The sequence below is a fragment of the Zootoca vivipara genome, chromosome 12 (assembly GCF_963506605.1).
Source record: "Zootoca vivipara chromosome 12, rZooViv1.1, whole genome shotgun sequence".
Classification (NCBI taxonomy): domain Eukaryota; kingdom Metazoa; phylum Chordata; class Lepidosauria; order Squamata; family Lacertidae; genus Zootoca; species Zootoca vivipara.
In genome coordinates, this window is record NC_083287.1 from 4659924 (window position 1) to 5147904 (window position 487981).

Here is a 487981-nt window from a genome sequence, read left to right on the forward strand (position 1 = left end):
TGGATATCAGCACCACGAATCCTCACCCCCCTGGGCTTAGTGTAAATGCATAGGCTTCCCCCCTCCCACTTACGTGCATTCTACTCATGTGTGACTGCGCATGTGTGCAATGCTAAAAAATAAATAGAATCATACCAGAAAACGATGGAAGAGAGCTGGAGAGACTCTCACTGGAACCTGAAGAGGACATCAGTGAGGGCGGAGGAAGTGCCAAAACGACCCGAGGCTCAGTGGGGCTTTCTGGAGGCTGCTCAGCCTCCCCACCTAACATCCGACACACAGGGCTGTGCAGCAGCAGCCGCTGCCGCTTTCCTGCTCATCCTCCAGCCAGCCCTAGAGCTTCAACTCTAGCTGAAGAGAGACTTGTGTGGAGAGGGGGACATTTAGAGGCTTTTTAAAAGGCGCTCCCCACTTTACACAATTTCACTAATGTCCATAGGGGTACAGAACGTAACCCCTGCCTAAGTTTGTTGGGGGGGGGGCTCCTATAGTTGGCTACCTCTGCAAGAAGCAGCCAAATGAGACACAGTCTGGAAAGGATTCATTTTATTTTATATTTTATTTTATTTACACTATATTTTGCTTGGCTATAAACTAGGTCTTTGAATTCCATTGTAATTAGCCTCGTATATAAATAGAGTGGATAGAATTTGTGGCTTCCCAGATGGCCTTTTATACAAGGTGCTCATGTCTTCAAAGAAAGCATTTGGTCAGCAACTGAGGATAAAAAAAGCTAAGAGTAGATGGCAGCTTTTAGTAAACTCATGTATAGCAGTGTTTGCATTCTGATTCCTCAAACTACAGTAGTGTTTTCTAAGTCACATATCAACTTTGCTGCTTTTAAGCACTGGATATGACCCTTAAGTAATGTAGTCAGCCCTTCATAAGTCCTTCATATACCAGTGGTGTCTGATGCAGTTTACCAGGAACATAAGCAATTATTATCTAGCCACTATTCTTCCTTCCTTCCTTCCTTCCTTCCTTCCTTCCTTCCTTCCTTCCTTCCTTCCTTCCTTCCTTCCTCCTTCTCCAGCACTTGCATGCTGTCCCATAACATACATTTCTCTGCGTCGTTTACAAAAAACCAAAACCTATCTAAAGGGAAATTATAGGATTAGGTTGGTCTTGACAACTTCTCAGCAGGGGAGGAGTCCAGTGGGGAGATAGGTAGAACTTACTGGGTTTTTAGAAGGAGTCCAAGTCTCCACACTAGGCCCTACTCATCACTAGGGTGGTGAGACAACATTATGCTAACCATCACTGGCATGCAATAGCTACCCTTATGTGGGGGTCACAAGAATATTTCCAGACTAGAATTGGCAACATTTGCCCATCTTTACTTAGCATTCACTCATTTGTCTAGACATATTTACCAAGCTGATGTAACATTAAATTGAACTGGAGCCTTTGCAATAAACTCAGTCTGAAGACCGAGTTCCAATCTAAGCCTTCAGTTAATTGCAATCTTCTGTTTCATATCTGGAATTGCAACACCACCTAACTGTGCGACGAAGAGATTGGTTGAAGCAGGAGGAGGTCTCTGATTGGTTAGGGCCAGAACACGATCTCCTCACAGTGAAAAGCAAAGAACTCTCCATGAACTGCTGGTGAAGAAAAGGAGAGGCTGCTCGTGAAGTAAGTTAGTGACAAACAAGCATGACTAAGGATTTCACAATCTGGCCATTAATGTTTTCAGCATGTTATGTAAAAGGCAAAACAATAAAGTTTACCAAACACACACAATGTACTTCAGTTGCTTTTGGACAATTAATAACTCGTAAAATATGGCAGATGCTGCCAAAATTGCAGAAAACATGATAAGCAGCTGTCATCAAGAGTTTGAAGGAAATGCCACTCAAACACACACAAACTGAGACCATTAAGGTCCAGGTGCTTCACAAACAACTCATTACCATTAGGCCTATCTTCTAGACCAGTGATTCCCAACTGGTGGTCCGTGGACCCCAGGGGGTCCACATAACCCACCCAGGGGGTCCATGGCACCATTCACATAGCAAAAGCTACCATAGAGATGTCAACATTTTCACAATTCGGGGGTCCATGGCTTGGCTTTTGAAAAACAGGGGTCTGCACTTCTTAGCTAACTGGCTAACAGTTCTAGATCATTCACAAAGCTTGTGCTTCTGGCCTTAATTTTTCTCCCATTATTACCTCTCCTGCTTTCAAAATTTAGATAGGACGCTCTTCAGGAAACAGCAGGAAGTTTGGTGCTTTACTTAATATTTTATTTTTAATTAAGTAATGACATTTATTTCTCACCTTACATCCAAGGAGCTCAAGGTGACACACCTGATTCACCCCATATTACCCTCACAGCAACTCTATGAAGCAGGTTAGGCTGAAAGATGGTGACCGATCCAGGATCATCCAGTGAGCTTCATAGCAGAGTGGGGATTTTAACTCTGGTCTCCCAAACCCTAGTCCAACATTCTAACCACTATCACACACTAACTCTTATGCTATCCTGTAAAACACCATATATATTAACAGCTCGGATGTTTTCTTCTACAACGGTATATAAATTTTATGAAATAAATGAATAAAATAAGTAAATATTGAAAATGCCATTTTCATGTGAATCAATGATAAACAATAATCACAAAACTAATAACAATCACAATTTTAGGTCCCCAGATGTTGTTGGACAGCGACTCCCATTATCCCTGGGAATGTGTTTCTGAGATAGCCTCCACTTATACTGAGGACTCAGCTATACACCTGCAAATAAAACGTTTTAAATGTGTTGTAAAGTGCAATATACAAATGTGAAACTAGATGACAACAGTGTTTTTTAAAAAAGCATTTTCACAGCGTTTTTTATATGTGTGTAGATTCCACCTGTGTCTGTTTTCCTTTTTCTCTAGACAGTTTTCATACAGAAAGAAGATTGGTGTAATCTCTTGAGACCTGTAAGTGAAGTTGACCGTACAGATAAATGGCAGATCAGCACCTTGTCCTGATGGAAGTCACAATTATCTTTGTTAACACATTAGGACTCACTTTTCTGCACTCTGACATTGATGGCATGAAGAACAGTCTCACGCAAGAATTGCGTTAAGGAACCTTGGGTCATGGATTTAGAATGAAATCCACCACCTTTCAGAAGCCAGTCAGCCAAATAAAAGTGTAGTCTTTCTTCGAATATGGTGCAGCAGGATAAAGATCAAGTCTTGTCCATTCAAGTGGACATTGCAAGGGGAGGTATGGTAGTGGCAAGTTTAGATTCTCTCCCTTGGTCACTGAATAGGGTTTTGAACTAAATGGCCATGTGGCTACCAGTCCTAAGTCATCAGCACTTTAACCAGTACTTCCAAGACCACAAGACTCAGTTGTGACAACTGAGACTTCTGGAAGGTGCTGGATCCTCTCCCAAACCACTGGTTTGGAGAAAGGAATCCCTCTAACTGCTGGCCCCTGGGTCTACTCAGAGTACTGGCAGAGAGAAGAAAATGCTGTGGTTGGGGGTGAGGTGGGAAGGGGAGAGCAGAAAGCGGCTAGGCCCCAGTGAAGAAAATGGAAAAGAACCTGGTCAGGACCTATTCTGGGATGGAGCCGGAGTCATTCCTCCACTTCCTTTCAAAAGAAAATTCCAGCCTGCTTGAATCAGGACCATCTTCATCCTAAACTGTTCTCCACTAACAGCTACTTTGCTTTTTAGAATGAGTGGCATATGACCAGCTGTCTAGAAGGGGATGCATAAAGAAGAAACTTCCTGCGGAAAATAGTTCCCTACACAACCCAGATCACTGCTCAGTACTAATTATATAAGAAAACTAAGGCTCTTTCTTCTATCTGTTTCAGCTAGCCGTACTAAATATACTGGGAAAATGTCTGGTGCTTGAATAAATTCCACCTTAATCTCTGAGGAAAAATGAGCATGATAAAGATGACTGGAGAGCTCTGTAGTTTCACTTTGCCCTACAGATGCGCCAAGCAGAGAATGATTGCCTCGGAGGCATCCAAATCCATAGCTTAGAGAAACAAGCTTCCCTCCAGCCTTGTGAAAATAGAGGGCTAAAAGTCTCAAATTTAAAATGATATCATATTGCTGCCAATCTTACCCAAGTTAATAAGTTATGAATTCCTAATTCCGGCCCTAATGCCCTGGGTACAACTGGAAAGGCCAAGCATGTAATGTTGCATATCAGACAACATTTATATCCTATAAATTGTAATTGACAACTGACAAATTTATATCCTGCAAATTATAATTGACAACTGGGGGAAAATCTTTGTGAAATTATGAACTTGGAGTGCAGCAGTGGTTCTTAATCTATGACCCAGGGAACACGAGTGGCTGCTAATGCTCTTTGAAATGGTGACATCACAGCTTTTGAAGAGGCAATCTCTTTAAAAAATAAATAAATTGAAAAGCAACTTGCCTCTTCAGCAGTGTGAATGCCAAAGAAGCTCCTGATTGCATGGGTTCTCCCACAGGCATGCATATCGACCCAATGGTTTTCAGGTGCAGGAACAGAAAATGTACATCAGTTGAGTTTTGATTTTATTTTAAGCATGTCCTCCATTGGGCGGCCATGAAGTAAGAACATAACTGCAAAAAAAAATGGTCTAGCAGTCTGCAGTGTGACTAAGTTTAATAATCACTGCACAGCTTACCTGCCAACATGAGCACACAACTCAGAAATAGGTAGTCCTAATTTAGACTGAATTATGGTGCTGGAGGAGACTCTTGAGAGTCCCATGGACTGCAAGAAGATCAAACCTATCCATTCTTAAGGAAATCAGCCCCGAGTGCTCACTGGAAGGACAGATCGTGAAGCTGAGGCTCCAATACTTTGGCCACCTCATGAGAAGAGAAAAATCCTTGGAAAAGACCCTGGTGTTGGGAAAGATTGAGGGCACTAGGAGAAGGGGACGACAGAGGATGAGATGGTTGGACAGTGTTATCGAAGCTACGAACATGAGTTTGGCCAAACTGCGGGAGGCAGTGCAAGACAGGAGTGCCTGGCGTGCTCTGGTCCATGGGGTCACGAAGAGTCGGACACGACTAAACGACTAAACACAATTTAGACTCACTGAAATCAACAGAAGCAAAGGTGGTACCATAACTAACTTTTGCTGGACTGTGTCTTATATACCCAAAGGCGGCACTAGATATTCTTTTAATAAGCCTCACCTGTTGTCGTTTGTGGCCATAATCATGACACATAATCATGCTCAAGCGAAGGAGAGTGAGGAGGACCCAGCCCAGTCCCTCCAACCAGCTGATTGGCACAAATGCAGTTTATTTGGCAAGGTTCTATGCATGCAGCTCAGAGGGGCAGCAAGGAACTTACCTGATCAGGATGGAGAATCATTTGTGCCCATGGCTTCCCAGCCAAGGTATCTGTGCCTTTTAAGATGCAAGCACTGTGTGGTATTTTCTTATCTCCCCTGCCCGCCCATCTCACGCAAGCCACTCATAAAAGTCACTGGCATCTCCGGTGCCAAGCTTTCTACCGCAGGCAGGACCATTTGCTTTTTCCGACCCAATTTTGACATGCTGTGACAATGCACTAACAAAATAATTAGCTAATTTTAAAATATTTTGTGTGAAAAATGATATTTCTACATTGTGATTAAAGGGCAAGGGCTCTCTACAGGTGTGTGTTAAAGAAACAGGTGGAGTGAGTGCACTAACTCTGTCACTGTCTGAAGTGGAGAGCCTGCTATCTTCATAGATCCATTTCGATCTGGATTTAGACTGGGTTTTAATACGGAAAATTTGTAAATTGTTTTGGGTTGCTCTGGGCAAGATTTATTTATTTATTCATTAAATAAGTTAAAAATTGTTTCCTTACAAACTCTCCATAGGTCAGATTCATGTGCTTTTCCATACAGTTTATAAATTATTGGTATATGAACACAACAGAGGCTTGTGGGAGTCATGCTGCTGAGCTGGAGCAACTAGCTCAAACCTCTTCACACGCTGGGTTTCTCAGGTAGACCGGGAAGATCAAAAGCTTGATTACCTAGTTCCTCCCAAGGTGAGTGGAAGTGGATACAGCTAAAGCTTGGCAGGAGAGCTTACACTGTGGTCTTAATCCCTTCATTAATTAATTAGACTTAAACATGTTGGTTATATGAGGCTAGTTATCCCACACCTAGATACAGTGGTACCTCTGGTTAAGACCTTAATTCATTCCAGAGGTCCGTTCTTAACCTGAAACTGTTCTTAACCTGAAGCACCACTTTAGCTAATGGGGCCTGCTGCTGCCGCCGCATGATTTTTGTTCTCATCCTGAAGCAAAGTTCTTAACCCGAGGTACTATTTCTGGGTTAGCGGAGTCTGCAACCTGAAGCATCTGTAACCCGAGGTACCACTGTATATTGTTCAAAGGAGATGCGGATGGCACTGTGGTCTAAATCACTGAGCCTCTTGGGCTTGCTGATCAGAAGGTTGGCGGTTCAAATCCACCCAATGGGGTGAGCTCCTGTTGCTCTGTCGCAGCTCCTGCTGGGTCCCAGCAGTTCAAAAGCATACCAGTGCAAGTAGATAAATAGATACCACTGTGGTGGGAAGGTAAACAGTGTTTCTGTGCACTCTTGTTTCCATCACGGTGTCCTGTTGCGCCAGAAGTGGTTTAGTCATGCTGGCCACATGACCCAGAAAGCTGTCTGTGGGCAAACGCCAGCTCCGTCGGTCTGAAAGTGAGATGAGCGCCACAACGCCAGAGTTGCCTTTGACTGGACTTAACTGTCCAGGGGTCCTTTACCTTTACCTATTGTTCAAAAGGATTTATTATTAAGGTTTTAGTTTAGCATTTATTTCCCTTGCTTTTGCCCCTGTCACATCATGGCAGTTGTGATGGAGGTAAATGCAAAAGTACATCAGAGAAGCAATTATAACAATATGATCCCAAAAAAACCCTCTATGAGCTAGTATTTGAATGATGTGGGCAATATGAAGGATGTGGCACTTCCTTTGGCCTTCCACTGCTAATAGTGTCAAAAAGATTTTGTTAGGAGAATAATTATGTTGGGGAAAGGAGCAAGTCATATATACTTGTAATGCAATTAATAATAATGCCTTTTGCATTACTCCAAGGTAATATTTCATATTTCATATATAAGACTCTTTATTTAATGAAACGAAAGAAGCTGACAGAAATCACCCAGGTTAATTAGGAATACAGTCCTCCACAGTTTTACAGAGTATCATGTTGCAGCTCTATGACACTTAAATACATGATTATGAGATTCTAGCAGGCTTCCTTTCATGTAGCACTGACCTCATCTGGTTTTTAATCCGCAGGGTATTTGCCATACAGCATGTCACAGTGGCTCAGAAAGAAAAACATTCCCAAAGCAATGTTTTTTTTCCCTTTTCTTTTTGAGAACAATACGAGTTTGTAAAATTAATGTTGGCCTTGGGATTACAGGAAATTCAACCGTATTCTCACATCTCTGGGGCAGTGGGGAATTCTGCAGCACTGTTAAGCATTTGCCGGAAACCAATGCATGGAGCACTGAATGGGAAAATGTCTTCATTAGGTGGCTGTTGCCTTTGTGGTCATTCTTTCGGAATGGTTCCGGATTACTATCTTATTTTTATTGGCTCTAATTTAAAGACACCACCTTCCTTTGGCTACAAATAAGTCTGCTTCTTTAGTTCTAAGCAGAACAACTTACGGCTGGAATGCTCTAAAGGGAAGGGGGGGGGGAGACCAACCCAGGCTTTTGTGTAATGATGTCATATGCCAACTGTGCCAGGCAAATGTGTAGTAATAGCTGAGGTATTCTATAATTAAAACAAGTCTTCTTGTTAAGAGAGACTGAAAGTGATCAAAGCTCTTTTGTCTGCTCTGCCACTTGGTAGATGAGAAAGCGCTTTGGTTAACAGGGAAGATGGCGTTGTGGTTTCTCTGTGTCTCTGTCTTAAGTCGCTCTGGTCTTGTTACCCTGAGCTACAAAGGGAACAATAAAAAGCAATGCTGGAAAAAATGTTTTTAATTGGAAGAAGGTGATGTGCAAATATTTGGCATTGTTTGATTGGTTCCAGGCACGTTTGCAGTGCGACATATCTATATGAAGTAGAGTCATACCTCGGGTTACAGACGCTTCAGGTTGCGCGTTTTTTGGGTTGCGCACCACACCAAACTCGGAAGTACCGGAATGGGTTATTTCCGGGTTTTGGCGCTCGCTGCGGGTTGTGAACGCTGCAAGGAGAGAACAGGGGGAAACCGACTCAAAGATACTGGCTTGCTCTGGCCAGGTTTAGCTCTCAGTAATAGGTGGTCACATTCCAGGTGACCTTTTAATTTAATGGTAACCCTTTGCCCCTAAGGGGAAATTAAAGTCAACCTCTTTTGGATTGCATCTAGTATCAGATAAATAGTTTCAATAATGGTCCACAAGATCCACAAACAAGTAAGATTGGCAGTCTGAATGTCATCCAGAAGTAAGGCCCACTGATTTAAATGCATCTTTCTTCTTACAAGATATTCCAAGGAAAATAGCTTGAATTTTATTAAACAACATTTCTTTTTTAAAAGAAGAATCAAATAAATTTTTACATATGATAAACAAAGTGTTACAAAAAGCTTATAATGACAGGTTAAACATTTAGCTCAATATTTTGCATTTACTCAGAAGTAGGGGACCCAAGGTGGCGCTGTGGTTAAACCACTGAGCCTAGGGCTTGCTGATCAGAAGGTCGGCGGTTCGAATCCCTGTGACGGGGTGAGCTCCCGTTGCTTGGTCCCAGCTCCTGCCAACCTAGCAGTTCGAAAGCACGTCAAAATGCAAGTAGATAAATAGGAACCGCTACAGCGGGAAGGTAAACGGCGTTTCCATGTGCTGCTCTGGTTTGCCAGAAGCGGCTTTGTCATGCTGGCCACATGACCTGGAAGCTATACGCCGGCTCCCTCAGCCAATAATGCAAGATGAGCGCGCAACCCCAGAGTCGGTCATGACTGGACCTAATGGTCAGGGGTCCCTTTACCTTTACCTTTTTAAATCCTGTTGTATTGAACACAGCTTATTAGAATGTTGAAGTTCAATATGCTCAATGTAGAGTTATATAGGTCTGTTAAATATTATCATACCTTTTTTGCCAGACCGATACATTATTTGTGTAATTATAGGGCAAATGTACTTATTAGCAACCATTTGCGTGCTAAACTATGATCTAATAATATGTACACTATAAACAGCAGATCTGCATTTTGCATTACTCTGCAAGTTCCATAGCTTTGTAGTATACAGGATTAATGATTGGTTAGCTTTGGCAATTTAATAAAATAGCTATATATGTGCTTAGCTTTGCATATGCTACTGTATAGCTTGTAAGCATCACCTGTATTTGAATAAAGAATACTCATTTTAAGGCTTATTGCATATAAATGTTAGCGTAGAGAACATGGTAAGGGCTAATGTTGAACTGGAAGAATCTGTTCCAGCCAGCTTATTCACTGTACTGTATACACAGAAGCAGTCTCCTTAAAATGTGTCATAATTCTGCTGGCTGAAGGGCGTTCCCTCAGTATGAGGAACCGAACCAAGAAGACTGTGCTATTTCAGTTTTCTGCCATAATTCCCCAGTCACACTACGAGGAAGCAGTGGTTGCCCAGGCGGGCACATTATATGAGCCACGAGAGCAGCAGATAACCAGACTGTACAACAGGGGTCAGCAAACATTTTCAGCAGGGGGCCGGTCCACTGTCCCTCAGACCTTGTGGGGGGCCGGACTATATTTTGGGGGGGAAATAAATGAACGGATTCCTATGCCCCGCAAATAACCCAAAGATGCATTTTAAATAAAAGCACACATTCTACTCATGTAAAAACATGCCGATTCCTGGACTGTCCGTGGGCCAGATTGAGAAGGCGATTAGTTTGCCTACCCATGCTGTACAACAATGATGGGATAAAATCAGGGCAAATATTTATTGGCAGCAGGGTAAGTGTTGGCGTGGCCTGGCATGGGGGCCAGGATTAGTTCATCATTCCACAACCCCACGTCGATGGAATTGCCCCAAACCCATTCCATGGGAGTTGGCCAGTGTTCAACATTGCTGTGGTGCAGATCCCAACCAGCCAGAGACCCCAGCCTGAGCTTGGGGTTGCTGTGGTCATCCCCCCCCCTCAGCTCCCTTATGCCCTCCGCTTTTCTATGCTGATCCTGCCCAATGCCATTTCCGCCCTCATTCAAACAATATTCTTTCGCCAAACAAAGGAACGCTATAATTTCACTGAGGGAAAGGCACACACATACACACACAAAAAGCGAAGTACCAATGCAGTTGGGGGGGGGGGAATATCCTTTCCGGCCCCATCAACAGCGACTCAAAAATGCTCAGTGAAGGCTCTAACCTGTAGGCAGGTTAGCTCTCAAGGCAAAATGGCCCTGAACCCCAGGAGAAGCAGCCTTATATAGGCTCTCCCCCTCCCCCATGCAACAACTCACAGGGCAGCTCTTTTCCATCACACGGACAAGATACTGGGGAAAACCTTATGTCACATATCAAAAAAAAGAAGAAGTCAAGCATGATTGCCTGCAAAGCCCAGCCCTGCCATGAGGCAGAGAGAAGAGGCTGCTTCAGGCAGTTGATCTTGCATGTCACAAAAGGCAGAAAGTTAATACTTATTTAATTTATTATAACTGTATTTTTAGAGCAAAAAAAAAACTTGGCTGGCTTTGACAGGTGATAGTGGGGTGCCATGGGGGGTTTTTCATTTGCACCTCCATCTCTGGCACCAGAAAGTCCTGGGTTGCCCCTATGCCTTCTGCCAACTGGCCCTTCATTGTGGAGGACAGCAAGAGCCAGAAAATTCTCTGGTTGCTGGTGCTGGAATAGATAGGTGGATTCCATATTTTTTTCCCCAATCACTTTATTTTATTTTATTTTAGTTGAGACTTTAAAAAAAACACCTAGGACAATACACTGAAGGTTATTATGCACGCACAACTTCACGACTTCGAACAACAAAGGCAAAAATGAAGATTTTGGAACTCAAAATACAGAATACACAACGTGGCATTACTCAGAGCCTGGCAACCCACAGAAACCAGATACAGTTGGCTTTAAAAAAAATATCATTGCAAGTGACACAACACAGGTCCAAATTTTGAAAATGCACATGAATCAATCTGGAACATTTTTATTCGTGATCTATAACTAGAGCACTTGATAACATTCCAGGCACCGTGATATGCAGTGAACGTTGGTGTAGGTTGGCGACACGGTGTCCTCAGGAATACACAAATAAGACAAGCACTCCATGAATATATGGGGAAGAATTGGGGGGGGGGAACCTTGTTTATATTACAGCTAGTCACTGTTGAATCTGATGGTAACTGTTGTGTTATGAAGATACAGTGGTACCTCGGGTTGCAGACGCTTCAGGTTACAGACTCCGCTAACCCAGAAATAGTACCTCAGGTTAAGAACTTTGCTTCAGGATGAGAACAGAAATTGCACGGCAGCGGTACGGCGGCAGCGGGAGGCCCCATTAGCTAATGTGGTACCTCAGGTTAAGAACAGTTTCGGGTTAAGCAGGACCTCCAGAACAAATTAAGTTCTTAACCCGAGGTACCACTGTAGTAATAATAGTTCTTTTTGGCATTACAGGAGAGCTGGTGCAGTGTGGAGAATAGGAGAGCTGGCCTTTGACCAAGGAGAACTGGGTTAAAAATCTCTGATCAGCCATGGAAATCACTGTACCCTTTGGCCAATCGCTATCTCTCAGTCTACCTTGCTAGGCCGTTGTGTGGATAATATGGTCTAAGCTTGATGTATGTTGTCCTGAGGACCATGAGCGGAGGCCTTCTCGTGTTGCAGCAGTAAAGCTGCTACCACATTTGCAAAGCTAAGCAGGGTCTGGTACATTTCAAATTGGATGGGGTACTGTGTGTTGAGATGACTGCATTGCAGGGGGTTGGACTCAATGACCCTTGTGGAGCCCTCCAACTCAATGATTCTACAAATGTTCACCTCTTTGTTGAAAAATAGAAGGGACACCACTGTCCCAGCAGAAAGACGACATGTCACTTCAGTAAGTTTTTTCACGCTTTGTTAAGCCATTCTCAGTCATAATTATCTGAGTGAGCCCCTGCTTCCCTACCGGTATGATTGTTTTTATTATTTAAGTAACAGGGGGCTGAGAAAATGCATTGTGACCCTGCAGGGTTGTTTGGTGGCATCCTGAGTTGTGGGGATCCCAAACCTCTGCTTCAAAGTGCATGGCTAACAGTGTCCCTGTATGTGGGGAGTGCCCTCAAGAGTACATTGCTTCAAGTTCAAAATTCTACCAGCTTCAATACGCTGCCTTTACTATGATGATCCATCAGAAGGCAAGATAAATATGTGAGCCTTTCCAAATGCAATGATTAAGGTAAAAATCAAAACCACAGAATTGAACTGAAAGCAGAAAAGGGCAGGAGAAGCACATTTTAATTCTACAAAAGAGGGGTGAATTGCCTGGATTGCCTTGTATTGACTCATCGACTAATCATCAGTTATTGCAAGTGGTGGGCTAATCTGTTTATCCAATGTTTAAGAAGAGGCTGTTGCTTATAGACATGCCTTCAATGCAAAAGTCAAAGGTCCATGATCAATCGTAGCAAACGTTAAACCATGGAAAACCCAATTGATGTTTGCTCTGATTCAGCGGTAAAGAGTGGGTTTTCCTGAGTGGAAATGGCAGGAGAAGTGGAAGTGTGGATGAGTCCTCAGTGAAGACAAGACTGAGCTAGTGGTCTTCACAGGCTGACTTGGTCTGAGGCAGTTTCCTATCTTTATAGATGTACAAAGGGACAATCTTATTCAGATGGAAAGTGGGACAAAGTGGAGATTATGCAAGCAAAAATGTCTTCCAAGGTTGCAAAGAGCCCTTCAGCAGAGCAAGAAAACTACACATTTCCAAATTCCCTGGTCCAGACTTGTGATCGAGTCCTTATATTTGGGCCTTTCCATGTATTATATGACATCAATCCTGGGAGCCACAGCCAATCCCAGCTCTGTGACTGTTTTCAAACACTTGTCACATTTATAAGCAAATGGTAGCAAGTTAGAGTAGTTTAAAGCTGCAATCCGATACACACATGGGAACAAGTCCCACTGGACCCTGTAGGACTTACTTCAGAGAAGACATGCATAGGATTGAAACACTATATGAATATATTTGCTCTGTTATATTTGGAACTGGAAGTTCTATATATGGATCACACTCTTTCCCTCACTAATACTATGCAAAAAAGCAAAATAAAAATAAAAATAAATCAAACAAATTCAATTGACTTGCCTAAGATCCAGGACAAAGTGCCACCTTTTGGAAATTCCCCCTGGTAATGTCTGGGAAAATCCAGACTTATGGCAGCCCTACTTTCTTCAAAAACATTGATCTTATTGAAACTCACTTTAGACCCCAGCAATATGGCGCTTAAAAATAGTTTCCACCAGGGAAATCTGTGGAGCTACATTTTCTAAAACATGACCAGATTATAAAATAAACTATGTTGCACATATGCTGGAAAACACTGCCCTTTCCATCCATTTGAACTGCACAGTAGATCTCCAACATCTTTTGGGGCATGGGCCAGGGAGGCACAAAGTGGTGTTAAATGTATTCCCCAACCACCTTTAAATAATTGTGTTAAAAATAAGGCAACAGCTGGTTTTGATTCAATGTGGAAGTGGCTCTAAATGAGAGTCTTTCCCAGTACTTTTCTCCAATGAGGACCCAGAACAATTTTCAGCAATAAAACAGTTTCTTACCAGTTTGTGGGAATTGGTCAAGGATACAGAGGTGTGAAGAGAAGAGTGAAATATGTTTCTTCGTTCTTTCTTATTCATCTAGCTTCATCAGATAAACACTTGTAATTATAAGGTGATCAGGGCTTTGAAGCTCAGCGCCATTTGACATCAGGCCAACATCAGAGGATGGACAGCTGGGGAGCCCCACCCACTGTCAAATTTGGGGCGGGAAGATAAGGATCTGCCCTGCTGATCAGAAAAGGTTCCCCGGCCCTGGAGTGGAGGCTCAATGGCAGGGAAACTAGGAGATAAATTGCGCCCTGACCCACACACAATGAGATCATTGTGCATGTGACAGAACAGGGTTCAGATGTGAACTTGGGAGTAACCAAACTGTTTTCTGAGTGAAACAGTTCCACTATGTTGGGTCCAGTTGTGAGCTTTCCAAAGGGAGACTTCCCCATCTCTGCTTAGAGATGAGTTCCAATAAAATTAGCTGAACTTCCTTCCAGGTGAAGGCATTCAGGACTAGAATGCCAGAAAATTGTGGTCTGTGCAAACAGAAGCAGAAACAGTGGCCAGGCATATGAAAACTACATAGACATGTAACATCAGCTTCTGGCTCACCTTGAGGAAAATAGCAGTTGATGCTGAGAGCCAGCTTTCTAGAGCCTGGAGAAGGAGAAAAATCCTGGGTTTAGAGAGTGGTCTAGTTTTAAAAAGACTCCCACTTGGGATTTGGGTTTCCATGGCACAGAGAGAGGGAAAAACCCCTTACAGTCTGCCAAGAGGGAATGGCAAATCAAGCATTAAAATTGATTTCTAGATAGTTTGGCTCGTTTTCTTCCATTCAAATTCTAAGACTGGAGCCAAACCACACTGAAATCACCAGGGCCATCATAAAAAAAATAAATTGTATTTACTCTTTAAGTTTTTTTCCATGAAATGTAGCTCAGAACTTTCTAAATCAAGCCTATTGTAGCCAGGGTGGACTTTCTTCTTTCCAGCTGAAAGGGCATATTCTTTGCAACTGGAAAAAAAGAAGCAGGATGCTATTCAGCACGTAGGACTCATTTCATCTTAAACTGCCAGTTGCTCTTATAGAGAAATCAGAAAATGAACATAAATCATTTGTATCATTAAGCATATAATATGTGGTTAAACCCAGAATGTACGTAACAAATTACTCCGTAAAATTAGTTAACTGATGAAGAATGGTGACCCTTAAGAGATTCACATCATTCAGAAACTTATTGACCTCAAATGTCAAATGTGGTACATTGACCTCTAGACAGCCACTAGGGCTATAAATTCTAATCTCATCTTTCACAATCCATATTCTCAAAACAGGCTCCAGGGACAAACTGGGGAGGACCATTACTTTCAGTCTTTGCATTTGGTTATGGGACTTCTAACTGGCCAGTATGTTGGAGGAGATGGGCGCTTGGGCTGGAGGACATCCCTGGTTTGAATCTTGCCTCTGCTATAAACTCGTCAGGTCATTTTGGGCAAGTCACAATGTCTGAACTACACACACACACACACACACACACACACACACACACACACACTGCAATAGGGAGATGATAATATTAACCTACCTACAAAGTTGTTGTAAACATTTCCACAATTTAATGCATATGCAAACACTCTAAATATGCTATATAAATGCTAAGAATTATATTACAAGCTGATTATGAAATAAAGCACCTCTGCATAATTACTGTCTTTGGAGTCAATAGACATGGGGCAATTTATTAAATAAGGGAAAGAGATATTGCTAAATACCGGTATATTACTTTAATGCTTTCCCTCAGTGTTTCCAAAAAGAAAAGAAAAGGGGGATTCCATATTAGATGACAGAAACAGACATCGATTTCTCCAGGGAGGAAGGACCTGACAGAAATAAATTATGATCACCACAGAACAGGTGATCAAGAAATTACAACGTCTCAAATTAGAGCTGACAGGACTCGAGGGTCCTAAGCAGATCGCTTTCTGAATTCAGAAGGCAGACAGCAAGAGAGATTGGAGAACCTTTAGTCAGGATGTTCACTTAAGGCTTCCTTTCAAACACGGGTAATATTGATAATCTTGGAAAAGGTGAACAGAGCTTCCAGAATAATTACTTAGGATGTTAGTAAGATGTAAAAATTCATAGATCACGATGCAGGCAATCATTCTCCCACTATACTCAAGAGTGCTATAGGGGAGTATGGTATTTCTTGTAGACAAGCTAATTACTGGAAAATATTAAAAATGAAAGGATGATCAGATTTAGGAAACAGCTGTTCTTGATTTTCATTGGGCACATCAAGTCTGTGTATGGAATTCATACTAAAATACTATAGGGAAGTACAGCAAACTACTAACAAAACAAAACGAAAAAAGATTTTTTAAAAAACCCCCAAAATGAGGAAGGATTAAGAAGGTAACTTATGAAAAACTGGGCTGCTGAGAAAATCCATGGGCCTCAGAGCAAACAGGAGACAGGACACATCATTCCAACCTAACATGTTTTGAAAAATATAGGCCACATGAACAACTTTTTCTCCCGCCCCTCCAATGCATTAAAAAGAGATCATAACACTTCGGTGGGAAGAGAAATTTGAAGGCAAAAACGGCTTCTAGAAGCAGGACATGATCTTTGTGAAAGAATTACTAGGAGGTTTTCTTTGAGTTTCATTGTGCATTTGAAGTGGGGAAGGTAGGGTTTGTCATGGAAGGCCCCACCAGCTAGGAAGCTAGACAATATCTGTACGGTAAAGGTAAAGGGACCCCTGACCATTAGGTCCAGTTGTGACCAACTCTGGGGTTGTGCGCTCATCTCGCATTATTGGCCGAGGGAGCCGGCGTATAGCTTCCAGGTCATGTGGCCAGCATGACAAAGCCGCTTCTGGCAACCAGAGCAGCACATGGAAACGCCGTTTACCTTCCCGCTGTAGCGGTTCCTATTTATCTACTTGCATTTTGACGTGCTTTTGAACTGCTAGGTTGGCAGGAGCTGGGACCAAGCAACGGGAGCTCACCCCATCACAGGGATTCGAACCGCCGACCTTCTGATCAGCAAGCCCTAGGCTCAGTGGTTTAACCACAGCGCCACCTGGGTTCCTTACCTGTCTTAAACAACAACAGAATAGCACCAGCAAAAAGAGACAAGTAAGACCATTGCCACCTAATGACTAAACTATATTATGGCACTATCCACACAGTAAAATGTTTCTTTTAGCCTCCTCTCTCAGCAACCCTGATGAAAAAATGAAGCAAGTTTACCCAGACAACTCTAGAGGGTAAAACTTAAAACCATGTGCAGAATTTTGAGTCTTTGGAATACGGCAGGATTACAGCTTAAATAAACAGATAAATTGATTGCTTTGCTTATTCAGCCTGTACCCTACCCTCAACTTTTGTATCTGTTTCTTTCAGCTCACTTCAGCTCGTCCTTAAAAAATAAGAGAATTTGCAATGCTACTTAGCCCCAAGGTCAGTATTCAAAATGCTGTGTTTTGAAACAGCGACAGATTGAGCTATGGATTTGAGCCCCTTCAAGAGATATTCCTAAATCAGGTGTCCAACCTTTGACATTATAATATTGCATCTTTAGTGTCCATGTTAATGTCTAGCACATTTTGAAACTCACTGAGCTCTTGGCTTTAGTCACTACAATGATTCACATATGCTAACTGTACTGGGTGAAAGCGTTGCCTTTCTACCAGTAAAATGCCCTGAGAAGTTCTAATTCTTTTCATCGATGTGGATTACTTTTGCATTTGCAAACAAATAATTACACTTTCATCGTGTTGCCCACACACATACATCTAACGTGCTTATTTCATTCTGAAAACCAATCTTCTCCAGCTTGGAGTAAATTATTGTCACTCGGCTTCTCACACCCTGAGCCAGTTCTTATGTCATCTCTTGCTTAGCCTTTCCCCAAGGAGACTAAAATCCTCACTGATGCCCCAGAATCAGACACAGTGAAGATCAATGGGAAGACGGGGGGTGCAAATGAGAAATTCACATCCAGCAGCATTTGCAGTGCTAGTGACAAAATCCAAAGATTTATCTATGGTGCAAAAATGGAAAAACAGATCAGAAACACAGCCCGGCTGAGAATCCTAAAAGAATGCTTTCCAACTAGCAATCGTCTCAAAACTAGTGCAATTCAAAAGGTTGTTTGCTCTGTAATCTTCATTGCAGCAACCAATGAGGAAGCCCTTTATCTTTCACACACAGTTTTCTTCCTTGTACCGGAAACATTAAAGCTTCCTTTAAGCATTGCCAGCCAAAAGGTTTGTATTCATTGTCCATTAATTATACTCAGGGAGGCCCAGATAATCATTTCCTTGATTCGGGAGTTCTGCACACACCCAAATCACAAAATTACAGCCAAAGATTTATTCATGCAAAAAGCTACAATGACCTGAACCTACATACTTTAGAGGATTTTCATGTGTGGAGATATGTGTTGCAAGTGAAACACGCCACAAAAGTTTGCAATGTGAAGTGCTCCCATTCAGGTTTCCATCCACTGATTTTTTCTGTATTTTCCCAAATGTGTTACATTCCGTAGACCCTGAGCAAGCTCAGTGGTCAGTGGGCTGTCTAGGGGTTTCTCTCTCCCTTAGAGTCCCCCCACAAAGCTCATTTTGCACTTCTGAATCTCTGAGCTCCCCAAACCTGCTGAATTACCTCCTCCACTTGGGCTACAGAAGCAAGGACTCCAGCCTGAACATTGGAAATAGAAGGAATGACAAGATGGACCTACCAAAAATATTATGGTGTGAGGGCCTTCTACTCAAGGTTCAGCAGAACCCTTTCCCAGGATACTCCATTACATTTCCTTCGCCTTGTTCCCTTCCTTAAATGAAAGACACCATTTCATGGCCAATGAGCATTGTCAGCCTTCACTGGGCTGTTTTAAGAGCTCATCCCCCTTTAAGGGTTTTCCCCTATGATTTTTATTTTTATTTTTGCAAAGCTTGGGAATCCCAAAACTTGCAGATACATCCCTCTTATGTGTATGTAGAGTACAAAGGGATTGGAATTCAGACTACTGCAATGTGCTCTATGTGGGGCTACCTTTGAAGGTGACCCGGAAACTACAACTAATCCGGCAGCTAGGCTGGTGACTGGGAGCAGCCGCCGAGACCACATAACACCGGTCCTGAAAGACCTACATTGGCTCCCAGTACGTTTCCGAGCACAATTCAAAGTGTTGGTGCTGAGCTTTAAAGCCCTAAACGGCCTTGGTCCAGTATACCTGAAGGAGCGTCTCCACCTCCATCGTTCTGCCCGGACACTGAGGTCCAGCGCCGAGGGCCTTCTGGCGGTTCCCTCATTACGAGAAGCCAAGTTACAGGGAACCAGGCAGAGGGCCTTCTTGGTAGTGGCACTTGCCCTGTGGAATACCCTCGCACCAGAGGTCAAAGAGAACAACAATTACCAGACCTTTAGAAGGCATCTTAAGGCAGCCCTGTTTAGGGAAGCTTTTAATGTTTGATGGATTTCTGTATTATAATATTTTGTTGGAAGCCGCCCAGAGTGGCTGGGGTAACGTGGCCAGATGGATGGGGTATAAATAATAAATTATTATTATTATTATTATTATTATTATTATTATTATTACATGTTTACTATTTGTATTTATTATTTTTTTTAAAATCATTTTTATTAAGGATTTTCTTGGTTTACAGAGATGAGAGCAATGTCTCTCTTAAGATTGTTACAATTTCAGTTTTGTTTGTTGAGACATTGGTGAGGGGAGGGGAAGGATAGTGGGTGGGGGGAGGGTGGGTGGGGTGGGTTTTTTCTTGTCAGCGACATTTGCATAGGTTCTCTGTTGTTCGCTTGTTTTCCTTTGTTGGTGAGAGATGCTGGGGTTGGCCTAGGATATGGTTGTTCCTTTGTGGTTAGCTGTGGTGGTCTTTGTTTTGTTTGTGAGCAAGGGGGTGAGTGTTGTGGGTCAGGTTAACCATATGGATTTGTATGCTGTTGGTGGGTTTTTGTCGTTATCTTGTTGGGCTGTGTATGTGATAAAGGGGAACCATACCGGGGTGAAGCCATCCTCTTCTATTTGTCCCCGTGTCAGTTTCAACTTATTGGTTAATTTTTCTAGTAGGGCTGTTTCCCATACTATTTGGTACCAATGGTCCATGTTTATTCCTGACAGGTCTTTCCAGTGTCTGGTTATGGTGCTTCTGGTTGCTGAGAGTAAGTGGGTTATGAGTTCTTTGTGATGTAGGTGCGCGTTATTGTCCTGGAAGATGTTTAGCAAGGCCAGTTCTGGGGTGAATTCTAAAGTTTGTTGGGTTATTTTACCTATTTCTCTTATGGTTGTTTTCCAGAATAGTTGGATTTTGGGGCACTCCCACCACATGTGGAAGTATGTGCCTGTTGAGGTGCATCCTCTCCAGCATTTTGGTGATGTTCCTGGGCGTATTATCGCTAGTTTCCGTGGTGTTAGGTACCACCTGTAGATGATTTTCAGAGTGAGTTCTTTTCTTTTTGCTGATATGGATTTAAAGGGGGGTTTAGACCACATTTTGGTCCATTGGGCGGGATTAATTTCATAGCCTATGTCGTCTTCCCATTGTCTTTTGATTGTGTCTAGGGGGCTCGTGGGGTTTTGGAGCAGTATTTTATATATTGCAGATACCATCCCTTTGCCCTGTCCCTTCGTCGTCAGGATGAGGTTTTCAAAGGTAGTTAGGGGTCTGGTCGCTGCTGATTTTACAACTGGATTGTTTAAGAGGGCATGTAGTTGGTGTTGTGCTAACCAGGATATTTGGATGTCTTCTAGTTTGTCCTGTATTTCTTGTGTTGTCATAGGTTGGTTGTTTTTATAAAAGTCTATTAGGCGATATAAGCCTTTGGTCTGCCAGGTTTTTATCTGGAGGTTTTGTGCTGCATGGTGGAATAGCGGATGGTAAGCCAGGGGGATTAGTGGGGATGAGGTTGGGGATAATTTGTCTGTCTCTGTTTTCCATGCTTTGAACATGGTTTGTGTGTACCTGTTTAGTGTTGCGGGAATCTTCCTTAGTTTGTTTGGGAGGAGTGGGTATGCTGAGGTGCAAATACTATCAATCGTGTCCCTTTCTAAGTGTATCCATTGTTTTGTTTCATCTTCCAGTATATATGGGATTATATGTCGTATTTGGTTGGCTCTATAATATGTTTCTATGTTGGGGATTCCCCATCCTCCTTGTGAGGTGGGAAGGTGCAGGTATTTGGTGCTTATTCTTGGTTTTTTATGCGAGAAGATAAAAGAGTATAGTTTTTTCTGCCATCTGCGAAGTTGGGTTGGGGGGATCCAGATTGGGAGGGTTTGGAATAAGTAGGTTAATTTTGGGAGAGTGATCATTTTGATCATGGCCATTTTATCTGAGAGGGTGAAGTTCATATTGCTCCATCTCTTTAGGTCTTTGTTTATTTGCTGCCACAGGGGTTTATAGTTGTGCAGGTATAATTTGTTGAGGTTTTTGGTTATTTGTACCCCTAGGTATCTGAACTTGGTATGACAGAGTTTTATCTTAGTGATATTAGTGAGTTCTTTCTGGGTGTGAGGAGGGGTGTGGAAGCACATGGCTTCTGATTTTGCAAAGTTTACTTGTAGGCCAGACACCACTGCAAATGTGTTGAGTTCTCTGATTAGGGAGATCGCTGTGTTTAAGGGGTCTGATGTTGTGATCATTAGGTCGTCTGCGAAGAGCCCTAGTTTGTATGTTCTGCCTTTTATTTCCACTCCCTTGATGTCTGTGGACGCTCGCATTCGGATTGCTAGGGGCTCTAGAGCCAGAATGAATAGGAAGGGAGATAATGGGCATCCTTGCTTTGTGCCTCTTTGGATTGCTATGGTGTTCGAGTCCATGTTATTAATTCTGCATTTAGCCGAGGCTTGGGAGTATATTTGTTTGAGGGTTTGTAGGAAGTTGGGGCCAAATTTCATGTTAGTTAGTACTGCTAATAGGTATTTCCATTCTAGGCAATCAAAGGCTTTGAGGATGTCTAAGGACATAATTGTCAATGGGAGTTTAGTTGCCTTGCTGTGTTCAATTAGGTTCAGTAGTTTCCTGATGGGGTCCGTGATATTGCGACCGGGGACAAAGCCGGTCTGGTCTGGGGCTATTAACTTACCTAAGAAAGTTTTTAGGCGATTGGCCAGGATTGTTGTGAATATTTTGTAGTCTTGGTTTATTAGTGAAATCGGGCGGTATGATTCTACTTTGAGATTGTCCTTCAAAGGTTTTGGGATGGATACTATTTTGGAATGGTTCCATGTTTTGGGGATGGGCCCCCCTTTCATGATGTCGTTAAACAGGCGTGTCATGTAGGGCAGCAGGGGTTCTTTGAATTTTTTATAGAATTCTGCAGTGAAGCCGTCTGGGCCCGGGGCTTTGTGTGGTTTCAAGTTTTTCAGGACCGTGTCTATTTCCACTGGGGTGATAGGACTGTCCATGAATTCCCGTTCCTCATCTGTTAGGTTAGGCATGGTCAGTCCTGCTAGGAATTTTTGGATTTCCTTCTCGGGTGGATTACAGGAAGTGTATAGGTTGGAGTAGAATTCTGCAAATTCTGAGGTTATTTCTCTGGGGGAGAATGTTATGTTGCCGTCCTTTTTGGTGATGCAGTGTATTTTTGTTTTGAGTGTTCGTTTCCTACATCTATTTGCTAATAGTCTGGAGTTCTTCCCTCCGTGTTCATAGAAGCGTTGTTTAGAATATAGAATACTGATCATTGTTTTGTTAATTTCTAGGGAGTCTATTTCTCTTCTTTTTTGTTCTATAAGTTTAAGGAGTTTTTTGGCTCCTGTTTGTTTGTAGCGTGATGTGAGGGCGGTAATGTCTTGTTCCATTTTACTAATCTGTGTGGAGGTTTGTTTTTTGAGGAATGTTTTCTCTTTTATGCATGCTCCTCTGGTGACCGCTTTCATTGCGTCCCATAGGAGGGGGGTCGCTGTGTTGTCTACATCATTTTCTTTGAAATAGTTTTGGAGGGTCTTTGTAAGATTTTCTCTGATTTGTTTGTTTGTGGTTAGGATGGGGCTGAAGGACCATGATGGAGTACTGTGTGTTCTCTCTCCTATTTTAATGGTGACTTCTACTGGGGCGTGGTCTGTTATTTTAATGTTGCCTATGTTAGATGATTCCACCAGGGGAATCAGGCTCTGTGAGAGTAGAATGCTGTCCAATCTGGACGTTGTGCCGTGACGTCCAGATTGGAATGTGTGGGTGGTGTCTCCTGGGTGCAGCTCACTCCAAATGTCATAGAGGCCTCTGTTTTTTAATAGTTTTAGTAACTTGTAAGGGTCCCTCGTTGTTGGGGGTTTCCCATGAAGGAAGGTTGCCCCTGGGGTTGTGGGTTGAGTGTTTTTCAGGGATATGCCTTTTATATTTAGGTTGAGGTCACCTCCTAGGATTGCTTCCCCTTCCGAGAAGGAGAGGAACTTGTTCAGTGTCTTCTGGAAGAATTCTAGTTGTTTCGAGTTTGGGGCATATATAGAGCCAATTGTCAGTTTAGTTTTGCCATCTATTGTTCCTTTGATGAAGATGAATCTGCCTCTTTTGTCCTTTAGGACTGTTGTGGCTTTGAAGTTTAGGTCTCTATGAAGTATTACGGCTACTCCGCGGGCCTTACCTGAGCCCTGTGCCACCCACTGTTGGCTGAAGCGGGGGTCGCTCAGTAGTCTGTTCCTTTTGGGGGGGTTGTGTATTTCTTGTAGGAAGGCGATGTGTGGTTTCATGGTATTTATGTATGAGGTGATGCGCTTTCTTTTGATGGGATTTCCCAGCCCCCTTACATTTAGTGTAATTGCTTTTAAGCTATCCGTCATGTTTGTCTATTATATGGAGCGATTCCTTGCCAACCCATTCGGGTTGTCCTGTGTCTCTCACTTCATGCTGTTTACTGAACTGTTGAGGTTGCACTGACCTAGGGGGTGGTGGGTGGGGGGGCTAATGGGGTTGGAGTTAGATTTGGGTTAAAGAGTAGGGGGGAGGTTGTAGAGAATTCCCTATATGTATTTATATAGGTGTTCGTTCGGGGTATTTTGGGCCATCCGGCCTTTGGCCAGTTGGCCCTGGGTCTCGGCTGACGTGGGGGGCCATGTTCAGAGACAGGCCTTCCCCCTTGTCGTTTACGATGGGGGGTGATCAGCGAGACTGTGTAAAGCATCCTTGTGGCATGCATGTTGGGTGTAAGAGTTAGGAACAATGTTGCTAATGTTAATAGCAACATTGTTGTTATGTTGGGGTGTGGGTGCGGGTGTTGGTACGCTCTGGTGCCACCATTGTGCTGGTTATGTGTCATCTTTTAGCCTGAATGTAAGTTGTGTTATGAATGTTACGGTTGTTATTTTTCCTTAGTGTGGATTGGGGAGGATGGTAGGGGTGTGGGTTGTGGTTGAGGGTGTTAGGACTGGTGTTGGAGTGGCAGTTTCCGTGAGGGTGTGGGGCTGGGGGGGTGGAGTAGCTGGTGTTAGCTATGTTTATGGCCTTATGGGGGTGGGGGGAGGGGGTGGGGGAAGGGGGGGAATCACCAGTCCTTCAGTTTGGGATGTTTTCCGGTTGCTTCACTTAGTTGTGGTTGTTGTGGTAGTATGGTCGTTCCTCTGTGTCGTGTTGGTTTCGTTGACCCTGCTTCTTGTGTCATATGCTCGGCCGAATAGTTCTGTGCGTGACGGTGTTTGGTTGAACTGGCGTGCGTTGTTTTGGCGTGCGTTGTGTTGCCTTTGTATCTTCTTTTTCTTCCTGTTGTTCTGTACTTTCGTCCAGTTATTTGCTGTCGTTTCGTTGTCTTGGTCTTGGCTGTCGCTTGGTGGGTCATCTTGAAGCCATTCCGGTGGGGTGTTGAGTCCGAGGTTCTTCAGTAGTTGCTGGGCTTCAGTTTTGTTAGTAGCTGTGTACTGTGTTGTCTTGTTTGTTACAATGAGGCGGAAGGGGAAGCCCCATCGGTATCTGATCTCTGCTTCTTGGAGACTTCGGGTGCATGGGCGTAGCATTTTTCTCCGATTCAGGGTGTCCTGGGACAGGTCTTGTAAGGCCAATATGTGGTTGTTTTTGTATTGGAGGTTAGTTGAGGTTTTGAGGTAATTCCATATCTCCTCTTTCTTTTTGTAACGTGCGAAGCGCACGATGATGTCCCTTGGGGGGGCGTCGGGATTCGGCATGGGTTTTAGGGCTCTGTGGGCCCTCTCCAGGTCGTTTGCCTCAAGTTGTAGATTTGGGATAGTGTCCTTCAACCAGTTAACAATTAGTTCTGTTGGACCTCTTTCCTCTGCTCTTTCGGGGAAGTTGCGGAAGCGGATATTGCAGCGTCTACTGCGATCTTCAAGGTCCGCTTGTTTGATTCTCAATTCTTCGTTTTCTGTCTCCAGTTCGACCAGTTTCTTTTTCAAGTGTGCGTTTTCCTCCTGTTGTTGCTCAATTATTTTTTCCTGTATTTGGTTTTTATTCTCTAAGGCTACCATCTTGGAGGTTAGTTCGTCGATAAGTGCCCGTAGGGGGGCTACTGTTTCCTCCAGTTGTTTTGCTAATTGTTTTGTTAGTCTTTTTGTTATTCTCTCTGTTAGTTTTGCTTCCATTTCCCTCGGCTCTGGATTTGTTGTTGGGTGGTCGTCACCTTGAGGGGGTGTTATGGTCTCAGTGCTGTTCGCCATTTCCCTGGCTGGTGTCGTCTCGTTCTCCCTTGTGGCTTTGATTCAAGGTCTGCTTGGTGACCTCTTGAGGTATGGTGTGTTGTGGTTAGAGGTAGTGGTGTTGGTGGTTCCTGATTGCTGTTTGTTGCTGGATTGTTCAGGCGTTATTGGTTGGTGGCGGTTCAGAGCGTCTGGATTAGGCGGTCATTTGTGTCTTGTCTGGGTTGTGCTTAAAAGAATTAAGGCTGGCAGAGTACTGTTTTAGGGCAAATCAGGCGCGGTAGTATAGTGGTCAGGGGTGGGAGGGATGAGGGAGGAAGGGGTTTAGGAGCAAGAAAGAAAAACAGGGGTTGGGGGGTTGGAGAGTAGCTAGGGGTGGAGGGGAGGGGGGGATAGGGGGTGAGAAGGAGGGAGAGGGAGGGAAAGAGGGAGTGAAAAGAAGGAAGGGGGGAGAGAGAGGGAGGAGGTGGAGTAGTCGCACTGATAATATCTTTTGTTGGTGATTTTTGGTTTGGTACGAGGTAGGGTTTGCAGGGGGGTTGTTATTGAAGGGGGTGGGGAGGTATGGGTGTGTAGATTTAGGGGTTAAGGGGAGGGAGTGGGAAACAAACAAACTTAAAATGGGGTACAAGTTGAGGAGTTGGGGCTGGGGCGGAGAACAGTGTATTTAAAGGTATGTGGAGGGGGTAGGGGTGATAGCCGTAGATCAAGTGAGGGGAGGTTTCAGCGGCAGTGGTCCCCTTTTAAAAAGTAAGGTGGTAGGGGTAGGTATGGGGTGGCTTTAAACAATTAAGTAAAATAAAATGGTCAAATCTGCATGGGGGTGAGAAGTGGGGTGGGTGGGTGTGCTAAGGAAGAGCTGAGTAAAGGGGGAGGGTTGGGTACTTGTAACGAAGTGGGGGGTGATGTGATATTAGTGGTGTAAAGGTGTTGCTTTGGGGAGGGGGGAAGAACCAAGGGGAATTAGAGAAGTGAAAACAGAAGGGTAAGGGTGAAAATGGGGGTAGAAGTAGCAGTAGTTGTGATAATAGAGCAGGTAGCAAAAAATTAGCGAAAAAATAGTGGGAAAAAAATATATTTTAAAAAGAGGAAGAATATATTTTTGTTAGTGTATGTATGTGTGTGTGTGTGTATATATGTGTGTGTGTGTGTGTGTGTGTGTGTGTGTGTGTGTGTGTGAATATGTTTGAGAAAAAAAATTGTATGTGCTAAGAGGGAGGGAAAAAAAATTATGAAAAATATTTTAAAAATACTGAAAGAGGTCTTTTTCAGAGGGCCTCCCTCTGGGCTCCGGCCTGCTTCTGGCTCGCTGGACTGTGGTGAGGTGGGCTCAGGCTGGGCCAGGGCTCAATCGCGTGCTCGCTCAAAGGGGGATTAGAGAGATGAAAGTAGAAGGGTAAGGGTGAAGATGGAGGTAGAGGTAACAGTAGTAATGATAACAGAATAGATAACAAAAAAAAAATAGGCAAACAGGCAAGAGCAGGCTAGCAAGAGTGAATTAAAATAAGATAAAGTAGGGAAGGGTGCAAGGTTTATTGTTCTCCCTTTATAAAGGAGAAATGGAGGTGGAACTGGAAATGAGACAAGGGAAGGGGAAAGAGGAAAAGAAGAAAAGGAAAAAAAAGGGGGGGGAGAGAGAGAAGAGGAGGTTTAAAGAGCGAGGTTGTGGGCAGTGAATGGCTGTATCCTTCCTTAAAAAAGGGGGGGAAGAGGGATATATATGAATGATGGTGAAAAAAAAATTATTTTAAAAAGAGAAAAAATATGTTTGAAAAAAGAAAAAAAAGGAAAAAATATGAGAGAATATGTTGGGGGGGGGAAAGGAGTTGGAATTATATATGTTAAAATTGAAGAGGGAAGAAAAAAAAATTGAAAAAGGAAGTTGTAAAAAATACTTTAAAAATATTTAAAAATGTTTAAAAACATTAATAATAAAAGAGGTCTTTTCCAGTGGGCCTCCCTCCGGGCCTGCTTCTGGCACACTAGGCTAAGGTGGAGTGGGCTCAGGCTGGGCCTAGGCTCGGCCGCGTGTTCGCTCGCGGCCTCGGTCGCGACCCTACCCTTGCCCCTCCGCACCCAGCTTTCGCACCTGAGTCTCCCGACCCCCCGAGTCCTTGGGGGTGGCTGCAGCGGCGGCGGCGGCGGAGCAGGAGCGGTGGGATCGGGCCCGTCCTTCTTTTCGGGGGGTTTCCTTCCCCCTCTTCTCCCTTGCTGGGATGGCGGCGGCAGCTGTTGTTTCAAGGCCGGCCTTCTCCGGATCGCCACGAGGTGAGCGGTCTCAGCTGGGCCTCGTAGCTCCGGCAGGTCGTCGGTCCGGTGGCGTCGGCTTCGGTCCGGCGGGCCCGCGGGGGGCCTCAGCGGCTCCCCGCCTGGTCCGCCGGGAGCCTCTGACACCCGCGCGGCTACCGCGACGCGGAGGGTGATCCCGGACTTCGAGGCCTTGGACTTTTGCCGGCCGCTGGCCGGGCGCCCACGTCCCTAGCCCGGTGAGGTCGTCGGGGGGCTTCCAGCGGCTCCCCGGTTGGTCCACCGGGCTCTCTCGGCGCCCGCGACACGGCGGCAGCAGTTTCGGCGGCTCCGGTGGTCCGGGGGCTGGTCGGATGGCGCGGACACGTTGCTCGCTCTCAGGAGCTTTGCGAATCCGTGCCGCACGCCATCTTGCCTCCCGGAAGTCTCCTACTATTTGTATTTATGATTAATACCATAAAAAGCACCTTTTACGACAGTCAAATCCATTAACTGATCTAGCTGGGTACTGTTTGCTCTGACTGGCAGTGGATCCACCCCCTCTCCACCTGATGATAATAATAATAATAATAATAATAATAATAATAATAATATTCTAATAATTTATTATTTATACCCCACCCATCTGGCTGGGTTTCTAGCAGGAAGGAGCAGAGCCTTTAATGACATTGCTCCAAGGCTCTGAAATGAGTTTCTGGAGGAGGCATGGCATTCTACCTCCTTGCTGAAATTTTGGAAGCTATGCAAAGCCCATTTGGTTAAAGAGGCGTTTGGTGAATAAAAATTGGGCTGACACCTTTTTTGAGGACTTTCTTTGTCATCTGCTGGTTTTTTAGATTGAGTAAAGACGAACTAAGTTGTTGCACGGCTGCTGTTAAAAGGAAACTAAAATCACAACCAATTTGAAATGGTTTTTAATGGTTTACTTATTAATTTTAAATATGTTGTAAGTGGCTTCCAACTGTGGGAGAAATGTTTTAAATAACTGCTTTACATTTTGTGGCAGTATAAAATGAAGAGAATGAAAAGAGTAAATGTCATGTGCTAAACTCGGGGGGATTAAATGTGATTCCTCTATATTGAAGCAAAATTTTTAAATCAATCAGGATATTTAATATCTCAGTTATACTGAAGTAGATACGACCCATATGGGGTTTCAACAGGAAGAAAAAAGAACAGTGATTCCTGTTCCTCTGCTACTACAATAAATGACTGAGACATTAGAATACCCTAACAATTTCCAAATCATGAAATTTAGTGCTACAGGTTAGGCATCTATTGTTTTCCTGGAAACTGGTATGGTTTTGATCGTTTCTTTTAGAACTTGGTACCAACCCCATAAAGAAGTTGCAGCCTTAAAAGAAATCCAATTAAAAAACATGTGAGACAGAGCGGGGCGGGGGAGCAACCAACTCGTAACCAAATACAAAGAATGAACGATACTGTTGAGGCATCCCTTTCAGAGAAGTAATTCCAAGCCTGAATGGGAAACACTAAATTCCCTCTCCTCACTTCAGTGTGTGACCAGTGAGTAATAAAGATGGCACGATGTTGGATAAATTGATAGCATTTTAAACAGGTATTTTTTGGCCCCAAACTGGCAGGTAACAGAAATGTTCATAGAAAAGGATGCCCAGAAAGTTTATGCCGCCTGCCTGCCCCAGCACCCTTCTCAAAGATCTCTTAATTATTGTGAAGCTACAGGAAACAAAGAAGGCAACGATAATTATTTGAATAATGAAGAGTTCTTATTCTTCTCATAAAGGAAGCTAGACTATCTTAATGAAGTCACAAGAGTAGAGGAATACTTTGTAAAACTAATGCATGTCTCTAAGTAGTCATCTGGAACAACCTTCAGATCAGACTAAACCTCTGACTGAGGCAGATATAATATCTGCTCTTCAAGGTCTGTTTTTACTGTGCTTAATTGTCCCTTCTCCCACGGAATGGAATTGAAATATTTCCAGAAGTCTGAAAGCAACAGAAGTGGTTACTTGATAATTGCACTGTTCTTTCTGAACTTTACAGCCAATTTGTTATGATGCTCAATATTTTTATTTGCTTTAAAGTTTGCTTTTGTTGCATCTGTTTTGCTAACAGTTTCCAACTCCTCTTTGCTTTCAAGAGGAACACCAACCAAAATTAAAGGAAGACATTATGCCAAACCGCTTTTGTTGTTATATAGAGCGCAATAACTCAAATGGGCCCAAATTGTCGGAGACAAATGAAAGCCGATCCCTGCCCAAGGCCCGTAAACCTATGATGAATTCAACACACTCATCCATTTTGCCCTATTTCAAATCAGGACAAAGAACTTTCAAAGAATACATTTTTGTTTCCTTTTAATAAGATTTTTTTTTTCAGTTAACCAGTTAATTAAGTCCATGGCTGTTTTGACTTTTATTTTCATCTGCTAGTTTGTAGGATCTGCATACCCTTGAACAAATGTCAAAGGAAGAAAAATTGGTTTAGTCAAACCACTTACATTAGATTCTCTAAAATAACCCCATGAAAACCTTTTATTAAGTAAGATTAAACTTGCTTATTATCCTAAAATAACTTCAGCACAAGTGACATTACAGTAATCATTCAGGCATTTCTGGAATTCAGAAGGCAAAGATTCTTATTTGTACAAATGAAAAAAAACAAAAGTTGTATTATTTGTATCAATGAACACACCAAAAAATTAATCCTGGGGCACTCTTCACACCCCTGCCTACTGCGCAACATATCGTGGGGGTGTTTGGAGTTTGATGCATCAAGAAGACTGTTGCTTATCAAGACAAATGTTTTAAGTATATAAAGGGAAAAAACCCTGCGTAGTATTCCTTCTTCCCATAATCATAAATAGGAAGCCCGTTCAGGCATCATGCCCAATATTATTGCTGTTGTTATTTTTATCTAATTTATCACCCACCACGCACCCTAAGGTCCCAGGGTGGGTTACAACATTAAAACACAACATTACAGCACACTATTAAAAACAGTTTAAAACAACTTAAAATTACAGAAATAAGGTGGGTCCTAAAATATACACCCCGAGTGTCAAAAGCCGGGTAAAAAGAGGTGCATCTTCAACATTCATTGGAAACTGTATAATGATGGTGCATGACAAACCTCTGTGCGGAGGAAGGGGCTGCTACGGAGAATGCCTTCTCCTGGGATGTCACCCCACCCCCACCCCACCCCAAGCCTCTGAGGGTAGAGGAACTACCAAGAGAGCCACCTGAGTCATTTAGGGCTCTGAACACACTGAATTCGGCCCAGAAACAAACAGGCATCCAGTGCAGCTCTTTTAACACAGGAGCCATAGGAAATTTAAATGGAACCCTTACCGGAAAGCTGGCTGCTGTATTTTGGACCAGTTGACTTTTCCGAGTTGTCTTCAAGGGCAGCCCCACGTAGAGCAGACTGCAATAATCCAATCTGGAAGTTACTAGAGTATGGAATACAGTGGCCAAGTCATCTCTATCCAACAGGGGTCATAGCTGGTGAACCAGCCACAACTGAATAAGGCACTTCCAGCCACAGAGGCCACGTGAGCCTCCAGTGATAGGGCTGAAAACCAGAGTACCCCTAAACCGCTAAGATGCTCCTTCCAGGGGAGGGCAACCCCACCCAGGGCAGGCTGCCACTCCACCTCCTGGACGTGAGAACTTGGGGCATGTAATACCTCTGTCTTTTCAGGATTCAGCTTCAGTTGATCAGTTCACATCCAGCCCATCACTGCCTCCAAGCCCTGGTCTTGCTCCACAACTGCATCTCAAGCTGCAATAATCTAAACTGATCCAGTGCAGATGGAACAGACAGTGCTCTCGACAACTCCATGGGACTTCCTCTAAGTGTGGCATCCAAGTCTGTCTGAGTGATTTTGTCTCTAAAGCGCTTTGCAAAGTTCTTACAGCAGCCATCCGAGGGTGTCAAAGCAGTACTCTCTTGGACATATGACAAAAGCTGACTTGGAAAAGCTACTTGTGGATGCAACAGTGGCAGAGAAGTTGCCTTTCTTTGTTAACACCACCAAGCGAGTTATGCCACCTCTGTGCTCTAGCCACCATCCCTCCTGTTTCATTGCAAGCAGACTACTGGGATACCAAGGAGATCTCCATGCTCCATAGTGGCTGCTAAGGCACTTGGGAGGGATAATGTCAGTGGCTCTACACATCTCACCATTTCGCAGTGAGACAAGAATTTCGACAGGGGCACCACTCCTGTCGGCCGGAAATTCCCCTGTACCATTCAAGAATCCATCAGATTCCATCAGTCTCCAAAGGCAGACCAACTCAATGGGTCTCCCACCCTTGCAAAGCAGAATAGCTGCATGCAGCCCCAAACATTCTTTGGTACAGCTTTCAGGACCCAGCATACAGTAAACTTAAAAGGCTTTTAATGATAAGAACCTTTTCATGATAAGAGAAACCCAGTTAGAATTTGCACAGGTTTGAAAAATAATAATCTCACAGCGTAATTGCATGCATTTATACTTGGAAGCAGGGCTTTTTTTCCAGCCGGAACTCACTGGAACTCAGTTCTGGCACCTCTGCAGGGATGTATTTATGCGCAGGGTGTAGGAAGGGGTAGCAGGGGGTGCAGTCCACCCCGGGTGTCATCCTTGAGGGGTGACAAAATGGCACACTGCGGGGGGCGGCACTTACCACAGGGCCTGGCATGCAGTGTCCCTGAGCCACGCATCTCTCCTGGGAGTGACGCGGTGGCTCAGGGCCCCGTGGTGCCCAAAACGGCAGCATGGGGCTTGCGTCCACCAGGCAGACTCCATGAGCAGCTCGCCACGCCGCCCCCGTGCGCAGATCACCCTGCCCCTGCCGCTTCAGGTGCCAGAGCAGCTAGCTAGGCCCCTGTTTAAGCAGAGGAAAATTCAAAGCCAAAATCCAGCATCTGCGTCCCTCTCCTACGTGTGCAAACTAGGCCATGAAGAGAGGGTTGGGGCGCTGAAGGAGGGCTCCACAACTTTCTCTTTCACCATGTGGCCATGTGCATGCAACAGTCCTCTGGACAGTGAAGAGTTAAAATGTGTAGGCAGAGCCGCCTGTCTTTCAGAGGCAGCATGGGAAGAAGAACCTCTGATTGTTGTTTGTCATATTGGTAAGTTGGCCGACTGTTGTGGGAAGCTCTAGGTCTCAATTGTTTTGTATTAAAATAAAGTTAAGTGCCTTTCGGAAGTAGTAGTGTCTGGTCTTATTGGAAGCCTGAGCAACACACATAGGCTGCGCATTATAATCCAAAGCCCATTGAGTTTGGCAGTGACCCACATATATTGTATGCCAATTTATCTTCGCATACATAGACCAGGATAGCAATAAGGGCCCTTGTCTGCCATCATTCATGTGCGATTTTCTTTCTGGACTAGCATATTCTTAGGAGCATTTTTAACCACGTCTCGATGCATGCATCTGTAACAGTTTTAGGTCCAATTAAGTTAGCTCTCTGATGATCGTTCAAAAGTTAATTGCTGAAAAAAAATGGGAATTTCATTGGGCCAGACTCAGAAAGTGGATAATAATGTAGGGGTAAATGTTTTCAGTTTTCAGTTTTCAAAAGAATAATTAATTACGGTAACTAGTCATAGAAAACAGTCACTCATTACAGCACTGTAGGACTCTCAATGTTTCCTAAGTGAAAATAGCACAACTTAAGACAGCTAAAAGTTCAAACCCTCTTTGAATACACTAAATACAAACACTGAAAATGTTCCGCACTTTCAGGACTTTAGTCTGCTGGCTGTTTGTGATGTTTATTGGAAATCTTCCCTGCCTAAAAGCCTCATGTCTGTACTTGGTGACTGCATAAAAGGGCCTCAAAACGGCAGTGCATGTATCTCAACTGAACACTTAAGACCAGAAGCCAGAATTGGTCTTCCCTAGTCCAAGAAACCTTTAAACAGCAAACTTCTTCATTTTCATATCCCTTATACATCTCTGTGCCTGGCTCACATCTGCACCTAAAGCCCACCTATGTGATACTTCTTTGGGTCAACGGATCTGATGGTTGAATCGCATGTAGGTCAGCTTAAGACTTCACATAAACTCTTCTGTCCTGTAAAGGAGTTACCATCCTAATGGCACCACACAATTCAAAGGGTGGAGCACAAAAACCAGAGTTTCTCAAACCTTTTACTCCTACTTGAGACAGCCGAAACAACTGAAGCCCACCAGTCACAAAACAGGAGGAGATGCATAATTAGCTGGCAAATACTGGCATTATTTTCTGCATGAATAATCCATTTTTGGACACTGCTACCGTACTTTGCCAGTGCGGCATGGAGCCCCACAGCTCAGTTTTCCTCAGGCTAAGCAAATACATTTATTCTTGAGAGGCATCCCCTTTTAGAGACTGGATCAAAATCAACCTAAATGGAGAAAGTTTTTTCTTTTATATTTTCCACTTCCCCATGCCTCTTGAAGTATTTCCCCCCCCCCTCTCTCAGATGAATTCTTTCCTCTCCAGGTCCATTTGCCTTAAACGGTCAGGCAGCATTGTGGCCTGGCCATGGGTCTGGTCAGTGATGCCTATGGCAGGCAGGCCTGAGGCTGGGGATTCCCCAGAGGGCTCACCCAACTGGTCAATGGGCCTCACTTGGGTCTTCCCCCTGGGAAATAAATTGAGGCGAGTCCAGCCCTCAGTTTTTCTTTCATGAAGATTGCTCACGCATTCCCAGACCTCAGTTTACCAAGGTGCTGCGCAAGGCGTATGGCCTGCAGGCAGCTCCTTTAGAATAGGTGCAGCTACCATCGCAACTCCTTGGGGTGTGCCCATGGACAGGATAAAAGCTATTGGACATTGGAGATCTAATGCTTACAAAAAGTATGTTTGCCACAGTCCACAGGAACTTACCCCGTCTTGTTAATTCCTTGGTTTCAGGTATGCTGGTGAGAAAGATCTGGATCTGAAGGTACAGTATTGTCCAGTGCCCCCCCCCCCCAGAGACATGCTCTAGCCAGCAGAAGAGGCAGCAATACTGACTTCCTGGTAGATGTCCAGATTGGTTATAGCAGAAGGGCATGAAATGGCAAGAATTATTGCCATTGTTTGTTTATACCCCGCCCATCTGGCTGGGTTTCCCCAGCCACTCTGGGTGGCTTCCAACAAAATATTAAAAATACAAAACATCAGACATTAAAAACAAGACTGCCTTCAGGTGCTTGGCCATGAATGGGTCGGAACTGTGTGAAAGGGGCTGCACGCGCACCAGTCCAGACCCAGTAGGCAGTAACTGGGCCAGAAAGAAAGGCAACTGTGTTGTGGGGCACAGGTTGAGTGTGCATGGGGGAAGTGAAGCCGGAGTCTGATTTGGGAGGGAGTGTCAGTGATTTGTGGGGAACTGTACCAGCCAGGAGGCAAGAGTCGGAGGCAAGGGAAGCTTCAGAGCTGGAGGGTGGAGCACAGGATGGGTCGGAAGAAGAGAAGGAAGAGGTAGGTCAGGCAAGTGAAGGTCCAGGTGCTTCCCTATCCTCTCCTGCACCAATCCCAGAACCAGAAAGGGATTGAAAAGGGATGGGCAGAGGAAGTGGCCACACAGGCACAGTCTCTGGCTACATGTGCACAGCCCGTCAGGAGAAGGTACATAAATGGTTGGAGGGAGAGTGGCCTCTGGTTGTTGCAACTGTTCCATACAGTGCAGACCTAGCAATAGCTGCCTAGCTGCTACCGGTAGGTGCGTAGGTGCCATGTGTTGAGTGATTTACAGTTTGAGGTTCATTACTGTATATCTCTTTAAAAGAAAGGAGGAAATGTAGTGACCTAGTTTTGCAGCTGTGGGGGCAGTACAGCAGCTGATGTTAAGCTTGTATTGATTTAAGGCGTGTCAGCAATTGCATACAGTATATGAGGAGGTCTGCGTACCTCGCTCAGTACCCTGGGTGGTGGGTCATGTTTCTGTAATGTTCTTATGATTAGTGTAACTTCTGTTATTTTTCTTTAATTAAATCCACTCTTGATTATACTTTGCAGTCTCCTCAAAATGCTTTTTGTTGCGCAATAGTTACTCTGCCAACATCATGAACTGGCAGGACAATGGGGAGGAGGAAGAGGATCCCAATGAGGGCTGTAGCTGAGACCGGGACATGCTGAGGCAGGCTCGGTGTGGGGTAGGAGAGATTGGTATAGGAAGTACTCACGAGGTGGTGGAAGATGATGAGGGGATGGGGGTCAGTGCATGGGAACCAGAGCAGCAGGACCCATCCACAGAGCCAGAGGTACCCCTGTCTCCAGGAACATGGTGGACTCTGAGGCATAGGGAGCAGTGGGCAGGGCGCTCCAGGAGACGGAGGCAGGCAAGGGCCCACAGCCCAGCTCCCTAGCTGGCCAGGTGGGGCTCACTAGCTCTGTGTGATTCCTCAGTTGGAGTAGGATTGGAGCAGATGAGGGTCACATCCTTCATCAGGCCCAAATGCTGCAATCTGCATGCAAAGTATAAAAGGTCAGCAGAGCTGAAGGGCTGCGTCTACTTGGATGTCCATGTCAAGGGACCATGACTTGGATGCTCCTGGACCACCCCAGGAGTGCTTTGAGGTTGACTCTGGGCTGTATTCTGACCACTGGACTTCAGGCTTAACCCTGATCCTCGTTTCCTGACCTTTGGACTTTGCTTGTGTGGACTGACCCTCAGACTTAGTACTTGGACTTGGCACACTGCCAGGGGTTCTGGACAGTAGGGATCCAGAGCTGTAGAAGTGACTCTTATTTTTGACAACAGTTAACGATCTGCTGTGTGCATTCCTTTGGCTGGGAAGTGCCCTTGACACTAACGGTGTCTCCGGTAGAAGAGACAGGGGTGTATTTTCCTTGAGAGGAGCCTTGATAGCTATGGATGCTATTCAAGCTTATTCAAGAGACGACAAACTTTCAAAACTTGGGTAGGAAAGCAATTTAGGCTTCAGCTTGCAATTGTACACTGTGATCACATGTTAATAATTCTGAGTTTTAAAAAGTCCCAGTGTAGTTTAAGCATACAAACCTTGGTGGGGAATCCCCCCCCCATCCCACTTGGGATGCCACCACCATGTCAGTCACTTGATGTCAGCTGACTTAACTTCAAAGGGAGGAATTGGGAGTGCTCTCCTAATTAATTTCTTCCTTTGCAGGTGATTTGGATTTAGGCTATGTCTGCAAAGCAATATTTTTCCTTTGCAGGTGTAGCTTGAATTAAGCTGTGTCTGAAAAGGAAGCAGGGTTTGTGGCAGGGATCAATTCCACTTAAGAACTCCAACCCAAATGGAGCTATTCCCAGTGGCCTTGTGGGAATGGTCCTAGCAGGCTTGCTTGTTGTTGTTTAGTCGTTTAGTCGTGTCTGACTCTTCGTGACCCCATGGACCAGAGCACGCCAGGCACTCCTGTCTTCCACTGCCTCCCGCAGTTTGGTCAAACTCATGTTTGTAGCTTCGATAAAACTGTCCAACCATCTCATCCTCTGTCGTCCCCTTCTCCTAGTACCCTCAATCTTTCCCAACATCAGGGTCTTTTCCAGGGAGTCTTCTCTTCTCATGAGGTGGCCAAAGTATTGGAGCCTCAGCTTCACAATCTGTCCTTCCAGTGAGCACTCAGGGCTGATTTCCTTCAGAATGGATAGATCTTCTTGCAGTCCATGGGACTCTCAAGAGTCTCCTCCAGCACCATAATTCAAAAGCATCAATTCTTCGGCGATCAGCCTTTCTTATGGTCCAGCTCTTACTTCCATACATCACTACTGGGGAAACCATAGCTTTAACTATACGGACCTATAGGTCCATATAGCAGGCTTGTATTTGGCGCCAAATGGAAAAGGTGGCCTATTTGCATAGGAACAATCAGGAGTACCTTCTAACACTCAATTGTTCCTCTGCGGCTGAGGCTTTGCCAGCCCCACACCTGATGGGTGGCAGAGCTAAGGACGGAGATGACCAAATTTGCCTTGCTGACAGGTAGGAACTGGGTGTAAAAAGAGTTTCCTAGATTGCTTCCTCTGTACTTAAGTCACTGCAAGTCTCATGCATAAATCCATTAGACACTGGCATATTTGTACATGGCAGTAAGGTTCCTGTGCATTTTGTGAGCTTTCAGAGCAGAGACCACCACTGTGTGGCTGAATTGATCCTCAGACTGTTTACTATCACATTATAAAAGCAAGGTAAGGAAACATGCCAGTAAGGGATTGTACAGTTTCATGGGAGTAAATTCCTTAGAATACAGTATGAAATCCTTTTCAGAAGCAGCCTTTCCCTCAACGGCTGGCTACCATTGGCTTGCCTTGCCTAAGCTACAAAAAGGAGGAATGGTAAGATCAGAGGCTGCTGGGCCAGCCCTACCGTTAGACAGAGTGAAGTTTCTACTGTTAGACAGAGTGAAGCCTCAGCAGCAGATGTATGAAGGCAGCCACAGCCCTCCCAACCATTCCTCTTGAGCTCACCACCCTTCCTCCAGCCTCTTGTCAACATCTCTTGGCAGCAAGGCTTGTTCATTGTTAGCCCCAATGACTGCCTTGTGCCCTCTAGGTTCGGCTGCTCCTTTCAGGTACAGGGGAGGACAATGTTGAGTTAAGATTCACCTGCCAGTCTGGTCAGATTCTATGCAGTATGTGGAATGGGGGAGACCTGGGTGAGTGTTAGACACACACACGTCGCAAAATAAATTAAAAATTAAAATCCCTGAGGACCATATTAGGTGCCCCAGGCCATCAGTTGGCTTATCCCTATTATATAAGTCCCTGGTTGCTATGCTGCCCCACCAATGAGTTAGGCTAAAGCAGCTGACAGGCAACAAAATTCCATGGAGCACCTGCTCCACCTGTCCCAGCCACCACTGGGGCCATGTGGCGATAGCATCTGGCAACATCTCACAGTGATCTCACAAGATCTCGCAGGAAGCTGGCACCACAGCCACACAACCCTGGTAAGCAAGCCTTGTGGGGGGGGGGAATACTTTGCCATTTAACCTCAGGTAGTACAACCCGTACAGCATGTTGGCGACAAATATTCACGCAGTTGTTCACAAATAATTGTACACCATTTATCAAATTTGTGAGAAAGAGACAATTACTTGCAAAGTGTCACGAAAACTTACAAACAAACTACCTAAAATAAAGTGAACTTGCAATATCAAATTTTATTAAAGGGTAAAGGTAAAGGGACCCCTGAACATTAGGTCCAGTCGTGACCGACTCTGGGGTTGGCCGAGGGAGCCGGCGTACAGTTTCCAGGTCATGTGGCCAGCATGACAAAGCCGCTTCTGGCAAACCAGAGCAGCACATGGAAACACCGTTTTACCTTCCCGCTGTAGCGGTTCCTATTTATCTACTTGCATTTTGACGTGCTTTCGAACTGCTAGGTTGGCAGGAGCTGGGACCAAGCAATGGGAGCTCACCCCGTCACAGGGATTCGAACCGCCGACCTTCTGATCAGCAAGCCCTAGGCTCAGTGGTTTAACCACAGCGCCACCTGGGTCAGATTTTATTAGGTTCTTACAAATTCTTGACTATCTCTATCAACAGCACAGGTTGCATTTTTCCAGTTTAACCTCGGGTGGCAAAGCAGGACGAGCCACCCCTTCTGGTTGCTGTTTGGCCTGTAGGAGAAAAGTGTGAATGAGGTATAGGTATCATTTTTAAGCAGAGCCGGTTAACTAATATGTGAAGCCCATAGTTGCTAACAAGAATGTGACATCTTGCTGCTTAAGATAGGAATGCAAAGCAAAAAACCCACAAAGCATCAGCTAAACCCAGTTCTTCCTTTAGCAGCTATCCGTAATGCAAAGTCAATGCATTTCCAGCTGTCTGTTCCTCCCATAGATGATGATGATAATAATTTATTATTTGTACCCTGCCCATTCAGATGGGTTTCCCCAGCCACTCTGGGCAGCTTCCAACAAAGATTAAAATAAATTAAAATGTCACACATTAAAAACTTCCCTAAACAGGGCTGCCTTCAGATGTTTTCTAAATGTCAGGTAGTTGTTTATCTCTTTGACATCTGGTGGGAGGGCGCTCCACAGGGTGAGTGCCACTACCGAGAAGGCCCTCTACCTGGTTCCCTGTAACTTGGCTTCTCGCAGCGAGGGAACCGCCAGAAGGCCCTCGGTGCTGGACCTCAATGTCCAGGTAGAATGATGAGGGTGGAGGTATACTGATGGCCTGGGCTTCAGGTATACAGATGTCTGATCATCTCCTTTCCCCACATATTAGTCATAAAGTAGGAGGTCTGTCGCCCCCAATGTGGGAGGAATGCTATTGGAAGAAAGAGCGGCTCTCCAGTTACTACAGCCACTTTGGTTGATCCCCAACCAAATTTTGCTGTTTCAGATTATGATGCTTACATGTCAGGCTCTATAACCACTATTCTTTTGTTCTCTGACAGATGCAGTGGGTTTGCAGTGGTTTAAAGAATGGGGATGAGAGCTGAAATTTGACTAAACATGGTAAATTTCCTTATAAATCCAGTTGGGCATTTTATCCTATACTGTGATTTCCCTTACTCTGAAGTGCTGGAGTCAAGGGAATTTCCTTACTTAGAACAAGGAAATGACATGGATACAATGGGCTTGATTTTGGCTCGATGGTGAGCATTAATTTTACATTTGCAAGGACTGTCTTCAAAACCCAGCATAACAATAATTTATCTCCCTGAATCCCTTCACAGAAGGCTGCTCAAACGGCACATGTTCTTACTAACTAGTATTGCTAGGAGTAGGAATAAGCGGGGTTTCAAAACAACATGGTTTTTTTTTAATTTAAAAAATACAATGAGAGAAGATTTTAGTTCATTTTATTCACACTATTGGACTGTAAATCCTAGTAGTTGATTTTCTTCTCTTAATATTTGATTACAGATGTACCATTTCACAAATGTCACATGACAATGAAGGTATATTGCTTAACCATTGAATTACATTATTATTTAATAAAGCGTAGGGAGCTGGTTGTTGCTGGCAGAAATATGTTGAGCATTCAGAAGTAGGTGAATTTTTGCATGGGACAACCCCAGTGTTTACTGCTAAGACAGTCCCATGAGCCAAAGTTATTTTATAACACTGTGTGCTAAGAATAGAAAAGTCTATTTCGTATCCCTGTCAGTTTCATATGTGTTCATTCTTAAGTCAGTTCTCTCCAGTTTCTGTATTAAACTTATTTTTATTTTATTTAAAATCTGCATAAAATACATCTTGGCATCTCACAAAATGGGCTGGGGTATTTCATTCAATGCTTTTTGATCTTTTGCTTCAGTCCCTGTTGCAGTGACTCTGCTCTTATTCTGTGGTGAAGTGAGAGTACACAAACATAGGCGGACAACGATCTGGAATGAAGAATGGCCACAACTTTATTGATTAAAGGTGTAGGTGGAACTTTGGCTCAGATGTTGGGTATATATCCATTCTAGCCTCCTGTTGGAGGGCTGGAACCGCATCAAGGTCATGCCAAGGGTTGTGGTCTCCCCAGTGCATCAATCTACTGAGGTGGCTGTCCTATGGCTGCTGCTGGAAGCCCCATGGGGAACAAGGCTGGAATGGGAGGGGCTGCAAATGTCACCCTCCCCCCAGGAGGCGATGAGCAGTCATTATTGTTTATGACTATTTTTGTCATGTTTGTAGTTATTATATATATGTTGTAAGTCACCTTGAGTATGGCGTCAGCTTTGGAAAGCACACATGCAAATAAAACGATTGAGTTTGTATTGTAATTCACAAAAGAATGAATTCCTCCAACATCCCTATCGCATACACAGAGTTATGGGGAAGCAGGGGCCTACCTAGTTTGGTTCAGTGATGGGAAAGGTCATGTAAGAATAATGGAACCAAACAGGGGCAGAGGAAGCCGCTGCGGCACCCGGGGTGGCACCCAGGGGTGTGCACCCGGGGGCAGGGCATTGCCACGCAGCCCACATGTGTGACGTCACCACGTATGCATGCACACTACACACATGTGCGGCACCGGTCGTGGCGGCAGCTGTGAGCAAAGGACCTCAGCACCATTCCTGCATGGCGCTAGAGCGGCTTGCTGCCGGCAAACCGCTCCAGCGCCGGCATGCGCACGTGGTGCTCCCCCCCCCCCGGCAGATACGCCGAAGCTTCCTGCTGGGTGGAGCTGGGGGTGGAGCGCCGTCTGTGTATGCGGGAGCTGGCCGTGAGTTGTTGGAGGGCCCCGAAGCGTTCCGGAGCGAGGATGGGCACTGCGTCCATTGCTTAGCGGCTGGCTGCTTGCTCACGGGGGGCACCGAGTGTCACCCTCCCCAGAGTGGAACCTGGGGCGCCCCACCCCCCTCGCCTCCCCTTGCTATGCGCCCCTGGAACCAATCTCAGCACTGTCTTTCAGTCAGTAAAGCAAGCAGAATGCTGCTCTCCCAATTCTCACTCTCCTTAGAAGATATCGATAGGAAATTTGACATATGAACTAAAATTGAACTTGTGCTTTCATGAGCATTTGTAAATAATAATACATTTAAAAATAGGAGTCCGTTCCTGCCCTGAAGTTAGATAGTTCTCCTTTGTGTGAGCTGCTAAACTCTTGCTTTAACAAGGTACACATGTATACCAACAATTTTAGAGTTAGAGATATGGTGTGGTTGATCAATTGGTACAATTCATCAGCTCAAGCTAAAACTTGTCCTTGGTTAACAACAGGACCTCTAACAAGCACAAATTATGGGTCCCTTGAAGGGCATGCTTGATTCTTTCCAGGAAGGAAATTTTGGTTGCAGAATGCCTGCTGAATCATAGCAATTTAGAAAAACAAAACAAAATGGTCAATTTGTGTGCAACTCACAAAAACATGCCTAATATTCCATGTTGCAAGATTATTTGTAATACACACAAAAAGAGGAAACTTTAAAATTCTGCTCATGGTTTTCGGCTAATTGATGCAAACTTAATTCATAGTCAGTTAATTGCTTCAACCCGATTACTAGCTGAAAAAAATTTCTTTATTTGGCTAGCAGTCCTAATATCTAGTAGTATATATAGGCACATACACACAAAACGTGTTTCTGTGAGTTGACAAAGAGCTAGGCAGATCTTTTGATGTCTGTTCATGGTCGTAAGTCCTTGAGCTCCCTAATAGATGTAGGATCAGGTCCTTTAATACTGAAGGCTTTTGTAAAACATTACTATGAATGAATCCATCTGACTGTACTGTATGAACTATATTAGGTTTTCCATCTCTTAACAGAGTTCAGCTCCAGGCTATGCCTTAACCTCTCATCATTTATACGGGATATCATTCGAACTCAAAGCCAACACAAACGTTTCTATAATTTAAAACACATTTGCACTATCATCTATTTTCTTATGTCTGTCTGTATCAGATATGCAAGATATTAATAAAGGAAGCTATTGTATAGCAACAGTAATTTGTTTTTAGCTCACCCACATATTATTTGAGCACAAAACATCCAACATTGTAAAACTCAGTTATAAAACAGGGGTAGTCAACATTATCCGTAAACTGGTCATTATGCCAGCTTGCCACAACTGACCTATATATTTCCAACAGTAAGGGCATAGCTGCCAAGTTTTCCCTTTTCTCACGAGGAAGCCTATTCAGCATAAGGGAATTTCCCTTTAAAAAAGGGATAACTTGGCAGCTATGAGTCAGGGACAAGCAACTAATTCAGTAGCAATCCTGCCTTATATCCATAGTCTGTTCTGCAAGTACTGACAGACTCACAGCTCTGTATCATTCATCAAAGTTACCAGCAGAAATGCCAGAAAATATGGCCTGTTCAGTAGATATAAAAGAAAAGCTAAGCTAAGGATGGTCTCCTGTCCACCTTCAGTGATGGTCCATCCTTTGATTATAAGAACATAAGACTAGTCTGCTGGATCAGGCCAGTGGCCCATCTAGTCAGGGTCGTCTTGAGCAGATCGCGCGCCCTGGTGCTGAGGGGCGGACATCGCTCCGCGCCCGCCCCGCCCTCGCAGGGCGCAATTGGTTTTCGCGCGGCAAAGCTGCGCGACGCCCTCCTTGCCAGGCCGGCGCCCAGCTTACCAGCCCCACGCCATGGTGCACTGCGCCACCAGGGGTCTATGAAGAGCCGGCCCTGCATCTAGTCCAGCATCCTGTTCCCACAGTGGCCAAGCAGATCCCTGTGGGAAACCAGGGAGCAGAATATGAGCACATGCTTTCCTCCTGTGTTTTCCAGCAACTGGTATTTGGCAGCATTGCTTCCTCCAGCTGTGGAGGTGGAGCAGAGCCATCATTATGACTTAGAGTTGCATGTTGCATGTATTGTATACACCCCAACTGTCCCAGTTTATCAGGGAGAACCTTAATTTTCTGGTTTCTGCACCTATTTTGCCTTTTGAGGAAGACAAGCAGGACCCAAAACAAAATTATAGTTGATTCAAGAAAACAAAATAGGTATAAAAGGGGAATTTCTCAATACTGAGATCCAAGTTTGGGGCAAGTACTCTTTGGAGAGAGAGAACACCAGCAGAAATTTAAAATTACAAAACATGCAACAAAGTAAAACGAGAAAATAAAGACCTTTAAAATATGCCCTTCCAAGTTTCTTCCCAAGTTTCCCTCTTGTCCTAGCATAGAAAAAGACCACACATTTGGAAAGTTAAAAATGGTTTCCTTACTAACTCTCTCTAAAGGTCAGATTCATATGCTTTTCCATACAGCATTCAGAAAAAGTTGTGCAGGTAGCAAAACCTAGCTAACAAAGTGGTGAAAGTTCTCAAACTATTGGTATACAAACTCAAGAGAGGATTGCTAGAGCCACATGGCTGGAGGTAGCTGGTCAGAGCTTCTCACATAGTTCATATATAGACTGGGGAGGGAACAAAGGTTAGATTACCTTGTTTCTCCCTATGACCTAGGCCAGGGGTGTCAAACTCAAATTCATCGGGGGCCGCATCAGCAGTTTGGTCACCCTCAAAGGGCTGGTTGTATCTGTAGGACTATGTGTCCACTCTTTATTATCATAAATTATTGTCACTGCATTCAATTATTACTGTTTTTTGTAATAATGTAAGTAATAACTAGCTCTGAAAGCAGAAACATAGACAGAATAATGGCAAGTAGATATTCAAATGTACAATTATTGTACAATTTATTGAAAAATGATTTTTGGTAACTGCACTGGGTGGTGGAGGCTCGCTAGGGTTTCATGCAGGACCTTTGCAGAGCTACTAGTACCTGGAGATGCTGGGGTCCTTCTGCATGCAGGACAGCTGTTCTGCCAGTGAGCCACCACCCTTCACCAAAGGGACTGGCTGAGGTTGACTCACTGGAGCTGCTCTCCTGGTTCCAGGGTTAAAGGGCCAGAAGTATAAAGCAGCATCCTATGTTTCTGAGGAGAGGGAGAGGGAGGGGAGGGGAGGGGAGGGGAGGGGAGGGAGGGAGGGAGGGAGGGAGGGAGGGAGGGAGGGAGGGAGGGAGGAAGGAAGGAAGGAAGGAAGGAAGGAAGGAAGGAAGAAAAGAGGGAGTGGGAGGGAGGGAGGGAGGGAGGGAGGGAGGGAGGGAGGAAAGAGGGGAGAGAAAGAAGAGTAGGAAATAAGGAAGGGAATAAAGAAGGAAAGAAAAAGAAAGAGGGAGAGAAGAGGGAAAGGGAGAAAGAAGGAAGGAAGTAGAGGGAAAGAAAGAATAAGAATGAGGGAGAGGAAGAAAGATGGGAAGGACGGAAGGAAGAAAGGAAGGAAGGAAGAAAGAAAAGAGGGAGCAGGAGGGAGAGAGGAAGGAAAAAGGTGAGAGAAAGAAGAGTAGGAAAGAAGGAATAAAGAAGGAAAGAAAAAGAAAGAGGGAGAGAAGACAGAGATAAAGAAGGAAGGAAGGAGAGGGAAAGAAAGAATAAGAATGAGAGAGAGGAAGAAAGAAAGGGAAGGGGGGGGTTGCCGCCTTGATTCAGGGCCAGAAAAGAGCGCGAAGGGACCCGACCTCCCCCCCCCCCGGCCCCAGCTGTTTGTCGGCGCTTTGTCGGCGCGGCGCTTCAGCAGCAAGGTCCCGCTGCTGGGTCCCGCTGGCTGGGGCGCTCGGCGGGCCACATGACGAGGTCTGGCGGGCCGGATTTGGCCCCCGGGCCTTGTGTTTGACACCCATGCCCTAGGCTAAGCCTGGCAGGACAGCTTACTCTGTGGTATTAACCCCTTCATGCATTAATTAGACTTTATTCACTCCTAAAAATACTGTTCCTTTTCTAGGGTCTAGCCAGCTCACCATCTCCTCCCTAAAAAATACTGGGCCAGGGCAGGACCCAATCAGCTAACTATGCTTCCCCCATTTTACCCCATTTTTCCATGTTCTTTTCCAGCTGACACTTAACAGTTTGTGGCTCCTAGCAACTTTTAGGAACACTTGGGTTGGGTTTTTGTGAGGGTGGGGGGAAGTGTAGAAATGGCTCCCATATTCAGGAAAGACCCTTTAATGAAAGGAGACCAGTCCTGGGCTGGGTCTACATTGACCTGTTTAACATTATTAGAACAATATTAGATATGTCATCAAATAAAATTTGGGAATATTGCTTGCATCACAATCAATCTATGTATACTTACATAGAAGTATGCTAATTTATAAGGGTATTTACTGATTACCTAGTTATTTCCACTTACCTGGGAGTCAGCCATGTTGAGTGGACATGATTAGGATTGTGCTGCAGACTTTGAGGTTTCTGTTTTGTAAATGCTTGTGAAGTACATTGCCAAGTCTCTCAGCCTTAGCTAGGTAAAGGTAAAGGGTAAAGGGACCCCTGACCACTAGGTCCAGTTGTGTAGGTCTCAAATGGTGTTTTATTCCCATCTACATAGCCCCCATGCAGAAGATAATGCTTTAAAGTGTGGTAAAGGTAAAGGGACCCCTGACCATTAGGTCCAGTTGTGACCGACTCTGGGGTTGTGGCGCTCATCTCGTGTTATTGGCTGAGGGAGCCGGCGCACAGGTTCCAGGTCATGTGGCCAGCATGACAAAGCCGCTTCTGGAGAACCAGAGCAGCACACGGAAACGCCGTTTACTTTCCCGCTATTTATCTACTTGCACTTTGACGTGCTTTCGAACTGCTAAGTTGGCAGGAGCAGCCTTAGTTAACCCTAACTCGCTAACCCTAACCCTAAACATGAAAGTTTAAAATAATTTATGCCATTTGGAAAATATTTCATTTTTGTTATAATTTCTAATTATTGCAATGAAAACAGCAGCACAGCAATGATTCTCAGTTTTAAAGCAAAGTAAACAGAAATGAAAATGCAGAGAATGAAAAGGTGAGACTATGTGCCAAAGGCAAACAGATCTGTTTTAAAGTTAAGTTGCAACAGGAAGGAAGCCTTGGTTTCAAACAGTGCTTTAAAGTTAAAGATCTATTCCAAATGCTCTTACCAAGCAGGTCCTATTGTGATGGTAATGACATGTTGCGTGGGAAGTCGTGGTTTCTCTTGGACACAGGGAGAACAAACTTTGCCATGATTGAAGTACCATATGAAGGTCAAACCACAAAATCACTAATTCACTCCTTGTCCAACTCAACAGAATTGGCTTACCTATTCTTAAATTTCACATTTTTTTGTCTGTGTGCTTCTAGAAGCTGTCGTGGTATGAATGTCACAAATCAAAGAAATATTTCATCAGGAGCCACTGCTAGCATTTGATTTTTCTTTTAAGAGTGTCACATACCCTCGACTAGAAGCCAACATTCAACATAAGCAGCAGCATGAGAATTCTGATATCCAAGAGTGACAACCACCAAGGAAATATTTGAGGGCCCCAGGAGTTTCTCATTATAATTTTTTATATTGATGTTTTATAAAACGGTCATTTTAAGAATGTTGTAAATGCACTTGCTAGAAAGATTAAGCCTCATTGAACACAGTGGAATTTACTTCCAAGTAAAGATACACAGGATTGCTTTTTAGATGGTTCCAAAGATGTATGTCACAAATCAAAGAAATATCATTTCAAATTCAGAAATCACAGTTTCGGACACCTAAAACAGAGGTTCTAAACTCAAATGTGTTCATGCTCAAATGTCACAACAAAAAGATGCCTAAGATTTCTGCATGGGAAAACCACCTGTCTTGATAGGGGAGAAACACAGTTGTTGGTTTTTTAAAAACTGCACACCATCTAATTCCAGTATGCTACATTTCATATCTTACATACCAAAATATCTTTTTGGCTACATTATGCATTGCCCCAATTTGGTTCTGAGCATGTGCAGATCACTACATTAAACATGAGCATTTTTCCATCAATGCTGAATGAAACAAAACCACTTGGACCGAGTAATTTATTTAGCTGTTGACCAGTCTTTAATGTGATCAATTGTCTCTATGTATAACAGTAGCTGTCCTGTTCACTTTCCCCATGTCACTATCTGTTTCAAAGAAGATGCGCTGTGGCAATCAGTTGTGGTCATATTATTGTTAGCAAGTCATTCCATTCACACTTGGTAGTGAAGTATTCTCCTTTACATCTGTGGATATTCTTTCCAGAAAAGGTAAAGGGACCCCTGACCATTAGGTCCAGTCGCGGATGACTCTGGGGTTGCGGTGCTCATCTCGCTTTATTGGCTGAGGGAGCTGGCGTACAGCTTCCGAGTCATGTGGCAAAACCAGAGCAGCGCACGCAAACTCCATTTACCTTCCCACCGGAGTGGTACCTATTTATCTACTTGCACTTTGACATGCTTTCGAACTGCTAGGTTGGCAGGAGCTGGGACCGAGCAACTGGAGCTCACCCCGTCGTGGGGATTTGAACTGGCGACCTTCTGATCGGCAAGCCCTAGGCTCTGTGGTTTAATGTATTACATATACATTATCAAATTCTGGAAATGCCTTTTGCCCCAAGATGTTCAACAGCGGGATTTGTTTGTTTTTTGTCAGCATACAGATTTTAAATCAAGATTTGGAGGAGTCCCATACGGTCAGAGAATGTGCCATTGTGCCTTGGGTGAGGTAGAATCCACAGAACACATTCTACTGAGTTGTCCCTTTTATAATGATTTAAGGCAATATCTTATAGACCCGTATTTATCTCAGTTTAGTTCCCGACCAAAAGAACGGCAGGCAGCATATTTGCTAAACAAGCCCACTGGGAAAATAACCTTCTCAGTGGCTAAATTCCTTTTCCTGGCGCTCAAGTGTCGGAAACGTATAATCGAATGTCTTGATGTGGGTTACCTGTAGGAGGTTTAGTAGTGCGGTCATACCCCATTTATGTATCCCGCTGATGCCCTCAGTTTTATATTTTTATATTTTTATGTATCCCGCTGATGTCTTCAGTTTTATATTTTTATATTTTATGTATCCCCCTGATGCCTTCAGTTTTATATGTTTATCTTTGTATTGTGAAATGTTTTTGTTCTGACTATCGGTCGAATAAAGTATATTGATTGATTGATTGATTTTAAATCTGATCTGTTTAAACCATTGTGAATTCTTGTATAGCTCTCATCTATGAGCAAAAGTTCTCCTAATGTGCCAGCACCAGGGCTCTCAAAAGGCCACACCAACTCCACAAAACACTGTTTGCCAAAGGAAGAGGAATCAGGCCCCTGTCCATCCTTAACTAATAACTGCACAAGAGTTATTTTCTCGGTGGGGATAAATGGTTCATTGGTTTCTAACAGTTGGTTCTCTGCCACTGTAGAACTGAATTAATTCAGACCCAGGTCACAAATAATTGAGTTAGACAGTGTTTACTCTCATTGATTGTTAATGGACAGTAGACAAGAGAGAGCGAAACTTCTATACTAGCCACTACTGGCAATTTTGATATAGCACAGAGACTAGATTGGTGAGAATGGGCAACTGTTTTTTTCTCTTTCCAACCCCCAACCCCCAACTCCTGCTATGGATCCCAAAGCTGACATGGACCACACTTTTTAAAAAAAAAATCATGCAGATTGAAGCAATTTGTCCCAAGACTGGAACTGGGAACCTTCAGATCTGTCTTTAATTTCCCTTGTCGTGAGCTATGAGGTTGACATGTGGCTGTGATATTCTCCTCGATTTAAGAGTGACTCCATCAACCCAGGCAACCTCTTGGCTTCCCATATAAAAGCTTCCAGGTCAGAGTTAAGCTTTGTCTGGGCAACAGCCAACCCCTGACTGCTGCCACTACAGCACCTGAAGGCTTGCTCCATTTATGGTTTACCCAGTTCTAAGAACTTGTGTCTCCTTCTTCCCACCCTCCCTGCATTCTCTCCTGCCTAGAACTTAGGAACTTACATTCATATGATATGATGTGAACATGTCCGCCAGTTTCATTGCTAATGGATTTAATTTGCATAATTTCATCCCCAGGAGCCTTCTTGGTGGTGGCTGCTCCCAGACGTTGGAACTTCCTCCCTAGAGTAGTTAGAATGGCTCCCTCGTTGTCCTTCTGCTGGCAGATGAAGACCTTCTTATCAATGTGTAAGAGATCTGGAGAGAGCTGCTGAATTCTGAGGAAGGTTTCAAGCTCTGCGCCATCTACAGATACCGCCAGAACCTTGTGAGCCAGAATGCAGGGCAAAACAGAGTTAAGATGTACTGCTTATTTCCATCCACTACAAATTCATCCACCAAGTGTCATTGTTCATTTCAGTTAGGCTTGTGTGGATTAGAGCTTGATTTGTTATGACATGCCTGGGTTGGAAAATGCTTGGTGTGCAGATCAGAGATGGCACACTCAAGTTACCAGTTCATCAGTGGAATAATGGAAACCATCCTTTTGGCCAGTGGCAGTCATTGAATCATAGAATTGTAGAGTTGGAAGGAACCATGAGGGTCATCTAGTCCAACCCACTGCAATACAGGAATCTTTTTGCGCAACGTGGGGCTCAAACCCACAACCCTGACATTAAAAATCTTGTGCTCTACTGACTGAGCAGTAGCAGCAGCATTATTAATAACTAGCTGGCCATGCCACGCGTTGCTGTGGCTTTTTGTGTTAAATGGACCTTTTTATGTTAAATGGACCTTCAGAGTCTCCCTTCAGAGTCCCCTCACCTTCATAGTCCCCCTTCATTTTGCACACAATCATTCCCCCTATACGCGTGTTCTGTAAAATTTTGCCCAGTCCCAACCCTGACTCCCCTACTCGCCCCAACACATTCATCCTCCTCAAAGTCACTCAGTGCCCCTGTTCCTCACCCTTGTTGCATGATGTCACGACACCCCTCTCTATCTCTCCCCCTTGGAACCCCTGCGGCCTAGTCAGTTTTGCCGGCTGGGCAATGCTGGGCCTTGTTGCTGTGAAAGGCCCATTTTCAGTTGGTTGCCACAGAATTTTGTGGTGTCACCGATAGTCTGCAGCCAATGGAGACTGTTCTATTTCCCAGCTTCCCACCCCTCTCTATCTCTCCCCCTCTGAAACCCCTGCGGCCTAGTCAGTTTTCCTGGATTGGCAATGCTGGGCCTTGTTGCTGCGAAAGGCTCATTTTCAGTTGGTTGCCAAGTAATTTTGTGATGTCACCGATAGTCTGCAGCCAATGGCAACGCAGTTTATGGCTTTTATTTCCCAGCATGCACTTTAGTCTGAGTGGGTGGTTTCGAACACGGGGTTTTAGGGGTTTTACGTGGTCCAGATTTGACATTTGTCTTTGAAAACGGTCTGAGCTTGCTATTCCAGTCGCATTTGACTTTGTGTGTTAAAATTTGAACGCAATTGGTCCAGCGGTTTTGTTGAACATTGGAGAGGAACACACATGCCCAGTTTATATTTTTATATATATAGATAAGTAATAATTGCATTTCAGGTGTTCTAAGCACCTCAGATACATTATCTCAGTAACAGGTTAGTAGTGAAGGTATGCCTTGAGTAATTTTCCCTTCCCCCAAAACCAGAACTTCTTGTTCTCTAAAAAAAACACCCCAAACAAAATAACTCAATTCTTCTCTTCTGTGGGTCTGAATCAAAGCCCAAGGAAATCAATGCCATCAATAGGTTCTGGAACCAACTCCTTTTTCCGCTTGAATTGGTACTAATGCTTGCCACCCAACAATAATTTTGCTTTTTAACCATATGCTTGTGGCTAATATTAAAAGTCAGTACTTTAAAGCAAATCCTTTCAAACCCACCCTCCCATTTTTTAAAGTCTCTTAACCTCTAATAACCTGTGTAAAAGTCAGGGAAAAAACAGCAGCATCACAAAGAAGAGTCAATAGCTTGAACTAGTTATAGAGTGAATAACAGAATGTAAAACAAATGGCTGCTGGCAGCTAACAGAGAAAGTCATTTTCTCTCATTTCAAGTGGAAAAAGAAGAGAAACACTGTAGAAACAAAACAAGAATAGTTGGGGACAGACGGGCCTGACTCAGTGTCTCTATGTCACCTTTTCTGTCAGGATCTTTTGGGTGTTCTACAGAGACCTAGCAACCACTCTGAATCAGCCAGTTTTCAACAGGGTGGTGATCTTTTGGGGGGGGGGGAATTAACCATCAGCTTCAACATTGGTTAAACTGGAAAAATGACCACACATGGTATGGGGCAAGGTGCCATTTAAAGGGAAATTGGGAGCGATGCACTTTCTCTTGTTTCCTCTCTCCAGGATGAAGAACTCAATGGGACATTTCAGAAATACAATTGGCTCCATTTCTGCTAATGGAAGAACAACATGGGTTTGAAGACATCTGACTTGTCTCCACCTGTACCTGTCCGTGGACTAAAACCTTCATCAGAGATCTTTCTGTGTGTTCCTCCACCATCTTTGATGTAGTGGGTCTTGGTGGCCAGTGAAAGGGCTTCAATAATGGCACCCCAACTGTGAAATGCTATCTGCAAGGAGGTCTGCCTGGCACCTGAACTGATCTCGTTGTGGCACTGGCACTCATTGCTTTCTGCCCTGCCCCTCATTGCTTTATTGCTGTAACGTTCTTACATTGCTCTTTTACAATTTTGGGTACGGCTTTAGAAGATGTTTCACGTTGTATTGTTGAGGTGGTGTAAACCACCCTAGGGTTCTCTTTGAAGGGAGGTTAATTCCTAAAATTAATAAATGCGCAAATAATGTAGTGTAGTTTGACCCACAGCTAAATAGTTTCTTAGCAATTATGCCATGTGAACAGTGTCCTCTTCTGTAAGAACCCTGGGGTTCACTGGGAAAGGCCAGCAGTGCCCTGTCAAGTGACTGAGTTAGGAATTCAAAGACAGGACCTTGGAGAGCAGGTCAAGGTCAAAGCTGTTGACTCAACAAGTACCCAGATCCAATTGAACCTTTATCTATGTTGACTGGGCCTATGCTATTGCAAGCTCCACCTCCCCAAAGGACATGGATGACTGTTGGAGGATCCTCTCCATATTTTACAATATTTGACTCCTGCAAAACTTGAGGAGTCAAGGGTGCTTTGAGAGACTCCTCCTCTGAATCTTGAGGGTGATAGCAGGTCACTGGCCCCTGGCCTGAAGAAAGACATGGCAGCCCTTCCCCCTAAGAGCAAAGCCCAGAGCCTTGTCATCATTCCACAAGTCCTCTGTCACATGTCACTTGAAGAGCTACTTTATGATTAAACTTCTCCCTCTGAAATCAACAGGACATAAAACCCCTTAACCTTGTATCAGGTCTATCATATTGGCAGCACTGTGTACATGTTTTGCTAAAGCCAGGATGTTAAAATTTGAGATTAACATGGGTGAAATGTTTTTTTCTGGGAAACATTTTTTCAGTGCTCTGTACTTGTCTGTTCCTGCCCACTTTCACCACTGCCTGGTAAGCTTGAGATTTTAGCTCCATGGGTATTAAGGATGAATGCACTAACCATAATTACACAAGCTGCTGAATGTTAAAACTGCCTACTGTAGGCTGCTTTGACTTGCCAGCTCTATAGTCAGCTCCTTATTGAGGGAGGTGGTGGTCATCCTTGTAGACTTCTGAATCATTAACATTTTCATGACATCCTCATATATTACGCTTCAGTAAAAACAGACCTTTCAACTCAGTTTATTTTATTTGATGTTGGAAGATAACAGGTGTAGCTCTCAGCAAGGACCAGTGAAAGAGATGGAAGGTACTGAACTTTTACTGCTATCCACTTATGTTTACCCTTCAACTAAAATCCAATGCTGCAGTGGTCTTCAGAACATTCTTCCATTATCTGCACTGTTCCCATTGACTAATATGTTACGCAACCTGCACATTGCAAGAACATGTTTTAGGGCACACACTACAATTCTATGATTCCACTCAGTACACATGTAGAACTTGCTAATGCTGTTGCATTTCACGTATGTCTCAGATGTGCCAAGAGTTTACCCTAGGAAACACTTGGCTCATCCTGTAGTTGCACATTGTGGAGAAATATTGGTAGTGGTGGCCCTCATGTGTTACTGAGGAATCCCCAATGAGCCATTGATCCGCAGAATGCAGTTTGAACGCAGTGTCTGTGTTGCTTAAAGACAAACCTTACATGAGCCCATGACAAATCACATCTGACGCCTATTATATGTTTCAGGTATTAACTATAGTACTGTAATCCGCTGTATCAGAAAGAAATGAGAAGAGAACGCTATAGTCTTAAGATGACAAACCTCAATTCTAAACCTTGGGAAAGCTCACCTTCTGAAGCTTATACATGCTCTAAACACCCTATGAGCCTGAGACCAGAGGCCCCCATTAGCATTCACTCCTCTCTGACACCTCGCAAAGCAGTTGCAGATCACGTTCCCCCTTAGGCTGTTAAAAATATTTCTGAGAAGGAAACAGGAAAATTGCATTTGGACCCTCTCCGAGTCTATCTTCAAGGTTATTAACGTCAAAGCTGAAGGGAAGTGTTTTTAAAGATAGCCTCCTTTGAAGAGCTATGAGCCAAGGTTTAAACAGTGCTCCATTGATCCCAGCTTGATTCTTCTGTTTTGGAACATTGATTTTTACATTTCCCGGACCCATATGATCAGGGGTCCAAGACTGCGGTTTACTCACTTAAATTGTACATGACCCTTCTTTGTGGAACCGGGAACTGTGGTTGCTGACTAAGCTCTTCATTGTTTTTCATCGGCTGTTGTCAAGGAAAGTTCAGTTCCATAGATTAGTCTGCCATGGATCGCAATAACAGTAGCAGAGAGGTCCTTTGTTAAAGCCCCTGCCGGAATGCACACTTCGCAGACAAATAGCAGCTCTTTCGCCAAAGTATGATAGAAATAGAGTGGAGTCCAGGAGGATGTCATGCTTTGCGTAGTTTCTCTCAAGCCAACTGCCTGTTCCTCTATAACATGTAGAGAAGGCTCAGGTCTTTTAATCAGAGGGGGAAGTGGATGGCGCTGTCCTTTGTAGATGCTGTGTGCCAACTGAACTGCAGGCACGAGCAACTTAAGATTCCCACAATATTTGCTTGGTTTTTTTCAACGTTGAACTGGATGAAGTCCCTTCCTCACAACCTCGTGGTTCCCCACCATTCCCTCATTGCAGCTTCACTGACAATACATGCCTGTTAAGAGCTCTTCAGGAAACAAGCCAAAATGTGAGCATGGTGATGTCATCCATGCCTTGAAAAAGAACATGGCATCGGTTCAGAAAATGGGACGGTGACAAATGCTACACATGGGGTGCAACCAGACACGATGATCCAAATGGGTCTTTTCTGAATATGTATAAAAGCAAGGCTGTGGGATAACATTTAAAGGGAAGCGTGAGTGGGCAGTCGAGCTGGGCACAAGGCCAAATTCTGACTGGTCTTGGTTCCACTCATTACTGGAGTAAAGCTCGCCCTGTTCCATTGCTGTGCGGGCTTTATCAAAAAAATATATGCAGAAATTCTTTTAAGCACGCACATTTTGTTTAAAAGGGTTTTTAATAAATAAGAAAAACCTTAGGAGGTGGTCTGAGGGCTGCCTTCATTATTTTTTTAAAAAAATTGCCACCGCCTACAAGCAGCTAGCTGGCATGGGCCGAAAGCAAAACAAGTCCCCCTGGGAGTGACGAGTCTTAATGACATGCCGTCACTCTCATCTCGGGGAATCTTATTTTTGTAATAAAAAAAAAGGTATGTTAAAAAAACCCACCATTTTTAAAATGCACAAGGTATCCTGGGAAAAATAATAATTTGTTCCTGAGATCATCTTTTGGCTGGGGATCAGTAGAGAGAACTTTGTTTTCTATTCCATCAACATATGATGGGGTCTGTCACTGGAGGATAGGGTTCTGAATATTGGTGGGGGGGGGGCGCGGAGGACTCATAGGACTCTCATACACAGACACACACAGAGGCTAATAGCACACATTCTGAGACACACAGACCAGACACATACAGACGGGCAGGCAGGCCCCATACACACACAGCCACCTTCCCTCACCTCTTGCAAAATTCCCAGTGGGAAAGGGGCAAGGCAAAGCTTTGGAAGCAGTTGGTCAAAGGTGCCTTGCTCCCCAAAGCACAGGCTTTCACTCATCCCTTGCATTTCCTGATTTCCAATAAAATGTGTTTTACTTCTGTTTTAAAATACTACTTTATCTAACATGCATGTCTCAATAGTGCAGGTGGGCGAGTCCACACTGGGATTTGCTTTCACAATTTTGAAATCTTTTCTCTGAGGCATCGATTGTAAGGGAGAAATAAAGGGGTTTGAATGAAAACTGCTGCACCTGCACATGGATTGTCACTGTCACTTGATAGCATGACGTTGCCATGTGACTGTTTATCATGAACCATTGTACCTTTGATTGTTATCACCAGCAGCTGGAATCAGCCAAGGAAGTGACAGGCGTGTTGTGTGTTGCTAGGATTTCAACACGAAGCCACTCTGCAGCTGGTTTCCCAAGACTTTCAAGGTGGTCCTATGGTACGAGCACATTGTTGGTGACTACATAAGGGCTGCATCTCCATCTGCATCTCCATCTGCAGCCAAAGATGGAGAAGCTCTATACAGTCAGCAAAAACAAGACCTGGAGCTGACTGTAACTCAGATCATCAGCTTCTTATAGCAAAATTCCAGCTTAAACTGAAGAAAGTAGGAAAAACCACTGGGCCAGTAAGATACAATCTGAATCAAATCCCTTATGAATACACAGTGGAAGTGAGGAACAGGTTTAAGGATTTAGATTTGGTGGACAGAGTGCCTGAAGAACTATGGATGGAGGCTCGTAACATTATACAGGAGGCAGCAACGAAAACCATCCCAAGGAAAAGGAAATGCAAGAAAGCAAAATGGCTGTCCAACGAGGCCTTACAAATAGCGGAGGAGAGGAGGCAAGCAAAATGCAAGGGAGATAGGGAAAGATACAGGAAACTGAATGCAGATTTCCAAAAAACAGCAAGGAGAGACAAGAGGGTCTTCTTAAATGAGCAATGCAAAGAAATAGAGGAAAACAATAGAATGGGGAAAACCAGAGATCTGTTCAAGAAAATTGGAAATATGAAAGGAACATTTCGTACAAAGATTACCATAATCAAGGACAAAAGTGGTAAGGACCTAACAGAAGCAGAAGACATCAAGAAGAGGTGGCAAGAATACACAGAGGAATTATACCAGAAAGAGATGGAGGTCTCGTACACCCCAGATAGTGTGGTTGCTGACCTTGAGCCAGACATCTTGGAGAGTGAAGTCAAATGGGCCTTAGAAAGCACTGCTAATAACAAGGCCAGTGGAAGTGATGATATTCCAGCTGAACCATTTAAAATTTTAAAAGATGATGCTGTTAAGGTGCTACACCCAATATGCCAGCAAGTTTGGAAAACTCAGCAATGGCCAGAGGATTGGAGAAGATCAGTCTACATCCCAATTCCAAAGAAGGGCAGTGCCAAAGAATGCTCCAACTACCGCACAATTGCGCTCATTTCACACGCTAGCAAGGTTATGCTTAAAATTCTACAAGGCAGGCTTAAGCAGTATGTGGACCGAGAACTCCCAGAAGTGCAAGCTGGATTTCGAAAAGGCAGAGTAACCAGAGACCAAATAGCAAACATGCGCTGGATTATGGAGAAAGCTAGAGAGTTCCAGAAAAACATCTACTTCTGCTTCATTGACTATGCAAAAGCCTTTGACTGTGTCGACCACAGCAAACTATGGCAAGTTCTTAAAGAAATGGGAGTGCCTGATCACCTCATCTGTCTCCTGAGAAATCTCTATGTGGGACAAGAAGCTACAGTCAGAACTGGATATGGAACAACTGAGTGGTTCAAAATTGGGAAAGGAGTACGACAAGGTTGTATATTGTCTCCCTGCTTATTTAACTTATATGCAGAATTCATCATGCGAAAGGCTGGACTAGATGAATCCCAAGCCGGAATTAAGATTGCCGGAAGAAATATCAACAACCTCAGATATGCAGATGACACAACCTTGATGGCAGAAAGCGAGGAGGAATTAAAGAACCTTTTAATGAGGGTGAAAGAGGAGAGCGCAAAATATGGTCTGAAGCTCAACATCAAAAAAACCAAGATCATGGCCACTGGTCCCATCACCTCCTGGCAAATAGAAGGGGAAGAAATGGAGGCAGTGAGAGATTTCACCTTCTTGGGCTCCTTGATCACTGCAGATGGTGACAGCAGTCACGAAATTAAAAGACGCCTGCTTCTTGGGAGAAAAGCAATGACAAACCTAGACAGCATCTTAAAAAGCAGAGACATCACCTTGCCGACAAAGGTCCGTATAGTTAAAGCTATGGTTTTCCCAGTAGTGATGTATGGAAGTGAGAGCTGGACCATAAAGAAGGCTGATCGCCGAAGAATTGATGCTTTTGAATTATGGTGCTGGAGGAGACTCTTGAGAGTCCCGTGGACTGCAAGAAGATCAAACCTATCCATTCTTCAGGAAATCAGCCCTGAGTGCTCACTGGAAGGACAGATTGTGAAGCTGAGGCTCCAATACTCTGGCCACCTCATGAGAAGAGAGGAATCTTTGGAAAAGACCCTGATGTTGGGAAAGATTGAGGGCACTAGGAGAAGGGGACGACAGAGGACGAGATGGTTGGACAGTGTTCTCGGAGCTACGAACATGAGTTTGACCAAACTGCGGGAGGCAGTGCAAGACAGGAGTGCCTGGTGTGCTCTGGTCCATGGGGTCACGAAGAGTCGGACACGACTAAACGACTAAACAACAACAACATAAGGGCTGAAGCTGGAACCATGTAGTCATCAAGTTCTTATGTTCCACCATAAGCAGAGTCAACAGGACAGCAACAGGACCCTTATGTTCAAGGAATAATGGATGGCACTACTTCATAGAAAAGGGTAATGCAGTGTGGAACCGGGGGGGGGGGGTTCCTATCCTGTAGGAATGTCTAGAGCTTGTGCTTTAAGGGCTCTGCTGCCAACAATAAGATAGTAGAAGGGAGAGGTGGCTGCACCTCCTGATCAAAAGTGCTAACAGAACCCAACAGAAGGAAGACCCAGGTTCACCAGGGTCTCGGGAAATAGAAACTTCCAACTTCCCCTTCCCTTCCCTTTCCATGTGTCGGGGGGGGGGGGGCTCCAGAGCCCAAAGAGGCCCAACTGCTCCTGGAATAGCATTGCCTTAGTAAATGAGTTCCCAGGTTTAATCCTCATCTATGGTTCCAAAAGAAGAAGAGCTGAGAAGACAGGCACAGACCCATAGTGGGAGTGCAGTATAATATCCGATAAGAATGACAGGCATATAGACCAATAGCTTCACTGACTGCCTCTCATTTTGCCCAGCCCTGCTCTTCCTATCTAATCACAACCTGGGCTCTTTAGGAAGAATGCTGGTGTCTCATGGTCAGGGGCATAGCAAGGGGGGCGTAGGGGGCGGGGCGCTCCAGGTTCCACTCTAGGGGAGGTGACACTTGGCATGCCCCCCCCCCCGCGAGCATGCCGAGGTAAAACGCCTCGCTCGGCAGCTGGCTGCTCGCTCACTTGCTCAGCCGGCGAGCTTTGCTTCTTCCTGCTGGGGCAGAGGCAAGGGGCGGGCCAGGGAGGGGCGTCAGTGGCCCACCCCTCACCTCCACTTGAGCGCACCTAGCAGGTGAGCGAGCAAGCTGCAGAGTGAGGCTTTGTAAAAAAAACTTGCTCCACAGCTTGCTCGCTGTTTGCCGGTGGCACCACTCTAGCAGCGGGCTCCTCGAGCATCACTACAGAGCAACGCATGCATTGTTACGTAGCGATTACGCGTACACGCTCCATAGCGGGTTGCCGCCCCAGGTAACTGAGCGGCTCCATACACTGCTACTCATGGTTATGGACCCAGGACCCCATGTTCCCAAAGTCCGTCCTCACCTATCTTCCATTCTTGCAAACTGAGGTTTCTCATTGCACCATCAAGAACCCTCTAATATCAAACTATATTATTGATAAGGACATTATTAGCCAGCAGTTGCCCACTCAGATAAGGTTTATTACAGAAATTGTGATCAATAGCTCAAGGTTCTCCTGTAATAAGCCTGTCAATCTGCTATCCACATAAGCAGCCACATAGCTCACCTTCAAAAGACAACATAGCCAAGCAAACTCCCTCCCTCACAGCATTATTTTCCTTTTGTGATGAAAGAACTCCTTCCATTGGAGATCCAGTTGTCTCCCACATTTTTGTCTCTGGCAAAAACTGTTTGTCCAGGCATTTGGCATGTAACTGGAAAGAAATCCTGCAGTTCAATTATTGCTAGTGCTGAGCTGTGTGTTTTTGTTGTTGTTTTATTGTACATTGGTTTTAATTATTGCTCTTCGGGTTTTTTTCTGAAAAGAAAGTTGATATACATGAAAAAAAATCAGGAAAATCTCATTATGAATTAACTACAATTTTAAGAAGGATATTAACAAGCTGGAACGTGTGCATGGGAGGACAACCAAGATGATCAAGGGTCTGGAAACCAAGCCTTATGAGTAATGGTTGAGGGAGTTTGGCATGTTTAGCCTGGAAAAGAGTAGATATGATAGCCATCTTCAGATATCTGAAGGGCTGTCATGCAGAAGACAGAGGAAGCATGGTTCCTCTTACTCTGGAGGGTAGGACCTGAACCAATTTACAAGTTACAAGAAATGAGGTTCTGATTAAACATCAGGAATAACTTTTTGACAGTAAGAGCTGTTCAACAGTGGAATGGACTCCCTCAAAAGGTGGTGGGTCCTCCTTCTTGAAGGTTTTTAAGCAGAGATTGGATGCTTTAGCTGAGATTCCTGCATTGCAGGGGGCTGGACTAGATGACACTTGGGGTCCCTTCCAACTCTACAGTGTTATGGTTCTATGAACGTCTATTTTATTTTAGACAACATTAAGTAGATGTAAAAAAAAAAATCCTTAGGTAAGGCTATGTCACCTCAAGCAACGTTCCCCTTTCCATTCATTCTGTTTGTGTGCCTATCAAAGTGCTGATCAGCACTTACGGCACTCGTAGCAGGAAGGGGGAAAGTAATTCTTGTTGCTCCTCAGAAACAGTCTTCTGTACAAAACCTTTCTAAAAATACCACTCGTTAATTTTACTGTGTAAGAGAGGCCACACACCCTCGCGGGGGTGGGGGGGTAGCAGGAGTCCACAAATGCTAGATTTTCTCTAATAAAGATAGTGATCAACAAATGATCTTGCAGACTGCATCTGTTCAAAGTAACAATAACAAAAACCACGTCTGCTCACCTCATCATTCTAAGCAACTTTTATAGGTTCTACTCTTCTTATACTATACATTAATTGTGTTCACTGTTGTGTGAGAAATAAAGAAAATCATTCTTGGCATCATTTATAAAAGGAGCCTAAGGCTTTAATCCTGGCAACACTAACTTGAGAGCAGGTTCCCCTGATCAGAGTAGAACTTACTGCTGAGGAAAACATGCATCTGGCTTTAAGAGTTATAATAAAAATAAGCTCTCTGTTTTGGGTTTGTCTACAGCATCAAATGAGTCATCATCAACTTGCCATAAACCCCCCAAGATGTTCATTACAGTTACAATCTTTTGCCCTAAAAGGCACCATTTCCCTCCTGCTCCTGCCCAGGGTTATTATACTGGCAAGAATTCTTTGACTCTGCTGTAGGTGAGGCTCCGGCAGAGGCAGCCGGTCTCACGATGAGGCAGCTGTCTCAGGCCACAGATTCAGGATGCCATTAAGGGCAGCGGAATGGGAGATGGGCTTGAGATAGAAAATGCAAATAGCATTTCTCTCCTGCAAGTGAACATGGGACACGACCCACGAGTGATCCTCTCTCTATCCTGCCCCCATCCTGTTTGTGTCTTGCAAAGGACACAAAGGCTAGAAGTTGGCTGGGGCCTTTTGAGCCTCTCCCTCCAGTCCTCATATCCTAGACTCCACCCCCCATTTGAAGCACCACAGAAGGTCAACCTTCTAACTCACAGGAACTCTCTGGCCTCCTGCCCCGGTGTGCTCCCTGTGCTGTTGGACTGGTGAAGTAAGTGGTTAGCGACACAGCCACTTTGTTCCATGGGAGGAGGCCCGTGGGAATCCCAGCTCTGGCTCCGCTGCCGTGGGAGCTGGTCTCGTGGGCCCTGCCTATCAGCCTTGGGTTCAGTGGTCAAGAGCATCAGGCTTAGAGTCAAGAACTCAGACTGACCTCTTAATGTCAGGAGTGTGGGCAGGAGTCAGGCTCTGGGGCCTGTAGTGCTTTGCAGGACTGGGGCCTGCCTCAGCTTGTGCTGGAGAGGAAAGGAGTGGTCACTCGGTGAGGCCACTTGATACCTCACTGCACCTGGTGGCAGGAGCTGGGAGGGATAAAAGTTCAGCATTTCCCTTCAGCTCTTTGCCACAGCGACGCTATTCCTGCCTGGTTGCCTCTGGCCTCTTGCTCCTTGGACCCTTGCCTTGCTGACGCCTTGATCCTCAACCCTTAGACTCTTACCTTGCCGACGCCTTGCCCCTTGGACCCTTGCCTTGCCAACGCCTTGATCCTCGACCCTTGGACCTCTGCCTTGCCGACGCCTTGATCCTCGACCCTTGGACCTCTGCCTCGCCGACGCCTTGCTCCTTGACTCCCAGACCTTCGCCTCTGCCTTGTTCCTTGACCCTGCGACTGCCTGCTGCTGGACCCTCAGCCCTGCACCTGTTCCTGCTTCTACACCACCATCTTGCCTCTGGTCCTGACGTCCTCAGCCAGGGCTTCAACCGCCCACCGACCAGACCGTGACACTTAATTAGGGACACCGCAATCTTTGGCTTTGGTCATTGCTGGCCTCTGGGGTCATGACAGCTGACCCAGTGCCTAGTAACTCATTGCTCCTGTGATGTGTGTACACAGCCTTCTGATATGCCCACAATTGCCTGGATTGGGGCCAAAGACTTCTTATGAAACAAAAGGGTTCCCGCCCCCCCTCTAAAAATGTCGTGCAAACCCTAGTACAGTGTGTAAGCAAATGGTGACTGCCAATACTGGCAACATTGTTGTGAGGAAAATCTGTTACTGTTCTGGCTATAATTAGCAAGTTTCTTTAGAAGCCTGTTCATATGTATAAATATAGTAATCACCCCAACTGGAAAGTAACAGGGGGAAAAGAAAACTCTCTCTCTTGGAGTTCAGTAACTTAATTTAGTCTGCTTGACATCATCCTAATGACTGACTCACAAATATGGCTCAGCAGCAAAGCAGGGTTTGAACCCTGAAAGATGGCCTCTTGGCAGTAAGGAAGCTGAGAATGCTGGCAGCTGCTTCAGGACTCCATGGCACCTGCTGACAAGTGCCCACCCCACCCCCTAGACCACAAGCCTTGCCTTAGGAGGGGCTTTGTCTGTAAGGAGGATTGTTAGAGCATTTGGCCAAATGAGCTGACCGTAGCTCTCCTCCATCCTTCCAGGGAGGTCAGGGGTGAAGCAGGTATGCCTACATACTAAGGATGTTCATCGGTGCTCTGTGCTTCCTGAACTACAAGGCGCATAGCGATGGGTCGGGTGAGGTTTTCACATGCCCAAGTCGGATTGTGCTGCTAAGAAGACATCTTGAGTTGGAGCAGAGAATCCCTCAAGTCCCAAGTGTCCCTGGGGACTCCGGTGCCCCCAAACTGCTCCATTTTTTTAAAAGCACGACCAAACTGACTAGGGAAACACCTGAGTTCAAGTGGGGTGAGGCCACACAGATGCTAGGGGAAATCTTTCATTTTGAAAGACAGGTGTGGGTTTTAATCACAGTGAATTATTTCCCAATAGCACTGTGTTAACATTGATTTGGGACGGAGATGTTGAAGGAAGCATTTGTTTTTCCACAGAGATCCATGCTGGGTTTTTTTTTCCAGCGCCGCCCCTGTAACTCCACACATTCTGGGGAAGGGGCACTCCATTCCCACATGCAGGACAACTACCGTAGGGATCAGGGATGCCAACAGGATTTCCTAGACCCCAAACACTGCATGTGGACACCCTATGTACCTCCCTTTGCAGTCTATTGACAAGAACGGCCACTTATGGACATATATTAACACCCTGCTCTTCCGCACAGGGCTGCTGCGAGTATAAAAGAGGGAGATGAGAGACACATACAGAACCTTGAGCTCTCGGCTGGAAAGGCAAGGTACAAATATATTTGACTTGGTGCACTGTTATGCTATGGAACTCGCTCTCAAGGGAGGCAGTATTGGCCATGAACGTGGATGGCTTTAGAAGTGGATTGGGCAAAGTCAAGGCTATTAGTGGCCACAATAGCTAAGTTCTGCTTCCACAGTCAAAGGCAGTGTGTTTCGGGATACTTGTTGCTGGAAACCAGAAGAGGGTAGAGAAGCTCCAAAAAGGACAGCTTCCAAAAGCAGCAGAAACAAGTCTACTTTTATGGCCAGAGCACATGTCTACCTGATTCATGCAGCGACAGTGAAGACACAACCAGTGGATGCATGTCTGCCCAGTTTAAGCCCCCATGAATTCTTCCAAATGTCTGAATCGGATTATTCCCTCACCTGCATTATTGCAGCAGCTTCCACAATTGTCCCCGTGCTTCTCAGAAACCATTTGAAGACCTCTGACCACATTGTTTGTGTCAGCAAATATGCAGGAAATGCCCGGGCCCTTTGGAAGGTGTGTTGTCTGTTTGGTTGTTACCAGTGACGTTGGAAGCGCCTAAATGGGCCACAGTCTTTAGACCATTTCTGGCTGCTTTTGAGAGCAATCACAGGAGCTACTGCAACTGGGACAATGGAAGCCTATCTAAAGGGGATCTCAAATGAGAGCAGCAATCTCTTTCATTCATTGTGGTGTTGTAGAAATCAGCCCTGAGTGCTCACTGGAAGGACAGATCGTGAAGCTGAGGCTCCAATACTTTGGCCACCTCATGAGAAGAGAAGAATCCTTGGAAAAGACCTTGATGTTGGGAAAGATTGAGGGCACTAGGAGAAGGGGACGACAAGGGACGAGATGGTTGGACAGTGTTCTCGAAGCTACGAACATGAGTTTGACCAAACTGCGGGAGGCAGTGGAAGACAGGAGTGCTTGGCGTGCTCTGGTCCATGGGGTCACGAAGAGTCGGACACGACTAAACAACAACAACAGAACATCCAGAAAATGTTTATTTATCACACCAAGTATAGCATTGCTCTGGATCTGATCCTGACATGGGTACCTGAATGAATCATAGTACAGATCTCAAACAGTAAGAGCAATCAAGATGGTTTGATGAATCAGCAGTTTATTTGGCAGAAGGTAGTGTTTTCAATTAAAATAAAGCAAAAATGTGTAGGGCATGTTAAAATTATGTGCTTATGGTCTTGTGGGGTTACCCACCCACCCCCCAAAAATGCTTACATTCATATTTAAATAATGAACACATGTAACATTTTAACCAGCTAAAGCAAGAAAAAAACAAAACTGCATGGTCGGTTATTTATTACTCCACACATGTTTCAAATACATTTTTCAAAGAAAAGGACATTCTTATTTATTTCTCAGATGTGCTTTTACCCACTGATTGTGCTTACAAGCTAAAATTTACGGACATTATTCATTCCTTTTAAATATTTCAGTTTAGCATCAGCAGTTGTATTTTCTTTGTTATTAGGAAATATGAACATTATATATGAAATAATATTTTCCCATTTAAAGCAAAATGTAGCGCAGATGACCCTTGAGGTACTTCCCAACTCAACAATTCTATGATTCTGTATCTTTATGTACTTGCATATATTATTGTACCTAATAAAGGTAAGATAAAGGACCCCTGGATGGTTAAGAGCAGGTGGGAGCGGGTGGTGCTGTGGTCTAAACCACTGAGCCTCTTGTGCTTTCCGATCAGAAGGTCGGCTGTTCGAATCCGTGCGATGGGGTGAGCTCCTGTTGCTTTGTCCTAGCTTCTGCCAACCTAGCAGTTTGAAAGCATACCAGTGCAAGTAGATAAATCGGGTCCTCCCTGCAAGAGAGTGCATGTGTTGCGGTGGGTCCTGGCAGACCAGGTCTAGGTGTTGGGGCGGGGCAATTGGAGCAGCCACAACACCCTATTGGTGGTCCATCTGACGGGGTGCAATTGGGCTGAGGGCATGCCAGTCAAAGAGTCAGATGGTATGCCCTGAGTCAGTGCTAGTCGAACCAGAACCTATGCAACCACTCACTTGATTTGTAATCAACAAAGTTGTGGCCTAAATTCTGTCAAAAACCAAACCAAAAATATGAGTCATGTCTGAATTTATTTCTAGGCCTGGGATAGAGGGTCGCCACACACAAATAGGTACCACTGTGGCAGGAAGGTGAACAGTGTTTCTGTGCACTCTGGTTTCCATCACGGTGTTCTGTTGTGCCAGAAGCGGTTTAGTCATGCTGGCCACATGACCCAGAAAGCTGTCTGTGGACAAACGCCAGCTCCCTCAGCCTGAAGTGAGATGAGCACCACACCCCATAGTCGCCTTTGACTGGATTTAACCATCCAGGGGTCCTTTGCCTTTTTTGTACCTTATAAATATACGAGAGATAAATATCAATGACCATCCCCAGAATATTTTCTGCTGCTCCAGAGAAGCGGACACGGAGCAATGGATTCAAACTTCAAGAAAGAAGATTCCACCTAAACATTAGAAAGAACTTCCTGACAGTAAGAGCTGTTCGACAGTGGAATTTGCTACCAAGGAGTGTGGTGTAGTCTCCTTCTTTGGAGGTCTTTAAGCAGAGACTTGACAGGCATCTGTCAAGAATGCTTTGATGGTGTTTCCTGCTTGGCAGGGGGTTGGACTGGATGGCCCTTGTGGTCTCTTCCAACTCTATGATTCTATGATCCCATAATGAAGCTTGGGGTCTAGATTCTAGACAGCAGTGGATTTAGGGGAGTACAACTGGTTCACCCGCACTAGGCCACAGGGGACACTGCCACAATGATGAACAACAGAAGGCGCTAGGCAGGGGACCCTACATTTTGGTGTCACACGGGGTGCCACTGAAATTTGAAAGCCCAAAGTCTGCCACTATTCTAGACTGTAAAGTATGGGAAACTAAAAGTGCAATCCCTTGCATGTGTACACAGAAGTGAGACCCTTGGGATTTACTATCAGGTCCATGTGCCTAAGGTCACAGCCTAAGATAGTAGTAGACTAGCCAACTGTCTCAGTGGAACTGAGTAGCTTAAAATGAGAGCTGAGCAAGATATTTGTGTGTAGCAGAAGGGGCTGCACATAGTTTCCATTGAAATCAATGGGACTTAACTCATAGCTAATTTTTCCCATCAATTCCAATGGGACCTAATGAAACTCACTTAGGCTACAAGCCTATGCACACTTGCCTGACCAAAATGGATCTTGTCTCTGGCATGCATAGGATTGCATTTGGAATCTGGATCCAATTCACCTTGTTTTCAGAGCCTTTGGTGTGGTTACTTTTTATACCACATGGTAATCAGAGATATAGGTCCTCCTGAGTAACACATTTGCTCCAACACATGTGGGGAAAGTATCCCTGTAGTAGAATTTAACTAGCCACTTCTATTACAAAACCATCTAGTGTATAAGAAAGAAACCTCTCTTACTTCCCTCAGTTTGTGGTTCCAGGTATGTTGTTAAGGAAAACCAAAGCACAGAGATCAAACTGAATCCTATTTTCAAAAAGCCATATGTACTGTAGGTCTAGGTTTTGTGAGAGACAAAGGAGTAAAGATAGATCTCTTGTTTTTGCAACTTATTAAGTCCTCTGAATAATATTCCTTTTGACCATCACTGAGATTTCTGGAAACCAGAGTTTGCTGACCACTCATTCATTAAAGCTGAGCTCTAAAAATAGACTCCCACCCACTGGGACTGCAATCTGGTGGTCTGGATGACAACATTTTAATGGCTGTTTAAATGATAAGAAAAATAGCATGACAGACTGACACGGGGAATGTTATCTTGGAAGTCTCCAGCCATTCCCTACAAAATCCCTTATTTTTAAACATTTTAATTTAAAGCGTGCCTTAATCCCACTAGTCCATTTTTCCCTGGAAGATTGCTTGCATGCCCTATAACCTGGGCAAGCTTGAATATCTTTGTCAATCAAGTTTCGTTGAATGTTTTTTCCCTTCTCAGCTCTTTGTTTCACACACAGCTCAACTAGCTGTAGAACCATAACTTAGTGGTAGAACATCTGTTTTGCCCCAGCATCTCCAGGTAGGGCTGGGAAGGAGTCTTGCTTGAAACCCCTGATGGGGGTACTGATGGGGGCAGCCAGAGCTGACAATCCTGGCCCAGGTGTAGCAGTGATCTAGCATAGTATAAGGCAGCTCCCTAGTTTTCTTGTCTGTTAATTTCTTATATGTCCAGTCTCTGGTTTGCTACAATCTTGAAGGTGAAGGAAGCATAAATTAAAATTGGTATAAAAAAACATTTCTGCTCAGTTTAACATTCCGTTACAGGGAAATTTGGCTCCATATCCTATACCAGACTCAATTATATTCAGTGGCGCTGTGGTTAAACCACTGAGCCTAGGGCTTGCTGATCAGAAGGTTGGCGGTTCGAAACCCTGTGACGGGGTGAGCTCCCGTTGCTTGGTCCCAGCTCCTGCCAACCTAGCAGTTCAAAAGCACGTCAAAATGCAAGTAGATAAATAGGAACCGCTACAGCGGGAAGGTAAACGGCTGCTCTGGTTCGCCAGAAGCGGCTTTGTCATGCTGGCCACATGATCTGGAAGCTATATGCCGGCTCCCTCGGCCAATAATTCGAGATGAGCGCGCAACCCCAGAGTCGGTCACAACTGGACCTAATGGCCAGGGGTCTTTTTACCTTATATTCAGCTTAAATTATCTTTTCCACAGTTCAAACCATGCTCAAGGCAGCTTACAGCATAATAATAATAACAATATAAAAAGTAGTAATGAACAATAAATAAAACATATAAAAATACAAAATCAAACTGAACAATTTCTACAACAAAATCTAAAATAAATCATTAGCAACAACATTAGCTGCTACTGCCAAACAACACCCCAGCCAGGGAGTCTGTTCAGCAGCCTCAGCTTTTGTAGCTGGAGTCAGTCAGGGCTGTCCTCTCCCAGACCAGGTGGAAAAGACCTGCAAGGCAGGAGCAGGTCTTCCAGGACTCACTGCCAAGACTACGTATCATCCTTGCAAATTGTGTGCACTCTGGTTTCCTGCAGATTTGTCTCAGACCGAGTCACAGAATTCCTTAACTGGGAAAGAACATGGTCATTTCTAGATATGATGGAGTGAGATTCCTTATCTATTTCCTGAGAGTTGGTCACTTTGCTATGTAAAAAGGAAATTCTTCACTGTTTAGCATTGTTTAAACTGGGAATTTCTTGCCATACTTGGACCTCCCTCAGTCAAGTTTCCGCAAATGTATGACAAATCCCCACCAATTAACAGAAGAGTCTAGTCTCTGACTCCAAGTCTAACCAGACACACTCTGGGAGTCGGAGAAGAGGAAGGCTCACCTCATGTATTGACTTTACCATTCCAACCAAACAATTACAATCAGTACTGAAATGAAGAAGTTGCCTAGGGATACTCAAGAATGACCTAAGTATCACATCTATCTATCTATCTATCTATCTATCTATCTATCTATCTATCTATCTATCTATCTATCTATCTTGTATACTGCTTTGATATCTCAACAGAAATGCCTAAGTGGCTTACATGGCCCAAAATAAATAATAAAAATGATAGTAATAATGAAACAAATAATGAAACACAGTGTGGAAGTGACAAGAAGAGCATGCATTACCATTCTACCATCAATATTAAACAATGCCAACTGTGTGTGTTAAATAACCTCAGGTCCACAATACCTGAAGGACTGCCTCTCCCCATATTAACCAACACGGACTCTGTTTATCATCTGAGGCCCTTCTTCGTCTGCCTCCTCCACATGAGGTCCAGAGAACGGCCCTTCTCTGCAGTGGCTCCCCATTTGTGGAATGCTCTCTCCAGGGGAGTTTGCCTGGCACCTTCTTTATACATCTTTAGGTGCCAGGCAAAAACATTCCTTTGTGAGATTAATATTTTACGGCCCCTTAAATGTGTTTCTCTGAGGGGGGGCTTTGGTTTTTTGTGCTTTTACCTTGTTTTTTTTTTTAAAAAAAACAACCTTGTGAACCGCCCAGAGAACTTTGGATGAAGGACGATATATAAATTTAATAAATAAAAATAGTTAAACAACAAATTAATATATCGAAACAATGTAGCTAAGCAAATGAATAAAAACCACAAAAGCAAATTCCATGCAAAACTTCAAAATGCATCAAGATACACCATAAAAATGCAACACAATTCTAGCATATAATTGTGGAAAATCTCAAAAAAAGTGTTTTAAAAAAGCCATTCCACATAATAATGTAATTATCAAAATCACCTTGCTCGACTCTCAAGAGGCACCACCAAAAAAGACTTGTTTTTTGCTGTATGGCGTCCATTTGTAGAATTCATTAATTGCCACACAATTCACACAACTTTCTGGAGTGGATGATCCTTAATCCAATTGGACAAACATGTTATTTTATGTGTTACGTTGTCTATGTCAATGTTAAAATGTCCATAAAAATACTTTGGCGGGGGTAGAATTCATATTAACACAAAAGCAATGTGAATGCACTTCCTCAGATCTTATTGGCCCAAATATAAGCCGCACCCGAATATAAGCTGCACATTTAAAAATCAAGGGAGGGGGAGAAAAAAAGACAATACCTGAATATAAGCTCCTCCCTTCCTCACTTTCTCCCTTCCTGGCCTTGGGGGAGAGGATGGGGAACTACGTGTGGGGCGGACGCCGCTTTGCCATGCTCCTGGCGCTGTTTGACCCGCATTCCTGGCTGCATACTGGATAATTTTTGTAAGATTGTGAATATAATCCACACTTTAACTTTTCACAGTCGGAATTTGGGGGGAAAAGTGTGGCTTATATTTGGGGCAATACGGTAATACCACCACACAACAATCGCTCTCAGGTTGTACCCACCACATCACCTCAGCCACTCAGTTCTCATTTCAGTAGACCACTCAAACATCCAATGACCGATAACTATGTATGCACATTTCAAAAAAATCTCCTGGCAGGTATGTATGTGAGAGAGGGCCTTTTCCATCATGGTCTCTGGAATAGAGAATCATAGAACTGCAGAGTTGGAAGGGACCCAATGGTCATCTAGTCCAACCCCTCCAATGCGGAAATTGTTCGCCCAACAGTGGGATCAAACCCACAAGAGTCTCCTGCTCTACCAACTGAGCTATCTGTATGTTGTCACCAGCACTCTGAAAGGCCTAATGAGTCTCAGGGCTCAGCAAACTTTTTCAGCAGGGGGCCGGTCCACTGTCCCTCAGACCTTGTGGGGGGCTGGACTATATTTTTGGGGGGGGGGGGAATGAACGAGTTCCTATGCCCCACAAATAACCCAGAGATGCATTTTAAATAAAAGGACACATTCTACTCATGTAAAAACACACTGATTCCTGGATGATCCACAGGCCGGATTGAGAAGGTGATTGGGCCGCATCCGGCCCCCAGCCTTTGGTTGCCTCCCCATGGGTTAATCCCTTCATTCAGGAAATCCCCGAAGACCTTTTTTTTGTCAGTTTCTTTTTGCGTTGCTCTGTTCTCCTGTAGTAGATTTTGGCAATTGATTTGTTCTGCTTTTTACTATTTGGGGGCTTCATTGTACGGTTTTATTCATTGTATTCTATTTTTACTGTAAGGTGCCTTGAGAGAATTTTCTCCTTATCGGCAGCCTAGAAGAGAATTCAAATAAATCCTCTGCTTGTGCCCCTATAGCGGAATCTAAGCCCCGTTTTGCCTCTGCAATCAGCTTTATGGTGCCTCCTTGGGTTTGCTCCCAGCTCATTGTTCCCCAAGCCACCAACCCCTGGCTGCCCCCTGCCGACCAGGGCTTGCATGCCATTCCTCTTCCATCCCTCTCAGCAAGTTCTAGCCAACATGTTCTTCACACCCCTTTTCATTTCCAGTCCCAGGAAGAGATAATCCCTTCCAACTGGTGCTGCTGTTAAAGTCCTGCCCCAGAGAATAGTAAAATCTGATATATTAATGCTGATCCCCCCCATCCTAGTTTAATAAAGCATGTGCTAATATATTTGGTGAGAAGATCTGAATATTATATATATACGCTGCCCCATTCTTTATTTTGGCGGAAACTAGCTTTCTGCAAACACAGTGATGGGAAACCTGGAATACAATTAGCATTTGTATCATCAGTCATCCCCCACAGATTGCAAGTTATTCATTTTAAGATATTTTCTTATGTAAGCAAAAAATTAATATACTAAGGCATGGGAAAAATGCGGTCAGAAATATTTTACGTTGTTTCTTTTTGAAGATATAACATGTTGTCTTTAACTCCCAAGGATATTAAAATAGCCAAAAAGCACAAATAAATCCAAATGCAACAGCAGACAAGAAGAAGTAGAAAGAAAAACAGTGGGTTCTAATTCTATACTGAGTGATGATGTTTTCATATTACAATTGCATAGCTGCCAAGTCTCCCGTTTTCCCTGGGAAATCCCCGTTTTCCCAGCTGTTCCTAGCTGAAAAAACAATTTTTTCCCCCAGTTTATTCTGGCGCGGCGACCATTTTGGAACTGGGCAGAGCATGCTCAGAAGCGACTTTTGATGCTGCTCTGCCCAGTTCCAAAATGGCTGCAGTGCGACTTCTGGCGCGGCGGCCATTTTGGAACTGGGCAAAGCAGCATCAAAGTCACTTCTGAGCATGCTCCGCCCAGTTCCAAAATGGCGGCAGCGCTACTTCCGGTCTGCTATTTCCGGCCCGGTCCCTTATTTCTCTGACAGCAACTTGGCAGGTATGCAATTGCATGTCTCTCTTCCTCAGAGTTGCACAGGAGGATCCCAGTTTCCTTTTAGCTGGAAGAACAAGACTGGACTTGTTGAGATGGTCGACCCTTTGGGCCCCTGCCAACTCTGCAATGCTGTGGTTCTATGATTATATGAGCTGGTTCTTCTAGAAAGCTGGAGAAGATACTTACCATCATTACCCTCCCTGATATGACCTTTTGCGGTTGTCAGCCTCTTCTGGTGTAAGGGTATGGGCGTCAGGTGGGTGTCATCTACCCTTCCCTCTGAATTGGCTCCTGGGAGTACAGCAATACCAGTACCAGAAACTTTATTGTCCATTAACCCTAGATCAGTGGTTCTCAAAATTATTTCTCTGGGCCTCACTTTCAGAATAAAAATTCCCTTGCACCACACCGAATTGATAAGAAATACGTTGGAAAACAACTCCTAAACAACTCCTGGCAGCCCTTGATTTGTAACATAGAACACAACCATTTTCTAATATGATCATGGGACACCGACAGTATAACACAGGGTGACAATTGGGTCCCTTCCAACTCTAGGATTCTGTGATTCTATGATTCTCTGAAAACAGCTACATATGTAAGAACACGAATCATTCCCAAAATATAATATTGATTGTCCTTGAATCTTCCTGCCATATTTCCCATGCCCTTCTGCCACACCAATGTGGCATGCAGCACCCTTTGAGAACCACTTCCCTAGATATTTTTGGTTCTGGTTTTTTTCCAATTGTGAATTTATTCTATGTTTTCCTAATTGTTGCCATTTTTTCAATTTACTGGTGTGTGTTTTGCATCTTTGTCTTTCCAGTGCTCTGGGTTGGTTTGGAGTCTGGATTGATTTATGGGGGGAGAAGTAGTACTTGAGGCAATGGGATCCTGAGCTGCATAAGTCGGGGGGGGGGGCTATTTTCTCTGGCTGGCATTGGTTGGGCATGTTTGGTCCTGCTCTGGGAAGTCCCCTCGGTTCATTTTTGTTGTTATTTTTTATATTAAAAAAATGCAATGATGGTATCTTTAGAAGATGCACAAAAGACACTGGTAACAGATTCAGCCATTCTGGATGCTAGGCTCCCTTCTGTCTGCCCCACCCTCACACCTTATCCCATGTTGTACTGATGGGGGCAGCCATTTTGTTATACATACAATTGCTTCCTGCATCATTTTTTAAAGCGGCAGAGGTCCCATGCTTTCAAGCTGCTTCCAATAACTTTACACTGTGAAAACTTGGGGGGGGGGGAGAAAGAAAGAAAGAAAGAAAGAAAGAAAGAAAGAAAGAAAGAAAGAAAGAAAGAAAGAAAGAAAGAAAGAAAGAGACCTCAGTCCTCAGTTCCACATAAGCAGAATGGATGAACCAACCCTCAGAAATATTCATAGATCTATGAACCAAACCACAGCTCTATGGTCCTCTCCAAGGACTGGTTCACTGCGAGGAAGGGTGCCAAAGTCCTCTGGCATCCCTAGCTACAAGAGAGCAGAATATTTATTTCCGTTTTTTATCTTTCTGCTTAGCCAGCTTCAGTAAAACATTATTGCCTCACCCAGTGCTTAAATATCAAGCTAAACAAGTAAATATATTACCTCTAGGATCTAGAATGCAAATTCTGTTCACAATTGCTATATTTCCCATGTGTTTCTGGCCATATTGGGTTTAAATGGACTACACATTCTTCTCTTCATTCCACTGGTTATGACTAAGATACCCATCCATACAAAGGCACAACCTACTTGAAACTTCAAGAATGAAATCATTGTTTCTCAAAGCTATTTTTAGTGAGGCACTTTTCCCGTCACAGGCATACACACACATACCAAAAAGAGAGAGCTTTCCTACCAAACCAGCACTAGCAACGCATCAGTAGCCACTTCTTTGATGCAAGGAACCCTTTGATGTTTCAGAACCTCCCAAAGGCCAGGACAATAAAGAGGACTGAGCTCCTTTACATTAATTCATGCTAAGCTTGTTTCTTCTCTAGGAAGAGAGAAAAGGATCTGACAGAGCAGTATTCTCTTCTAAGTATGACCCCCCCAAAATCCAGGCAGCTTAATGACCCCTGACAAATTTGTTGCTACTGCAATTAATGACCGGTTTAATTAATGTCCTGAGGCAAGGTTAACTGAGCATTTCCAGCAGTACCCAAAGCAAAAACATAGTCCATATCCAACATATTTCAGGAGCTTTGTCTTCTCATCCACATTTCCTTAACTAGGACATAATTCACCAGCCCAGAATCAGTGGCCTGCAAAGCGGATATATAGTGGGAAAACTTCGTTAAGAAAGAAAATAATAATAGACTGTGTTTTTCTTGACCCAAAACATGGCAAACCCCCAGGGAATTCAGGAAACATCAAAGAGAATGAAAGAATGGGGAAACATCTCTTCTGCCTTTTTATGAAATATCCAGTCATTCATGTTTCTTTTGCGTACCCAAGTAATTAAGGCACTATTTGTGTTATCTGTTTGTGAAAACAAACTAAATGAGAAAGATATTCTTATTCATTTCCACGCAGGCCGTGTTTTTGGCTTTTTTGTTGATGGGTGGGGGGTTCTTGCCACAGTATAGCACCCCTCAAATGTCTCTCCAAGTGTTTTACCAACAAATTAGGGCAAGTCAAAGAGTCAGGGGCCCAGTTTTCACTTAACACTAAACCATGGTTTAGTGTTACAAGGACGAGTCACGACAAGTCTCAGTATTATGAGCTCCACTTACATGTATGGCTGTGAGGTAGAGATCAGAAGCTTTAGTGTTATACCAGAACTCTAAACTGTGTTTTATTGTAACTATAGTTTGTCAAAGCAAGCCAGCTTCTTAAATGATGCTTTGAAGCTGGCTTGTTTCAACATACATTAGTCACCAGAACCTTATATATCAGGCATCCCCAAACTTCGGCCCTCCAGATGTTTTGGACTACAATTCCCATCTTTCCCGACCACTGGTCCTGTTAGCTAGGGATCATGGGAGTTGTAGGCCAAAACATCTGGAGGGCCGCAGTTTGGGGATGCCTGTTATATATCAATCAATGAATCAATCAAAACCTTTATTGACATAATCTGCAAACATTCACAAACATTCAAAACAATTAGGCCAGTACAATCCCATCGCCATAACATCAGTACAGTCACTTGCCTAAAGGAAAAGGAGGCCTGCACTCTATTTCACCTCTGTGGGTCTCCAGCAAGGGCAGGGTCCTGTAATGTACTTCGGCGGCAAAAGATCAAATAAAGGAACTTAGCTACTGTCTTAGTAAGCTCCTGGTCTCTCCCCTGTAATAGGAAGCGTGTAACCTCTATCACCGATTTCCCATTTTGGGATACATAGTTGATCCAGATATTGGTGGCAGATATCATCATACATTTTGCATTTAAGGACCATGTGAGCTAGAGTTTCCACCTGGTGGGCATCACATGGGCAGATCCTATCTCCTTCTGCCGTCCCCGCGAACCTACCCCAGAGAAAGTTAGAGGGATTAGCGTTAAACCTAGCCAGCGAGAAAGCCCTTCTTTCTTGCGGGTTAAACAGAAATTGTAAATAATTGGGATTAGATTCCTGTGCCCAAGAGAGTTGAAAATAAAGAGGGGGACATGTTTTTCTCGCAGCTAAAATCAGTTCCTGGCGCTCTGTGTCCCATAACTGGGTTTTTAACATGGCTTTGGCGATTGGGAAGCCACGGCACCTAAGAGATCCTCTGAGAGCCCAAGTTGTCGTATCTTTGTGCAAAATAGTTGTAACCCTGGGGAAGGGAAGGAGTCTGACAGAACTTCGCTAAGTAAGGAGAAGCAGATGTTTAGCCAGAAAGCTCATCCAGGCAGCTGTCTCAAGCTTATGTTGGCCTCCCTCTAGACACAAGGCAGCATAGGGTACAGTGTGGGACGGTGAAGGTCTTAAATAGAAAGGCTGACTGCACTCATTTCACTGACTGGGTAAACCCCGTCATCCAGATTGGAATTCCATAGAGCAGTTGAGCTCTGACTTTAGCATTAAAAACTTTGAAGGCAGAAGGGATATGTTGGTTACCTTTTACTACAAAGAAGCGCACTATGGCCTGCATAGACAGCTTGCTGGCGTTTACCACCACTGCACAGTGCGTAGACCACTGGAGCCTGTGGTGGAATGTGATCCCCAGATATTTGAAATTGGGGACCTGTTGGATGTGTTTCCCACCAAAAACCCAACTATAGCTCTTACAAGATTTCCGCAAAACAATTATTTTGCTTTTGTCAAAGTTCATTCTCATTTTCATTCTGGCCAAGTAGTCGATACAGGTATTTAGCAAATGCTTTAAGCCAATTCTTGTCCGTGAGAGCAGAATCATGTCATCTGCATATAGAAGGATGGGGATTTTGGATGGGTTGAGTTTTGGGCTGTGGGCATCCACCCGTTTTAATAGTGGGGCAAGATCATTTAAGAAAAGGTTAAAAAGAGAGGGCGCGAGTACACAGCCTTGTTTCACACCACGATTTATAACAACAGGGTCTGACACACCTCATCCCCTGGGATTATTCTTATACAACAGGTGTTATTTGAGTAGAGTTTTTTTATTCCAGTTTGGGTCATAACAGCCCCCTATCGACTGAATCAAAAGCCGGCTTAAGATCTAAAAAGACCACATATAAGCCTTCTTTATGGTGCCGCGTATACTTGGCGGCTAGATGGGATAACACTATACAGTTGCGTAAGGTGGATTTCCCTGGCCTGAACCCTGCCTGCTCTGGGCCTATGATGTTATTCGTGTCCAACCACGTGGTTAATTTGTATAATAGATGTTTTGCATACAATTTCCCCATATTTGACAATAGGCTTATTGGTTGATAGTTGGACGGCAGTTTTTTGTCCCCCTTTTTGAAGATTGGAATAATTATAGATTTCTGCCATGAGTTAGGCATAATTCCAGTACTATCCACCACTGTGAATAGTTCCGCTAGAATCGGGGCCCACCAGTCTGGCTTGGATTTGATTAGTTCAGACGGGACGGCGTCAGGGCCTGTGGCTTTGCCTAGTTTCATATGAGAAATTAAGTTTTCAACTTCAGTGATGGAGACAGGGGGCCACTCGACCAGGGTCGAAGAGGGGGCAAGATCTTTGCTGTCTGATGGAAAACAATTGTCGTAGAAGATCGCCTTGTGTTCTACCCATGACATAGATGGAATCAATGCCAGTCAATGATCTTGGGACTGTGGGGGGTCTGCAATAACCTTCCAAAATTTCTTGTGATCGTTGGTACGAATAGCTGAAAGCAATGAATCCCAACATGCCTGGTTGTATCTTATCTGGCTGAGCTGGATAGTTTCCCTAAGTTTCCTGATTCTAGCGAAATATATATCAGACAATTGGAGCTGCCTGCCTCTCTAAACTCTCTGTAGATTCTCCTAATCTCCACTTTAATGACTTTGATTTCTTTATCAGTCCACTCACCCAACCCTAGTTTCTTGGGTGGCCTGTGTGGATGTGAATGACTAATGTATGTCCCATTCACATCCACATGCATTAGTCAAAGTTTGTCGCGTTCAGATGACATGGCAAACTGTGGTTAATCTGAAAGGGAAGCAAAACCTCCCTTCGAAGGAAGCCCGTTTTACTTTGAACCATTTGGTATATTATGGCAGGTTGACTAAGAAATCCTGGATTGAGTTTGAAATAACAACCAACCTGACAGGGAGGGGGAAAGCATTCAAATCTGAACTGTAATGAAGGGTGGGGAGGATATTTTCTGCTAAAAGTGGCATGTCTCCCTGAAGCTAAACAGCTTGCAGACATCCAGTGAAGCTGAATATTGGAAGATTCAGGACGGACAAAATAAAAAGCACTTCTTCAAAACAGCACATAATTAAACAATGGAATTTTCTTCCCCAAGAGGCAGTGATGGGCACCAACTTGGATGACTTCAAAAGGAAGATTCATGGAGGACAGAGCTGTAAATGGCTACTAGCTGCAATAACGATGGTCCCCCACCACTGCCAGAGACAGGGTGCCTCTGAATACCAGCTGGTGGGAATTGCAAGTGTTGCACTCAGGTGTTGCTTGCAGACTTGCCAAAGGCATCTGGTTGCAGGGCCGGCATGTCCATTAAGGCGAACTAGGCAGTTGCCTAGGGCGCCAAAATGGAGGGGGCGCTGAACGACGGGGAGCGCTGCTGGCTCCACAGGACTTGTGCGGCCACTGCGCCCCAACGCCACCTACCTGCGTCCAGGGCGGGTGGCAGCAGCGGCGCCAGTGCAGCCCAGGCATGCCCGGAGTGCCGAGGGCAGCAGCGTGTGTAGGATACATGGGGCGAGAGCAGTCCCTTCCCGCGGTGCGTGCGCGCCAGAGCCGGGCCTTCGGCTCCAGGCATCGTCGCCGTGCTCTACTTCTCAGGCAGGTGGGAGCAGCTGCTGTTACACCCGGGGGTCCGTGGCTGAAGCCCGAGCGTGGCCAGAGCAACCCAGCCGTCGACGTCGCAGGTAAGCGGGAGGGGCGCTGGGAAGGGAAGGGGGTGAAGGCTGGGCCAGGCCTGCAGGGAGGAGGCAGACGACGGGGGGGCGCCAGAAGGTGATCTCGCCTAGGGCGCAAAAAACCCTAGCACCGGCCCTGTCTGGTTGGCTGGTGTGAGAGCAGAATGCTGGACTAGACAGGCCTTGGGCCTGCTCCAGAAAGCCTCTGAGGGAGATTTTTGAAGAGAAAACAGCATGGGGGGGGAGGGTTAAAGCTCTGTCCTGCTGAGTTGCAGTCCCAATCCACAGATGTGGATGTGTTTAATGTCACATTGAGTTTGACCCTGTGTGTAGGGTGACCATACAGTTCAGTGTTCAAACCTTCAGGGAGGGCACTCATTTAGAGAGATAAGATAAGCCTGCTGTCTGTCAGCTAAATCAACAGGTGCAGAATCAATGTCTGCTGCTGTCTGCAATTCCGAGTTTTCAAAATGCGGGTAGCAGATAAGTCAGAAGCAGGAAAGGGTTTGTATGTCTTGCTTTCAAAAATATGCAAGTGAAATGGGGTGGCATTGGCACTCCAAGATGCCTAGCTGAAAACCCTCATCTGAAAAGTTCTATACACACACAGGCCACTGTAATTCTGAATCTCTCCATAAAGCAATCAACCTTGGCCTGTTGCCTGAAAAGGATTGACTTGCCTGGCATCTTTGACTTCTATCTCACCAGTGATAACAGACTATGTACTCTCTGTCTGAAACCTGAGAGTCAAATGGTTCTTGAGCCATTACCTCTGCCCTGAGAGTAATGCCAGCCTCTTCCATTTTTGCAGCTGAAAATATATGTGAATAGATAGAGCGATAACACTCCCAACTAGGCAATGAGGAGGTCTTCACCACAAAAGGACATACAGTAGTGATTTTTAGGAAAGCACTGTGCTACGCATTATGCATGGGGAACCTTAACAGCGCAGAACCCACACAGTTATCGACTTCATTTTGAGATTGGCCAGCAAAATAACAAAATGTCTATCTTGGTCACAGGTAGAGTATGTGTGGAAGAGGTCATGTTTGCTGTGGTGTGAGACATACTGTTCCAACCCCACCCAACGAATCCCTTTCTGCTGGGCTGGGTTACCTAGTGTCAAGAGAAGAGGGCAGTTATTGCTCTTCCTGCAGCAGGGACCGCCAAGCAAAAAAATGAAGGGGCGCCAAGGTCCAGGGTGGGAGAGAAACCTCTTTCCTGCCCCTGGTGATCTAATCACTGTGAATCCGTCCTATGACCATGGTCATCGTTCTACAATCCCTTCATCTGCACAGCCTGGGTCATCCTGGGTTCTGTGTCTAAAGTGAAATTGAACAGAGTCGCTATTTCAGCATCTCAGTTAATTGCGGGAAGTAGAGATACAACTATTTATCATGGATCTATGCCAGTTCCTAACATTCCATTGCCCTCTAACCAATATTCCCACACTCATTCTTGAGTGTCCACGAAACAAAGCCTACGATGACACAATAAAGACAAGAGCAGGCTTGGTTCTTACTGAGCAAATCCCATTCATTCATGTACAGAAAATTAACCTGCACTTTATGATGCCATAAGAGCAAACCATGGCTCCCGTCTACGTCTTTGTGTGTGCCCCAGGACACATTGAGGTGGAGATTGTGGAGGTGGCAGTGGTGCTAGGGGTGCTGAAACTGTCACAGAGCCACACTCCTTCCTCAGTGAAATCTATAAATCCAACCTGTCCCTTGCTCTCTGTCATATTGATGGACTCTTTGTTAATATACAATGATCAGAAATGTTTGAAGGACTCAGGCAGCCTGTGATGCAGCAAGTCACTGCTAATCATGATGCTGTTAAACCTTAGCTGGAAGCTTAGCTATCTAGCTTTTTTTGGAGGCAGGCAGACAGAGTGAGACATGCCAGCGAGGGTGACTGCGACAGGACAGCTCATAGGAAGATTTTGTTTGAGAGGACAGGGAAAGAGAAAAGGGCTGAACTTTCATGCTACGACAGCTCATTTTATGAGTGTTCAGGAAGAGGTGGGCTATAATTGGCAGCTCTTGAGCTTAGAAGAGCGTGAGGAGAGAACGTTGTTCTCTCCATCCACCATGTGATGAACTTTGAAAATGAGGACATTGCTTTAATAATTCATAAGTCATAACGAACCTCAACCCCTAACAGCCAACAACAAAAAATCCTATGAGTAAAGCAGCAGGGAGCTGTGAGAATATTCGTTTAATGCTACGAAGGTTTTATTCAACTCTTCCTTTCCATGAAGCTTTCTGGCACACCACACAACCCTCTGGTTCTCATGCTCTACTCAGCCTAAGCATCTGCGACTGAAGCAACAATGCCATGCTTCCCTCTTTACTCCTGCCTCCTCTTTCCTCCCTTCAGGACAGGGACCTGGGATTCTGTGAAACAAGATGGCACAGCTGCCAATAACAGCAACAACCCTTCTTAAGGCAGCACTTCGTCAAATGCTTCTGCCCCTTGGTTCTGTGCAGAGAGGTGTGTGCCTACTGTCATGAGACAAAGCTTCTTGAGAGCAGAAGCAGGCAAGGCAGTGCGGCCTACAAGGCCTACACAAATCTTTCAAGCCTAACTGTTAGCAGTAAAATGCTCCGTCACTGTGACTCGTGACTCATCTTGGGTTCCCTATAAAAGTAGCAAGCCTCTCTATGGGCCTCAGTCAGTGTAGAGTGTGTGTGTGTGTATACAATTATTAACTGATCATTATAATGCTTATAAATGCATTGCAAGTATCATTACACTTATCCATACACAATCTGTCTAAAAGCAATCCGTTCATATGTTGCAAAAGTTGTCATCAGTGCTTCTTGTCTGGGGGTACTCAGTACTGGGAACCCTTTTTTCCTAGAAGACAAAAACACTGATTAAAAGTGTGTCACTTACTGTAATACCACGGTGAATACTGGCACCTTTCCCATTTCTTTAAGAACTTGCCGTAGTTTGCTGTGGTCGACACAGTCAAATGCTTTTGCATAGTCAATGAATCAGAAGTAGATGTTTTTCTGGAACTCTTTAGCTTTCTCCATAATCCAGCGCATGTTTGCAATTTGGTCTCTGGTTCCTCTGCCCCTTTGAAATCCAGCTTGCACTTCTGGGAGTTCTCGGTCCACATACTGCTTAAGCCTGCCTTGTAGAATTTTAAGCATAACACACATACTAAACAATAAATTTACATACTGTATTCTTGTATATCAGAGACATGGAACATAATGAATTCACTCATCATGACCATTAACCTAATGCCCTTTTTTTATAGAGAGAGGCAATATTGACTACAACCACAGGTGGCTATAATTTCCGTAAATGTTTGTTAAAGAGACCATAATTTTAACTATAAACCATAATTTTTTTAAAGAAAGTGATAATATTCCTTTAAGATGTTAACCACGTAATAACTCATAAAAAACAGTTGTAATCTAATTCTGTATACAAGCCTGTGTGCTGCTGCACTGCTGCTTTTGAATACTGCACAGCAATTTTCTCCCCTATCACTGACACAGAACACAGGACACAGAGGATGCCCAGGCAATCCTCCTCATGTACCTTATTGAATGCAGGATTTTGTCTTCAAACTATGCCTCACACCCTTGATGTGAGCCGGCCAGACGCACCTTTTAGCAGAAGTTTGAATGCAGAATCCAATGCAGATGGATGCATATTTGCCTTGCTCTGCTAGTCCGTAAATCTTGCCCCACCTTTGAAGGTTTTCAATCTAGTGACAATCAAATATTCTCTTGAATTGTTTAGTATTGCAACTGTAACCAAATGATCTAGCACTCCTTGTAGGAAGCAGAGAAGGTCATGGAAAAAGAGGGAAAGCAGAAAGCATTGAATGGTGATTTAAGCTTATCTTCACTATAACAGAGCAAAGGGAAATCATTGCATTCTGAAGCAGGAAAATATCATCCTTCATGCAGTAGATCTACAATGTACTCATTTTATTGCTGAAGCCTATTTATTGTATAAAACTGTGTGAGGTCTGAGACAGTGTGTTTAAAGTTGGAAAATATAATGTATTAATGTACCCTCGGATCAATACTGGCTTAAGGCTACCAATTGGTGAGGTCTCTGCTGGAGGAACTGAGAAATTTTGGATTACTGACATGACTCACCCATCCATAAGTACTCTGTACTTCCACTATACCATATGGCCTCCAAATGGCCTTTCAAACGCCGTTTTGATGACTAGACCAACTAATAAATTATAGTTTACTTTTATATAACACATTTCCTCTGGGGCTCTTTACAAGCTAGTTGATCTGACCGAACAATGAAAAGAAAAATGTGAGTAATTTTTTCCTTTGGAAACTAGAAGAAGAATTTTGCCAAACTTTTCACTCCAAAACCAATCTCCAAAATCACTCCCACAAATCAAATGAACCTATATCTCACTCTTGTCTTTGAAATGTGCCTCCAAACTTCAAGCTGTTCACTTTCTAATCACAGACAGATGTACATATTGTCAAAAACTTTTCATCTTTATAAATTGATAAATGAACACCTTGGTATGAACACACCCAAAAGTTGAAGGATTGGCCAATGTTCCTTCAGTTGACCTGCCCCACATATTCCTTCTCTCCTTTTTCTTCGTTCCCCTATGCTTTCACTGGATTTTTCTCAATGCCTGTCCCTAGAAAACCTCTTCTCCTCCATTTCATCTCACTCACTTTCAATTTAGTCTCTAAAGCAACACTACTTCATCAACATAAACTTCCATTTCTGTTGGAGATTAGAAGGTGGTAAAAGGGATCTGGTTCTATGGTTACACGCACATGTATGACACCATTTTGAATCCAACCCCTTAATCTGCTAAAGAAAGCAGCTGCAATCAGAATTAACAGTATGGGAATACTCATCTCAAATCAAAATGAGACTCAACACTCTATCGATGTTTGAAACTTAAGTAATATACAGGTGGGCGAAATGATGGGGAAGGAAAAAGCCTGACTACATGCTTTTCAAACGGCTGGTTAAAAAATCAAATAGGGATAGCCTACCCTATGTGACAAACTCCAAATAAGTCAACTCTGATCTCGGGGGCCAGTGTCTAAACTTGTCCACTAAAGAGGTCCTGATGTTGCTGCAGACCACTTGTTATCTCTTGTTGTTGTTTAGTCGTTTAGTCGTGTCCGACTCTTCGTGACCCCATGGACCAGAGCACGCCAGGCACTCCTGTCTTCCACTGCCTCCCACCGTTTGGTCAAACTCATGTTCGTAGCTTCGAGAACACTGTCCAACCATCTTGTCCTCTGTCATCCCCTTCTCCTAGTGCCCTCAATCTTTCCCAACATCAGGGTCTTTTCCAGGGATTCTTCTCTTCTCATGAGGTGGCCAAAGTATTGGAGCCTCAGCTTCAGGATCTGTCCTTCCAGTGAGCACTCTCTTACTATCTTCTAAAGGATGGTTACTGCCACCACCACCAGGTGCAACCATGGTGCATTAAATGCCTACGGACGCCCATAGGCACAGAACAATGATGGACATACACAAACAAACCTCTCAATGTCTTTTAAGGGCAATCATCAAAGTTTAGAGGCATCTACTTCTTTCTTTTACCAATAACAGTAAAACACCCCAATCAATAATCAATCTCAGAATTCTGAGCCCTCTCTGTGTGTGTTCATTGTGCTCATTTGTGTATTGGATTGCAGCCACTAACTACTGTCTTATAATTAAAAATAAGGCATCTGGTGCTGGGGGGCTGGAATGTTTCTAATATGATCCTGTTATTTTACAACCATTGCATGACTAAAAATTAGACACTGTCTGAATTCAGAATGATATGAAGGAAGACATCCTCTGCTAGTACAATTCTCTCTTTCTCCTCTTTTTAAAAAAGTGAACATCTGCTAAAGGAAGATTATGCTGCTGTTTGCCCAGTATTGGAGAACTACCTTTTCAAAGTTCCTGCATAAACAGTGTTTGGATTTTTCTTGCAGATTTAAAAACAGGTTGGGGCCGGGGTGCCTAAGATCACATCTATGTGACTCATCTCGCAAGAATGTGCAGTGCCTGATATGAAGCTGGTTGTCTATGGAGGTTGATTGTCTATTGAGTCATGTGGTAAGCGTCTGGATAATTATTCCATTCCCACCCAGTCTGCGCACAATCAATCCATTCCTAGGCTGAGGAAGGGAAACCACATTCACCTAGAAGGCTCTGTGGAGGCTACACCTAAGTCTATACTGTACCTGCCTCCACCTGTCCACACCCACAACTACCTTTGTTAGGACCAGAGCTGAGTAATAACCATCCTCTCCCTCTCTCTCTCAACAGCCAGTGGTATGCTGCTGAAAGATTAAGAGAAACAGTAGCAGAGCCACAAGGGAAATATAGTTAATTATAAGGTGTTTTCCCAATGGAAATGTATCATGTTAATATAATGTAAGGGAATTTCTAATGGTCACTCTCACCTGTTTGAAGATTACTCACCTTCCCTGATGTATTTTGGTCTGTCTCTGCCCACTATGAATCAGTATTAGATTGTAGAAACAAACAAATCTTCATTGCCCGAGGTATTTTTCTTATAGTAGACTACCGACTGGCACTGATGAGAGGGTCTATGATATTTGGTCCAGCAGGGAGTTGACCAAAATCTGCTCCCCTTTGGTTCCATTAGTAGAGGCATCCACTGGGTCAAAAGCTCTTCTGTGGGCACAAAGGTGCTAGCTGAATTCCACCCAAAGACCACTCAGGCCTCATTCTTATAAACTTCTGGAACTTGGGTATCAGTGCCCAAGCACTAAATACCCAAGCAATATATCAAGGGTGAACCATGTCTGCCTATGTGTCTTCATAAAACACATGGATTTGTGCCTGAGTACAAAAGCCAGCCCTAAAAGAAGCCCTGTGAGATGACTTCCTATGCATATTATTATTATTATTATTATTATTATTATTCTCATCATTATTCCACTTTGTAATCTGTAAGCAGCAAGCATAAAACCACTTACACAAACATTAAAATATAAACCTTTATAATTAAAATACACAACAAAACAATCGAATTAAAACTTTAAAATATAAACGTCTATAATTACAATATGCAATAAAAGAATCTCATTAAAACAACACAGAAATTGAAACAGGAGACTCAGGTCTTGGTAGCCAATCAGAGAGGCTCGTCCTCAGGTGGAATTCTGAGGCACTGCATCACCAGACTCTGGTCTGGCTCTGCTGCCCGTCACTCCCTTACATACTCTGGTCTGGCATGCATAGTGAAATCAACTTGATGGGACCTGGTTCTAATCTCAAAGCTTTAGGACAGTAGACATTTTTGGCCTGATCTGTTCTACTATGGAGACGTCCATTTCTTTCTGGCAAATACTGACCACACTAGTTCCCAGTGTGGCAATGGGACAGCATTTACCACGTTCAGATGCTTCTGGTAGAAGATAAATGGCTTTTCAGCAGTTTGGGCCATTGAGTTGTCAAGTGGTTGAGGGTTTCCTTTCCTCTGTATTGTGTTGACTTGAGTGGGAGGGAAGGGCAATTTGACACTTTCCAGACGACACTCAACACCTCACTTAAGTAACTTCTGGTGTTTGTGGCATGGGCACCTCATAAAGTTTAATAAGGATTTTCCCAATCCACACATGGATTTGAATTAGCAAAATGCTCAAAGAAGAGTACATCACAATTCATTTGTAATTAATTCCTTCATGCTTGCCAACAGCGTACTGAATGTATTTATACATTTTTATTTGTTTGCACACTATTAGTCAAGCCTATTAACAAGATACCAACACTCCCTTCCACCGTTTCGTGTATTCTTCAGATGACTGGCCTTTACAATGACAGGGCAACATGGGTAAAATTCTTTCATCCATGGGAGAGAGAAGGCTAAGAAAGGAATTTTGCACATATCCCATGTATGGCGATCACCAGACCCACTAAGGAATTTTGCAAGTCTTATTAAAACTCGTTTTTCTTCCCTCAAAATTGCTTAGAAGCTATGCTTGAGCAAACACCTCCTAATTCACCTTGAAATATCCAGTAGTAATCAGTAGCAATAACCTGGACTTTTAAAACATTTAGAATTACTGGTGAACAGCATCAAATGTTTAAGCAGTTGTAGAGGAGATGTGTCTCTCCTGATGCTCTTGGACTCCAAACTCCATCAGCCCCAGTCAGCATGACCAAAACCCAGGGATGATAGGACTTGGAGTACTCAACAACATCCGGAGGTTCACAGGTTCTCACTGGTTTCAGGTGAATGGCCAGCTAGGTACCTGGAATTTTCCAGTCCCAAGAAATAACCAAGAAATATGGGTTATATTCTAAGGAAGAAAGAACTGCATTCTTCAGAGGAAAATATAAAACTTGCATAATATACCTAATTGAGATGTATTATGCCGTTGGGAGAAAGCTCTTCCTGACCCCAGCTGGTAATCAGTTTATGCCCCAAAGCAAGAAGATTAATAGAACTTGTAACGTAATCCTTGCTAGTGTAAATGCAGATGCAGTTATCTTATACCTATCCAATAAATCAAAGGGCCTCTGTTTCTTATATAGCACATGCCACAGCTTAATACAGATAAATTATCGAGAGCCACCTCCTCCCCCATTCCTCTTCCCTCACCTTTCGTTTCTAATGGCATCATGTCCCCACCTGCAACTACAACCACTGACTAGAATGGCAAATAATAATAAAAACCATGCACCTATTTTAATAGTGTAATGCAACTCAGGATGCCAGAGCAAGGTACCAAAGATGGCTTACATCTATATATATAAAAATGTAGACACTGCGTGCGCGGAGGTAACACCCCTACACCGTAACCACTGAACCGAATTGCATCAAATTAGGGCAAAGCGTACCTTGCCCATCAAGGAGGGATCTGGCATTTTAAAAATTCCAAAAAAGCACACCTTTCATACCTAAAATAATGATTTAAACACAAAAAGTGGCACCCAAATTATACATCACCAGCAGAAGGTCTGAAGACTCCAGCAGCATCCAATAGAAAGGCAGATCGCACTTTGTCACCAGCAAAAGCGCCAAATAATGACATCATCAACTGAGCAACTGAAACCACCAAGGTGGCCATTACCAGACAACCCACTGAGTCAGGCCGGGGCCAAAGAATGGAGATACAGGGCGGAGGCCTCGGCTCGCATTTAAATACATCAAGGCGGCCATTACCAGACAACCCACAGAGTCAGGCCGGGGCCAAGGAATGGAGATACAGGGTGGAGGCCTCGGATCACATTTAAATACTAGCCCAAGCCAAGGCCGACAGACTAGGCCTTGCCTCTACTTTAAATCCTACAAACTAGGCCTCGCCTCTACTTTACAGACTAGGCCTCGGCTCTATTTTACAGTCTACAGACTAGGCCTCAGCTCCACTTTACAGACTAGGCCTCAGCTCTACAGGCTACAAACTAGGCCTCTACTCTACTCTACATACTATCCCGAGTGGAGCCCTGGGTGGGGGGTCAGGGGAGGAGGGGCCTGAATAGGTCATGGGTGGGGGGAGCCACAGGGTGGGGGAGGGGGGACGGGATACCTCATGGGTCGCTACAGGATGGGAGTAATCACAGGGATGAGACACAACAATTGGGGGGGGCACATAGTCCAGGGGGGAATGGACACATCCTCCCCCTTTCCTGGGAAACAAGGACCCTGAGTCAGGCACAGCAAACAATCATAAGAAAACAAAAATAATTAAAACAACAAATCCAAGGACAAAGTTCATACATTCAGGAAAGCAAATTATGCAACCATTACCATTCAAAACACAAATTACATCAATCTTCCCCCCCCCCCCCGAAAAAAACCACAGCAACATGTGGCCGGGTCAGCTAGTAATATATATTGAGTTGGCCAATTCACTGCAGATCTCCTGCGCTTCCTTGTTGACTCAAGTGTAGAACTATATATTAAAACTTCCTAAGAACCCGGTACTTGTAGTGCTACTCTTAACAGAAGTTCACTCCTCAAGTAGATGTATAGAACTACTGATAGGGAAGGCACAAAATCCCTTAGCAAACAACAATAGAGATGGCTTTTACATATTTCCATGTCCAGAAGCACCACACACCAACCCACTCTTGTTCTAATTTTGCCACATAGAACACAAATATTTGGACTATCTTGGTGATAATTCCAGGCAACTCAAAGCATCAAGCGGCTGAAGGTCCACTGAGTCATATGTTCAATAGATCAAGGAGGTCTCCCGGGTTGTCACTGTTTTATCAAGCCCTGTAGTAGACGGTGTGCTGCTAAGCTCCGTCTGCAACTGCAGGCATTCATTTTGCTCCAGATATTTAGCAGCAACCGCAGCAGCAGCAATACCCTGCATTTACAGGATTGTGTGTGTGTGTGTGTGTGTGTGTGTGTGTGTGTTGCATTTCAAATGCCAACTTGGATGGATGATGCACACCCCCTGGAAGCATCTGCGTCTGAATTTAAATGGATGGGGGAGTGACAGCAAGATCAAGTTCTCCTTCTGACAAGCCTTTGGCAGATCATTGGTTGTCATCAAACCTATTTCATTCCTTGCTCCCTGCCAGAACTGCCACCTACATGCCTGATGGCAATTAGTCCTTTGGAGGTGCTAATGAATAAAAACAGCATGAATACTTTTGCAGGACTGAGAAGAATAGCTTGGTTCACATATATGTACACACACATACACACACACACAACCTATCTCTGTGTCTGTTGTGTAGTGATGCGATGTGAGCACCCACAGGAACATAGCCTCACATCTCTCCTTCCACATACAAGTAAAAACCCAGTTCCTTTATGATATTTGAGGAAGGGGGTGTTGTCAGTTCACTAATAAAAAAGCAGAATTTATTTATAATGAATCACTGCCATTTTTCAATAACTCGGTACTATGAAAGCATTAATTTAGATCTAGTGACAAGTATACGTAACACTCATGGTTTCCCCACACTGAACACAAAAGTTACAAGAGAATCCTATCCATGGGACTTTCCCTTATGGATTGACTTCTGAATTTAAGTGTACTTGGGATTGACTGGTTCAAACACAGCTTGGAAGAATGGGTGCTAAATTCAGAGTGACAAAATAGGTGTATTTATGGTTTGGTATTTATGGTATTTATGGGTTGCCCAGTAACAGGAATTTCATCTTCCTGTTCTCATGACATTTCTAGCCCAAATACTGCATATCTAATGTGTCTGGACTAGTGGGTGATGCACCAAATATTTGTATTTCCTCTGTAATGAAACAGCATGCTTTTCTATGGAATGATTGTGATCCAGTGTGTACTAATGTCAGCGAGTTTTTGTGTTTGTTTTTTTTTTTTAGATATGTACTCCTAATTCTTATACATATAATGGTGGACTACCAGCTTATGGAAGTGTTAGTCATTTTGCCATAAGGTTCTCCTTAATCCCCATTAACATCATCAATGATAAAAGAAGCTGAGTAACATATTCAATGAGGAAAATGAGCAATCATCTTCAGCCCAATGTTTGCCGTAAGTGCTCTTCAAGAAAGGGCAAAGCACTGTGGCACTACTGCAGGCACCCCCAAACTTCGGCCCTCCAGATGTTTTGGACTACAATTCCCATCTTCCCCGACCACTGGTCCTGTTAGCTAGGGATGATGGGAGTTGTAGGCCAAAACATCTGGAGGGCCGAAGTTTGGGGGTGCCTGCACTACTGTAACAACTGGAATTGGATCAGGCTACTGGAACATTTAAGTCCAGTGGTCTTCTGTGAAAGGCAGCAATTCTTCCTAGTCTGAAGGCAAGGGTAGATCCCTGAGATCCCTTTTTCCACTGGCAATGCCATGGATGCTCTCCATGTGAAGATGGAAAGTGTGTGCTCTACATGGACCTACAGCCTCTTTCCTCCCCACCCAAAATTATGTGGTGTACATTTCCATAGAAATGGTAACAGACAATCGTAGATCTCCCTTATCTAAAGCTATTTTTAAGATGCAGCTTCTCACTCAAGCCACACAGTCGTCTACTGTGAATGCCACCAGAATGTTGCTTTTAGATTCTGCCTAGGTGAAATAGAAGACATTTCTTCTTCTTCTTCTTCTTCTTCTTCTTCTTCTTCTTCTTCTTCTTCTTCTTCTTCTTCTTCTTCTTCGGAGAGATTTAAAAGGAATCATTGTTTCATCATACAGTGGTGGTTACAGGTAGGTAGCCGTGTTGGTCTGGGTCGAAGTAAAATGAAAAAATTCCTTCAGTAGCACCTTAAAGACCAACTAAGTTTTTATTTTGGTATGAGCTTTCGTGTGCATGCACACTTCATGCACACAAAAGCTCATACCAAAATAAAAACTTAGTTGGTCTTTAAGGTGCTACTGAAGGAATTTTTTCATCATACAGTGACACACAGAATTTCCACAAATAAAGATGAGGAGTACGGTGCTTTTGTCGATATATGTACAGTATATCAGCAGTGCATGCATACATACACACAACAGATGCTACATGCAGTTGCATTTTCACAACCAACCCTTGTTCGCACACATGTTCGCATAAGGAAATCTCCTTCCCGGAGGAGCCATTCCTGGATGCCAGAGAATCAAGGAACTTCACCCACAAATCAAATCACAAGAAATAGAGACAGAAAAATAAAGAAAACGAATACATTCAAAGGCATATTTACATCATATCCTTTATCCATCCCCAGAAAGGTAGACCTTCCCAGCACCCACCTGTTTCTTTCCCCAGCCTCCCACCCTGGGAGACCCTTTCTACTCTGCTTCTCATGCGGGAGCCACCATCTTCCAGCTGTTACCTTCCTGTGAGGGGCCACTTTAGAAGGCTCTACCGTGTAAAAATCTTCTCTGCAAGTAAAAATAAGAGAGTATGTCACGGAGAGATCATAAATATCACATATTTGTACAATGTTTCATGAACTGTCAACGAGGAAAGCATTCTTAGCATACTGGCGCAGCTGGACTTCTCCACAATCCTTCCCCTCTGCAGGGAGGTGGGACCGATTCGGATGGTCCGCCCCCGCCACTTAATGGATCCAAATGGTTTCCAGATAGTGGTAGGGGATGCTTTATCCCATGTTGATGGCCTTTCAGCTGATTCCCTGGTGGTCCGCTGGAATGTGGAGTTAACCAGGGCTATTGACTGTCTGGCTCTGAAGATCCCTCTCCGATTGCATGGAGCCTGGACAGCCCCGTGGTTTTCCACGGATCTGAGGGCAATGAAACAATCGCTGAGACGGCTAGAGCGCCGGTGGTGGATAACTCATTCTGAAGCTGACCGGACACAGGTTAGAGCTCAATGTCGAGCCTACCAAGTGGCGACAGCGACGGCGAAGACTTTCTTCACCGCCTCTATTGCATCTGCAGAAAACAGCAGCAGGAGACTTTTTCAGGTGGTTCGCAGTTTAGTGGAACCACCTGCTCCATCGGAGCCCAGCACGGGCCACATAATCTCCTGCAACGATTTTGCAAAGTTTTTTGCAGATAAAGTCACTCAGATTCGGGAAGAGGTAGACTCCACTGTGGGAGCAGGGGCGGGGCAGGGGAGTGCTAGAGGTCTGACTAGTCAAGTTGCGTGGGATCAATTTCATTCTGTTACCTCTGAGGATGTGGACAGGCTGCTTGGACGAGTGAAACTAACCACCTGTCTCCTTGATCCTTGCCCCTCCTGGCTTATAAAAGCTAGCCGGGAGGGGCTGGGCGATGGGCTTCGCGGGTTGGTGAATGCTTCTCTCTGTGAAGGAGTCTTCCCAGACCCGCTGAAAGAGGCGGTTATTAAACCGCTTCTTTAAAAACCATCTTTAGATGCGGCCAATATGGCCAACTATCGCCCAGTCTCAAATCTTCCATTCTTGAGCAAGGTGATTGAGCGAGTGGTTGCTGAACAACTCCAGGCACGCCTGGAAGAAGCAGACCATTTGGATCCCTTCCAGTCGGGATTCAGGCCTCATCATGGGACTGAAACTGCCTTGGTCGCACTGGTTGATGATCTCCAGCGGGCTAGGGACAAAGGTGAGAGTTGTTTCCTAGTTCTGCTGGATCTCTCAGCGGCTTTCGACACCATCAACCATAACATCCTTCTGGACCGTCTAGAAGGGTTGGGAGCTGGGGGCACTGTCATACAGTGGTTCCGCTCCTTCCTCCTGGGCCGTGTTCAGAAAGTGGTGGTGGGGGATGAGTGTTCAGACCCCTGGGATCTCACTTGTGGGGTGCCTCAGGGTTCTGTCCTCTTCACCATGCTTTTTAACAGCTACATGCAGCTGCAGGGAGAGATCATCAGGGGGTTTGGGCTGGGTGTTCATCAGTATGCAGATGATACCCAGCTCTACCTCTCCTTCAAATCAGAACCAGTGAAGGCAATGAAGGTCATGTGTGAGTGCCTGGAGGCGGTTGGAGGATGGATGGTGGCTAACAGATTGAGGTTGAATCCTGACAAGACAGAAGTACTGTTTGTGGGGGACAGGAGGCGGGCAGGTGTGGAGGACTCCCTGGTCCTGAATGGGGTAACCGTGCCCCGGAAAGACCAGGTACGCAGCCTGGGAGTCATTTTGGACTCACAGCTGTCCATGGAGGCGCAGGTCAATTCTGTGTCCAGGGCAGCTGTCTATCAGCTACATCTGGTACACAGGCTGAGACCCTACCTGCCTGTAGACTGCCTCGCCAGAGTGGTGCATGCTCTAGTTATCCATGTCATCCAATAATATTTACAGCTGCCCTTCTGCAACCCTCTCCACCACCTTCCTTAAGGAATACTTGTGACTGGTCTGTAATTAGTCCAAACAACTGGTCTGGGGCTGGTTTCCTTAGCATTGATCACACCGCCACCTCTTTCGAGGTGCCAGAGACACCCCTCACACACCTGTGCTCTGGAAATAACCAGTCAACTTGCCCCTGCTAGATCTAATAAGTGAAGTGGGACAGGGGTCAAGAGGACATGTGGCCAGATGTGCATTTTGACAACTGGAGAAGTAAACCCCCAAGTGCCTTTCTACCTCCCTGGTAGTACAGATAAAATAAGAACAAATTAATGCCTAATAATTGCTGCCCTTTCATGAAACTCAAAATCTGCTGCCTGAGGCAGCCACCTACCTAATGCTAGAGCCAGCCCAGATTGGGATGCTGATAGAATATTCTAATCTTCATTCAGAAATTCTTCATATAGACAATTACATTATATTTAATCACCTGAGGTTCTTGGGCAGTAAAATTGTTCTATTTTTCTTTCCAGCTAAATGTCAGCTGTAGAGTAAAAATAAAACCAAGGCAAATAGTAACAGCAATGAAGTAATATTTCAGGTACATGATTATTTTTCAATGTATTTTTAATTATGGCACGATTCAAAATAACTTCGCACACAGTTATCACTCCAACTGTTGACTCATCCTCACATCCACATGGCTTCATTAAAAAAAAAAATCTCGTTTTTAAATGATCAAAACATAACATTTTGCTGAAACAGATGCCTTGTTTGAGCAAAGTGCCACATTTCTTTATTATTCAAAATGCTTCAATTTTAAACAAAACTAGCTGGCCCTGTCACGCATTGCTGTGGCTAATCCCTGTGACTGCCACCACCCTGTGTCAATCCATGGCGTATCCACCCTCCCCCACCCCGGGTTTCCCCTGTGATTCCCCCCAACCTGCCCCGTCACATGACGTATCATGCCCCCTCTTCCCCCCACCCCCGGGTCATTCCTGTGACTGGCCCCACCGTGTCCTGACCTATCCCACCCCCCGGAGCGCCTACCCAGGCGAGTCAGTACCTCCATTCGGCCTAGTCAGTAAAGCAGGGGTCCCCAGACTTACCGTGCGGCGGGCCGGTGCCCGCCGCGCCGACCGCGCAGCGGGCCGGAGGGCAGGGGAGTGCGCGCGCAGCGGGCCGGAGGGCGGGGGAGTGCGCGCCCGTGCGCATGCGCACACGCACATGGGCGGGGGGGAAATCGCCGAAAATCGCTTGTGCGCATGCGTATGGGCCTCCCCCGACCCGGAAGTGCACCAGAAATGACCTCTTCCGGGTCGCGAGAGGCCCATACGCATGCGCACAAAGGATTTTCGGCGATTTTTTGCCGATTTTTTAGATCGTCGCTGCGCTGCGCGCCGTGAGAGCGGGCGGCGGCAGCGGGCGGCGGGGGTCGTCGCGGGCCGGATTGGAAGGCCGATTGGGCCGCATCCAGCCCGGGGGCCGTAGTTTGGGGACCCCTGCTGTAAAGGCTTTGGCCTAGTATGTAAACGGCAGCTGAGGTGCTGTTGAGAGGGAAGGTTCTATAGGTGAAGTACCAGTGTAGCCGCCGTTACGAGGGCGATAGTTTGCAACCTGGTTCTTTTCCCATAATGCATTTTTGTTTGAGTGGTGTGTTTTGAAACACAGGGTTTTGGGGTTTTTACATGGCACAGGTGTGACATCTATCTTTGAAAACGGTATGGGCTTGCTCTCATATTCGCATGTGGTATTGTGTCAAAATTTGAACGCAATCGGTCAAGCAGTTTTGGTGAAACGTGGATACTAACGGATGGCCAGTTTACATTATATATATATATATATATAGATATATAGATATATATAGATATGAGTAATAGCCAATGAGGAGGGAAAGGTGTTGAGGGCAAAGTATGTGGAAAGCCTCGCTCTAAGTGACATTACTCTGAGGCCATTTCCACAACCAGAGCTAGCCTGACATTGACACATGTCATTAAATTGATTGAACTTAACTTATTTGTTACATTTTGCCTTCAAATTTTGCCAAGTCAAGGCAAAAGGAAGTTCAAAACATTGTAGTCACAGGAACTTGCAAATGATTCATAGGATCATTTTTGATGCTATGAATTACAGCCTACACCTTATTTCTCCTTATTGTTAGGTCCCAAGAAAGACACCTACTCTGGTAACTAAGGAAGCTTAATGCATCAGATGATCTGACAGCTCTTCTCATCTCCTTTACATTTCTGTTCTTCCCTATGGAAGCCCCCAAATAACCCTTTCTGAAACATTCTCTAGATGTACAACGTAAGCTATTTGCCTTGAAGTTTGTTCTAGCAAGAAGAAATAATGCTTGGTTTTTTGTTATAGCTCCCATTCTATTGAATGCTGCCTGACACAAACTTTGTCCCTTTTTTCAACAACAGGCAAATATGCTTGTATTTTCCTGGGCCTTTGGGTAACACCAATGATTTTATGCTTTCTTTAAATTATATGTTTTAAATATGCTTTAATATGTTTACTTTTTTATTATTACTGTACAGTCATACCTCGACATCCGAACGCTTCGACTTCGGATGCATGCGCAGAGTGCGGAGTCGCACTTCGCGCGTGTGCCGACCACACGCTTCGACATCCGAAAACCTCGACTTATTAAGACGGCCGCGGAACGGACCATCTTCGTAAGTCGGGGTACCACTGTACTTTATTTGCTTTGGGACTTTTTGTTGTGAGACGTGTGTCATAAATTCAATCAGCCTAAGTCTAAAGTAGGGACATGGGTGGTGCTGTGGTCTAAACCACTGAGCCTCTTGGGCTTGCCAATCAGAAGGTCAGTGGTTCGAATCCCCGTGACGGGGTGAGCTCCCGTTGCTTGGTCCCAGCTCCTACCAACCTAGAAGCGGCTTAGTCATGCTGGCCAGATGACCCGGAAAAACTGTCTGCGGACAAACGCCGGCTCCTTCAGCCTGTAAAGCGATATGAGCGCCGCAACCCCAGAGTCGTCTGCGACTGGACTTAACTGTCAGGGGTCCTTTACCTTTTTTAAAGTCTAAGGTAAACTTATTTGAAGAGGAGTAGCTTTGTTATCTACCTTTTGCTGCAAGAACAGCAAAGAGTCATATGGCACCCTCAAGACCAGAATCTAGAGCACCAACACTTATTCCATACTAAATTTGTTTATAAGGTGTCATGAAATTCTTTATAATCGTTTGCTGTTTCAAAAGGTGCATTCAAGACATCCCCGATTATTAATATTTATTTACAAACATCTGTTTCCTCTTACGAAAGTTCAGAGTGGCTTACCCAGAGCTTCTAATGGTCTTTCATCCAGACACCGATACAATCAGACACACCAAGATAAATCACTGGGCCTTACAATCACTGGGACAATGAGATGGCTAAACTCACATCCAAACCCCAGGCATGATTTTAAGTGAGCTCAAGATTAATTACAAGCTCATGTTGGCTCATACATATACAATATTTCCTCCTTGTTCAACAAGGCATGCTCCTGGGAGCTGCTACACTCCAAGATAATCAGACTCAACAAACACAGATCAGTTGTTCAGATAGTTCTGCTTTGTAATCTATGATTATTATTATTTTTGCCAGTGCAGAATAAAAAGGTGTGTTTTCATCCCTTTGCCAATCCTCTTTTTTAAAAAAAGCACATGTGTCATCTTTGATCAGGCCACTTCTTTGTTTGCTCTTGCTTCAGAGTCAATTTCACTTGGGGGAAGGAAAAACCTGCCCAGAGGGTCAGGAAAGTAAATATATGGCAAGAAAGAATGACGATGAAGTTTAATGACTAAAGTCAGGTATATCTCCACAAAAAAAGCCCAGAAAATGTGGACATACTCAATGCTGGCTTCATAAAGTGATTCATTATTATGTCACACACAGGAAGTTAGAATCACCTCAGTTAAATCATCAGAAATGTTATCAGAAACAGCTTCCTGTTTACTCAGAGCAGAAGCAATGATCACATATAGCAGCAACAGCCATTGTAATGGATACGGCCTTTGTGTTTATTGTAATAAAGTAAATATCCATCTTCAGATCAGTGTCACAGATGGCCCTCAGTATGCATAGAAAAGATGTGCTTTCTTTACCCCCAGAAACTCTCACATACAGAAAAGCCTGCTTGCAGCTAAAACGTGTATGCAGCTAAATTCTACTGAGAGTAGACTGGCCTAAATTAACGGACCTAAGAAGTTAATCACGTTCATCCATTTCAATGGGTCTACTCTGAGTATGACTAGCACCAGAGGTGGGTTTAGGGGAGCGTGACTGGTTTCCCGCATTGGGTGCTGAGCCAAGAGCGCGCTGCAGGGGGTGTCACAACAATGACAAACAACGGAAAGTGAAAGACGGGGGTGGGCCAACTTTTGGTGTTGCACTGAAATTTTAAAGCCCCAAATCTACCACTGCTAGCATTGGCCAAAACCCCTAAGAATGTAAGATGAGACCTGCAGGATGAGGCCAATGGCCCATCTAGTCCAGCATGTTGTTCTCACAATGGCCAACCAGATGCCTGTGGGAAACCCAAAAACAGGACATGAGTGCAACAACACTCTCCTACTTGCAGTGGCAAAGCTGCATGCTCTGGTACCAGGGGCAGAGAGCAGGTGAGGGGCATGGCGCACCACCTGCGGGGGTATGGCGTCCAGTGCGGTGGGGAAGTGTACTGCACGTGTCTGGGGGGCAGCCGCAATTGTACCCCCCTCCCCAATGGTGCAGGATGGACGGTGAGCTCCCCCCGCCCCCTGTTCCTCCACCAGTGCCTACTTGTGATTTCCTGCAACTTCCATTCAAGATCTTCCACACAAAGCTCCACAGAAGCCAAAGTATGGGGTCAGGGGGAGAACTCTGTGGCAGGGGGTTATATTTAAGGTCTCCCCCACAGCAGAAGCAGCTGTCTGAGGAGACTTCCGCATGGGAGTTTATTACACGCAAGGTGTGCACAACATCTACATGACATCCTCCGCCTCAAAACGAGACCCTATTTTACTTTCCCTTTTAATCTGGATTTACTATTTGCATGGAAATCCCCGAGTACAAGTCTGGATTGAATGGGGGGGGCGCACGAAAATGTGGGTTGGCATGATGTACGGACACTGCACAAAACTTACATTCACAAGTCCGCCATAAATGTTATACGGTGTTTCAAGACTCCACACACTTAGACCAGTTGACCACAAAAGTCCAGGCAGTCGTTTCTAAGTTCTAAGAACTATTTATTGTTCTGTCAACAAAATCAATATGGTGTTGCAGGATAAACTTCCACCCTCAGCCGCGCAGCCCAACTAACAAGCATCAAAAGAAAGAAAGAAAGAAAGAAAGAAAGAAAGAAAGAAAGAAAGAAAGAAAGAAAGAAAGAAAGAAAGAAAGAAAGAAAGGGAAGGAGGAAAATATGACTGGGGGGGGGGAGAGAGAGAATAAGAGAAGGGGAGGTCCCTTGCAAGGAATGGAAGAGGAAGGGAGAGCTCCAGTAGAAGTTAAGGAAGGTGGAAAGGAAGTCATAATTGACTTTATCTTTTATTTTTAAATTCTCCTTTTTTCATCTATTCCCCCCCCCCCCTTAAGTTATTGTTGAGCGCCATATGCCCAACTGCACAGAAACTTTTCTCTGTAGAGAGTGGTTTGCCGGTTGATGAATGAAGAAGAGGGGGAAGTGATCCATTTGCGTGTGGCAAGACGTTCTAGAAGTGTTGCCTCATTCCCCTTAGCAACAGGCCCCAGGGAAGTACAGTATCTGCCCTCAGACATGAAAGTGAGTGCTTGCTCAAATCCCCTCCTTCAAGGAGTGCAGGTCAGGCTTCCTCTCTAGTGGTGACCATTACCTGGCATTCCCTACCCGGTTTTTACAATAATTCTCCCTCCCGGCTCCCAAATAAATTGATTGGTATTTTAGAACATAGGCTAATCTTCCGTGTTATCTGTGCCAAGACAGTTCAATCTCAAAGATGTCTAGACTACCTTTCATTAATTTGCCATTCCTGCTATCTGATGTCATTCTCTAATACATAAATACAGGAAGGATCATTAATCACAGATACTCAATCAGGAACTTTGAAATGTTGAAACATGCATACAAAGTTTTATTGGCACATATCTATGAATACGAAGCTTTGACAATTCCATTTTGGGGGGGAAATACTTTCACTTACAAAAAATTAAAAATACTTGAAAGAATATTAACCCTGTCAAAGAATTAATATTAGACAGATTAAGCCACGCTTTCGATATATTTTTATCTGAATTCAGGATGTCATAGAATTCTGCTCTAAGTGGATGCAGAGACAGACATTTCCTCCGTTCATATATTCATTCAGCGTTCAGTAACAGCAGGCCTTTAAGCAAATGCAATCTGCATTCATTCACAGTGGGTTATTGCTTTATGTCCACAGATTATACATACAGTATTAATAGTGCATTTTTGACATGTCACTTTCTTTGACATTTCCTAATATTGCTATCACGAAGCTCAAAAGAGGTTTAGAACCCTGCAGGGAGATGCCTAATAGATGAGCTGTTTGCTGCTTCTTTTACTTTGAAGGAGAATGCAGAGGGAATTGAATAACTGAAGTTAATTTGCTTTTAAGGGCTGCCAAGCTATGAGAAAGTTTTTATGGATACTGGTGCCTCTTATGCAGCCTATATGCGCTACGATTGCAATCCTTACCATGTCTGCTCAGAGGTTAAACAAAATAAAAAAAAAATTCCTTCCAGCAGCACCTTAGAGACCAACTAAGTTTGTCATAGGTATGAGCTTTCATGTGCATGCATAGTTTCGTGTGCATGCATAAGTTTGTCATTGGTATGAGCTTTCATGTGCATGCACACTTCTTCAAAGGTTACTCTTACCATCATATGTGGTGCAGTTGTCTAAAGGCGCAAAGATTCTAGGTTGTGATCTTGGTCTTTATAACTTCACCCTGGAAAACAAAGGAATTATCATGATAAACCTAGTGAAAGTTTTATAGAGTAATAACTTTCAAAGCTGTAATTGAATAATATGTGACAGAGTTGTGATAATTATAACATCATTGTAATTAGATTGTAATTATAACAATTATATTTTAATAATCAGGTTTAATTTATGAAATCATCAGAGACTAGATTTCAATTAGTGGAGACACAAGACGGGCGCTTGAATGAGTGCTGTATTTAGGCAGTCAGTTAAGTACTTCAGCAATCAACACCACCATATTTTCAGTAGTTGTGTCTAATGCAAGAAAGGTATTTTTTAATTGGAAATACATTTTCCTTATCCCTACATAATTGACAGAATTCTTTTACATTTCCCTAGACTTTGAGAAAATACTTTATTTATTCACCACCACCACCACCTCTCCCGCAGTTTCACTGCAACATTACTAGGGGATAAGCTTGTAAAAATGAAGACTCTGGTCCAAATTTCACCGGAGTGAAACATACGTTAAGGCTGGGGGGGGGAGGTGTCTATTTAGGTAAGAATCAAAAGGGAAAGGTGGTGGATGTTTACTTTAGTACTTTTGAACTGTGTGGGTGTGGCTTAAAAATGCCCTGGTTTTTCTTTTTCTAGACAGGTTGTCTAGACTTCCCTTCCCTGCCACACATGAGCACATGTACCTAATACCACGATCAGTCTTCTGAACATTAAACAGACATTACATTTCCTCTGAAAAATAAGCACATCCCCCACACACACACCTTTTCCCACCAATGAGTGAATGTAATCTTTCAGAAGGATGTTCACGCCTATGTACTCAGACATAGTTTCATATTTTGTCCACTTGTCCTATAGTAAGAACTAACCTTTAAAGACCCACCCATGGGCCTTTTCATGCCTGCAGAACTGTCCCTACCGTATTATTCCATGGGAGAGGGGTCCTGGTTCAGTAGCAGGGCCACATGCAGTGCAAACAGAAGGTCTCAGGTTCAAACTCTGATGTCTCCAGTTAGAATAATTGGATAGCAAGACCTCTGTCTGATACCTTGGAGAGCCACCGTCGATCACAGAAGGCAATGCTGGTCGAGCTCAGTGAACAAACCGTCTGCCCTGATAAAAAAGGGAGTTTCTGTGTTCAGGGGAGGCAGCAAATCTCTCCTTAAATTCTTTGTATGCATTGAACAGCACAATCCATACCGCACTGGAATATACAAGAATATAAGACTGGTAACCAATAATTAACCAATAATTTCGATAGTAATACGAGCAAACATTGACCAGTATTTCCACAGAATCATCCGATTGTAGAGTTGGAAGGGACTATGAGGGTCATCTAGTCCAGCCCCCTGCAATGCAGGGATCTTTCACCCAATGTGGGGCTCAAACCCACAACCCCGAGGTTAAGAGTCTCATGCTCTACTGACTGATAGGGTTGGATCCAGACTATATTAGCTAAATTGAGCCCCCCCCCTCCCTGAATTCAGTGGGGCAAACTAGTCATCACTTCTATTCATTTCAATAAGCACTAAGTTCAACTAGCTTAGTCTGGATGCATCCCATTCTGTCTGTTCCATTATGCTCCCTGGCCAGGTGTACAAGGGGGGCTATCACAAGAGACAGCTGATGGCACAGTACAGTTTCTTCAGGTTGTCTCTATGGTCATTTGGAGAAGTAAAGCATACCCTCCAACATTTCTCCGATGAAAATAGAGACGTCCCATTCCACGTTTATTTTGCTACAATACTTTTACTATTTATACCCCACACATCTTACTGGGTTGCCCCAGCCACTCTGGGTGGTTTCCAACCTATATAAAAACATAATAAAACATTAAACATTTTTATAAAAAACTTCCGATACAAGATTGCCTTCAGACAGCTTGGGGATAGCTCCATACCCTCCAACATTTATCCAATGAAAATAGGGACATTCTGGGATCCGATCAGAAACCGGGATAAAGGTAAAGGTAAAGGGACCCCTGACCATTAGGTCCAGTCGTGACCGACTCTGGGGTTGCGCGCTCATCTCGCATTATTGGCCGAGGGAGCCAGCGTATAGCTTCCAGGTCATGTGGCCAGCATGACAAAGCCGCTTCTGGCAAACCAGAGCAGCACATGGAAACGCCGTTTACCTTCCCGCTGTAGCGGTTCCTATTTATCTACTTGCATTTTTGACGTGCTTTCGAACTGCTAGGTTGGCAGGAGCTGGGACCAAGCAACGGGAGCTCACCCCGTCGCAGGGATTCGAACCGCCGACCTTCTGATCAGCAAGCCCTAGGCTCAGTGGTTTAACCACAGCGCCACCTGGGTCCCTTATATTTCATATCCAATGAAAATAGGGACATTCTGGGATCCGATCAGAAACCGGGATAGCATCTCTAAATTGGGGCATTCCCTGGAAAATAGGGACACTTGGAGGATCTGTGATAGATGTTCTCTTGCATAGCTTTAAAGCATTTCAGTTTGAAAAATGTTTGCATGCCATGTCTGATGGAAAACCCATGGTAAGAAGATATTTGTTTTATTTTATTTTATGTATCATATTTGTATACCACCCTTCATCTGAAGATCACAGGGCAGTTCACAACATAAAAATACAAAATGTGAAAAGTAATATTTTTTAAATTATTATTTATACCCCGTCCAACTGCCTGGGTTGCCCCAGCCACTCTGGCTGGCTTCCAACACATATAGAAACATAATGAAACATCAAACATTACTAGTAACGATCTGATCCAATATAAAAAAGGTCACAATAACTTTAAAATAAACAAATTATATCAAATGAAGCAATAATCAATTAGAATATAATAGTAAACAGTAAAATTAAATATTGGCAAATAATGGCTAAGCAGTTTACACTTAAACGATAATAAAAATAAGGGCAAGTCATAATGCATAGAATACCACAAAACATGTGGTATTTTCAAATTGAGAAACAAGGGCACACAAGTTACAAAATTATGTTAAAAAAGTATCCCTGAACTCCTCTCTTCCCAGCTGCTTCTGCTGTTCTCAAAGTCATGGTCTGGGAAAAACTGCTGGGCCTGGAAGGCAAGGCAGGTGGAAAAAGCCATTGCCTGGTAAAGAACAGCAAGTCTCTCTCCCCTCATGTGGAATTCTTGGGCTGCTCTCAAAATACCTGTACATAAAAAAGCAAAAGCAAAACAAACCAATGATCACACCCTCCACAAACACATTTAAAATTCCTAGAACAGGCTTCCTCAACCTCGGCCCTCCAGGTGTTTTTGGCCTACAACTCCCATGATCCCTAGCTAGCAGGACCAGTGGTCAGGGATGATGGGAATTGTAGTCTCAAAACATCTGGAGGGCTGAGGTTGAGGAAGCCTGTCCTAGAATGTTAATCAGCCAAAGACCCAGTTATAGAGAAACATTTTTGCTTGGTGCCTAAAGATACGTAATGAAGGCATCAGGTGAGCCTCCCCAGGGAGAGTGTTCCATAAGCAGGGGGCCACCACAGAAAAGGCCCAATCTTGTGTTGCCGCCCTCTGGATCTCTTGTGGAGGAGGCACACGAAGAAGAGCCTCAGATGATGACCACAAGACGCGGGTCAGTTCATACGGGGAGGTATTGCAGTCCTGAGCCATTTAAGGCTTTATTCATGGTTTACTGACACCAGGTTGACTAGCCCATTTCATAACTGTCCTAATAGCACTGCAATATATATCTCCATATAAAAATATAAAATGTAAAAATGCATAAAATTGTAAAAATGCAAAAGGGTATCTACACAAAAAAATTAAAATATAAATGCACAAATAAGAGAAAAAACACACGATTCCTATTCTCTGCACATAGCCTTAGTAAAAACAAGCCTTTAGAGTACAACTTCTCACAATCATAGAAGCAGGGAAGACTTCAAACCTGTACAACAAAACCATTGTAGTTAAAAAGTGTGGAAAATTCAGTCCTGGTTTTCTTTAATTCAGTTTTATGAGCTTCATTCTACTAGCGTTCAGAAATGTGTCTTCTTGTTTCCCTTACAAACAAGTCTTTGTGCTCTAAATTCATATTGTACCAAAACTTGGCATTCTCAGCCCAAACCACAAAATTACGTTTGTTTGTTTCCTGAGACCTAGAAAAGCATACTTGGCCATTTTTGAGCCGTGTGACAACAGGATTGTTTAGATTTTCCATAGGCTGTTCTCATATAATTGCTGTACCCAGCAGTCTTGGTGCTAGGGCATGCCAGAGGGATGGTGCAGACCACAAGGAGTGTGGTGTTGTGCTCTTGTTGTGCACGTAGCCTTCTCACAGGCCTCTGGTTGACCGCCGTGAGAGCAGAAGGCTGGACCATACAGGCCTCCAGTCTGGTCAGCAGGATTTGTGCTATGTTCTCTGGCAGAGGCATGAATTTCTCTACTCAATTCTGATGGAAATGCATTTATGGATGTAAACAAGTTGAGGATATCATGCACTGTTTGTTGATTTGCCCTTTATATATGGAGCCCTGAGAATTATTATTTTTTTAACCTTCTATTCTCAGATCGATCTCCCCAGGAAATGATGAACTCTTAGCTGAAAAATACCTACAGATTCAACCTCTGTTAGCAAAGTTTGCTCTGGCAGATCAGCATAGCTGCCAAGTTTTCCCTTTTCTCGCGAGGAAGCCTATTCAGCATAAGGGAAAATCCCTGTAAAAAAGGGATAACTTGGCAGCTATGCAGATCAGAAGCTTTGCTTCAGTTCTGTTAATGCATTGCAATTTCAAAACTTTATACTGTGTAATTTTAAATTTATGTTGTGCAATTCTAGATAAATGTTTATAGATTTCTGTGGAGGCCATTTCCTCAGTGTGGTGATTGAGATTACCCAGTTCTCTCCTATTCTTACTTTTAAAGAACACAAGAGCGCCAAAGCAGTTGAGAGTTTGTGTTGAGTGGGGTCATCTTATAATTCCTACTCGCTAAGAAAAAGGGTGAACTGAGCCTAGCATTAAGCAGTCGTATTTCTTTGAAGCACTCAGGCGCCCCCCCCCCCCAACCCATATGCTTTCCCAACTTGACTGCTTCCATAGGCAGAAGTGGACCTTTTACAGCTGCCACATAATACCTGCACTACAACCGTAAGAACTCAGTCAGTCAGTGTGGCAGCACTGACATTTTGGAACTCCCTGTCCATTGATATCAGTCAGGGGTCTCTACTGTATTATTTTTGGTGCCTGCTGAATACATTTTTATTTAGACAAGCCTACCCAGATGTTGTTTTTATATGCCTGTTGTCTTTGTCCATGGAGTTTTATTGGCAGGGATACTGGAGTGGCTTGCCAGCTCCTTCTCCAGGTGGATCACGTTTAGTCAAAACTCTCCACTATGACCTGTCCATCTTGGGTGGCCCTGCATGGCATAGCCCATAGCTTCTCTGAGTTATTCAAGCCCCTTCGCCATGACAAGGCATTGATCCATGAAGGGGCAATCTATCCATTCTTAAGGAAATCAGCCCTGAGCGCTCACTGGAAGGACAGATCGTGAAGCTGAGGCTCCAATACTTTGGCCACCTCATGAGAAGAGAAGACTCCCTGGAAAAGACCCTAATGTTGGGAAAGATTGAGGGCACTAGGAGAAGGGGACGACAGAGGACGAAACTACGAACATGAGTTTGACCAAACTGCGGGAGGCAGTGCAAGACAGGAGTGCCTGGCGTGCTATGGTCCATGGGGTCACGAAGAGTCGGACACGACTAAACGACTAAACAACAACAAACAACAACCCAGATGTTTTAAAAGGTTGTAGGAGTTTTAATCTGTTTTAGTCTATTCTGTGGTGGTTTTAACTTTTTTGTTAAAACTTTTTTGTTTGTTTTAAATTGTTATTGTAATTTTCTTAGTGATAATTTTTATTGTTTTATCTTTTTTTGTAAACCGTTTACAGGTGTGTTTTTTTTTTTTACAATCAAGTGGCATATAAGTTTTATGAAATAAATAATTTTTTTAGCACTGGAATGTGAGAGGGCAGTGTGGCAGTGATGCCCTTCCAGTGGCACTGCATTTACAAAGATGGCGGCAACTTCAAGGGACCTCTGAATCGACAGTGGCAACTGCAGCTGAACACACATTTTTGGGGTGCCACCACTGCCAACTCCGAGCACCGCCAATCTCATCCTCACCTCACCCCATTCCAGCGAAGGCAGTGCAATATGCCTGTCGCTGCCACACCAGACACCTTCCCCACACTCTGTTGCTGTAGAGACCGTGTTTCTCCGAAAATAAGACACCGTCTTATATTTATTTTTCCTCAAAAAAAAACCATGGTGGCTTATTTTCAGGGGATGTCTAATTTTTTAATTGCGTGTCCAGCCTTGCCTCTTCCTTGGTGCCCTCCAGATCTGCGCCTATCACTATGTCTTATTTTCGGGGTATGGCTTATATTGCACAAATGCTTAGAATTCCTGCTATGGCTTATTTTATGGGTATGTCTTATTTTTTGGAGAAACAGGGTAGGATGTTAAACAAAGCCTGCTCTAAATTCCTAGAAGAAACCAGCAGGACATAATACCCAGTTGCCCACCAGAGGAAACTATCTTAAAAATACAAGCCTAGATATAAAGAAAAAAAAACCTTGTGTTTTTAGACAAGCGTACCCATAATTTATGTTAATTATCTGTTCTAGATTAATATGGAAACCTATACAGTATGTATTAAACTGATAGATACAGATGCACATAGTTTGAGCAGTTGCATGAAACAAGACAGAAAGTGCAGCAAAACTACTTCGCCCACCCTCTATTTTCCAAATCAAATTTTTAAAGGTCTGGTTTTGACCTGCTCACCCGCCAGAACACAGAAAGTGCTCTAAAAAAAACATACCCAACCAGCCGTACTCCTAAAACAAGGACAACCACTGTTTTCTTTAACAAAATAAGCCACAACCAGAAAATGGAGGAGGCTTCTGTTTTTCTAAAGGCCTTCATAATGATTTGTTTGTTCTCTGTGGAGAGATTCTCTTTAGTCTGAAGTGCTGGCTAAATCTTCATCATGTATTTGTGAGACTTCACAAAACCTGCTTACTTATTTATTTTACGACGTGGTTGTTAATCTTGACAGCTCATAAATGATGCGGGGAAGCCTTGAAATGTGTGTGTGTGTGTGTGTGTGTGTGTGTGTGTGTGTGTGTTCTACTCAGAGAATCATTCAGATATTCGGACACATATTAATAAAGACCTCTTGACTACCGGTAGGTTTTGTGCCATGGTTAAAAGAATCCACAGGATGCAATGGCCCCCCAGCTGGCCCATAAACTGCCCAGTGTCAGGCTATGTAAAAATACCAAACGTGATGAAAGACCCGATTAAATACTTGATGGGGCATCTGTATAACAATGGATCCATACCTCTCCCAAATACCGGTAGCATGGGAGAAGTTAATTAAAATGAATGGAGGGGGACTTGCAAAAAAAAAGGTAGGTATTACTTTGTGCACACAGGCATTGGGACTGCACGACAAGTTTTAATTAATCAGTAAATGACTAAGTTTAACCAAGGTGAGCAAATTTGAATTGGTGAGACTGAAATTAAAAGCACACTTGTCTATTTTTTTACACCATTTTTATTCTAATGTGTTGTTGCAATAAGGAAAGCCAAACAGCAAGAGGGGCAAGCCCTCACTATTTTATAACCCCCCCTTTTTTAGAGTAGGCCTGAATGTGCATCTTTTTGTTTCTGTTTTCTTTTGAGCAAAAACAATCCTTCAGCACCATAGCTACCCTCTTTGCACCAACCATTGTACTACTGGCACACTATGAGCCCCGAATCTCCGCTAGTGTTAAGTTTGAGCTAATTACAGAGTCCATTCCCACCCCCACCCCATGTCTGGAAGGGCTCTAGTGATTCCATCAGAATTAAACAACACCTTTCCATGCTTCCTTAATGACTAATGCAACTGGAATCATAACCCCAAAAGTGTGGGAGGCTACAGCACCACAGACTGGAAGGTGGGACTTTCCAAAGCTACAGGTAGAATTGGCCTGAGGGATTTTTGACCATGGGAAAATCTGAAAAATCCCCTTTGCCTCCCCCACACAAGGCTTCTTCCGGCCAAGTGCTATATTTCTGCCTTTAAATCCAGGCCTAAATAACTAATTTGTGCTACAATATTCCACAATTTTTATTACCTGGTTCTCAGCTATTCCAATTAAAGGATAAGTCTGGAAGTGGTATAAAATAAAACGTTTGGAAATTACCTTTTGAGGAAATGTATCTGAGGTAGCTAACAGGACATACTGAAAAGTGGCACAAAAGCAAACATCATATAAAAGCACACCATGTTTCTCAAACACATCGTATAAAACTGTCACTAGCAGCAACACAAATACACTTCTCCAAAAAGGAGCCAATTCTCACCTCACAGAAGAAAGGTTTCCAAAAAAAGAAATAGATAGACAGACAGATTTTTATATTTATTTATACGCCATCTTTTTTCCTGACAGGGACTCACTGAGGCTTAGAGATAAAAAGGTAAAGGTAAAGGGACCCCTGACCATTTGGTCCAGTCGTGACCAACTCTGGGGTTGTGGCGCTCATCTCTCGTTATTGGCGTTAATGGCCGAGGGAGCTGGCGTACAGCTTCCGGGTCATGTGGCCAGCATGACTAAGCCGCGTCTGGCGAACCATATCAGATATAAAAAGAAGAACCACTGAAACCACAGAAACAACAGAAATGGGTGTTGGGTTTCCAAGTGTTTTAGTGAATTTTTCTCACCAGTCAGAGATGGTCAGCAGAATATGAAAGGGGCTGCGATTAATCTTTCTTGCCGCTCCTCATACTCTGCCACTCAGCCACTGACTGAGATTGAATAAACCAGGCATCCCCAGACTTCGGCCCTCCAGATGTTTTGGACTACAATTCCCATCTTCCCTGACCACTGGTCCTGTTAGCTAGGGACCATGGGAGTTGTAGGCCAAAACATCTGGAGGGCCACAGTTTGGGGATGCCTGGAATAAACTAATTAAAAGGAAGTTCCTCATTCTTCCTTCATCCACAGTATTTCCAGAATGACTTCCAAGGAGCCCCAGTTTACCCTTCACCAGAGAAGATATGAATCAGGTTCTTCTGCACATTTGAAAATGTACCAGCATTGTTCAGGCTTTTGCCCCAGCTTTGCTTCCCCTCCCCATCCCGGGATCCTCCTTGGTTCCCTCTCAGTTGTGGTAAATATGGAAGGCATCTCTGATGTTTGTTGATTTCTCTGGCTTCTTCTGATTGCCCTGATCAACTGTTTTTGTCTCTTCTTATTTCTTATCCAAACAGCTAGGAGGTATGGAAATTAGAATAGATCCAGAATCGGACTAAATATAATTTTGGAAAGGTTTTTACTTCAAAAAATATTTTCCCCGGCTTAGAAAGAATTCCCATATACTTCTGAGATATCATTATGCTTCTCTCTGTGATGAGACGTTCCAGGAATGAGATGATTCCCCAGTTTGTTTACCTTTGGAAGAAAGTCGCTGGAGGCTTATTGCATTCTGAAATGTTTATGTTTATTTACAGTTACGTAGGCTGACCATGGGCGGTGGGACATAGTTTAAGCTCGCCAACAGACAGCATAAAGTTCACTTTTCCCATATCAGATCTCTAGGGAGAAAGGCGTCCTCCTAAAATGATTCCAGTCTGCCTGCCTCAATTTGAAGGCTATTGTCCTTTTCACACACACCCCTTTACCTCTCACTTTGGGAGTGGGGACCCAGACAACCCATCTCCTCTAAGAACCATTGCCTCCAACCATTGCCTTCTCAGTTCCCACAGGGCCATCGGGGCCATCAACAGTCTTTTGTCAATTCTTAAAAGTCTGGGCAGGTATTGCCTCAGGCAGCTCTGATGGCTTTACTTACAGAAATCTGATAAGAGATCCATAACAATATATGTTTGAGATGCTGAAAGATAATATGTATTTCACCTGCCGGAACTCTTGAACTATCAGCTTTAATGCTGCTTCGTTCAGCTATAAGACATTTTGTCAACATGATCGTGACACGGGGATTCTCCATTATCCCAGAGTACAAAGATGACAGATAAACCCATTGGTGATGGGTGAATACGGAATGAAACAATTTCAAGCCAGGTCAAAGATGTGCTTGACAAGTTGCTCAGAGACTATCGAACGAGATTCTGCTTGTGTGGGCAATTACAGCATGAACTTGAACCCAGTTTCCTGAAAGCTAAATCAATTGCTCGCCAAATTGTGTCTATTGGGGCAGAGGCTAAAGCAATTGCTCAGGGTGCTATAGACCATGTCCAAGATTGTTTATTCATTAGCATGCACATCTCTAAACTTGTGACACACAAGACACTAGTAAATGGAAGACATGCAATGTATCTCAAAAGCTCTGTGCCACCTCACCACACTCCAGTACTTCCAAAGTTCAGGATTGCATTGTGCAGTTTTCCTATACATTTGCCAATTAACAAAGCCGTTGGTTGCCAGGAGGCACTGAGGAAATCACTGACAGGGCAGATAAAACCATGTGGACTCATTTCTCTCTTACACTAGTAGCAGATTAATGCGATGAAAACAGAGCTTTGTTTTTACTATTGCTGCACAACTGTAATGAAAAATGAAGTGTCTTTAGGCTTTTGTATAGTTTGGTAATTGACGATGTACTCATTGCTGCTCAGTCTCAGATGTAGCTGAGTGATAGAACCCATATTTTCCATCCTAAAGGTCCCTGAGAATACCAAATCTCGAGAGCTGGAGACTTGAGATAGATGGAGACTTGAGCTATATTATTGACCAATATAATCTACCACGGATGAGAGCTCAGCGTCAAGCCTACCAAGTGGTGAAAGCAATGGCAAAGAAGACTTTCTTCGCCACCTCTGTTGCATATGTGGAAAACAGTTCCAGGACACAGAGCCACCTTCACCATCCCAGTCCGGTAAGGACTCAAAAATACCCTGCAATGGTTTTGCAAAGTTTTTTTGCAGATAAATTTGCTCGAATTTGGAAAGAGGTAGACTCCACCGTGGTAGCAGGGCGTGGCGGGAGAGTATCAACACTCTGTCTAATCAAGCTGTATGAGATCAATTTCAACCTGTCATCTCCAAGGATGTGGACAGGCTGCTCAGATGACTGAAACCGATAGGTAGCAGTGTGATGTGTGGGAAGGTGATGAAGAGGGAGGTTGCTGCCAGTCAGGGACTGCTTCCAGGAAGACTGGAAATCAGAGTTGAGTTTTATAATTAAGGAGTGGTTCATTTAATGTGGACCACTGTTTTGCCTGAAAAATGGATGCATCACAGCAGGCTACTGTTAAGTATGATTGCGGCACTATTTGCATTATTTCAGTCTATTAATAAAAGAGTGGTTGCATGGGCATAGCCAAGGGGGAGCAGGGAGGGGCAGCTGCCCAGCCCCAAATCAAGTAAATCAATGCTAGTTAACTAAAGTCAGGTTCTGACCCCCACCCCACCCCGCCACCACCCCAACAGAAATCCTGGCTACGCCCATGAGTGGCTGATCCCAAATCCCCAGGAACTCAGAGCACCTTTTGAATAAAACAAAAATAGTGAAAAGAAAAAAAGCAGGAAGTTTAGCAGGTAACAAAAGACCTGTATGGATTAAAAATGGCTTGCCTTTGTTTTGTTGTACAGTGCAATATCAGTAAATGGGAAATGGTTTGTTCTGATTCTTGAATGATAATGTTCAATGTTTGTATATTTTGTAAACTTAATAAAAACTATTTAAAAGATATTTATTTTCAATATGCATTTTATTTCAATGTACACCTTTCTAAAATATGTAATGTCACAGATTTTTAAAAACATGTTTTCAGCTGTATAGCAAAAGATATCTGGAGAAGTGCAATATCTGAATGATAATTACATTTCAATTCATTTATTAGTCCAGGAAATGCAAAATAGATCCATTTGCTTGAAAATGCAGACCAAATTGTATTTTTCTAATAAATAGGATTGTAAATCACTTAGAAGCCAATATAATAAAGCAGATTATAGGACTGAACCTTTTGGGTCAGAAACTTTCAGTGTTTATTTTGAAAAATAAATTAGTGCAAGCATACTAGTTTCCCATCATTTCCTAGGATATGACTCACAGCAAGGCAAATTTATTCCAAATTATGCAACAGTTGTACAACCTTTCAAGGAACAGATATGGGGCAATGGAAGCCTTGAGGAGGAGTTACAAAGCAACAGAAGTCTTTGCTATTTGACAGTCAATCTCATCCTGAAACTGTTTATCTTAATGTCAATTGCTCACATTTACTGAGTCCTGCTTCGTCTTGGCTGCCTTTCTGAATTGGTAGAGTACAGTACAGTGTTTACCGTGGGAACAGAGTGCCCTTGGATCAGAAGTACTAAATGAAGGTTGCATACATATCACCGTTTATTAGGGATGTGTGAAACCTGAGCATTCATTTCCCACTTTCCTTCCATTTGCCTCCCCACACTCCTGAAGTCTGTGGGGTGACTTTGATATTTTTGCTCATCTCTCCCCACCCCTGGAAGTCAGTTGCATAAACTGATGCGCATAGAGTTGGTTAGCTGGTGCGAGTGTGCTGCCACCTGGTTATTGATCCTGGTAGAGCTTTCTTGTATGGGACCCAGGTGGCGCTGTGGGTTAAACCACAGAGTCTAGGACTTGCTGATCAGAAGGTCGGCAGTTCGAATCCCTGCAATGGGGTGAGCTCCCGTTGCTCGGTCCCAGCTCCTGCCAACCTAGCAGTTTGAAAGCACATCAAAGTGCAAGTAGATAAATAGGGACCGCTCCGGCGGGAAGGTAAACGGCGTTTCCGTGTGCTGCTCTGGTTCTCCAGAAGCAGCTTTGTCATGCTGGCCACATGACCCGGAAGCTGTCTGTGGACAAACGCCGGCTCCCTTGGCCTATATAGCGAGATGAGCGCCGCAACCCCAGAGTCGGACACGACTGGACCTGATGGTTAGGGGGCCCTTTACCTTTACCTAGAGCTTTCTTGTATAGATTTTGAGACACAATGAAAGGCCTCTGTTGTATCTTTTTAGATTGGATCTTTCTGCCTCACCATGTTCAAGTACTGTACTCAACTCAGCCATGGCTTTTGATGATGCGTTGTCATGGAATGAGATGGCACATTTCTGTGAGCTGCCCCAGAGGGAACCAGAGATTATGCCAGCAGAACCCTGGGATCTCAGGAGACAGAGGCAGGCCTGTTACTCAGTGTTGTAGCATTCAAGCAAGTTGTTGGAGAGCAGCTGGGAGTTCAGCGCTTTTAGGGCACACAGTGATTGAGATCAAGCTATATATAGTGAACAAGATCATGAGAGGTTTCCTCTGAAATAGCTCCTTGGGTAGTTCTATTTGATTTATAACAAAAATGTTTCTCAATTTGATGGTGCTGGAATTTAATGTCCAAAATGGCCCAGGACTCACTTACTTCAATAATCATCTCTTCCTGTATGAGCCTATCTGGGTTTTTAGAGGCTCAGCTTGCTGCCATCCCATGTGAGGAGATAATGGTTGTTTTAATTGTATACGTATGGGACCCAGGTGGCGCTGTGGTTAAACCACTGAGCCTAGGGCTTGCTGATCAGAAGGTCGGCGGTTCGAATCCCTGTGACGGGGTGAGCTCCCATTGCTTGGTCCCAGCTCCTGCCAACCTAGCAGTTCGAAAGCACATCAAAATGCAAGTAGATAAATAAGAACCGCTACAGCGGGAAGGTAAACAGCGTTTCCGTGTGCTGCTCTGGTTCGCCAGAAGCGGCTTTGTCATGCTGGCCACATGACCTGGAAGCTATATGCCGGCTCCCTCGGCCAATAATGCGAGATGAGCGCGCAACCCCAGAGTCGGTCACGACTGGACCTAATGGTCAGGGGTCCCTTTACCTTATGTATATGTATATCTGCAAAATTCTCTAGCTAGTTTACCAAAAAACTTGAATTATTTAAAATATCAAAATGCAAGAATTAAAACAAAAATCAATTCATAATATACACCTTACCCTAGTAGAGACAGGATAAAGAATTTGGATTAAAACCACACTAAAAGAATGAAAACAGAGGTTTATTTAAAACTATATTAAAACAACAGAAGCCTGCTTTTTGTTTTAAGGCCCAAGTTTAAAATGCCTGGGTGGGAAAAAAAGGTCTTCACCTGAAGAGAGCATAAAGAAGATGCTCATCAAGACTCTTTGAATAAGATATTCCATAACTTGGGTGCTACCACTAAGAAGGTCCTCTCCATAGATTTTAAGGTTTGGGTAGAGGTATATAGGAGGATCTTCCAGGTAGCTTGGTCTCTTTAACCCATCTCGTATCAATTTAAAATATATATAGAGTTTCATAAAGAAGGAAGAGAGAAACAGTTGGATACCCTCCAACATTTCTCTGATAAAAATAGGCACATCCTAAGGAAAAGTGGGACATTCCGGCATCAAATCAGAAACTGGGACAGCTTCTCTAAATCAGGGACATCCCTGGAAAATAGGGATACTTGGAGGGTCTGCAGGTGGGATTAGCAGAAGTTGGGTATTTTTTTAAAGCACAAAGTTAAAAAAGAAAAAGAAAAAGACAACAGTGGCTCCTTAAACCTTATACAGTGGTACCTCGAGTTACAAACGCCTCAGGTTACAAACGCTTCAGGTTACAAACTCCGCTGACCTGCAAGAGTTACCTCGAGTTGAGAACTTTGCCCCAGGATGAGAATGGAAATTGTGTGCCGGCAGCGCAGCAGCAGCAAGAGGCCCCATTAGCGAAAGCACGCCTCTAGTTAAGAACAGTTTCAGGTTAAGAATGGACCTCCAGAACGAATTAAATTCATAACTAGAGGTACGACTGTAATATATCCACATGGCTACAGTGCAATGGGTTCAATGGGGCTGACTCCTAGGTAAGTGTGTATAAGATTGCTGCCTTAAAGACACTCATATATGTAAAAACATTATTTGACAAAATAAAAGCTTCTAAAAACGAATTCCAATATTGTAACATAGTCACGGTCACCATTCCAAGTGGCATTAGTTGAACTTTTGAGCAATTTTGAGTTTTTGAACATTGAAAAACAAGACTGCTAATGTAAATGCAGTCAATTTTTTTCATATGGCCTCAAAGGAGTGACTTGCACAAGAGTTCATCTGGAGTAGTATTGCAGACTAGGGCCAGGATTCAGGTTGATAAATAAGAAATGAAAATTATGGGAGGGTAGGAATTGAATTCACTTGATCTGAGGCCTGCCTTGCTTTGTGACCCAGAGTGATCTGCTTTGCATAAATTTTGAGGGTTTCAAGGCTAAGCTCATCTGTGTTATGCACTTGTTCTCACTTTGTACTTGAGACACAGTTGGAGCATGTTACAATCACATTTCTGCCTGAGTAAACGCTTAGGAATGATATGTGCACCCTGAGCCTAATAGGAAAAAGAGAGCAAAAAACCAGTAGAGGGGAAGGGAAAGCATGCATAAACTCATAACCTAATAATAATAATAATAATAATAATAATAATAATAATAATAATAATTTTATACCCCGCCCATCTGGCTGGGTTTCCCCAGCCACTCTGGGCGGCTTCCAACAGAAATATTAAAATACACTAATTTCTTAGAGATTAAAAGCTTCCCTAAACAGGGCAAATACTTTGCCCATCCCAGTTCTTTGCATTTTTGAGTCCCCTACATGTAGACCTATGGGAAGTGGAGGCAGGTGGCAATCCATAGCAGTCATTGCTATCGTTGCTCTACCTCTTGATCTGAAATAAAGTATTCCTTTGATGCCAACTCTGTACATGCCCAGATGCACTTTGACTTGGGGGGGGGGACCTGCTGCTTTGCCTCAGGCAGCAAAAAGTCTGGGCTGACCAAAATCTTGTTACGTACCAGAAGTGTCAGTGTGTGCACATTTTCCTTTTACACACTTTCCATGTAAGGCAGAATTCATGGTGAAACACTTTCTGATGTCTTGATTAATTAATCCGACAGGCCACAGCAAGATCCAGAAAGGAGCCAAGCTTTTTCTGCAAAGTTCAACGTTCTTGGTCTAGCAGAATTTTGCATGCTAAATCACCTGGTCTTTGGAGGGAAGCAAAACAGACTGGCATGATGTCACTGAACAGCTAGGATCCACTTTTGCTAGACACAGAAGTAATAACACCACCTGGGGGCAAAATCTGTCACAAGCTGAGACACAGGTGGTGCCTGGCTTGCAATGAGAAAGGCTGAGGACAAAAATTGGTCCTCCGGCATCATGCCTATTAAAAAAACACAGATGCAGTAGAACAATAGAAAGGGCAAATTTTGGTGACTTAATGGTAGGATGCAATTGACTCCTAACATCATGCTAGGATGTAAGAGAGAAATGAAAGGAGAAATTTGCTCCTAAGTTTGTGGTTCGAAGCCCATGTATTGGGAATAAGCAAACCAGGCCTGGATGAGAGACAATTTGGTCCAATTCAAACATATTTGCTGTGTTTCACAAACCATGGTTTATGAAGCCATGAACAAGCACCAGGGTTAGGTGCTTCTCCCTTGCCCTTCTCCTTGCTTTCCACTTTGGGTGCAGAATTTCAAAACTGGGAACTCTGGTTTCCTATTGGTTAAGTAACCAGGACGATAAATTTACTACTATGAGTTCCTTTGAGGAAATGTGAGCTACACATGTAACAAATAAACAAGTGCATACCATTTTGAACTTTCCCATATCCCTTTCCCCCTAAAACCACACCTGGGTGTGTCCCATCCCGATACCATAACATCTGTCTGGAAGAAAGATGAGGTTTGTTTGCCTTTTAAGCTGAACATGACCTTCTGACTGCCATCTGTAAACAATTTAAGGCAGCAATTACAATATTATCTTACTTTTGCTGAAAGAAACACAATGTTTGCAAAGGACAAAATATTTGATCATGAGAATTTATCTAGAATGTAGCTCTACAGTGAATGAACAAAGGAATATATTGAAACCATCTCCTGTTGCTTTCAATATTCCTGTTGAAATCAATATTAGAACAACTTTAAGTGCAATCATATATATGACGTCTTTCCTAGAAATAATTAAATGGTCGGTATTAATTAGTCAAAGAAGTTGCTGGTTACATATCCAGAACATTACCTGTGTTGAGGTGCTGTAACATAGTTAAAAAGAAGTTGTTTAATCAACAGATAGACCAGGCATCCCCAAACTTGGGCCCTCCAGATGTTTTGGACTACAATTCCCATCTTCCCCGACCACTGGTCCTGTTAGCTAGGGATCATGGGAGCTGTAGGCCAAAACATCTGGAGGGCCGCAGTGTGGAGATGCCTGAGATAGAGTAGACTATCAAGGTAAAGGTCAGCCCAATCCCAGAAAAAGGGGCCTTGTACAGAGATTACATATCTTCTAAGTCTTGGGAGTACCAAAGCCTAAACTAGTGACTTAAACCTGTCAGCGCCATATTTATTCTCTGGTGGTTGGGGAGGGAAACATCAACAGTGGCAGCAAGAGACAATAGAGGAGGGCCATAGCTCAATGGCAGAGCATCATCTTTGCATTCAGTAGGTCCCATGGTCAATCCCAGGCAACTCCGGTAGGGCCGGGAATGTCTCCTTCCTGAAACTCGGGAGAGCAACTGCTGGTCAGGGCTAACAATGGCCTTCCTACAGTGTTTCTGCATATGACAAAATGGGTGCAAAAAGGCAGCAGGTTGGGCGATAGAAAGCAACGGGAGAAAATATCAAGCTCTAGCCCCAAATTCCAACTTACAGACTGATCCTATGCATGTTTACTGAGGAAGTCCCATTGAGTTCAGTGGGAGTCTCCCTGCAAAAAAGCACTCATAGGATGAAAGCTTTCGTCCCGCCTGATATCTAACGTCAACAGCATGATTGTCAACACCTCTGTGGTTTCTCCCTTGCTGTGCATCTGCTATATGTGGCTCAGGAAGACCGAATGCTTATGTCCGATGCTCAGCTATGACTTGGGGGAGCATGGGAGTAACCACACCCAGAGGAGATAACATGTGAAGGGGGCCACTCCTTTTAGACGGCTCCTGGGTTTCTCAGCTAGGAGAAAGTTCAAAGCTAGGCATCTGTCTGGCATATTGCACAGCTGTGTTTTGGTAATGTATACTGAACATCAGTAGTTCCATATGTGAAATGCTCCCGCTCAATTAAAACAACAACACTTAGTGGAAAGAGACAGATTAGCCCATTCTCTGCCTCTGATATTTAAACTTCCAGGAGCTGCTGAGTCTTGCCCCTGTGAAAAGTCGAGGCAGTGGCTTTGAAGGGCTATTGGTCTAACCTTGTGTGGTTACTGATCATCTTCAGGGAACAGGTAGCAACAGCACATTTCCACGTGGTTTCACGGCACTTTCGTTAAGGCCAAGTGTGCCTTTGAATCTTAGCAGGCAGTGGCTTAAAACTTAATTCCTATAACACTCAAGATACCCACTGGCAAAGGTGAGGGTGGTTAGAGACAAGCGGATCACTGCTTTTGCTTCCTGCTTGTGCATAAAATGGTTACAAGCTGTAATAATCACTGAACCTTCTATTTATTTTCAAAGAATGCCTTCCTTCCTCTGGGTTTCCCCTCTGTCATTCGCCCCCACAGTCTAACCCTGCCCTGTCTGGTATGTGGGCTTATTTGTTTCTAAGCATAACAAATGTAAGTTAACTTTTAGCCATGGTGACTTATCTGACAGCTCAGCACGCTGTTGGGTTTTGATGGGTAGAGCGAGCCCTGCATCACAAAGTGGCAGCGAGCCAAACCACAGGGTGTTTTGTATGTTTTTAAAATGGATTCTCTCCCCCTCCCCCATATTCTCCATAATTTTCTATTTAGTTTTCACAAGAGAGGAACCTGCTGTTTTGAGGGGAAACATTATTGATTCTTTCTGCATCATACTTTGCTGATGTGTACAGGATGCAGGCTGATAAAGTTAACTGGTGGGTTTCCCCCCTGTCTTCTCCAATCTCCGTAGAGAAAAGCAAACAAAACAGAAGTCTTCCTAGAAATCTCCAGTGTTGATAAACTACAGCAGGCACGTCCAACAGGTAGATTGTGATCTACCAGTAGATCACTGGATGTCTGTGGTAGATCACTGCTAGATCACTGGCACCCCTAAAAAAAGCTCACCCAAATTTTCCTCCTCCCTAAAAAAAAGCTGAACTATGACCTGAAGCCCTAAACAAAAATGGGTCTCCCTCCCTCCTAAAAGAAGCACAACAAGTTTGACCTAAACCCCCCAAAACAGGGCTTCCCTTCCTTAAAAAACTCAACAGCTTTGACCTGAACCCCCCAAAAGGGGGTAGATCACTCCCAGTTTTTAACTCTGTGAGTAGATCACAGTCTCTTGGGAGTTGGACACCCCTGAACTACAGCTTCATCTTAACTATCTGCTTTCCAAAGTGCACTGGCCCAACTGGCCCTGCTAAGATTGCAACCTCAAATGCACCACAAAGATAGTGTTTAAAAGTATAGGGTGCTTTATAGATTCTTTCATTTCCTTTTAAATGACACCACAAACCAACAGTGTTGTAAAATTCTGAATATATCTTCCCCATTGTTTCATCATAAAGTTGTTCTTCTTCTTTTTTTACTACATTGTTTTTTTTTTACAAAGGTAGCCACAGGTATGCCAAGGGAATGATCATTAAAGTTTGTGGACAACAGTGGTACATTTTCAGGTGATCCCCAAAACCAGGAGTTCCCAAACCAAGGCCCGGGGGCCAGATGCGGCCCAACTGCCTTCTAAATCCAGCCCATGGACGGTCCGGGAATCAGCATGTTTTTACATGAGTAGAATGTGTTCTTTTATTTTAAAATGCACCTCTGGGATATTTGTGGGGCATAGGAATTCATTCTTTTTTTCCCCAAAATATAGTCCAGCCCCCCACAAGGTATGAGGGACAGTGGACTGGCCCCCTGCTGAAAAAGTTTGCTGACCCCTGCCCAAGACTATGATGATGATGATGATGATGATGATGATGATAATAATTTATTATTTATACCCCGCCCATCTGGCCGGGTTCCCCCAGCCACTCTGGGCGGCTGATAAAAAAGAAGAAAATATTGATGGCCTTTTCCAAAGCAAATACTGACACACACATGAAACTGCTGAGTGGAGTTATTCAAAGTTTTTTGGAATGCATTGTCAGCATTATGTTGATAACACATAGCTCTACTTCTCCTTTACCTCTTCAGGTGAGGCAGTGGATGTGCTGGGCCAATGTCTCTTGCCTTGGTAATGGACTGGATGAAAACCAACAAACTGAAGCTCAATTCACTGTTAGTGGGCGGCTCCCTAGATGGGATGGCTGAGAGGTTGCCTGCTCTTAATTGGGTTACATTCTCTCTGAAGGAGCAGGTATGTAGCTTGTGGGTACTTCTGGATCTTCTGCTGTCCCTTGAGGCTCAGGTGGTACTGAGTGCCTTTCTACAGCTTTGGCTGGTGGCCCAGCTGCACCCCTATCTGGACAGGGATAGTCTAATTTCGGTTGTTTATGCTACGATTTTGAAACTTCTGCTGGTTCAAAATTCGGCGGCCAAATTGCTCACTGAGGCAAGATGGTTTGAGTGTAGCACACCGATGTTGGCCCAACTGCTCTGGCTATCAATTAGTTTCTGGTCCCAATTCAAAGTGCTGGTTTTGACCTATAAAGCCCTAAATGGCTCGGGATTGCAATACTTCAAGGACTGCCTCTCCCCATATAAACCATCCCAGACTCTGCATTCATCACCTGAGGCCCTTCCTTGTGTGCCTCCTCCATGAGAGACCTGTAGAGCGGTAACCCGAGAATGAGACTTTTCTGTGGCGGCTCCCAATTTGTGGAATGCTCTCCCCAGGGAGGCTCGCCTGGTGCCATCCTTACATATCTTTAGGCACCAGGCAAAAACATTGCCCTTTAAACATGCTTTTAGTTTATTAACATTCTATGTCATTTTAAAGGTGTTTGTGGGAAAGGGGTTATTGGTTTGTTCTTGTTCTTGTTTTTATTATGGATTTTGTGTCCTCATTTTGTATTTTTATGTTGTTAACCACCCTGGGATCTTCAGATGAAGGGCAGTATACAAATTAAATAAACAAATAAATAAGTAATAACAAATGTTTTACATGCAGGACGTATCCATCTTCATGATAGAGTAGGCCTGTGCCCAAGGCAAAACAGGTCTCTGGTGGTCTGCATTAGATTTTGTGGGGTTCTCGCGAAACCTCACTGGAACCCAGAAGCTGCTGCCGCAACTTCTCACTTCTTCAGCAGCGGTGGCGGGAGGACGGGGGCACAGAGCTGTTCCTTAAGTCAACCCACTTTAGAGCAAAGGTTTCTCTTTCCATTCACTCTTCACATTCAGAAAGGCCAAACTTGAATGTTGAAGGAAACTACACTAGGGATGGGAGGGGAAATCCACCTACCAGAATGATCTTGTCCTGCAGCAGCAAAGTTGGTGAATTATCCATTAGTGGAGTCAGTCTGGCCACATTTTGCATTTGTCAGCCTCTCTGTGTATAGATATACTTTGTCCATATGTGGCCAAATGGTCAATAAGACCAAGGCCCAAGTGCTGAGTCATGTTTAACTCAGCTGCTGTTGAGTCACATATCAGTTAACTAAAATCCATTTAAGGACCTTAGGGGAAGACCTCAAATGATCAGCCGTATCACCCCATTGCGAGTCACAAAGGAGTCCAGACATGCACACTCTACCTGTGTCTGAGAGTTCTGTCTATTGTCTAGCCCTTGGAATAGCAAGTTTTCAGTTGGTTACGAAACATCAGGACTGAGGAGTAAGTCAAGAATGGAAAGAAGAGTGCATCATTCGAATGGAAGGGTGGGAAACTTATGCCCCCCCCCAAGATGCTGATCAACTCCAACTCCCATCAGCTTCAGCAGGCACGGCCAATTATTAGGGATGATGGGAGTTGTAATCCAATGAGGCCCCCATGCCCCCACAGCTGCTTTAATGGTTTCCTGTCTGTGGTGGGTTCTTCAACAGTTCACCCCTCAAAATACGAAATGCTAACTGATTTTCTCATCCAAACAGATGTTTCTGCATTACTTTTAGTTCAGTTTTCGTGCTACGAAACGCAAAGTTTGAAACCAACATACAACATATGGAAAGCACACAAACCAAGGACCTGCAAGCCCAAGGAAGTCAAGAGTTTGATGTTCCAAATCTATGAGAATGTGCTAACAGAAAATTAATCATTGTGTTTAATTTTCTATTTTTCAAAAAATCTTCTCAAACGATTAAGCTATGCCAAAGGAAAAGAAGAATGAGAAGCAAAATCATCAGGACACAAGATATAGTACCGTTGGATCTTCCTTGACATAGGGGCAGTCAAGGTCACCAGAAAGATCAGGACACAAAGAGGCTGAAACAGAATTGCTAAGAAGCAACTCAGAGAAATCACAATGTTTCTCTACTGTTTCAAAGCCAGAAAGGAGGATTAAATCTTGACTTCTCTCATCCCACTGCTATCAGTCACACTCGGTTCTCATTTGTTCTATGAGAACAGGAGTATCTGGTTTGCTCCAACAAGATGGAAGGAAAGGGTGGCCCTGTTGTCATTCATGGCTGCCAGGAAACTCCAGGCTTTGAACTTGCATGAAAACAATTTTCTAGATCCATTTTAATAAGGGTTTAGGCCCAATTTGGGCATGGAAACTGCCTTGGTTTGCCTTTGTCAGGAGAGAGACTGTGGGAGTGTATTCCTGTTAATTCTGTTTGAGTTGCAGCTGTTTGAGTTGCGGGTGGGTGGCATCATTTTGCAGTGGTCCCATTCTATGTGGATGAAGGGCCGGTATATAAATTGTAGTAATAATAATAATAATAATAATACAAAATTGTTATTAGTTTTTTATTGATTTAGGAATAACAAAGCTACTACACACTGACCAATCTGGTTTTTTACCAGGCAGACAAATTGCAGATCCGATTAGGCAAATGTTAAATTTGATTCATTGGTGCAAAAAGACTAATTTCTCTCTAGCATTACTGGCCACGTGCTGTTAATGCAAGAATCTTCAACTTGCCTTGGTAGTTAGTTGACAGCCAGTGCAGCTGTTTTCACAATGGTGTCACATGTTCTCAAGCAGAAGCTCCCATCAACAGTCTGGTCACCACGTTCTGGACCAGCTGGAGCTTCTGAACGAGACCCAAGGGCAGCCCCACATAGAGCGCATTACATCACAATCTGGAATTCTTAGACTCTCTTTTCCGGTGGACATCGTTTCCCACTGATCTCCTGGGTTCTACACCATATGACTAGAAGGCCTGGCAAACACTCACTTTGTTATTGTTAAACATTGTTATTGTTAAACATGGCATACATATGAAACTACTGCTATGCATGGTGCCTTGGATGCCAATATCTTGTATTTCCCGTTTTTTTGAAGGTGTAGTTAATACTGTGCCTGGGTTTTTCTTTTCTTCGTTTCTGCTGGTTATAAATGTCTGAAAATCAAGAGAGAATAATAGTAAAGCAGGGAGGGAGAAATAAATAAAGAAACATAGATCGTTGATGTTAAACATAGATTGAGATGTTTTTTGTTGATAAGACATATTTTTTTAGATCTACTGTTTTGACACCCTTTGATCATAGCTGCCAAGTCTCCCGTATTCCCCGGGAAACCCCTGTTTTTCCAGCTGTCCCAAGCCGAAAAAAATGGATTTTTTGTTTTTTCCTGGTTTATTCTGGTGCGGCGGCCATTTTGGAACTGGGCGGAGCATGCTCAGAAGTGACTTTTGATGCTGCTCTGCCCAGTTCCAAAATGGTGGCAGCGCTACTTCTGGCACGCCACTTCCGGTCCGGTCCCTTATTTTTCAGAGAGGAACTTGGCAGGTATGTCTTTGATATTTTATTTTTCCTAGTGGTTTTATCATTATATTTACAAAGTTACCTATAATATTAATAATAAATAAATAAATATTATTATTATTAAATAAGTATTTTCCTTTTACAGACACCTTCGAAAGTAAAGCGAAGCTGCACTGCAAGACCCAAGCATTAAAACCACCCCCCCCCTTTCCGGCTTCATTAGTCTGCATAAACAATGCCAGTGTACAGCAACCAAATAGCTGTGAAATATAACTAAGACATTTGACTTCTAGACAAGTTGAAAATACAGTAGTAGCTGCTAACCCGTCACAGTACGCACATAGCAGTGACCACTCAAATCTAATCATTTTGCAAGAAATATTTAGCATTGTTTTACTCGCACAAAAATGTGACCATAGGAGAATTGCGTACAGAAACATGGGAAGCTAAAATGTCTGTAATATACTGTGAATATGTGAAGCACACCAGCTGAAGACTGAATACCTTTGTGTTTCCCCCCTTTCTGCGCACGGATATTTCCTGCATTACCACGGCCTATTTAAGAGCCAGTAAATTTTTGTTATGTCTAGTAATGCTTCTTGGATGACATTTTGGCTCTCATTTATTTTCTATATCTTTGGCATAGATCATGCTTGATATTTTGGATGTGAGCGGAACCCGGAAAGTCATTAAGTTATAGAGCAAAATAAATAATGTAAGAGCCAGTGCGTGGTGTGATTTCCCAGCCCCTCCACCCCCATCCCAGCTTGGCCTTGGATGGAGGTCAGCAGTGGGTCAATGGGCAAGGCTTCTCAACCTGTTCAGAGCATGAGAAGGAAAAGGGAGAGGCAGCATGTCAGAGAATGTGCACATGAAGACAGAGCCACATGGACTCTATCCTACAGACTGGGGATTTCATTGGCTTTGTTATGTAATAGCAAGCCACTGAGTAATAAGCAGCATATTCACTCAAGAAAAAATGCAGATACAGTGGAAGGTTATACCGTGAAAGAAGTACCACAGGGTTAGACTTGTGACAAAACCCAAGAGAAAGGTGTTACTGATCAGCTTTCCCCCCTCTCTCATCTAATCCTTCCCTTTTGTTTGTTTGTTTAGTCATTTAGTCGTGTCCGACTCTTCGTGACCCCATGGACCAGAGCACACCAGGCACTCCTGTCTTGCACTGCCTCCCGCAGTTTGGTCAAACTCATGCTCGTAGCTTCGAGAACACTGTCCAACCATCTCGTCCTCTGTCGTCCCCTTCTCCTAGTGCCCTCAATCTTTCCCAACATCAGGGTCTTTTCCAGGGAGTCTTCTCTTCTCATGAGGTGGCCAAAGTATTGGAGCCTCAGCTTCACAATCTGTCCTTCCAGTGAGCACTCAGGCCTGATTTCCTTAAGAATGGATAGGTTTGATCTTCTTGCAGTCCATGGGACTCTCAAGAGTCTCCTCCAGCACCATAATTCAAAAGCATCAATTCTTCAGCAATCAGCCTTCTTTATGGTCCAGCTCTCACTTCCATACATCACTACTGGGAAAACCATAGCTTTAACTATACGAACCTTTGTCAGCAAGGTGATGTCTCTGCTTTTTAAGATGCTGTCTAGGTTTGTCATTGCTTTTCTCCCAAGAAGCAGGCGTCTTTTAATTTCGTGACTACTGTCACCATCTGCAGTGATCAAGGAGCCCAAGAAAGTAAAATCTCTCACTGCCTCTATTTCTTCCCCTTCTATTTGCCAGGAGGTGATGGGACCAGTGGCCATGATCTTGGTTTTTTGATGTTGAGCTTCAGACCATAATTTGCGCTCTCCTCTTTCACCCTCATTAAAAGGTTCTTTAATTCCTCCTCACCTTCTGCCATCAAGGTTGTGTCATCTGCATACCTGAGGTTGTTGATATTTCTTCCGGCAATCTTAATTCTAGCTTGGGATTCATCTAGTCTACAGGACAAAGGTCTTTGTTTAGACTCCAGAGTTATCAGGAAGGTTTGGAAAAGGCTGCTCCCATGGGAAACCTATTCGTCCCCTACTCCCATGAGAAACCTACAGTACTTGCTGTGGTACACTGGGGTGGCACTGGGAAAAAATATGACCTGGACATTCCTTATAGTGGCACAGTTTTGCACCCAAGTAATCGTCTGTATGAACTAGGGCCTGGGAGAATTCCTGACATTGTGAACAGTATAGTTCATGCTACACTCAGTTATATTCCAACCCTGTGGGCCTTAGCAGAGAGGCAACATCATTGGCCATTGCAAACATTGTTGGGTGGTCCAAAGGCAGGTGTTACAACCCTGAGAGAAGTTGTTCATGGTAGTGGTTGTTCATATGGTGTCTTACACTACTCTACAGCAGAATGTGCCAGGGTCTGTAAGCCTCTGAAGAGACCTAACACAGCCTGTATGATGGCAGAACCATTCCAGATCCTGAGCAAGTTATAAGCACCATTTGTGGATCCCTCCTCCCAAATCCCACAGCATGTTCTTCCCAACTAGATGCTAACATTACCCATCAAGTGCAAGGATTTCCCATATTCCTAAATTGAGACAAGTAAAGTCAAACAGCCACTTTAAACTGTCTCGGGGAGAGGGCGGGGGAGACCAACCTGTCACACTGAAGATATGGCCGTAAGATGAAAAACATTATTTTGCCCTTTGGAGATATTAATTCTGTGGTGTTCCCACTTATGCTCCAGTAGAGCAGATGCCAAGGTACTGATGATTCCTTTTATTATAAAGTAATACGCTACAAGATGGTAGTGTTTTCTTATTTGTTTTACCTTCTACCTTTGTTATATTAGAGGCCTGACACTGTTCTCACTTGCTTCCTCTGCCAGGGTGAGGCTTCATCTTCCCACCCCCCACCCCCAAATATACGACTTCATGAGGAAAAGCCCATTTGGAAGAGGCACTCATCTTTCCAACCAGATTGAACTGTTCTAGAACTGAGCCCAAGCGACTCGCTCTTTCTCAGGCATTTCCAGCAATGATAAAAACCCCTCCCTTTTTCAATTGCCATTCATTGCTCCTTGAGAAGATGTTGGCTTATGCTCAGTTACCTTCAGTGTGTCATCATGCAGTCAAGTCTAAGGTAGGCCACATCTGTACCAAACATTAAAAGCACCATTATGCTTGCTTTGTGCTTGAGGCTCCCCTCAAATGAAGCAGGGAAGTGTCCTTTGCTATGTGTGCCGCGCCCTCAAGTTGTTTGAGGCCGAATCGATTGCACAACTGCGCTCCATTAGAATTGGTGCAATCCAAATTCTTAAGATCTGCTTTGCAAGTACCTAAATATGTCTCTAATGCCACCATATGCCTCGAAACTGGATTCATAAGTGTCGAGGCCAGAGTGGGGCTTGCCACTCTTAATTATTGGCTGAGACTAGCTTTCCTGCCGAGCGGCCTGGCTTCCTTGGCCATTAAAGACGATTTCCAAACAACATGGAAAGGAGCAGTGGAAAATATAACAACAACTTTAGGTTTTAATCCACAGATCTTGCTTGCCATGGGGTAGGAAGCAGCAAAAAACAATATTAAACAGCAAGTGGTAGATACAGAACGACAGGTAGACCTAGCCAGATCCCCAAAATTCCTAATTAGTGAAACTAGAAGATACTTGACTGCCCAAATGCCATACATAGCCAATATTGAAATACCAAAACAGCGAAGGGCTTTTACCTTGGCCCGCTGTTCAGCAATTCAAGAAGGCTGCTATAGGAAGATACCATACGAGGAGAGGAAATGCCCATGTGGCTCTGGGCAGCAGGAAACAATGGAACATGCCTTTTTTATTGCAAGTATTATAAAGACGTTTGAGCCAGGTTTATCCAGCCCATCCTATATAAGTTCCCTGGGCGTTCAGAACAACACAACATCTCCCTATTACTACAGGACGAAAGCCCAGAAGTCACATATTCAGTCGCCAGATTCTGCCCTGCCATGATAGATATCCGTCGAAGGATGGTCTATGTTACAACATCCTAAAATGAAGACCCATATTGTTACAGTAGATCTGTATCATTGAAGCCTCATCCCATATAGCTGTTTAACGAGTCCTTTTTAATCCCTCTTATTAGTTTTATCCTCCAATTATTTATGCTTAACTAAGTATTTTATGTATATGTTTTAATCTACGGTTGGTTTTTGCCAATTATTTGCTTAGATTCGTATTGTTATGCTATTTATTTAAATGTTTGGCTTATGCTGGTCTGTGACCAAATCAAGTCAATTCATTCATTCCTATGTGTGCTGCACATTGTTAGGAGACTCCCCTATCCCCCCCCCGCACAGAACTACAATTCCCAGAGTTCCCTAGGAAGAGGGATTGACTACTAAAGCGCACGGATTATGGTGGGGGTAATATATAAAAGGAAGGGCTGGAGGACTTGGAGCGTTGGTACTTGTGTGGGCCACCTACCAGAGAATCTGAGATTCTCACAACAGTAGCAAGTTCATCCAACAAACACCCCAAGGAGGCAGTAAAGTATTATTACCCCATTTGCAAGTGCATTGCCAAAAATGACACAATTCTGAAAGAGAACTGGGAACAGCACCAATCAATCCTGAGGTCTAGTTCAATGCTTCTCCTAACCACAACTCCCTCCTTTCCCATGTTTGGTCTGGACACCTGTTCTTTGGACTAAGCCTGGCCACTTCAGGTTTGAATTGCATTTGAAACAACATCTTAAGACATGGAAAGCTATATATTCCATTACCAGAACCTCCAGAGACAAAGCGCTAATCAATGTAAATATGAGCTGGTAATTCCAGCTCAGTTTCGAAACCAGCAAATGTCAATATGCTTTAAGTTATTGGGATTCAATACAGTCAAGAGGGTGGGTTCTTTTTTCCTTTCTTTTCTTTTTTTTCCAAGGGAACATTAGAAAATCAACTGCAAGGATGTGAGCAAAGTTTAAATGTCAGCTGAAAAAACAGCTGCTAGTAAAAAAGAAAGAAAGAAAAGTACACCATTCTATGAGCCAAAGGAATTGGGTTGGGAGGAAGTTGAAATGGGAGATGTTTAGCTCTTTAATGCTCCCGTGTGAGGATAAAAGGGCGAGACATAGGGAATCTTCTTTGGCACAAGGTCATTCTGGAAGTTTCTGTTCTGCAAAATCTGATCTCTCCATATGGCTGATTTGTGCAAGGAAAGTGGTCCAAGCATATGTGGCAGTGATGTAACGAGGCTAAGAGCTCAGGCACCTGCGACTGCGCACGGCCACATTAAGCTCTCCAGAAGCTGCTCTGTGACTTGCCAGAGCAGTTTTCCATCACAGATGTGTAAAACATTTTTGCAAATATGGCTTTCCTAACCCATTCAAGCTATTTTCCCCCTCCCTCTCCTTGTGTTTTTGTGAATACGGAGATTAAATTGCTTCTGAAATAAAGCTTACCCTCTGTTTTAGAATTTATCATTCACTTCTCTTTAATATTGTGCCACACGTCAGTTGTCAGGTAAAGAGATTGTTATCTGTCAGCTTTGGCTGGGGCGTTGAGTAAAAACAGTGAGCGGAACAACAAAGAGTTCAATGGCACCTTAAAGACTAATAAATTTCCCAAGGCATAAACCTTTGTAGGCCAGAGCCTGCCTCGCCACACGGATGAGGAATCACTCGGACGCGTTCCTACCAGTGAGAGCTAAAGGCCCAACTAACCCATTCCTTAGCAAATAAGTGCTCCTTCTTGTTTGTGCTACTACAAGCACAGGGACCCCTCTGCAACAAAGCAATGCCCTTTAATTCAGCGAAATATCCATTTCCATATAACAGTTCTGATCCTCAGATAATTGGTTTATTATGCTGTAAGCCAGGGGGAGGAAACAGAAGGCTTACATGCTGTGCTGTGTGGCAACTTTCTCATGCAGTGGCTGCTTCACTGCACTTGTTGTCAGGCAGCCCCATTGGGGATATAAGGGGGAAAGAGGAGGAGGGTTTTCTGTGGAGGAAAGCCATATGTCGCTGGAGCTAGTCCTATCTGAGACTCTGCATAACTGCAATGGAAAAGCCAGAGGTTCTCTCTCTGATTGCAGCACAAGCCAAAAGAGATGGAGTAAATTAAAGGATGGGGTAAATGTGGCTTGGGGAGAAAGAAAAAAAGAGAGAAAGCGTGAAATATTTACAGATAAGTGGTGGGAATAAATTGGCCACAGCACAATCCTGAATCCTGCTAACTTGGGTCATGAAGGGCTCATCCACACTTCTGTTTGCCCCACCGCTCTTGTCCTGGAAAACCTGAGGTTTAGTGCTCAGCTGAAATAAATGGCAACCAGGTTTCCCACAGATTGCTGTTTGTTCTGATTTAGCGCTAAAGAATGGGTTTTCCAGGGAAAGCAGCGGGACAAAGGCAAAACCGCTCAGACCTGTGCCTAGAGAATATGGGGTGAGCGGAAAATCTCTCAGACTCCTGCCTTCTAGGCACAGGATGAGCAGAAGTGTGAACAAGACCCCCTCCCCCCCCCCCCGTGTAGACGTTGGAACTAGGTGAGTGTTGTAAATCCTGCTCCTTCTTCAAATCCAAGGTCAGAATAAGCACAAATGAGACCAATGGGGAGGGCAGAAAGCCCCTTCACAATTATGCCTTGTGTAGCGGGAACCCACATGGTGTCTTCCAATTGTTTTGGACTACAACTCCCATCAGTCCCTGCCATGCATCATGTTGGCTAGGCCTGGCCTGGTTCTTCTGTTTACTGCTAGGCTTAATTCATATTCTACGCCCCGCAGGGAAGACACCAAGAATAGGAAAGTAGCAGTCTTCTGCACAGAAGGTCATGGTTCAAACTGACCTTATTTCACAAGTCAGCCCAGTAGTATGGCATATCTCCAAAAAAGCACCACATGTAATATTTACACATGCAGTAAATCCAGTATAAATACTATGCCCCGCTCACTGCATGGAGCACCATCACGCACAAGTGTTTTTGGCAACCTCCATATGAAATGATTAAATTCTGAAATGGCATCTATCTACTCTCCGGATTTTATTTTATTTTTTTAAAAAAGATTGCAATTTAATAACGGCATTGTTAATTGCTCTGCCTTTAGAGAGAATGTGCACATCTAATACTTTGTCCATTATGTTATTATTTTGATTTTGATTTTATATATTGCGATCTTTTCTGTGAACTGCCCTGAGACCTCCGGGTATAGGGTGGTATATAAATTCTAATAATAATATTATTATTATTAATAATAATAATTCAAAAGAGAAGCAGAGTCACATGACTCCCACAGTGTGCAGCTATCTCTGCAAACTCCCCACATTGAGCTCCAGGGCCAATAGGAGATGGGACGATAGGGGCTGGCTCCTCTTCCCCTCATTCAGGCCTCGCGGACACTGACACTAAGTTCCTTGGGCCTATTCTGAAGGTCAGGATCCAGTCTTCAAAAACTGACCAATTGAGGAAAGGGGTCACCTTAACGCTGGCCCCGGCAGAACAGGAGGGCCCGTGCCTGTGTCAGGACACGTGCCGGTTCCTCAGGATACATCCCAAGCACAAGGGCCCTTTCCTCATCCATGCAAACACGGGTCCTTTGACACATTGTCAATTTACAGCAATCTTGTGTAAAGTTATAGCAGCCTGTGGCAGTGACCCCCTGAAATATTCTGGGCACTCTTTTTGTATTGGGGCTGCCGCTTCAGCAGCAGACCAGGGTGGGGACTCTGCCCGCATCAAGGAGCCGGGTCGCTGGCGTTCTGCGGCGTACAAGGGTTACATTCGTCCTGGCAGCACACGGAAACACCGTTTACCTTCCCGCCGGGCCGGTACCTATTTATCTACTTGCACTTTGACGTGCTTTCGAACTGCTAGGTTGGCAGGAGCTGGGACCAAACAATGGGAGCTCACTCCATTGCAGGGATTTGAACCGCCAACCTTCTGAACAGCAAGCCCTAGACTCTGTGGTTTAACTCACAGCGCCACCTGGGTCCTCCCCTCCCTCTATGGGTCCTCAATTAACCTTAAGCACTGAGGGCTGAGTCACCTTTTAAAAAACACCTTCAGGCAAGAGGAGCGCAGCACTTGATGCCACCTATTGTTTGGCCCTAAGCAGTCCTTTTCTTATAGAAAAAAAATGTGTTGGTACTCACTATGAAGCTGCTACAGTAAGCACCACACTTTAAACCAGTGTTTTTAATCTACAAAAAAGTGCTGGTACTGAGACCCTTGAGTACCCCCCGGGGGGGGGGGAACACTCGCCCTAAAACTCTCAGGTCAGGGGCTTGAAAAAAGGCACCATATTTTCAAAGAGTATATATTGCAAAAGGACCAAAGACAATTGAACAAGGGCTTAAGATTCATACTTTTTTTTTAAAGTGGAACTTTTCTATTTTGGAATTCCACAACACCATTGGTGGTTACATCAGAGTACTTTTTAAGAGATGAATCAGTCCCCCAACATTGTGACTGTTAAGAGTAGACCCATCTGCATCAAAGGACATTTTGTTAATCATTGATTGCTCATCTGCTAAGATCCTGATGTCAAATGTATTCATCCTCAAAGTTCCCAGACAAATGCTACCTCACAGAGGGAGGCTGCCACAACAATTTCAAGTCACCTATATATAAACAACTCACCCCACCTGTCCATATGTATCTCCACAAGAGCTTTGTAGGGAAGCTTGAGGAATTCAGTTTTTCTGGATTCCAGCATGAACTGCCCCGATCCACATCTACCAGACCAATGTGCAGATGGGAACTTCATTATCTACCGTCTTCCATGCTTTCCAAATGTTCCAACAAAGTTCTAAGTTAAGAGGTAGGCCAGAATATGTTTGAGAATGCTTATTTTAGGAAAAAGAAAATATGTTCAGAAATGGGTAATTTTTACAAAATTACTTTGGATCCAGACTACCCATGGGCAGAATTCCATCTGTGAGGGGAGGCAATTTTTGCTGGTGCCTTGTTCCCACTGCTGTGCCCTTTACCTCATAAAAAGCTGTTCCGTAGCGGTAGTGGGACCTCTTGAGCACCATGGGGTCAGGAGAGGGAGAAGGAATCCGCAAAAACGGCCGCTTTCTCTTTGCCCTGTTGAAGCTTTACCTGAATCTCAGTCCCTTCCAAGAACAGGAGGAGTCGTTTTGCCACGGGAAGGGTAAATCTGGCTCCAACCTATAATAATATTTAAACATTTCCATCTCATGTGGATTTTGTGGGAATGGGGTGGATGAATTTATGAAGCGATAGTGGCACAGGCTGGAAACAAGCCACCTATTTGGGTGTTATCAGGGACCCAGGTGGCGCTGTGGGCTAAACCACTGAGCCTAGGGCTTGCTGATCAGAAGGTCAGCGGTTCGAATCCCTGTGACGGGGTGAGCTCCCGTTGATTGGTCCCAGCTCCTGCCCACCTAGCAGTTCAAAAGCACGTCAAAATGCAAGTAGATAAATAGGAACCGCTACAGCTGGAAGGTAAATGGCTTTTCCATGTGCTGCTCTGGTTTGCCAGACCTGGAAGCTATACGCCGGCTCCCTTGGCCAATAATGCGAGATGAGTGTGCAACCCCAGAGTCGGTCACGACTAGACCTAATGGTCAGGGGTCCCTTTACCTTTTATTAAGAGTACAGAAAACATATAGGGGGGGCAGTGGGAATGAGAGCGCCAGCACTGGCCCTTCCCCATTGCTTTTTACTCCCTCTTTCAACTTGGGGAAGAAAACCAGAAAGGGGGGGTCCTGTAATTGTGGAGGCTTCTTACATATTTCAGAAGACAGAAAAGCAAGGAGCCTCAATTCTTCCATGAAACACCCCACAATGGGGATGGAGTTGTACACACACACCCCTGACATGCTTTCTGTACACTTAATGACAGCACCAGAATAGGCTTTTTGCTGAAAAGGGTGCGGAAGATGGCATGCCAGACTCCAGGCCCTTCCATCAAAAGGCACTGACAGGCACAGGCAATTTTTCCTCCAAACACTCCACTTGCCCCAGGCAACAAGGGCAGGGAGTGGATATTGATACTCTCCCAGGGTCCAGTTTCTGGCAGCTAATTCATAATACTAAATAGGCATGTCCAAAGTTTCGGTGGCCTAATCCTAAAAAAGGGGGGGACCCAGGTGGCGCTGTGGGTTAAACCACTGAGCCTAGGGCTTGCTGATCAGAAGGTCAGCGGTTCGAATCCCTGTGACAGGGTGAGCTCCCGTTGCTTGGTCCCAGCTCCTGCCAACCTAGCAGTTCGAAAGCACGTCAAAATTTTTATAACAAAAATGTTTCTCAATTTGATGGTGCTGGAATTTAATGTCCAAAATGGCCCAGGACTCACTTACTTCAATAATCATCTCTTCCTGTATGAGCCTATCTGGGTTTTTAGAGGCTCAGCTTGCTGCCATCCCATGTGAGGAGATAATGGTTGTTTTAATTGTATACGTATGGGACCCAGGTGGCGCTGTGGTTAAACCACTGAGCCTAGGGCTTGCTGATCAGAAGGTCGGTGGTTCGAATCCCTGTGACGGGGTGAGCTCCCATTGCTTGGTCCCAGCTCCTGCCAACCTAGCAGTTCGAAAGCACATCAAAATGCAAGTAGATAAATAGGAACCGCTACAGCGGGAAGGTAAATGGCGTTTCCATGTACTGCTCTGGTTTGCCAGAAGCGGCTTTGTCATGCTGGCCACATGACCTGGAAGCTGTCTTCGGACAAACGCCAGCTCCCTCGGCCAATAATGCGAGATGAGCGCACAACCCCAGAGTCGGTCACGACTGGGCCTAATGGTCAGGGGTCCCTTTACCTTTTACCTTTAATCCTAAAAAAAGGTCAACAACATTGGTCGGCCCATTGGTTTGGTCCCCACAGCCCTTCACTTCATCAAATCTGGCCCTCTTTGGAAAAAAGTTTGGACACCACTGATATAAAGTGATTAAAATGAGAGTTGGGTTTTGGTTTTTTTCATTCTCATTTCCAAGGAGAGCAAACCATTAACAGCATTTCTGGTTCAAACCTTCCATTTTGTTGGAAAGACTCTCCAGACTTCTGCTATCCATTTTCTGGAAAATGGGCATTTTTAGAGGAGCAGATGATAAATAGGCTGTGAACTTTTGTGCATCAACTCCAGTCATTCCAGAGCAAGGAATACCTTCCTGGTTGGCACCATATATGGTCAAATTGGTCATTCCCTGCACCCTACCTTGCATGACTGTGTGCTGAACACACACCAGTCTTCATTGCGTTGTGTGAGAGTGAACCCGAAGTCTGGAAGGTCAGCACATCGGCAGTTCACTGGCATTTGACATTATTTGTGACAACGCCAGCAAGGAATCATAAGTGGATGCTATCAAGGCTTTCTATTTGTGTATTAATGAGTCACATTGTGCCAAATTCACAACAGCCAGATGTCCCAACTGACCCAGACAAGGCACTCAGACAGATCCCACGCGTTTCATGTGTCAGTTATACCCATTCATAAAAAAACAGCTCCCTCCTCACATCTCATTCCTTGGGAAGGCTTAACATCATTGTGCAATTTTCGGTATTCTTTCCATTGATTTCCTCATCAATTTGTGTCTTTCTTACTTTGTTACGTCCATAAAAATCATCTTGTGGTTAATAAAAAGGGTGGGACAGGAAGCATTGTCCATCAGAGAAAAGAATTCAAAAAAAGGACACAGAGTCCGTCCTGGAAAAATAACATTATTCTGTGCTCTTATAAGTGTTACAGCTATAGAAACAATCTTGTGGACCAAGTCAGACAGATGTTTTTCCTTTCCTTTCCCCTCCCCCTTCCTCTCCCTTTGAATAGAGTTTCTCAACAGCACAGCTGAAAAACCTTTGGAAAAAAACACACAGGCGGGCGTTGGAGGTGTCTGGGGCAGAGGATTGCAGAAGTTCAAGCTAGCTCTCCATGTCAGAAATACAGCTGCACAAAAGATGGTACAGTAGAGCAGCAGCCCAGAGCTCAAAATGACTTTTCCGGTTCTCAAGAAGGGCGCAGGTCTTGAAAAAAAGCAGCTGCTCCCTCATCAGATGGAATATTTTGGCTGAAGCGATTCATTTCCCTGCTCTCTTCTGCTTATCCCAAATAGATGCCAACCTGTTCAGAGCCATAATAATGCTGTCCTGTGTGCTGTACATTTCTCATTCAGACTGCAATCCTGAAAAACAATAATAATAATAATCTATATAGCAGTAACAATGTACATGGCATCTTGCAAAGCAAAAAGAACAAGCCCCTGAGCTGAAGAGCTATATTGTCAGTAGGAAAATACAATAGGGTGACAAGAAAAGGGAGAAAGGGGAACAGGATGAGGAAATCCAGGCAATAGAAATAGAATATAGAAATACTTTATTGTCACTGTACCACTTGTTTACAGTGAGATTAAACAAGCCCCCCTGCCAATCTCTCAGTCCTTATTACACTCTGTGTGCTTTCATACGACCACCAACCCCAAACGTCAGCTGCAATGTTGCCGTCTTCCATTCAGCAGCCTCGTGGCCCATGGGTAGAAACCTGTTGGTGTGGCTTATCATGCTTCTATATCTCCTGCCCGAGGGCAGGTGATTAAAAAGGTGTTGGCCAGAGTGTGAGTCGTCCCTGAGAATGTTCCTTGCTCTTCTGAGGCAACGGTCTCCCGCGATGACATCTAGCAGACTCAGGGGACAGCCCACGATATTGTGTGCTGTCTTCACCATAGTGAAGACAATCGTTTTCTTTGGGAGTTCAAGGCTGCTTGAAAAAGGGATGGCTACTTTTGGTGTGTGCATTCAAGCCCTTTTCGATTCTGCTAAGCATGTGGGCAGCAATGGGGAGTGTATTGCTTCAAAAACTTCCAAACGTGCTTGAGCATATCCAACCATAGCCCTTCCCCAACAGATATTCCAGGATGAGTGGAGAGGGATCATGGGGGCAAACGCTGGCCCCAGCTTCCAGATAAGTAAAGCTGAGCACTATGCACAGGCAAACAGTATTGACTGTTCTCACACTGTCTGCCCCCAGGATCTGAAAAGGATAAAAAATGTGTACTCCATCAGAAGCAAAGCCTGTTTAAAACCATTTTCAATTAATGTGTGTCTCTGGACAGTATTTTCAGAAGGTTTAAGGGACCCAGGTGGCGCTGTGGGATAAACCACAGAGTCTAGGGCTTGCCGATCAGAAGGTCGGTGGTTCGAATCCCTGCAACGGGGTGAGCTCCCGTTGCTCGGTCCCAGCTCCTGCCCACCTAGCAGTTCGAAAGCACCTCAAAGTGCAAGTAGATAAATAGGGACCGCTCCGGCGGGAAGGTAAAGGGTGTTTCTGTGCACTGCTCTGGTTCGCCAGAAGCAGCTTTGTCATGCTGGCCACATGACCCGGAAGCTGTCTGCGGACAAATGCTGGCTCCCTCGGCCTATAGAGCCCAGAGTCGGACACGACTGGACCTGATGGTCAGGGGCCCCTTTACCTTACCTGGACAGTATTTTCAGAAGGTTTAAGGGAGTGTGGAAGAAGCATTGTAATTTGTTTCCTTGGTCTTGATATCACCACTGATCCAGGTTGATGAAGCATGGCAGAAACCTGCACAGCTGTTTGGGCAAAGACAGCGAGAGTCAAGACGTCTGTGCGTGCAGCACTATAGGCGATGACACCTTGAGCGGTTGTGGGGAACAGTGACCTTTCTCAACTGCACTTTAGACAACCCTTTTGCTGGGGATGAGGACTGCAGCAGGGGGGCCAATTTGAATAAAATATTGGGGGGGGGTAAGCTCCATCCCGCAAAATCAGTCACAAGACATGGTACACACAAACCATTTGAATGCCTATCAACTTGGAGGGGGCTCAAATGTTTTATTGGGGGGAGCCTGAAGGGACCTTGGCCCCTAGGAGTTTGCTCCTATGGACTGCGGGTGTATTTTTTTCTTAGCATGGTATGTGCATGAACGTACAGAATATGCCTTGCTTTTTAACAACAAAGATGTGTTTCAAGGCCATTGTTCTCTTCAAGGCTATTGTTCTCTCAAGTCTTCCAGACACCCATCCATGACGAGCCTGTTAATCTCCAACTGTGGAGCTTGGGCAGGTGATGACTGCTAAGAGACCCCCTTTACAAACTGAAGCACACCGCAGCGGGGGGGGGGGGCTGGGCTGCTTTGCCTGCTGCAGTTGGTCTGAACCTCCATCCCAGTGCGTGTCACATTCAGTTACAGCAGCATCCAAAAGTTGAAGGCAGGTGACTACGCTTTCAATGATCACCTCCACCCTCCCTGACAGCTGGTGAGAGTGAGCAGGAGAGTGAGCAGGAGCTAAAGAGTGAGCAGGAAAATCCCCAGTTCACCTCTCACCTCAGCCATGACTTCGTGAGGTAGCCTCTGGGCCTAAGTACGTGTTAGGTTAATGATGCAATTTGCAATTGTGTCATGGGTTTCCAAAATACAGTGGTACCTCGGTTTAAGGACACAATTGGTTCCGGAAGTCTGTACTTAACCTGAAGCATACTTAACCTGAAGTGAACTTAGTACCATTAAGACTCCCCACTCTGGTATTTAAGTTTGTTTGCTAATCACATTATCGCTATACTGTAATGGGTAGTTGGCCCCAGACAAGTCTCTCTCTCAACCTCACCTGTTGGCTCTTCCCTTCTCTGCCATATCTGGCTAACAACAATGCATAGCTGTCAACCCTCCCGTTTTTTTATGGGAAACCCCTTTATTTCAAACCGTTTCCCACTGGCAGCCCAGATTGTAAACTATCCCGTAAATCTCCCAGATTTTAAAGGAAGCAGCTCCTCTCCCTCTCTGCAGGCCAGGGAGGTTCCACTCGGCGCCCCCTCCCCCCCCCCCGGCGAGCTGGCAGCCAGCCTCTGCCCAGTAAAATGCCTTGCTCGGCGGCTGGCTGCTCGCTCACTTGCTGAGTGCTGCCAGAAATTGCCTGCGCATTCCCGGGCATGCGCAGAACCAATTTCTGGTGCTGCTCTGCCCATGTCTGGGCACCAGAAATCGCTTCTGCGCATGTCCAGACATGCACAAAAGTGATTTCCGGTGCCCAGACATGCGGACACGGACAGCCCGGCACCAGAAGTCGCTTCTGCGCATGTCTGGACATGTGCAGAACCGATTTCCGGTGCCGCACCGCTGGGTGAGGCTGCTGATCCCTTATTTTCCAATCCGGAAGTTGACAGCTATGAAACCATGGTCTACCTTACCAAATTGTTGTAAGGTACAAAGGGCCGGATTCAGGCTAAATCCTCACTGAACCATAAAACCAGTCTCATGGTTGTTGTGAGAATAAAGTAGGGGGAAAGCCCACATCTTCTCATCAATTTTAAGCTCCTGTTAGGAAGGGTACCTCTAAGCCATCTAAGCTGTGGACGTCACCATTGTACAGGGAAACTGCTACTAAACACTTACACAGCAGCTCGATTCCAGCATTTGAAATCTCTCACATAAAGGGAACAGTAAAGAGGGGGCCACTTGCTCCACCTTCAACCCATTGCGCCACCTTTCACAAGTTGAGGAGCCTGTTTTCTTACTTGTAGAAGCTCCCCACACATTTTGAGCCCCGATTCTCCAGTTCTAGATTGTGTGGAAGTTTGCATGAATAGAACGGGCTCTTGGTTTTGAAGGAGAGCAACTTGGACAATCATGGGGCAGAGATCGCATGCTCCTCAGCCTAACTCTCCTTCACTGCATGAGAGGTTTAGAATGGAACTTCAGGTGAGTAGTGGAAGGAAGGAGGTGCATTTATACAAACATACTTTATTAATTGTGCACATCGTTTAGAAAACAGTAAGATGCAACCAGGGAGAAATGGCGAATCACATGTGGATGGACAGCAGATAAAACTAATGCAGGTGACTAGTGTATCTTAAACTTCACAGAAGAAATACAAACATAGGGAATGAGCTAAAAAGAAGAGAAAACAAGGATTGCCCAGTTAGTATATTCAATGAAATCTCTAAGAAGTTGCATATTTGTCACGCTAAGGGATTGATTTGCATTAAAAATAAAATAAAAATCTTATTTCAACCCCTGTTCTCTACAAGATGGCTATAGAAGGCAGATTCCATTTTGCCCCTTTCAAAATGTGTCAGGATTTCACTGTGCCCAATTCTATCCATGCTTCCCTTCTACTCATGCAATGCAACATCAAGGCCCCCACTGTATTTGCAATCATTCGCCGTCATGATGAGACAACCGAAACAGTGCCATGGCTCTGATTCTCTTAGTTTCTCCTTAAAGCAATAAAAGTGATGCCTGCAACGTTTTCTTCTCTTTCCTACTCCCACTGCTAAAATGATTTTTGCCGTTCTTCGGTGTGATTTTGTTGCTTCTCCCTTCATATCCCTCTACTGGCTTCTTTTTTTCCTATGCAGATCAAGTTCATTTTTCCATCCTCAGAATCAAGTCTCTGCACAACTAATTCAGCCCCTCCCTCATTCTCAGCTCATTCTCTCCCCCCCCACCCCCTGAATTCACTATAGCTACCGTATGAAAATATAAGGATACATTGGATCTGACTCATCTGCAAAGTACTATATCCTGGTTCTCTAGAACCAGAGAACTATGGATTCCAAGGAAACACACATTATCAGCAACCCATTGACTCCATCCTAATTACTGAGCTATTCTAAGCACCAAGTGCTTCAGGCAAGTGGCCAACTGTAAAAGACCGGCTTGGACAATATCTTCAGGCTGATCCAACATTGTATGGAGCTGAGCACACTTGCCCTCCCTGTCCTTGCCATGGATGGCATGTCTGAAGTCATCCTGTACGAGTCAAATCCAATACACACTTAAGCCCCAATAATGTAGTCAGTTCCCTGTAAACACTGGAGAATTATGCAAGCGATGAGGCCAGTGTTCATTGAGTATTGAACACACAACTGGATTTCAGGTACCGGTATGTCATCACCGCAGGGGTGGGAAGGCTAGGACTGGCAATCCTGGTGAGCAGGAAGGAGTCAAGTGCCGTTACTCTGATCTATTTGAAAGCCAGATTGACTCAAAGGTCTCATTCGAACTCTATCATGAAGAAGGTTCAAGTGGCCAAGTGAGATGACCAGCAGAAATATTGTGAAAGAGGTCATTGGTGTGGGTCAGGGTAGAAAGATGGGGTAAGTGATATAAAAACTAGCAGTAAATGGCAGTATTGTGCCAGGAAAAAAGCCCAGCTGCTGACCCCAAGCTTTCAGCCAAACACAAAGTGAGATTTTTATTTATTTATTTTGTTGCATTTGATTGTCTGATTGATTGATTAAAACATGCAGTTCCAGCCTACATCCAGTTTGGATTTTATGCAAGCATTACATAGGATGAACACATTATAACAATAACAAAACAGATGCTAGCATGATAACTGGACTCCTATTCTGAGGCTCCTTTGGGTCCAATGGTGCCTTCAATGAGCCACACTAGCTAAAAGCAGACAATGGGTCATTTTAAATATGTAATCCTATGGAAACTAGTAACCTGAAAGTAACTGAATTCAATGGGACTCATTTTTTTGTATGCATGCATAGGATCAGGTTGTAAATGTGCATATATTTAAATGAGATAGCCCAACAAGAGTATAGCATTCAAACAGCATAGAACAGAAAATCAACCAGTAACAACTGAGTGAGAAAACAGATTTATTATAGAAGAATGATACTAAAAACTAAGACCCAACATGTTTGGAGCTGCATTCAGCACCTCATCAAGGAAAATTCAATTGCAATCTGATTTATGAGAAGTGAAAAGTTATTTTCCCCCAAACACAACAGCAGTGTTCAGTATGAAACATTGAACCTCCTCATTCAAAAGGAAGCAAGTCTGAAAATGGTTGAGTTATATGTACTCTTGTTGAGTTACACCTACTTCCAAGTTCTCTTCACACTTGACGAAAAGAATCTCCAGTGTGTCAGATCCTCATTAGGGAAATGTAATCGCAGGCTGATACATTGAAAGGTATTTTTTGCTTTAGTGTGAAGGGAACTCGTCTACATGTAACAAAATTATTTTCAAGCTTATTCCTTATTCTGAAAAGCCTTCCTAAATCAGATTTCAACTGAATTCTCCATGATAGAGAGCTGCATGCTACTTGAAAGACATTGTCCCTTTTAGGCTGCAACCCCTATACACCTTTAGCAGGGAATAAAAAAGGAGAAGCTTTGAGAAGGAAGTGAGAGTTTCCAAGGCATGCTCTGGTTCGTGGGGTCACAGAGAGCTGAACACGACTAAGACGACTAAACAACAACAACAACAAGCCCCACTGAACACAATGGGGCTTATTCTGAGCAAATCTGCATAGGTTCCGCTATCCATCTGGTTTTGCACTTGGTTAAGGGCTGCTGCTGTTTTTCTCCTCCATACATGCAAATGTACTTTGACCATTTTCTTTTTATTCGAGGGCAGGCGGCCCACCTTGATGATTCATGCCTCATGGCAAACTGGTCATATTATGATAATGTACAACAGAGATGGGGATTCTGGGTCCTTCCAGATGTTGTTGGACTCCGACTTCCATCATCCCTGACCAGAGGTCATGCTGGCTGGCGCTGATGGGAATTGGAGTGTAGCAACATCTGGAAGGACCCAGTCTTAATGTATACCGTAAGCACCACACATGTTCTTTGGTGATTGCTAATAATCTGTAACAGGGAAATAGATTTTAGCTGTAAAAACACCCATCTTTTACCATGTACTGATATAGGAATTTACTGCATGTAGCTACATACTTCTAAACATTCCGAAACTCTGTTTCACATAAAATGCTTTGATGAGACTATAAAATTGTTCCCAGGTGCATGCCACTCACATATATAATCAAATATATACTCTGGCCAGGGTTCAATTGATTTCTACGCTGCCCTTTGGCCATAAGGGGCCCGCAAGGTGGCTTACAGAGTCATAAAAATAATGTAAACATCAATTGTAAAATTAATATATAAACATAAGAACATAAGAAGGGCCTTGCTGGATCAGACTAGAGGCCCCTCTCGTCCATCATCTTTTTCTCCCAGTGGCAAACCTGGTGTCTATGGGAAGCCAAGAAGGTAGGGACCTGTTATAAACAAATACAAAAGAGGCTAGATATTCAAATAACATATTTATTGATCAAATCCTTTGTTGCCGTATCAAAGGTCTGCCTGCTCCCAGCCCTTCCACAGTTTGGGAACAAGTAATGGATTAGAAATTTATTCCTCATGCAAGGTCATCTTCAAAGCTTTCTTCAAACAGGTATGTGGTCTTCAGTATCATTTTCCCCAACCTCTTGTTGTTGTCAAGCAACATATTTGATAGTTATGAAACTGGGGAAATAATAGCACTTTCTAAGTCCAGACAGAGAGGTCCCACAATTGGGTTGATATGGGCCGTGATTAAAAAACCAAGTGGGTTGGATCCAGGGCAGTGTAAGCAGACAACTCTACTTTGAAGTATAACAGCAAAGAGCCTTCACCAGTAGATACTTGAGTATTTTTCCAAAACAAATGCTTTGACAAGCGTTTGTTAAAAATTACAGTGAACGCTGACATAATGCCCTACAGTCATGTGTCCAAAAACATAACTGAGCATATGCAGCTGTCTTAGTTCAACTGCTGCTCAATTTAGCCCAGCATTTTGTCTCCTCCGACTGGCAGCCGTTTTCCAAAGTCTCAAGGCAGGAGGCCCCCTTTCAGTCCTGCTACTTGAAAGCCTTTGCACTGAATATTCCCTGGACTCACTGCATGCAAAGCCAATATGAGCTGTAAGCCCTCCCACTTCAAGTCAAAGTGTACCTTGTACGCATACAGTGGGAAGCGAACCACTGTATTGCACATTATCTTTCCAGAAAAGCCAATGCAAAGTGTGTTCCCTTGCAATGACGCAAGGAAGCCTGTGTCTGGGCAGTCAGACTATGTCCCTTTATAGCAGGCACCCCCAAACTGTGGCCCTCCAGATGTTTTGGCCTACAACTCCCATGATCCCTAGCTAACAGGACCAGTGGTCAGGGATGATGGGAATTGTAGTCCAAAACATCTGGAGGGCCGAAGTTTGGGGGTGCCTGCTTTATAGTTTTGGGTGGCAGGCAAAAGCCGTTCTCTATATTTCAGCATTTCTCTTGATAACTGAATGGTGGCTTCTTTGTGGCTCTGCTGATTTTAAGAACAAGATAATAGTGCCTCCAACCAGATGCAGAACCTCAAATAAAATCTGAGGGATTTTAAACCTCCATTAATTGGGTATAAAAGCATGGGCAAGCAAAATACCTAAGAATGTATGAGATTTGACCATCAACAGCTTTTGTCTCAAAGAAGTCTCAAAGAAACGGAGAGCAGCAGTCTCCTCCTTCATCTGATAAACAGCCTACTTAATGTCTTGTCGGGGGTCCTCCCCAGACCTTCCCCATCTCCTGCTCATGTAAGTACCTCACCCCTTTCCTGGTACCCCTCAGGTCCTATCATGGCTGGAAATTTCCAAGATCACATCACATGTTACGGCTTGACAGCAACAGGAATAATCACAAGCCGCACACATTTTGTGGGATGATAGTGCAGGCAAGCATGGCTGGCAATGGTATCAGGGAAAGCATTTGACTCCATTCTAATCAGCCCTTGCTGCTGGAATGTGAATTCCAATTGGTTGGGAAGCACCCAAAGCCCCCTTTCAGAGATGGCCGGTGTCAGATCCTGACACGGTGCAGGCCAGCCATCAGGGATCTGGTGAGGGATTGCTGCAATGTCAGGCCTCTCCAGAGGTAGGGACCCAGCTTGCACATTCTCCCTGCCCCCATGGAATCTCCAGGCTTTCTGTCCAAGTCCCCTCCCCCTACATTTGTTAACAGGCATTGCTGTCAGGTGATGGTGCACAAGATATGGAAGGTATACAGATGAACAAGCTCTTGATATAATACTGTGAGGCCAGAGCAGTTCAAGGGATTGGGCTGGTACAGTATTTGTCATAAGGCACAGTCCTTTGATCTCTGTTTCTGGTGGGTGGTCCACTGTTGTCAGTCAATGGGGGTTAAGGTGCTGAGCTATGCTTTTGGAATTTGTCTCACTCCCCAATAAGTTAAATATTTGCTAGCAGCTCCCCTACCAAAACTGATTCATGAAATGAAATCTGACTTCATAGACCAGAAAAGAGAACATGGAGTATACATTATAAGCCTCAAAAGGAATCTCCAAAGAAAATTACAGAAATTTGCTAAACCGTATTATGTATTTGTTGGTTAATTAGGAGAGCCAGGCTATTTTACTTCGGGTGTTATCCCACATTTCCCCGGTTTCAAGCAAGCAGTAAAATGATTTGAAACCAAAAATTAGAATCAGGCAAATTATGCAGCACCTGCTTGGAGAGTTTTATTTTACACTTGAGTGGTATTTTGTGAAATAAAATAACAAAATAAATAAATCACCATATAGCAACTAGAAGGGGCCATTCTGACAACAGAAAGGTGTGGGGCACTAGATGGATCTAGCATTTTTCCTGAAAATCAAATCAAACTCAGACTGTTACAAAAGTCCTTCCTTGTTCCCTGGGCCGTTGTTATTCCTTCAGCTGAAGAGAGCCTAAGGCAGGAATGGAGAGGTTGTGGCCCTCAGGGATGAAGGCAGTTGCTGTCCAACAACATCTGGAGAGTCACAGCTTTCCCATCCCTGGTCTAAGAAAAACTCTAGTACTGTATCATTACACACATCCAGGGGAAGGAGGATCTCTGATATCTTGATATAAACCACACTCTCTCTTGTACTCACATAAAGAAAGAGCCTAAGACACACAATTGGTTCATTAATGGAATAATGCAATGCTCAATTCCCTGCTTTACATCTTGCCTGGGTTTGACCTCACTAGGTCACCTCAAATAAGCCACTCTCTCAGTCTCAGCCTTATCCAACATGGGAATTATAATACTGATCTACCTTACAAGGTTCTGGAAAAGATTATGCAAAGATAAGATATGCAAAGCACTTCAAACATTCAAAAATGCTACATAAATGTGAAATATTATCATAAGTAGCTACTGAAACCTTTTTTAAGTCCATGGTACAAACCTATGAGGCAAATTCTCCTCCCCACCACTTTCTTTCTTACGGTCTTTATGCTTATCCTCGAGAAGATTTGATTTCTTTCATTGCTGCATTGATTCACACTAGGGATTTTAAAGCCCCCTTTTTAATTTTAAGGAGAATTACATTCAGCTGTTTCAAAAATGGCTTTGCCCTTGGTTTGCAGTTGTCATTTATTCCAGCATTGTGAGTTTGGAGGGTGGGGAGAGGGCTTAGGGCCCAGGCTGTATGCCTGAGTCCCTTCTAATTCCTGGATCCAGCAAGGATCAATTGTTGGACTAGCCATGCCAGCCTCTTGGTAATGACCCCTTAAGTATAGGTTGTTAGGGTAGCTCTTTGTCAGAGGGCAAAGGGTTGCCCCCTCCCTCAACTGGCTGGTAGTTAGAAGGACAAAAGTGAGAGTTGAGTTGTGTGAGAGCTGGGCTAGAGGCACAAGGCAGGCAGAAGCTTAGGAAGCAGAGTCGTGCTTGATTTCTGCTGGAATCCAAGGCTATGGCTATAGAAGCAAGACGTTTTGCTCATATGTTGCTGACACTGAAGAAGGAATACAAGCATATGAACTTATTACCCAGAGATCTACTGTGTCTAGTGTGTTGCCTGCTGAACACACTAGTTGGTTTTCAAACTATTTTAACAATAACAAAAATCAAGGCTCCATGTTTGGGCTGCTGAATACCAACTGTTTTATTAACTGGGTTTTGCACTGCTCCATGGTTGGGAAGAGAGGGAAGGGGAAGCTTGGAGGCTGGGTTGCACTTCAAAGGACAGGGCACAATTAATTCAGTGTGCCTGAAGACAACACATCTGGGATCGTTGAAAATGGAGAACAATTTGGTTTGAACCAGTAAGTCACGTTGCCTAAGTGCTTTGTCATGAAGAGAATCCCTTCCAAAACTGAGTGCTGTACATGGGAAACGGCAGAGTTGGATTAAAAGGAGAGCCTAGGGAATATGTAAGGACTATGCAAAACTGCAATGTCCCCTATCAAACAGGTCTTCACTTAGCCCCATGGCCCACCCACAACTGGAAATCATTCTTCAGCTCTGGATCCACAAAGGCAAGCTGCCCAGACCACAAAGAATGCACTGGTGGGCCAGAGATTCTGGTTTAGAGGAAAGATAACCGAGTCTACTTAACACATTTGCACCTCACTCATTGTCCAGAGAGTTCAGGGTTAGTGTACATGGGATTTTGGCAGGCCCAGCTCCAGTCAAACTGGGACGAAAAAAGAGGTGAAATGAGGCAAGGGCCAGTGGCAGCAGGAGGGAGGCTTAGAAGTCAGGGAGCATTCAAATTAAAATCTTTCTTGTTTACCCAAAGACCTCCAGTGGTAGAATAGATAATAAGACCCAGTCTTCGCCAAACTGTGCAGTATGCTAAGCGTGTGCTGTGCATCTGCACGTAAATATTCTTAAGTCTCATTGCACACCAGGAGGGAAAAGTTAAACCTTCCACTGCAGCCCCAGTGATACAAGTTGAGTCCTGCAGGATCAGGCCAAAGTCCCATCCAGTGCAGCCCTTGGTCCTCCCAGTGGGAAGCCCCCAAACTCGGCAGCAGCTGCCACCTGCAGATCACAGCAAAGGTTTGCTCAGAGGCCGACTGCCTCCAGCTGTGGAGATAGGATGCAGCCCTGAAAAGGGTTCCTCACCCCACCTGAGATGAAGCAAATGAGGGCGGTGTGTGTTGCCCCTGTAATTAAAGGACGAACTCAGTTTTGTTATGTAATTAACAGAATGTCTACTTTAGCCTTTGCAGGCCTGACTGATCCATACATTGCCGCCCTCTTTTTCCCGGACATGCCAATTTTTTTGTTTGCTCCCACCTTAGGTATGCCTCTAATGGGCGCATCTTCTGTCATTCAGCAGTGCCGTGACACTCATTGGCTCGAGGGGCTCCTTTACCTACCTATGTCCCGCCCTCTGTCGCCATTGGATCTGGTCTCTCCCGCCTGCCGGGTTGATTTGCTCCGGGGGGGGGGGCTCCTTTCCAAGTGGCTTGGCAAGGCCGGTTGGGTGGCGGCAGTGCCCATCAGCCAACCCTTCACATTAATTGGATGAACACGAAGTCTTTCCAGTCCGCATCCCGCCCCACCGCATGGCTTCTCAAGGAGTGCTGTGGTCGCAAGAAAAGGCGCAGAGAAGCAGTGGGCGGGAAAGGTCAGTTGTTCCTCAGCCCCTCTTTTCTCTCACCCCCCCTTTGTGTCTCATTCCCCCTTCCCCCCCTCCCTGCCTCCTCTCCAAGGCTTCACCTGCCCCCCCCCGTGGTGCCCCTTGAACTCTGGGATTTTACACCTAGTGATGTGTAATTTACAGCGGGGGGGGGAGGAGGTAAGGTTTTGAGTGAGCAACAAATGCAAAATGGTTTTTGCTTCAATTAGGCACCCCAAATCAAGCCTCTTGGTTTTTATTTGGGCAAATTCAGCTCACCTGCCTTGTCCCTCCTTAAGCTGCCTGTGGAGCAAAAGAGAGAATTGGCCTTGGGCTCCCCCCCCCCCCCGGAAATGTCTTCTTGGTTTTGGCCTGGCGAAGCAGCATGATTGAGCTTCTAAGTGTGCTGGAAACGCCAGGGTTTAACGCACACACCTTGATGGGGTTCCCTTCCTCATTTAAAAGGAAGAAAAAAGATTTTAAAAGCCTTTGCCTCCATGCACACCCCAAATGCTGGGAGATGTGTTAATAGCTTTCTTTTTGTTTACTCCATCTTTTTTAAAAATAATAATAATTGTTTGCTTTAAAGGGAAATGGTTGCAGTTCTCCAGTTTGCATACGAAGGAAGGGATTGTTAAAGTAATTATAATTATTTGCTTTTTAAGAAGTTCTCTATATATTCCAACATAGTTTGTGCTCTGAATTGTTTGTTGTGTCTCGTAGCTCTCTGAATGGTATAAGAATAAAATGTTAATTGAGATGATATTTTAAAAAGACATTCTCTGCTGTTAGTATGCAGTCTTATTTTTACTGGATCTGAGCTCAAGGGAGGGTATTTATGGGTACAGTATGTAGTATCAAATGTAGGTCTAGCTTGGCTGCAAAAATGCACTGTACACGTGTGAACATCCAACATCGGTTCATGTCCTTGGAGTCATTGTTGTACCTTGATGGTAAAATGGGATGTTTTCAGGAGAGATCAATGTTTGTTGTGTTGCTTAGTATAATGGTTTTGGTGTTGTTCTTTTAGTATGTTTGTATCTGGGACAAATTGCATTTATTTGCTTTGAATGGCACATTAATTGAAAACTGCTTTTGAAAACTCTGACTATACATTCTGGATGAGACATAGACATAACTGGTGGTTGAAGACTTGCTTCCTCTTCTCCTGCCCCCCTCAGTAATTTATCACACCTTCTATGGCCTACATATAGTAGGGATATTTAAAATGAGACTCATCATAGCGTCCTCTTTTTTGCTTTTCAAAATATGGCAACCCTACAGTACCCTGTACATCATTTAGCTTAAGCTGGTATGTGGCATACAGGTTAATAGTTTAGAAAATTATATTTATTATTGTTTAGTGATATATAAATCTTGCTTAAAAACAATATAACTTTCCTCTTTAATGGAGGAAGCATGGATATGGTATGAGGGTGAAAACCCAGCTGCAAATCAAGGCTGCAGAACAGAAATTGGCAATGGCTTCAGAAACAGGCTTGGGAAGGTGAAAAGTGAGCTTTGCAGTTGCATTGGGTCGGGAGGGGAAGCTGTGGGGGCTAATGTGGCGGGAATGGCAGAGGGGCTGGTGAGTGAAGTTAGCAGGGGTGCAGCCCCTAGTAATAAAATACATAAATACATACTTGGTAGCAAACCACATGAAACGAAATGGAACTTACTGGTACTTCTGAGCAAACATGTATGAGATTGCATTGTTAGAGACAGGTATGTCTCTAGAATATGATGAAACAAATTCCCAGTGTGAAAGGAACAATCTTGCGCAGTCTGGAGGAGACAGGTAGGGGGTACTTAAATATACCATTTGCAGCCTAATTTTTTACAAGTACACAGGTTTGCATAGCTGTCAAGTTCTCCCTTTTTTAAAGGGATATTCCCATATGCTGAATAGGCTTCCTCGCGAGAAAAGGGGAAACTTGACATGACAGGGGTCAGCAAACTTTTTCAGCAGGGGGCCGGTCCACTGTTCCTCAGACCTTGTGGGGGGCCGGACTATATTTTGAAAAATAATATGAACGAATTCCTATGCCCCACAAATAAGCCAGAGATGCATTTTAAATAAAAGGACTCATTCTACTCATATAAAAACACCAGGCAGGCCCCACAAATAACCCAGAGATGCATTTTAAATAAAAGGACACATTCTACTCATGTAAAAACATGCTGATTCCCGGACTGTCCACGGGCCGGATTTAGAAGGCGATTGGGCCGCATCCGGCCCCCGGGCCTTAGTTTGGGAACCCCTGCATGACAGCTATGCAGGTTTGTGGCACAGATGACTCTTTTTCTAAGAGCCTGGCAAAAGTTGGAATAAATAAACTCTTGAAACAACTGGAAGATGCTGGAGAACAATGAAAGTGGGTCATCTGCAAAAAGCAAGTAAACAAAGTGGCAATTACAGAGTAAACAGAGTGTGGAAGCACCCAAGGAATGAGTTTTACTTAAGGTAAAAAAAACAACCACAATATGCAACTTAAATGCACAGTCAAGTCTCAAATTGTTTTCTGCAGACACTCGTTTTCCAAGGGACAACATCCGAGGCTGCTTTTTCCCAGAGCAATCAGCCAGTTATATAGGCACGGTGCACATGTGGGAGCCATATATGTGATGAACTGCAGGACTGTGTGATAAACTGTATTTAGCTTGCTCCTTTCAGTTCCTCATTTGACCTCTGCCCACTCCACTGCATCCCCAGGCATTCTTTCTAACATTCCTGCCCCTTGGGTGGTTTCAAGCAGCTACTATTAAAGCAACACACATCAAGCACCAGAGAAATGTTTCCTTCCTGAGCTGACTTTGGCAGAAAGCAAAGGCACTTCAGGGCAGATTTGAGAAACTAATACTGTGAAAAACCTTAAGCTGGATGGCCATTTATTTTTGCTGTTAATTAAGAACACCACTCAACAAGTGTTGGAGGATGTCTTTACATGCTAAGTCTTAACAATCATCAGGCTGTGAGTGAGCAAACAATCCCATCAAATGTATAAATGGTCTCTGACTCCCATTTCTATGATTGAACTCTGTCACTGCATGTGTGTCAGTGCCAAGATGCTAGTCCCTATGTTTAAGGTGTTGTGCTCCAGGCCATACTTGTGCAGTTCCCTTTTTGTGCTCTCTGCTCCCTTCAAATGCATCTTCTGTCGCTCCCACTTTGTTACCTTCCATCAGTATCAAGCCTGTGCCTTTAGTAGGGATGGGCAACGAATTAATTTCAATTCACAATTAAAGGCACTTACCAAAACACATCCTTCAAAATTCACACTTACAATGCAAGTTAAAATGTATATATTTGTGAAAATAACTTACAAAAATGCATTATTTGGGGGGAAATGGGTATATTTGTCAAAATTTTATGTAGAAATAAGTTTATTAGGAGAAATTTGCATTAAATGCTGATGCGTTTTAATGCGGATTTTTTAAAAGAGCCCAACAAATCATAAAATGATTAGAAAAATGAGAACAGAAATTGACAGATTTTCCCATCCCTGCTGTTTAGTTCATGTTCAAGTGCTTGCTTGTGTGCCTGTACCTTTCATGATAATTAACATGAGTACAGTATACAGTATCTGGACTGCAGGATCATGCACCTTTGAGATCCATGTCAGTGAGCCTGCCCTGCAGGTGCTTGAAATAAGGCCTTCTCAACTGTGGCTGCATAATTATGGCACTCAATTCCTTCTGAGATTAGACAAGCTGCTTGCCTTGTGTCATTTAAGTCAGGCATCCCCAAACTGCAGCCCTCCAGATGTTTTGGGCTACAACTCCCATGATCCCTAGCTAACAGGACTAGTGATTGGGGAAGATGGGAATTGTAGTCCAAAACATCTGGAGGGCCAAAGTTTGGGGATGCCTGATTTAAGTAGATCATTACAAGCCAATCTTTCACTGTGGCCTTTAATGGTTAATATAAACTGGGTGTACAAACTATGGCTGTGTTACACTGGTTTTATTATGAAAGAGATATTTTTAAATGCTGTTATATTGTTTTTTTATTTGTATTTGTACATATGTTAGCTGCTTTGTGGTATATGTTTTCAAAAGGAATTATAAATCCTTTAAACAAATATATTCAATAAACAAATAATTTCTGCTCATTTGAATGAATTCTTAGCTTGTCCTTAAACCCAATGCAGAATTTGAAGTTTCCTCCACAGAAATTGCACAGGAAGGAGAAGGCCCTTGAAGTATGTAGCACTTTTGCAGAAAGGTGGGGTATAAATTAATAATAATAACAATGAATAGCAATGAGTATGTACATGGCTTTTGGTTTGGACACATGGCTTATGGATTGACACATTCCAAGCAAAATCTGAAAAATTAAATGTACAGGGTGATGGGAAATGAGGCATCATACTGGCAACGCTGGAAGGCTCAAGTGTGCAAGAAGCTTGTCAGTACATTTTTAACATGCTACTCTCTGCGGTTTTGGAAGAATTGCAAATGTTTGCTGTGATGACATTTTCATTAATGAGCTTCCACTTTGCTCACAAGGGAATATAAACCAGTTGTCCCCAGTGGAACACACACACACACACACACACACACACCATGAATGCAAGGCATTTGCAATAAGCACTTTCAGCCCAATCCTATGCACATTTACCTAGAAGTAATTCCTATTTTGTTAAAGGGGATTTATCCTTCGGTAATTGTGAAAGAATCACAGGCTTGGACAACGTTATGCATTATTCACGATGACATTAGTGTACACTTCATTTTCTGAACCCTCAATATTGCCTTCTGTCTTTTGCTTTATTAACCGTACTCTTATGGGAGTCTGTCCATCACCATGGTTAGTTACAGTACTATTACTTACAGCTGCAGCAGCAACAATAGAGGTAGTTGTACAGCACTTAAGGAAGTGCTTCAAATGCTATTCCCTGTCTAAATCAACGGCAAGGGTATCAGACATGGTGCCCTCTAGATGTTGTTGAATTATAGCTCCCATTGTGCCTTGCCCATGGCCATGTTTGATGGGAACTAGAATAAGGTTACCAGACGTCCCCGTTTCCCGGGGACAGTCCCCGGATTTACAAATCAGTACCCTGATTTGGCGCTGTGGGTTAAACCACTGAGCCTAGGGCTTGCCGATCAGAAGGTCGGTGGTTCAAATCCCCGCGACGGGGTGAGCTCCCATTGCTCAGTCCCAGCTCCTGCCAACCTAGCAGTTTGAAAGCACACCAAAGTGCAAGTAGATAAATAGGTACCGCTCCGGAGGGAAGGTAAACGGTGTTTCCGTGCGCTGCTCTGGTTCACCAGAAGTGGCTTTGTCATGCTGGCCACATGACCCGGAAGCTGTATGCCGGCTCCCTTGGCCAATAACGTGAGATGAGTGCCGCAACCCCAGAGTCGGTCACGACTGGACCTAATGGTCAGGGGTCCCTTTACCCTGACAAAATCCATCTATTTAGTAGGAAGTTGAAAAGTGCTCCGGTTTCATTGAAAAAAAAATCTGGTAACAAACTAGAATCCATCAACAGCTGGAGGCACCATGTTGGCTACCCTGATGCATTAACACAATGCAGCCAGGACAGGGGTGGATCTACTATGAAACTAACTAAACTTTTGTCCACATTGTTTATTTTTTGGGGGGGTCCAGTAGACCTAGTATGAGTCACTTTGATTTTAGTCAAAATGATTACTTTTTGTTTTATATATTTAAGCAATCCCAAAGTTTGTCAGTCAGTAGCACAGATGTTGTAAAGGTGTGATCTGTCGTGGAACAACCCCATTGAGGAATATAGCAGTGGTTACCCAGACCTCGTTGCTGGTTGCAAAGGAGCCCCCGTAACAGTTGAAGCTTCAGGGCCCATGTAGGTCTGTTTCAAGCTGTTAAAGCACTGCTTTAACTCTTTCACCATAAGCCATTCAGCAGACTTCAAGTTCAACACCATAAGTCCACACTCCATTCCTCAGATGTTTTTCAAGCAAAGACAAAATGAGAGAGAAATTGTTCTGAAAGGTTTCTGAGACCCCCTTGTTCTGAGACCTGGAACCATTTCCCGTTCCCTTAAAACATTCAAAAATCGCACAAAAAGTAATGATCACTGAATGTTTTTTGACTAGCTGGAAGGTGTCCTTTGATGTTGATAATGATCTTTGCTTGCCTGTATGGAGGATAGAGAGGGTGGAGTGAGTGTGGAGAAATGAGCCAAGGGTACATGGGTAAAAACTACATCTGTTGCCCTGTCCACTTTTGCCTTTGGTTCCACCGTCCACAGACATGTGGCCTCAGAAAGTTGTCCAGGAGGGAATGTGGCCCTTGGGCTGTAGAAGGTCCCCGACCCCAGTTCTAAAGAACAGGGAACACAAGTAACCCAGAAGATGACGGACCCCAGAATGCATTTTTCTGCTCTTGGGAACACCAGTTCAAAGCTACACAGTGAAGACACTGTGACTCTCAGGCTGCAGTCCTTGGGAGTCAGCCTTGCTGAGGTCAGAGGGCATTGCTTCCAGATAAAATGCATAGGCTCAAAGTTATAAGTCACATTGCTATTGTGTAGAAATATGTAAATATGTCAGTATTTCTCTGAAAATTCTTACTAATGCCAAGCTGCACAGTACATAAGCTAAACTTACTTACTGTGGAGGTTGCATAAAACACAAATGAGAATGCTGGAGGCAGAGGGCTTTTTCAGTTGGGGGTGGTCTGACTAAGACATGACTAAGATTAATACAGGGGAAAGTATAGTAAGCAGTAGCACACCCCAGTGTTTCTGCAAACAACTGGCACAATGTAACTTTTAGAAAGTCAAGTGACTAATATAGGCATCACTAACAACTTTGCGTGGCATGGATTTTCCAGCCTTTTATATTTATAGTGTGTAGGCTTAACATGATGAAAAGTTCTATGAAAAGCTATCGAGTGAGCTGGGGATGCAGCAGCCAAAGAAGCAGCAAAAGTTTAGTAGGATGAGAAAGGGAGGAATAGCAATATTATTTTCCACCGTGATGCACAAAAGGTTTTTGCTGTAGTAAAATGCAGTTGTTCTCACCCATGCAGAGAGGCTGGAAGAAAAGGCACATGAGCCTTCCTTCTTTGCACCAGTCAAGTGTCTGTGTAAGACTCTGTGAGGTGGCTCAAAAGACAATAAAATAGTCAATGTCTATGGAACAGAAACCAAGCTAAGAAGCCACCACACATGACAGGTGCATTCCTGTTGTCTATCCTCTGGTAACCTCTAGGTTAGATTTCTGCAGTGTGTTACACATAAGGCTGTTTCTGAAGATGGTTCGGAAACTTCAGCTGCAGAATTTGGCAGCCAGGGCAAGACGGTTTGAACATACTACACTGATCCTGGCTGGACTGCAATGGCTAACAGTTAGTTTCCTGCCCTATTCAAAATGTTGGTTCTGACCTATAAAGCCTTAAACAGCTGAGGTCTGCAATACCTCAAGGACCGCCTGTTCCCATTTGAACCGATCCGGACACTGCTTTCATCATCTGAGGCCCTTCTTTGTGTGCCACCTTCTACAAGAGGTCTGGAGGATGGCAACATGAGAATGGGCCTTTTCTTTGGTGGCTCCTCGCGTGTGGAATTCTCTCCCCAAGTAAACACCTGGTGCCTTTAGGCTTCAGGCAAAAACACTCATCTCCCAGGCCTTTGGTGAATTAAACAATCTACAGCCTTTTAAACTGGGTGCATCTGATGCAGATATGTGCTGAAGCTAAGCAGGTCTGGGTCTGGTTAGTGCCTGAATGAAAGACCACTTGGAAACTCCATGTATGACACCTTCAGTTCCATGATGGAAGAAAAGTGGGATATAGATGCACTGAATAGATACATATTATTAGAATTAAAAAGCAGGAAGATTCTATGGGTAGCCACCTATCAGGATTGCTGTAATAGCAGATTTCCTGCAACAGCAGAGGCTTAAACTAAGTGACCCTTGAGGTCCCTTTGCAACTCTTAAGATTCTAGGATTCTAGGAAAGGCAAAAACTTGACATATGTATGCTAGTTTTGGTGGCAGCTGCTTGTTTCTGATAATGCGAATGGCTATTCTCTGTGTTGTTCAATGTCAGTGAAGTAAATGATCAGGACCAGACCACGATACATTGCTGCTTGAAGTGAAGGACAAAATGATGCCCCTGCCACAGAAGCTGACTGGAGTGGCAGCTGAATCCTACTTCAAGACTGATGATTGAACAGCAATCTCCACCACTCAGGGGCATAGGGCTGGCCATGCAGCACACACAGCTCGGCTTTCCAACACTTCCCCACCATTTCCAGAATCTGCTGCCTGGGGCAACTGACTCACTCTACCTAATGGGAGGGCCGCCCCTACAAATTATTGGGTTCAAGCTTCCAGTCTTTCTTCTGTTGGCCTATTGCATAGCACCTTGAAGCAGTCGCCTTACTCAGCAGGAGACAATAACATACAAAAATGAATTGCATTAGAAGAAATTGCCTGCAAAGATGTGTGCACGCTGAAGTGCATACAGAAATCTGTTTATTGGGAGAAATTTGCACTATAATACAAAAGAGTTTTCATGGGGGATTTTTTTCCTCCAATGCAAATTGCTGCAGAGTTGTGGAAAACTGAAATTCAGTCTGGAAAAATTAGAAATTGTCAGAACCAAAATTGACATATCCTTCCACCCCTACTTAGCAGATTCCAAAGGGGGGGGGGTCACAATTTTCCATATTTCATTTTCTCCCTTTGTGTGCGTCATGTGAGGGAAGTGACTCATCTCCAGATTTCAGCAACATAGGACAACTTCCAAACACGTGTAAGTAAATACACACACACGTGTGTGAAATTCCCCAATCCATTACACATGTTTGTAGGTTCAGTGATATACAATATGTTCAGTTAGCTGCTGTGACCAGGAGCAGAAGAAGCTCCTGGGGCTGAACTGATCCAGGAAGTCTCCCAACCTTCCACTTCCTTTGCTGCCAAGAACAGATGGAGAAGTATTCTTGGATTCAGCGAATTTTGTCCTCACTTCCTCCCATGCAACTGAGGGTAGTTCTGGCTGTGACACAAATTTATTTCATGTCTTATTTTGGGTGTCTTATGTCAGATGCCTGCCATATACTGGCTTATTTTAAATTAGTATGTTGTCCATATAATATCACAACAAAAGATCATAAAAATCCTGCTGCTGGAAATAGTTTCTGCAGGATTGCATGGGAAGTTCAGAATGTGGATAGGTTGCAGAATTCAGATGACTTCTTGAGAATCTCAGCTATCATTTTATTAAAAGAAAGTTTCTACCTCTGATTGGTATGTAGATACGTTGGGAGTTGAATGTGTTGAAGGATCTAGTGGTCTGAGCAGACTACAAGTTTAACATGGGTCAACAGTGTGATGCAACAGCAAAAAAAAAAAATCAAATGCTATTCTAGGCTGCATCAACAGGAGTTTATTGTCCCAATGAAAGGAAGTAATAGCACTGCTGTCTTTTGCCATGGTCATACCTGTAGTGCCGTGTCCAGTTCTGGGTGGATATTGACAAGCTGGAACGTGTGCAGAGGAGGGTGACCAGGATGATAAAGGATCTTATGAGGAATAGTTGAGGGAATTGAGTATGATTAGTTTGGTAAAGAGACTGAGAGGAGATATGATAGCCATCTTCAAATTTCTAAAAGGCTGTCACGTGGAAGATGGAGCAAGCTTGGAACAAACTCCCTCAGAAGGTGGTGGACTCTACAGTCAAACCTCGGTTTGCGACCGCTTCGGTTTCCGACCACTGCGGACCCGGAAGTGTTTACATCTGGGTTCCGCGGTGCTCAGATGTGCAGAAGCGATCTGCGCAGTGTGTGCGCAGAAGTGCTCTATCGGCGCTTCGCGCACGCGCAGAAGCATGCATTGGGGAGCGACTGATTCGGGGAGCGACCGGCTCCGCGGAACGGATTGCAGTTGCAAACTGAGGTACCACTGTAATCAGAAAGGGACTAGAGTCAGACCAAAGATAAAATAAGTTGGAAATATTTTCTTTAATCTGAACAAAGAGATTTTGAAAATAGTCAGACTCTGAAAAAACTGAAATGCGAGGATAAAAAGGGAAGTATGAATGAAATACAGCAATTTATAAATGCAAATAATATTAGCTTGGCAAATTAACCAAATTAAAGCATACATAATATGAAGTCCTAAATTGCATCGTCCTGAAACTTCCACCAGTTCAAGCTAGTTAAAAGTTCTCAGCCTTCAAGAAGTTTAACCCAAAGATTAAGGAGCAGCGGGAGAGGAGATTATAGCTACCAATCCAAGCAGAGATCCAAGGAGCTGGTTTCTGGAGACCCAGGTATGAAGTTTAGAAAGATGATTCCAGACCCCCAGTGTAAAGGATCCAGAATGGCCACAATTAGGAAATCAGTTAAAAGAGTGTTAGGGGGAAATAAAAAGATACAAAACCTGCATCTATTCAAAACAAAAAGACTGGCTCAGAGGACCTGACCAAGAGCAGCTTCGAACACTGAAGGAGTGAGATGCTCCGAGCAAAGGAGAGGATAAAAAGGAAGCTGAGCTCAGAAAGCTTCAGAATAAACAGAAATCCATTAGAAAAACATGAAACCAAGCAGAAAGAAAAGAAAAGTGTAGTCTCTTTCTGATCCCCAGTGATACTTCAGTTTTCTGCTTTCTCATTTGTGTTATTCTCTGTACCCACTTTTCCTCAGTAATATTCAGTCTTGTATTGTGAAATTCAGGTCCTGGGAGAAACACCTGCAAGAAAGAGATTTCCATTGTTTTAGGGGTTGATGTGATCCAAGCCTTATCGGACTACAGGGAGTCTCAGCAAAGGTCAACCAGCGCTGCTAGCCACATGGAGTAACAAATCCTGTACATCTTCTTCACTCTGGTGTATTATCTTAGCTCAGCTGAGGCCTTGTCAGCATTTCTGCTTCTCACACTTGAGACAGAAAAATATTTTACCCTCAGGTCAGGCATTCTGCTTGCTTCAGTCGTGAGCCAAAGCTGCTCCATCTATTGCAATCGGCAGGATCTGGAGTGATCACTTTCACCATGCATGCGCGATTTGCCCCCAAACTGAGACCAGTAACAACCAGTGCCTTATAAAGCACCCATCAAGAAAATCCTCATTTGATCACCCTATTACCATTTTTTTAGTGCTACGCTTGCCTTTTATGCAGGGTTCAATGAAACATTTCCGCCTTCTAAGATTCACATCCTTTATTGAATTATAATTATAATCCAACAGTGCCATCCACTGCCTTTCTAAATAATATTTCCTTAGATACTCCTTCATCAGACCTCCTGTGATAACTGAGCGCTAAGAATGGGATGTCGTAGATCTAAGAAGGCAAAATATTCAGGCAGCAAGACAACTGCGTGTGGGAGTGCTGAGAGAGCTGTCCAGAGGTTTTTTTTTTTAAAGGAAGATGATCTAAGTTCAGAGAAGCCCCATACACCAAGCCACATTTGGTCCTCGTGAAACTTGTTTATGTATCTGACATTTAATAGAATACAAATCTCTAAGTGGTTTACACAAAAACTCTAAAAATGCAACAACATTCAGTAAAAATTCCTTAAAAATAAGATACGATTGCATTGTGTTTTTATCTGCAAAATAAAACTGGACAGTGTACAAAACAAAATAAAATGAAGCATCAGAGTCTAGGAAAGCTTGGGTGAACATACCACTTTTAAAGAGGCATTTAAGAGGCATTAGTTCCTCTGCCTCATGAGGCTGGCGGGAAATGTGGAGGGAGGCTGCAGTCATCAAGAAGGCCTGCTTCTGCGTTGCCACTAAATAACAATGCCCTGGTCATGGAATGACCAGCAGGGGCTCCTGGGAAGATCTTTAAAGATCAGCTTCATCTGTTCTGGGTGGAGGAAGAAGAGTTTGGATTTGATATCCCGCTTTATCACTACCCTAAGGAGTCTCAAAGCAGCTAACATTCTCCTTTCCCTTCCTCCCCCACAACAAACACTCTGTGAGATGAGTGGGGCTGAGAGACTTCAGAGAAGTGTGACTAGCCCAAGAACACCCAGCAGCTGCATGTGGAGGAGCAGAGACGCGAACCCGGTTCACCAGATTACGAGTCTACCGCTCTTAACACCATAGCTGCCAAGTTATCCCTTTTTTAAAGGGATTTTCCCTTATGCTGAATAGGCTTCCTCGCGAGAAAAGGGAAAACTTGGCAGCTATGAACTTAACACTGGAGGAGGCTGGCTGCTGGGTCATCTGAGTATCCTAAGTTGTTGAAGGCTTTAGATGTCAACAAAACTTTGAACTTGAGTTAATAGCCAACAGGCAGTCAATGCAGAACTTTCCAGAGTGGTACAATATGTGTAATGCTGGATGTCCTACTACACACGCAGGCGCAAGGGTAGCCTTGCCTACATTGCATTACAGTAGTCTAATACTGAGGCTATACCCTGTCCAGGAATAGGGGTAGTTGGTGCACCAACCCAAGTTGGTAATGGGCACTCTTGAGCCAATGAGGTCACCTGGGCCTCTAACAAAAGCAGTGGATCTAGAAGCACCCCCAGACTACATAGCACAATGGGTGTGTCTCAAAAGTCATACTAAAATGAGACACTGATTCCTTCATCTTCTAGAACAGGCATGTCCAACAGGTAGATCGCAATCTACTGGTAGATCATGGGGTTGTTCCTGGAAGATCCTGGTTGATCTCTGACCCCTCAGCGACCTCCTTACAAAAAAGCAAAAGCAAAAACCCACAACTTTGGCTTCCTAAAAAAAGCTCCACAACTTTGGGTAGATCACTGCCAGTCCTTTTACGACAATGAGTAGATCACTGCCAGTTTTTTTTTTTTGTGAGTAGATTGCAGATTGGGAGTTGGACGTCCCTGTTCTAGAAGGTAGGGCTGGAAAGGTCAGCTTTCCAGTTAGGCATGTGACCCGCCCTCCCAGCCTCAAATGTGAAGATGTCCTCAAAGGCCTCCACATCAGTCCAGGAGCCTCTGGGATACCATGTTATTCCACTGTCAGATTTAGAAGTGGTTTCTCGTGTGCCGGTATTTTCCTGGCATGTCACAAAGTCAGAAAAATCTTGACACATTCCAGTTTGGCTTTAGGCCTAGTTTGGGGGCAGAATTGGATTTGGTCACCATGATGTGCAATACTCTTGATTCTCCAGGATCTCTCAGCAGCTTTCAACACCATTGATCACCATATCCTCCTAGACTGTCTATGTGAGTTGGGGGGGGGGCAGCATGTCACCGTGATTTCACGTCTACTTAGGAATCACTTCCACTTGTCCTGAAGCTTGAGGAACAATTGGACAGAAATTGACGTATTATCCCCCCCCCCCCCCGAATCAGAGGCCTACCAGAAAATCAGGAAGGGGAAGATATGGCCCAATTCTTGGATGCTTATCTTGAATATAAATACCCTCCTGTCTATAGCAGATGTGGAGAGGGCACACAGAGTCCCTGGAGGCCAAAGCAGAATTGGTGCAGCCCCACATGATATTGTCGCCTGCTTCAAGCATTATAGACCCAAAGATGCCATATGTAAAGCACTCTGTAACACCAGGGACTTAAAATATAAAGGATCCAGCATTGACATATTTTAGTCTGGACACTCTTGCCCACTGCCATGAGTTTTGCCCTTATACAGCTGCCTTGAAGGAGGCTGGCATTGCCCACTGGGGCTTTCCTTTCAAACTTATTGTCCAGCACAAAGGGAGACAGTGGGTGACAAGTGACAACCAACAAGCTGAAAATATGCTAAAAGACCTTCAACTTTCACCATCAGTGAACCTGGCTAACAATGCTCCCCCCACCAACTCAGGAAAAGGGAATTCCCCCCTTGGAATGCCAAGAGAAAAGAAAAGAAAAGCAAGACTTCACACAATTGATCACAATGCTCTCTGTATTATTCACCTATCAGGAATGCAGTTATCCACTCTCAAAATATTTAAGGTACTTTGTGTTTGTGCTTATCACCCCATCGTGGGAAGGGAGGCCTTGGAGAAAAGCTAATAGCCCCCACTTACTCCCAAGTTTGCCTGGGCATTGTGCGCAGATCTCCACTGTTCTCATCATTCTGCAGAAGTGTGGTTCTCTGCTCCCAAGCAGGGTGGATAAAAATCAATGATTTTTTTTTTAGATTTTTTTTTAAAATTGTATTTTTTGATTTAAATCGGATTTTTTTGATTTAAATCAGATTTTTTTAAAAATAAAATGCTTTTTGAGGAAAATATATTACCATCCAAAGGTTATTCCATCATGAAATAAAGATTAGGTTTTTTTAATTATGTAGAATAAGGTTGTATATGTTTAATTTTTTTGGTAAATAAATCCCATTAATCCATTCACAATGTCATGCTCTTCAAGAGGTTTTTGTAAGATTATTGGGCAGTTTCTCTGCCTACAAGATATTATCACAGATGCTTGGTTTACTTTTGCAGTTCTCAAAACTGAATTTGACTCAGCAGAGATCACATGCCTCTTCTTCACAGCAAAAATGTTATAACATGAACAGAGTTGAGAAATAGACCTTAATCCTATTGTTCTACAAACCTATGAATACAGAAGCAACCCCTTCAGTGCTAAGTTTCAAGAAGTTCAGTGAATAGAATAGAAACAATATTTTTCTGATTGTTTGGAGTGGACAGTATTTAAGTTTTTCATGTGTAGACTGGGCTGACAGTTTCTTAAAATATATATATTTTGTTTTTGTTTAGCCAAATTAGTTAACAAACATGGATGTTTGTTTAAGCAAATAACATTTGCTGAAATGTTATTGTTTCAGTTGAATAAATCTATTTAAATTGTTATTATTAAGGTAATGATTATTTTTCTCCTTCCTAGGTAAGTACAACAGTAAAGTTGTCCAAATATGAATGATTAACCTATTAAACTGGGGATAAAAAAAACTAATATGAAAAGTTGTTATTCTAAAAATCTTCATCTACTAGCATATTAAAGTTGTACCAGCAAGAATTAGTCTTTATGTAGAAAACTATGATTTAAATCAAGCCTTACTGACTAGTGATTTAAATCGTGATTTAAATCAGATTGATTTAAATCAAATCCACCCTGCTCCCAAGGCAGTTAAAGGTTGTCCATTTGGCAAGATTAGTTCTGTTTTATGTTTTTATAGTTACCAACTACCGTACTTTTCCGTCTATAAGATGCCCCCATGTATAAGACGGCCCCTATTTTTGGGAACTCAAATTTAAGAAAATGAGGGGAGATGGCACAGAGTTGTTGAGCTTTTTTAAGGGGGGATTGCTGAAAATCACTCACCTGCACGCGTCACAAAATCTGCCTCCTGTCTGTCCCATCGCCGGCAGAAGTTGCGAATAGCCTGCGCAACCGCCAATCAACCAATCAACACTGGGTCAGCCAATCAACACTACCCATTGACGCAGCAACAAATAACATGCACAATAGCTGCTGACAGCCGCGGCAGCAACCAATCAAACGTCCACCCTATGCACTACCCATGTATAAGATGACTCCCACTTTTTAGCGTGATTTTTAAAAGATAATAACATACAGTAGTTTTATACATGGAAAAGTATGGTATGTTAGTCCAGTATGTAGCAAAAGTCTCCAGGAAGGCCCAAGTTTGCAAACCTGGGAGGCTGTTCCAGGCTTTGTCACAGTTGCAAAACAATTTGCTGATCTCCCAGTACAGACACGACAACTACCCAGTGCTCCTTAAAAATCCTCTCCTTCAATGTTAAAGGCCTGGGCTCAGCAGTAGAAAGAGGCTGCCCTATGGTGAGAGCACCCAGTCTTACAGTAATTATGTTACAGGAAACTCATCAATGGAAACCCACAAAGTCACGATTACTAAAGGGACGATGGCTCGGTGAGCAACTGTCTGAACTTGCCTCTTCCAAAAGTGGCTGTCCTTTTCTGTAAGCAATGCCCATTTCAGATAAGAGATTCTATGGCAGAACCAAATGGCAGATTTTTGTTAGAGGCTCAGTTGTGCTATGAATCTCACTGTGGCCTGCATATTTGTACCAAATTCTGGCCATAATGACTCGTGAGCAACTAATATCACAGGGCACTTTGCAAATAGCTCAGTTGGCAGAGCTTGAGACTCTTAATCTCAGGGCTGTGGGTTTGATCTCCACATTGGGCACACATGACTCCTGTACTGCAGGGGGTTGGACTAGAAGATACTCGTGGCCCCTTCCAACTCTTGATTCTATGAAATAAATACATATCAGCAATTAGAATTTAGCACTGTTCATGGTGGCTTTAAATATCTTGGCATCAAGTTAGCATCAGATCGTAAGCAGCTTAGTCGCAGAAACTATAAGCACCTGCTCAAAGGTATTTCAGAAGAATTGGCAAAATGGAAACATTTAAATCTCAGTTGGATTAGCAGGATAGCTGTGATTAAAATGTCTATTCTTCCAAAGTTTTCATATTTTCCCCCCAGGTTTTGCCCATTTCTATTCTCTGTGTTTAAGAAGTGGCAACCGGTTAATTCTATTTGTTTCATCTTTTTTTGGGGGGGGGAATCTAGAATAAATTACTTTTCCTTGAACCAGCAACCACTTTAAACAGACATGGCATCTCCCAAAGAATTCTGGGAGTTGTAGTTTGGTAAGTGTGCTAAGAGTTGGTAGGAGGCCCTTATTCGCCTCCCAGAGCTACAGTTCCCAGAGGTTTTAACAGTTCAACCACCTTCTCAGAAAACACTTAAGAGTTTGTTGCAGTAGGCAACATTTTTAATTTAAAAAATATTCTATTTATAACACGGTTGCCTCTTCCAGCTGTACCTCCCACTGTGGTAAATTTCTCTAACCCTTGAATCATCCATATCATAGGCACCAGCTAACAACCTCTCTCTGGCAGTTTTCCAGCATTCCAGAATGCAGGCATATTGACTATTGTATATTCTGTCATAATGAATAAGCATTTTAGTTAGTGGTTCTACTCATGTCTCTCGCAAACGAAAAATGCAAACACCCGCCCATTTCAGAAACAAGGGGAATTCTGGGGAAATCAGAGTTTATGCTATGCCTGACCACCTTGGCTTCACGAGGAATTCATTTAAAATTATGGCCGCAACTGGCAATATTTACCAGCTTTTGCTTAAGGTGAAACTTAAATGGGAAAATGTGTTGCACTGTGCAGCCTCTTATTTGACACTGGAGAAAAGTATCGTAGTTTGAACAAAAATTGAAAGTAGGTGATGGTGAGCAACTCCTGTACCTAAATATAGACATTGTGGAAGGGAGAAATCTATTATTTTCCCTTCCCTCCCACACCAGTTATTCTGGAGCATCCCTAATGAGCATCCCTGCCCATACATAGCATGGCCATACCTCTTGCCATAGCTACTTGGGAGGGAAATGTTTCTCTGCCATCTGCCTCTTCAGCTGGCATGGGGAGAGGTGCGCCACACCTCTATTGATGTAGAGTACGCGCAAGGCGGGTTCTCCATTAGAGAGAGCACGATTTGCGGTGGGGGCTGAAAAACCACCCTGTGGCAAAGGTGGGAGCATGAGTGGCCACTATTTGATTGGTTATGGGCTGTTGTTGGGCATATTTGTATGTTGCAATTTAGTAAGCCAAGCCCCAAGGCTATATAAACTTAATGCTTGATTTTTTCCTTCTCTTTGGCTGCGTTTCTGATCCCCACCCTCCCTCCCTGTTTTTAGGCCTCTGTGTTGACATTGCTATGACTTTTCTTGGTCGCCTGTATTCAGGGGCCGGTAGGAATTTTTCCCATCTGGCTGATTGGCTGGTGCCATTTGGGTTTTCGCCTACTGCATAGCAAATAGTCACAACTTGTAAGGTTGGCGGTTAGGCATTGGTTATTTTGGTTGTATTAAGGGTCTTATTGATTAGTTGGCCCCAAGTTTATGCCTGAGTGGTGGGGAAATCCTGGTCAGGAATACAGTGGCTCTATGCTGTGTCCGTAACCCCTTGGTAGGGGCCAGGACGGCATATTGATGCCTCTGGGAGCCTGAAGGGAGAGGGGAGAGTTCTGTATACCCGGACCCCGTCTCTCCCTGTGGGGATTTCCCCGTGTTGACAAGGCAAGTTATTATTTTATTATCATTTCTGTCCTTAGGTGACAGTTGGGAACCAATGCCTACGCAACCACTCACATTGTTTTGGATTTAATAAAGTTGTGGCCAAATTCATGCCAAAAACCATTTAAAAACTTAATCCTGTCTACGTTGTGATTTATTTAAGGGTGGTTTGGGGACCTCCACACGCAATGAGTTCCCCCACAAAGGGAAAGACTGACCCACTCCCTGTCCCTCTTTGCACAAAGGAGAGCATGTACCCTGGCATGTACCATAGAGCACTTTCCCAGATTTGGCTCCTACACCTGAGGCCAATCCATGCTGTCACCTGTCGTATGGGCGGGAGTTTGTGCAAACTGGAATTGTTTCTGATATCCAGATACTTGGGGCTTCTCTGCTTCTTATACAAAACATCACCTCTCTTTTAGATTTCTAGGCATTGAGCTACAGGAGGATCTGTCCTGGAGTGTTAATAGAAGGGGGCTTGTGAAGAAGGCGCAGCAGAGACTGTACTTTTTGAGAATTCTAAGGAAAAACCATCTTCCACAAAAGCTGCCGCTTGCCTTCTATCACTGTGCCATACAGAGCGTGCTCACATATGGTTTATGTGTGTGGTACGGTAGCTGTACTTCTCAGGATAGAGCAGGGCTGTGCAGAATTATTAAAACAGCAGAGAGCATTATCGGTTGCTCACTCTCCACCTTAGAACAAATCTATACCACCAGGTGCCATAGAAAAGCACTAGACATATCAAGAGATCCAACGCACCCTGGTCAGTGTCTTGCCATCGGGACGGAGATATAGAACAATGCAGGCAGGAATGAGCCGTCTCTAGAACAGTTTCTTCTCTAGAGCGATTTTGGCCTTAAATGGAAAGTCTGGACTTTGAAGTCATCTTATTTTACTTGTTATATTGTACCGTATTGCACTGTTTTAATTAGGGGTTTGTTTGTTTTAGTAATTTTGGATTATGTGGAATATCTGAGCTTTATCTGAGTTGATGTGGTAACCAAGTAATTTTATTGTTCCCACAAGGGGACAATGACAATAAAGATTATCTTATCTTTTGAGCTCCAGGTAGTTAAACAAAAGGGCTACTACAATCATCATATCAAACAATTTATGAAAGCTAAGGAGGAAACCACTAGAAATGCAATAGCAGGGCTCCTTCAGTTTTTAACTTAACAGAATTAACTCTTATTAGTAAGTCAGCTAAGCAAGGGTGGTGGTGGAGCTGTTGCTTAGCAACCAGGCAGAGATGCATGATGTTTGCTGAGATAGTACATGCTCTGATGGGCTGTGTAGTTCTCAGGAAGCATTTGCTTTGTATTCTTTGGTTGAAGGTCTCTCTGCTATGTACAAGGTCTGAAGTAAGCAAAGCAAAACCTCCCTGCTCCTTTCTCTTTAAATCATGCACTGTTCTTGTTCAGTTTCCCCTTAGTAAAGTGTTGTCAGAACTTCTTTTCTCTCTGAACTCTTATTTCCATAATGTAGGTTACTGTGCTAACTAAAACAAGAGAAATAGGGAAAACCTCATCCCTAAAACACAAAAATGAAATGCCACAAAATGCAGGAGGCTCCCAATATTCTCAAACAGCTACAGAACAACAAATCTATTAATGTTACCATTAACAGAGCAGACAGAGCTGATCAATGTCTCATTCAAAGGTCCTTATAGAAAAAAGCCACGCAGTGGGAGGCCATTACAGAAAGTATGAAATAAGCCTTCCTTTGGAGATTACAGAGCTGACTACCAAGTAGGGATAGAGTTCGCAGTCATGTACCTGTTAGGTTTTCTGTTCTTGTGGTCTCCTGGTGTGAACTTGGTTCATTTCAGTCCACAGCTTGTGAAAAGCATGTCCGTTCAGCCCACAAAAATGCAAAAATGATGCAACTGACCAAGCGCTCCTTGTGCAATGGATTTCGCTATTTGCAATTCTGCTACTGCAGAACCATTTCCTGCCTTTACCACGTTCCCATTTGCATAGCCCCCTTCCCGGGGGGGGGGAGTATTATAACTTGTTTGCCTTGCAATGTCTTTGTTCTTGTTTTTGTGGAACACCAACAGAGCAATCGTCTGGTCCCTTTTGAATCACACCTGCAGATATTTTTGCTTCCTAATTTGGTCTCCACAAAAGAATTTGATGACGACTTACTCATGTGTCCTTTGAAGAATAAGAAGCCTAAAGCGGGGGTGGGGCAACATGGTTTTGTTTTGTTTTTGTTTACTGCCTGGCTTACTCATTCATCAGTCCTCAGTTGTGCAGTTGGTCCTAACAGGGTTCCCACCCCAGGGGGAGGGGTTACACTGAGGATTGTCACATAATACCTGTGGTTTTCATCTTTTTTCATGTACTGTATGTGGTTTACTTTAATCATTGTAGTGATCTATTTTTTCCCTCAATCTACTTCCCAACCCCCACCCCTGTCTTGTCTTGATAGTTTTTTTTCCTAAGGCACAGAGTTGGGCAACACTGACTTTCCAGACAAATGATCCTCTACATTGATAGACTTTCCTCAAGTCCCATCCCTTCTCTCACATCCTCCATTCCTCTGGTACCATTAAACATTATTACATCACAGAGAGAGAGAGAGTGTGTCATGGTAGGAGACAGGGTTAGAAACATAACCATTAACGTTAACGGATACTGTCATCACCTCAATTAAATGCCATTAAAATTGCACAACCTGTTTCAATGTCTGGTCTGTAGTGCTGCTGGAATGTGCATTCTCTTGAACTCTGCCAAGTGCCAGAACACTTGCTGGGGTCTTAAGCAAATCATGTGGTTGCTTCATCAATAATAATAATAATAATAATAATAATAATAATAATAATAATAATAATAATTTATTATTTATACCCCGCCCATCTGGCTGGGTTTCCCCAGCCACTCTGGGCGGCTTACAACAGAAAAATGAAATAAAACAATTAAACATTAAAAGCCTCCCTAAACAGGGCTGCCTTCAGATGTCTTCTAAAAATCTGGTAGCTGTTTTTCTCTTTGACATCTGATGGGAGGGCGTTCCACAGGGCAGGCGCCACCACCGAAAAGGCCCTCTGCCTGGTTCCCTGCAACTTGGCTTCTCGCAACGAGAGAACCGTCAGAAGGCCCTCGGTACTGGACCTCAGTGTCCGGGCAGAACGATGGGGGTGGAGACGCTCCTTCAGGTATACTGGACCGAGGCCATTTAGGGCTTTAAAGGTCAGCACCAACACTTTGAACTGTGCTCGGAAACGTACATCAAGACTGCAGCACAGCAGATAAGCGTCATCTAACGCTTGGTGGCTTTTTTTATTAGCCTGCTTGAAATGGGATGTGTCTGTCTTCTGTTTATTTATTTAAAAAAATATTTACAACAATACAGAAACATAAAACCAAACAAAATCATAAAAAGTTAAAAATAAATTAAAAGCAAAATAAGAAACTAAAAACAGCCATCAACAGACTATCGTGGAGGTGCACTCTATAGATCTGGTGGAACCTAAGTTTTCAGCACGTGTTTAGCACAGAAACCCTAAAGACTCGGTTTCTTGGTGCTGTCAAACCTCGCCAACTCAGGGAATGACTGAAGACACTCCTGCAGATGATATCAGTGATCAACCTGGAATATAAAGGTTCAGGCAATCCCTGAGGTATCCTGGACTTTGTAAATCAGTACAGGACCATCGAACCAGTAGCAGATGGACAGCTTTGAACAAATAGGTAGTAAGACTGCTTTAACAATGCTGCCCCATGTTCTCGACCAGAAGATCCCATCAGCAATCTGGCTGCAGCAATCTACACTAGCTGGAACTTCTGAACCAGACCCAAAGGCAGCCCCACATAGACACATGACAGTAATTTAGCAGTTGTTCACAAGCCATAGCACAAAAAGTATAGCAATATGATCATGGGGGGGTTAGGGGAGGGATAGTACCTCTGGGGGACAATGACACCTTGTGCTCCTCCTGGGGTAGTTTGTCCACAATTAGTCCCTACCCTGCGCTTGCTTCCAAAACTAAGCCACTTTCCCACATGTCCACCTCATATGTTGATCAGAGCACAATGGTTCGGAGTCTTCATATGAGCTAACCATGTAGACGTCAGGTACCATTTTTGCAATATTTAAAATGCTACCTCCTTTGCTGAGGTTGAGGCAGATTTAAAAGGAAATTCCCCCCCTCCGTTGAAGTCAAGACATCTTCATTGATAGGAATCTGCCAGTCAGCTTCCCACATCTGTCTCAGACCGTCAGCTGTACCCATATCTGTTAAGATTGGCATGTTATGCAGTCTAGACACTGTGTCTAGTACATATTTCTGAGGAGTGTGTTAAATGCAAGAACAAGAGGCATCCGTCTTGCTCATTCCACAACCACATACGGATATGCTTTGTGTTCCAGACCCAGGATCCAGATGATCTGGATACAACCGTTTTGCATCTTAAATGCAAGACACTTTCAGGAATGTCAAAGGACATCTACCGTACAATACCTCATGGAAAACCATGCTTGCTTGGCCTCTGAAAAAAAGAATTCCTTCTGTGTGTGGGTAGGCAAAATCAAATCATAAATATGCAAAGCTTTTCAAATGTTGAGTCCTAAAAAGCTTCATCTTCCCAACTCTGAATAATGCTATAACCTGATTCTGCACTTAGCTCAGGTTGCCGGTACCTAAATCCCTGTTCTGTGCAAAGTAGGTGGCTACTCTTCCTGACTTCTTTGGATTCCCCAAAATCTCAGACTTCCGTGCAATTTTGGCTGAGCCCTTGAAGCTGAGCAGAAAACCCAGGAGTGGAGCCAGCAGCAGTCAGGATGAATATTTCCAAGGCAGTGTTTGTGATTTCACATTATATAAAAAGCATTATGTAAAGTTCTCATTAGTGTTAGTTACATTCACAGTTTTTTCCACCTTAATCATTCTAGCTGAAGGGCCAGCTGGTTCAGCCTCTTGCCTTGTTTTCATAGCAAGGCTTGGATCAAAGGGGCTGCCTACTATTGGGGTGTTTGGGACCAAATGTACTGTGGTCAGCTCATCCTGAAAGTGGAGCGCAGAGAAACAGTTCGGGACTCTGCACCCCTTTCTTCTTAGAAACTTTCCCCCCTTGCTGTGGTTTCGAGGCAGCTGCTCATTCCCTTTGCAGTTCACCTGGAGGGAAATGGGAGTCAGCTTCTTTGTGGGCTTTTGTGATACGCCAGCTTCTCCTGGCTAGGATTAGTTGCCCACTTGCTGACTTGCCAGTGAAATTTGCATCTCCCTGGCATGACATCTCTCCAGAACTCTGGCTTAACCTAAAAAGAAAAGGGAAAAGGCCGTTTTGCCAATGAAGTCACCTGCTACCATTTAAATACAAACTGATTGGCGCTTCCTTTCTTATTGTTTCATTTTCTCACTCAACAGCCACCCATTGGAACAGAATTGTAGTCTAAATTCCCACAGTGGCTCAGGGCAGGTAGTCATGAGACTCTGCCTGAGGCTGTATTTTCAGAAGCCGACACCTTTATAATTTCTTCCACCACAAATGGCTGTGCACACACTGCGCATCCAGTGCGCCCCTCCCCTGCTGCTTTGAACACACATTAGCCTTAATCCTTATTATTATTATTATTATTATTATTATTATTATTATTATTATTATTATTTGTTAAATTTATATACTGGACTATACCAGGAGGTCTCAGGGCAGTTCACAGAACAAAATCAAAATATAAGACCACTGAATATATAATCAGAATAAAAACAACAACCCAATAAACACTCCCCAAGGAAAAAACAGACCACAATTTAAAAGGGCAATCAAATCAACCAAAGGCCTGGTTAAAAAGGAATGTTTTTGCCTGGTGCCTAAGGTGTATAATGAAGGCGCCAGGCGAACTTCCCTGGGGAGAGCATTCCACAAATGGGGAGCCACTTCAGAGAAGGCCTGCTCTCATGTTGCCACTGTCCAGACCCCTTGAGGGGGGGCACACAAAGGAGGGCCTCAGAAGATAATCTCAGGGTCCGGGTAGGTTCATAGGGGAAAAGGCGGTCTTTGAGGTATTGTGGTCCTGAGCCGTTTAAGGCTTTATAGGTCAAAACCAGCACTTTGAATTGGGCATGGAAACTAATTGGTAGCCAGTGCAGTTGGACCAGGATCGGTGTAATATGCTCAGGGCTATCTGAAGCCTATCCAGCGCTGTGGTTCAAATATCCCTCCGGTGCCCCCCCTCCCCCTGTTTCCCAGAGTTGCTGCCCTGGTTGTGTGAATAGGATAGAGCTAATAATAGTAGTAAAGGTAAAGGGGCCCCTGACCATCAGGTCCAGTCGTGTCTGACTCTGGGGTTGCGGCGCTCATCTCGCTCTATAAGCTGAGGGAGCCGGCGTTTGTCCGCAGACAACTTCCAGGTCATGTGGCCAGCATGACAAAGCTGCTTCTGGAGAACCAGAGCAGCGCACGGAAACACTGTTTACCTTCCCGCCATAGCGGTCCCTATTTATCTACTTGCACTTTGATGTGCTTTCGAACTGCTAGGTGGGCAGGAGCTGGGACCGAGCAACGGGAGCTCACCCCGTTGCAGGGATTGCTGACCTTCTGATCAGCAAGCCCTAGCCTCTGTAGTTTATCCCACAGCGCCACCTGGGTCCCTTAATAATAGTAGTAGCAGCAGCAATAATAACATCCAGACTTGGATTGCACTTTAAAAAGACACTGGGGTTTTCCTTGAAGGTAGGGGTAGCACTCGCTGTTTTTTGGGGAACTGCCAACCCCTCTCCCCACTCCCTTTCTCTGTCGAGCAGCTGAGGGAGAGGCGGCGCTTTCTCGCGTGTGCAGCTCCCACCCCTTCAGAGGGGGCTCAGGCGAGTGTGACCTGCGACTTTCTCCCCGGGGAGGCTTGTGACCAAGGGCGAAAAGGAAAGGCTGGAGGAGGCGGGCAGTGGCTGGAGGGCGGCTCCTCCGGTGGGGAAGAGGCGGAGGCTCCGGGCGCAGCGCTGCTTCGGCATGGCAGACGAGGGCAGTGAGCCGATGCCGGGAGGCGCTGTATCCAGCCTCCGCCTCTTCCCAGGCGTCCTCCGAAACTCGGTGTGAACTTGACGCCCTGGTTCCCCATGCCACTTGCCTCTATGGTCAAGACGCCCCTGAATATGCTCAAACCGTCTTGCTCCAGTGAGCAACCTGGCCGCTGAATTCTGCACTAGCTGAAGTTTCCAAACCATCTTCAGAAGCAGCCCTACGTATAATGCATTGCAATAATTTAACCTTGAAGTTACCAGAGCATGGACAACAGTAGTTAGGATATCCCTGTCCAGATAGGCTGGGCATAGCTGGGCCACCAGCTGAAGCAGATGAATGGCACTCCAGGCCACTGAGGCCACCTAAGTGTCAAGTGACAGCAACGGATCCAGGAGTTTCCCCAAACTACGAACCTGCTCCTTCAGAGGAAGTGTCACCCTATCAAGAGCAGGCAACCTCCCAGCCATCTGGTCTAGGGAACCACCCACTAACAACCTCAGTCTTATCTGGATTGAGTTTCAGTTTTACTTGTAAATGAAGAGTTGGGCAAACCTAATCTCAGTTTTGGTGGGGGTTTTAAGCATGCTTTGTGTATTATCGTGGATACAGTTCCCTTTCATTTGGCTAAATCAGCGATTATTTCTAGATTACATCAGGTTTTTGAAAACCATTCATATTGTTCAATAGGTTCTTGGTTTGTACAACACTGAATACAATTGCTGAACAATGATCATTCAACAATAAGCTTTTTTTAAAGAGAGAGGGAGAGAGGTAAATGCCTTGATCCAAAGGCTTCTGTGAGCCCGCAATTAAGCATGCTAAGTCTCATTGATTTCATTAGGATTTAGGCATGCAGAACTCTCTGGATTGAGCTTGATGTCTGTGGAGTTCAGACAGTGTGGAAAGCAGGCATTTCTCAGACGCATGGAACAATTTCAAAATGTTTACAGTTGCTGAGATATTTGTGTGTTTATAAGATCCTCCGGTTTCAAGCATTCTGTGGATTTCAGCTGAAGAGAAAGAGGATAATTATTTTGGATACGCTCTCACAGAATATTATCTGTCTTGAGTGACCATCCTGTAAGACTGCAAGGGAAATCAAGGCAGAAAACAAAAGCTGGCAATATCTCAAGCCAAGTGCATCTCAGTCCCTAGATTCTCAATAAGCTATGCATGAGCTGGTATGCCAACATTCGCACGAGAAGCAACTTCTGAAGTCAGAAATGAAAAAGTTTGGCCTATGCCTGTGGCGTTTCTCACCTCATAAACAGATGCCCTGGGGAATCATAAGCCTATCAGAGCACACTGGGCAGCATGACATTTAAGCCTCTTTGAGAACAAGTTTAATAAAAAGTTAAAAGAAGAAATCTGTTTGTGGGTTACATTCCAATAATAATGGAGATGCAGATCAGTGGATGACCGAGAAAGTTACACATTTGTTCATCATTAAAGCGAGACATCACACAGCTCCTTTGGAACAAGATCTTGAACAACAATGCCATCAAATGGACAAGCATGTGGAATATTCCATACAGAAGGGTCCTTTCATCTCTCCAATAAACAGGGGACTACATAATGATAAAAACAATTCTTGGTGGTATTTCTTATACAACACCATATTGCCGGCGGGTGGAGTGGTGGGAATTTTTGTAACTCAAAGGTTTTGTTTTTTCCCTTTGCTAAGCACAGAGAGGCAGAGCAATAGCTTCAAACTTTCTCGTAGGGCATAGCAAAAATGCCTCCCATAATTCTCCATGTTACTTGTGGGTGGCAAGTCTATATTGTCTGAAAGGAGGACAGAAATTATCTGATAGGTCAAGAAGCTCAATGTTGAATAAAACTGTTGCTTTAATTTATTTTAATATTGTGGGTTGTAGCCAATACTAGTCCTATGTAGAGTAAAGGTAAAGGTAAAAGGACCCCTGACCATTAGGTCCAGTCGTGACCGACTCTGGGGTTGCGGCGCTCATCTCACTTTATTGCCCGAGGGAGCCGGCGTACAGCTTCCAGGTCATGTGGCCAGCATGACAAGCCGCTTCTGGCAAACCAGAGCAGCACATGGAAACGCCGTTTACCTTCCCGCTGTAGCGGTTCCTATTTATCAACTTGCATTTTGACATGCTTTCGAATTGCTAGGTTGGCAGGAGCTGGGACCAAGCAACGGGAGCTCACCCCGTCACAGGGATTCGAACCGCTGACCTTCTGATCAGCAAGTCCTAGGCTCAGTGGTTTAACCACAGCGCCACCTGGGTCCTATGTAGAGTAGATCCACTGAAATAAGTGGAAATGACTAACAGGTTAATTCATTTAATGGGTCTATACTTGAGTACACTGGCCACAACCACACATTGTTGTAACCCATTCCTGGGGTAAAGGGTGGATGTTAAGAAGAAGGAGGATATTGTTAGTTTATACTGATGGCTGAAGGAAAGAATGGTCTATGAGAGGAGGGCTGGAAGAAGTATGGGCCAATACCATTGTTTCCATCAATTATAGTAAAATAATACTAAACAATAATTTATATGTATTTTATTTACGAATTTTATATATTTGTATATGAATGGTGCCATTTTGGTTCCGTAAGGGCAGATATTCAGGGAATCAGTTCCCTCTTGGTATATACAGGTTGCTTCCATTTTCTTCCTTACTCGTAGCAAACTGCTCTGAGGAAGATTCTAAACAATACTATAGAGCTCACCCTGGAAATTAAGTTAAACAGCTTTTCATAATGGTGCAGCAAAACCTTTGGCTGTCACCCTTTATGCGAATAGATTCTGTGGTGATATGGTTGCCTGCTTTATAATCTTAAAAATATTGCCTCCTTCCCTAGGTGGGACCAGGTGATATTGCCACATTGTGCAATGGGTGAATTTGGTTCAAAACAACACAGTTAGATGGTTAAATGAATCATATGGTTAGATGGTATACTCAGTCTACCACCACTTTAACTGCCTGAAAACCCTGTTTTTATTGTTTGAGGTAAATACATACGCAGTCTCCGAAGTTGAAATCTGGAAGAGGAAAAATCAATAAATTTTGATGTAGTTCAGATTCAAGATTTATGCTCAAAAGCCCATCCTAATAGCATATTCAGCTGACGCCTTGGGGGGGGAGGGGGGATGAAAGAAGCCATCTGCACCACATTCAGCAGCAAAGCAGCCAGAAACCCCACTGAAATTAACATGATGAGATCCTGCTTCAGTGTGGCTCCAAAGTCAATGACGTGCACTTTTCAAAGGCAGGACGCAGCAATGGATTCCACATTTCAGTTCCATGGTGACAGCTTGAGATACCAAACTAAAACGATACACTTCGTTCTTCTTTCACATCTGAGCAAGCCCAGAGACATTCCATTATATGGAGGCAATTGTTGATTAAATGGCATGGTTGAAGTGCATGGAACATCACTGAAGCATCAGAAAGGAGAAAAGTCATGCTGTTAAGATTACTGCCACTTTTGAAATTATACAGACAAGAAGAGGACTGTTGGTTTCCCCCCCCCTTAAAAAAAAAGAAACCCAACAACTATCTCCGGGAATGAAATTGTTTTATTTATGCATGCCTCCTCTTCTCAATTTCATTCCTGTACAAAGCGTTCCATGTTTAATGGACAGCTTGGGTGCTCGTTCAGTGCATTAGGCAAATATTCAAACAATGCGTTAACTTCCTGCCTCAGAATTAAACATATTTGGGTGACCTTGTGCAAGAAGCATTCCCTCAACTAACCACGTGCCAACATTCCCGAGACCTGAAAAACTGGAAATGGCTGAGCCCAAATAAAGCCACCCAATAAGAAACCGGGGGGGGGGAGGAGAGATACACTATTCTTTTGGACACCCAGCTGCAGCTGATTCTGATAGTTTAATTTAATCGATTTCCCCCACAAAAAATAATAAGAGAACAGCATAGCAAAGTACAGGAGTACAGACAATCTTGCACATTTAAAGGAAAATGATCTATAAACATATACTAAGACCCCAAAACATTCTAAGCAGTGGCCATTCTTCTATAAAATGCTTGTCTAGTTCTCAACCTTCTCTGGTGCATTCCAAATGGACAAATTTAGTCATCAAAGAGACACCGCAGACTCCATAAAGTCTGTCTTGAAAGAGAGTTGTTTTTCGCCAGTTTCAGTACTGCCATTGGACTGAGAGCCAGTAGTGCCAGTAGCTAGAGTGCTGGATGAGGATTGGGAAATGAAGGCTCAAATGCTTGCTTAGACAACTGGGCAGTCATGCTTTCACACACTAACCTACCTTACAGGATTGTGAGGATAAAAGGGGATGTCCTTGAATAAATGGTAGGATAGGCAGTAAGAATATTCCTAAATATGAATAGGAAACCATTATCTGAAACAGGTAGGTAGCCGTGTTGGTGTGCATGCACACGAACACCATACCAAAATAAAAACTTAGTTGGTCTTTAAGGTGCTACTGAAGGAATTTTTTTTACATTATCTGAAAACCAATCTTACCCTTTCAAGGCAAGGCATTTGTGTAAAGGAATGGCTAGTAGTCAGGAAAAGGTTTTGAAGGGGAATGCATAAAAAAGATACTACTACAGTATACTGTATTCAATAAGTACCATGAATTTGCAAGGAGAAAAAGAAATGGCTGCTTTATCTCTGTTGTTGGCATCCATCTGTCTCAAGAGACAATGGAGTGTGCCTCTGGGGGTGAAGCCAAACCAGTGCATTGGCAGCGCCAAAAGGACCTCCCTAGGGTACAAGCCTGGGCAGTGTGTATGGACACCCTGGACTGTCCAGACAACAAGACCCATCTCTCAGCCTCACTGATGTGGTCCAAAGGGAAGCAGAGCAAGACGTTTGCCACCAGTTTGGCTGCAGGAGTTGCCAGAAGGAGGCATGCAAGGAGTCATCCAACCATCTTAGGGACTCCATTCCGGATTTGTGTAGGGTTTCCTCCTTAGCCTTGAGGTTTAGGACCAGAGTTTTCCTTCTCGTAGATGGGCTACCTTCCCAGATTTGACAAGCCCCATCTGCCCCCCACTCCCCTCTGCAACACGTGCAAAAACTGCCTTCTTGACTGTCGAACCCATATTTGTCTCAACCGCTCTGTCTGCCAGAGCCTGCAGGGGAAGTCCCTAACTCACCAAGGGTTTGAGACCCATCAGCTGCCCTCACCTGGTTTAGCTTCTAGGAGCCACAGGTGACAGCTGAGGGCAGGGTGGGGACCACTTGTGGAGAAACCACCCCAGATGGAGTGCCAACGTGTCCCTCACCAGAGGTACTGCCCCTCCTCTTAACACCCCATACATCCTTTTATCTCTGTGAATGTCTTAGAACTGCTTATGTAACTGAAAGATGGAGGTCCAGAAATGTAAAGAGTTCAGTACTTATGGCCTTATTTAAAACTATCTGGCAGATTATAGGAAAACAAAGTGTGTTGCGGTGGGAAAGGGGAGACTCTACAAAAATGGCACCAGAGAACTAGGCTCTAACAGTCTCCGGTCTCAACTTCTTTTGGCTTCCCAAGGTTTGCATGACACATGTTATATCAACATTCTGCATTGTCCTTTGAATTAAACCTACAGTAAGTGTTTTGTATTCAATTTCCTTGCCACTGCCCTTCCCCCCAGCTCTCACCTCCGGGGAAAGAGAATGGGAGAGATTCATAGTAGGTTATAAAACACACTTTGTGTACGCGAGAGACTGGAGCAGCACTTCTGGAGCCTTTGCAGTCTCTTGGGAAACGACGTAATTAGGCAGTTTTTTAAACATGTGTATTATGTACTGAATTACATGTATTTATACGTTTCTCAAAGGAGTATTGCTTACACAATAGCCTGGAGCAACTCTTTTGGAACTGTTTGGGTCTATCATATAATTATGTACTTAAGACCCATTTATAGAAAATTGTGTCATGACCACATAGGCACAGACCTTAACTTCAGTGGGTGATTTTTTTTTTTAAGGTGCTAGAGTGACAGACTTGGCTACATAATTTTTCTGTTTTTCCCAAACCCCAGAACAGGTAAAGAAGCCTGGATAAGAACTGTAAAACACTCCCATAGTCTCTTTTCAGTTGCTCCATCCCTGATCTGAATAGGGGCAGTCACTGGAAGATCATTTAATCTTTTTACACTGAACTCTCATGATATTAACAAGGTCCTGTAACAACCGGGTTGAAATGCAGCAATGACCTTGCCATGCAATTAAGTGGCAGGCATTAAGATTTTCCCCTCACCAGAGCTACTACTGGGTTTTTTACTGAGCTGAGCCAAAACTGAGAATCTGAGAACTTTTCAGAGTTTCTCTGAGAACTTTTCAGAGTTTCTTTTTATTTTTCTCACCACTCCTAGAAAAGGGCCACTGGTGGAAATCTGGTGAACTCCCCCCACCCCGCCAATATCTCTGTCCACAAATAGGGCAGAGGCCATTTGTTACTTGTTAGTTGCACTTGTTACTTGATGTATAATTTTGGCTGGGAGCTGAACCACATTCATAATGCACAGTAACCCACTCTAGATTATGTCATAATAATAATAATAATGCTAGCAATGATTATTATAATTATTATTATACTTTTCATTATTGTTATTTATTAAGGACTCACATAAACTAGGCGCCATACATTTGGTAAACCTAGACAATGGCCCTGCCTTCAGGCCTAGTATCTAAAATAAAACTGAGAAAGATCAGAGAGCTGAGAAATTAAACATCTTTTTTATAATGGTGTGGAAGAAAGAGCCATAAGGGATTAGAAGAAAAGGAAAATACTAATTAACTGGGGAAAGCATATCTGAAAAGATTCAGAAGAAGCATGCATTTCAGACAGCAAAGTTTTCCCAAGGCATGCAGTTCTATGTAAGTGGACAAGGTTCTGCTTTGCTCAGAGACAACTGGTCCTGATGGGACCAGCCACAGAGCCCATGTGTTTGCAAGTTACCTGTTGGCCTGAGTGGCGAGAAGTTCTTGGAGCAGGGAGGCTTTCGTGACTTGGTTTCCTTTGGAGAAGAGTGCCTTAGAGACACTGGTGGTTGTGTTGCCCTTGCTTCATTTACCAATGTGCAACCATACAATGAGTGGAGGCACATTGTGGGCACTTATACTGTAACAGAGAAGCAGAATCCAGAGAGGGGCGCCTCACCTAAGGTTCTCTCTCTCTCTCTCTCTCTCTCTCTCTCTCTCTCTCTCTCTCTCTCTCTCTCCAGCCTCTTCCAAAGTTGCAAAACTGCTGTTTTTAGGAACATAAGAAGCTGTCTTATACCAAGGAAGGACAGCCTTTGGTAATCTTTGGTACAGTAGTCTGATACTCTGAGCAAAGCAAAAATTTGGTGTCCACAACTGGACCTTCTCAATTAGGGATCTTCTCCATTTTGCACCCCCTGTGTGGGGGAACTGCCCACACTCCCCCAAATCTGGCACAGTACTAAGCGACGGAGTGGCAGTAGCTCTCCAGGGTTTCAGGAAGGAATCTTTACCAAACCCTCCCTGGAGATGTGATGCTTTTTCTGTGATGTTTGATTTATGAATGGTTATCTAAATTGTAGAGTAGGTGATAATGAGTGTTCTTGCAAGATCATAAAATCAAGTTTAAACATGAATGCAAAGAAAGATTAATTTGAGAAGATATGGTTTTAAAACCATTCTTAGTATTACACTGATGTGGTAAGATTTCTTTTTTTAGCATTCAAAATTATAAACACCAGCATATTTAGAAACCTCTATTGCAGTACAATAATGATGACATTAATGTGTGATAACTTTTACTTCCATTTAGGTACATTAAATTAAAACATGCCCAAGCTGAAAGAGGCAATAGCCACCATACCTGATTCACTCTCAAATATCAGTCCATGTTAACCAGTTTTTTTTAAGGCAAACATTATTGTTGTATTCTGATAGCTATGAGTTTGAGTTTTCAGAAGTTTGTCCTTAGCATCACCCAGTAGTTGGGGTCTGAAGGGAGACTGAGGGCCCATTTCACAGACTAAGCCACAGCAACGCGTGGCAGGGCCAGCTAGTACGTACATATATAAAATCAATTAAATCCATAGAAATAATTGCAACAAAACAGCAGGGCACCAACCCTTTCATTGAAAGCAGTCAGTTCCCCAAATCCTATTGGAATAAGAAAGTCTTCACCTGCTGGCAGGAGGACAGCAAGGAGAAAGCCACTCTAGCTCTAGCTTCTCTGGGGAGAAGCCACCAAGAAGACCCTCTCCCATATCTCCCCCAAATGCGCCTGTGAGGGTGGCAGGACCGAGAGAATGGCCTTCTTCAAAGATCTCAAAACCCGGGCAGGTTCCTATGAGGGAATATGGTCTTTCAGATAGCTTGGACCTAGGCCATGTAGGGCTTCATGGATCATAACCAGCACTTTGAATTGTGCTATTAGTCCACCATAGCACAGCCTGATAACCAAGTTGTTTCTTTCGTTTGTGTTCTTCTCTCTCTCGGAAATCATTCAGAACTCAATATAAATATTTTAAATTCATAGTGAGTAAACTATCAAGAGTCTATTGGCTTCCTCATCCAGTCTTCCTGGGGAGTTATACCACTGCTGACTGGTTTGGAGGAATCCTCCTGGTGCCACAGTGCAACTTCAAAGGTTTGGAATACCATCCCTGGTTTTCGGCATGCTTTTTGCTCTGCCTGTTATCCAAATTCTCTAACTTATTCCTATTGGGGGTGGGGTGCCAAAACAATATCATTTTGAATGAAATAAAACAACACAGTGGTGAGGAGAGTACTGTTTACCTCACTCTAACCAACTGTGACAGCCAGCCTGAAGATCAGAGCAGGCAGCAATTGCACAGCTCAGGCACGGAGAGTCACTCAGCGCTGTCTGGGTACCACAAGTTCTCTTCAAGCTCTTCCCTGCAGGAACTGCAGTGGACTTTCTTCACATTCTTTGGTTGATGTAGCTCCAGGTGTTGATTTCTGCCGCCTTCTGAAGCATTCCCAAGAGTTCCACCATCCTGCGGAGACCCAGAATGCCTCCTTTCAAACTGCAACCCCATTCTATCATGTTAGAATTCCGCAAAAATGAAATAGTCAGCAACAATTGCATGCCCCAAAATTTTGGTAGTCTTATCCAGTGTTTCCCAACCTTGTGCCTCCAGATGTTTTGGGACTACAACTCCCATCATTCCTGACCACTGGTCTTGCTAGCTAGGGATGATGGGAGTTGTAGTCCCAAAACATCTGGAGGCACAAGGTTGGGAAACACTGGTCTTATCAAAATGCTTTAAAAAATTAAAATTAAAAACCACATTATATTTAACAAATGTAGACATTTCATGTGTCATACAAACTCTAAATGATAGTAAGAAGCACAACATTCTGTTATATTGACCTTTCAGGATTCCTACATTAAGTTAATACAAAACCTTTTACATAACAATTGTATTTTGTCGTATTTTAAAATATCAATCTAAGCAAACAACAGCAGAAGTTTGAGTAAAACAGCTGGAGGTACACATAGGAAAATTGTGGTTTTAAGCAACAGGGGTTTGAGGAAAGAAGGGACAAGAAAGCATGGGAATGGGGTTGAAAATCACAGGGGCATGAAAGGGCCTGAAGAACAGGAGGGGATGGTGGCCTTGTAACTGGGCAGACGGTGAAAAAAGTTCTTATAGCTGCAATGTGTAGGACAGGCACCCCCAAACCTCGGCCCTCCAGATGTTTTGGACTACAATTCCCATCATCCCTGACCACTGGTCCTTTTAGCTAGGGATCATGGGAGTTGTAGGCCAAAACATCTGGAGGGCCGCAGTTTGGGGTTGCCTGGTGTAGGAGGAGGAAAATGCAGGATGCTACCATGGGGTAATTTGTGTGCAAGAGGGGGTTATACAAAAGAAGGAGGTGGCGGAGGCATGAAAATGGGGCTGCACATGAAAACAGGTGCCATGTTGGGCTGCAGAATAGGAGAAGAAGGGACTTCAGAAATGGGATTTGAAAGGTGAAAAGTGAGTTTGGTAGTTTCATGGTGTGGAGAGGGCAAGCTCTTGTAGGCTAATATGGGAGGAGAGGGGGAGCTTGGCGAGTAGAGTGAGCAAGGTCACAGCCCCTATTACTTATGTAATGCAACAGGATTGTCGTGGTTTTTCCAAGAGCTATAAAGCTGGCAAGAGGAAAGAGAAACTCAGCCATTTGCCTAATTCCTTGTTTAATTCCTAATTCCTTGTTTAAGAAGACAATGTTCTAATAATTTGAAGAAGTGATTTAACTAGTAGCCCTCAAAGGCTGCTAATTCAAGTCTTGGTTCTCCTCCAGGGTGTATGTAAATTAAAACTGCCCAGTTTAGGGATGTATGGTGCTGTCTTCCACTATACCACACTATTATCTATTTAACTCAGTATTGCCTGTTCTGACTGGCAGCAGCTCTCAGATAGAGATCTTCCCCATCAGTGACTACTGGAAATGCCAGGGATAAAACGTGCAAAGCACAACCACTGAACTGTGTTCCCTTCTTTCCCACAAGGCAGAACAGCGTACCAGCAATGTACTGTGACTTACCAGGTGTGTTTGGCAACTGCTGCTGGACTGCCATACATAGCTGGTATGCTGTGTTGAGTTGTGATTTAATATTTGTATTCTGCTTTCCCAACAACCAATGTTGAGCTCAAAGCAGCTCACAATAATCACAGAAGCATTAATAGAGCAACAAGCATTGCAATTGCTAGCAGTGTTAGAAACTGAAATATAGGAGCTAAATGGCACCTTAAACCTAGGTTATGGGCGCAACAATAGAATGTCTAGGTGTGCTTTTTTATAACAAGAATACAAAGCTGAAAATGAATGAACTGCAGCTAAAACATGTTCATTTTTCACATGGTCTAGTCCTTCACCTGTCCACCCCCCTAATATTCTTAAGAGGGTCTCTTCTCCAGTCTTCAGAGAGTAGCTGGAAGTGGGGAGGCAGAAAAAGGTCCTCCTTGCCTTCTTCTCTGCAGTTTTAATCTGAAATCTTAGGCCCAGTACTGCACCCAGAGCTCAGAAACTGCTCACACTAATGAAATTCCCTGTCGTAAAATGCGCCCAGAGCAATGGGAGTTTCGAACACGGATTGCTAGAATATCATATAAAGCTAAAAACAACAACCAATTCATCAAAACAATTGATAGTCATAGTAATTCATGGTATTGCCAGTATTGTGTTTGGGATGCTTGGCTTTATAACTAGAAACAGACAGCAAAGATTAAGCAAGCTGTTGCAAACTGAGGAAGAAAAAGTAAATTCCCCAAGAATCAGTAACATACCCTATGTGTATCATTTCTGCAATCAGAGTACAAGGAGAGCTACACCATCACACCAGTCAGCAAAGCAGCATACAAGTCTTCCAAGCTTGGAAATTACCTATTCACTCCCCCGCAGAGAGAATTTTTCCGATGGAGCAACAATGGGAATCATCATGCAAAGTGAGACATAGAAGGAATGCATAAACGTCTGAAGGTCAGTTCTCTTTTACGCTTCTTTCCTCTCTGGGAATAAATGTCAAGAGTCTGTTTGTTATTTTAGTTTGGGAAGCGCAATAATCTATCTGAACTGGAGATCACTTTAGGTGTAGATATACTCAAACGTGCATGCCAAAATAGCTTCTTTTGGTTAAAATATAGGACTCGTTTTGCTGTAAAGATGCTAGGAAATGCTAAAATAAAATAAAGAGGTAGATTGATGCTATCAGATTGTATTGCAGTGATAAAACCAATCAATTTTTATAAAATATTTGTTCATTTGTCTACACTTCTGCACTTACATAAGGCCAACATGCAATATAGACTTGCAGGTAGACCAGTCCTATGGTCTGTTATCCTAAGGCTAGCAATGGTACAACAGTACTTCATTTTGGATGGTAATCCTAGCAGCAAGGTCAACAGCACACTAACTGCAAGAGTGTCCACAAGAATAACAAGACCCCCAGAGTGTTCTGCTGTCTTAGTTCGCTGGGTCACCTTGGGCCAACCTCCCCCCCCCTTCTCTTTTTCTTTCTTTCTTTCTTTCTCTTTCTTTCTTTCTCTCTCCCTCTCTCAGCTTAACCTACCTCACAGGGTTGTTGTGATGGCCAAATGGGGTGGATAAGAATCAAATACCGTGTTTGAATCATGCATGTCCCCTTAAGCTTCTTGAAGGAAATTGGGAAATAGATAGATATAAACAGACTTGGGTTTCTTGATTTCTTGGCATAGCTAAGTAGCTCTCAAGGGTTTAAAATATGAGATATCTTGAGGGATATAAAACCAACAAAACTTCTATATATTTTTTAAAAAAGATTCAGGGACCCCACTGCCTGCAGAACTTCCATTTGCTGAAAAGGCCGGAGTTTGTTGTAGCTTAGATGGCTTAATACTTTAAGTGGCTGAGTAGATAGATGTGCTGTATGCAGAACAAGCTGCACATTTCATTGGAAAGAAAGAGGAAAAAGCCAGAGCTGTATATTATCTTGCTGCTATAGGCAAGATGGCCTGACCCCTTGAAACAGATGTTATTTATGCATTTATTACAGGCACTAAATAACTATAATAACAAATATTGTGCAGAGGGGGGAAATGAAACCACCAATGACTCAGGATTATAAAAAGGAGCCTTCATTTATTTAAAGGAAGTTTTAAGGAATAAGTTTTAAGGAAGTTTCAAATCACATCAGTTGTAAAGTCTGGAAACAGCCGAATCCTTTAATTCCATGCACTGTGTCCACATATCCACTTGATTACATGCTCCTAAATTTTCTGTATTACTCCTGATGCAGGGCATTAACAACGCAGAACTTTTATTCTAAGCAATGTGATTACACTGGCAGGTTGTAAAACAAATCTGGGGTGGGGTAGGAGTTGAAATCAACTCTGAAACAAAAACAAAAGGGGGGGGTACTTAGAATCACCAAAGGCCAATGGACTGCAATCAGACACATTAGGAAAACTCTTGCTCAAGGGAACTTTGTGAGAGACACTGTGCCCTGATTGGGCTGAGCTATAGATTGTACTACCTGTCCAGGCACACTCTCTTTCCTCTTTCCATCTCTCTCTGGTCTGTCAGCAATGTGACAACATCTGCTACGGTAAGTGTGAGCTTCATGTGTGGAATAAGGGTTAAGATTTCATTCTGATAGAGGCCTTTGTAATTTCCCTTTGTTCTCTTATTTCCATTTTTCCCCTTTTCTTGCTTTTCCCTTTCTAGATTAGTGTGATTTTTAATTCATTTTATTTTGAAAACTTTTAATAAAAATCTATTTTTTTAAAACACTGCATTTTGAGCAAGAATTAAGTATTCTTTGTAACTGAATTAACAATTTAAGCATGCCGGAACAAAGTTGCTTCATCTGTTACTCTTCCACAAGTATTCTGAGTGAGTAAATGCTGTTTTTGCCTTTTACAAGACTCTTTGTGTGATTGTTATTTTAAGGGGTTGAAAAGGGGGGAACTACCAGAAAAATCCAGACTGTCTTAAAGCATCCAGGATTACTTAAACTAAAAGGCTAAAACTAGCCAATCTAAGATTGCTTTTAGCCTGCAAAGGGATGCCCTCTGCTGAACTCTGAGGAAGGAATGATAATTATCTAATAAAGATATCTTCTCCTGCCATCTGTTCACATCCCAACAGAAAGGATGTCCTTTCAGAGTAGTTGGGGCAACCCAGTCAAATGGGTGAGGTACAAATATTAAAATTATTATTATTATTCATAGTTCTGTATCAGATACAAAAATGAAAATCTTAAGTCACAGTGGATTGTATTGAAGGGGCTAGATAGTTAGATAGTCAGCCCTGAGTGCTGACTGGAAGGACAGATCCTGAAGCTAAGGCTCCAGTACTTTGGCCACCTCATGAGAAGAGAAGACTCCCTGGAAAAGACCCTGATGTTGGGAAAGATGGAGGGCACAAGGAGAAGGGGACGACAGAGGACGAGATGGTTTGACAGTGTTCTCGAAGCTACGAACATGAGTTTGACCAAACTGCGGGAGGCAGTGGAAGACAGGAGTGCCTGGTGTGCTCTGGTCCATGGAATCACGAAGAGTCAGACACGACTAAATGACTAAACAAAAAAGATAGTTGGGGCTGTAACCCTTTCTGAGCTGAGATCAAAGACCACCAGTTCATTTTGTAGTTTTGATCAGTTTCCCACCCCCACCACCTTAGGGACCTGCTTCACAGGGTCACGAAGAGGATGAGCACAAGAAAAGGTTGCAAAGGTCAGACTTCCGGCAAGGGTGCGCTAGCGAGCGGGTCGCGAAAAGGGACGCTCTGCTTAGGCTGGAGCGGACAAACTGGCAGTGGTCAGATAGACACCCCCCCCCCCCGAAAAATGTAAAAAAATACATAAATTTTGGAATGAGACATATGAGAAATGGAAAAGGATGTTAAAAATTACATTTGAAAAGAAACCCAAATGTTTTTTATTAAGTTTAATCCCAGAAAACATACCTAAAGATAGAGAAAATATTTTTTTTGTATGCCTGCAGTGGCGAGACTACTGATAGCTCAGAAATGGAAAGGGATAGAAATACCAACAATTCAGGAGTGGCAAATGAAGTTAGTAGAATTTATGAACTTGGCAAGAATGACAGCGGCAATTAGGAATATACCAAAACAGAGAATAAAAGCAGAATGGAAACATGTTGAAGAGTATTTTTAAAAAGAAGGTATAGAAACGGAGCTAGTTATTTCTTTTGATTAAGAAAGCACATATGAATATACATATATATAGAAGGATGAAATAATTAATTAATAAGTCTAGGATTCTAAACCAATAAGAGGTAAAGCAAGTTATGTGATTATAGTAAGGGAAAGGATATATTAGCGATTGGAAGTCAATTTTAAATTATAATGAATAGATTTTATGTTTACATGTTAATATTTTATAAATTTGTTTGGGGATTTGCTAGTTTTGTTAATTTGGTATCATTTATTGTTTACTGTTTAAATGATTTAATTCGCCCAACAAGTTACAATTATTTTTGGTTTAATGTGTTTAGTAATTTATGTTGGGTGGCTTAAGTGTGTACTGTATTTATGTTATTATATTTATTCCCTTGTGTGTGTGTTTGTGTAATCTCTTAATTTTTTTTGACTAAATCTTGAATTTTAAATTTAAAAAGAAAGAAAGAAAAGGTTGCAAAGGTCTTTTCACCTTGCATGTGACATATACATACAATTAACAGTAGCATAGCCAATGTTCATAACAGTGTATGTGTGTGCATGTAAGACTTGTGGGGTGGAGGGGACCAGAACTAGCTTGTCTCTTTACAAACGTGTTGCTTAGATCCTTCCCGAATACTTTGCAGCATTATTGTCCAGGAGTACATATTGATTTAAGCTTTTTTTCAAATATTAGTAGTAATAATCCTGAAACAGTTCAATATGTATTACTAAAGCAATCCAATTAGTTGGCAAAATGCACTGAGGGAGATGTTTTCCACATCTAACCAAAGAGCCATTGTAAGCAATTGCTGAACCATTCACATATTTGTGTAGCTTCTGATCTGGCTTACTGTACTGGCCCTGCCCCGATTCTGGGTCACTAGATACTACACTTGATCTTAGCCAAAAGGCCGAGAAATAACTTGCAATAACTGCTTTTTTCTCTGTAAACCTCATGTATGGTGACTCTGTGACGTGAGACATTTGTCCCCAGGATTGCAGCACCATCCTGAGTCATGGATCCCTCACATCTTGGCCTCCTTCCTGTGTGCCAGTCATTTAACAAGTGTCAATGCACAATCAGGGTTGTGTTTCAGCCCTTATTTCTCATGCAGAGGAGCTGGATTTCTGGTCAAATTCCCAGTTGCTTGCATTTCGATTTGGTCGTGGCATCGCTACAAAAAACAAATGCCCCCTTTTTGGACGAAAAGTTGATTCCTAGGATGACTGCTGCCAAAGGGACGCCTGCAAACAAAGAGGGAGAGGTGAAGGTTAACCTTGCCCTGTCAAGCTGGCACACACCCCAGTGGTTGCTCAGCATTCTCCAGTGATCACCATAGGAAAGCAAACAGGGGCTGCCATGTCGTCAGTGTGAGGCAGCTGTAAACCATCTCGCAAAGGACGGGCAGTGCAAGGAGAGAATAAACCCTGCCTGGAAGCTTCAGCTAGCCAGAACTGGATTCACTTTACATTAAGATCAATGACCCTGCGTGAGTGTGCAGCAAGTAAAGGTGAAGTCCGTGACACAGACCAGGACACACAGCAGATTCCTCCAATGGAATCCATATTTTTTTGCTTTTTAAGCTCCCCCAGGTTCCTCAAAGCAGTTTCAAGGGGTCTTGTTGTTTAGTCATTTAGTTGTGTCCGACGCTTCGTGACCCCATGGACCATAGCACACCAGGCACTCCTGTCTTCCACTGCCTCCCGCAGTTCGTAGCTTCGAGAACACTGTCCAACCATCTCATCCTCTGTCGTCCCCTTCTCCTTGTGCCCTCAATCTTTCCCAACATCAGGGTCTTTTCCAGGGAGTCTTCTCTTCTCATGAGGTGGCCAAAGTACTGGAGCCTCAGCTTCAGGATATGTCCTTCCAGTGAGCACTCAGGGCTGGTTTCCTTCAGAATGGATAGGTTTGATCTTCTTGCAGTCCATGGGACTCTCAAGAGTCTCCTCCAGCACCTTAATTCAAAAGCATCAATTCTTCGGCGATCAGCTTTCTTTATGGTCCAGCTCTCACTTCCATTCAAGGGGTATTAGAGATGTCCAAATTTCTTTGCATGTCACCTCATTTCTGATAGATGTGGTGACGTGCAAGTTAAGATCTCCTGAGAATGCCAGAGCATGTCTGAAAGCACCACTGAATTTGGGTGATGTCCACCCCATAATATGCTGTCACTTGTTTAGCTCATATTCACCCATCGTTTTGTGAAAACTGAGCAACATGGTAAGTGATTATCATGTATTCCTTACATCATTTCAATACACTGCAAGGTTAAAAAACCAGGATACATTATAAACTCAGTTCATAGGATAAAGTGGGCAATTGTGTTGTGTTGTTGTTGTTTTAAAAAAATACTTTAAGAGGTGTAGAAAAACCCAACACAGATTTGACATCAAATCTGTTGCCCACTCTTAAGTCAGCAAGAGTAGATTTGTCTACTAGGGCAAGGTTTCTCAACCTGCTGCTGTTCTTACCCCAACCAGATTCCAAAGAAGGCTCAGGTAGTTGCATATTTATTCATCCCCCATAATTTGATATAAATAAAAGAATGACAAGAAACACTCAGTGAAGCCTGGATGGCACAGGGGCCTGGGGTCCATAGAGTTCATTTGGTGACCTTGGACCAGTCACTATCCCTCACTATCCCTTGACGCAGCTCACATGGTTGCTATGAGTATAAAATGTGGGGGAGGGGGCGCCCCAAGTGCCTTGGAGGAAGGGTGGAATAAAAATGTAATAAAATAATGAAAACCACATTCCTCACAGAGAATCCATTAAATGAAAAGTAGAAAGCCCACCTCCTCAGCCAGTTGGAAAACCTCTATTCTGCAAAAGTGGATTTAAACTGCAGAAAACAGCTTTTCTAAAGTGGTTTGTATTGGACGGATCACAAGAACAATAACCACAAAATATGCTCCACTGTAAACGCTTCCAAATCATCAAATTTCTTACTTCAATAATAAAACTTTGGAGGGGCGGAATTGTTTTAAATCAAAAGCGGGTAGTACAAAGTGAATATAAGATTAGGTATTTAAATAGCTATGCAAAATGACAGATCTCAGCCCTTTGAATATCATCTAGGCCAGGGTGGAGTTAAAATGCCAGACCAGGCCGCCAATTTTGTCCTCGTCCTTTTCATATACTTCTTTGCAGTTTCCTTGTGGATCCTATTACTTGGTCCGCATTCTACACTTTGTCTCGCCTAGCTTATTTCCAGGGTGGGTGTCAGCCATGGGAAAGGCTACCGAAGGAAATAAGAGGAGTTGGAAGTCTCTGCTACAGCAGCCTGGAAAAGACAGAACAGGGAGGGAGGGGGGGGTTAAGTTTACAAAGATGGCAGTTGGCCAACTTGATGCTAAAAGTCTGGGCATCAAGAGGTATACAAAAGACCTTGGAAAAATGTGAGTGGTAGAAATGTTTACAAATACATTGGGTGGGCTCAGTTCTCGTCGAAATCAGTGTGATCAGTCACGACATGAGCATGAGAAGAGCCTCCTGGATTCCCCGATGGCCCATCTAGTCCCGCATCCTCACAATAGCTGACCATTAGCCTGTGGGAAACCTGCAAGCAGGATTTGAGCACAAATCCTGTTTCCACTGTGGAGGCAGAGCATAGCCATAGTGGTTAGTAGCCATCAATAGCCCTCTCCTCCATGAATTTGTCAAATCCTTTCAAAGCCCTTGATCATTTTGGTTGCCCTTTTCTGAACCTTTTCAAACTCCGTAATAACCTTTTTGAGAATTTTCTAGTTGATTTAAACAGGATCAAAGTACATCTAATTAGTCTGGATCTAACCCAGTGAAAGTACCTATTCTCCTTCTCCTTTTTCAGTGGCAAAGGCCTTTTGAAGTGTTTGGCCTCTTTCCCTCCCTTCTGTTCTTAGCCTTCTAAAAACCCGTGCATTGTGGCGCTACGTTTATCGTAATGAATGCCACTCCGTGTCAAAGCCAGCTCGGTGCTGCTTTTATTGACACTCCACCTTTCCATATATGCTCAATGTGATTTACATCAAACTCAGAGCTGCTGCCAGCCAGTGTAGGCAGTACTGGGTTACATGGACAGATAGGAAGCTGTTCTCTACCAAGTCAGACTATGTTCCATTTCACAGCTCAGTTCACATTGGAAGCCTCTCACTGAACACAAAGCAAGTTTGGGATTATTTGGCTCTTTTGGAATGCATTTGGGAAGGTCATGTTGCTCCTCTTAACTTCCTGTCTTTGTCCACTCCATCCTTCTCCTGTTGCCAGTAAAATGAACATGCATGTTGAGGACAGAGGAAATATATGAGAAACTTTCCCTTTCATTTTCTTCGATGTCACTGATTCAGACATCACTGCAAATGTGTGGGAGCTCCTTCTCCATGGCGTCCATTTGCAGGAGTCACTTTTGTAGAGTCAGTGATAGGGGTCTTTCAGTCATATCAGAGAAGCATAAAATATGGGGAAGCCGTCCTGATTTCTCTGCAGTCACCTATAAATTGATCCCGTGTCAATCAAAGTAGGGAAAAGCTGTCATAGCCAGGGCTGTCTTAAGCGTGCCAGGGTGCAAAGATCTGTCCAGCGCCCCCGCCCCGGTTGCTCAGTCCCAGGAGGGCAGAGTTGGCTGGCCGCCTCAGTGTCTCACTGGCTCATTTGCCCCCGAACTTGCGGCAGAGAGCTGCCCACAGCAGAAGATCCCGCCGCGGTGCTCCAACCGATGGGCGAGCTCTTCCCTGGACTCGACTCTTGGCCCATGAGAGCCCAGCACCCAGGTGCTCCATACCCCTATTGCCTATGGGTAAGGCAGCCTTGACATAGCCTCACCCACCTCATTGCAGAGGCCAAGGTCATTCTTACAACTAAAAACAGTGTGTCCTGAAGGTTATGCTGAATTTTTCCTCTTTATGCAACTCTGCCGTGTAGGATGAATATTAAGTACATTATTCAGTGTGTCCACAGTATTCCTTTGAATATCTGACCCAGCTTTCAGGGAGCTCAGTGACCCGTGAGATATTTGCAATGAATTCCTTGTGAATGGTTTTGAAACATTATCTGTAAAAGAGCCCCGTAAGTGTAAAACACAGCTAAGGTGAATAATTAGTAACATAATATTTATCTGGCAAGTTTCACCTTTTTGGTGCTTGAGAACTGATTGAGACCAGATCGCAGAGTTCTCCAATGTATTCGTTATTTTAAGTTATTTGCAGAATCAGCAAATAATTTTTGGTTTGCGGATCACTCGTGAATTGGGAAAGTTCATAATTCACATTGCGTTGCCTGCCATGGGATTTAGGCAAGTCCTGTTTCTGGTTCTAGCCTGGCAGACATGCACAACAAGCCAACCCACCCTACACAAATGGCCACTTCTGTGAGTACTGCCTGATTGTTCTTGCATGTGTTTTACTGGCGTTAGTAACAAACATAAGAGACTCATAAATATGGCTAGAGTGCAATTTGCTTATAGATTTGCATATTTTCTTGTGACAGTTCTACATTAGAAGAGGTCACAGGTGGATCCACTATGAAACTAACAAAGCTTAAGTTTGAGGGCCTCTAATCCTGAATGGGCCCCAGAAGCAATTTTAGTCCACATTGCTTAAAATTTTTGGGTCTGGTATACCAAATTTGAGTCACATGATTCAAATTGGTTAATTTTTTGTTGTATATATTTCAACAATCCCAAAGTTTGAGTGTCAGTAGCACAGACATTGTAAAGGTGTGGTGATCTGTTGTGGAACGACCCCATGGAAGATGCTAGAGATTACCCAGACCTCATTGTTGATTGTGAAGGGACCCTCATAACAGTTCAAGGCCCCCCAAAATGGATGAGGTGTCCCAGGGCACTAAGGAACCTAAGAATACAGGAGGCCTTCTCTCTAGACCAGTGGTTCTCAAACTTTTTCCTCTGGGCTATGCTTTCAGAATAATTTTCTTTTATTGATTTTTATTGATTTGAAATTCATTGGAAAAGGAAAAGAAACAACTCCTAGCAGTGCTTGATTTATCACATAGAATGCAAGTACTTTTATAATACGATCATGGGACATCCAGAAAGTATAAAACAAAGCTGTTAAGAACAGGAATCACTCCCAATATATGAGAAACGATCGTCTTACATATGTACCTTAAGTACGTATACCAACTCAATGAGGGGTGTAAGCTTGCTTTTGCTGCGTAATCTCATTATATTAGGTTTGATTTGAGGAAAACAAACTTATCTCTTCATCAACACAAACAAGCCTTTCTCATACTGCTGAGTTTAACTGCTGCCCGTAATGTGTTATAGCAGTGGTGGCGAACCTATGGCACGTGTGCCAGACTTAGCATGCAGAGCCCTCACTGCTGGCCATCAGCCTTATTCAAATTGTTGCTTGAAATTGTTTTAATGTAATTTTATTATTGTAAGCTACCCTGGACTCTTTTGGGGGAGTTATAAATTTGAATAAGTAAATAACTTTCGTTCCAATTAGACTGAGATTATTCCCAGACTGAATTTTCTCAAAGTTTGACTCTAGGGCAAACTTTGCTTTGAGGGGAGTCAAAGCTCTTATCCAATGACAAGAAGATATTATACTTCTCACGACCAGGGTGGAGGGGAGCACCACTTTTGTCAAAGCAGTGATTACACACTGCAAACTGTCCCTCAGTGACCTGTGGTGTAGTGGTTAAGAGCGGTAGACTCCTAATCTGGGGAGCTGGGTTTGCGTCTCCGCTCCTCCACATGCAGCTGCTAGTCACACTTGGGCTAGTCACACTTCTCTGAAGTCTCTCAGCCCCACTCACCTCACAGAGTGTTTGCTGTGGGGGAGGAAGGGAAAGGAGAATGTTAGCCACTTTGAGACTCCTTCGGGTAGTGATAAAGCGGGATATCAAATCCAAACTCCTCCTCCTCCTCCCCTTTCTCTTGCCAAAGGTTTTGCATATGCAAGTTTAAAGTTTTCCAGCAGTGGGATCTGCAAGCCCCCCCCCCAAAAAAAACCCCAGAAGGGGTGCAGGATCTGCAGCTGTCACTTTGCACCAAGTGTTTCCATCCCATTTTATGTGACCTAAAAGACTGCCACCTGCCAAGCTTTGATTTGCCCCTTTACTGCAACAATTTTCCCTAGCAGAGCAAATAATAATAATTGGATGGCTTCCAACAGAAGTATTAAAATACAATAATTTATTAAACATTAAAAGCTTCCCTAAACAGGGCTGCCTTCAGATGTCCTCTAAAAGTCTCTAAATGAGCATCTGGGTGCATGTGCAGGTATTTATCAAGGGAACTGCATGGGGAGAATGTCATTGTTTCAACTCCCTACCTCCACCACTGTTTTAATTGAAATCACAAACGCCAATAATTGGGTCTGAAACCCAACAGGCCAGGAAATCCAATCCTGGATTGGATTTAATTTGGCCTGCAGACTTTTATGAAGAGATGGATGCCTTTCAGTATAACCTCTATCTCATAGTAGGTTTATGGTGGTCTCAAAAGCCAGGTTCATATTTTCACGATCCAAATGGTACTTCAGATACTATGGAATGTTGTTGTTGTTGTTGTTGTATCCTTTTCATCTGGTGTGTTTCCACATTCTCTCAAAATTTGGAGTTTTGGGTGTAGTGTGGTGATAATTGAAATAATAGAAAACTCTCTCAACATTTTTTTTAAAAAAATGTGAAAGATATGATTCAACTAATATTTGTGGCCAAACGATTTCTGGAAGTCTTTCACAATGTAGCAGCTGAGAAGATTATGCTCAGTTTCAGTAAATGGAAGCTTTGGAAATTGTGGTTCCCCACGAGTGGGATCTGGGGCAATTAGACTGGGCACATGTTGGGCAACAATCTGAAATCTGATCATGCACCACATCTGTACGCCAATACCATTATATTATATATATATATATATATATATATATATATATATATATATATACAGATAAATATATATATATAATATATATATATATAATATATATATATAATATAATATATAATATATATATATATAAACAGATTCTTACAGGTCCTTTGTTCAGTGTTATTCTATACCAACTATATTTGATCTCGGATGACAATTCCTCCAACCAATTGCTGGCCAAAGGTTATCTTTGTAGTTACGTCCATGTTGATCTGCAGATTGTGTGGTACTGCTTCTGCTTTGCACAGCCCAGTTAGAAGAATTTATAGGTTTGATGCATGAAGAAGGAACTTTTCAGTAAAATGTTAATTATAATAAGTAAGTGCTCTCTCCCTAACTTCTGCCTTTTCTACCAGTTCATTCCAATCTCATTTTGCTGCCCATGTAAACCCAGCCCCAGATTCTAAGCAATTTCAACACTTTCTCTCCGTGGTAGTAGACCTGGGTTGCTCTTGGTTAACTAGTCAGAACACCCTGGGGCACAGTGCCTCTTGCTGACATGGAAAGAGCGCAGTCATCCTGGGTCAAAATTAACAGGCTGGTTTGTGCTGAGCAGAATTCTGTACAATCACCATTCTGCTGTGCCTGGCTACAATTTGTGTACAAATTTCAACATAGCTTCCTGCAGATAAAGATGCCTAAAAGCATTCTGAGACTGGGATATGAAACATTTTACGAAGTGAGTCTCATTTAACTCACTGACTTTTTTCTGAGGAAAGTGGCTATTAGGTCCTGAGGTTCAAACAAGCCCAAAGGATAAGAAAATGAACTTCCTATTTGTCTGCAGCCTTGTGGAACAAAAATAAAATATGGAATCACAAAGTAAGTAAGCCAATGGGGTTTGCATGAATTGGTTTGGTGACACTTAGCCCTTTCCTTTGGAAACTACTGGACAAGACAAAGCTCCTTTAGGAGGTTTTGGATTAATCTAAATCTTATGTATTCTGTTCTTGGAAATGAGAAAGAGGCTAAGCAGAAACAGCATGCCTATTTGTAAATATGAGTTTAAAAGGGACTTTTTTCAACAAAAGCAGTGCCCAGTTTACAACCAAATCGCCATATCTAAAACTGAGTTCCCAGCATTCTTTCTCCTCTTTAATCTTGGCTGTTATTCTTGAATTAAAGGGGAATTATGCAGTTTTCCCTCCCAATCCCATCCCTGCATCCCCGATTCCTGACTCTTGCCCATGCACACATCTTCTGATGCTTAGAGCCATCCAAAAATCTAATGATGCATTTAGCATATGGACAAAAGTGTTGACTCTGGTACCGAGATTGTAATTTTACACACACACGTACAAGGAGGAAAAAAGATTAGAAGGAAATCTGAAAATGAGAGAACACAAAAATTTACAAAATAAGCCAACAAAGGAAGACCATGCCACACAACTTCAAAGGCGATTGCAAATCCATTTTTAAACTTAATTATGTAATAATTTTCTTTCTTTCTCTCCCCCACCCCGGAAAGCAAGATATAGTTGTGAAGTTCAGATTTAAAACAGAGGATGTTGTTTGTTAAACTGGAAACCAAGTGACAGGCCACTTAAAATGGGAGGCCTGTTTCCGATCCTTTGAGTGTAATATGGTCATTATTTGTTGAGTGTCAGTTTCAGTTAGCTTTATTTAGTTTCAGGGAAGGAAGGCAGTTACTTACTTTAGCAGAAATAAAAGTTTTGGAATCTTCTTGTTCAGAATTCTACTTTTGATCTAAATTATATGCCTGTAAGATTGAACAATCATCCCCCCAACCCCCGTGCTTAAAGAAATGCCATATTGCTTTGTATACAGAAAGTGGTTTTGCTTTCGAGTATCACGTGCTGTTAATTATGGCCTAGATTCTACTAGCTTTACCCATGCAATTAGTAGCTTTTGGCATGGAACCCAGATCTTCTGAAATGCATCAATGTGTTGCCAGAGAGAGGCACTGCTGAACATGTGGCAGTGGGATTGCACGGTGGGTTTTATTTTGGTCTATCAGCAATATACCAAATGCTGAATTTCATAGTTACGAGCACCTCTAGGATACCAGCACCTCTACCTGCACACACACACACCCTGCATGAAAGGCAGGAAAAATAGATTATTTTAAAACTTTGCAGGTTGATACTTGAATGCTGGGTGTGTTTCAGATTATATATATATTTAAAAATACCAAGAACTTAAATCACATCTCCATCATGAGTTGTGAAAACGAAAGAGATCCTGGTAGAATTCCAGGAAGTTTCTTCTCCGTCAACATCCGAAGCCAAAGCCATTCACATGTGTTCGTGCTGAACTATTGCTCCAGAGCTGAGCAGTTCCTCTAGCGCATCATCCGTGTACTCCAGAGTATCCTTCAGAACATCCAACGTGTGCTGACCAATGAGAGGAGGAGGTTTGGGCTCAGACACTTCAAACTGGCTGTACCTTACGGCTGGTCCTGTCAAAAACAAGAAACAAGGAAATTGGAAGTCAATAATGGTCATGGTTAGTTTTGTAAAGAATGCCATCCTGTACTGGTATAAACAGAGAAGACACCCCCCCAAATATCACAATTTCTTGTTCGTTGAGAATGCTTTTCTCTTTCTCTTGACAAGATTTTCATGTGATTTGCATCACAAGTCAAAAGCCAGAGATTTCACATTGCCCTTCATTGTTTCAAAAGGGGCTATTTTCAGGAGTTGTTGCATGATGAGACAGTGACATGGATGAAGATTTGCATCAATCCAAAGACGACGGAAGCAATGGGAAGCTGAAACCACCAATCACAAAGTATGCTGCTTAGCTGACAGTTTCAACCAAACCAGCTATTATAAACACAACTTAAAAAATAGCAAACCTTCCACTTTTTTTGTGGCAGAATGTATAAATAAGATTTTGAAGAGAGCAATTTCTTAAGCAGGAGTCTGGTAAACAATGCTTCTTGTTCATATGGATCAGTGCACAAAAATCTCGCTCTAAGCCAGACTCGTGAACTTGTGGAGCCACTTCCCTGGTTCGTCACTGCTTCAGAGCTACCGTAGTTGATATGTCTTCAACCAGATATTTCCACTGAAGTTCAGGAAAAGAATTAAATCACACGAGTGCTGCGTGTGTTTTCACTGTTAAACGAAAAGCAGGCCTTGGTGACCACTTACTGAAATGCCCATATCCCTCTTCTGTATTTGCTATACTGATACATATTATACAAATTGCATTTCTTTTTATCAGCCCCCACAGAATATTTAAATCAGTCTAGCAAACGAGGGCTGCTAACAAAGTTGTTCAGTCCTTGCTATGTGGCTGTGGGGTTTTTTTTCTTCAGGTTTTTATGTTTACAATTCCACTTCCATTATTCCAGCGCGAGTTCCAGAAGGACATTTTGTACACATATTATAAATCAGGTTTGGTAAATGAAAAGGGGCTGTGCCTGTTCACAGATTCAGAGCATAACATGTTCAGAATCTTCATTGAACAGACCATTCTCCTACGATCCAACCTTGAGATTGCAACTTGGATTAGAATATTATTTGTGCATTTATCTATTATTATTATTATTATTATTATTAATCTGTAGTGATGAAAAAATTCCACAGGGCAAAAAATTAAAACTTCTGTGAGTCAGATAAGGTAGCCACTGCAAAACCTGAAATCAATTAATAGGGCAGGTTGGAAAACACTTTTTCTGCCAAGGGATGCACTGAAATGAATGGGAACTACACAAGAGCACTGATGTGTTTTTATACATTTATTGTAAATATACAATTCACTGGTGTCTGTTCTTAAATTTGTTTTGGATTTGTTTGTGTGTTGTTATTTTTGAAGTTTTCAAATGTTTTAAAGTGTCTGTTGCCCTTGGCTCCTTTGGGAGGAAGATTTGAGATACAAATTTAATTAACAAATAAATAACAATCCCAAGGAGGCTGATCGTCGAAGAATTGATGCTTTTGAATTCTGGTGCTGGAGGAGACTCTTGAGAGTCCCATGGACTGCAGGAAGATCAAACCTATCCATTCTGAAGGAAATCAGCCCTGAGTGCTCACTGGAAGGACAGATCCTGAAGCTGAGGCTCCAAGACTTTGGCCACCTCATGAGAAGAGAAGAATCCTTGGAAAAGACCCTGATGTTGGGAAAGATGGAGGGCACTAGGAGAAGGGGACGACAGAGGACGAGATGGTTGGACAGTGTTCTCGAAACTACGAACATGAGTTTGACCAAACTGCGGGAGGCAGTGGAAGACAGGAGTGCCTGGCGTGCTCTGGTCCATGGGGTCATGAAGAGTGAGACACGACTAAACGACTAAACAACAACACTCCCAAGGAGGCAGATCCATGCTGATAGTGAGCAGGACAATTCCTTGTTTCCTCTCTCATTTTCTATCCCCCCCCCCCGGAATTCCCCCTCCTTCCATTGTTCAGCCACCTTCATCTCAGTGAGACCTAAGTGCTACTAACTTAGTCTGGATCCAGCCGAATGATCTACTCATAACTGAGCAGTGATTTGCATCCCGGTTTTCTTGGCCTAAATCTGTGTCAGCATAAAATGTGTTAGGACTCTGTTGTTTTTTGCTGCAACAGGTTGTCATGACTACTTCTCTGGAAGTTGCATCTCACACTGCTCTCACATTATGGCAGTTTAAAGAAATAAGTCTACTTACCGTACTAGCTCTTACTAAAAACCCACACAAACTCACCAATAGACTATATGTTGAACTAGGTGAACTATCCAATTTGCAGTCCTTCAAACTGCTTTCCTAAATACTCGAAAGGCAACACTATTGAGATGGACTGTCATTTCAAGTCCCTTTCATTCAGAGCTGTTTCTAAATTCCTAAACTTTAGCTGACTGCCCCCTCCCACCGCGCCAAGCCTTACATTAAAGATCCTCAATGAAAGATAAATTCTCACCTTGAGCACTGGTAAATGCCAACATTCATTGTCTAAAGTGGTTGGGGCTTGCATTCTTATATTGCGCAAATGCCACTATCAGTTTTGAAGTTGTAAGGAAACCAGCTTGCAAATAAATGACCTCTGGAGATTAAACTGATCAAATGAAAAGCAAACTAACAATGCAATCCTATACATGTGAACTTAGAAGTATCACTGAGCTATACCCAGCCTTGGCAGTAGTAAATAAGGATAATAATCAGTAAGGAAGTAAAGGTAAAGGGACCCCTGACCATTAGGTCCAGTCGTGACCGACTCTGGGGTTGCGCGCTCATCTCGCATTATTGGCCGAGGGAGCCGGTGTATAGCTTCTAGGTCATGTGGCCAGCATGACAAAGCCACTTCTGGCGAACCAGAGCAGCACATGGAAACGCCATTTACCTTCCCGCTATAGCGATTCCTATTTATCTACTTGCATTTTGACGTGCTTTCGAACTGCTAGGTTGGCAGGAGCTGGGACCAAGCAACGGGAGCTCACCCCGTCACAGGGATTCGAACCGCCGACCTTCTGATCAGCAAGCCCTAGGCTCAGTGGTTTAGCCCACAACGCCACCTGGGTCCCACAGTAAGGAAGTAGATCAGCCTTAATCAAAAGTTCCACAAGAGCAGCCTTGCTTTATATGCAAAAGGTTGGACTATGCAGTTTTGAGAATGGGCTCCACCAGCTATTATTCCTCCCCTTGTTTGTTGTTCTGCCCCTCCCCCGTGACTTTGCATTACCAAAGCTTTTCTGCTCCCTTAAACAACTTCCTCCTTTCTTGCCCACTGTCACCATCAAAAGGAAGAGTCTCAGTGTCAATGGTGCCACCTCTCTCCCCGTGTAGGAATGGTAGCATTTGTTTCCATTCTCCCCTACCTTCTGTTACTCTCCATTGTCCATCTTAAATTATAACTTTCTTGGGATTGGATGCATAGACCTATGTACCGTGTTTCTCACATTATAAAACATACCTACAAAATAAGCCATGGCAGGATTTTCCTGAGGTGGCAAAATATAAGGCATACCCGAAAAATAAGCCATACCGGGTACCGTACCGTGGTGGGAGCAGGTCTGTGGCAAAGAAGAGGAAAAGGAAGGGGGCTGCTCGGAACCAGATGCTGCTGCCGCGTTAACCCCCGGGACCTGGCAGGACCCTCAGCGCATAGTGCGTGAAGCCCCGGGACCCGGCTGCAGCCTTTGCGCGCGGCGCACGAAGCCCCGGGACCCGGCAGGACTCTCAGCGTGCGAAGCCCTGGGACCCGGTAGGACCCTCAGCGCGCGAAGACCCGGGACCCGGCAGAAGCCAAAAGTCAAGCCGCGCTAAGCCCCGACTGTAGCCTTAGCGCGCGAAGCCCTGGGACCCGCAACTCAAGCCATGCAAAGCTCCGACCCAGCGGGACCCAGCAAGAGGTGCAGCTCTCCAAAGCCCAGTTGCAAGACACTACGGTACAGGTAGGGTACTTTTTTTTTCTTGCCTTGCCCACTTTATGCATGTTTAATGCAAGCTTTAATTGCATGCAATTGCTCTCCCCCCCCCCCCCGGGTGCTTTTGCTTGGTGCAAAAGTACGGTATGGTGCAATGTAGTTTGTTGTAGCATACTTTGGAGAGTTTGGGTTTGGAGAGTTATGGCGATGTTCCAGAAGAAGACAACTTAATTATAACCGAATAAATGTAGATTGCTGTACCATACGTAATAAAAAATAAGACATCCCCTGAAAATAAGCCATGGTGTGTTTTTTTGAGGAAAAATAAATGTAAGACGGTGTCTTATAATATGAGAGACACGGCAGGTTGCCAATGCAACTCTCTAAAGGTGCCATACAAACTGAAGGTATGAAACAGAGGGAGAGGGGGGGGGAATTTGGAAAACTAACTTGAAAGACTAACCTTGTACTACATATTTAGAATACTTTTTCTTGAGAAAGCAGTGAGCATTCCACAAGAAAGACCTAAACACACATTCTCCTATATGTAAAGTTCTGTAAATCAATATTTATATTTTGACTTCTTTACCAAGTTACTAAGATACTTGCTCCAGATACTGCTTTATCGCCAAGGTTTCATAAGGCGTCAGATGAACATTATATCAGTTATACGTATAGTACCAAATTGTCTCCGTCTTCCCTAGTACTTGAAATATACATCATCATCATAAATTTTTGTTTATTTGGCGCCTCTCTGCCATAACATCCCAGGCGCCAAACAAACCATAAAGTTAAGACACAGAACACATTAAAACATGAGATATAAAAGACAGATAAGACAGTGCAAACATCCTTTTGCTACGTGAGGTCCCAAGGGGATTAAAGATGTCTTTCTTTTTAAAAGGTTAACAGTCCAGGAGGTTTTATGGTAGATTTCTGAGATGAAAGAGAACAAGAGCAAAAGCAGGGACCTGCACCAACCACAGCCCAGGCACCAAGAGCTGCCCTGAATGTCCCAATTGCCTAGATTAATTCCAGTTGCACACGCAGGAATAAAAGCACTGACCTTCCCAAGACAAAGAGTTAAAAAGCATTAAATTATAAATAACAGACTTGTCACAAACTGTCTTGAAAAATGATTATTCGGAGTTTTACACTATATAATTTCAGTTCTGCATGTGATTTATTTAATTACTTCTCTCCCCCCCCCAGCCTAGAACTTAGAAACGAGCAATTAAAGGACAGCTTCCCATTTCCCATGCAACAGTTCCGAGAGAAGGCTACTAGGTTGGCCACTGCTCAGTTTAGCATTTCCCCTTGCATTTTCTTAAGAGTGTCTCAGAGGTTTTCTGCTTGGCCCTCACTTTCTGGGCATGGGTCCAAGCAGCTTCCCCCTTGCCCCACTCCTTCCCAAGGGAAAACCTACTATTTAGCAATCAGAACAAATGGCAATCCAACGAAAATCCTTAATAAAGGCATATTATGAGAAAGGACTGGTGACACATGGTCTGATCTTGCTGCCCTGGCGGTCATACCCTGCACTAGCTGCAGCTTCTGGACTGTCTTTGAACAGTAGTATCGTCGTCCTGTGCCGCTCAGCCACAGCAGAGCTCAGTGGCAGGAAAGGCCAGCCAGTCAGCCAAGTCTTGGGGGTACTTGCCTGGAGGCAGAGTCCGTATGCAAGGTTCAGTGCAGTCCTAAGGAGTTTCTCAGCTCACGTAGTCAGATGGTCCGGGGGTCAAGAAAGCAGAGGGTCCAAGGTCAAGAGAAGCAAGAAGCCGCAAGGTCTGATCAGGAACGGCAAATGTTTCCAGCAACTGACTGAGGCTGGAAACCCTGCTTAAGAAAGCTGGAGCCAGCTGGTTCACATCAGGAAGAAGAAGGCTGATCAGCAGCAGGTGCAGTCACTGCCTTCTGCTCCTTCAGGTTGCTGCTCAGCAGGTGAAGCTGATTCCTGGCCCATGACAGCTAGTGCCACACAGGACTAGCCTAAGACATGTTGACACTTGCAGCAAACACCACACACACGTCAGGGAAGGGGTGGGTGAAGATCTACACTGAGAACAAGGACGGGAGGAGCACCTCCTATTGGTCAAGGAGGAACACTGGGCTAGTAGATTTGGCCTCTTAAGGACTGCACAGCAGCAGCAGAAGAAGAAGCGTTCCTTGAAGACAGGATCTGCTGTCCCTGGGCATCCTGCCGCCTGAGGCAGTGGGCCCTGGGTGGGATAAAACGCATCACAACAGGCCAATCTTAAGGCTATTGGGTCATGGCTTACTGAAGTAAGGCTATTCTGGTTCAGGGATGGCTATAGCAGGTGAAACAGCCAAAAGCTGGGCATAGGCATGTCACCACTAATGCCACCTGGTCACTCTAGTCACACACTGGTCAATGTGTTAAACCGCCAAGAGATCAGGAAAAGCCAACAGGGTTGCACTCTCCATGTCTCACTCCTGATAAAGATCACCAATCAAGGAGACCAAGGCTATTGCATTGTGAAATCCAGGTCTAAAGCCAGACTGAAGTGGGTCTGGATAATCTGCCTTATCTAGGCATGCATTCAACTGGCAGACAGCCACCATCGTAATCGCCTTGCCCTGAAAATGTTGAGGATGGTGGCACATGACTCCCTCATTTGCACAGCACCCAATGCCAGTTTTGATGCCTTGGTGCAACTGCCTCTTTACAGCTTGTGGCAGCTAGAGCGCTATCTGAGGGGCTGCTTCAATTCTCCTGCTGCCTTCCATTCCAAGCAATCATCTGTTTTACTTTAATTTTAAATTCCTAAAAGAACAGCCAACATGAGGATTTGGGCGGGAGAAAAGGGCAAATTCCACTTTGGGACCCTATTCAAATGAATTAACAAACTGACAATTTGATCAATACCAACACAGTACGGAGGGCAAGCAATTGTGTTGGCTTTCCATTGTCTGTTGCCAACCCCTGTCATGTGATATTCAGCTCATCTGAGGTTGGAAATATCAAAGCAGTATGGGGCACTCAAATCTCTTCAATCAAGCAGCCTTGGGTTTAAGTTGCACAAGTGTGCATGTGTGAGCACAACAGTGTGGCCCTCTTTCTGAAGTTCTTGTGGCAGTAAATATTACCAGAGGTTTTCATTCTATCCTGTGAAGAAGAAGACTGGAATCCTCTTTCTTCACCCATAAAAGCTACAGGAATATTGAGAAAGTGAAATGCAAGAACCAGACACATCCATGGAGAAGAATGAAGTATAAGGCTAAGAAGCTATCCAGAGAGGGAGAGAGACTGGGGAGGGGGAGACAACGATGAAACTTTGCATCCAAGAAATAAGACAACTTAAAAGCTTGAGAGTATAAATTAGAATCAGATTGGAACCAGCCATGCATAAGCAATATTCCATCTCAAATGTGCACAGATCAGTTTCATTAATGCAATTCCCCATTCTCCTTGACTTTTTCCACCTCCTGATGCTTTGGACTAGTTCCTTTTTCTTTTCTCCACCACCCCACTTTCACTGTGAAGTAAAGTGCTTTAACTTACTTGAGCTAGTAATTTTGAAGTTCTAACCGTAAGCAGCAGGTGCTTGGTTTAAAGAGAATTTTTCCATCATTGACTGCCTGGGAGCATCATCAGCATCTCCCTCCCTCCCACCCACCCCCTCACCTTTGATCCTTTGCCACTGGCACTTGTGGGTTTCACATTTGACTTGATGTTTCTTTCCAGGATGTGTCATCCCCCCCCCCCGCCCTCACTGTCTTGCTAATGCATCTTCCTTTTGTAAGATTGTCGGATTTGAGCCTTTAGCTTCTATACAAATCACAGCAAAGAATGGTTGGCATTTATTGTCTTCAAGGATGCTACAGACCTCATTTACTTCAACTATCAATAAAAGGCCACTGTGATGTGTGAACACACTGGAGTAAAATACTCCTTAAAGAACATCTCAGTGTTAAGTTTACCACCCTCTACACAACATGTATTTTGCTATGTGTCCAGCCAGTGTCAGCCAAGGATGTGCAGTGCGGGTGAGGAAACCCCTCTCCAGCAGCAGCAGCAGCAGGTCTCAATAGAGTAGCACAGCTGCTGCCTCATCCACAGTCCTGCTGCTTAGGGTGGGAAGACCATTTTGCGGCACCAGCTCCCAGGCAGCAGAGGCACAGATCAGGCCTGTTGTCATCAGATAACGGCTCTGCATCCAGGTGATTCAATGCTGCCTCCCCATCCTGTTTCTGGGGTTTCCATTCGTTACCAATGACTAGGATCCTCCCAGGGTTATCTGCCATCTGCCTGCCAATAGTCCCACACCTCGAGATGTCATTGGGGCATCCCATATGGAAGACACTTATAATGATTTAGCTGTGATGATGCCATGACCTGGAGTGCCTGCAGTGACCTATTCAGGAGGCATCTTGCTAGCACAAGCCTCAGGAGGGCTGGCAGAGGAGACCCCAGACACGCTACTTTAGGGTCTTGACCATGAGCCTCTGCCAACAACCTGGAACTTACTGAATCACACATCCTCCCTAGAGAATGTAACCCCTGAAAAACATACCAGAGGGAAGCCAACACCTTTCCCCAAAAGGACCCATGAGCATTTGAGCCTGTTTGCCACCACAGGCAATGCATCCAGCAAGAAACAGAAGAGAAGTGTCAGGCTCCAAGCCAAAGGAATCAAGGAGGCAAAATCTAAGAGGCGTAGTCGGGCCCTGGGAGTATATAAGGGCTCAGTGAACACCAAGCACTCACTGGAACAAGCTGCATGGTCCCTAGGACCTGTCCAGGGTTCTGAAGGGCCTTGTCTCTGACCACCTTAGTTTCCTGTTTCCATATTCTCCGCTTTCGAATGGATACACACTCCTTGCCCCCTGGGTTTCCTGTTCTTGCCATAAGCTCCAGACCTGCTTCCCTAAAACTGTTCCACAGGTTCAGCCTCTCCAGGGCTGAACCTTGTGACACTTTTCAGCCAAATAAAATGTGTAAATTGTACCATGAAACAAAACTCAAAGGACACAAACACCCTCTTCTCTAAACCCTTTTCATTGAATTGGAGCATGGCTGCCTGCTTGCAGAAAGTCAAGACGTTAAGCAGATGGGAGGAGGAGGAGGAAAATGAAAAGCAGCTCTCACCTCTACAAAAACGTGCAAAGTTCAGAGCCACCCTTCTAACTCAGCAAGCACAGAGCAATGTTTAATGTGAACTCAGATGCCTTTCGCAGACTGCTCTGATTCTTGTGCTGATTTCTACACCAGCTGTCTTCCGCCAGATTCAATGTGCAGGTTTCATTTTAACGCACTGGCTATTCCCTGATTACCTGCCATATAATGGGATCTTACAGGTGGAGGGCATGTTTGTAATGCTTGTTCATCCACTTGCAGAGGAAAATATCATAAAATAAAATACTTGGGGTGACATTCCTGGATTCAAATACAACCCACTTCCCCAGCTTTCAGATACTGTATCAATCAAAGAATGCCAAGAATTACTTCACCTCATATATATGTACCTGTTGCAGATTATAGTCATTTGAAAATTAATTTTTAAAACAGCTGTTATTTTCCCCTAGTGAAATGCAAGCTGCCTTTTCTTTTAGAAAAATGCTATTAGAATCGGTTGCTATGATATATATCAGCATTTAGATCTACCTGGAGTGTTACGTTCTGTTCTGTAGCATAGTACGTTAGTTCTATTCCTGCAGCTTTGTCCTGTAATATTTTTTAAAATAAAATATAAGGCATATCATGCTGTTCTTGCTTCCTGTGGTTTCTGAGAAGCGGCAATTGAATGACATAATCAGTACTCAGTTCATGGGTGGAATTAAAGAGCTAACCCAAAAGTCATCTCAGGCTAAAGAAGTGAAAGGCAACAATTCTGAGTGATGAAATGGCAGGAAATGGAGATGATTTAAAAGATGTATAAAGCAGTCTCCATGGGACACAGAGGGACAGTTTGAAAGCCAAAATACACAATACACTGGGTGTACCTAAGGTTATCTGAAATGATGCTGCTGTTTCTACTGTACTGCATAACATGTTTTTGCTTTTGTGATGATGATGATGATGAGCAGTATAAATATACCACATTTCTACAACTATCAGGTGGCCAAATGTGATACCAAGTCTGGCCCACCAACACTACAACACAGCACTTTGTGTGCCCTGTCAATTATACATGGCACATTTAATCTGAAAAGCCAAGGAGAACATCAACATTTTAGGCAGAGAAATTCTCTCCTCCTTTGTTCACTCTTCTTTGTGGCCTAAAGAGATCTCTGCAGGGAGGACCTATCTATAACTTTAGTACACATACTGTACTTTACAGTTCACATGCTTTAAAGCAAGCATGAGCAGGCTCAGTTAAAAACTGGTGACCCTTAAAAGTGTCAGAACACTCTGAATTCAATCTGGAAGATGCAATGCCAGTTTAATTTCTAAAGCATGCTTTTGTGTAGATACTTTGAAGGTTGGCCACACACAAAAATAAAAGCAGATCTGGATCAAGAAATGGAAAACATTTTTTTTAAAAAAATGTTTTGAATGGCTATAATGAGACTCGGCTATTTTCACACCTATGGAAATTGTTTTCATGCTATTTAGTACATTCCTATAATGGTGAAGGGAATTGTGTTATTTCACTTGAGTACAAAGATGTAAGAATAGTGAGAATCACCTGTCCTAAAAGTAATGTCATTAATTGCTATATTTTCTAGCTTGATCAGTGTGCGCAATTATGCAAGGAACATTCATTTGGCTTAATAGAGGAATTCTCACATGTGCAAAAGAATGGCCATGTTGGGCAGAACAATGACCCATTTCACACAACCTTTTGTCTACTGCAAACAGCCAACCAAATGCTAAAAGAAGTTCACAAGTAGGACATAAGAGCCCCAAAATCTAGCAACCAAACGAACATTGACCTGGCTTGGATCTGGCACTGAACCATGGTTCAGCATTAGGAGAATGAGCCAAACGTCACACTGGGTTGCACTCTTTTGCCCCAGCAGGGCCATGATGAAATTGGCAGCTTTCACTTTCATTTGAGATTAACTGCTGTTTAGCTTAACTAAACTTTAGTTAGTTAAGCTTAACTATGGTTACCAAAACAGAGCCAGCTTCATAGACCATGGTGTGAAGTTGGCTTGTTTTCACTAACCATAGTTAAATTAACCATAGTATATCCATGTTTGGACAACCTAGAAAAATGGAGTGATTCAGAAATAGAAGCAAAAGCTTCCAAATGCACTGGAGGAGGAGAGGCAGATGCAACGTCTGATCTCCACGGAGGATGAGGCTGATTTTCATAAACCTAGCTATGCTACAACTGAGGTTTAGTGTTACATCAAAATTCTGGCCCATTGTCTCTGAAAACGAAGGTTGCACTTTTGGCTCAGAAAATAATAGCATATGATTCTCCACTAAATTAAAAAAAAACTGTCTCATGCAGAAAAGGCAATCCCAATGGAGTTCTGCCAAATGCACTGACCTAGGGCTCATCCACCCTGGAGTTTAATTTGGAGCTGCCTGTGTCTCGTATTTTTTTATGCCTCACATGACATCCTTCTCATCCAAGTGGCAGCCCACGCTCCCCCACCCCAACACACTAAATTTGAATCTTCCCCACCAACAGATAATCTAGTAAGGGAAGGAAATTCAGTATAAAATTACACGCAATCTGACTGTGGCAGCACTAATGCGCCTGTATGGGCAGATGCTTTTACATGTGTTTCACTGGGTGCCTCTATCACTCCCTATTTCCTATTTGTTTCCTTTCTCAAAGGAAATGATGTAGCCCACTCTTTCCCACCAATTGCTGATGAAGGCAAGTTTGAAGTTTTTTTGGGTTTTTTACAACAGCTCTTTTGTGTAGAACTGCTGGGGGGGGGAAACCCCAGCTGTATTAAAAATAAAAATATTTTTTTGCCCTTGGAGGAACAGGAGGTAAGAAAGGAGAAGGGGAAGAAAGAAACAACAGCTTTTCATGTGAGCAACTGCAAATCCTTTCCTGGTTTGGAGTAACCCATTTTTTATTGTGAAAATCTGCTGTAATTGAAATTCTGTATTTCAAAAATGTGGGGTCTACCTGCACAGGTGGAGCAACACACACACACACACACACACACACACACACACACACATTTTTAGTGCTCTTTTGTGCAAATTGGGTATATAGTAAAAACATACATAATATACATTTGAAAGTGTGCCTGCTCAAGGCACAAAAATACCCACAGTGCCCAAAGCAGTCCTCAGGTTTCCTAGCTTGGAGTGATACACTTTTGTGTAAATCTGTTACATCAGAAAATTGTATTTCATATACGGAGTGAGGGGGGCAGAGAGAGAAGCACACACAACTAAACTCATACCTAGAGACATTCCCACGATGTTTTCTGGGACTTATGGAGGATGGGGAAATGTTAACTGGGGGAAGGAGCAACAAGCACACAAATCTATTCCACCAAGCACTGTCCACTAGTGTGGATGGGAAACATCAAGGAAGATTTCAGAGGCACAAAATGGAAAGTGTCCGTGTGTGGATGGAGATGCACATGGAAATGGACACATGGAAAGAGCAACTCATGTATGCCAGAATGCCCTCGTGTGGGCACAGTCCCAGTTGCTATCAGGCAAAACTATGGCTTGCAATAATTGGTTGGGTAAGAGGCCCATAGAAAGAAGCTCGCTTTTAAATAACACACTGGGCATGGACTTGCCAAGCTAAGTACTGAGAGAGCATTAAAAGCAAAGTAAATCACTTGCTTAGTTTTTTCCCCAATGAAGCAGTTACATGAAACTGATCAAACATGGGATCATTGTGTAAGAAATGAGAGATATTCAACTGCTTTTACCATCTAGATCAAAAGCTGCAATTTGGCTTAGTCAATGTCATTGACTTGTGAGAGTGGTTACAATTAAGGAAGGGTAGCAAAGAGGTGCTTTCCTCCTCATCGGGCCCTTTTCCTCTTTCATTACGCTTATACAAGGATCAAGCTGCTGGTGCTGGGTGAGCACTTTTGCCACAGGAAAAGTTGCTTCCATTGCTCCACAGCAATAGCCATATGCAGGCGGCGGGAGACTCTTCTCATCCAAAGAAGTGTCAGCCAAAACTGTTGACATTAAAGTAAGCAATATCCAAGGGTTTAGTACTTTGAGCAAGCATACTAAGCTGACGACTTCCTGGTGCAGGTCTATTGTTTTCATTTCCTACCATATACTTCCACCAATGCATGTTTTGAGATGAAGACCAGTGATAGGTGCTTTGTGCAAGGATTTCCTTAGATTATTAAATACGCTACCTTAATCCCATACTGCTTTAGCTGACAAATTTAATAAACTACAGGATACAGAACTCCGTAATCCCATTGGGGTTTTTCCTCTTTCTGTTTGTTTATTTATTGACTTACAGAGTAGCATTTCAGAGACATGTTCAAGTGCTATAAAGCTAATCCTTAGCAATTTCCTCTCTTCTCAAATACCCCAAATATCTTATTACTAGAGAGGAGTTTCATATATCAGAAGAGAATTGCCTTTCTTGTGCATTGGACATTCTTGAGGAAATGCATTTTAATGCAGCCAGAGAAGGGGAAAACATGAAATGTTTATAAGAGATTCGTTGGAAACTTCTAATTACATCAACTTGACATTAGAGTCAGGGAACGGCTGGATGGTGGAGATCTGGTTCCTATTTCTTTTTCTCCTGCATATTTCTTTTGTCACCTTAAGCAAATCAAGCCTGGTCTGATTTTTAGTTGGGCTGAACATGTCCTACTGACCTTGAGGTCCATGGAACAACACACACACACACACCCAGCACATAGATAAATGATGGCAATTACAAGGCCTCCTCATACAAGAAGAAAAACCCGGGAGACCTAGGGCTATTGACCTTGCTGTATATTTATGACAGTGCAGCCCATAAATATTTAAAGAAATACATCATGGATCATAAAAATATTATGAAGGGTGGCATATAAGTGCAGCAAATGAAAGATCTACAGCATGAAGAGTAGCATTCAGAAAATACTGCTCCACTGACCAGACAAAACAGAAAGCCAGACTCCCAGTATTTAGAGCAGACTTGACCGATCCAGAAACTTTACTCTACCTGCCAATCTCAGGGGGTTGTGTCATCAATAGGCCTGTTCCCTTCTCCACCTGAAGTGGGGTGTGATGCTTAAGCATGCACAGGCCATAATAGTAGGATTGAGAAATTCAATTCAGTTTGGAATTCAATGTGGTGGTGGTCTACATATCTCTACACACCAGGCTGGTCCCCACGTGGACCTTGAAGGTGCTGAGCCAAAACCGAGAGCCCTTGACACTCCCTCCTGAGCACCAGCCTCCACATGAGAATGAACAACCCGCTTCATAGAGCTTTGTCATACTTCCACTTGCTTCACTACTTTCCACCGGGGAAACCCACTGTTTACCGCTGAATCAGAACAAACGTCAGCCGGGTTTTAAACAGATTGATGTTTGTTCTGATGCAACGGAAAAGAGCAGGTTTTCCTGAGGAACACATGGGCCAAACAAAACCCCTCTCGGACCCATGGCTAGAAATCAGGGGACAAGCAGAAGTTAGACCACATTCACATGGCAGTTTATTCAATTTCCATGACAACTCCCTGACTGTTAATGTCTACAACGTTATACTTGAGCTTCCACGTGACATAAAAGCCACACCTGGAAAATCAGTAGAATATAATGCATGTTTAACACTCATGTCCATGTTATTTGATTTCCAAAAATAATCTGTTTGCTGCCTCATTAACCTGGAAAATCCCAGGAGTAAAGCAGCGTCATTTGGGGTGGTCATACCAGCGTACATTTCTTTCCTGCTGTTTTCATGGGCGAACAGAAATGCACATGTGCAGAAAGAGGGGGGGGGAGTAGCACACCATGCCCGCTAGTGCAAATGTAACCTGCCAGGATATCAGTCAAAAAGTCACATTTCCATAATGAAACGGGTATTGCAGTGTGGAAGGAACAGAAGTGCTAGCATTGCAATCAGGAAAACTAATACAATATTCCCCGTCTCTGAATACACTCATACTCCTGGAACTTTCCCCCTGCTAGCTTTTTGAGAACAGAACACATGATCCAGCTCTTAGACCTGTTTTTTAATACACACACACACAATCACACACACACACAATATTTTGTTTCTGCCTTTTATATAAGTATTCACTCCATAATTTGTGAACAGTCAAGTTACAGCTGGAACAAATGAGAATAAATTTTCTCTACTCTCTCTCTCTCTATATATAAGCTCTCATCATTTTTAATGTTATTTGACCAGTAAATAACAGAGGGTGTTTTTTGTGTTTTTTTTAAAAACTCATATTGTTTACAGCTGGGGGAAAATGAAGAACAGTAATTTTCTAGATGTCAAGGCCATTCAAAAACATTCTTTGCAGGAAGGAGAGAACTACTAAAAAACAACAACAAACCACTGCCACACAGAATCATAAACAGATTAGGATTCTTTTTTAATACACTGAGGGGGGGGGAGAAATGTTTTCAAAAACTGCACCAGAGGTGCCATAAAAGCGGGAGGAGGGGAGAGAAAGGAACCACATGTTGTTGTTCTTCAAGCATACCTCTATTTCTGGCTATTTATATAAAAAGTAACCACAACAAGTGATCTTAAAATAAGCTGCTTTTTAGCAATTTAAATCTTAAATACATCCAAGAGCAGATCCAAAGAATGACTCTCCCCATATGATTTTCTGAAATGGCACCGCCCTGGGATTTTCACATAAAGGATTTTAAAATTAATCTTTTGTAAGCATTGGGGTCTGGCATCAGGGTCCGTCTCCACTGAGAGTGACCAATATCCCAAGGCCTTAGGAGGCTCCACCGCCTACCTGGCCACACAGAGGCAGCTATTTGTTTTAACTTAGGCTCCTTCTAGGGATGGACAAATCTGTCTATTTTAGATACTCTTGGTTTCTCTCAAGGGTGGGGAGAAACAGGACTGTACATATATTCAAAGTCCAGATTTTTTGCCAGTTTATTTTCAGATGATTTCTTTGTGGAAAACCATTACATTTTTAGTGGGAAACATTTGGTTAGAAGTGATAAAAACAGACAAAACAAACATTGATTTTGGTAAGTGTCATTCTGCATAGAACTATTCTATAAGAGCAACATGCAAGATTCCACTGAACAGTTCATTCTCATGTGTAAATGTTGACGTAATCAAGCCCAAAGAATGCAGAGTTTGTGTGTGCGCATTTGTGTAAGAGAGACATGAAAGGAAACCAAGTTCAATGAGATATTCAAAATTAGATACAAAAAAATTGGTAAGAATCACGGGGCAGATGTTAAGAGTTGAATTATTCATACCTAAAGCTGAATAAGTGCAGAGTGCAGAAAGGCGAAATCCATCCCAACTCTCTGGCATGTGATTTGTCGTGTCAACTTATCAGACGAATTATATCCCATCCTCCCATTTCAAAATTACACAATTAGTCGTCGCTTTACTCAGCTGCATGCGTGCCTCTGGTAACGGTTTCCTCAAAATGCTCAGAACTATTGTAGTTTTTGTTTGCAAAAGCCAAAACACCATGAACTTCAAGTCCTGCCAATTTTTTTCCCCTGCCAAGTCCTATTAGCATAAACGAATGGTTTATTTTAAGAAATGTCTGATAAATTACTTTGCACAATCAGTAATGAGGGTACTGTCAGCAGAGGAGAATAATTTCCAACACTTACTTGGCACCAGCGTGTGGTTTACTCTTAGCTCTCAGCCATATTATGTGGACTTGGTTTTGCTCTATTCCATGAATCTGCCTGATCTCTTTAGAGTAAAACTTCTAAATGTATTTAATGAAAAGGTAGCTTTGTCCCATATGCATGTCTAGGGGAGGTGTATTTTAAATATAACTGTATGTTCAATATTCTTTCCTGAAAATAATTCCACATGGGAAATACAGTGGTACCTCGGTTTACAAACATAATTGGTTCCGGAAGTCTGTACTTAACCTGAAGCGTACTTAACCTGAAGTGAACTTTCCCATTGAAAGTAATGGAAAGTGAATTAATCCGTTCCAGATGGTCTGTGGAGTACTTAAACTGAAGCGTACTTAACCTGAAGCGAACTTTCCCATTGAAAGTAATGGAAAGTGGATTAATCCGTTCCAGACAGGTCCGCGGAGCACTTAAACTGAAAATACTCAAACCGAGGCGTACTTAAACCGAGGTATGACTGTAGTCCTTGTGTGGGGTAGCAGGCAACTTGCTACCAAGCTAGCATCCCATATTCACTTTACAACAGATTGTAGAAAGTTCAAGGGGAAGGGATGATCCAGGAAAGCTGAAACTCAATTGTTACCTATAAAGGCTATTTGCGCCCCAGCTAAAGGCCTTGGAGGTTGTGGCTACAAGATCTGAGGGAGGTCAAGGCCAGGAACCTCTGCTCTCTGTGCCCTACTCAGGTTGGAATATCAGCCCTCTCAATGGTATTCTCTCTCTACCTAAGGATAGTTTTAGGCCAGGAATGAGGAACCTGTGGTTATCCAGATATTGTTGGACCACAACTCTAAGCACCCCTGACCATAGGCCATGCAGCCTAAAACTGATTGGAGTTGGAGTCAAAAAAACAGCTGGAAGGCCCCAATTTCTGCACCCCTGCCTGTTCTAGGCTCTGTGACAGCCTCAGTTCTCTCTCTTCATCTCTTCTCCTACACTTAGAGATGATTAATAGGCACATTAAACAATCACTTGGGACCTAAATATGCTTATCTTCCTGTTATAGCAGGGCAATTATTAGTTATGGGCAACTGGGAATAGTCAACATTCATTTCTTGAAGTGTGCACCACGTGTAAATTCTCAAATATAACCCCTTAAGGAAAATGAAGGTGGTTTTAAGTCCAAAGCCAATTCCCTTTTTTTGTTGGAAGAAGCCAGGAGTGGCCCTATCCCAGGTCGCATATAATTTCACCATCCTACCTTCAGTATCCATAAGATACACTTCCCAAATTGATAAAGATCAAGTGGCATACAAGAGTTCTAAAAGCTCTACAGGAGATATCCACAGGGCAGCTTCAATAAACTTCCCATCCTTCCAAGAGAACAGTGCAGCTCTGCCTATGTGTTCTGGCATCTTTTTTAAATCAGCCAATATGATAATATGGGTAAGACTTTCTGTTCTGCGATAGCTGGTTTTAGCTAAGAGTATGTCAAACTGCTACACAAATTAAATGCAGACATTAAAAAGGTCAGTCAACCACTGTCACGTTTAGTACCATTTTTAATTTGTTTGCACAGTTCCCTTTTCCTGTCTACAGTCATTGCCCTTTCAGACATCCTTTGCACAGTCTAAATGTGTCTCTATTTCACATTCCCACTTTAAAGTAAAGGTAAAGGGACCCCTGACCATTAGGTCCAGTTGTGGACGACTCTGAGGTTGCGGCACTCATCTCGCTTTATTGGCCGAGCGAGCCGGCGTATAGCTTCCGAGTCATGTGGCCAGCATGACAAAGCTGCTTCTGGCGAACCAGAGCAGCACACGGAAACGCCGTTTAACCTTCCTGCCGGAGCGGTACCTATTTATCTACTTGCACTTTGACGTGCTTTCGAACTGCTAAGTGGGCAGGAGCTGGGACCGAACAACGGGAGCTGACCCCATCGTGGGGATTCGAACAGCTGACCTTCTGATCGTCAAGCCCTAGGCTCTGTGGTTTAACCCATAGTGCCACCTGTGTCCCTGTAAATGTCCTGGGAAATTCAGATTACTCCTACATTGTACTTAATGTACCAAATGCATAAGGTAAAAATATATACTGTGCGTTTAATACCAGGGAGTGCATTCCAAAGCAATCCTGTAGGTGTGTGAGCTGAACACAGATAAACAGAAAAGTCCCCATCCACCTTGTGAGGTATTACCGGTACTGTGAAAGGATATGCTCTAATCTTCCTCAAGGGATCTATCATGAATCCCACCTTGCTTGTCAACGCACAGTTGTGGTATTGTCAATTGGAGAATCTACACTACCCTCATTTCAACAGCATGTGGGGACACCTGGAGAGCCAAACAGATTGTCCAGCGGAAGGGTGTTGCAGGCTGAATTCTGGAACCCAAATGACATGGAGAGGGGCTGCTCAGGAATATAAATGTTGCCATCTGCACTTGTGGGAATCATCTAGAGTTTTTTTAAACCTTGGGAGCACAAAGAAAGGAAAATGCATTCTACCTGCTATATATTCTAAAGAGTGTATTAGAGCACATAAATCTGTTAATTTACATCATTTCTTACATTTCTGAAGTTTGAGCTAAGAGTGCCATTGCTTTTGTAGTTAGAACTGCACCACCCATGCAGGCATCAGAAGCCTTGAGGAAGCCCCAAGTTTTGCAGAAGTTGGGAAGGGGAAACTCAGGGGAAGGGACTGGAATCCTGAACAGCGTGCATTCCACACTGCAAAATTTTGTTGTTGGCTCCACTTGTACCAAAAAAAGATTTTGGCGTTCCAAGTTAACTGGTCTTGTTTTTTAAGTTGAACCAATGTAGTAGGAATCCTCTGTTTTATTTTTTCTTTCTTTCTGAATTTTCTATAGAGTACTGTTGATTGCAGGTTACTGCAGCAACTTTTGACTTTTGTATTCTTCAGTTTATTCTGAAAAAAATCCCCCACTCATTACTGGTGTGTAGTATATCTCTACTGATTTTTTAAAAAAATCAGGAAAAATAGCCATATGGATGTGATGTGACATTTACAGTTGTGGCAAATGTTGAAATGCAGAAGCTCATCACGACCCCCTTCTCCATGTCCCTAAGGAGAATCCAAAAACACAGGCAGCTGTGTTGATCCATTATTATAAACTACCCCCCCCCCAAAGTGCTGCAATACTTAGTATCATACCTAATTTATTAGGAACAGCATGACCATAATCCTGTACACAGCTTCTTGAGTAAATTCCATTAAACTTTGTTGTGTGTACTTCTGCATAGGTTCAACTCGTAAAACACACTGAACTTTAACAAAAGATCTTTGGCCAGCTGAAATGCAAACAGTCCTATGAAGAAGTGTCAGCATTTAAACAACTCGTTTTGTTAAAGAAAAGGAAGTAAAGTAGCAAGCCTCCGCCTTGCTATTTTCCTCATGCATCAGTTTTCTCTAGGCTAATCAGTCACAAGCTTAAATGCCTCCTCATCACCTGGTTTACTTACCAGAGGAAGGAGGGTCCATTAATTCCACTAGTGTTCTGGCAAATGGCATTATCACTCCTGCTCTGAAAAAAGTCCAAGGGCTGCGACTCCCCTCTGTTCTCGCAAGGATTAAGATACTTTTTGTATGGTATTATACAATGCATTATCAACAAAACAGAACTCATTTTTTATGTTCATTGTTAACACTGGAGGGTGGAACATTTTGGCAAATTATACATGCTTCAGTTCCAGAATTAATTTTAGGCATCACCCTAGTTAAACCAGAGTTTAGTTAGAAGGCAGAGCACACCCACTGAATAATAAAGACAGAGAACAAGAAAATTCCATTCATCCCTAACGCAAATAAACTGACCGTCACAGATATACTACCACGGATAAAATCTGAATTTCACCTCAAATTTTGCCATGCTCTTCAATGGTAACATCACACACTCAACTGCTTGTCATCAAGGGTATCATAATCAAACAGAAAGAAATCAAGCCAGGTTTGATGCATGTGAGAACCAGTTAAGGTTTCAAGGAAAGTCCACAGATGCCACTTAATCAGTTTCACTTTATATCACTTTGGGAAGGTTCAGTCTCCAAAATGTTTTCCCACGTTTTTAAAGGGTCACAACCAAGAGTGAGCTGCTAGGGTCAGGTGAGGGGGCGCAGGTCCACGGCTCCCAAATGACTGCACCCTGTCAGTAGCAGTCACCCAACATGTCTACTTTTTAACAAAATCAGAGTGGGTGTTCTGTGGATCTTTGCTTCTCAGAGTGCTGTCTGTATCACTTGATTTCACTCAAATCACCTGGACTCACATTCTCAACTCAAATTATTTCTGGAGGCTTTAGTCCAAAAATCACCACGTAGCTTAGATCAGGTAACAGATTTAACAGTTCAGGAGTTTATAGCACAGGTCCAAGGTGCGCAGTTAGACACGCGTTAACCCACCTTTTGAAGAGCAAGCAAGTGGGAGAGAGTAGGCTGGGTCTGTAAAAGGTAAAGGGACCCCTGACCATTAGGTTCAGTCGTGACCGACTCTGGGGTTGCGCGCTCATCTCGCATTATTGGCCGAGGGAGCCGGTGTATAGCTTCCAGGTCATGTGGCCAGCATGACAAAGCCACTTCTGGCGAACCAGAGCAGCACACGGAAACACCGTTTACCTTCCCGCTGTAGCGGTTCCTATTTATCTATTTGCATTTTGACGTGCTTTTGAACTGCTAGGTTGGCAGGAGCTAGGACCAAGCAACGGGAGCTCACCCCGTCACAGGGATTCGAACCGCCAACCTTCTGATCAGCAAGCCCTAGGCTCAGTGGTTTAACCACAGCGCCACCTGTGTCTGGGTCTGTATGCAGCATCTAATAGTGCATCTTGGAGACACAGGCAAAATCTTATCAGCCAACTCAGCTCCCTGTTTAAGATTGCAGAGACTCTATTCCATTCCATTCCATTCCACTCCATTCATCTACTCCCTGATTTTCTGTTCCTCCACACTCAGCCCACTACAGCCAGTCAGCATTCTGTGGACATTAAGCACACTCAAGATTTCATTGGGTTATTGTGGTGTCCCCCCACCCCAATAGGGGTTTTCCCTAAATATTTGCAAACATTTGGGTCTCCCCCCTGCACCCTGAAACTAGATGGCTATTATCTCTCTCTCATGTTTGGATGGTCCTATTCTGCCTCCATAAGTAACAGCTGAATATAAAGAATATATTGATAACTGAGTGACTGCATTCCTCCGCACATCATATCTGCACCAATTGCACTAAAGAAGGAAGGTTCAAAATTTCAACACAACAAAACTTATGTAGTGTGAATACTAGGGAAATGCAAGTCTAACGCTAAGGGAAGATCTTTGAATCCTTGCAGAAGATTCATAGCCGCACATTCATAGCACAGTCCAGCCAAAGTTAAGCACATATAAATCCCACTGGTGTCAATGAGAAATTTAACATGTTCTTAACTATCTCAAAATAACTTGGTTCAATTGCACTGTTACTGCGCAACAGTGAAGTGAAAGGGGCCTGGAAATAACCTTAAGTTATTGCACCTTGTTATTGCACTGACTATATCAATATAAAGCTAGTACCTGCTCCAAATTAGTATTTTTTATTATTATTTATTTTTTTATTCAAGCTAAACGTTACAAAGTGGGAGAACACAGCTGGCAAGCAGGCTATATCCATTATATCAGGAAGTTTAGGACAAATCTGTGTTTTATGCCAACATGCCTCAGTCATTACATTTCACAGTTGCTGTATTTAGAAAAGATTGGAAATCTGAGCCTGGAGAATAAGCCAGCACATAATCAAAACTCATAAGTCTTTCAAAGGCTGTTTGAATAGTACACAAATTATATCTGTCTACCCAGAAATAACTGTGGTATTAAATATAACCGACTGACTGCGATTGTGTGATTGGTTAATTTAAAACAGCATTTCAATACAAAATAGACATTACTCCATTCTTAATTGCCAAGCTCACTACTTTTATGCTGTAGACCAGAACCATTCTTTATCTTGCAGGTCCTTGATCTCTAAAATCCTATAGAAACAGTAGAAATGGAGGGTCAGTGACAAAGCAAATAACTTGAATGATCGCTGTCAGAGAATCCTAAGGAAAAGGGGCACCCAAGATCTGCCTGCTAAACTAAAAACATTTGCAGGTATAAAAACAGGGAATGAACAGATCCTACAGCAGAGTTTATGGGGACTTTGATTTGTGGAGCAAATGAAAGCCAGGAAGTAAAAATTCTCTTTCAGGGATTGCACCACTAAACTTTGACTAGCAAGCTAGGAAAGTAGCAAAAGTAAATATATTGCCACTATTAAATCCTATGCCTCATCCTTACCTTCTATGTTCCCCACAGTGGCCACAAACACAGAATCTTGAATGCTGGCCAGATTCCCTCCTTTTGCAAACTTATTGAGTCCAAATGGGACCATGGTGGGTGTGGGCAGGTTATCTAATATGTGCAACTACTTAACACAGAATGGCTACAAAATTCCACTAGGGCCCCTGTCAATAAAAACAGATACATTTATTTATCCCATGAATGTAAGTCAAGAGTTCGGATTGATGAATCAGTCTACAGTATTACTGTTGCATGTATTCAACTCTTAGCTTGTTTCACTCCACTGCTGTACTAATCTGCTATTATTATTTTTTAAGGAAGCGAACTCTGCACAAGATTTTCCATTTAAATATGTATATTTAATGACTTTCTCTCAAAACACACATTTTTATACATGTCATAGTATGTAGCCAAAACTGCACCAGAACATTCAGGAAGTATGAACTTCCAATCCACACATTAGCCTGGGACGTTTCTATCAAGCCGCTCGTTTTAGAATTCATGAAGATAAAATTCCTCAAGTATTGTTAAGTCAGAACCAGTAGTACCACTACTAAGTCAGAGCTCTGAGACAGGCCCCACATGGCCTCTCCCAAGAGGGTCATGGCCCTCATAGAATCATGGAGTTGGAAGAGACCACAAGGGCCATCCAGTCCAACCCCCTGCCAAGCAGGAAACACCATCAAAGCATTCTTGACATATGCCTGTCAAGCCTCTGCTTAAAGACCTCCAAAGAAGGAGACTCCACCACACTCCTTGGCAACAAATTCCACTGCCGAACAGCTCTTACTGTCAGGAAGTTCTTCCTAATGTTTAGGTGGAATCTTCTTTCTTGAAGTTTGAATCCATTGCTCCGTGTCCTCTTCTCTGGAGCAGCAGAAAACAATCTTTCTCCCTCCTCCATATGACATCCTTTCATATAGTTGAACATGGCTATCATATCACCCCTTAACCTTCTCTTCTCCAGGCTAAACATACCCAGCTCCCTAAGCCGTTCCTCATAAGGCATTGTTTCCAGGCCTTTGACCATTTCGGTTGCCCTCCTCTGGACACGTCCCAGCTTTTCAGTATCCTCCTTGAACTGTGGTGCCCAGAACTGGACACAGTACTGCAGGTGAGGTCTGACCAGAGCAGAATCCAGTGGTACTATTACTTCCCTTGATCTAGATGCTATACTCCTATTGATGCAGCCCAGAATTGCATTGGCTTTTTTAGCTGCTGCGTCACACTGTTGACTCATGTCAAATTTGTGATCTACCAAGACTCCTAGATCCTTTTCACATGTACTGCTCTCAAGCCAGGTGTCACCCATCCTGTATTTGTGCCTTTCATTTCTCCTTGTTAAAATTCATCTTGTTTGCTTTGGCCCGGCATCATGGTCAGATGCTGTGAAAGACAGGCCTACTTTGGATCCACAGATGTGGCCCTCATAGTAAGAACCAAGCTACACAAAGGTCAAAGGTCATCTAGTCCAGCACCTTATTTTCATGGTGACCAACCAGGTGCCCAGGGGAAGTCCATAATGGGACCTGAGTGTAACAGCACTCTCCTTACTTGTCTTTCCCAGCAACTGGTATTTAAAGACCTGCTGCTTCAGATAGTCCCCCCCATCCCTCCAATTATAGGTTTGCCCAATTTTTCTCTTTTTCAAATGACAATGGGCTCCTGCAAAGAGATGAAACAGATCAGAGGACGAGAATGAGGGAAGAGTACTTGACCTTGAGGACCAAGCAGGCTTATTCATATAGCACTAAACCATCTCCAAGTATATGTCCCAACTGGGCCAGTGTTTTCCTTGCATGCAGCTTGCCATCAACTGATGCACTTTTGCTGTTAAGTGTGTGAGCCAGAGAATTCCCCCTCCAAAACTCACCGCAGTCACGGACTCACAATGGGACTTGAGCAGGCATAGGCAAACGTGGCCCTCCAGATGTTTTGGGACTACAGCCCCCATCATCCCTGAGCACTGGTCCTGTTAGCTAGGGATAATGGGAGTTGTAGTCCCAAAACATTCTGGAGGGCCAAGTTTGCCTATGCCTGGACTTAAGGCAAGTCACTATTCTTCCCACTTCAGCCCATCCCCCACCACTAAAGGGAAAACAACACTGACCTATTTTGTAAGGGTTAAAGTGTACAAAGAAGGTTAAAGCAATCAAAGATTGTTATATAAATGACAAGTACAGTGGTACCTCAGTTTATGAACACAATTGGTTCCAGAAGTCTGTTCATAAACTGAAGCATTCATAAACTGAAGCGAACTTTCCCATTGAAAGTAATGGAAAGTGGATTAATCCGTTCCAGACGGGTCCACGGAGTACTCAACCTGAAGCGTACTTAACCCGAAGCATGGGTGTAATTGGTTCTGGAAGTCTGTTCATAAACTGAAGCGTTCATAAACTGAAGCGAACTTTCCCATTGAAAGTAATGGGAAGTGAATTAATCCGTTCCAGATGGGTCCGCAGCGTTCGTAAACCGAAAATTCGTAAACCGAGGTGTTCATAAACCAAGGTTCCACTGTATTTTCATCACATAGCAAGTGAGTGAGCAAGAAATGCAGTTTTGGATGAGACTCATTTTGTTTGATTGTCTGTCCTTAAAGCCAGGACCTAGTCAAGGTGTTGTCACTGGTACTGGAGTGAGAACGGGAGCTGAGCCAGGGATTTCTGGAGGTGAATAAGTGATGTGGACACTAAGGAGCACAGTAAGGAGCTGTTAAAGTAGCAAAAAGAGTCCAGAAGCATCTGAGAGGTGCATAATCCTACCAGCTCCTCCATTTTCTGGTCATCTGATGGGTCACTCTTCCCAGCCGAGTCTTCTCCCTCCTCCAGTGCATGCTTTGACTCCTGCTATAACTCTGGTCTTTCCACCAGGTCTGTTGCAAGCTTCGCTTTTGAGGTTTGGGTGATGAAGAAGGAGAACTGGGGATCAAGGCAGGGCTTGGGCTGTGGTTGGATGTGTCATTGGGAGGGGTTTCCTGAGCCAAGGCACTTCAGGGAGTTTTGTGGGGTTTTCGAGGTCCCTCAGCTGTACTACACATAATTCCATGCCTTTTCCTCAGAGGTATCCCTTGAGTCTGAGGTGGATGGGATTCTGACAACATGTTGTTGCTGACATTGGGTTTTGGAGGTGGGTGGGTCTGGTCTGGTTGGATTGCACTATTTGTGTTCCATCTTTATTAAAAACCAATGAATGGTACAGGCTCTGATTATCTTTGAGTTCTTACACTTCTTTTAAAAGTCCAGCTTTTAATGTGAATAAAGGGGGGGAAGGGGGGGAATCAAAATAAAAGCCTGTGCAACATTTTGCAAATACACGAAGATCCGGGAACTGTTAAATTTCCATGCCTCGTTCCTGTTCTTAGGGGACGGGTTTGTGCTGGTCTCCATTGGAAGAAATATGTGGGGAGTGCTTGAAAGAATGCATCTAGTCAACCTCCAGTGCCTTTAACACTTAAGTGAAATTATCTAAATATTGAAAACATGTTCTTAATTTTAATGGTATGGAGCTTCACTGCAGGCAGTGGAAAACATTTTTCCTACTCACTAATTATGAAAGATCATAACGATACTTGAAATGTATGTGTGTTGAAGTAATTTGGTTATTTTACAATGCACACGGGGCCCCACTTGCATGTTTTACAACAGCCCACCAAGGACCAGCTAAGCACCTGGCTGAGTTTGTCACAAGGAAGAAGAGGAAAGTGCTTGGTGAAACTTTAGGAACACAGAAACAGTCAAAGTTAAGATCTAGGATGAGATGCAATGGCCGATGATGTCAGAGCATCACGTGGAATGATATGTCAGGGTGGCAGGCGATCGTGATGAAACAAGGATTGCTCTTTTGTTTGTTTATGCACAGGATAGCTGGACTGGACTGCACCATATACACATGGTTGAAAAAAACACACACACGATAACAATAAAACTCAACAGGATTACACAATGTCAGTGATTAACACTGCAGACAGCAACACCAGTACAAATGTTTGGGATAAAGGTGCAGGCCTATTAAAAATGTTTACTCCTGAAATAATTGGATTCCTATGAATAAACATTCCCATTGAACATGTCATCTTTGGTGGGCATATTTCTCAGCAGGAAGATCTGTCAAACAAACTCAGCTTCCTTGGTTTTATTAAGATTTAAAACACAATGAAGTAAAAACAGCTCTTCTTTGCTAATTGGCACCCTAGGAAATGTTGATAGTACAATCTAAACCAATATAGTTAAAACAAAAACAGGCAGAAACACATGGTTGATGGAGAAAAATAAATGTTGCCATTCAAGAGTTGAAGGAATTTGCTTTTTGAGATAAAATCATGTCTGAAGGTGAATTACTCTGTGTGTGTACAGTATATGCATATGTATACACAGACACCACAGAAGAACACATACAATTTATACCGTTTGCAGAAATTAGTAAGAAAACATCCCTTCAGTTGAGATTTAGCTCTAGAAACAAATGTATGCATACCCATAATACCATCAATACTGTGGTCTTGCAGGAGAGTCATATTTATCCAACTAAGGCAGGCACCCCCAAACTGCGGCCCTCCAGATGTTTTGGCCTACAACTCCCATGATCCCTAGCTAAGAGGACCAGTGGTCAGGGATGATGGGAATTATAGTCCAAAACATATGGAGGGTCAAAGTTTGGGGATGCCTGATCTAAGGCCTGCCCAATGATGATAAAGAGGACTTGTAGAACCCCCCCCCTCTCTCGTGAACTTTATGTATGCACTCGAAATAAATTTAAAAATTGTGAAGTAGCACCTTAGAGACCAACTACCGGTAAGTGTCCCTGCTTATACCCAGAACAAACTTAGTTGGTCTCTAAGGTGCTACTGGACAATTTTATATATATATATATATTTATTTCGACTGTGTCAGACCAACATGGCTACCTACCTGAATCTAGAATTGATGTATGCACTGCAACTACCGGTAGTCTCCTTGGTAATTCCTGATATGTACTGTGTGGATCTTCTTGAGAAAACAGCTCTTCCTCACTGGGTAGAATGTGGCAATTGGTGAGAAAAAGCACACCTGTGTCACTTGGGCTGCAGTTAATAACATGGCTAGTTGTGCTCAGGTGACACACCAAAATGTTACCACACTTACAACAAACTGCCCACCAAAAAGCGTGCTAATGAGCTTCCACACTTAACATTGACAGCAGGTATCTAATGGGTTTTTTTTATTCATCAGATTTACTGTGGCAAGAGGAAATATGGAGGGTATGTTGTCACATGATGACAACAACATCATGTGGATACTTGTGTACAGAAAACTTGTGCGTATGACCAGCACTGACTCCACAATAAGCTCTTTTCTGGAAGCACCTGAGAAATGTACCAAGCATTTCCCATGCCTGTTAAAAAAACTCTAACCTGAGTCCACACACCTTCTAGCACAGAGATGTGTGAACTGTCTGCATCTGTCAATGAAACCCTATAATGTCTATGCAGAAGTCCACCCCACTGATTTACTCCTGGGTGAATTGGTATAGGATTGCAACCTAAAGCACACAAATTTTTCCCTTGGGAGAAATGAAGGAACACACGCGAGAGAGACACACTGGGAGAGAAAACACACCCCAATGGCATTTCTTTTCTAACCCCCCTAGGAGACACTTGACTTCCTGTGTTGTTTGAGGGACTGCATCCCCACACTGCCGTTTGACTAAATGAACAACAGCAACACAACAAAGTTTTAAAACATCTGGTAAGCCTTGTTGTGACTCAAGGCAATTGGTAAGATTAGAAGTAAAATAATAATTATTTCATAAATCTAAGAAATCAGAGTCCACATTCCACTGAAGTCTTGTCGCCTTCTAGTCCCATTTGAATTAAATTGAATTTGTGTGAGGAGCATTCTGAGAATTTCCTTCCCTTGCCCCCAAACCACAGAAAGCAGCAGCCTCATGGAAGCTGGCTCCTAAGTGTGCATTTCCTTATTGGGTCAGAAATCCTGTACCAAAATAGCTGCTGCGCATGGTAGGAACATGCAGTGGTAGAGAGAGTGAATAGTTCCCAGCCCTCAACGGGAAACCTCACAAAATGGCTAGTTCCTGAAAGTTGCAACAGTCCTGATCACCTTCTTGGGAGGTTGAGCCCAGCCCTCTCTCCCACGCCCAGTGAAAGATATGGTCTATATGCTGTTGAAGCTGATGTTTCTGGATATAATGATAAACCATAGGTAGTTAAAAGCAGGAAGTGGATGCTTCCTATCTCCTTTTCAGACCTGCCATGGTTTAGCATTGCATCTAAACTGGTACCATTTCCAGGGAATTATTGTATTGATTGCACGTTTTTGTTAAAGAAAAAGATCCTGCCGTGGTCTAAGCTAAAAGATTACAAGTTTTAAAAGGTTTGCTCATCTTTTACCCTTTCGTTCTAATTCTCAACTAAATAAAACTATAAGGTAAAGGTAAAGGGACCCCTGACCATTAGGTCCAGTCGTGACCGACTCTGGGGTTGTGCGCTCATCTCGCATTATTGGCCGAGGGAGCCGGCGTTTGTCCGAAGACAGCTTCCAGGTCATGTGGCCAGCATGACAAAGCCGCTTCTGGCAAACCAGAGCAGCATATGGAAACGCCATTTACCTTCCCGCTGTAGCGGTTCCTATTTATCTACTTGCATTTTGATGTGCTTTCGAACTGCTAGGTTGGCAGGAGCTGGGACCAAGCAACGGGAGCTCACCCCGTCACAGGGATTCGAACCGCCGACCTTCTGATCAGCAAGCCCTAGGCTCAGTGGTTTAACCACAGCGCCACCTGGGTCCCAAATAAAACTATAAGCAGCTATAAAAAATTTATTTGCATAAGACAGAAGCCCTGCTTAAAACAGCAAGTTAAAAACAAAACCTTTCAGCAATTTAGCCTTTGTCTTCCTCTCTCCCCTCTCCTCTCTTTTTGGGATCTATGATCACTAATCACTGTCAGTCACCTTATTACATATTTATTAAAGTTTCTCTCCCCACCACCCCTCCCTCCCAGCTTTGAGAGCACTGCCAAATGAGTTGACATGCATCATTTCTGTGGAGTTCCTGAAAAGGCACTGAATTCCTTAAAATTGAAATCAGCCCTGTGAATGTAAAAGACATAAGCAGTCAGCACTGATGACTAAAAAAGACGAATGAAGTAATGGTAATGCGGGTGAGGCTGTTTGTCTCCAATGTGCCATAAATAGTGAAGCGAAATTAAAATTTCTCAAGCAACATCAGCTATGCACAAAAAAAAGGAATGTGTGATGAGAAGCAGACAGGATCAGAAGTTCAGGCAGAGGTGCTCCCTGCAAATGGAAAGGAATATATCCCCCCCAACCCACAAATTCTGTTGTTGTTGTTCCTATTGTGTGAGATCTCCTAGCTGCAGGAAACAATGTCTTGTAGTGCAGACTTCCTTAATTTCCTGCAAAATCCCTCAATGGAAGGCAACATTTTTCAAGTAACATTTGTCTCTGTCCATATATCTAGTCGTCATCCATATATCTAGCTCCCCCCCCTTTCACTCTGCCCCCCACCGCATTTGCTAACAGCCTGATAAAAGAGGCCTATAGCTAACATTATGTTTTATTGTGTATATCCATTACATTCTATCCAATAAAAGCCTGGCCACCATTTCCCAGTCTATTTTCTCTTTCTAGAGTTTAATGTGACTGCTAAGAACAACACGAGCCACTGCCGGCCATCATTGAAATGCAATGTTAATGACTCTTCATAACTAGATGTCTCATGAAATCCTACAAAGTGTATCAATATTATCACCATCTCTCTCTCTCTCTCTCTCTCTCTCTCTCTCTCTCTCTCTCTCTCTCTCTCCGCTGTGTGTGTGTGTGTGTGTGTGTGTGTGTGTGTGTGTGTGTGTAGACCAACATGGTGCCCTGCAGATGTTGGATTTCAAACTCCGAGCAGCAGCACCAGCCTGGCCAATGGTGAGGGATGGCAGGAGTTGTAGTCCAACAACATCTGGAGAGCAGTGTGTGGGCTACTCCTGGCAGTGATGGTCAGATGCTGTAGATACAAAGATGTAGACAGGTGCGGCAAAATGACTGACAGGTATAAATGCAAATTAATCCAATATTAATCCAATTAATGTGTGTTGGGGGCTGCTGAACAGTCTTGCCTGGATGCTAGAGCATCATGTATTCTGATTAACACCAACAAAAGAGAAGGATGGTAGAAATGATCTCTCTTGCTCCCCATGAAGAGGTTCAGTTAGACAAAGAGATGATCATTGAAGTTACGTAAGAAATCCCAAGGGAAAAGGGATGCTACAATTCAGACTCCATTTGAATATCTGAGTTTTACTAGGCCCACTTCTGTGGCTACTCGGCTGCTCTCATCCTTAATCTCCCAGAACCCCTCTGACGCAGTTCAACAAGTTGTGGTTGTTATCAACCTCCTTGTGTCCCCACATTGTGGTAGAAACAGGCAAATAATGAGCCTAGACAGGAAAAATCCTGCTAAATGTGAGCCTTCCTTCAGCACCACCCTTATCTCAAAATGGCAGCTGGACATGAGATGATGAGCCCTTGAAGCTCTTTTGCTGCCCAGGACATAAACACCTCCTGCCCTGATACTCTGGGATATCTCTGCGAAAAACTACTCTTCCTGTTCAGTCCCATCACTGGGATTACGAAACACATGCTGAGTAAAAATGCTCTCTATTCCTGATCTAAGGGGAACGGTGCCTTTATGCTATGCTAATGGCAAAAGAACAACATAATTCCATAGAGAAAAGGTCGTTCCTTTTCCAGCTGTCTGGAAAATTTGTTACAACCCATTTTCTGGCTCCCCCAAAAGCACCATCTGAAATGAAGCAAGTTTGGAGAGCAAATCAGCTCCCTATGCATAGCACTATGGGGTTTATATCCAGATTTAGCATTGTAGGTTGGCAAATGAAGCACATGCAAAGTATCAGTCCCTCTGGATTTGGCGGCTGCCAGTAAGTTTGTAGACATGGGCTTCATCAAATGGCACAGGAATGTGTAAATGGAAAATTCTCTTAAAGGGTTGCTGATAACACTAAGTGAACTATTTCTGTACTTTATACCATCAGGACATGGCTATACTAGTGCATGTTATTTAGGCATATTCGCCCCAAGTTACAAAAGAAAACACGGGGGCTTCTCCAGTACAACTGTCTAAAAGAACCATTTAACGATCTGTTTCAATGCAAGGAGCCATTTACAGAGGCTCCTCTAAATGGGAAATTATCAGAGGATAAGATGATTTTTTTTAATTTCAAAGCACTGTCACGGATTTTGAGTTTTAATCAAGTTTAAGTTAGCTAAGGTTTGGGTAAACTCACATTACTGCCTGTTCTTCCTACCTCTGTTGACAGCCATTAGAACATTCCTTTTCATCCCTTCCCTCTCCTTGCAGTTTAACCTTGTCCCTTGAGGAGTATTTTCTTTCCAAAAGATAGATTGTGGGCTGCACACAACATGAAAAGTTTATGTACTTTTCTTGTTGCCATCTGCAAGGTATTTCTTCCCAATATTTTCTTCTAAAAGAATTGAATTTCAGGTTCTAGTTTGTTTCTTCGCAAGCCAAAATGGCAACTTTCAAAATTGTTGATAGAAATGTTCAAATCCCCTTATTTGTTGCCACAGATTAAGTGTTTTACAGCACAATCTGGCACATTTCTACTTGGTAGCAACTCCCACAGAGCTCCAAAGGGCTTATTCCCAAGTAAGTGCAAAAAGGTACGCAGCATCAAGCTTACTGTCAAGAATCACACGGAAAATATTGTTCATTAAACCAGACAGATACAATGGCTTTGACCCTGCAAAGTGGGCAGCAGACAACCAAATTCAGGGACAGCACCAGCACCCACTTCTCAGCCACTCCCTGCTGACCCTCTTGGAGGGAACTTGCTCTTAATAAACAGGTATGGTCATCAGGAAGTAGGTGCTCCCTCTGAAACCCTGGTCCCCAACAGGAGAAGACTTTATTAGTTAAACTCAGCAGCTTGAGTAATGTCTGGAAACACACATGAAGCCAATATATTATAGCAACAAAAAGCAATTATGGTCAATAGTCTGATTGCTGCATTCTGAAAGTTTTTAGTTAATCTTCAAAGGCAGCCCCATGTATCCTACACTGCAGTAATCTAACCTGGATGTTAGCCAATTAAAATCGTATTTTTGATTAATTACATTTCCACTGAAGCACAAGCACAGTGTGCTGCCTCCCTCAATGGATTAAAAGGCAAAGATTTGATTTTTAATCTCTCTTGGCACAACCCCATTTTGATGCTGCGCCTTCTCCCTCTCTCTTTCCTTCCTGTATGCCCTCAATATGCTTCACCTGGTTGAGCACATCTTGATTATGAGACTAAAACTATTTGAAGAAAGGAAACATTATTTGTCTCATTCCAGCTCCACACAGCATGCTTACTTTTAACTTGAGAAGTGACAGTGCCAAAATAACAAGAAAAAGCCCCACCTTATTTTTGAGAATGAAAAATAATCACTAGGAATCATATCACTAGGAAAAATACCATCCTTCTGTCGTTCAGCCATATTTTTCCATTTCTTTCAAACACATAAGTTCACAATTTATGTACGTCTCAAGGTAAACCTAAAGCAAACACAGATGTGCACATATACACTGCTTTTTTTTCCAGATTAGCCCAACTGACTCCAGGGTAAGCAATTAACTTCAAAGGGACTACTGTGGAATAAGTGGTTTGAGGATTGCCATTCGTAGATGGTTTAACAGAAACATTCATAAAAACAAAGCACAAACATTTCATCAAACTTACGCTAAGATTTTTTTTCAAGATAGGGGTCCCCATACTTTGTTCAAGGGAGCCTTTTCATAAAGCAAAAGTTAAACGGGAAGGCCTCCTTGCCTTGCCTTTCCCTGGGAATCAGAGAGACTTGGTCACAGGATGAGAGGAATGCCACGCGTTCACAGGAAAGGCAGCCTAGACACAAAGTGCCACATCTGTTGGGATGCCCTTAATGGTTTTCTGGAGGTTTCAGCTACAGCAGCCTACTTCCTGGGGAAGATAGATTACTGGAAGAGTTCTAGAATATGCACTATCTTTGAGGCACAATGTCAATTATTTTGCCCAATAAAGGCCCAGTTATTTCAGCCAACGTGGTCCATGTTGTTCCACTGTATGCGTCAAGTCAGGACAACGAATGCACAAAGGAGAAACATAGCTGGAGACTGTACCACAACAATGGAACAACCTTTCATAGCTCTAGCATCATTCAGAAACACCTGGACCCTGGTCCTTAGGAAATGATCTAGGCTGGTGTAACACACACCACCCCAGGCAACAGCTTATGCATGCTTGCCTTCTTGAGAATCTAACAGGGAAAGTAACCAATATTAATTGATATTGCAGTACATATGCAATTCACTGGTGGTCTTATGACAATCTAATGCCCATTCAGCTAGCAGAAATACTCAGACATACAAGACCCAACCAAGAAATCGGAAGGTGTTTATCTGCCTACGTAGTAGGCAGAAGCGGATGGAGTGGAGGCATTTACTTGACCTCCCAACAGGTGAGCCACTGCTGTTTAGCAGGAGAGCGAGCAATGAGACAGCAGGGAGGTTGGCCACAGTTCAAACACACCAGCAGAAGACCAGATTGGCTTCACTGGTTCACACCATGCTGATCTCCCATGGTACAGGAGCAACTCACATTTGGGATGTAAAGCGGGGTTCCTTTTAGTAGTAGAAGAAGAAGAGTTTGGATTTGATATCCCGCTTTATCACTACCCAAAGGAGTCTCAAAGCGGCTAACAATCTCCTTTCCCTTCCTCTCCCACAACAAACACTCTGTGAGGTGAGTGAGGCTGAGAGACTTCAGAGAAGTGTGACTAGACCAAGATCACCCAGCAGCTGCATGTGGAGGAGCTGAGACGCGAACCCGGTTCCCCAGATTCTACCACTCTTAACCACTACCCCACACTGGCTCTCTTTAGTGTCACAATTTAATCCGGTGTTTGGTATCATGTGCATGAAGCACTGAGTGAAAAAGAGAAATCAAGCTTTGAAAACTGTAGCTCCCTTACAGCAGCCCAGAATAGGGCTGGGTGATATCTGGTTTTCAATACTGCGATATATCGCCAGCTAAACATTGTGATATACCTATATATCACAATGTCTGAAATAAGGATGGAGCCCTTTAGAGGCATTGGCTGGCTTCAAAACTTTTCATACATCGTGATTTCGGCATAGCATGAGCGCGCACACACACATCATGATTCATAATATATTGCCATGTCAAAAATTATGAAACCAATATCATCATATGGACTTCTAACCGGTTTGGGATGATATATCAATATATTGCCCAGCCTTAGCTCAGATATAATCCTGCTTCAGGTCAATAGTCCCTGGAGCTGGCTTCCATCAAGAAAACAAAGAATGAAGGAAATATGCCTACCTGGAACAGCTATCTTCCCTACTGTTGGATGATCCATCTCCATGACAAGTCCATTGTGCAGAACCTTTAAAAAAATGCAAATATATAACAATAAGCATCGCCCAGTGATATAGAAAGCTGCAACTAAAAGTACGGTTCATGATTAAGCCCCATTAAGGAAGGACAATACATGTTTGCTCTTTGCATGGAGTACTAGAAGTCCCTGTGTTGTCCAGCTTGTCACAGTTGTTGCTGATGGCTTCAGTTATTATAACCCACATATTTGAATACACATGTCATATCTGATCAATATGTATGTAGACCTCTGTATGTAGAATCTGTGCTACATGAACATGTTCCCTCTCGGTAGGCTATATGATTAATTATATTTAACAAATACAAATCTCATGCAGTAGTTTTACTTGTCAAAGAGAAATACTGGAGTTGTGGGGCTTGCCATTTCAGTTTTGTATTGCTGTAATATTTTAAATTACTCTTTATTGCAAAAGAAGAATGAAAAATCTAGCACTATCAATATCCCTGTTACTGCCACTGAAATATTCAACTTTGTTTTATGACAGAGAACAATTAAACCCAATATGCGGAATGGGAGGGGGGAGATTATTTCAGATTGAAGGATTTATGCTGCAACATACTATACCTTGATTTCAGTAAGGGGTTTTTGACAAATAAAGTTAGAAAATTAGAGCTTTTGTATGTCTTCCCATTCAGTTACACTGGCAAGAAAGCAAATGACTATAACTTTACCTTTCTATCTTTTTACTTTTTTGACAGAACTGGATAGAATTCGAAGGTACAGAAGCCATTTCCGAGTGGATGATGCCTCCCAGATTTCAAACAATTAAGTGTAGGGTGTTATTTATTTATTTTCTCCATCAAGTCTTCCTTTACATTTTGATTATTTTAAAAAATTGTAACGGCTATAACTTTCCTCCCTTATTCTTTGAGCAGAATTGAATGAAATTTTCAGCCATAGTTGCCCCTTCTGAGGGGATAGATTCTGCCAAATAAGGTGCAGGGGCATTTGTGTAAGGCTTGGCTTGGCTTTTGTTGGGAAATCTTAGAGGTGCCTCTTGGTTAAGTAGCCTGCACAATTCCAAACAAACAAGTACAGGAGTTAACAAATGATGCTGAACAAAAGTTTGAGGCTATGTTTTTGTTTTCTAATCAAATAGCAGCAACCCTTCCCAAAATCAGTGTTTCTAAAAGTAAAGGGGGGAAAGAGCCCTGGTAAAGATATATCCTGGTTGGAATCAGGAGGTGGCGTGATCAATTTATTCAGATATATGTCATCCTTGTCTTGGACTTAGCGCTTCAGGAGGACTACTTTGGGCTCTTTTGCAGAACACCTACTTTCCTTCAGATAAGCCTTAAATCTCTCTAAATTAACCTGCTGCAGTTCAGGTTTCATCCAAACCCATTGCATATCCTACTGACTTCTGCTAGCTGCAGCCTTTCATGCTGTAAATCAATTGAGCAGCAGAGGTGGGGGGGGGGGAGGCTAGACTTCAGAAATATCTTTGGAGAAGGTGCAAGGAGCTGCAGCTGGGAAGACAAATCAGCAGCTTTCTGTGTTCATGCACAATTATTTTCCATTTGCACACTGGATCTCAACCACAGAGTAAGTAATTCAGGGGACTGATGTGCTAGTTATACATGCCAAGAGACAAATCTTTTCTCCTGATAAAGAAAGGGGTATAGGTGTCAGACCTGTCTTGGAATATGGGTGTAGTTATTGTGATGTGTGTGTTGTTGTTTTTTAAAAAGAAACAACAGACTCTCCATGCATAGAGTATTACTTTTCTACAGTTCAGTCTTGCAAAGATCCAAGAGAAGCTCTTGGAACCATGCTGCGAATCTCCCCAATTCTTAACTCAGATATGCTACATGAATTTAACATGCATAAATTTTAGTGGCTTGTTAGAAAAATAGAATCATAGAATCATAAAAGTTGGAAGAGACCACAAGGGCCATCCAGTCCAACCCCCTGCCAAGCAGGAAACACCATCAAAGCATTCATGACAGATGCCTGTCAAGCCTCTGCTTAAAGACCTCCAAAGAAAGAGACTCCACCACACTCCTTGGCAGCAAATTCCACTGTCGAACAGCTCTTACTGTCAGGAAGTTCTTCCTAATATTTAGGTGGAATCTTGTAGTTTGAATCCATTGCTCCGTGTCCACTTCTCTGGAACAGCAGAAAACAACCTTTCTCCCTCCTCTATATGACATCCTTTTATATATTTGAACATGGCTATCATTTCACCCCTTAACATTCTCTTCTCCAGGCTAAACATGCCCAGCTCCCTGAGCCGTTCCTCATAAGGCATCATTTCCAGGCCTTTGACCATTTTGGTCGGCCTCCTCTGGACACGTTCCAGCTTGTCAACATCCTTCTTGAACTGTGGTGCCCAGAACTGGACACAGTACTCCAGGTAGGTCTGACCAGAGCGGAATACAGTGGTACTATTACTTCCCTTGATCTATTCTAGATGCTATACTCCTATTGATACAGCCCAGAATTGCCTTGGCGTTTTTAGCTGCTGCGTCACACTGTTGACTCATGCCAAGTTTCTGGTCTACCAAGACTCCTAGATCCTTTTCACATGTACTGCGCTCAAGCCAGGTTTTCCCCATCCTGCATTTGTGTTTTTCTCTCTTTTTTTGCCCAAGTGTAGTACTTTACATTTCTCCCTGTTAAAATTCATCTTAACACCTTTTTCCATTTTTCATACATATCCCTTTTAAATCTTAACTCAGTTAAAAGTTCTTTAGATAGCCACCCTGGCTTCTTTAGGCACCTTCCATGTTTCCATCTCATTGGTATTGCCTGAAGTTGTGCTTTTAATATCTCCCTTTTAACAAAGTCCCAACCATCATGAACTCCCTTCCCTTTTAGTATTTCTGTCTATGGATTTCACCCAGCGTTTTCCTAAGTTTTCCCTAAGTCGGCTTTCTTAAAGTCTAGAATTTGAGTCTTAGTATGCTTGGTTGCTCCTTTCCGCTGGATAATAATCTCCAAAAGAGCATGATCACTCCCACCTAATGATCCTGCCAGGCCCGGCTCTAGGTAGACCCCCGGTGGCGCAGGGCACCATGGCGCCGGCCCGCCAGAAAGGCGCCGCGAGCTGCGCCCGCCCGCTGGCCGGCCGATCCGCCGGTCCGCCGCGCAGCTGCGCCCACCCACCCACCGCGCTGGGAAACGGGGCGGGAGGGCGCCGGAGAGATCCGGTGCACCACAGCGGCAGGGGCGTTTAAGACGGCCCTGGATCCTGCCACTTCTACCCCACTAACCAGGTCATCACTATTGGTTAGGATCAGATCTAAAATGGCTGATCCTCTTGTTGCTTCTCCCACTTTCTGGACAATGAAATTATCTGCAAGGCCAGTGAGGAATCTGTTCGACCTTTTGCTCTTGGCTGAGTTTGACATCCAACAAATATCAGGATAGTTGAAATCCCCCATTACTACTATCTCACTTCCTTTTGAATGCTTGGTCATCTGTTCCAGGAAGGCTTCATCTGTGTCCTCAGTTTGGCTTGGGGATATATAGTAAACTCCCACAATGAGATCACTGTTATTTTTCTCTCCCTTAATTTTGTCCCAGATACTCTCAGTATGGCTTTGAAATAAACTTTCATCATTAACCGATAATTTATTCTCCTCCCCAAGACAAAACCAAGATGTCCATCAGTCCAACTTCTGAATGCAAAGGAAACGACTGAGTTTGCTTTTGTTTGTTTGTTTATTTGCAAGGTCAGTAGATTGCTTAAAGACAACATTAGCTTGAAACTCTAATTGTTGGCATTAAAACCCTTCTTACTGTTTCTTTGCTGAAAGATAAAAATCCCTCCATAACTACCTTTCCTACCATATAAGGACAATCTAATTGTTTATTCTGCTTTAAAAAAATAATTTGTTTGGTCTACATACAGATATATTTCTATTGATATACTCATAGATACTGTCCCTTTCCTCATTTTTTAATTGTATAAATTCAGGTTGCTTGCCTGCAAAACTAAAGAAAGGTGCCCTGTAACTCTGTTGTACAGGGAGTTGCAGGAATTACAGTAACAATGCATCATCTACATACAATGAACATGAAATAAAATCATCTAACTGAAATTTCATTCCCCATTTAAGATTTCAAACAATTTAAAAATAAATTGTACCTCACTGGATGCCTGATTTCTTTGCAATGCTATCAGATAATGAGCCTGCCAAACCAGAACAATAAGTGAAGTATAAGTATTTTTAAAAATAACGTAAGATTTGGGCTACATTTGTTACTCCTTCTGCCATCTTTAAGTATATTTTGCTAATATTCCCCCCCCCCTATTTTCAAAGTCATGCACTATTTCCCCTTGATTGCTTCTAGATGAAACTGGCAAGACATTTTCAATTCATCATCATTACTGTTAAGTCTACCAATCTGTATAATGTGTCCCTCTTTGTCCAAATGTGTTGGGGGGTTTTTATAGCAGTTTCTTCAATAGTGGTAAACATCAAACCACTATTTTCTGGTAGTTTGCCCCATAGTAATACCCAGGTGGCGCTGTGGGTTAAACCACAGAGTCTAGGGCTTGCTGATCAGAAGGTCAGCGGTTCGAATCCCTGCAATGGGGTGAGCTCCTGTTGCTTGGTCCCACCTAACAGTTCGAAAGCACATCAAAGTGCAAGTAGATAAATAGGGACTGCTCCGGTGGGAAGGTAAATGGCATTTCCGTGTGCTGCTCTGGTTTGCCAGAAGCAGCTTTGTCATGCTGGCCACATGACCCGGAAGCTGTCTGCGGACAAACGTCGGCTCCCTCGGCCTATAGAGCAAGATGAGCACCGCAACCCCAGAGTCGGACACGACTGGACCTGATGGTCAGGGGCCCCTTTACCTTTACTTTTTAATGCCTTGGTAATATTTGGAAATAAGGATTTGTGAGAACAGGATGCTAGACTAAATGGCGCTTTGGTCTGATCTAGCAGAGATTCTTCTCACTATGACATAGACACAAGGTGCTGGAACACAGCCTGAGTTTCCAAAGACAATTCTGTTGCCATCTCAGCTCTGAGGGCAAGATGAACCCTGACTGATGGGGAAACAAATTGCCTCCCTGCTTCCCTCTTTTCCTAATACATAGGGTGCAAGTAGGCTTCCATCTTATGGATAACTTTCCATATACAGTATCTACTCCCAATTGACAGCATATTTTGTGTCATTCTTGTGCCTGAATTCCTCCATCTAATCAAGAGATCAGCAACTAAATTAAGGCAAACAATACTTTACTCCATATTACTTATATTCACTACATGCAATATTTATTTTCATGTGCCTTATCCTTTAAGTGATACACAAAAGGCAATGCAATATATTTCACCATGCATGTGCTATCAAGGGTTTCATCATTTCCTTTTGGAATAATACATTACTCTGAGCGAAAAAAATGACTGGGGAATAACAATGTCACAGGCTAATTTTACTGCTTCTTTTGACGAAATTACTGACTTTGGGTGGGATTCACCTAGCATTTCCATCAGCGGAAGCCCTGTGCAAGGTCTTCCACTTACACAATGGGGCTTCCCCCTTTCCTTCCTGCACCCCTGAAATTGGATCAGAGGGATGTTGGGAGAACCCCCAGAACAGCACTAGTGGGATGAGGGGGGGGGGTGTCGTTCCATCTGGCAAACTGAAAATCCTGCAGTGATTGAACGTTTAACATAGCACGGCATGGAATTCCTCCCTGTGTGTTTAAAAGCTTGCTGCATTTTCTCTTAACAATATGGAAGTCCCATAGGTAGGCCTATAAACTTTCAGAGTGGAACAATGCATGCTTAATTTAACCTTTGCTGCTCCCTCTGTTCTCTCACTTGTTAATAAACAAAATATCAGAACAAAACCCAATCAAGGTGCTTACACGCACATTTGTCATGCATTTTATGGCAATAAATGAGCATTGCTTTGAGCAAAGGCAATGTCTTTAGATGTATCTGCTTCATTTGGAATGGTTCGTTTCACAGACCTAGTGTGGATCATATTTCACAAACCTGTGCTTATACTTTGTGATCCGTGGAACATATTATTATGATAAAGTTCTTTTTAAAAAGAATCATTTAACATGCTTGTCTCCACAGAATTCAGAAATAAAAACCTGAACAACCGAGGATTCCTAATGTAATGTTTCATTCCAGAAACAAAGCTAGGTAATTTGCAACTTCAATATCGAGGGAGAAATTTGGGTGGAGAGAATTTCAAGAGCAGGAGCAATGCAGGAACCTGGCTTGTGCCAGGTCAGGCCCTTGGTGCATGTCTACTCCAGACTTCCCCTGCTTGGTGCCATCCAGATGTTGGGTCCCCAACTCCCATCCACCCTGGCCAGCATGGTCAAAGGCCAGGGATGGTGGGAATCATGTTAAAACTTTTGGAGGGCACTAGGTTGGGGAAGGCCGCCGTACTCTGACTGGCAGCCACCCTCCATGGTCTTGGGCAGGGGTCTTTCTTCTATCTTCTTCTATCTAACTGGAGATGCTAGGAAAAGAGCCTGGCACTGGCTGCATGTAGAGCATATGTTCTCTGACACAGAGATATGGCCCTTACAAAGAAGCACATTGATTAACACTTTTCTGGCGCTGTGGTTAAACCACTGAGCCTAGAGCTTGCTGATCAGAAGGTCAGCGGTTCGAATCCCTGTGACGGGGTGAGCTCCCGTTGCTTGGTCCCAGCTCCTGCCAACCTAGCAGTTCGAAAGCACGTCAAAATGCAAGTAGATAACTAGGAACCACTACAGCGGGAAGGTAAACGGTGTTTCCATGTGCTGCTCTGGTTTGCCAGAAGCAGCTTTGTCATGCTGGCCACATGGCCTGGAAGCTATATGCCGGCTCCCTCGGCCAATAATGCGAGATGAGCGTGCAACCCCAGAGTCGGTCACAACTGAACCTGATGGTCAGGGGCCCCTTTACCTTTACCAATGCTGAATGGTGAGCAGATGGACGTATGATACAAAAAGAACCCCTATTTGCTGCGGCAAGGAGACAAAGAGTGGGAGAGATGCTTCTCTTCCCTGCTAGATACCTGCTGGTGTTTAATAATGTGCCCATTGATAAGGTATGTCAATGCATCTTGCCAACAGGCACCCTTGTCATTGTTCTGTACACATTCCCATGTCTATATACACAAGAAAAATTGTAATCATGTGTGTCTCTGAGCTCATGCCCCTTGCTAATACAGAGCAGTCTCAGCAGAATCATGCTTTGACAGCTCTTCTGTTAAAGAAATCATCTGAAACTTTTTTGTATATATGCTTGCTATAAAAATACCCCTTTGTAAAAGAAACACAAATCTCAATAGCCAGGAAGTCTCGAACACTCACCAACAAACCACCTAACCTATAAGCAAGGAAAAGAACCAATAACAATAGCCTGGTATCATTCATTTTCATATGTCACTTGCTTTTTACAGTCCACAGGGGTCTCACCTGTTTTCCTGTGCAAAAAGTGTATGTTTGGTACACATTTTCCAACACCATAGTGTGCTCCCAAGAGTCTTCCTTTAAGCACTCCATCCATCGTTCATCTGTCACATTAAGTGTAGTAGCTTGTTTCTATATAAATTACACTCGTGCTGAAGCTTGTCTATCAGTTTCAGGGTGTCCCTTATGCCTGGCCATGTTTAGAGTGAGTGGGAAGTGCATTAACCATCCACTGGTTCCAAGTCTTTAAAAAAAACTTAGGATAGGAAGAGGACTGGGGTTTCTGAAACACGCTTGTCAGTAAAGTCCCAAGTGTACCTGAAAAGCCATCCTAAAAAGTCTGGTGACCCTTTGGAGAAGTCTGCCCTTCTGCACAAGGGGAAATGCAGAGAACCCCATGAGTAAGACAGGAATCAGCTGGGCTCATTCATGGGGCTCTTTGGATCCAGGCCATTCTTTAATGCTTACTTCCTTTTCCCTTCTGCTGCAGCTCCTGTGACAGACCAACCTGACCCTCCTTGCGGAGATGCGGTCAGGCAATTCTTTCCTTCGTAAACTTTAGGGTATTCTGCTATCATTCATCTGGCAGCAGTAGCACAATAGTTTCTTGCAATTCTAATGGGTTTTTTTTAAAAAAAAACTTCATTTTGCGACATAAACTTCTAATTCTCTGGACTTTATTACATAGTTGTAAATATTTATTCCAAGTCGCAATCTGCCAAAACAAGAGTGTAAAATAATGAAGAACAGTTGACTATTTAAGGCCTGCAAATAGAAGGTGTGTGCCTTTTTGTGCTCTAAACGCATTTGTTTTCAAATGGCTCTAAAATAATTTACTTTTACAGGCATTTAGAACATTATGGGCTAATTCAGACATTAGAACAAACCTTGGCAAATTATGGCTCATTCAGACCACCATTTGTTTATCTCAGAATATCAACCCAGGAGGAGAACCTTATATTCTTGCTATGTCTGAACTTAGCCATTATGTTTTTAAAATATTTTTTTAGGAACAATGAGTTATTGCTACCTTAGAAATAGGTATTCTCTGAATATGTAACTTAACTTCTCTGGAGTATCAGAAATAATATTAACCTTAACATATCTCCACACTAGTCCAATATTAAAACTAATTAACCTTTCTAAAAGCCAATGTGGTGGGTTACCTATTTCAAAAATAACTGTATAAAAATTAACTCTAGTGGGAGAAGACCTCAAGCACCATGATTTTAAAAAGTATTTTGAAAAATTTTGTACATCTTTAGCTTAGAGGCAACATGTGTCATGGGCTATTATGTGCTGGAAATGTCTATGAATTATATAATGGAACATAAAATCTTATTGACAAGAGTCAGAGTGGATTATATCTGCCAAATTAAAGACAAATAAGTCCAGGGGCTTTTTGTGGGGAAACTGTAGGAGATTCAGTTCCCTAATAATACATGGTAAAGGGTAAAGGGACCCGACTGTTAGGTCACGGACGACTCTGGGGTTGCGACACTCATCTCGCTTTACAGGCCGAGGGAGCCGACTTTGTCTGCAGACAGTTTTTCCGGGTCATGTGGCCAGCATGACTAAGCCGCTTCTGGCGAAACCAGAGCAGCACACACAAACGCCATTTACCTTCCCGCCGGAGCGGTACCTATTTATCTACTTGCACTTTGTGCTTTCAAACTGCTAGGTTGGCAGGAGCTGGGACAGAGCAATGGGCGCTCACCCCGTCGCGGGGATTCAAACTGCCAACCTTCTGATCGGCAAGCCCTAGGCTCAGTGATTTAGACCACAGCGCCACCAGCACCCCATAATACAGTGGTACCTCTGGTTATGAACTTAATTTGTTCCGGAGGTCCATTCTTAACCTGAAACTGTTCTTAACCTGAAGCACCACTTTAGCTAATGGGGCCTCCTGCTGCTGCTGCGCCACCGGAGCACGATTTCTGTTCTCATCCTGAAGCAAAGTTCTTAACCCGAGGTACTATTTCTGGGTTACCGGAGTCTGTAACCTTAAGCGTTTATAACCTGAAGTGTTTGTAACCCGAGGTACCACTGTAATACATGTTAGGGCAATACTGTCTTTAAGACAACTGTTATTGTTGTTGGCATCTGTATGTTCTCGAGAAGGTGTGAAGCCAAACTGCAGGAGAATCACAGCACCTGCTGTGGCTGCAGAGTCCAGTAACTCACAACTGCTGCCTCCGATGTTGTTTTTGCTGCATTAGCAGCACTGAAGTGACCTCCCCAGGGCGCATGCCTGGGCAGTGTGTATGGAGGTCCTGGGCTGCCCAGATGAGAAGACCCTCCTCTCAGCCTCGCTGATGTGGTCCAAAGGTAAGTAGAGCAATATGTTTGGTACCAGCTTGGCTGCAGGAATTGCTGGAAGGAGGCATGCAAGGAGTCATCCAACAGTCTTAGGGACTCCACTGCATATTTATGTAGGGTTTACTCATTGGTCCTTCTCCTGAAGAAAAATGTCAAACACATCAATAAAATGTAGTTGGCTGAGAATATCAGGTTTGATATTTCTTCCGGCAATCTTAATTCCAGTTTGGGATTCATCCAGTCCAGCCTTGGGATTCATCCAGACTGCTATCGAGCTATTGAGGTAGAGCATAAGGACAACTTGGACAAAGAAGAAATGTTGCCTCCCTGGCTTGTCTGGGAGTTGATTTTTAGTTGTAGCATGTTTAAAGAAGAAATATAACTAGAAATTTAATATTTATTTGTTACTCATGGGAGGTTAGGTACGTTATAACATGCAGATAGCACTGCTCAGTGGATAATATAAAAATGCAGAAGAAAGCAGTTAAGTTTACAAGCTGTTCAGTTCCAACAGTTGGTAAACATGTGATCCAACAGTTGGTAAACATGTGATCTTGAACATCCAGCACATAATCCACCTCCATTTCTACCTCTATAATCTATTTTATCACCCTCCATATGGGGACCACAGCATAGGAACATAACTACTGTATCTGTATCAGTGTCTCACAGCATGACAAATTTTACATTTGAAAGCCCATATATTTTTATTAAACTGTCTTGAACAGTTTTCCTCGCTGGTGTTCCAATCCATTTTTCCTCTGTAGACAATATAAAAAGCTACATATGCACCAAAGCCTAAATGCCTACATATGACTTGTTCACTCATATCAATTGCCTTCTCCTGGGCACAAAATTAAACTAGAATAAAATACTGCAGGCACTTCCCAAAGAAGCCTGGGAATTACAGAGGTTGAGAATTATTATGACTGACAAAGACCCGAAACCTCCTTCACAGAACTGTAGTTTCAAGCATTGCTGGTTAAGTGGACCTTACACTGGTTTAACTCTGTAGCAGAGAGGACACACTCTTATGTCCCACTTAATGGCATACAGAGTTTGGGCGAAGACAGTTGCAAGAAATGGCTACAGGACCCAACCCATGTGGAGCAAAGTGTCTGCCCTTGCATAAGGCTGCTTCAGCTTGTTCACCTTGCCCCCCCTCCCCAATCGAAAGTCAAATATATTTAAATAATTAAATGGCAAAACATTGACTTTTGAAATATGGCTTACAGACTTATTAAACAGATAAGAAATGCTCCAATGACAAGACTCCACAAGAGCAAGGAAGAATTTGTACCATCACAGGTGCCAGCCAACTGGTACCTTCCACAGGTGGGAGGTTTGAAGGTTTCACAACTTGTTCCAAAAGGTACAGTTGGGACACTCTGGTTTCTAAAATGCCTGTCTTCGCCCTGTAGTTTCCACAGTGTAGAAAGCTGTGCATGTGGTTCCAGGTTTAAGGCTTAAGCGACATCCATAAAGCAGGGTATGGGACAAATCTATGTTGTTTGCTACACCTGTTTACAAGCAATTTCCAAAGGAAAGAGTGAAAGCCACAGCTTTAGATTATAGGAAGCAGGGTGAGGATTTTAGAGCAGGCATTCCCCAAACTTCAGCCCTCCAGATGTTTTGGACTACAGTTCCCATCTTCCCCGACCACTGGTCCTGTTAGCTAGGGATCATGGGAGTTGTAGGCCAAAACATCTGGAGGGCCGCAGTTTGGGGATGCCTGTTTTAGAGTCATCAGCACATTCCCTTCCTTCAAAACTTTGCAAATGTGAACCTCACAAACCATTACGAAAAAGCCCATTGTTGGAGAATGTTTCTGTATGTCCAGGGGAAACCACCATAACATCTTCTAAAAAGAGTATCTCTACTAACATGGAGACAGTTTCACTGATTTCAGTGGGATCTGAACTAGATCCTCCAGGGGCTCAGTCCTACTTCTGTTGCTATTACTGCACCTCAGTAAAACCTGGCTGTAGAAGAAGAGACCGTTTAAGTATTTCTCCACCCAGTTTTTTATTTCTCAAAAGGCAGGTGAATTGAGTATATGCTCTTGGCCTATTTATGATACTTACAAAAATTAATGCGCACCACGAAACAAAGCCAAAAATATGTCGACAAAAACTCACACGCCAAGGAACTCCAGCAAAATTATTCCAGAAGAGAGGAAAACAACATTAAGAACACTCCCTGACTACTTGCTGATGGGTGGTTGCAGAAAGATCAGTGATGGTATCATGATTTCTCAGATACTTTTCCAAAGATTGTCAAGGCCCTTCATTTTAATTGTTGTACTCTTTTACAATATATAAATCATATCAGACTATATACATTTCTGTCACGAGTTTGCAGAGGATACCCTACTTGTGAAACCCAAAATAAAACTCCTTTTACAACAAAAATTCTCCTCCAATGTGTTTTCAACAGGGAATGCTGATCTCTCCCAGCCCATGAATTGAATCTGGAACTGTTTACATGCAAAGGACATATTCTGCCACTAAGATACAACCCTTCCCCTGGTCAGTTTATTCCACCACCTTTTTAAGAAATAAAACTCTTTAGAGAAATAGAATACAACACTGGAAAATTCTTGTTCTCCAGCTTTTAAAGCTTTTTTTCTCTCAAGCCACTGAGACAAAACAAAATGGACTCATTCTATTTCAAAAACTCTATGAGTATCTGCTGTCCAAAAATGGTAGCACTTAATATTTTATTAAAATGTAGTAGTTAATATTTTCCTTTTCCTAGCTCAAGTGGAATTCCTGTTCACAACCTTGGACGAGAAGGCAAAATCCCATACCATTCATGTAAAATTATAGTGATTGACTTATGAAGAACGAAGAAAACAAGTTTATATACAGATTTCTGGCTAAGTTGCAGGCACAGAGAAATTGTAGTTTAGAAATATTTAATGGCTGTCAGCATCCAGGTAGAGAGGAAATATTTAGTTTGATGCATGAGGGTATAAGTAAGAAATAGGATGAACTGGAGTGGGAAAAGATGAAATATCGGTAAATACTTCCTTTTTCCATGATACATTAAGCTTAATAGATTATTCTCCTGTGAGAATATTTCTGAAAGCCTTGTTGCATGGAATGCTTAGATTTAGAAGAGACAGAACAGAATTCTATTCAGACTTCTCACACACTTACACAGAGATGGGCTGGACTCATGAGTTGTTTCCATGTCCAAGTTTAGTTGAATCGTTGTCCTCACCATATTTATAAGAAGTAACTGGACACTTTGCAGGGATTATGAAGCTATACAGATGCATTGAGTTCTGGACACGAGTTCCTAAAATCAGTCTTTTGAATTCATGCTGATTCTGTAATATATTCTAGTGGCTCTTGGTCATGCCCAAGTGTGATCAAGAGACAGAGAAATGCAAAACAAAGGGAAAGGGGGGGCTGTTCTCCCTATCTGCTTTCACCACCCCTTGTTCTTCCCTTTATGTTCTTGCTGCAAAACTTCTCTTCTTTCCATAAGTACAGCCACCCTTTGTGTCTAAGCTGAACTTGTCTTGGACAGCAAGCACAGAGACGCACCCTTTCTTCCCAGTTCAGCACAGGATGATCTAAACTGGTAACACCAGTGTTCCCCCCCCAAAAAAATGTTTAGGGGTACTCTCATTTTCCTACTCATATTGAAGTACTACCCCTCAATGAGGCCAAACTTAGATTCACAAAATGTTTAGGGGTATGCATACCCCTGCGTCTCCCCCAGAAAAAAAGCACTGGGTAACACTCATCGTACCACAGACACTCTTCTCCCTGGCACTATGGAGAAAGCCTGTTCTGTCAATTGAACAGGCCACCAACATGTGTCACAGTGGACATTTGATGTGCGCCCGCCTCTCGCCTTCCATTCTGCTCATTTCAGTGCGTTGTAGTTGCGAAGCCCTGCAGCACCTTCTGGTGTCGGTGCCCAGTGTGGCGGAAATGGCTGCACTGCCCAAAATCTGCCTCTGTGTGTCATGTAAGGGCCTGCCCACCTTAAGGTATAGTTACCAGATTTTGTCAATGAATCCGGGGACACTTTTTCCTCCTTTTTCTTTTTTGAAGCTGAGTAGCAACAGGGAGTCAGTAGTGGGGATAGCGAGGCAAAAGACCCTGGGCCCAAGCACACATACATATTGTATAAAGGTGCTGCAAAGCCCTTCTTTCGCACCCTGTGATACATAAATGCGCAGAGTTTTTTTTTAAAAAAACTGGGCAATGGCGCGCCGCACGCCGGTGACTCCCGAGCCTTCCCCGATCTCCTACCCCCTTTCCCCTGTGTTTTAACAGATCAAGAGAGGCTCGGAAGTATTGGGTGGCTGTTACCCAGTGTGGGGTGGGGACAAGGCACGCAGTTTCTCTGCCAGGCAAGGTGCAAAGCCCTTCTTTCGCACCCTGTGAAACATAAGTGTGCAGTTTTTTTAAAAAAACTGGGCAATGGCTGTCCAGCCGCGACTCCCGAGCCTCCCCTGATCAGTCAAAACAAAGGGAGAAGGGGGCCGGAGATCTGTTCCCCTTAGGCAGTGGCAGCAGCAGCCTCAGCAACCCGGAGCCAGCCTGGTAGCGCAGTTGGCTCTGGCTGGCTTCAGGAGCTGCTTGCGCACAAGACACATCATGTGGGGACTTCTGGAGAGGAAAAATGGTAGGCGCCATGGCAGAGAGCAGAGAACAGCTCCTGAAGCCAGCCAGAGACAACTGAGCTACCAGGCTGGCTCCGGGCTGCTGAGGCTGCCGCTGCCACGTTTCCTGGGGACAGGTTTGCAAATCTGGGGACATTCCGGGGACGGAATTTGTCCGGGGACAGATTTGCAAAACCGGCGATGTCCAGTAACCCTACCTTAAGGAAGCTGAGCTACAAGGGAACTTTAGGCCTGTGACTCCCTGTTTACAGTCACCAAAATACGTAATAAACATTTTACCAGCTAGCAAATTTGTTGTGTGTTAATTCTTTACAGTTGAATCCACAATCCCAGGCTTGGTTTTCACTATCTGGAATCGACCCTGGAAAGTATGAGGTAAAAATAAAGAAAGGCAGGCCTCTTAACAGTGTAACTGTTCCTCAGTGTACCGAGGAAGCACACTCATCGCCCTCAGCTTCACAAACAGGAGACAGAAAGCCTGATTGTCAGGCAGGATTAATTGTAATTCAACACATTACATTCAAAATGCTCAAATGTCAGCAAATGTCACCTCGGGATGACCTTAAAAGTGAAAACTGGGCCTTAGACCTGTATTTAATGTTAGCTGAGGAATCTCAAGAGTATGCATGGACAGTGGGGAAATATAACAACACAATGCACTTTAAAGTTTACTCTATATCTTTCATTGCTGTTACAATGTTTAAAACCACATGAAGCAAAATTATTAAAGGCTTAAAAATATCGGCGAGGGAACAGGAAACTGAGAAAATAAAGTGGTCAGCAATCTCTAATATACCCTTTAGTAATGATGTCTACTATGTATATTATGATAGGTTAGAGTCAAAATAGACTTACAGGGCCTGTATTCTGCATTCTGGTTGGGGTGTGGGTGGGGATTTATATCAGTAAAATGGCATGCCGGGAAAGGATTAAAAATCCCACTTTCCCCAACAACACTTCTTTGCTCAAAATTGGAGCTCCTGGTAGCTGCTTTCAAGTTGTCTGTTTTTAAGTCAGGAGATGTGATCAGGGATCTCCCACTTCACATCTGTTTTGGTAATCTGAGTATCCCCTCAGCACTGGGAAATGTGTCATATGCAGGCCTGGTTCACACATGCAAACCAGCTGCTCTGCCCCATCTTTCCATGCAACCCTTTCATGCACAGGCTTATATGAGGAAAGCTCCCGTGTGAATTGGCTTGTGCACGTCGGAGTTCTGCGAAGGCTGCAGAAAGTGCTTGGCATATAGCAAGCCCATCAATGTGTTCTGCCTGCATGGAGAGCCCGGTTTACACAGAATTCTCTAAATAAATTGTGTATGGGCAAGATTGTGTAGGAAGAGGGAGCACCTTGTGTGAACCAGCTGATAGAGACCTCTTCTGCATAGTGACATGTAATGGTGACCTATGGTAACTTGCACCCAACAGAGCAAAAAGACCTGTTACAAAAAGACCTGTCTGCTACTAAGATACAGAGGTCCTTTACAGAAGCACCATGACAAAAGCCCATTTATTATATAAATAAAGCACATCCAAAAAAAGTAACAGCACAGTCCTAACCATGCCTACTCAGAAATAAGTCCTCCTGAATTCAGTTTAGGCGAGTTTAGGATGGCAGCCTAAGCTGTCATGCAGCTAAATGATCCAACAGGGTCAGGTCCTTCAGGCAATAAAGTTTTTCTGGCAACTTTGTAGGCAAGCCAGTGTAAAACACGAGCTCATCAGCTTTAAAACTTGCACAGAACTTAGGAAGGCCTTCTGAAAACGATGCACATTTTTCTACAGTATTAACGGCCATTAACATGTTCAGAAGTGGCATGGATCACTACACCACGAGCGGCTAATAGACAATGTGAGAGACAGAGATGTCATGCCTGGGTAAGAGCAATATGGCCTAACTAGTGGTTTTCAGCCCGTTTAATAACGGGCGCTAGAATCCTGGGGTTCGGAGAAGCGCTTGCGCAGCGCTTCTCCGAACCCTGGGACCTGTCCTTGCTGTCGGCGGCAGGGGGACAGGAACGGAGGAGGAGAAAGCGCTGCTTTCTCCTCCTCCGTTCCTCTCCCGCAGCCGCCGACAGGAAGCAGACATCCCAGGGTTCGGAGAAGCGCTTGCGCAGCGCTTCTCCGAACCCGGGACCTGTCCTTGCTGTCGGCGGCAAGGGGACAGGAACGGAGGAGGAGAAAGCGCTGCTTTCTCCTCCTCCGTTCCTCTCCCGCAGCCGCCGACAGCAAGGAGACCTCCCAGAGTTCGGAGAAGCGCTTGCACAGCGCTTCTCTGAACCCTGGGACCTGTCCTTGCTGTCGGCGGCAGGGGGACAGGAACGGAGGAGGAGAAAGCGCTGCTTTCTCCTCCTCCGTTCCTCTCCCGCAGCCGCCGACAGGAAGCAGACATCCCAGGGTTCGGAGAAGCGCTTGTGCAGCGCTTCTCCGAATCCTGGGACCCGTCCTTGCTGTCGGTGGCAGGGGGACAGGAACGGAGGAGCGCTTTCTCCTTCCTTCCTCTCCCCCAGCCGCCGACAGGAAGGACGCGTGCACTCTCCCCCCCCCCCTGCCTCCTCCAACCGCCGCTCCTCTCACGGGCCAGGGAGGGTTGTGAGGAGGCCTTCGCCGGCCTCCACCCTCGCTTCCCTGACGTGCCCTGCAGTGAGGCGGTGTCCGGCGGGAGCGGCGGTTGGAGGAGGCAGAGGGGGGGGGAGAGTGCGCGCGGGCAGTCTCTGCTGTCCAATCCCTGTATCCCTGGGGCACATGCGCAGTACCTCAGGGACACACGGGACATCTGGACGCAGGGACAACATGGACATTATTATATAGGATGAAGCAGCTATGGTGCAGAGGGAGGCCGGCTCTCTTCCTTGTCTTCCAGCGCTCTGCTGCTGACCGCTTCCTTGCCCAGTTCAAGGCACAGGGCTTTGCACCTATTCTGCAGCTTACAGTAGAGTAGTAGTATTCCAAAAGTCTCAATTAACCTATGACACGGTTACTAAAAAAAAATAAAAAAATTCAGAGCTTATGGCTGAGCTGAGTATAGGGATGAATAATTCTGCTTCCATTCCACATGCATTTCACAAGTATTCCTAAATCTGCTCCATCTTGTTTCTGCATTCAACTGCGATTTCTTTCTTTTTACAAAGAGGCACTGAAATGTTTTTAAATAACAATTTAAAATGTTTTTTTAATTCATGTTTTATCACAAAATACATTTTATCTTAAGGTGCATATTTCTAAACATATTTTATCCTAACATACAGATTTTTAATGCGTTGTGATGTGTGTTTTTCCAATGCAAACTGAATCGCAAAATTTTAAGAACTGTAAAATCCAAAGGATATTTCCCAATCTGCAAATTAATCCAGAGAAGCAAACCAGTGCCGTTTTTAATCAGAATCCACACAAGCAGCATTCTTCAACATCCCTAGGGAGTGCAGCCAATATATACCTGCAAGTGCCTAAGCATAGGTCCAAGTCAGGTTAAAATAAACATGTACCGCTACACTCTGGCCATTTCAAGACTTGTGACTTCAAATTAAAGTTTGGCACCTGCCAAGCCCTAGTGTAGGCAAAATGGTGATGGTAAGACTGGACCTCTTGAATCGAAAACAGTGTGGCCTCTGGCAGCATTGTTTTGGATGTGGTGCGACACTGCCATATCACACCATCTAAAATGCAATCCTTATGGCTGACAGCAGGCTGGCGATCATATTGTGCACAAAGGGTCCACAGATAGATTCTAGTGTGACTACATCTCAAGAGCTCTGCAAGCAACACATGTTTCTACAGCCTAGGAGAGAGAGTGAGATCCTATTGATTCCGCCGAAGTTTCAGTAGGTTTGAGTCCCACTTATATAAATGCAAACAACTAAACACTAGTTGGTAAAGCCGAAACAGCAGTCTCTTCCTTCTGCAATCATGGGGAGCAAGCCAGAAATGCTAACAGCTCGTTTTTCAGAAGGGGGAAAAAACATATCATTTTTGATGGATTACAATTTGGAGAAATGCTACAACTGTATTTTGAAAATGCATATGTTTACACAGAAACACAACACATACTAATATATCAGTCTTGTGTTACCGCTCTCTGCTTGTGTCTTTCGACTGATGTTCTTTTCCTTTATGCTAATTAATGCCAAAAGTTTCAGATGAATTGGAGCGAAGGCATAAAACCATATGGTCTTACTGGGAAAATTACCATATATACCTGTTGTTCCTCCCCCCATTTTGGCTGTATTACAATCTATTATATATGTTCTCCTAAATCATCATAATGATTTAACAAACTATCTAATGAAGACAGCAGAAGAAATGAGCCTAGAAAGCAACCATTAATGGGTTTAGCAAGCCATGGAAACAGCAGCCTTTCATAAAATAGAATTTAAACACAAGCCATACATTTAAAAAATCAGCAGTGCAGCTCACCCATTAATCCCACCCTTAAAGAATATATAAGCACAAAGTAATAACTATTTTCTCAGTCCTTACTCAGGCCAAGCACGTAGTTCAACGCTACAGGAGTTGTCCTTTTGTTTTAAAACAATCATTCATTTTAGTCTCTATAGGAATGCTTTATTCATTTTACAAATGAATAAGCATGGAAAAACCACACTGCCTATCCTTGCTTTTGGATAAAGCATGTGAGCAGCAAAGTGCTTGCAAGTATGGTGTTCATAAACTAACACAAAATGCATTCAAGTATCATAATTATCTCAATGGAAAGGCCCTCCCATCAGATGTCAAGGAAATACACAACTACAGTATCTGACTTTTAGAAGACATCTGAAGGCAGCCCTGTATAGGGAAGTTTTTTATGTTTGATCTTTTATTGTGTTTGATGTTTTAATTTGTTGGAAGCCATCTAGATTGGCTGGGGCAGCCCAGTCAGATGGGCAGCATATAAACAAACAAACAAATAAAATTGCTTCTGAATAGGATTGCAGAGGGTAGCACAGTTACATTTCTGAATTACTATATGCCATGGACAGCCAAAACGATGCCCTCTGGTTGTTACTATAATGCAATTACCATCGTCCCTCACCAATGGTCAGGCTGCCTCGTGCTGGAGGGCACCATCTTGACTATCTCTGCTGTATACACTTGTGTTGCAAACCCACTGCTAACCATCAGTTAATAATGTGGAGGACTCACCCCCAAGCTGTACACATATTTGCTAGCAAAAAAAAGTGATGTATGCAAGATATGCAAATTTGTATTATAATACAGTTTAGAATTTTCAGAAGTTACCAAATGTACAGGTGAAACTCAGAAAATTAGACTATCGTCGAAAAGTGCATTTATTTCAGTAATGCAACTTATTATTTTACTTTTAATTTTTACAAATGCTTTATTTTGGAAATTCCACAGTAATAAAACAAATAGTTACAATAATACAAAAATAAATATTGCTACAGTATTACATTTCATTAATTACATTCCATTTATAATTGACCCGCCTAACGACGAATAATTACAATTACAACAAATAAAGGCTTGACATATCTTGCTTTGCATGTCATGCATCTATCTCACATATTGGTTTCACCTTTTAAGTTGCATTACTGAAATAAATGCACTTTTCGACAATATTCTAATTTTCTGAGTTTCACCTGTACATCTTGGTTTTTTAAAAAACTGCATCATAACATTAGATTTCCCAAAGATGGGAAATTTCTGAATTGAATTCACTAAATGCCAAGCAAGACCGTTAAGGTTAATCATGAAGTCTGATGAAATAACTAAACATACGACAATGAAACAGAAATAAGAAGAAAAAGGACAGTCAAATTGAAAATGAACTGTTTTCAATTTGCCAACCGTATACACATTATACATTTATTCACAGAACCATTGCAGGGAAAGCCAGGCTTTGCATCAAAGCTCTGCTGAAATTCTTGAAGAAAGAAGGTTCTATGTCTACTCAGTAAGCAAAATCTTACAAGGTAGAAAACCTTTTTGACAGTTAAATACTGCCATCTCCTGAGCATCCAGCAACAGTGGTTGAGCCAGACTTGACACCCTGGTGACAGGTTCCCATCATACTGTAATCAATTCAACAAAGACGTGTGTTGAAGTTATATCATAAGAAGGATCTTCGTCAATGTTTCCTGGCACAAACAATGCTACTCGTCTCATACCTGACTGCATGTTCTAACATGCTTGTCTGAGCCTGGAGTCAAAGTTCAAGGAAGTATGGTTTGTTTCTTTATACTAAAACTAGCTGGCTATGCCACGCGTTGCTGTGGTTTTTTGTGTTAAATGGACCTTTTTCTGTTAAATGGACCTACAGAGTCTCCTCACCTTCACAGTCCCCCTTCATTTTGCACACAATAATTCCCCCCCAAAAAAACACGTGTTCTGTAAAATTTTGCCCTGTCCCAACCCTGACTCCCCTACCCACGTGTGTTCTGTGAAATTCCCCCACCCCGCCCCAACACATTCATCCTCCCCAAAGTCACTCAGCACCCCCGTTTCTCACCCTTGTTGCATGATGTCACGACACCCCTCTCTATCTCTCCCCCTTGGAAACCCCTGCGGCCTAGTCAGTTTTCCCAGCTGGGCAATGCTAGGCCTTGTTGCTGCGAAAGGCCCCTGTGGCCTAGTCAGTTATTCTGGATTGGCAATGCTGGGCCTTGTTGCTGCAAAAGGCCCATTTTCAGTTGGTTGCCACAGAATTCTGTGATGTCACCGATAGTCTGCAGCCAATGGAGACTGTTCTATTTCCCAGCTTCCCACCCTTCTCTATCTCTCCCCCTCTGAAACCCCTGCAGCCTAGTCAGTTCTCCCTGCTGGGCAATGCTTGGCCTTGTCGCTGTGAAAGGCCCCTGCGGCCTAGTCAGTTATCCTGGATTGGCAATGCTGGGCCTTGTTGCTGCAAAAGGCCCATTTTCAGTTGGTTGCCACAGAATTATGTGATGTCACCGATAGTCTGCAGCCAATGGAGACACAGTTTGGGGCTTCTATTTCCCAGCATGCACTTTTGAACATGGGTTTTGGGGGGGTTACGTGGTGCAGGTTTGACATTTGTCTTTGAAAATGGTCTGAGCTTGCTATTCCAGTCGCATTTGACTTTGTGTTAAAATTTGAACGCAATCGGTCCAATGGTTTTGTTGAACATTGGAGAGGAACACACATGCCAAATTTACACACACACACACACCCACACACACACGTGTGTGTGTGTGTGTGTGTTCCAATTTTCTGACACAAAGGTGCTCAGAGTTGCAAACAACAAAACAAAATGATAAACTCAGATTAAAAATTGCTCAAGCAAAAAAAGTTTTTTTAATCCATACACTTGCTTAGAACTTGACATTTGTCACTTAGGAATGAGTTCTACAATTCAGGTGCCATCACCATAGAAGCTCTGCTCTTAGTACAGGACAGTCTTGTAGCCAGCAGCTACAAGTGATCTTAATTCAATAAAGTGGGGGAAGCGATATATGGAGAGAGTTTAGGGGGCTGCGTCCAGAGGCAACTGACACAAGCACTTCCACTTATGCAAGAAAAGACAATTTCTGCTATGCTACATCCCAGACTATCCCTGAGATCCTCTTACCCTCAAGATCAGCTTTGGGGGAAAGACTGGGAGCTACATTCGACTCAAGAGCTTTGAAGGTTAAACCCTTTAATTGATTGTTGTTGTTGTTGTTTAGTCGTTTAGTCGTGTCCGACTCTTCGTGACCCCATGTTCAAATGCTCTAGTTTACTCGTTTATGTAAAAGCAGGGTTTCCACTGAGTTGAAGATTAATCTGTCAGTTTTAGTTGATTAATTGATATTAACTATTTGATTAAATTTGCATATGGGGAAAACAATAGTTCTGAAGCAAGAAACATTCTTTAATTTTAGAGTCGAAGGTGATATGACAAAGCCATTGTACATTCAATGTACACTTAACTCATTATGACCTCTGCTCATAGGGTTTGCATAAGACAGTTGACCAGAGAAAACAGAGAATCATAAAATTTTAGAGTTGGAAAGGACGAATGTCATCTAGTCCAAACCCATGCAATGCAGGAATCTTTCACCCAACATGGGGCTTGAACCCACGACCCTGGTATTAAGAGTCTCACACTCTTCTGACTGAGCTATCTCAGCTCACTAGCAAGGAGAAGATCACACCCACGCACTTTTGTGTGACCAAGGGTCTAGTTTGCAGAGGAGGCTACTGCATCGCAGAAAGGAGTTTGTACTGCTACCCCACCAAACTCATTTCACTGCCATCCTTGGGCTGAATGTAAGGAACAGGGCTCTGCCGCTTCATTCCACTATACCAAAGACTAAGTTAGCTAAGGGTGGATAACCTTTGGCCCTCCATATGCTGTTGGACTCCCAACTTCCATCATCTTCAGCCAACAGTCCGGAACCAAGGGAGTTGCAGTTCAGCAAAATCTGGAGGGTCACAGTTTAGCCACTGATCTAAGAGATTCTTGAAACATAACAAAGATTATCCATACTTATTTGCTGCTTCTGCTATAATATCCAAAGTGAGATTTACTCATGGTGAAGGCGCATTAGGTCTAGCACTCATTAAGATGTCACAGATCTTATTGCAGGTGAAGTCTGAGAGTCCCACTTTGAACAGGATTTACTCACATTTCACCTTTCTCCACTTGTTTGTCACCCATAGGCAGACTACCACTGATATGAACTAAGGGTATGGATGCTTACATTAAGATAATGTCAATATAGTCACAGTAACAGTTTAAGAACCAGCCACACATTCACTATTGGATAGGTTTAACATCTCAACAGATTCCAGGAAAAGGATTTGACGAAGTCTGATCAATATTTTCAACACCTGTAAAAGTGTACTATATAACAACATAAGAGTTTATCAGTTCTCTGCAGACCTTAATTAGATAAATTTGAGTAAAGTCCTTCAAATACAGGAGGAGAAATAGAAAAGAAGGTTTAAGAGAGAAAATGGGCACATGGTTTTCATTTTTGTTTCCCCCCAAACCCACTATGAAATTTACATTACCGCTGCAGGCAAAACTGATGGATGAAATGAAAACTGTATGAACCTTAGCATGTAGTTTATAAAACTCATTCACTCTATAAAATTGTCTCATAACACCTTTTTCCATAATGAGATTTAACTAAATTCTGTCAGCAAGGAAAGCCATTCACATGTTTTAAGACGTGTCTTGCCTCCATAAATCCAGAAGCTTTCCCTCAGATTGTGCCATTCAACTTTCGCTCAATGTGGCTGAGGAACTGGTTGATTAAAAAAAATGGAGTGTGTTCACATTACTGCCTAGAGAACAGTGAAACCTGGTGGGTTTCACAGAGCTATTCCCATCAGCATGGCTTCTTTAGTGTCAAATTCATTTCTATTTGTGAGTACACCAGTGGGTGTTGATGGGTGAGATGCCTTTACCCCATGAAAGGTGTTCACACCTTGGCTAGAGATGAATTGGGAATGGCTTAAGGACTTCAATTGGTGTGAAGCTGGTTTGAGAAACAACACATCAAACAGTAGCATTTTATAACAAAGTGCAGGATAGACACGCATTCTGGAGAATGTTGTGTGAACACAGATTAAAAACCCAGCACTAGAAATGCATAAATGAGCACAGCCCGATTCTCCTTCCCAATTCCTTGTGGCTCTCAGCAATGCACTAAAATAAACCTGTAGTATTCACTTATCATTCCTACCGTAACTCAATGAGATTTACAGTTGTACTTCTGGTTACGAACCTAATTCGTTCTGGAGGTCTGTTCTTAACCTGAACCTGTTCTTAACCTGAAGGACCACTTTAGCTAATGGGGCCTTCTGCTGCCGCCGCACCGCTAACACGCGATTTATGTTCTCATCCTGACGTAAAGTTCTTAACCCAAGGTACTACTTCCGGGTTAGCAGAGTCTGTAACCCGAAGTGTTTGTAACCCGAGGTACACATAAATGGCAGCTTTCCCCAAGAAAATATTTTACTAAAAATATTGTGCTGCTTTTTTGATGTGAACAAAATTTACATAATTTCTGGGGCAGTGATCCTCCACCTATCCTTTCTTGCCTACCATCTACGGAGGACATCTCCCTCTCTGGTTCTGCAGACCCCTCACTTTCTTCACATGGTAAATGAAGTGAATAATGCTGCAGCTGCATATAGAAAGAAGAAGGATTTGCAGTCATGGAAGCCATGGAGCATGAGCTCATATGTACATCCCTGGTGTCTCACACAAGGCTCAAGCAGACCCCTCATCAATGGTTACGTGGAACACCCTCCCATCAGATGTCAAAGAGCTACCAGATTTTTAGAAGACATCTGAAGGCAGCCCTGTTTAGGGAGGCGTTTAATGTTTAATAGATTATTGTATTTTATTTTTCTGTTGGAAGCCGCCAGAGTGGCTGGGGAAACCCAGCCAGATGGGCGGGGTATAAATAATAAATTATTAGTATTATTATTACATCAGCTGTTGTCCATCACTCATGCTACCTTACCACTTCTGACCTGCTCTTCTCTCACTGTGGCTTGGCATTCACATTAAAATTTTGCCTCCTTAATCGCGCTTCAGAAACCATCTTGCAGATTTATCCCTCTAGTACAGGCATCCCCAAACTTCGTCCCTCCAGATATTTTGGACTACAATTCCCATCTTCCCCGACCAATGGTCCTGTTAGCTAGGGATCATGGGAGTTGTAGGCCAAAACATCTGGAGGGCCGCAGTTTGGGGATGCCTGCTCTAGTATGTGGCTGTGGAAGTTTTCCACCAGCACACACCGTAACACCTGTCATGGAAATACACTGCAGGGCCTTTCTGTTATTTTCCATTTTGCAAAATGCTCCATATGAACACCATCCGCAAAGCAGTGACCACAGTAGCTCTTGTGCAAATGGAAGTCTTTGCATGTATCTATATGTGCCTTAAAGAGAGTGGGTCCTGTCACTAGTGATGCCACCTGATGGGCAGGAGGACAGGGTCTAATCTTGCCTTGGCTGGGTGATCCTGTTCCCACGAAGCAGGATTTGATCTCTGCTCATCAACCGAGGAGTGAAGGTTAAAGACTGGAGAAAGATGGCCCATAGTTGGAGACTTAATAGGGACAGGGGGCTTGCCAAGACTTTTGCAAGCCTCTTCATGGTTCCCATTTAAGTCTAGAGCAGTATGGACTTTGGCAGTGGGAAACCTTGCCCACCTGTCAAATTTGGCCCATGAGGCAGGTGCGGATAAGGTTCTGGAACCAAAAAAGTCCCCCCCCCCATTGTACAGTCTGAAAAAACCCAAATACAGTAGTACCTCAGTTTACATAACCCTATGGTTACGTAAACTTCAGGATGCGAAAGTGGCAAACCCAGAAGTATTTGACCGGGTTTCACCGCACGCGCATGCACAGAAGTGGTCTTCAGGTTGCGGAAACCTCGGGATCCAATCAGACCTCTGGAATGGATCCCATCCGCAACCGGAGGTACCACTGTATATCATTTTTTTTAAAAAAATGCAGCCTAAAACCAGCGAAAGAGCAATATTAAAACACACTAAAACATATAAAAGGAAATAATGACCGTTCCCCACATAAAAGGGAGGCACATTTTGCGCGGTCGCGCACAGCCCCCTGGGATCCCTGAGGCAGCCCTGGAAGTTCGGAGGCCGGCGCTGCTTTCCCAGGCTGGATACTGGTGGGCTCAGCCCATGCAGTTGCCTGTCTAATCCAGCTCGGGGAGGCGTCGCCAGGGGGATTGGCCAGGTAGGAGGAGGTAACCTTACCTGCACATGGCTGAAGCAGAGTCATTCCTGGGAAGCAGTCGACGGCTCCAGAGCTTTCCCACCCTCCACTCCCAAAAAATTAATGATTGCATTACAGGTTATTTACTTCCAAAGGCATACACGCACGCAGGCGCTGCTACAACAAGGCTGCTGTTGAAGGGCCGGAAAGGAATTTCCCTGCATTGGCAGGTTTTGCCTTTCCCGTAGCAATTCGTCACAACTTTGGCAGATGCAGGCCTTGGGCAAAATCCTTTGGTCATCTATATAAGTGTGGGGGTGTGTGGGGCGGTGACCCCCCCCGCCCCCATTGCGGCGGCGATAAAGGGGTTCCTGTAAATGGGGCTAAGGGGGAGGCATTGACCATACGCAATAGGCTGTCATTGTCCTCCCCCTCCAGCGGCTGAGATCGAGGGGGGGCGGGCTATCTGCTTGAACATATGTTCTTCAGAGCTAGCCCGACCCCCACACATGCTGGATAACCCTGAAATTACCCAGATCCCCGGCTGGGGGCTGGGAAGGATATACGCCCAATGCCTGAGCCAAGGTCTCCCTACATCTGAATTCTTAATAAAGTTGTGGCCAATTTTAATCCCATAGAACGTGGTCTTGTGTCATCATTCTGCTCAGGGGCTGCCTGGGGCTTTGGGGGACTCCGCCTGACCGCGCAAAACAGAAATTCAGGTGTACACTCTGATATAGACACCTGGAAACGTAAACCAATTCTTTACAAAGTCTATTAACACATTTATTGGTTTGAGTGGTACTTAGATTTGGCTCTAAGTTATTGTAAAGAAGCTTAAATGATTGGAAGCAAAGTTTTGGGAGGGTGTATCAAGAGCTAATCAACGTCTGTAATTAGACTTTCCAATAATTGGCCTGATTTTCAAGTGTGCCAAGCGCTCAGCAACTCTGAATAGAATTGCTGGGAGTCTGTCAGAAGTGTCCACAAAGATTCGCTACCAACACCCACACTTCTTTATCTTCAATTATCATGTCAGTTGTTCCAAAGTTCTGGCCATCTTTGAAATTTCTTTATATATCTATGTAGGATGGGCCTCATTACAAAATCGTTAAGGCTAGAGAAACAGATTCATGGCAATAAAAACTAATTCCAGGAGTGATATGTGATCATTAGCTCCCTCCATCATCATAATTATTATTATTAACCAGTGTTTGGCTGTATTCATTTGGATATTTCTTCCACTTGCATCTGAGCCGTCTCCCAACTTGTTTCGCTGCCCTAAGCTACGGAGTATACCAGGGGGCAAACGGGCTCCATGAAGCGGGAGAGGGTGCTCAGGGGCACTCATCTCAATAGCCCAAGCCATTTGGGTGTTCCAGAGGTTGGCCAAGGCTTCAACAGGGGTGCCAGTCACATCAGCCAGAAAACCCCCTAGAGCTGTTTTGAATCCCACTGGATCCATCAGCCTCCAAGGCCGGACCTTCCTAATAGGTCCTCACCTCTGCGGAGGGGGGAAAGGTGCAGACAGCCGAAATCTCAACAAGAAGTGATCTGACCATGACCAGGGACTGATGTCAATGTTCCCCACCTTCAGATCACCCTCTTCCTGCCCAGTCGTGAGAAGAAGGTCCAGGGTGTGACCTGCCATGTGCGTTGGGCCGGTGACATGTTGGGACAGCCCCATGGTTGTTATGGTGGCCATGAAGTCCTGAGCTGCCCCAGAGCCAGCTGCCTCAGCATGGATGTTGAAGTCTCCCAGAACCAACAGTCTAAACACCGCCTTCGAGACCAGCTCTGTCAGCTCAGTCAGGGAGACTGCTGGACAGCGGGGCGGGTGGTAAACTAGCAGAATCCCTAATGCCCAATGGCAGGAACACACACTCTAGATTCCCCTTCCCCCCCTGAATGGACAGAGAGCCTGGAGATAGAGAGAGAATAGACTACAACAGGGGTCGGCAACCTAAGGCCTGTTAGTAAATTCAGTTGCACCTTAAGCATTATACCTTAAGGGTTAGACACGTTGCTGAGATAGTGTGTCACATGTCTAGGCATTTCCTTTTTATGCTGTGAGTTGCTGTACTGAGTTGGATGCTGTAGGAGTATAGGAGGAGCACTGCTCTCTCTCTCTTCCAAGTGTTCTAAGATGCTGTAAATAAAACTGCTTATGAAAATATAAGATGCCTCTCATCTGCTTCATCTTCTTCGCTAACACTGCTGACCCTGCGTGGATAAGCTCTGCTAATTACGTGTCCAGGCTACTGCAGTCCCTGGGTCGTGTTCCGTTTGAGACACCGGCTCCTGGAGGAAGAGAAGAAGAAGGGGGGTTGTTGGCTTCCCAGTTTCGGTGAATGTCTCAACAAAAGGGTTACGGGCCCAGTGAAGCCCAGTTCAGTGGAGGAGGCTAATGGAGAAGCAGGCAGTTTGTTCCGAAGCGTGTAGGGGTGTAAATCTGAAGAACTGAGCCTTTGTGAACATTCCAAACAAACAGTCAAGATGAATGCCTGCAGAAAACCTGAGGACCTTTGAAAAGTGTTCTTCATCTTTCCTCGCATCAAGGCCCAGAATCAGCAGGGTAGGGTGGTGGCCTTGGGCCTCTTATCTTGCAGTGTCTAACCTACCTCCAGGAATGCCCTTAGGGTAGGACTCTGAAGCAGAGATCCAGGGTCCCACTTAGGGGAATGAGCAGGCGAGTCCTCAAACACAGGAGAGCTGGCTTATGACATTTTGAAATCAAGAAAGAATACAAATCACCATTGAAAGAGAAGGGTAGGCATAAGACCATTTGAAGGAAGTGAATCAATACACATGACTATGTGACAAGTTCTGAAGTAAATTCAGTCCAGAATCTTAAAATTACCCAAATGCACCACTGCCTACCTTACATGGTGTGCTGGGAGAATCACAAGCCACTCTGATTTTGTCAGGGCAGGAAACATATAGACAAATGTGTGTGTGTGTGTGTGTGTGTGTGTGTGTGTGTGTGTGTGTGTGTGTCTATAAAGAGATTTAGCATCCTACATAAGCCAGTGCAAGAACAGCTTTAAATTCAAGTTCACAGATCACAGAGGAAATCAGTGGCAGAACCTTACTCAGACGTTAAACACATGATCACCCTTCCTATCTCTCTCTGATCATTTCTTGTATAATTTTCAGTAACTTATTGGATTTTAATCCACCCTCTAACCTCATTAGTGCTGCATGCCAGTCTCCCGCCCATCTGTAATAGACAGCCCTCTAGCCTTAAAACCATTTCAGATGGCACTTTTTCAAGTTACTCTGCTCAGAAAGATCTTTCAATTAATTATCCCCCTTGCATTCCAAGTTCCTTTTCGCTAATTGATAATTACATGCTTATTCTTCTCCACAAAGCTTGGGGCAAATTGGATAATTTTAGAATTTGTTTTATTTTTCTTTGCTCATAAATTAAATATGGGAAACTTTTTCTACTTCTTTTTCCATTTTGGAAAAGAGTCGTCATGGTTTTTCCCAGTATTCTTTTTTTCAACAAATGCAGAAGATCTGTGCTTCCATCTTACCATTACAGTAAGTGACCAGCTGCTGCTGCCGTCCAAGGCTACATTTCATGCAATAATTAAGTATGTACAGAATATAATTGGTTGGATCCAGACAAAGTTAGTTGCACTTAACTCCCATTACACATTTCAATGAAAAGCAAGCAATCACTAACTTGTCCCATTAATTTTAATAGGACCTCAGCTCACCTGTCTGGAGTCAACCCAGTGTGTTTGTGTGCGTGTGAGTTTCCTCCTTTCAAACATTCTGCGTTCAAAGTCTTTTAAAAAAATGTTTTATTGAAAATCTCAACAATGACATTAGGAGGGTAGGATAGTTGAAAAAAATTCACACCCGGCAACCAATGCACCCCTTTGGTTTCAGATAGTACAAGGGTAGAGGAGATTTAAAAGCCCGGGACACAAATTTTCACGGCCCTCTAGCAGCTATGGGGGCTCATTTATCAGAAGTCATGTTTTTAGCATTGACTCTGGAAATGTATACTCAATTTTGACCAAACTAAACCTCCTAGAGCAAAATATACACCAGGAGGCTTAGTTTGGTGTGAAATATATTGGCATTACACTGGTATATTTGTAGCAACATTGTAAGTCCACACCTAGTCCATGACCACATTTGGATGGTTTGAAGTTAGTTTAAATTCCTGGCTTGTTCTAACTTTGGTCAGCATAGTTTCAAAGTTGAGAGAAAATGGAAAACTATGATTAATTAGGGAGTTTCCTTGTTGGATTGCTCTTGTGTATATCTCAGCTTAATAAACCAAGCGATGATTGTCCCAACTTTACCGATGAATCTTCTTCATTTACCCTTTCTACATGGAATCTTTTAAAAAATATTTTATCACACAAAGAAAGAGGACAGATAGTAATAAAAATACTACAAAACGCTGTAATATACATCTTGCAAAAATAATTAGGAATATAATACACAACAGGACAGGGATAAAGAATCATACAACGTTTTACAAACAAAGGCTAAACTTGGATGACTTCAACTACAGTAAATGAAGTCAAACATAAGAATTTGCCTTCGGATTTGTATTCTTTCATCATATGTTACATAACTGGTCTCCTTAGATCAGGGCAGTTCAACTTTCATACAAAGTGGGTCGCAGGAAGACTTTGACACAGAACCCGTGGAGCACCCATTGCCTTATTGCATGGGTGGGGGAACACAAGGCCAAAAATTGACACACACACACACACATACTGCCATTCCAATGCTGGATAAGCAAGGTCTAAGGGCTCTGACAGGGTCCTAGAGCCCTCCCACCTTCTTCCCAAAGCTGGGAAAGTGCTAAGCTTTGGGAAGGAGGAGGGAGGACTGCAGGACCCTGTCAGAGCCCTTAGACCTTGCTTATCCAGCTTTGGGAAGGCAGCACAAAGGCTGGGTGAAGCATAAAATGCCAAAAAAAAGCCATTGCTTGCCACATGTGACCCCCAGGTTGCATGTCAGACCACCCTGCCCTCGATTGCAGTTTCAATTTACTCTCAGAAGAGTAGTGAATTTCACAAGTTTTGTTATTTTACAAACATGGAGCAACTATTCTCTATTCCCAAAGACAAATCAAACAGGAACTTACATAAAAATAACTCCTGATAGTCACCCATGGAAGCATCTTTAACACTAGTCATCAGGTGAAGAGAGAGGCAAAGTATGACACACACACCCCACGTGTATAAAACCACATCCATCATCTTGACAAAACCAAACTTTCCAACACATGTTACCAGATGTTATGAATTTTCCTAAGATGTAAGTGCCATTGGGTTCACTTCTCAGTAACATTTTCTTTCCAATTTACTGCTAGCTTCTGTGTAATGTGAACTCTTACCAAGAAGGAAGTTCCATGCGTCAGGTTTGGAATAATTGTTGACACAAAAAGACATCACCTCCAGTGAACAGCTACCCACAAATTCCTTCTAGAGCAGTTTATCAATATTTGTATAAAATGAATTGTGTTTACTTCTAGGTAAGGCATTTAGGATCAGAGAGTAAGGTCTAATTCATGGGTCAGCAAACTAAGACCAGGCCCCATTGCCTTCTGGATCCGGCCCACGGATGGTGCGTGAATTGCCAGTGCGCACATTCTTTCCCTCTTCCTCACACGGCAGCGGCGCCTCCTCCCTCCCCCCTCCTGGTTTCTCCCCGCCCTGCCTAGAGGAGGAAGAGGACTGGGCTTTGTTGGTGCCAGCAGCAGCAGCAGCAGCAGCAGCGCTTCAGCGGCCGCCAATTTAAGCAGCCCCTCTTCAGAGCCCTTTCGCACGCCACTCATCATCTCACCACTGCCACCGCCAGTCACTGCCACTCGCAAGACACAGGTAATCAGCAACCAGGGCTCATAGTACTCTTGCATCATTTCCCCCCCAATATAGTCCAGCCCCCCACAAGGTCTGAGGGACAGTGCACTGACCCCCTGCTGAAAAAGTTTGCTGGTCTAATTGCAACAAACACACAATGTTTGTGTGATTTCCTGTGGTGCTTAATTCTTATTAATGCATTCCCTCTTAGGCAGTCCCTACTAGTAATTTTAAGTCGTTGGGAAAATCAATTGTGACATTGTAAATGCTAGCCATCACCCAGACAGAGCTTTCCATGCAAAAGGTCCCAGGTTTTGTTCCTGGCACCTCCATGCATGGCCAAGAAAGCTTTATACAGTCATACCTCTTGCTACAAATGCTGCGGGTTGCGTACAACACGGGATACATACGTGCCGAACCTGGAAGTACCAGAACAGGTAACTTCCGGGTTCAGTGGTTCGCGCATGCGCAGACGCAATGAATGACACAATGCGCATACGCAGAAGCGCCGCATTGCGCCATGCACATGCGCCGATGCAGCACTTCATTTTGCGTACGGCTCGTGTTGCATACGGGGCTCCGGAACGGATCCCGTAGACATGATGAGGTACCATTGTACCTCAAAGCGTCTGCAGCCTGTCAGCATACACCAGGCTTCCTCAGCCTCGGCCCTCCAGATGTTTTTGGCCTACAACTCCCATGATCCCTAGCTAGCAGGACCAGTGGTCAGGGATGATGGGAATTGTAGTCTCAAAACATCTGGAAGGCCAAGGTTGAGGAAGCCTGGCATACACAGTACTGAGCTGGAAGGACCAATGATGCAATAAAGGAATAAGGCAGCTGCTTAAATTCCTGTATGTAAGAAAGATTAACCATGAGAAATGGCTGGTAAGTGAACAAGGCCGCCTGCCGTCTCTTCATTGAAGGAAGAGACACAGCTTACTCATCTTTTTGCTCTTGCAGCATTGTTTAGCATCGTGGACAATAGTCCAATAGTTTGTTCATGGGAAATGCTTAATAGGACCGCTCTTCCTTTTTGTATTCAATAAAATGCTGCCATAAATAGAAGAAAACAACTGGAAGCGGGAAGGGTGATCTGGTGCTCTGTTCCAACTATATGATTCTAGGGCAAGCTGACCTGTAAAAGCTGACACAGCACAACTGTTTAGAAGTGATTCGGTCACTGATTACTATTAGGAATTTATCCACATTACACCACAGATATCTCCCCAAGTATGCTGTGTCACCATTTTAAACCTATTCTTAAGCAATTGTATATAGCGACAAAGATATGTATGGCACATAACTGGAAGTCTCCAAAGCAACCATCAAAACAGCAATGGATTAATACAATTTGGAATACAATGATTATGTACAAACTCACTCAGCAAGCAAGGAATTCTCTTTTTTTTTATTTAAAAAAAGTCTATGGCAGGCACACACACCCAAACTGCGGCCCTCCAGATGTTTTGGCTTACAACTCCCATGATCCCTAGCTAACAGGACCAGTGGTTGGGGAAGATGGGAATTGAAGTCCAAAACATCTGGAGGGCCGACGTTTGGGGATGCCTGGTCTATGGCATCATGGTTTCCAGGTTCCAGTCAAATCCAGGTGCCTGTATTTTTTTTTCTGTGTATGATGTGTATACAGAATGCGCATGCGCTGGTTGTTCCATAAGCATGATCTGTTAAGGATTGCAACTAAGGGGCAGTTCAAGAATTTGCACAAAAATGGGATAACTATAAGAGATATATACAAAAATATACCTGTGGGTTTTTTTTGTCTATGGCAGCATTTGATTGACCTTGGATAAAGAAATATATGAGGAATAAGAGCAACGGTACAAATTGCTGTAAGAATGTATTAGAGAATATATAAAGAATAGATTAATAATGGTAGGTACATTCAATAATAGAATAAAATCATACAACAGGAATTGACAGGAAGTCCAAAGTTTCATGATATTTTTTGTTAATAATATTTGCTAATAATTTTTTGTTAATAAGCACATAAAAAGTAGCATAAATACAGTTGAAGCTTAAGGTTCATAATTATGTAAGAAAAGATAAGTGTGGTTTTTTCCATTTTTTGTGTACATAATTGAAATTTCAATTTACTTTAAGAGATGTACTATATATATGTAATGTATTATAAGACTGGGACGCGGGTGGTGCTGTGGGTTAAACACAGAGCCTAGGGCTTGCCGATCAGAAGGTCGGTGGTTCGAATCCCTGTGATGGGGTGAGCTCCCGTTGCTCGGTCCCAGCTCCTGCCAACGTAGCAGTTCAAAAGCACGTCAAGTGCAAGTAAATAAATAGGTACCGCTACAGCGGGAAGGCTCCTGCCAACCTAGCAGTTCGAAAGCACATCAAAATGCAAGTAGATAAATAGGAACCGCTACAGCGGGAAGGTAAACGGCGTTTCCATGTGCTGCTCTGGTTGCCAGAAGCGGCTTTGTCATGCTGGCCACATGACCTGGAAGCTGTACGCCGGCTCCCTCGGCCAATAATGCGAGATGAGCGCGCAACCCCAGAGTCGGTCACGACTGGACCTAATGGTCAGGGGTCCCTTTACCTTTATTGTAAGACTATTAATAAAGCTTGTTACATTTTTTTAAAAAAGGATTGCAACTGAGTTTCTTTATACCCTTAGTGATTTTGCTGTATTGCTGTGTTTTCTGTCGCTTGCATCTTCAAAATTAAATAAAATTCCATCAGTAAAGCAACTGTTAATATCTTGTACTGAAATCTATATGTGACAACCAAGTGAGAACAGCCAAAGCAGATATTAATAATAGCTTCTTCTTTTTTTTAAGTTAAAGCCATCACGTGAGAAGGGGATGCAATTTTCATGAGAGCAAATGTGGTGAGAGAAGGTACTTGCACCAAGCTGCAGGGGAAGAGAGGATACAGCTATTTGTATGTATAAGTCTGCAGCTGTGCAATCCTACACATGTCTTCTCAGAAGCAAGTCCCACTCAATTCAACGGGTGGGTAGAGAGGGTAATTGGTGTTAGTTTGCCTCCAACCGAGACACTTTATGCTGCTTGAGTCAGGAAGAGAGCAGAGAGAATTGCTGTAGACCCTTCGTATCCTGGTCATCACTTGTTTGATTTACTCCCATCCATGTAATAAATGAATGAAAACTTCAATGTTTAGATGAGCCTATTTAGATAGACTGACAAACATTTGAATATATAATTTTTATCATGTATATTTTAACTGCTCATTTTATTAATATAGAGTAAGGTAAAGGTAAAGGCGCCCCTGACCATCAGGTCCAGTCGTGTCCGACTCTGGGGTTGCGGCGCTCATCTCGCTCTATAGGCCGAGGGAGCCAGCGTTTGTCCGCAGGTCATGTGGCCAGCATGACAAAGCTGCTTCTGGCGAACCAGAGCAGCGCACGGAAACGCCGTTTACCTTCCCGCCGCAGCGGTCCCTATTTATCTACTTGCACTTTGATGTGCTTTCGAACTGCTAGGTGGGCAAGGAGCTGGGACCGAGCAACGGGAGCTCACCCCGTTGCAGGGATTCGAACCGCCGACCTTCTGATCAGCAAGCCCTAGACTCTGTGGTTTAACCCACAGCGCCACCTGTATAGGACTCTATATACAAAAACATCTAGGCACAGGAATAGCTTTTTCCTTGTGCCATCAAATTGTTGAATCTGTAGTTGTGGACGGAAGGGGGTCTTTTCGCTGTGCTGTTGTATTGTAGAGGAATAGTGGTTGTATGAGGTACTTTTTTTCTTTTCTTTACATTGCAATGTAGTTGAAGCAAAATTCCAAGTATGGTTGATACTTGGCCAATAAATTATTCTATTCTATTCTATTCTATTCTAAATTAATCCCAGGCAAAAGGGTACGGGACCGTAGCCTTAAAAGTTACAGAAATAAAAAGGGAGCTCCAATCACAGGCCTCCCACATCACATCTGTTTTGGCCCTGATCCAGAGCAGAGTTGGAAACAAGTTTCCTTGAATAAACACAGAGACACAAATAAAAAGACCAGAAAAGAAAGCAATTCAACTGGCATTAACTGGTTTACAGAGGAAAATCATTCTCAATTCCCATGCTCCTCGCCCCAAAAAACCCCTTCTATCCAAAGGCATTTGAGCAATAACATGAGCAAATGGGTCTGCTCTATCTTGTGACCTCAAAATGCTTTCATTGTTGCGAGGCGCTGCCTTAATCACCTCTCATTTTAACTGCTGCCCAGCATGAAGTTACTGAGAGCAGTAATGAAGTGATGTTGCTGTGGGCTGCTCTGCCTAGAGATATTCCAGCCCCAGACAGGTAACTGCAATATCCATCACATCGGGACAATTACTTTAAGGAACGGAAGGAACTTTCTCCCTCCCTCTTTTCCCCTACCCTTCCCCAGCTTAGTTTGCACGTTACAACCCAGAATTTTTCAGATAATACGGCGGCTGTGATTCTCAGCATAACTGGTGCTACAGGAAATTGAACTGCAAGACAGCAAAGGGTTTTTTTTTTGTGTGGATATGTGTTTTTTAAGAAAAGGAAACTATTTGCAAAGCTGAGTCTGGGAAACAGATCATGGAAAATGTTATGAATAAAAGTTTTGGTTCTTTATGTTTTGAGAGGGGAGATGGTACTCTGGTCCCTAAAGAATAAGCTTCCAGAATCAGTCCTGAAGGCATGTTAAAAAATTAGGGTTTAAATTTAATACCTGCACATTTCCCGTGCAAATACAAAGGGAGCAGGGAAGCTGGAATGACGTGCACACACTTCACATGCAAAGATGGAAATGGAGATGTATGAAGAAGTATGAAGGCTGAAAAACATATTGTTGACCATGTTAACTGAAGATCTTCAGAGCAATGCAACCAATTTAATGCTACTAGCATAAGGTTACCGGATGTCCCTGTTACCTGGGGACAGTCCCCAGATTCACAAATCAGTCCCCTTACAAAATCCATGGAAGTTGAAAAGTGTCCCTGGGATTCATTGAAAAAAATCTGGTAGCCTTATACTAGCACTTTAAAATCAAGAGGAACATTTTTTTTCTGAATTTCCAGTTGTCCGAGCAACACATTTTATCTATTATTTATTTATTTCGAACAAATACTCGCTAACCATAAGCCACATAATACCCGCTCTGTATTTGAAAGAACTCAATTGTTTAGTGTGGTAGCACCTGCCCTTTGGAACTCCCTGCCTCTTGAGATCAAGCAGGCTCCTTCAATGTACACTTTTTGGCACCTGCTAATAGTATTCTTGTTTAGACAAGGTTAGAAATCTACTAATCTGCTTTAGTATTTTAACTTTTGTATGTTTTAAATTAGGGCTGTATTTTTCCTTGATTTTGAGTGGTTTGCATAAAACATAACACCTACATTAAAAATACCAACAAAAAGTCAGAAGCTAAAAACAATTAAACCGAAATAATTTGAAAATTTGAGCAGTTAAAATATACATGATAAAAATTATATATTCAAATGCTTGTCAGCGTATCTAAATTGGCTCATCTAAACATTGAAGTTTTCATTCATTTATTACATTTAATATATCCTTTCCCTGCATTGCAGGAGGTTGGGCTAAATGACCCTTGGGGACCTAAGATGCTATGATTTCTCCAAGGAGCTCAAGGTGGCAAACATGGTTCTCCTCCTCCCCATTTTATCCCCACAACAACTCTGTGAGGTAGGTTAGGCTGAGGAGACTGAAGAGATATGATACTTAGGGTGGCCATATGCCCAGAATTCCTCGGACATACCCCCAGAATACTGCAGTCAGAAGCAGTGTTTGGGTGGATAAATCAGCAGAAAAATGTCTGGAAAAATCCAGATGTATGGCAACCCATGTCAGCAGTGTCTTTTGGGCATTTTTTCCCCTTTAAAATAGCTCAAAAATGTCATTTTTTGCCATTTTGCCAACAAAGCTCCACAACTTTGGGTAAAACTAAAGAAAGATTTTAAAAATTGGCAAAGAAAGTTCGACAAATTTTGTTTCCGGATTTCCAACTTTTGAAATATGGCAACCCTATGACAGTCATCTTCAGATATCTAAAGGGCTGTCAGACAGAGAATGGAGTTTTCCTCCTGCTCTGGATGGTAGGACCCGAGCGAATGGCTTCAAGTTACTAGGAAAGGATCTTCTGACTAAACATCAGGAAGAGCTTTCTGCAAGGACGAGTTGATCGACAGTGGAACGGACTTCCTCCTCCACATGCCAAAAAGTTTATTGTTGTTTTCCACAGTCTCTCCCAAGATATGTCTATGTTGTGAGCCAGATCAATTTCGCATTGAATCATAGAAGCATTTGTCATTTATTCCTTAGTCTCCCACTCTAATAAGATTTTGTAAATTATTTTTTCTTTATTACCCAATTGGGCTTTTTCGAATTGATCCCTCTTAAGTCTCATTGGCATCCCTCTGTCTCGGGCACTGCTATTTTTCTAGAAACAGAGGTGCCGGAATTCACCATGAGTGCAACGGAGTGCGCCTTCAGGGGTGAAGTCAAATGGCTGGAGAATCACAGCGTCTGCTGTGGCTGCAGAGACTAGCAACTTGTAACTGCTGCCTCCCACATTGTTTTTGCTGTGTTAGCGGCCCAAAGTGATCTCCCCGGAGCATAAGCCTGGGCAGTGTGTATGAGCTGCCAAGACGACAAGACCTCCCTCTCAGCCTCACTGGTGTGGCCCAAAGGAAAACAGAGCAAGATGTTTGGCACCAGCTTGGCTGCAGGAGTTGCCGGAAGAAGACATACAAGATCCCATCTTAGGCACTCCACTCCGGATTAGTGTAGGGTTTATTCCTTAGCCTTTTCTCCTCCTCAAGATGTCCCACAAGGCAGTTACACCTCTTCGTCTAATGAGTCAGAAATCAGGTAGGACCTGAAAGCACTCTTCAGAAAAACACATTTTTTGTGTATGTGAGAGGCAACGGGAAACAGTTGTAAATGAAACATCACGTCAAATGGGATACTGTTATGCCAATCTGTCAGACATACCTCTCATCCCCCCTGCCACCCTCACCATTTTATTTTATTTTCCTGTGAATATCACTCACCAGCAGCCAAGTCCCTTTGGGGTTTTGAGAGGCTGATTTTCACATAATGATCATTTCAATCAGCACCTTTTCTTCCACACCCTATACATTTGTAGTCATCTTTAGGCTAAATTTACATCGCTTTTGCACTCAACGCTGCAAACAATATTTTAATACGATGATGGAAAAGTTGACGGCTGCAGCTAAAGGGTTTTTATAACACCAGGACCCGGAGGGCCCTACCTGACTCAGGCTGCAGAGATGGAGATGGATGGGAAGGCAGAGAAAGCTGCACAATATCACTTACACTATTCATTTCCCTCTTCTGCTCTTGGGAAAGATCAAAATATCAAAAATATGCCACTGCCCTAAGTGACTATAAAATGTGCCATCAGTGCTCAGTTTATCAGCCAGGGCATACCTATTCACCTGCAGGGAACTTCGACTGGTCAAAGAGGACCAGGCCAAAAACCAAATTAAAAGCTGGTCTATTATTAATGACAGAAGTCTGTCACTCTATAAAATAGAGGCAGAAGAAAAGTTGTGTTTTTGAATCTTTTGAGAATTCTTGGAAAACAGGTGAAGTCCCTGCAAAGTGGAGGCAGGCAAATGCTGCCCCCATCTTCAAAAAAAAAAAAAAGAGGGGGGAGGGAGACCCAGGTAACTACTGACTGCTGAGCTTGACACCGATACCAGGAAATGTCCAAAACAGATAATTCAACAGTCAGTCTGTGAGCACTTAGTAAAGGATGCTGTGATAGTAATCTAATCTTAGTAGACCCAGCATGAGTTTCTCAAAGAGAAGTCATGTCAGATGAATCTCATTTTTTTTTATAAGAGTTACAAGCTTGATGGATCAGGGGAGTGCTATGGACATAGTGTATCTTGATTTCAGTAAAGCTTTTGACAAAGTTCCCCATTCTTGAGAGAAAGCTGGTAAAATGTGGATGGACAAGGTAACTGTTAGGTGGATTTGTAACTGGTTGACTGATTGAACTCAAAGAGTTCATGGTTCCTCGTCATACTGGGAAAAAAGTGGTTGAAGGAGGTAGGTATGTTTAGCCTGGGAAAGAGGAGTCTGAGAGGAGATATGATAGCCATCTTCAAATATCTTAAGGGCTGTCACATGGAAGATGGAGCAAGTTTGTTTTCTCCTACTCAGGAGGGTAGGACTCAAACCAATGGCTTCAAGTTACAAGAGAGGAGATTCTGACTAAACATCATCAAGAACTTTATGATAGTAAGAGCTGACCGTGGAATAGACTCCGTCAGGTGGTTGTGAACTCTCTTTCCTTGTAGGTTTTTCAGCAGAGGTTGGATGGCTTTAGCTGTGATTCCTGCATTGCAGGGGGTTGGACTAGATGGCCCTTGGGTCCCAACTCTACGGTTCTATGATTCTATGACTGCGCTTAATTCCCATAATGAAAGAATCAAAAAGTTCCTAACATATAAGTACGAGCCAGTATGATGTAGTGATGGATCAGGACCTGGGAGACTAGAGTTCAAATCCCCCTTGGTCATGAAGCTCACTGAGTGATCTGCCAGTTACTGCCTCTCAGTCTAACCCACATTACAAGGTTGTTGGTGGGGATAAAATGGGGTTGGGAAAATTCATATATATACCACACCAAACTCCTTAGAGGGAAGGCCAGATAACTTCTAAAAAAACTAAGGAAAAAATGAATGATTGCTCAAAATACAATGGAAGAACCATTTCATTGACATGGATTCTAAGGGAACCCAAGGCCTGATTCACAGCTGGCAAAAATCAGTTCAGAACAAGTGAAATCATGGTGGAATTGCTTCGGTTTGCTCATCCCTTCAAGGGGCTCATCCCTTGAAGTCGATTGCCTTATGCAAATGCTCGTCACGCCAAGTTCTATTACACAGTCAAGGAACAAGACCTCACATCTATGGCAAGTACACTTCTGTTTCCTCATACGTTATGTTGTGATAAAGCAGCATCAACCTTTGTAGCTAGTGTTTATAGTGTAGAGCAGGCATCCCCAAACTTCGGCCCTCCAGATGTTTTGGACTACGTTTCCCATCTTCCTCGACCACTGGTCCTGTTATCTAGGGATCATGGGAGTTGTAGGCCAAAACATCTAGAGGGCCGCAGTTTGGGGATGCCTGGTGTAGAGTATAAAAGAGTGTTTTCTTGAGGAGCCTACAGTATGGTCCATCTGCTGACCTGGGGAGGAGCCAGCAACACTATTTTTGAGGGGCACAGGAGGACAGTAGGCCTGACAATGTTACAGAGTCCCTGCTGCTCTCCAGGCACGCCAGTTTCCCACTTTTGACACCTGTGCCATAGTCTGGCCACCAAAGTGACAAAACATATATTTAATATGCCACTTGAAGTAAAACTATGGCATTTCTAGATGGATCCTTTAATACTTCTGCTAGCATAAGCACATATTCAATCCAACAATGAGCTTGCAGGCTAAGGCAGTAGAAGAATGTTACAGACAAAGCTCCATGAGCTGGATTTCACATTTGGATTTTTGAATAAGCTAAAGTATGTGTAAAAATCACATGGAGATCAATAGTTCCCCAATGGATGCACACCTGAGAAGTCTCCTGTGCACTGTTTATTCCAGCAGGCACCACATATGTGACATATTGTGCAGCACCAAACTCTCTAATAACTTCTGCAAGGAGCGCAAAGATGGTTGAGGACAGCGAAAATATTGCTGGGTGATGTGCCCTGTGTGAATAACCAGAGTGCTGTTTTAAATACTTTGAGAACCCATATTTGCATCCTGCTATTTAGAAGAAACTGGAAATCTAGTGGTGCTACAATTCTGGCCTGAGAATGCTGTCAGCCCAGTGGAAACATATGTTTCCCCATCAATAACAGATGTGAGATCAGTAGTGAGACATGATAAATAGAGAAGTGTGCTCAAGCTGTAAGTAAGGCATCCTGGCTATGCCTAACCCTTTTCCTATAAGAAGTGTTCTGTCTTAAAGTGAAGGATTTAATCAACATCAAACATCAGAAGGAAAGAAGAAAGACGCCCTCTTAGCCTCAGTGTGAACAAGGCACTTTCTGTGACAAAGCCACACACATACAAAGTTGCATCACCCCACATATAAGGTGGACCATCATTCCGATGAACGGTGCTCAGCCAAATGTAACATCACAAACAGAAAATATTAAGTTACAGATTATTCCAGAAGGAATAAACCAGCTTCTGGCTAAGCTGAATCACATAAAATTGTGAGCATCTGTTGATGTGCCAAGTCACTTGGGCGCCTCTTGTCTGATCAAGACTGTCGCCTCTTGTGTCCTAAGGGAGAAGGCAAGTGCCAAGCAAGACAACAGACGACACTTCATCAAACAAGGTGCTGAACCAAATCTATTAATAATCATTTGGGGTAAATTATATAATAAAAACTGTTCTGCTTACAGAAGCTCAGATGTGGTAGTAATAGGAACAATATGGGTATATCAGGGCCAGTTCTGAGGCAAAACACTGGAGGACAGCTTTTATCACTGAATATACTTTCAACCCACAGAAGTAGAATGAATTTGCAACCCTTTCAATTTATTAGTTAAGCAACTCTCTAATATAAACCTGATTAGAAAATAATCTCCCAAATCCAGTCATATGGAAAGAGGGTGGGACATCTGTTTTTAACTGCAAATGGGGTGAGTGGTAGAAGGACGCCTCTAAATCTCCCTTGGCTTCTGATAATGACCCAACTGTTTGCCCAGGCAATTTTCTCCTCAGCTAAATTCTGATACATGAAGCCTTCTTGGCTCTGAGAAAAGCACTTACATACTAATTGAGAAAATTTGTAGAACAAGCAGCCATCCAAAAGATTCCTAGGCCAGTTCACAATAATTAATAAAAACACAGCTAACATGTAAATCAACGTCAAATAATAATTTAAGACTAGTATTTAAACTTCTAGGGAGGAGCTGTATAAAAATAGCTAAGATAGTTCCAGTAGAGAGATGCAGACTTCAGTAAAGATCTGTTTGTTGAAAGAGGAAGGTCTTCAATAAGCGTAAAAAAAGGCAGAGACTTTTCCTGCCTACAGAGCACATATTACAGTAGTGGAGTTGGTATGTTTCCAAATGGGATTTCCACCTTTGGTAAGGCAAAATAAAGGACGGGTTGGGAGGAGCTAAAAATTACTTTACCTGCTGCAGAAATGACTTCAAAGCAATCTATTTCTCTCTCTCTCTCTCTCTCTCTCTCTCTCTCTCTCTCTCTCTCTCTCTCTCTCTCTCTCCCTCTCTGACTTTGACTCTCTGTCTCCGACCCACCCACTTCTGCTCACGCAAAAACTCTGTCAGACCAGGACTCTGCAAACCATCTCTCTCGCTCTCCACCCTCTGCAAAAACTTTCTCCCAAACTCCTCCTCCCAGTCCCCATCCTCTTCTCACATCCCACAGTAACTGTCACTGTCGCTCTTGGCTGTCCACCCTCTGTCCGCACAAATTCCCACTCAGGCTCTCGCTCCCCTCCTCCCACTGGAGCCCGTGAAGTTTTGAGGACGAGGAGGAGGAAGAACTTGTATACGTCAAAAAGTTGTCCGGTTTAAAGTCCAAACACGACAGGGGACACACTTCTTCAAGAATGACCGCTTCCCCAACATAAAAGGGAGGCGCATTTTGCGCAGTCGCGCGCAGCCCCCCTTGTGAACCCTAGGGCAGACCTGGAAGTTTGGAGGCTGGCACTGCCTACCTGAGGCTGGAGGCTGGAGTCACCGCCCACTCCATCAGCCGACCAATCCGGCCGAAGGGGGCGTGCCAGGGGGATTGGCCAGGTAGGATCAGGTAAGCTTACCTGCACACAAAGAAGAGGAGCCATTCTTGGGAAGCAGCCGACGGATTCAGAGCTTTCCCACCCTCCACTCCCTAACATTTTGCTTGCTTTACAGGTCCAAGGAAAAATGAAATTAAAAAATAAATAAATAAATAAATAATAAATGAAAATAAAATAAAAATAGAAATAAAAATATTTTCTTGCTTTTCAGGTTTTCTTCCACAGGCTTCTTGCTTTTCAGGTTTTTCTTCCACAGGCGTACACGCACGCAGGCGCTGCTACGACCGGTCGCTGTTAAAGGGCTGGAAAGGACTTTCCCTGCATTGGCAGGTTTCGCCTTTCCCGTAGCAATTCGTCACAACTTTGGTGGATGCAGGCCTTGGGCGGAATCCTTTAGTCATTTACATAAAGGGGAGGGGCGTGGGGGCGGTGACCCCCCGCCCTATTGCGGCGGCGATAACAGGGTTCCCGTAATCGGGCATCAAGGGGGGGGCATTTGGCGATGCCACTTGGCTGGTTATTGCCCTCCCCTTCCAGCGGCGGCGATCGGGGGGGCGGGCTATCTGCTTGAACATATGTTCTCCAGAGTTAGTCCAACCCCCACTCATGCTGGACAACCCTGAAGATCACCCCACCCCCTGCTGGGGGCTGGGAGGGATATACGCCCAATGCCTGCGCCAAGGTCTTCCTACATCTGAATTTTAATAAAGTTGTGGCCAATTTTTAATCCCATAAATACGTGGTCCTGTGTCATTATTCCACTCGGGGCTGCCCTGGGGGGCTGGGGGGACTCCGCCTGACTGCGCAAAAAGGAAAATCACGTTTTTATAGGGACAGGTGGCAATCCTGTTTCCAGACCATGCAGAGTTCTTCAGTGCTGTATTTGCTGGGTGCATGGCACTAATTTGGCTATGCAAAAATGTCGTAAGGCCAGCTCAGCAGAGGTTTTTGCCTCCATTCTGAATTTGGTTTCGTGATTACACCTTGTAGTCAATCAGGTCTGGATACTTCACAACAACATTTCAGAATGATGGCATAAAGCATTACCATCACTTAGAATAAGAGAATATTTTCCCTCCTGCTCATGCCCCTTATTATAAAAGGGGGGGGGGACTTTTTCCAGCGTGCAAAAGATTTCAAGAAAACCTATTGCCTCATTTCTGCTCACCTCTAGTTCACTCAGCAAATTTAGTTGGAGATTATTTATACATGCAGTGAGATTGTGTTTAGGACCAATGCATTTAAATGTGCACCCCGAAATTGTTACTTATCAAATAATGAAATCCAGGTTGTATAATAAAAAAGTGTGCCCCAATGATGGGATTGAAGGTTCCAAATATTTTCTAAAATTATGTCCATAACTACTGGTTTAGAAAAATAGTATTTCTCAAGATTGTACTGAGCACAAAAGCAAGACCACTGGGGACAACTTAACAAGCCCACTGAGCCTAGGGCTTGCCGATCAGAAGGTAAGCGGTTCAAATCCACGCGATGGGGTGAGCTCCCGTTGTTCGGTCCCAGTTCCTGCCCAGCTAGCAGTTCGAACGCACATCAAAGTGCAAGTAGATAAATACTTTTCCGTACACTGCTCTGGTTTCGCCAGAAGCAGCTTAGTCATGCTGGCCACATGACCCGGAAGCTGTACGCCGGCTCCCTCGGCCAATAACACGAGATGACCACCACAACCCCAGAGTCGTCCGTGACTGGACCTAATGGTCAAGGGTACCTTTACTCTTACCTTTAAACAAAACTGAAATTTGTCAGGTCTTTAGTGAATTATTTAAAGCGCTAATCATGTTATGCTACTGAATTTTGTGTGTGTGTGTGTGTGTGTGTGTGTGTGAGAGAGAGAGAGAGAGAGAGAGAGAGAGAGAGAGAGAGAGAGAGAGAGAGAGAGAGAGAGAAATACAGGTTTTTTAATAATAGTAATTCCGCTATTGGCAATTCAAGGGCTGTAAAGCTATAGCAGGGGTTGGATGTTGATAGATTATTCTATTAACATGATTTATAAGACATATAAAAAGAACTGCATCAATAAAAATGAGTTGGTTAAATAAACAAAAGGCCAATGAAAACTACGATCTAGGGAGAAAGACAATAATTTAACAGGGCACAACAGAGCCATGAAGGAACAGACTTTCACATATGCAGAAATTACTTCCATGCGTCTCTGTCTAAACACAACAATCAGATGTCTGATTTATTTTTTTAATTCCCTAAAAAGAAGCTTCTTGTTTGCATGTGTAGGGTGGGCGGGAGGGAGGGAGCGTTCTTCAGTGCACAAGGGACAGCAGTATGGAAAGACGGGGTATTATGAAAAGAAAATATAACAAAGATTGTCAAAAATGAGCTTTTCCATGGAATTAATCAGCCAGGGTTCTATGCCAAGATGTAGACTTATAAAACAACAACCCAACTTCAGTCTCATATGCATTTAAAAGGGAAGAATTAAATATTATTGTTCACTTTCCAAGGTGCCCCAAATAAGCCAAAGCATAAATAAATTCCTCAAAAGCTGAACGAAAAAAAGAAGAAACACACAGGTGGTATGGTGAACATATGCCTCGGTTCCTACTCCCACCCTCCACAACTCTCTCCCAAAACAGAAAGAAAAATATCCATTTCCTTTTTCTGTTGGAATACTTTCCATTTCTGACGTGGGGAGCTGTCCTCATTAAGTGGTAAGTAATTTACAATGCCAATTTATTGCTCAGACTTGAAATGCAGGTCTTTTAAAAGTGTTATCCTATGAAAAGTAGTATTTACAGTTAATCTGAAACAACAACAACAACAACAACAACAACAACAAGGCTTTCTCTCTCCATCTCTCTCCTCCCATCCCAGCACTTATTTTTAAGTGTAGGATTCTGTACAAGGGATCGGACACAGGTACCATACAGCTTATTAAAGGGTTCCCAAACTAAGGCCCGGGGGCCGGACGCGGCCCAATCGCCTTCTAAATCCGGCCCGCGGATGGTCCGGGAATCAGCATGTTTTTACATGAATAGAATGCGTCCTTTTATTTAAAATGCATCTCTGGGTTATTTGTGGGGCATAGGAATTTTTTTTTCAAAATATAGTCTGGCCCCCCACAAGGTCTGAGGGACAGTGGACCGCCCCCCCTGCTGAAAATTTTTGCTGACCCCTGGTATAAGATACTAAGGGAGAAAATATGCCCTCCTGTTTAGAGGGTCAATGGACATCTGTTTTCAACTGAGCAATGCCTATTTCCCCCTGAGGGCAGAACTACACATTACAAATAATAATTATAAAAATCAAGCAAACTGATGCTGAAAATGGCAAACCCATGTTGACTCCTTCCCTCTGACTAGTACAACTAACTTACATCCTGACATAACTATGTTTCTCCCCACACGGCTAACAGAAGAGCATAAGAGAAGCTTTCTCTATCTAGGCCTATCTAGAACAGGATCTTGTTTCCCACAGTTGACCAACCAGATGTCAGATACAACCACCCTCTCCTACTGTTGCTCTTCCAATATTTGGTACTTGGAGGTATATTGCCTCTGATCCTGACCATAAGGACTAGTAACTGTCAGCAGGGCCGGCTCTAGGCCCGCCCCCGGTGGCGCAGGGCACCAGACCACCAGGGGCGCCGCTGCGCCCACTGAGAGGCGCGGATGAGGCTGCCCCAGGCGCGCCTCCGCTGTTCAGCGACTTCAGGCCCAGGGCCGGCCCTACGACAGGCTGGGTGGCGCAGTGCAGCAGCACCCGCCCGCCCGCCACCCTGGGAAATGGGGCGGGGGGGTGGGGCGCCGGAGGGATCCGTTGCACCACGGCGCCAGGGCACCGGGCATGCTTAAGACGGCCCTGGCTGTCAGGGCTGTAGCTAGAGGGTGGCGAGGTGGGCCCCCGCCAGAGGCGCAAGTGAGAGGGGGGCACAAGAATGGCTAAAATATGTCCATAAATAAAAATATTGATTATTGCCTCATAAGAAAAGGTTTTAAAAATTTGTCAGTGGCTAGGGGGCACAATCTGGACGGTTCTGCCAGGGGCACAAGATTATTATTATTATTATTATTATTATTATTATTATTATTATTTATTGGCCAAGTACCAACATACTTGGAATTTTGCTTCGGCTACATTGCAATGTAAAAGTACTTTATACAAACACTGTTGCACAATACAATAACACAACAAAGGAACCCCACCCATAACTGGCCTCCTACACAACTACGAATTTAACCATTTGATGGCACAACGGGAAAAACTGTTCCTGTGCCTAGCCATTTTTGTGTATGGAGTCCTGTAGCGCCATCCAGATGGAAGTAAATCAAACAGATGATGACCGGGATGCAACGGATCTGCTACAATTCGCTTTGCTCTCTTCCTAGTTCGGATAGCATGAAGTGACGCTATTGAAGGCAAACTAGCACCAATTACCTTTTCTGCAATTCTGACTGCCCGTTGGAGCCTTTTCTTGTCCATCTTGGAGGCTGTGCCATACCAGGCAGTAATAGAATTACAGAGAACCGTTTCAATGATATCTCTGTAAAATTGAATCAACACTTCCTGGGGCAATTTAAATTTTCTTAGTTGACGCAAGAAATACAACCTCTGGTGGGCCTTTTTAATAATACTATTGATGTTGCCTGACCAATTTAAGTTTTGAGAAATTATAGAGCCCAGGAACTTAAAGGACTCTACTACTACAACCATGTTACCAAGGATAGTGCTGCCCTCGCCTGCCTCCGCCATACCGAGCGGCGCCCGGAGCCTCCGTCCCATCGGAGTGCTGCCTGCCCGGAGGGGCCCTCAGGGCATGGCGACGGGAGCTGCCGAAGCGCCAAGGCCCACCATGCCGTCCACACGCTTCGCCAAACCCTTGCAGCGCGTGAGGGCTGCCAGGAGGCGGCCGACTGCTGAGGGCGAGCCTCCGCCTCTTCCCCGCTATAAAAAGGTGAAGCGGTGTGTGTGCGCGCGCGCGTGAGCACGCCAGAAGGATCTTTGAATGGGGGGGGCACGCCGGAGGGATTTTTGAACCACGGCACCAGATATCCTTGAGATGGCCCTGTTCTGAAATCAATTACTATTTTCACTGTCTTTTGGGCATTTAGCACCAAACTATTCCTGCTGCACCATGAAACAAGATGGTCTACTTCCCGCCTATATGCAGATTCATCATCCTCCCGTATAAACCCAGTAACTGTTGTATCATCTGCAAATTTCAAGATCTTAACTGATGGATCAGTTGAGGTGCTGTCAATTGTGTACAGAGAGAAAAACGGTGGGGGAAAGCACACCCCCTTGGGGAGCACCTGTACTGATGGTATTGTTGCTTGGTATAATTTTCCCCAACCTCACCTGCTGGTTTCTGTCCGTTAAAAAACTGTATATCCATTGGCAAATAGGAGTAGGCACATTAAGATGAAGTAATTTAGAAAACAAGATCACCTAGCTACGGCTCTGGTAGCTGCTGAAAGCCTTATCCTCCATGAATTTTGCCTCGTACACCTTTAAAGCTGTCTAAGTTTTGTGATGGGTATTGGGGAGAAAGCTCAATATGAAGATTCCATTTTAACAGCAGTCCCATCTTTCTCATAAATATGTAATTCTACCCCTGGACTTTCGTCTACCAAAGCTGTAATGTTTATTTCTTGTAGGTTTGTTGGAAAGGCCATTTATTTCTGGATTTACTAAGAAATCTGTGATCCACTGATAACTGGAGAAGTACAGTAGACATAAAAACAATATTTATTCACCCAGCTATTCCCACCATGCGCTACCCTCAGGCAGAGCAAGAGGCTTTTGGCCACACCGCTGACCATTCACTTCTAACAATGGACCTTATACTAGCAGTGGCTGGATTCTCAATCATTTGGTGTACGGTGAAAGAATACAAACAAGAAAAATGGCATCGTAGATTGATGGAATATGTATTATAGTAGTTCATGGCCTTCACAAAATCTCCCACTTTCAATGAGTTTTAAAGAAAAGTTGAATTTGGATTCAGCAATAAAAAACAACTTTTTCCTCCTCTCCTAGTTGCCAAGCACACATAAAACAGATTCCACAGAGAAGAAGAAAATCATATGTCAGATGTACAGCCTTTCAGACTAACTTTTTAATGATGTCCTTCTCCAAAAATAATTGTTATAATTATCACATCACATAATGCTGGTTGGTTTCTAGATTTATTCTTAAAAGTTTGGCCTGAAGGACTTTTTTAAAAATGTACCGTAATTGTAATAGTGAATCCTCCACAAATAATCCAATTTAATGTTTAATTCTATTAAAGCAAGCCTTTGTTCTACAGCATGTAAAAATGAGTTGTATTTCATTTGGTAAAAGAATTCCACACAATGCATCTGGGTTTCTCTTTCTTTGCGAACGAGCCACATTTTTTGTTCTTGGCTGGCCTTTACTGCCCAGCAGTGGAGATTTATTTATTTTATCATTTTACTTTCTGTTTCTCACCATCTAGGTCTCAAAGTGTTCTACAGTAATATCTATTATCTATAACAGTGGAAGGAAGTATTTACACTACAGACATTTTTGTGGGTGGGGTGGGAAATACAGGATTCCCTGTGGGCTAAGAGACATATTTAAAAATAAACACTGCCAGACTGTGTAAATTTTTAATATGTAAAATAAGCAGATAGATTAAATTCACTGCTACTAAAGAAGTGCCTTCAGTCTGCAAAAGCTTATAGCCCAATACATTTCCTAGTCTTGCTGGCGTTACGATACTCCATTTACAATACAGGAATGGTAGAATAAAGTCTGGACATTAACAGAGAAACTCATTGCGTCAAATAGGAGCATTATGCAGAAAGAACAAAAAAGGTTGGGTTTTTTTGAAAATTGGTATTGGTATCTCCTTTTTGCATGTGTTGTCAGATGAGGAGGTTCCACAATACGTACCACTGGCCTCTCGTAACTCTTGCCAGGTGGGTGAATGTTGCCAAGACCAAAGGGGCACCTGTGTAAATTGACATTTTCCCCATTTTATTCTTTCCCACAACTCGGTACTTGGAAACTTCAGCCTGGATTTACATAATGCATACAGCACAGATTTGTTGCATAATTGTAATTTTGTTTATTGAATACATATTAGAAAGCTTGAATAAAGACTATCGTACATAAAGTAGAGCCTATGGTGATCCCTATTGCCTCTTTCCCTCCTGGTCTAAAATCGGCTAAATACTTCTGTTATTTCCTTTTTATTTGCGGCGATTAGACTACGTTTCTGCAATTTAGTATACTTGCTTTTAAATCCTGTTGCTTTTATCTCCATTTTTAAAAATAATTTTACCATGTTTTATTTCTTTTATCAGTATTTTTGCTAAAATGTTTTACACTACTGGTATCTTATGTAAACTGCTTGGATATTATCATTATTATTATTTTGATGCGGCAGTCTATACATTTTGTCAAATACTTAATAAAATTATAGGTTGGAATAAAATCCTGCCTGCCTTCCCCAACTTCCCCATTGCCAAAAGTCCCCCCTGTCCATCCACCCAAACACACACCTATTTTCTTACCTTTATTCAGTGGTAAAGGTAAAGGGGCCCTTGACCATCAGGTCCAGTCGTGTCCGACTCTGGGGTTGCGGCGCTCATCTTGCTCAATAGGCCGAGGGAGCCAGTGTTTGTCCGCAGACAGCTTCCAGGTCATGTGGCCAGCATGACAAAGCTGCTTCTGGCAAACCAGAGCAGTGCACGGAAACGCCGTTTACCTTCCTGCCGGAGCGGTCCCTATTTAGCTACTTGCACTTTGATGTGCTTTCGAACTGCTAGGTGGGCAGGAGCTGGGACCGAGCAACGGAAGCTCACCCTGTTGTAGGGATTCGAACCGCCGACCTTCTGATCAGCAAGCCCTAGACTCTGTGGTTTATCCCATAGCGCCACCTGGGTCCCTTTTATTCAGTGGTAGGAGCAGCAAAGAGGGGAGCCATGAGAAAAGAGGAGCAAAATTTGCTTTTGTTTCCCTCCGTCCCACTGGTTGTTCCCCCTCAAGGGTAACAGATAACTGCCTAGCCCTTGCGAGAACTGAATGTTGACACACAGCCATATCTATATGTAAAATCACAAAAACGCGGCAGCAAAATAACAAAAGTTACTAAATCATCAGCGAAAAGCCATTTTCTGAGCTGGCACCTGAATGCCATCAATTAATCCATGAGCTAATCCATGGTGAGCTTCACAGATTCATAGAATTGTAGAGTTGGGAGGCACCCTGAAGCTTCCCCAGTCTAAGCTCCTGCAACACAGGGATCTCAACTAGATAATACATGTCAGATGGCCAGCCAAGCTCTGCTTAAAAACCTCCAAGGAAGGAGAGTCCACCACCTCTGGTAGGAGTCTTCAGACAGTTGAGCCATCTCTACTAGATCTCACAAGAAACCCAACTTGCAGTAAATTGGCCAACATCAGGTGGCTCAACAGAAGGATGTATTTACTGAAGTTAAACAAAGATAATTAGATAAAGAATTGGGCATTATTCTGGTGCATAAGAAGGAATGCTCTGTCTTTTCAGAGTCTTTTACTTTATTTTAATTTTTTTTGCTAGAGGAGATAATCAAATCATTCCTGACTTCGGAGCCAAAACTATAAATCCTGTTGCGACAAAATGTCTGGATGTGGAAGGAAGAAAAGCAAGTTCTGGATGCAAATGTCATTTCCAGCCAACGGTGTTAAGAAACAGCTAATAGCACTTCTTTAAAATGTCCCACCACTTTATGATCTTTCCGTGTCTGAGTGCGTCCTAGACGTTTTCAAGGAAAAGATGTTAGCGGACGCTTTAAAAGCGCCTTTATTTATTTAGTGTGTGTGTGTGAAATATCTCCGACTCAAAACATTTGGCCTGCACATGGATAAACCTGTGATTTAAAAGGGACTAAATCCATCCAAGTTAACAGACAATCGGAATGGGGAAATTATTACGGAGAAAATGCAACAATTCCTTTCTTTGCAGACATTCCAAAGTTAGCATTTATTTAATGGCTGCCCAAGAAACTATGAATTTAATAAGGCAGCAAGCTAGTTCATTATTGATCAGACTCTTAAATTCTCATCCCACTGAAGGGGATTCTGCTAATAAGGCCAACACATTTGGGTAAATGTGGCTTGATATGAGTATTATGAGGAACTTCTAGTACCAATAATGCCTTTAATTAAGATCTTCTCAAGGACTTGTATTGTCATGCCTTCTTTCTTGTTAGATTAGCTCCAAAGATATGATCGCATAACGCCCCAGGGTTACATTCTGTAACAAGAATTGTATGTCTTGACATTATTCCCCCCGTTTCCAACTTAACGTTGGTCGGTGAAAAAGGCAGGAACCTTCCGCCCCAGGCGTGGCATTTCATGCAGCTCATAGGGCGGAGTCTGTGAGTGGAGTTGGGAGCCAATCAGCCTCATTGGTGGGCTCCCAGGGGACAGGGCTTCTGAGGCGGACCAGAAAGAAGACTTCAGGAGTCTGTTCTGCTTACATCTACCACACATCCCACCCAGAAAACAAGAACCCCTCCCCCCCAAAAAAACTCCTACACTGCAAGACGTTATGGTGAATGCGCGAAATTTGGTGAATGTCAACATTCAAATGTAAATGTTGACAAACTCATAAAGTTTTGGTGAATGACTAAAAGCTTAGTGATATGCTACTAAATGTCGATCATCATTAAATGTCTTTGTCAGCATTCATTTGTGTATGCCTGAATGGTAGGAAAACATGTGTTTACTTTGGGGCACTTACAAAATTAATCTGGAATTGTCAGCATTCACAGGTGAATGTTGACATTCACCAAGTTTTGATATACAGTGAGGGGGGGGGAGTATTTGATCCCCTGCTAAATTTGCCCGTTTGCCCTCTGACAAAGAAATGACCAGTTTCATAATTTTAATGGTAGCTTTATTGTAGCTGTGAGAGACAGAACAACAACAGGAAAAACCCAAAAAATCCAGAAGACAAAAGTCAGAGATTGAGGTGCGTTATAATGAGTGAAATAAGTATTTGATCCCTTTGCAAAAGATGACTTAGTAATTGGTGGCAAAACCCTTGTTGGCAATTACAGAGGTCAGACGTTTATTGTAGGTGGCCACCAGGTTTGCACACATCTCAGGAGGTATTTGTTCCACTCCTCCTTGCAGATCCTCTCCAAGTCAGTAAGATTTCGAGGCTGATGTGTAGCTACTTGAACCTTCAGCTCCCCCCACAGAATTTTGATTGGATTAAGGTCTGGAGACGTAGGTCACCCCATTCTGATGGGACAAAAATGCAGAGGAGGCAAGTGAGTCTCTTCTCCTCGTCCTACACCCACCCTCCGTTCTCATGAAAAGGGCAAGCACCTCTCCAACCTTGGCACGTTGCCACCTTTCTTCACCTCCTGTGCATTTCAGTGCTCAGTTCTGAAAAGCCATGCTTGCATTTTCCACAAAAGAGCAAACATTTGGAGAAGGGTGTGTGTGTGTGGAGTTCGTATAGGAATAAAAACCACAAGGTCTGGGGTTGTTGTTGTCTTCTTTTCTTTCATGGAGGTGAATGAAAGAGCAAATGCGGGTGAATTAAGACTACACTTGTGCTCTGCTGGAAATTATCTGGTAAGTGTGGCAATCAGCTAATAACATTACATAAAGCTTGGCAAGCAGAATGAATTTGCAATCAATCATTCTTGAAAGCGGCTGCAGCAGCCAGGCATTGCTGCCACGAAGAAGTGGGGAAATACGCCACACACCCCCTTCCTATCTGTGTCTTCTTTCAGCTCAGACATACCTTCCTTGTTTTCACAAATCCCCCAAGGGCTCACTCCACCCTACCTCTATGACCTCATGTTCACCTCTTTCTCCACTCGCTCTGCCTTTCCAAGTCTTGGCCTCCTCTCTGCTTTCTCCCCCTGGCCTTTCACAGTCGGGTGTCGCTCTCATACTTGCGCTGTTCTGTCCATCTGGAAGGCTCCCCCTCAACCACTGAGTCACTTCCTCCCTTTCAATCTCACCTTAAAGTCTCCCTATTTTCTTTAGCTTAGGGCCGAAGTGTTTTGTGATCCTTTGCATTAAAGAATGCTGTATATAAAAAACACATGAATTACATAACTGTCCGTAAAGATTTGTGGATAACGTGCAACGTACAAATAGAAGGAATAAAAACTCACAGGTGTCTTTTGCAGTCACATGCCACATAATAAACATGCACATTTTAACCTGGGTTTTTTTTAAAAAAAATGCATATGACTCATAAGGGGATGACACTTGTCAGGACGGCCTGCAATATCAGTTACCGACATCTATAAAGATACATAGACACTGTATACCCAACTGATTTCAACTGTCAAAGCTTAGCTAGTCTCCGTAGCCTTAAGATTAATTTTGAGAGGGAAGTGCTTTCAAAGAATTTTTGAACCGCCGGCTGTGTTAGGCATATATATTATAATGATATGATATACACAGGTATATATACACACAGACACACACACAAGGTTTAAGTAGATTAACTAAAAACTAAACTTGAAAGCTGGCATTTTGTGGAACTGCTCTTCCCCCAACTCCCACTCCCCAAGACAGAGTTTATAATTACCTGTCAAAGAACAAAATAGCATTTGTGCCTTGAAAGAATGCATTGCTTACCAAGAGTGACTACTTCAGAGAGAAGCTTTCATCACAGGATATATGCCATGGAAACACACAGCTTACTTTGTAGCATGAGCTGTGTTGCCGCAACTCGATTCCTGCACCGACACTCAAGCTTCCACCAAACTACAAAGCCTTTTTTGGGGGGGGGGGGGAATTGCTGCAGCTCATGTCTTTTAAAGGGTATGATGCACAACAAAGTACAGGGCAAACACAGGGAAATGTTATAGTTTTGGCACATTGTGCAGATATTGTGTTCATTTAAAATAATGGGTTACTGGAAATATTTTTGAGGAACCATAAAAACCAGAGGTGTTATTCCTGCAGCAGCAAGGAATATTGCAGAATTACAATGCTGCAGGTATCCTCAGAGGACTCACCCGAACCAAAGGCATCTCCTCATTTTGAGCACAGCTCTTCTTTAGAGGCATCAGTTTGCCAAGAGGTTGTTTCCTCTGTTTGCTTTGGCTGCATAAAATTATATGTCTCATTGCAGGGAGGAAGAAAGTGATCGTATCTCCACGAATGCATTTGTGCTTATTACAGAATACAGCTTTCGATAAATGGACACCGTCATTCTTTAAGGGTAAGTGGGACTGTATTCAAGGCCTTGATGCTTCAAATCCGCTGCACAGAAACACCTCAATACATTTGTCACAAGAGTCTTCTGGACCTCCATGGGAATGACTTAACCAAAGAAAGTTAGCCAATTTAATATTTATTCCCATCAAAGGCCAAAGAAGGTGGTGCAAAGGTGGTGTCTACCACTGGAAGTTTGAGACTTTCTAGAACTTTCCTCATGAGCGTATGAAGTTAGTTATGTGAAGCTCTGCTTTGTGCTCTCTGTTGAGAAACTCAGGGAGTCAAGAAACACCAGAGGGTGGCCAAGAAACTTTCTCTTCAGAGGTACTGCAGGGCCAGAACAGAAAGAGGAGGGTGTGTTGCCGTGTCCAGAAGTGCAGGAAAATACTACAGTAATACCTCGGGTTACGAACACGATCCGTTCCGGGTCGCAGTTCATAACCCGAAAAGTTCGTAACCCGAACACGACCCGAACCATCATTTTGCGCATGCGCAAAGCGCTATTTTCACGATTTACGCGCTTTGCGCTTGCGCAAAGCGTGCACGTCGCTTCTGCGCATGCGCGGGATGTGCGTGCAGTAAAAAATACTTCTGGGTTTATGGAGTTCGTAACCCGAATTGTTCGCAACCCGAGGTGGTCGTAACCCGAGGTACGACTGTAAACGTATAAAAGGTGGCCCTGACACATGCAGGGGGCATCCAAATCCTCTTCTGACAACCCCCTATCCTGCCTCTCTTCAGATTGATTGGGCTCTTCAGACCTGGCCAGAGAGGTTGTGACAGTGACTCATAGACTGGGCATCACCAGGCCTGGACCCTGTCATGGCCTGAGTGGCATTGGCAAAGGCCCTACATGCCTTTTCCTTTTCTTGCTGTCCCTGCCTTCAACTGGCAGGGGAGACTGAAGCATGCTCAAGCAGACGATGAATCCCTAGAGCAGGAAGGAGATGAGGAGGAGATTGAAAAAAGGCACCCTTGCCCCCTCTTGCTTCTCCCCTGGCCAGAATGTCCTATAGAACGGTGACAGTATTTTTATGCTTATGGGACTCTAGCAGGGTGAACAGTTCCTTCTGCCTTCCTCCTGTTGCAGAACTGCCCCAGGTATTTCCTGGGCAATCATCCTCTTTATGCCTCACTACTAAGGTTCAGAAGTGGAGTAGGGCCTCCAGAGTCTCCCACTGCGCATGCTCTGGAGGTTCCAGAAGACCCCACTGGTGAGGATGGTGGTACTGCGCCTTCCTCCTGTGCAGTGTTCACACCCAGTGAAGCACCAGCTGCAGGATGGCTCCTTTAGCAGCCCACAGTCACTGCTGGCAGTAGATAGAAACCCCTGCACTAAAATCCAGCCCACACAGAATCAGATTATGACCGACAGGCTCCAGAAGCCACCTTAGATACATTTTGTGCCAGCTGAAGTGTCCAAAACCCTTTTATAAAGGCAACCCTTTAAAAGTGTGGTGATACCCATATATAACGAATTGAAAAAGATTCTTAAATACACTTTTCCCAAAAAACCTGAAGCTTTTCTATTAGGACTTATTGGACAGGAGATTGTAAAGGAGGATCAAATACTATTTTTGTATGCGACAACCGCGGCTAGGACATTTGTTAGCCCAAAAATGGAAAACCCAGGAATTGCCGACGATTGAAGAGTGGCAGACAAAAATGATAGACTATGCGGAATTAGCAAGACTGACTAGCAGGATCCGAAACCAGGGAGAGGCAAAGTTCCAAAAAGACTGGAGTAAATTTGTGAAATATATGGAAAAGCACTGTAGAAGTTTAAAGACACTTGCAGGACTGAAATAAATCCCACGAAATGACTTGAAATAAGGAATAAGGAACTGTGAGATAAGAGTTGGAAAGAAAACCAAATGAAGGGAGGGAGGGAAGTCAAAGCTCGGCAGAGCATTGGGAATTAGAGATATGAGAATAATTGTTAAAAAGAAAAAATTGTGTGTGTTGTATTTGTTTTTGAATGTTTAGTTTAGTTTTGTTTAATGTGTTTATTTGGAAAATTTAATAAATTGCTTTTAAAAAAATAAAATAAAAGTGTGGCGATACCCTCCTACCGTCATCACTGAATGGCTCATCTGTCCCTCTTCCTTCCAAGTATCATGGCATTGGCCATCCTAGGAATAATGAATTATTCTGTGATCTCTTCTTTAAAGCTTGTAGCCCTACACTAGATCTGTTTCCTCAAGTGAGAAACACACCTTCAGAGGGTGGGGTGCGCGAACAAAAATAAATAAATAACTGGCACCACGCGCAATCACACACTCTAAAGTGAACGATTCCAACGTTTTCAGAGTATTCCCTCAACCCAACGCTTCAAGACGCAGGTGCAGGCAACACAGTTCTGCTGTGACAAGGGCAGTGCATCCCTGTAAACAGTGCTTCACATAATGATGTGCGAAATAAAAGCTAGCTGCAAAAAGGAGGAACAATAGCCAAGAAAATCCCAGGTGAGAGTTATGTATAGAAGAGGGTCTAAACCATGCAAGTTGGGGGGTGGGGGTGGTAATATGTTTCGTTGTCTATGGGAACATCCAATCATTTATCTTCCCACACTCCGCACCACCCAGAAATGTATTGTTAACAGGAGTGTGGTCTGCACATAAATAGGATTTCCAGTGCACAAAGCTGAGCTTTGGGCATTTGTTACCTATACATAAGGGAAACCAGAAGAGGAATGGCCAAGCAAGAAGTGGCTTCAGGGATTCGAGAGAGAGCAAGAACACACACAGGCAGAAATGCCTGAAGGACAGCTGGGATGCACACTTAAGAGCACAAATTACCAAACATGTTCCAAGTGTCAACATTTCACATAGTCCATATCGCTGCAAGCAAAAGCAAGAGTTCACTAGACATTTGGACAAGCTAATACCATTGAGACTTCTCCCCTCCTTCCCTCTTTTATTCTGGAATCTAAACGAAAGAAAGATTGAAAACTTCTGTATACAACTGAATGGATTTCGAATCTACAGAAGATCCAAAATCTGCAGTATGTTTGTGCTGCCTCTTTTTTAAGGTGCATTCCCCAGCCCTCACCACAGAATCATAGAGTTGGAAGAGACCACAAGGGCCATCCAGTCCAACCCCCTGCCAAGCAGGAAACATCATCAAAGCATTCCTGGCATATGGCTGTCAAGCCTCTGCTTAAAGACCTCCAAAGAAGGAGACTCCACCACACTCCTTGGTAGCAAATTCCACTGCCAAACAGCTCTTACTGTCAGGAAGTTCTTCCTAATGTTGAGGTGGAATCTTCTTTCTTGTAGTTTGAATCCATTGCTCCGTGTCCGCTTCTCTGGAGCAGTAGAAAACAACCTTTCTCCCTCCTCCATATGACATCCTTTCATATATTTGAACATGGCTATCATATCACCCCTTAACCTTCTCTTCTCCAGGCTAAACATACCCAGCTCCCTAAGCCGTTCCTCATAAGGCATCGTTTCCAGGCCTTTGACCGTTTTGGTTGCCCTCTTCTGGACACGTTCCAGCTGGACACAGTACTCCAGGTGAGGTCTGACCAGAGCAGAATACAGTGGTACTATTACTTCCCTAGATCTAGATGCTATACTCCTATTGATGCAGCCCAGAATTGCATTGGCTTTTTTAGCTGCTGCATCACACTGCATCACCACTTCATAGAGCAGCTGATAATAGGCTCAACCGTACTCTGTATTCAAGTTCTCTTTGCAAAAACAAAAGTTGCTCATAGGTGCTTTTAGGAAGGTGCCGTTGTTGTGCTCCATTTTGTTGGCACCTCCAAACAGAAGACCAGATATTCAAAGCAGAGCCCCCTCCCCTGCTATTCCCTCCCTACAAGTAGTGAATGCTGCAGTCACAGTCTGGGACTCCTAGGAATAAAATAAGGTACAACCAGGTTCCTTCCTGCATACAGGGCATCACCAGACTCCTTCTTCCTAAAATCCCCATGGCCCTCCAGTTACACCAAAGTCCTGGAACAGACTTGCCCGTGATTAACCAAGGGAAGTTTGAAATTGTGGCTTAGAACAAAGAACAGGTCTGTCATAAACATCACAGCAAGATTTCAGAGTTCCGTGTTTCCCAATTTGGAAATACATATCTTGGTAGTATATAATTCTTACCTCAAATATAAGTCGAGCGTTAAAGCCCTGAAAAATTATTCTCCAGATCGATTTTAATCTGAGCTGGAGAAGAGCTTCTCCATCCCACCTTCCTTGCTGCTCCAGTTGTGGTTAGAGGAAAAGATGGAGGTCTCCATTCAACCCAGCATATCACCAGGTAACAGAAGAGAAGAAAAGAAAACCATCTATTAACAGAAGAGAATTATTGTGGTATGAGATTTCATGGGCAAAAGCCTGCTTCCTCAGACACAGGAGTTTTCTTCCTAGACCTACAAGGCATTACTTGAAGTTGATAGGCAAATATCAGCAGCTTCAACTAGGGTTTTCACCTGGCTTCTGTACTTGATGGTAGAGTCTGCAAAGCTTCACATAAATGTTGTCTCTGAAGTGTTGTTTGGTGCTCCTAGGGCTGAAAAGCAGTATAAATTCAACAACAGCAATACCCTTGTGTTGTTTCATACCACAGGATACCAAAAATAAAGGCAAAAGCTATTTCATGACATTAAGGAATGGGGGGCCATGCAAGGTTAGAGGTAGATTTTTATCTGAATATATTTTTGCTCTTTTTCCAGCCTGTGGCTGGAATGGTTGGTTCATTTTCAAACTAAAAATGTTTGTGAAGTCCATTATGATGGAACAAATGTTTTAGCTTTCCAATTGAGGATCTAAATACACCCTGCAACTTGAACGCCTGGAAAATTAACTTCACACTTAGGACAGTAAGTTGTGGCTTTTTTCAAGAGTGTCACACTTGCAGCTCTTTCTCTGCCATCAACTCCGTATTTTATTAGATTCGTACATAAAATGCTATTCATAGATCCCTTCCTCTGTATTTTGGATATGCTTCTTCAGAATATGACATCCTCCCCAAAATCCTCCAAAGGAGCACTCAAAAAAGTGAACAGAAAAGGAAAAGTGAGGTGACATTTTAAAATGCTTTCTGGAACACCAGATGTTGCATAGCCATCTGACTGAAACAATGCATTTGAATTATCAAAAGGAGAGGGTTGTTTGTCCGCATTTTTATAAACTCATGGGATATTTTTAGGCACTTAGTTGTGGTCTTTCTGTGTGCGAAGAACATAGCAAACGCCCTTATAGAATTGATAGTTAAGCGACATGCACGACATGGGAACCTCTTGATGTGGTTCAGCATTTGCTCTCGCTACACTCTGTTCTAACTATAAACATTCCAGCTGTGTGAATAATATAAAAACTATGCATGAGCTTTTGCTCTTCCTAATGCATCCTCCGGCTGAATTTCTAACTTCTATAAACTTGTCGTGGGCGCATCTTGATATAAAAATGAAAAAATATACTACTGTACAGCACAGTTCCAAAGGCAGATGTGAACAGCTGATGGTTTCATGTTGTAAGGCTGCTCAGAGGTTCATGTAACTTCTGATGCTGAAAGAAAAGCCTGACTGAGGCCTAGTGCTTCAGCTAAAACCTATGTGGGTAGGAATGCTTATCAGATTTTCATCAATGGGGGAAAATTCATTCACACGTTGTTACGAGGGCAATTGGCATCCTGATTCCCTAAACCAGCGTTTCTCAACCGCTGTTCCGTGGCACACTAGTGTGCCGCGAGACGCTGGCTGGTGTGCCGCGACGTGCGGCGATGAGAAGGGCGATTTGCATTGTCACGTGCCTGGCGGCCGCCAATAAACAACACTGACCCACCGGAAAGCAATATTTCTCCTCCTCTTTCCCAAAGCTCAATGCAAACGAGCCTGGCGTCCGCCAATACACAACACTGACCCGCCGGAAAGCAATATTTGGCAAGTGTTTCTTACAGTCATAATTATAATATAGGGCGGCACAGAGTTAAATTTTTTAACCTTTTTAATGGTGGTGTGCCTCGTGATTTTTTTCACGGAACAAGTGTGCCGTGGCCCAAAAAAGATTGAGAAACACTGCCCTAAACCACCCACATGCATAGACTTGCACAGCTAATAAATGAAACCTAGCTAACAAAACACCCCATAAGCAAAGTATGCTTGTAAGCCTGATCCTAATGTGTTGCGCTGATATCACGAAGGTAGCAGGTTCAATCGCCATATGGGCCCCCTGTATATTCCTGCATTGCAGGGGGTTGGACTAGATGACCCCCGGGGAACCCTTCCAACTCTACAGTTCTATGAATCTATGTTTCCTTGGAAGTAAGCTCCACTCAATTTAATCATGTTACTCCCTTGTAAGTATCCCTGGAAAGGCATTTTTAATAGCTGAAGCTGACATATGAAAGATAATACCATCATTTTGAAACAAGTGGGGATAATTCTTCCTTCAACTGTCAGGGGTTCCATGGCAGCCTTCCCCAACTTGGCGCCCTCCATGTGTTTTGGCCAGCAACTCTCATCAGCCACTGCCAGCAAGCTGAGAAAGTCTGTTCTAGCAGATAATTTCAGTGAACCACCCAAACATTGAGAGGACAATGAATTAGCAGGTCACTAGGAAATATAGAGGGACCCAGGTGGCGCTGTGGTTAAACCACTGAGCCTAGGGCTTGCTGATCAGAAGGTCGGCGGTTCGAATCCCTGTGACGGGGTGAGCTCCCGTTGCTTGGTCCCAGCTCCTGCCAACCTAGCAGTTCGAAAGCACGTCAAAATGCAAGTAGATAAATAGGAACCGCTACAGTGGGAAGGTAAACGGCGTTTCCATGTGCTGCTCTGGTTTGCCAGAAGCGGCTTTGTCATGCTGGCCACATGACCTGGAAGCTATACGCCGGCTCCCTCGGCCAATAATGCGAGATAAGCACGCAACCCCAGAGTCGGTCACGACTGGACCTAATGGTCAGGGGTCCCTTTACCTTTTTAGGAAATATAGACTCAATTTCAAAGCCATGCTCTAACTGGATGTTTTAGCAGATATCCCTGCAGGGGTTGGACTAGATGCCACTTGGGTCCTTTCCAACTCTAAGATTCTATGAGTCTATGACTGTTGTTGTTGTTTAGTCGTTTAGTCGTGTCCGACTCTTCGTGACCCCATGGACCAGAGCACGCCAGGCACTCCTGTCTTCCACTGCCTCCCGCAGTTTGGTCAAACTCATGTTCGTAGCTTCGAGAACACTGTCCAACCATCTCGTCCTCTGTCGCCCCCTTCTCCTAGTGCCCTCAATCTTTCCCAACATCAGTGTCTTTTCCAGGGAGTCTTCTGTTCTCATGAAGTGGCCAAAGTATTGGAACCTCAGCTTCAGGATCTGTCCTTCCAGTGAGCACTCGGGGCTGATTTCCTTCAGAATGGATAGGTTTGATCTTCTTGCAGTCCATGGGACTCTTAAGAGTCTGCTCCAGCACCAGAATTCAAAAGCATCAATTTTTCGGCGATCAGCCTTCTTTATGGTCCAGCTCTCACAAGCTATTTCTCACATTACCAAATTCCAACATAGAAGGCAGTTATGTGCACACCTGGCGCATATTTCTTAATCTGCCCACAGTGTCTGATGTTCTGTTTCCTTCTGCTAATACAATCACTGCCCCAAAAAATGTCTATTCCAAATATTCTAAACAAAATTACTCATATTTACAATGTAAGTATCTATGCTTTCTCAGGTCTATGTGAAAAGAAGAGGAAAAGACTTCCCAAGGAATGCATTCTTGCTCTCAATGTACCCATAAACTTTGTAGATTTAAGAACTGATTCACAAAGAATTATCATCTGTCGTTTCATTCAGGATAACACAGTATTCTGGATTTGATACTCTATCAACAGCAACAGGTTAGCTCAGATGTTGGATCAATGGAATGATGTGATAAATGATGGAAGGTAAAAGGTGTTCAATAATCAAAGAAACATAAGTAGAAACATATTCATTTAACAGTGAAGTGCACATTCAAGAAACATTTGCCTTGCATATGTTGAAGCAAGGGCATATCTTGATTTGCAGAACCTTCAAGTATGACTGTAAGGGATAGCCTGTCACTTCAAATTCAATTGCCAAGATGTTAAAAAAAACCAAAACCTAAAATGGTAAATTGAGCATATTTGATCAGGAGTCCGCTGGAAAACAAGCAAGCTATTATTATAGAGTTACTTTTCAAAGCAGTGCAAGGTTCTATATTAATATTTGTGATGCAACACTTTGAAAGATGAAAAGACATTGCATTGAAAAGACATCTAACCGCTGGATGTTTTAGTCCACTTACATGAAAACAATCTTTGTTTTTTGGTAATCATGTGGTGCTTATATGCTGACCTGTTTATGTTTGTTGGAATATTTCCACAGCAACTAATTATGAGTGATGGGGGATTAAAACTTCAGACAAGGGAACAAAAGAAGGAGCAGATGAATCTTGAGAGATATTTTCAAAGCAGATGCCCTACCTTAATGACAAAGAGAACAGAAACACACACATACAACAGACAACACAAACATAAAGGACGAGTCTTTCATTTGGAGCCAGATTTCTATAGATTATGTATTTACTTAAGGACAAGGGCAACTCACACACAACCCGCCCCCGAAAAGCAGGTGTAGCTTGGAATACAAATGGCATTTGGAGATGCTTCCTATGTAAAGGAACATCACAGATAGAATGGAATGGATGAACCAGAGGTGGGCAGAAATCTCTGGAAAATGTGCTCATTGATCTAACTGTTTATCAAGGGATCTTGTCCACCATTATTGTCCATCTTTTCTGCCACCTTTCCACCCAGGATTGAATTCTTCACACTTGGTGGATGAGACCATAGACTATGGTGAAAAGCAGGCATCCCCAAACTGCGGCCCTACAGATGTTTTGACCTACAACTCCCATGATCCCTAGCTAACAGGACCAGTGGTCAGGGATGATGGGAATTGTAGTCCAAAACATCTGGAGGGCCGAAGTTTGGGGGTGCCTGGTGAAAAGGAATAGTGGAGTAGCAACTTATCAACCAGGTGCTCAACTGAGCTGACCCTAGACTGCCCACTCCCACTTCTTCCAGGCCATGACAGTGATAACCTGATGTAGCAGAGAACCTTTGAAATATATTTCAGCTTGTCATCTATAATTACAATATCCCAGAGATCATGCTGTGTCCTATCTGACAGGATGAGAAAGCGAGAACAGAAAGTGTTTCTACTGAACCAGAATTAGCTATGAAGCAGCTATGAGCACCAAATGAATGATATCTACCAGTAAATGACATGCATAATGATGTTTGTTCAACGCTGGTCATAAATGCTACTGGTTTTCTGGGGAGTCCAGAAAACCAGTAGCATTTATTATGTTAGGATCCATTTCTGCTGAGAATTTAGCAGAGACATGATACTGGAGTTGGTAAAGTCTTTTAGGTCTCCTCACATGCTTTTTACGTGATGCACAGTCCACTTTCACATAGCTCTGGCGAGGGGTACTGTGCAATGGTCATTTGGAAACTGGGCTTAGTGCTCCTGCTGAGGTTGGTAAGCAAAAGGGAAGGTTACTTGCTCTGGGGGCTTCTGTGTGTTTAAGAATTTCAGGTAGGAGCCTATCTCAGCCCTACCTAGAGAAACTGAGGAACCTTCTTTTTTTAAAAAAAATAATATATTTTTTATTGATTTTACAAACAAAACTAAACAAACTACACAAACATACAATATAATAGTGTCCCTTCGTTCTCCCTCCACCCACTGGTTCACCTCTGCCACCAGTGAAACCAGTGTGCTTTGAGCATCAAAGGGGTCCATTGTAAGTTGGGTTTAGCCTCCCCCCTCTTCCACCCCCTGCCACTGAGAGGACAGGAGTGGAGGAGTTCTGAGGATTGGATTCCCCCAGCTCTTTCATAGGTATACCTTAACACAATACAAACATAATAGGGGAGAGTTTTAACTCCCCAGTTCTTATTACCTTAACCTTATACTTGTGACTTCCTCGATAGTCTTCCTCCTGGTTTTCCTTAAAACAAAATCTAAAATTGATGGCGGGTTTTCTATTTCAGTTTAAAATCCTTTTCTTATAATATTAACTCAACCCTCCTCCTTTTCCATGCTGCCCTCCCACAGACCCCCTCCTGCCACAAGAGAAATCCGTGGGGCACAGCATTTCCAAGGTTCCATTATATCCCCTCCTCACCCCTCCGAGCACCCCCTGCCACTGAGTATCTCAGAGTAAGGAAAGGAGAGTAGACAGCTTTCTGCCTAAACCTAACTTATCTTACAAAAATTTACATTCACTTAAATTCTTTCCTAAGCTGTTCTTATAATTCCCTCCAGAAAGTACAACTTTTTCCATTCATTTTTAGACTCCATCTCCTCTCCCTAAGTCTTTTCCCCCAATTGGATCAGCATTTCCGTTAAACAAGCCAAAATTTCGAAAAACCATCTCTCAGAAACTAAAAACAAAGTCTTTTAACTAGAATATTCACCCCACACCCATTCTTTCCCATGTCCATCTCCAGGCCCTTGTCCCCCCCTGCCCCTGTCTTTTCCATTCCTCCCTAACATCATCCCACATTTCACCCCCTCCAGGATCTTCAAGTCCATCAATCCTCAAATTCCTTTGCTTCTCATTGTCTTGCTCTGCTTGATTTTCTTCCTTTTGAGGTCCATGCTTTGCTTCATCCCAAGCATATTTTTTTGAGTCCAAGTCCTCTTTAAAATTTTCATCCAGTTGTTCCTCCTGACATCCAGATTCAATCTCCACAATCTCTAAAGTCAAATTTTCCTCTATATCCTGGGCTTGGACTTCATCCTCGTCTGCTGGTAAATTGGGATGCTGCCGTTCCTTGTAGATATCCTCCCATGTTTGTAGATAGTTTAGCACAGCCTCCTGGAAGGCTCGAGAGTACTTTGTTTTCATATTTCTCCTGACCGCAGACAAACAGGAGGTGGAGAACAAAGAGGTACTGGAAAATTCCTTTCTCAGACGGTCGACTCCATTTTGGCTGGTCTTTTCCTTTGTCTTTTAACTCAATCACGACTCCAATCTTAAATCCAAAATTAAATAATTCTAACACATTTTCATCCATTTTTTCCGATTTTAACAGTACAATCAGTCCACCCGGTCTTTTGACAGCTTGACAGCTTTTTGACAGCTGTCAAAGCGCTCTCCCCTTAATAATGCTGTACCTCAAGGGGAGCCGGACTCGGGAGTTGAGAGGGTTCAAAAAGGTCTTCTTTCTCTCGGGTCCACAATCTCAAAAGTCCTTTGTCGTTCAGCTTAAGGTTATTTAAAGCGCCTCCCAATTTTCCATTAGGAAGAGACCGACTTCCGTTTCTTTAAAGTCTCTCCTATTTTTCCAATTAACGAATTTAAAGTCCGTAATCACAATTCCACTTACTTTTTTGGAAGTTCAAATTTATTTCGGAAGAATCTGCCGCTTGCCGGGTCGGGACTCGGAGCTTCACTTCTCGGAGGTAAGATAAAACCCAAAATGGCTCCCGCGGTTCAACCCCACCGGCTCTCGATCGCTCTATTGAGCTCTCGGGCAGCGGGGATCCGCAAAAAACGGAGCAGCCGCTGGGCGCGTGAGTCACCGGGACTCTCTACCCGGTGTTTTTACGGGGAATCCGCTCGCTCTGCGGACCTCCCCCCCCTCCGCGAAGCCAGGGACATCGGCGTGCGAGGTCCCTGCGTCCTTCTCTCCGCCGCGACAGACCGGAAGTCCGAAACTGAGGAACCTTCTGTGTGCAAAGCATCTCTCCACCCCTGAGCTACAGCTCTCCTAAATTAAAGACGTTTATTGATTTATGAGAGACTGAGGTGTTGTAAATGAGCAGAGACACTATGAAACACACACCTGGCCTCCTAGCAGTGGAGCCGCTACTGCTTATCATAAGGGGGTAAGGGGGTGATGTGGAGGTTAGTTAGCTCATCCGCAGAGCCAATATGGCACTCCTGTCAAGGCACACACACACAACTGACTTCCTCCCTATTTCACTGCTGCCCAGTGAATGGCAGTGACAAGCTGCAACTGCTCCTGGATATATCCTGGGACTTAACCGCTGTCCTTGGGCCAAATAATTTATGAACAGGTAAGTCCCACTAACCCGTACTTTTCAAAACATGGAAAACGATTCTTCCAAGCATTTGTGCTACAATTTTCATGTAGTAAGTAAATGCCCATCTTAAGAGTATGAACCCTAAACTATGCTTGTGGGTTTCATACTCATTTATATAATTATAACAACAACAACAACAACAACAACAACAACAACAACAACAACAACAACAAACAACAACAACTTATTTGTACCCAGCCACTCTGGGCGGCTTCCAACAAAGATTAAAACACATTAAAATGTCACACATTAAAAACTTCCCTAAACAGGGCTGCCTTCAGATGTTTCTAAATGTCAGGTAGTTGTTTTTCTCTTTGACATCTGATGGGAGGGTGTTCCACAGGGCGGGTGCCACTACCGAAAAGGCCCTCTGCCTAGTTCCCTGTAGCTTTGCTTCTCCAGTGAGGGAACCACCAGAAGGCCCTCGGCACTGGACCTCAGTGTCCGGGCAGAACGATGGGGGTGGAGACGCTCCTTCAGGTATACTGGACCGAGGCCATTTAGGGCTTTAAAGGTCAGCACCAACACTTTAAATTGTGCTCGGAAACGTATAATCATTTATATCTTTATGAAAAATCCTTATATATGCCTGATCTTTACATGACAGAAAATGTTCTGTCAACATGTCTGGAGTCTGGAAAAAGTCAATCCACTGATGTAATATTTTATATTTGTAAGTGTGGTCTTCCCATGTTTTTTTTAAAAACAAACAAACTTTCCAACATAAAATCATGTGTGAACATTTAAATTCAGAGCAATGCATTTCAGGTGACCTGCATAGACTGGAAACAGGATTAAATCAACAACAAGCTTTTCACTTTAAAGTCCTGGATTCTGCCAGATGAAAGGGTGTAGCTGTGCTACTGGCTCAGGTTTAAAGAAACTATGCAGCCTCCGATTCATATCACATTCTAATCTGTGAGACTGACATGGGCCTGAAAAGCAAAGTCTTTGAAAGTGATACATTTGTGTGATGGAATAAACTTGGAGAGCTCATTACAAATGAGAGTGAGAAATGGGCAGATAAGGAGATAAAAGGAAACCTCTGCAATGAACATTTCTATGTCATCAGCTGTAACCTGTGTCTGTAAGAGAGAGAGCGAGTTATTATTAAGAGATAATAAGCATCAGATAGGTTGGTGCTAATGTTTGCAGAGCACTTTGTACTTTCTTATTCCTGCAACACCCACCCCGAGGCAAAATGTGAAGATATCAGGTGATTGCATTGTTAATTATCTACAATGTTACTTTAATTTCTGTTTTTTTAAAACCCTGAAGTTAGGTTTTTCTACTCCATTTATTCAGGTGGCTTGCATGTATATGCCTCTATCTGTATTAATGTATGCATCAACAGGATTTATTAAGATTGTGCATGAGCTTCAATATTTACCTCCAATTGGAGGAAAAACAGTTAAACACCAAATTATTATACTTTGGTTTTACCACCAACAGTACCTTAACCCATGGGTAGGCAAACTAAGGCCGGGGGCCAGATCCGGCCTTCTAAATCCGGCCTTCGGATGGTCCAGGAATCAGCGTGTTTTTACATGAGTAGAATGTGCCATTTTATTTAAAATGCATCTCTGGGTTATTTGTGGGGCATAGGAATTCGTTCCTATGGATCGGCCCCCTTCTGAAAAAGTTTGCCGACCCCTGTCCTAACCCAAGGATACAATAAAGCAAAAACGAACATTTCACAGAGAATTAGAGATACTGAACTACAAAACCATTCATGCCCAAGCGGCTCTATATACCATGCTTTGCACAAACAGAATGGCACCAGCACTTCCCAATTATTTGACAAACTTGATCACCCCCACCCCAAATTTAGAAAGGCATTTTACACAAGCCACATTTAATATCTTGCCATCTGCACGATACAGAAAGACTCCCCACAGCGAGAGGATCTGCCCATGTAAAAGTGGTCAAATTGAAACCGTGGGCTATGTTCTTTTCTACTCCAGATTTTATTTAGGTATCAGAGCCTCCCTCATAACGCCACTTGTACGAAAAGTACCAGGGAAGACAGAGGAATACTATTTAAGTTACCTCTTGTCCGACTGGAATCCCTGCATCACCAGAAATGTGGCTAGATTTTGTGCAATAGCCATAAGTCAAATAAAGCAAAATATTGTTCAGCTCCACAAACAGTCATAAATTGACACAGCTCACTGTCAAATTCTTTTTTTAAAAAAACAACAACTTTTAATGAAGTTTATATATCCTTGGATGCATATTTTAAATGCATTTAATTGGTATATTTAATTAGTAAGTATGTTGATTATTAAATACCACTTTGACCTTTTTAATGTTTATGTAAACATTATACTGAAATTCTGGCTCTTCTATACTGGCTGTTTAGCCGTAATAATAAACATTCATTCAGTATTTGCCTTTTATCTGTATCTCTGTATGTCTAAAAATTCCAATCTGTTTCTGAGTCACTCTGTATAAAACCCCTGGGTTCCCCATTCAGTGTAATGCGGAATCTAAAACAGTTAGTGTTTTCCCCTTTTGGTCAAAGTTAATGAAATTTACAGGCACAGGTCTCTAGAGTAGATTAAGCCACTCTAGTCCATTTTTTTTCTGGGAAAAGTAAAAGGAATTCACTTTCCTCCATGAGCTCTAACTCATAAAGAGCTCTGGTTTGTTGGCTGGTTGGTTGGTTGGTTGGTGTTTGTTACTAAAATCTGGATCCAACCATATAGGTTTTGTACATTTTACTCTAATTAGAATAAGTACGGTTGTGTGGTAGCCTGGAGGTCTTTGTTTATATTTATATTTATATTTATATATCATCCTTCATCAAAAGATCTCAGGGCAGTTCACAAGATAAAAATACATGCTAAAAGCAAAAATAAATAGTTAAAACAGAAACAACAAAACAATAATGGCTCCCCTCCCATAGACATATTTAAAAGGCTGTAGATTAGTCAGACACCTGGTTGAAGAGAAACGCTTTTGCCTGGCGCCTAAAGGTATCTAAGGAAGGTGCCAGCTGAAACTCCCAGGAGAGCATTCCACAAATGGGGAACCACTGCAGGAAAGGCCTGTTATCGTGTTGCCACCCTCCAGACCTCATGTGGAGGAGGCACACAAAGAAGGATCTCAGAGGGTGATATCGGGGTCCCGGGTTGGTTTATATGGGGAGAGGCAGTCCTTGAGGTGTTGTGGTCCTGGGTCATTTAAGGCTTTATAGGTCAACACCAGCACTTTGAATTGGGAAACTAATTGGCAGCCAGTGCAGTTGGGTCAGGATCAAAGTAATATGCTCAAACCATCTTGCCCCGGTGAGCAACCGAGCTGCTGAATTCTACACTAACTGAAGTTTCTGAACCATCTTCAGAGGCAGCACTACGTATAACACATTGCGGTAATCCAGCCTAGCACTTACCAGAAAATAGACAACAGAAGTTGGGCTATCCTTGTGTAGACAGGGGCGCACCACCAAGACCCACTAAGCCTCAAGTGGCAGCAAAGGACCCAAGGTATGTAACCCCAGGTGACCTCCCATCCGTCCGGTCTAGGGAACCACCCACTAACAGTGTCTCTTTCTTATCTGGGTTAAGCTTCAGTTTGTTGACTCTCATCCAGTCCTTTGCCAAAGCAAGACAACAGTCCAGCACACACACTGCCTCACCTGAAGATATAAAGGAGAAACAGAGCTATGTGTCATCAGCATATTGCTCACAACATATTCCCAAACAATGTGGTGTAGGGTTCTTCTCTCCAATGCTTACATATCAGCTTCCCTGTGTCAGGCTTGGTCTGACCCTCAGGGCTCTGCAGATGTTCTTATGAACTCTCAGTTCAGAACATGGTGGCGGTTCCTTTATCGGATGCCAAATTAGAGCACATTAAGAGCTCATCAAACTCTAAATAGCTATCTCTGGCTGCGCTTGTGGGTGTGAATGCAGCTGGAAGGAAAGCAACAGCGACAATTGGAGGAAAAACTGTGGAGGTGGCTATGCTTGGAAACATCTCATACCTCTGTTCCCTGCAGCTATGGCCACTTGCCAACTGGCTGTAACAAGTACGGTGACAAACCTTTCACATTGTCTCTCCCCACCCCTGGCACTTCAAGGTAGGTGGATGTGAATCAAAGTGGCCTGCAAAGAGGGAAGGGGGGAAGAACTTTGCTGAACTTTCCTGGGGTGCTGCTAGCGTGGTTTCCATGTACTGTAATAAACCAGTAAGGTGGCTGAGTGAGCTTTTTTCATGCCTTTAAAAACATCCTCTCACACCTGCACACCGCAGAGTTGGGACTCTTCTTCTGAAGGCTTACGTGTTGGCAGCATTTCCGACATTCATCATGTGGCCGTGCGACACGTAAACCTTTGGGAGAATAATATATTTTGCTGCTCTAAGCGCAAAAGGGGATTTTCTGGAAAGTTAGAAGCAACTGCTGGTCCTCTTTTAGAAGTGGGAGAAGTGGGGACACCATCTAACTCTTGATAATTAGTTCACCATTGTTTGAGTTGCTTTGGCCCAAGCTTCAGATGTAACCACTTCAGGGGGGGGGGCTATATTGTAGGAAAAAATATGCAAAATTGGTAAATACATACAAGCAAAGAAACCAAATCCAGTGTACCGATGAGAGGTTTGGTTTTCCATGCTTTCTTTCTCCCCCTGCCCCCCTTCAGCATTCTAGTAATGTAAAACTCCTGCTTAAGGTAGAAAATCATTTTTCAATTTCAGGAAACATTGTTACTAGCTGCCAAGAGTGGAGCCATATAATAACAACTATTTGCTAAAACTGAACACCTGCAATTTTATAGAAGGCCTCTTAGGACAGCTGCAAGTAAGTACCTCAGTCTACTGATAAACCAGCCAATCAAAACCTTAATCTTTTGTCTAAAAAAATTAATACATTTTGCTGGCTGAGGACACACAGCCTAAGCAGTGTGTGTGTGTGTGTGTGTATGTGAGAGAGAGAGAGAGAGAGAGAGAGAGAGAGAGAGAGAGAGAGAGAGAGGAGACTCAAAAACCTCATTGTCATAAGACAATGGCAACTCTTGGGGCAAAGGCTAGTCTGACAATATGATTTCCCACATTGGATGGAAGATTCCTGAATGAATCCCCAAATAGTAGGATTTTGTATCAAGCTGAAACATGACACACACTCCCACTGCTAAATCCGATTGTGATTATTTTCAATAATTCAGGGGAAATTCATCTGCCTCTCTCCAGGACGTGCAGCTCACATGTGGTCACTCTACTTAATTGCTCAGCCGAGACTTCAGCCATTAAGAGCCTTCCGAATCTATTAGCAGGGCTATTTGTCATACACGTATGTGGATTACTGGGTGGAATCCAGTTATCTGCTGCCAAATCCAGATTCCTGGGAACCTCAGTCTTAATTTCCCTTTCTACCCCTCAATCCTGCCCCGCAAATGTGTGGCCTTTCTGGTTGCAGAGATACATTTGAAAACATGAAGGCATTAACTGGGGGAGGTGTGGGGGGAGAATCCTGCTTACCCCAAGGTTACCCATTGGAATTCAGAGGAGCCACATTGGTTAAAAAGCTTAGGACTGTAGCCTTAACCTCAAAAGGGTTTGTCAGACCACCACCCACCTGTCAATCACCTGACATAACCATAATGGTGGCTGACAACATGGGCTAGTTGCTAATTGCAAGTAAAAGCTAAATGCCATAAAAACAGTAGCCCCTGGCCAGCTACAACCTATTTTTCATCCTCTCGTTATGAACCAAGTTAATGGAAGTACCATTGGTCCATCCAAGATTGGTTTCTCTTGCTGTGTATTGGCACTGAGGGATAGCTCAGTGGGTAGAGCATGAGACTCTTAATCTCAGGGTCGGGGGTTCAATTTCCACATTAGGTGAAGGATTCCTGCATTGCAGGGGGTTGGACTAGATGACCCTTGGGGTCTCTTCCAACTGTACAATTCTATGATCCGTTGAGGCTTCAGTTGTAACTTTGATTGGCAACGTACACTTACAGGTGAATGGGGAAAATTGTCCCTTGTGGCAGAGGTGAAAGGATTTTTAGTCCAGCGTGAGCTGTCAGCTGTTTAAGTATCTTTTTATATTGGGAAATGCAACTCTTGTTTCATAAATCCTGTGTGGTCTTGGCTTATTTCAACACCCTCACACCTATGGCTTTAACCTCATGCTACTTAAGACGGCTTCAGAGAGATCCAAGGTAACTTTTGGAGGCTTTTGGATAAGAGGCAGCCTGGTAAATCATTGATCCCTTATCTGGTGGTGGCGAAGTGGGCGAAGGGTTGGTGCAAGCAGAGTGTTGCACTCTGTTGTACCTGGTTTCCTTCCCCAGGCAGCCTGGGACTCTGGTGGTTGAGGTTTGGCCATCTCAGTAGTGCAGAAGGCAAAAGAAACCAATTGGTACCTTGTGGTACCTTGGTTTACGAACTTAATCCGTTTCTGGAAGTCCGTTCGTAAACTGAAACCGTTCTTAAACCGAGGTGCGCTTTCCCTAAGGAGGCCTCCTGCTGCCGGTGCCCTTCCACTGCTTGCATTCCGTTCTTAGACCGAGGTAAAGTTCGCAAACCAGGACTGTACTTCCGGCTTTGCAGAGTTCGTAAACCGAATCATTCTGAAACAGGACGGTTCTTAAACTGAGGTGCCACTGTATTTAGATCAAGCCTTGCAAGAAACCCCATTTGAAGGAACCATGTTGGAAAACATTTGTGCTCTTCTATGGCATGCAGCCTGAGCAGTTCCCAGGAACTTATTGGGACTCTTTGATCGTGTGGTTCCAAGTTCTGAGAAGTAACAAATTGTGATGCTCTGATACGGTGTGCAAATGAATCAGGCTCCAAAGAACGTGGTTCTGAGGTATAGAAAGTAGTACTTTTGCAACCTTGCAAGTTTCCCATGGAGGTCTTGCATCCAACACCAGCTTACCCAAAACAGCAAAGTTTAACCCAGCTGTGTGTTCATTTGCATGTGGGAATAGCAGAGCTCTGGGGAAGGGAAGGAACTGTACCGCTTTCTAATGAAAACTGAAACAATCTATTGGAGCATGAGGAAATTCCCACTGGAGTTTCTCTTGGGGGGCCTGGAGTGTACACTATTTTGATGCATGCCTTCCTTGTAATTTTGAATAGAGTCAGGTCCGGTCCTGAACTTTTTCACATACACAGCACATAATGAAAGGGAAGCATAAGGAAAGGCCAACCATAGGCCTTTACAGATGGCAAAATAAGCAAGGATGTTGATGTATGAAGGCAAATAAATAACAAGGTCACAGATTTTGGACCTCATTTTCCACAGTTGTCAGTACTCTACACACAACACACACACAAAAGGAGGAAACACCATAACTTTAGAAACCTACCCAATAAATGAGATCCATAGAAGAAACAGCAATAAGGGGAAATTGTGTTCACATACACGCTGAACAATGCTAAGCGGCTGTCTAAGGCTTTAAGGAAGCCAGCTAATTAAGTGCTAGGGTTGGCAAAACCACAGGCAAAAACAGAGATAAAAATAAGGTAACATATTCAATAGTTAGTTTTGTTCAATTATATTTTACCATCTGATATTTATTAATATTCCAGTATGAAAATAGAAAGCATGCTGCTTCTTTTTTTGTTTCAAAATCCAGCTCTGAAGTCATTGCTACAGCTTTGCACACAAAGAGCTTCAGTTCTTGCTGGACGTGATTGGAGAAGGGGGAAGGGGAGTATTTGGGAAACATAAGCTCACATTTTGCTTTAAAGCTATCCCCTTTTTTACTGGTTAAACCTCATCTAAAAAGCTGTACTGGGAGACGCAGGTCTACCTCCAGCTCCTTGTGTGTTGCTGCATTTTCACAGCATAATGTCACCCAGGGCCATTCATTTGTCTTTGCATAAAGGCTTAATAGAACCAAAATAGCACAATTATGTGCTTGAGAGCCAGAATAGGGGGAAGGAAAAAAAAACCCCACACTGCTGAATTTGGCTCCAGCGAAAGGGGAAGGTCCAGACTGCAATTCTGAAAAGCGTGCCTTTTTAATGTCTCTCCCCACCCCCCACCCCGAAGCAGCAAGCAAATGGTCAATAATATTAAGGAGTGGAAACTGACGGATGACAAAGAACGAAAAGCAACAGAGCGTGAGAAAATGAATGTGGCTAATAATATGAGCCTTATTCATCTGTATGATTTCTTACATCATATATACGATGACCTGCCAGCAACCAACATAAGACAGCCAACACGGTTCTTACATAAGCGAGTGAATGGTCACCAACAACATTCAAATATAATAGGTTCAGGCGTAAACCATAGGAAGCATAAACTCAAACTTTCAGGACTTTTGATCTCAGCTTACACTTAAACTAATAATTCAAGGCATTCGTTTTAATTCACTATCAGACTCAATTTGACCTGTTTCTTGTAGTCTCAGTAAGGATAATGGGTGGCTCCCTCAGTACAAAAGTAAGTTGTCTTACATGGTGCTTGCAGCAATCATTTGTTATTTCATGCACTCATGGTCCACTAAATATTCTTAGATGATGCACTGCATTCACGTTCAACATCTTCAAATATTGTCTATATTGTTGTCATGTTGTAGTATCTATTTTACAACATGGCCAATACCATGGTATACACAATGGCTCTCCCCCGTCCCCCGCTCTTATTCCTATACCCCATCTAAACACTAACCCTATGATGAAGGATGGGAACAGCAATATATGCAGGTCTCGCTATTCGCACGCTCACTATCTGAAAATTATGAAGAATGAGAATTATATCCAAACCTTACTGCACTTTCCACAGATTCACTGTGTTTTTTTCTGCTTTGCTGGTTGGTGGCAGCCATTTTCAGGCAGAAATCATGGAAAGAGGGAGAGGGAGCAAGACTGACCAAATCAAGCAGGAAAAAATAGACAAAGCGGGGAGCAGCAGTTGGAAACATCGTTTCCCCCCCCCCTTTGCCTCCCTTTTGGTGGTTGAGCTGCAGCCATTTCAGGAAGAAACCATGATGAGAAGAGGGGAAGAACAGACAAACCTCACACTTCTTATGCGGATGCATAGTGTTTGGTAATCAGAACCTGCACATACTAAGAATCCCTTCACCTCTGTCACAGTTAAGGGGTGATTTTCCTATTTCACCTCCAAGTGCATGTTGCCAATCAAGGTTACAACTGAAGCCTCAATTCCAATACACAGGAAGAGAAACCAACCTGAGATGGACCTACCAGTAGTAAACCAATACTGCCCAGTATGGCTGACTTTTTTTTTTACCAGGGGACACGGGTGGCAGTGTGCTCTAAACCACTGAGCTTCTTGGGCTTGCTGATCGGATTTCGGCGGTTCAAATCCCCATGACAGGGTGAGCTCCCGTTGCTCAGTCCCAGCTCCTGTCAACCTAGCAGTTCGAAAGCATACCAGCGTGAGTAGATAAATAGGTACCGCTGAGGAGGGAAGGTAAATGGCGTCTCCATACGCTCTGGTTTCTGTCACGGTGTCCCGCTTCGCCAGAAGCGGTTTAGTTCTGCTGGCCACATGACCTGGAAAGCTGTCTGTGGAGAAACGGCGGCTCCCTTGGCCTGAACAGTGAGATGAGCACCGCAACCCCAGAGTCGACTTTGACTGGACTAAACCATCCAGGGGTCCTTTACCATTTTTTTTAAAAAAAAACTAGCTTCCATTAATTTTGCTCCTAATGGGAGGATGAAAAATATATGCTTTCTAGCCAGGGCCTTCTGTTTTATGGCATTTTATTTTTAGGAAAAGAGTTAATCTCACCCAAGATATGTGAAATAAAGACACTGCATCATCACCATCAGAAGACACTAACTATTCCAGCAGGTTCATATTGAAGTACAGAGTGCTTACTGTGTTCCCATCAAACTAGCGTATTCTGTGCTTTTTTGTCATTATTAACAGGGCAACCTATGCTTTGTTAATATGGATAAAGTTTAACAGCCATTTCTTTTCCCAAAGGAATTCTCGGAGCTGTAATTCTGTGGGGGGAATTCAGGTCTCTAATAAAATGTTCGGCAATCTCACTAAACTACAGATCCCAGGATTTTTTGAGAGCAGAAACAACAGCTGAACTGGCGTATAAGAGCAATGTAAGCCTGCAGTCTTAATATACCCAGAGTCTCAGTGTTGGCAACAGCATTTAATTTAAAAGAGCAGAGTGGATCAAATGAAATACAGTACATAAAATAAAATTGTTGTAAAAAGATAAAACACTCTGAAGAGGAAATAGGAGAGCTCAGATAACTCTTCAGTACACTATTATCAATAAAAATTGTAGAACTGATGGAGAAAGTAGCCAAAGAAATCATCAAAGTATACAGATAAGCTTAAAAGACAGAGATACATTTTATGAAGATAAATTGAGGAGATTTGAAATATGCATGAATACAGATTAAACTTTGTTACATAGGATACGAGGTAATTCTCATATAAAATATAGAAATTAAATCTCTGTGTCCCCTTTGCAGTTAACAGCTAGTTTATCTACCGGTAATTCCTTCGCCTAATCTTTCTTGCTGCCAAGACATGGAGAGCTACTTTGTAAGTTACAGAGTCATCAGCCTTACTCAGCAGCCATTTCACCCTCTCTGCCCTAGTTAAATTAATTCCATCGCGAACAAAGGTTTTATAAACCGGTCTCTTGAGTGTGTGTAGAGCGGGCATTGCAATAAGTAATGGCATATGCCATCTACACATGGTTGCCGACACAGACAGAGTCTTTTTTTGTAGGGTATTTTACTGTACCGTCTGTCCAGAACCGCTGAGGACATCAACTGGAAGCATAGCTCTGTAAAGGCAATTCTTAATCTCTCACCAAAATCTTCAAAGACGTGGTTAATTTTTTTAAAAAATTACCTCATAGTTTTCATGAAGCAAAGTGGTGGCAATGAGATAGCTCAAAAAAGGAAAAAGGAAATGCAGCTTCCTAAAATAAGAGGACGGTTTTGTTCTTTTACTATCAATTTTGAAAACTTGCTTTTCATAGATTAGTATTTAAGGCATGAACCTGGAGCCTGATTTTTTCTGTCAAGTGCACAACCGTCAGAGCCTTAGCAGTAACTGAAACCATCTCACGCGGCCTTCTTTAGGACTAGTCTGGATTGAGTAAACTGTTTAGGAAGGCAGGAAGGAATTTAGGCCACTGTTAAATGCTTGCCTGCCTTTGTTTCTGCTAATGCCCCTTTGAGCCCAGCCAAGATGGCAGCAACTCTGCTGACATGTATCATTTTTATTTTTAAGGCACAACTCATAAAAACTTGACTCATGTCTTAATTCTGCTAATGCTGAATCTGGGTCATTAGCAAAGTTCTCCAAGTAAGTGAATTTCTGTTTAGCAGCAACTACAGAGCACATGGAGGGGAAGAAATGGAGGCAGTGAGAGATTTTACTTTCTTGGGCTCCTTGATCACTGCAGATGGTGACAGCAGTCACGAAATTAAAAGACGCCTGCTTCTTGGGAGAAAAGCAATGACAAACCTAGACAGCATCTTAAAAAGCAGAGACATCACCTTGCCGACAAAGGTCCGTATAGTTAAAGCTATGGTTTTCCCAGTAGTGATGTATGGAAGTGAGAGCTGGACCATAAAGAAGGCTGATCGCCGAAGAATTGATGCTTTTGAATTATGGTGCTGGAGGAGACTCTTGAGAGTCCCATGGACTGCAAGAAGATCAAACCTATCCATTCTTAAGGAAATCAGCCCTGAGTGCTCCCTGGAAGGACAGATCGTGAAGCTCAGGCTCCAATACTTTGGCCACCTCATGAGAAGAGAAGAATCCTTGGAAAAGACCCTGATGTTGGGAAAGATTGAGGGCACTAGGAGAAGGGGACGTCAGAGGACAAGATGGTTGGACAGTGTTCTCGAAGCTACGAACATGAGTTTGACCAAATTGCGGGAGGCAGTGCAAGACAGGAGTGCCTGGCGTGCTATGGTCCATGGGGTCACGAAGAGTCGGACACGACTAAACGACTAAACAACAACAACAGAGCACATGGAGTTTCTATGTACATTTAGCCTACACTGGCTTCAATGAGGAAATACATACATACAATGAGGGGGGAAAGCATTTGATCCCCTGCTAAATTTGCCCGTTTGCCCTCTGACAAAGAAATGACCAATACATAATTTTAATGGTAGGTTTATTGTAGCTGTGAGAGACAGAACAACAACAGGAAAAACCCCAGAAACCCAGAAGACAAAAGTCAGAGATTGAGGTGCATTATAAGGAGTGAAATAAGTATTTGATCCCTTTGCAAAAGATGACTTAGTACTTGGTGGCAAAACTCTTGTTGGCAATTACAGAGGTCAGACGTTTCTTGTAGGTGGCCACCAGGTTTGCACACATCTCAGGAGGTATTTGTCCCACTCCTCCTTGCAGATCCTCTCCAAGTCAGTAGGATTTCGAGGCTGATGTGTAGCTACTCGAACCTTCAGCTCCCCCCACAGATTTTTGATTGGATTAAGGTCTGGAGACTGGCTAGGCCACTCCAGGACCTTAATGTGCTTCTTCTTGAGCCACTCCTTTATTGCCTTGGCCATGTGCTTTAGGTCATTGTCATGCTGGAATACCCATCCTTGACCCGTTTTCAATGCCCTGGCTGAGGGAAGGAGGTGCTCACCCAAGATTTGACGATACATGGTCCTGTCCATTGTCCCTTCGATGCGGTGAAGGTGTCTTGTCCCCTTAGCAGAAAAACACCCCCAAAGCATAATATGTCCTGCTCCATGTTTGACGGTGGGGATGGTGTTTTGGGGGTTGTAGACAGGATTCCTCCTCCTCCAAACACGGCGAGTTGAGTTGATGCCAAAGAGCTTGATTTTGGTCTCATCTGACCGCAACACTTTCACCCAGTTCTCCTCTGGGTCATTGGCAAACTGTGCATTGGCAAACTGCAGACAGGCCTGTACATGTGCTATCTTGAGCAAGGGGACCTTGCGGGCTCTGCAAGATCTTAGTCCTTTACGACGTAGTGTGTTACCAACTGCTTTCATGGTGACTATGGTCCCAGCTAGGGACCCAGGTGGTGCTGTGGGTTAAACCACAGAGTCTAGGGCTTGCTGATCAGAAGGTCGGCGGTTCGAATCCCTGCAACAGGGTGAGCTCCTGTTGCTTGGTCCCAGCTCCTGCCCACCTAGCAGTTCGAAAGCACATCAAAGTGCAAGTAGATAAATAGGGACCGCCCCGGCGGGAAGGTAAACGGCATTTCCGTGCGCTGCTCTGGTTCGCCAGAAGCAGCTTTGTCATGCTGGCCACGTGACCCGGAAGCTCTCTGCGGACAAACGCCGGCTCCCTCGGCCTATAGAGTGAGATGAGCGTCGCAACCCCAGAGTCGGACACGACTGGACCTGATGGTCAGGGGCCCCCTTTACTATGGTCCCAGCTGCCCTGAGATCATTGACAAGTTCTCCCTGTGTAGTTCTGGTCTGCTTCATCACCATTCTCATGATCATTGCAACTCCACGAGATGAGATCTTGCATGGAGCCCCAGACTGAGGGAGGCTGACAGTTATTTTGTGTTTCTTCCATTTGCGAATTATTGCACCAACTGTTGTCACCTTCTCACCAAGCTGCTTGAAGCCCAGTCCAGCCTTGTGCAGGTCTACAGTCTTGTCCCTGACATCCTTGGACAGCTCTTTGGAAAAAGTCTTGTCCCTGACATCCTTGGACAGCTCTTGGTCATGGTGGCTACTTTGGAATCTGCTGGATTGGTTGCTTCTGTCGACAGGTGTCTTTTGTACAGGTACTGTAACGAGCTGGGATGGCAGGTACCTTACAGCAGGTGCTTCTAATCTTAGCTCATTACATACAGTGAAGATACCAGGTAGCCTGACATCTGGCTGGTTAATAGGGGATCAGATACTTATTTCACTCATTATAATGCACCTCAATCTCTGACTTTTGTCTTCTGGGTTTCCCTGTCGTTATTCTGTCTCTCACACCTACAATAAACCTACAATTAAAATAATGGACTGGTCATTTCTTCGTCAGAGGGCAAACAGGCAAATTTAGCAGGGGATCAAATATTTTTCCCTCACTGTACGTACATACATACATACATACATACAGGGGTAGCTATACATGATCAGTCACCCAAAGCTGAAGCATACGGAACAGACCACAATCCAGTTTTTGATTTTTAGAGCAGAACAACATTCCATTTTAAAAAAAATTTCGTTTTAAACTGACCTTTTAGACAAACACACCCCATCTCTTCACATTAATTATAATCTCAAAAAAGCGGGGGGGGGGGGGGAGAGAGCAAAGAAAAAAAATATCCTAAAGGCTGTGGTCCTGATTTGGCACGGCACAGGAGCATGTGCTTAATTTATACATCATGTAAGTACTCTGTAACTTCAGATTTACAGTGCTCAGACCCTCCCAGGATTGAGTCTATGGTGAATAGCAGAAAGTAACTGAAAGAGAGTTGAACTGCACAGCTGTCTGGAATATGGACAATGTTCACAGACACTTTCCAACCAGTAATAGTTTAGACAAAACCCATCTTACACATATCATTAAGAAAATTTATGATAGTCACTGTTCTTTAACAATTTATTACATTTCCCTCAACATACATTTCCCCCTTTTTCAAAATCAGTATTACTTCTCCCTAGAAGCTGTAAGGACAAATAAAGATATTTCAAATCGTGCATTGTACCTTGGTCACTCCTGTTTCACCAGAAATTATATGCATTATTTGTGTCAGATGCTGCAGGGCTCAACTCAGGATCCATGTGGATTAAGGCACTGGCTGGCTGCACTGGACAGGTAACTGCAGGCAGTTGCACTTGGGAAACTCACAAGATATCCCAGAATCCTCCTGGCCCAGGGAGGTGGGTTACATCAGATCTGTTCCTAGATCTGCTGGCTTTCCTCAGCCTGGACAACTTGTCATCGAGGGAAGCGAAGCAGCCCCTGCCCCACCTCTGCCTTGCTGGAAACTCACTGCCCGCTTGCCCCCCTATCTCCCTGCTCAATGGGCTTTGGCACAAGAACCCAACTACCTGCAATGCAAACATCTGGAAGTGCATATTGTTGCATGAAAGTTGGTTGCAGGCCCTATTCTGAAATGCATTTTTGTTTGCTTCTCTTATAACAGGAATGATGAACATGTGGCCCTCCAGATATTTTTGGACCACGGAATCTATCACCTTCCCTGCCCATCGACCATCCTGGCTGGGGCTCATGGGAGTTGGAATCAGCAACATCTGAGGCGCCACAGGTTCCTCATCCCTGTCTTAAAACGACCCTGCTTCTTCTTCTTTCAAATACAGTGGTACCTCTACTTACTAATAACTCTACTTACGAATGTTTCTACTTACGAATGGAGCTCCGTCCGCCATCTTGGATGCGGTTTAGATAGGATTTTTTCTACTTACGAATTTTTTCTCCCAATGCATTCCTATGGGATTCGACTTACACATTTTTTCGACTTACGAATGTGCGTTCGGAACGCATTAAATTCGTAAGTAGAGGTACCACTGTATGTAATTTCACATCTTCTGCTCTGAGAACAGCTGCTTTTTGTGCCTCCCGCAAGAAAAGTAAGACTGTATCTAAATACTTTTCCCCCGTGAATATTTTAGCATTGCATTTGTTTGTCTTTGAAAACTTCACTTCTTGAACACATGAGGATTCTTCAAAGCAAGAAGGCAAAGGCCAATACCGGAAAATATTGTTGTGTCCATGATACATAGCATGCCTGTGCTCAGCATGCACAAGAGAAAATAAATGTGCTCATTATATATTCAACTCCCCAGTGCGATTTTTCTAGAAAAAGAGGTGCTGGAACTCACCATGAACATTTCCCTTGTTCTCTTATAATGGCAATGGTTCCCACCTGAGAGGTGCCGGTACCGAGTTCCGGCTAGGGAAAAAAGCCCTGCAACTCCTACAGATGACACATTTAGAAGACGGGTGGAACCTACAGCAAAATATTGCAGTGTGGCGTGCCTCAGTTCAGGGTTCCAGTCTGCCAATATTGTCTTCCAGGATTCCCCACTCCCTTTTCCCTCCCCCTCCCCCACCAAATAATCAACATACTTAGTCCTCATTGAGCTGTTTTGCCACCTGCCCTAGCTTTGGTGTTGGGGGTTTGCTTTAATTTTACTAAGCCATGTTTTGTATTTCCACAAACCTTGGCATTCCCCCAACCTCCTTGGTTAATAAGCATGGTGTTGTTTGGGGCTACATAAGGGCTCACACTTGGAGAGTAAGTTTGCTACTAGTATACAAGGCAGAGGTGGAACTCCAGACCCCCAATCAGCCCCCCCAGTCAGCATGACCAATGGCCAGGAATGATTCAAGCTGTAGCCCAGCAACATCTGGAGGTCCACAGGTTAGCCAGATAAAGGAGTCATAGGTTCAAAACTCTGCAGATCTTATTGTGTACTGCATTGGATATGTAGTGCCATGTGTAGGACATAGAAGTTTAACATGTTTTAGGCTGCAATCCTACACACATTTACCTGGGATTAAAGGCCACTCAACTCAACAGACACAAAAGTAGACATGTACAGGATAGCACTGCGAGTGCTGCAGAGACTCAGGAATACCGAGCTATATTGCCTCTTGATAGACATCATGTCCAAAAGGTTATACCAAAAAAAGCATCTGTTTCTTAAACATTTTTTTAAGAAGTCATTCAGATTATCTAGTTTCTTCCAAACTAACTCAAAAGGCACTAGCAATTTTTTAAATTACCATAAGTCTAATTTAAAACAAAGCTCAGTGAAGTAAAATTTGGATGTGTCAGTAAATAGAACTAATTGTATTCCTGCTAAAGGGGAAAGGGATGCCTCCATAACATGTGCATACAAACACATGCAAACATTCATCGAAAAACGTATGAGAGATGCCACTGTTCCCCCTTCCCCTTTGTATTTGTTGCCGACTACCTCATGTGAGACATAAATGGCTCTCTTACTGTGCCAAGCATTTGCAGTGGTGTCTGTATTCTGTTATGTAAAGTGTTATCTGGTGCAGCTACGGGTTCTCTGCCAAACCCCTGTTCTCTGCTTCGCTGTCCTCAAGGCTCAACTATCCTTTGGTTCCATGCCTGCCTACTGCCACAGCTGCCTAATTATTCCAACTAAGCAAAGCAATGGCATTTTCAGAACACTGAGAAATGGGGAAGGATACAAAGGACGGATTAACCAGGAAAAAGCCATGACATGGGCAATAAACAATTTTATAAGACTTGCAAAGCAGATGACTTATGTGCAGAGAGTCACACATTTAACAGGGTTTTTGTTTTGTTCTTGTGTGAAGGGGGCTGCATGGGCTACAACAGGGACGGCCAAGTCCTTGGGCCTGGAGGAGCTCCTCGACCATCAACTAGGACTCTAATCAGCACCCCTCCCCCCACAGAACTCAGAGCCTTCACTCCAGACTCCAAAGGTTGTCTAGCAGAGGTGACTCAAAGTGAAGAAATATAGCAGGAGAGAGAACCTAGAGCAGGCTTCCCCAAACTTGGCCCTCCAGATGTTTTTGGCCTACAACTCCCATGATCCCTAGCTAGCAGGACCAGTGGTCAGGGATGATGGGAATTGTAGTCTCAAAACATCTGGAGGGCTGAGGCGGAGGAAGCCTGACCAAGAGGCTGCCATAGAATCTTCTGTGATAATGTGGAGACTTCCAAGGTGAGTCTCTCATGAAGAGAATTCAAAGCAGAGGGCAACTTTCTCTGGACCCTCAATCCTACGCTGAGGCTTTAAGACAGAAGACCTCTTTAGGCATTCTTGCTACCAAATCCTTTTAATGGAAGTTACCAGATTCAACTTGCAAATCATGTCCTCTCCCAGAATCTTCTTACCAAATCCTTTAATACTACCTTTTCATGCCAAGACTAAATGCACGTGCAGAAGAACACTTTACGATTACCAATCCCAGGGAGGAGCATAGCTGCCAAGTTTTCCCTTTTCTCGCGAGGAAGCCTATTCAGCATAAAAGAAAATCCCTTTAAAAAAGGGATAACTTGGCAGCTATGGGGAGGAGATGTTTACATTGATTATTCCCTGCTCCACTTTACCCAATAGCTAGTCCCACCAAACTTTGTAATTACAACAGAAAAACACAATCAAACCATCAATAAACAATTTAAAATAGAAATGTCAATATTAAAAAGAAATTACATCCAATCAGTGGCTTTCCCAGAATAGGCCTGCATTACTTCTTGCAGCAAAGCAATCTGGAGGATTGTGAGAGAAAGTAGAATTTTTCTAGATGGCAGCAGTGGTTATTTTTTCACTTCTCATTAACAAAGTTGCTTTATTTGTACAGTCTGGTAAGTCATTGAATACTTTACACTTTGAAGCTTTCATATCAGGGTCAAAGACAGAAGATAGCAACATTCCTTGAAAAGCATTCACTTATATAATATAATGTGGCTATTTAAAGAGTCCTTGAAGGAAAACTGAATTTGCTAAAAATTAGCATTAACCCCAGATTACCTTGAACAAAAGCCTAGAAACCTGTTGTATGATTTAGAGTATAAAACAATCTTCTTGTTTTATATATTCTCTAAGGAAAAAGTATTTTGCCTCAAACAATGGGCATTCATAATACCCACTGCCCATAAATCTCTCATTGTGATCCAATGAATTGATAATAAGGCAGGGTATTTTGTAATAGCCAAAATAAGAGCTGCTTGGATTACTTCTCATAGTTTCAGAAACTAATTTGCTTTTTTAAAATCTGAAGAAAGTGTCATTAATTAAACTAATATAATCAGTAATTCATTTTGGCTTTGGGACTTTTTTGCATAATCTAATGCATGGAAAAATATACCAATCAGTCCCATTTTAACAAGATACTACATGGGGCTAATTTTTGTAACACTTGTGCAGGGAGCATGTGGAATAGCCAGACCTTTTGGAATCCCAAGAACTAGTTTTGTCTGTAGATATTTCATCTGTATTGGGGGGTGGGGGGAGCAAGAAAGGTGTTGGCAGCAACAAGCTGTATTGAAGATAAGTAAAGTCTGGTACAGGGGTCAGCAAACTTTTTCAGGAGGGGGCCGGTCCACTGTCCCTCAGACCTTGTGGGGGGCCGGGCCCACTCTCTCCAAAAAACAACAACCCAACACACACAAAAATTGTATCACAAAATTCAGAGAAATGTGAAGTTTGATGGATACCTGTGTTTTTGTTTACACATTACTTCAGGAAGTGTGGATTTAGTAGGTTGAACTGTGAACTAAACTGAATTTCTCCCCCAGCCCTACTGGGGTAGCTAAGTTTGAACAGGAAGCCCTGTTTTGTATAATGAGTGATGGAACTATGAACAGCAGAACACAGGAAGCTGCTTTGTGCTGAGTCAGACCATTGGTCCGTCTGGCACAATACTGCCAACAATGACTGGCAGCAGCTCTCCAAGGTCTCAGACAGGAGCCTCTCCAAGTCCTACCTGGAGATCACACGTAGGATTTTCTGAATGCAAAGCAGAACTACTATTATTGAGCTGTGGCCCTTCTCCTCATGTTGAATCACGTAAGTTCCTGAGGTGGAAGCAGTTGGGCTAATGCTTTATCTTCATGAAACATCATAGTTTGAGTTTAGGACGCCAATCATACCACCACTGATGTGACCAGAGCTGTAATGCTAGGTCATGCCCTCTTACCTCCAGTGAGGGAAGAAGTGAAGCTTCTTTTCTTCCTTTTCCTCACTCTCTTCATGCCATGTAATCAACCAGGAAAGACAAGGCTGAGCTTGCTCCAAGATCAGATTGCATGTCTGAAACTATATTTCTCTAGAGTATTCTACCTGTGTAGTCCTTGCTGCTGCATGGAATAACACATGAATCAAACACCTGGATTTTGTAAGTAAAGCATTTTAAAACTACTTAACTGTGTGTGGTTTGTTCATTGCCAGAGGGGTAGAGAAAGGGGCAAGCATTGTAAGCAGATTAAGCAGGATATGAAAAGGGGTCTAGCAATTTATATTCCTATGCTAAATTGCTGCTTAACTCTGTGACTGTTTAAAACTCTGCTGGGGGCTCTCTCGTCACTTTTTTGAATCCAGGCATCTTTTGTTAATTACACACATGTGGGCCACAGATCTCACACACCCCCAAACAACAGAATAAGAGTTCTTATGGAGGAGGGATGGGTTGCCTGCAAAAGGTCCCAGGTTCAGTCCTTGTCATTTCCAAGTAGGGCTAGGAAAGAACCCTGGACAGCCACTGACAGTCATACCAAGTTAGGTGAATGAAAGGTGTCCCTTGCTCTAAGGTAACATCTTATGTTCATAAGGTAAAGGTAAAGGGACCCCTGACCATTAGGTACAGTCGTGACCGACTGGGGTTGTGGCGCTCATCTCGCGTTATTGGCTGAGGGAGCCGACATACAGCTTCCAGGTCATGAGGCCAGCATGACAAAGCCACTTCTGGCGAACCAGAGCAGCACACGGAAACGCCGTTTACCTTCCTGCTGTAGCGGTACCTATTTATCTACTTGCACTTTGATGTGCTTTTGAACTGCTAGGTTGGCAGGAGCTGGGACCAAGCAATGGGAGCTCACCCCGTCGCGGGGATTCAAACCGCCGACCTTCTGATCAGCAAGCCCTAGGCTCTGTGGTTTAACCCACAGCACCACCCGCGTCCCCATGTTCATAAGGTAATGGCCTGCTATTTCAGGCTGTCCAGCAGCAATAGACAGCTCTTACAGTCCCAGCACATGGGAACCCTCTTGCAAGGTGTCTCACAAGTGCCCAAGGGCTCCTGACCCACAGTTTGAGAACCAGGGTCAAAACTAAACAGATATTGAGCTATTTACTCAAACTTTCTGAAAGATTCACAACATGCTATGGTGCTTAAAGACTTGCCTTATTGACAAATGGGCTCTGGTGCTTTGTTTAATTTGTTTCTTAACTAATTGATGTGATTACATCCTAGAACTAGCTATGACTTGTTAAAAAGCTTCCTATTTGCAAACAAATTTTACTAAGAGCAGAACACCCCCCCACACACACACACTTCTCCTCACATGAAGTATTTCACCACTGCCAAGGTGCAGAAGCTTAGCTGTTCTCTCAGTAGCAGCAGCACTCACTTAGCAGCCCAGTAACCAACAATGCTACCTAGATACTAACTCAGCAATGCTCAGAAAGCTTCTAATCCACCACTGAAATTTAAGCTCAGCACAGTGGGAGGCAGCAGTTAAAATGTCACTTTCCCCTTTAACACTCCAACTCACTTCCCCAATTCTATCCTGCAAGTGTATCTCGTGAATTTAACCCCCTCACTCCCCGGCCCTCTCTGTTCAGCTCATATTTTTGAACATGGTGGGGCAATAATAACACACCTCCCTCGGCCTTCTAGCAAAATGAGCAAGCTGAGCACAACAGAGATGAAAGCAACTGCTCACTCTGATCAATATGCCAATCATTTACCATAAGGCCTTTATCTGTCTTCGATCCGTGTGTGAATATTTCGCCCACTACTGCCTATGGTAGCTCGAAAGCAATGCTCAAAGACATTCCTAAGTTAGAATATACAATTCTATACAAAGACATACACAGCACAATGACCGTTTCCCCAACATAAAAGGGGAGGCGCATCCCTGAGATCCCTGAGGCAATTCTGGAATTTTGGAGGCTGGCACTGCCTACCTGAGGCTGGAGGCTGCAGTCGCCGCCCACTCAATTAGCTGACCAATCCAGCCAAGGGGAGGCGTGCCAGGGGGATTGGCCAGGTAGGTTCAGGTAGGCTTACCTGCACACAAAGAAGAGGAGCCATTCCTGGGAAGCAGCCGACGGATTCAGAGCTTTCCCACCCTCCACTCCCTAATTTTATGCTTGATTTACAGGTTATTTACTTCCACAGGCTGCTTGCTTTACAGGTTTTTACTTCCACAGGCGTACACACACGCAGGCGCTACTACGACCGGCCGCTGTTAAAGGGCTGGAAAGGAATTTCCCTGCATTGGCAGGTTTCGCCTTTCCCGTAGCAATTCGTCACAACAATGGCGGATGCAGGCCTTGGGCGGAATCCTTTAGTCATTTACATAAAGGGGAGGGGCATGGGGGCAGTGACCCCCCCGCCCTATTGTGGCGACGATAACAGGGTTCCCGTAAACGGGGCACCGGGGGGCATTTGGCAATGCCAATTGGCTGTTATTGCCCTCCCCTTCCAGCGGCAGCAATCGAGGGGGGCGGGCTATGTGCTTGAACATATGTTCTCCAGAGTTAGCCCAACCCCCACACATGCTGGACAACCCTGAAGATCACCCCACCCCTGCCTGGTGGCTGGGAGGGATATACACCTAATGCCTGCGCCAAGGTCTTCCTACATCTGAATTTTAATAAAGTTGTGGCCAATTTTAATCCCATAAAACGTGGTCTTGTGTCATTATTCCACTCGGGGCTGCCCTGGGGACTGGGGGGGGGACTCTGCCTGACTGCGCAAACACAACTGCCAAATTCTAGGATGTATCTAAAGTATCCGGTTTTAGGAATTATGAACCTGGCCTTGGGAGGGAGGGGAATCTCCACTGCCAAGTTCCAACCTTTTCATGTTTCTTGTAAATAGGTAAAGGTAAAGGGACCCCTGACCATTAGGTCCAGTCGTGACCGACTCTGGGGTTGCGCACTCATCTCGCGTTATTGGCCGAGGGAGCCGGCGTATAGCTTCCAGGTCATGTGGCCAGCATGACAAAGCTGCTTCTGGCAAACCAGAGCAGCACATGGAAACGCCGTTTACCTTCCCGCTGTAGCGGTTCCTATTTATCTACTTGCACTTTGACAGGCTTTCGAACTGCTAGGTTGGCAGGAGCTGGGACCAAGCAACGGGAGCTCACCCCGTCACAGGGATTCTAACCGCCGACCTTCTGGTCAGCAAGCCCTAGGCTCAGTGGTTTAATACACAGCGCCACCTGGGTCAAAACGAAATCCAAGAGGAGGTTTTGCATTGTTCCATCCTTCTCACTAGCCCATTTTACAGCCAGTCAGTCGTATTGAGCTGGAGCTCACAGGTAAGGGAGAAAAGCAGTCTGGCGCCACCTGAACGCCCCTTCACTGTACATCCCTAAGTGCCATTGTACAGATGACAAATGGGAATGTATCAGATCACACACACACACACACACACACACACACACACACACACGAAGCCTTATGCATTGCTCTTTCCAGTAGAGGGAGTTCTGCCACTGATATCCACTGCACATGCTGCTCCACAGCAAGTAAACTTGGCAGGAGCTGTTGCACCCGCTCAACAAACTAATCTGGGTCACTGCACTGACCTTCTGTCCTCCAATGCTCTGCATTCCCTTTGTTGTACAATTCCAAGCTTACAGTGATGTTTTGGTTGGCTTCCAGATCTCAGTCATGCCAACTTTAGAAAGGAAAGTGGAAGGGATAGGAAGATTTATTATTCCCCCCCCCCCCCAGTTAGGCTGCTCCTAGGGAAGGGAAGAAACTTAACCCACTTTTTAAAGAGATGGATTCATCAGTTCCTTGCATACTCAGAAGAATCTGTTAAAAAGACAGCAGCAGCACTAGATATCAGAGGGTGCCCTTGCTGTGCCGATGTTGCTGTAAAACAAAGAGGCACAAAGACTACAGCTTTATTAGCGTTGGACAGTGGAGTCGATAAAGTTCAGTGAGCCAAGCACCTCTGCACAAAAATAATCCTTAATGACATGCAATTATTAGAAGCAAGGGAGGGAAAGAAAGGATGGAATGGAATTACCTCCAACCTCTTATCAGATTCCCAAAGGCCAGGTTTATGAGAAATTTGGCAGTGTTTTCCTAGATGTTTAAACATTTATTTATTTTTCAGCTCTGTCTGCTTTGCGGCACCTTGCCACAGCCATCTTAATCTTATCCTCACTCTCTGAAACATCCTCATAAAGTTATGAGCAATGGCAACAGGATTGGGGGAAACAAGCGGGCTGTTCCGGCTTACCTATAAGTTGGCTCGTGGTTTAATTTTCCACATCTGTTTTGGCTCACTGACATGAATGGGAGATAGCGGCCTCAAGGAGTTTCACAGAAGAGGAGAAAAAAAACAGCAAAATAGGGCAAAAATAATAAATCAGCAGGAAGATTTGCATTTTTGAAAGCTAAAGATGGGCTCAAGCCATCAGATTCCGCCATGAATTTGAATTTTGTGACACCTGGAGACGTTTCCTCTCTAGAGATATTACATTTTCAGCCCATTTGCTAAATTCTGGCCTAGGCTTACATACTGGGCACTGATAGAACTTGAGACAGAATGGCCCTGCAGTGTGTATTCCACAAGGTCTGTAAATATGTTGAATCAGAAGTGCATAACCTACGGTATCACTTAAACAACAAAATAAAATTTCATGAGACAAACTCATAAAAACTAAACCAAACCAAACCAAATGTTACATTCAAAATGAAGAAAGAATTTAGAAGGTTATCTGAGCTGGTTAGTCTTAAAGGTACCACACAGGACTGTCAACAAGGGATCCCATAAATTTCCAGACCTATGAGAAAATACTATATTATTGTGTGTGTTGTAGTGTTATCTTTTGATATTCTCTCTTATATTTTCCAATAAACATCAAAAAATCAAAGTAATATCTCAAACAGTTGGAAACCCTGTTTGTTTGTTTGTTTGTTTTTTAAAGTCAATAAATGAATAAGTAAAATAAAGTCTTAATTAGGGGAAAAAATGAAACTGATTAGAATCAGGAAGACCTGTATCCAATTTTTCACTCAACAGTGAAGTGCACTGGGTGATCTTAGGCCAAGCTGCATCCATCGTTGTAAAAATAAAAGCATGTTATTCTGAGCTCCTGGGAAGAAGATTAGGATAATAATTAAAAAATAAAACATCAACAACAATATGAAAAAGACTACAACAAAATTCTCATTAGCCTCATACACTGCAGTATTAAATGGCATGGTCAGGATGGACTGGAAGTCACAAGGTATCCATAAACTTCATTCATTAAAAGCAAAGGCAAACTCGGTTTACTTTCTCCAATTCCCCCCCCCCCCCAGGTTATCTTTTCTCCTTTTCAACATTTGTCCTGTCCATTTACTTCTGGACAGGTTGCACATCACTTCAGATAAATACTTAACGGCAGTCGAATTGAATCTGCTCTGAGGGTAGTTGCTTATCTTCATGCAGCGTATGTTAAAACATTAACAAAATGCAAAACAAGGAATGCGCTTATGCCAATAATAGGACAGTGCAATTTTCATTACAGCTTTTAACACACACACACACACACACACACACACACACAACCACACACCACATTTTTCCGCCTCCTATTTTTTGGGACTCCAATTTAAGAAAATGGGGCAAGATGTATCTGTGTATAAGATGCGCCCAAAAAATTTACATTATTTTTTTAAGGGGGGGGGGAGGACCTAGTCTTTTACACGGAAAAATACAGTATTATTGCATCTTGCATGTTAAAAACCTCTTTCTTCTATGCCATTGGTCCCACTGTTGTTTTTTATTTCTTTTCTTTTTTCTTTTCAAAAGGAGGAACTAAGTAGGCCATAGAATTCTATACAAATCAAAAAGCTCCCATTCAGCTTGACTTATACTGTGCTTCATTCTAAACAGCACATCAGGGAGGTCTTTTGAGCATCTAGCAACACAGGGGGCAGCTGAGCACTTTAAGAACTCCTTGGGCGAACTAGTCATTGTTGACAGAGATAACCCAAAGTGAACAGAAATGTAAGCTACCCTACCTCTATATAATACATATTTAAAAGCCATGACTTTGGAATTGGGGGGTGCTTTTTACTCTGCCAAACCTGTTGACTTATTTCTGGCCCTGGAAGCTGTTGAAGAGGTCACACAGGAACTTCTGGTCATTCCTTTCTTTTCTTTATAAAATAGCAGAAGTGACGATGACCAGATACGTATCAAACTCTTAGGAGGGGAACGCAGCTGAAACCCCTCCACTGGGATTCTGGGCTTTCCAGTGTAAAAAAAAAAGGGGGGGGGGAGAAACCTATTTGGAACACTAATGTACTCAGCTTCCTCCCATGAGAACTGCCACAGTTAGATTGTTCAAAGAGGGGAGAAGGAAAATATTAAACTCTGCTGTGAGAGGAGAAGGGAAAATGCTGTGGACCAATTATTGAAAATACAAAAGATCACAGAGTTGGAATGAACACAGCAGATCGTGTACTCCAAGTCTCCTGCCCTGAGACAGGACATTCTATACCTAACGTGTCCCCAACAGCTCCACGTCCAACCATTTCTTTAAAACCTCTGAGAAAGGGGAAATCTCTTGGCAGCTTCTTTCAGCATTGAATTTCTCCAAAACCGAAAACATCTTCCTAATGCTTAGCCCTAATTACTGGTGGTTACATACCATTACTATATGGAGTAACTAAAAAGATGCCGACAAACCATTACAGAGTAGAGATTGTGGTGCCTTTGAGCCATATGAGTTTAAAATATATATATCAACTTGAAGCAGACTTGTGAAACTGTATAGCTTTTACAAATTCTCATTGGAATTGAATGGGATCTAGCATCTTGAGATTCAGGCATGATTATGTGTCTTTCTGATGGAAACCTCTAGCCCTATCTGTTTGTGGACAGATAGCTATCTGGAGAATGAGAGAATAAGGACCTCTCTAGCATCCTGCTGCTCACAAGAGTTCTGGACTAGAAGAGTAGCATTCCTAGATGATTTCCTTGGTCAGTTCAGCATGTTTAGGATAACTGAGAGAAACCCATTAAGTGCAACTATTGTAGCTTCCAGATGACCCAGCAGATCTGATTGAAATAGTCAATACCATTTTGACTCATCTACTATTTCTCTAGCTGTTCATGGCAAGAGATGATCTATGCAAAAGACTAGAAAGATGGGTGTCAGGGGCTCGCTAAGTTTCTGACTGGAGGAAAAGCACAATTTTGATCAAAGCCTTCAGCTTCCTTCTAAACTTCATTCAGAGCTAGAGAAATGAATATTCATTTCGGCTTAATATTTTTCTCTGATTTATGGTGTTTTAAGCTCAGCCTTAAGGGCAAAAAGCCTGTTATGGTCAAACTAGCCAACTGCATAAGGGCAAGATGAAGTAAATATATCTGGAAAATCCTGCTTTCCATTTATTAGATATTGGTATTAAGAATCAATGTGATAGCTTACATTAACTAAAGAGTATGCAAGCAATCATTATGCAGTTTAGTGTTTTTTTTGGGGGGGGGGGATGAGCTCAGGTTCTACAAGAAGACTGTTCACCTTGGAAATAGCCACATCTCATGTTCAGACTAAAGGGTTGTGTGTGTTTTTTGGGGGGTTGCTTGTTATCTCTGTAACACCTGAAATCAGATTGTGAAGACTGAGCAGCTGGAGGAGGTGGAGGACAGAGGGTGAAGAAAGAGCTGTGAGTGGCAGGGGCCCTTTTGCCATCCTCTAGACCCCCGGGATCCTCAAAAAACCTGCTGGCCCTGGAGTTGGGTGTGGAGAGCGCAGCTGAATGGGACATGGCTGTGGGCAGCTTGAAGAAGTACCATCCACCTGGACTCTGCCCATAAAAAGCAAGTCTAGAGTGAGAGAGCAGGGTGAGGCCCGCTATTTCCAGGAAGTCTCCTCGTTGTGAGACTTTTTGTGGGTGAGCTGAGAGTTTGTTTGGACCCCGGGTGAGAACCCGGAGGCTGAGAGAGAAGGTGTGACAGAAGAAAAATGAACTGCTATTGATTTTTATATATTAGTAACTGTGTCTAAATGTGACATTTTAATTTGTAACTGTGTTTTTGTAATATTTTGTTTAAGCTTGTTGTTGCTTCAGTGTTTTTTTGTACACTGCTTAAAAAGGGTAAAGGTAAAGGACCCAACAGTTAAGTCCAGTCGCAAACGAATCTGGGGCTGCGGCACTCATCTCGCTTTACAGGCCGAGGGAGCCAACATTTGTCCGCAGACAGTTTTTCCGGGTCATGTGGCCAGCATGACTAAGCCGCTTCTGGCGCAACGGAACACGGAAACCAGAGCAGTGCATGAAAATGCCATTTACCTTCCCGCCGGAGTGGTACCTATTTATCTACTTGCATTTTTTGGCGTGCTTTCACAATGCTAGGTTGGCAGGAGCTGGGACCGAGCAATGGGAGCTCACCCCATCACGGGGATCCGAACCACCAACCTTCTGATCAGCAAGCCCAAGAGGCTCAGTGGTTTAGACTGCTTAGAGATCTTTTAATCTATTAATGGGTATAGAAGTTAAATAAATAATCAAATAATAAACTAACACATGGCTTTTAAACTTGAAACAGCGAAGGCTGCAATCCAGAAATCATTTTATGCCAGAAAATGCTCTTAGCAATTCCAATGAAATCTATGAGAGTACTTCAGGACAGCTTGATTTTTAAGCAGTTTGTGGACTGCGGCTTAGCAGTTCTCGCTTATTTTCCTTTAACCCAGGGAACTTAGTTCCTTTCACGGATTAGGCTATGTTATTAGCTAAATTTCGATCACACGCCTAAGGACTCATTCCTTTGGCACTGCATTTTCATATCCTGTTTGGTTTAATTTTTCACATTTTTTTGTAAAGTATTACAAGATGTTTGTACAAGGGCATTCAGTCAGTGCAAATGCCTCTAAAATGGACACTTTTAAAAACCACACCTTATAAAAAAAAAAGCATGCACGTGAACTAATTTTGCATGTGCATGTGCACGCATTTTGCATTACATCTATACATGGAAAAATCATAAATAGATCTACAAATATTTGTATGTTATAAAACATCCAATACTCCCAGATGTGTGCCAGTGTGGGGATAGTCCCTTTAAAGAAATTAGTTGTGTGTGTGTGTGTGTCTGTGTGTGTGTGTATGAATGAGATAAAAGTGTTTAATTCAACACAGAGACAATCATTTCAAATTGGGAAAAACCCATCCTGGCACAAAAGTAGTCCCTCCTGCTTCAAATCTCCCAAGAGAGTAGCCAACAGATCCTGAACTACTTTTTACAAAGCACAATTTCCTCATTGTTAGCAGCTGTTCATTGGTCAGGCATTGCACAACTGGCCAGGTGCACAAGGAAGGGAGTGGAAGTAGTGGAAGGGAGAGTTTCCTCTTAAGCATCAGATCAAGTAAGGAGATACGTCAGTCACTGGCCTACATCTGAAGCTGAGCTCAACCACGTTCAGGAAATTTCTGGCCCAAGTTGGTTGTTTAAAACTGGAGACTTGCTACTCAGAGCATTCCTTCATTTGTGGTGAATACAAGTTCCAGAAGAGTTTTGACAGCATAAGCAGCTGTGTCAAATGTAGAAAATAGCATAGGACCAATACTTAGATCACATACATCAGAGAGAATTAGTTTTTTCTAAAATAATTAATGCCTAATTTCATCAACGCTTGTTCTTAAAGCATCGTTGCTATTTTAATAAGATAAACCAAGTTAATTCATCACTTCCTGGAAACATCAGCAAGAAATGTAAATCTATATACCTCAAGGTAGGCAATGTGCAAACATCGTGGAGTTCCAATATGTTTTGGAGCAGGTTGGAAACCATTTTAAACAGTTTTTAAAAGCCAGGGAATAAATTTAATATGCCTGTTTTCACTGAGCAATCACTTATTAAGATTGGGCGGTTGGGGTTTCAATCCCAATCAAAATATTAAGGCATTTATTGCTGCTGCTGGCATCTAAATTATTGTTCTAAAACTAAAGCACTGAATTTTGCAGTTTTTATTACCAAGTTACCCCTATTAAAACATTCTGAACTTCCCCTTTTAATTATTGCGCTGTGTCTTGTGGTTGTATGTTCCTGAGCTTCTGTTGTTCACACTATTCATGAGGATCTTAGAAGTATTCCAGCCCGATGACTGGGGGAGCCCCATACTATGTTGGACCACACTCTGAGTAGCTTTAATTGCCATGCCTTGTAGGGTGGGCATCCTTTGCAGCGCACAGAGGAGAGAGGCTCAAAGGCAAACCCCTGGGGAGCAACTGGGGAGAGGCGGGGGAGGGCAAGATCAATATTGGATATGCACGAGTGACATTGAACATAAATGTTTGGTCCTCCAAAATGGACCACATCTTCTGCACATCAAACCTGCTGTGAAGGACTTCAAGGACCATGAGGTCTGGTGCTTCACCTTTCATCCAGAGGGCAATAAAAAAAATACAAGTTCCTACAAAACATCTGGGTTTGTACACACTGACCCTAAAACACTTATGGGGATTTATGATACTCTTCACGGGACCACGGCCATTTTACAAAGTTCCACATAATTTATAGAGGCTAGAGACACTGTCTAAGGCTGCGATCCTTTATCCACTTGCGCTGGGAGTAAAGCCCCATTGAACGATTGTGAGCACACATGTTTAGAATAGAACTGTAAAACTACAGCTTGACACGAAACCTTATGTGTGTAGCATCACACAAGACTTTTCTGGTCCAAAATCTGAGTACAATCTGCTTGCACTGCAGTTACCAAGGGAAGATGGGGTGGGGGGAGGGGGAGCTCTGAGGGTAATCCATTTAACAAGCCCTTTGCTTCTCTCTTAGCGAGACCTAAACAGCCCCCAAAGCCCATGAAAATTAGAATGTGGGAAGGAAAGTAATGCCTGACTTTTTATAATTTGCTTTTAAAGGAAGACTGTAGGCAATAATCACCATCGCAAACAGGAAGGCAACAAAGTCTCCTTTTTGTTGCAAAATCCAGATTACAATCCTTTTGGCAAGACACTGTCCAAAAAATGGATGAAGTTGTATACTGTACTGGACATCATGTTAGTTAAGGAGGGAAATATACTAGATTAAAGACCCACCTGCCTATAGACGGAAAACAGTATTTGAAATGTCTGCAGAGCTCATTACCCAGTACCAAATTATTCAAAGCTACGACTGGCTTCCATTCAAAATGCTGCCTCAGTGCTGCAACATGACGACAATTCAAAAAGCCCCTTAGGTGTATTCTAGCAAATGTGACTGTTCTATCAATTACAAGAATAGCAAGAATGCTAAAGGGATTCTTAGACACTAGAGAATTTAAGAACAAAAAAGAAAGACTTTGGAACTCAGAAACGAAGGAAACAGATGGAGAAATAAACACGTATAGCATCTAACTCAAACCTTTCAATTTTGAGCTGGCCATGAGTGGCTGCATTTAAGGCAAGGTGTCAGCCAGTAATATTAAAACATTACAAATAGATAAACCTTGCATTGTACGTTTGTCGCTGTCATTGCGTTTTCCCCTCCTTCTGTTTTCTCTCAGGCACTGCTTATTCTGAATGCTTCCCTATGTTTACTTCGGTGAGGCCAGTTTTTATTCTTCTGGGCATATGGGCAACTTTAATGATATTGCTGTTACAGCTATTCAATCAAGAAATCAAGAGTCAATTAATAACTTAGGGTGGGCGAGTTTATTCAACATATGAAGGGGAGCACTCCTCTTATCCCCAGGGCATGTCAGCAGCTGCATGTAGTGGATGAGTAGAGGTCAAAGCAGCCCTCAGTTGACCAGGTCTGACCCCCCTATGCCTCCTGCCCTTAGGAAATGTCTATGGAGTTTCCTTAGCTAACGGGTGGGGTGGAGCAAATTCGCCCCTGCTAATGATGGGAGTGACATGCAGTGGTACCTCGGGTTACAGACGTTTCAGGTTACAGACTCCGCTAACCCAGAAATAGTACCTCGGGTTAAGAACTTTGCTACAGGATGAGAATAGAAATCGTGCGGTGGCAGCGGGAGGCCCCATTAGCTAAAGTGGTATCTCAGGTTAAGAACAGTTTCAGGTTAAGAACGGCCCTCCAGAACAAATTAAGTTCTTAACCTGAGGTACCACTGTAGTTGAATTAGGTGTTGTGTGCAGTCGTACCTTGTTTTGTGACCGGGATCCGTTCCGGAGCCCCAGAGACACGACAAAGCACCACTCTGCGTACAGACACGGAGCAGTTTGTGCTTCAGTGCATAGCGCAATTTAGCACTTCTGCACATGCGCAAGCAGCAAACCCGGAAGTAACCCGTTCCAGAACTTCTGGGTTTGCTGCAGACGTTCCAACAAAATATGCACTCAACAAGGCAGATTCAAATGAGGTACCACTGAACTTTCTTTTATCTGTCCTGAATCTATTTTTAAAAAAATGATTTTTACTGGGGGGAGGGGTCAAAAACAAAATATAGGTAACAACAAAACATAATGTACATAACTAATTTTGATTGTGAACTTACTCCCAATGCACATGCACAGACCCAAACTGAAGCAACCAGAGGACACAAAACAGGTAAGATATCCTGAATCTTTCAACATTCAGCTTCACTGGCAGTCTATGAGTCTCAGTGTTACAAGAAAGAAGGGACCTTTCCCTATCCATCTTCTCCATGCCAAGCATAATTTTTTAATCATGGTGCCTCTTACTCACATGTTCTCTAAAGTAAAACATCCCAAATGCCGCACCCTTTCCGCGCAGGGGAGTCCTCCAGCCTTTGATCATTTCGGTTGCTCATTTTTTGAACCTTTTCCAACTCTACAATATCCTTTTGAGGTGAGGCGAGCAGACATGCTACATAGTATTCCAAATGGGGTTGCACCATAGATTAGTTTAACTTCATTAGGATATCAGTAGTTTTATTTTCAATTCCTTTCCTAATGATCCCTAGAATGGAAATTGCCTTTTTTTTTTTTTTTACAGCAGCTGCACACTGGGTCGACATCTTCACTGAGCTATCTACTATGACCCCACTGGTGTCAACAATCTGCAAACCACAACATTTGTTGTTTCGTCCAGTTTCAATGAGACAACTGCAATAATAGCTGCCCTGGCAGAAATGAGTCTATCAAGGCACAAAGCAGATCCAACAGCAGCTGATGGCAAATAGCTATTCATGAGAGATTCATAAACTGGGCAGGACAAAAGCCCAAGTGGCGCTTATGATAATATGTGATAAATGGTTCAAACACCGAGAAAACATTATGCAATCTACAATTGCTCCCCTCAAGGAGAGAATTCTTAGCAATAAAGAGGATGATTCAATTTACAGTGGTACCTCGGGTTACAAACGCTTCGGGTTACAAACTCCGCTAACCCAGAAGTAGTAGCTCAGGTTGAGAACTTTGCCCCAGAATGAGAACGGAAATCGCGCAGCAGCGGCACAGCAGCAGGAGGCCCCATTAACAAAGGCTTAAGAATGGTTTCAGGTTAAGAACGGACCTCTGGAACGAATTAAGTCTGTAACCCGAGGGAACACTGTGTGTCCATGTCACCACATCTGGCTGCTGTGTATATATGGCAGGCCCAACTGCAACTTCCCACTACATGTGCAGGCCAGTTATTCATTTGTTTTGTTTGTTTAAAAGGCCCAATGAAATCAACACGAAGTGCTTCATACAGTTATTAAGCCATTTCCATTGACAGCCAAGTTGCTGGAGGACAAAACCTGTGCTTAGATGTAGAGTTTAAAAGGAAAAGAAGCAAACAGGTTGCATTAGCAGCTTCTATGATTTCACAGATAGTATCTTGGAAGCACAATACTTACAAGCACGGCCAGGAAATGAACAGTAAGAAATAGTACCAAACGATATGAAGTTTAAAGAAAGAACAATGTCGAATAATTATACACACACATATACACATTTCTTCAGCAGCTTAACAAATGGAAAGGGCATATGGATTTGCATGCACGCACATAATCTGTGTTCCAAATAGTTAATTTGGGATCTCTTTCATGTAAAAAACCAACCTATGAGTTTAAGGTGATGGCACAAAAGCCAGTATGATTTTATGAGACTTCACTGTTTATAGTGAGCAACTGAAGACAAGATTTTGTTGAATGCATGATGGCAGATCAAACCTAAATTGAAACATCTGCATCCATGCTAATCTTAGATACAAGGACGATATACAAAAGAGAACCAGAAAGGAAGAAATCAAATTTCATCCCTCAAATGCTTCAGAAAATAAGATGGGCCTTCACCCTGCAGCAAAGGCCCATTAAAATCCAGACCATTCCTGCTACCATGTAAAGGGTGTTCCACCACAGAGAAAATCCGTTTTATGGGTTCCTACAATGCTTGTTGGCAGGACCACAAACAGAATCCCCTCTGCAGATCTCAGGCTTCAGGGTAGTCTATTTAGGGATGTTGTGTTGTCATATACCTAGGTTCCAAGTCACAAAGGGTTTTGTACTTCAGTGTTAGCACTCTGGATTGGACCCAGTAACATAAAATCTGCCAATAGAGATCCCGCAAAACAGATGCCATATGACATTGCTGCTGCATTCTGCATTAGCTACAGTTTCTGGACAATATCGAGTGCACTACAGAAGTCCATATGAGAGGTAACCGGAGCATGTAGGACCACAGCAAGACTATCTTGATCCAGTAATTTCTATATGTGGAGAACCAGCTGTGGCCGATGAGACCCAGGTTCCAAACCCCCTGATGACTGCTCCTCACAGTGTCATATAAAATGCTAAATAGCATTGGGCACAAGATGGGGTCCCACAGCAAAATTGCCATGGGCCCAAGCAGAAATCACCCAGTGTTGCTCTCCAGAAACAGCCTAGAGGTAGAAGTGGAACCATTGCCTCAACACAGTCCCCAGCTTCTGACCTATAGAGCCACTCCAGAATGACACCGTGGTTGATGGTATCAAAGCTTGCTGAAAGAGCAAGGAGAATCAACAGGGCCACACGCAATCTTCTCTCTCTCCCAATACAGTACAGGTCACAAAGTAGAACAGCTAAATATGTCTCAGTGCCCAAGCCAGGCCTGAAGCCTGATTGAAATGGATCAAGGTGATCAGCTTCATCCAAGCATTCCTGCACTTACGGACTCACAACATGCTCCAGCACCTTGCCCAAGAATCAGACATTCGTGGTTAGTCCAGAGAGAGATGTGTGTGGGGGGGGGGGTCTTTTACAAGACAGCAGCTACTACCCTCTCTCACAGGGAGGCACAGATCGCCCTCTGGACCTCTCCAATGAGCACCCCTTGGCTAGACTGAATAAGCCGTGTGTGGCAAGCATTAAAAGGGAATGAAGTTCATCATACCCCTGTAAGCAACTCACTATTTTGTTCTCAAAGCGCCTTGTGAAGTTCACAGTGCAACACTGGGCCAATAAACACCCTGGCACCCTGTGCAGGCGGCAAAATAGCGGCGTGATTGAATTGTATCAGTCAGTCCCAGTTCGCCATCTTGCTGCCTTGCTGTAGAGCATCTGAGGCTTCTGGGTTGTTTTCAAAGGAACATTGCAGAAATCCAGATGGGAGGGTACTGGGAGTGTGGATAAGTGTATCTTCTGACTGTTTAGTGGAAGGCAGGGTCCTGACACTAGATGTGAAGTCTGCCTATGGAGATAAGAACAGCCCTGCTGGTCAGGCAAGAACACTGAATTATCCATTACAACATACAGACTAGGAACAAAAGTTAGATGCCCACAAGGAAGTCTGCAAGCAGAAGCAGAGTGCAACTGTATTCTCTCCCACCCTGCAATCACCAGTGACTGGTATTCAAAGGTGTACTGCCTCTGGCAAGGAAGGTAGGTGGCTCAGGAGGAGGGACCTATTAATTATTATTATAAAATGTATACCATCCTATAGAGTTTAGGAGTTTACGTTTTATGGCTCTTACTGCCTCTTATGACAGCGTTGTAGACAAGGATTGGAGATGAGGACTGCTAAGGAGTGAGCCGTTAAAGCCAGTAAAGAGGCCGCTGCCTAATGGAATTGTTAGAGTGAAAGGGGTTTTTACTACTATTATTATCACTCCTTATGGCTTATGGCTAACCACCCAGGATTACATTTTCCAGGGTTGAGATTTTAATCATCAGAGCAGCCTTTTCGTGTACTTACACTCCAATCTTAAGGAAAATTGCGAAGACGTTTTGGATGAAGGAGTTGTAGCTCCTTGCAGGATCTGGATACGTCAAAAAAGTGCTAGTGCTTTGATTAAGCTACAAAGGCGAGGAATGAGATCGGCTTTACCATCTATATACCTCTCAGATCTTCACACATTTGACAATAAAATGGATGATCTGCACCTATTAATCAAGGAAACTCAAGGAAACTCCGATATGCTAAAGAGGAGGGTTCGAGGAAAGGAGACAGAAATTTGTACAACCAAGCTAGGAGCGCACTGACGAAGGAGATTATAGTGGCAAAACGAACCTATGATTCGGACTCAATTCTCAAACATGTCTCGGCTACTCTTTGGAAGAATTTACAGAACATTTCTGAATATAAGAGAACATCTTCTTTTACTGAATATAAGAGAACATATTATTCTGCTCTGGAGAGTCAAAAATTGGCAAACGACCTGAATCAGTTTTATAGCAAAGTCAAGCATTATCAACTAGAGCCATTCACTCGGCTCCAGAGGCACCAACAACCACCTCAACCTGTTCTGAAGTCACTACAGGGACAGAAGGCAAAAGCTGCAGGCGCAGTCGGAGTGGCTCCTCTTTGCTTGAAATAGTGTTCTGCCACTCAGATCCTCACACAGATATTTAACAGATATTTTGTATAAAGTACGTTTACACTGTAAAATTAGCCAAAGCAAATTCCAAGTATGTAAGTACTTGGCGAATAAATTTCTATTCTATTCTATTCTGCTTGTTTTCTGCTGCTCCAGAGAAGCGGACACGGAGCAATGGATTCAAACTTCAAGAAAGAAGATTCCACCTAAACATTAGGAAGAACTTCCTGACAGTAAGAGCTGTTCGGCAATGTAATTTGCTACCAAGGAGTGTGGTGGAGTCTCCTTCTTTGGAGGTCTTTAAGCAGAGGCTTGACAGGTATATGTCAAGAATGCTTTGATGGTGTTTCCTGCTTGGCAGGGGGTTGGACTGGATGGCCCTTGTGGTCTCTTCCAACGCTATGATTCTATGATTCGATTCTGTTCTGTTCTGTTCTGTTCTACCTGCAGGTCTCAGGGTCTCAGAGCAGTTGCAATATAAAATCACAACATACAATACAAATAAAAACAAAAACAAACAGAACCCAATAGCCCCCACCCGCCAATGGTCCTGGCAGGAGTTGACTGATACCCCAAGGGATCAGGGTGAAGAAGGCATGGTCCTTTCCTGTTGAAGTCATTTATCCCCAATGACTTTGGGGAACTGGAAAGGAATCAGGGGTCTCAAAAATCTTCAGTGTTGTAAATTGAGTAACAAATCAAAAAGAGCAAGTTTGCATTTGTAGTAGTACTGGTAGTCTCTTCAGATAGACAGGCTTGGGCAACCAGGAACTAATGCAAGGAGAGGGAAATCCCCTTCCGATTTTGAAATGCCATTTCACATCTACCTAAGGATCTTGGTGGTCCGTGACTGATGTCTGGTGGTCTCCATCTGGCTCCTCCTGAAAAGTATCCATGTTACGAGGGGGAGCACCAAAACTGGCAATAACTGTTTGCACTCTGAAACCTTATTATTAGGTCACAGTTTGCAGGCCCCAGGCCCCAACTTTAAGTGTGCCACAGCCAATATTCATATATCAATTATTTCTATCGTAAAGACAATTACAACGGCCTTTGCCTGGACACGTTTCATTGCTGCAGATGAGATTATTTATGCACACAAAGCTTTTCCAGATGTGGAAAGATCAGCAGACTAAAAATAGATAGAGGCTTGCAAATCTCCCTATCGGAACAGGAGCTCCTAGGCTCATTTCCTCTCGGTAGTCTCCTCCAGGAGGCACATCCCTGCTGAAGGAAGGGAAGCGAGTGGCCTATGGTTCCCCTTTCAAAGACAAGCCAAAGAGGTCTTCTCCCAGAGGCCAGTAAACAGAGCAAGGAAACTACCAGTGGGCTTACTGGGTTTCATATGGCTTTGGTTAAGGGAGTGAGTTAGTTGGCAGGAGAAATATCTCAGCACTCCACCCTTAAACTCTCTTTGTTATTTAAAGAAAGAGGTAAGCAGGCTCTGAAGTTATCTGACATTTGATAAGGGAGGAAAAAATGACCCACAACGTGACTCTGCAAAGTCTGTTTTATGTTGCCAGAATGCTGGGGCGATACCTGAGCGACCTCAAAAAGTCTATCCTAAAAGAGTAAAAATCCAATGGTCCAGATGGTCAATTTTATCACGGCTGAATAAATTTTAGTCTATATTTAGTTAGAGGTTTTATGTTTCCTCTAGCATTTTCATACTGACCACAGGCTATACCACAGTCTGAAAGCATATTTATTATATATTTATGATTTGTTTATGATTTATATACCACCCTTCACCACAAGATCTTAGGGCAGTTCTCCAGAGAAGTCACAGCTTGATGTGAACAAATCCAATGTCATTGCTTGATCATGCATGTGCCAAGCCCGGGAAATTAATATCTGTAGACAAGGAAGAGGTATGGCAGATTAAGAATAAACCAGTGTTAAGGAGGGATGTCACAAATGTTGAATTAACCCCCAATATTGATCATATATAGGAGAACATTGTTGAATCAAGGATGAAGCAGTGCAGCTTCCTGAACTTCCTGGCCCCTCTGATTGGTGTCAATCAACGGAAAAACAAGTGTTCAAGATAACACAGCTGGCAAAGAGTACGGCATCCCTTCAGTTCCTACAGTAATTCTGCCCATGAGGACTACAGGCCTAATATTTTTAAAACTGGAGCCTGAGTTGGCCCCTTTTTTGAGGTGTGCCCATTTGTAATAATGTTGAACTTTCTCCTTCACAGAGTTACTGCATTTGCATGCCCATCCTACTGGTTCAGGGATGTAGCACCAGATACACAGAGGCAGCAACAATTACAAAAGGCTCAGAATCACCCTGTGCAGATGAATGGGAGGCCGGCATGGCCTGGAGAACTGATGGTGAAGGAGTCAGGCCATAGAGGATAGATACCCATAAGGCACCAGGAGATGACGAAGCCTTATTCCAGGAAAGAATAGAAGAAGCTTCCTTCTCTCTCTCTCTCTCTGTGTGTGTGTGTGTGTGTGTGTGTTGGTCTGAAGGCTTGTTAACATTTTTATTGCTATTTGTTTTTTGCTAATTAGAGCATGGACCTCAAAGCGGGAAGTACAAGAAGTTCTAATAGAGAAGGGGGTCACCTCGCAGCTTAACACATTAAAAAAAAATATTTTTTAAAGAAATAAGAGAGTAGTGCAATATTTATTTCACACAGCCAACTAAAACAGCTCCAGCAAATGTTTTTAACCCGAGGTTGAGATTTCAAAGGGGGAACGAGAGGGGGGGGTGTTGTGGCAAGAGAACAAACACAGATTTCAATGAGAATTCAAGCAAACAACCTTGTGAAATTATCACAACATGGACTATTTAGCATTATTACTTGTTTGCTTTTAGTATGTTATCAAATATTTCCACGAAGCTCAACAAAGTTTCAAAGAAGCTCTCGGAATGTGTTTAATAATACACAACATTCTTCCCTCTGGCTCTCTTTTTTGTGTGCACGCATTTTATTTAACAAATGTTACTTGATTAGATTGCAAAGTGCTACATAAACACACCAGGCTCAAGAAACTGCAGCCCTATCCAAGCAATTTCAAAGTCACATCATGTTCTTCTAAAACAAAAACTCCTAAACAGAGGGTGAAAATCGGAAGTTATAGCAGCCAAGCAAATGCCATTCTGGTTCACTGGGCGCACCTGCCACAGTGTACACACAGGATAGCAAGTTTTAGATGCAAAATTGCAAACAGACTCTTCATTCCTTTTTTTCCAAAGTGTCCATGTCATCAGCAGGACCTTGATGATGAGAACATGGATAATGCTGGCCTTTTCTTGGGTATTTCCACATTTCCAAATGGCTACTCTCTTTTCTTCCTGGGGCTGGCTCCAAGCATTTGCCCTGGTTCTATAAGCCACTGCTCCCTTGCTGTCATAGGAGTCAACTCCTAGGGGCTGAGGTCCCTTCAGCACCCCCTCAATGGGCACTGCCAGTCTAATGGTGTTTGTGCACCACATCTTGCGATTGATTATGCAGGGCAGGGATTACCTGCCCCCCCATTTTTTGTTCAAATTGGCACCCCTGCTTGCTGTTAATTCTTAGGTAACAGACGGATGGGGTTGCGGCTCCCCCATTAGCTCAATTCCTATAATGAAAGGCTGCAGAAACCACACAGGTGGGGCAGAATCACATAAGAGGAAGCAGAGGCTTCCCTATCCAGCCTCTGATGCTGAAGTGCTATTTCCAACACTTTCTGACCCGCACGCATATTCCTGTTACCAGAGGAGCATGGGATGGAATTACAGGACTACAGTAACCATGTGAATTCTTAACATTAAGAATCAGCAACACCCATTCCCCAGCAATATAGCCATTTTTAATAGCAGATGAAATATCAACATTTAAAAAAGAACGTCCCTTGGTCTTCACTTTACTCCACACACTTGTGCAAATAGTGGGACTCAAAGTGTGCCCTGGAACTTTTCCCCATGTGGCTTTCAACACAGGCTTAGGAAAGATTTGCTTTCTTATTGTTTGTTTTTAACAGAAGTCCTTGGACCACATCCAGACTTAGGAAGCACTCAAAAAGCACTTTATTCCATTTCCCTTTCTTTTCCTTTTCCTTTTCCCCACAGGGACCCAGGTGGTGCTGTGGGTTAAACCACAGAGTCTAGGGCTTGCTGATCAGAAGGTCAGCGGTTCGAATCCATGCAACGGGGTGAGCTCCCGTTGCTCGGTCCCAGCTCCTGCCTACCTAGCAGTTCGAAAGCACATCAAAGTGCAAGTAGATAAATAGGGACCGCTCCGGCGGGAAGGTAAACGGCGTTTTCGTGCGCTGCTCTGGTTCGCCAGAAGCAGCTTTGTCATGCTGGCCACATGACCCAGAAGCTGTCTGCGGCCAAACGCCAGCTCCCTCGGCCTATAGAGTGAGATGAGCGCCGCAACCCCAGAGTCGGACATGACTGGACCTGATGGTCAGGGGCCCCTTTACCTTTACCTTCTTTTCCTTATAATTTCCACATTTTATGTGATTGTTCACATAACATAAAAGCCACTTCTACAAAACTAGCAGAATCCAGCAGAAGTTTAGCACTCACTTCTGTGTTAATTGCTTCCAGGAAAATAAAATCTATTTGCAACATTGCATTGATTTCATGCATGATGCCATGCCATGCCATGCCATGCCATGTGACAAAATTTAGGGTGGTATCCCAACATACAGTTCTTTCCTGCTGTTTTCATGGGTGAATCTTGGGTGGACAAAAGCACACATGTGCACTAAGGGTGGGGGAGTAGTGAAATTGTCCAATGACTTTTCATTGTTGCATCACACCACACTGCCTGGAGTATATGAAATTTGGTGCAACATGGCAGAACTGTGGTCAAAAAGCCACCGTTCCATAGTGCGACAGGAAATGCAGTGAAAAGGAATGTTAGAAACTGGGACAAAAGTGCCTGTATCATAACCAGGAAAACTGAAGGTATTATTCTGCACCCTAAGTCAGAAGCACTTCAGTCCGATTAAAATCAATAGGCCTTTGTCACTCCACTCTGCATACATATGCACAGGCTTGTGTTGTTAGTCATGCTTTAGTCCCACTGAAATCAGTGGAGCAAATTAATCATGGTGACTATTAACATCAGTCTCTATCCCCAGGAACTAGTAAACAATATTTTCTCATATGGACAAATTGGTTGTATTTCTCTAACTCATCCCATGAGGATATTCTACCTACCAACTCCCGTTGCTCTGCATCTGATGGGCTTCTAATGACATAAAGTTACAATAAAATAAGTGTAAACACTGTAAGCCAAAGGTGAAAGCTCCTTTTTTCCTATGGAGATCTTTCAATGTAATGAGGTCTTTGGTTAGTTCTGGAATCCTTGCTTCAAACTAGGATTAGGAACAGGATTCCCAAGATACCTCAGGCGAATAGGCTGCCTTGGCCCTACCAGAAGCAGCATTTGTTGGAAGAAATGCGCTATGAAATCCCTAGTCTCAGATCTAATAATTTTGGATGAGCAGCCAAATTCTTAAAAATAATATTTAGCATTTGTATTGGAGGGATGGGGAAGGATGAGCAAGAGTGTTTAGAACACTCCAAGGAATGTCAGAGAGCTTTGATGGTGGGTATAAATTTGAGAAAATAACAGCGCTTTCCAATAGTTTTAGTACTTTCTTTCAGACTCCTGTACACTAAACTGTACGTAACAGTCATTTCTCTAAGGATCCTTCAGCACAGCCCCTGCTCTGACTTGCTTCCTATTTCAGAGGCACAGTTCATTTTTAATCTACCCTGAAGGAAGCCACCCACCATTTTCAACCCTTGCTTGCATAAGTATGCTGAGCTAAATAGCAGGCATTACCTACAATCACATATTTAAGGTACTGGGATATTTAATAAATAGGTAAGGGCCAAACTACACACACCACTTTAAGTGGTATGTTTCTTTATTTTTCTTTCTTGTTTGTTTGTTTTTACTGTTAAAAGTTGCAAAGGGGGATAGCTAATTTCCATTAGAACTACAGCACATAGGAAGCATTTTAACCCCTTTCTCACCCAACACAATCTTACTGTAGACCAGTGTTACTTTTCTAGAGAAAGAGGTGCCAGACCTCACTGTGAACACCTCCCTTGTTCCCTCTTATGATGGCAATGGCACCCACCTGAGAGGAACTGGAACTAAGTTTCAGCTGAAAAAAGCCCCACTGAAGACCCCCACCACCACCAAGGAAAGCTTCCAATGAGAACCCACCTCCAGCCAAACAACAGCTTCAAAGGGATGGTTTTCCTTAAGGCTACAACATCAATGGGTTAAAAGCCCTCTGTCGTCCCCCCCTCCACGCCCACCTGCTGCAGTCCAAGTGAAAATCAGGGCAGCCACAGCAGCTATGTACAAGAGAAAGAAAGAAAAAGCACACAGAGAGCTTCAACTGACACATTTAGCACCTTATCTCGTTTCATGCCAACATTTGTTTGCTAGCAGTTTATCCTGAAAATGGCCCATGGCTAGGAAACAGTAGAATGTTCTTGCAGGCTGACAACAGCTTTGAAAATAAACATCTATGGGAATTAGACGCTTATAAAGGAGATTACGACTAAAGATCAGGAATAATTTTCTGTTCGAGAGTGGAACGGTTTCCCTTGGGATGCACTCCTTGGAGGTTTTCAAGCAGAGGTTGGATGGCCATCTCTCATGGATGCTTTAGTGGAGATTCCTGCATTGTAGGGGGTTGCACTGGATGACCTTTGGGGTCCCTTCCAACTCTATGATTCTATGAAAAAAACAAACCAACGCCACAGCACGCAACGACCTGCCAAGTAGAGTAGGAGCCAAACCTATTCATCAATAGGTTTTGCAGTCATTCCTTTCTGTCTTTGCATTCTCAGAGCTCCTCCATCACGCCTCATCACTCTTTGTTCACTACCTGCAATGACTGTGTGTCTCCAATGACAAGATAAAGGTATGTAGGAGATAGGATCAGTTGTGGAGATAAGTGATGGAGCTTGGAGACAAAAACAACAGGAGCGAGAAAATCAGAGCCAAAGGACTGAACCAGAGCCAAGGAACACAAACAATGAGAAGACCTTGTTGCCCAAGAAAAGTATCAGTCTGAACAAGAAGCCTTTTATGGCTCTTCTTGTCCAGGAAGGCCCAATCTAGAGCTTGAGAAAACATTTTTGACAGGAAGAGATTTTATGCTGTTGCTCTGACAGATAAACACACAGGGTTGCTGTACAGTGACGGGAAGGTTCCTGGTTCTTCCCACCACAGCTCCTGGTATTACTGTAGTTCAGGCCTATGCATACTGGCCTGTTTGCAAGGAAGCCCTCTTCAAAAATTACAACTAACTCATGGACCCTGCAAGGAATAATAATAATAATAATAATAATAATAATAATAATAATAATTTATTATTTATACCCTGCCCATCTGGCCGGGTTCCCCCAGCCACTCTGGGCTGCTTCCAACAAAAGGAAGGAGCGGCCAGACTGGTGGATGGGGGGAGGGTTGGGCTTTTCTACCACACACAGATTCTACAGACTTGAGAGCTTGAGAGTCTCATCCAAACCAGCCTTCTAAACAGACTCTGTGGCAATCTAGTTTGCTGGTCAGAGTAAACAATTCCTTTGGTCTCCCAAATTATGTCTCTTATTGGGCTAGATTATTAGAAGGCAGATACATGATCAGGGGTTGTTCAGGGTGGATGAGAACAGGGAATTACCTGCTATGTTCACACCGAGGGGGAAATATAGAACCCAGACACAATGCTTCATTATATATATATTATATGTTTTTCAAATTAGTCAATATTATGTTCCTAGCAGAACCAATTTCTTATTGGAAATAGTCTCATAAAATAGCACAGCTCTTCCTCACTTTTCTATTTATGATACAAAGGAGGATAAATTGGATCTTTGGAAGGGGAAAATCCTAACCAAAATGTGACCTTAGCAGATGTAATCCAATCTGATTTCCACTTCACTAGCCTAAGGATGCTTATGCAACTGCAAAACACAGCCACTGAGAGACAAAACAATGGATGTTTTAAAGCTTTATTTATTGCTAGTTCTCAAAACATTCAACTGGCATCATACTTCAACTGCCAAACCTAAATTAGAGAGTTTTAAAAAGGGGAAAGAAAGAAGTACTCTTTGGGGAAAACATTAGGGCTCTATAGAGAGGTGCAAGCTTAAGAAGATGGAGCACCTGGCAGCGAACCAAGTTGCCTGCAAATCCAGACCAAGAAGGGCTTTTAGGAAATCATAAATGGTACAAGAGAGCTGCAGAAAATCCCTTCTCTTCCATCTCTAGCATTCGTTCTGGCACCAGAAATTCAACAGCACTTGTTGCCATTAGCAGATTATAGCAAATTCCACCAAAATCTAAACAATTTTCGCAAACTCTAATCACTTCCTTATTTACTCATGTTTATCCTCTCCTTTCAGCTGGATTTCAGTTTGATATTAGAGTGCATTCCAAAGGCCATTCGGCTGCTCATTAATTGCCCAGAAGCGATGCATAACTCAACACATCCTAAAACCCAAGGAAATGCGGTAAATTCTACCATGGCTTAGAGCCTGAAGACATATTCAGGGTAGTTAAAGCTTTAGCAGTCAGTAGCGGATACATTTTCTCTGTTCTTAACAGAACATGCAAACCAGACTTACACCAGCCTTACACCATCTTACTCTGGCCTTAACGCTCTCTAAGGTGCTAGGCTAACCCTGCTACCTGAGGCCCTTTAACTAGAGGTGCAACCAACTGAGCCCGAGAACTGCTGCAGGCAGGGGCATCTTGCCCATAGAGGCTGGTGACGCGGGGCGCCAATTTCTGGAGGGCGCCAGGGAAGAGGTGGAGGCTGGACGCGGCACCTCCCGGCATCAGCTCGCCGCCCTCGCCTGCCTCCGCCATGCCGTGCTGAAGCAGTGCCGCACCTGGAGCCTCCATCTGCCATGGCCACTGTAGCACAAAGCATCCAGCTGAGCCAGGAGATGCCACATCCAGCCTTTGCCTCTTCCCCGCTGGAGGAGCCGCCCTCCAGCTGCTGCCCGCCTCCTCCAGCCCCGACGGCAGTGCAGTCCTCCCTAAAAAAAACCTCTGGGAAACAGGGGGGCGCCAGAGGGAGCTTTGCGCCACTGTGCCGGATATGCTTAAGATGGCCCTGGCTGCAGGCAAATGGTGTCCCTACAGCAAACTACCGGCTCTGCATGAAGCAGACACCTGCTTTTCTCCGGTCAGGGCAGCTGAGCCAGTTACTCCCACAAACTTACAGGTGCAAACCTTAGGAGAGGACTAGGTCCAAATAGCTGATCAGTACAGTGGCACCTCTACTTACGAATGACTCTACTTACGAAATATTCTACTTACGAATAGAAAAAATCGACACGCGCTTATGAATTTGACATCCGAAGGAAAACCGCAGCGGTTTTAGATAGATCGAGCACCCCCCGCCGCTGCTCAGCCGGCCGGATCAATAACCCCCCCACCGCAGGTCAGCTGGCCTCCGGCTGGATCGCCACCTCAGCGCCGCCACCGCAGCTCAGCCGGCCTCCAGCCACCTCGCCGCCACCCGCGCTCCATGAGTTTTTCACAAAAAACGGGGTGTCTGGGTCTTTTTTCTAGGCTCTGGAACGAATTAATCCGTTTCCAATGCATTCCTATGGGGAACCGCGATTCGACTTACGAATTTTTCTACATACGAATGTGCATTCGGAACGGATTCAATTCGTAAGTCGAGATCCCACTGTACTGTCATTTATTTGATCTGCAAACAATGGAGAATAGACTCAACATCTGGAGGGCTAAAGGTTCCCCATTCGTGGCACAGACTTGATTTAAAACTCTGTTGTGCAATGCAGCCTTGTGTGGCAATATGCAGCCTCTCCACACGTCTCCTTGCTTAGTTCCAGCAAACCACACACACCTGGAGTCAGGAGCTCTCCCAGTCCAGATGCCATGCAACCCTGCTTGAATACAAGAAGTTTCAACTGCTCCCAATGCAGAGCGCTCTGTTTACCATGGCACCTCTCTGCTCAGTAATCAAGCACATACAAGAAATCCCAGCTTCAGTTTCTACAACTTCAAGTAAGGCTGGGAAAGACCAGTCTGTAACCCTGGAGAGATGCTGCCAAACATTGTAGGTAATACTGATCTGGATGGGGGAATGACATAGTCAAGACTGAAGCAACAGGAACACTCAAAATCTGGTTCTGTTCTCTGCTACAACTCCTCTCCAAAAAAAAATCCTGCCCACACAGGAACTATTACTAGCCAGTCCTCAAGGCCTAATGATGAAGGTCAGCCAGCACTCCTCTGTGTTCAAAATGTGGATTTCTGTTTAGTACTTAACACATTTTTCAGGGAGAGAAAAACAGAACATTCAAGACTGACTATGAAATTAAGTTCTCTCACCATTCTGAACCTTATTTGTTTCAAAGCTGCATTGTGGCAGAATCATCACTGTATGAAGAAACCCAAAGATATAGAGACACGGGACCAGGACCAAGTTTAAGGGAGCCCTAGGTAAGGAGCCCCAAACACAACCCTGGTTGGCCACCCAGTTTGCCAGGTAGTAGTCAGAGGGCCCCCTTTTTTCTTTGTTTACACCAGGCATAGGCAAACTCCGGCCCTCCAGATGTTTGGGACTACAATTCCCATCATCCCTAGCTAACAAGACCAGTGGTAAGGGATGGTGGGAATTGTAGTCCCAAACGTCTGGAGGGCCGGCATTTGCCTATGCCTGGTTTACATGGTGGCCTTGCTGGTAAATTAAGTGGCAGCAACGGCTGTAGCTGTCCACCACCTTAGCTTCCCCATAATGCCTCTGTAAGGCCCGGTGGAACTCTGGTGAACTGAAAATTCTGAACAGCATTAGGGTGCACCAGGAACACAAAAAGAGAAAACTCATGAATTGGAGCTGAAATATTCTGGATTTCACATTTGTCTGAATATTGTATGATACGGTTAGCTTGAAAGAGTACCAAAATACATTTAAATTTTTTAAAGAATAAAATATGTATCGATTTAAAGAATTTATAAACGGTCCACAATTTGATATTACTGTGGTGGTGTACAATAAAAATAAATGGATGCATGCAAAACACCAAGCTAAAACAGTAAGAATACATCAAATGCGTCTGTAAAAGCAGCATGAACAATATATAAACATGCAACTCTGAAAATCAGCAGCTGAATAACCAAGATTTGAGGCAGTGCCTAAAAGAGTTACTTCCTGGAACCTTTCTACTTTCCAGAATGTGGGTGTCAGCACACTAAAAGCTCTTACCTAGGTACTCATTAAACTCTAAGGTGTATGGCAGACACAAGATCACTTGATGACCTATGGCGCAACTTCTGGACCAATCTTAAGGGCTACAGAAAGGCTCTTCCTATACATAAGAGAGGAGTTCAATATGTCAGCCAGAAATCACAGAAAGCCTGGCACTCTTCTTCTACGGGCGGATAAAACTTGGAGGAACCACATATAATGATAGATGGGAGCAATGACCTGTGAGGCCACTAAAACAGCTTACCATCTTTCTGATGCACTAAGGTTAGAGGACACGACAGGCAGTATAAATTATACAAGTGAGGCAATGTCTGAGAGTGAAAGCGAGGCAGACACACTCTCTTGCATTTTTATCTCTTTTAAAAAGACTCTTTGGGAGGGGTTTGGGGACGATGGGAGAAGGGAGAAGGGAAGGGGCTAGTGCAAAAGCAATACAGCTGAGACCCTGCCCCAGGGATGTCATTTGGCACTGAGAAACCTCTGCAGAGCCAAGAATTCACTCTAGGCCTCCAGCTAAGGGTTAAGTTCTAGGTGATGCTTTGTGCATCTTGCCACACTTTGAATCATTCAGTCATGTTGACAACAGGGATAAATTAAGAAAGCATAAAAGCCCCCATGAAAATTCTAAGTATGATGGATTAGCAATGAACTGAACACTTCCATCTGGACAGAAGTGTCATCTCTCTACAGTGTGATGTGTTAGTAAAAAAGAAAGAAAAACACTGGTCTGAGTTCCAGCAGGATTCATACCCTTCGCAGTCCTCCTCTAAAAAGATATCTACTCACCCACTCATATAAAATGTTAGCACTCATCAGTGCAAGGATCAGACAAAACGTTAGCATATTCTGTCCCTATCCAAGGCACTGTCTTGCATTTGCAATTGCAGAGGGTGCCTTCACAGTTCAAGGTACAATTTTTTTTAACCTACTAAACCTTACAGAGAGGCTGGAACTTGCCATAAAAATACCTGCTCCAAATGTACTTTTAGAATGTAGGAGAGCCTTCTCAGAACAAAGGAGACGTGATAGTGGCAGACCTATTTGTTTAAACATGTGGGGTGGGAGTTGTCCAATTTTTAAAGCAAAGAGATGTATAGTGTGCTCCCTTGGGAGGACAGGGAGGATATAAATTTCATAATTAATTAATTAATTAATGCATGAACAAATCCTTGCCCTTCCCGTAACTTGTCTCAATCCTACAGATTTTCTTTTGCACCATTGAAATGAGCTTGGCCGGGGCGGGGCGGGACAAGCTGGCAATAAAGCTGGCGGACTTGAGAGGCAAACGTAGGGAACATTTATTCATGCAACGCTTTTTATCCAGAAAGAAGACCCCGTGCTTCATCCATGGAGCATATCTGGGTTTCGATAAATAGGCCTGCCACCATCACATGTAGTTTGGCTATCATTGGCAAACCTGTGTTATGCAATATCATCTCAAAGACAGAAACGGAGCCTTTTTTTCACAAGTGTCCTGATGCTCTAGCCTACCTGGAAGACAGTGTGCCAAGACGAAGTTCCAAGTCCCAAAAGCCCATCCATGCAAGCCAAGTCCATAGATCAGGAAACGCACTCCGGGATCAGTCCAAGTAAGCCAATCTCAAAGTAGAAACCAATGAAGGCCCAATGAGATCCCTCAGCATGGCCAGTTGAGTAGACACAGCACCTCAGCTCTGCTGCCTTCTGATCCTGTGTCCGCTGAATGCAGCACCTGGGCTTGATGAGGCCTGTGACCCTCACCTGCTCTCGGTTTGCCCCAGCTGAGGAATCATAGGCCTCCTTCCCCACCTGGCCAGCTAGTGAACTACAGCAACCAACACAAGATAATATCACAAACAACCAACATTCATAAAAATAGTAGTTTCTTTCCCAAATAGGTCGTTCCAGAGTTTAGCAAATTGAAGGATATTGTCCTCTTTCTGTGCTCCTCCCCATTGGAAACATGGAAATGGGGACAGATATACCCCTGCATTAAACCGTTTACATACTGTCTTCTCTTGTGTATTCTTTCCTACAAAATTTGATGATTAAGCTCTTTAGCGACAAAACGTCAGATTACCGGAACAACATCCGAGCACTGAACCACTGCTATAACCCTTTATTTGCTGCATTTCACTGTTGTTTAAAATAAAACCTATTTGGGAAAGAAACTATGGTACTTGTGCCATTTTTATGGATGTTTGTTGTTTGTTTGTAGATAGTTGCCTTGCTGATATTATGTGTTGGTTGCAGTAGTCATTGATTGTATCACCACCCTGTTCATTGTTTTACTGCTAGTGAACTAGGCTGCAGGCCCTGGCCTGCCTCTGCCTCCGGAAGTGCCCCACCCGCTCTTCCCTATGTCTTAGTGCTGTTCCGTATGTGTTCATGGGGATGGGGCCTCTCTGGCTCTGGGTGCCGCTGCTTGACTTCCTGTGCACTAGGCCCTGGCTCCTGCCATCATCCTCTGTCACCCCATGAGTATTGTCTACAACAACCTCTCCTTCCCCATCCCTAGCTTGCTCCTGTGTGACCCCTCCCCAGGATCCTCTTCCTCCTCCCCAAAATCCTGCCAGTTCATGACAACAAGTTCACCTGCTGAAGCCCATTTAGATTGCAGCCTGTGGTCACTACTGCAACAAAGTCTCTGAGCTTTTGCTGGATTTTTCTGAAGTTGAAAGGCTAAGGGGTCACAAACCCATCAAAACAACACTGCCACCGAACTGATTCAGGACCTTACCTTCCAAGTTCCGGACTGCAGAATCCGGGACCGGCAGCCGTGTGACACTGGAAGTTGCGTCGACGTAACTTCCGGTGTCGCTTTGCCCTTCTATGGGCACAAAAAATGGCCACCGCCGGCTTCAAAAGTAGCTTTTACGCATGACCGGAAGTGCATCGACAAAACTTCCGGTGTCGGGCCGCCCATCGATGGGCACCAAAATGGCTGCCGCCGACACCGGAAGTCACATCTACGCACTTCCGGTCATGCGCAACATCTATCTCATCTTGGCTATTAAGCCTAAGCGTTGGTCTTTTTTTGCAAAAGACTCCAAGAAAAAAGCTGTATAATATATTTTATCTTTTGTAACAAAAGGCCAAAGGAGAGCCCATTTTCTTTTCTTTTGCTCAGCTTCTTGCAAGCTGCATGAGTTTTGCAACAAGCAAATGCTGCTAAGGACAAAGCTTCTGTTTGAGAATAACCAAGATAATTACAGAAAGATGCAGTTGGGTTACCCGTTCTAATGACGTGTCGCCATTTGGAATTTATGAGTGCTGGCAACTGACAAGCGAGAGAAAGAGGAACAATATTTAAAAGTTTAAAGGGTTTCTTAAGACATGTAGTTCTTCTTCCCGTGCAACCCTTCCACTAGCCAGCTTAGCCTGCCTCTTCGTTTACAGCTGATGTTGGGCACAATCAACATCGCAAAGGAACTTAGTCACATGCAGATGTTTTTCAGATGCACAGAGAGCCAGAGAATAAGTATGGTATGGTTACAGCACAAGAGTTTTTTGTGTGTTTTTATTTGTTTGTTGTAAGCACCGTTCTTAAAAGAATATAGACCATGTCTCCTGCTTTAAGGAATGATGAAGACCATCTGTTCTGAGCTATCTTATGCATCAGAGGACTTTGCTTATGTTTCTCTCTCCCAACCCCCAACCCCCACCTCAGAAAATCCTCACACTACAAGCGAGCTGGATTTATTTCCCCAGTGAAAAATGTTGGCTACTAACTTAGAAAACACTAACACGCTTGTCCCTAAATGGGAAGGTACTCATTACGGAGCCATATGCCTGTAATGAGGCCGAGAAGGGACAGAACGAGTTTCCTCTGCAATCAGAATGCATCCTGCAGTTAAATGAGTTTGTTTATCCAAGTAACTCAGAATTATGTCACTTTTTTTACAGAGAGGATAAAACACAACAGCTTTGAAGAGGTAGTTGCTTAATGTGCAACTTGTCACCACTTGCATCTCTGCCATAATGAAAGACATGTGGGAAATCCCTTGCCTTCTGCAAAGCAGATCTCTCTCTCTCTCTCTCTCTCTCTCTCTCTCTCTCTCTCTCTCTCTCTCTCTCTCTCTCTCTCTCGTCTGGGTCACAGGGCATACACATCTCCAAAAGGAAACAGTTATCTCTTTGCCTTTCACACACCTACTTCCTGCAGGCCATGTGGACGAGAAAGATATCAATGATTTGTCTGCTATGCACTTGTTCTCAGCTACATTCAGGCCAACAGGGACACACTTTTTTTCAACCAGACTTGTGGCTGCAATTGAAAAGTAATAAATCAGTGACAGGACATCTATACCAACCTCTCCCTAGGAATCTCATAATAGTTTTAGTGTTGCTGTCCTTGCAAGCCAGAGCACGAATCTCAATATTGTGGTCCATTATGTATTTTATTTAGGACATTTTTTTTTGCCCTGACTATGACTCACCATGGAACTCAAGGCAGCATACATACAGGATTCCCATGCATTATCCCAACCAGGCACTGACTAGACCCAGATCAGGCAAAGTGGACTCATATGTCTTCAGACCATACCCTGGAAACATTTTTGCATAATGCAACCTGATTCTTTTAAGACAGAACTCACGCAATGGGAAGAAGGCCAAATAAGCCTTTCCACTACCAAAATATGAGAATGGAAGTTTCTTGCACTCACTGATGGATGTTACAGAAAGAGGCAGAGACAGTGAGAAGGAGGGAAATAGAGCAAGGAAGACTCATAAAGGTGGAAAGGAGTACTTGGGGGAAATAATATTGTTCCCTTTCAATGCGGACTGCCCAGAGAATTTTGGAAGCAGAGCAAGCTGCTCACTGTGCCTTTTGGCTTACGGGGTATTGCATCTGCTGAACAAATACACCCAAAATGTACAACTGATACAAAACGTTTTAATAAGGGGTCATAGCATGTTGCTATCATGTGCTGTGCTTTATTTTAATTGTCTAGGATTGGTCTGTTTAATGTTGCACACAGTTGTTCCTCTCCATACTAATAATGGGATTAGAAAGAGACACAGGTGGCGCTGTGGTCTAAAACACTGAGCCTCTTGGGCTTCCTGATCTTCTGATCAGCGGTTCAAATCCCCACAACAGGTTGGCTCCCGTTGCTCTGTCCCAGCTCCTGCCAACCCAACAGTTCGGAAACACACCGGTGCAAGTAGATAATTAGGCACCGCTGCAGCAGGAAGGGAAACAGCATTTCTGTGCGCTCTGGCTTCGATCATGGTGTCCCGTTGCACCAGAAGCGGTTTAGTCATGCTGGTCACATGACCCAGAAAGCTGTCTATGGACAAACACCAGCTTCCTCAGCCAGAAAGCGAGATGAGCGCCACAACCCCAGAGTCGTCTTTGACTGGACTTAAGCATCCAGGGGTCCTTTACCTTTTACCTTACTTGGAACCCAGTACTTAGAAGTGGTCTGGTGGCAGATCATTTACCCATGTGACAATCGTCAACTGATATTGAGAAATGTGGGGTTCACATTTTTAAAAGCTATCCAGAGAATGGTTGGGCAAACATTAGTACAGTATCCCAAAAAAATGCTGCTGAAATGTAATTATTTAAATATGTCGAATATACATTGTGGAATGGTTTCGATTCTACTAACAGATGCTAAACTGGTCATAGCTATTTAAAAAAAAACAGAGAAAACACCTTTGTTGGTTTTTGAAATATTACTGAATGAACTTGAGAACTCAGGTGGCTCTGAGAAAACAGAACTGATTTTTATGGATAAACTGGTTTTATTGCAATAATACTGTGAGAGATTTGTTAATAAATTGTGTATTTTATAGTACGGTGTTGTTCCAACTTTTTCAAAAAAAATTTGTTTAAGATATCATGTATTTGGCTGCATCTTATATTCTTCCTATTTTGGCTCCTTAGAGATCTGATCTCCAACCTCACACCAGATTTTTCTTATATTCTTATATTTTTATGCATTGTTCTATTCAGTTATGATTTGATCTTCCAAAATATTTGAAACTATTCCAGGCTGTTTTCAGTGGGAAGTAACGACTCAGCATCTTGAAAATGTTGACATTAATTATGTTTGGAATAAATATTTTTAGCTCAAAAATTAGTTGCTGCCATTCACGCTGGAATGGTTGGCATCCATCTGTCTTGGGAAACAATGGAGGAGTGTGTCTTTGAGGGTGAAGTCAAACAGCGCCCCCTGTGGCTGTAGAGAATGATCCAGGAGAGACATGTTTTGAAGCAGCTGGGGCAGATGAAGGCATCCAGTTGTGCTGCTGCAGATGCACCAGGGCATTTCTTCTCTCTATGCTCCTCCCAGCAGGTATTCCTCCTCTGGTCATTGCTATGAATACATTGCCTGACTGTCTGTCTCCAGGCACTGTGGTCGTCCGCGAGGGATTCTCACATGGCAGGGTTGATGTTGCTAGCCTTCATGTCATGTTTGTCAACACAGCGTTGGTCTGCCAACAGGGCCTGGTGCCTGAAGCCAGCTCCCCATAAAGCACATCCTTGGGGATCTTGCCATCTTCCATCCTGTGGAAATTACCAAGTCAGCATAGATGTAGCTGAGACAGGAGTGCAAACACGCTGTGAATGTGGCCTTGGGGTAGCACATCTTTGCTTGAGAATCTGTCCTGCCATGTGATGCCCAAAATCTTCCTGACGCAGTGCCTGTCGCTCACATTCTCCCATAATACCCTTTTGGTGAGGCGAACCATTTCAATAGCTTGTCCAACTCAACATTGATGAGGAGGTTGCTGGTCATGGTGGAACCCAAGCAGACAGAATTGTCTGCCACCTCAAGGGTGTGGTCACCGATGCTGATGTGTGGAGTGGCAGGACCCAGAATGTTGCTCTTTGTCAGGCTGGTGGTGACGTCAAATTCCCTACAGGCTTGGGCAAAACAGCTGATGAGCCTCTGTAAAGCTTCCTTGGAGTGTGCTATCATCTATCCTGGAATATGCAGTGGAATATGTGGATGATGAAAAAAGATGCAATTAAAGTTGCAAGAAGTGTTCACCAGGGCCCCTAACAGAATGGAACCAGAAATCTGTTTCTTTTCCCAAAGCCAAATCTGTGAAACATGGTCTCCAGAGAAAAGGGGCTTGCAAGTGTGGGCAGAGAGGGGAAGAGAAGTCTGAGTATATTCCTGTTTAGCATTTGCTTGCATGAGTGTGTCATGTGCCGGGGGTTTAACTTCCAACAAAAGTACATTCAGCCATTTGGCATCAAACAGCTTTTCAAAGCCCTTTCTACATTATTCTAATTGCTTACAGATAGAAATTAAAATACGGTTCTTCAAAATGCTTTCTCTTTAAACCAAAAACAAAACAGAAGTGCACAACATTTCACTGGTACACAGATGATGCAACAGACAGAAGAGGGAGGAATCATTAATGAAAATTAAGTAATAACAGCATTTTATAGAACTTTCACTTCAACTTGGCGAATTACCTCCTCCCAATTGCTTCAAGGTGGGAATATTTATTTTTATTTATTTTTTACTATGACCAGGGCAGCTTCCAGAAACCTCAGATGGCAGGCCAAATTTTATTTTCCTTAGAATATATTCTTTCTCCATAAATTATGAAAGCACTGAAGCAGTGGCAATTGCCAAGTAATCCTACACATGTCAATTCGAAAGTAAATTCCATTAAGTTTACTTGGTTATATTCCCAGGTATAATGGGTATAGGTTTGCCATCTAAGTAGTTAATACATGCTGGCATTCTAGGAGGTGAAGCTTCTAAAAGTTTGCATCTGCAAGTCATAACATACCTTTTCATCCTATGTATTGCTATAATGGAAAGTTTTCAAGGCAGAATTCTTCACCACAGGATGTTGAACAGATGCATCCCAGCCTCCAGAATTAAAATAAGGAGACATGTATTTTCAGCACATATATTATATCCATAACTTTTTGTTAAAAAAAACCATTTGATACTTTTAAAAAAATTAAAAAGAAAGAAAATATAAATTGGTTTTCTCTACTTATTGAGTTTAATGCTATGCCTTTTAGAAGTAATATTTACTCAAGGCATTCCTTGAAAATACATCAGGGGAACATCTCACTCACCATATCAGTAGAGATGGATGGTAACAACATATTATACTTCAGAAAAAGTTCAGCAGAACTCAATTTGCCACCTTCTGACCAGACTGCCATCAGTTTTGTAGGCTTCAAGGATTTGCACATGCAAAGATGTGGTCCAATTACACCATCAAGCTATATCAGTGTAGGCATGCTTTGCCCATGACCAGCAAGGCCTATTTATTCTATGGAGCCTCCTGGATCCACAGTGGAGCCCACCAGATTCCAGCAAACTCTAGTCCATGTTGCGTGATTCCAGCACAAGTCGAACTGCAAACAATGGGCCTTTCCAGAACTCAGCAGCAAACTGCAGACACAGGCAGCCTAATCCAAGAAACCACCAACCATGTATTCACCAAAATATTCAGAATTCTGTTGAATCAAAAGGCTTGGATTATGACTTGTTCATGAATGTGCTTAATTGGCCCAATTTATTGCAAGTCTGTAAATCTGGATTCTTTGATGAAAAGTGTGGGGATGAAGGCATGTTCCAGCCACACCTAAATATCAAGCAAATGAAAGCCTCACCGGTGACCACCTTAGTCAGACCCAAGTCTCACGTGTACTTCTGAACAGCTGAAATCTCCACAAGAAAGCATTTACTCATTATCTGCATGTGGTAAAAATGTGCTCCTTCCTCACAGCAAAACCTGAAATTTATTACACCACTTTTAGGTATCTTTAACATTTGATCAGAACTGGAAGATGAGCGGCGAGTAATCTTTCTCCTTCATGCAAATATAATTTGCAAACATAGATTCTCTGCAGTTTATAAGTGAACTTTCCCCGCAATCCTTTATTGCATTTACATTTAATTTACAGTTGCATTCATCTGAATTTTCTATTCTGTATCTGAAATTTCAGGGGTGTTTAGAATTACAGGATTGAAGAAAGATGCAGGGCAGCAGGGGAAGGTTAAAGGAATGAGGGTAGAAAGAAAGGTGAGGAAGGGGGTGGGATAAATAGTTTATAAGTGGTTATGTAATAGGGCAACCTGGATCGAAATAAGACTGTTTATATAGACTTGCCGACCGTAAAAAAGGGCCTTGTGATTAGAAGGGTTAATAATAGAAATACGGTTTTGACTGAGATGGGGAGTTCTTAGAAGAGAGGCATGGGTATAAGGAAGAGAATTTTTAGTTTACTATTGCGTAAACATAGATTAAGAATTTTATAATATGAATTAAATGAATAAGTATGTTTAAGGTAGAAATATAATATGTAAGGAAAGAGGAGTATGATGTTGTCATAGATGATAAATGTGTGAACTATAATGAAAAGGATAATTATAGAATTTTGGTTTAAAATTTAAAGTGTATAAACATGTTTAAGAAACAATGTTAAGACGATGATTAGGAAATTGCCAAAGAGAGTATAAGATGAACCACAAGAGGAAGTGACTGAGGAAGTCAACCTACAATGTCAGAAAAGATGAACGGTTTTTGAATTATCGTATATGTATGTTTTTGTTTTTGTTTTTATTATGTTTGTCTTAATGTTTTTATTTGTGTTTCTTGTTTTCTCGTTTAGGTATTGCTGGGGGTTGGTGTGTTGGTGATGTTTTGTTGTTATATGTTAAAAAACCAATAAAAATTATTTTTTAAAAAATGAAATTTCTTCTTTCTTTCTTTCTTTCTTTATTTTTTTTTGTTCAACCGTCTACATAATCTTGGTGTGCATCAGCACCAAAATGTCTCTTTATTGACCTCAACCTAAATATGTTCCATTCAGAAAGACACTCTATGGTCCTCAATTTTTTTGTACAAACTTGTTTATGGTTTTTCTATATAAAAGGAGGTCAGTGTGAACAGCAGCTTTAACACCTTTAACAACAGCAAAAGCAGAATACTTTCTTCTGTTTAGGTAGCAGCCTTCAGGGATTCTCAAGCACTGCTGTGAAGAGCCTGCCATGAAATAGTTGCCTATTTCAGTCCCGGGGTCGGTGGCAGTTGTGGCCCAGCCCAGCAGACCTCGGCAGAGCAACATTCGTCAGGATGGCCGGCAGTTAGGAGAATTTCCCTCGCCGGCTGCTCTGTTTGGTGGGCTTTCCCGTGAGCCAGATTTTAAAAATATGGGCCAATCCAGCCAGGCCAGGGGGACGGGGCTTGGGAGCTGACCAGGTGGAGCAGGCTTCACTATGTTCCGCCCCAGCTGATAAAAGCCGGCTGTTCCTGACCTCAGGACCACATCCGGACAAAGGACAAGAGGAGCAGAGGGTTGTCTTGTCCAGTTTGTTCACCTTCCTCTGGTTAGGCTTAGCTCCCTGTGGTAGGGTCACTGCAACTGGGTCTGCAACAACTATTTTGAAATCTCCCTCAGATATGATTCCGTCCCAATCCACATTTTATTTATTTATTTGTATTTCGTAAGATGTATACACCGCTTGATTTTAACAACAAGAAAATCAAAGCAGTTTTGCTTCCTAGGAGTGGCTTTCACTGTTCATGACAAACAAGAAACATGTAGGTGAATCTTGTGACAAATGAGCGCCCTAACCCTACCCCTAAGTTGGCTTTGCAAATACGTGGAAGAAACAGATGAAGGAGCTCATCTTCTAAAGAGTTGACTTGAAATTATGGCAAATTAGAGCATCTATACTGTGTGTAAACTATAATAGGACAGTTGAAACACATTCCAGAGTCTTCAGTGAAGTCCAATTAATTTCCACCATGATGAGTTGTTTCCCTTCCCTGCCCCCCGGCCTGGCATCTTATCCCGCGGAAGAAGTGAAGGGATTCTAGCCATGACAGCCATGCTGAGAAATGAACATTATTTAAAACAGCTGCAACACCGTTTCCAAATTTCCTGTATTGTGAAATGACAGCAGCGTCTGATTTGGTGAAATCCACCCAGCATTGTCTCCTAGTTAACTTGTAAAGAAATAAACCAACACCATATGCTTTATTTGGTGTTTGTTTTTCCATCGGGTGCCTATAATGAGAGGTAGGGAAAGTTTGCCCAACAAAAGTAAGAGTTATCTGTGTTCAGCTCCAGTGCTGCAAGACAACTGAAGGCGTTGCAAAAGCTAAGAGCATTGCGGTGGCAAGCCCTTTCTGAAAGAACCAACAATCTGCCACTATTTTTTTTATAACCCCAAAACTGAGGCATGGGAAAGAGACACATACTTTCTTCATTACATGCTGCTTGTTATTACTGTGCCTTTGATTTCATTCGGCGGGTCTAAATTTACTTGATCACACTCTTAAGGTTGGTCCCCCCCCCCCGCCATTTGTTTATTTTTACATCTTGAAGAGGGCTTATTTAAGCACCATCAGCAATTGTTCTACTGAGAACCGACTATTTAAAACTTTCACATGGCAGCTGAGTGCTGTGGCTCTTTAATTCATTGCAGGTGCTTTTTATAACTGACATCATTTGTAAAAGGTAAATGTAAAGGGACCCCTGACCATTCGGTCCAGTCATGACCGACTCTGGGCTTGCGGCGCTCATCTCGCTTTATTGGCCAAGGGAGCTGGCATACAGCTTCCAGGTCATGTGGCCAGCATGACAAAGCTGCTTCTGGCTTTTGAACTGCTAGGTTGGCAGGAGCAGGGACAGAGCAATGGGAGCTCACCCCATCGCGGGGATTCGAACCGCTGACCTTCTGATTGGCAAGACCTAGGCTCTGTGGTTTAACCCACAGCGCCACCTGCATCCCTTGACACCATTTGTAGCTTATACTAATTACTAGGTATTAGAAAGACTGTGAAAAGAGCAGGTAGTTGAAGGAGCCAATGGCCTTAGGTCAGGCATCCCCAAACTTTGGCCCTCCAGATGTTTTGGACTACAATTCCCATCATCCCTGACCACTGGTCCTGTTAGCTAGGGATCATGGGAGTTGTAGGCCAAAACATCTGGAGGGCCGCAGTTTGGGGATGCCTGGCTTAGGTATATAGAAATAGAAATAATTTATAAAGTACCAATTGGTTACAGTGGGATTAAATGAGCCCCCCCCCAATCTCTCGGTCCTTGTTACACTCTGTGTGCTGTCGTACAACCACCAACCCCAAACGTCAGCTGCAATGTTGCCGTCTTCCATTCAGCAGCCTCACGGCCCATGGGTAGAAACTGTTCTTTAACCTGTTGGTGTGGCATATCATGCTTCTATATCTCCTGCCCGAGGGCAGGAGATTAAAAAGGTTCTGGCCAGGGTGTGAGTCATCCCTGAAAATGTTCCTCAGAACGCGATAACCATCTAGAAGACTCTGGGGACAGCCCACGATATCATGTGCTGTCTTCACCACCCTCCGTAGGGACTCTCTGTCCACGGCTGTCAAACCAGCACACCACACTGTAATGCAGTATGAGAGAACACTATCGTGGACCGATAGATGTCATCTGCTTTACAAAAAAACAACAACAACAGCATAACAATAAAGCATGTCTTTGCTGTTTAGCTGGATTCCAACTTTTATCTGAAAGCAGATCTGATCCCTTGTACTTCTGCTCTTCTACGTCATCATTCCATTTCTAGTGTCACCAGAATTGTTTCCACATGAGCCCATTTATTTGGAATTGCCCTCCTTCATTCACTCACTTGTAATTGAGAATTGAAACAGCAGCATATTCAAATTCTTGCAATCCAATGCGTTTTGGGATTGTTTCCTGTATGTTTCCCTCCCCCCTCAGATCTGCTTCATTTCTGCTGTTGTTGTTGCTGGTGTTGCTGCTGCTGCTGCTGCTGCAGCAGCAATAGAACATAATTGCAGCTCTAGATAGACAGACTTTTCAGAGCTCTTGTCCATTTTAATTTGATGCAGGAGTGGGGAGCCTGTTGTTCTCCAAATGTGGTTTTACTACCTCCCCCATCATCCTTGACCATTGGCCATGCTTGGTGGGGCTGATGGGAGCTGAAGTCCAACAACAAGCGGAGGGTCACAGCTTCCCATTACTGATTTGAAGTTTCCTGTTTGAGGACTGCTTCCTGTTGACTACAGATGGAGAATTAGTGACAAATTTTGTTGTTGTTGTTTAGTCATGTCCGACTCTTCGTGACCCCATGGACCAGAGTACTCCAGGCACTTCTGTCTTGCACTGCCTTCCGCAGTTTGGTCAAACTCATGTGCATAGCTTCGAGAACACTGTCCAACCATCTCGTCCTCTGTCGTCCCCTTCTCCTAGTGCCCTCCATCAGGGTCTTTTCCAGAGAGTCTTCTCTTCTCATGAGGTGGCCAAAGTATTGAAGCCTCAGCTTCAGGATCTGTCCTTCCAGTGAGCATTCAGGGCTGATTTCCTTAAGAAAGGATAGGTTTGATCTTCTTGCAGTCCATGGGACTCTCAAGAGTCTCCTCCAGCACCAGAATTCAAAAAGTATCAATTCTTCGGTGATCAACCTTCTTTATGGTCCGGCTCTCACTTCCATACATCACTACTGGGAAAACCATAGCTTTAACTATACGGACCTTTGTCGGCAAGGTGATGTCTCTGCTTTTTAAGATGCTGTCTAGGTTTGTCATTGTTTTTCTCCCAAGAAGCAGGCATCTTTTAATTTCGTGACTGCTGTCACCATCTGCAGTGGTCAAGGAGCCCAAGAAAGTAAAATCTTTCACTGCCTCCATTTCTTCCCCTTCTATTTGCCAGGAGGTGATGGGACCAGTGGCTATGATCTTCAGACCATATTTGACCATGTTGAGCTTCAGACCATATTTTGCACTCTCCTCTTTCACCCGCATTAAAAGGTTCTTTAATTTCTCCTCACTTTCTGCCATCAAGGTTGTGTCATCTGCATATCTGAGGCTGTTGATGTTTCTTCCGGCAATCTTAATTCCAGTTTGGGATTCATCCAGTCCAGCCTTTCACATGATGAATTCTGCATATACCGTAAGTTAAATAAGCAGGGAGACAATATACAGCCTTGTCGTACTCCTTTCCCAATTTCGAACCAATCAGTTGTTCCATATCCAGTTCTAACTGTAGCTTCTTGTCCCACATAGAGATTTCTCAGGAGACAGATGAGGTGATCAGGCACACCCATTTCTTTAAGAACTTGCCATAGTTTGCTGTGGTCGACACAGTCAAAGGCTTTTGCATAGTCAATGAAGCAGAAGTAGATGTTTTTCTGGAACTCTCTAGCTTTCTCCATAATCCAGCACATGTTTGCGATTTGGTCTCTGGTTCCTCTGCCCCTTCGAAATCCAGCTTGCACTTCTGGGAGTTCTCGGTCCACATACTGCCCAAGCCTGCCTTGTATAATTTTAAGCATAACCTTGCTAGCGTGTGAAATGAGCACAATTGTGCAGTAATTGGAGCATTCTTTGGCACTGCCTTTCTTTGGGATTGGGATGTAGACTGATCTTCTCCAATCCTCTGGCCACTGCTGAGTTTTCCAAACTTGCTGGCATATTGAGTGTAGCACCTTAACAGCATCATCTTTTAAAATTTTAAATAGTTCAGCTGGAATATCATCACTTCCACTGGCCTTGTTATTAGCAGTGCTTTCTAAGGCCCATTTGACTTCACTCTCCAAGATGTCAGGCTCAAGGTCAGCAACCACACTACCTGAGGTGTACGAGACCTCCATATTTTTTGGAAATCTGCATTCAGTTTCCTGTATCTTTCATTATCTCCCTCGCATTTTGCTTGCCTCTTCTCCCCCGCTATTTGTAAGGCCTCGTTGGACAGCCATTTTGCTTTCTTGCATTTCCTTTTCCTTGGGATGGTTTTCGTTGCTGCCTCCTGTATAATGTTACGAGCCTCCATCCATAGTTCTTCAGGCACTCTGTCCACCAAATCTAAATCCTTAAACCTGTTCCTCACTTCCACTGTGTATTCATAAGGGATTTGATTTAGATTGCATCTTTCTGGCCCAGTGGTTTTTCCTACGTTCTTCAGTTTAAGTTGGCAAATAGCCTCTATTAATTGCCTCAATCTCAGTTTGTTCCCATAATGCATAAAAGTAGGTGAGGCAGCTTTGATTACACATTGCATCATTTTCCCCTTTTCGTTTTTATATTGAAATAGCAATATAAATTTGCTATAAGAGAACATGAAAAGGCATGAAAGGAAATAATGATAATGAAAATGAAAATAATAATAATAATTTATTATTTATACCCCACCCATCTGGCTGGGTTCCCCCAGCCACTCTGGGCGGCTTCCAACAAAATATTAAATTTCAGAAATCTCCCCCGAGAGCAACAAATGGAAAACAAGCAAATCACTGAGTTCAGATGGCATCTCCCAAAGAGTTTGTATAGATCTCAAATGTGAAATTGTTGGTCTCCTGACAAAACTATCTAGCTTGTACCTGTTACCAGCCTTCACACCTGACCAGAACTGGCTCACCTGGTAGGGCAGAGTCACAATGCTAGCATCCTGGCCGCTGCGTCAGGAAGGAGAGGGGAGAGCTATCAGAGAAACCAGTGCAGTCCAAGAGCATTAGCAAAGCCAATCCACCACTTCTGCCAAGTGTGCCCACCCTGTGCCAGCCTCTCTACCACCTCAGCCCTCCCCCTCCCTGAAAGGGGCTCCAACACTGTGGCCAGGAAGTTGGGCTCCACTCCAACAGGCAAGCTGCTTCTATACCCAATGGCTGCCCAGCATGGTGCATATGGTTGAAAAGGGACCCATAGCAGGATTAATGGAATTAAAGGCCAGTTAACTTAATGTCGGTTTTGGGTAAACTGGTGGAAAGCATTATTAAATACAGATTTACCAAACATGTAGAAAAACATACGACTTTCACAAAGGTAAGACCCAACTATCATTTTAGAGTACTTCAATAGTGTCAAGTGGGACCTAGGGCTTGCTGATCAGAAGGTCGGCGGTTCGAATCCCTGTGACGGGGTGAGCTCCCGTTGCTTGGTCCCAGCTCCTGCCAACCTAGCAGTTCGAAAGCACGTCAAAAATGCAAGTAGATAAATAGGAACCGCTACAGCGGGAAGGTAAACGGCGTTTCCATGTGCTGCTCTGGTGTGCCAGAAGCGGCTTTGTCATGCTGGCCACATGACCTGGAAGCTATACGTCGGCTCCCTCGGCCAATAATGCGAGATGAGTGCGCAACCCCAGAGTCGGTCACAACTGGACCTAATGGTCAGGGGTCCCTTTACCTTTTTAATAGTGTCAAGAATATGGATAGGGAGGATCCACTAGACATTGTGCCTTTACGACTTTCAAAAACCTTTTAATGAAGTCCCTTACCAAAGACTCCTGAGCACATTTAGCAGTCATGGGAACAGGTTCTTTAATGCATCAGTAACTGGTTAAAGAACAAGAAGCACAGAGTAGGAATAAATGAGCAGATGTCACAATGGATAGATGTAATGGTCTGGATTTAGAGGTGAGCAATGAAGCGGCCAAGCTTGTTGATGACGCCAAATTGTTTAAAATAATCTCTGCAAACTGGCAGAGTTGGCATTAAAATGGAAGATGTGACAATGAAGATGTAGCAACTGGAGTGCTTTTTCTCAGTGGATACTGGCACCTATTTTTGTTGTTGTGAAAAAGTGTGGCACTTACTGTAACAACTTCATGGTGAGTATTGGTGCCTAGTTTTCTAGAAAAAAAACCCACTGGTAGCAAGTGTAAAGTAATTCCTGCAGGGGCAGAAAACCTCAACTTCCTGGTGTTTGAACTACTAGTAACTGACCAGGAAAGAGATACTGGAATGGTGTTGGATAGCTTGAAGAAAATGTCAACCTAGTGTGTGAAAAGGGCAAATCCCATGCTCGAGATTATTAGGAAATGGAATGAAAGTAAAACTCCCAATATCATAATGTTATACAAATCTAAAGTGTGACTGCACTTGGAATACTGTGTCCAATTCCATTTGCCACACCTCAAAAAGAATATTGCAGAGTTGTAAAACATGGAAACGTTACAGCATTTGGGGCTTTGGGATTTAGAGAAAAGGTGAGTGTAAAGGGACACAGTATAAGTGTACACGATTTAGAACGGGGTGGGGAAAGTAGAGAGAGAGAGAAATTCCTCCGAACTCAAAATGCCAGAACCTGGGATCGTCCAGTGAAGCTGAATGCTGGAAGGTCCAGGCAGGACAAAAGAAAGTACTTCTTCACATCACACAGAGTTAATCGGTTATAGAATCCAATGTAGTAATTTGATGGCTTTTAAAAGGATTTAAACTCGCTATTGATGGCTACTACTCATGATGACTGTGTACTACCCTCCAGTCTCACAAGTACGGAGAGTGCTGCTGAACTCAGGTCTTGGCTGCAGGCTTCTCATGAGCATCTGGTTGGCAACCATAAGAACAGGAGGCTGGACTAGATGGGTGTTAAGAACAGCCATTCTGCAGTTATGACAGCTGCAGCCCTTTTCTCTAACCACTTTGTAATTATTCTACTGGCTGTATCATTTTTCCTTTTAGAGGGGTTAATTGTGGTCCGTGCTCATCTCCTTGAATGAACATTGGAAGATAACACAAAACACATATAGGAAAGCACAACACCTGGGAAATTATCCCCTCCCTTCCATTTTCTTATTTCAATGTACTTCTTGTGTCATTCCAAAACATGTGAAACCAATTTGGTCCATCTCAATGGTCTCCCTCTCTCTCTGATAATCATGTATCTTTTTATGTTTAAGGATTAAAAAGTTTTCCTTCAAAGCAGAGTTGCAACCACCACATATTAATAAAGGCATATGTGAACACAGATAGTACAATTGTCATAGCACCTCCCTCAATTATGAATATTTAAACTGCTTCCAATTCAATGCAGGCATGCCAAAGAGCCTGTTGAAATCATAGGGAGGAGATTTCAGCATGTGATAAAAGGTGCTGAAATATGGAAGGCTGGAGAAGGATGAAGGTCTCTTCATGCTGTGCTGTATAACAAAGGAGTGTTTCTGGCTCCTCTGCCTGGCTTTCAGTGAGCAACTGCTTCCTGTTTCCTTACACTTTATCAGCTGGCATTACAACAGAACATAACTTTAGACAAGCACTTAATGGAGGCACATTTGTAAGGCTGGTGTGTTCCCATTATTAATATTATTACGTAACATGATGGCTGGCAACATTTCTTCTTCTTCTTCTTTTGCGATCACTCGTAGCCAAGTAAGATTGTCTTCCATATACACAGTTTTAACAATGAGTCCGTAAGTGACTGTGGAGGCCAATTCTGGATCCGCACATCCTTCCACAGTGGGGACATTGGTTCTCGGGCGGGAGTTGATCACGATGTGGATTTGCCAAGCGTGCCTTCCTCTTAGCACATTTCCCCCTTGCGTCCTGGTTTCGAGTGTCTTCAAAGCCCATGACACCTTTGGTAAAGGCTGTTCTCCAACTGGAGCACTCACAGGCCAGTGTTTCCCAGTTGTCGGTGTTCATACTACTTTTTTTTTTTTGCTATGTAGGAATTCCTTGCATACAACCGCAGTGCAGACAGTCAGGTTGTGTGTCCACAGCAGTGACCAAAGGAGAAATGACCACTGGGAGGAGCACAAAGAGAAGAAACGCCCTAGTGCATCTGCAACAGCACAGCCAGGTGCCTTCATCTGCAACAAAGCAGTCTCTCCTGTATTAGTTTCTACAGCCACAGCAGGCGCTGTAACTCTCCAACAGTTTGACTTCACGCCCGAAGGCACACTCTTCCATTGTCTTCCAAGACAATATAGATGCCAACCAGTATATTATTATTATTATTATTATTATTATTATTATTATTATTATTTTATACCCAACCTCCCCACAGGGAATCAAGGTGGCTTACAGATAAAAGAAGATAAGAAAAAAACATAGTGGGGAATATGATAATTAAAAAAACAATTAAACATTCATGTAATTAAAAACTTGCACCTCAGGGAGTTCATTTTGGTGCTGCTATCTCAGTGGTTTGACTTTGCTCCCAGAGGCACACTCCATTCTCTTGAGACAGACAGATGTCAACCAACATGGGAGTACAAAGGTGAAAATAATATGCATACACAAATATTTTTTTCTACTGGGACATAGCAGCTTTAGTGATAACTGCCCCCACCAACCCCAGATGTTTTTTGGAAGAAATGTAAAGACAGACAGATCTTTTCGTGCACTTTTGCTGTCATGCAACTTGATGACACATCTACCGGTAAGACCTATCCATGTGCTTCAGTGAATACACACAGACTTAAAATGGAGAGGGGAGTACACAAAAACCTTCCCCCAGTTTCCCACCTGCACTGGCATTGTTCTAAGGAACTTTGGACAGCCTGCATGGTCCTCCATATATTAATGGGTCCAAAGGCTTCATAGTGGAGCTGAAGTCCACCTCTCTATCCACTACACTACCTACTATTTCAAAGGTTTTCAACAAGGAGGCATGTCTGCAATGCAAGGATCAACCTCAATAGCTTCAAAAGGCTGTGACGTTATTTCTAGTCCCGAGGGGCCAAAGGAAGAAATGCCAAGAATATGTTTCAAAAGGCAGAGAAGCAGACCTGTCATGCAAACTTTTGAAAGCTTCTTGGCAGATTCTCTTTTTTATTTGGAATCCTAGTAATTCAAAACGTATTGGTTGCCCCCTCGGAAAATGTGTTTCAAATGGTGTGATATTTTTTTTCTAGAAAGGAAATGAATGAACACACACAGGCACACATGCATATACAGTACACACAGAAATGCCCTGTATTAACCTCAACATTCACTTCTAAAAATGAAATTGAAGGATGCTAACCTAAAAATTCAAAAATTCAACTACATAAAACAATGCACGGAATTATGGCCTTAGCCTGCAGTCCCAATGACAATGAATTGCAGAGCTTCAAGTAATATTTGAATAAGCAACAAACTGAACATTTTGAAGGCCTAATAATAATGAACCAGTTTGCAAGGCACATATGAGTAGAAGTATACGAGGTGCTTCCACTGGTTTAGTGCTTAGAGCAGGCATCCCCCAACTGCAGCCCTCCAGATGTTTTGGCCTACAACTCCTATGATCCCTAGCTAACAGGACCAGTGGTCAGGGATGATGGGAATTGTAGTCCAAAACATCTGGAGGGCCAAAGTTTGGGGAAGCCTGGCTTAGAGTCTCAGACTAGAACTGGGACACCTGAGTTCAAATCTCTGCTCAGCTACAACCTTCATCACAGGGTTTGAGATTAAAAAGTAGAAACAATGTGTATGTCACTGAGGTCCTTGGAGGGCAGCATAAAAGCATAATAAATAAATGTCTGTATCCATACATATCACCAACCTGCAGAAATGCTGAAAACTAGTGGAAGTTGGCACCAAAACATATCTCCCCAAAAATAAAACACCGAAACATACAAATGAGCAGTACAGTCCTAATGTATGTCTGCTGAGAAGTATACCGAAATTGTTACAGAAGAGTTACTCCTAAATAAGTGTGTGTAGGATTGCAGCCTGTGTCCCTCCTTCCATCTACAAGGAGACAGTTTCATCACTGGCATGAGAACTGAAGATTCAACATTTCAATCTGCTATTATTCTCAACACACATTTTGTTGGAGATGGTTTCGGTTGTCCTTTAATGTACAGTGGTACCTCGGGTTACAGACACAATTTCAATTTGCAATTTCATGGGTGGCCAAGTGAATTACAAAACAAAAGAGGCATATATATATAATAAATGTAGAGGGTCCAAGTTTGTTAAAATGTGGCATTCTCTCAAACTGCTTGCCCGATCGCGGTCAAATTTGGCCACAGCGTCACACGGGTATAGGCGAGTGTTTCCATGCACATAGATTGGCCACATGTCACACCTGTGCCACAAAAACCAGGTAAAATCCACTGGTTTGGAACCCTGAAATCAGAGGGCCAGGGAAGCTGGGAAATAGAAGGCAGAAGAGGTTGCAACACAGCGCCCTCTAGCGGCAGCTACACTGGCACTACAGCTAGAAAACCTTGGCCCTCTATCGGAGGCTACACTGGTCCTGCAGCTACTAGGCCGAATAGAGGCTCGTCTTTACAGACTAGGCCGAGTGGAGGTGGGGACTTGCCTGGGTGTGGGTTGGGGGCAGGAGGGGGCAGGATAGGTCAAGGATGGGGGGAATCACAGGGATGAGCCACAGCAACACGTGGCCTGGCCAGCTAGTATATATATACATTTATATAATGATCAGAGGAGAAAGGAGCACAGTCTTATGTGCTACTCTAGAGAAGAACCAAAACAAAACAGTACAAAAGTTGGCTGAATGCAAAAGGGCATAATTCCCATAATTCACAAAACCAAGTAGAAAAACCCCATAATTCACAAAACCAGTGGGAAAGCAAGCAGATACATTTATTACAAGTGATCTCTCGGGTCAGCATGCAACTGGTTAGGCAAAGTTCCATCTACCGTAATTTTTGCGACTGCTGAGGCAGACCTACTCATTTGATAAGTTGCAATCTTGTTCTTGCCGTTCATCAAAAAATCAGTTGTGCAACTGATTTGACTTTTTGGTTATCATATCAGCAACAAAAGCCAAGACCAAATATTCAAACATTTGTCAAGATAAAATATTAAGATGTCCTAGATAGAGACAACCAGCCAGAGCAGTCCCTTGAGGATTAACCTTAAGAGTTTATTTTAGTCTGAATTTTTTTAAGTGATTTGGAAGACGAAGACGATGACTTTAACATTCTTTGATGACCCCAAGCCAAGAAGCATTGTTAACACAAGGTCAAATCAGAAAATTGTGCAATATATATTGGATATTGGATGATGCCTTGAACTGCGGAATGAAATTATCAGTAGTACCAAGTACAAATCATGGAGGAAATAAGCAAATAAAACTGAGTGCCCAGCTAGGCATGGAGGCTATCTGGGTGGTTGGCTAGGGTGGATTTGAGCAGAGACCCTACAGCCTTGCCCAAAACGTGTTTGGAAAAGGAAAAGGGAAAACTATACTCAACTTCCAACCCCAAGCAACATGTGCAGACTGCTATGGATCTCTGCAACGAAGTATGCATACACTGGAAATGGGCTTCACTGACAACGGAGGAGACAGGTTTACCAGATAAGGGAGAATGGGGTGTTTCTGGCCCACTTCTTTACATTCTAATCAAAGCCTCTGAAATCTGGGAAAGGGGGGGGGGGCTATTGTGTCTCTAGCAGCCACAAAGTATTTATTTATTTATTTATTTATTTATTATTATTATTATTATTATTATTATTATTATTATTATTATATTTGCATACTGCCCTATAGGGACTCGTTCGCAACATAAAATGACAATATAAAAAACAAAACAAAAATAAAAATCCAATAACGACATATTTAAAAGGTCATAGGATGTCTATCAGCCAAAGGCCTGGTTAAAAATGGAACATTTTTGCCTGGCGCTTAAAAGGTATATATATAATGATGGCACCAGCCATCTCAAACTGCAATCCTAATTTCATTTACATGGGAGTAAACCCCACTAAATTCAAAGGGACAAGTGCATGTGGTTTGGATTGTGATTAGTCTGGGAAAGAGCAGGTCCCTCTTGTGAAGCAGGATACTCACCTGTGCCTTTTCTTATTGAGAAGCCCTGCATGCCAAAGATTCCTGGCAAGGTTTGAGAGAGAAAAATAATTTCTCTTGACTTGGTTGGCGGTTCAAATCCCCGCAACGGGGTGAGCTCCCATTGCTCAGTCCCTACGTATGTCATACGCCGGCTCCCTCGGCCAGTAAAGCGAGATGGGCACCGCAACCCCAGAGTCGTCCATGACTGGACCTAACGGTCAGGGGTCCCTTTACCTTTACCTATATAACCTTTAAAGGACATCTGAAGGCAGCCCTGTATATGGAAGTTTTAATGTTTAACGTTTTATTATGTTTCCATATATGCTGGAAGCCACCCAAAGTGGCTGAGGCAACCCAGTCAGGTGTGCGGGGTACAAATAATAATAACAACAACAACACTAATACTAATAATTGATAATGCAAACCATAGCCTGCAATTCCACAGAACAGAGTAATGGACCTGATGCTTTGTGATACTGCGGACATTTAAAATACGGTGCCAGTAATATTTTCACTTGGATGTGTTAAAAGAAAATTATGTAGGACAAATGGGCATGACCCTTGCTATAGGAACTGGATGGATGCACTTATACTGAACCAGACTATTGGTCCACCCAGCCCAAAACTGGTATAGTAACAGAGGGTCCTTTTTAAAAAAAAGCACACAAAATTAGGGCTTTGTGTTCCATGAAGTGCTATGAACTAGATGACTGGAGTGACAAACTCCAGAAAGCAAGACAGCATGCAGGATGAGAGCACTACCACGTGGGCTTTTGGCTGAAGTGTGGAAAGCGTCTATGGCTATTACAAGACCGTGTATCTGCTGCCCATAGATTCCACATACACCAGCTCACGTCGGTTTCCTTCCACACAGACAGTGGTTGGGCTACCAGCAAAGGTTTTGCAGTTGTGATCTCTTGCTTCCTGCCAACAGCATGGATTGCATCCAAAGGGGGGGGGAGTGGGGAGGGAGAAAAACTGCCTTCCTTTCCCAAGGGTAGGTCCCCTGTTTCCTCATCTGTATGGGCAGCTGCCATACAGATGCACCCTGACAAAGGAACAGGTGATTCAGAGAGGTTAGCAAAGCCAAGTAACTTCGTAACTTCCTAGTAATAACACAAGATGAAAACAAGGAGATACTTTTCGGCATTCAAACATATCACTACTTCAGCTGTGTGTTTCTTTCTGGACTGCACTCATCCTCTTTGGAAGAGTGGCTAAAAGGAACTAAACTGGACTTCTGGGAGAGGAAGAACAAGGATCCTGTAATTTTTTTTAAAAAATGTTACAATTATTTTTCATGGCAATGTGAAGTCAGGGAAGTGTTATTGAGCGCTGGCCGCTCGCCACAGGGTGGGGTTTTGTTTTGGTATCCTTTTAGAGCTTGCAGGTGTTTGGCATGAACTGGGATCTAGGACAGCTGCGATAGTTCAGATCTGCTATTTCCCTCCCAATATTTCTCAGAAGTGATGCAGTGTGGTGATGTCTCACACCTGATATCCTCTACTTGTGTGGCATGTCTAACTGCACTGTTACAAAAAGCCTATCCATTTTATAGCTTTTTTTTTTAAAATGTGCAGATCACAGCAATAGACTGGCAAGGACTATCTAATGACACGCAGCCCAAACTCTATCTGGATCAAAACGAGACGCTGTTGATATATCCTGTGTTATTTCCTTAATTCGTTTTCCACGGGCTCTTCCAAAATGCATGATACTATAGACTGGTATGTAAAAGAATCCACTTCTTCTTCGGAGATCAAGACATCTGCCTGCATTCCACATACTTGAAAACTAAACATCTTGATGCTGCAGCCCTGCGCAATACCTGCTTTGTTTGTTTGGGTTTTGTTCTGTTACATCTTTTGGAAACAACAAAATAGTGTCTATTTTACTCTGAATGTCTTTAAAAAGCAACAACAATAGTCTGTTTATGTTATTTCTTAAAAAACAGAATTCCTGATTATATGTCATGCACAAGTTCCCTAGAGTATTTCTGATCATATTGAGATCATCTAGCAAGTGTTTAAAACTTATTGGGAATTCCTTTACTGCACAATCTTGGCCTGATTAAAACGAGGATTTTTTTAAAAAATGAATGAAAGCTTAGAAACTGCCTGGCTATAAAAAGCTGCATGGAAATGACTAGCATGACTGTAATTTTCCTGATTGCGAAGAAGTTCTACAAACATAGGGACTTGCTTATATGTTAACCAAAAATAAATTGTTCTCCTCAAATATTTTGACTGCTGCACTGCTATTCCTCCCCACCCCCAACTAGTGAATCTCTAAACCTAAAACAGTAAAAAGCTGCAACCCAGAAGAGATGCTTAGCTCCGGCTGAAATGTTAATAAATAAACTTCATCATACTGACTGGCAATTGTATGTCTGAATGTTCCTTTTCAGGGCCGGCACACAAGACTTTGCAAATGGTGTTGCCTGTCCATCTGAAGGTGAAAGGCCAGCAGCTGTTCAGTAGGAAGGTCCTGCCCAGCTAGAAATAACTACAGGAATGACATGTTCATGAGATCCTGGGAACTGTAGATTGTATGCCCCCCCCCGCCCTGTAAGATACTTCTCCATTTCTGTAACACTCCGGGAGGGGGAAAACCAGAAAGGACTAGGTTGCTTTTAAAATGAGGGGAAAGTCTGACAAGCCATTTAAATCCCAGTTAATTATTTTTAAAAAGCATGCCTGTCCCACTTTATAGTGATAAGCCAGGCTTTGATCTAATGGGTCAAAAAACAGCAGCAGGTGCTGTTCCTTCAAGTCTTAATAAATCTCTACTCATATTAAACTTGGTGCTACTTAGAGAAATCTAATGGACTTGCAAACCAAGGAAATGCCAAGAAAAAGGATTCCAATCTAGAAATCTTAAATCAAGCAGTAAAACAATTCATTCAACATCTGCAATATAATCAATTGCAATGTGTTTAATAAAATTGACTCATGACTTAGCTACTTTAAACAAGTGGCAGCTGTATTCATAATCATGAGATTATTATTAAAAAGGAAGCTACACTATCATTCTACTTTCTGGGGGTCAGAACAGCTCTTTGCTTTATGTGCCCTCAACAAAAGTATAACACAACACAGTTTAAAGATACAGCATATTACAACTGATGTGAAGAGCTCATTTTTGCTTCAGATCCCTACTTCCACCTCTGCTGTGGTGCCCAGAATCCTGCTGTGGTGCCCAGAATCTAAAACTCTCTCAGGGGGTTTGCCTATTCCTTTCCCTACTCACTACAAGCTTTTGGTGAAAACTGTCTAATTTCAGTGGCCTTGTTCTGCCAGTTAACTTGTTTTCTGTGTCTGTCTGGCTCTGTAGCTGATTAAAATAAAATGTTACCCTTTATTACATTTTTGTGCTGCTATACATCACTTTTTGAGTTCTTTGGGTTGAAAAGTGAGAAATACTTTTTAATAGAAATAGAAATAAATTGTGTTTCCCATGTGAGTTGTTTTTACAAAATTTCTTTGATTAGTTTATTTAAGATACTTAAAGACAGCTTAGTATTTTTAAGAAAAGAAATCAAAGTAGTATCCACAAAAATCCAAGGCACACAATAATAACCCAACAGCATTAAAAACAGTGTGCAATACAATTCATCTTTGCAACGGGGGGGACGGGGACATGGGGACGGGACGACGACACAGGTATGAGCAACAACTATTCTGAAAATGCTTGGGTGTAAAGAATACTGTGAAGAGAAATTCAGTTGATTAAGTATCAACTTTAAGTAACAAAGAGATCATTTTATTTTCAATAACAATTCCTATAAATGTGGTGATTCTGTTTAGATGATCTGGCGGACACGTGTCTCCGTGTCTCACTGAACAGCTGTGGCCTTGCAGACCTGGGCTGCTGCCGCTTGCTAGGGACAGTTTTTTCACCAGAGAGCCTTTGTATCCCAGGCTCCTCTCATCTAAAAAAGGAGCGATGATGGGGAACATTTACTGGCATAAGACAGGAAGAAAATGAGGTTGTAATTATTATCGGGGGGGGGGGGAAGAGCCTTTAACATAAAGACTAGAAACTGATGTGAACCACAACAAAAGGAAGCCACTACAGAAAGTTAAAAGGTTTGCATGTGAAATTTTAAATAAGAACGTCTGAAAGTTCAGTTTAAGGAGCCAGTCTTCCTCCCAGCGTGATCCTTAAATATCACCTTTCGCAGTGTTAAAAGGTTTACATTTTGCAGCCCTTTGAACATATGCATAATCACTAATTTAGCACTACCATGTGAATAAACCTCTAACAAAACACTTGTAAAACCAACCTGCTGTAAGCGCTCAAAAGCCGCAGCTTAAATCCCCGTGAAAGTTACAAAGCGAGAAAGTTGGCTTTCCTGCAGACCACAGGCAACTTCAGCACTGGATTCCCTTGTCCCATGAATTGCAGCCCACTTTCTCCCAACATTTCCATTCTGATGTTGTGCTGACCTATTTGCAAACTTTCATCACACCTGTCCTCCTCGCCCTCCTCATAGGATACCAGCAAGAGAGACACCTCTGTCTCTACACAGTCTAACACAGGCATCCCCAAACTGCAGCCCTCCAGATGTTTTGGCCTACAACTCCCATGACCCCTAGCTAACAGGACCAGTGGTCAGGGATGATGGGAATTGTAGTCCAAAACATCTGGCGGGCCGAAGTTTGGGAATGCCTGGTCTAACATCCTTCTGCCATCCCCCACACCACCTCCCAACATGTTCTGAAGAGTCCCTCAGTTCTCTGGAGCAAAGTGAGGTGGAGTGTCACTGAAGGCTGCAGTGGGAAGGGGAGGTGGTAAAAAAAGAAATGAAAAGGCGCTTCTCTTTTTCCATTGAGGGATGGATTAAAAAACAACAACAACTGTGATTGTAAGGACACCAAATGGATCCCACAATTATATTATTATTTTTAAAATCTTCCATTTCCCCCTCCAAACAGAGTCACTCACCATATAAAAACAAGAATACTTCATCATTAAAACAATTTAACAAAAAGCTAACAAAACTAGGAGCAGCAGCAGCAGCAGCAAATCACAAAGAGCCAGAGTTGACAATAAATAAATGAGGTCAAAATGTTTTAAAAATAAATCTCCTTAAATGCTTACAGAACATAAATAGGGAAGGAGAGAACCTAATTTCTCAGGGCATGAGAAATCCATGTACAGGGAGTTGCCACAGAGGGAGGATTGTCATATGATGCCACCACCTGTGCCTCAGGTGGCAATGGCACAGGTAACAAGGCAACAGCGATAGATCCTAAAGAGCAGGCAAACTTGCATGGGATGAGAAGGTTCATCAAGTAACTCAGTCCTGAGCCATTTAGGGTTCAAAGGCAACAACCATCAACGCTTGAAAGCAAACCAGCAACCTGTGCAACTGATTCAAGAAAGGGGGCACACGATCCCAGCACTTGACCCAGCAGAACTTTCACTGATTTTAGTTTCCATGTGGTTTTCAAGGGGAAACCCAGACAGAATGTGACATAGACATCCAGCATGTAACAAAAGCATGATGTCCCATGGCCTCATCTGACCTTATCAGCAATGGGCACAGCTTCCTCTTTTTTAAAGTCGCTGCCTTACTATGCAAGTTGTCCATAAGATTTTCACATTTGAAACCAAGTCTACTCACAGCCTTTGCTGCATAGAACTGTCCCATCATGTGACACTGACTTTTTAAAGAACAGATTACTTTGCGGCAAAATACTGGTGTGGATAATTTGCAGACAACAGCCTCACTTCTACAGTTAACAAATATTACTGGTTATAGAATAGTTAATCTTATTGGCTTCAGTGGGATAGTGTTCATCACTCACTGTCTTGACAGTATTCAGCAATTTCTGGACATACAAAAAAGGAAATATTTCACTCAATGGCTTCTTATCAATGGTCTTTTTGAAACGAGAGGAATAACAGAGAAAAGACCAATAAAAACAATAGCTTAAAGTCAAAATTGGATGATTTTAGCATCTAAATAACATGCACCTCAAGAAAAGAGATATCAGTTTTTAGGTACCTAAACATACCTGTTGCAATTTTATATAAAACTACAAATATTTAATGGTGCCTCTGCTTCCATTACTTCAGATGGTGATAACTTAATATACAGTGATTCTACATTTTCTGCTACAAAAACCTGAAAACGTTTAGATAACCCAGGCTGAGCCTTTGGAATAAGACTGACCACAAATATAATGAATAGCATGTATCATGCTGAGCACTGACAAGAAGGGTCGGGTACCCAGCCCACTGCAAGTACAACAAATTGTATTAATAGACTAGCTGGCCCTGCCACGTGTTGCTGTGGCTGACTCAGGGTCCTCTTTTCCCAGGAAAGGGGGAGGGTGTGTCCCTTCCCCCCCCACAGGCTATGTGTTTGCCCCCCCCCCCCCCGTTGTTTTGCCTCATCCCTGCGATTCCTCCCATCCTGTTGCGACCCATGAGGTATCCCGTCCCCTCCTCCCCCCACCCCCAGGTCATCCCTGTGACTCCCCCCACCCTGGCCCAATCCATGACCTATCCGGCCCCTCCCCCCACCCCCACCTAGGGCTCCACTCGGCCTAGTCTGTAAAGTCAAGCCAAGGCCTCCACTCGGCCTAGTCTGTAAAGGTGGCCTAGTCTGTAAAGTCAAGCCAAGGTCTCCAATCAGCCTAGTCTGTAGGCCTCGGCTCGGCCTAGTCTGTTAGTCTGTAAAGTCGAGCCAAGGTCTCCAGTCGGCCTAGTCTGTAGGCCTCGGCTCGGCCTAGTCTGTAAATGTGAGCTGAGGCCTCCGCTCGGCCTAGTCGGTAAAGTGGAGCTGAAGTTTTGACCCATGACCTATCCTGCCTCCTCCTCCACCCACCCACCCGGCTCATCCCTGTGACTCCCCCGGTCGGCCTTTGTGGAGGAATGGCCTTTGTGGCAGTTATAGCATGTTGGTTGGTGAAATCATGATCTTGCTTTGGCCTTGGAGACGCAGCTTCTGGGTTCTCTTTCCCAGCATGCACTTTTGTGGAGGACGGTAGGATACCCTTCCCTCTGTTGTCCCTGGGGAGTGTTGGCCCCTCTCCCCTGCATCTCCATACCTTGGCCCCCACCCTTGGAAAAGGAACTGTCAGCTTCTGGGTTTTATTTCCCAGCATGCACTTTAGGGTGAGTTGTGTGTTCTTGAACACGGGGTTTGGGGGTTTTTACCTGGCGCAGATGTGACATCTGTCTTAGCAAACTTTATAGGAACCTTCGGACATTCGCTTTGGATGTTGTGTCAAAATTTGAGCGCAATCAGTCAAGCGGTTCCGGAGAAAAGTGGACCCAAACCCACATGCCCTTTTTACATTTATATATATATAGAAATAGAATGACAAATTGCACACTCACACAGAACAAGCCATTCCAGAGCAAACTCCTTTGCTCTGGAAGTTCATCGAACTGTAGTCAGGATATGGCTCAGGATCTAATAGACCAACTATGTGACACAATACAAAACAGTCAAGATTCCCTAGGATTCAGCTTTTAAAATGTCTATAGTTGTGCCACTACTTTTGTTATTATTTGTACGGTAACATCAACTGAGGTTGGATAAATGGAAGAGGAGCAAACATGAATAAATTTAAACAAGTATCCAAAGGTGTATCGAAGAGAACTGACCTGAGGATCCGAGAACACTTGCTGCATGCCATTGATTGGACCATATGGAACACCACTAGCTTCAAAGAGTTCTAGCCATTTGGTGGTCTCTTTTTCCAAAAACCTAGGAATAAGGAAACATGCGGTTTGAACTATCCATTTCAGCCAACATTTATATATATATATGAGCTAGTTTCTCTCAAAGTAGTAAATAATGCAGTAAAAATGTTCTGCACATGTTCCTCAGAAATACAGAGACTAAGCCCTGGGGCAAAAATCATGGTTAGACTGTCTTACAATTCTATCTGATTTTCTGATGCAATCCAGCAGCGATGCAAACCAAAATTATCAGCCGTTTCAATAAAACCCAGTACATTTCCTCCCATTCTTAATTACTGTAATGAGCTTCACATTTTTTTTATTTCACGTCTATTTTTCACAACAAAAAGATAGATGTGATGTGGTTAAGAGACATATGCATGAGAAAAAGGTCTATTTTTAAAACACAAAGATCCAATTCAAAGCCTTGCAAAGTTTTCTCCTCCTTTACATCTGAAACACATGTCCCAATTAAAAACCACAATTGTTAGTCAGATAACAACATTGATTACATATTTGTGTGTTGTATGATTGTAATATTTGTCCCAAGGTCATCCGGTTTTGCATATGACATACTATACTTATCCTGAGCAACCCAAATTTCCTTGGTTTACTTGCTTGCCTCCTTGGGGTCATTTATAGAATCTTACTTTGTTATCATGTTCGTATCATTAGAGACATTTCCTGCTTCCTCCTCCCTATGTGGAGTTGTTTAGATGAAGTTCACAGACAGTTCTGCAAACATGTAAACAACCTTTTATATTGCCCTTTTTGAGGTAGTTGAATCAAAGGGGAAAGCGCTTGGAAATGTACCATTGCCAAATATGTGTCTGTTATTTTATCATTGTGCAATGAAACAGGCAGGTCTGTAAATGCTGTGAAAAATATTGCCAAAGATCTTTTCCACAACCAGCATTCTCTAGTCTGCACTTTGGATTTGAAAGAATGTATCTTTGAATGAGAATAGGGAACATCCAGGCATGTGCTGTCAAAAATAATGAACGTGATATGCAAAAAGCTGAAGCACTTTAAAATGCTTCATCAGAAAAGACAGCAGGCTCCCCTTATGTTCTTATGTATAAACTACAAAAGCTGGGGTTCCAGAAGAGGCCAGAGACCTGGAAGACCTGCTCCCTGCCTTGCAGGTCTTTCCCACCTGGCCTGGACTGACTCCAGCTACAAAAGCCAAGGCTGCGGAATAGACTCCTGGGCTGGTTGCTGTTTAGGGTTTTATTGGGGGGGGGGGGAGAGTGTAACAAAAAATAATATAAGTAACAGGTGGCGCGGTGGGTTAAACCACTGAGCCTAGGGCTTGCTGATCAGAAGGTCGGCGGTTCGAATCCCTGTGACGGGGTGGGCTCCCGTTGCTTGGTCCCAGCTCCTGCCAACCTAGCAGTTCGAAAGCATGTCAAAATGCAAGTAAATAAATAGGAACCGCTATAGCAGGAAGGTAAACGGCATTTCCATGTGCTGCTCTGGTTTGCCAGAAGCGGCTTTGTCATGCTGGCCACATGACCTGGAAGCTATACGCCGGCTCCCTCGGCCAATAATGCGAGATGAGCACGCAACCCCAGAGTCGGTCACGACTGGACCTAATGGTCAGGGGTCCCTTTACCTTTAACATATATTTCTTTTAGATTTTGCTATAACTTATGTGAGAATATTGTTCAGTTTGCTTGTGTGCTTTGGGATGCTATATTTATTGTTTATGACTACTTTTGTTATGTCTGTAATAATTGTGTATTTTTTTATTTAAAAAAAGCCGCCTTGAGCATGGTTTTAACTATGGTTTTAACTATGCGTATGTGTATGTAAAACCATGCTCAAGGCGGCTTTTTAAAAAAATACAGAATTATGTATGTGTATGTAAAGGGACGCGGGTGGCGCTGTGGTTAAACCACTGTGCCGCTTGGGCTTGCTGATTGAAAGGTTGGCAGTTTGAATCCCCACAACAGGGTGAGCTCCCGTTGTTTGGTCCCAGCTCCTGCCAACCTAGCAGTTCAAAAGCACGCAGTGCAAGTAGATAAATAGGTACCGCTCCGGCGGGAAGGTAAACAGCATTTCCGTGCGCTGCTCTGGTTTCACCAGAAGTGGATTAGTCATGCTGGCCACATGACCTGGAAAAACTGTCTGCAGAAGCGGACAAACGCCGGCTCCCTCAGCCAGTAAAGCAAGATGAGCGCCACAACCCCAGAGTTGTTCGCGACTGGACTTAATTGTCAGGGGTCCCTTTACCTTTATGTGTATGTAAACTAGGAGCTGCTTCCCTGCTCACTTCACAACGTGCCAAACCCCCACCCCCTTATTAGCCCCCTCTCTTTACACTTGGCCATCCCCCCCCATTAAACCTTGCCAACCCCCTTACAATTCACCCAAACCATGGCCCCTCTCCTTATTTCACTGCCCAAACTGTGCCCCTGGCAAGTTGTGCCCCTGCCCAGCTGTGCCTCTGCCTAGACCTCACCCTGCCCTCAGCTCATACTGCTTGCCCTCCCGCTGCTGTTGTCATTTTGGCCTCAGCCACAGACGACAAGGAGTGGCAGGCAGCAATGGCAAAGCAGGATGGTTGCTGGAAGGCTGCCCTGCCCTCCCCATTCCCCAGCAGCTCACCTGGGGCATCCTCCTCCCGCCACTTCCCTCCCCAGCCTCTGACACTGCTGAGGCTGAAATAGCAGCATCCTTGTGTGATGGGCAGTGGCAGCAGAGCAGGATGGATGGATGCTGGGGAGCTGCCTTGTCCAGGCTTTCTTGCCTAGGCCATATTGCATTAATAGGGGGGGGACCAAAAATCAGGCAATGGGGGAAGAGCACCAGAGATGTGGATGTGCCTGAACTGCAGAAGGATACTGTAAGGGGGAGGGATTACAGAGAACCCCCCCCCTCTCATCAGAAGCAGCCCATCTCCAAGCAGTCATGAGAGCGGGGAGCCTGAAGGGGTGAGTCAGGAGATGGCGAAGGAGTGCCAGGGCTCTAGCAGCACTGGAGAGCCCCTGCTCCACAGGCAGGAAGAGAGAGAGGCCCATAGCTGCCAAGTTTTCCCTTTTCTCGCGAGGAAGCCTATTCAGCATAAGGGAATTTCCCTTTAAAAAAGGGAGAACTTGGCAGCTATGGAGAGGCGGAAAGAGTGGGCAGGACTAGGGCAGACTGTTGACCCTTCCCCCCCGACCCCGGTATTGAGAAGGAGGAGAAAGGGGAGGAGATTCACTGTCCCGAGGCTTTTATGTTGGTCAAAATCGCGAAAGGGGGCAGTGCCAGATTCTGATTCGGAATGAGAAGACATGAAACCGACAGCTCACCACAATGTAAATAATGTGCACTAATAAAGACAAGCATGTAGAAGGACGTTACTCAGGAGTAGTCCTAACAACCTTGACAGATACGCATTTCGTATTTCTAGTTCAGGCAAACTCGGCCCTTCAGCTGTTTTGGGACTACAACTCCCATCATCCTGGCCACTGGTCCTGTTAGCTAGGGATGGTGGGAGTTGTAGTCCCAAAACATCTGGAGGGCCGCGTTTGCCTATGCCTGTTTTAGTTTGTATTTTTATGCTGCAAACTGCCCTGAGATCTTTGGGTGAAGGGTGGTATGCAAATTTAATACAATAAATAAATTGAAATGAAATGAAAGAACCGCGGGCAAGGCTGTGGGGGGGGGGTATCCTGAGGCACACCAATGTGTGGAGGCAGTAGCAAGAAGTGGAGGGGAAAGGAGCAATCAAAAGCAGAACTAATGACCTGGCATGACTTCCAGTGTTTCTCACACTTGGGTCCCCAGCTGGCAGGACCAGGATGATGGGAATTGTAGTCCAACACAGCTGGGGACTCAAGTTTGATAAACGCTGATGGGATGAGAGAAAGAGTCAGAGAGTCAGAAAAATGGCACGTGGGTATGTGATATTGAGACTTGAGAGGAAGTGACAGAGAGAAAATGTGGCCGGGTAGGAGTCTCAGAGTAGGGTTACTCCTTAGCCTTTTCCTTCTCCTGAGGATGTTTTGCAAGGCTGATTTTTCCTCTGGCTTTACTCCTGAAGCCTTTCTCACAAATGAGTATAGCTGCAAGGCAGCGGGAGGTTCAAGATCACATGGGTTTCCCATATTAAGAATCCCCTAATGTGCAAGCAGGATGGGCGTTTTGAGAGCACCTGGGATTTAGCAGCTCATGAAACTCAAGGCAGCCTATGTGGGATTCCTAGGCACCCTTCCACACATGCACTGCCCAGACCTGCTTAACTTTAGCAAGGTAGTGGCACCATGTGCAGTCAGGTTGTGCTGAACCTCACATCTAATCAGACTTCCAGTTTCTGATAATTTGTAAGGCAGATAATCACTTCTTCAATGCATTAAATTTGACTGTTGTCAGTGTGATTGCTGACACTACTGCAGATAAACTTTATCTTGTCAGGCCCAGTTATGGAAATGCTAGCTTTGCTGAGCTTAGCCTTTCCGATTTTGTAATAACACATGCCAGTCCTGGCAATTTAACATATTTTTCCACAAGAAACTCTGCCAGATGCATACCCATAAAGGATATTTAGCGTTAATCTACTCTGCTGCTTTCTACTTGTGACGGATGGTTTGTTCTCCACAATTATTCTGTTTTAGATACTGTTGCAAAGACTCCAAGGAATAAGGGGGTTTTTTTGTTTTGTTTTTTTGCCAGTACCAAGAAACAGTAACAAATCCCACATAACCTGTCTTTCAAAATTTACCATATAAAATGTGATCACTCCGCAAATGATGTCTATTAGCTAATACAAGCCAAATTACAAGGAACCGGAATGGAAACATACGACTCCAAGATCCTGGACCAAGATTTATATTACAATTGGTCTTTCTTTATTGGGTGCCAGATTCATTCAAACTAACATGACACTTAATAAATTATGTTCTTCCATTAGCATATGAAGTACAGAAGAGGTCTGTGCAGGCAGTATCTGCAGTCCTCCAAGGATTTTGTGGAACCTCTGCTAACATAGCATAATATATTTGGCAAACAAGCTGAAGAACTGAACTTGAGACAGCAAGAGGGACAACCAAGTAACAGCCAACTATGGGTATAAAAATGACAAATGGAATATTGTCTTTCAGCGAATCCCACGTCAGGACTTTGCAAAAGAATTGGATGAATCTGCACACACACACCCTCCCATAGAGCGGTGTTTGAAATAAAACTGGAGAGGGCACGTATATGGGAGAGGTGAGACTGTCTTCCATGCAGGAGATGACTCAGGGGCCTTTGAGAACATTTTAAGAGATTCTAGGAAAATAAAGAATGTTTCCAAAGGAAAATGACTTCTACTGATGACCACATACACAATATGGTGTTGCACAGAAGATCCCTAGTGGACCATTTATAGCTAGTTGTAAGAGTTGCATTTAAGTACTTATTTTAAGAAAAAGTGCCATTTGAAATATGTGATTTGAGGGTCGTTGTTTTTTAAATGCACATATTAATGTGAAAATTGAATGTTATTATGAGGGACCAGAAACAGACGAATTCGTCCTTACCTAGTTAAAGACAAATCAAGACAATCTTGCCTGAGGCAAAATTTCTTAAGTGATATCCATTTGGTGGAATACTTGAAATTTTATGTTTTTATAAACTTACATAACACCCTATAGTTAATGTTAGCCTACGTGATCTATACATAATAAAACGGCTGTGACAAGTTTGCAAAAATAAACACTTGAAGCTTAAATTTATAAATCATACCTGGCTGTTAAAATTTCAGTAAGTTCCTTCCTATTTAGCACTCGCTGCTGGTTAGTTTTGTATCTGGAATCATGGTTGATTTCAGGCAGATTCAGGATCTGAAAAGCATTCAGTAACTTAATCATCACAGAAAGTTGTGCAAATTGGTCTTCAGTGAGAAAGATGCAGTCATTCACTGCATTATATCAAAGAATATAATCAATAAACTGAGCTCTCTACATAAAGCATTTCTTAACATTTACAGTATGTGTAAAATCCAAAAGCACATCCAAAATTTAAAATAATTTAATTTTAATTAATCAACTGAAATTCTTCCATCTCGATTTCCCACTAATTCAACAACACAAGCAGCTCACATCAGAAACCTACTTGTGTGCAAGTACCCAGTCAAAACATATTAAAACAATAATAATATCTCAGGTGTGTCTCCTAGCTATTTATTTAAAGACTCTTATTCTAGTGATAGCCCAACAACTTTTCCTGGATTTTTATCTCTGGAAATATGGCAACCCTAAGTTATATAACAGAATATGTCATTGCTGCTTCTTATGTAAGAATCAATATTCCACATTAGCTCATTTAGAAACCAGTCATCGGTGAAACATTTTACTAGAATCATGCATACACCTGCAACATATTTATTTGTATTGTTTTAAAACCAACTTTTTCCTTTTGTACTGTTGTTATCGTATTATTGTAAATGGTCTTGTGACTTATGTTGAAGGTGATTCACGAAATCATCGACATTATCACCTTGAGCTTCCCACCTTGTGAACTGCTCTTTAATTGCTATTACCTTGCAGACAGTGGCAAACTGTTGGTCATTTCCTGCTCCCACCACAATGTAGCCATCCTTTGTTTTGAAAGCCTAGAAAGAAGTATGGGAGATCAGAATGTAATTGAAACAGGCATTGTGGTACTATGTGAATAATATTCCTGCCTCCACCATCAGTCGTTTTTAAAGGTCACTGTCTTTCAGAACCAGTCTGGATGCACACACACCATCTGCAGAAGAGAGGTGGGGAGGCAGGCATAGAAAACATCCATGTCTGCTCCTGCTGGACTCTCCCCTCCGCTTCCAGGCCAACTTTATCTTCACTGCATTTGTTTTAGTAAGTTAATATTGTAAACTGCTTTAGGTGCCTTGGCAGAAAGGTGGCATATAAATTCAACGAATAAAATATAAGCTAACGCTTTAAAAAATATGTTAAATAGTCCAGGTTCTCAATATAAATTAATATTTTCTCTACCCAACAACTAAAGCTTTTCAACTTTAACTGAATTTACGCATCACAGCAAGCACACACATTCAGCCATTTAAGGCACATAAAGATGAGGCTTCTGTACTTTATTTATGATGCTCTCAAAGGTCCCATTAAAGTAAATGCATGTATAATCAAGTGCTTATCAGCAATTATCACTTTGCAAATGCTGGGCAGACCACACAGCAGCATCTAACTTGTGTTCATACTCTTGAGCTGCCAGTATTGAAGTTACTATACATGTAAAGGCCCAGCCATTAATGTTTCTGCTTCGCTGACTTTGGGGCATGTGTGGGAAAAATGAGTAAATCCTAAAATGTAATTAGGAAAATGCAATCCCCTTGTCATCTTCAGACAGAAGTAGTATTGGAATAAATACAGCAGCGTCTCTCGGTATGAAATTTATTTTCTTCTTCAGCAGAGCAGATATTATGGCTTCCCATCACAAAAACAGCTGATTATTTGTCAGTCATTGTTGCTGATAAAGCAGAAACTTCCCAACATTATTAGCAAAGCAAGGCCAACATTTAAGAGTGCTAACAACAGTTTCATTCATGGTCTATGGATGTATGCACACACAACCCGCAGGTTACCACAAGTTACTGTCTGGTCACAGAAAGCTCCACTATCTTATTATACAAAGGAGACAGAAAGCAAAGTGCAGACAGATTTTAATGAGATTTTGTTTTGATAAACTGCTGCCCATAGCCATGAATCTTGCTAAATTAGTGCAATAAAATTTACTTCATACAAGGCAAAAGTCTTTTCTATGTGTGTCTTTTGTTTGTGAGGAACAGAGGCTTGTGACAGGGCATCCAGGAATATGTCAAAAATTGCATGCAAAATAATACACAACGTTGGTGTCCTGAACTTTGTGACAACATAGTGTGCGCACGCTCAGAGGATGACCTCCAAACCATCCTAAATATCTTTGCAGAAGCTTACGAAAAGCTTGGCCTATCACTCAACATCCAAAAAAACAAAGTGCAAAATAACCCCTCTGTAGCGCCACATACTCAACTCAGCCTCTGTATGTTGATCACTTCTCCTACCTAGGCAGTTATTGATGCCAAAATCCAGCATCGCCTGAGCTCTGCGAGTGCAGCTTTCTCCCGATTGAAGTGCAGAGTGTTTGAGGACTGGGACATTCGCAGGGAAACCAAAATGCTTGTTTACAAAGCTATTGTACTACTAACCTTACTATATGCTTGTGAAACACGGACCACTTATAAACGTCATCTCCAACTCCTCGAAAGATTCCATCAATGGTGTCTCCGAAAATTTTTACACATCACTTGGGAAGACAGGTGAACTAATATCAGTGTACTGGAAGAAGCAAAGATCACCAGTGTTGAAGCAATGATTCTTCAACATCAACTTCGCTGGACTGGTCATGTTGTGCGGATGCCTGATGATCGTCTTCCAAAGCAACTACTCTATTCCGAACTTAAAAATGGAAAGCGTAATGCTGGTGGTCAACAAAAGAGGTTTAAAGACTGTCTCAAGGCAAATCTTTTTAAAATGTAGTATAAACACCGACAACTAGGAAACACTGGCCTGCAAGCGCTCCAGTTGGAGAACAGCCTTTACCAAAGGTGTCATGGCCTTTGAAGAAACTCGATCTCAGGACGCAAGGGAGAAATGTGCTAAGAAGAAGACACGCTTGGCAAATCCACACTGTGATCAACTCCCACCCGGAAACCAGTGTCCCCGCTGTGGAAGGACATGTGGATCCAGAATTGGTCTCCACAGTCACTTACGGACCCATTGTTAAAACCGTGTTTATGGAAGACAATCTTACTCTGCTACGAGTGATTGCCAAAGAAGAAGAAGAAGAAGAACTTCATGGTATAAGAGTAACTGAAGAAATAAGCCACAGACACAGAAATTATTTCAGAGCTTGTTAGAGGAAATCAGTGGATATGAATGATATGACATCCCAAAGCAATGTTTGGTGAAAGAAGCTACAGGTTGGGGTAAATATACAAAGATCCTCTAATTATCAAGGGATAGGAACAGCCCAAATGGTCTAAAGCAGAGGTTCCCGAATTGTGACCTTTGGTTCATGGTAAAAACACAATGAAGAATCATGCAGCCAGTAGCACAGCACACTACAATTGCTACAATGGGCAGAAAAATGATGAGGTGGTTCACCAAGACTCTCAGCAATGTTCAAGTGGTCTGTGAGGGGAGAATGTTTGGGAACCACTAGCCTAATGAAAAGTGAGTATTGATGAAAACTCAGAATAGTGCCAAGTGTTGGTGGAGGCAGGGATGGCCTGGAAGGAGCCCAAATATAACTGCTATTTTACATAAACTATTTTGATTAAAATGTGGGACAGAAATCAAATAAATATATACACTTTTCATAGTAATTAATTAAAGTTGCAGTACTATCATTATCTCCAACACAAATACAGTCATAAGCAATGATGTTAAGAGTTGTGCTGTAGAACCAGTTTCTTATGGGAGTTTAGCTGGTGGACATTCCTTGGAGGTCTTTAACAGGAGAGTATTGCCACCTGAAAGACATCGTTACTGGATTATAATAGAACAGTCATGGCTAGTCAAAGACCTACACCAAGGTCAGTGTTTCCCCTTAAGGAATCCAATCTATCCAATCCAGACCCTGGAGAGAAATATTTGGAGGAAGAGGATTGGGGCCCTGAAAACTACATTCCAACTGAAGACCTGGCGAAACCTTCAGTCTGAAGAGATCTATCTCAGAGATCCTGGCCAGGGGCCCAAAGAACCACTTGGATCCCATACCAAGTCCTGCCTTGATCGCTGATTCTTTCCCACCACCCCCAGGCTTCAGGAGTGGAGGAGGCTGTAAACACAACGAGAAGCTCAGTCAACCAAGGATCTATTAGGGAGAAAGGGTCTCCCTGGGAGGATGGCAAACAATGACCCACTAAAGGACCAGATAATAGAGGAGCTGGAATTTTGGTCTCCTCTGGACGCATGCTAGCCTTAAAAATCCACCCATCTTAATATTGTGAAGCAGTTCTCCAACCAACCAATGTTTACAAAGTGTGCATAATGAAAATATTAGTGCAAATAACACTCACACACACACACACACACACACACACACCATTGTATTAGAAGTTGCTTTGCACAAGATTGCTTTGCACAACTTAGTCAAAATGGCTACATTTACTGAATTCCAACTTTCTCTCTCTCCGAAAGAGGCAGACATGGGAATGGAACCCTAATCCAATATAGATCTCCTCTATTTGAGCCACAACCACCTGCCTCTTATGCCACTTAGAGTGAACATTAATAGCTATTATTGCCATTATTTCTAGAGCACCTCAAAAGCTTGGGGCTGCACAACGATTGAGGCAAAAAGAACAATTGCCGCCTGCAGGTTTGCAGTATGAAATCTATCAAGTAAGAGACAAAGTTTTGCCTTTTATTTTGCCATTTACCGTATATCTGATTACAGTTTACTGGAAATAAGCCTCGTTGGATTAAAAGAAATTTACTTTTGAGTGGATGTTATAGGACTGCACTGTCAAGATCCTATCTTTTCACCCCTCCATAGGTTCCACATGAACTGCACTGCAATTTTGCCAAGGATAAACAAAGTCTGAACTACTCATGAGCAGCTGACACAGGTTCTGTCCTAGCTTTTCCATATCAAGCAGCCTACAATTGCTATAAGAATGGATTCCCCCTGCTCCAGCAATTCTCACAGGATCTCATTATTAGTCAAGAATTTAGAAATTTAAGATGGTAATCCAGGCCAATGGTTACCTATGCTAAAGCTTTGCCGAAGTCCCTGGGACGGGAGCACCTGTAGCTCCAGGCTTCACTGCATACTCCTGCTTTCTTAAGAACAATAATTTAGGACTGAATGGCCCTCACTTTTGTACACCCTCATGGTTGGATAGCCAGTTTAATACATTTGAGATTAGACTGCTTAAAATGGGGGGAAACAGAAATTCCATCCGGAGAAGTTTGGAATTGTGAGTCTTTAGCAAAACCTTTAAAAAGCACTTCCTCTTAGACACTTCGACCAGAAGTGAGTTTTGCAAACACAGCAAAAAGACAAATGGTCAGGATTTCTGCTGGCCTCCTTTCCAAAGCTACTTATACCACCAATGCTTGTTTTTAATGTCAGTTTATGCTTCAGCCTCTTAAAAAAAACAACACACATGATAAATACAGATGGACCTGAATCACATCTGGACCATCCCAAAGGTTGAAGGTATTTTGGCCCAGGATCTTGAGTCGAAATTCATCTTCAGCAATGAGAGGGATGAAATGTGGTGCCATTGAGACAAAATGTTGCCAAGAAAAAGTAGAGATGGGAAATGAGACAATCCCAATGAGTTCAGCAACATATGCTTCAGTGACGACTGGTGTTTTAAAGTTTGGATTACAGCACACACATCCAGGTTACTAATGTGATATTTGCTAAATTATTGTTAATGCTTCCTTACTTGCTTATTCCTAAATAAAATAAACTTTATGGAGATTAATGCTATGGTGGGGTGAATTTTTTTTCTTTTTTCTTTTTAGTCTTTCAGTAGGTTGAACTTTAGATTTCCAAGGGCTTGGTCACCATTCTATGTCTGATCCACCAACCTTCTTTGCATACTTCACTTCATTCTGTAATGAAACAGAAAAGGGTCTCTCATGTCTGGGATAAGGATTAAGAGCAACGAAAGATTAAGAGCAATGACTCAGGTCCTTTGGTCCTAATCCAATCCAAGCAATGAATAAAATGAAGATGCCATATATCTGTGTTTTCTAGCTGCTAAGTCAACTTCTGGGTCCAGAAATGGAGGCAGGCTTCAGTTGCAAAGAGGGAACTGGTGAGGGTCACTCAAGCAAGAAAGCTCCTTGCCACAACACTTACTATATGGATAAGGCTGGAGTTATTGTTTTACTAAGCAATTTGCCACTGTCCAATACCTGTTGACCCAAATTATTACCTAGCCACCCACCTTTCTGAATAGGCCTAACCATTCACATTAAAGAATTACTGGTACTTCATTTGATCATGACCTTACCAATCTCTACTTCTCCATGCAACATGAACTTACATTTTACACAGCCTCATTCACAAGTAAATCTCAATGGTCTCCAGCATGCTTTTGAGGTGGGTGGGTGTATATTTTCAATAAACAAATTATTTTTTAAATGTTTCAGCCTCAGCAGGGACCCTCTTATCCATACGAGTGCTACTCAGCATGCTTTCAGGTTGGGGCTCTTTCAATTGAAAGGTTTATGTGATGCATGCTATTTACTTAATTATTTCTCAATGACTTACAGTCACTTATAGTAAGTGACATATCATGGGTAAATGTTTATTTCTGACTGACGGTCGAATAAAATCTGATTGATTGATATATCTTTTTACCTAGATATAAAAGCCTCAACAACTCTGGAGCAGGTTACCTGAGACCCCAGAGCTTCCCATATGACATAAGCTCAATTGGGTGAACAGAATGCAACTGGGGGGTGGGGATAGGGGTGGGGTAGCTATCGCAATTTTGTAAAAATTAGAAACATCAATGTATCAAGATTTCTCTCCATCTAAAATAAATAAAGTGTAAACACGGAACTGTTGTTCTGAAGCAAAGGAATAAAGTGTCATAGTCTCCATTGCCACATTACTTTTCCATTAGTTTTCCCAACAATGAAATTTTGTGTGTGTGTGCGCACACACACACACACACTCCTGTGCAAAATAAACAAACTTTAATCACTGTATCATGCTGGAGCCAGTGTAATTAAGATTGTGTCAGTGTTTCCATTTAGACTACTATGTTCAGGAGGTTTATGAGCAGATCATAAAAATTCAGTTCCACTGAAAAATTAAGCAAACAAAGTCTTATACAGTCCGCAATATTTCAGAAGTAAACCATGCGCACACCTCACAGCCATTTGCTACTTATAGAAGAGGCACAATAAGAGTTTACGGGTTTTAAAGGGCACCACTGAACTATTTTTAAAACATTTTCCCCTCCAGTATTCATAACAATGTACTGAAGGTTTGAAACCAAACTTTGTTTCTTAACCTCTGTGTAGAGATAAAAGGGTAATTGTAACAGCTTGTGATTTGAGACTACTGGCATTGTGTTTGTATTGCTTTCAAAGAAAAAAGAGCAATGGAACATTCCCTTTGGAAAATCAAATACATACTAGAAGCCCGGAGGCCATCTGCTATAGAAATCATAATAATTATTGAACTTTGCAGACATTTATACTTGAATTTGGCTGGTCACATTTGGCCAGCAAAATTCTGTTTTGAGCCACACAAGTGTGAGTTCGGTATATTTTGGTTGATGTCAGTTGAGACGGGTTACAAAAGCAAAAGCGATAGCTTAATTTTGACCGCTGCTTAATTCTTCTTCTTTTATTGGCTCTCAAAGGGTGGTTTGGGTTTTTTGTTCTTCGGTTTACCTCCAACTTTCAAACACCTTTGATGTGCAGTCAATCAAAATGACATTTCAAAATGAGAAAACGTTCTATCCAGTGTACATGCTCCAAAATGTACATCACGGCCAACCAATTTATCTGACCTCAAAGTGGTGCTTAAAACTAGAATACGGAATTACTTGGTCTGCCTACTTTGAGGAGAAACACCCAGATAGGGAAGAGTTGGATTTCAGGAACCATACCCAGCATCACATAAACACACTCACTTTTCACTTAGCACTTGAGGCACATTATGTTATCTGATTTTTAATATTGTGATATTTATTGTTATGCTGCTTTAGGAATTCCTTTAAATGTAGGGTATATATGCAACAAATTTAATAAATATAAAGATGGAATCTGCACATTTCTTTTAACCTCGTGATGCAGTTGTCTAGGTCAGCTACATTCTCTTTAACTTCAGGGGTTTAAAAAAACCCAAAATAGGCTTTCCTATGTAAAATGTTGCATCTGCTTGCAAGGACATCAACCCTCCCTCCCTCTTTTAACACAAATTTATGTTTTCATTTGCATTGTTGCCTTTGGTACATATAATATCTGGAGATTGTAACTTTGCTATGGAAGCTAACCAAGTTTTGCTTGGATGTGAAACTTTCTCCATTGGAGAGGAGCATTGTTTTCCTTATCCCTTTTGAAATTGTAATACTGTTTCTGTTTCTTCAGCATTAAATATCAGAGTTAGGTGCAGAATGGGCCATCCATTTGGTCTGCAGTTAAGACCAATTTCTATGTATATGGTCAACAAGCTTTCTCGTTTCAAACCTTTTGAAAAAAGTTAACTGTGAGTCAACTTTCAGGGAATAGCAGACATAGTGCTCTTTAGACTGCCAGATGGACACCCCCAGCTACTACTTGACAGCCTACTTAAATCCCTGCCAACTAAAGTTATGGTCTGTAGGAATCCTGTCTTGAGCCTTTTGATGTTGCTTGCTTGATGGCATCCCTGGTGTCACTCAGAGGCCATCTTGCTGAGAGAAAGAGGACAACCTTTTGACTTCCTATCATAAACATACAGTGAGTGTAAGAGGGGAGGAAGGCAGACTAGATGCCAAATAGCCTCCTTCATATGGATCCTGGGCCACCTCCAGGATGTTCCAAATGAAAGCAGGGGTCATAATTCTATAAAAAAACAAATAGGACCTTCACCTCTTCAACAAATTCCTTCTGTAACCATACAGAGGTCTCTCATCCTATATATTTTGACTTATATCATGCATTATTAAGTTTGGGTTATTTGGTCACGGCAGTTCATTTTGCGTGCTGACACACACACGGTGGCCACAATCCCCAAGGGTGTGTGTGGATGGAAGCACCTGGGCTTTCTCCTCATCTCGTTTTTTTCTTCTGAACTTCAGCAGTTCCCCTTGCCAAACTTTTTTTTCTGTGCTTGAGGAAGTTTAAAAAGTGGTTTATTTGTGGTTTGGCTAGTGAAAACACTTGGAAAAAACTTGGATGTACATATGCTCACTCTCAAGGGCAAACATTGATTCTGCCCCGAGAAACTAGAAATTTAAATAATGTTACCCCCAAAGGTTTCAGCTATATATTTATGTGGTTTGGTGCAAATTAGGGTAGTCTCCTTACAATGGAAGAAAGGAATGACTAATACAGGCATAGGCAAACTCGGCCCTCCAGATGTTTTGGGACTACAACTCCCATGATCCCTAGCTAACAGGAGCAGTGGTCAGGGATGATGGGAACTGTAGTCTCAAAACATCTGGAGGGTCTAGTTTGCCTATGCCTGGACTAATATATCGTACCTGCACCTGTAATACTAGACTCCTTGTTTACTGCCACTCTCAAGATTATGTGGGTTGCGGGGGGGGGGGGCAGGTGTTATGTGTGCAATGGATGTATATCAGTGCCATAAAAACCATCAATGGGATTATATATAATAGGCAAAGTAGTAAAATATGGAGGTAAGCACACACACTGATTGTGCTAAATTATTAGAAAAATCTTCCTTATTTCTGTCTATGTCCCCACCAATGCTGTGATAACAAGTGAAATTTTTACTTATAACGTATATATATGCAAAAATGTAATAATAAATTAAACTAATAGAATAAAATACCATATTCTTTTAACTAAAGAAAACTTCCGCAGACATGAATCAGTCAGGACATCTCAACGTTTTCCCAAAATTTGGAGGGCAACTAAATAATGTTGGTCAAAGCTTAGTCATAAGCACACTAATGAAAATAGCCAGATGCATTTAACTACTTTATTTTTATGTAAATGATATTTTATATTGTATTCAACTGTTTTAACTTAATGTGTACAAGTGTTATTGTGACTTTTGCTCTGTTTCTGGTTATTGGTGGTCAGAAGACTATATCTCTCTGTGTTTCACTTTGATCCATCAATGCTGCCCTAGCACTTGTTAAAACTAAATCAGATTTGCTTTTTGGCAATCTGCAGCTCCTTATGGCCAGCAAAATCTGCTGTTTGGCACAGTCTGATTCATCCAGCTTCATCATAGTGCTGGCTTGGTGGGCTCAACTGCCATAGTTTAGGCACAACAGAGGCCAAGTGGATTTATGCTTCACTGAGCAGACTGCCTAAAAAGATTATCTTAGTGGAAACAGGGAGACAATAGTAATTACCTAATATGGCCACATCCCAACCCAGAGAAAGCAAACCCCTTGGGAAATGTACTTTTGTCCTACTACAACCTTCCCTTTCCTAGCTCTTCTTGCACCCACAATCATATCACAAAGTACAGCCATTCTCTTATTTGTTTAAACAAATCCAGACTTTAACATTTTATGAGTAAATCTTTTAGTGACACCTTCAGTCAGACTGAATTGTAAAAGATTTATCGCTGAACACATGTTTTCTCTCTTTCTCTGGCTATAATTTCAGAGCACAGGGTCAGGGACTTTTCTATAGCAATGCAACACTCAAGAGGCTAGTATATTTTGAATTTGTGTTTCCCATGCATTTAAGAAACTCTACACAGATAATATCACCCCTGTTCTTGGGAGATTTCAGGCTACCATTTAAGACTCAAGAGGTCTCACCTCCTTCTGTGACATGTAAATATAATATTAAAAAAAACGTTCTGCCTTATAATATTTTTCCTAGGGCAAAGTGCTTTCTTCCCCTTCCATATGACGTTTGAGTATTCAACAGATCACTTGATCAATAAGGTATCACTTGATCCCAGGTGGATAGCCATGGATGGGAGTCAACCTTGGCTCTCATCAAAAGCACCACTACTGCCCACACACCACTAAAACACTGCATGGAGTCCCAGAGGAGAGTGCATCTATAGCTGAGGCAGGCCAGTGAAGGTCCAGTCAGGGCCCAACTTGGTTAACTGCGGGCACCAGGTCTGAAAAGGAATAAGAGTCACCAAGAGCAAGGGAAGATATCCTGTCCCAAGTATGATACAAATGCTTATAGCTCACCATCAATTTCCGGCTTTGAAGGGCTAGCTTGGAGTTGTTGTTGTTTTAGGCCAGGCACCCCCCAAACTTCAGCCCTCCAGGTGTTTTGGGCTACAATTCCCAACATCCCTGACCACTGGTCCTCTTAGCTAGGGATCATGGGAGTTGTAGGCCAAAACATCTGGAGGGCCACAGTTTGGGGGTGCCTGTTTTAGGCTATAAGACTTACAGTAGGGCCTGCCTCTGTGTGTGTTTTTACAGAATAAGAGGAACTTTGAGAAACAACAATTATATGAAAAGTGGGATAAAAAAATAGAGAAAATAGGCTCTATCTTGGCTGGTGAGCCAAGAAATAGAAGAATGCCCAGATGCATTGTGGTAGAGAACTTGTCACTGAAGGCATGGCTCCAGAGAAGCGGACACAGAGCAATGGATTCAAACTTCAAGAAAGAAGATTCCACCTAAACATTAGGAAGAACTTCCTGACAGTAAGAGCTGTTCGGCAGTGGAATTTGCTGCCAAGGAGTGTGGTGGAGTCTCCTTCTTTGGAGGTCTTTAAGCGGAGGCTTGACAGGCATGTGTCAAGAATGCTTTGATGGTGTTTCCTGCTTGGCAGGGGGTTGGACTGGATGGCCCTTGTGGTCTCTTCCAACTCTAGGATTCTATGATTCTATTATATGGCCGAGAAAAGGTCCCAGATTTCACAGAGGGCTGGGGATGTAGAGTAATCACAGTACCGGTAGAAGCATGGCATTTTGCTATCTTCTCTCATAGCCAAGAAATCTCTATCCAGGACACATACTGTCCAGATTCCAAAAATAAAATTTTTGCAGCTTATGGTCCCTCAGCCCTGCCTACCAGTTATCCCTATCAGATGTGTTGCTCTTGGTTCACAGGGATGAGAGGAAAGATCAAAACGTCTCGTTATTTCCTTCCTCGCCCATTTTCCTGTTCCTTGATGTATGGTATCAATAATACAATCTCAATTGGAATATGACTTGTTTGTTTTCATATTTTAATAGTTACTTCCCTCTGTTCCAGGCTGGAAAGGTCCACCTTCTCTTATTCAATGAAGATTAGTTCCAAGGGCAGCCATACCCTGAAGAGTCAACTTTAATTGGCACCGCCCTTTCCAAACCTCAAAGCAAATAAAACAAACAAGAGTTTGAAGTCCAATTGCCCCTTTTCTCGCTTCACCAAAGCAAGGAAAGGGACACAGATAATTCACTGCCTCACCTAAGAGAATAAAGCGGGCAGAAGATTCTGAGTTCCTCACACACACACATCATCAAGGGGGATGACCCTTCCCTGTTTCCGGAGCAGGGCCAGCACCAACACACAGCACCCTTAGGCAGCTGCCAGGACCAAAGCCTCTAGGCCTTATCAACTACGTCATGGATAGGCAACATTGCACTCTCCAGATATCGTTGGACTCCAACTGTCATCATCCCTGGCTATTGGCCATGGCATAGCTGCCAAGTTTTCCCTTTTCTCGCGAGGAAGCCTATTCAGCATAATGGAATTTCCCTTTAAAAAAGGGAGAACTTGGCAGCTATGGGCCATGGTGGCTGGGGTCCCCTATACACCTGGACATAAGAGAATTCTACAGCAAAATGCTCTCCTTCCCCCTGGAAGAGAATAATTTGTGCTCGTCCAAAGAACAGTGTTGCAGCATGAACGTACGTGTGTGTGTGTGGTTTTTTTTTAAGAACACTTAATATTTATTGTTCATTCTGGGGTTAAATTTAAAACTGACTGATCTGAGACATGTGAAGCATAAAACGTTGACGCAATTTAGCATTGAAAAAGCAGCCTTATGTACTGTACTCTTATGTCATGCTCAAACGCAAATAATATCCGGACAGGTTAACTTAACCTCAGAGACTTCAAATCCCTAATTTAGAGACTCAGAGAAACGCAGCTGTAGCCATCCCAAATCTTAGAATTTCACTTTCATAAACAGGAGACGCTATTCCTTGGCACGCTGGCTTCAGGTTTTTGAGTACTAAAGACCTTGCCCTGATATGACCTAGGGATTGGCAGCAGGATCAATCCTTTGTTTGGGAAGCCCCGCTGCAAAGTCGTCAAGGACCATTCCCCAATACAATATAAATTCTCCCACCATCTTGCCACTGGATTTTGATTACCCAAGCTGGCACAGTAATAGAAATATCGTTTCTGCTATCCTCATTACATTTGCTAAGAACCAGGTTATTTTTCAATCACAAACTTTTAAGCAATGGCCAGATAGGATATCATTGGAATAAAGATTTATTTGAGACACTTGTGGACCTTCCATTAACTTAAATCAACAGGAGTTCAAGTGTCTCAGTTTACAAATGTTTTTGCCTACACTTCATCTCTTTTGCAGTACAGAATTTGTTGACAATGCTTCCAAATTCTCTTTAATTCTAGTCCTTACCATGACAGCGCTTCACAGATTTCCTACCACTTTTACTACAAAATCTTGTATACTGTAAAGTTGCATCATTTATTAGGGATGTGCCTCATTTTGATTGGTAAAAAAACTCAAAGTCAACAATTAAAATAATCCCAAAAGCAGTTATTCACCAAACAAATACAACATTAAAGGAGTGTTATTGCTCTGGCTAAGATTCAGAAAAGCAATAAATTCCAAGTTTCAGAATCAAACCTCCAATATCAACTCACAACAGGGTGCAGTTGTGTAAAATTAAGGTTGGCATGACATTGCGCTTGGATATTTGAGGTTTGGATTCTTTGCTTTGAATTTCCTCTCCTTTGTGATCTCGAGCCAAAGAACAATTGTTTGATTTTAATCTTGCCTTCAGTGAATTTACTGGGATTTTTCTTTAGCTGTTTACATAAAACCACACAGCAGCGAGTGACGGAACTAAGTAACACATCATCGACTAATTCCATCTGTTTACCACACATGCGATGATATCATTTTAAGCTAAATAATCAACGTTTCATATGGAATGACAACGCAGAAATCCAGAGCAAGGAAGTGGGTTTCTTCCTTTTCTTTTTAATATGCCCTATACCCCTCTCAAGCAGGCTGTATCATGAGGCTCTGTGTGAAAGCTTTGTGTTTGGGGCACAATATGCTGTTGTGCCTAGAGAAAATATAGTGGCCCATAACTAGGTTCTTGTATAGCGTTTCACTGAAGGCAAAATAACCACTCTTCCCTTAATCCCTTAAGGTATCAAGTGTTACCTTAAAAAAACACACTGTGAAAGATAGCTTGAGCTGCTCTTCTTCTTTGGCGATCACTCATAGCCGAGTAAGATTGTCTTCCATAAACACGATTTTAACAATGGGTCCATATGTGACTGTGGAGACCAATTCTGGATCCACACGTCCTTCCACGGGGGGACATTGGTTTCTAGGCGGGAGTTGATCACGGTGTGGATTTGCCAAGTGTGCCTTCCTCTTAGCACATTTCTCGCATCCTACAACTGACACATTTTTTATTTGCTTCATGCTGCTTTCAGAGTTCCTGCTTTTTGATAATACCCAAGTCTCATATCAGTATACACTTCATCTTAGGCAGCAATGAAGCAATAACATGAAAGTGGAGGACAGAGACATGGGGGTAGAACCAGACTTGGGGCCAACAATGAAAGCAGTAGCTCATTCTCCTCTCTTCTCTGTATATCATCTAGGCATGCTCAACATGTGGCAAGACAAGTGTAGTGCTATTTTATGTATGCAATATAGAAAAAGAGAGAGGTTATAGTGCTTTCTGTTAAATCTGCCACATAGTTATGGTTTGTTAGGTTTTCCCTCATAAAATTTTATTTTCAGAGGTCTACTTCTTGGCCATTAATGTGAAATAAGGTTGCCTCAAGGAGGAAGTCATTCTAGGCTAACATCTCATTGGCCCTGATTATAGAAAGATAATTAATCATGTTTTACAGCTATTTACAGCTATTTTTCCACTCTTTGTGAGTATATTATTTAGATCTACTTTGCCAGAAAAATGACTTGTGGAAATGGAGAAAACTCAGTGTGTGACAATATCACATTGTATGTTGAGTTTGTTAGGATTCATTCCCCGTGCAGTCATAGGGTTATTGTGTATCATATGACTGTATGTGTTTTCATTCCCACAGAGTGGAAGTGACGTAGACAGGATGTTTACGTGGGACTGTTGTTCCATGGGACTGTTGTTTACGTGGGACTGTTGTTACGTGGGACTGTTGTTTATATGTAAATAAAGCAGTTTAGCCTTATTTACTGCCTTGTGTGTTGTTCATCACGTTTGTGAGAGCAATCACATATTTGGCCTGTGGGACCAGTCTAACAGCTGGCTCCTGGGACGGCCGAATTATTGACAGAGTTATCCCTAAACATACATGAAAAGGGACACAGGGCTGTCATTTTTTTATGGCTGCCCCACTGTTCTCTTTGTTTCTCCTAAGAAAGAGTTGTGCTCAGGGGGTGTAACAGCAGGGGGAAAGTGTGGTAATGGGTTGCCATCAACACTGAGGAAGGAGGTGGTGAGGACTTTCACCTGGGGGTAAGCTGAGGAAGCACATCATAATAAGCAAAGGGGGGACTTATTTATCAAACCATGTTGGCCTAAATTATACATTAACACAGAGAGAAAAAAATAACTGCTAACGCATGACAAATTTTCTTTCTATAACCTTGGCAGGTGGGATGTAGGCCTAGAATTACTTCCTCCTTGAGGCATACATAGTTTCACATCCATAGCCAAGAAGTAGACCTCTGAAAATAAAATGTTATGAGGGAAATGCTAACAAACCATTAACTATGTGGTAAATTTAGCAAATTTCACTATAATGTTTCTCCTTTTCTTTATTACATACATTAAATAATATTAAATGTGATCTCTGTACAATTCCAAGTGCAGGTATGATGGATGAGATATCAATTTCCTTATTCTTGGCAATGCCCCTTCTTCCTACAACTTTGGAATCAGATTGATGGTGGTCCTTCTCTTTCCAAAGAACTGAGAAGTACATCTATTTATAATGCAGGCATTGACTCCTATAGCACAAATATGACCAAAGTTATATAGGAAATGAATCAGTGCTCACTTATAGCAGCAGCATCTCAACAAAGGCGATGGCAACAATTCTAACTTGGACTTTCCTATTGTTGGTGATGGAGCTGTTTTTACTTTGTACTTGTGGAGTTCCATAGCTGACCATGGATTTGGCTATATACTCCCTTCACTGTGGTGGCAACTGCTCTGAATAAGGATGAATTGGAACAGCAGATTCTAAACTTTAATTTTCATTATAGACTGCAATCACAGCTCTGATGCAGCTTTGGGACACCCTGATTGTAAAGATTTTAGGCTATAGTCCTGATGGCAGGTACTAGATTGTCTTCCCATTGGTTGCTGTTAAGCTGCTCTGGGAAGCCTTTTGGATGAAGGGAGGTGCATAAATGTCTTAAATAACTAAATAAAGGTAAAGGTAAAGGGGCCCCTGACCATCAGGTCCCGTCGTGTCCGACTCTGGGGTTGCGGCGCTCATCTCGCTCTATAGGCCGAGGGAGCCGGTGTTTGTCCGCAGACAGCTTCCAGGTCATGTGGCCAGCATGACAAAGCTGCTTCTGGCGAACCAGAGCAGCACACGGAAACGCCGTTTACCTTCCTGCCGGAGCGGTCCCTATTTATCTACTTGCACTTTGATGTGCTTTCGAACTGCTAGGTGGGCAGGAGCAGGGACCAAACAACGGGAGCTCACCCCATTGCAGGGATTCGAACCGCCGACCTTCTGAACTAAATAGTAACATGCAAATCTGCCCACTGGCATGGGCTTTTCCAGGAGCATGACAAAGTCCATTATTCAGTCTAGTCTTTGAATTGTGTGAACACATTTTCCTTAGCCGTACTATTTCAGATGCTCATTTTAAAACCTATTTTAGTTATTTTGTTGCATTTTCTGTCTTTGTTAGTTGCCTTCAGTACTGGAAGGGTGGTATGTATGAGTGTATTAATTTGGAATCCAGAGAATGTTGAACTCGTAACTGATTCCCAATGATGAACTTCTATTTTGTTTTTCCAGAGATAAAGCTACCGTATTCCTGTTCTGTAACACAAATACCACAAAAACTTTAAGGACACACCAATATTCATCTAATCTTACTTTGGCCTCCCTGAAAAGGGCTGCACATAACAGAATTTCGAAAATATGAATATAGCAGAATGCAGAAATGGACCTATGCTTTCCATGAAGGCACGCATGCGATTTATACACAAAGCTCGTTGGCTGCTCAAAAGAACATCAGAGTTGTGGTGCCCTGTGGTTTCCATACTGTTTGCTCTGGAATGTTGCAGGCAATGGTGCTGTCAAACCATTTCAATCCACTGTTTGCATGTTTATTCTCCCATCTTTTTTTCAGATCTCATTTGTGGCGATTTCTTAAATCCCATTTATTTGGGAAGTGTCACTGAACATAGCGGATGTTACGTCTGAACGCAAGTGCAAAGTAAACAATTCTTCTGAAATTTAACCGTTTTGTCTTCAGAGCTCTCCACCAGGGCTGAACTACAAGTTGATCTGGATCGGGAGCCTGCACCAGCCATTTGCATAGGAAGCTTTTCATTCGTTCCATATGCAAACAGCAGGTGAGGGTGGCTTGATCTGGATCAAGACTGTAGTAGAGCCGGTAGGGTTAAAGTCTCCACCTCTCACTGCAGGGTCTCAATCCAGACTTGGGTTGGAGCAACATGCTGGCTGTTTGAAAAAAGAAACTTATTGCACTTAAGGGTGAGCCATGTCTAGTTTGTCCTTCATAATAATAATAATAATAATAATAATAATAATAATAATAATAATAATAATTTATTTATACCCCGCCCATCTGGCCGGGTCTCCCCAGCCACTCTGGGCGGCTTCCAACAGAAGAATAAAACACAATATCTATTAAACATTAAAAGCCTCCCTGAACAGGGCTGCCTTCAGATGTCTTCTAAAAGTCTGGTAGTTGTTTTCCTCTTTGACATCTGTTGGGAGGGCGTTCCACAGGGCAGGCGCCACCACCGAGAAGGCCCTCTGCCTAGTTCCCTGCAACTTGGCTTCTCGCAACGAGGGAACCGCCAGAAGACCCTCGGTGCTGGACCTCAGTGTCCGGGCAGAATGATGGAGGTGGAGACGCTCCTTCAGGTATACTGGACCGAGGCCATTTAGGGCTTTAAAGGTCAGCACCAACACTTTGAATTGTGCTCAGAAACGTACTGGGAGCCAATGTAGATCTTTCAAGACCGGCGTTATGTGGTCTCGGCGGCCACTCCCAGTCACCAGTCTAGCTGCCGCATTCTGGATTAGTTGTAGTTTCCGAGTCACCTTCAAAGGTAGCCCCATGTAGAGCGCATTGCAGTAGTCCAAGCGGGAGATAACTAGAGCATGCACCACTCTGGCTAGTGAATGGTGCTTTCACAAATTAAGCAGAAACAACAGTGTTCATTCTTTTTCACGCTTCCTAACCAAGCCACCTCAATGCAGCTTCCTGAAATATACTGCCCAGGCAATTTGAACGCATTCTCCATCCTTTACACATCAGGTGTCAAACACATTGCAGACCGTACAGGATGTGACCTAGGTTCAACGTTGAAGCCCTTAAACATCCTTGCACACCCTTCTGGTTTTCTATTTAGCACAATCAAAATTTTATATAAACATATGCAGCAGCAAGTCGTGCCCTGCCCAAAAAATGCTGTTATTTGATATGGCTGTTTTCCCACACACCCTTTCAAACCAAATTAAACAGAGAAAAGATTTCAATAAAAGGGCGATCAACATCTTGCCAATCATTTCTAATCTAACGCAGCCTCTTTTCCTAAAAGCCACTTCAGGAAAAGCTTTGTTCAGTCATTATTCCTAACAGGCATGACCAATGTTACATGTGGTAATTAAAAAGAACTGGCAGGGAGGCCTGAAACTCATTCTCTTTTACTGAGATAAATGGCTCCATGAATGCTTGGTGGTCAGAACGAAGGGGAAATAGCTAAGGAAAGAAGTCATTTCCAGTTTATTTTATTTATGTTTTGGTTAAAAAAATATTTATGCTTTATGGAAGAGATATTGCATTTTTTCCTTCGTCCTTCTTACCGAACAATCACTCAAACCATCCTTTTAGAAAAATCCATGTTGCCTTAGTGAGTGCATTCTCATCATGAAACCCAAACAGCCCCCTTTGGAAACCAGTCTCTTCAGGGTTTGACAACAGGTCAGAGTCTCAGCTATTCATAGCTGTCAAGTTTTCCCTTTTCTCGCGAGGAAGCCTATTCAGCATAAGGGAATTTCCCTTAAAAAGGGGAGAACTTGACAGCTTTACATGGGTTTAAATCTCCGAGTCCCTCAAAGAGGATGAAAATACCAAAATCATTTCCTCTAAGTAGATTGTGCTTTAGATCTCCTGAACTTTAAATTATGGGGTGGCACACAAATGTCATAAACAAGTATATTTCCAAGCATTATAGGACCCATGTCCTTAACTAGATGAAAGGATTGCAAGTCACAATGAATGCTGCCAAGCATCCTAAGCCATTTTTTTATCTCTAAAGTATCCAATGCAAAAATAAAAATCTCTATTTACTTATTTGATTTATATGCTGCCCTTCACCATAAGATCTCAGGGCAGTTCACAGAACAAAATATGAGGTAAAATACAAGTACATAATTAAAACAAAACAATAACCACCCCTTCCCACAGACACACATTTAAAAGGCTGTAGAATATTAATCAGCCAGATGCCTGGCTGAAGAGAAAGGTTTTTGCCTAATTAAACTATGCATAATTGAACTATGGAATTTCCTCCTGCAAGATGTGGTGATGGCGATCCAATTGATGTGGCTTTAAAAGAGGCTTAGGAAGAATTCATGAGGCACAAGGCTATCGACCAAAATTGTTATGTTCTATCTCCATTTGTTGGAGGAAGAGCAGAATGTGCTGTAGCACTCGGGTCCTCCTCGAGAGCTTTTCATAGGCATCTATCTGGTTGGCTATACTGTGAGAACAAAATGATGGACTAGATAGGGCCCCTGGCCTGCTGGAAAATTCACAATACAAAGTGCTCAATGATAGAGCAGACTATGCATTGGAAATGTGGACAGGAATTAAGCATGGTTCTTTTACATGCCCTGCCTCAGGGTTCAGGGGAGTCTGACTTCATGCCCGGTAATGTCCTTTTCAAGTCTACATGACCACATAGGAAAACACATGTCATGGGGAAATGTTTGTACTACCTGAGAGACAAGCACGGCACTCAGTAGTACACAGGAAGTACATCTTTGTCTTTTTTAATTGCATTAATTATGAGAAACACTGAGTCAGTGGTTCTTGGCGGTCCCTTCTAATGTCATGATTCCAAAATGATGTGGGTTTCACATGAGGGATGTTGTAATCTAAGCTCAAAATGGAATTTGTGTTTCATCCAGTTATATGTCAGCTGTTCCTATGTTATAAGTGTCCAGTATCCGGAATGCTTTCTCCTTTGAAGAAAAAAATTTAAAATGCTTGACAAGGGTGTGCCATACCCTGCTGAAAAGTTTGGTACTCTTTGTTTACTAAAAGGGGGGGTGCTTTGGGCCCGCCCTGATTTATACATTTGTACTCTGCTTTGAAGGAAAATGTTCAGGATCCTGCTCTCACTCTCTCCCTGCCCCCACTTTGAACGTGTGCTGAAAATCTGGATATTAAAAGGAACAAAAAATTGCTCAACATAAAAGTAAAATAAACTGTCCACAGCTGCTCAGGACCAGTTTGTAATACATACAAACTTGATCTCTCTGTTAAGATCTTTCAAGCAATTATTTCCATTGGCTTCCGATGCACAGCTTCCAAAGATTTACTTCCAGTAATATGGTGGCTAAAACATGTTGATATTGCTGGGGGAAAGTTTATTTTTCCATGGTCGTTTCTGTATTTCTGGGAAAGTGCTTCAAACTTCAATAGAAGTAACTTCAATAGAATAATTAAATGGTCATCAAAGCAAAGGTCATAGCCACATCTAATTACAACATCTAATTGTCCCAGCCCTCGTGGCTGGAAAACAACTGCAGGGACTCTTGGATACATACCTCTTTTTACCTGCTTTGCCTGGTGCACCTGTTAAGGCCATACCTGAATCAGGATCACTTTGCCACTGTGGTCTATGAGCTGATTAGCTGGCAACCTTGAGACCAAATGACTGCAATGCACTCTATATGGGGCTCCTCTTGGGCCTGGTCTGGAAGCCCCAGCTGGTACAGAATGCAGACCCTAGACTGCCAATGGGAGCAGATGGCCAACAGCATGTGACAGTATGACATCTCTGCTAAAGCAGCTTCCCATACACTATCGGGCCAGGTTCAAGGTTCTTGTGTTGCTATACTAAGCCTTGAACAACTTGGGTCCAGTTCAGTCCTCCAGCAGAGCATTGTCAGTCGTTCCCATGACTATCTGGACTCCTTTTGAGTTGGGCCTTTAGTGTTGCTCATCCCATGTGCTGGAACGCTCTTCCAGCAGAGAATCGTCAGACACCCCTCCCTTTTGCTTTCCCCTTTTCATTTTGATGACCTTTTTATGTCAACAGGCCTTTGCAGACGTTTCAGTTGATTAGCCAGCCACTTCAATAACTATTTGTATTTTTAAATAGTGCTTTATTTTTCATTTTTGTATTTTCACCCTGATATTTTATGATAAGAAGATATAGATTTACTTTTATAAATAAATTCAGGAAATGGCCAGCATTGTCCACCTCTGCCCCCCCCCCCCGTGCAAAAAAAAGAGTGGGGAATTGTGGGGAAAGTCTAAAAGAAATTATTTCTTCAAATACTTTGTCACAGTTAAACAAAGCAATAATATACAACAACACTCAAAAACTACATGGTTACTTTACTTACTATTGGTCAGACATTCACAATGCTTTCTAATATTATATCAGTAACTGGGCCAACTGGCAATATATAACTTTAGACAGAAAGCTGAGAATTGGCATGCAGATTGTGAAGGAAAATACGTTTTCCTGGCCCTAATCCTTGTTACATTTACATTTCCAAAGTATAACCATAACGCATGGGAGCTTCTGGAAAGATTAGGAACTCCACATTCACAATGTCTCTAAACTGAGAAACTGAAGGTGAACCCTTTTCTGACTGCTCTTTCACTGCCTGGAGATACATACAATTTCCAAAAAAAATGAAGTAAAGCAGAGAGGGGGATTAACTCTCCCCCAGCCCCATTTGAACTCTACTACGATTTTTAAAAAGCGAGCAGGGAGGTAAGAACTTGCAGCATTTTGCTTTACTACGGATGCCAAACTCAGTTGTATTATTTGGAGTAGCATTAATCAAGACACAGACACACCAAAAGGCCCTTGCCCTGACCAGTTCAGCCCTCTTCTTAATGGCAGGAGTACTGCACCCACCACAAAGAACACGGGGTTTCTGTTGAAAAATGGCATTCTGTGGAACCGTGTGTTGAAAGAACCAGCCCTTTCTCTGCTGCCACATGAAAGGTTCCATTGCACATACAAAGGTCTACATGCAGAACTTCCTCCATGTGTCACAAGCTCTGTCAGGCAAAGAATGTCCAGAGGAAGGAACTGGCTATTGTCAAAAGTACACTTACAGTCTAGGAATAGGCATGTCCATCAGTCCTACGTCTCTCAGCTATTCCTGGATATGCACCCAATGAGGCAGTTGCAGCGACACAGAGGCCCCACCCCCAACCACAGCTTATGCATCTTTCCCCCATCCAAGTTGAGAGGCAAAGACTCCATCTGCATTTAACCTGCTTCTGCTCCTCCTCCTTCAATCCTCACCTGGTCCTGGGAGACAGTGGAGTTGGAGAGGTGGAGTGTGGAAGCCCTTGACTCTGCACCAGCCTGCCTCACCTGTCCCTCCTCCTGCACCTTTTCCCCCTCTCAAATCCTGCAGCTTCTCCTGCTTCTCTCATCTTCCAGCTGACTTCTTCCAAGTCAGTCTCCAAGTCCTGTTCTTCCAGTGCAGACACCTCAGTATCCAACCACCACTCCTCAGTCTCTGACATCTTCCCCCATCACATATCGGGGGGGGTCCTACTTGCATAAATTCATATGGATCACACAGGGTCCTCTGGTATGGCTATGTGGCTAGCAGGAGCGATGGCTGGCAGTCACCTCAACAGCAGGTTTGGGGTTACTCAGTGTGACGCTCTCACATGTTCATTGAATGGATGAGGGAAGGAGGCTGAGTGATCCCCTCCCCTTCCATAACATGGAAGGCCAACTTCACTCGTGCCCTGATCTTAGTTCAACATATACTTTTCTGCCAGTCAATGATACGAAATGGGGTTGCCATGTCCTGGTTCCACAAATCTTAGGCAGACTAATTTGCATATTATACAAAATTAATAATAATAATAATAATAATTTATTATTTATACACTGCCCATCTGGCAGGGTTTCCCCAGCCACTCTGGGCACCTTCCAGCAGAATATTAAAAGACAATGATTCATCAAATATTAAAAGCGTCCCTAAACAAGGCTGCCTTCAGATGTCTGTCAGATTATTCTGGGCATCAAAAACGTACTTTATGTTTTAAGCATTTAAACACACAACCCATCTGCACACAAGCACTAGGTTTCTTCATGCAGCTAAGTGCTGGATTTGGGCAGGTCTGAGAAGGTGCTTGAACAAGATTGACCTGAGGTGTTGTGGGGTATTTTTGGCTGGAAATCCGCACCAGCCTTTGACAGATGGGGAAGGTACTGGTAATAATGACCACTTCAGCATTTTTAAAGTCCTGTTTAACAGCAAACAGTTGCTAAGGCTCAAACCACATGGTTGTTTGGGTTTGGGGTTTAAAACACGGGGAGGTTACACAATTGATTGCAATAACGGCACTGTGGGAGGAATAATTTACACTTTCCCTTAGAACTGTTTTTGCACTCAAAATTGCCCCTTAACCACAAGATTCCCATTTTTCTTCCATGGGTAGGAAAGCAATTAATCATTCCCTTCTTCAGCTAGCACTGCTGCTCCTGCAATCAACTTTGCGGCCCTCCCACCCCTTGAATTCATTTCCCTCAAATAACCCAAAACACCAGGATAACAATTAAGGACTGCCCTGCAAAGTTACCATACACAGATCTGATAGCTGATATGCTTGCTGAAAGTGAAGTGTAAGTATCAAGATATTAAGTCAACAACACTGGCCACCAGGTGCTTTCCTGGGATACTTGCTCTTAAATCAAAGGTCTAGGGCCACAATCAAGACAGTCTCTCCAGATGGAGAAACAGCTTTTTCAATCACGTTTATATTTTGATTACAGTAGAAGCAATAATAAATTCCAAATGTTCATCTGATCTGATGTCCCCCATCCTTTGCAGATTTCCCTTCACCGGCAATATATTTAATTAACAGCACCGTAACATATTTTATCACAAGGATATACATTACCAGATGAAGCTTTACACACAGATTCAGGTCAAACTGACAGCACTTTATTTATTAGTGAGCAAAGCCTGCATGGGACTCTTTAATTTTGGACGAGAGAGGTTTAACGTTGTTGGCTTATCCACATCCTTGTTTTTTCTGCCAGGTCAGCGGCTAAAGCAACTTGCACTTTCATACAAAACATAATAAAAGAATGGAAAATGACAGCAAAGAGAAAATTAATGCGTTCAGAACATATTCTATTAATGCAGCATAGTCCAAAGGGGAAATGGAAATCCGAGTATGAAAAATACAGACCTTGAAAGGGAAAAAACATAGAAAAGAAGTACACTGGAAAAAATAATAATTCTGAATTACATAGATGGATAGAACAAATAAAAGTTTGTGAACTCAGTCATTGGTTGGGCGACAGGTTTGCAACACAGTTTCCTCTGAATTATGGGAAATGGTTGAAGTTAATCTGAGGTCTCCGGTGCAAACGCTGATGTTCGCACCTCAGTCATTAAAAGACAGTAGACATCATCACTAAAACCACACATAATTTACAAAGTTGGCAGTTCTTGCTCAAAAGAGACCAGGAGTTAAGCTATATGGAAACTGAACTTCCTCTCACCCTGAAGAGGGTGCATCCTGTTGAATGAGGCTGAGTCAAATGTGAAGAATTTTACAGACTATTTTTTTTTAATGGACTTTTATTTCCAGCTCTGCTACTCTCATTTCCACAACCATTTACAATTGTAATTAATAAACCACATATGGTTTTCCTACTAAGATATATATGTGTGTGATCCCTGCCTGTTCAATATAGGCCAAGAATCTGCAACATGAAAACACAATTCCTAACGGAAGGGAAACCATAACTAGGTTTATAGTAGATACCCCCGTTCTGTTCCCATGATTCATTTACTTTGGCTGTGCTGCTGCATAAACAGAACCAGGTTCTGTGGCTCAGCCTTGCACCGGCTCAGGGATGTTTGCAATTTCACCAGCACAGTTCTCCTTAAACAAGGATGTTCTTCATGGCCAGCCCTGCCATTAAGCAGAAGGAGGCAGCTCCTTCAGGAGACAGATGCTGGGAGTGACTAGGACGAAGGATTCCTTTTATTTTAATGGATTTACATACAACAGTGATGGGGGAGCTTTTTCAGTTGAGGGGGCCTCTCCTCTTCACAGAGGGGAGGTGTTGTGAACGGGAACCACTTCCCGCACTCACAGGGGACATAACTCAGCCCCAGGGCCGTCTCAAGCAGGTCAGGCGTCCTGGCACTGAGGCGCGGAGATCGCTCCACCGCCCCTGCCCTCGCAGCGTGCAGCACGGCTTCCGCGCAGCTTTGCCCCACAATGCCCCCCGCCGGCCCGACGCCCTGGCGCCCCGCGCCACCGGGACTACACCTAGAGCCGGGCCTGCTCAGCCCCCTGCGTCACTGAGTCCTGTGCCCATGTCATGCTTGCCAGCCAGCCCATACGGCTTAGCTGTATTTGAAGCACTGTGGGCACAGGGCAGTCTGGAGCAGGTCGGGCGCCCTGGCACTGAGGCACGGAGATCGCTCCAGCGCCCCCTCCCTCGCAGTGTCCTGCCTGGCTTTCGCACGGCTTTGCCGCGCAGCGCCCCACCTCCCAGCCCACCCCCCCGGTGCACCGCGCCACCGGGACCTTACCTAGAGCCGGCCCTGTGTGGGCACACGGACTCTCCCTTCTTGTTCCTGGCATTGGAAAACATGTTGTGTGTCAGAAGGGAGGTTGTGGCCATCACCTACCCCTCCCCTTGAAGGGTATCCCATTAAAGGAATCCGGCGGTCGTGGTTCCTGTCCAATGCCCAGATGGTGACTAGGGCCATGGCACGACCCCCGGTGACTCTAGGGGAAAGCTTCCAGTTGATTTGCATCAACAAGCTCCCCCTACAGGTTGTTAACCCTTGTGTGACTCCTGGCAGAGCGGGCAGGAGTCAAGTATCGTCTGTCCGATCCAATGCCTAAGCCAATACCACTCACATTCTGTAACCAATAAAGTTGTGGCCTTCTTGGCCCATTAACCTAAATACTTGTGTCCATGTGTGTCAGGGTGTGTTGTGACTACTCTTGAGTAACGACCCTCCACATGCTTGTCTTTCAGACGTTTTTATTGGTGCACATTATTTACAGTCTAACGGATTGCTCATTTCATGTCTACCCGCTCGAGTCAGATTCCTGCACTACCCCACTCCGCGTTCGTGACCAGCATAAAAGCCTCGGAACTGAGAAGTGCCTCCCTTTCCTCCTCCTCCTCAATTCCGGCATCGGGGGGGGGAGGGACGGGTCTTCTGTCTGACCTATTCCTGTCCACTTTTTCCGCCTCCCTCTCTTCTTGCCTATGGAGCAGGGGCTCTTTGATGTTGCCAGAGCCCTGGCACTCCTTCTCCGTTTCCTGACTCCCCCCTTCAGACCCCTCACTCTCATGACTGCTGGGAGATGGGCTGCTTCTGATGAGGGGGGAGGGTTCTCTATAATCCCTCCCCCTTACATCCGTATTATTTTATCTCCAAGCGGGGGTGGGGCCTCGACTCACAACTGCATTCTCCTCAGGGGTAAAATGTCAGGTGGCACAGGCCAGTGGTGAGGGCGACCAAATGAGATAGAGCCACCAGCCCTTCTCTCATTTGCCTCCCACAATCTCTCTCCCAGTGAACTGCTGGAGGAAGAAGAGATTTCTCTTGCCAGAGGCTTGAACAAAGAATTGCAGAGGGTTTTGACCTCAAGGTTGCAGGTTCCCCCAGCCCTATTTTATAACATTTACAGTCCACTCCATAATCTGCTCACACTAAAAGTATTAAAGTATAAGTCAAAACCATAAACATCCAAAAGTAGCATCAAAACATTCAGCAGAAAAGAAGATGGAAATCAATCAATCAATACCAGACAAGTAAGTGCATAAGATATTAAACTTTTAAAGTTTCAAAACCATTCTGATTCAAACAACAGAGACCCTGATATTATCTGATACTATTATTGATAGTTCCACCTGTGTGCCAGGTACTAGTGTTTGCACAACACTTTACAACTGAGAAGACAACCACTGGTAAAAACAGTGGCTTTATGAGCAAGATAGTGTTTCAGAAGCATCCAGTATAAAATGCACAATAGCCACCCCCACCACAACCCTAGCAAGAGGTCCTGAAATTTCGCCAGGTCCTTCTTTTGATCTCCTTAGCCTAGGTTTAACCTAATAAAATCTAGACTTGCATGTCGGTTTAATCAGAATCCCACAACATTAACGAAAGGCTAAGAGCTGTTTCCAAATCGGCTCCATAAATGACATTGTGTCACTCACTCAGCACTGTCATCAAGCCTTCCTCATGTCGAACAGACATGCACACACACTTTGTTGGGTGTCCAAGTTGCTGATGATCTAAAAAGAACGTTGACTACTTTACACTCTTGTATATGAAACATTTCCTTCTGGGCTGGCATGGAGAGATGAAGTGAGAAAAAAGCCAAGTACAGCATCCAAAACATTAGGGAACGAAATGGTGAAACTGAAATTACATACTGTACACAGCGTGACAGGCTATAAGGCCTGCAAAGGTGAGCCCAAACCAGCCATCATTGTGTTTCGTTTCATTTGTCACTTTTCTTTGTTCATCTTAGTGCACTTCACATACATCCTCGAATTGCAGGCTCATGCTGTTTAATTCCCACCCAGCCCTAGAAAAATGGTAAATGTTCCCAATGACACTGAGAATTCCTCTGCCAGGAGTCTGGCTGGGGGACTTTAGGAATCTCCACAAGGTCTCAGAGGAGCCCCCAGGGAAGGTAGAGAAAAGCTCTGCCTGCATAGATGTGTTTTGCTGGTGTTTTTAGGGGGCGCTTCAGGGACATGTTGGGGACAGTCTCTTTTCTTTTAAAGACATGTGCAAAGGCCAGGGCAAAGTTGTCAACCCCCGGATTTGAAGATAAGGAATCCTATGGGGCTGTCAACTCCCGGATATGAAAGTAAGGGCGCTGGCTGAATAAGGGAATTGCCCGCAAAAAAGGGAAAAGCTGACAGCATTGGGCCAGGAGTAAACAAACGTTTTCAGCAGGAGGCCAGTCCACTGTCCCTCAGACCTTGTGGGGGGAGGACTATATTTTTGGGGGGAAATGAACAAATTCCTATGCCCCACAAATAACCCAGAGATGCATTTTAAATAAAATGGCACATTCTACTCATGTAAAAACTGATTCCCAGACCGTTAGTGGGCCGGATTAAGAAGGCGATTGGGCTCATCTTGCTTTACTGGCCGAGGGAGCCACCATACAGTTTCCGGGTCATGTGGCCAACATGACTAAGCTGCTTTCTGGCGAACCAACGAAAATGCCGCCAGAGCGGTACCTATCTATCTACTTGCACTTTGTGCTTTCGAACAGCGAGGTTGGCAGGAGCTGGGACTGAGCAACGGGAGCTCACCCCGCCGCGGGGATTCGAATTGCCAACCTTCTGATCGGCAAGCCCTAGGCTCTGTGGTTTAACCCATGTAAGGCGGCTTACATGGAAATTAAAAATGAAACATGCAACTACAAAAGCCCTTTCCAATAAAATGAAGTAATTTTAAAAAGCAGCTAAAAATATAATAATGTCCTGTCCAATACTATATCAAGTTTATATCAAGTTATATTGTTTTATATTATAAACCATTTTATATTATAAACACACACACACAGCTTTATTGCAGTCCATATACCCAAAATACATAGTACAACAAGAAATTAACACAAGCAGTAATAGAATGGATAAATCTTCAGAAATCCAGCCCATTATCTCAGCTAAAATCAAATAAAAACAAATTGGTTTTTAAGGTCATTTAAAAATCCAGAACTGATAAAAGCATATCCCTTGGGAGGGAGTTTCATAGTTATGAGATCACCACTAAGAGAAAATAAACTAAGCATGCCTATTCAGATCATGAAGACTATTGTTCCACATATCTTGAGATCCTGAGAGACATTGCTTCAAGTCACTTGGTGACAGAGATTCAATGGGTGAGTACTAGGTTGATGGTTTACCTTCTCGCCGGAGCGGTACCTATTTATCTACTTGCACTTTGTGCTTTCGAACTGCTAGGTTGGCAGAAGCTGGGACTGAACAACCGGAGCTCACCCTGTCCCAGGGATTCGAACTGCCAACCTTCTGATCGGCAAGCCCTAGGCTCTGTGGTTTAACCCACAGTGCCACCCGCGTCCCTTGATACTCCAAGTAGATCCACTGAAATGAATGAACCCCAAATGAGTTTACTGAGTAGGACTAATGATGGCTATAACCCATTGTGTCTTTAAGCATTACCTGCCAGAGTGTTAACACTTGCTCTGATCATGTATGGCTAATTGAATGGTTATTGTTTTTAATATGTTCAACAGATTGTTTGAAAGCTGCCATGGAAGATTTGTTGAACAAGGCAGCACAAAAATAAAAAGGTAAAATACTATAAATTCTTAATTTTTCTTATCTGTCCAACAGTTATTGATATCCAAGTACGAAATTCCTCAACAGTGATAAAATTATTTCACATAAGTTCTAACAAAAAGGATGTTTAAAACACATTCTTAAATAAATACAAATGACCGACTGTCATACAAAACAAAAATGGCTAAAATAATATTCAGCAATAAATAAATAGATGATAGATAGATAGATAAATGAGACTCTTCCAAACGGATTAGAGCATTTTACATTTCCTTTGTGTTGCTCAGCAATTAGACCACACAGCTACAATTTTAATTAGAATTCAACAGAAATGATCTACTCTAGAGGAAGGCCTTACTAAGACTTACCATAATGTGAATCAAATTATCACCAGTTTGTGCAAGAAGTCTCTCAACATATTAAGGCTGGTTGATTTCTTGAAACAACAACAACAAAAACCCATTGTAATTAAAAAGTCATAGATTTTATTCTTAAAATGAAGTGTTTTATTACCCCAAATATTTGCCAAAAATCTTAGCATCAAAGGAGGATTATCTCTCTTGGGAAGCCAAGTGTACTGAATGTCCTTCAGTTAAGTAATGAAAACCATAAAGAGAAATTCTTTGTTATTAATGGATAACAAAAACAAATCACAAATAACGATGATAGGTTAACCAAGCCATTTATTAATGTTGCAAACAAATGTAATTTATTAAAAACACAGAGTTTGTTACATGTTTTGCTCTGCTATGTTTGGTCTAGGAACGTGTGTGGAGAGTGAGAGAGAGATTCAGAAAGTTAAAATATACCAGTTGTCTAGATCAGAGTTTTTCAACCTTTCTGAGTCCACAGTTCCCTTGAGCAACAACATTCTTTCTGCGGTTCTCCTTCTGTCTGTCTGCAAGCAGTGCAGCCCCCTCCATGGCAGAGGCGGGGCCCGGGAACAACACGTCCCATCAGGCGTGCTTCGCAGGTGACGCAACCCCATTTCCACCATCCATTCTCAATTCTATTAATCCAATATACACAATCTAATCTATTAAGAGGAGGAAGGGAAAGAAGGAGGCAGAGAGGCTGGTGCTGGCCTTCATCATCACTCAAGGCACCATAGGGCACCACCGCGCAATGGTTGAAAACCACTGTACTATGAGGATGGGGAAAGAGATGGATCCTGAGATGTGGAAAAGGAAAGAGGAGGTTGATGGGGAAGTGATGTATACAGGCAAAAGTGCTTACAACAAAACCAGCAGTGGTAATTCAGCCTCAGGAATGCTGAGAAAACATAATTATAGGTTGCAATTTAGTCTTCGCAAAGCTGCAAGGACCCAAGGAGAGGAGCTCTGGTGCTTCAATGGCCAAGGAAAAGCAGACCCAGAGTTGGCCACTACGGTAGTTCTTCCCGGTTCCAGGGAAAACAGGGAAGGGCCCCTGTTTTTATGGATGGCCGGGGGTAGGGGTGGGGGAGGGAGTCATGCCGGGTAGTGGGGGACTCATGGCTGCTGCGGCTGCCATGTGCTGCTTCTCTAGAGGGGGAGAGGGGGAGGGAAGCTCGAGGGAGGAGGAAGGGAAGGGAAAGGAGATGAGAGCGGCTGGAAGCCAACCCACTCGCCATTAACAGACAGGACTTGGCCAGGGGAAACGGTGCCACTCACACTGCCTGCCTGCCTGTCCACCTGCCTGCTCACTCACTCCTCTGCTCTCTCTTCCAAGCTGCTGGCCAGGTAAGAGGGAAGGAAGGAGGGAGGGAGGCTGGTGCTGCCTACAGCTCCCCTGACAATCGTTCAAGGCTCTCCAGAGAAGCATGTCTCACTGGTTGAAAATCACTGGTCTATATTGCATTATGGACTCAATTAAGGCCCATGGGTTATGTCCAATTGCTGTCCTGCCAGCTTGATCTAGCAGAGTCTCTCGCCAGGGCAGAAGGGACCAAGGCAGCCTTTGTTGGTGCCTCTCTCATGGCAGGTCCACGCTCTATCTACCTCCCTGTATGGGAGGTAGTGCAGAACACCGTGGGGTTTATGTGACAGGCTACAGGGAGGAGGAATCGCTGAAGACGGACTCAGTCTCTGTTCTGCTGATGGAGGACCCTGATGGAGGATCCTTCAGTCAATGGATGGAAACCAACTGGACACAACCCAAGGTTCATAGGTTCTTGCCCCAAAACACATTTCTTATGTTAGCTTTGGCAGAGGTGAGACGCTCTGAACAGTATGGAAACCTAACAATTAAACCAACTGGTATGTTAAAACACTCAGGCCTATACTTCTAAATTTGTAAATATTAATGAAGTGAACATTCACTTTCCAATTATTAGTTTCCTGAATTGGGAAGCGCTAAAAAGAAACAGAGCTTGCCAAACATATAATTTCCTGCTCAAGGGAGCAGTGATTCACTAAAACCTTTAAACATACAAGAGTAGAAATGAACGCTAATGGCTACTAAAGCATATAGTAATTTTCCCCAAAGCTATTCAGGTCATTGGCTTTAATATTGATCTGAACAATATCATACTGGGACACACTAAGGAGTTTGGTTCCACAGGAACATGCATCCTCAGTAAGGCTAGATTTTTCAAGCTCAAGTTTGCTCGGCGCTAATTCTCTAAGGTTGCAATCCTATTACGTATTCTTTCCTGGGAGGAAGTCCCAATGAAAACAGCCTCTGTCCCGGAAATTCTTGTTTTCTAAATATATATGGCATCTTGCAGTTGTGATGCAGAAGAAATGGGAACAAGACAAGCTTTGCAAATCAAACACATTATTCCAAAGTAGGCAACCATAGTAACTGGACTGTTGCAAGACTATCTTTTTTCTTTACCTTACAGCAACAATACAGGAGTTTCATGTTTCAGTCTGAGTTATCAATGAATGGTGTACTGAAACTTAACCTATTAATACTACTCTGCTGGACATCTTCAAATAATTTAATTTATAACAATGGTCAGAGTATTGTGTCCCATCCAAGGCTAATTGTCTTATTACAGCCTATTACACAGTTGTTAACAAGACACACAAGTGGATGGTATGTTTTACAGGAGTCCACTACAACTGCTTTAAAGGGCAGCAATTTTTCATCAGAAACCACATTTTTCAGAAGTCTACAAGTCAGCCATTAAAAATCCCTTCAGGCTCCTTTCAAAGGGTTCAGCCCCAAAACATGTTTTGTTTAATTTGGTTTAAATTAGACTCTTTTTAAGTTATAACGTGGAAAACATAACAAGCCTCGTGGTTTATTTTTCGGTTGCTTTTGCAATTTAGGAATAGCTTTTCATAGCCAAAACTTCAAGAACAACGAACATAAAAGTAATTCAATGTTTGGTGTAGATGTTTAAATGCCGTATTTTGAGATGAAATGCATTTGTTTCCAAACTTTCTTCTAGACTAATTGTGATATCATATAATACTTACTCAACACCCACACACAGAGAAAGAGAGAGCGCTCAATTACAAGCTGCACATACCTTCTTTCTTTCTTTCTTTCTCTCTCTCTCTCTCTCTCTCTCTCTCTCACACACACACACACACACACACACACACACACACACACACAGTCACACTTGCTAATCTGTTATTTTCCCATTCAAGGCCCCTCCATCTTGATTCGTGAACATACTCCTTCAAGTAAAGGTAAAGGGGCCCCTGACCATCAAGTCCAGTCATGTCCGACTCTGGGGTTGCGGTGCTCATCTCACTCTATAGGCCGAGGGAGCCAGTGTTTGTCCGCAGACAGCTTCTGGGTCATGTGGCCAGCATGACAAAGCTGTTTCTGGCGAACCAGAGCAGCACATGGAAACGCCGTTTACTTTCCCGCCGGAGCGGTTCCTATTTATCTACTTGCATTTTGATGTGCTTTCAAACTGCTAGGTGGGCAGGAGCTGGGACCGAGCAACGGGAGCTCACCCCGTTGCAGGGATTCGAACCGCCGACCTTCTGATCAGCAAGCCCTAGACTCTGTGGTTTAACCCACAGAGCTATCGGCATACTAATGTATGAACATAGGGTTCCCTTTCCAACACACTGAACCAGTGTTCAAAACTCCCATTGTTCTAGGCGCATTTTGTGACTGGGAATTTCATTAGCGCAAGCAGTTTCTGAGCTCTGGGAGCAGTTTTCAGATTAAAACTGCAGAGTAGAAGGCAAGGAGGACCTTTTTCTGCCTCCCCACTTCCAGCTACTCTCTGAAGACTCTCTTAAGAATATTAGGGGGGGTGGGTAGGGGAAGGACTAGACCATGTGAAAAATTAACATAATGTTTTAGCTGCAGTTCATTTGTTTTCAGCACACCTAGACATTCCATTGTTGCACCCATAACCTAGGTTTAAGCTTTCATATCTCAGTTTCTAACACTGCACTGAAAATATGGGTGTGGGAGCAGGAAAGGATAGCTCAGTCGGTAGAGCGTAAGACCCTTTAATCTCAGGGTCATGGGTTCGAGCCCCACATTGGGCAAAAGATTCCTGCACTGCTGGGGGTTGGACTAGATGACCCTCAGGGGGCATTCAAATTCTACAGTTCTTTTAAATAAATACTGGCTTATAATCAATTAATTGGAAGATTGCATCGGTGGAGATAGAGCTGCCTGGCATGGTACATCTCCTTGTCGCATACGTTGGATGTGTGTGTGGAAGGGTTAATTTGAACACCTCTTAAAATATCTGATAACAACATGTTTGGCATCTGCTGGTCCTAGTAGCAACATTTGAAAAAAAATATATACCTCAAATTTAACAGCTACAGCAAATATGTTTATGATACCCTAGGACTATTATTTTTTTGCTTAAAGTGCCATATATAAATGAGATAGATAAATAAAGCAATGACCATGAAGGCTACATACTTGAGTTTGGCTATGTTGATTACTATACAGTGGAACCTCAGTTTATGAACACCTCAGTTTACGAATTTTCGGTTTACGAACACCGCGGACCCATCTGGAACGGATTAATTCACTTTCCATTACTTTCAATGGGAAAGTTCACTTCAGTTTATGAACGCTTCAGTTTATGAACAGACTTCCGGAACCAATTACACCCATGCTTCGGGTTAAGTACGCTTCAGGTTGAGTACTCCGCAGACCCGTCTGGAACAGATTAATCCACTTTCCATTACTTTCAATGGGAAAGTTCACTTCAGTTTATGAACGCTTCAGTTTATGAACAGACTTCCGGAACCAATTACACCCATGCTTCGGGTTAAGTACGCTTCAGGTTGAGTACTCCGCAGACCCGTCTGGAACAGATTAATCCACTTTCCATTACTTTCAATGGGAAAGTTCACTTCAGTTTATGAACGCTTCAGTTTATGAACAGACTTCCGGAACCAATTACACCCATGCTTCGGGTTAAGTACGCTTCAGGTTGAGTACTCCGCAGACCCGTCTGGAACAGATTAATCCACTTTCCATTACTTTCAATGGGAAAGTTCACTTCAGTTTATGAACGCTTCAGTTTAAGTACTCCGCGGACCGCCTGGAACAGATTAATCTACTTTCCATTACTTTCAATGGGAAAGTTTGCTTCAGTTTATGAACGCTTCAGTTTATGAACAGACTTCTGGAACCAATTGTGTTCATAAACTGAGGTACCACTGTAAATACACTTATCACTATGTATCTTTCAATGGGTAGCCAGAGATTTGACAAGAGTGTGTTAATCAAGAAACTCTGACTATCCCTGGGACATTATTCCCTCAACCGCTTGGGGTAATGATTTTGGGAAAGAGAGTTGAAAGCTTTGAGGTGAAATTGGGATGCAGCCTTGGAGAGTGCTGTGCATAACTTTCACTCTGAAAATCTTATGCAAGATTAGCAACATTTGCTCACTGCTATGTGCTTTGCCTGTATGTTTGTGAATAAATCAAATATTACAAAGACACTCTACATCATCTCCAGTGCTCGCTCTTCCAAATTAAAATAAGACCAGTTGCATAATCCCTAGACTTCGCACTGTTTAAGGAAGTGGGATGTTAGTACTGTACTGTTGTTATTATTTATTAAATTTGTTAGTTGCCTTATATTGCTCAAGGCAACCCAAAGCTACCTACAAACAAGTAAGACCTGGAATCCCAATGAAAAGAATAAATGGTATCATTACCTGATTCCAGGTGCTCATCAACCAAGGTAAGACAGTTAAGTGGATCTTTATACACACCTTGTAATTCAGTAATTAAGACTACCAAAATCAAATTGGGACTTAGGTCTACATGAATGAATCCAGCACAATTATGTCATATGTAATTGCAAATCCCCTGCAATTTCTACAAATGTCTTTTCCCTTTCTTCCGCTTTATTTGAATGTGTGATGAAATACTGAATAGATTTCAGCATCTTTTAATTCTGCTTCTCTAGCCAATAAAACTTGCATAAGCACCTGCTTGCAAGGTCAACCTAATCTAATAATTTTTAAACTGCCGCATATTAGAACACGTCTGGCTAGATTTATTACTTTGAGTTCCAAATTATGCAACCTCGTGATCTTTCCTTTAAATTGTTTTCTTTTCTTCTTGGACACATATACCATTGCTGGAAGCTAAGGGGACAGCCATATGCAAGAATAATTTGGCATTAGAAAGAGGGCTGTGATGCAGCCAAATGTTATTTTTAAAAAAATTGTTTGAAAATAACTTTCCACGTTTCGCTGTTTAATTGATACTGAGCATCAACAGGGGAAGATAAGCAGATGTTCACACATGGAGATATAGATGCTCAGCTGCTTATGCCTACACAATCATGATATCATACATTTGTACTTTTCTTCTATTAAAACAAATTCTTTTGCAATTAACATGTGTGCATAAATGCACTTTCATTACATATCAATAAACAGAAAGCAATATGATGCTGTAGCACAACTCCCATCTTCTGGTTTCTGCGCTTGGCTCACCACTCTAGCAGTTGCCTATGGTTTAGCCCTGGCTTCTATGCAATATTATTATTATTATTATTATTATTATTATTATTATTATTATTATTATTACTATATTCATTTATATCCCACCTTTTTCCCTGGCAGGGACTTAAGGCAGCTTAGAGCTGAGACAGAAACAGCTAAAAACATAGGGGGGAGCATTAAAAAATAAATAAACATTAATAGAAACCTCTCAGCAGCTTTTGATACCATCGACCATGGTATCCTTCTGGAGCGACTCTCCAAACTAGGGGTGGGTGGCACCGCTTTGGGGTGGTTCCAGTCCTACTTGGATGGTCGTTCCCAGAGGGTGTTACTACTTGGGGAGTGCTTTTCAGACCCGTGGAACCTTCAATGTGGGGTTTCACAGGGCTCAGTCCTATCCCCCACGTTGTTTAACATCTACATGAAACCGCTGGGTGGGGTTATCCAGAGGTTTGGAGTACATTGTCAGCAATATGCTGGTGACACTCAGCAGCCAGGTTGCTCACAGGAGCAAGACCGTTTGGTTTATACCAATCCTGATCCAATTACGGTAGTTCCCGGGCCCAATTGAAAGTGCTGGTTTTGACCTAAAAAGTCTTAAACAACTCAGGTCCACAATACCTCAAGGACCGCGTCTTTCCATATGAACGTACCCGGACCCTGAGATGATCTTCTGAGGACCTTCTTCATGTGCCTCCTCCTCGAGAGGTCAGGAGGGGCAGGGCAGTCTCGAGCAGGTCGCGCGCCCTGGCGCTGAGGGGCAGAGGTCCGTCCAGCGCCCCCACCCTCACAGGGCGCAGCATGGCTTCCACGCGGCTTCGCCGCGCAGCGCCCTGCCTTCTTCGTGTGCCTCCTCATCAAGAGGTCAGGAGGGGCAGGGCAGTCTCGAGCAGGTCGTGCGCCCTGGCGCTGAGGGGCAGAGATCCCTCCGGCGCCCCCACCCTCACAGGGCACAGCATGGCTTCCACGTGGCTTCGCCGCGCAGCACCCTGTCTACCGGCCCAGCGCCCCGCACCACCGGGACTCTACCTAGAGCCGGCCCTGAGGAGGGGGGCAACACAAGAATGGGTCTTTTCTGCAGTGGTTCCTCGTCTGTGGAATGCTCTCCCCAGGGAAGTTTGCCTGGCGCCTTTTTAACCAAGACTTTGGTTGATCTGATTGACATCCTATGCCCTTTTAAAACGTGGCTCTTTTGGGGGGGGTGTTATTGGGTTGTTGTTATTTCGATTATATAGACTGTAGTTTTTATGTTGATCTTTTCTGTGAACCACCCTGAGATCTCTGGGTGTAGGGCAGTATATAAATTCAATAAATAATAAAATAGTAATAACAGAAGAGAGGGTATCTATATTGATATCGATACCTATAAGATATATGTATATAGAGAGAGAACATATATAAATATCTATTAAAATATGCAGATCAGTACAATAAAAACATCACAGCACCAGTTCTTTCGTTAAAAACCTGTTGGAAAAAGAAAGTCTTGAGCTATGGGCAGGAGGACAATAAGAAGGGAGCCAGTCTAATTTCTCTAGAGAAGGAGTTCTGAAGTCTGGGAGTAGCCACCAAGAAGACCCTCTCTTGGGTCCCCACTAAAGGTGCCTATGAGGTGGTGGGACCCAGAGAAGGGCCTGCCCCAGCCCCCGAAGATCTCAGAGCCCGGGCAGGTTTCTATGAAGGAATATGGTCTTTCACATAGCCTAGAACCAAGCCATATAGGGCTTTATAGGTCAGAACCAGCACCTTGAACTATGCCTGGAAACAAACCGGTAGAAAGTGGAGCTGTTGAATCAGTGTTGTATATTCCCAATATCTAGCCCTGGTCAACAATCTGTCTTCAGCTTCTTGAGCCAGTTGAAGAGGGCATGAGGTTAAACCTCTCATTGGGGTGATTGATTGTGTACAAGGAAACTAGTAGTGAAGCACAAACAGCGATAGACCATGGATATGTTGGGAATACAATCCTCTCTTCTAATGAGTATGAGCTGCAAATCACAATACAAACCAGGGCTCTCTAGACACAAACTGAAGTCATACAAGTTGCCCTTTACCATAGACCAGAAAAACAAGGCCACCCCCAAACAGGGGACCCAACAACTAGGATTCCTGTCAATTTTCTGTGCAATATACGAGTGCCACATATCTTTGTTGAGATATAGGGAAGGCCTTTTTTTAAAAGAAACATAATGTGGTCATTTGAGGCTGAAAGGGAACAGGCATCTAGCTATAATCATAGAAGTCCTTTGGTTTTGCGTGTGCATGTACACACAAGGGGGAGAGAGAGAAGTTGGGGAAACCCTCAACTAAAATTTAAAAACTTCTGAATAGACCCAGTGGTGGTGTTTCTACTGCTCTGCCACACACACAAACACAAACAAAATCAGCAGCAAATAGCCCCTGACATATGGCCAGATTATAAAAAAAACAACAGAACCAGCAATTTTTTAAAGGATAGCAGCTTGGAAAGATAAACATTTGGTGAGTCATTGCAATGGATAAATTAAGACTCTGGTGCTAAAAAAAGGAAACAACAGGTTTTGCTCTGCCTGACTGTCACTTCTCAAATATGAAATGTTATATAAAGGTTAGCAAAGGTCTATCGGGGCACAAAATGCCTTAAGGAGGAGAACAACAATAAATGAGATACAACCTCATTAATTTGAAGTGTCACAGATATCCATATTAATCAAGCCTGGTGGACTAGGACTTTGCCTATTTCTTATTCTTGCTTTTTCACTTAATAGCCTTCTCGCCCAGCCTGCTGCATGAGCAACAATGCTGCTATCTGGACCCAGGACACCTTCTGGCTTAGCACCAGGTGTTAGCAAGGGCCCCTATCACTAGCTTTGCTGCTGCATCAAACAGCTGTTGGAATGAGGGCCTTTGTGCTTATTGAAGATGCAATTTTATTAGCCTTTTGTTCCTTAGACAGTAACTCCTAGGAAACTGCATTATCTGGAAGGTGCAAGCAATCCACACTTTGCACTTGTGTAGATAAGTGTGTGTGGACAATGGAGCATGAGAAGGTCATATTGGTAGAAGGTATTAAAGGTGTACCCTTAGGAAGTCTTTGAATGCTGGTATCTGATGAAGTGTGCATGCACATGAAAGCTCATACCAATGACAAACTTAGATGGTCTCTAAGGGACCCAGGTGGCGCTGTGGTTAAACCACAGAGCCTAGAGCTTGCTGATCAGAAGGTCGGCGGTTCGAATCCCTGTGATGGGGTGAGCTCCCGTTGCTTGGTCCCAGCTCCTGCCAACCTAGCAGTTCGAAAGCACGTCAAAATGCAAGTAGATAAATAGGAACCGCTACAGCGGGAAGGTAAACGGCGTTTCCATGTGCTCCTCTGGTTTGCCAGAAGCGGCTTTGTCATGCTGGCCACATGACCTGGAAGCTATACGCCGGCTCTCTCGGCCAATAATGCGAGATGAGCGCGCAACCCCAGAGTCGGTCACGACTGGACCTAATGGTCAGGGGTCCCTTTACCTTTAAGGTGCTACCCAGGTGGCGCTGTGGTTAAACCACTAAGCCTAGGGCTTGCTGATCAGAAGGTCGGCGGTTCGAATCCCTGTGACGGGGTGAGCTCCCGTTGCTTGGTCCCAGCTCCTGCCAACCTAGCAGTTCGAAAGCACATCAAAATGCAAGTAGATAAATAGGAACCACTACAGCGGGAAGGTAAACGGCATTTCCATGTGCTGCTCTGGTTGGCCAGAAGCGGCTTTGTCATGCTGGCCACATGACCTGGAAGCTATACGCCGGCTCCCTCGGCCAATAATGCGAGATGAGCGCGCAACCCCAGAGTCGGTCACGACTGGACCTAATGGTCAGGGGTCCCTTTACCTTTAAGGTGCTACTGGAAGGAATTTTTTTATTTTGTTTTGAAGTCTTTGAATATAACCTGAGGATATTCACTGGAGATTTTCAGGGAAAACATGAGGTTTATACCAGGGGTGCACAAGGACCACAAGATTCATCTTGGACCTTGATTTGGCATGTCATAAAACAGCCCGCTTCAGTCTGAAGCACTTTGCAGTCCACCCCGATTCAGCTTGAGGTCCAAGTCCACTTCAGAAATAAATGAAGCTTTGTTCCCCCATCCTCCATTTGCTATCGGAAAACCACTATAACTGTTCACCTTCTGACAGAAGTGGATAAATTTTCAGGCATAATAGTCCCTGCAGAATGGATACAACCTGCCAAATTTCAGGCAAATAGGTCCAGAGGTTTTTGTCTGGGGCAACTAAGAGGAAACGGCTAACAGCTTTTTTATATTTTGTGGCGGGATGGGATGAGATCTGCAAGCACGGGAAGAACCATGCCAAATTTCAGAAGGCTAGCCGTTCTGGTTTTCCCACCCAGGAAGCCTTTACAGTTTGAGGGTGGTTACAAAGGAATCATGTTATGTCCCCTGGTGTTAGGAAGGCACTCGGTTTGAAACAGAAGATATTTCAGACAAATTGTCCCATAGGGCTTTGTGCTAGGCACCTTTCAATGTGAATCTGGCGAGGAGAGAAGCAAAATGGATTCATCTTCCTTCCTGTGATTTTGTCTATGGACACTAAATCAATGTTTGGTTTGAGGAGAAAGCTAGTGCAGAGGACTCAAAACCTTCCCTAGCCACCTGTCTAAATTAATTCTTGGGCATGAAGGAAATGTGAAAGCGAAAGGGGGAGTTCTCACTCTGCCCCACATGCCTCTTTGCCATTCCCGTCCGACTCCTCTGACTCTTCCCCAAGAAAAAGGGACTGGTGCTTGTCTGAGCAAGTACATGATGAAGGGAGGTGGTGCAGAGCTCTGAAAACTTCCCCCTGCTCAGCTGTTTCCTACAATGCAGGCAGATGGCATAGCTGGGGTCGGCTGCCAACACAATGATCCCAGACTATGTTCCGCCACTTGCTCCCACTCCTGGTGCCGCCAGCCTCAGAGCAGGGGAGAGCTTGCAGCTGCTGCGTCTCATCACTACGTCTGCCTGGCATGGTGAAGGTGCATTTCAGGTTGGTGGGGAAGAATTCCGATGGGGCATCACACCGTTCGCTACCAGCACCACACACACCTCATGATCCAACACATTAATGAGTGTGACTCTGGAGTAGGAGTAACAAAAACGACAACCTTAGAATAATCAGCATTAGTTACATTTTAAGCAGGGTTTTTTTCTAATGTTTAAATCATGAATCATTGATGCTTTTGAATTATGGTGCTGGAGGAGACTCTTGAGAGTCCCATGGACTGCAAGAAGATCAAACCTATCCATTCTTAAGGAAATCAGCCCTGAGTGCTCCCTGGAAGGACAGATCGTGAAGCTGAGGCTCCAATACTTTGGCCACCTCGTGAGAAGAGAAGAATCCTTGGAAAAGACCCTGATGTTGGGAAAGATGGAGGGTACAAGGAGAAGGGGACGGCAGAGGATGAGATGGTTGGACAGTGTTCTCGAAGCTACAAACATGAGTCTGACCAAACTGCGGGAGGCAGTGGAAGACAGGAGTGCCTGGTGTGCTCTGGTCCATGGGGTCACGAAGAGTCGGACACGACTAAACGACTAAACAACAACAACAAATCATGAAGACTACGAAGTGCCCTTTGGCTTGGGGTGCCTGATAGAGGCAAGCCCAGAAGCCCTCCAAAGCACCCAACTTTTTATTATTATTGAAACTTTCAGCATAGAGTACAGATTAATCTGAATAAAAATGAAAAGAAATCAACAGAAAAGAGAAAGAATAAAAATAGAAAGCCCTCTATCAGTGGTAGATCTTAACCCTTGTCTCACACAGAAACAGGTAGACCTTCCCAGCTCTCACCTTGGAGCTTCCCTTTCTTCTCCCAGCCTCCCTGGAAGATCTTCCCTTTCCTGCCTCTTATACAGGGTTGTTGTTTTTTTCCTTCCATCCATCACCTTCCTATGTGTACCCTCATTAACCCAGAGTAGAGGACCTGAAAAACCAAACATAAGCAGAAAGAAAGCAGATAGAGGAAGAATTCTTGTTATCACATTACAACAAAATGCATATCAAACAAAATTATGACACTTTCCACTGCTGTGGTAAGTGTCATAATTTTGTTTCATATGCATTTTGTTGCAATGTACTAACAAGAATTATTTCAAAGCGTTAATTCTATCAATAGAACTGCGTCACTCTGCTTTGGAACACAGTTTTAAAAGAAAAGCCTGACTAGCTTTTCAGGAACCTTTTAACTGAATAACTTTCTAAAGAAATGCCTGAAATAACTGATATTACAGTTTGAAGTCTTGTCTATTCTGTTATATTTTACTCCAAGAAGACCCATTTATCCTAAATAGAACCTAGTAAGGCTCTATGTATGTACAACATATTTCTTAAAAATATGATCCCATTGAGATCCCAAGATGAAATTTTGCAGGTGGCTCTTAAAAATATTAAATAATCAATATTATGTTTTTGGAATCGTTTAACCATATTAATTGTTTTAATCACTTTTTCAATTTTGTAACTTAAATGTAAAATTTAAAATAAGTCCATCATGTGACATATCGTATTAAAGCCCATGAAGTTCTGGAGAGACTGGTGTTTTTAGTTTTGACTAAAAACTAAAAACCCAGTATCTCAGTTCTTGGCTGAGCTTTTAAGGTTTTTGTGTAGTCCAGCAAGCCGAAACTGTCATTTTTTTAAAAAAATCAAACCCTCATAACTCACAAACGGGAGAAGATAAAAAATTAAAATTTTAGATTTTAGATTTGATCATTCAACAAGTGTACAAAATATTAAGAAAATTGGATGACATGAGGTTAAAAAAAGTTGATATGGAATGACCCTTAGAGCTTGAGCACCTGCCTTGTAAGCAAAATCTCCTCGATTCATCCCCTTCCATCTCTGGGTAGGGTTGGGACATAATCCTGAAGAGCCACTGTCAATCAAGTGTAGACAATACTAAGCTAGTATTGGTTTGACAGTCTGAGACCCATTTCTTAACTTCAGTAACATTCTACATTTGGGCTGCACTGTCATCCAATATCAAAGGGACAAGCAATTCAAATACACATTTGTGCTAGCAATCATCATAGCAAATCCTGCGAGGTAAATCAGTATAGCAGCATTTTATAAGCTACATGTTGTCATAATGTTTACATTCCTCTTGCCCCAGGATGTTATCGTCTATAAAGATGGTTCCCAAACTCTCTTCCCCAAAAGTTTACTATTCAATCTGATTAATGTAACTTTACATCCTGGAAGCCAAGTTTAGGGTGCTGCGTGGGATGCGGAAAGTCAGGATCTCCAAGGTACCGTAGCTTTCTCTGAAATGCTGCTGGTTCCCCGCGCAGGGCCAGGCAGACCTTGAGTGACGCCCAGGACCTGGTGCAAGGTGTAAAAGTTGTTGAACCAACTGGCTGCAGAGTCCCTAGTGCTGTTAAGTTAAATATACATGTAAGTGGCCAATTGCCAAGGAAACCCAAAATGGTCACATTTGATTTCCCCCAAATGAGAAGGTTGGTAAAAAGGAAGTTGAGAGGCAAAATCAATAGGGGCAAAAAACCTCAAAATGCTTTTTTTTTAAGATTGCATGATTAGATAATCAACATGAATGTATATCGAAGTTCAGGAAAGGTGCCATGAGGACCAAGAGGCTTCATTAATGAATGGAGTCTAAGAAGCTATTAGAGGCAAGAAGGCTTCCTTCAAAAAACAGAAGTCTTGTCCAAATGAAGAGAACAAAAAGAAACACAAACACTAAGACCGACAAGCAGTTCTTTAACTATATTAGTAGCAAGAAACCATCTAGGGAGGCAGTTGGACCTTGAATGACAAGGGAGTCAAAGGAGAATAAAGAGCTTTCAGAGAAGCTAAATGATTTATTTGCATCTGTCTTCACAGTGGAGGGCAGATCCCACTGTATGAACGAACCTTTGCAGGAGTCTGAAGAACTAAGAAAGATAGTGGTGATGAGAAATGAAGTTTTAGGCCTAACAGACAAAACAAAAACTGACAAATCGCCAGGTCTGAATGGCATCCACCCGAGAATTCTCAAAGAACTGAAAATTGAAATTGCTGGTCCGTGTTTCTCTGAATATTTGATTTTCAAAGAAGGAACTAACTAATCTGAAGATTCTTTGTTTCCTGTAACACAAGAAATACAGAGGGCATGGCTGTTGAAACATTTTATAAACTAATAAAATTTGGGAGTTATTATATTTGATTGGTTTCTAACAATTAGGAATCTGGGAGGGGGGGGCTATAGGTGGCAGCGATATTCAAACAAGCCCTGAGCTGTTGAAAATATATTTTAGAAATGTTAAATTTAATGGCTCTCTGGTGCATGTCTGGGATTTCTCTGTAATCTTGTTGAGCGATATGTAATATCCAGGCAACATCCCAACCATGCTCATTTAAGTATTGGTAAAAGAAATCTTATCTATAAAACTAATTTGCTCTCAACTATTATTGTTTGTTTTATGAAACTTTAAACATAAAGAAAATACTCGCTCTGTTTTAACTTGATGTTGTTTCTGCTTTCCAGAAACGTTGCATAGATTTGCTGTGCATCTCTCCCTAGTTGCCTTTACCTGATCTAACCAATTACTTTATATGACCAGCTGTGAAATAGAAGGGAGAGAGGGAGGCAGAAAGAAAAGGGGGCCGGTGGAGACAACATGAAGCAATGTTTTACAGCCTGAAAGCAGAATTTCCTAGTTTGCCCCCTTAGCCTCTTTAATACTTACAATTAGGTGCCCAGGAGAGACACAGGGGCATACACTAAACATCAAGTCACATGTCACATCCACACCATGTTCCAGACCCTTTGGCAGGTCAAAGCAGCCTTGATTTAGAACAGGCATCCCCAAACTGCGGCCCTCCAGATGTTTTGGCCTACAACTCCCATGATCCCTAGCTAACAGGACCAGTGGTTGGGGAAGATGGGAACTGTAGACCAAAACATCTGGAGGGCCGAAGTTTAGGGATGCCTGATTTAGAACCACATTCTAGCTCAACAAGCTTTCTCATTTTTAGTTCTCCCTGTGGCTCATGATTGCAGAGTCTTGGGTATTAGGCCAGTAGCCTTCAGAAAAAACATTCCATCATAGTAAACTGATATTCTCAGTTTTACAGATCATGAGGCCGATGCTTTAGATTGTACACATATAAATGCTGACCTCAAAACACAAGACTTTCACACTTGGGGAGGGAAAGAAAAGGACATAAGATGTTGTGTGTGTGCATGTTTTTGCATGTGTTTGAAAGAACATTTTTTTCTTTGGTGATCACTTGTAGCCGAGTAAGATCATCTTCCATAAACACAGTTTTAACAATGAGTCCGTAAGTGACTGTGGAGGCCAATTCATAGCTGCCAAGTTATCCCTTATTTTAAGGGATTTTCCCTTATGCTGAATAGGCTTCCTCGCGAGAAAAGGGAAAACTTGGCAGCTATGGGCCAATTCTGGACCCACACGTCCTTCCACAGTGGAGACATTGGTTTCCGGATGGGAGTTGATCACGGTGTGGATTTGCCAAGCATGCCATCCTCTTAGCACGTTTCTACCTTGTGTCCTGAGTTTGAGTGTCTTCAAAGCCCATGACACCTTTGGTAAAAGCTGTTCTCCAACTGGAGACCAGTGTTTCCCAGTTGTCAGTGTTTATACTACATTTTTTTAGATTTGCCTTGAGACAGTCTTTAAACCTCTTTTGTTGACCACCAGCATCACGCTTTCCATTTTTAAGTTTGGAATAGAGTAGTTACTTTGGAAGGCGATCATCAGGCATCCGCACAACATGACCAGTCCAACGAAGTTGATGTTGAACACTGCTTCAACACTGGTGATCTTTGCTTCTTCCAGTACACTGATATTAGTTCACCTGTCTTCCCAAGTGATGTGTAAAAAATTTTGGAGACACCATTGATGGAATCGTTCAAGGAGTTGGAGATGGCGTTTATAAGTGTTTCACAAGCATATAGTAAGGTTGGTAGTACAATAGCTTTGTAAACAAGCATTTTGGTTTCCCTGCGAATGTCCTGGTTCTCAAACACTCTGCACTTCAATTAGGAGAAAGCTGCACTCGCAGAGCTCAGGCGATGCTGGATTTTGGCATCAATAACTGCCTAGGTAGGAGAAGTGATCAACATTTTCCAACGTTACACCACTGAGTTGGAGTGTTGTTGCATAAGCGCTTATAATAGTAGCCTGTTGGTTTTTGGTGAGCTGTATTCCAAGGTTTTAGAGTCGCTCATTAATGCCGGTAGGGACTTCTGAGGCGTCATCATAGGTAGGAAATTACAGAAAAGAATTGTGTGAAATCATTTGATGGGGTGAGCCACTTTGAACACAGTTTACTATGGAAAAGGTAAAGGTAAAGGGACCCCTGACTGTTAAGTCCAGTCGTGACCGACTCTGGGGTTGCAGCGCTCATCTCGCTTTACTGGCCGAGGGAGCCGGCGTATAGCTTCCAGGTCATGTGGCCAGCATGACAAAGCCGCTTCTGGCAAACCAGAGCAGCACATGGAAACGTCGTTTACCTTCCCGCTGTAGCGGTTCCTATTTATCTACTTGCATTTTGATGTGCTTTCGAACTGCTAGGTTGGCAGGAGCTGGGACCAAGCAACGGGAGCTCACCCCGTCACAGGGATTAAAACCGCCGACCTTCTGATCAGCAAGCCCTAGACTCTGTGGTTTAACCCACAGCGCCACCCGCGTCCCTGTATTACTATGGAAAGGGACATGCAAATAAACCAAAGTTGATCATAAAATCATAGAATGAGTCATAGAATCTTAGATTGCATGTACACAGTACCACATACTGTGGACACAGCTTACTAAGCTTGTTTCCATCTCTACGCTTCTTACACTGACATGATGTGAATCACAGAATCATAGAATTGTAAAGTTGAAAGGGACTATGAGGGTCATCTAGTCCAGCCCCTTCAATGCATGAATCTTTTGCCCAATGTCTCATTTTCTACTGACTAAGATTCTACTGAATCTTTTGCCCAGAGTCTCATGTTCTACTGACTAAGCTCTCCATCACGATGCTGGACAGAATATAGAGTCACAACTAATACTACTGCTCCTTGCGCTTTCAAAAGAACTTTTAATATAGTAAAATGATAAAGAAATGAATGTCTTCTGTACTATGAAAGGCAGAGCAGAATTTGTCAACACTCCTGAACAGGGACCTAAAAGTCGGCATAGAGTGTCTTTCCACTGGATTTTCAAGCACTTGAGAATTACAAGGATAACGTTAACAAGACCCCAGTCTATGGCTCCCCTTTATCACATACACAGCCCAACAAGACAACAACAAAAATCTACCAACAGCATACAAATCAATATGGCTAACCTGATACAAAACACTCACCCACCCCACTCACACATGAAACAAAGAACACCACAGCCAACCACAAAGGAACAACCATATCCTAGGCCAACTCCAGCATCTCTCACCACCAAAGGAACACAAGTGAACAGCAGAGAACCTACACAAGCGACGCTGACAAAAAAAACCCCACATATACTAAGCAAAATAGAAACATCGCCACCCGACCCCATCGCCACCCATCCTCCCCCATCTACCTCTTTTTCCCTTTTCTTCCCAATGTCTCAACAAATGAAACTGATTTGTAAAAACATTAGGAGAGACATTGCACATATTTTTGTAAATCAAGAAAATCTTTAATAAAACAAAAACAAAAAACATGACCCCGGTCTTATTAGCGTCTGGCAGTAACAGTTTTAAAAGGCAGCTCCCATCAAGACTAATGGCACAACAGACTTTTCAAAGATGACAGAAATTGGATTTTTAGCCTAAAACTTTCCACAGTAACGACAGTTCAGCTGTCACCCATGTTGTTAGAATTGAAAAAATATATAAAGTCTCATGTCAAAGCAGAATTTCATTGAAACTGGTCTTCAATTTGACTTCAGCAAGGTTTAATTAGATTAAGCACAAAGTAAGCCCTCTTTTTGCTTATACTAAAGTTTCTGCCTATTGTGTGATAGCTGCACAATCAGTTAAATCATGGAAATTGTCATTTCAAGCTGATTGATTCTGCATGCACCTTCCACAGCTTAGATACTCATAACTTAGTGTAAGCATCAAAAGTGAGGTGAGCTCTTGTGCTGCGTTTAAAGATCAAATGCCTCTTTGTGTGGGACTATAGAAACTGGTTCAGTTCAACTGCATAACAAGAGAAACTGTACAAAATTCTAATGCTGACATTTGAATAAAAAAAATCAGCAGAAGAATAACCTTTATTTGATGACAATATATCATGTCAAACTCTATCAGCATATATCTATACATATTTTTTAATTTTTTAAAAAATCTGGTAATTCTGACATTGCCTTTATTAACTTTTTGGAACTCAACCCAAAAAGCTTGCTGTAACATACTAGATTACATGAGTGACATCTAGTGGCCACACAGCTTCTTATTTGCTATATATATATATTGTTGTGTTTTTGTAATTGAATAATATGTGTTCGTGTGTATTATTTTTATGTATTTGTTTTTCTGTAATTTTTATAAGTAAATAAAGGTCTTTTAAAATTAAAAAAAAAAAAAAACAATGTATTGCACATTAAGCAAGTCAAAATTAAAACCCAATTAAATGTTAGTGTGAAGTTATGCAGATATTTTTATGAATGAATTTTCCGGAACTGAAAAGGTGTTTCCTCCAGCCTCAATTAATAATGTTCTTTGCAGGGCACATAAACATTTCTATTATTTAGTTCCTAGCAATGTGAAGATATAAATTTGATTTTCAATATGAATTATATCTATAGTAGCACAATTCATTTCGCCGCTCCCCCCCCCCAATCGATTGTGTGACCTGGAGCTCTATTGAACCATACTGCACCATCTCAGATAGTCACATGAGCACATCTGCTATGCCCAGGGCACTGGAGTGGTGCTGAAGGGCAGCCAGTCAGTTAAAACCTTCTTTTGTGCTCACAAAAAAGGAGAGTGGGCTCTTCAGTAGGGGTAGGGGAGAAATTTGAGTCAATTTGCATTTAAGGCCCAGTCTATCGAATTTACTGTTCCCTAAGCAATGTGAGGGGACCCGGGTGGCGCTGTGGGTTAAACCACAGAGCCTAGGGCTTGCAGATCAGAAGGTCGGCGGTTCGAATCCCTGTGATGGGGTTTTAAGCAATGTGAAAACCACAGTCATCCTTTGAAATCTGGATTTTGTGATACATTTCTCCAACCAAGATACATGTATTAGGGGAAACTGTGCATCAAAATGAATATATTTGAGAAAATCTAAAATGCATTACAGTATACTGGGGAAAATACCTGCAAAAATGTGTACATGAGTTAAAACCGCAAACAATTTATTAGGAGAAATTCAAACTAAAATGCTGATAAACACCATGGGACATTTTCTTTTAAAATTACTAATGGGTGCAGTAATGTGGCCATCTGAATTTAAGACAGGAAAAAGGAGAAACAGAAAGAACCAAAATTGGCAGATCCTTCCATTGCTAAGCTTCAGACAACCAGCTGCTTTGCAAAGAGACAAGTGCTGAAAACCAGAAAATGACTGGGGATAGATCTGAAATGAAGAGTACTTTCGAAGGCAGCTTGCAATATAGCATGGGAATCGGCTTCTCAAAGAGTTTAAGGCATCCTACTAGGTCTGCTCCAGTAACTTGGGATGCCTAAAGCAATTCTTTGGAATATCTCCAATGTCTGAAAGCCGTAGGATATCCTGAACAAGAATTATCATTGGGAAGAAAAGCAGCTTCCACACAGAGTTAGTTATTGCTCTGCTTTTATTCTACTCTTTGATTAATCTGGTTTGAATTTTTTAAAAAAGCTAATGACCATTAGATAATGACATCACTGTTTAGGGAAGTTTTTTATGTTTTTTATGTTTGAAGTTTTATTCTGTTTTTAGTGTCTGTTGGGAGCCACCCAGAGTGGCTGGGGAAACCCAGCCAGATGGGCGGGGTATAAATAGTAAAATTATTATTCTTGTTCTTATTTAGCCACCCAGTCCATAACCAGGAAAGCTCCCCTTAGTACAATACAAACAAAATCTTCAGGACGGTCTAAAATGGATCTAGAATTTGGGGCGCAATGGCAACAGATGTTGCTCCTCAATGACTGTTACGCAGAACACTGCCGCTGTCTGATACTGGATTTAGGATACAGCCATGCTGATTAGTAGTTCTTAATTACTGCCATACCACTGATAGAAAGTTGTTCTTAAGTACTGTAAAACTGGTCAATTTTATTGCATCTCACGTAATTTTTTGTCTCTGACAAAAGGTCATCAAAAAAGGTGAAATCCATACAAATAAATGGTTTTTTTAAAGTCTAGAAATCATCATAAACTAAGATAGCAAGTCAAGCCAAATTTTGTAGGAATTTCACATTTCCATTCCAAGAAGACTTGGTCCACTCACAATGCTCTGCAGCTATTGAAAACACCTTCTAAATTGCTGTGCGAGGAGAATAATTTCACCGCTAGCATGACAAGGGAATATGGGATTGCAACTATCATTTTTTCCCCCAGTGGAGAGACAAATCTTATGGCAATAAAAGGGAAACTTTGCTTGTGAATCGGGGTCTAATATAACAGGGCTAATGTTTCTCTGGTTTGAATGTACAGTGAAGTGGGGTGACTGTGGAACGATGGCTCAGGAGGACCGTGGCTGTCAGATAGATTGCAAACAGCTGCATGCCTCACTGAATCCAGCCACGCTGGTCTCTGGCTGATTCACTTTCATTCTGGCCATCCTAAGCCCTTCTTCCAAGGGCTTTCAGTAATAAAGGTGCATGTGTTGTTATTACAGGTTTAAGATGGAAATATAGTCCAATAAAAATAAAGTTGAACTTTAAAATAATTGCAAAAGAAATGGTTTTTTGAGAGAGCAATCAGGCTAACATAACATACTGAAAGTTGCAATGTCCAGCTCAGTGCAAAATGGCTCGTTTCCCAGTTACTAGGTAGTCACTTGATTTTGTAATATCTCCAGTGTTATGGGGTCAAATGTGCTCTCCCCCCACCACCATTTTTTTTTTTGAAAAATTAACTTTACAAACACTGAATACCAGCAGAACCATTATGGGGGGGCTGAAATTCTGTTCAATATTTATAATACTAATCTTGTAGGTTTTACTTTCTATAGCAGCATTAACACTTGCTGGTGTTAAATCATTACACCCATAATCATTGCTCTCATAACCACATGCAAACTAGTCACGTACAAGACACAGTCAAGCATGATGGCCCCGTATCAATAATAACCAATGGGGGTTAGTAATAAATAAGGAACCGGGATGTGCTCCCTACAATGTGTTTGGGGCTACCCCCATTTTTTGACAGTCTTGCACCCAAAAGAAGTAGTGGGTCTTTTTCGACCTTGCGGGGGACACTCTGATTTAAGAGTGACCAAAAGTAGCTCCTTGACTATTACTAGCATAGGGATGCCATGTTTGACAATGTTGTACATCCACATCAAGCATTGAGCCAGATGCAATTCAATTCTATCTCACAGTGAACACTCCCCTGGAGGTGTGGGCAGATGACAGAAGCTGGACATTACAACTATTAGTATGTTGTTTCTTATGCTAATATTGTCTCAAATATAGCTATTGTTTTAAAGTTTGCAAGAATTTCCCCCTATCTTTATTGGAGCAATGGGCCAGAATATAATATGAACCAAGTAGGAAATTTGGTTTAAAACATTCTGATCAATTTTAAAAGAAGCCAATTTCAAAAAAGCCAAGCATTGGTTATCAAGTTGGCTTTTTAAAATGGATAGTTCATGCATAATCCTAAACCAAGATGCAATGAAATCTTGAAGCAGAAGCCCACAAACAGTTCACCTGGGATCATCCACGTAGCAGTAACCCATGGTTTAGTGTTACGTACAAACCATCCCACAGATATCAAAACTCATATTTTCCAGCAGGCAGTTTCTGTTACAGCTTCTACTAAACTTTCTCAAGTTTAATAAAGCTCAAAGCAAGTGAATATTTCATACATAAAACTGAATGCATCCAACAAGATTAAGTACAATTAGAACTAGCACACTTGCTGATTACAAACACATTTTAAACGCTAAACAAACAAAGTATTGTATTTTGGTCCTTTTTCTTGCATGACACTGTTCAGGGGTGTGTCTTGCACAGAGACCCAGATGTTGAAAATATTGACTTTTAAAAAATGAAACATCTGTTAAAAAGAGATTCCCAAAGGTTATTTAATCCTCCATGATTTAATGACATTCTGACATTCTTAAAGTACCATAGCAAAGTCCACATCTTTTCATAATTGTAATTTAAAGCTTGTCTGAACACACATTTGTGCCAATTTTTAAACAGTCTCAAGCAAAAAAAACAGCTCAATTTTCTTCTGAATTTCATTGATTAAAAAACAACAACCCTTAGCCAACATACTATTTACATAATTTTATCAGTGTGCTTTAATCTATATTTAACCATCTCAAAATGTTTGGAAGCATACGACTTCCTAGAAGAATATAATCTTTAGTCATTATATATTGTATTTCAGGAAGCAGAAAGGTAGTGCATCATATCTTTGGGGATTATAACTTAAACATTCGTGGGTTCTACTCCAAAAGACACCAGACTAGCACATGCTTTGTCTGGCCACAGACTCACTCAAACTCGGTTTAGCCATCTGTTAAAGGAATGCAGAGCAGTTTTACGTAAGACGGAGCAAACATCTAACAAAACAGCAGATGTAAAACCCACAAATATTTCTACTACAAATAACTGCACTGTGTACAGACCGGTCATACTACCACACCTAAGTAGCAGAATTTTTATTTTTTTTGACCCCCGGTTACAAGGTCTTCTGGCTTCTCCCTGGTCCTTGAACCACTCTCAGCTAGAGAACCAAACGTCTGGCCATCTCCGATATGGACTGTCGGATTACGCCCCCCCCCCAAGGGACTGCTTTCCATTGCTGCCCTTGGGACCAACATAATCTCCATGCCCCTGATATTCCATGTGTTCTACGCCATATTTACCGAACCTTTTCCCGTCCTATCTGGTGCATCTTCTTCTGCAGCTGGGACATCGTTTTACTGTCCCTGTCCTGCATTTTGGACTTTACAACTTTACAAGCTCACCAGTCCTTTCCAGTCATGAACTTTCTCAGATAGCAATATCTACAAATAAGGAGACTCAAATAAGGAGACTCCAATACTTTGGCCACCTCATGAGAAGAGAAGAATCCTTGGGAAAGACCCTGATGTTGGGAAAGATTGAGGGCACAAGGAGAAGGGGGCGACAGAGGACGAGATGGTTGGACAGTGTTCTCGAAGCTACGAACATGAGTTTGACCCAACTGCGGGAGGCAGTGGAAGACAGGAGTGCCTGGCGTGCTATGGTCCATGGGGTCACGAAGAGTCGGACACGACTAAACGACTAAACAACAACAAGGAGACTCAACACTGCCCCACCCCCCCGCTTCCTGGTGAGTATTTATCTCAGTCACTATGGCTATGAAATATAATGTTTTATTTTATAGTATTTATCTGGGGACAGTATTTTAACGATTAAAAGCTGGCAACCAAACCAGTAACATAAGCATTTGAATGTCTTTTCTGGCAATGGTGCCATCTTTGTATGTTCAAGTGCCACTATTTGTATTTATTTTTCTCTCTTGCACTTTCCTCACAGAAAAGGGAAGGGAAAAGTTGAGAGAAAATGAACAATACCCACCTGATTAAACTAAACATGATGAAGGTGGAAGTGGTTATTGACATACCATTAACAGGAATAAAAGCATTACATATACTAATTGAATAATACTGCTACGTGAATACAGTTGCAAATACTTTGTATAAATAAATATACAGGCCTTGCAATTTGGAGTTTTGTATTAATCTTGGCTCCCTTTAAAGGTTGGTTTTCATTAAATTTCCATCTCTCATAGTTACAGAGAAACACTTTAAAATACACAAATCAGTATCCCATGAAGTCTCAAAAACAACATAAATCTTTTATAAGACTCCCGTGGTCTTTATGCATTTGGTGCGCAAAGCTAGCTTTCTCTTTTTGTAAGTGCTATGGAGAGGAAACCATGTTCAGTAAATAAAACGTATGCTTTTCCACTCACGCATAAAACTATCAAGCCCATAAAAACACATTAAAGCCATCCCACCATAACTAACATCTTTGATCCATTCAAATCCAATTTCTTGTTACTAACTTGCTTGGTGATGAGTACATGTGCAAAGTACAACATGTAGGAAGTGAAGAGAACCCTTTTTCTAACTAGACAAGCTGCAGATCACAGGAAGAAAAGCATTTGTCCACTTCAAAGCTATCAAAAACCACAGAATGAGAAAAAAAGGCCCCTTACCTGGTAAGGGACAATACTTGCATGGGCAGTACCCCAGCGTTTGGATTCTGTCTTGCAATTCAGGTAAGTGCTTGCTACATAGGTAAGGCAGGCGACCTGCAAACATGAAAATATGAAAAAGGTGGTGTCAATATACCAAGGTGTCTGCAACACTACATAGCATTTTAGAATGAAGATGGATATGCCCTCCAAATTCTAGTCAAAAAGCATCGTTTCAGGGCATGAATTAACTCTGTAGGAAAACAGGAAGAGAATTACTTCTACAAGGTGAGCTAAAAGGCAATAAATGCAGGCTAGATCATCACATAATCAAAGAAAAGTGGGATCGTTATAAAAGACTTTCATAAAAAGATGGTCAGGTGCTTTTCATTATCAAATGTCAGGGTTTTTTTTTTGTATTTGCCAGGATTAACTAGGACACAGGATTTGGTGCCAAGCCACTTGAGGCTAAAGAGCCATTTTGTTCTTCCATGGCCCAGCGTGGCTCCATCCCCTGGGGCTCTATTGTTTTCTCTTGGTCTGGCCTGGTTATAAATTCTCCTAAGTCAGGCCAGATCTGGAATCTCTCTGGTCCCCTAAAAGGATGCCATTGTCTGTTCTTGCTCTAGCCTCCCAGCTTCTATGCTGCTACTTCTCTGAATCCTCTGCTCCCTCAGCTAGCTATCTTAACCCAAGGCATGGCCTGCAAATCAGCTCTACCTCAATCTGAAATCCAGTCCTCACAATGCTACAAGTGATCAATCTCCTCTAGCACTTGATGGACTCCCCTCCCCACCCCTCCTCTCTAAAACAGAAGGACTGGGACCGCTAGAGACCAAGGTGGAGTTAGCTGGCGTACTTCAGAAATGATTTTGTATTTATGTTTTGTATTGCGGATTTATTTTGGAACTTTCTATCATATAAGCTGCATTGAGAAAGCTTTGTTTGGAAAGGTGGCAAATAAGTATTTAAAACAAATAATCTTTTCTGTGTACAGGACCTACCCATGATCAGCAATTGATCTATGCTTATAAAAAGATGGTAAGCAATTTACCAGGCAGAACATTTTTATAAGCCAAATTTTAGCTCATGATGAACAAGCCTCGACTATGTATTTTGTATTTTCATTTTGTATTTTTCTGTTGTGAGCTCCCTTGTGATTTTCAGATGAAGGGTGGTATACAAATTTAATAAATAATAACAATAACTATTTTTTTGTATTTTCTCCCCCCCCCCCCAATGTCTCATCTTTAAGTGCATGTGCAATTTGCAGTTCATTGAAATGACCATGAATACTGCCCCTGACTTTGAGTGCTCAGAAGAAATACAGATATTTGTATTTGCATAGGATCCAAGCAATTGATCCTTTTGCTCAGTAGTAAATGTGGAATTTTTTTTGAAAAGATCTAGTAGTTACTGTATGTCGCCTAGTAAATTATTACCATAAGCACAGTCTGAGACCCATTGCAGAAATGCATGTTGAACATTCCATTAAAAATGAAAGACAAAACTTATTACACATAGTCAAAAGAAAAACACCTAATATTTCAGCTGTTTTATTTCAATTTCAAAAGCTACGTTTGAAGTTCAAGTGTTAATTAAAAATAATTATTATCTGGGAAATCATCTGGGAAACAAAGAGCCAAAAAACAAATTAAAACTCAAATGTCAAATTTTGAAGTACAAATCTTGAGGTTGCAGTTTCTCCACAGATGTTTGAAATACAGAGAAATGTTTAGACCAGGGGTAGGCAACCTAAGGCCCGGGAGCCGGATGCGGCCGAATCACCTTCTCAATCTGGACTGTGGACAGTCCAGGAATCGGCGTGTTTTTACATGAGTAGAATGTGTGCTTTTATTTAAAATGCATCTCTGGGTTATTTGTGGGGCATAGGAATTCGTTCATATTTTTTTAAAAAATATAGTCCAGCCCACCACATGGGTGAAGAAGGTTGCTGACCCCTGGTTTAGACTCAAGGAAAGCAGCCTTTCCCAGTATTCCTGTTCTAATCTGGCTTATCAGCAGAAATAGTCATTTTACGAGACTTCTCTCCTGTAAGCTGACTCTTATGAGCAAGGCTACCAAGAACCATTCCCAGCTATTTCTGTGACACTAAAAGGTGTCAGAAGCAGAATCCATGTTTAAAAAAAAGGGGGGGGGACATATGTTCCATAAATCTATTATTTGTTGCCTACCATCTAAAAAGGTAACTGATCGCCTCTCTGGGAGCCTGTATGGCTTAGCACAGGTGTGGGGAATCTCTAGCTCTCCATATGTTACTGAACTACAACTCCCATCACCCACAGGGCATTGGCCATGCTTGCAAAGACTGGTGGGGGCTGTAGTTCAGCAGCATCTGGAGGGCTAAGTGTTCCCCACTCCTAAGACAATTGCCTGCCAATATTCCAGTTGCCTCTTGTAATTGCCTAAAACAGGGGTTCCCAACAAAATTTTCTCGAGGACCCCTCATCGAGCCGCTATTGTGACAAGGACCCCCATTAATTCCTAATCCTAAAATTAAAAAGTGAGCCACTTTTTAACCAACGGTCCATTTTTAACTACGCGAACTGTAGCTTCCGCGAAAAACAACGCTTTGTTTACAAACACTACTGTTTTGCAAAGAGGCAGCGCGCGCCAGGGAGGAGGGAGGGGAATGGAGAAGACAGGGTACCTGCGCAGTAGCGCACAAATGAAGCCGACGCGCGCAAAGCATCTTGGGGAGGTGAGCGTTAGTAGAATGCGCACACTGCCTCTTTGCAAAACAGTAGTGTTTGTAAAGCGCCACCTAACGGCATACAGCAGAACTACTGCCTCTATCTAATTCTAGTTTTGCGCTAGACTCTGCTCATGCAGGAAGCGGCCAAAACAAAAAATCTGTTATCATACGAAATATATTTAATATATTTTTTATTCTAATAGCATCTTGCGGACCCCTCTGGCATAGCTCGCAGACCCCTGGGGGTCCGCGGACCACCTGTTGGGAACCACTGGCCTAAAATGTGCTGGAAGCATTCGAGTGTGCACTCTCATCTCACACAAGCCAACAGCTGGACTCAGTAGGCTGCGATGAGCAAACGAAGAATACATCCTAAATCACAGCAGAATCTTCTTCAACACCCAGTATTTCTTCAGCAGTCACGCAACCCCTACCAGCAGCTGATTTTGAGGTGCCACAAAAGAACAACCTTGAGAACATATTACTACTGGGTGGTATAAAAAAAAAGGTAAATGAATACAGTACATTGTTAGTTATTATTGTTTTATTTCTACTGCCAAGGAATAGTGCTTTTGTCTTTTTCTGCCTCAGATTCTAAAATAACTTGACAATCCCTGGACACCGGGCACTGGCGGAGGAAGAGGAGTGTGGAGGGAGTGCACTGCCCCCGGCAGCGCGATCCCAGTGGGGTGCCATCGCGGCTGCCCCCCACCCGCACTGGGCACCACTCCCCCCCAGGAAGCACACCAGCCCCTCCCCAACCTGCTCTCCGCCCCCCGGTGCCGGAGCATGAAGCTTCACCACCGACACCAGGCATCCTCACTTGTGGGGTGAGGGATGTCATTTGCTGTTCTGTCTTAGGCAGCAAAACTTATTTGCCAGCCCTGAAAGTAGCAAAGATGTAGAATTGTAGTTTCTGGGTCCCAAAGTCTTCTCAGAGCTTAAGGCAACTGCTGCTTCTTTCTGGAAATACAGGCTGAACTCCCTTTCCCATCAGGCCAAAGAAATCCTGCTCATCAGAGGGTGGGAGGAGTAAATATCCCAATAGGCACCTCCACATCAGTTATTTTGTCCTCCCTCAAAAGGTATCCCCAACCTTCTTGAGGCTTCCCTTTCTTCCATGATGCCTTAGGATGCTCATAACCTACCAGGAGTCTTGAAGCCTGCAGTCTCCTATCCACTTCACCCTAACCCACCTGCAGTCCATCCAAGCAGATTACTGGTCCAGCTACTTGGGAGCAAGTAGCTTCTTCCTCACCAAAGAATTCCCTAAGGCGTAGGAAGCTGCTCTGTGTGATTATTTTCCTACTTCTTAATACATCTGGGTCTATTGTTTGCGTGTCTAGGAGTATGTGTTTTGTGGAGGAGACAATTGCAGTTGTTTTGATTTTTTTCTTCTTCTGGGGCCACAGCAGCTGCAAGAGAGCTAACATTCATCAGAGCTTCCAAATGCTTTGCAATCCTTAGGAGGTAAGACAAAATAATACAACCCATTACCAAATTATTTAGTCTGCAGGTTACAGTGTTTTCTTTAAAGCCTACAAGGCATTTTTTTGTTTCCATCTTAAGAAGCAAACCCAAAGACATTAAAGCAGATGTCCCCAAAGATACAGTCTCAGCATTCATTCACTTGCACAGACAGACCTACCTTCTGTAAGTATATACCCTGTCTGTCTATATTTACCCATCACTCTTGCTTCAATTTGTTAAACGCACACACACATTTGAATTCTTCTGTCTGCAATCACAAAGGATGATCATGTCACATGTTTCATTCTACACACCTAGTCATATCAGGGCAAAACTGAAATTCCCCTGTGTGATGCTAAAACTTAATGTTCTTAAAACCAAAAATCAGACAGCCAGGGAAACAAGACACTAAGTGCCAGAGGGGAAGAACAGGCAGAGAAGAGGGAATCGTGTTTCAAGAGGCTTTTAAAAATCCCACAAAGTGTCATTACTGTGACTCTGTCAAAACAATATGTATGTAATGTCCCAAGCAAGCATGTGTATTAAGAGTTAAGTGAAAAGATGGGAAATAAATTTTTAAACAAACCATTTTCTTTATCTTAATTCATTGAAAATAATAGGGCATTCTGCATCTTCATATGGCTTTCCTCCTAGTTTATCCACCACAATTAACAGTGCTAAAAAGCAACAAAACCCAACACAAAACAGCTTCATGTCCCTGCCCAATAAATATTTATACTTGGCAAATTTTCGGATGACATTAAAGGATAGGATCAGAGTGGTGAAGTGTCAAAATTGGCCCTCCTCAGGCAAACAAAATGCCACGCAAGGGTGCGAGATGTATGGCAGCGAGCGTTGGTAATGCCTTTTTGAAAGATGTGAGCAGAGTCCCATCCTCATAAAGGCCTCACAAAGTTCTAGGGTGCTCCATCAAATGCTGGAGAAGGAACAATCTACTTGGATGATACCCAGTAGGGGTAACCAGAGGTTAGCAAATTTGCTTTAATATGCTGCTGTGGTTAAATTCTCTCTCTTAGCTGCTTGTTCATGCAATGTATTTATTACCAATAAACAGTAGCTTTCTGCATGGCTGAGAATCTATGCAACTGGAGTAATGTCTTGGGGTTTGGCTAAGTGAGTTGGTTCAATCATGTGGTAATTACCCACATCAGCACTGCCAGTTCCCAGGAAGAAGAGGCTTGTGAAATTCTATAAAAGTTAGTGGACACCGTGAAGAATTCTCAAGAGATTTATAAATAAGAAACAACGCACGTTACTAATATAGGTTACCCTATTCCAGCTTAGTGTTGAGCTTAAAAACCAACCAACGTGTGATCGACATTTCTATAGCATGTGATTTCATCGGGGCAGGAAATTAAGCTGGGAAGGTCTTTCTAGAAGCTGAGAAAATGAAGCACCCTCAAATAGCAAGGACCCTTTGCTTTCGCAGAATGCCTTTTAAAGGAAATATTTCAAAGGCATGCTTTCTTTCAACCGTCTACACCGCAGTCTACAGTGCTACGAACTCTTGTTTCATACTACAGAGACCGGGAGATCAAGGCGGCAAATGGCACTCTACGTTCCTACACTGTGGTAACTGAATGAACAAAAAAAGTGGCCTTGAGGCTAAAAAGACACTTGAAAGTTGCCTTTTGTCCTACTGAGCAGTGAGGCAACATACAGAACAAATCTCTGGAGGCGAGTAGTGTTTGAAATGGGACACGTTTTTAGCATGAGAGTTTCAGCTTTACAGCTCCAATGCGCCCACTGATCACCCAGCTATTTTGCATTCCTTTGAACACTTTGGGTTGTCTTGAGTGCAAATGCATGTTCAGCCATTCAGATGTCGAAAGACAGCACTGCTCAAAAGAAAAGTGTCATTTAGAACTCTATTTGATTTAGGATATGGCTGAATTAATACAGGCAACTCCCCACTCATGCGCATTTGAGTTGTGGATGACACACATGTCATGTCTGGCACTGCAAGAGGGGGGGCGGGGGCAGAACAGACTGATTCACGCAGTGGCCATTGCCTGTATTAACTTTCTGTGCATACAGAGTTTAAATACATACAGAGGTTTCTCCACCCCCCAATACTTTACATACCCCAAACCCACCCCACAATTATCACAGATAGAATACAAAATTTATTTTCAAACTTATTTTGATTCTGCATTTTCAGATATGTACTTGCCAAAAATGTGCAAATGCTGAAAAAAATCATGTTGAGTAAAAAAAAAAAACTCTCTGGTATTTCTTTAAACCTGTTTCAGTTGCGTGCCCCTCAGCACTTAACAAAATCCGAACCAATAACCTTATATCTGCGCCTTATTTGATTGATGAAAAATAATGTGGTTGATTGAGCAGATAACATTCTGAGAAGCAGATGGAAAGCTCTCTCAAACATAAATGAAAATAATCCAGGTATGGCAAGGGTTGCCAACAGGTGCACCTGTGCTTGTGGGGGCCATTCATTAATGTCCCCCCCTCCCACAACTGAAATGTGAAAGATGGCTCAAAAGAAGAATTCTGCAGCTGCTAATAGAGAAGGTTGTGGTGTGTGCTTGGTTGTGGTGCGTGTGGGATGTCCGTGAGAGTTTGTTCAGTTTGCAAATGTGCCCACAGACCCCAAAAGCTTGATGACCCCTGATTTATGTTATCGTTGCTAGCAACTAGTGAACTTTGGTGGAAAAAATGCTGGACTTGAACCTAGGAAGCCTACATCCCAATCTATTTGAGACTGATTATATTTCTATACCGCTTTTCATTCAAATGAATCCCAAAGCAACTTAGAAACAATCAATATTATTAACATAATAGAACATCACAAATACAACATAAATAATATAGAATTATTAACAAATCATAAGTGAATCAATTGCAATCTATAAAACACTGTTAAAGCAACAGCTACAAAATAAGCTGAACAACCCAATTAAAGCTAAAAGTCATATGATATGATTAATAAATCAATGCAGCAACACTGAGACTTGCTGGAGGACATGGAATTGGCAGTCCATGGTCTGTCTTTGTTCAGATGATTATCTACAAAAAATTAATTGCTGGTGAAAAGTGCAGCTTGTTTAACAGCTGCTTAGCAGAGGATATTTCAACATCTCTTTTTTCTCACCCCTGCATGACAAGCTGTGCATAGCTGTCAACTTTTCCCTTTTCTCACGAGGAATCCTATTCGGAATAAGGGAATTTCCCTTTAAAAAGGGGGAAAGTTGACAGTTATGAAGCTGTGCTTGACGAAATTCCATCTTCTGTGGAACCTTTAAAAGGTATTTGAGCCCTTGCATCTGATCACCCCAAATATGTTTGGCCAAAACAGCAGGTGTGATAGAAAGGAAAGACAAACTATCAAGTTTAGGAGAGGAGAAACCAGGAGCCTGCAAAAGAGAGGCTGCACGCATATGAAAAATGGAAGTACAGTACAGAGGCTGGAATGTGTGCATATATTTGTATGAATGATGAACACATGTATCTGAGGTTTCTTTTAGAGAACACAGAGTATCCAAGTGGTAAAAATAGAGAAAGATACAACTGGGGGAAAAGGAACTGGAAGAAAAAGTGCCAGTTTCTGCCCATCTAAGTGGGCACATATGGGGTATACAGTCCTTGAAGTAAACTGGTCATAAGCTGTTGTGGGCTTTGTAGTGTCATAGTAACACCTTGAACTGAGTCAGGTAGCAAAGGAGAAGCCAGAGGAGGGCAGTTCTTCTGAGCAAGAATTTTCTGTGCTGGCAGGGATTCGACACTACCTTCTGAACCAAATGCAACCACATACAGCAGGCATGTCCAAAGTCTGTCTTGGGGGCCTAATCAGGCCCCTGTGGCAGTTTATTTACTGGGGTCAAATCCTGTAAAAAGCTCAACAACTTCAACCCTGAAAAACTTTGGTCGGCCCTCCCGCATCTTCACTTCCTCAAATCTGGCCCTCTTTGAAAAACATTTGGGCACCCCTGACATACAGGAACCCCATCTTGAAGACACCAATATCGGAACAACTGTAGTCCCTGCATTGCATTGAAAGGATTAATGGCTAATGGGATAAAATATCATTAAGCAGAAAAATCTGTCAATAAACAGAAAGAAAAGTACCGTAACCAGAGTTGATATATAATTAAAAGAAAATGCTGTATATTTTTGTGACTTAAGCATGAAATTAAGTAATTAGAAGCAGAAAAGAGGCTTACCAGTAAATGTGCAATGCTAACAAGGCTGACTACAAGCTGCAATGCAGAAGAATTTCTTGAGGTGGGTAAAAGTTAGGTGTGTCGGTTCCCCCTCCTTTAAAAAAAACAGAAAACAGCAGCCTCCCATATTGCATTGCAAACCTCCTGAAACACCTCTGTTTCGAAAGCAGCTCACCCCACAGCATGGGGGTGCAGGCTAAGAGGGAAATAGGCACACAGTGGTTAGTCGACTGGCTCTCTGGATCAAAGCGATATTCTTCCCTTGGCAGAAGTTGGGGGGGAAATGCACAATAAAGACTGCTGAATTTTATGGAAGTGTAAGATTCCTTGCTTAATGTCAGACTGAGGCAGATGGTCGAAACTGAAATGGCTCAGGACTCTTGTTGTTTGCTTGCTCCTCAACTGGTTACAATTAAATTCAGGAATGATATTATAAAAACTTCCAAGAGATATTTTCAGGCCACAACAGAAGACACAGATCAGTTTCATAATTGGAAACAAGAACGAAAACCACTTCCTTCTTATTTACTATCGTCTAAAGAATACTGTTTAGATGCTGATGCTAAGAAGACGAGTTGACTATCATAAATAACGTATGCTGAGGGGGAAGTTTCAAAGGGACTTTATGTTAGGGGTTAAAAGTTTATAGTCAAGGCACTTTGGAATGCTGGTGCCCAGCCATTAATTTCGGATCAACTCATAAAGCACTGCTCCTAGTGAGAAATCAGCTACTATCCAGCTGTGTCCTGATTTAGCAAATCCACAGAATTAAAACCTTATGGAGCTGGTGTTCCCAACATGGCATCCATGCAAGCCTTCAGCCCAGCCCATTGTGCCACTGAAGCCTCTACACCCCTCTCTCCCCTCACTGCCCCCTTTTCCCCTTGTTAAGAAGGGAGAAGAGAACCACCTCTGCCTAATAAAGCTTCAGTAGAGAGAGAAGAACTCCAGTTTTTCATGCTAAGATTGGAATCCAAGAAGAAAGTGGAGTGACTGGGGAGAAGAGAGGCAACACATTTTGAAAGGCAACAGCAAGCAGGGGGTGGACGACAGACCAGGAAGAGAAGGAATGGGAAGAAACAGAGTTTATGTGTTTATTTTCCCTCCTCTCTGGCTCTGGGTTTTTGGTCCGGTTCCCCCATCACTTCCTTTTGTCTCTGGGGTCTTTCCCAGTATCCAAGGCACATACATGCAGCGTGAGCAAGAAAAAAGCAATAGCGTGTGACTGGCCATGCCGCCAATGGCAGCCATTTTGTGACAGGCCAAATGTTGTCCACCTCAGAAGCATTTTGGGGGCAGCATTTGAAAATTCCAAATGTGCCTCCTTGGGCAAGGAAGGGTTGGTGATCCACTGGGCAACAGCTTTAACTTTGAAAGATGTTTACTAGATAACATAGCACACAGCTTTGCATCTGTTCTTTCTTCTTCTTCTTAATTATAGGCCCAGGAGTGACTGGAAAGGCAGCTGGTGAGCAGGGGAGGCACCATAGGAGATGCTTTCCTGAAGGCTGCCAATCATGCTGGGACCTCATTTTATTAGTGCTGGGGAAGAAGACGGAAGCCTTCTCTTCCCACAAGTTTTCTTTCTGTATGTGAGTCCCCCGTGTATATAATTAAGAAAAATATTGATAAGCAGCTGCATATATGAAGCATCTAGCACTGCTGTGTTTGTATTATTGTTCTGTGTATATTCTCTGATGTTTTACCTAGTGAAAGTTGCTTTGTTATCTTAACAGTGCATTTAGATGTAATTCACCCTGGTAGGTAAAAAAAAGGTAAAGGACCCCTGGACAGTTAGGTCCAGTCAAAGGCGACTGTGGGGTTGCAGCACTCATCTCGCTTCAGGCTAAGGGAACTGGCATTTGCCCACAGACAGTTTTCCAAGTCATGCGGCCAGCATGTGGTTTAAACCACAGCGCCATACCCTTTCCACCCTGGTATGGATGAAGGACAGGCTAAAAATAAAATTAAGGAATAACAAATTAATAAATCTTCCATACATTTCAGTTACATTTTTAATGGAATGTTCAACATGCATTTTTGCAATGGGTCTCAGACTGTGCTTATGGTAATAATTTACTAGGTGACATACAGTAACTATGAGATCTTTTCAAAAAAATTCCACATTTACTACTGAGTAAAAGGATCAATTGCTTGGATCCTATGCAAATACAAATATCTGTATTTCTTCTGAGCACTCAAAAGTCAGGGGGAGTATTCATGGTCATTTCAATGAACTGCAAATTACACATGCACTTAAAAGATGAGACATTGGGGGGGAAAGAAAATACAAAAAAGTTATTGTTATTATTTATTAAATTTGTATACCACCCTTCATCTGAAAATCACAGGGCAGTTCACAACAGAAAAATACAAAATGAAAATACAAAATACATAGTTGAGGCTTGTTCATCATGAGCTAAAATTCGGCTTATAAAAATGTTCTGCCTGGTGAATTGCTTACCATCTTTTTATAAGCATAGATCAATTGCTGATCATGGGTAGGTCCTGTACACAGAAAGGCAGGTGTATGTATGTGTCAGGAGACCACCAGGGGTCAGCAGGGAGCCCAGCGGGATGGTGCAAGGGCTCCAGGACGCTGCTGGTTCAGAGCATCGCTCCAAAGGTGGCGTTGAGGCTCTCCAGCAGAGTAGAGCTCAGGGGATGCTGACGGCTCACAGGAACATTGGGAAAGGTCTGAAGTGTTGGACCTGAATGCTGTGGAAGGGGAGGCGTCAGAGACCAACGAAACTGCTCGGCAGTTGAGCAGTTCAGGGGGAGAGGGGAATGCTCCCACCCCTTCACCCCAAGTCCCCAGAAGGGACAAAAGCTGGAAGCCGAAGCGCAGGCTGAGGACACCAAAATTCCTTTGTTGGAGGCGTTCCCGCCAAGCGGCACTTCTGGATTCTGGCTCGGACTGAATGGTCATGGACTTTTTAGCTCTTTCTTGTACATATGCATATAATAAAACTCTGTAAAAAACCAGCTACGGAGTCTGAAGCCTCTTACTCGTGAGAAGCCAACCAGCACTCTTACAGCATGTGTCTTCCATAATATTGATAATTAACCATTTAGGTCTGTTTAGGTTGCCTATGCCCCACTTACTCCTCAGTGGTGTTTGCTTCTGAGTAGATATGCCAAAGATTAGACGGTTGATCTGCTATTTTTGGAACCAGACTTGCAGCTATTGAAGTCCACATGCATATTTTATCATTTTGCTAAAATGCTCTTAAAAGTTTGGTAAATTAGTGCGATAAATTCAACCTCATAGATATCCTAGCATGTCATTTATAGGAGCAGGTTAGTGCAGTGATTTCCCCCCCCCCCTTTATTAACACACACATAAGCCTCCTGAGTGAAATTTGCCACATGTGCCATACTGCAGAGATTAATCAGGAAGTGAATCCTGTCCTCATTATCCAAATATCAGAATGTGTCCTCACCTGAGATGAGAGCAAATTGCAGTCTATGTGCATCCCCTTCCCTGTTTTATACCGCTGAAGAAGTCCAGCCATAATTGCACCATAGGCATACAATCCTGTGGCAAGATCAGTCATGGCTACTCCTGGCCTAACTGGCTCACCTTCCTAGAAGGGGGGGAAATAAGACAAAAGAAAAGTTGACATTTCAATACTCCACCCTCTACACCACAAACATTTTTCTCTACATTTTGTAAAATGACTGCCACTAGCTACAGACTTGCCTTTGACCCTTCCATGGAAATATGCTAGCAAGTTCTTTCAGTTTAAGGATTCTAAGAATGAAGGTGATCCTCTTGTTAACTGTGATCATGGATAATCTCACTTTATTGTTATTCATTATTATCATTTGCTGAATTTATTAGTCACTTTATCTTGCCCAGGGAAACCCAAGGCAACTTACAGACAGGGAGGCAGACAGCCCCCCCCCCCCGTCCCCAAAGCTACATGAAAACCAAGAGGAAAAAGAAATACAGTAAAAAAAAATCCCACCCACTACTAAAATGCCACAGATACTTAAAGGCCAAAGGCCTGGTTACAGAGGAAACTTTTTTCCTTGGGCCTAAAGATATACAGTATAATGATGGCACCAGGCGAGTCTCCCTGGAAAGAGCATTCCATAACCAGGGAGCCACTGCAGAAAAGGCCCCATTTCACGTTGCCATCCTGCAGACCTCTGGTGGAGGGAACACAGGAAGAGGGCCTCAGATGATGAGCACCCAGAGCAGAACTGGGTTAAATTCAGATTATTTTGGGTCCCTTCCAACTCATGCTTCCATGATCTTCCACCCTCCAGCATGATGGCAATAAACTTTCAATTTCCAAGTGGAGCCTCTCTAACTTTAACCATCTACATTCCTTAGGATGTGTTGATCTGGACTGGAAAGCAAAAGGGGAGGACAAACACACCACAAATAAGGCTTATTTGCATCAAGTAGTGTTTAAAATGCTGGTAGCTAGACTTTTAAGTTACACAGAGCTCCATCTCAGCATGGTTGTTTGTAAGATTGAAAATAACCATACAGTTAATAATACTTTCCTTACATAGCACCAATGGGCATAGCATGTTATTAAACCAGACGACGGATGTCTGTCTCCAAGAGTTTATAATCTAAATGTTCACAAAGGGAGGAGGTAACAGAGGCAAAGGAGAGGTAAAGGCCACAAATAATGAATGGGAGTGTGCCTCAAAGCCCCACTGCAGTTTACCTCTGGGTAGCAGTACATAGGAATTGCACTATAAATGTAGTTGCACACATTTAATATTTCTTTAGGGATGAGAACCATGGGATTAGACTAAATATTTTGTGAGAAAGTTTATCTGTATTTAGCTTCATCATCTGATACCCAACTCATCATGATGGAAGTCAGATTCAGAAGCAAATTTCTTATTAGTTTCATTCTCTCTCTTTGCTAAACAATGGCACATATGGAGGCAAAGTCCAACGCAACATGGGAAGCCATGAGGGTTTGGATTAGACCACTCAAAATTGCTTCCAGCACACAGAATCGTTTTAGGTTATGTTTCTGTGAGTTATTTTAAAATGGCCACATGCCAGACAAAGGCATCTGTATCAGTTAGGTCATCTCCTTCATAATTAAGAAAGATCAATAATCCTTAAAAAGAGCTCATGCTGCGCTAACATTTCAAACCAGTTAGGCACCCCTTGGAGTAAACTATTATACAACAAATACAATTAAAAAGAAGCTGAAAAGGTAACCATAAGAGACTGCGGACTTGTAAACTGTTAGTAATTTTCTCTTTTGGATTTATTATGTTCTCTGAATGTGCCACCATTTTTCTTATTCAGGCATTTTAGACCGACCCTAACTGCTTTGGCTTTAATCTTTTTCCAAATGTGTTGGCTGGAGATCAAAGCTTTGCAGGAGAAGTTTGATAACCAAATGATAATACCAGATGCATCATCATCATCATCTGTATTTTACCTAAAAGTCTGATCCCACTCAATAGGGATCAATTCAAGTTGAAACACATTCATAGCGGCCCACAATTTGTAACCATATAGAAAAGTCCCCTGCCGTGGCAATATTACAATTTAAATGTGCAGCAATTAGAAGGGAGGGATATGTAGAATTGACTTACTGATCATTGTTTTCCTTTATGGTTTATGATTGGAAAAGCAGTTCTTCTATCTTGATGGGTAAATCGTCTAATAGCCGTGGTTATCCATGCTTTGATAGCTCCCACCCCATTTTAACTACTGAAATGCTTTGTATGTCAAGCTGCTTTTAAAAATGGCCTGAAAACCGCAGTTGGTTCAAACCAGAACCACAAGTTTTTATCAAATTATGTCAGTGATTTATCAGCCGCACTGGCACCCAGTCCACTCCCAGATCCAATTAAAGATCTGGTTTTAACCTACAAAACCCTAAACACCTTAGGGCAGGTTCCTTTAATAGTCACCTCCTCCTACCAGGTACTCCCCCCCCACACACACACACCAAATGAAGTGAGGGAGAGAGCCTTCTTAGTAGTGGCACTTCAGCGATGGAATAAACTCAGCAGAGAGCATTGCCTGGTCCCTTCATATCACAGGGTTTTAAACTGTGTTTTAAACCTGGGCCGTAAATGATTTTTCGCTGCCTCTATACAAGGAAGGTTGAGTTATTGGTTCTTAAATATGGCTATATATAGCATTATTTTATTTTGGGGAGCTACTTAAATTACTCGAAGCATTTTTATCCCATTCTTCAGCCAAAAGTGGCTTTAAAAGTGCCTTACAAATGTCAGTGATAAGAGAGTGCCTGCCTACAATCTAAAATATTGTTGTCGTCATTCTTTATTATTATTGTTAATGCTTTATAACTTTTCATTTTTGGTTGAAACCATCAAAACCCTATAAAATTAATAGGGTTTTATGGTGCTTCCCAGGATGCTTTGCAGGACACAGAATGGGCTCAGCTTTTCCATTGTTTAGAACTTCACATTATTTTGTTAAGTTTAAAACATAATCAGCAATCAGTTCTATACTTATATAAGCAACATTTTTTAAACTTTTGATTTATTCCATTTTTGTATTTTTACAAACAAATCAGAGAGAACTTCTTCCAATAAACAAATAATCCAATCTTCCATTTTTAAACAACTCTGTATCTGTCAAAACAGAATTACTAGTCACAACACAGAACGAAAATCTCTTACTCACATCTCTCCTTGCAGAAAGAAGAGAAGCTGCTGAAATCTTCAGAACAAGTGAGATGTAATAATGTTTCACATTTTTTTATGACTTCACTGTGTTCAAAGAGCTGAGCAAATGTTACTCTAACAATTCTTCCAACAGCCTCGTATTGAGGGCTTAAGCTCAGAGTTGGCACCTTGCATGAAGGAGTTCATGGGCAAGCCTACATCCGAACCTGGCTCCCACCTGTCTTGCTGAGGGAGAATGAATTCCCCCTAACAGCCCCATATCAACTCAGGGGCACAAACTGTTGAGAGACTGAGAGGGCAAAAACTGACAACTGTGTGGGAGGGAGACTTTCATATGTTAAATTGATTCTTCCCATGGTTGTACTTGACGTAGCCAGAAACACATCGGCCATGAATAACAGAGCAGCATTGGCATAGTCGGGGGGGGGGGTGCGCTAAGGAAAGTGAGAAACCTTCCAAACAGCCCCATAAAAACTGAATGGCACAAAAAGGGGAGAGACTGGGAAGGGGATAAATGTCAACCAGGAGGAAAGGGAAGAGAATGGAGTGGCTGGAACAAAGGGACATACAGGGTAGAAAGAACCACTTTCAACTTCACAATGAGGTCTTATTTTCAAACGACCCCAAGGAGAAGTGAGAACCAGCAAGAGAAATCCACAGAGAACTGGATTTCACTTTATAGCTGGGAGGGGCGCCACTCCGGAAACCCCCCAAAACAGCAGCAAAGAGAATAGTTGTCTACACACCAGACCTTTGTCCAGTGCTACAGGCAACCCCCATTTTGCGCAAGAGTTGCGTTTCTGGCCCCTGTGCACATTAGGAGAGTGTGCATAAGCCCGCCCTGCCCCAGTCCATCTTCTCCTGGGTCCAAAAGGACCCCCACATTGGCAGTCACATGTCAATTAACACGTGCAAGATGGCCGCTGCCTGTATTAAACCCCTACTGCAGGTTGTGGGGTTAGCCTGGAACTGAAAGACAATCCTGGAATGCAATGTCGTTTACTGTAACTGCAAGTACAAAAGCCAGGCTGACAGAGAGTAGCTTACAGCAGCCCTGCAAAATTGTAGGCCAGAGGTGAGACCTGAATTGTCCTCTCAGACCCCACAGAAGGCCAAACCAAGCACTTAATAGCGTGGAGAAGTCTCATACTTGATTGTCTTCCATGTGGTAGCACTTCCCAAAAATTCAAAACCTAAAAAAATCAATCAATAAATGTGGCACATGAAGACCAACCTTTGAACTAGGACTCTTCTCTTTAATGCTAACTTTTTAAGCACCCTAAATCACAGCCCCACACCTGTAACACACCTGAGCGCCAGGGATACAATATGTTGTAGGGGCCCACTTGTTCTTTCTTGAAATCAATCTGAAATCAAGGCAATGTTTTAAACTCTTGAGGACGAGGCCATGACAGCATGCCAAGATGACCCTTAACTACAGAGCATCTTATTTCCACTGTTTCCCACTTCCTAAATCTCATTAATTCTGTCCATTACTGCAAACCATGCAACACTGACGTTTTAAATTACAACAAAAGCACTGGGCTTCACTTGTGGTAGCCTACCTGGGGACCTGTGATATGCAAGAGGCCTGAAACTGCAGCTGCAACAGAGTCATAGCCTGGTTGTTGAAACTTCGGACCAGTTTGACCATAGCCTAAAAACAGAGAGAAAACAAACTTAAGAAGAACGTACAGGGCAGTGGTAGGGACTAACCTTTTTGGCAACTCAAGATGGTGTGTGTGTGTGTGCTAAAGCCTATTTCCATCAAGTTTCCCATTTTGAAATTAATAGATTTCCTAGGCAAGCAGGCATTCCATTTGGCTGCTGTTATCCAAGAAAGCACATTGCTTTGCAACTAAATAACATAAAACCATAGATCATCCAGTCCACAAGCCTCTTGTGCTGCTAAATTATATCTACTTAAGAGACAACATTTTATCTGGCTTCCTATGTACACACGCAAGAATATTATGCATACAGTATACAGAAGGAGGTCCCTCTCAACAAAGTGGGACTTCCTCCTGGAAGACATCATGCATAGGGTTAGGCTGCAGCAAGCTTTCAAAACTTTCCAGAAGCAAATCATCATCATCACTGGGACAAAGCAGCCTTTCCCCCAAGAGATAGAAAGTAAAGTCCATGCTATTTGATGAGGTCATAGATATTCATAATCAGAAGTCCAAAGTATGAGATGATGCTAGACTAGCAGCACATTCTGGTACAAATGCTACAAAAATCTGCATACACTAATTTCTATTTATATATGTACATTTTAAAATGGTTGCTGTAATTTAAATAGCTGCTCTTCCAGTTGCTGCCTCTATGCATTTTAAAGGAACAAGCAGCATAATAAATGTACAGTACACCCCTCTCACAACAAATATATGTAATGCACATAAGTTTTATACCCTGGTACAAAGTATGTATTGTTGTATAGAGGTGCCCCAACTCCCTAAACAGAGAGAACACAGGCACAGGGTATCACCACAGATTTAATCCAGAAAACTAGATCTACCCACTTAATGACAAATTAATAAGAAACACCTTTAGACTTGTTGTTCTGCCGAGTATCAGTTTTATCCATTATGAACAACCAACATCTTTATTTAATAAAGATTAATGAACTAAGCAAAGAAACATGAGCAATGCTCTAGGATGAGAAAAACCAAACTTAAAGTGAGGCATTGCATGCATCTTTATAATTATAGGGCTGCCAAATATGCTAGAATAAAATATTGAGTCTAGATAATGCCTGTCACATGTTGAGCAGCATGTATCAAACAAGCAGACCTATGTACTTTTGAACAAGTGCAAGTCAAGTGATCTGAGCTTCAGAGATGGCTTGTGACAATTTTTTTATTATTATTAAAGATTTTCTGGGGTTACAAAAGTACATCATCATTTTCATATCACAAAGTCCTTTCTACAGATCAGTTATATTCAACGTGAGACTTTAATTTGGGTGTATTTTGCATATGCACTCTATATTCAGCCTATTTTAAATTGCCACATCTCTACTTTGTAATATTGTTCCTCTTAGAGTTGGTACAAAACACTGTCTGTAGCCTTAATTGCCTTCTCATGTTCTAAACAATAAACTGAACAATTTTTTTTATTTAAAAAAATTATATGCCACTTAACTACAGTAGTCTATAAGCAATGTACAAAGTTAGAATGCACACCAAAAAACCAGTTAAAACTGAAAGAAAATATTAATTAAAATACCTGCTGGAATCATGTTTTTAAAAAGTATTCCATCTGTTCTTCCTCCTTATGGACCATGCAAGAAACTCTGCAGTTGTCATTTTAAAATTATGGGTTGATTTCAATTACAGTGGTACCTTGGTTTACGAACTTAATCTTTTCCGGAACTCCGTTCTTAAACCAAAGCATTCTTAAACCAAGACGTGCTTTCCCAAAGCAGCAGGGGACTCAATTCACAAATGGAACACACTCAACAGGAAACAAAACATGTTCTGCTTCCAAGGCAAAGTTCACAAACCAAAACACCTACTCCCGGGTTTGCAGTGTTCCTAATCCAAGTTGTTCATAAACAAAGCTGTTCTTAAACCAACGTACCACTGTACAGACAAGGGGGAAAGAAAGTGGACCCTCTTTGAATTCTGTGATTTTACATATGAAGACAAAGCAACAATCATCTGTTCCTTAGCAGGTCTTAAAATTAGGTAAATACAACCTCAGATGAACAACCACACATGACATATTGTACCGTGTCATTATTTATTTAACAGAAATAAAGCCAAAATGGAAAAGCCAGGTGTGAAAAACTAAGTACACCTTATTATTCAATAGCTTGTTGAACCACTTTAAGCAGCGATAACTGGAAGTAATTATTTTCTGTAGGACTTCTGTGGAAGCAGTAGGGGTGTACTTAGCTTTTCACACACAATTTCTCCATTTTGGCTTTATTTCTGTCAAATAAATTGTGACCCTGTGTAATATGTTGTTTGTTGCTCTTTCGCTGAGGTTGTATTTACCTAATTTTAAGACCTGCTAAGGAACAGATGATTGTAAAACCACAGAAGTCAAAGAGGGCGCAATTTCTTTTTCCCATGACTGTAAGTTCTATATCGTTCCAATTTTAGTATATGTGCTGCCGAAGCGAGCCCATGGCTGTAAGTTCTAAGTAGACTCACTGAAGTTAGGGGATCAAATCTATTCTGGGGTCTCAGTTTCCCACTAAAAACAACTCAGGACAATTCCAAAGCCTGCCAAACTGAAAAAAGGCTTCACAAGCAACCAAGTTGCAATCAAAGATGGAGCCATCCAAACCTCACGGGGCAAGGTGTTCCATAACACTGGTACGGCCACTGAGAAGGCCCTATTTCACATTCCAAGCCATCTCATTCCCACCGTAGGTGGGATGGGATACAGGGTGACCTCCTTACTAGATCTTAATGAACAGGCAGCTGGTACTGTATGTGAGGTGGCAGCTGCTCAGGTCTCCGGCGCACAAACTATTTAGGGGCTCAAAATCCAGTTCTTGTCCTCCTTTCTATATTTAGGGAAGGTACTGTATTAATAGGGACCCAGGTGGCGCTGTGGTTAAACCACTGAGCCTAGGGCTTGCGGATCAGAAGGTCGGCGGTTCGAATCCCTGTGACGGGGTGAGCTCCCATTGCTTGGTCCCAGCTCCTGCCAACCTAGCAGTTCGAAAGCACGTCAAAATGCAAGTAGATAAATAGGAACGGCTACAGCGGGAAGGTAAACGGCGTTTCCATGTGCTGCTCTGGTTTGCCAGAAGCGGCTTTGTCATGCTGGCCACATGACCTGGAAGCTATACGCCGGCTCCCTCGGCCAATAATGCGAGATGAGCGCGCAACCCCAGAGTCGGTCATGACTGGACCTAATGGTCAGGGGTCCCTTTACCTTTACCTTTTACTGTATTAATAAATCCCTAGCACATAATGTATTGATAGCAAAACTGCTAATGGCACCAGGCTATAAACTGCATGTCACTTGAAGGAGTCTAATCATTTGTCTGTAACTTCTTTTTCTGTTGACCTCAACAGCTTTTTGATGTGTACACTATAAAGGTTCCGCACTACTATGTTGTTACTATTCTTTTTTTAAAAATTCAAGGGAGGAGGAGGAGGAGCAGGAGAAAGACGCAACTCTCTGAACTGTGCCCTGAAACTAATAATCCACACAGGTGTACCAGAGCACATGTTAACATGATCCAAAGACTCCTAGAGTGAACTGGATGTAACTGGGGCACCTGTTGCTACAGACAGAATAGACTTCCTCGGGGGATAGATGAAGCTGGTGCCCAACTAAACTGGGCAAAGGCAGAATTCCCACTGTGTGGGCAGGAACAACGCTGAATGCAGAAGCCCAGGCCCGATTCTTCAATTAAATTGCCTGTCCGCAAGATAAGCAATTATCTGTTTCACAAAATGGCCTCACTTTAAGTCTTTCCCTTTCACACCTTGTTTTCTGTTTTTTTTGGGGGGGGGTCACTTAGATCCCAAAGTCTTAGCCGTGTGTTTTTTCCACTCAAAACTCTTCCAGTTGATAATTTTTTTATTGGTGGAACCACTGAAGCACAGCATATAGATTGCAGCAAGGCTTCTCGACTGCTTTTCAAGTCCCCTCCAAAATGCATGCATCAGAAACTGATTCTGCTTATCATCAGAAATATCAAAGCACATTTGGTTTCTAGTAACCTTAAGAAATAGCATCTATATTAAAGTCCACTGCAGCATGCCAAGCAAGTTAGCTCCTTAGCAGAACAGGAATGCTGTTTATCTCTCTCTGCCAATATGCATTACCAGATGTACAGTTTCGTTTAACACTGAAAAGGAAATTTGAGGAACAAAAGCAGCAGGGTATGATTCAGAACTCATTCATCTTTAATTCCCATACCATCCTTGCTTGTTTGCAATGAAAACACACACTATTTATTTAAAGTTTAGAAAAGCAATGCCCTTATTATTTTTTCAAAATAAACTAAATTTTCTATATCTTCCATTTCTCAGGTACATAATTCTGCACACCGCATAACTTCACTGGCAAGTTGGAAAATAACACATCTAGAATCTGCTTTCTGTTGCCTATTGGGTCATCTGCATGGTAGCTGTTTAAACCCTCAAAATGTAGACTTTAAATAGCCATAAGACATCTTGTTAAATGCAGAAAATAATTTTGTTTCTTGAAAATCAAGTTGCTTCCCACTTGCAGGTACTGGGAAATCAATACCCCAATCTTTATTGGGATACCGGCCATGGTTTAATTTTATTTCAAGATAATTGATTAGAATTCAAGGTAATTAGTCAATTAAAAGGGGGCAGTAAAATTGGTGCAGAGGACTAGATATGTTCTTGCCTGTGCAGGCTTTCTTCACTACAGCTCCCCACTGAGTGTTCCTGTTCATGCTTGAGCATCTTGACAGGAAGATAACCCAGGGGAGGATCACATGCTTCAGCTAAAGGCCAGCCAGCCCCACCACCAAGTTGCTCAAAAACTGTTAGGTGCTGCCAAACCGAGCCCATACACCCTGACCTTCCCCCCTTCCTAGAAGGCACCCTGTCCATGCCAATCACCATCAAGAATTCCTGGCTTCCCATGAGCAGCTCTGCTCTTCCCACTTCCAACCATTTCCACCTGCCTTTATGTCGTGAGAAAGAAATTAAATTTTTCAAAAGCTGTTTCATCCCTTAACGAAAAGATACCTGAAGGAAGACCAAAAAAAGCCTGACGACATGGGCACTGCACTGGCAGCAGGAGGCCTCATTAGGGAAAGCACGCCTTGGTTTAAGAACGGTTTCGGTTTAAGAACAGACTTCCAGAACAGATTAATTTCGTAAACTGAGGTACCACTGTAGTACACTGATGATACTAACATATAAGGCCAAGTTACATGAGAGACTGCCTTATTACTTATGTATGTGGTAGTTCGCTGGGTTCTGCAGATGTTTCTCCTTAAAAGTCCCCAAATCAACAAAACAGCACCCCTATTGAGATATGACAGGTGATTATTACCTGCACTTTCCAGAAACAATCAAAGACATGGAGCTTCTAACAGTCCAAGAAGATGGGTTGAGCTTTCACAGCTAATGATGAGAGATGCCCCTCAAAAGGGCCATAAATCTTAACTGGAGCTTTTGGAATGTAATGGCAAGCCCTGGAAGTGGAGTGATTCAGACCAAAGACCCCCATGGCTGTTATTTTAAAACAGTTTTAAAAGTTGGCAGTACTTTTTCACTGCACCGAATCTAGTTGGGACCTTTGTGGACCTTTAACTGCAAATAGAACTGCCTGTTAGGTTATGATGTGCTTCTGCTTGCTTATTTGTGCATAAAAATTAACACCTTTGGAAACTATCCTCCCTGCCTACCAAGAATGCAGCGCTACACCTGCATGTATCACTGCTTATAGGAATAGCTGCACTTCCTCTCCACCTAGAGCAGAGTTTAGCAATATCTTTGCAAGAGACCCCCTACCCCATGTCTACCATCCTTCCCAATCTCATTACAAGTGAAGTCAGCAACAGTGTTCAGCCGAAGGATAAGGAGCCTGTGGCCATCCATATGTTGCTAAATCCCAACTGCCCTCATCCTCAGCCAATGTGGCCCAATGGCCAGGGGTTCTGGGAGTTGCACTCCAACAACATCTGGAGAACCACAGAGCACCCGTCCCTGAATTACAGCATCGTTGTGGGATTTGCTTGTGAGCAAACATGTTTAAGACTCCACTTTGTACAATTTGCCGGCACATCCTTGCAATTCTTCAGGGTTTATTTTCCACAAGACCACACTTGTGGGCTGTTGAATTTCATGTTCCGTCTTTGAAAAGTTCGGCTCTATGCTTCAAGGGGGTCTGAAGAGGACGGTGATAATTGGAGGAAGTTGATGTAAGCTTTTTCCACTGGGGTTTATAGTGCTCTAGCTAAGGAAATAAGGAAATGCATAGGCTGAAAGAGGTTTGCTGATTTAACTAAGGTTGCCTGTTCGGCTGAGTCATCCAAGCTACCTGAAGTTAAAAGCAGGAGCAAATTTTCAAGCAGGTACATAACACTGATAATGCTCCTGTCTTAAAGGCAAAGGATCTTCTGGTATGATGTATTTCCTTCCCTCTCTCCCCCCATCCCAACACACAACTTTCTTCTCAATGTTGTTTCTGTGTCATTGCTTCGAGCTGACCCTCTAATGGTTGCCGCCTCTTCATAAATGGATCTACAGTGGTGCCTCGCTTAACAAATGCCCTGCTTAACAAAATTTCCGCTTAACGAAAGGATTTTTCGAGTAGAGGTTGCCTCGCTAGACGAATTTGTTTTGCGAAAAATTCGTCTAGCGAATCGCGGTTTCCCATAGGAATGCATTGAAATTCAATTAATGCGTTCCTATGGGCAAAAAAAAAATTCAAAAAATTCAATGCATTCCTATGGGATTCGCTAGACAAATTTTTCGTTATAAGAAAAGACCCGTGGAACGAATTAAATTCGTCTAGCGAGGCACCACTGTACTTTCCTTCGTAGTTCAGTCTCTAATTAAAGCAGCCCGTGCCAGCCATCCACAAAAGCACATTCTTTTTCTGTGCTTTACGTTAGCTGGACAAACACAATAAACTTAAACCAACCTCAACCACCAAGCTGTCAGAACATATCAAAGTAACGCTACTTCTAAGATTACCCCCATCACTAACTAAGCCAACCTATGAGCAAGAACAGATTGACAGAGCCCTGAGAGCATCACCAAGCAGTCGGGATGTTGGGATGCATCGTGGCAATAGCAGCACCAGAGCAATCACCAGCACAGGGGGCTATGTAGATTCAATCAGGATTGTTTAGATAAGAAATCCAAGTTTAGTAATCAAAATTTCCAAATGGAGTTCATATTTGGGTTAGCTACACATCCATTATTTTCTCACACATGACCTTCGCTCTCTGAAATGTTACTTCTCCAACATGGATTGTCAACAATTACCACCTTAACGTTTCAAGACCAAATGAGATATAACTGCCTTGCTATGGCTCTGATCGCAAACACTTACTTTTTTGGGGGAGGGGGGGATTGCACTGAAAACAATTTAATTTGTAGATGTTGATGCAAATGTTGTTGTTCTACTTTACTAGTGTCTCAATCCTAAAGTAAAAATTCAATGCAGACAACTTTATATCGCTAAATTAGTTACTATTCTTCAGTACTTCCCCTAGGGCCAATGTCAACGTCATGTTCTCAACCCTTTAACCTGGGCTAAGGGAGAAGAAATGGGATGTAAGATTACTTGGTCCTTCACCCCAGGCCTCACCTTACATGAGAATCACTCCTGCTAGACTTAATCAATGACCATGGCTAATGCTAACCAAGGTGTGCAATGTATCGCCGTAATTCCCACTCCCAACCTGCAGAGGCAGTCCAAGAGGACACCACGCTCCAGGGCTCATCAATGGAACACCAGCAGGTGCACACATACCTGCCGATGACTTCCATGAGGCTTCCAAAAGGACCCGAGAGCTTCCCCCTCAAGCTGCAGCAGCATCCCTTCCCCAACTTCTGAAATGAGGCTTGGAAAAGGCCGCCTATTGTAGCCAACAGAACATTTTACGCAAGCCTCATTGCAGCATGCGGACGTTATCGAGGGGAGATGCAACTGAGTGAGGCTTAAAATAAGGTTTTGATTGGCTCTAATAGGAGGTGAAGTGTCAAAGGTGCCCACTGAGTTCTTCATGTGCCCGCAAGCCCAAAAGAGCTGGCAACTCCTGCCAAAGGTCTCAAAAACTGTTGGCATATCAAATTGATTATTGATCAATCATATTATTGATCTTTGGGTGCAGTTTTCTAAACATCTGTGTATCTTATCTAATGCATTAGCTAGCCTATTTTGTCCACTAAAAGGCAATGGTACTGCACTAATAACCTCACCTAAGTCAAGTTAAGGCAAGCCCACTATGCCTCATATTATAGGAACAGAACGTTCTACCTAAGAGCGTGTTAAAAGATACCCATGGTCTGTTTAGAAATAATAGTAATAATAACAATATCTAAGAGCAATGGGGTACCTTATGCAAAAGTATCAATGTCTGAATTATGTGTTAAATTCACATGGATTTCCAAAGCAGCTGTTAGATCCGAAGAAGGCCCTTATCACTGCTAAGACACTGGATCTGATGCTATATTTCCACACAGCATTTAATATAGTACTCTCTTCTCCATTTTGATCCCACAACTTCCGTCTGGATTCTTTCTAAGAACCAAATGAACAAACGTTGCTGATAATGAAGAAAAGGCAAATGTGGTAGGACCAATGCTGGGGCAGAAGGATGGGAATCAAACCACACGCACAAACACCTTAATATTTTTTAAAGTGTCCCTTTAAAATGTGTTAGTTCAAAATGCAAACACATACAGTGGTACCTCTACTTACGAATTTAATGCGTTCCGAACACATATTCGTAAGTCGGAAAAATTTGTAAGTCGAATCCCATAGGAATGCATTGGCAGAAAAATTCGTAAGTAGAAGCAACCCTATCTAAAAATTCGTAAGTAGAAAAAAAATCATATCTAAACCGCATCCAAGATGGCGGACGGAGCTCCATTCGTAAGTAGAAACATTCGTAAGTAGAGTTATTCATAAGTAGAGGTACCACTGTACACATTCCAAAGCTAAAGATGATAATTATGTCTCCTGATAATGTCACTACCTGCCTCATTCCCAAAGGAAAGTCTCCAAACAAGCAATTAGGTTGCAAATGACTGAAATTTTGGCTTGTTTTGTGTATATAAGTGAGTATGTGTCTTTTAAATCCTTACATGCCAAAAATATATTATTTTTTTCTCACATTAAATGAGGAATACTGTCCTTCTAATAGAAAGAATCCTTTGGGGCTGGCATAGTCTCTTGGGATAACCACAAACTTGGGAATCAAAGCAGAAGTTGGACTAGACTTTTTGGCACCAACTATTCTCCCTACAGAGGCATCCCAGAGTCACAACAACAGCCCAATATGAGAAACCTTCAAGGCTGATACAATGAACAACAGACATGTGACAACAACTGTCTATATGAATAGGAAAATATCCAGACCAGAAGATATGTGTCAGAGAAGCTATATATTGCAAATTGGCTTTCTCCCGATTGAAGTACAGTGTTTGAGGACCGGGACATTCACAAGGAAACCAAAATGCTTGTTTACAAAGCTATTGTACTACCAACCTTACTATATGCTTGTGAAACATGGACCACTTATAAGCGCCATCTCCAACTCCTCGAAAGATTCCATCAATGGTGTCTCTGAAAATTTTTACACATCACTTGGGAAGACAGGTGAACTAATATCAGTGTACTGGAAGAAGCAAAGATCACCAGTGTTGAAGCAATGATTCTTCAACATCAACTTCATTGGACTGGTCATGTTGTGCAGATGCCTGATGATCGCCTTCCAAAGCAACTACTCTATTCCAAACTTAAAAATGGAAAGTGTAATTGTCACAGTGGCCGGAGTGGACTACTTCAGAGTAACGACGCTACGCAGCTCTGCATTTTATTCTTTTATTGGTGCTGCGTATTTACAGTGCTGAAGTCATTGCTATTTACACGGAGTGATGTGGTCAGTCGGTTTCAGAACCTCCTAATGGCTTTTGGCGCGTCTTTCTCCAACACAAAAGCTTTGGCAGACCCATCCTCTTTCCCCTCCTCTTTCTGCGTAATTCCGGAGTTGGGGGGATGGGTCTCCCCCCCTTATTCGCCCCTTCCTGTCCCACCTGGGACCCTGGCTCCTCTACCTTGCCTGAGCCTCGGCCCCGACTTCCTGCTTCCCCACTGGCATCGGAACTCTCTCTGCTTTCCCCTGTGCTCGGGGATGGGCTTGAACTCAGGAGGGGAGGGACTTCGCGATATCCCCTGTCCCTCACATCCACCCCCCTCCCAAGCTCTCCTTCACCCCTCCCCAGGTCCCCCCCAGGTGTCGGTGACGACTGGAAGCCTAAGAACTCAGTACCTTCCGAGCCCGTTGGTGTGAACACCTCCCCCCAGTCCTGCGAGCCCCCCCCCTTCCGCCTGGGAGGACGGGAATCCCAAAAAGTCCGTGGCGTCAGAGCTGGTAGGGGTAAAAATGTTCTGCCAATCTGCTCCTTCCTCTGACTGGGTGGATCTCGGTGACACCCATACCTCATCCTCTGGTTCCTCAAACTCCGCTTCCCAGCGCCATGGTGAACTGCTCTCCCGTGCTTCCTCCCCCTCCCCCTCCCTTTCCATGTGCCAGGGCTTGGGTCTATGGGGAAAGAGGGCGTGAAATTCTTCTACCAGGAATTCCTCCTGTATCTGAGTGGCTGGGACCCATTCATTCTGCGACGGTGGAGCATCCTCCCATGCCATGAGGTACTCCAGGCCCCCCACCCCCCACCTTGAGTCCAGGATGGCCGTGGCCTCATTGAGTTGCTCCCTGCCTTCCCTCTCCCCCCCTCCCTCAGGGGTTTGTTCGCTGCCTCGGAGCCTGCTGCTTTCCCTGTACGGCGACAGCAGCGATCTATGAAACACTGGGTGCACCCTCATGTCCTCTGGCAGTGCCAGCCTGTATGCCACCGGGTTGACCTGTTGCGTGACCGTGAAGGGGCCCAACCTTCTGGGCGCCAGGTTTTTGCACCTCCCTCTGATGGGAAGGCCCTCCGAGGACAACCAAACTTTGTCCCCCACCCTAATGACCTCCCCCGGTCGCCTGTGGCGATCTGCCCCCTTCTTGTACGCTTCCTTGGCTCTCTCCAAGTGTTCTCTGAGCTGCTGGTGCACCGTCTCCAGTTCCTCTGCCCAATCCTCAGCCTGTGGGCCCTCCTCCTCCTCCTCCCCCTCCCTCTCTGGGAAAGATCTGAGGTCGCGCCCGTAATTGGCCTTAAAGGGCGACACCCCTGTGGAGACGTGCACCGCATTGTTGTAGGCAAATTCTGCCAGTGGCAGGCGATCCACCCAGTCCGTTTGCCGCTGGCTGACGTAGCATCTCAGGTACTGCTGCAGAATGGCGTTGACCCTCTCCGCCTGTCCATTGGTCTGCGGGTGCCGAGCCGTAGACAAGCTGACCTCCACCTGCAGGAGGTTCATGAGCCGCCGCCAGAACCTGGAAACAAATTGGCGGCCACGATCCGAAATAACCCTTAAAGGTAATCCATGCAGTCGGAATACGTGGTCAACAAACAGTGTGGCTGTCTCTTCTGCAGAGACCGCCCTGGCACACGGTATAAAGTGGCACATTTTGGACATGAGGTCCACCACCACCAACACTGCGGTCTTGCCCCTGGAAGAAGGCAGATCTGTGATGAAGTCCATGGACACCACTTCCCACGGCCTGTGTGGTGTGGCTAAGGGCTCCAGCAATCCTGCTGGCGCTGCTCTGACCACCTTTGCCCGCTGGCAGGTGTCACAGCCCCGTACATAGTCTCGAACATCTTCCCGCACCCCTGGCCACCAGAAGTGTCTCATGACTAGGTGAGCGGTTTTGTCCCTCCCAAAATGACCCACCGTTGGGTTGTCGTGCATCTGCTTGAGGACCGTACGTCTAAGCTGGGTGGTGGGCAGGTACAGTGCACCCTTGTAGAAAAGCAGCCCCCTGTGTGCTGCAAAGTCTTTTGCCTGCTCCCCCCCCCCTCTCAGTTCTCTGAAGATGTGGTTGGCAAATTCATCCGCTGCCGTCAGTGCTGTGAGTTCTGCCTCGCTCACCACTGCTGCTCCGCAGGACCATGCTGACGGGGGGAAAATGTGCCTGGGTGCCGGTGGCGCCTCCTCCTCCATGTACTCTGGCTTGCGGGAGAGGGCATCCGCCCTGACATTCTGCTCTCCCGGGATGTAGTGTATGGAGAAGTTGAAGTTCGCGAAGAACTCTGCCCACCGTATCTGCCGCTGGTTGAGCACCCTGGCAGTTCTCCAGAACTCCAGGTTTTTGTGGTCCGTGCACACCTGGATGGGGTGCTTGGCGCCCACCAGGAAGTGTCTCCAGTGCTGGAACGCAGCGTGGATCGCAAGAAGTTCCCGATCAAACACCGTGTAGTTTCGCTCTGGCTGGGTCAACTTCCTGGAGAAGAAGGCACAGGGTCTCCACTCTCTGTTGGCGTCCAGTTGCAACAAAATGGCGCCCACAGCTTTATCAGAAGCATCTGTCTCCACGCGTAGGGGCGCGTCCTGAACCACGTGGAACAGGTTCTGGTCTGAGGCGAACACCCTCTTGAGGCTTTCGAACGCTGCTTGCGCCTCTGGTGTCCACCTGAACTTCTGCTTGCCTCTCAGGCAGTCAGTGATGGGAGCCGTAACGCGAGAGAAGTTCTTGATGAACTTCCTGTAGAAGTTGGCGAAGCCTAGTAGGCGTTGGGCATCTTTGCGCGTCCTGGGGCTGTGCCAGTCCAGGATGGCCTGCACCTTGTCCTTGTCCATCGCCAGCCCCTTGTCTGACAGCTTGTAGCCCAGGAAGTCCACCTCCTTGGTGTGAAACTTGCACTTCTCCAGCTTCACATACAGGTGGTTCTCCTTCAGGCGCTGCAACACCTCCCTGACATCTTTCACATGCTGCACTGGGTCATCGGAATAGATAAGGATGTCATCCAGGAAGACCAAGCATTTCCTGAAGAGGAGGGACCCCAGGACGTGGTGCATGAAGGCCTGGAAGCATGCTGAGCCCCCTTGCAACCCGAAGGGCATCACCAGATATTCAAAAGAGCCCAGAGGCGTGAACATCGTGGTTTTCCATTCATCGCCTTCCCGGATCCTGATCAAGTTGTACGCCCCCCTCAGGTCTAGCTTGGTGAAAATCTTGCCCCTGCGTGCCGCTGTTAGGAGATCATCCACTCTGGGCATGGGGAAAGCCACTGGCTCTGTCACTGAATTCAGCCGTCTAAAATCCACCACAAGACGGCGCTGTTGCGTGTCTTTCTTGTCCACCCAGAAGACCGGGCTGCCCCCTGCTGCCTTGCTTTCTCTGATGAACCCCCGCTTGAGGTTCTTGTCGATGAAAGCGCGCAGATCCTCCAGTTCCTGGTCTGACATGGCGTACAGCTTGGCTGGGGGTATAGTTGCCCCTGGCACCAGGTTGATCTGGCAGTCAAAAGGCCTGTGCGGGGGTAGGTGGTCGGACTCCGCTTCGCTGAAGACCTCCTGCAGGTCCCAGTACGGCTTGGGTATCGCCTCACCCCCTTTGACGTGCATGGTGGCCACCGTGGCTATTGGAGGCCCCTCCCCTGGTTGGTGCTGCATGCAATGTTCCAGACAAAAGTCCGACCCAAACGTGATGCATCTCTGGTGCCAACTGATGGAGGGGTCGTGGCGCGCCAGCCAGCTCATGCCCAAGACGATGGGGGGGTCTGAGATGGTGGTGACGTTGAATGCCAGTGTCTCTGAGTGCCTTCCCACCGTCATTCTCATGGGGGGGGTTGATGAGTGATGGCCCCTCCCAGCAGCTCTCTGCCGTCAATGGTTGCCACGTGCCGAGGAAAATCCAGCTGCAGAAGCTGGATCTGGTGCTCTTCTGCAAAGTTTCTCGAGAAGAAGTTGGCTGAGGCACCACTGTCAATTAGGGCGAGGACCGTCAATGGATAGCCATTTGGGAGCGTGAGCGTCACTTCTAGAACCACTCCTGCTCTGGGAGGGGTGGGCTGGCTCTGCTCCTCTCTGTGCGGGTGGGTGGGCTGGGGCTGTTGTCTGCTGACTGTGCCTGGCTGCTGCCCCTTGTCTCCTGCAGCCAGGCTTTCCCGTTTCCCTGCTGTGGTACTGCGTCAGTGGGGGAGGGCACAACCGTTCCCGCCTTTCCTTGCCACTCCCTGCGATGTGGGCAGTCTCTGACGAGATGCTGGGGGGAGTTGCAGAGAAAGCAATTCCCACCCCTTCCCTCCTTGCGTCTTGGCGCCGCTGGGGTTTGAAAAGCCCGCGCGCGCTATCAATCTGCATGGGTTCCTGGTCCTGGCTGGCCCCAGGCGTGGCTTGAAAGGGTTGTTGGGGGAGTGGCTTCTCCTGCGACCGTGGGAACCAAGCCCGCTTTGCGCGCGTTGCTTGCTTGTCGCTCCACCGGGATTCCTGTCTCACCCCCACCGCCAGAGCCGCTTTGCTCAGCTGATCCATATTACTGGGCTTTGGACCTCTCGAGAGCTCATCCTTCACCTCCTCATGCAACCCCAAGTAGAACGCCGCTTGCATTGGGGGTGACTCTAGTTCCCACCCCAATCTGTGCACCAGCATGGTGAATTTCGCCCAATACGCGCGAACTGTCATATTTCCTTGGCGTAAATTATGAAGTTCCTCCTTAGTCTGGTCCATATGACTATCGGACGAATACATCGTTTTCAAACCTTCTAGAAAAAGTTTGACATTCTTCATGCAAGGATTCTTTGTTGCGATTAACGGTCTTAGCCACTCCCTGGCTGCCCCGGTAAGGTGCTCCACAATAAACGCTACCCGGTGCTCATCATCAGGGAACTCATCGTGGTGCAGCTCAAGAGCATACACAATCTCAGTCTCAAAGCCCTGATATTCCCTCGGGTCTCCATTGAACTTGCTTACTAGGGTCCCGGCTCTCCTTCCTGGCAGCACTTGGACTTGGGGTGCCCCTCCCGCCTTGTTTTTCTCTGCATCCAGCTTGTTTTGGAGGTCTACCGCCACCGCCCTTAATTCCTGCTCTCTTTCCTGTAGCGCTCTCACCTGTTCTGCAAGTTGTAGCCGGTCGTCCTGGACCTTCTTAGTCTCTTCTTTAGCTGCCTTCAATTCCCCCTGCGCCTGCAGCGACAGCTGCTGCAGTTCTTGCTGGGCTTGCTCCGCGATCTGCCGCCATCTCTCCGCCTCTGACACGCTCATCCCGGCAACTCCAAAGTAGCCCAAAAAAGGATTAGGAGGTTGCTGTCACAGTGGCCGGAGTGGACTACTTCAGAGTAACGACGCTACGCAGCTCTGCATTTTATTCTTTTATTGGTGCTGCGTATTTACAGTGCTGAAGTCATTGCTATTTACACGGAGTGATGTGGGTAGTCGGTTTCAGAACCTCCTAATGGCTTTTGGCGCGTCTTTCTCCAACACAAAAGCTTTGGCAGACCCATCCTCTTTCCCCTCCTCTTTCTGCGTAATTCCGGAGTTGGGGGGATGGGTCTCCCCCCCTTATTCGCCCCTTCCTGTCCCACCTGGGACCCTGGCTCCTCTACCTTGCCTGAGCCTCGGCCCCGACTTCCTGCTTCCCCACTGGCATCGGAACTCTCTCTGCTTTCCCCTGTGCTCGGGGATGGGCTTGAACTCAGGAGGGGAGGGACTTCGCGATATCCCCTGTCCCTCACAGTAATGCTGGTGGTCAACAAAAGACTGTCTCAAGGCAAATCTTTAAAAAATGTATTATAAACACTGACAACTGGGAAACACTGGCCTGCGATCGCTCCAGTTGGAGAACAGCCTTTACCAAAGGTGTCAGGGGCTTTGAAGACACTCTAACTCAGGACGCAAGGGAGAAACGTGCTAAGAGGAAGGCACGCTTGGGAAATCCACACCGTGATCAACTCCCGCCCGGAAACCAATGCCGCCACTGTGGAAGGACATGTGGATCCAGAATTGGCCTCCACAGTCACTTACAGACTCATTGTTAAAACATTGTTTATGGAAGACAATCTTACTCGGTTATGAGTGATCGCCAAAGAAGAACAAGAAGAAGATATTGCAAAGACACAGGGAGCGAGGAGGGGGAAATCTGTTTTCATACAGAGGAGTCCCTCTGGCTAGCAGAAACTTTTGTGAAGCAGCAACCAGACCACAAACTGAAACTGTGAAAGGTCAGAAACACATAGCTGTCAAGTTTTCCCTTTTCCCGCGAGGAAGCCTATTCAGCATAAGCGAATTTCCCTTTAAAAAAGGGAGAGCTTGACAGCTATGGAAAGAGCATGAGGTTAAAGAGAATGCTCCACAGCACAAAGGAACCATGGACAAAAGCAAGTGCTGTCCTGGCTTTGCTCACCTGCAATGGTGCTCCGATATCACAATGCTTTGTGGAGATGAAACAAGGCCTAGACTTGTTAAAGGGCTACTAAATCCAAAAGCACCATAGGAGAAGGAAGCAATAAACACTTACACATGTGCTTAGCATTAGCTGCCTGGAGCTTCCCATAGATCTGCAGGAGGCCCATAGGTAGACGTGGAAACTGAAACAGGTACTTAAGCATCTGGACCAAAGATGACAATTTAGTTACCAATATTGTGCCATGTACACGAGCTACTATTTTTAGTAGTTAACAAATGAAATGAACCATCATTTAATAACCAGCAGCTCCTTTGGAACTGCCAGGCTACTTCCTTAAGTTTTGTGAAATAGTCCACCAGCCCCAATAGTCTTCCTCAGGAAAGAGAGAGAGATCATTTGCTCACACGACAATGTCACAGGGTCCAACCAAGGCCCTCACACAAGCACCTCTGCAGCACCATAACCATTCCTGCATTTGCAGCCTGGTTGGCACCTCCAAGAGAGGGCTGTTCGCTACATCTCCCGTTTTGCCCCAGCCGATATGAGCATCCCTGCTAGGCTGGTGGCAGTTTCAGTCTAACAATATTTGGGGGGGGGCAACAGTTTGGGGGAAGATTGGTATAGTGTTTAGGGGTTTGAAGCTGGCTTATTTTGAAACTGACCAGTGTTGGTTTTAAACCGTGATCCACAGTTTACCTGTAAAATTAAGGTAACTCTTCTGAAGTCCTTTCCCCAGGAGGGGAGGTGGGATTGCAGAAGCTGCAGGCTTCAGGCAGACTTTTTGCTCATGTACATAGTGCTTAAACTCTGTGTTGGCGTAACATGAAGACATGGTCAGTGTGGTGACTTTGCATGATTAAAGGTAAAGGGACCCCTGACCATTAGGTCCAGTCGTGACCGACTCTGGGTTGCGCGCTCATCTCGCATTATTGGCCGAGGGAGCCGCCGTATAGCTTCCAGATCATGTGGCCAGCATGACAAAGCCGCTTCTGGCAAACCAGAGCAGCACATGGAAACGCCGTTTACCTTCCCGCTGTAGCGGTTCCTATTTATCTACTTGCACTTTGACGTGCTTTCGAACTGCTAGGTTGGCAGGAGCTGGGACCAAGCAATGGGAGCTCACCCCGTCACAGGGATTCGAACCGCCGACCTTCTGATCAGCAAGCCCTAGGCTCAGTGGTTTAACCACAGTGCCACCTGGGTCAGAGCAGCCCAAAAGCAGCCTGTCAGTGTTTCGAACAGCCCCAGCGTGAAGAAAGAAGTTCTCAAAAAAGATGCCTCAATACAAAAGCTGCCAGGCTTGCAGCTTCATCAGACCCCTACAGAGGCCTGGATTGTACAAACTGGGTTTCCTATGTGGCATCAACAGTTTTACAAGATGCATCATGAGGAAGGGTAAGCAAGTTATTTCTTAAGGCTAGAATCATACAACAACAGAACGACTAAACAACAACAACAGAATCATACATGGCGCTGGTAGGCAGAACCAGCGTTATGAAAAAAACAGCCAGATTCTAGCCTTGGCCTGAAAGCAGTGGGGGGGGGGAGGAGTGGGGAATAAAATAATTTCCCCAGCCATTCTTCCAACTGGTTTTCAGGAAGGTGGGGCCAGAGAATGCTATAACTATTTCCACAACTAACACTCCACTAACCGGAATGCAAATGAAAAATAAAAAGCAGATTTTTTTAAAAAAATGCCTTTCTTTCGCTTCAAAATACCAGAGAAAACAAATAAAATTGCTGAATACTTTATCACTGAGGTGTAACGCAAGTTAAATACCTGTTATTGAACAGTAAACAATGTGAGGTGCAATCTTGTTAATGTCTTCATACCCCAGGCCCATTTCAGCCAGTTTCCCAGGGACATAATTCTCCACAAAAACATCGCAAACAGCTGCAAGCTGGAAATAAAAAGGTGAGGATAAGTCAGACTCTTAATGAACTTCCAAAAGGTCAGCAACTTCACAATGTAATTTAATTTAAAATTTCAGTAAACAAGACAGTTCTAGCACTGCTGTGGTACCCAAGTCAAAAACCAAAAGAGCCTCGCTTAATTAAAATTTACAATCCTGCACAAATGCTTTTTACACCCTAGGGAATTACACAGCAGACATGATGTCTGCCTTAGAGGGGGATTCTCCAGTAAAATATTCAATATGTCAGATGTATGTTGCCAACATACGACTGTGGCAGTGAGTTGCCATAGGAGATGTCTAGGCGTAACAAGGTGCAAAACCCACATTGTAATTGTCAGTTACTGTTTCAGGAACAGGTGCAGAAGAAACAGAAACATCAATTTACTTTGTTTTGCTGATAAAGCTGGTGATATTGTCAAAACACTTCATATATAGGGTATCTTTTTCAATGGTGTGTTGGCTCTTGGAGATCTGAAACTCAAGGACCTGAAATAATCAGCTGAACCCTTAAACAAGCCTCTTGTATCGGAGACCATTCTTCCCAGGCTAGGGTGCAGAAGGGAGGGACAGGGTGGAAGGGACAGATAACAGCCTTGAGCGGGAGGTTGCAAACAAAAACATGTTTCCCTATGCAGCTCTGGGGTTATACAACAGGTGCAAAGGTTCTTGGTCATTGCTAAAAGCAGGGTTCAGGATTTTCAAGTTTGTGTAACTATTCTTGAGAGTGAAACTGAAACAAAAAACTGTACCCAAGTGCCTCAGAGGGACAATGGAAAATCATCCTGCTGAGCTTTGTTAGTTTTTATTATTATTATTAAATATATATTGAATGGGAAAATGGCAACTTTCAATGTGGCATGCTTTCTCAAAAGTGCAGCTTCCTGAGCTACATGAAGATTTATTCCCAAGTAAATAGGCATAGAATTCATGGGACTCTTGCCAGTAAATATGTGCAGGATTGTTGTTGTTTAGTCGTTTAGTCGTGTCCGACTCTTCGTGACCCCATGGACCAGAGCATGCCAGGCACTCCTGTCTTGCACTGCCTCCCGCAGTTTGGTCAAACTCATGTTCGTAGCTTCGAGAACACTGTCCAACCATCTCGTCCTCTGTTGTCCCCTTCTCCTAGTGCCCTCAATCTTTCCCAACATCAGGGTCTTTTCCAAGGATTCTTCTCTTCTCATGAGGTGGCCAAAGTATTGGAGCCTCAGCTTCACGATCTGTCCTTCCAGTGAGCACTCAGGGCTGATTTCCTTCAGAATGGATAGGTTTGATCTTCTTGCAGTCCGTGGGATTCTCAAGAGTCTCCTCCAGCTGAAGCTTTATTCCCAAGTAAATAGGCATATTGACATATGGAGGAGACATATGGAGACATATTGGAGGATGTGCAGGATTAGGCTGCACTGAAACAAATGGAACTGGATTTAGTCATGACTAACTTGCAATCCTAATGGTCAGTCATAGCTTTTCTAGATTGCACCTACAATGTATACAGTTCTTTTGAACTCTTGATATCAAGATATCCTGCTTTTTCTTCCATGGCCCATAATATTCCATGCCTCTAATCACACATACTTCATTTTATTTGTAAACTGCCTTTCTATACTTCAAACCATACTCAAGGCAGCTTACAACATGAAAAAATACATAATTGCAATGTAACAAAAGTAGTCATAAGCAATGAATAAAACATCAAAAAAGAGCAATTTCCACCTAGGCCATAAGAAGATCAAAAATAAGGATACGCAAGTTAATATCAATAACAGCAACAACAACCCCCAACAAAAAACCCTAAGCAATGCCCCAGCCCAGGAATGATCAGCCCCGTTCAAATATGACCTTATAAAATAGGCATTTATATCTACCCAGAGCACACATGTCAACAAAGAGTTGTGAGTATTCATTTATTGGAAAGGATGTTTCTACACTTGAGTACTTTAAGTATGAAACATAAACATTAGCTACAAAGTACATGCCTGCCTCTGATTTTCTACTATTTGGGCTGTGCAAAGTTTAGTTTTTAATACATATTAACACTTGTATCTCTACTTTTCTTCCTCCCTCCACTAAATATATGCAATGAAGCTATACATCTGGGTTGTAATGAATTTGGGTTAGACCAAATGGGTTTTGGGAATCTCCTCCTGTGATTATACAGCTGCAAGATTGGATTCTGCAGAAGAAGAGACTGATAGCAAAGAAGCCAATTTCATCCTGTTACATAAACAGCCTAACCAGGTCTGTTAATTATCTAACTTGTACAGTGGTACCTCGGGTTAAGAACTTAATTCATTCTGGAGGTCCGTTCTTAACCTGAAAATTTTCTTAACCTGAGGTACCACTAATGGGGCCTCCCGCTGCCACTGCGCCGCTGGAGCACAATTTCTGTTCTCACCCTGAAGCAAAGTTCTTAACCCGAGGTACTATTTCTGGGTTAGCAGAGTCTGTAACCTGAAGAATCTGTAACCCAAAGTATCACTGTAATGTAAACTAGGACAGTGAGTCGCCAGAGAAAGGAATAGCAGGATATCCTCCTGAATGTAAGCAGAAAAGGGAAAGCCTCACTGGCTGGAAGAGCTGTGTCTGAAAGACGGCAAAGGACAAAACAGACCTAGAGGACTGACTCACTCTCTGTTCCAGATCCAGTGCTAAGGTTTTGGAAAGCAAATCCATGGCCCCCGAGGCTAAGGGGAAAACAGATCCATCGAAGTGCTGGTGCCGTGACCTTTCCTTCTTATGCTCAGCCTGTACCTATGATTGTATAAATAAATATTATAGTGCTGAAAAAGCCAGCAGTCTCCAGTGACCTTCATTGCAAGGAAATGAAACTCAAGGCCCTGGGACAATGCACTGAGACATTGAGATCTCTTACCACTCAGAAACTGGGGTGCACTTGACAATGTTATTTAGGATCAGCACCACATAAGTTTTGAAGCCTGAAATGAAGCCTGGCTCTGGCAGGATACTGCCCTGACTGTACCTCCTTTGGCATCTGAAATAGATGCATCAGCCATGTGTGAGAATGGGAATCCATCTCTCAGGGCTAACACAACCAATCCCACAAAAGCACTCTACCACCCGACTATTGCAATGACACCCGGCTATTTCCCACAGCCCAAATGCACCCTCCCCTCCATATAAGTAAATGTACAAATATTAAGGTCAGATTTTGTTTAGCAGTGACCTGTTTTAGATTATTTTAAATTGGCCAAGAAATCATTTTCTGAAAAATATCATATATCTGGCTGATTAGTATGAATACACTGGAACTGGTTTCTGTAAACTGGTGTCATCATATCAGCAATCACAACCATTATTGCTGTAGCTTGTGTGATTGTTTAGCTACACTTAAGACTAAAAAAGAAACAAGGCCAACAAATATGTTCTCCCATCAGAAGAACAGATGGGAACTTAAAACAACTGTACTGTACACCACTTAGGCAAAGCTTTGTTGCTGAAAGAACTGGCGTAGCCAGAGAATATCTTATGGATATGAATCATGCTTGAATGAACAGCATCGCATGCAAGCGTAGAATGCCTATTGTTTACAATTGCTCCACATTCTGAATTTTTTTTAATGTCATTCTTACATTTTGCAAGCTAGACTAAACTAATCAAATTACTGCAAAGCTAAGACAATTGGAGAGAAAATAGAATCCTAGGTCAAAGCAAGAATGGCCAGGGCCAAATGAGTACAGTTTACGAACTTAATTCGTTCCGAAGGTCCGTTCTTAACCTGAAACTGTTCTTAACTAGAGACGTGCTTTCGCTAATGGGGCCTCTTGCTGCCACTGTGCTGCCAGTGCACAATTTCCGTTCTCATCCTGGGGCAAAGTTCTCGAGGTAACTCTTCCAGGTTAGCAGAGTTTGTAACCTGAGGTGTTTGTAACTCGAGATACCACTGTATTTGGCTGCTATCTTAGAAGCTGAGGAATTGGGTTTTTTTTTTAAAAAAATCTATATTATTACCGCTTCCCAGAACAATCTACAATTTAATGAGTTGATGATGAATATATTTGACTGCTCGCATTTGGATTATTTCATCTGAATCTGTTGTGAAGGACAACTTGGCTATATTTTGATACCGGCAGAAAAGTGATTTGTCCATTGGGAGCTTCTCTCCCCATGGGGAGATTCATCCCCAGCAGCCAAGATGAATCAAGAACAGAGAAATACTATTTTGTGACAAGGTTCTGGAGCCTCCTTAAATCATTTCAATCAAAATGGGAAAAGTTTCCCATAATTCAGAGACTGAAGAGTCTACAGATAAATAGGAAATTGACAAGAAGGGGGAAAAGAAACCAGATTATTTCTGTGGCTTCTGATCTATTTTCTTACATGCCAAAGGCATTTTGTAATCTCTTTCTTCCTAGTATTCAGCCTTTTTACCAGTGAACAAGCTCTCTGAAACAATCAATCACTCTTTTTTAGCAAATACAATAATGCTGCAGTGCTCTGACATCAAGCAACTAAACTGATGCAAAAAAATTATGTCATTCTGCTACATGTGTAGACAGACTTTCACATGTAGCTGTGAAAAGAAGAAAAGGCCATAATGCCTATGAGAAACTGAATCAGAAACAGACACATAGGCCTCTTTCAACTATCTTAATTATTTAGTCTATCAGTGTCAGGTTTTATTCATTCATTCATTCATTCATTCCCCACCGTTTTTCCCTGATAGGACTTAAGGTGCAGCTGAGGACTGAACTAGAGCAATCTCTTTTCTCCTGCACCGCAAAGCTCAGGGATGTTTGCAACACTCTTGTTCATAGCCACCTCCTGGGACACAGACTACCCATCTGCCTGCCAGTCCATGCTCCACAACCTGTTCCAGGTGGAGAGAGGACAGCAGGTGGAGACTGGACAGAGATTTGGTGATTATAGTGCCTTGGAGCTTGGACGCTTCATGCAAACAATATGACTAACAGCAACTGATAAGCCAATTCCCCACCATGAATGCCTCTGATCTTTCTTTGTAGCCATCTTAGCCAAAATACATCAGTGTATTCCACAAATTAATTTTCTTTTGTCTGCGTTGATTCAACTGCTCATTAATTCCACTGGATGATTCCCAATTCTACTATAGCAAGAGAAAAAGAAAAACACTCTCTCTATTCACTTTCCATCCTGTGCTCAGATTGTGTAAATAAAACCCTATAACCTAAAGACACCACAGTCTAATTTCAAGTTCATTCTAAGGAAACTGAGCCCTGGTTAAGCGCGGGAACCCCTGGAGTCCCTCGGCGCTCTGAGATTAGGGTGCACACAAAGATACCCAACAGTCCATTTCCTTCACAGATGTGATATATTCAATAACAAAAGGTGAAATCCAAAAGCAGCACAGAAGAGAACAATGGGTGAAATCCAGTTGGGACAGTCTCCTAAAGCAACAGCCGTTCTGCTGGTGGCAGCCTCATTCTTAATGCAGGGCAGGAGCCAAAACTATTGGGAGACAAAATATTGCACAGTGCTACCATTTTATACTGCGTCACGGTACTTCTGCTTGCACTACCACCTGCATAATGAAAACTGTGTGTGCAACATTATCTTTCCCACATCTTGCCCTAATGTTACACTGGATCTCACCCAGTATTTGTATTCACATGTTATAAAAGCGATTTCCCTGGGAAGTGCTCTTAATCTACAGGCTGCATAAATGAATCAGGGTTTTGTTTTGTTTTTTGTATTTAAAACATACCTCTTTAATTATCTTCGCTCCCCTAGGATTCTTCATATTAACAGCTATGCTCTAGTAATGGAGAAAAAAAATGCAATATTCTTAATAAGATTATAAAAAGTTCCCATTGAATTGTTTTTGCTAAAACAAATAAAGTCAACTCTGGTACTTGTTTAAAGTATTAAACAGTTGCATCCAACTATTAATTTCTAAAACTGAGAGTGATATATGGATATATGACATGGATTACACAGATGGAAGAAAAATGTTTCTCCATTTTTAAAATATTCCGCAGCAGCTAGATAACCTCCTTACCTTTTTATTTCTGTTTACACTGAGAAAGTAAACACTTTCCATCCCAAGGAAGGGGGGTCCCCAGGATCTTGTATCATCTCCTGCTCCTGAAAATGATAATGGTCATGTTAGTGTGCTTCCAGCAACACAGTGCAAAAGCCAACTAAGATGCCCTGTGTTCTTATTACAAGTCCACCTTCAAATGTCTCGATCATCTGACAAACACGGTTGCCCTTTAAACCACTACTGAAAAATGGTAAAACTCAATGAGGATATACTTTTATTTCAGCAAAACAGAAGTATTCCTCCTGCACTTGAATACGGATAACTTTGGGGGATGAAGATGAGCAGGAGGAAAAAGATAAGGAACTCTGATTCTGGCAGCTTAGGTTGCTAGATTACACCTGTGGTTTAAAAAAGCTCAAAAGATTCCATCTGCTGCACCTCTTGCCCACTGGATCCCTTCGCTCACCTTCCTTTCCTGTGGGCAAAGTGGCAGCAGAGCAAGAGGTAGAATGGCTACACTGCCTCTTCCACCACCTCAGAATTTTTAAAATATAGGCATTATTACTAGTAAGTCCCACTGAACAGTGCTCTATTTCTGAATAAATATGCTGAAGAATATGCTGCCAACTGTAGTGCTTATGGAAGAAGACAAACCGTACGGCTTGCATCTCATGCTAAGTGGGAGGGGGGGACAGTGGCCTGACTGTTGCTTTCTCAGGAGTAAATCCCATAGACCTCAATGGGTTTTTCTGTGCAGTCATGTGAAGGATTGCACTGCACTTATATGTTATGACCTGATTTGGAAACCTTTACCTGGGAAATGTGAAAACTTAGGAAGACCTTGGGGGGGGGAAACCTCAGTATGTGTTATCTTAGAATTACTTAATTTCTCATTTTTCCTTACCCCCTTGGCAAGGTAAATTCAACAAGATTTGCCACAGTGTAAAAGAGCACTCTGCTATGCAATTTCAACAGTCCTGACCCCTGATTCAATTAACCAGAGACTCCCCCCTTTCCATGCATACACAGCTTGTTACAACGCTCCCTTTGCCTCCGTGTAAGCCATAGCTGCCAAGTTTTCCCTTTTCTCGTGAGGAAGCCTATTCAGCATAAGGGAATTTCCCTTAAAAAAAGGGAGAACTTGGCAGCTATGGTGTAAGCCATAGCACCATGTTCAAATATACGGATGGTAGTACTTTTAATATAGCAGAGTGGAGTTTTGTCCAACACTTCATCAAGGCATCAAGCCCAGGAAAGGCTTCATCAAGACAAATGACAGAATGTAGAAAGAACTGAGAAAAAGGAATTCCATTAGTGATTATATTCAAACACCACGGTAAGACACTGTTAACGGTTTGCAATGAATGTGCAAATCACTGCCCCTTTCCTTCTCCCCATTAGTGAGCAGCAACAACAACAAACCGCAAGCCTTGGCTTAGTGGGTCAAATCTAGGGCCATCGATAGTCCCCCAGAGCCCTCTATCTGTCTCAAGCCCCATCTCTCACCAGTCCTGCTTCCCACCCTCCTTGAATGCTTTTGTCTCAATAGGCAAAACTATCCTTGAGCTTAGATAAAGGCTCTTGCTTGTCTGGAGGGAGGACGACAAGAGGTGTGTGCAGAAGCCAGCTTACCGCACAAAGCAGTGCATGGCATTTGTTTTTTCCTAAACAAACCACAAGACATTAGGCACAAACCGTGGCTTCAGACTGCGGTTTGCTTGAAATGAAACACAAGCACTGGTTCAAATGTAATATACTAAGCCAGCTATTCCGTGATCTGCCTTCTCACTGGAGGAAGGGAACAGCAAAGCAGGAGCACTGATCCACAGCCGGATTTGCTTAACCATAGTCTACTGCTTAGCATTGTGTCAAACTGTGGCCAAGGTTGCACTGGATTCCATAGCATCCAAGAACTGTTGGCCCTTAAATATGAAAAGCTTCCTCACCCCTTTGCTATGCCATAAGGTTTCATCTGCTGATTTCCGCAATTGAAGCTGAGTAAGCCTGGTTGGGTTTTGTTTCTGTTTTGGGGGTCAGTTCTCAACCCTACAAAAAAAGCCTTTGGGGGATGCAGGAACTGCAGAATAAATTTTCTCCTGGCTCATGACCAATATTTAATGCTGTGATGACAGCTCTGCAGTTCATTGTGGTGGTAAACACAACACATTTATCTCCAGGACCAAGAATAGATCCAGTCTGATGCGGAAGATAGGAAATCAGAACTGATCAGAACTGATAGAGGCCTCCTGTACTACTTCAGTCTGTACTACTGTACTACTTCAGAATGCATATTGGTGATTAGATATCGAGGAGGAAGCTGAACGGGAGGTTATCTGATGCTGTAGCTTTCCAACGCCAGTTGGGCTCTGGTGTGGGGAACTATTTATGCATCTGTATTTTCCTTCTGAAATGGCACAGACTCAGAGGCCCATACCATGTTTTTCCCGCCTCACATCCCACACCCTATGCAAGCATGCAGATCCTTAGTCCTATGACTAGGAGACTGGGACTGCTAGCTATATGATAATAGATAGATATTTTGCACAATAATTCTCCTGCAGTAAGTGGAGCTACAAACGGATACACATGATATGAGGTAAGTTCTTACAGTGACCAGTTAGACATCTGGAGCTCCGATAAGTAACACATGTGCAATTAACATGCCAAAGCAAGAGGTTTCACTAAAGACAGATGTAAAACCAGGTGGTGTGTTTTCTTTTCAGAGGTCACAAGAGTGTTCCTGCAAGGCTCTCTTGCCTGGGAAGAAGGACTAGGAAATAAAGCACGTACAAAAGATGTGTTTCTGGTGCAATAAAGCACAAATTAAGAACGATTAGCTTGTAAGGCCTAATAACAAAAGCAACATCCTTTATCAGCGACATCATCAGTTTAGTTACGTATCTCTGAACCGAACATTTGTAACTAGTTTGGGGCCTGCAGTTACTTCAGTCAGATAAATGCAGCAATGCTAATAGCAATTACTGTAGATTCTAAATTGTGCCTCACAACACTTTGTCTTTGGCATGCAATGTAGGATGTGTCTCAAAGACAAAAATATAAAACTATGTATGCTCAAAACCAATTTATATTTTTTGTACGTAGCAACATGCATGCAACTTGCTGAGTTATACTTCTGTTCTTCGGCAGGCAGAAGAGAGGGGGAGACCTCTTCAGGCATTCAAGGGATGGGGGCTGCTCTCCCCTCTTCACTTGACCTTTGTGTCTATGGCACGACATTATTTGTGACAAGCCTACCATCTATCTACTCTACTGTGTAGTTTGTTATGAAACTAAAAATATTTGCTTCATAACTGGGAACATTGTTGTTGTTGTTTAGTCGTTTAGTCGTGTCCGACTCTTCGTGACCCCATGGACCATAGCACGCCAGGCACTCAACTGGGAACATAGAAATGGGTTTATGTCAAGTCAATGGTCCATCTAGCTCAGTATTGTCCACACTGACTGGCAGCGGCTCTTCAGAGTTTCTGGTAGGAATCTGTTTCAGTCCTACATGGAGATGCAGGGGATTGATCCTGGGACCCTTCTACATGCAAAGCAGATGCTCTTCCAGTGAGTTACAGCACTTACCTGCCTTTCCCCTTAATTTAACAGATTTTAGAATGTTGGCTAATGTACCATCTTGAAGTAAAGGATATTGGCTACCATCTAAATAGTTAAGCAATACCTAAATCCATTGAAATTAAAGGTCTTAAACACACTTAGCTCTCCATGTTGGGACTGTGGCCATTATGTGTGTAATATCGCTGTTTCTCTGAGACTCCTACAGCAGTGCCAAAAAAGATTTGGCACAGGAAAGCAGGAGATTAAGTAACTATACCTGGCTTTTCCACTTTAATAACTTCAGCTCCAAGGTCTCCCAGATTCATGGTGGCAAAAGGTCCCGCAAGTACTCTGCAATGTTAAATTGTGATAATTTTTAGTCACTACGTTGCGAAGCTTTAAGAATTGTTCTGAGTTACAGAACAGAAGAAACACAAACCTTGTTAGATCAAGAATTCTCACGCCATCCAGTGGCTTCACACTATCTGCACCTGCTTATAAACAGAGAAAAGAATCATTAGAACCATCAGTTATTTATAAGGCTGCTGTTCCATTATGGAAAACACCTTCCTCAACATGGTTTTGCCATTCCTATGCACAGAACATGTGTGTGTCAACATCTCTGACTTTTGCATGGCTGGAATGCAGCTGACTGTACAAAATCTCCCATCCCTGGTATAAGGACAGATATGTTTAATATTTGAATTAACACTGGCTGTTCTTTGCATTTATTTTCCCTTTTAAACCCAACCCCAACCTGCCAACTGAGGATAACACGCATCTGATGAAGTGGACTAGATGGAGCAACATGAGCCTTTGACTGGACTTAACCGTCTAGGGGTCATTTACCTTTTACATTAGATGTTAGATGTTTTAGAAACTGCAAATCATCCTTTTGGCTTCTTTTTAACTGAAGCTGAAACCCTCTGAGCGGAATAAAAATCAATAATACAAAGGGTAACTAATGGACAAAGGAGGGACATGGGAGGTGGGGACAGATTTAACTTAATTCAAGATCATGGATTAGTAAATAAAACCAACAGATGAAAAGGAAATGGGAGTGGGGGGAAAATGGGAATAAAAGAATCAGGTTTGCATTAAAGAAATAGAGAAGCAGAACCCACTGGCAATGGGTCTGCAGTCACTACTTTCCTGCTGAGACTCTTTCCGGCACAACTTCTGTGGCAGATGCAGACAGAAATGTGGAGGGTCCATAAGGCCAATGACAAAGAATGTATTTTACTTGCATAAAGTTCAGTCTCTGGCACCTGCAGTTGGAAGGACTAACTATATCGGTGGGTCAAGAGTTCACAAAGATCAAGCCAATGAATAACATACTGTACTTGGAATCTACCCTTAAACTAGGGACGGCAAACCTGTGGCCATTTAGATGTTGCAGGACTACAACTGCCATCACCCTTGACTCTGGGCTAAAGTCAAACAACACTGGGCAAGCAAAGCAGGAGGGGGGCAGATTAACCATCTCTGCCTTAAACCATTAATGAATTCTCTGTCTGAGGGGTGGGCAAAGTGTTCTGAAGGTCTGCATTGTAAGAGATCTGCATCATAATTCTCTGTTAAGTTTGTGGTTTTACCTTTCTATTCTAACCACAAACATTATTCAATGCAATTGGTAGAGATAGCCCAGCAATGTCTGGCTGGAAGTACAGTAAGCCTATGTGAATTCAGTGGGACTTCTTAGTAAGACTGGGGTTTTACTAAGCTCACCAGTAATTTACCTATGAGAAAACAATAATGGGTGAAGTCTTTTTTTGCTCCCACAGGCTTTGGGGAATTGACAGCTTTTAACGAAAGGGCTGGTGCAGTGCTGCTTTTACTGTAATTATTTATATGGTTTTAATATATTTTCTAAATGTATAGGGGTTTACTTCTATCAGTGCTTAGTTGCTTCTTAAATATTGCTTTGTTCTGTTCTAAACCATTTTTATTTTTTATATGCAAGCCGTCTTGAGTCCCTTAATCAAAGAACTCTAGAATTGTAAGGGGCCACAAGGGTCATCTAGTCCAACCCCCTGCATTGCAGGAATCTTTTTCCCAATGTGGACCTCGAGATGATGAGTCTCCTGCTCTACCAATAGAGCTATCCCAGACTCAATATACTGTATCTAATATGTAATAACAACAGCAAAGCACAGAACTGGCTGCTTTCCAAGAAAGCAGTGGCTGCGGCTGCAATCCTGTGCCCACTCACCCAAGTGTTATCCTCAACAAATTCCACAGGGTTTCTAACTGGATGGGGGAAACTGCACATCGAGATTCCCGCCATGCAGAGGGTTGGACTAGATGACCCTCGGGCTCCCTTCCAACTTTACAAGGCTGTGATTCTGCGGTACTTCTGAGTAGACCTGGCCTCGCCTGTGTTTGTGTGCGCTGCTCTCCTCAGTTCACGGCGTGAGGAGACGCTTCCTCGGCTGGGACCGCGAGGGGGGGGGGCAGCTGCTTCCCTTAAACTTTGAATCTCCCAGGCCCACCCTGGCGCGCACCGGGCGCTGGCCCGACCCCCGCAGCCCACCCAGCCCGCGGCGGCTCCGCTGCATTGGAGAAGCGTAAAAGCGCGCGGCTACCTGGAGGAGGGAGGCAGCTTCCGTGCTGCTGCCCCCGGGAGGGGAGCCTCACGGGCTGCGGAGGGAACCCGGGGGGCAGCAGCGGCTGCACGAGGGGGCGCAGCAGGCGCCGGCCCAGAGCAGCGCCCAGCATCCCTGCGGAAGCAGCCCAGGCCAGCCACGCAGGGGGCGCGCGAAGGAAGGGCAAGGTTGCGAGACCAGCAGCAGCAGCAGCAGCGCCCACTTGGGCAGAGAACTTCTGGACTCTGGCACCAAGTTCCCCGGCGCGTGCGACACCCGCGCAGCCGCCCTGCGCGCTCACGCTCGGCTGGGGGTGGCGGGGGGGGCGAGCCTGACGGCGAGGAGGACGCAAGCGCAAAGGGACGTCCCCCCCCGCGCTTTTATGCCTGCGCTCCTTGTCACCGTCGTCGTTGCTATGCATTTGTTTATATTCCGCCTCCCCCCACCCCCACCCCGACGACTTACAGATAACAAATACAGTAATAACAGCTTAACGACGGAGAGGGGGGGGGGAAACAAACATTAAGACAGCAATTAAACATTGATACAATTAAAACCATATAGTCTGTATCTGTTTCTAGATACAATATAGATATAGTATGCACACACAAATCTAAAACGATATTGGTGTCTATTTATAAGACTGCCCTTCCGACTCTTTGTGACCCCATGGACCAGAGCACGCCAGGCACGCCAGGCAGTGGAGCCTCCAGCAGTTTGGTCAGGCTCATGTTCGTAGCTTCGAGAACACTGTCCAACCATCTCGTCCTCTGCAAGACAGACCCAAAAAAGAAAATAACAGAACACCACTAGTCATTACATACAGCTCCCAAGTTAAAACAGTACAACGCATCATCAGAGATCTACAGCCTCTCCTGGACAATGACAGCTCCCTTTCTCAAGCTCTGGGAGGAAGACCTTTCATTGCCTACAGACAGCCACCCAATCTTAAACAACTCCTCACCCACAATAATACAACCACCAGACTTAAC

At 43.4% G+C, this 487981-nt stretch overlaps 1 protein-coding gene across 6 annotated transcripts; it reads right to left on the reverse strand.

The window, feature by feature from the left end:
- Positions 1-195921: 195921 nt before the first annotated feature.
- On the reverse strand, positions 195922-487286 carry SUGCT (succinyl-CoA:glutarate-CoA transferase). Of its 6 annotated transcripts, none has more exons than XM_060280556.1 (14): positions 486990-487286; positions 484844-484895; positions 484682-484755; positions 480859-480944; positions 480565-480615; positions 474731-474851; positions 456590-456681; positions 451820-451963; positions 440013-440108; positions 385695-385766; positions 384899-384996; positions 379109-379211; positions 233541-233604; positions 195922-198242 (listed from the first exon to the last, which is right to left on the reverse strand). In XM_060280556.1, the coding sequence occupies exons 1-14, from the start codon at positions 487120-487122 to the stop codon at positions 198079-198081; spliced, it is 1350 nt and encodes a 449-aa protein (XP_060136539.1). In that variant the 5' UTR covers positions 487123-487286; the 3' UTR covers positions 195922-198078. The 6 variants fall into 6 exon arrangements, with proteins under 6 accessions (XP_060136539.1, XP_034985055.2, XP_060136540.1 ...); XM_035129164.2 differs by having other exon boundaries at positions 484844-484898; XM_060280557.1 differs by lacking the exons at positions 195922-198242; positions 233541-233604 and adding an exon at positions 284962-287473 and having other exon boundaries at positions 484844-484898.
- Positions 487287-487981: the final 695 nt, after the last annotated feature.

Excerpts from the sequence above, each read along its gene's own strand:
- SUGCT (XM_035129164.2), bottom strand. The coding sequence starts at position 487,122 with ATGCTGGGCGCTGCTCTGGGCCGGCGCCTGCTGCGCCCCCTCGTGCAG. Across the intron at positions 484,899-486,989 it reads AAGCTGCCTCCCTCCTCCAG|CAGGTGCAGATAGTGTGAAG; the intron begins GTAGCCGCGCGC and ends TCTGTTTATAAG. Across the intron at positions 233,605-379,108 it reads AAGTGTTCTCGGATCCTCAG|GTTCTGCACAATGGACTTGT; the intron begins GTCAGTTCTCTT and ends ATTTTTTTAAAG.